This window comes from Vicugna pacos, chromosome 2 (assembly GCF_048564905.1).
Source record: "Vicugna pacos chromosome 2, VicPac4, whole genome shotgun sequence".
In the NCBI taxonomy this organism is placed as follows: Eukaryota; Metazoa; Chordata; class Mammalia; order Artiodactyla; family Camelidae; genus Vicugna; species Vicugna pacos.
The window spans coordinates 85,280,905-85,857,620 of NC_132988.1; the positions used below are offsets into that span (position 1 = coordinate 85,280,905).

General features: G+C 41.3%; 3 protein-coding genes, 2 long non-coding RNA genes and 2 other non-coding genes across 8 annotated transcripts; 4 read left to right on the plus strand and 3 right to left on the minus strand.

Moving 5' to 3' along the window:
- Nucleotides 1-8,162: 8,162 nt before the first annotated feature.
- Nucleotides 8,163-359,460, plus strand: SCFD2 (sec1 family domain containing 2). 2 transcript variants are annotated; one of them, XM_072943848.1, is made up of 10 exons: nucleotides 8,163-9,204; nucleotides 9,295-9,586; nucleotides 23,680-23,848; nucleotides 47,389-47,516; nucleotides 71,916-72,091; nucleotides 144,306-144,555; nucleotides 318,246-318,391; nucleotides 330,774-330,908; nucleotides 345,850-345,969; nucleotides 355,885-359,460. In XM_072943848.1, exons 1-10 carry the CDS (start codon nucleotides 8,749-8,751, stop codon nucleotides 355,975-355,977), a joined length of 1,965 nt encoding a protein of 654 aa, XP_072799949.1. In that variant the 5' UTR covers nucleotides 8,163-8,748; the 3' UTR covers nucleotides 355,978-359,460. The 2 variants fall into 2 exon arrangements, with proteins under 2 accessions (XP_072799949.1, XP_006198189.2); XM_006198127.4 differs by having other exon boundaries at nucleotides 8,168-9,586.
- On the minus strand, nucleotides 194,935-217,712 carry LOC140700295 (uncharacterized). The gene is made up of 3 exons (XR_012078684.1): nucleotides 217,598-217,712; nucleotides 201,518-201,686; nucleotides 194,935-195,026 (listed from the first exon to the last, which is right to left on the minus strand). It is a non-coding gene; the product is annotated as an uncharacterized lncRNA (long non-coding RNA).
- A 4,796-nt stretch (nucleotides 359,461-364,256) lies between the features above and the next one.
- Nucleotides 364,257-368,137, minus strand: RASL11B (RAS like family 11 member B). The gene is made up of 4 exons (XM_006198126.4): nucleotides 367,839-368,137; nucleotides 367,154-367,210; nucleotides 365,916-365,992; nucleotides 364,257-365,102 (listed from the first exon to the last, which is right to left on the minus strand). Exons 1-4 carry the CDS (start codon nucleotides 367,978-367,980, stop codon nucleotides 364,632-364,634), a joined length of 747 nt encoding a protein of 248 aa, XP_006198188.1. The 5' UTR covers nucleotides 367,981-368,137; the 3' UTR covers nucleotides 364,257-364,631.
- A 63,812-nt stretch (nucleotides 368,138-431,949) lies between these two features.
- On the plus strand, nucleotides 431,950-434,861 carry LOC140687421 (uncharacterized). Its single transcript, XR_012061703.1, has 3 exons — nucleotides 431,950-432,026; nucleotides 432,318-432,454; nucleotides 434,126-434,861. It is a non-coding gene; the product is annotated as an uncharacterized lncRNA (long non-coding RNA).
- LOC116276776 (small nucleolar RNA SNORA26) lies at nucleotides 432,720-432,837 on the plus strand. Its single transcript, XR_004186281.1, has one exon. It is a non-coding gene; the product is annotated as a small nucleolar RNA SNORA26 (small nucleolar RNA).
- A 19,000-nt stretch (nucleotides 434,862-453,861) lies between the features above and the next one.
- LOC116276775 (small nucleolar RNA SNORA26) lies at nucleotides 453,862-453,983 on the minus strand. The gene has a single exon (XR_004186279.1). It is a non-coding gene; the product is annotated as a small nucleolar RNA SNORA26 (small nucleolar RNA).
- A 21,133-nt stretch (nucleotides 453,984-475,116) lies between these two features.
- USP46 (ubiquitin specific peptidase 46) lies at nucleotides 475,117-529,597 on the plus strand. Its single transcript, XM_072944131.1, has 9 exons — nucleotides 475,117-475,324; nucleotides 494,364-494,444; nucleotides 496,948-497,161; nucleotides 498,574-498,803; nucleotides 512,743-512,819; nucleotides 520,142-520,225; nucleotides 521,598-521,795; nucleotides 524,987-525,065; nucleotides 525,939-529,597. The coding sequence occupies exons 1-9, from the start codon at nucleotides 475,289-475,291 to the stop codon at nucleotides 526,038-526,040; spliced, it is 1,101 nt and encodes a 366-aa protein (XP_072800232.1). The 5' UTR covers nucleotides 475,117-475,288; the 3' UTR covers nucleotides 526,041-529,597.
- Nucleotides 529,598-576,716: the final 47,119 nt, after the last annotated feature.

Sequence of the window (576,716 nt, forward strand, 5' to 3'; positions counted from 1 at the left end):
CCTATTGATGTACATTTAGATTGCTTTCACCTTTTCACTGTCACAAAGGAAAAAACAACTACAATGAAGAGCCTTGTAAATGACTTCTTGCAGGTTTGTACATGTTTCTCTTCAAGATAGATCATTAAGTGTGAAGTATTTAACAACTTTGGGGCTACTTTTGAGAACACATCCTCCAAGGAGATCACATAGGATGGGTCAAAAATGATTTTCTAGTTCTTAACCATAACTACCAAGTAGTAGCATGAACTCAAGTCAATCTCTCTATGTCAATCATCTATAAAATGGGAAAGCTGAGTTAAATGATCTCTAAAGTCTGTCTCCATTCTAAAGTGTTCAAACAAGATGCTTGCTTTTCAATAGAAAGAAAGCCATTCTAGTTTTACAAATCAATAATGGGTTTACTTGCTCTCCAGTCAATAAATAATGTTTTTCATTTATTTATTTAACAAGTATTGAATATCTGCTGTTTAAGAACTTAGAAAATAAAGGTATGAGTAAAACATAGTCCCTGCTCTTAAAGAGCTCTCAGTTTATTGAGAGGAGTCAGAAGGGTCATAAACAGTAAACTCTCCTACAAGGGAAAAGTGGGTCTGTTGTAATAGAAGCACAAACAAAACGTTTACATAACACCAGTGCCACACTATCTCATGTTATTTAAACAAATCATGTCGTTTTAATCCCCCTTACCTTTGAACACTCCTCTGTTGCTATTTCAGTCTCCCTTATCTACAGAGTATAATTCCTTGCATACTTCTAAACTCTGTTGAGATATAGTCAACTCTGTGAAATCTTTCCTGAATCCCATTTATTTATTCTATAAGTATTTCATGGGGGAGAGGTCTACCAAGTGCCAAGGACTCTTCTAAGCTATGTAGATTCAGCAATGAGTAAAACAGTCCTCCCCTTTGTGAAGCTTTCATCCCAAGGGAAACAGAATATAAACATATAAATGTACAATATGTCAAACGGTGATAAGTATTATGAAGAAGAGTAAGCAGGACGGGGAACCCAAAGTGGAATGATGAAGAGGGGTAAGGTGCAATCTTATATCAAGGGGTCAGGGAAAGTGACTCTAATGAGGTGGTACAAGAGAAGTAGAATAGAGAGAAGTATCCATTGTGGATTTCTGGGAGAAGCCCTACCAGACAGAGAATAGGAAGTACAAAGGCCCTGAGGCAGAAGCATACTTGGTGAATTCAAGGAAGCCAAAGCTGGAGTGAAGTGAGGGAGTGAGAGGATATATAGATGAGGTTAGGATTATTGGGAGGTGGGTAGTGTAGAGCTAATCACTTCATTCTACACACTATGGCATGTGTCTATCACATCATATAATAATTACCTGACTACATATCTTTTCCCTGTTTCCATAAGACTCTTCTCCAAGTCCTCCCTCAAACAGGGTATCTTCTTACATGTCATTCTACTTTCTGATATGGTGTGTAACACGCAGCAGATTTTCTTGGCCACTACTGACAGTAATGAAATGAAGATTTTACATTCTGCTTGAGAGTATTGTAAGGCAATCACTCACAGTTCTGTCTATTTATCTTTCTACTTATCATTCCATGAGTCCTTTGGTGGTTTTATGGGAGAACCAATTGCCTGATGATGAGGAGCCAGCCTCTTTATGCTGCCTGAAATGAGCTTGTCCTTTAAGGCATTACTTAAACTGAACTGAACTGATGAATAATAATTGATGCATCAGAATCGCCTTCATGGTAGAGGTAGCATTTGAGCTAAGCTTTGAAAACGAAGATGTTCACAAGCAAAGAAGCCCATAAACCACTAATAATAACTCTTCAAAGACCTCTTCCTTCTTTGCTTCCAATCTGAGTTTCTTGCCTTGATAAGCTTCCTTAGTTAAGGGTGTCTTTATCTCCCACCAGGGGAGATTTCAAAGATAGGTAGCTTGAAGATATTATATAAAATTATGACCTTACCAAACTACAATTCTCCATATATTCTGATTATATTTGTTTCCCATTTTAGTGTGTGTGTGTGTGTGTGTGTGTGTGTGAGTGATCTGTTGGTTCCTGCCAAAAAAACAAAAAACAAAAACCAAAAACCCTGAAACAACAAAGTATCACTTTTAATGCATCTGTCTCTGAGAAGTACTGAAAGGGAGTGCTTAGTAGTTGATGATTAAAATGATGACAAGAGGTAAAAAGTGCCTTGCTCAGTGTTTAGTAGATAGTAAGTTCTCATAAATGTGTTTTAAATAGATATGGCATTTAGGCCCAACTGTGCTATTCACTGCCAACTTTAGTTATGTCCCTTCAATGTTCCTCAGTTTTCTCATCAGTAAATCGATATATTAAAATAGCATTTTATACCCACTTCTTGGAAGGATAACAAAGCTAAAATGAGGTTTTAAATGTGAAAACATCTGACAAGTTAGAGGTGAGCTGGTGCTATATGATAAAGAAATTTTCACATATTGAGGTATGGGGAAGTCATTCTGGCTTACACATGAGTTTTGTGGTTTTGTTTTTATTTTTTGGTTTTGTTTTTCCACTTAACGGAGGTACTGGGGATTGAACCCAGTACCTTGTGCATGCCAAGCGAGCACTCTACCACTGAGATATAACCCTATCCACTGTCTTATATGTGAGTTAACTTGAATTTTATGCTAACTAAAATAGCCTGTTTATTTCCTATCAAACAGATTTTGTATATCTGCTTTAATTATTAAAGGAAAGGACACCTTGATCAGAAGTAAAGAATGTCCATGTTAAAAATAAAAATAAAATGCCTCCACTTCTAAGATACCAGTGCTGGTCCTCCTTTGATGGTAAGACTCCATTCCCAGGTGCCAAGGCCATACTGACTTTCTGTGCACCCACTGATCTTTTTTTTTTAAACCTTGAAGGAATATAATCCTGATTTGTTTGATGTTCTTTGTTCTGACAAGATAAAACTGTGCTGAAAACTATGCTTCTTTGGAGCAGTTCCTCAGAGGTATCCAAGAGCCTGTCTTCTGGTCTACAGTCCTCTGTTTGGCTTAAATAAAATTCTTTTCTATTCCTATCATAGATCACTTACTGATTATTTTTGTCGACATATATTATGATTTAGGCCTTTTGTTCTTTGAGCAATCTGAGTACCTGCACATGTGCAGAGTTTTCTTTGCTCTCTAGACACTAAAGTGAGGAATGAAGCCCCAGTTATTTATCTTCCTCTGCATTCTGGTATATTTTAACACTAAATTCTATTTAACACTAATTGTTTCTGGAAAATTGTTATCATCTCTCATTCACATCTACACTGTTTGTAAACTGCACATTCTTTAAGGGTGAAAACAAAATTTTTTTATTTACCAAATGCTCTCTCACAATATCAAGCAAATGGAAAGTGCTTGGTAAATCCTTAAGGGTTGATCATATATATGGAGGACTTAGAAATGAGATGAAGGGAGAGATGCTTGATTTGATGAGAATAGGAAATAATTGCTGGCTACTTAGGGCAGAAAAGTACAAATCACATTTAAATAAGGTAAATCTGATGATCTTAAACATATAATTGTAGCAAGAATTCATCTGACTCTGCTATAATATCTGAGCACAAGAAATGGATTTTTTCCTGGTTTTTCTTCTCATTTCTGTTTACCCTATCTACCAAGGTCATTCCATCCAGTTGCATGACTTTTAACACTGTCCATGTGATATGTATCAATGACTCCCAACTTTCTGTCTGCATTCTTAATTTCTCCTTGAGCTCAGGACAAACTGCTCACTCTGAAGCTTTACACATGCCTCTCTTGGATGTTTAATAGGTATGTCAAACTTATGCCCAAAACAAAACTTGTGGGCTCCCCTCCCAAACCTGTCCTCTCCCACTTCCATCCTCTCCCAGGCTTCTCCATCATACTCTCAGTAACCACCAACCGACCAGTTGTTTAGCCAAAACCCAAAGAATCATCCTTGCTTCTCTCTTTCCCTCTTGAGTCCTTCTCATGCCTATGAAAACCCATTAGCAAGACCTGTTAGTTCTTTCTATAAACTATATCCCAAATCTGTCTACTTCTCTCCATCTCCACTGCCACACAGCAATTCAAGTAACACAGACCCCTTAAATAGCTTCCTGTTACACATCAAATACAATCCAAATTTCCCACCACATGACCTACAAGCCCCTTCATGATCTGGCAGCCCTTTGGGTGGCAAGTGGCCATACAGGTTGTGCACTGTCCAACTTTATGGGGTCCCCACATCTCATTCTGAGTCACTTTTTGTCAACTCTTTTAGTATCATTCCCTTACATTCTCTGTGCTTATTTCCTCCTAGTTTCTTCAGATCTGCATTCTAACTCTGCACCTAACTCATAGCCTTGTTCCATTATATATACATGTCCCATAGTCTCATTATTTTAGCAGAAGGATGTCTCTACTCATTCACTGAAACTGCAACCTAATTTCTCTCCAAGAACAGCACTTCTCTTCATCCTTCTATACTGCATGCCCACCATTTTCCTTCATCCTGTTGTACTGTGAAGCCTGGAGATAGGATTGCTATAACTCTGGCGCTGGTGGGCCACTACCAGACTGTTATGGTCCCACTTTCTTGTGAAAACCCTCCTCCTTGTCAGTGCATACCTCCTCATTAACCACCTCTGCCCCTCTCTCTTCATCTCCCCTCATTCATAGATGATGCTGGGGGTCGGGTGCACAGTCTTCCTTTCTTTTACCACTTGGCACCATTATGAGTGACTTGCACATCTGGCTTGCCTGTTTTTTGACGTCCTAGAATCTAACTATCTTACAAACTTCATTCACTCCACTTCAGCAGTCTGCCTTCAGGGCCACCCCATGGATTTTATTATATCCTGGAACTGTTCCCTTCTTGAATTTTAGAGGCCGAGCTAGTCTCTTTGACCCTAGCATCATATTCTTCCAGCCTTTCTTTTTCATATTCCATCTCCCTTTTCCCTTCTTTGGTACTTGCCACTGTTGACCACTCTATTCTTTTTGAAACTTGTTTCCCTTATGACTCCACTCACTGGCTTCCCTTCTTCCACAGACCTGGAAATGTTGCTTAGAGATCTGTCCATCACGCTTATTGTCTTCTGTCTTTTTCATGCTGTCTTTAAGCAACCTCAAGGACACTCATTTGCTAATGATTCCCAGATCACCAGACTTCTGTCCTGCAATCCATAATCATACATCCAACTGTCTACCAGATGTTTCCACCTGGATGTCCCACAGTACCTTAAAACAAGTTCCCACTCCCATTAGAATGTCTACTATCAAAACAACAACAGCTAGAATCTTAGAAAATGACACAAATGAACTTATTTACAAAACAGAAATAGATTCAAAGACATAGAAAACAAACTTATGGTTACCAAAGGGGGAAGGGTGTAGAGGGGAGGGGTAAATCAAGAATTTGGGATTAACATATATACACTACTATATATAAAATAGATATACAACAAGGACCTACTTTATAACACAGGGAACTATATTCAATAGCTTGTAATAACCTATAATGGAAAAGAATATGAAAAGGAATATATATATGCATACATATGTATAACTGAATCACTTTGCTGTAAATCTGAAACATCGTAAATCAACTATACTTCAATAAAAATGCAAAAAGCCTGCACAATAACAGAAAATAACAAGTGTTAGCAAGAACTTGGGGAAATTAGAATGCTCGTACACTGTCGGTAAGAAAGTAAAATGGTATAGCAGCTATGGAAACAGAGGGTCCTCAGAAAAATTAAAAATAGAATTACTGTATGATCCAGCAGTTCTACTTCTAGGTATATATCCACAAGAATGGAAAGCAAGGTCTCAAATAAATATTTGTATACTCATGTTCCTAGCAGTATTATTCACAATTGCCAAAATGTGAAAGCAATCCAAATGTCCATTGGCTGGTGAATAAATGAATAAAATGTGGTATACATAGCAGTATATACAATGGAATATTATTCAGCCTTAAAAAAGAAGAAAATTCTGCTATATAACATGGATGAACTTTGAGGATATTAATGCTAAGAGAAATAAGCCAGTCACAGAAACACAAATAATTGTATGATTCTAATTATATGAGGGACCTAGAATAGTCAACTCATAGAAACAGAAAGTAGAATGATGGTTGCCAGGGGGAAGGAGGAATGGAGAGTTGTTGCTAATGGGTATAGTTTCAGTTTCCAAAGACAAAAAAGTTCTAAAGATTGGTTGCATAACAATGTGAAAATGCTTAATTTCAGAACCGTGCACTTAAAAATGGTTAAGATGGTAAATTTCATGTACTTTCCCACAATTAAAAAAACAGACATATAGACAAACAAAAGTATGTCCCAACCAAACTCAGTAATTTATTCCCTGATATGCTTATGCTTCTATTTTATTTTTTCAAATCTCAGTGACTGCCACTTACTAGTCACCCAGGCAGAAAACTGGGGCATTTTTCCCTTTGCCTCTCTCTTTGTCATTATGGTCACCAGGCTTCTTGGGTCTTTTGACATCTCTTCAAAAATCCCACGATGCCTACCCCCTTTTCTCAGTACCCTTATATACTCTCACCTAGAGTCATTGCTTTTACTGTTTTCTAACTCCTCTCCCTGCCCTAACTCTTACTCCATTCAAATTATTTTCCATTTACAACCTTTTTTCCCCCCGTAAACTCCAGCTATGAACAAATTATTTCCACTCCTAAAAATACACTCAGGCCCTCCATTTTGACAAGTTCCTCAGCCATGGATTCAACCAACCTTGGGTGGAAAATATTTGAAAAAGAATTCCAGAAAGTTCCAAAAAGCAAAACCTGAATTTACCATGCACCAACAACTATTCACATAGAATTGACATTGTTATTAGGTATTATAAGTAATCTAAAGCTGACTTAAAGTATACAGTTTATGGGTTATATGCAAATCCTATGCCATTTTATATAGGTTACTTGAGCATCTGAAATTTTGGTATCTTGGTAGGAGGTGTCCTGGAACCAATTCCTCAAGGATATCAAGGGATGATTGTACTTTAATAGTTCTCCATCGTTTGCTGCTAGTCAGAATGAAAAATGAGACTCACTCTGATCTAGTCCCTTCTTTTCTAGTTCCTAGCTCTATTTCTTCATGGGCCTCTGTTTAAACAATACATTCAAGCTGTACTAAACCATTTGTAGCTCTAGAGAACACGTTGTAAGTTTTCATACTTCTACATATTTGTTCATGCTGCACTCTTTGCCTAGGAGGTCAGGTTCACTCCTCCCCATCCTGTACACCTGGTGAGCACCTGGTTTTCTTTGAAGGAAACTCAAAATTCATGTCCTATATGAAACTTTTGACCACTTCCTTTTTTCCTTCACTTAGTCAGAATTTATTTTTACCAATTTGCAACACTTAAACATTTTTTTTTAAAAAATCGTTGCTCTTGTAACATTTGATTGCATTTTCTTGCTTTACATGTGTGGGTACTTTTATTTCAGATTACTTTGAAGGCAAGACTGTGGCTTTATTTATATTCTCAGTGCCTATCCACAGTGACTGGAATATTGTACATGTCCATTAAAAGCTGGTTGAATATATTATTTATTAGATTGATATGAATTGAAAATTTATTCAACAAACATTTATTGAATACCTGTTATTTTCTAGTGTTGGGGATTCTGGGTCTCTGGTGCACCATCTAGGAGAACAAATACGGGAAGGAAAACAGGTATGTTAAAACTTACCCTATGATATGGCAAGTACTTAGCAGAAGTGTACATTTTTCATGAATCAAGTAATAGATCTTATTAACCACTGCATCTTTGGAGCCTAGAGCAGTGATTACACTTATTAAGTGCTTAATAAATACTCATTGAATGAAGTTCTGAAACATTCTGGGCTCAATCTGTTGCCTTCATTATGCAGGTATTTCATGTTCTAACATGGGAGTGGCTGGAGAGAAACTGAGAAATCATGAAGGTTTTTGGTGCCATTAGTGTCTGGTTGTATCCTGTAGGCAATTTGGTCACGAGAGGCTTTCAAGCAGAAAAAAATGGTTGGATAAAGATATCTGAATCGGAGGGACAAGAGATGGAAAATTGGGAAATGATGGGGGATCACTGCTGTTGTCCAGTTGAGCGATGATGGTGGACTAAGGCAGTGACAGCAAGTATGGATAGGGAGAAGGGCTGGATTCCAGATTTTTGAAGCAGATCAAGATTTGGTGCCTATGAGATGACGGAAGATGGAGAAAGTATAGGTGAAACTGGTATGTTTGTTAGACGCTTGTGTCCAATAATGTATGTGACAGAAATATATAAACTATAAAACATCACACAGCAGTCGGTTGCTTTTGTCTTCTCTGGCTGCCGTTAGTTTAGCTGGGCAACGTGGCTGTCCTCTTAAAGAGATATGTTCAGATTCAAGGAAAAATATCAAATTTCGAATTAGGTTTTATCATCCCTGAGATTACTCAAGGAGCAGCGTCTGAGCGGGAGGGAGATGGAAAAAAAATACCTCAGTTATCTCATAGGCAGCTCCTTCTTCCTTCCGGGAACTTTCGAGTCGCCCCAGGACTCCGGGGCCCCGCCCATTTCTTCCCAGATCTCACCATTCTTCCGCGACGGGCATCCTCCCTAGCCAATCAGGCTCAGTGACGTCGTTGTCGTGCGCCCACACTGGACAAGTCAGAGGCGGCCCCACGTGTACTGTGTTGACTGTCAATATTTCGGGGACCCCAATTCCCGGACTGTTAAGTTCTGAGAGAAGTACCAGCACTCGGAACCCCGAGTCTGCGAATCCCCAGCCATGAGCACCCCGGGCGTTCTGTCCTTTACGCAGCAGGCCTGGGAGCAGGTGCTGGCCAAGGTGAAACGGGCTGTGGTCTACCTGGACACCGCCTGCGCCGAGAGCCTGCACTGGGGCTGCGGAGCCTCGCGGCTGCTGGAGGCCGTGGGGAGCCCTGCGTGTTACCTGCGGGAGTTCGAGCCCGCCGCAGTTGGTGGCGGAGCCGAGCAGCCCAAGGCGGTGTTTGTGTTGAGCTGCTTGCTGAAAGGCCGGACCGTGGAGACCCTAAGGGGCATCATCTGCCGCAGTCACTTCCAGTATTGTGTGGTGGTCACGGCTGTGAACCACGCAGTCCACCTCACGGCTAATCACGTGCCGGCAGCGGCAGCGGCGGAGTTGGAAGGGCAGCAGCCGGTGTTCGAGCAACTGGAGGAGAAACTGTGCGAGTGGATGGGCAACATGAACTACACTGCTGAGGTGCTACACGTCCCGTTGTTACTCGCTCCTGCTGCTCCCCACCTTGCCTTGACTCCAGCTTTTGCTTCTCTTTTCCCACTGTTACCCCAGGATGTGCAAATCCTCAACAGTGCCCGACCAGACAAGAGGAGGCTAGGAAGCCTGGGTGAGGTGGATGCCACTGCCCTGACCCCTGAGCTGCTGCTGCAGATCAGGTGTCTGGTGTCAGGCCTTAGTTCCCTGTGTGAGCATTTAGGGGTACGGGAGGAGTGTTTTGCTGTAGGTTCCCTCAGTCGAATCATCGCTGCAGATCTGGCCAATTTTGCTCCCGCCAAAAACAGAAGGAGGACTGCCACAGGCAGGGCATCAGTGGTGTTTGTGGACAGAACTCTGGATCTCACAGGTAAGTGGCGTTGCTGTGGAGGGCTTCAAAGTGCTGGGATTTTCACTGATTCAGCATATATTTTATTTACCTCTTCCTATGTGTCAGATTGAGGATTTAAAGAAGAACTAGACGGACACAGTCCTTGATCCCACAGTTCATTGTCTGGAGGTAGACACAGACAAGCAAGTTGGCAATTAAAATCAATTTGTTAAATTCTGTAATGGATAAATACATCCTCAGTGTGCACTTCCCCTTATTAAACAAAACAACTGCAACTAGCCCAGTGATTGGAAACACTTATGCTGACATAGGGAGAATGAAATGTCCATCTGGCAACCTTTCAGAAATGTGTAGATATCAGTATTCTCAACAATCCTTCATAAGAGGGTTTTAAGTTGTTGAAGTATTAACAGATGACCAAGTGGAGGGAACCTGTACAACAAAACATGAAAATATTACAGTTAGTTCAGTTTCAGGTTTCTTTAAATGAGTGTTAATATGTGAGGCTGAAGTGAAATTTCACTAGAAAATGAGATTAAATAGAATTGTAGAAAATATTTTCAAATGTTTGTTGATTTATTCTTAGCTCTCGTTCTATTGAGGATTGGGTAGATAATCCCAAGTTGTAATAATATATTATTTATACACATTAGTAGCAAATGTTACCCTTAAAATAGGTGAAGGAAAAACATTTTATGATACTTGACATGAGCATTTATTTTCAAAGATCAACTTTATTGTTCTTTAATTATGTAGATATAATGCTGCTGGTAGTATAGGCTGGAAAGTTTCAGGTTCAGGGAGAATAATCAGGAAGCTGACACTGGTAAGCATTACCTTCAGTAAGTTTTTTAAAAAAAAGTTGAATGAAGTTAAAAAACCACAATAATTGCAGTTTTTGACTTTATAAGATTAATTTTCAGGTCATAAAATAGAAAGTAAGCTAAATGGTAATACTGAGATGTAAGCTTAATCATGTCACTGGAAAAATCAGGTGTTCAGTCTGTAAGTGTGATTTAAATAAAAGTAATCATTGTAAACACTCCCGAACTCTCAGACGAATAAAAACACCTGATAAGTATATGTTTGTTTTTGGGTGTGAGGTATATACTGCTTATACTTCTATTTCTTTCTGCCCAAAATATGACATATTGTTTCATAATTAATCAAGGTCACATATTTTTGTGTCCTCCTCCACCCTGCCGGACTCCAGTTAGGCAAACTTTAATGTCCTGACTGTCCAGCATCATAGCAACTACTCCTTTGCATATCATGCATCTCTTTCTTGTATCTAGCTCTTCTAAATACAGAAAAAACAGGGTAAGCATAGCTTTTGCCTTCTAAAAGCTTATAAAATGAAGCAGTCAGGAATGATTTAGAAACTAAGAGCACATAGAAAGACAAAGTTGTCATTCCCTCTAGATCTCCCTCCCCACACTCACCCCTCAGCTTTCTTGCTTTTATATCACTGAGAAAATATAAGCCGGTAAAAAACTTCTGTGTCTTCCCATCACCAAATCTACCAACCTTTCTACATCTGTACTCACATATTTTTCTTTCTTTCCTTCATATTTAGAGAAGATGTACTCTCCCTGGTACTATTTAGTGCCAACTTTTCCACCCTTGCAGACTACATCCTTTCCTTTTTCACATCTCTCATAGGTTTATCTCTTTCAAATACCCTCCCTCTTTCCTAGGTCATCATTTTTTTAAAAAGTTTTTCTTATGGATTTCCCCCATCAACATACAAACTGAATGGACCACATCCTTTCTTGACTCCTTGGGCTCCTCCTACTTCGTTTTCATTTTCGCTCCGTCTTACAGCAAACTTAGAAATTTGTCTATACTTGCTATCTCTACAGTCATCTGTTTCAATTTTGCCTTCACTTTAGTTAGGTTTATTTCCCCCTGAGAACTCACCTGAAACATCCTTTGTCAAGATCACCAGTGGCCTCTGTATCGCCAAATCCATTGTTAAAATATTAGGATTCATTTTGCTCAGTCTCAAGGCACCATTTGTCACAGCAGAGTAGAGGATGCAAATAGTTTTTAAAAATAATATTCAAGAAGTACAAAAGACATACAGATACTGCAGTTTCTTGTGTGACCCCATCAAAACACAAAACTGACATATTATTTGCTTGCTCACAGTCTTCCCATCACACCCACTATCCAATCCAAGTTCCTTAGTTTTGTTTTCAAGGCCATATATGACCTGTCTGTGTGTACCTCTCCCAGCTCCTCTCTTGCTAATCTCCCCTCACACACTGCTCTCCTGGCACGCTGGCTGCCTCGCCATTTCTCAACACGCCACATCTGTCCCAGCCGCAGGGCCTTTGAAGTTCTGCGGCTCAGCGGGGAGTGTTCTTCCTTCAGGTGTTCACATGGCTTTCCCGCTCACTTCCTTTGAATCTCCACTCACGTCTCCTCAGACAAGCCTTCTCTGACCACTTTCTTTAGATACTGTCCAACCCCTTACCCCACTTTATTTGTCATTGTCTTTATGACTTCCTAACATGCTAATTGATTGTTGCCTGTTTCCTTCCATTTGAATGGAAGCTCCTGAGGGAAAGGGCTCTATTTTGTTTCCTGTATATTAACTAGCACTCAGAAGAGTGCCGTGAAAATAGTGGGTATTCAATAAATATTTTTGAATGAATGGATGAATGAACAGGTTAGTGAAAGATTACTGCCAACTGGATATTCATTGAGGCTAATGTACTCATTTTTTCTGGTTGAAAATATTTCTGAGACTCCTAAGTTGCATCAGTAGTTATTCACAAATGCAGTGAGTGTGCAGCAAGGCACACATCTTCTAAATATTCTAAAATTTGACACTTTGAGCCCACAGTAATTTTTGAGGAAAGAAATAGTATTATTAACTAATCATATTTATGTGACTATTTAATGGATAAAAATCATTTCCACATTACCTTATTTGATCTCCTCAACAAATTAGGTGAGTTAAGTGTTATTTACCATTTCAAGAATGAAGATTTGAGGCTCTGAAGTTGTTCTTTACTGAAAAAAAAAAACCCATAAACATCAAATAATACACCAGATGTGACTGGATTGCTCCAACATTCTATTAATGTCCAAGGTCAGCATCTTTTGTTTTCTGAATTGTCAGAGTTGTTAGTGTTGTGTTGTTAAAGTCCTCGCTTCATATTTGTCTAGGATCCTCTGTCAGTAGGTGGGCTTCCAGAGTTTTCTTTAAATTAGTGAAGGTACTCAGTAAGCAGATTGGTATGGGAGAAGACATTTTAGGTACAGGAGATCAAGTGAAAGAATATTTAATATTGAGAGGGGCATTTTTCAAAAGGAGCAAGTGGGAGGTTTCTCTGGATAGATTCAAGGCAACAGGTAAAAAGAGAAAGAAAAATTCATCTACTTTGTCAAGAGTTTAGGAGGAACCATGTGAGTATCATTTTCAGTAGAATGCTGAGAGAATTATACAAGGTGATAATAACGCAATGAGAATGAAACTTTCTAAAGTTCCTTGAGGTATTTCCCAAGTACCTTTAAAATTATAAGGGCTCTGCTTCTTTCCTACCTTCCTGAATAGTTGAATTTAAAAGCATCAGTGTGGGGTAAGCAAGGTAGCTATCCACGCATGGAGTAAAGCACTGACCAGGCCCAGGATGTCAGAGCTCACATTGGTTGAGATCTCCCGAGTGGAGAGAGGTCGCCTGTGGCAGCAGCAGTGACCTGGTGGGATAGGGGATAAAGGGAAGCCAGAGTGGGTGGGATAAGGGGATGCCCCTGGGGCCCAGCACATTTGCCAATCTACTGGTGCATGGAACAAAGTTTGATTTGTAGTCCCCTTTGAAACCAATCATCTTTGGCATACTATAGCCAAGAAAAGGTCCATGAACTACTTCCCATTTTAAAATTATGACATACTCTTCTTCAGAAAGGATCAAAATTATTGCTGGTTGATGAAAGGTAGACTTTGGAGGATAGATCTAATTGGAACAAATTTGTTACTGTGGTTCTAATAATTTATAAATTGAAGTCTTTAATGAATACCTTTTGGAAAACCCTCCAAACTATCTTCTGAATGATCAGTTTATGGTTGATTTGTGTCAGAGATGTTTCAACATAGTGTTATGATTCCATATTGGTAATCCTCAGGGTTGATTTTCAGTGGTACATGGCTGTATCGTCAAACTTGTGTTTTAAATACTAAAATGCTCCTGTAATAGTAAGTAAAGAGAAATTCTCTACTTGTTGAGACCACAGGTCACCAAATACTGTTGCCCTGTGGAGGCGTGTGATAGGGCCTAGGAGCATCCTGGTGTGGATACAGCTGACCCCCAGAGGTGCTGAGGGCTCTGAGGCAGTGGAGAGAGTTCATGCTGCTAGTGATGGTTATAGAGGTGCAGCACTTGTCCTCTGCTCCAGGGTGGCCCAAAATTGGATAGGGTAGAGTACATGGTGTTGGGGCGTTATTGTTGGCATGAGTGCTTTTCGACCTTGGTCCAGGCTCTGGTGTCCAGGACCATAAGTGATCATCATATTCAAATTGTTTACTGATGTGTCCTGGATGCAAGAAGCACAAAGAGCTGGGGTTCTCATGACTTGTTGTTATAAGAATTTGTTTTTACAAGTATTTGATGTGGTTTCTTACATCACGTTGTGGCTTACATTGGGGCATTATTTAGCCAGGGATAGCTGCAGCAGATTATGCCAACAAGTTCTAAAAAATCAACAGGTAATTGGAAATTACTGAAATGACTTGAATGGTTTGAATTTCAATTTAAATTACAAGACAGCAGTTTTAATATAGTGACCAAAAGGAAATATATTTTTAGTTTTTGATTTAGATGTTAATTTATATGCATAGTATATTAATTTGTTGTTTGTTGTTAAATATTTTGGATGCCATCCTTGATGATTTACCATTAGAAGATTTATATGCTTATGTATACTTCTTAGATGTAAAATTGGCACTAACAAAAATAACCTCCAATAGTTCATAAATATTTGACAGTGTTAATATCATGCATACAATATAGATAAATTTCTCACCTTTTTGTCATCATCTTTGCTGAAAGTAACATCACATTGTCTAATAGTTGTTTTATTTATTTTCAGTAAATATTTATTGAGTGCCTACTGTGTGCTAAGCATTATTCCAGGTCTAGGGAAACAGTGGTGAACAAGATAGGTAAGTTCCTTGCTTCCCTGAAGCCTTGTTCTCAGGGCTTAAAAATATAGAAAGTTTATTATAGTTGTTTGAGAAGTAGATGGCCACTAGTGTCTGTTACTATGATTTTGGCATACTTCTACCATGTCTAGACCACACAGAAGATTGCGTTCCTGCCGAGTGCTTCAGGCATGTTTGTGTAGGGGATTTAAATACAACATACCATGGACTATTCTGGCTTCTGATTTGTTTCAAGGGGCAATTGAAAAGGTAGACATGATTGATGAATCTCTAAAAGATTTGAATCTGGTTTTCTTTCCATTCTTTTCTGGCTCTTGAGATCGACTGGAGTGCTTTGTTGATAGTCTACATATTCAAGATCAAAAGATAGCAGTGGCGGTAACTCTGGGAATTAAATTTCCTTTCTTGGTTCAATTCTCCTGAGTTTTAGTTTCATGTAAATTTTAGTTTCATGTAATTTAGTTTTAAATTAAATCCATTCAATTAAAGATTAATTCCCAATCCAATGGGTGGTTCTTAATCTGGGGATTATGATATAATGGTACATTTATATTGGCTTTAAGGTGTAGTTTTATATTATTTTGTTAAACTCTTGGATTTTGAGACAATTAATAATGGCTAACATTTGAGAGCATACTACTTTTCTCAGCATTTTACGTGTATAAACTTCTTTAATTTTTATAATAATTCTTTTATAATTTTTCCCATTTTACAAATGAGGAAACAGGGACATGGAGGAGTTAAGTAACTCACCCAAGATTACAAGCTAATAAGTGGCAGAGTCAGGGTTTGAACCTTGGCAGTTTGCTCCAGAGCCTGTGCTCATAACCTTTCTCATCTGGAGGCTTTCCTCAACCTGGATAGTAGAGATAATACTAATATGGTGTCCAGAAGCTAGCAGCTTCAGAGACTGAAAACAGTTGTTGAACTCTGGTGCTGCCTTAATGTTCAGAAAAGTGACTTAGTCTTTTCTCTTCCATGTGATTTTTCACCAAATGCAAAATAACCAACTAGTATCTTCATTTCAGAGTCCAGAGGATACTGTTTAAAATAAGCATAGTTATGAAACACAACTGAGAAACCATATAAGACTCTGACTAGATTGCTGGTGTTAGATCCAGACCAGTCTAATAACTCCAAGTCCTAGTTTAGTGACTTACTTGCTGTTTGATCCTCGTTGAGGCTTTTGAAGGTTTTCTCATTTGTGAATGGTAAAATAGCTACCTTAAAGTGCTGTTGGAAACATGTGAAATCATCCATCCATCCATCTGTCCATTCATTCATTCAATATATAACTAATGTAGATAAGAGATTAAAAAGTGATAGGGTTTCCATGTTAGATACTATAGCTAGGGAAGACCTCTCTGAGGATGTGACATTTGAGCAGAAACTGAAAGAAGAGATGAAGTAGGCCATGTGACAGTCTTGGTGTAGAACCTGTAAGACCCAAGGAATGGCAAATGCAAAGGACTTGAGGTAGGAATATGCTTGACATGTTTGAGAAACAGTAGAGGCCAGCGTGGCTCCCTTCAGCTTGCCCCACAAGCAAGGAGGGCAGTGATAGGAGATGAAGTTGGACAGACAGGCAGAAGGAATGCATTGTAGGACAAAGTAAAGACTTAGGTTAAAAGCTAAAGTATGATAGGAAAGGTGGAGGGTTTTGAGCTGTGATGTGACACAATCAGATTTACATTATACAGGATTGTATACGTAAGAAGTGAGGGGATTACAATATATGGAAGCTGCTACTACTATCTAGTTTGTGTAATAGACGTGAGTGGCTAGTATCAGTAGTCTTAGCTCTGCCCCTTCCCAGTCATAAGTCCTTGGACAAGTTGTAACTAATAGGTCTCAGTTTCCTGATCTATGAAATGAGGATAATGATAGTACTCACTCAGAGGGTTGTTGAGAGGGTAAAATAAGTTAATGCATCTAGCTCCTAGAACAGTGCCTGACCTGGTACATAATGGGGAAAATGTTTATTAGTACTTTTATTGATTAATTATATGCCTTTAAAATGATTTAATGTTTTATTCTTTTAAATGTATGTTTCCCCCCTAAGTATAAGAGTAAGAACAGAAATACAAGAGTAATTTGCCATACATATAACCCAGCAGAATTCTATTACTTGACCTGTTATCTGTCAGTAAAGTCAATGAGAGTTGGTTAGAATTAACTAGTTGTCAGGAATTATATTCTGTTATACCTGGAGGGAAAAAAAGTGGAGTAAGCGAAATATTTCTCTTATATGATCCTGCAAGATCATTACGATTTCAATTACTTAGGAGAGTGTAAAGAATGACCTGGATGATTTTGATTCATTTTAGTAATGTTTACTGAGCAGTTTTTATCTACAGGCTCTGTGCTAGGTGATAATGACATGAAACCTCACTGTTAAGTATGTCATTGGGACTGGCAACCTCATGCCCAATTGGAAGCAAATTAAAAATGCTGAATCCCGGGCCTCACCCTAGACTTAGGAATCAGAACCTGTGTTGTAACAAGATCCTCAGGTGATTTGAATGTGTAGTAAAGTTTGAGAAGTGCTGACATAAAGATCAAACAGTAGAAGCTCCTGTCTATGAGGAACTCAGAGTCTAATGAAGAAGACAAAGCTTAGCAAATTCTAGTATGAATGCTATGTGCCTTCACAGTGGTTAAGTACAAATAGTCTCTTATGGGGTGCCCATTTCTAGACCATTGGTTCTCACATTTAAACCACCCCAGAAAGTGATTTTTAAAAATGAGTCTAGGCAGAGGCTGGAATCATTCATTGTTCTTTTGAAATCTCCCCGTGCTTGCAGAGATAGAAGAAGGAGCATAGGTTGTTCTGGGAGTTCTTTTAAGATAATTTTTATTAGAGCTTAAGGTGCTTGAGGGTTGGGATGAATGACTGAGGGAGTGGTAAGAGATGAGGAAGTAAGGGTAATGAAGATGATGAGGAAGGAGACTGGGGACATGTTCCAAAGGCCTTAATTTTCATGCTCAGTTAGGAGTCAGAAAAAGTTTTTAAGGACGAAAAGTGCATGTACAGATTTCCTGTTGAATGAGTTCTCTGGTAGATAATGTGATGGATGGATTTATTTATTACAAGATAGAAATTTGAGGGGTGATGGGGTGGGTCTTTTTGTTGTTGTTGTTTGCCTTTTTTTCTAGTCAAATTTATTAAAGTACATTACATATAGCACCATTTATCCTTTATAGTGTGTAGTTTTGTCAAACAACATATTGTCATGTAACCACCACTACAATCAAGATGGAAGAGTGGTTCCATCACTCCAAAAAATTCCCTTGTGCTCCTGTAGTCAGCTTCTCCTCTCACCCTCAGTCCTGGCAATCATGGATCCATTTCCCGTCCTTAGAGTTTACCTTTTCAAGGCTATTATATAAATGCAATCATATGGTATTTAGCCTTTTGAGTGACCTCTTTCACTTACAGTATAATACAGTTGAGATTCATCCATGTTGTTGCTTGTATCAGTAGTTCATTGCTTCTTATTTATGGGTAATATTCAGGTATATAGATGTGGCATAGTTTGTTAATTTGCTCGCCAGTTGGGCTGTATGCTTAAACCCTGTAGAGAGGAATAACACTGCTATCTGTTGGCTCAACTCTAATTTATACTTTGTGGTGGACAATGATTCTTAACTCTTTTGAAATTAAGGAACTTTATTGATCAATTGGTCAAAGTTATGGACTATCTACAAAAAAGCATAAACTTACAATATTTCTCATGAAATTCAACCCTCCTATCTATCTATGGAGGAGCCCAGCCTAGGAGCCATGGGCTCCTTGGGAAAAACGCATGAAATACTGGAGGCCAGGAGATCGATCAGGAGGCTATTTTAATATCTAGGTAAGAAATGATATGAATTTATATTGCGTCAATAATAGGAAGACGAAGAGAGGAGTAGTTTGGTATTTAACTGAGACAATAGAGTGGTGACTGATATAATGCTAGCGCATTAAGGGAAGGATTTGAAGACCTTCCAAGTTTTCTAGCTTGGGCAATTTCAGAATCCATTCACAGAAATAAGGGAACGTAGGAGAAATTTAAGGTAGGGGCAACAATGAATGTTATGTGATTCTCTTACCTAAAATTACTGTATGGGGAAAATTACTTATTGAATAAACTTGTATAATTACAGCCTTATGATTCTCCCCACCCTGTCCCTTCAAAGTTCTACCTGGTATATGGCAAACTTAAGCAGGCTTTTGACTGGTATGTGGCATCTGCTTTAATATATCCTGTTTGTACTAGGTTTGACTGATGTGAGGTAGTGTTAGAAATGGTAACGTTAGAGGGGATCTAATAACTAGTGCTCCTTTCCCCATCTAGATTCTGAATCAATTGATTATGAGATAAAGAGTTGCAGAGACCAAAACACCAGTTTTATTATGGATGCAGTGAACATTAACAAAGATTCTTTTTTTTTTTGTCATTCACTTTTATTCTACATTGTAATGAGGGTTCCAGCCACTTAAATAAAGAAAGGAAGAAAAAGGCATAAAGATTAAAAAGTAAAATCATATTCATGAGCAGAAAATATGAATGAAGATTCTTAATGCCAAATCCAAGTGTTGAAAAGTTTACACACTCTGGACCAGAGCAAGTCTCTTCTCTTCTTTCCAAAGGCAGAACCTATCCTAGGAAGAACAAGTAGATGGCCCAGGGAAAAGTGATTGATTGAAGAAGGTGAAGCAGTCTCAGGAGTGTTAGGATATTTGTTGTCCCTCTACATAGAAGGAAACATCAGGAGTAATAAAGAAATATTCTACTCTTACAGTACAAAAATGTCATTAAATACTGAAACATTTCAAAATAATGAAATACAGTCACAGATTTTTGGGAAGGAATGATGGGAATCAGAAAGGAAGGGAGTTTTTAAATTTTTATTATCTCTTTAATTTGCATTCTTTTCTATTGACGTATAGTCAGTTTATAATGTGTCAATTTCTGGTGTACAGCATACTGTTTCAGTCATACATATATATTCATTTTCATATTCTTTTCCATTATAGATGACTACAAGATAATGGATATAGTTCCCTAGGAAGTGAGTTTTTTTTAATACACTAATTCCAAGAGTCCAGTAGCCCTGTCTCAACACAAAGGGGCACTGTGCACAACCCCAGAATATCCTGTTTGTGAAATGTAGAGAAGGCTCTTGTGTATTTATCTTTGAGCCCTTCTACAGTCTAACAGATCTTGTGAAGGCTCCTCAATTCTTGCTTCTTACTTCATTCCGTGCAAGTAGAGGCAATGAAGAGGTCACGTGCCTTAGGATAATGATATTAGCAAGCACAAGCACATTCGCATATGATCCACAGGGTCATACAGGATTGGTATTTTTCTGGTCCCGTTAACTAAAATGTTTAGCCCTTGAAGCAGTTAGCTTAACTTAGGATCTCAGATACTAAGGCTTGAAGATATTTAGGTGTCAGTTGGAAAAACTCTTGAGTTTTTAGCTTGGTAAAATAACACCACATTTATGGAAATTCCCTCAGATTACACAAGGAACTAGTGGAAGATGGGACCACTAGAGTCAATGTCCCCAATTTCTTTCCTACACCCCCTTCAGAAAAGAAGGCAATGGGAAATAAACTATTCTCTGGCCAGACTAGACCACATTGCTGTTGGCTAGATTAACAGTGGGACAGGGAAGAAATAACTGTTTTCTGGTTGACTTCCACTCTTGAGCTTCTTAAATAATATTTTAAAGTCTCTATAATAAAAGAAAAAATAAGCTCTCTGAAAATTTAAGTGTGATATAAATGTCAACATTTTATTCATTTCATGAAAGAAGAATCAGAAGTTACTGTGACATTGAGAAGCCCCAAATGCTTAGTTTATGTTTGAGTCATATAAATAGCATTAATTAAATTTTAAAAATGAATATTGAAGCCTGTAAAGTTGGACATGTGAGAAACTGTATTCACAGAAGAGCAGGTCAATTTGTTGAAATTCCATACCTGGAATTTCCTCCATTATGGAACATGTTAGCTATACATTCCTTTTGACTGAACCTAAGAGGCTGAGTAATCCTGGTCATGTAAATGTGGCATTTTCTTAATTCTCTTATGTAATATTTTCAACAGTTTCTGATAGGATGTAAATTATTTTTCTAATTAGGTAAGTCTCATGTGCTTCTTGTAGAAAATACTGGTCATAAAATGAAGTTTAGATAGAGTTTAAGTCAACCAAAATCCTACCATTCAAAGATAACCCTTGGTAAAATTTTGGGGTATTTGTATGTGTGTATAACTTAGTTTTTTATCTTATTACAACAAGAATGTATGCTCACCATGGAAAGTTTATAAACTATAAATAAATAGAAGAGAATAAAAAAATCACAACTTGAGAACTGCTTCAGTGAATATGCCATAATTTTAAAAAATCCTCTACTTTTGAACATTTCAAATGTTAGTATGTAATATTTTAAGGATGTAAATGTACTTTGGTTTTGTAAAAATAACTATTAGCTATTAAAGCTTAAGGAAAAATAAGAATGCCATGTCCTGACTTCTCATATTTAGAGAGTTTCAAGAGGACTGGAGTAGTCAATAGTTTTAATTTAACTAATGGTTTATGGTCAGCTCCCCAGCACTCAGACTGTAAGCTACTCATTAAATTCATTTAATTTCATTAAACTGAGGATTTAATAAGCTGAGACTTGCCAAAGACCCCCGCTTTTAGCATCAGGAGGAGGAGTGAGTAGCAACTAGATTGTAGGGGCTAAAGAAGTTAGAAAAGAAAGGCAGAACATATAGGCCACTTGTTTGCACCATGTGTCTGCAAAGCCGACAAAAAATAAGAGTAGCTTGTGGGCAGGGCTCAGAATTTGGGCACCAGGTTCAAAGGAAAGTTACTGTAGTGATGAGTGGAAGTTGTGTTTTTTTTTCATTTATTTAAAATACAATTTATTTTATTTCAAGGAAAAGGACTTTCAGCTTATTTCCTTAATGTTCTTTAAGATTTGAGCATACATTTTTGAAAGAATGGGTTATATAAAATATTTAAGTGTACATGATTAAGAAGAACTTTGTAGTTTTCATTGGAGAAATTCATTGTGAAATTTCGTAACTTGGAATTGTATTTCATCCTATTGGCCAGTATTCTTCTAAACTACAGACACATTTTACATACAAGGAGAGTCTTGATAATTTATCTTTCTGACCAAGAAGAAAGCACTGCAAGAATATAGCCATGACTGGCAACAGGCAGAGTATTCAGTGATGGAACTACACATTTTAGTTGTTTTTTTTATCTTAACCTATGATAAATATCTATATCTACATTATTTGTGGATAGACATCAAATAATTTAAATTCAAGAGTGGAAGTTTTTAAATAAGTGAGGAGGATACTAGTGAACAGAGAAATTCATGATGCTATGGGGTAATACTAGTATCTCCAGTCCAGGCTTAAAGATATGATTCTTTTAGAGACTTCTGACTCTCCCCTTGATCCCAGGAACACATATAGTCACTGGGCATTCGTTCAGCAAGTATTTAATGAGTAGCTTGTAGTCTGAGTGCTGGGGAGACGACCATAAACCATAGGCAACATAAATAAGACATGGTTCCTTCCAGATCTAATTAATGAATATTTTAGTGGTAAGACAAGGACTCTTTTCTTTAACATCAGAAGACACCTTAAAAGCACTCATGTTGGCTCTGTTTCAAGTCACTTTTATGGGCCTGATTTTTTTTAATAAAGAATTTTTGGAGTTATCTGCCTCCTGAGTTTGAATTCTTCCTCTGTAATTTACAGCATATGTAATCTTAAGCAAGTTATTTAAACTGAATCTTCTACTCTTTCAATGAGCATAATTACACCTACCTTTTAGGGTCATTATAAGAATTAAGTATATTAAGAATTAAAGTACAGTATGAAACTTAATACCTGGTGCATCATAAGCTCTCAATAAATTAGCTATTGTGATAAAGATGATGATGATGGCGATGACAGCGATTCCATGGATTTCTGGTTTAGGCTTTTCTACCCAGTTCTTCTGTCCAATTAATATGACATGGCAAAAAAAAAATAGAGAGACATTTGGAAGTAAAATGTTAATTTATTTGAAGTGGGTCAGATTAAAGCAAGTTGATTTGGCCAGTCCCACCCATTGTTGGAATGATGTCTTCATGCAGTGATGGCTTTTGGAAAGATAACTTGGTCTCATGGAAAAAGTATTAAACTGTGCCATTGATCTTGAATTTTAATTTTAGTTTATTCATTTATTATTAAAAGAGTTAATACATGTGAAGCATCTAGAACAGTGCCTGGAACACAGAAAACACTCTATAAATGCTTCTACTACTGCAAACTGTTACCATTCATGCCTTTGTTCTTTCCCTCATCTCACAAATAATTAGTGAGCCTCCTAGCTACCAAACTGCTTACTAGACATGTTGGGTAGAGGGTGAACTAGATGAACAGTTGCCATTATGAAGATAAGTTTCTAGCAAAGGGGAGATTTGCTCTTCTTGGTCAGGTCTCTAAGCCCTTCTGGGTTTTAAGATCTTCATCTGTAAAATAAAGAAAATCTCTTTTGCTCTAAAATTTCAGGAGAGTGTTATACTGTGACACCATTTACCTGACTGACCAAATGTTGTTTATTTATTTATTCATTAACTATTTATCAGGTCTACCACGTGTAGGCACTATGCTAGGGGCTGGGAATATAGTAATAACCAGAGTAGACACAGTGCCTGTCCTCAGGGACCATTAAGTCCAACATACAAGACATACGTTGTCTGGGTAATTGTGAGTTTAATTAGTGTTACTAAGGGCAAAATGTTAGGTTTGTGTTATTGATTTGTGTAACAGAAACTAAAAATATATGTTGTTTTTGATAGAAGAGGTATTACAAAACATTACTCCAGCTTGTTTTTCCTCCCATTTTGTGAGTTCGTATTTTCTTGTCTGCTTAAACAGGAGCAGTTGGACATCATGGGGACAACTTGGTAGAGAAGATAATTTCAGTGCTCCCCCAGCTTCCGGGCCACACCAATGATGTGATGGTTAACATGACAGAGCTCACTGCACTCCGGGCTGAGGAAGAGAATTGGAATATGGTTGCACCCGGCTGTCTCGCACAATCCCAGTAAGATACGTTTTTTTTTTTTGTTTTTTTTTTTCCCTTTCATACTTCTCCTTCTTTCCTTTTCTTTCTCGCCTAGAGTGTTCCTGCAGAAAGAAAACAGTGAAGAGTTAGCCTGGTTGAAAAATCCATAGTGGGTAGCATTTATATAAAAGAATTTGTTCTTAACTTTGAAATAGCCATTTTCATTAAACAATATAAGCCAAAAGGTGCAGAACTTTATAGAGGTGTTATTTAGATGGAATATAAGCTTGTTCCTAGGGTTGGCTAAGTGAGTCAATTTAAGCATCTCCATTTCACAGACAGCTTCACATGGACTTGAGGCTAGGCTTACTCAATTTCTCTTTCCCAGATGACTTTTCCACATGACTCAAATACTGCCCACATAGCTCTGAAACAGTGCCATCTTTTTATATGGAAACAATATCCTCTTGGGCATCAGTGGGAAAAATTTTTATTTCTCTGTATATCTTTTCACAGGATTAGAGAAATCACAGCAAGAAGATGGGGTTCTTTATGTTATGCAGAGTTCCAAAAATAAAAGAACATTTCTCCAGAAACATGATAATAAGAAGATACCATAGTTACCTTTTCTACTTTGTCCTTTATCTGCAATTCTTATGAGAAAAAAATATATTAGAAGAGAAAAAGTTGTCTGAGTTTATATTTCCCTTATCTCCACGTTTTAAAGTTCTAAACAAAACACCACCTTTCAGCATTATAGTTTCCATTCTTAACAGTAACAGATATATTTGGAATTTCCTATCCTATTTAGAATGAAATTGCAGCTTCTGAAGTTTTCAGCTTTTTTATAGATAGTTAATAACATTTATTGGCTATCCAGTGTGTGTTGGCCAGTGGGGGAAGAGAAGAGAAAGTTCTGTACCTTGTCTGTTTTCTATGCTTATACACACAATAAAAACATAAGCCATGTCTTTGCTTTGGCAGCATATATACTAAAACATAGACCTAAGCACTTGCAACCCTTACAGACCCAGAAGTAATTGTGATTGGAAATATTTTTAGCTGCTCAGAAGGCCATTCCAAAGTTAATTATTAAGGATTTACTATGAGCCTTACTGTGGACTAAATAATATAAAGGATATAAAATAATATAAAATATCATTCTTGCCTTCAAGGGACACTTTTCTTGTTGGGGTAATCATGATCTACACAGAGGTACAATTACAAAACAATAGAATGGTATGAAATCAAGCCTTGTGCATCTGCTCCAGATTATAATTCCTATAAGTGAAGTATCAGGTTAACGTGGTCTTTGTAGATCAGTGTGGGCCTTGTGGAAGTGGTGGTGCATGAATTAATGATGTCTTGAAGGATTGGGAAAAGGAGTGAGGGCTAGTATGAACATAGATATGGAAACAAGAAAGGTCAGGGCCTAGTGTGATGGATTGTGAGGAGGGCAACCTCACTGGGCCACTACTGACTGCCGTCAGCCCTATTAACATTTTTCAGGACTTACTATGTGGCAAGCACAGTTCCAGGCATTTTATATTTGGAAAGTCATTCAAGTTTTACAATAACCCAATAAGGTGAATGTTTTTATTCTATTTTACAGATTAAGGAAGCTAAGGCAAAGAAACATTAAGTAACATAGCTAGCAGTGGGTGGAGTTAGAATTTGAGCCCAGAATGTTTGACTTCTGAGCCACTGTCTTAACTTATAGGCTATGTATGCAGGGGCCAGAGAAGAGCTAGGTTCATGAAGAGCTATGAAGAGTCAATAAGAGACAAAAATAAAGTTATTTAATTAATAAAGTGATTTAATTTGGGGAGGCCTATTGTCCAACATAATGGTTCCATAAACAACAGAAATCAATTTTGGCTAATTTCAGCAAAAAGGGAATTGATTAAAGGGGATTGGAAAGCCAACAAAATCAAAAGAAGGTCTGTTAATCAGATTTTGGAAAAAACTATACAGTTCCAGGGATCTAGGGGGCAAGAACTCAGGAAAAGCCTCTTCAAGATCTTGACACCAGAGAGACTGAATTTTAACTGTTTTTTATCTTGATTCATTCTGCCTCAGACTCAGACCCCAGGGGAGAAGGTAAGATTGGCCTAACTTGGGCCTTGTGCCCACCTCTTGCCTGGTGGGGGTTGGGAGCAGTTCATACTGACTGAGAATTGTGCCACGATCATATGGCATGGCAGAGGGGTAGTTCTTCAAAGGAAAACTGAAACATCTGTGAAAAGAAGGGGGAAGGGATGCTGGGCATGCCAAAACAGTAGATGCCATTTAATAATAATAGCACACACTTATAGAGGATTTATTTTGTAATAGGTGTTGTTCTGATCACTTTGTTTATAGTAACTTAGTTCTCACAACATCTCTATGAGGTGAGTTCTATTAGAGGAACAAGGTTAAATAACATGCCTAAGGTGACACACGGTTGGAAGTGATGGGGCCTATATTTGAACCCCAGCAGTCTGGCTCTAAAGTCAGTGCTTACCATTACTGTATGCCACCTCCAGAGAAGCCTAAGATAATTACAAAAGGAACAGGTGAGGTTCCACTCCCCCCTGCCCCCCAGAAGTTTGCAGAAAGAGAAGAGTTGAATCCACGCGCAGGAAAAGCAAACGAATTCTAAGGATGTAGTGGGACAAATGTAAGAATCAAGACACCTTTTAGATCTACAGGTAACATCTTTATCATGGCCAATTTATTTAACCTTGACTCGTCAGCACTCTTTCTAACCAAAGCTCAGTCCAAGGCTTAAATCAAACCTGTCTTGGAATACCAACTACTTCCTTTGCCAGTGATTGCTTTAGAAGTGGGGAGGTGAAAGAAAACCCTTACTAGGGCCTCTTGGTCAGGTTTCTTTGTTTCTGAAGAGAGACTCCAGAAAGAGGCATACTTTCCCTTCCTCCCACGCTCCTCCCCCAGCACCCAGGACTGATGCACCTCCTGACTCTGCGGCAGCCCTCTTGGTCACCACCAGAAGTTGAAGCAACGCATACGGAAGGTGGTGTGACCCAAGAGTACGCAGGCAAGAGCAGTGCTGGGTACCTCTCATTATTTCCCTTTACCTTCCCACACTTATATAATCTATCTTAGTATTTCTTCTACATACGTTTAGATCTGAATCAGAAAGTGTTAAAATTTTTGCTTCTACCATCAAGCATAGAGAACTCAAGAAGAATTGCTTATTGTATTTACCTATATTTTTGCTTACTGTTTTCTTTCTTCATCATGTTTCAATAGTTCCTCTTTTTCCTTTCCTTTTTGGAGAATTTCCTTTAGCCATTCTTTTAGAATAGATTTGCTGATGACTGAATCTCTTAGTTTTTATTAATTTGAGAATAGTTTTATTTCCTCTCATATTTGAATGATATTTTCGCTGCATATAGCATTCTGGGTTAACAGTTAAAATATTATGCCACTTTCCTTTGGTCTCCATGGTTTCTAATAAGAATCCACTGTCATTTCAGTTGTTTTTCCTCCATAGATGAGGTATCATTTCTCTTCCTACTTTTATGGTTTTTCCTCTGTCTTTAGTTTTCAGAAGTTTAATTATGATGTGTCTTCGTATCGATTTCTTTGAGTTTTTCCTGTTTGGAGTTCACCTAGCTTATTGTATCTGTATATTTGTGTCTTTTGCAAGTTTGGGAAATTTTCAGCCATTATCTCTCCCAGCACTTTCTCAGCTCTGCCTACTTTCTTTTCTTCTGGGATGTCAGTAATAGGAGTAATTTCGTATTGCTCTTGTAGCAAGTTACCACAAATTTAGTGACTTAAAACAATACGTTAATTCTCTTGGTGTTCTGGAGGTCAGAAGTCTGGAATCAGTCTTGTAGTCCTAAAATCAAGGTGTTGGCAGGACTGGTTCATTCTGAAGACTATAGGGTAGGTTCTGTTGCTTGCCTCTTCTAGCTTCTAGAGACTGCCTTGGCATCCCCTGACTGGCAGCCTGAACTTCCATTTTCATGTTGTCTTTTCTTCTGCCTCTGACTCCTCTTGTGTCCTAGGATTACACTGGGCCCACCTGGATGGATTTTTTTATTAGAACAATATTTGTAAAATTGTGAAATATACAAATGAAATCACATAGTATGTACTTTTTGTGTCAGGCTTTTTTCACTTAGCATAATATTTTGATATTCGCCATATTGTTTTTTGTCTCTTTTTAATGTTTTGTAGTAGTATTCTACTACATGAATATACCACAGTTTGCTTAGCTATTTTGCTGTTGGTAGAAACCTTGTCTGTTTCCAGTTTTTTGCTACTATGAATATAATTACTGTGAACATTCTTCAACAAGTATTTTTAGGGAGAGAGATATACTATCATTTCTCTTTCTTTTCAGTGGGATTTCTGGGTTATACTTTCATATCAGTGAAATTGCTGTGTTATAGGATTGGTATATGTTTAGTTTTAAAAGAAACTGCCAAATATTTTTCTAAAGCAGTTGTACTATTTTATACCTTCACCAACAGTGCACATGGGTTCTGGTTGATCCACATTCTTGACAACTTTTGGTATTGTTCATTATTATGGAATGAATTGTATCTCTCTAAAATTCGTATGTTGAAACTCTAAACTCCAGTATCTCAGAATATGACTGTATTGGATATGATCTTTAAAGAGGTAGTAAGTTAAAATGAGTCCCTTAAGGTTCCCTTAACCAAATATGAATGATATCCTTATAAAATTAGGACATACATAGAGACACCAAACACAGAAAAGGCACTGTGAAGATATAGTGACAAAAGTGGCCATCTGCAAGGCAAGGAGAAAGGCCTCAGGAGAAACCAGACTTGGTGGCATATTGATCTTGGATTTCTAGCTCCAGAACTGTGAGAGAATAAATTTCTGTTGTTTAATCCATCAGTCTACGGTATTTTTTTTATAACAGCCCAAGCAGACTAATATATCCATCATTTTAATTTTAGTTATTTTGGGGGGTGTGAAGTGTACCTTATTGTGCTTTGAATTTGCATTTCCCTCAGAACTAATGATGCTGAGCACTTTTTCATGTATTTGCTATATGGAGAAATTGGAGCCCTCTTACACTCCTGTTGGGAATATAAAATGGTGCAGCAGCTGTGAAAAACAGTTTGGGAGTTCCTCAAAAAGTTAAACTTGAAATTAGTGTATGGCTCAGCAATTCCATTCCTAGGTATATACACAAAAGAGTTGAAAACATGTATTCAAAGAAAAACTTATAGATGAATATTCATGGCAACACTATTTCCAATAGCCAAAAGGCGTAAAAAATAAAATATTCATCAAAAGATAAATGGATAAGCAAAAGTGGTATATCTATAACATGGAATATTGTTCAGCTAAGAAAAGGAATGAAGTACTGATGCATGCTACAATATGAATGAATCTCAAAAATAGGCTGAGTGAAAGAAGCCAGACTCAAAAAGTCACATGTTGTGTGATTTCATTTGCATTTGCATTTATATTTACGTTTATGTTTATGTTTATATTTATATTTATATTTGTATTTATATTTATATTTATATGAAATACCCAGAGTAGAAATAGGTTAGTAGTTGCCAGGAGTGGGTGGAAGGTGACAGAGGAGAGAACTGCTACATGAGTATGAGGTCTCCTTTTGGGGTGCTAAAAAACTTTTAGAATTAGATAGAGGTTGTACAACATTGTGAATGTAATAAATCCCACAGACTTGTATTCTTCATAATGATTCATTTTATTGTATATTTTACATCATTAATAGAAGTAATTGAATAATGTAAACCACAGTGAGATATCCTTAAATAATCTCATACTCAGTTCTTTAATACACATTTAGTTTAGATAGATGATATGCTTGTTTTGTAAATATTTCAGTTTCCCTCCTTTCCCTCTGATTACTCTCTTCCCACCCCTAACCAAGTCCTGGCAATATTGGTTGCTTTAGGCATTGGTGTAAAGGCAGAAGTCATGCTTTAAGAGACAGCACATGGTTGACATCTCTTTTCTTTTTTTTTCCTTTTGCCTTGGCAACTGACAATGTTCAGCCTTAATCCTGGAGTGAAGATGAGACAGAGCAGAGCTCAGCCAACTCTCAGTAAACCTATAACATGAGTGGGAAACACACCTTTGTTGTTATAAGCCACTGAGATTTTTGGAGTCTTTTATTATCACAACATAACTTAGCCTATCCTTTTTTTTTCCCCCTTTTTTTGTGGGGGTTAAGGGACATAACTAACTTAGCCTATCTTGATCGATAATATCAGGTAATAAAGTCTCAGGATGGTGGAATTTCAGATGACTTTTATCTCCTTTTGTATTTACATATTGTTTGAATTCTTTTAAAATAGCACGTATCATTTATATATTCAGAAAAAAACAATAAAAGTGTATTTATTATGGAAAATATTTAGAAGCATATTTATTGTGGAAAATATTAAATATTTAAAATAATTAGGAGCAACATTTTTTGCTAGTAATCTTCCATGCATTGTTATTGATTGTTCTAACTGATAAAGTAAAGACTCATGGAAATTAGGAATTTTATGGATTGAATTCAGTACCCTTACCAATTCGGAGTTTTTAATAAATTATGGTTATCTGCATTTATAATTCCAAATTTTTTCCCATAGTTAATATCAATTTAGAATATTCCATGTCTACTTAATAACTCAGTTTATCAAGTACTTTCTAAGGATATATGCTGAGCAAGACCTTCCTCTTACCTAACATTTTGTTCATTTTCATAACTGGCTATTAAATTATACTCTTTGCAAAAGCATTGACCCAAGAGTTTAGGCTTCTCTATAGTTTTTTCACAACCTAGAGATTTTAGTCTTCTTGTGTGGGAGAGGAAATAGTATTTCATAAGGATTTAGTATTCATCAGGGATTAGCTGCTTAAGTTCTTAATTCAGTCACCCAAACAATCCTTCAAGTGAGTATCATTTTTATTTTTGAAAGGAAAAAACTTCACAGGAGGTTAGTTAGCTTATTAAAAGTTACAGAACCAGCAAAACTGTGCCCTGGATTTTGAGCCCAAGTGCTCATTACAGAACTCTTCTTTTTTCTTGTACACTAAAAGCTGCCTCCGTTTCTGTACTTTGTAGAAGGCTGTCATTTTACGTGTGGAATAACACAACTTCTTTCCCTGCCAGGATTATCTTTACCTTTTTTTCCCTCTCTTTTTCTGTGACTTTATCACTGACTGGTATATTATATAACTACTTTATTTATGGCTTTTCCAATGTTAGACTTCAATTTCGATAACTGATTTATATTAATGGTGAATGAGAACAGGGATTTTCAGAATACATCCAGAATCTGTTATTGTGTACCATTAGCCTGTAACTAAATTTCTCCTTTGCTATGAGGAATGCAATGTAAGAGTTTCTGAAGGCTTTACACAATTCAGAGTTTGGCTTTACTTGTAATTTAGAATTTTCTTTGTTTCAAGGATTCCTATGCTTTGAGAAATGTCAGGCTCCACAAAGAAGCCACAGGTCCTCAGAACCTATATTTTGTACAAAGAGATTATTCTGAGTCTTTTGAATTTAAATTGTTTCAGAAGCATGTAACATAATTTCTTTTCTTTTTTTTAAAATTGTGGTATAGTTGATTTACAATATTAGTTTCTGGTGTACATCATAGTGATACAAAATTTTTATAAATTTTACTCCATTTAAAGTTATTATAAAATATTGACTGAATTCCCTGAGCTGTGCAATATACCCTTATATCTTGTTTATTTTATACACAGTAGTTTTTACCTCTAAGCCCCTAGTCCTATATTGCAACCCCCACCTCCACTGGTAACTACTAGTTTGTTCTCTGTATCTGAATCTGTTTTTGTTTTGTTTTATTCATTTGTTTGCTTTACTTTGTAGATACCACATACAAGTGATAATAACATATAGTATTTCTCTTTATCTGTCTGACTTATTTCACTAAGCATAATACCTTCCAGGTCCATCCACGTTGTTGTAAATGGCAATAGTTCATCCTTTTTTAAATGGCTGAATAGTGTTCCATTGTATATACTACATCTTCATCCATTCATCTGTTAATGTACAAATAGGTTGCTTCCATATCTTGGCTATTTTAACTAATTCTGTTATGAACCTTGGGGTGCATGTATCTTTTTGAATTAATGTTTTCATTTTCTTTAAATTTACACCCAGGAGTGAAATTGCTGGATCATATGGTAGTTCTATTTTTAGTTGTTTGAAGAACCTCTGTACTGTTCTCCCTAGTGCTGCACCAATTTACATCCCTCCCAACAGTGTACAAGGGTTCCCTTTTCTCCCATCCTCATCAACATTTGTTATTTGTAGACCTAATGATGCTAGTCATCTGACAGGTGTGAGGTGATATCTCATTGTGGTTTCGATTTGCATTTCTCTGATGATTAGTGATGTTGAGTATCTTTTCATGTGCCTGTTGGCCATCTGTATATCTTTGGAAAAAATTCTGTTTAGGTCCTCTGCTCATTTTTAAAAATCAGGTTGTTTGGTTTTTTGTATGTACCCTTTAAGAGTAGAGTCTCTATTTTCCGCAACTGTCTCTGGGTCTCCCGAAAGTAAGCCCCATTGACCTTCAAAGCCAAATGTTCTGAAGGCTCATCTTGCCAGTGCTGGACCCCCAGGCTGTGGAGCCCAATGTGAGGCTTAGACCTGTTGCTCCTTGGGGAGGACCTCTGCAATTGTAATTAACTTCTTGTTTGTGGATTACTCACCCGGGGGTATGGGTCTTGACTATATCACATGTCCATCCCTCCTACCTTTCTCATTGTTGTTCCTTCTCTGTATCTTTAGTTGTAGAAGATCTTTTCTGCTTTTTTTAAAATCAACAATTGCTCTGTAAATAGTTATAATTTTGGTGTGTGCCCCCTTTGGTGTGCCCATGAGAGGATGTGACCTCAGTCTTCCTACTTCACCACCTTGGCCAAGCTCCCAGTGTAATTTTTAACTTAGGAAGGGGTGTGAGCATTTAGGTGCTTGGTATTACTGAGTTTTTTACTTGCAGTTACTTAGAATAGTGTTTCCAAACTTTGTTAATTGAAGAGCATCTTATCCATATACTTACCTTTCAAAGCTACTCGACATTTTTCTTTGAATTGATTGATACCTTAAAATTTTTTTTCAGATAATTTTTAACATACAAAAAAGTTGCAAGAATAGTACAAGAAAATACATTTTTTCCTCCTTGAACCATTTGAGAATAATCTCTCTGTGCCTATCACTTCTAAATATGTTAGTGTCTATTCCTTGCAAAGTGATATTCTCCACTGTAATCTCAATCACGAAATTAGCACTGTTACACTACTGCCATCTAACTCACAAGTTTTGACACTTATCTCAATAATATAGTTTATCTAAGCAAAACGATATTGGTCAGAATCACACATTACATTTAATTGTTACGTCTCTTTACTGCCCTTTATAACAGTCTTTCCTTGATGTTCATGACCTTGACATTTTTGAAGAGTACAGCTAGTTATTTTGTAGAATGTCCCTCAGTTTAGGTTTGTCTCATGCTTCCTCATGATTAGATTCAGATTGTCCATTTTTGGGAAGAATATCACACAAGCAATGCTGTGTTCTTTCCATTGCATTCTGTCAGGTGGCATACAATTTTACTTTGTCCACTCCTAGTGGCAACTTTGATCACTTGATTAAAGGAGACATTTTGAGATTATGTAAATATCCTTTTCCTCATCAAACTTTAACCCACTGCTTTAGCATCCATTAATATTTCTTGGCTGAATTATTTCCATGATGACTGTTTTTCATGGGGGCTGTTCCAGACATGTGTACTTGTAATCCCTTCATTTTTAGGCTTTTACTCTGAATTCCTATCTCTTTTACTAACAGAATAATTTTGGCTGCAATAAGCTAGAAGAAAACATGAGCTATTCTTTTTAACTTTGTTCCCTAGGAATGGAGCTTTGTGAAGCGGTTCTCAGAGTTTTGGATTTCAAGGAGCAGCTAAATTAAACAATAATATAAAACTCTCTATTTTTATTAGTCAAGTGGAGTCCTCCAGTTTTTCCACACAACTCACACACAGATTATTTATCTTACAGTATTGAAAATACTTTAATTTGAATAATTAAGCTTGATGAGGAACTGTACCTCATCCTCATTATAAGTAAATATAGTATGCTTGCTGTGCAAATGCAACTTCCAGATAAGTTCTCTTAGGCAATGAGTATAGCTTAGTGGTAGAATGCATGCTTAGCATGCACAAGGTTCTGGGTTCAATCCCCAGTATCCCCATTAAAAAAGTTCTCTTTTCTAGCCCCTAAACAGATTATGACCCCTAAACCACCCTTACAGAAAGAACTATTGTATATTCTTCTCACCTCAGATTTGCATCCCTTTTAACACTTCAACAAGATTCTGTATTTCTAAGGTGCCAAGGGACATGGTTCAAAATACCTTAAAAAAATATATGGGAGTCAAGATGGTAAATAATAGGAGCAATATAAATTCTTATTCCACCTGAACCAAAACCTAAACTCAAACCAGTGAAGAATAGAACAAGACTGTAATAATTTAAACAAATCAAGTTTCCTCGATTTAGTATCTTTGAAACTTCACACTTACATGTGTATGGGTACGATGGTGTCACCCATGGTGAACAGAGTAATAGATTCTGGAATCACTGTATGATGATAGACTAATAGGTTGTGCTGCTTTTGAAAAGAGTGGAGTGGAGTGATAGAAGGGATAAAGTGAACAGATTGAGTTTGCTTCTAAAAGTCTCTATAAAACTGTCGCTAACTCTGTCTTAGAGTTTCTTTACACATGAACTAATCCTCAACTTTCCAAGTCTTGAATTCAAGCCAAAACACACAAATGTAATCCAGCCTAGAGCTCCCCAGTGGAGCAAGTGTTGGCCTTTGGAATGGGTCATGGAACTCAAAGTATATCCTTCAGAGTCAGAAAAATCTGCACAGAGGGGATGTGTATTTGGTTTAAGTAATCTAATTGTGTTAGTAATTTAAAATCTTCATGTTGAGTTAATTTGTTTATGCATTAGGAATCCATGTGAAAAACAGTCTTTCCTACACTTTATTGTTTGTTATGAGGAAATTATGACTAAGTTTATGTCGATTACGGTATTATCATTAATGAGCCGGTAGACAGTAGGAATAAAAATTGTTTATCTGTTTGATGTGAAGTTCAGTTCTCCCCAGTTATTTTATATGATTGTCAATCAGTTTATATGTTATGTTCTGGTCCATTTTTTAAGCGATTTCATGGGCCTTTTGCCAGCTGAATGAAGGTATCATATTGAAGGAAGAAATGATGAATTAGAGTATTCCTTGGAAAGAGAGGAAACTTTGATTATATATTAGTTGGAGATTGTTCTTTTATTATTCTGGACATTATAAAGCTTGTGTGCACTTGTTTATACTGCAATTAAACAGTATTTTATCCTGTATTTTGTTTTGTTTTCTTAACATGTGGTTGTGATTTCTGTGATTCCTGTTAAAGTCATTCTAGTGTGTTTATGATCAGTCACACAGATAGATTTTTATTAGCTGTAGATTGATAGAGAAGGCGCGTGCATTTTTTATTTTTGAATACCAAACTAAAAATACATAATTCACAAGATTAGTATGCTAACTAAACATTTATAACAGATAATACATTTATTCTTGCTTTTAAAATGACAGCTTTTCTGCAATTAGAACAGTACAAAGAAAATTTGTTGGTTACTTTATTCTTGAGTGAATATCTTGAGCAAATAATGAAAATCACTGTCCTGTAGTATAAGAGATATATAGCGTCACTGAGATTTGCTAGGTAGGTGGGAGTGACCAGATCATAGTACGAAGTGCATCAGGGTTGTGTTTTTTCCATTCTGCTCTGCTTCTTCCCTGAAATGTACTTCAGTGTAATATTGAGTTTAACAGTTTTGAAGTAATCTTATCTTTTTCAACAATGTATTTGATAGTTATGGGAACATTCTTTAACAAATGTGGCAGTGGATACAAAAACCTCCTTAAAGCAATCTCTTCCTTTTGGTTGAGCCAGAGAGGCTGACTGTGTTGATGTGGGTTTTTTGGTGTCTTTGGACAGCTTCTGTGCAGTTTTTGTTTTCTAGGCATTATTGCAGTATAGTGGCATTTTCAGCAAAGCTTTATGACCTTGAACAAGGTACTTAATTTCTCATAATCATGTTTTTCTTTTCTGTAAAAGAGAAGTACAGTAGATGATTTCTAGGGAACCTTTGATTCAGATTCCTTTTACTTTATGATTTTCATGTGCTATGTTTGGAAAGTAAACTTCAGAATATGAATTACATGAGGAGAGTAGTTTTATGTCTGTTTTGTTCACGAATGTATCCCCAGTCCCAAGAACAGGGCCTGGTGCAAAGGAGTCACTCATACTTGTTGGAAAAAATGAACAAAACCTAACGAAAGAACCTCTAATAGGAAGAAATAAATGGATTATATTCACATAGTTTGGTAATATTTAAAAGGTAAATTTTATCTACACTCTTTGAAATCATTGTATTTTTAATGTCCATCTATGAATACATTTAACTGTGCAAGTAATAATAAATAAATGTTTTGAACCCCCTTCTGATGAAATCCTTTGATTGCTCTCTGTTGCTCTTTGAATAAAGACTAAAACTTTAACTTGTTTTGGAAAGCCTTTCTAGATCTGCTCCTTGCTTATTTTTTCATCTTCTCTGTCTTTTCCTGTCACCTCCTTCCCTTCCCTCCTGTATGCTCACACTCTTGGCTGCAGCTACATCAAACTCTTTCCAGGTCCTCAGTGTTCTACTTTCCTACCTTTTGGCCATCCGACATGTTACTCTTTCCATTTCCCTGCTTCCTGTCTGATCTTTGCTTCCATAGATCATACCTTGTATTTCCTGTAACAGCTTATAGTACATTATCTCATAACTACTAGTTTAGTATCTGTTTTTTCCAACTAGACTTTGGAGGCTAGCTGAGGGAAGGTTTGTGCCTGACTTGGTCACCCTTGTGTGCTGTTACACCTCCAGTGCCTGGCACAGTCCATGGCCCATGGGGTGCTGAGGGCCTGAGTGCACTGCTAGCGATGGGCCCAGGATACTGACATTCTGATAAAGCCAGACTATTTCTGTCCTTAATGCCTTGTGATCACTTCCCTCTGAATTCACTAAAATAAATTCTATTTAATAAAACCTAATTTGAGTTAATGACAAATGTTATACATACAATAAGATGGGGCAACTGGCACTTGGAATAAGAAATACCACGTTAGCTATAGTGGTCAAGGAGGGAAACCTAGAACAGAACTGACATTTGGTAGGTGCTCAATAAATATTTGTTGAATGAATGAGCCCTAGTCAGTGAACATCTGGAGGAAGAGGGATGTAGGCAAAGGGAATAGCAAATATAAAGGCCCTGAGTTGGGAACATACTTTGACCCATTCAAGGGGCTGAAATCAGGCCAGTAGGTCTAGGGCCTAATGGATAAAGCTGAGATGGTGAGAGGTGAAGATGTAGTTACAGGAATGCATCAAAGTGTATAAGCTTGTTGGCCAAAATAAGGAACTTAGTGTAATAGTAGCAGGAAGCATGGAAGGGTTTTGAGCATGAGAATATGATCTGCCAGCTTTAGGGAATCAATCTAGTCTAAGCCATCAGTTCTTGCTTGGACTATGCAGTAGATTCTCACCCAGTCCTTGGATCTACTGTCTACAATGAGGTCAGGGTCATTTTTCAGTAATGCGAATCTGATCAGATCAGTCTGTTGCCATTGAAAAAAAAGTCTACAATCCCTGATATGGGTTACCAGGCCTTGGATAATTGGACATAAGATGAGGGCAGTGTCAAAGTAGATCTTCACACTCCACTCGTACTTTGTAATTTCCTTGCAAATGTCTGAAGTTCTCTTGCAGAACCCCGGCCTACGATGCTACTCTGATCTAGACAGCTTTTACTCCATTCTTTTACTGGCTCATTCCTGCCCTTTTTTCCAGTCTCACTGTCACATCCTCAGCTACCTGTGACCTCCACCCTCACACCGAGACCAGGTCAGGCGCTCTCCTCTCCCAGAGCCTCCTGTCTCTGCTTGTGTCACTCCTGTAGGCGCATGCTCAGTTCCAGCTTCCCCGCTAGATTGCTGGCTCAGGGAGCACAGGGCACTGGAGCTGCTCACAGCTGTGTCTGCAGCACCTCAGTGAGCACCCGGCCCGCAGGAAGTGCTCAGATTCTGAAAGACAGGAGCAACAAAGAACTGCTTTCCAGCGCCAGGGGTCTACTTCAATATCCTTCTGTGTTTAGCTGCTTTCTCCTCTATTGAGATGAAGGTTAATGGATAATTTTGTTTAAGATGAGGTAATTGTTTGAAAAAGTTGTCGAGAGGAAAGATTACTGTTGAAACCTGGGTGAATAGTTCAATTAACAAACCTACCTTCATAGCTCATTAAGCTCACCACTGATGGGAGTCATTATTCCCTGCTGTGAAAACCTATGAGTCAGCTTGCTCTCTGTTTGAAATTAGTTGAAAATGTTTATTTATTTATTTTTTGTTATCATTGTATTTTTGTTGGAATACTGTAACTGCTATTGCAAACCGTGTGAGTAAGCTTAGCTTCCGGTACATGCCACAGAGAAACCGTTTCTCTGAGTTTAGTCACAAGATAATGGTGTGCAATCACATTGTACCCTCAGACTCTTAATTGTATGCCTTCCACTTGATTGAAGCAGCACCATGATTCAACATTTAGCCATCTTTTAAGAATTAATGTTGTCTTTTTTGTATTTCGTTTGGTGATGAATATTTCCTGTTAGTTTCTAGCAGACTGCATTTGACATTTCATATGTGCCAAACCAAGGCAGCTTCTAAGATTTCACTCACAGTTGAGTAATTCTAGTGAATAAAGAGCCAGGAATTAACTGAAAGACCGTATCTTCAGGTATAGAAGTCTCCTGAGACTTAAAAAAGCTAATTCTAGCAGGTTATTATTATATGTATATTGCTGGCCTGCAGTTTTCTTCATAGATGACAATTTGTCATAAAAGTTTGATTTTTAAGGATACAAGGTAATCACTTTAACAAAAAAGGACATTTATTTAATATGTATTTGACATTTTATGTAATTACTGATAATACAGAAACAAATTACATCTCATAGTGATAAAATGGATCTTTTCATAGGACAAATATTCTACTTTTATGTCTTTTAAGGAAACAAACAAAATTGTGTTCCAGTAGCTACAGTGAAATGAAGTTTATCTCATTGGAAAATTTGACTTTAAAAACAGAAAAGGGTAGAAAATTGTTTAAAATTTTCTGTAAGCTGTTGGGACTGTTCTTTTGTTAACTCTTTATTACTATCACTGGACTTGTGAAAAATAAAAAGGATTTTAATAAAAGAAGTAACAGCATAGGATGACTATCGTTCATTGAGTGTTGCAAAATTAATCAGATTCATCCATGTGAACTTGGAGAACTAGGACATAAAGGAAACCATGAATATAGCTTGTTAGGGACCCAAGGAACCTCAGAAATTAGCATTCTCATTTGAGCCTTTTATTTTGCAGGATAGTGTGGAATTGTGGTTTCATAGTGGGATTTTGGAGTTCACAGGGACCTGGGTTCAAATCTCCATTTATTAGCTATGTGATTTGGGCAAATTATTTCATCTCTTTAAGAATCAGCTTTCTCACTTTTGAAGTGGGTCGATGATGCTTATCCTGGAGGGTTGTTTTTCAATGAGATAATATAGTCATATTGCCTATGACAGTGAGTTCTCAATAAATGAAAATAATAACATTAATGATATTTATAAGGAGATGGAAAGCCCCAGAAAGATGAACTGAATTACCCAAGGTCACAGAAACAGCCTATGGCACTTTGAATGTTAGTTCTAAACTCTAAACCTTGCCCTCCTTTTTATTAATAATCAGATACTAGGCAAAGGGCTTCATTTTGTCTCAGTTTTATCAGTCATAAAATAGCTAGAGGCCATTTCTCCTTCTTTCTTTCCCAAGGATATAATGAACATCAAATAAGAGTTAATAATACCTCAGGGTAATTTAGACTTTAGTTTTTTGTCTTTTCAGTTATATAAATATGTATAGAATGATTTAAAATTCAGCAAAATCTTTTTAGAAACATTTAAAGAGGAAACTTGAGTAAAAGTGGGACATGACTGGCATTGTATCACAGGGGACTGTCAGTGACTAACGGTGACCTCCAAGGGGTATAGTATGATATTGTTTAAAACAAAAACTGGGCAAAATCCTAAGAGGAAACCTTACCTGTGTCTTGAGTTAATGTGGATCTACTTTACTCTTCACTCTGTTTCATTCTGTTCTTTATAGGCCCACATGTGAATATAAAGAGAGAATAAAGGATGTATAAAAGATTTGAAAAGAAAACTAACATGAAAAGTTTAAAATAATTGATATTCTACATGATGGGTTCGCCTTGATGATTTGCATTATATAAGCATGGCATGGTATAGTAGAAAGATTGCTGGCTCAGAAACTGGTTGCTTGGGTCCTGGTTTTGCCATTTATAGATTGAAGGTAGTTAAGTAACTCAGTTGGCTTCTTTGAGGCTCTTTTTTTTTTAATACTCAAATGCAGCACTTACAAAAATCTTTATCATGGAAAATTTCAAAATTATACAGAAGAATAGAGAATATTATAATAGCTCCTCCCAGAGAGCCATCACTCAGATTCAGTAGTGATCAATTTATGGCCAACCTATTTTACCTGCAACTCCCCAATTTGGCTAGATTATTTTTTCCCCTTTTTTTTCATTTTTCAGTTTTATTAGGTAAAATTCTTATAACTTGACTGCACATATACAATGCATTGAATGTAAATACATATACACAATATACTGCATATATTTTTAAAATTTACATATATGTACTGTTCATTGTTTCTTAGAACGTTTAGAGCTTTAGCTTTTTAAACTTACATAGTTATCAAAGGAATAAAGCCAACCACAAAATAAGAATTAATTCAAAAAGATACATACACCCCACTATTAACAGCAACATTATTTATAATTGCCAAGATATGGAAACACCGTAAGTGCACATCAATAGATGAATGGATAAAGAAGATGCAGTGTGTGTGTGTGTGTGTATATATATATATAATGGAATACAACTCACCCATAAGAAAGAAGGATATTTTGCCATTTGCAGCTTTTCATTCACTTTTTTTTTTCCACTTCAAAAACCAGAATTTTATAACTGGCATAAACATTTCCATTGCATCAAAAACAACAAAATACCTAGAAATAAACTTAACCAAGGAGGTTACCTATACTCTGAAAACTGTAAAACATTGATGAAGGAAATTGAAGATGATACAAAGAAATGGAAAGATATCTTGTGCTCTTGGATTGGAAGAATCAACATTATCAAATGGCCATACTACCCAATCAATCTACAGATCCAAAGCAACTCCTTTGTCAAAGTACTCACAACATTTTTCACAGAACTAGAAAAAACAATTCCAAAATTTATATGGAATCATAAAAGACACTGAACTGCCAAAGCAATCTTTTGTAGGTCTTTTTCTTCTTCTTCTTCTCTTTATTCTTTTTGTTCTCTTTTCTTATGGTTTGATGACTAGAGACGTTCCTTTAACATCTGTTGTAAAGCTGGTTTGGTGGTGCTGAATTCTTTTAGCTTTCGTTTATCTTTGAAACTTTTGATCTCTCTATCAAATCTGAATGAGAGCCTTGCTGGATAGAGTACTTTTGGTTGTAGGTTTTTCCCTTTCATCACTTTAAATATATTGTGCCACTCCCTTCTGGCCTGCAGAGTTTCTGCTGAAAAATCAGCTGATAACCTTATGTGAGTTCCCTTGTATGTTATTTGTTGCTCTTCTCTTGCTAATTTTAATATTTTCTCCTTATCGTTAATTGTCAATTTGATGACTACGTGCCTACGTGTGTTCCTCTTTGGGTTAATCCTGTGTGGAACTCTCTGCGCTTCTTGGACTTGACTATTTCCTTTCCTAAGTTGGGGAAGTTTTCAGTAATTATCTTTTCAAAAATTTTCTCAGGTTCTTTCTCTCTCTCTTCTCTTTTTGGGACCCCTATAGTGCGAATATTAGTGTACTTCTGAGGCTCTTTAAATTGAGGCAGTGATAGTGGCTTAGCTCATGAGGTGAGAATCATGTGAGATCTAAGAAATGATTTTGTAAATTCTGAAATGTTTCCAGAATGGAATGTAGGGATGTTATTCAAGAGTATTTTTTAATATTACATTTTACTTACCTTTTAAAAACTCTTCCTTAAGTTGGCCATGAAGAAAAGAAATAAACTGGTTTTGGGTCGGCCCGATTATTAAAAAGATGTTCAGCTGTTCCAGAATTTAATAGAAAAGACTAAGCAAGACAAAGTTGGTTTACAGTAGAGGACAAAGGGTTTAGATTAGGTGTAAATAGTATCTAAAAGCAGTTTGACTTATTTGAGACCATAGCGTTTTTCTCAAGCATACTATAAAATTCTCTTCAGATGCCTTCAAAACTAGAAATAGATTTTCATCTGTTTGTGTCGGGTTAGGTGGTATCCTGCTGAAGACATAAAGATGACTAACATTACTTCTGATGTTCACTTCTACCCAGAAGTTGTACATCCACTTTATAAGGCAGTCTGGAAACTTAGCACCTGAACTCTTCATAAAAGTAACAATTGTAGTTTTAAAAAAAACAGAATTTCAATATTGTTGAATTGATGAAGTAAGCAGCTAGCACCAAAGTCATTTCTTAAAAATCTTTGTATGAAGACTTCAACACCCCACAGCTTTGAGTCTCTAATCTGTAGCAAAGCCTCTTATTTTATTCCTGAAAATCAAAATTCTTTACATCAAACCATCATATATCGAGGGATTGCTTGAGTTAGTGTTTCCCATGTGTTTCATAAAGAATTCTGCATTATATATTGTTGACCTTTTCCTACCAAAAAGTGAAGCTACTGACAGCGGTTATCCATATGTGCATGTAAGTACATGGAAGAGACTAATGTACTTCTAAAACAGCCTTCCCTCTATATCTTATGAGAAGATTCTGACTGTTGATTTTTTTATTACTAATACTACCGCTGCCATTACTGCCGTGCTGATTGGGCACTTATGTGCCAAGATTGTTCTAGGTGCTCTAGATTTACGAGCACATTCACAGTGTAACAATACACTGAATATGTCCTGTTACCATCCCCAGATAACAGAGGAGGAAACGTGTATTGAGAGGCTAAGTAACTCTCCCAGGGACACAGAGCCAGCAAGTGGCACAACCAGAGCCTTCACTGCTGGGTTCCAGAACCCATGCTTCTCCCAGTCTACACTGCTACGACCACTAGTCCACGACACTGGCCCTGTTGTGATAGCCCTCTGTGCACTGCTTATTCCCTCATTAGGAAAACAGTTTGTACAGTTGGAGAGGATAAAGAATTATGTAAAATACACTATCATGATTCTAGTGTGGATTTCAATGACATTTTTCTTGACTTACAAAATTGGATATCAGGAATTGACGTCATGTGAGACTTCAGTAGTGTGAAATGTCTATTGGATCAACTTTTATAAGCATATTAGAGAAAGGCAGTGATTAACTCCTGTACTCGGCTCAGATGCTGATAGAGGAGTGCGTGTGTAAACCACCAAACAGCAGTAAGAGTGACTTGGTGAGGAAGTGGGTGCAGGACACAGCTCTGCTGCCAGTTCTGCCAGTTAGTGCAACTTTGATCTTCTTCAGTGCTGGTTATTCGGAGAACCAGAATTAGTTCATGAATGTTAGCTTGGTAAACTTAAAATGACCATGTGTGATGTAGGGTATGGTGTGTTTAGGAAACTGGGATGAAAAGTGGACATTAGCAACTGTCACATCTAGACACTCAGAATTATTTATGTCAACAAAACAATTTTCATGACCTCGTTCTGCATCAGTGTTAGACACCATAGAAGCTATGTATTTCTTCTAAATGTTTTAATAGAAAAGAGGCAGAGAGTACAAGCCCCACGTGACTTCAGTATTGGTGCACAAGTCAGGATTATATGAAAAATTACTCAGTGTAATTAAGTGGGTTTATTTAATGTATTACCAGCCCTTGAACATACTAAGTTTTGAGCCAGTCTCTTCCATAGCAGTAGTAATGATAGTAACAGCCAGAACAGCAACCATACAACTGCTCATATTTACTGTGAATTGAGAAAGTGCTTTATGTATAATAAGCATCATTTTATTTAACCCTCATGACCACCCTGTGAGGTGGTCACTACGTTACTTCCATCTCTCAGATGAGGAAATAGAGGAAAAGAGAGGATTGGTTACATGCATGAGGTTACAGAACTAATGAACATTGTTTGTTCATTCAATATTTGTTGAGTATAATGGGCCTGGCACTGTTGTAGGTAGTGGGGAATTAGCAATGATATTAAAAAAGAAGTCTCTGCCTTCGTAGAAGGACCTTACCTTCTATGAGGGAGCTAGACAACAAAAAGATAAACATGGAAACAAAATAAATCAGATGGTAATGAGGATTATTCAGGACAGTAACACCCCATAAGGGGGAAAGGGTGTGCTAGGATAAGGTGCTGAGATAGGCTGTCATCACTTTTACATGGGTAATAAGAAGGGACCTCTTGGATAAAATGACATGTCAGCAGACACCTGAAGAGAGAGAGGGATATTTGTAGGAAGATCATTCCTGGTAAAGGAGGGCAAGAGGTCCCTGTGCTTGGAGTGCCCAAAGAGGATTGGAGAGGCCAGGTCGCTGCTGTGGTGAAGGTAGAATGGTTGGAGTTTGAGCCCAGATTTATCTGACCTCAGAGCCCACATTTTAACCATTACACTAATCTGATGGGGCAACCACAGCATTACCTGACCTGCTGTGATCTTGGAGTCACTCTGTGTTATTCTCATAGGAAAGAGGAGGGGCAGTAAAGTTCTACTTTAGAGGTTCTGTGTGTAGAATTGAGAGTATAGGAGAAGTCCCCATGGTTTGGGGTGCTTTGGAGATAAAAGTAGGGAATGATTGTGGATCATAAATTTGGGAAATTGGGAGGAGTGTAACTCCCCTGCTCACAATTCTTTGGTGGTTCTCCATTGCCTTCAAAGCCTTATAGAAATTAAGTAACTCTCCTAAAGCCCCATAGCAAATATACCTAATTTTTTAAAAAATTCATTTTATATTGTAGTATAATTGATATACACTACTGTGTTAGTTTCAGGTGTATGGCAAAATGATTCAGTTTTATATATATATATTTTTTTTTTCAGGTTATTTTCCTCATAGGTTATTACAAGATATTGAATATTGATCCCCATGTTACACAGCAACTCCTTGTTGCATATCTATTTTATATATAGTAGTAATATATGTGTAATTATACATGAGTACTAAGTAATAGTAATATGTATCTGTTAATCTCATGCTCCTAATTTATTCCTCTCTCCTTTCCCTTTCCCCTTTGGTAACCATAAATTTGTTTTCTATGTCCATGAGTCTGTGTCTGTTGTATAAATAGATTTATTTGTATTATTTTTTAGATTCCCCATAGAAATGTAGACCTAGTTTTGAAAGATGATAAAGACTTTGTTTGTGACTGCTGAGCTGTGCTACGCTTCTGAGAATGTGAAATCAATCACACCCTCCTTGGCTTCCCATCGCCTGCAGACCCAAGACTATGAGCCTTGGCAAGGAATGCAGGGCCCTCCTAGAGTAGCTTCCACCTTCTCTTTGGCACTCACTTCTGCTGCCCTTCCCCTTGCACCTTAGCCTGGAGCAAAACAGTGCTCCTTAGTACGTCCCTAGACCGTGCACCTTCTGAAATGTTCTTCCTCTTGTCTTGTGACTAAGATTTCCTATCTTTTGTGAAGACTTTCCTTACCATTCTCTTTTCTAGTTTGAGTTATACCTTCTTCCCTTGGCTGCTTTGGTATCTGCGTACTCGCTCGTCATTTCCAGTAGAGATCATTCTCTGGGTCCCTCCCCTCCCAGCCAGGATTGGAGCCCCTCTTCTGGGCTATCAGAGAAATCTATGCTAGCATTGACCATGCCTCTTACCACACATTTGTTGTTGTTGTTAATTTCTTTGCTTATATGTTTGCCTCTTCTTCCAGACAATAAATTATTGAAATCGTGTGCCTTTTTTTTTTTCTATATGCCAACCACTGAGAATAGAGCTTGGCATGTAGTTTACATGCTCATTTAAATTAAACTTAAAATATTAATTTTCATATTAATGATGACAGTTTTGATCAGATCAAAATAAGTGAAATATGTTGAGCAATGATATTAGTTCAACTCAGAAAAAATAGATTATAATAAAAACAACTACTTAGCTAATGAAAGGTTATTATGTGCCAGACGTTAAATTCATTCTGAAGTACATTATTCCATTATTCCAAATCAAATTCAAACATGAAAGATATACTTTACTAGGTTTGATTTTAAAGCTAAACTTAATATCTTGTTAGATACAACTTATAAGACTAAACGTTTAAAAATGCATTGATTTTCAAACTATTGCTAACTGGATAGTGGGAGATGTTACTGGGGCTTTAAGTGGAGGAAAATATCCTTAAAAAAGGGACACAAGTCATCTTTGTTCCTTTATACTCAGTTTGTAAAACGTCACTACAGATGTGTATACTTGGCTCCATGCAGAGCTCTTCCGGAAAGAACACTGTACTCATTGATAACTGGGATGTGGCATGTTGGGTGAGACAGAGGGCTGTTGGAGAAGTGAGCCCAGATGAGACCATGCATAATGCAGTGCTTCGTGCTGTTATCAACGGTTAATTGTAAAGGCTTCAGCAGTGCCTTCCTTCCAACCTACGGCCCAAAGTGGGCTACTTAAGGCCATGGTTACTTAGCCTAATTCCTGATATTCATTCACTAGGAAACCTCCTCATTAGGAATTCTACTGAGTAATTTTTGAATGGGAATTCTCATTGCAGATTGCTTTATATTTCTCAGACAAGTATATTATCTAAGACTCATATGCTTTTAATCAGTGATACATCATTTCTGGATGTGTATTTAATTTATGGCTATATAACATTTATATATTACTCTAGCAATGTTCAATCATATTCTGAAATACTTTTTTCTTTTCTAACAGTGTTCTCTGATGAGAATTTTTTTTTAATTTTTTATTTAAAAATTGAAGTATAGTTTATAATGTGTCAATTTCTGGTACACAGCATAATGTTTAAGTCATACATATACATACATATATTTCTTTTCATGATCTTTTTCATTATAAGTTACTATAAGATATTAAGTACAGTTCCCTGTACTATGCAGTATATGAAATACTTTTAAAAGCAAATTCTCAAAAAAATTTATTGTACAGTTTTCCCACACTTCTCGTAGCATTGTTTAGCTCCTCTGCCTACCCCTTTTTTTGGCTTGATTTTATTGTCTCCTTAATATCTTAATATTTTGTGCTGATTAAAATGGATTAGCTATTCTTTATTTAACCCTATAACTTAGAATCTGTCAGTAGGAAAGATTACGTTCATGCTCAAAATAGATAAATTTAAGAAATTATTTTGCTTGCCATCCTTTTCATTATCTAGTAGAAATGTACTCTGAAGCTCTTTTTGTGGTTTTATTGCAGTGACCCCGCAGCTAAAGCCCTGTGGGAAGCTTTATTGAACACCAGGCACAAAGAGGCAGTGATGGAAGTCCGGAGACATCTAGTGGAAGCAGCAAGCAGAGAAAACCTGCCAATCAAGATGAGTATGGGTAAGTTATGGCTTCACTGGGATAGGCAGTGACTGCCAGCTCTGAGGAAGTTCATTTAAGCCTGCTCTGAATTGTGGGCCAACCTAGCCAGCATGGCATCGAAGTAAAAGTATTAAAGACATTTGTCAATGTTGAAAGAGTAGGGAAGGAATTTGTACACATGCCCTCGGGGCTCAGCCATGACCTCTTTTCTTAGGCTCAACTTTGGGAAGCCCGGGAGAGTCCTCGCTTGTAGAGTCCTTCTGTTAGTTATTTGATCTAGAACTATCAAAATTGGTCTGAACTCCCTCCCCTTCATTCTATTCCACTCCTCCTCCCTACTCTCATGTTTTCTTAACCCCCTTTCCCCACTTGTGGATAAAAGATCTTTATTGTTTTTGAATTGATGAATGAAGGACTATGTTGACAAATCAGTTGAGCAGATGGACATGTTGTATCCCAGCCCCTCACCCTTAGAGTGGTCTGCGGATTGTCTGGTCGCACCAGTGTTACCCCTTCTTCACCAGGGCATCACATACATCATTTTTCTCATTTCTCATTTTTTTTTTCACATGTGGCTTTGTCTTCAGTATTAAGAAGAATGGGTCTGCAGGAATATAAGCTTTAAATGGCTTTTTTCTTTTGATTAAAAAATCAGAGAACTAATGTTTTGATTTGAGAAAAGGAATCTGGTGTTTTGCTTTTTAAAATTACATAATTTTATTAATATGGAAATATTTAAATATGAATATTGAATCTGGTGAATAGGAAGAATTTATTTCTGGAAACTTATAAAAGTTTATCTATTTTAAACATTAGATTTCTTTTATAATCTACTGTTAGGTATCCAATAAATATGAGTACATTTTACTAGATGAGGAAATTTTTCTTGGCTGACATTCCTAGCCCAAGTTCCTGATTACTTGTGAGTACAAAAAAAAAAAAAAACTGTCAAGTTACTAGAAGAACAAAATTTTGGAAGTAAAAGAATGTGGATGAGCCTAGAAGGAAAGAAGTTACAGAGTCATAATATGAAAAAAATCATAACTTTCAGTGTGTTAGGTGACAATATATGAGGACTTAAAGGAACATGAAGGATGATAAGAAAAGTGAAAATAACTAAAATTTATTGAGCACTTTCAATGTGCCAGGTCTTCTTCTAACTATTTACATGAGTTATCTTACTTAATCTTCAGAGTAATTCTATGAGATAGGTACTGTGAGTATCCCATTTTTCAGATAAAGAAACTGGAATAGAGAAAAATTAAATTGTCTGAGGCTGTACATCTGCTAAATCTAGAGTTCTGATGTAAGAGAATATGCTCTTTATTTATAAAATCATCTTAATTCCATACAACCATTGCCAGAAGTCCTTCATGTTGTTTTGGAATAGAAATAAAGTTGTTACTTTGAGACCACCCAGACATTTGACTATAGTTCTAGTAGTTCTAGTTTCTCTTACCTTCTCTCTCTCTCTCTCTCTTTTTCTCCCTCCCTGCATTCACTTCCTTCTTTTCTTTTTTCTTTCCTTTCTACAGTTCTAGGTGCACATTAATAACAAGTGTGTTAACCTTAAGAAGTTCCTTATCCATGAATATGTTGAAATAAGAACTAATTCATATTGTGCATAAAGAAAAGTAGGAATGCACAAAGGGTCTGGGTGATAAGGTTAATTTATATTGCATTTCAGTGATAAAACCTTATGATGCTGTCACAGAGCATAAATCAATTTTTATTGCTCAGTGCAGGACTCCTGAAAGATCAACAAACTTTACATTTCTAAAGGTCTGTATCTTTTAAAAATGATCAGAGACAGAAGAGAAAAAAAAAGTGGGTAACCCCATAAGGAATTCAATTTAAATATTTGAGTTTTCTGTCGACCAAAAAAAATTTAGATAAGATGGTTTGATTTATCCCCTAACTCCAGACATGGGGGAGGGTGAGGAGAGAAAAAAGAAGAAGGAAAGAATCAGGCAATTGTTAGCAAACTTTTGTTGTAAGAAGGACCAAAAAGATTGGCCCAAATCACACTCTATCCATGTGCCAACTGTAATTTAGTAAAAGATAACGCACTGTGGCTATTTATTTCTGCTTCATATCACGGGTCAGAATTTCTGGCATGTCTCATTTCTGTATGCTAACAGATACATAACCATGAACAGTAAGGAAAAGAGCTGGAATTTAAACATAATAAAATATTGATATTTGAAAACTGCTTATCATAAAAAAAATTATGTTCTGATATCCTAGATGGCTGGAATGCTTTTTCTAGCAGCATTTAAAACTATGAAATGTACTTTAAACTATGCACTGTTCTCTCAACCCCTGCTATAAATTCTACTGAAGCACACATTTTTTTCTGACTGGAATAGAGCCTTCTGGTATTTTTGAGACATTAAGCAGATATTTTAATTCTAGATTGAAGATTTTTTTATATTTAAATTCACTGGGAGGGATCCCATGATTGAAACCTCAGATCTTAAATATAAAATTTCCTAGTAAAAGGTAAGTTCATATTAAAATATCGTGAGCACCAAGAGAAATAAACATCATTCTCTTAGGGGAGAAAAGTTTAACTGCTGAAAGAAAGAACAAAATTCATTTTATCATTTCCCATATAAACATATGCCTTCTTTCCCAGAGCTTGTTATTAAATTGTCAGTTAGCTAAATAGATATGTTCCAGAAAAGTGATTTTTTAAAACATTGTAAACTGAACTGTATTTTTCCCACTGGCATTTCATCATGAAAAAATGTATTCTGAAAGTGAAAAATAGACTGTAAGAAATCCATCTGTTTGGACCCAAAATGTTGACTCACAGAAGAAGTGAGTAGAGGGTGCCCATCTCAGTCTCTTCATTTTACAGAGAATCTGTTCCTCTGGACCAACCCTGTGGTTTGGGATCTTCACCAGTTTGTCCCGTATCTCTCTGCAGAATGGCCATAATGGCTGGCAGAAAGATCCTGTTTGGGCCGAAGTGAAACAGATCTCTTTATGACACTGTCCTTTGTTTTGCAGCCAGGTTTTTTGAAAGAGCATTCTATGCTTGACACCTCTATTTCTTTATTATTTTCTTGCTAATTAATCTAGTGTAGTCTGGCTCCTGACACTTCTTTGCGGAAAGTCTCCTAGACTGCTATATATAAGCATTTCTCTCAGGCCTCAGTTCTTTTTCAGTTCTTTGCAGTATTCGCTACCAGACCATCACTACTGTCTTATACATCTCTCTAGGTTTTCTGTGACCTTAGACGTTCCGGATTGTGATGGAATGTAAAGTCAGTTACACATGAAGGAGAATCACAGTTCTGTCACTTTTTAGCCAGATTTCAATTTATTTATCTGTAAAAACAGTGAAAATACCCATTTCCTGGAAGTTTGAAGGAGAAAGAAACTCCAAGCAGAGCGAAGGTTATGATTATCAAGCAAACTGGAGCAGATGTGCTGCAGTTATGTTCTATCTGTAGGAAAATCTACATGGGAACCATATTATAGGAAGGTTGTTTGATGAGAGTAAAATCAGAACAAATCAAGTTAGATGATTTTCCCCTTTCTGGGAAATGTACTAATTCATTCTTTCCACTTAATTTATCTTTTATAGTCTTTATACTGAATGTCTCCCTTTTGATAACATACTCTTTAAGCAAAATTCTAAATAGTTTTTCCATTTTCAGCTTAGTTATGATTACATTCTATTGCCTCTTCCTTGACTCTGTTCACCTCCCCAAATCACCTTGGTGGTATTTGGGATTCCCAAACCCCTGTGGACACACTTGTACAGGAAAATCTCTTGAGTTACATTTCCAGATGATGATCTGATCCATTATGTTACACAGCTTCTTGCCTTACTCTCCTCGTTTGGGGGCACTGGAGTGTCAGTTCCATATAATCACCATCAGTTTCTCTTTTCCAAAGTAGGTATAATGAGTTCTTTCAACCATTTGTGAAAAGACAAGCCTTTCCCACCTTTAACCATCACATTTTTTTCTAGTTCTGAGCCACTGACAAAGCTCTACTTTGTTAATGTCTGTCCTAAAGTGTGATGTCCAGAGCTGAATAAAGATGTTGTCTTGTTCTTTGCCTCTTTTTGGACACCATACTTCTCTTAATGAAGCCCCAGGTGAAAGTTGTGATTTTTGCTCCCCACCAATGCCACACCCACTATCATTTTTTCTTTTACAGTTTAGCAGTACTGGCTTTGAAAAGCAGCAATAAATCAAAAAACACTCTAAAATTTTATTTGATATATACGTTTTTCAACATTGAGAGGATTCTGCTTCCTATTATTGGTACTTGAGTTCATCTAGTTTTGGCTGAATAACAGCTGTATTCTGATCACATTTATATCTTTTGCCTTCATTATGGAGAATTTTTGGGGGGATTAAGGGGAACATGTGTGTGTATATGTGTGTGTGAGAACTGGGTGTGGAGATTGTTAAACTTTGCAAAACAGATAGGTTAAAACCTAATAAGCCCAATGTCCCATTTGATATGTGATAAGTGTAAAAGATAAGAAAATCTTCTAGCTTCATGCTTCACCCATCAACTCAAATTGCTGTTCCTTCCTACTCCCCATTCCCCAGCAGGAACTTCTGTAGATCCAGGTCTTTGTTATTTTTGCTTGAAAGTTTCTCATTGGATTGTTCTTATTGCCTCTCATACACCCCTGTCTTTATGTATTAGCTTTTGCCACAGTTTGGGGAATGGGGGAGGGAATTGTCTTTTATTGAATAGCTACTTTGTCTCAGGTAGTATAACACATTTTACATAGTTTGTTTCATTTAATCCTCCCAGTAGTCTTGTGAATTTGGTACTCCCCCCCCCCGCCCATTTCACAGACAGGGAAAACTGATACTCAAGGTTAAGTTTCTTTTCCAGGATTACTGTGCCAGTTGTTAAGTCATTGTCTCTCAGATCTAAACCCACTCTTGTGCTCTGTGATGCTGGGGCTGGGACCCTGCAGACCACATTTCTGCTCTTTCAGCAGGCTCCCTGGTAGGGCATCCTGATAAGGGGTGCCATACGGAAACTGCAAGGCTGGAAGTGGGGAAATCCACTTGCCCCTTCCTGTCTGCCTCCTGTGAACTTGGCTTCTGCTTCTGAGGATCATGCCAGCAGACAGGTCCTTCCTGTGGCAGCAGCTGAATCCGGTTTGTGGTTCTTGCAATACTCACAGAACCAGCTTCACGGCACCCCCTCCTCAGAGGTGCCAGCCTAGCTAGTAGCACTTCGTTCTCAGAGGTGTAATTCTAACCTCTTCCCTTTGCTTCCCCCACCCTACTGGTAATAGCTGCGTCCAGCAGTTGCTACCTGCATGATACCTTGGAGGTTTCTTCTTATCTTTCAGTTACCCAGTTAACAATTCTGCAGATTAAATTTTCTCTGCTCAAATAACCGGTGTGTTTTCTGCCTTCTGCATGGGCCCTGATGGATCCAGACATACAGCAAGTAAGCCAGAATACAATCCAGGTCTGTCTGATGTCTGTATTAGGCCCCCTTCTAGTTCGAGGAATCAAACCACTAGGGGTGGGAGGAGCAGCTACAGAGCTACAAACACAGATACGAATGGACCATTCCCCTGTCTAAAATCCTCTGAGGGTTCCCCATTGCCTCAAGATGATGTCCAAACTCCTTAGCATACTATTTATCTAGATCTTTCTGACTTCTAGCTTCATGCTTCACGCTTCACCCATCAACTCAAATTGCTCTTCCTCCCTACTCCCCATTCCCCAGCAGGAACTTCTGTAGATCCAGGTCTTTGTTATTTTTGACTGAAATTTTCTCATTGGATTGTTCTTCCACATCCTCTCCAACCTTCTCTATTTGTGCTTCTGGAGGCTAACCATTATGTTCTGCCTCAGCAGTCTTTTCTATCCTTGGCCTCTCAGTTGGGTTTGGTCAATGGGAGGCATGAGTAGATAGAGAGAGAGATAGAAAATATCACATTAGGAATTCAAGCAGGGAAAATTTAGAAAATATTTATTACTTAATATAAAATAGTATAATAAACCTATTACATGTTAACATGAATAACTTTTTTTGGACAAATAACTATTTTCTCAAACAAAATTATGTAGTGAAAAAAGTGGCACCATTTTACATTTTTGCACATCTCTAATGTCTGGTTTAATAGAAGACAGCTGTATTCTCATATCTGCTTTTTCATTCAGTCTGTTGTGATATATTATTTTGAATAAAGTGTATAAAGAAAAGCTGGCCTTACAAAAATATGTAGTTGAAAAAGGGAGAAGTATTTTAATAACTATTCAGAAAATTACAGATATTCTTTGATACTACACCAATTTTACGAGAGGTAATTTCTTATGGGTTAGTTACAATGTGGAATATGAAACCATATCATTGAATTTCCCATACTCTGTTACATTAAAACCTATTGGTCTCTCTTTTACTTTGAGTGGATCTTTTACACACATGTTATTTTATAGTATTGTACATTAGTCATTTGGACAATATTGTTTCTCTAAATTATGCAGATTTCCCAAATGTTGACACTATATATTATACAATATAACAAAACCACATTTGTTGATATCCCCACTGATTTTATTTGAAAATCTTTACATAATAGTAATATAAAGATATAGGGGCAGATACAAATGTTCTAAAATTATAATTTCAAATGAAAACTTGAGTTTTGTCATTGACAATACAAACTGTTAGTGGTTTCCTTGAAGTGAGTCACAGGCTCACTTCATTCTTTTTTTTGGAAAAAAGTATGAAGAACCATAGTTTTTCAGTTATCTTTTCCAGTAAAAATTTTATGCCATTAAAACAGTGTGAGCAGCAGTTCATATCTCAATCACACCAGTGCTTTTTCCTCAAGACAATTGTAGTACTTTGGTATACACCCGAAGTGCTTTTTGTATATTTCCCATTTCTTTACACCAAATATTGATGTTTTTTGAAGGGCTGAGAGTTGATAAAATTAGTAACATTTTCATTTTCATCATGGTCATTCTGAAGTGAAACTGACTGCTTGTATTAACTTGGTGCCACTGCTTTGATTGGTGCGAAGGCGCCAGCACTTTTACCCACCCCTGTTTTTGTACCATCAGTGCAAATACAGGACAGTAACAGAATCAAGTAGCATCTTTGTATTATTGAGAAAATGGTTCTGACTTTTCTGACTGCCTGAAAGTGCCTCAAGGACCCAGGGTCCATGGAACACCTTTGAGAACCATTGTTTAAAAGAGTGTTGTATTCTTTGAGGTACAACATCAGCATAGTTTTCTGGAGACCATTGGAATCAACAGAAGAGGGGAAAGCTTGCTGAAATTTTCTCTATATATTATCCAGATTTAGAGGTAGTAGAAAATTGTTTTCATTAATTTTAAAGATATTTATGAAGTTGCATACTATGTAATTAGGTCCTTGTAGGGGACAGGAAATATAAAAAATAGTGTCTTGTTTTCAAATGATCAAGTTAATTAACTTTTCTGAATCTGTTTCTCTGCCTTCAAAAGGAGTATTCTGTTACCTGCTAACTTGACAATTAGATGAAATGATTTATATGAAACATACTGTTTATGAAATTCAAGGTGTTCTGTAAGAGATGGGTATCATGTGATAAAATTATTTATTGTCTCCTGGGCAGATAAAACACATTATAAAAATAATGACCAGTGGTCATACAATTGCATAGGAAGAGTATTCTGCCAGGTGAAGGGGTGGAATACACTGTCTGTAGGATTGTTCCCTGATCATCTTAGTTGGGAAACATGTAACTGGGGTAATGATTTCCAGAAGTGGAAAATAGATTGGTAATTTAGTTACCTAGTGATTATGATGGCACCTAAGTTGTGAATTTCTAAAGGAAATATAATGTAAGGTTGATCATCCAGGAAAAGAAGGTAGAATGAGTGAGAAGAGGGCTGAAGGCAGAGCTGTAAAGAATGCATCCATTTAGGGGTGTGAAGAAGAGAATCTGAAGAGGCAGAAATCCTTTTTATTGAATTAATACTTAATAATGCCTGAAAGTCTTAAGGTTACTAAACAAATATTTCTTTCTTACACTGCATCGCCTAGAATAGAACTTGAGTTGCCTCTGTTTCTCTATTTCCTCATCTGCAAAATGGTTTTGTTTCTTTTTCTTTTTTTAATGGAGGTACTGGTAATTGGACCCAGGACCTTGAGCATGCTAAGCCTGCACTCTACTACTGAGCTCTACCCTCCCCCCTATCATCTGTAAAATGGAAATGTGAATTTCTAATCTCCTTTCTTCAAGCATCTGCCCTCTGGCTCTATATTTTAGCCTTTAATTGGTGCATCTTTTTCTTCTATTTTCCCCCTCCTCCTCTTCCTCTTATGAATCTTTCTATTTTCTCAACAGAAGGAATCCTCAGCATATGAGAATATGGGTGGGAGGTTAAAAACTCTAAGAGAAGATCCATGGCTGTGGGGTGGGAGTTAGTTTACTTGGAGGCTCCCGTTTCCAAACCAGAGTGGACCCACCATGGAAAGGCTCCTTACCTGGCAGGCTAGTAATCTGCTTCCTGGATAACAGGGATAATGGGCTCCTTTCCATGCTCTCTGCTGAGTCTATAAACATTGATGCAGTGTTTAAGTTAGTCTCTGGAAGGCTGCATTTCCAAAGAAAGCCAAGTCGTAAATGTTTCTGGTGGTTTTGTATTTCACTGTTTTGTATAAATTTCGGGGAGAGCTGTTTATTTTCTGTTTGTGACCCCTGGTTCTGCAGCAGTTATACTTTATTCCATACTATCCTGAAGACATATCTTGCAATAGGATTTCTCAGTTTTGGACCCATTTGATTGAATTGATTCATATAATTAAAATGCTCTTTTCACATTAGTTTCTTATTCTATCTTTGCAATACTGTACAGCTCAAAAATTTGTGCAACAAGAAACATGTATTATTTAAAGGATATCCCAGAAAACCTTCTTCAGTATTTATAGTGTTATAAAAATGGACATAGATTCCCAGCTGGGTTTTATTCGAGTTTCACTATACAGATGGCTGTATATACTGCCCTTCAAATCCCTACGGGAGAAGATTTATAATGTCTTCCCTCTTTCCCCTTTAATAACTTGTTTCAATGTCTAATATTCATCACGATTGTAGAATTTTTTTCTCATGTCTGACTTAAATCTCTCCACCTGCATGTGAACCATATTTCTTTGTCCTTTGACCTCAATAGAGGTGGGAAGCCGGCAGTTATTATTACTCTTATATTTCTTTCTCTGTTGAAAGACAATGCTTCCTCCATTGTACAAGTCAGTGATAGCAACAGACTCAAATTTCCCAGAGAAAAATACATGTCTGTTTATTTTATGTGAGGCAGGCATTATTATATTTCAGAGCCAAGAGACTGTTTAAAAAGCAATACTGGTATGTGCTTCTAGAAAATTCATATCATAACATTAGTAAAATAAAAAGTAAATGTCCACACCCCTCCCTATTGTCTTACACTTCAATTTGTTCCTGAGTTAGTATCTTGCCTTCCAAGCCTTTTCCTGTGTAATTAGGTAGGAAAGTAAGTAAGCAAGTAGACAAATAATGAGAAAAATAAAATAAAGAAGAATATTAAGAGTATGGCAAAGTGGTTTCCATTGTGACTTTTTCTCTCTCCTCTCCATTATTAGGGCTTTGGCTACCCACCGTACAATACCAGAAAAGAAACTTTATACAGTTGTACCTCATTTAAAACATTGTATGTATATTTTTAAAGTTACATCAAATTTGGTCAAATTTTAAATGTGTGGATAATAATGATACAACCATGGAAAAATGTTGATAGTATCAAGCTAAGCTTAGTATACACCGACCCAGTGGTTTCACACCCAGGCATATCGAAATGAGTCTACCAAAAGGCATTTGTATTAGAATGTTCAGAGCATCATTATTTATAACGGTCCTGAACTGTAAAACCTAAATATTCTTCACAGTAGAATGGATAGAAAAACTGTTATAGTCATTTAGCACAATAAAACACAGTTAGAAAAAAAGAATTTGAGATTTTGGATGATGTTGAACTAAATCTAGACACAAAGTAGTATATACATATAATTCCATTTATATGAAGTTCAAAAAAGCAGACAAAAAGCAAGCTGTGTTAAGAGAGTTAAAAGTAATGGTTTGCCGTGGGATCATTGACTAGATAAGTATTGAGGGAATCTTCTAGAGCACTGGACATATTCCATACTTTGATCTGGGTGCTGGTTACATGGATAGACATATGTGTAAAAATAAACTGAACTGCTCATGTAAGATGTGTATGTAAGATGTGTATGCTCTGCTTTATGTTATACCCCTCACTTTCCACCTCCATTATCCCTGAGTCTTCTGAGTCAGAATTGCTTGTATCTTCTGGGCAGGTGGTCCCTCTTTGCTGCAGTGCCTTGTCACATATCCTAGGCAGTCTTTGGTAGGGGAAGGGGAGGAGGTTTATTTTTCTTGTTTTGCTCCATGATTTTGTACTCTTCTCTTCTTCTGTCACCTTCCAGGAATTTATACTTCAATTTAAAAAATTATTTTAGTGCATACCATAGTATTACTATATGTGAAAAAGCCAGAATTCTATTATTTCTATTATTTCTCAGTTTCCTAGTATAACTAAGTAGAGTTATATCTTGCAATTGAAAATTTTATTCAGGCTATATTCTAATATGCATGAATTTATAGCTGTATATCTTTTTAATAACAGGAAATTTGAGTACAGGCTTTCTTTTTGGGATGATGAAAATGTTCTGAAATTATACAGTGGTGATGATTGTATACCTCTGTGAATACACTAAAAACCAGTGAATTGTGCATTTTAAGGGTAAATTTTATGACATGTGAGTTATAGCTCAATAAAGCTCAATAAAAAAGAAGCTCTTAGAAATAGGGATATTATTATAAAACTAAAATTCAACCAAAGTTTAAAGGTAAATCAAGAAAATCCCCTAAAATGTAGAAAGAATAGAACATTGAAAATATGATACGAAAGGAAAGAGCTATGGAAAACCAATTCAGAGGTCCAAGAACTGTAAGAAATTGCAGAAAGAGTGAGTAAGCAGAGGACAGGAAATTAGCAAACAAGGAATGGGAGACGTTCCCAGATGTGAAGGAAGACATATCAAACAGAATAGGCTTAGCTGAGAAGCAAGTGAAAAGAGTAAGAAACCTCTAAGCCAGACACAATCACTGTGACTCCTCAGAGTACCAGAGAATGAGAAGATCTAAGGGCCCTAAGATGGAAAAAAAGAAGCTCATCTACAAAGCAACGAGAGTGAGAAGAGCACACGTTTCTTATCAGCAACCTGGAGCCAGAAGATGAGGAAGCAATGCATTATTTTCAGCGTAGACTTGCAGACCCAGAGAAACTATTATTCAACTTTGAGGGCAAGAAAAAGCCTTTCCAGAGATTAAAGAACTTTGCTTTCCACACACCTTTTCTGAATAAGTTACTTGAGAGTATCCTGCAAAACAAGACAGCACCACAAAATAGAAAAATTAAGGATTTAATGAAACAGTGTCCCAGTAGAGTAGAGCCATAAGAGAAGTTCCAGATTGCTATGCAGGAAGGCCTGGAGAACAGCCTGCCCATGATAGAACTGGAGAATGAAAGGGTTTGGTAGTAAAGTATTCAGGGGGGGAAAAAACCCCAAAACCCATGAATCAACTGCACCTCAATTAAAAAAAAAAAACAGACTTCAAAGATAAGACTATATTTGAAATTAGGAGACTTTAAAGCTTTGATTAAGGCAAAGAATGCTCTCCCTCCTCCCTCCTCCCAAAAAGCCCATCAAGCATTCTAGGACCAAAGTGTGTTATATGCATAAGGCGATGTAATCATAACCCGTAATTTAGCTCTGCATTAATAGTCATATAATTCGTGATGATGCAAACACCATTCACTTTTTGAATCAAACTGTAGAAAAAGTATATAAGACTAAATTATGGTTACAGAACAAAATACAAAATCTTTGCCAGGTGAAAATAAAAGTACAGATGATTTGAAAAATGAAAGGGGGAAACAAGAAGTAGAGGGAAGGGAAAGGAGGTTCATATCCTCTGCTCAGAAGACAAAAAGCCATAGGATACCATCTCTAGTTAACAGAACAAAAAAGAAAGTTTACTTATTTCATGTGAGTTACAAAGATAATCAGCAGATGGGGAGGAAAAGTGTTTGAAATCTTCTGTCTGCCTATGGACTATCTCACAATCTCTTTGTTGTTGTGTGTTCCTGTCCATTTTTATTCCCTTCTGTCATCCTGATGGAACAAGAAGAGGATGTAAATCTCTGTGCTCACTCTACCCTCTGAACCTTTTGTACATTATTTACGAAACTCCAAAACCATCTTTTGTACCCAAGATTTTGGCTCTCTTGTGTCTCTTATGTCACCTGTGAATTCATATTTGACGTTTTCTCTGATAGTGCTGCCCACCAACCAAAATAGTCTACTTTTAATAGAGTTGCCGCCTTTGTCTATGTGTTAGTAGGAGTGCTTTTGCTGTGCTTTATATGCATTCCTGGAAAGCTTGTTTTGCAAAATCACATAATAGTTATCAGGGCTCATGATAAAAAAAGTATTACCAGAGACCCATTCAAAAATCTCTACAAATTTGCAATACAGCACTAATGAAAACAATAAAAATCTTGATAAATATACTTGCACAGTTAAAAAGAGAGGCCAAATTCCTTTAAATAAAGAAGTTTTATAGCATATATAGGACTGAAGGTAGCTTCCTGGAAGGGGAAGAGGAGTTGAGGCTGTTTTGTTTTGGAGGCAAAGGCAAAGTGCACTAAAGGTCAGAGAGAACCAAACCGGAAGCACTTTCAAGAGGACACGTGGCCACGTAGAGCCACGAGGAAGAACAGGGATGCATGGGGACTGTATGCTGTGCCCAGTTCTTTTGGCTTGCAGTGTTCAGCTGTGTTTGTTTACTTTGTGTTCAACGGCTGTTATTTGGTGACGTGAAATGTTAAAAGAACAAAAAAAAAATGACAAATGAAAAAATGTGATTTTTGTGTAATATAAAAATTATTCCTGTTTACCAATTGTGTGTGAGCTAATAAACCAGAGTCTTAGCAGAACATATTATATTTAAATATTTTAAAATCCTTTGCCTTTATTATATTAGAAAAATGGTTAAAAAGGAGACATGAAATGCTGATATTTGATTTCTGGGGATATAAGTCTTAAAACGTAACTTTGTTTATTCAGATTTTACACACTGGGTTTTCATGGCAATGATGAACAAAAAAACATACAGTGACAGTATTATTACTTCTTATAGCAAGAATTTAAAAAAAAACATTTACTAGCTAAATATTCCATTTTAGACAAAAATACCTGGTGGTGGTTGCTTTCTGCCAGTTAAGACACAATTTAGGGATTAAATAAAACCTCACAATGACAGAATCCTCTTTATTTTAAGAACATTAACCAAGAACCATATGTGGAAGTATTTTAGATATATCTTACCAAGCCACAAAACAGGTTCAGAAAGTTATGATGTCTAATGTATGTAGTAAATGGAAAAATAGGCTCCATAATGCATTTGAATACAATTGAATTCAATATTGTAAGGATCACAGACAGTATTAAGATACTAAATCCTTTTATTTTCCAAATACATCCTTTTCTCCCAAGAGATAATTCTGTTTTAGTAAGAGTTTTAATATATACATAGAATTGATGATTGATAAAGCTTTGGGTTTTCTTCTTAACTAAATTAAAATCAGAAGCCTGTTTCTCTTTCTTCAAAACTATGAAAAAAGAAAAGAAAGCCTAGTAGATTTTTTTACTTGAAAGCCATTTTTCAAATTTCAAAATTGTCATGTTTCAAAGAGTTGCTATTATGCAGTCTTGATATAAAATAACCCTTGTTTTTTATGGCTTAAAAAATGTATTGCAAAGCTTTCTGAGTTGACATTTTAAAAATCACCATGTAAATCTGCCTGACAAGTTTTTTTTTTTTTGTAATGTGAGATAGGAATGAATGTGCCGTCTACTACTTTTTCAACACCTGGTTCTAGTTGCTTGCAGTTTTAGCTAATATGAACTGAGAAGTTTTCTCTAGTTGTTAGTCTCACTATAGCATTTTTAGTGGTTGATTAGTTGATTTTGACTTTCTTTATGTAAGGTTGTGATTAAATTTATATTTTAAAAAAGTCACTAGCCTATATTTCAAAGAATTTGTGTGAAGTACTCTTTTAATAAATTCCAATTAGCATGTTATGGATTTTTACTAACACCCCCCCTGCTTTCATGACATATCTAAGGAAGCATTACTGTGTGTAAGAAAAAGTTATACAGAAGAGAGTAGAATGGAGCAGCAGGAGTGAATAATTGCTAATTCACAATAGTGTTCTGTTGTCATTTCCTGTTATGAAATATATCCATTTGGTCCTTTGGATCTCATGACTTATGTGGGAAGGTGGCATTATGTAAATATGGTCATTGAGTCCAAGTCTGTGCTAGGAAAATACTAACTGCATAAAAAGTTTAAGTATGTTTTTGACTTGAAGACACTCTTATCTTTAAATTGAACATATGGTTATTGTAATAGAAATCTAAGTAGACCTAATGACTTTCTATGATGATTTCCATTTCTTGAGGTCTCTCCAAAAGAGAGTTATAGTATGAATGGATTATGTGTATTCTCAGCCTTTTTAATTCTTTCATCGTCAGTCCAGGAGACAGGGTTGGAGAGGTAGGCAGTTACGTATCACATAGAGCCTTTTACAGTTTCAAGACATTTTATTTATTTCCTTAGTACTGCTTATTACAGTAGTGATTAAGTAATTGTTTGTATAATTGTTTTATGACTCTCTCTTCATAGACAAAGCTCTATGTGTCCAAGGACCACACTGCAATCACCTGCAGTACGATGTGTTAACAAATAAATGGAGCTCACAGCAGTGTTAGATTTGACCCTATTTCATGTGAAAATTTGTTTCCATGTATTTAATGTTAACATTTAATGTGTCAGAAGATGTTATTGTATAAAAATGTTAATCATATGCATAAAAGATCCCCCCATTCCTTAAGAAGGGAATGACATGTAATGGGCTGAATAATTAGGAGAGCACCCAGGAGTCATTTGTCTTCTTTATTTGTTGGCCAAGAGGACAGAGATTTTTGTCTGATTTGTTCACGGGTTTATTCTTAGCAATAAGGACAGTCTCTAGCATATGTTGAACAAATGTATTAATAAATATATGTTGAACCAATGTATTAATAAAAGATAATGAGACTCACAACTCAATAATAAGAAAATAAACAACCTAATAAAAATGAGCAAAACAATCTGAATGGACACTTCACCAAAAAAGATATAGGGTGACAAATAAGCACATGAAAAGATGACTAACATTATTAATCATTAGAAAAATACAAATTGAAACCACAATGAGATGTTTCTAGATACCTATTAGAATGGCTAAAACCAAAAAAACTGGCAATACCAAGTGCTAGTGAGGACATGAGGCAAAAGAACTCTCATCTGTTGCTGGTGGGACAGCTCACTTTGGAAATTAGTTTGTCAGTTTCCTATAAAGTTAAACATACACTTAGCATATGACCCAGCAACCCTAGAAATTTATTTAAGAAAAATGAAACCATATGTCCACAGACACATATATATATAAAAACTCATGCAAGGATGTCTGTGAAGGTTTTATTCATAATTTCTAAAAATTGGAAGCAAGCCAAGCCATTATTAACTGGTAAATGGCTAAATAAATGGCTAAATAAACTATGGCACATTCATACAATCGGTTATTACTCAGCAAGAAAAAGAAGCAGGTTGGAGGGGTTGCCAATATGGCAGTGTAGCTCTTAGCTCTTAGCTCACTCTCTCCCACGAATACACCAAGAGAGACATCCATGGACCCACCCATTCACTCAGAGCACCTGCTGAACTTTGACAGAACATCACCCACTTCAAAAGACAAAATTCCTCTCAAAATCTGGTAGGAGAAAAAAAAATAAAGATGAAAAAGGAAATTGGTGTGGGACCTGTCTTGTAGGGAGGGAGTGGCAAAGGAGTAATAGCGCTCTTACACTGGGACACCCCCTTTCCAACAGAGAGGTCAGTAGGGATGGAGGGGGAACCTCTGAGGGTCGGAGTGCACAGCAGCCACTTGGCCAAAAGAACTGAGAGAAACTGGCACAAAGGGTCCCTGTGATCACCAGCTCTAGATGTGAGCCAGCAAGGGTGGCCCAGGACTGGTTGCTCAAGCCGGGCAGAGGCCCGGGGCTGACTGCGCAGAGGCAGCCTCAGGGGGCAGGAATGTGGTGTGGGCTGTGGGTAGGAGTGTATACAGAACAGCATAGCCTGGGTCCCCTATAAATAAAGCAATACTGCTGGTGCATGTTCAGGGGAGGGGAGCAATGCAGCTGGGCCATAGCCACTGTGTTCTTGTGAGAAGAGAGGCAAGGTTCAGCCATAGCCACCATATTTACTAGTGTGCGGCTCCCAGGCAGAGGGTAGTTAAAACCTGAATCCATATGCAGGGCCTCTGCAACATCATAGGCAGGACTGAAATTTGTTTACAGCCCCAGGCAGAGGGGATCAATTTGCTCTGAAGGTGCATTTGTGGACCTGTGCCTCTAAGACAAATGAGCAAGGAATGGTGTCTGGCACACAGCAGGGGCAAGTGTAAGTGCAGAGTTTTCAGAGGATCTGCGTACCCTATACAGAAGCAGCGCTGGGGATGGCTCTGACCCAGTAGCACACCATGCTCCAGATGTGTGACCCAGATGTTGGTGGATCTACACTTGCACCTCTGAGGGCAGAGAACCTGGGGGACACCAGAGCAGAATAGTGACACTCCCGTGGCTAAAGCAGGGACTCCAACCCTGCTTACTGTGCACCACAGCTCAGAAACAAGTCTGGAAGCCTCCATTACAACTAAAGGGGGACAGGCCCAGCCCCTGTCAGGGCTGTGACAACCACAGAATGAAAAGGAGGCCCTGCTTATTAACCAGGACAGGCTCTGATCACCAGAACACTCGCCACACCCTCAATCAAAGAGATAACAGCCAACACACACAAAAGATGTGCAACCATTCATACTAACAACAGACCTCTCAACAAAATTATTAGAGGCACACAGTCTGCACAGGAACGCATCCTCTGTAAAAAAAAAAAAAAAAAGCCCTTCAAGACCACAAGATAACTGATACTCCATAATAGGTAGTGCCAGAGAGATATTAGTAAAATGAAGAAGCAAACGAACTACTCTTAATTAAAAGAATAAGAGAAGTCCCCTGAAAGAATGATCAATGAAATAGACCATGATAGTCAACTAGATCATGACTTCAAAAAGGGGATGATAAAATACTGAAGGAAATAAGAGAGGCTATGAATAAGCATGCAGAATACTATAAAAAGGAAATAGAAACTATAAAGAGTAGCCAATTAAAAACAGAAAACTCAATGGCTGAGATAAGAGCCAAGCTAAAGGCAGTCAAAAGCAGACTAGATAATTCAGAGGGATGAATAAGTGACTTAGAAGACAGGATAACAGAAATCACCTAATCAGAACAACAAACAGAAAAGCAAGTGAAAACTAATGAAAGCATATAAGGGACCTATGGGATAATATAAAGCATCCCAATCTTTGCATAATAGGAGTCCCAGAAGTAGAAGAAATAGAAAAAGGGATTGAAAAGATATTTGAAGAAATCATGACTGAAAACTTCCCAAACCCAAAGAAGGAATCAAATATCCAAGTACAGGAAGCACAGAGGGTCCCAAACAAGAACTCAAATAGACCTACACCAAGACAATATAATATAAAGGCTTTCAGCTGATTTCTCAACACAAACATTGCAGGCCAGAAGGGAGTGGCAAGGTATATTCAAAGTCCTGAATGAGAAAAAGCTGCAACCTAAGATACTCTATTCAGCAAGACTATCCTTTAGAATAGAAGAGATACAGAATTTCATAGACAAGCAAAAACTAAAAGAATTCAGCAATACTAAATCTATGCTAAAAAAATATTGAAAGGTCCACTCTAAATAGAAAAGAAGCAGGATGCTATAGAAAGGAGAAAACCGTAATTGGAAATGCAATAACTATAATGAGTTACAATAGAATAAACATGAAGATGTAAAAGAGGACATCAAAATTATAAAAGGTCAAAGAGAGGAGCAGGAAATAGAGGCCTTTTTTCTTGTTCTTTTTAGGTTGTGTTTGAGCTTATATGACTATCAGTTTAAAGCAAACAGGTATAGTAATGGGTTAATATACTTGAAAAACAGGGTAACCACAAGTCAAAAGCATACAATAGAGTCACAAAAACCAAAAAGAAACCAATATAATACAAAAGAAAAGTATCAAACCACAAAAAGAAAAAAGAAAGGAACCAAAGAGGAAATATGAAGTCAACTGGAAAACTAACTTCAAAATGGCAATAAACACCACCTATCAATAATTACCATCAATGTCAATGGACTAAATGCTCCAATCAAAATACACAGAGTGGCAGATTGGATAATAAAACAAGAACCTACAATATGCTGTATATAAGAGACCCACTTTACGGTGAAGGACACACATAGATTGAAAGTGAGAGGATGGAAAAGATACTTCATGCAAATGGAAAGGACAAAAAAGCAGGAGTAGCAATACTGATTTCAGACAAAATAGACTTTAAAACAAAGGCCATAAAGGAAGATCTTAAAGAAGGACACTATATAATGATTAAAGGAGTAATACAAGATGAGGATATTATACTCATTGACATATATGCACCCAATATAGGAGCACCTAAATACATAAAGCAAATACTAAGACACATAAAGGGAGAAATGAGTAGGAGACTTTAATACTCATTTACATCATAGGACAGATCTTCCAGACAGAAAATCAATAAGGCAATGGAGATTCTAAATGACACAACAGAACGGTTGGACTTGATTGATAATTTTAGAACATTACATCCCTGAAAAACAGAATATACATTCTTCTCAAGTGCTTATGGAACATTTTCTAGGATAGACCACATACTGGGGCACAAAAGAAGCCTCAGCAAGTTTAAGAGGGTAGAAATTATTTCAAGCATCTTTTATGAGCTTTATGAGGGTAGAAATTATTTCAAGCATTTTATGACCACAATGCCATGAAAGTAGAAATCAACCACAGAAAAACAAAGGATTAAAAATGATAGTGTGGAGATTAAACAACACACTATGAAAAAAAATGGGTTGGTGATGAAATCAAAGAATAAATTAAAAAATACTTTTAGACAAATGATAATGAAAACACAACCACGCAAAATCTATGCGATGCAGCAAAAGTAGTCCTAACAGGGAAATTCATAGTGATACAGGCCTTCCTCAAAAAACAAGAACAATCTCAAGTAAACAACCTAACCTATCACCTAAAAAAATTAGAAAAAGAAGAGCAAACAAAACCTAAACTCAGCAGAAGGAAGGAAATAATAAAGATCAGGAAGGAAATAAATAAAATAGAGATAAAAACAATAGAAAAAAATCAGTAAAACCAAGAGCTTGTATTTTGAAGGAGTAAATAAAATTGACAAACCTTTTGCCAGGTTCACCAAGAAGAACAGAGAGATAACACAAATAAAATAAAACAGGAAAATGGAGAGATTACAACTAATACCACAGATATACAAAAAAAACCATAAGATGATACTATGAACAACTGTATGGAACCAAATTGGACAACTTAGAAGAAATGGACAAGTTTCTGGAAAGGTACAGCCCACCAAGACTGAATCAGTAAGAAATAGACCACTTGAACAGACCAATCACTAGAAATGAAATAGAATCAGCAATAAAAAACTTCCCTACAAATAAAAGTCCAGGACCAGATGGCTTCTCTGGGGAATTCTACCACACATACTGAGAAGAACTCTTACCGATCCTTCTCAAACTCTTCCAAAAGATTGAAAAGGAGGGAGTACTCCCAAACTCATTCTGTGAAGCCACCTTCACCCTGATACCAAAACCAGACAAAGACACAAAGACACTATGAAAAAAGAAAATTACAGGTCAATATCATTGATAACATCAATGCAAAAATCCTCAACAAAATATTAGCAAACAGAATCCAACAGCACATTAAAAAAGATAATACACCATGATCAAGTTGGATTCATCTCAGGGACACAAGGATGGTTCAACATATGCAAATCAATGTGATATACCACATCAATAAGAGAAAGGACAAAAATTACATGATCATCTCGATAGACTTAGAAAAAGCATTTGATAAAATTCAACACCCACTTGTGATAGAAACTCTTACCAAAGTGGGTATAGAGGGAATATATCTCAACATAATAAAAGCTATTTATGACAAACCCACAGCCAGCATAATACTCAATGCTGAAAAACTGAAAAGCCTTCCCACTAAAATCGAGAACAAGACAAGGATGCCCACTCTCACCACTTCTATTCAACATAGTCTTGGAAGTCCTAGCCACAGCAATCAGGCAAGAAAAAGAAATAAAAGAGATTCAAATTGGAAGAGAACAGATAAAACTGTCACTCTATGTGGATGACATGATACTATATATAGGAAACCCTAAAAGCTCTATACAAAAACTACTAGAGCTGATAAAAGAATTTGGCAAGGTAGCAGAATACAAGATTAACATACAGAAATCAGTTGCATTTCTTTACACTAACAGTGAAATGTCAAAAAAGGAAAGTAAAGAAATAATCCCTTTTAAAATTGCATCCAAAATAATGAAATATTTAGGAATAAATCTGACCAAGGAGGTGAAAGATTTATACATGGAGAACTGCAAAACATTGATTAAGGAAGTTAATGACGACTTAAAGAAATGGAAAGATATCCTATGTTCTTGGATTGGAGGAGTCAGTGTTGTTAAAATGGCCATACTGCCCAAGACAATCTACAGATTTAATACAATCCCTATCAAATTATGCAGGACATTTTTCACAGAACAAGAAAAAATAATCCTAAAATTTATATGGAATCAGAAAAGACCCAGAATTGCCAAAGCAATAACTGAAGAAAAAGAATGAAGCTGGAGGAATAACCCTCCCAGACTTCATGCAATACTACAGAGCTACAGTAATCAAAACAGCGTGGTATTGGCATAAAAACAGACATACGGATCAATGCAACAGAATAGAGAGCCCAGAAATAAACCCACAGACCTATGGTCAATTAATCTTTGACAAAGGAGGCAAGAATATACAATGGAGAAAAAGTCTCTTCAGTAAGTGGTGTTGGGAAAACTGGACAGCCACATGTAAATTAATGAAGTTAGAACACTCCCTCATACCATACACAAAAAATAAACTCAAAATGGCTTAAAGACTTAAATATAAGACAAGACACAATAAAGTTCCTAGAAGAAAACAGGCAAAACATCCTCTGACATAAATCTTAGTAGTGTTCTCCTAGGGCAGTCTACCCAGGTGATAGAAATAAAAGCAAAAATAAACAAATGATACCTAATTAAACTTACAAGCTTTTGCACACCAAAGGTAACCATAAGTAAAACAAAACAATGACCTATGGAATGAGAGAAAATATTTGCAAATGAAGCAACTGACAAAGACTTAATTTTCAGAATATATAAACAGCTCATACAACTTAATAACAAAAAACAAACAACCCAATCTAAAAGTGGGCAGAAGACCTAAACAAGCAATCCTCTAATGAAGACATACAAATGGCCAATAACACATGAAAATTGCTCAGTATCGCTAATTGTCAGAGAAATGCAAATCAAAACTATAATGAGGTATCGCCTCACACCAGTTGTTAAAAAGTCCATGAACAATAAATGCTGGAGAAAGTGTGGAGAAAAGGGAACCCTCCTACATTGTCGGTGATAATGTAGTTTGGTGCAGCCATTATGGAAAACAGTACGAAGATTCTCCAAAAAACTAAAAATAGACTTACCATATGATCCAGCAATCCCACTCCTGGGCATATACCCAGAGGGAACTCTAAATTGAAAAGATACATGCACTGCAATGTTTATAGCAGCACTGTATACAATAGCCAAGACATGGAAGCAACCTAAATGTCCATCGACAATGACTGGATAAAGAAGCTATGGTATATTTATATAATGGAATACTACTTAGCCATAAAAAGAATAAAATAATGTCATTTGCAGCAACATGGATGGACCTAGAGATCATCATTCTAAGTGAAGTAAGCCAGAAAGAGAACAAAAAATACCATATGATATCAATTATATGTGGAATCTAAAAGAAGAAAAAAAGAGGACACTAATGAACTCATCTACAAAACAGAAACGGACTTGCAGACATATTAAACAGTCTTATGGTTACTGGGGAAAGAGGATTGGAAGGGATAAATTTGGGAGTTTGAGATTTACAAATATTAACCACTATATATAAAAATAGATAAAAACCAATTTTTTTCTGTATAACACAGGAAACTATTCAATATCTTTAATGAAAAAGAATATGAAAACAAATATATGTATGTATATACATGACTGGGACATTGTGCTGTACACCAGAAATTGACACATTGTAACTGACTATACTTCAATTTTTAAAAAAGGGAGCAATCTACTAATACAAGCGGCAACATAAGTGAGCATGAAATACCTTATGTATTTATATTAAAATGAAAGAAGCAAGACTCAAAAGGCTGTGTACTATATGATTCCATTTATAGAACATTCTGGAAAGGCAATACTATAGGACAGAAAACAAATAAGCGCAGATAAGTGTTCACCAAGGGCTGGGAATGGGGAAAGAGAATTGATTACAAAGCGGGAACTTTTTGGAGTGATGGAAATAGGCTATATCTTGATTGACAGTGCTTACCGAACTATATATGCATTTGTCAAAATTCATAGAACTGTACACCAGAAAAGGGTGAATTTTACTGTATGTAAATTATATGTTAATCAACCTAACTCAAAACCAAGCAAAGAAAGGGTTAATGAGGCTCTTTTCTGTTAGTACGTAATTAGCTTCCTGCTTTGAGTATCGGGAATGATACCAAGGGACCAAAGAAACTAGTGAGACTCAGCTCCCTGCTCATCATTCCCATTGATCTTATTCTTTATATGCTCACCCTGCTAAACTGGTAATAAGGCACTTCAAAATTCTTAATCTCTTCAAAATATGTAATGAAAAGGTAGAATATGTTGTAGGCTTAAGAGTTTCTTGTGACAAAGTCTTTATTTTTTGTGTATATAACCTGTAGTAAACCATTACTTAAGTGACAAATGCTATAGAGCACTGTGTGAGACACTAAACTCTCACTTATTTGCTACCCCATAGAATTGCTATGAAAATCAGAAGAGGTCATGTTTATACTGTGTAAATGGGAAAGTGCTAAATAAATACTGGTGGTTCCATTGCCAAATATTAACTAACTTAGATACAACAAATCAAACTTGGATTTCAGGCACAGGAGAGTAAACCACACACATGGTGTGAGTAAGATGTGTAGGAGAGATTTACTTGACTGGCGTCTGTGTTTGACCTCAGTGCCATCTTGTAATCCATGGGGGAGAATCTATGGTGTTCAGAAGGTTTGCACGTAGCACTAATGAATGGCAGGAATGAAATTTGACACATTAGAGTGGGAAGTGACTAACTGGAAAGACTTCTATGGGCAAAAGTTGGACTTAGAGCCTGTGAAGGAGTGAGTCATCAACGGGTGTCATTTTGTTTGTTTGTTTTGTTTTTTGGGTTTTTTTTTGGTATAATTTCTAGTCTCACTCCAGATCTAGGTGACCATTGTAGTAAATGTGCTATGTCACCCGTACCAAACCCTTTCTTCTGATATCTCATCTTCCAGTGTTTTTACCACTGTAGTTCTCCATACATTATTTTTGCCATTTTAATTAATTAATTAATTAAAATGTACATACATGTACTGTTCATTGTTTCTAAGAACAGTTTAGAGCTTTAGCCTTTTAAACTTACATAGTTATCAACTTTTGTTCCATGTAACAGCCAGCTTTTATGCTCATGAACATTGTCATGAACCCACAGATATCAGTGATAAAGTTTTAGCTATAATCATAACAAATTTCTCCTGTTTATATACATACACACACAATTAGAAATCTTGTCTTTTTGCCTCATAGATTGCTGCATCATATGTCTTGGAGAGATACTCCATATTTTGCTTAACAAATATTTATTCATATGACTTTACTTGAGACCTTATTTAAGGGGTATTGCAGAATTCTGAAATGAACTCTGCTAGCAATACGGCCTTGGCAAGATCACTTAACATCTGTTTTCTTGCTTGCAAAATATAGTTAGTAGTTTCAATGTTGCTGTTGTCACCATGTTGTTGTAAGAATCACAATAGCTTAGAAAAGTTTAGGAAAGCTCTGAAGTTCTGTGCTGATGTAAGGCAGGAGTATTATTATGGCATTCTTCTCATTTTTACCACTCCCAGAAGAGGGTACACTGATAAATTATATATTTTTCCAGGAAGAGTCACTCCAGGGCAGCTCACCTCTTATATTCAACTCTTCAAGAACAACCTCAAAGCTCTAGGGAATCACTGTGGGCTCCTACAGCTTGGACTGGCCACCGTTCAAACCCTTAAACACCCGCAGGCTGCCAAGTGGGACAACTTTCTGGCTTTTGAAAGACTCCTTCTCCAGGTATGTTGCTATGGAAACTTCTTGGGATATTAATAATTAAAGTTTTTACTTCCACTGCTGCAACCTCCTTCCCTCCCCTCTGTCCTGCCACCTGGATGGCCTCCTCACCCCTGCTGCCCACCACTGCTATTCTGTAAAGTGGGTCTCCAGCACCAAAATCTCACAAAATGTTTTGAAACAAGGCATAGCAGTTTTCTCCCAAGAATTATGGGCCTTCAACTCACTAGAAGTTTCTGAGGAAACTTGACACAGTATTAATTCTATGCCATCTTATATTTATTTTTGGAATCTTCTTCCATGTTAGACTGCCTCAGATTGTGACCATGGTACTTGGTAAAGTTCTTTCAGTAAATGGAGAAAAAATTAAAAAACAAGAAGTAATATTTAAAATACTAAAACCCTACCTTTATCATAATTGCACATTGCCCTACCCAGCACTGTGTTCTTAGTCATTTCTGGGTCCTTAAACTTACTGTTTTAGCATAGGCCAACTTATACACTGGCCATGATAATTGTCCTTTGTTTATGAACAGGCTTATTTTATCTAGTATACACTCATCCGTTATTGTAACAAGTCATAATATACACTGAGCTGCCCGTTTTACAGACTTTGATGTCAAAGTAGACCATCTGAGTTTATTTCAAGCACGAGGACAACATCTGGCTTTTTCCAAAGGGCTTGAGAGCCACCTAATGCAAATCTCAGCCAGTGCTGAGAGCTGTGTATTTCTTTGGAGACTCATTTCTACCTCTCTCTCTATCTAGCCTCCATCACTGAACCTCAATGTTGACTTCATGGTCTAAGTAACACTATAGACAACCTTGGTGAAGAAAGAAAACCTGGTCTTGGAAATGTATAATTAAACACAGGTTACTGCATTCCTTCTACTTACTGCCATCTCTTGGCTCAGTTGTTCTGGCGATTTAATGACCAGTCAGCAAGAGATCTGAGTACTATTCATAAGACTTATGTCTTATTCTGGAGACTTAGGCTCCAGAAAATGGCAGAGAGATAATATTATGTTCTCAAAAGAGAAACTTTTGCTTATTATTGGGGAAATCTAGTACTTATTTATTTATTGTTTTAAAATCTAGTATTTATTAACAGTGAATGTTTTTAAAAGCCAAAGAGGATAAAACATCTTCTAATCTCCTTTTTCTCTCCCTTTTCACCAAGTTCCAACATCATAGTCTGTGTTTTAGGCATTCAGTACATGTGTGCTATTTAACAAATAATTCTGTTTCCATTTCAAGTATAAAATATGGAAAAGAAGTTTAATGTGAGCATGGATGTATTTATGATTTTATTAATGAACATATTCACTTATAAAAAGTAGCTTTGCTTTGCTTTTCATCGAAGTGTAGGTTTACTTAATTTGGTGGTAGTCGGTAAAGAATTCTTCTATAGTATAGCAAGAAAGTTTGATATAATTTCCTTATCTAAATGGGAAGAAAATGCCTATCTCATAGTGTTAAAAAAAATTTATTTTAGAGTAGTTACTGGGGATTGAACCCAGGGCCTCGTGCATGTTAAGCACGCACTCTTCCACTGAGCTATACACCATCCCCCATCCCATAGGGTTATTGTTAGGATTCAGTTAGATTATATGCATATATTTAAGTGCAGTGCTCCACATATAGTTAATGCTCAACAAACAGTAGTTATTACTCTTTTAGCTGAGCCATAACTATGTCAAATGCCAGTTTATTTTCTGCAAGTAATGCTTTTAATATATTCTTACCTAGAATTTGTTTTTCTAAATTAAAATTTATTAAGGATGAATGAAACTGTTACTTAGAAAAATTTTTCTGTCTTTTTTACTTACTGTGTGAAAATGTTTAACAGTATTTTTCTTTAAACCCCATTGTTTCTACAATGTATATCTGATGTTTTTAATGCTAATTGTCACAAAGAAAATCTTTTATTGACCATAATTTATTGTGGTTATAAAATGATAGTAAACTGCGCACTAGAAGAAGCAGCTGTGTTTATACTTTCTAAAAAATGTGCTTTGTAAATATATATGTATTATCTCTCTCCAGTTATTTATTTAGGTAGAATTTACATTTCTAAATTAAAAAATCCAACTTGAAAATGACTTTTAAATAAAATATAAATGACTTACAAAGCCACTCAAGATTTCCCAGTAAACATTGCTTTCGTTTTAAATTTTATCTGTCTTTGCAATGAAGAGTAGGTATAGTGTTTTATTAGTTGCCAAAGTAGCTTTTAATAGGTAGAATTCATTTTCTTTATGAGATACTAAATTTCAGAATATCTTTTCAATAATAGATCAAGTTTAGCTAACCTAAATAACAGTATGTCTGCTTGTGCTGTGACAAATTTAGGTTTTACCTTCTTGGTCCTCTAGTGAGTCTGTTAGGTCCCAAGCTAGATGGCTAGGCTTGGAAATGTGACGGCCCAGTTAGGTCTGTTCCTGACTTCACTGGCATCCTGGGAGGTCCTGATTTGTCACTTGCAAAAGTGCTGGTGATATCATTTGGATGAAGAGTGAGCAGAGAGTCAGAAAAAGGTGATTCCCTACAGTCAGACCTGAGTGTTGTTTACAGATTAGGAAGATTTTTCTTAGGATTTTTCCTGAGAGGGAAAATTGTGAAGCATGTTTGAAAAAACACCTCTAATTTCTTTAATACTCTACTCTTAACACTTCTGACACCAAATGCATAGGGGTTTTTCCCACACCAAGCAATCGTCCAACTCTCTACTGTGTGTCCTGCAATTCAATCATGACACTAACTAAATGGAGTTAGCACAGACCTCACAGTAATGGGCTCAGTCCCACGAGATTACCTCCAACTTTGGACATCAGTTGCCAGCCTGAGCTCTCCTACTTTTGACCAAGTGGCTGTAAATCAGGGTTCCTATGACCCCCTTCTTGGGTTCCATAATTTAATATAATGGCTCACAATACTCAGGGAAACATTTAAGTTTACCAGTTTATTATAAATGATATTACAAATTTTGCAAATGAACAGCCAGATTAAGAGGTACATAGGGTGAAGTCTAAAAGGATCCCAAGAGCAGGAGCTTCTGTCCCCATGGAGTTGGGGTGTGCCTTTCTCCCAGGACATTGATGTGTTAACCAACCAAAAACTCTCTAAACTCTATACTTTAGGAATTTTTATGGAGACTTCATAATGTAGGCATGATTAATTATTAACTCAATCTCTAGCCCTCTCCCCTCCCAGGAGGATGGAGAAGGGGGTGAGACTGAAAGTTCCAAGCTTCTACTCATGGCTTGGTCTTTCTGATGACCAGCCCCCATCCAGGAGCTACCCAGGAACCCACCAAGAGTGAATTTCATTGGAGCAAAAGATGCTCCTATCATGTAGGAAATTACAAGGGATTTAGGAGTTCTATGTACCAGGGGCAAAGACCAAGTATCAGAACAAAAGCTGCTCCTGGCACCCTTATTGCTCAGGAAATTATAAAGGTTTTAGAAGCTCTGTGCCAGGAACTGGGGGCAGAGACCAAATACATGTTTCTTATTATGTCACCATGTTTTTCACAGTACTACATCAAAATAACTACTAGGTAAGTACTAGAGGGGGACAGCTTTCCCCTACTCCTGATTCCCAGGAGGAGGGGTTTCCTAAGCACACTTTTGTTCTCTCCCTGACCCTTTATTCCCTCTTGTCTTAAGGAGAGGGGTGTTTATTTGGTTGGCAAGTTCAGAACCGATGAATGGGCTCAACTCTTGTCTTTTCTCCTCTTGGGAGGGGCCTGCGAATGTAGAGCTCTGTGGTACCCTGCTCTTTCCGAGTCAGAATCTGCCCTCATTGGCCGGCAGCCTCTTCTTTCTCCCCTCTTCTTATTCTTTAAAGCGAGCTGGTAGCAGCTTGTTTTGAATGAGATGCCTTGAATATTACTGGGAAAAGGTTAAATGGGGACTCATCAGTTATCTCTTTTGACATGTTTATTAAGGACTTGTATACAAAGAGAGATAGGAATGAACATAATACAGATGAAAACTTTCTTTTTTAATGATTGAGCTAAAAGTAGTGAAAGTTATTTTCCATTCTGAAAACAAAAGGGACAGATTTGGCTTGAAGAATACCACCATTTCTTATTGATTCTAAGGTGTCCATCTTTCACATTTTCACATTTCTGAAATTGGGATGCATCTCAGAATTGATGGCATTTCATAACTAATTGCAGTATTTTTTTTCTTGCTGGGATACATAAAATAATGGTACATGTTATAATCAGTGTTGTCTTAGAGTCAATGAAATGGGATTTTGAAGGTAGGAAGTGGATAAAAATTTCCCTAGATCTTGGGTCTGACTTGGTGTCTTCCTGACCAGTGCGTTGGCAAAGCCATTGTGTTAAAATAGAAGCATATGAGTGGCAGGTTGCCTTTGATGGCCATGAGTATGACAAAAAATTTGTCACTTGGGATATTCATCTCACTGTAGCACCTTTCATAAGAGGTGGTCTTTTTTTTAGGTGACTAGTGGTCTTTTTTTTGTGACTAGTGGACTATGCTGTGAGTATATCTTGATTATTTAAGTAATACCCAACTTTCCCCTAATCTCCTCCAGGACCAAGCCGATAGATGCTTTGGTGATGACCTCAGACTGGTGGTATGAAGTCTTAAGATTTTTATTAGTGGATTCCTGACAACTCAAGAATGTGTTGGCATAGTTTGGGTCCCTATAGAGAAAAATAAGTTGTGTAATATTTAAAATATAATACTAAGTTACAATAGTAGTGTACAAACATTTAATTATTAAATTTGCTTATTTCTTACCTGTTTTGTATATAACTCATTTTGATTAAAAATATGTGAGTCATTTTATTTACAACTGCTGATTTCTCATTTTGAACTAAAATTTATTTAGAACAGTATACCTGAAATTAGTTAACTTTTTTCCCAGAAATATGTACACTCAGAAGTGTTGTTTAGATCAAGTGAAGAAAAATAATTTTTGAATACAAAGACTGTACTGTCTCTCAACTTCTCTAAGCATTCACTTCATCCTCTTTTCTCTATAGATGGCCCAGGTCCACTTTCTTCTTGGTTTTGGAGTGTTCCACATTATCCTTAGCTGTTAAGTATTAATTCCAGTAGTAGTGTTACGGCTCTCCTCTTCCCAAGGATGCGTGCACATGAACACACACATACACCCTCTCTCTCTCTCTCTCTCCCCTCTCCTTTTCCATGTATAGCAGGCCTAAATAAGGAAAACTAGAGCTAAAGCAACTTTGATTCTGACAAATAGGGAACCTTGGGGCTTTAACATTTGCTAGTCCCTTTTATTAGAATGTTCTTTTCCAGCTCTTCTCATGGCTGGTTAGATCAAAACTTAAATACCATCTCCTCCGGGAAGCCTTCCCTGAGTAGCTTTCTGCATCACGTTGTTTTATATTTGCTTCTCATTTGCTGACAGTGTTTTGTTTGCATGGTCATTGTCTCCCTCTACTAGGTTACAGGACAGTTGAAACTGGGGACCTTATTGACCTTATTCACAAGTATGTCCCAGAATACAGAATTTTCATCTTCGCACCTACAATAGCGGGCTTTACTGCCTGCCTGTGGGAATTTGAGAGGTTTGTTATAAGCATGGAGTTTACTTCCCACCAACTGGCACCTGCAATAAAAGGATAAATATTTGAGTGGTTTATCTGAGTCTAAAAGGATGTCTTGTTATGGCCTTCAGGGCAGAAGCTTCTTAGTGTTCTCACCACCTATTGTCACCTATTTACAAAGCACGTGGTCACCCAAAATAATGACTGTGATTCACAATTAGCCTTACAGCTAGATGTGACCAGGGCATGGTGAATGAGACATGAGTAGACGTCATGCGGGCCACTTTCAGGCTGTGCAGTTAAAATACAGGTACATGCTTTTCCTTTCCCCCCTTCTGTGTGCTGAAATGCAGCCTGGATGGCAGGGGCGGGAATGACTGACTTGAATTGTGAGAGGAGGCTTTGTGTTGAAGATGTTTGCCCAGAAAGATGGAAGAACCATAGTTAGTTCACTGAGGGGCAGTGTAAACACTGTATCAGCCCTGGACCACTGACCTGGTCTTTATGTGAATGAGAAATGCATTCCCTTCTTGTATAAGCCACTATAATTTTGAGTCTCTGTGATCACAGCCAAACATTCTAATTAACATGGTTATCTTTGAACTGCAGTTTTCATCACAGAAGTTTGTGCTGTGAGTCTTGTAATTCTGATCATTTGTGATCTCATGGAGAAGTGATCAAAATAATAGAGGGTCTGGATGCTTGGGCTCTTCAACATCACTAGATTCTGGAAATACATAGATACAGATATTTGGAAACAGTGTATGAGATTTAACTTATTTTAATAAGTTAATTATTAGAGATTTAAAATTTTTTCCACAGAAATTTATGGAAAAAAGTCCCAGATGAAGGACATTTGGAATTAAAGAGACCTGAGCAGCCTAACATATAGGTTCTTCGGAGGCTCATGTGATTAGACTCTTTTATTAATTCAAAAGACCTCTTACCCACCTCCCCCAACAATTCAGAACACTTGGGAGGCACTGTCTCACCTGTAGGTAGAATAAACTTTACTAATCCTCAAAAATATAAATCATCTCTTCATCACCTTCTCCCTTCTCCAGGGAAACCTCTGCCCTCTACTTCTTTGCCAAGAGAGGTGTCAGTTCCCAACAGTGGAGGGAAAAAAGCTAAAACACCTTTTCCAAGAGAAAATACTCTGTTCCATTTCATATAATAACCATCTATTGAACACATACTGCCTGCCAGATAGTGAAGTTATAAAACCAAAAACTATATGGTTATTTGGATGTGAGTACAGTTTATCTTGTCATGTAGATTAGCTATCAGTACATTAGTACCATCTGTGCCATTTTCAGGGCTACAGGACCAAGCAGGATTTCCTAGGCTGATCCAAGTACCTAAGTACTGCATTTATAGTATTACCTCTATGAGAAAAGTAAGTCCTAGATTTTCATCCAATATATAAATAAATTTATAAAGATCCAATTTATAGGTAAATTTTTTGAACTTCTGATTCAGCCTTGAGGACTATATAGCAGAAGTTGGACAAGTTATAAACTTGACCTTGGTCCTACCGCTGGTGTCAAGAGCAGGTTAATACCCGGATGTGTCTAATACTGAAGGCGTGCCCTTCACTGCTGTGTATTGCGGTGATATTTGTCCTGGGGCAAGGCATCAAAATGACTGTTGGCCACTTTCTTCTCATACCCTACCCATGCTCGTTCTCAGGCATTAGGATAATAAAATTTTCAAAACACAGCAGGGTCTGTATAACCCACTGATGCAGATTTCCATTTATCTGCATTTAAGCTGGTAACTTTCCCTGTGAGTACTGAGAGCTTTTAAACGTGTTTCCCACTAGTCTGTTTTTCATTGATATATCTATAAATTTGGCATCCAGGTTAGATTTTCATCTTGAGTTTTGCTCTTTAGCAAGCCTTTTATTAAAACCTTATGAGACTCACACGTTTCTCCATAAGGATACAGCATCTCGATTTCACTTTTCTCTTGCAGGATATTTTATTTTAATGTTGTTCGTCTCCCCTATCACATTAAGGTATTGTGTTTTTGAATAATAAAAGAGAGAGACAAATGGAAAAACAGAAAAAAAACAAAAACAAACCAAAAACCACCCGTGAACTTCTTATTCTTTTGCCCAGGGAGGGCACATTGCCAGGTTTTGGAGTTAGGTGAATTCGAGCCAAGCATCTGATTAGAAAGTAAGAGTCGAATATATAGGCTAAGTAAACTATTCCTTTTAAACTGAGTTAGCTTGAGAAGCAGTGATATCATATATTATTCCAGCTGGAAACTAGAGCTAGTAATCAAGCAGAGTAATTCAAGGCTAACAATTTTGGTTCTGAGCGTTTTGTGGGTCTACCAAAAAAGTTTCAAATACAGACTTTATGCCAGTGGCCAAAGGCACATCTGGGTGGGTCTTCGCTTTGTGAAAAACAGGAAGGGTACAACCATCCCAGTTTGCTTGACCAAAAGGGAAATAATAATGGTTTGTGCTTCCCTGCAGTGACTGAGTCTCCATCCTGAACCACTCCGTCTCACTGTTTGTACTATGCTGGCCACCCCAACGGCTACTAAGATTCTGTTTTTCTTTTTTAAGGGTTTTTAAGAATGTAAGGCAATAACACTGTCTAATCAATGTTTTCTTTTTTCTGCATTCTTGTTCTTTTTTTTAACTTAATTTTTTAATTGAACTGTTGTTGATTTACAATGTTAGTTTCAGGTGTACAGCGAATCAATTCAGTTATATGTATACATACATATTTTTTCTTTTCAGATTTTTTCCGTTATGTGTTATTACAAGAAACTGAATATTGTTATCTATGCTATACAGTAGGTCCTTTTTGTTTATTTATTTTATACGTAGTGATGTGTATCTGTTAATCCCCAGCTCCTAATTTATCCCTCCCTTGCCCTTTCCCACTTGGTAACTATAGTTTGTTTTCTATGTCCATGAATGTGTTTTTGGTTTGTAAATAGAATTTGTTTCATTTCTTTTAGATTGATCTTTTCTTTTTATAAGGTTAGTCTTGGAGAAACCAGGTCTTGCTTATACCCATTTCCAGGGTGTGTTGGGTGCAACTTAATGGCGGGTCTCTCTGAAGGAAGCGCGTGCCTAGGCGGCTGACTCACTAGAGGGCCCCACCGCTTCACTTCTGACTAGGGCTCCGAGGGTGCTGCAGGCTGGCTTGACATTACTGAGCACCTGGAACTAGACAGTAGGCTTGGGCCTGGGTGTGGATTTCACCTGTTTTCTATTTTTACCACTCTCAAAGAGCTAGATAGGATGAATTATTTACTGAGGGTTTTTCAGGGGGTGGGTAGGAGAGGACTGCTAGTTCTCAAAACATAGGAGAAATCTTTGTTCAGGATCTCAGGTTTCTTGCTGGCGAGGGATAGCGTGAGGATTTGGCCAAGCCTGGTTTACCTGAGCACCTTGACTGAAAGTCTGTGCCTTGATACCTGCTCTGCTGCTCCCATCTTTACTTTTGAGGTGAGGGGCTCAAAGCAGAAGTGGAAGAGTGCTGAGTGGAAGCGGCCCAGTCTGTCTGTCCCTTGTTCTCCAGAAGGTGTTGGCGCTTGAAGTGATGTGTGTGAATGATGCGAATCTCCTAAAACAGACGTCCCTTAGTGGGAGTCCTGTATGTGGTGCTCCTCCACGCTCTCTGTCCTTAGTGTTTGCCAGGAAGGGCAGCACTAGCTTATAACCTTCAGGGTGGTGTTGCAGAGTCACTTTACAAACCTTATGGAAATACTGCTTCTGTAGGAATTGATGTCATTTTATATCTGTGCAGAAAAAAATCCACATCTGGGCCATTACATATGGGTTGTACCGTAGGTTTTTAACAGGAATCTTCCCTAACACAGTATACAGGAACACTTTTCTTACTTCTTTCTAATCTCCTGATTTTGAGCTCTTAAAAAAGTAGCAAATAAGCAAAACAAAATTGCCAGAAGCCTTTTCCAGGGGACAAAATGTGTTAAAAATGGATAGATTACCACTCTGCCAGGTGGAGCTATTTTTGTTATTATCTGCTCATGTGATTTAAAAAAAAATCTATTGTGGTTTGACAACAGAGTAAAAAAAGATTCCTTTTTGTACTTGGTCCATGTAGAGTTGGTATAATCCTTTTTTTTTAAAGTGAGTTGTTTTGTTTAGTGTGGCTGTTTTGTTTGATATATTAGTATGTGTTTGAAGTTTGTTTTCCTTGCAACATTTTGGATTCATAATTTTTAAATAGAAAAAAATGAGGAAATGAAATTGTAAAAATTTGGATTTGACATTCCTGGTTGTTGACTCTCACTGAAAAATACAGAATTTTTCATCTGCCTTGTTAAATACTTGATACCCATACTTTCTAACTTTAATTTAGTTTTGGTAGAAAAACATCATAAAATATTAAAACATTATAACATTTATACATGTATAGTACATCAAGGTATTTTGGGAGTAGAAGGAAGACAACTGTATGAAACTTTAATATATGTAACATTTTTAGTTAATTAATTTTTAAGGTAACCTTTGTTTGATAGATTTTTTCTTTTGCTCCTTTTTTAAGATTGTAGTCTAAATGAACAAAAGAAAAGAAAAAGATACATTACCAGTAATCCCATAAATAAACTCTTTAGAGGAAAGCTGCATATTTAAATGTGATAAATACACTAACCAAGGCATAAGCAATCAGCACTCTTCTCTCAACTGACTAGAATAGTTTCTAATAATGGCACCCTCCTGATTTAAATCCTCCTTATGAATAATTTATATACTGACTGGGAAAACAACTAATTCGGTGTGTTCCTGCTTAGCTTAACAAAAGAATAGAGAGGGGGAAATAAAAAAGGAAAATATAGACCAAAGTTTAGAAGCGAAAATATTTTGCTTTTGTAGAGGTGCTAATAAAATTACCTCCAAATGGAGATTATTTCTCATGTAGCCAAAACATAAAATCCATCTACTCTACCAACAAATATTTATCGAACACCTACTAGACACCAGACACCATTGTTTGGCATTGAGGCTGCATCAGCAAACAGGTAAAACAAGATCTCTCCTACAATGCAGCTTACACTGTATAATGAGTAGAGTTAAGTGCAGTCAGCACAGATTTTGATCATCTGTTGGGTGTGAAGCATCCTATTAGATTTTAAGAAGGGTTTTTAAAAAATTAGTTTTGAATTGATGAAAGATATATATTGTAACACCTGAACGGTTTCTTTTTCAGTCTGCCATAGCCCCCTTTACATGCATCCGTGCTAATGCATATCATCCATCTTCCCTGCCACAGCCACAGCAATACTAACAGACCAGCATCTCATGACTTACTTATCCAAGCTTCCCCTTCACTCGGAGTATAGCTACATGGTTTATAAGCTCACAGTGCATATTGGTTCAGTGAATGTAGTTCTTACAGTTAGTGAAACATTCTCATCTGATTTTTACCTCAAATTGATTTTCACCAAAATACCTAAGAGAGGTAATTTTATGGTTGAAGCAACGGAAGATCAAAGAGTCTAGGTGACTACTTCTGGTCACGCGGAAAATAGACATGCTTTTATGCACATGTAAAAGAACCAGGAGTCACAGGTAAACCAGCTTTAAGAATATTAATTGGACCTAAACTTTCCTTTTTATTGTGAAAGTTCATAGAGGAGGTTGCAGCTGATCATATCTAGTGTAACTTGATCTAATCTTTCAAATCTATGAACCTTACCAAAAACTCATCATCTTTCTTTTGCCAAACCACTGCCATTTTCACCTTTCACTTTGTGAAATCATTCTGCAGTTTGTGCAGGATGTTTGTACTGAAGTTACAAGATAATTGATGCTCGTTACCACTTTGCTAAGTGCCAGGAACCAGGCTTACGTGGTTTATATGCATTGTCTCATTCAAGTCTTACAATCCTAGTAATTGTTTTATAGATGAGGAAACAGAAGCTTGGAGAAGTCTCAGGCTGAGGTGACTGTAAGTGGTGGAGCCTAGATTCTCTCCTGACTCTGCCCAACCCCAGTCTGTGCTTCCAGGAATTGTGCTTCACTACTTCAAAAGGCTTTGTTGAAAATCAATAAATGTTGTTGTCAAACTACATGTCTAATGTAGGATGTGAAAGTCTGCCTATTTAAGAGAAAATCATCTGTACATCAATTTATTGGAAAATGTAAACAAAGTCAGGCTCATGATTTTTTATTTTTTGTGGAAATCAGTCCGTTTTTGCTTTATGAATAAGTAATACACCTTGTATTTTTTCCAAGGGGCAAGCCCCTTCAAGACGTCAAATTCATTTTATTTGTCACTTTTCAGTCATACATCAGGATTGATAAGTAACACAACACACAGGAATAGAGGGGTTAGGCTCCCTAGAGTGAGCTCCAAAGCCTGGAATGTTCTAGTGTAGTGAGGTTCAATACAAACAACAAGCAGTTTTTGACTTCTTACAAAGACTTTGTATTGTTGCCTTCATTTACTTCAGAAATCTCAGCCATCTTTGTACGTACCATCCTTAGATTCTCATTGCTGGGAAGGACTTTAGCAGTCACCTGTGTAAGACTCCCTCTGTGGCAAATCCTCTCTCCAGATTTGAATAGACTGTGTGAGTCTATTCAAGGCCTAGATTTCTTTCTAAACATTGCACACACAGACAAATTTTTCTATTAGCTTTGAGGGGAAACATAATTAAGGCAATGGACTATTTGCTGTATTTTAAACCTCTTTATTTGAAGTTTTATGTTTGTGTCTCTCATAAATAGTGCTCTTTTCTCAAACTGTACTTAATTTTACCATCTTTCTGCAGCTGAAATTACATTTGGTGCTCTTTTATGCAAAATTATTGAATGGTAGGAGGAACGATCTTTATTATTGAGGGACAGGGAATGCTCAGACTCAACAAAGAGGCCAGAAGAGATGCTCGCAGAAGCCACCCGGACTAGCCACATTTCCATTCTGGCAGCTGCATGTTCCGTCTTGTCCCTCAGGAAGACAAGGTAGTAAAAAGACATGAGACGATCCAAGACATCCGTAACAGCTAGGAAATCCATGAAACAGTTTTCCATTAAGGGTAGATAACCTATAGCAAATATAATCATTTGACAACTGTATAAGGGGTGTTAAAAATAATTTCATTGGTGATAGAGGGCTTTTTGTAGGTTGGTTGGTTTCTGGTGGTAGAGATGATAGTTGTAATGAGATACTTAGCCACGGTGATCTTAATATGCATGCAAATCTATTTCACTGGCTTCTGTGTCATTGCATATGCTGTTTTCTTCTACTAGATCATTTTCTCTACTTATCCAGAAGACTTTCCCTTATTCTTCAAGTCCAAATTAGCTGCCTTTCCATGGGTGCTTCCCATCATCTCGTACTGATCACTTTGTCTTCTTATTGCCTAATTTATTTTTATCTTCTCAGCTCTCTAAAGGTAGGGATCCTGTATGTTTTGTTTATTGCTGTTTTTCCACCTGACACATAGTAGGTGTTCAATAAAAATTTCCTTTCAAGTTGTAAATTTAATGCAGTGTCATTCAGAATTCCAGCAAATGATTTTTTAAAGAATTTGATTAAGTTACTCTTAAAAATAGTCAGTAAAAATCTGGAAAACAATAATGTTGCTTTAAAGACTCATCTAATTAGCCCACATTATGATACTTATCAATATATAATGTCAATTATGTATTAATAATGTTTGTTAATATTTTCTAGTAGTTTTTTGTTTTTTTTGTTTTTCTATTTGCCCTTTTAATTCAGTAATAATTACTATCTTCCCCATCAACAATGATTACTAATAATTTGTATTGCTACAGAATAGTTAAAAAGTAGTTGCTATAGTATTACAGAATATTAATAAATTTAATGTGTTTAAAGGCAGTACCACAAACCAATGGGAAAAGGAAGAATTTTAATAAATGGGCAAGAACAATTGGTGGGGGATAGTTACTGCTGTATAAAATGGATAAATTAAAACCCAAAATCTAAAGAGAGCTACTATAAAATATTGGTAAGAACATGTATTATCTGGGAATAGGGAAGAACATTCCAAGCAAAAAAGCCATGGAATTAATCACAAAGGGGGAAAATCACCAGCTATAGTAACTATAGCTTAGTGGTTAAGAGAAAGGGCTTTAAAATCAGATGGTCCTGCATCTGAATTTTGCCCTGAACACTTACCAAGTGATCTTATGGGAAATTATGTACCTCATTAAGCCTCAGTCTCCAAATGTTCACTTCTCCTAGTTAATAAAAAATGTAAACTCAAGCTACGCTGAAAATCAATTTACCACTTCATATTAGCAAAGATTAACAACTGATAATTTAGTGTTGGGTAGAGTTCAGTGACATGCTCATCAAGATACGTTGCTCTTGGGAGGGTGAATTTTGTCGAAGCACTTTGGCAACATGATGAGACCCTTAAGAGTTATATCTTTCCTGGTAATTTCACTTGTGGTAATTAATCTTAAGAATGTCATCAGAGATGCCGGTATGATTTACTTTATATGGTGTTCACTGCAGTTTTATTTATAATAATGAAAAATTAGGAGCAACCTAAGTGTTCCACAATAGAATGATAGAAGGTAGTATGTAGTCATTAAAGCAAGTTATTGAAGAATATTTTAATGAGGTGAGGAAATGTTAATCATGTAATGCTAATAGAAAGAGTTTAATCCCTATGGATATGGAAAACAAAACTGCATATATAGTATAACTCCAACCCTGTTAAATAACAACAACAAAAGGGTGAAGAAAGTAAGAGGAGTTAGGTACATAGACAAAATCAGAAGAAATAATGGAAACAAACACATGAAAATGATTATTATAGTTTTCAGTAAGTGGTAGGTTTTCCAGTTATGTACTGCTACACAGCAAATTACCCCAAAATTTAGTGGCTTAGAGCAAGCATTTTATCATAGCTGTCCATTTTGTGTGGCAGGAATTTAAGCAGAGCTCAGCTGGGCAGTTCTTCAACTCTGCATGGCAGCTAGTGTGGTGACCTGGCGGCATTTGGCTGGGCGAGGGGCTGAAGTAGGGGGTCCAGGATGGCGACAGCCACATGCCTGGGCTTGTGGGGAACAGCTCGAAGGATGGGCTCAGTGGCAGTGCCTACACATGACCTCTTCACATGACAGTCTCAGGGTGACCAGACTGCTTACGTGGAGGCTCGGTCTCCCTGGGAGGGTGTTCCAGGGGACTGGTGGAAGCTGTAATACTGCTTATTCTAATAACCTAGCCTCAGAGGTGCCAGAACATCACTTCTTTTAACCAGCCCAGAGTTGAAGGGATAAAATTGGACTTCATAAAAGGAGGAGAAACAAAGAATTTGTGACTGTCTTTAGTCTACCTCATTTGGATTGAGTGATTTTTATTTTCTCGTTTCTGTAAAGTCTAATGCAAATGTAGTATTTTTTGTACATTTGTAAGAGCTCTTTATGTCTATATATGCTAAAAGTTCATAACCTTGAATGAGATAATTCACATAAAGTACTTAACCGTGTGTCTGGCATAAATAGCGTCCTCTATAAATGTCAGCTGCCATTAGTATCATCTTTATTCCTTTCTCATTAGAACAGAAATGTGTTGAGGGGATTTATTCACAGTGGCTCATTGAAAAAGGCATTAAAAAAAAGACACATTTTTTGCCTGGGCAAGCCAAATGAGATTTCACGAGCAGTTGACACTTAAACTACGTTTTGAAGGAGGAAAGGGAATTTACCAGTTGGGGAAGGGTGGGAAAGGCACTCAGAGTAGTAGGTAGTAGGCGCTACGTATTCAAAGACACAGAGTTCTGCTGTGTGGCGTGCTGCAGGACCTTTTAGTGTGGCAGGGTTCACATATAAGATGCACATTTGTGGAGAAGGGCAGAGGCTTGGGGAGGAAGGATTAAATTCAAGAGATAATCCAGAAACAGAACCTACAGGTTTTAGCAACTGATCAGCTGTAACAGTTCCTGGAGAGTTACAGCAAACAAAATTTATCTGTTCACTAGTTAAAGCAATTTTACTATCTGTTCCTGGTTCAGTTTTCTTTCTTTTAACTTCAACATGAGTTGTTACGTGAAAAGGACAGAACTCAGACCAAGTAATAAACTACACATGGATAAATTTCCTTTCAAACCAAAAAAATTAGGTTTTGATGTTGGAGAAAAGGACTGAGCTGTACTTCTCGGTTTAAAAATAAGGTGATATATATATGTATACATTTTTTTTTGAGAAAGTCAGCAGAACTGAACATTTGTCTGTCATCTCAGAGTGGTTGCTCTTGCCTATTGGGCTTATTAGCTCCATTCTTTTGTCCCAGAGCTCTCATGATCATATGCCATATGGCCTCCACATCTGGTGACCAGTCCATGCTCTTTTCGGGGGAAGAAAACAAAATTTCCTTTGAGGTACTACGTAAATATATTTCTGTAGAATCTGCTACTGCCCTTGTCTGCAAATATCTGGGTCCCAAATTAAATGCACAAAGCTGAAATCATATTACTTTTCAAAGATAACAATAATTAAATCAGACACAATACAAATTAGGGCTTTAAACTTTTTGGCACCAGTCCTTTTCTTCCAGCTTATTACTTGCGATGATAGCCCTTTGATGTTTTGACATATCTCTGAAATCATGATTAAATAAGGTAGTGAAAGCTAGTAATGCCTTATTGTACTGGGCAAGTCATTTGAAATCAATATTATAGGAGAAAAAAATGCTATTTGGAAAAGTTCTTCTAAATTTAATAAATTTAATTTATGTTGAAAGTTCAAAGTCTTTTTTCCCCCTCCAGAACTGTCATTAAAGTAGTTATCTCAATGTTTTTAAACCAAATAAAAACTTCAAATAAAAAAGTAAGTTCAAGATACTATTAGCAAATATTTATCACTTAATATTTTGAAAAATTTATCATAGTCAGATATCCACTGTCCCATGGAGAAGAAAAGACAATTAAGCTTTTTGGCAGTCACTTTTAGCCGTATGCTTTGCAGTCATTTAAAAATAATTTCTTTGGGGAATGCTTTGAGAGGAATGTTGAAGCACATACATGTGCAATACTGTTGGTAACACAATCAGGGTTCTTTGTTTCAACACCAAGGATTTTATAATTTTCTTAACTCATTGAGTCATTGTTGCTTCTCTCACTGTTTTAGAACATGATTAAAATTTGTACCATTTTTCCTGTGTTTAAGAAACAAAGCAGGGAAAAGGAGGGAAGACATAATCCAGATAAGCTGGTTGTATAGAAAAAGATTTTCCGAAAGTGTTAACTGATGTTGTGAAAAGCTGTTTTAGTAATAAGCCTAATGGGAAAACAATGCGGGCAGGAAACCTGGTGATACTGAAATTTGACTCTTTCAAAGTAATGTCAGGTACCAGGAACAAAGGGACACAATGAACAGAATCAGTCCCATGTGTTGTTAAACAGTTTTTTTGGTTTTGTTTTGTTCCTCTGCTGCCTCTTCTCATAGCTCCTGTGGTGTAGACGGGGTGCGAGGACTGGCAGTGTGGCCAGCCGTGGTAGGGCTGCTGGGCTTTCCTGTTCTTCAGCTCCTGATTACCACCTTTGCAACGATGTTAATCTTGTTCTACCTTCTTTCTCCTGGTAATGCCATTTTAATCTTGCCTTATTTTTTCCCTAGTACAATAGCTTTGATTTGAAGTTCATATAAGTAATAAGTAAAAAAATAAGCAAGCAGTCAATGCAGTTGTAGTCTAAAAATTGTATCCCAAATCTGGAATATGTCTATTAGATGGGAATTCATATCAGAAGTCACCACTGAAGAAGGAGTTAGAGGTGGGGAGGCATAACCATATAACTGTTGCAATATTGTCAAGAATAGATAGTTACTAGCAATTTAGTTGCTTCATCAATTAAAAGGGATATTATTTTCTTTTCTCCTTTCCTTGAGGAAACACTGTAATGATTAATATTACCTTACTTTCAGGTCTCCAAGGATCAAGTCTCTTGATCTTTCAAAACCCCCTTTTCCTCGTTTGTGTAACTGGGGTGGCTTTGGGGTGGTTCTGGGCCTTAGGAATAATGTGTACACTGCACGAGGCCCAGTGCCTGCTACGTCGTGGGTCCTCCAAAGGTAGACTGACCTCTGCAGTTACTGCTTCTGCTCCTGCTCCTCTGCTGCTGCTACTAGGACTACTGTTACCTCCCGATTTGCCAGGACTTTACCAATACTAGTTCTTTTCCATGATTAAAATAAGAATCATGATACAGCTGAGATTCATTTGTACCACTTCCTGCGTGAGAGTTTGTTTTGCTTTATTAAGACGAAAGAGAAGACAGCATTTCAAATAACCCTGACATGTAATTTAAATTAGGGTTTCGATTTTTTTATTTTAGTAAGGCTTTCTTATTGATTGATTGATTGATTGAGTGATTGGCTTTTTTGTTGTAGTAAAGCCTTTTTTTTTTCTAAACCATTTTTAAAATTGAAGTATAGTTAATTTACAATGCTGTATTAGTTTCAGGTGTACAGCAGAGTGATTCAGTTATACATGTATATCTGTTCTTTTTTAGAATCTTTTCCATTACAGGTTATTACAAGACACTGAATACAGTTCCCTTGCTACAGAATAGTGTTCAAAAAAACAAAGGAGTCCTAAGACCAAAAAGCTTGAGATCCACTGGTTTAAACTACAAACTGAAAGGTCAAAACTGCCAGCTAAGGAGTTTGAATTTTCGGCTTAACGAGGCTATTTTCTACTTTCAATTTGACTACTTCACCTTCACTTTTCCTTCTCTTCTTTGGCTGTCTTATAATATTGGATGGGTGGTATCCACCCAAGCTAAATTTCCTCCAGCTGAATTTTAAATTATAGGCATGGTACCTCTGTTCCTTCTGCTGAGGGGAAACTAGCATTTCAATCTACACTTAAATAAAAAAATTTTTGAAAAAAAGAGGAAAAAAATTTTCGAAGCAGAATTCCACTGATACTCTCACATGCTGCTTATTATTTGCTTATACATCTTAATTTTTAAATTTTCCTTTAGCTTGAATTGGCATGAAGTTTTTGTGTATGAACTCTTAAAAGTGACAGAGAGCTTTTTTTTTTTTATAGGACCTAACTGAAAGTGTGTAGACTGTGTAGGTCCCACTCACTCTGGTTTTAATTTCAGCCTCTTCTTTATAACAAGAGTCAGGTCCCTGAAGAGAAGTGAATTAAGTCAGAAGTGTTTTTTTCTTATTCTATTCCAAAGAAGGTTTTGGAGTTTTTGTTCTGGCACTGTGCATCTCCAAGAGGATTTTTTTTACTATACACCTGCAGCAATAAAACATAAAAAGATAGTAATCTTGAGTTGTATCTTTACTTATTATCTTTTTATGTTTATGCTAGGGACAATTATATCTAAAATCTCACATACAGTTGGGTTGTTTTTAGACAGTAAACTTTATAAAAAGGTAATGCTTTTTATACTAAGCCTATTAAATAATTCTAGTATAATCATTGTTAGACACTATTTATGTGTACCATATGTGTTTACACATACTTCATTTATCATTATTACAGATGTGTTTCAATATTTTAACAATTGGAACAGCCATACTGAATACATTCAGGCTGAATATTTTTCTTGGTCCACTGACTACCTGCACCTAGTTATGTATTTATACATATTTTTAAATCAACTATATTTGCTATCAAGATAGAAAAAGTAGAATGTGCTGGTTAAAAAAATTATTGATGTAATGACTGCAAATGAGTTAAGGTTCACTTGTAAAGCAGAATTTGAATGGTTCAATTGGTTTCCTTTTAAAAACTGCCATGATTTCAAAAGAACAAATGATCCCACGTAGCAATTGCATAAAAATAACTACTCTAAAACTCTGTGTCTAATCTGAACAATTTACTTTGTATCTTAATGAATATTAGTAATTTGTCCTTAATTCCTTATCTCTTTCCCTTCCATCCCAACACACACACACTCACACATATACACAACACTCAGTATCTCCTTAATGTTATTGTGCTGTTCTCTGTTTATGTGTAAATAGCTCTTGCTTTCTTTTGACTTGGATGTTTTTTCCAAGCTGTCCTGGGCTGTGCTGTTGGCTTGGGAAGTGAGATGGGCAGATTCTTACTGACAGGCTAATCGCTTTCATCATGGTTGTGTCAACTTGGGTGCACTGAATACAGCAAGCTAGATCTACTTCCTACATTTTGTATTGTTTTGACTCTTTCAAGTCCTGGTCCTTTTAAAGCTATGATACATAGTTAACTTTACCAACTTTGGGGAAGGAAAGGAGCATTTGGTTTTGAGGGGAGGAGAATGTTTTCCCAACAGTGAATTTTATTAAGTGCTAGAATTTTTTTCCCCTCAGCAGAAGGAACAGAGGTACCATGCCTATAATTTAAAATTCAGCTGGAGGAAATTTAGCTTGGGTGGATACCACCCATCCAATATTATAAGACAGCCAAAGAAGAGAAGGAAAAGTGAAGGTGAAGTAGTCAAATTGAAAGTAGAAAATAGCCTCGTTAAGCCGAAAATTCAAACTCCTTAGCTGGCAGTTTTGACCTTTCAGTTTGTAGTTTAAACCAGTGGATCTCAAGCTTTTTGGTCTTAGGACTCCTTTATTTTTTTGAACACTATTATGGATCCCAAAGAGCTTTCGTTTATATGGGTTATATCTATTGATATCAACCATTTTACAAATTAAAACTAGGAAATTATTAAAAAACATTATTTCATTAAAAATAACAATGGTAGATTACATATATTATTTAATATAAATAATAGATTTTTCATGAAAAATAACTTTTTCAAAACAGAAACATTTAGTGAGAAGAGAGGCAGTGTTTTACATTTTGCAAATCTCTTTAAAATGTCTGGATTAATAGCAGACAGCTGGATTCTCCTGCCTGCTTCTGCATTCACTCTGTTGTCATGTCACATGTTACATCGCTTCTGGAGAACTTCACTGTATGCTCCTAAGAGAATGAGAGTGCAAAAAAGGCAAATAATGTCTTAGTATTATTGTGAAAATAATTTTGACCTTGTGGGTCCCTGAAAATGTTCCCCAGGGTCCCCTAACCACAGTTTGAGAACTATTGCTCTGAACAAATCTTTCCATTCCCACTCTTGTGTCACCTCTCCTTGTAGCCTCTTAGTATCAATGCTTCAGCCCCTTCTTCTCCCCACTCCCACCCACCTGCCCTCCTGTCTGCCCACAGTTTGGAGACCAGAATCTTAAGCATTAGAGTCAAGTGGAGTCTACCCCGTGCAGATGTCTATCATGGAAGGGTTTGTCTCAAGATGTGAAAATAACAAAAGAGTTAACTGAGGATGAGTGAACCAACTTTCTGAACTTAAAACTATAGTTCAAGTCTTATCCATGGTAATCAGGGCCAGAAGATGACTAGTTATTTTAAAACTCAAAAGAAACATAAAAACGATGCATACACACATCAGCATTTAAAAACTTCTATAAAGTATATCCATTCATTCATCAATCTTTTGATGGAGTGCCAGGTCTTTTCTTTGAGTAAGGATTTGCTAATTGGAGTTCCCCTGTCCTCTTTTTTGCATAAACTACACTTAAAATTCATCATCCACTATTTCCAGTTTAGGATTTTTAAAAAATGGAGTGAGATCATAAAGTCACCTGCAAAACAACCCAAGGGCTCTGCAACACGTGTCTGTCACTTCTCTATAGTGCAGAGGCTGTGTCTTGTCATCTTTTTCCTAGTCTTAACACAGTGTCTGACAATCATAGATATTCCCCAAACGCTTATCGGTTAAGTACATAGTAAGGGTATAAATCCATGAATGAATGAAGCATAGGCTAGATAATTAAATTATGTTCAGTGTAAATTATTTCTGACCCCACAATTAGCAATATAGGGAGGAACAGTTAAGTGGACAATCTCATACTCAGAAGAATGGACCATTAGTTTTGTGCCTCCATTGGATCTTTAAAGAGAGTCACCACATTTAACCCCTCAGCTTCCAGTTTTCAAAGGGTATGTGGGCACAGCTATTAACCCAAGTCTGACTGTTGTTCAAAGGGGCAGACTTGCTGGCTGCTACGCCCTCATCTAGAGTATCTTCTCATCTACTTTGATCAAGGACATGGTGGGATGCCTTAAGCACTAAGCTTTTGGATTGTGGATATTGTGTTAGCATTATATAGACTTTGACCTTGGAGAGTGAGAGCAGGAAGGCACTATATTTTGGTGTGTGTATTCCCTGTTGTCATGCCACCTCCATAGGATGATCAGCTGGCCCCAGTGTGCCTGGGACTTTCCCTGTTTCAGCACTGAACATACTAAGTCTTGAGATTTTCCTCAGACCCAGGAAAACAGAGAGAGTTGGTCACTTTAATCTCCACCCTAAATCTGTGCACAGGAGCAGTGAATTTAAATTAGTATTTGTTAGGAATTCAAATATTGGATCCATTACCATGACCAATTTGTATTGGCCTCCATGGAACGTATTCTAATAACTTCTTTCTAAGAGTTGGTTAGTTGCCTAAGACAGGTGGATTTTCAAAGGGCCAAGCTTCTTGGGGTTAATCTAGTCCCCTGGAATTTTTTTTTTTTTGGCCAAAAATCATAGAAACATTGCGCAGTAAATTCATCATTTAATTCAAGATACAATTTTGATAAGATATTTAATTTATAAGATTTTTCCAATTCTTCCTGTGATTCATTCTGAAAATATGTACTTTTCCCTTTCTTTGGAATTGCGTCAGGTAGACATAACTTTGATTGGGAGGAGAGGCTGCTACCATCACACTGACAGCCATGGTGCAGCATGGAACACGTGGTTGGGGGTCAGAAGACTGGGTTTGCACACCAGCTCTGCCGCAAACCCAGGTTTGGGGACCTTGGATAGGTGACCTAGCTTCGCTGAGTCATGCTTTCCTTTTCTATAAAATGGGAGCACTGTCACAAATGGTTCTGATTATTAAGAGAAGTAACTTGCGGGCAAAGTGTATGACATACCCTGAATTGTTTAATAAATGTCTGTAGAGCCATTGTTGGTATATCCATAGTACTCAGTTGTTACTTCACTGATAAACCAGTTTATTGTTTCTAATGTTAGGTTTTAATTTTAGAATATAATATATGTAAAAAGTGATTATTTCCTGATAGAATTACTTAACCCCTTCTATTATTGACTTTTCAGACTACTCAGCCACATTTCTGTAGGTCCATGATCCAGGTACTCCTGTTAATTAAGTTTGTCCTTCTCTGGACATTAGGGATTATTGGTTTTGTTAACACAGCAATTTGAAAAATGTGAAATATGAACATTCCTTTTTTTTTTCTTAATCCTTCCCACCTCCCTTCATACTTTTCTTTTTCTTTTTTAGCAAAAATGTATTAATTTCCAAGGTTTGCCAGGTTTGGAGTGAGGCACTAGGCACATATGGGTTAATACTGACTCCTGCCTTTTTGGAACTCCCAAACATTTATGTCCTTTATTTTATTTATTAGAAGTTTCCTGGGTATTTCCAGCTAGTTTCAAAAACTTTAAGGATTGCAAAGAGAGCAGATTAAGAACCAATGAATTAATGTTGTTCAAAGGCAAATGATGTGGAAAGAGCAAGACTTAGAATCCTAGAACATGGATTCATGTACTTTTCACCACTTTCTAGCTGTATGATTCTGGACAAGTTACTTTAACTTCCTCGAGGCTATTTTTTTAATTTTGGGGAAAGGAAGTATTTGCATCTATCTTAAACAGTGGAGCAAAAATAAGATAATGTATACAATAGTACTTTGTTTATAAATAACACTATCACATATTTACCATGCACCAGGACTGTTCTTTGATTTCTGAAACCATTTCCTCATTGACCTTCCCCTCTTATTCACACAGCAGTTCTAGTTAACATTTCTTTGTTAATTTAATTTTTGGCAAAGTAACACGTGTATAATTTTTAAAAATCAAATACAGACAGTCATCACTTTGAACAGTGGTGTGTGTTGATAAAAATGACTGTAAAAAGTGATTGAAGCTGTGAACAACTTTAATCATCAATGGGAAACGTTATAGTTGTCCCATGACCTTTAAAAGGTTTTTTGTCAGAAAGTTAAAAACTCATCTACTTTTGCTCATGTAAAGGGAAATTAATGTTTATTTACTGCATTGTAATTTCAAACACTAGAAACACGGAGAATTAAAGCGGGGTTTTTGGTTTTTTGTTTTTGCTAAAAAGTTTATCAAGAAGAGTTGGAACATGGCTTGCCTTCTTGTGTAACATACACTAAGGAGCAAGCATGTTTTCTATGCCTTCCTGAAATGTAATGCTCTTTTCTAAGTTTGGATCAACTTCCAACACTTTATCCTTTGCACTTGCAATGTTGTGAATATCCCTGAGAGTTCCTTTAACATGAAATTTTTTGCCTGTGTCACTTCCACTTGAACATCTTCATCCTCCTCATCACAACCACTTTCCTCATGTATGTGGATAAGTTCACCTTCACTCATGTCTTCTGGCTGCATATGTGGAATTTCTTGAATGGCAGGAGTGTCAGCATTCTCACAGTCGGCTACTTCTCTAATTACGCTAGTGTTCTGTTTGAATTTCACGTCTAGTGTTGTCACTTTTTATTTGCCGCACTTTCGTCTTTTTAAGCTAATTTCCAACTTTCAGTTATCCATTCTGGTAAAATGTCATGTGAGTTCATCACTGGGAGACAAAGAGTCAACATAAGCACACACTTTGCTGTCTGTGTGTGAACCCGATAACAGACATGCAGTAGCCAATCACCAACAGACTTTGAAAGAAGTGATGTGACTGGTCACCGGTTGTGATGCACATCTGTTATTTCTGCAGTATTTTTGGACTGAAGAACTAACAGTGCAGTCTGTAGTTTATATGATTATTCACAGTTAATATACTGAAATTTGAGTTGTGTTTTGGGGAACTGGGGTTGTTAATTAATGTTAATAATGCTTAGGTAAATAATGTGCACAGCTGATTGTAATGTACTACGATTATGTTTACCTTTCTACTTTTTGTTTTTCTGGAGTTAATAAATAACTTTTTATTTGTTGTTTGATTTGTACTGATTACTAATTTTTTGCACATGTTTTAATAGCCTTCTTTTTTTTTTTTTTGGTCCTATAATTGTCCATAAGATTAATTGCATCAGAGTCAGGATTTCAAGTGATTCTGTTTTTGTTTATTTGTTTTTTGTTATAAACCTCCATTCTGTTTCTGAAGGGGTATGCCCAGTTCTCATCCTAGATATTATCATTCTTTGCTGTCATCCTTTTATGTTCATTCGCTTTTTTTTTTCCCTAAAGTGGAGTCACTTTCTTGGATCTCTTATCTTTACCTTTCTTGGTTTACTCCCTTGATTTGGTGGAGCACAACCTCCCAGTATTTTTGTCAGGTAAAGGGCATGATGATGACAGCCTTCAACATGCCTGACTCCTGAGTCATTCTGATCCAGCCTGACTGCTTGTCTTATATGCCTAAGATCACAGTTGTTTTCCTGAGTTTTTCCTTCACCATCAACAGATCCCCTGGGTTGAGTCTTCTGTTTGTCTCTACTCCATGCCTTCCTCTCTTTTGATTTTTCTCCCCTGTTTTTGTAGAGGACATGTCTAGTAATTTCCTGAGAGACAAGATATAGGGGATATAACTTTTGAGGACTTGAAGAGCTGAAAATGCCTGTATGCTACCCTCCTATTATATTGATAATTTGACTGAGTATAGAATTCAACTTAGGTTTAGCTTTCTTTTGGAATTTTGAAGACATTGCTTTATTGTTTTCTTGATTCTACTATTGCTTTTGAGGTGTCTGAACTGTTCTGATTTCTAACCCTTTGTAACATTTTTTCCCCTCTATGGTAGCTTATAGGATCTTATCTTTATTACCAGTATTTTCAAATTTCACAATTATGTGCCATGTCATGGATCTATTTTGCTGGATACTCTTTAGGTATAGAATTGCATATCCCTCAGCTCAGGGAATTGTGTGTGTGTGTGTGTGTGTGTGTGTGTCTTTTGGTAATTCCTTTTCTGGAATTCCTATTGTTTGGAGGTGGGCCCTCCTTAATTGGTCTTCTAATTTTTGAATCTTCTTTTTTCTTCCTGTTTTCTATTTCTTTTGTTTGTTTCCATTTTTGTTCTTTCTGGGAGATATCCTCAATTTTATCTTCCAAGCTTTTAATTGAGTTTTTAATTTTTGCCATCATATTTTTAATTTCAAGAGTTCTTGTGAGCATGTTTGTATGTGTGCATGTGTGTACTCTGTATATTATAATTATTTTTTTAAATATCATTTTGTTCCTGTTTAGTGGGTACAATATCTTCTCCTTGCAAGGCTTTTCCATATTGCCTTTTTTCCCCTAAGTTGTTCTACATTAGCTTTCCTCTGATGTTGGATAATTCCTGGTAGTAAGGATTAAGAGTAGATATCTAAAAAGCTGGTTGGACATGCTGAACCTATGGTAGGCTTACAAACTTGAGGTTTACTTTAGGCAATCAGGTGAATTGTTTATTAGTAAACCATCACAATCAGTATTAGGTCTTTTCCATTGAGCTAGAAGTATTCCCTGAAATGGTACCCTTCCAGTTTCTCACATGGATTCGAAAAGGTCTGGATATATCTTTTGAGAGCCACATAGAAGAAAGGGTGGTGTCTTAGTCCATTCAAATTGCCTTAGCAAAACGCCACAGGTTGGGTGGCTTAGAAACAACACAAATTTATTTTTCACAGTTTTGGAGGCTGAGAAGCCTAAGATCAGATTGCCAGCATGGTTAACTTCTGGTGAGGGCTATCTTCCTGGTTCATAAGCAGCATCTTCTCACTGTGTCCTCACATAATGGAAGGGACTAGGGACCTCTTTGCAGCACTAATCCCACTCATGAGGGCTACACCCTCATGACTTAAGCACCTCCCAGAGGTCCCACCTCCTAATACCATCATCTTTGGAGGTTAGGATGTCAGTATATGAATTTTGGGGGGGACACAAACATTTGGACCATAGCAGGTGGGTAGTGTCAGCATCCAGCTATTGGTGTATAATCAATTAATTCCCAAGTCTTTGCCATCCAACCCCTAGACCAAAACCCTCTGTTTTACTCTCTCCAGAGAGTAAACCTGCTGCCTGCTGCCAGGGTAAGGGATAGGCAGTTGCCAAGTGATGTGGAGTGTTGGAGGGGACTTAGGGACCCAACTACTTCTTGAACAACTTCATCCTCCTCATTATTAATGTACTCCAGTTCCCTCCCAGCTCCAGAGGAGACCTTGCTGCTGTTGGCTGAGCCTTTGTGGATGCTGTAGTATAAATGAATTTGCTTCTCAGCTTCTCTACCAGTTAGGGTCTAGCTTTCTTGGTTCTCCTAAGTCCATTAACACTTGAGCATTGACTTTCAAGCTTCCAAAATTTTGTTGCTGTTATTTCCTCTCTAGTTTTCTTTGTATTTGTGGGTTTATTTATTAAAAACAAAACCTTTTTTTTTGGTTATTCTTTCTTGGGTAATTTTAATAGGGTTCTGGAGGCAGCATATTTAGATATATATGTTTAATATGCCATCTTAACCCTAAATTACTTTGATCTTTCTAAAAGTTGTAATCTTACTTACAAATCATCAGCTACACTCCTTGATCTCACTAGACTTAAATGCAAACTAAAGGTAATATTTGACCATACTTTCTCTTTTAAAGATCTGTGCTTCTGTTGTTTATAAATGACAACAGCAGCTATATTTTCAAGCAAATACTCACACTCTATTAAAATTTAAAGCTTTCAATTTTGAGACTAGATTTATATATCTCTGATGAATTATCAGAGAAAATTTAAATGTGTACAGAAATGAATAACTGAGGTGAATTCATTGAGAGAGAGTGTGTGTGTGTGTTTGTTTTGAGATTGAGTCTATTAGAAGATATGCAGATCACCATAGATTAAACTTACGCCCTTAAAACAGAATATACTTTTATCTACATTTATCATTCAGTAGTAAATACACAGTCAGGATTTGATGTGAACACATTTTGCTGCCTCTGGAGACTCTCTACTTCATGGAGTGAAACTTCTTTCAGTTATTAGCAGAGTGCTTATCCTATCTCCTGATTTTCCAAACTGGGGACCTCAATCTTCTTTCCAGAAACAAATTATTGTTTTCACCTTAAGTGGAGGAAAGAAACTCTGTTATTTGTCACAGAGGCCGTGCTTACGTTTGCTTTCAAATCTGACTATATCAGGATACTGTAGTAACTTTTTCATTTGTAATGCACTTTAGTAGTTCAAAGTTTTCAGAGATTCACATTCATAATACTTCTTACATCCCATGGTGAGTTTTTTGTTGAAGGTGAGTTTGTAGGTAGAAGAGTGGGAAGAGGATCAGAAATTGCTAGGTAAAAATTTAGATGAACCTCTATTACAACGACTTTAGGGTTGACTCAGTTTTGTGTATCCTAGTTTAAAGGGTTCAAGTGAAGAACAGTCACCTGCCCACAGAAAGAAATTGTTACATGACTACAAGCTTTATTCCTGATTTTAGCCAACAATCTCATTGCAATGGACTGAATTGTGTCCCTCCTCAAAATTCATATGTTGAAGCCCCCTAACCCCCAGTGTGAGGATATTTGGAGATGGGGCCTTTGCAAGATAATTAGGTTTAGATGAGGTCGTGAGGGTGGGGCCCTCAGGATGGAATTAGTGCCCTTATAGGAAGAGACATCAGAGAGTTTGCTATCCTTCTCTCTGCCACGTGAAGACACAGTGATAAGGCTGTGTCTGCAAGCCAGAAAGAGGGGCTGCACCAAAACCCAACCATGCTGGCACTCTGATCTTTTAGAGTTCCATCCTTGGCTAAGCTATCCAGTCTATGGTATTTTGTATGGCAACCTAAGCTGCCATTGGTCATATGGGAGACAGCCTGGTTTCAACCCACTCATACTGTGGAAATATAACTGAGGATATTTTCTCACACCAACTAATTCTCCAATTCTCCACACACCAATCAGGTGTCAATAACTCAGTTCAGTTCTGACACTGTCTACCTGGAATTAGCATCAGATCCCTCAGGTTAAGGGGGCTCAGTACAACAAGACTCCTCCCACCTACTTTGGATGCCAGTTTTAAGTTCTGGGCCAGTCATACCTCTGACCAACTAGCTATAAATCAGAGATTCTCACAATCCCCTTCTCAGTATCAGTAACTTGCTAAAATGGCTTAGAGAACTAAGAAAAACACTATATTTGCAGTTATACAACACTATATTTGCAGGAAACAACTCAGGAACAGCCAAGTGGGAGAGATGAATAGAGCAGAGTATGAGGGATGGAAGGGATATGGCACTTCCATGCCTTCTTCAGTGCACCACCCTCCCAGCAAGTTAATTAATGTGTTCACCAATCCAAAAGCCCATCCAACATCTTTGTTCTAGAGTTTTTGTGGACCTCAATCTCTAGCCCCCTCCCTGTGGGACTGTGGGTGGGGCAGAAAGTTCTAACCTGTAATAATTTGGTCTTTCCAGTGACCAGTCCTATCCTGAGGCTATCTAGGGGCCCTGCCCTAAGTCACCTCATTAGTATAAACTCAGGTGTGATCATCAAAAGAGGCTTGTTATGAATAGCAAAAGACACTCTTATCACTCAGGAAGTTGCAAGGATTTTAGGACCTCTGTGCCAGGAACCTGAGACAAAGACCAGATACCTATCTATCTATCTATCTATCTATCTATCTATCTATCTATCTCACATTATGGGCATCATTTAATTTATTTTTTAAGATACTAAGTATTGCTTTATTTATTATTATTGAGGTTTATAGTTGATATACAGTACAGATTCAGGTGTACAACATAGTGATTCCCAATTTTGAAACCAAATATATTTCTTGTTATATGACACAACCAAAGGTCATACCCTGCTGTTTTTGGAGGTGGGCTCCTCACTCATTCTTCAGGTTTATAAAGAAAGAAGAAAACAAGAAAATAAGTAGACATTAATGTGCTTTGTCAAGATGGTTTTTGACTATAAGTAAAAGAGAAATATCTTAAGTAATACGGAAAATATGTTGTTATTAGAAGGAAAATGCTGCCCCCTTCTCTGTCCCAAATGCCAGCGTTTGGAGATGAAATAATGCTTGCCTTTGGAGAAATGAGTGGTTGCATCAACTTTGCTGCAGAAGAACCTTGGCCCCTACTTGCCATACTACTTAAAACAACTTTGACAATGACATTTTGGCTAGTGAGAAACTAATTAGAAGATGGGACAATTTTACATACTCTTCAAATGACCCAGAGTTTCAACAGATGTTTCAAGGAAATACATACCTGGTGCTCTTCCATTAGCCAATTACTTTGTTGCAAATGTCACAGGCTCTTTTGTACAATAATTATGAAGAATTATGTCCCAACTGGCAACAGAAATGTACACTGTTTAGCTCAATTTGAGGGAAGTTTGGTGGTAATTATAGACCCAGTTTTCAGTTAAGCCTTGAAAAAGGAAACTATCACATTTGAGAAGACCTTGATGAAAGGCATGGGGGCAGACCACATTCTCCAAGAAGCATACAAAGTAGAGTCTTGTAAGATTACTCACACACACACACACACACACACTCCCCCCCTCCAAATTAAAAAAGCTCTAACTCCCAAACAGCAGAAGTGGGGAAGTAGAGAAAAAGTAAAAAATAAACTATAACATAACTTGAAGCACTGAAATTTAAATTTTATAGCATTTAAACATAATTGCATAAATTCTTGCTGGCTGCTTATATGTCTCAAAGAGATCTATATATATTTTAGGATCTCTTTTTGTACATTTAAAAATATTAACTAATATATCTATAAAGGAATAGTTTTAATATTGGGTATTTAGTAGAATTATTATATTGGGAGATAAAAATCCTTGTTTGAATCTATAATACCTTGCTCTCTTAAAACAGCAAGCAAACAAACCTTTGAGTTGAAATTAAAGACAGAGAGAGATAAGCATACATATTTATTAAGACTGTATAAGGCTTGACTCTTTTAAGGTCAAATAATTCGTTACTATTTAGTGACCTTAAAGCTTTTGAGTATTAAATAAAAGTTCCAATCACTCAAATTTACAGAATTTAGAGAAGGCCATATGGATTACTATTATGTATAGTAAAAAAAAAAAAAAAAAAAAACCAAAACATTATGTGTCTATAGATTTCATTCTTGGGACCTGGTGAAAAATTTGCTTTTTTCCTCTACTAACTCCCAAAGCATAGTAAGTCAGTGGAAGCCAAGCATTCAGTACAAACAGTTTCAGTTTCCGTATTTCTTAACAGGCCAGCCAAGAGCCATCCTAGGCAAATGCAAAGAAAGAGTTTATTTCTGGAAAATACGAATACATTCTTGTACTTGTAAATATTTTCTTACCCCATATTTTTGAAATTAACATCAATTAGCATGGATCACATTGACTTGTGTTTATAAACCAGTTCTGCATTTCACTTTAGACCAAGATGAAATAGTCATTCTTTTTTTTTTTTAACCATCTCCCAACGTGATATTGTATTTACAATAAAGAACATCTGGATTTTGCAATTGAAGAAGTCTTCATGCTTTTGAAATATGACATTGAGTAAATAGTTCTTCCACTGCTAAGTAGCAATCAGCATGTCTCAGATATTTGGGTGGGTTTTTTTCATAAAAAGCATTTGCTTTTTGTATTATTTAAGACATCTTAATATTGTAGGTAGGTGGTGAAAAGTAAGTTGAACATCAGGGGAACAAAACTAAAATTTTGTAATAAATTAGGATAATTATGCCAACATGGTTAAATCTTAATGAAGAATAATTGTTCTTTTTCCTTCCTTGGTCAGACCTAGTGTTTCAAGTGTGAGCATGATGTTACAATACTGCCCCCTGCTGTAAGACTTTCCTGGGCCCTTTCAAAGGAACATCAAGAAAAAATAAGAGAAACTAAAACTAACAAATGACTGGGGCACGTATATCTTATTACATTTGGCATTTTAAAAGCAAATTCTGATGAATGGTTCAGGCCCCTTAAATGCAGAAATCTAGAATAATTGTACAATATATACTTTTGTTCCTCAGTTTGTTTTCTTTTGAATTAATGTCTTTGCTGCTCTGTTCCTTTGAGTTAAACAGAGGAAACTTTCCTACCCTGACATACTTTGAGATGATGGATTTTACTAGGGATTTTGTGAATGTGTTTTTGTTTTAATTAGTGTTGGTTTCAAGGAATTTTGCATCTTTAAAAAAAAAACACACAAAGTATCTTTGAGGCTGCAAAAAGAATGATGCTTTTGTCTATCTTCAGTGTGGCTTTGGTATTTTTAATAGCAGGAACGAGTCTTGGGGTAAAGTATATCAGTTCAACCAATCATATCTTGGAGTTCATCCAGTCTTAAATTTAACTGTCTGTAAACAACTTTGTGTTCTTTTACATTGAGCAAAGCTACAAATTCATATGAAGGAGTCTTTGGCATGAATACGATTTAGGCTGCCTTTTTTTGTTTTGTTTTGTGAAGAATTGAACATTTTTTCCTTTTTTATGGGTACTGCTTTAACAAAATGATTCTGATGACATTTTTTGCCAATGCGTATTTTCTGACGTTAAAAAACAAATCAAAAGCCACTTAACGTATGAATCATTGTTACAGTCAGCAGTAATCCACTGCGTAAAATCTCCCTGTAAAGGCGCAGAGACTGGGGGCTTAAACCTGGAGCACATTAAATTAGTTCCAGTCTCTCGCGAATGGGCTTCGCCTGGCTTGCTTAGGCAGGCAAAGCGGAAACAGGCAGTTTATAACAAGAAGTCTGCTTTAAAAACCGTGGGGTTCATTGGAGAAAGATTTATATCCCCCACTTATATAAACATTACAAATGTGGACTGCAAGTAGGAGGGAAACCTTTATCGAAATCTCTTGAAGAGCTTTTTCACTGTAAGTAAAATGGACAGCTTGCACTGTTGTTTGAAGATACGCCAGCAGTTCGACAATCATCTTTTTCACTGCTTCGCCTGATTAAAATGTAGCATTGTGAAAACTAAGCAGACCACCTACTTTTAATTTATTTTTGTGATGAGACTATGTTGGCATCAAAAGTGGAGCCAAAATCCTCTGTGCCAAAAGAGAAAATTGTTGTTTCAGGGTTTTTTTAAAAAGACAGTATAATTATATGAAGACTTGGGGTAAGGGGAATCTGGATGTCAGTTTATATCACCTCCTAATTTAAAATGATTTTTATATACAAACACTATCCTAGACATCATGTTGTCTTTGGGGTTGTAATAGAACACAGATGGGGGTTGAAATATTTGGTCCAATAAAATGAGAAAGGCTGCGAGGAAAGATTACCATGTGAGATTAGAGTTGCTATTTATTTGATATTTCACATATGGTGATTTTAGGTCCATGAGCTAAAAATGTCTGTGTTTCTCTCATTTGTTTTTGTCTCATTTTTAATATTTTGAAAACTTCCATAGAAATGTACTTTTCTTTGTCCCAAATACTGTCTACCAGGGCACTAAGACCAAATTCTTTTTTTTTTTTTTAAGGCTTTTTAACATTAGCTGCTGTTGGATGGACTTTAGCCACAATCCAGGTAGTCCTGAATCAGTTTTTCTTAGGATTTCTTCATTTTATCTAGAAGATAGCACATCTCTTTTTAGCATTGTTAGCTGGTTCCAAATGTAAGGATATGCTTAAACCTTAAAAATCTTAAAACCTTAAACCCCAAACCTTAAAACCTAGAAATCTAAAATTTTATCAGGGCTAACTCTAAGAAGTGACATGGTGAAAGCATTTGGAGAACATAACATGAAACCAGGACCTACTGGAGTGTGGGGGTTAATACCTCAAGAGCTTAGTCCAGAAGAGGCAGCTTGGGCTGTTTGCCCACCAGGCCTATTAGCTGTGCCTGCAATTAGAGGTAAAAGCAGACTTCTGAAAAGGAAGGACAGTCATTTGACTTCCAGGTGTGCAAGTGGAAGATGTAATTAGGTTTAATGTTAAAAAAAAAAAGTTACAGTCAAGGCTTTTTGGCCAATAACATAATAATAGTGATAATAATAATCATTTTAGTGAGTCCTATTTGTTAAGCTCTTATTATATGCCATGTACCATGCTAAATGCTTTACATACATCATTATTTTTCATCTTTGCCACAACTCAGTTTCTTAAGTGGGGAAACCAGGGTAAAGAAGATTGGGTCACACCACTGGTGGTGATAGAGCTGGTCATTGACACCAGGAATTCTGACTCAAGAGTCATGCTCTTAGCTTGCTTACCTAATACATGATACATGTTGATTTTTCCTGTTTCTACAGATACTTGGAGTTTCCATATCTCATTGATAACGTCTAATCTTGTTAAACTTTTTATCAGCACCTGTATCAGACCAATAACCATGGTCCTCAGATGAGTGGCCCTGAGCATGATAATGAACTGTTTTGTATTGTGTTGTGAACTGGGATGGAGGCAGAAGGGAAGGGATACAGGCTGATTTATGCCAGAGGTTGTCAGGTAGTGATGAAAAGAACTCTGATACTCTGTACAGAAGGCCTAAGATAAAGCATGAGTCTTGTTAATCTGCAGCTAGTCTGTGATCTGTCCTTCCAAACAATTAAGTTATCCTAAATCTCTAACATCTTCCAGTGAGAGTTAGAATTTTACTGTGGAAGGCTTCTGGTTTCAAAGATAAGTTGACCTAAACTTGAAGGCAGTAGAATTATTAATCACTTACGATGACTTCCTTGGTTCAGGAAAATTATGTTCTTTGAGAAATTTGACTTATATTTCACCTGTGACATGAAGAACAGAATGTATATGTTATTAAAATGGATTTTCATAATGAATAGCAATCAGTCTTCCAAAGTAAGGCACAAATACACTACCAGCAGTAACATGTACTTTTAGGCTCTAATGAGGTTGTGATAGATAAGAGTGAATTTCTTCTTTACTTTACATAATTGGAGTAAGTATTGACCTCCTCCTGCCCCCTAAAACAGTAAATCCCAAAGGTATAAGCTAACAGAGTGGTAGCAGTGGTGAAAGGAGAAAGGGGAGAAAACTCTACTCTCTCTAACATGTTGACCTGTGAAATAAGATGTACAGTTTAGAGTGGGTGGACGAAGAAACAAAGGTAGAACTGTTGTATTTAGGGCATTTAAAATCAGTAGAGAAACCAGAGTTGTGATATAAATGGATGATCTCTGTAAGTGGCTGGTTCTATGTTGGGGTGATGGGGTAGGGATGCAAGTGAGCTAAATTCTAGTCTATCATGGTAGGAAAAGAGTGATTTATAAAAAGAAGTGGTGTAAATATAACATATTATGTAATGACTTGATGGTGATATCCAGAGACACCAAACCCCCAAATCAACCAAAAGTGGTTTCCTTTGAGAAGTAGGAATGGGCATGGGAAGTGGTGAGCAGGAGGCTGTTGCTGTCCATTCCAACCCCCTCTGAATCAAATCTTAGGAATCATGTTCATGTTTTACTTTGATAAGAATGCTTTTTTTTATTTTTGAAAAAAGAACTGTGATAAAAACAAAAGAATACTCAAGCTTCTGCTTTTTTAAAAAGAGAGAAAAAAAATCCCTCCATATAGCTCATTGCACTTTCCTTTTCCCCCGTAAGGGATCTGAAAAATTCGGTAGAATGCAGCATATTAGTAACTACTCTTGGTTTTGTTTAGTCTCAAAAGTTTCCTTTGTTGGTAAGGTGAAGGGTTCCAGAAAAGACATTTTTCATAATCTGGTTAATTAGGACAGCTTTTTTGATGACTAAATAAACCTGACCAATGACCTGTGGACCATTTTGATTAATTTCCAATCCCAAATTACTGAAGTCCATAGATTTAAGTGATGGATGTAGTGACATGATGCCTCAAGGACTTTCCTCGATTATCTCTGCTTTTTCGTTACCACTGCCGGAATATACTTGTGCTCTGTAGATCTGTTTCTCTGTAACAGATAATCACAGCAACCTTGACTGTCTGGAATCTTAAAGCTGGTTAACCACTTATGAAATCCTGTTATGTTCTCTTTGGAGCTGGTTGATAATCCCAGCTCATTACATGCTTTTTAACATCAGCATTTGTCTTAGTTTCCACTGCAGACTATTTTTGCTCATTTCTTACATCGTCATTCCTAGATAGATTTTTTTTTTTGTCATATATATTGTTCCTGAAAACCTTTTTTGGCTGAACTGATTTGACCTTAAGCTTATCTTTAGTTCTCAGGAAATTCAGTCATTTCCCAATTTAGCAATCTGACAAGTTAGATGTTATTTATGCTTCTAAGTTTTTTTTTTAAGGAGATTGTATATATATGCTTGCACTTTCTGAGTATATAGTCTTAGACTTACTAATTTCTTTTGTGCTATTAACCATGAATTGAAAATCAAGCTTTCAGTGACAACCTCAAAAATTCATATAAGACAGTGTTGCTTTATAATATTTTTTAAATGTGCCATTCTGTGCAAAGATTAACATTTGCTCTATGGTGATACCACTTCTCTGTAGAGCACTTTTACATCCCTTATCCCAGTTAGTCCTCACAACAACCCTGTGAGGAAAGCAGGGAGGAGTCATCATCCCTGTTTCACAGATGAGCTTGAGAGAGGGTGAGTGATTTGCACACAGTCACACAGGTAGTGGTTGAAGAACATTTCAGTGCTCTGACCTTGGCTTCACGGTACTCTGCAGCAGGGTTTAAATCTAGAGTTTATGCTTAAAAACAGTAAGGGAGTGTGTTGGGCCATGGAGAGCAGGGTTTTCAGATTCATCCAGGTCCAGGCAGGTGGTGGAAACAAGGTGGGAGACAACAGGGAGCTGCGGGGACAGTAGTGACCCTCAGGGCAGATACCCAGCCTCAAGGGGACAGAAATGCTTTAGATTCTCTTTATTCAGCAGATGAGCCTCGGTGTTGCTTGAACTTGCAGATTTTTAAGAAAAGGGGCTCAGGGGCTGAGCTGATCTTTCTGTGCATCAGGGGTGGTCTCAACTGGAAGGGAGACCAGAAGAGGGGTACTCTTGGGACAGCGAAGGTGACAGACTGTGGATGTGGGACCTTGTGGCATTCAGGAAACCTCTTTCTAATTAGGAAACCCTTTTGGGGTTATAAAGTTTGTCTCTTTTGTTTTCTATGATAGTGTATTACCTATTTCTGTTCAGAAGCCAAATAACCGTGGTCACATTTGACGTCTATAGGAAAAAATAATTTATAAATAATTTCAAACTTGATTTTTCTGCTAGCTAATATTGCTTAACTTTTATATTTAATATTGTTCTAGATCTAAAGCAAAGTAAGTGCAAACCTTATACTTTTTGGTTTTCAATATAGTTTTTCTGCAATAACATTTTGGTTCTTAAATAATTTTATATATCAACTTCTGCAATGCCAAGGACCTTTTTATAACAACTCTGGTTTTAAAAATATTTATAGCAACTCTCTGGTTTCAACTTCTGAAAGAGTTTACAGCTAAAACCTGCTATAGTTTATTGGATTGAAAAATATTCATATTTAACTTAATTTGAATCAGAGCATTTAATAATCCCGTTGTAGTTTTATTGTTTTATATCCCCTATTCATTTATCCAGCATCGATTATTTCCTAGGCATTGGGGGTTCAACAGAGAACAAGAACGATATGGAAATCTTTTTTTTGTGGAGTTTATCTTCTAGTGTAGAGAGAGATATGATAAAGAAAATAAGTAAGCAGCCACTATGGAAAACAGTATGGAGATTCCTTAGAAAGCTGAAAGTAGAGTTACCGTATGATCCAGCAATCCCACTCCTGGGCATATATCTGGAAAAGACGAAAACTAATTCACAAAGATTCATGCACCCCAATGTTCACAGTAGCACTATTTACAACAGTCAAGGCATGGAACTGTCCATTAACAGATAACTAGACAAAGAAGATGTAACACACACACACACACACACACACACAATGGAATATTAGCCATAAAAAAGAATGAAATTATGCCATTTGCAGCAACATGGATAGACCTAGAGATTATCATACTAAGTGAAATAACTTAGAGAAAGACAAATATCATATGATATCATTTATATGTGGAATCTAAAAAAATGATACAAATGAACTTATTTACCAAACAGGAACAGAACCAAGGACATAGAAAACAAACTTATAGTTACCAAAAGGAAAAGGTGGGGAGAAGAATAAATTAGGAATTTGGGATTAGCAGATACAAACTACTATATGTAAAATAGCTAAACAACAAGGACCTACTGTATAGCACAGGAAACTATATTCAGTATCTTTTAATAGCCTATAATGGAAAAGAATTTGAAAAAGAATGTATATATATACACACACACATATGTATATACACATTTATATATGTGTGTGTGTATATATATGTGTATATATATATACATATATATACACATATACATATATACACATATATAATATAAAAAACTGAATTACTTTGCTGTACACCTGAAACATTGAAAGCAACTACACTTTGATAAAATAAAATAAAATAAAAATAAATTATATAGTGTGTTAAAAGGTGATAAATGCTATGGAATAGGACATATTAGTGGTGGAGTTTATAATCATAAATAGAATGGTCAAGAGGGCCTCACTGAGAAGGTGACATTTGGGCAAAGACCTGAAGAGAGAGAAAGCAGTAAGTCATATGGATCATTTGCAGGCAGAGGTTATAGCAAAAGCAAAGGTGAAAGGTGCCATGTGTTTTCAAAGAAGATCTAGAAGATTTGTGTGGCTGGAGCAAAGCAGGCAAGGGAAGATTAGGCCAGACAGAGCCTGTAGGAACTTGTAGTCTATGATAAGGATATATACACAACACACGCATGCATGCGTGCACACACATGCACACAGACACACATGCACACATACACACATAGCATCTGGCTCCACTAAAATTTCAGAACTGTTTCCTTAGTTAGTTAAATAGAAGAGGCCATTGATTGGGGGTTATTTTCCATTATTAAAGTATTTTGTTCCGTTAAAGATTGTGCTAAAGAGATGAAGAAATAGATTGACTCTATCAGGAGGGTTTCAGATTGATGTAAGTGTTGGAATGTACCTCTAGAATTTCTAGTTTCTCATATGAAATTAGACCTCTCCTGTCTATTTTCATATCATGTTATTAATTTTTCAGCAAATATTCATTGAATCATGTTACGTGCCAGGCACTGGACTAGGCTTTGGAATAAGCGGTGTTATGCACTTAAGGGCATAGCCAACATTCTAGTGATGGGTTCTAGTACAATGAAGGTTACACAGATGTGCTTGGAAGTAGCATAGTATAACCTCCTCTAGTCTATTTTTGTGTATGTATAAAGGCAGTTTAGGTAGTATTATGGACTGTTTTTTGTCCCTTCTCAATTTGTGTGTTGAAGCCCTACCCCTCAACATGATGCTATTTGGAGATGGGGCCTTTTGGAGGTGACTAGGTTTAGGTGAGGTCATGAGGATGGGATCCTCACCATAAAATTAGTGCCTTTATTAGGAGAGATCAGAGAGCTTGCTCTCTATCCACCATCTGAGGACACAGCAAGAAGGTAGCAAAGTCTGCAAGTCAGGAAGAGGACCATCCTCAGAACCTGACCACACTGGCACCTTGATCTCAGACTTCCAGCCTCCAGAACTATGGGAAATAAATGTCTGTTCTTTAAGCCACCCAGTCTAAGGTATTTTGTTAAAGGAGTCCCAGCTGACTAAGACAGGTAGATCAATTGGGGAGGGAGGAGAAACCCATCTAGCCTTCCTTTTCTCATATTTTTTACTTCCTTTTGGTTTCATGTGACAGAAATCCAAATCAAATGATGACGAATGGCTTCAGGCATGGTTGGATCCAACCTTTAAAAATAGTTTATCAGGAGTCTGTTTGTCTCTGTTTCTTGGTTCTACCCCCTTCTTCATTAGTTTCATTTTAAGGTAGATTCTTTCCAAGTGATGGCAAAGATGTCCCCAGCAGCTATACGCTTATATTCTCTTAGCATGGAGCTAGGGAAGAAAGAATATACTTCTTTTCCAGGAGCTTGAAGAAAAGTTTTGAGTCTGATAATTCTTGCCTGAAATGGTCCTGGATTGGGCCATGTGGCTGCTGAACATCCCTTCCATCTAGTGGAGTGAATATTTGCATGACTATTCCTGGGTTACTCATTAGTTCCTGAAGTTAGGAAATGAGATCAACCCCACCATATGAGCAAAAATATGAGAGGTAGTCCCTCCAAAGGAAACCTGAGTACTCTTCACTAGAGAAGGGCCAGTGAGTGCTGGGCAGAAAAAAGAAGTGATCACCCTACCTGGGATAGACAGTGGATAGCAATGTAAGCAGTTGTTAGTCTTGCTTACTCACTGTTTTTTTTTAGCATTTTGTTTTCAAGATTTATTTTATTAGATGAAATTAAGAATCTTCAGTTGGATCTAGTGTTTCATTAGTTTTAAAAAGGCACAAGTCAATACCATAGGTCTGCTCTGAACTCTTTTGAGACCTTTGTTCAGTAATAGTTGTAAGAATGAATCAGTGCACAATCTAGTGACACAGCACTGTTTCTGCTCCCTCCCTTCCCTGCAGGGGCGTGGGGGCTCAATATATTCGTATTCATGCTGGCTTCATTCTGAACTTAAGCCTTTCTTATATTTATTATAAAGTTAGAAACACACACACACACACACACACACACACACACACACCCCATCTTTGAAGCATGAGGACTTTCTCCTTTTGCCTATTTCCCAAGTGATTGAACTGATTTTTTTCCCTTAGCTGTGACCACGCATTTGAACTGTCAGCCAAGAGGTCTCTGAATCTGCAGAAAGCAATGAGTTATAGCATAGATAAACACACACTAAAGTGTTTCTAGAACTGTAACCATACAGATCACTAAATCTTTCATAATTAATGTTTGTTTTTGTTTTTTCTTTTTCCTGCTGAGTTAGCATGAGATTAAGGTTTTAACTTTATCCAGGACTACTTAGTTGCTGGGTTTTTTTTTCTCCTGATGCCATTTTACCATTAAGCATGTGATGTTCTTTTGAGTTGTTTGGTATATAATTGAACTTTTCCATTGAACTACTGAACTTCTTATATACTTGTAGAAATTGTGGGATGATTCTCATTCTTGTATGCCCCATCCAAGGAGCACAGTGCAGCCACCATAGATCAATGCTGATGAACAGCATCTAATATCAGGGGGCTTGTAATGATAGGGAAGGTTAATGGTTAATTTTTTTCTTTTGATAAAGACAATTTTAAAAATTATTTTCTAAATTATAAAAAATAAATCATAAAAATTTAGAATATGTTATAGCTTTCCAAAGGCACCTATAATTTTATTATCTATATAAATTGATTTTAGTGTTTGGTATGTTTCCTTTCAGATCTTTTTTATGTGTCCATTTACACACACACAAACACACACACACTGTTATTGTTGTTTTTTAATGAAAATAGAGTCATGTAGTAATGCTGTTCTAACATTTGTTTTTTTCATTCAGGACATTAAATATCTTCCATGAGGTCACAGTAGTCACAGTGTTGTAAAGGCTTTGTAATCCAGCAGCTATTCTCATTCAATTCTTCACTCTCCTAAACAAGATTATATATTTGTGCCTGTCAATTTTTATTTTTTTGATATGAATATCTAGATTTCCTTGGTCAAAAAGTATGTACATTTTAAAGCTTTTGATGCTTATTGGGCAAAATGTCCTATAGAAATGTGCAAACTTAAACTCTTCACGAAGTGCAATAAGCATGCCTGTTGCTTCATACCATCATCAATATTACTGATTTAATAAGCAAAATTTATATCTCATTTTAACTACCTAACACTCTTCAATTACTTAATTAAGGTGGAATGTTTTCATGTTTGGTCATTTCATTGTATAAATTCGTATTTTGTGAAATGCTGAATTGTGCTTTCTTATTTTTTTTCTACTAGGGTTTTAATTTTCTTGTTAATTTGTAAAAGCTCTTCAAATATTTAGGATATCCATCTTTTTCCATCCTGTTTGTTATTTAATATTTATTTATTTATGGGTACTTTTTTTAGAATACAAAGTCTATTTTTGTGTAATTCCATCTGTCTTTTCCTCTGTTGGTTTGCTTTTAAACATTTTTGGAAGACTTTTGGAAGAAGATTTTGTCATGCATTGTGGTAAGAACTTTACAGTCATTGTCTCATTCATTCCACCCTACAGACTGTATGATTCAGGTATTATTATTGTCATCCCATTTTTACAGTGAAGAAATTGACTCCACAAATGGCAGCTTGGGAATTGAATCCATGCAGCCTGACTCAAAGCTGGCGATCTTGACCATTTATTTCATTCCTCTCTTGCTTGATTTTGCTTTGGTGTCATGTTTAGCAGTGCCTCCCTCCTCTCAAGGTTATGTAAACTTTCACCTGTATTTTCTTTTGGTTTAATAATGGTTATATGTTTACCTATTATTTAACTGAATATTTTATCCCATAATCCCTGGATCTCTTCTGTTCTCTCATCTGCAGACACAGAGAATAACTGCTAGTTGCTTTTTATTCATGATTCTTTCTTTGTTTCTAAAGCTGCTGCTAAATTCCTTTCTTCTTCTTCTGCTGTTAATGCTAGTGTTAGTTCCACCAACATTTGCTGGGCATGTACTTTGTGCAAGAATCTGTTAGTCACTGTAGGGATACAGCAATGAAGACAGTCTACCTGTCCAGCAATTTGTGATGTAATGGCAAGAAAGAGAAACATACATGAAAAACTTTGAGGTGAGCTATGGTAAGTCCCATAAAAGAGAGGCACATAAAATAGTGGAAAGGGGGAGGTAGACAATAACTTGAATTGGTGAGGGAGGTAGATGTAATTCAGGAAGGACTTGTGAAGAAGTGAAATTTAAATCAAACCTTGAAGGATGAGGACTCAGACTATAAAATGAGGATGGCAATAGAACCATCTCATAGGCCTGTTGTAAAGATCAAATGAATTAACATGCAAAGTGTGTGGGGCAGTGCCTAGCGTGTCGCTAAGAGCTGGGTCAATGTTAAACATTGTCTTCTTGATCACAACTTGAGCAAAATCTGGAAAATGCTGATTCTAGGGTAAGTCCTACCTGGTAGAATTTCATCTGTGCATTAGAGTATTCCTCTTGATTTTTTGTGTTAGTAGTTGCTGATTTGTATGTTTCATGATTTTCTACATTATTTTCACAAGACTATTCGTGTTGCATTTAGAGGAGAGGCAGGATATTTCTGAAGGAAAATAAATTTAATTAACATGGAGCCAGTTTGATTAACTTTTATGTGTCATGCTTTTATTTTGAAAAATGTTCATTTGTTACAAATTAACCTTAGACTTCTGTTTAATCAAGAGAGTCTGATGGTCTCACTCATAGATTGTAATCACAGTTTTAAGTATTTTCAAGCAGTAGTGTGCCTGCGTGCACGCACACACACTATTTGTTACGCTTAGTAGCTGACACAGTAGCTTAAATTAATGTTTTGGAATAATTTAGGTTAAATTCAGACAATGAATGGAGTTTTTAAAAAACATGTTTGATACCTTTGCTTTTGGGCAACTTGGGTGCTTGGAGGACTCTCCCAATTGGAGGTAGGACCCTGTCAGGAGGCAATAGTCAGCACCAGAGACTAGGAAGCGGGAAACTTGAAGCCCAGAATGGAATCTTGGGAGCAGCACCTACTGTATAGTGGTCTGAAACCCGGCTCCAGGGCTAGGTCACATAGATGGAGACTGCTAACTCCTGTAACATACCTTGGGAACAGAAGCCAGTCCCCAAACCTAACGGATCGGCTACAGGCAGAAGATCAATGCAGGTGGACCGAAGTCTAGGTGCAGCTGTTAATGCTCTTTAACATTTATGGAGCACTTGGGTGGGACACAGAGAGAAACCAGACCATCTTCCTTACTCTTCTCTTCTTTCCATCCATCCTTATCAGAGCCGTCACTTCCTTCCCCACCAAGACCAGTTGTCCTTGTACATGTGCAGAGTTGGAGAGAAAAACACAGAACTACCACTAGCCCAGACAGTACCTTAATAAGAGTAAGAAAAGGCCCTCTTTCCTCAAGGCACTCCACTGCTTCTGCCAAGAAATTACCATAATCAGTATACAGATCTATGATATCTATGATTTTAATTATGTTCCCTAAATGTAGAGCAGACAGCCATATGGCTGCCCTGAAAGCAAAGGCTGCATGTTGGGAGAGAAGGGAGGAAAATTATAAAGGCCATTCTGAAGACACTTTCACCACTTTTATCCCACTGCATAACTTGACCTGCCCTGTCCTCCAGGAGAAATGCAATTGACATTTTCGACTTTGTTGTACAAGTCTGCTGTGGGCACTGAAGGATATTTAATGACCCTGGTTCCCTTTCCCAGCTTCCACACTGAATGCCTGTAGTGCTCCCCAGTCACTGAATCAACCCAGACCCCCACTCCCATGTCCCCAGATGAATAGCGTCATTCAAGTAGGGACCTTCCACCCTGCCTCACAGTTCTAATCCTTCATTCTTGAAGATGCCAGGCATAAAGGCTCCCCATTTGACTTTGAACTATTTGACGTCAGAGATAAAGTTGTCTTCCTGGTATCCAGAGTCTGGCACAGTCCCTGCATCTTCCTGGGAAGTTTTTCTCTCCCTTCTCTACCAGGTCAACTAAAAGTTTAAAATTTCAAAAGCTTATGTAATTTGTAAAAGCCCTTTGCATAATGAAGTGCTACTTGAAATCAAACAAGAATATCGTATATTATAATTAAAAGTAGTTGGAAACTACTTCTGTAATATATCTAAAATATTAGTGTCCTGTTCAGACCAGTACTTTCAGGGATGCTGGGCTGTTGGTTTGCTAGTGCAGAATATTATTTTAGGTCAAAGTTGCCATAGTTCATTACTGCTCAAGAGGGAGTTAAGAGGAGATGTTTTGTGGCATGGTTCTTATGTAGGTTCTTGTCTTAAACTTAACATTGCAAAGGATTATCACTTCCAGAGAGTTTCATTACTGTCCTTACTTCCCTTTAGATTGTACGTTCCACTGAGTCAGCCTCTGTGTGGCCTGAAGTAACCCACTCTATAACGTGTAAGAGTCTATTAGCTATTGGTAATGTTCAGTGGCTCCTGTTTGGGAAGGGCATTTTTATAATTCATTTAATATGTTTGAAAAGTACCCCCCTCAAGCAAGAGATGAGTCAAAATTATCGCAATAAAACAATCTACAAAGAGAATGCTTGCTCATCAGGAAAGCTAATCTCTTGTGGCTGCTAGGAAGACTGTTTCATGGGCAGCCTGAGTATATTAGGGCGAGTAAAAAGTTTCCAAGCTTCTGCAAGGACTCATGGTAACAAAGGTTGTTCTTTCTACTTAGCACTATTCCCATTTGATGTGAAGCAAATAATAAGTACAAAAATGATACAAAAATGAGGCATTGATGATTTGAGTTCCCTATTGCCAAATATTTGCTTAGGGGCAGTGCACCAGCCATCTGGAAAGGCCTTTGGACGTGCAAGGCAGCTGATGGTTCAATTTGTTAGGCCACATATCAGGCTTCTATAATAAATAGACTCTAAAATACAGTAGACATAGCAAGATAGAAATATCATTCTCACATAAAAATCTGCATCAGTGGTCTAGGGCTTGGTCCGTGGGGCCCAGGCATCCTCAGTTTGGTTATTTTGCATTACGTGCTTCCATTTTGTGATCCCAAATAGCTGCTCTAACTTTCACAAGCATTTCCTTATCCCACAGATAAAAAATAGGGACAGAAAGGTAGTGATGGGTACCACATGTTTCTTTAAGATCATGACCCAGAAGTTGCACTGTCACCACAGCTCACCATCCCACTGGCCACTCTGGGCTGTACCTAGTTGCAAGGGAGGCTGCAAAATGTGGTCTTTTTCTGGGTGGCTGTGAGCGAAGATAAAGGAGTGGTTTTATTCCTAAATGAAGCAAGGACATTGAAGGACATTCAAATTCATTGAAATTGAATATTGGGGCATAAGAAACAAGCTCTGCTAAGATGTTACTGTTAGTTACAGCACTGAGTCAGTGAAGTGAATTACTTATTTCTATGGGACATTTCTATAGAGTAGATTACTTTTCCTAGTTCATTAGATCATCTGTGGAAGGCATTTGTTATATCAAATAATGCTGATGGAATTGGCTACATCATTGTCCTTGCTTAGATTAATTGTCCTGTGTGTCAGTGTCATGCAGAAAGGAAGCCAAGAGGAGGCAGCTTCTAGGACTCTCCGGCCACCAGTGAGTGTAGAAATGGAAGCTAATACAACTTTGTTCTTAAAGGCGTCGTCTTATACTTAAGTAGTCTCCACCATCTAAATAACCAAAATGTAAGGGAGATGGAAGATTTCATAAGAGCCCCCAAATTTGGGCATATTCTTATGATAATCCTCCTGAATGTTAACTTTCATTTCTTTGGATTTTTTTCCCCTCAATTTACGTGAACTTCTAAAAAAAATTCTTAATCCCCTTTACCCTCTCGTAGTCCACTCTGATTATCTTTCTTCCAGATTTTGCATAGTCTTTACTTCCTCCAGGAAACTTTACCAGACCTCCCAGTTCTGGATTGCGTGCCTCAAATGTATTCTACCGTAACATCAGGAATTCTGTTTACTATCTACAGACCAACCCTCTGTATTGTAATTGTCTGTTCAGATGTTACTCTCCTCTGCTAGACTCTGAGCTATGTAAGGAGATGTGTCCTTTCTGTTTAGCACACAGGGCCTGGACACAAATCTGTTAAATAAATGTAAGAATAAATGAATGGGAGAGGGTATAGCTAAGTGGTAGAGTGCGTGCTTAGCATGCATGAGGTCCCAGGTTCAATTCTCAGTACCTCCATTAAAATAAGTAAGTAAATAAATAAACCTAATTACTTCCCTCCCCCCAAAACAAAAAAACAAAAAATAAGTGGTGGCGGGGAGGGTGTAGCTCAAATGTGGTAGAGTGCATGCTTAGCATCCACAAGGTCCTGGGTTCAATCCCCAGTACCTCCTCGAAAAATAAATAAATAAGTAAACCTAGCTATCTCCCCCCCTGAAAAAAAGTAAATAAGAATGAATGGGTGAATAGAAGGGAGAAGAAGGGAGTAAAGCTAACAAAAAGGGAAGAAGAAATAAAGGAGGGGGATGTACATTTGATTTCATTTATGTCCATATGTTTGATAACTGTTTCTGTCTGACCCACCTGGCTGGCAGCCTGCTCATGGAGCAGTCAGGACACTGGTCTAGAAGGCTTGTCCTCAGAGGCCCGCTTACCAAGCATGACAGTTATTCCTCTTCTTCTATTCAGGTCCCTCCTCTAAGTTTATAGTAGGGAGTAGAGGTGCTATCAGTATTGTGGGAGTGAGAGCATCTCTGTGTTGGCTCAGTGGACTGTGGGCCAAGGTCATAGGCCCATTTCCTCATTAATTCACTCCCAGGTTGCTCCAACGAGAGCTCTAAGGAGTGTTTGAGCAATGTATTTCAACTCTGTACCATATTCCATCAGTTCACAAAAATAAATTTCCTTTGGATGTGATCTGTATTTTCAAGCATTACTGATTTTAAAATCTATCTATTATATTCTACTTTTGAAAGATGTTTTTGGAGATAGACCTGTTTTTAGTCTTACTGTGTTGTCTAATTTAAATCTAAGTAGTCAATGATACATTTTTATTATGGTGCATTCCGTTCTTATCTTCAACATTGAGAGGTCTTTCCCAACTTAATGTGCCTATTCTGTAAAATAAAGTGAAAAAATACCATTTGAATAGATAAAAATAATTTAAAATGGACTGTTGTGAAGGGCAGAGAGATATAAAGAATGGAATTGGTGAAAAACCACCACTGTAGTTATAAATTCACAGCCTTGGTGGTAGATTCTTAATAAATAATTAAGGAAGCCAGGGGCTTGGAAGGTGTAAAGATTCTATAAGTGTCATGGGATTGTAAAGCTGGAATCAGGAACCTTTGAAATCCTCTTGTGCAGTACTCCCATGTTATAGATGAGGAGAGTGCCTAAGTGACATATTTAAAGTCACTGAAAGGGGCAGTTGTCTTACTTGCTTGTTAAGTGCTCTTCAATTTCTAAAGCTGTCATGGCCTGAGGTCTGACAAAACATCAGAGGCAAATTTAAAGATACCAAAGTGTTCTATATGAGTCACTAATTTTTTTTCACTTTAAATCTTTTTTTTTTAATTTTGGAAGTAAAAAGAGATAAGGCATAAGTAAAGAAACTACAAACATAAATCTGATTCACGGTAGTATTTCAGTTAGTTTAGGCATTAATTTTGGTCTACAGCAAATGTGAAAGAAAATGGAAGGATTTCAGAAGAACATAGTTGTCATATGAACTCATCGAATTACTTGCAGATTAAACCAATTATTTAGTCTTATTCCATGTGCAAATGAAATTTTAAATTTAGTAGGATTTGGGGGATTATATTTGAATAGTTTGGAAAATATTATAATTTTGTCTCAAGTGAATTTATACATCCAAGTTCCAAAAATAAGAAATGCAAAAATTCAAACCAAGCTACAATATATCACCTGGCGTGGCTTTGTTTTAAGAAATAAAATTGATTTCTGTACTAATAATATTTGCTTTTTACTTAAGTGGAAAAGTTACCAACTCTAAAAGTGATTTGAAGTTTTCGCTCCTTGTTAGGTACCTGTGAGTTCCTGAATTTCGGTTCAAATTCCTGTGGAATTCTATGGGGATGACCAAATAGATGCAGCCATTGTTGGGGAAGAAAGTTTGTTCTGCCGTCAGCAGAATCTGAAACTCCAAAGTAAACTGCAATTGGAGCTGAGTCAGACTTTCTCTAGTCGGTGCGGTGCAGTGGGCTGTCACAAACATGCAAAACGGCCGTCTGTGCTGCTCGGCACAGGCAGCAACATTTGTATGGATGATACGGATCTTTATTATAAACAAAAACATTCCATGCCAACTGTACTGAATACAAGGCATTTCTCTTGACTGAGAACAAGAGTGAAATGTGGGGTATAAAGACTGTTTCATATTAGCAGATGTTTTTCACTTTGTAATGAATTTATTGTTGCATTCTCCCACCCCAAGACTCTAACAAAATGAGGAAATAAGCCAGTTTCAGATTTCATTACCATGAGTTGTTTTATTCTTCCTAGTGGCTAATTTAATCATTTAATTGGCATAGAGATGGAGAATGGAGCTGGTTTATTCAGCTAGTGTTTTCTAAACACTTTAGGATGTGCTTAGCAATATAATAGGAGCTAACTGCCCAAAGATGACTTATACTCAGGACTTCGACAATATTATTTATTCTTCCTTATCCAGCCTCTTGTTACTATTGAGACATCTGTAGTCACTGTAATGTCAGTTTCTTTGACTGTAATCCATTTTTCTTTGTCTTCTTTTCAGTTTTGTGTTTGTGTGTATCTGTTTGTATTTTTTTAAAACAATTTTATTATACTGTTCCAATGTCTAACTATGGATCTGTTTCCATTTGCCCTACTTGGTGTACATTGTATTTTCTGTGTCTGTGGATTTATGTTTTTCTTCAGTTGTGAAAAATTCTCATATATATTCTATTCTAGTATTTTGTCTCTTTATTTTTTTCGCTCTGAGACTCCAGTTAAACCTGTTTTAGACCTTCTTAGTCAACCTTCTTTTCAGATTTATTGTCTTTTATTTCTTTGTCCTAGTTATGGTAATATCTTCAGATTTATCCTCTACTTCACTATTTTCCTCTTTAATATTTGAAGTCAGCATTTGAGTTTTAATTTTCAAATACTGTATTTTTCCTTTCTAAAAACTCTGTTTTATCTTTTTTCAAAAACTTAAGGTTATTTTTGATAGCCTATTATTCCCACTTTTTAACATTTTATCATCTTTTATTTCTTGGAACATTACATATATAATCAGATTCTATTCTTTAATTGGTAACTCCAGTCTTGAAGTCATTGGGATCTGAATCCACTGAATGTTGTGTGTGCTAAATATTCCATGGCTTGTTTCCTTGGGTGTTCTATGGTTTTGGGTTGTGAGCACATTTCTGGTAGGATAACTTTTTTTTTCCTTTTTCTTCTCTACGCGGTTTCAAACCCTTCTCTTTCAATAGATCGCAGCAAGAGAGCTGCTCTGCTACGTATGAGATCCCCAACCCAGAAACAAATTGTCTACGAATGGTTTAGCACCAGGTTCTCCCATGAACGTGCTGGTAGGATAATCTTTGGTAATTCTGCAGACCTAAATCAGGAGTGTGTTCCTTCAGAGATGATTTGGTTAGACTCCTCCCTTGGAACTAAGGGTCACTAAGGACACTCCCAGTCTGCAACTGCTTTAGCCTGCTTCAGTGTCCCGAATTAACATAGGATGTGCAGATTCAGCTCTTTCACCTTGAAAGTGGTCCAAGACCAAATTTCTGGATTCCTATGCGGAAGCCAATAATTTCCCCAAGGCAACACCAGCTTTCTGCTGATTCGTTATCCAAAGTCTAATTTTAGCTGACTGTTTAACATAAAACTATGTTTTAGTTTTTTTGCCTGTACAGATTTCATTTACTTTCTTACAAGCCAGCAATGAATTTAAAAAGTAAGTTTATTATCATTTATGTATGATTGTATTTTGTGCATGCATTATTTCAGCAAGAGAGCTTCTCATAGATAGTATCTAGCCCAGTATTACTCCAGGATACTGTAGTCCACCTTTAATAATAGCCCACCAATAATCTGTGTTGTTAAGAAAATAAAACATATGGCATTATTAATCTTGCGAATTTTGAATAATGAAATGCTTTCACAGGGTAAACATTGCATGTTTCAGAGATTAGTCCCATTTGAGGAAGGAACTCTTCCTTTTTCCTCTTGGTTTTGGTGGACACTGTAATTAATGCAAAATCTTAGGATTGGCACTGTCTTTATCCTAGGGTACTAGGTAATTTTACATAATTTTTAAACACAATTGAAATCCAAATCAAGTGTCTTGGTTTATTTACCAGATTATAGGTAGCATCTGTAAATGCCTAGGAGCAACTGGCCAGTTGGCTGTATTTCAAGATTGGAATTCTTTGACTTGTTATTTATACTTTGGTCATATTAGTGTTCCTGCAAAATATTTTGTTCATTCTTTGTAAGTTAGTGCTGTTTCCCCCATCATCATTCAGGTCCAGCTGGATTAGTTACCAGGGGATAGTAATCCACAAATAAATGAAACATGTACCTTGGACATGATAGCCAAGTAGAAAAGTCATGTACACAAATAATTATAGTGCCATGGGCTAAGTTCTAGAAGAGGATACAAAGTATTATGGGGATGGATAGGAGGGAACATCTATGTGATGCTGAGAATCTCGCCAGTCTGAGAAGATGTCACAGAGGAGAAGACATATAAATTGGATACTATAGAATAAGTAAGAATTACCAACTAGAGAAGGAAGGTGAGGAATTTCAAGCAAAGAAGTTATTATTAAATGGAGCAGGTTAGAAAGATTTTTCAGAGGAAGAGCTGATTAATAGTATAGCACATTTGTTTTCTTATAAAGAGTAAAAGCCATTAAGTTAATGTTTTACAAAATCACAACTCCTCTGTATCTTCTGTTCACACTCACTCCCGCCCCGCTCTTTCCCAGTAAATGTTTGATTATATTATGTAGACCTAGGTTACAAATTTGGTTAGTGTGGAAATTCTTTCTTAGTCCACATCTTTAATACTACAGCAACTTCTGATCCTCAGAATGTGATCTCTAGTCCTTCTACTATCTTCAAGCCAAGTCTTAATTGCTGGCTGCCTTGGCATGGGCTCCACCTTGCTTCCTGGGTTCATATAGCACCATCTGGGGCAGGAGTAGAACTTTATTTTGCTTCAGGTCACCATAATCCTTTTTTCCCCCCTCATTTTCAGGAACTTTATCTTTTTCAAGCTAGAGAATTACTTTATGTTTGTCTTGGATGATTTTTTTTCTTGTAACTTCAGATTTTCTCTTTCCATTATGTCATCCAGCCTGCATATCTTTCTGTGTACCTTTCCATAGAATGGGCCTATTTTACAAACATAAGGCAAAATATATTAGGTATTACTAGTGCCAAACTGATGATTTCTATTCTTCAAGCAGCTAATTTGCTCCACAGATTTTTTTTCTTTTTGCCACTAAGGCAAAGAAAGGACATTGGCATATTTGCAGAGATTAGACGTCATGACCTCTAAGGCCTCATTCTGTTTTAACATTCTATGAAAAGTGCATTGATGCACCAATGATCATAACAGCATTATTCACAATAGCCAAAAGGTGAAAACAACACAAATGTCGATAGACAGATAAATAGATTAAAAAATGTATATACACACAATGGAATATTCTTTAGCATGAGCACTGAAGACATCATGTTAAGTGAAATATAAGACAAACACAAAAGGGTATGTACTTTGTGATTTTACTTATATGAGGTATATAAAGTAGACAAACTCCTAGAGACGGAAAGTAGGGTTGTGGTTTCTGGAGCCTGGGGGAGGGGGCATTGGGAGTTATTGTTTAATGGGCATAGGTTTTCAGTTGAGAAGACGAAAAAGTTCTACAGATGGATGATGGTGATGGATGCACAGTAATATGAAATGTACTTAGTGCCACTGAACTGTACACTTAACAATGGCAAATTTTATGCTATATGGGTTTTTTGTTTGTTTTGTTTTGTTTTGTTTTGACTACAGGAGGAAAAGCGTATATGAGAAAAGATGACTTGAAAAAAATCATTGTGTTTAGGGTCATCATTTCAGAGATTTTATTTATTCAGTCATCCATTCATTCAACAAACTGAGTTCCTACTGTGTGTCATATGCGTTTTAGACACTGGGGATATAGCAATGAACAATACAGACAGTAACTGAGCATTTTAGTAAGGTGAGACAGACAATAAGCAAAGTAAGTAAATAAAACATGTAGTAAGTAGATGGTGAAAATTCTGTAGCGAAATGTACAGCAGAGAAGGGGGATGTAGTAAATCTGGATTAGGTGAGGACTGTTGCAGTTTACCAGGCTGCTCACTGACAAAAGGCGTTTAAGTAAGACCTGAGGTGGTGAGGGCACAGCCACACAGATATCTAGGGGAAAGTGTTCCATGAAGAGACAGCAAGGGTCAAGGCCTTGAGACTGACTGATAGTAGTAATAATAATAATACATTTCACTTGCTGAGCATTGGCTTTGCATACTATATTGTTTTTATATTGTTCCCCCCAATTGTATTGAGATATAATTGAGATACAACACTGTGTAAGTTTAAGGCGTACAGCATAGTGACTTGATTTCCATATATTTTGAAATGATTACCACACTACATTTAGTTAACATCCACCATCTCATATATGTAGTTTATATTTATCTTTAAAATAATTCTTCAAGTAGGTCTTACTTTCTAGATGTGGCTGTTGAAGCCCTTGGATGTCAACGTAGCTTGTCCAAGGTCACTTACTTGGCATTTGGCAAAACAGGGATTTGTAACCATGTATGGCTAAACATCTGTCTGGCTAAACATCTCTGTTTTTCTGCTTTTCTGTGTGGCCACCTGTGGCACAAAGGTAGCAATATTAATTGGGTATCTCCAAAGAATGAGTTGCTCAGCATTTCAAAGCATTCCCTTAGAATATCATGTGGGCTTTTTTAAATGATACAACTTTTTGATCAGGATAATAAAAATCACATAAACAGACTGCCAGTTTCTAGTTCCACAACTTAGAAGTTGCCACTCCAGCCTGACAAACAAAAAGCTAAACAGACTAAAAAAATCAGCAGCTCTCCTTGTATTGCAAGAGAAAGGAGGGTGAACTGCTACCCCTGAGATTGAAGCGACACACAGACAAATGCAGGGAGTTGTAGCTTCCCAGAGCAGAGGCTCACAGTGGAAACTGCCACAAGGACCAGTGCCAAGGAGGGAGACCCAGACTGTAACTGACAAGCTGCTGGAGGCTCAGTGTGAAGAACTAACTCTGAGAGTTAAAAACTCCAGGGAGACCCAGTTGTAGGGCAGCCCCCACTGTGTTACAATATTTACCTCTAGGAACTTGACCATATTCGCACAATAAATGTATCTCAGTGAAATTTTAATTTGCATTTATCATATTGTGTGTGAAACTGAACATCTTTTAATATGGTTAAGGATCATGTTTATATCTTTTTTGTGAATTGTCCATTCATGTCTTTGGGCCATTTTTCTGTACGATTTTTGTTCACTTTTTCTTTAATTTTTAAAAGTTCTACAGTAATCAGGGATATTAATACCTAGTCTGTGATATATATTGCGAACATATATTCCAGCTTGTCATGTCTTTTGACTTTGCTTGTAGTGCTTTTTGTCATGCAAATTTAAAATTTTTATGTAGTTAGATTTGTCAAATTTATCTGCCTTTGACTTGAGTCATAGTTCAAAAATCTTTTTCCACACTAAACCAGAAAGAAATTCATGTGTTTTCTTTCAGTATTTGTATAGTTTTATTTTTTACAATTAGATCTCTTATATTTTTGGATTTATTCTTATGTATGGTGTGAGGAATGCGTCCAATTTTATTTTTCCACACAGCTATCCTGTTGCCCCAATACTCTTTATTATTAAAGATTCTCTTTGTCTAGAGATTTGAGATGCCACATTTACATATTGTACATGTAGTTGGGTCTGTTTCTGGACTGCTTATTCTGTTACATTCATCTGTTTATTAATATGTGAGTACCACATTATTTTAATTTTAAAGGCTTTGTGGTATGTTTTACTATCTGACTAGGCATAGTCCCCCTCATAGCTTTCTTTCTTTTTTTTTTTAATGGAAGTATAGTCAGTTTAAAATGTGTCAGTTTCTGGTGTAAAGCATAATGCTTTAGTCATACATATATATACATATATTGATTTTCATATTCTTTTCCTTTGTAGGTTACTACAAGAGAGTGAATATAGTTCCCTGTGCTATATATTTCTCCAGGGCATATATCTGGAGAAAACTCCAAATTGAAAAGATACATGAACCCCAATGTTTATAGAACTGATTCAAAAATTTACATGGAGAGACAGAAGACCAGAATAGCCAACACAATATTGAAGGAGAAAAACAAAGTTGAAGGACTGATGCTACTTGACTTCAAGTCTTACTTTAAATCTACACTAATCAAGATATAGGGTTGTATTGGTGAAAGAATAGACAAATAGATCAATGGAACAGAACAGAGAGCCCAGAAACAGATACACATAAATATAGTTAATTGACCTTTGATAAAGGGTCAGTGGCAAAGACAGTCTTTTCAAAAAACGCTGCTGGAACAACTGGACATCCACATGCCAAAAACTGAATCTAGACCCAGAACATATACCTCCACAAAAATTAACACAAAATAGATCATAGGCCTAAATGTAAAGTGCGAAACAATAAAACTCCTAGAAGATAAAATAGGAGAAAACCTAGATGACCTTGGGTATGATGATGACTTCTTAGATACAATGTCAAAGACACAATCTATGGAGGAAATATTGATAAACTGGATTTTATTAAAATTAAAAACTTCTGTTAGGTGAAAGACAATACCAAGAGAATTAAAAGACAGGCCACAGACTGGGAGAAAATATTTGCCAAAGGCACATCTGATAAAGGGCTGTTATCCAAAATTTATAAGAACTCTTAAAATTCAATAATACAAAAACAAAAACCTAATTAAAAAATGGAGCAAAGGCCCTGACACCTCACCAAAGAAGGTATTCAGATGCTTACTTAATAAGCATATGAAAAGATACTCCACATCAGATGTCATCAGGGAAATGTAAATTAAAACAATGATGAGATAGCACTACACACCTATTAGAATAGCCAAAATCTAGAACACTGACAACACCAAGGATGTGGAGCAACAAAAATTCTCATTCATTGCTGGTGGGAATGCAAAATGGTACAGCTACTTTGAAAGACTGTTTAGCACTTTCTTATAAAACTAAACCGACTTTTGTCATGCCATTCAGCAATCAGGCTCCTAGGTATTTACCCAAAGGAGTTGAAAACTTTTGTCCATATAAAAGCCTGCACATGAGTGTTTATAGTAGCTTTCACTCAAAACTTGGAAATGACCAACATGTCCTTCAGGTGAGTGGATAAATAATCTGTGCAAAATCATAGTAATAATAATGATAATAAATAGTTCTAAAAATAATGAGCTATCAAACCATGAAAAGACACAGGGAAAACTTACATGCATATTACTATGTGAAAGAAGCTGGTCTGAAAATGTTGCAAACTGTGTGATTCCAATTTTATGACGTGTGAAAGGCAAAACTATGGAGACAATAAAAAGATGAGTTGTTGATAGAGGTAAAGAGTTGGGGGAAAGATGGATAGTCAGGACACGGAGGATTTTTAGGGCAGTGAAAATACTCTGGATGATATTATAGGGATGGGTATAAGTCATTACATGTTTATCCAAACCCAGAGAACGTACAACACCAAGAGTGAACCCTGAGGTAATCTGTATACTTTGTGCAATTATGATGTGTCAGTGTAGGTTCACTCTTGGTTAAGAAAAAAAGTACCACTCTGGTTAGTGATGTTGACAATGGGGAAAACTATGCATGTGTCATGGCAGGGGATATATGGGAAATCTCTGTACCTTCCTCTTAATTTTGTTGTAAACCTAAAACAGCTCTAAAAAAAGTCTTTTATAAAAAAGTTACATAAATATGCTTTATTTTTTATTGTTAAAATAGGCTTATTAGGTATGTCTCATTTGCCTTGGGGGTGAATTCATATACTAAAATCATAGTTAGGATCATGATTGCTATTTCCTGACTACTATCCCTCAACCATGGCTGCAATCCAGAATGCTCAGCAGGTTCCAGATCCCTGACTCTGCATTAATGATTGCCTTCTCTATTAATTTCCTGTTGCTGCTATAGCAAATTAGCACACAGTGGCTTAAAACAACACAAATTTATTATCTTGCGGTTCTGGATGCCAGAAGTTGAAATGGATCTTGCAGAGCTAAAATCAAGATGTGGGCAGAACTGCATTGTTTCTGAGGGCTCCAGGAAAGAAGACATTTCCCTGCCTTTTCCAGTTTCTAGAGGCTGCCTGCATTCCTTGGATCATGGCCCCTTTCTCCATCTTCAGGGTGCATTACTGTATCCTCTGCTTCTGTTGTCACATATATTTCTCTCAACTTTGACCCTTTTGCCTTCTTATATGAACTCTTGTGATTACTTTGGGCTTAGATGAGTAATCCAGGTTGTGATTACTTTGGGCTTAGATGAGTAATCCAGGATAATCTCCCCATCTCAAGATCCTTTTATTAAGTAAGGTAACATAACCATAGGTTCTGGGGTTTAGGACCTGGACATCTTTGGGAGTCATTATTCTGTGGTCTGGGTGTTCTGTGTACTTGGTTTTCTCTGCTGGGCAATTTACTCCATCTCTAAACCCTAGCTTCCTTGTCAGTAAAATGAAGATAATAAGATATCACTTTTAGGGATTAAAATTAAATGTGAAGATATATACTATATTAAATTCAATAAATATTGAATACCTGGTACTAGTTTTGAAGTTGGAAGTTTGGTGAAAGTAGTGGACTCTAGAGCAGAACTATCCAATAAAAATATAATGTGAGCTACCATGTAAGATACTTATCTAATTTTAAATTTTTAATAGCTATATCAAAAGATAAAGAAAGGAGGAGAAATAATGTTAACAATGTATTTTATTTAACAAAATATATCCAAAATGTTATATCTCAATAAGATATAATTAAAAATTACCAATGAGATATATTCATCCTTTTATAAATTTTTACACTAAGTCTTCAAAATATGGCATATATTTTACATTTACAGTACAGCTCAATTTGGATTAGCGACACTTCAGGGGTCCAGAAGAATCATTGTCATTTCCCTGGGTAACATGTACTTGACAGAACTTGTCCAACACTGAGTTTTCTACTCAAAATGGTCACGGGCAGATCTGACTCCCGAAAGGTCAAAGTAAGGGAATTTATTCATTTATCCAACAATTACTTATTGACAACCTTTGCAACTAAATAATTAAGAAAATTTCAGGTAGTACTAGAGGCTGTGAAGATAATATAATGGCTTAAAAAGTGATTAGGACCAATAGTGGATAGAAGGCACGCTACTTTACACAGCAGAAAAGAGCTCTGAGTGGGGTAGGATATATCTCAAGCGATAGAGCACATGCTTAGCATGTATGAGGTCCTGGGTTCAATCCCCAGTATCTCCTCTTAAGAATAAATAAATTAAATAAATAAACCTAATGACCTCCCCCCACTAAGTAAATAAATAAATAAATAAATAAATAAAGGACATGCATAAAAAAAGAAAAAAGAAATAAAACAGCTCTGAGAAGTGGACAGCTAAGCTGAAACCTGAATGATGAGACAGAACTTTCTCAGCAGTCAATGAATTTCCACCATGAGAAGACCTAGAAAAGACCATTCCAAGTGGAGTGCAAAGGCTCCAATGCAGGGACAGCCTGGAGTAACTGAGGAACTGACTGGTGACAGTGTGGCTGGAGCAGACTATAGGAAGGGAGGGATGAGTGGGATGGGGAGAGGAGTGGTACTAGATAAAAGTGGGGAGGGGGGCAGGCCTGATCTTGGAGGGCTGTGCTGGTCAGAGCAAGGAGTGTAGATTTCACTGCACTCTAAATCTCCCAGGCACTAAGACTCCATCAACCTTAAAATAAAAATTAGATCATTTTTTTCATCAAACTGGTTAGTGTTTGTTTTTCATTGATTACATAAATATAGGCAGAGATTTCCCCTTTCCTCAAGGACTTTCTATTCCAAAAATTTTACAAGTACACACTCATAGCTGCAACACACACGCACTCTCTCTCTCAAACAGTTCAGGAGTATCAACCTTCTATTACTTAATTCATCTTTGTGGCCTCTCTAGTTATCTGTACCTTGCTTTCCTAGGAAACAGAGTCTGAGGCAAAATGTATATAATGCTTTAAAAGGGGGAAGGATATGGAATCCCACAGCAGCAAGAGTGAGGGAAAAAGGAAAATAAGTCTGGGAAGGAAGTAAAACAAATACAAGAGGGCTCATTACTGTGCTGGCCTTTGCCTCCCAAAGAAACACAGTTGGTTGTCGCTGTGTGTAGCACTACTGCTGCTGCAGATTGTTTGTAGGGGAGAAGCTGCGTAAAGAATTTATGTCACTTCTTCCCAGTCTCCTTGCCTTTCATTGGTCTTAAAATTTATTTCAAGAGTGTTAACTGCCCTTTCTTTCAGGCGATGTTTTCTGGGTCCTCTCGGTGGCTGTGAGGAAAGCCAGAGCCTCCATGGACTGGTTAGGTTGGAAGTAGGCACACTGCTGTGTGACCTCCACTGTGGTGGGGATGAGACAGCCGTGTCAGGTTGTCCTCCAGGAAGTCTGAGTATTGCCAGAGAGTAGGTTTTATTCTCATGCAGGAAAGAATTCAAGAGTGATCCATAATTAAGTGGAAGTAGATTTATTCAGGGAGATACACACTCCATAGACAGAGTGTGGGCCATCTCAGAAGGCAAGAGAGGCAGCTCTGAATTGTGGAGGTGGTTAGTTTTTATGTGCTGGGTAATTTCATATGCTAATGAGTAGGAGGGTTATTCTGTTTTGGAGAAGGGGGTGGAGATTTCCAGGCATTGGACCCTGCCAATGTTTTGGCCTTTTATGGTTAGCCTGGGACTGTCTTGGTACCTGTGGGTGTGTCATTTGGCATGCTGATATATTACAGTGAGCCTGTAATGAGGCTCAAGTTCTACTGAAAGTCAAATATTCTGCCATCTTGGGCCTAGCTGGTTCTAACCAGTTCATGTTGTATCCTCAATGGCTATGTCATTCTTTTAAGGATTGTGCTCTATCTCCTTTCCCTCCTGTCTCACGAGAGAGTTGGCAGTGCAGAGATGAGGCAGTGCAGTGATGGCCCAGGCACTCCACTCAACAAGTGGCCAAGTCCAGGGGGTGGAGGGCAATGAACAGCTGAATCTTTGGTAGCACATAATACATCTGGTATACCAGGCCTCCTTCTGAACAGAAGCATGGTTTTGGTGCAGGAGGTAATAAAATAGTAACAAATGTGGTAATAAAGCAAGTACAGACTGCTTTAGAGTTTATAAAATGCTCATCTCATTTATATTCCATAGAAGTCTGACTATGAACTAAAAGTCTGAGGTGAGGCATATGATATTATCCTCCTTTTTACTGAGACTTTGAAGCTTAGAGATGTTAAATGCCTTTTAAGTGGTACAGTGGGACCTAACTCATACCCTTTCATACTGTCTCTGTAAGGAAATGAGATATTTACCTTCTGAATCTATACTAGTGCATTTGCAAAAGAGGAGGGAAAAATATTAAGTATCCTTGAGTTGATTTCTGTAAAATATGATTTGAGAAACTCTAGAAAAGCCTTCTATGACAAATTACTGCCAAGCTACCAATGAACCAGAAACTTAATCAATAAAGAGTCATCTCACTTCCTCTTAGATTCTGTCTCTTCCTCTCGTAAAAGGCAGAATTCTCTTGGAAGGGTTCAGCCATCCAGTCACTCGTTTCTCAGAGGAGGAATGGTTCAGTTACTGGTGCTGGGAAGAAGCCAGTGAGTTCTGAGTGCTTGGTGGGGACAAGGGAGGGGCAAAGTCAGAGAAAGGACTGTTGAGAGCACTCAGGTCAAGTTGGCTGCCTTCATGATTATGCCTCTGGGTCCCCAGTCCAGCACCGAGGCGTCTTCTGGAGTTTGTCCAAGCTCCCTCTTTCTGCAGCAGCGAGTGTTCCAGGATTGCTTCTGAATACGATGGCCCAGCCTGCTGAGATTCTGGCGGGGATGCTTCTGGGGCCTGTCCCAGCTCCACCGAGCTCACTGGTTTCTACAGGCAGGTCCCAGATGTGAGGAATGGTGCTTTGTTACTGAATAGAATTTCCGTGTTGCTGGTCACTTTCATTAGAGAGCTCAAGGCCTTGGACAGTGTGGCACCCTTTCCCTCTTACTCCTTACTTCTTACCCTTACTTCTTACAAGTGATACAAAAGGTTTTGAAATAGTACTTAAGCTGACTGTCCTGGTTTTCACAGACAACCTTTAAGCCAGCCTCTTTTCCGGGTGCCTCCACCACATTTTTCTCCTTCCTCCCCATTTGGTAGTCTTTGCTTTGTTCTGTGGATCCTGAAATTCAAATTCTGTCACATGCTTGGAAGTGAAGTATCACATTCACCATTAAGATAGTTAAAATTTATATTTTCATTTTCTTAGATATCCCCTGATTTGTCAAAATGTCACTCCTTTGCTGGAGTCAGCAAAATGACATCATTTCAGTTGCCTGCTAAGAGTTGAGAAATTGTTGCTTAGCCAGATTAAAAAGCAAGCAAGCAAACCAGAAACAAAAGATTGGTTTTTAGGTAATGTATACATTCTATGAGACATTCTGTTATTAAGAGCAGAATTTACCAAGAGCTCAAGCAAACAGTGGACACATTGAGTTGGCGCTGATTGGAGGAGTGTGAATATTTTTATACAGCTTCAGAAAGCCCAGCGTTGACCTGTTTTTATTATTTTTATTGGCTCCCTTGATGACAGACAAACTGGCCTAACCTGGGGCCAACAGAACCAGCAGGAAATTTAGGTCATGGATAGTTGAGTTTTAAAAACTCTGGGTTTTAGATGCTGCTCAATCATTATAATTGATTGATGATAACATGGCAGAGAGAGCTCTTAAATCATTAAAGGTGGCCAGATATAGACAAATGGCTGGAGATTTTGTTGGATGCACAGTCGCCAACTCCCTGTGGTGTTCTGTTCTGCTCTCTGAAGAAGTAGCTTGTCCCTCATTTCATGCAACTTACGGCCCAGCTGGCCTGTTTACAGAAAATGGCCTCTTAAACTTGGCAGTTCTGTTTGAAGCACAGCATAACATCATTTCCCGAGAGACAGGGAAAAAAACATTACCAAAAGATTTTCTAACCTCCTGAAAACATATGTGTGTTTTAAAATGAACAGCCTTTAAAAATTTTTCTTTCCATCTTTCTCTGAAATTAAGTCCTTAGTCTTTACCCATAGCCAAAGATAAGTGTAGTCAAATTAGATAATTTGATAACTCCTGTAAGCTTCTTAAATGTTCCTGCTCTTGCTTTGGGTAAATGCTAATCTGTAATAAGAACTCTAAGTAGATAGCTCTGTTCTTCCCAGGACACAGGAAATGTGGCCTGGTATAATGGCATTTTAAAAAGTTTTTATTGAAGTAAAATATAATACTCTAGAAAAGTACAGCTCAATGAATTACTAACAGAAGACATCTGTGTAATCAGCACCCAGATCAAGAAACAGAGTATTACAAGCAACCCTGAAAGCCCTGCTTTTTCTGCCTCCCTGTCACTCCCTCCTTTCAAGGGGTAGGAACTTGAAAAATAAAGATAGTTTTCCCTGGGTTTTGTATTTTACATAAATGGAATTATAAAACACATTCTTTTATATGGATTCTTTCATTCAACACTGTATTTGTGAGATTCATCTATATGTTGTTGTATGAAATTATAGGTCATTCTCGTTGCTGTGTACTATTCTATCGTGTGATTCTACCATAGTTTTTCTCTAATGGGCATTTTCAGTGGGAGAGAAAGTTTGTTTTCACTTCCACTGAGGACTTCACCATTTCCCAGTGCCAGGGAATTGTTTGCTCCACAGACACAGATGTAGTTCTCACCATCATGGATGTTTCTGTCTTAGAAGGGAGCTCCACATGAGTAAACACTTAAATTCAGGTTATAAGGAAATAGAGGCTTCTCAGGTATCACAAAGTAGGCACGCTTAACACACAGGGAAAATCGAGGGAGATAATGCTTTAGCTGACTCATGAAACCAGGTGGAAAAGAGGGAAAATCCATTCTAGACAGGGATGTAAACGTGTACAAAAGCACAGAGGCAAACGCAAATAGTTCAGCAAAGCTGAAATGTAGCCGGTAAAAAAAGGGCTTGTGGTGGATGAGGATAAATGGATAATTAAGACCTGAAGGTAAAAGATAGGCATGTGTCATGTAAAAGCTTTATCTTGAAGACAGTGGAAACCATGAAATAACTTTAAGGAGATCAGATTTTTGGTTTAGAATGAGATAAATTGTGACTAGAGATAATAGTAATTGCAACTTAGGCAGTAGAGGAAGGAAAAGAGAAGAGGAGATGGATATATAACAGGACTTGGTGGCTGATCTAATGCGACAGGGACAGGGATAAGCTGCAGCAGAGTCCAAGTTATCTGTCTTGTTCAGCTGGAAGTTTAGATAAGTTGAATTAAATTTGCAGATGAAATGTACAAGTGGAGGAGTCCGACAGGCAATTGACTGTATGGGTAGGGAGCAAAGGAGAGAAATTTGGCTGGAGATATAGATTTGTGAGTTATGTTAGTATTTACATTAAGATGAGATACCAATCCACAATACAGTGATTCATACTGGATAGTTTATTTCCCATACACACAGCAGTCTAGAAATTGTTGAGTGATCCAGTCCAGATGCCACTCAAAACGTGGGCCACTGGCCAGCAGCACCGGTATCACCTGACAGCTTATTAGAAATGCAGAATCTTCACTCCCTACTCCAAACCTGGTGAATTAGCATCTGCACTTAACAAGAGCCCCAGGTAATCCACATGCACATTAAATTTTGAGAAACTCTGATTTAAGGAGCCCATGCTGCTTTGCCTTCCTCTCAAGGAATGTAGTGAAAGTTATCTTACCAGCACTTTATTTTAACCATGCCAAGGGGAAGAGAAAGTAGAAAATAATGAGCTTTCTCTTTAGGATGTGACATCCTTAAACTGGTAAATATTAGTATTTACTATAGTAGAAGTTAGAGCTGAGAAAAACTTAAAGTATGTATTTACCAATTCCTTTAAAAATAACAACAAACCCATTACAAGATAACATAAATTATGTATTTTATGAAGAATAATTATGTTTCCAAAGCAAAAAAATAAGTGAGAATGGCATTGGTTGATATTTTTTGCAAATCTCTTATGTCTTACTGAATAGAAAACAGCTGGATTCTTGTATTTGCCTCCTCATTCAGTATGTTGCCATGTGTTGTTTTGGTTGAAGTATTTGAAGAAAATCCAGCCTCATGCAGATACATAGTTGGAAAAGGAAGGAATATTTTGATAGCCTTTTTAGATGTTTGCAGGTAGTGTTTTTTTGATACCATATCTTCACTCTGCAAGTAGTAATTTCTTAGAAGTAATTTGTAATGTGGAATTGGAAACCATGTCATTGAGCTCTCTATATTCTTTTCCTTTAAAATCCACTCATTTTTCCTGTATTTCGGGTGGATCGTTTGCCTATGCCTGATTTTCTTACATCATACGTTGGTCATTTGGAAAATACTGGCTTATTGAGTTATGCAGATCTTCCAAATGTTGACACATTTCATTGTGCAATTCCAAAAAAAATCCCATTCTTCATGTTACCATAGATCTCATCAGAAACGTCTTTAAATATAGAGAATCTGGCAGTGGCAGATACAAACAAGTATTCCAAAATGAATTTTTACTTCAAAGCCAGAATTTTATCATTAGCAATAAATATGCCAGTTGTTTTCCCTGAAGGAACAGGCTGACTTTTTTGTTTCTTATTTTTGAGAAAATATTTGCCAAATACCCATGTCTTTAATATATATATATTTTTAATTGCAGTATAGTCAGTTACACTGTGTCAGTTTCTGGTGTACAGCATGTCTCAGTCATGCATACATATACATATATTCATTTTCATATTTTTTGCTAAAGGTTATTACAGTATATTAAATATAGTTCCCTGTGCCATACAGAAGAAAATTTGTTTTTTATCTATTTTATATATAGTAGTTAATGTTTGCAAATCCTAAACTCGCAAATTTATCTCTTCCCACCCCCTTTCCCCAGTAACCATAAAATTGTTTACTATGTCTGCAAATCTGTTTCTGTTTTGTAGACGACTTCATTAATGTCCTCTTCTTCTTCTTCTTCTTCTTTTTTAGATTCCACATATGAGTGATATCATATGATATTTTTCTTTCTCTTTCTGGCTTACTTCACTTAGAATGATGATGATACATGTTGCTGCAAATGGCTTTATTTTATTCTTTTTAATCGCTGAGTAGTATTCTATTATATAACTATACCTCAGCTTCTTTTGCCAGTCATCTGTCAGTGGACATTTAGGTTACTTCCATGTCTTGGCTATTGTATATAGTGCTTCTATGAACATTGGAGTGCATGAATCTTTTTAAATTAGAGTTCCCTTGGGATATATGCCCAGGAGTGGGGTTGCTGGGTCATATGGTAAGTCTATTTTTAGTTTTTTGAGGAATCTCCATACTGTTTTCCATAATGGCTGCACCAAACTACATTCCTCACCCTCTCCAACATTTATCATTTGTGGACTTTTGAATGATGGCTATTCTGACTAATGTGAGGTGATAACTCATTGTAGTTTTGATTTGCATTTCTCTGATCATTAGCGATATTGAGCATTTTTTCATGAACCTATTGGCCATTTGTATTTCTTCTTTGGAGAATTGCTTGTTTAGGTCTGCCGATTTTTGGATTGGGTGGTTTGGTTTTTTCATTATTAAGCTGTATGAGCTATTTATATATTCTGGAAATAAAGCCTTTGTCAGTTGCATCATTTGCAAATACCAAATACCCAAGTCTTAATTATAATTTCTCTATCTGAAATTTTTTCAAGTAACAATGGTATTGCATGAGAGAAACAATTCATTCAGTTTATGACTCAAATTCTTTCCCAAGTGCTTTTCCTCAAGACAACCATTGTCCTCTAGTATATAGCGGAAGTGTTTTATTCATAGTTCCTGTTTTGTTATACAGAGTATTGAAGAGACATTTTTTTAAGGGCTGAGATTTTGTAAGATTAATAATTTTTACTGCTTCATCAAGAGCCTGCTTAACTGAAACTGCCTTTTTTAAAAATTCCAGCTGTGAGTACATAGCATAGCCCTCAAGAATGCTGTGACTGTTAGCAGAGGTTGGAGACTCTTTCCTTGATCTGTGTTCAGGTACCAGCAATTTTACCCACTATCCTTTTTGCATGATTAGTGCAAATGTCAACAAGGCAAAGAATGCCTTAGTATTTTTATAAAAATACTTTTAACCTTGTAGCCCTCTTGAAAGGGTCTCTGGGATCTCGGGTCTATGGATCACACTTTGAAAACCACTGTCCTATATGATTATCTTGGCCTGATAAATATTGGCTTTTGCACTTGCATGCTTTCGACTAATTCTAGGCAAATTTAAGTAGCAGATTAGGGAGCAAATTTTAAATTTGGTGTGTCTCTCTGCCTTCCCTTTCTCTGACATCCCCGAAGGTACTCACTGGATCCCTAGTGACGCAGATGGAACAGGTACCCTAGGAGCCTATTCATACTCATTTGTTTAGTCATTGGGCAAGGATTTGTGGAGCCCTACTTTTTTACGAGGTTCTCTGACTGGACTCTGGGCCTGAAGCAGAGTTTCTCTCGCCCCATCTCACATAAACCACTTGTATTAATTTCCTATTGCTGCTGTAGTAAATCACTACAAACTTAATGGCTTAAAACAACAGAAATTTACTGAGTTATCATTGTCAGGTCAGAAGCCCATCACTGGCCTCACTGGGCTAAAATCAGGGCGATGGCAGCACTGCATTCCTTCCTGGAGGCTCTAAGGGAGTATCTGCTTCCTTGCCTTTTCCAGCTTCTAGAGGCCACTTTATTCCTTGGCTCGTGGCCCCTTCCTCCATCTTCAAAGCCAGCAACTTAGCTTCTCTCTGACCCTTCATCATTGCACTCCTCTCTGATCACAGCCAGGAAAAGTCCTCTGCTTTCAAGATTCACATGATGAGATTGGGCCCACCCAGATAGTGCAGGATAATCTCCCCATTTTGAGTTCTGTAATCTTAATCACACCTGCAAAGTCCCTTTGGTCATATAATGTAACACATTTATGGTTCTGGGGACAAGAGCATGGGCCTCTTTGGGGGAGGGAACATTATTCTGCCTACCACACACTTAGTCAGTGTGCATTAAATATTTGCTGAAGGAATGAATGAAGGATCCTATCCCATCGCTCATTTCTCAGAGTTTTACTCTCCCCTGATATTAGATGTTGATTGTTAAAGACTCAGTTGAGGTACCACCTCTTCCAGAATTTAGGTGTTCCTCTGCTGTGTTTTCAAAGTGAATGAATACCTCCACTAAAGCACTTATTCACTGCATCATCCTGGCTGTTTACAATTATCCCCAGTCTCCTGTAAACTCTTTGAATCTTGTGTGTTGCTTTGTTCTTTGTATGACCAGAATATAGCACAGTGCCTGGCACATGGTATGTACACAGTAAATGTTTGCTGATGAATGCATGACTGCAGCAAATAATTATCCTTATACCTACCAACTCACATTTTTGCACTTTGCCTGGAGCATATAAAGAATAGCCCATTCCCCAAAGAAGCAGAGTGACTTAAATTATGGGAATTTAAAGCCTTGTGGCAAGTATTAATGCAAGAATGGCAAAGGCCATTAATACAAGTGAAATTGGAGACAAAAGGGCCTTAGGCACTCCGCCAGGTCGCCCACTGGCAGCATCCGTTGCACCTGCCTGAGCAGAAGCTTGGAGGAATTGCAGAGATTGGTTCTCCTGCAGCACCTTAGAGTGACTTAGTTTCCCTGAGCGTCCGCAGGCTCTGCACCCTGGAGAGCAGCTGCTCTCTGCAGCCACCCGGCGTATGGCCCGTTTGCACCTCATGCCTGCAGAGGTAGCCAGCACGGAGACTGACTGACTTTGCAGAAGTGTTTTAATTCAGCCCCAAAGTTGGCTTTTCAAAAGACAACATGCATTTTACAGAGGGCCTTTTGTATGGAGTGACTGGAGACTCATTCAAAAATAACAGAAGCTGCAGTCTGCAGAATTTTAAAAAAAGGTTTTGTCTCTCCAGACACAGCTCCAGTCTTCCCCTTCCTACTAGTAGGCCTGTTTGTATCGAAATGAATGAGAAATTTAATCGCTGGTACTTTATAAAGAAGCCATTTTTTTCCCCCGTTGGTTGTGGTTTACTCTGTGTGTGCTTTTTTTAATGGCAGTATTTAATAATGTTTATATTGCCTCTAACCTTTGACTAACTTCGCAGTTAAGTTCCAAGATGTGGTTTCACATTCAGTATTTGGAGGCTGCTCCTCCCTCCTCTGAGACTATTAACTTCTTATGCCTAGAAGGGATTTCATTCCCATACCAAGCATTTCAATCACTTCTGGGTAAGGAGTCCGTTGGGTAGGAGGCAAAAGTAGTACTAGCACTGACAGTTAATAGTGATCAGGGGCTTGTGCCTGGCACTGTGCTGTGTGACTTACTTCTATTATTACATCTTCAGAATAACTTTATGAAGCAAAAGCTATTACTGTCTATCCTCAGAATTAAGAGAAAAAGCTTTCCCCAAAATTAGCCCTCAGAAAAGGGGGCCTCCCCTTATGTTAGAGTCTTACAAAGACTGTCCCATTGTGGGGGTTGCTCTATTTTAAACCACAAAGTAGTTAAAGCAAATATCCCAATATTATGAAAATGCCTGTGGCTTGGGAGGCATTTGTGGTATTTCCATTTTATAGATGAGAAAACTGAGACTTTCAGAAGTTACATAACTTACCCAAGGTCACACAGCTCATAAGTGGTACAGCCAGAATTCAAACCCAGGCATATAATATTACTCCCATCTCCTCAGTATTCATCCTGCTCAGATTTTTTCTTTTACCTTTAAGAAGGTTTCAGTGTTAGGGAATCGCTGATGTTTTCCTTCCTTCTTGTTAAGGTTTCATTAAGAGCAGAGAAGATCAGAAAATGGATATGTGTCTAGTCTGGAGCCGTGCTTTTATGGACGGCACTAGGAAGGTCTAGTTCACCTTCTGAGCCAAAGTGGTGTGGGATTCCCTCTGCTTCGTCCTTGCCAGATCACCTTGCCTCCCTTTGCTTTGACGGGAAATTCCTTTCTTCCTGAGTCAGTCTCTTACCTTGGCTCTGGTTGTAGGAGTTCTTCCTCATACTGAGCTGAAATCATTTTTCTTGGAATTTTGTCTCACAGAAAGGACATCAAAATGTACCTGGCTTTGTCTCTTACTGTCTTCCCTCCTCCTCTCCCTCCCCCTCTCCTTCTTCCCTTTGCAATAAATGTTTTATTTTAGAATAATTTTAGATTTATAGAAAAATTGCCAAGATAATATACAGAATTTCTGTAAACCCTCACCTTATTGTTAAAATCATACTCTCTTGTGTATCCTCAAACATTTTGTCAAAACTAAGAAACTGACATTGGTATATTACTATTAATTATAAATGTAGACTTTAGTCTGATTTCATTAGTTTTTCTCTAACATCCTTTGTCTGTTCCAGGATCCCATCCAGGACATCACATTACATTTGGTCATTATGTTTCCTTAGTCTCATCTGGTGTGTGATAGTTTTTCATTCTCTCCTTATTTTTCATGACCTTGACAGTTTTAAGGGAGTGCTGATCAGGCATTCTGTAGACCATCCCTCAGTTGGGATTTATCTGATGTTTTTGTTTTGGGGTTATGGGTTTGGGAGAAAAATACCACAAAAGGAGGAGCAATTCTCATCACATCATCTTAGGGGCACTTGATATCAATATGGCTTGTCACTGGTGATGGAAACCTTGATCTTCTGACTAAGGTAAAGTTATTCCTCCCTCCCCTTTCCATACACAGCTTTTTAGAAGCAAGTCACTATATGCAGCCCCACACTTAAGAGATGAGGCAATTAAGTTCTGCCTCCTGGAGGGAAAGTATCTACGTAAGTTATTGGAATTCTTCTGTTAAGGAGACTTTATTAATGCAGTCACTTACTCATATCAGCATGGAATGATGCATATTTATTTTATACTTTGAGTTGTAATCCATTACTACTTTAATTATTCTTTTGCTCAGATTGTTCCAGCTTTGGCCACTGAAGGTCTTCTAGTTGTCTCTTGTGTCCTTTTGACACACCCCCATTTGTTTGTTTATTTTTTAAAGGACTTCCTTACTTTCCGGCACTACAGGGTATTCCAGATTCCTCATGTATTTTCCCTGCACTATCCCTGGAATTGACCATCTCTCCAAGGATCTCTGGTTTCTATTATTGGAGAATGATACCGGAAACTAAGATGTGACCACTGAGTGTGCTCACTGCTACTGGGGTATCACTACTCCTAGAACCTCTCAGTGGACAGAGGAAATACATGGACATATATCAGCCCCTGTTGCACATGTATCTACAATATTTCTGCATCTACATTTGTTTCTATAGTAAAGCTTTTTTTTTGAGTATTTATATTTTGCTGTTTAGCCAACAGTGAGAATATGATTCACTACCTTCTACCACCAATGGTGATATTTTTTAAAGGGCAGGGGAAAGAAGGGAGAAGGAAGTGAAAGTGGAGATCTTAGCATAATTATGACTTAAGAACTCAGTCATTCTCTAGTCAGATCATGTCATTTTAGAGATGAAGACATTCTAAGAAGTTCACTGAGATCCAAAGAGGTTAAAGAAACTAGTTAGTGGAATAGTCAGGATTGGAATCTGGCTATTCAGTGGAATCTCTATTTCTCCATATCTCATGCCTCTTTAAGACTGATCAGTATTCTTGGCTTTGTATTCAATTCAGTTATTAACTTCTTGGGATGCATTAAGCAGGTTAAAATGTAATTTCAGGAACTGGTATGCACGAGTATGACCTAGCCAACAGAAGTCAGCTACAGTGTCAGTAAGGAGGGATTTTGCTCTCCAGTGACATATCTTAGATCAATAACTTGAAATTGATGCTCTGATGGCCAGATGTTAGTGAGTGAATCTTTGCAAATGATTATGATGATTACCCTGCCCTTTGCTACTTTTTATAACTATCTTTAAAAAAACTTTTTGCTCTGGGGAATCAGAGGGCTCCTATAGGACAGATTCTTGATGTATACACCTGCTTTTTTAGAAATGGGATATAAAACAATGACGGAATCTGCTTAATGTCATCTAAGAAGTCGTTGATAGGGGGAAAAAAATGGAAAACGAAAGCTGCAGCCCCCCATGGCCCCTCTTTAAACATGCAAACCACACAGCTCCTCTCTTTTACGTTGCTTTTGGCAGCTTGTAAAGCAAAGAATAAACACTTGGAAGTTTCTCTTAAAAGATTCCTGAGGCTGTAGGACAGTCCTAGGATGTCTTCAAACCTCCCACCCATTTCCTTTTAGAAATGGGTACGTTTATGCTTGGTATATCATGTCTTGTCACCATGTGACAGTAAAATCTCCTTTCTGTTCCTTTTTGTTTGTACTTTATACATTCCAAAGACTTACCATTTTATTTTTGTTCGGTACATTGTGAGCATCCAAGATTTTAGTGGAAATAAATGGTAACAGCTGTTTCTCATGTACCAAATAATATAATTGTGAACCTTAACCTTGAGATGATATGTCCAGATTTTTCCAGGTGTGGAAATGACTAGAAAGGCTCATTTGGGGTAGTCATCCCACTACAGAATCACATTCAGCTGCCTGCCTGTCCGCTTCATTCAGAAAGAGAGAGAGGTTTCTATATTTCTTTCTTTATTCCAACACTCCCTTCTTAACATGGCTTTTTCTTTAAATTAGTGCATATTTACCTGCATAAACATGTAGACACCCTAAAATCCCATCTTCCTTTCCTGCTTTATTTTTCTCCATAGCTCTTACCATCATTTAATATACTGTATATTTTACTTCCTTAATGTTTTAATTGTCCATTTTCCCCTAAGTAGGATGTAAGCTGTATGAGAGCAGGGTGTTTGCTCTGTTCACTGCTGTTTTCCCCAAACCCAGAGTAGCACCTGGAGCATGGTGGATGCTCAACGAACACTTCTGAATGACTAATGTGAAAGTTGGAAGTTGTGATTATTCGGCCCTGATTTTAATATAAATATGAATAGTCAAGTTTATTTTACAGGGTTATTTTATATTATAGGTGAAATTGAATCACACTATTTAAACAGAGGATATATCTATTCACCAAAAACCTCAGAATTTATACCAGAAATGCACATAGTACCTTGGAAGTTATGCAGCTAACTTAGTAATTCAGTACTATTATCACATGAGAGGAATTTTTAAATTCTCTGCTAAATGTTACTCAAGAAATTGGTGGAATGTCTAAAAGCAACTTTATTTTTAAGTTGTAAGGTGAATTACCCTCAGACTTACCCAAAGATATCTTGAACCCTAAATGACATTACCCAGTTTGATTACTTACTCTAGTTACCAGATTTAGCAGAAAATGACTTTTCATTGCTATAAAAAAAGCTATTCTGACTAATATTTGTCAGCTTAAAGTTACTAGAAAAACATGCTGAAAGATCCAAGATAACTCCTCTGAAAGAGTGTCAGCATTCATTTGTATATATAGATGCTGGCATATTTTATTTTTAATCATATTCCTTTACAAATATATTATTTTTATTTAAACTTTCTAGTGTCTGAAGTGCTTACACTTTCATTCTTAAAATGCAGGGGCTCTTCTTTCTTTAAGCAATATGTAAGATAATAGAAAAGGATATGCAGTATGACCATTTGTTTTATGAACTGGATCTTTCAAAATAACAACTCTCATGCCAAAATTTCTACAGCATTCTCTCCAGGACAAGAAACAAACAAATAAAAAGCAGTCAACATTACAGACTTGTTTGCAAGCTAATCTCTCTGGGTTGATGTAGTGCATAAATTACGTCTTGGTGCAAGATTGACATATATCTTATTCCCTGCTTCTGTTTCAGAGCATTGGGGAGTCAACGATGTCTGTTGTGTTAAATCAGCTGCTGCCCATGATTAAGCCTTCAAACCAGAGAACCAATGATGACTACAGCCCTGAAGAGCTACTGGTCCTCCTGATATATATTTATTCTGTCAGTGGAGAGCTCTCAGTGGACAAAGACCTGAGTGAAGCAGAAGAAAAAGTGAAGAAAGCATTGGCTCAGGTCTTTTGTGAAGAGTCTGAATTGTCACCTTTGCTGCAAAAGATCGCAGGTGAGTGTTTAACAAAAATGGAGAATGCAAACATCACTGATATAGAAAACATGCTTAACAATGAAGGCACTTTGGGAAGAGGATGTAACCATCTTATTTGGAGTTGTTTAGAATTTCATGAGGCCTGATGAATGCTAGCCAGCCTTTAGGATTAGAGGTTTTTATTGCAGTTTTTTTTTTTTCCAGTTGTGGTAGTTGAAAGACCTTGCCACTTCTCTCTAGTTGTTTGTCAGAATTCATGTTCTTAGAGCCAAGGCCTTGTTAAAAAATAGCACAATACTCACAGGGTGTAATATCTTAAGGAAAAGTAAAATGTAATGCATCTTATTCAAAAGATTTCCGTTGACACATTCTCCTTGAAATTGTCATTTCAAACTTAAATTAAAAAAAAAAAACAACCTCTTTCCCTAAGATGTTACAATGTTGTGGAACTGAAAATTGCCATTTTCAAGAATAGTTTCATACTTTGACTTCTCATATTTCATTTTGAATCTGAATTAATTGGTAGTATCCAAAACAATACCTAAACATCCCAGTAAAGTAGGCTGTGCTGATTTGGGGGAAATATACCATTAAATATCATAGAACCTAACCATTTTCACCTCTAATGAGAACTGTGATATAACTTACGGAGATATCCATTTGTGTTATTCCGTATCAAATTCAGTAGTATTTATATTTTGTGTCAAGCTTATTTCCCATAGTATGGATTGAACCTGGGTCTGTTGGAGAGTGAGAAGTCATTAAAACTTACATGTAAAACTTAAATACTTTCAAAACATACCAAGTTTCCATGCATTCATGAATGTGTGGGTGTAGGTGTGTGTAGACCTCTCCATTGGGGAAGGCTCAACTCAGGCCGATTATATGTCTTCTGATGCATCTTCTTGTCCCCTGTCATGCCTCGCTGGGAGGTTGAGGGGGGGGATGTCCAGCTTGCTCAGAAGCAGGCTGTGTCGCCGTCAACCCAAGCATCCTGTGTGTGCACATTTTCCTTTGTGCCCACTGCTGCCCTTTCCTGCGTCTGGTTATGGAAAATGAAACCCTGACAAGATGGAAACTGAGTGAAGTTTTCAGAGAAATGAAACATTTCCTTGCTCAGCATAGAACCTATTTGCCAGCTTAAAATCTACTCAAGAAGACTTGTGGGAGTTGTTCCGAGTTCATTAAGGTACAGCACCGTATGTGATCACATGTGTGTGTTTGACTATAAATGAGTATTGACTTAGAAAGGCTTCATACGGTTTCTGCAGTGCTTCGAACAGTGATTTGACTCAAAGTCAATTTGAACGCTAGGAGGACGTAACTGGAAGTTATTCTCAGCATGCATGATTCCAGAGGCAGACAACAAAGACGGTGTGTTTTAGCAGGCGTTGTTTGGCTAGCTGCTCTGCAGCGTTAGTGTCTGACTGTATTATTTTGGGAATTGAAGCCATGCAGTCAGTGTTCATTCGATATTTGCTCAGCGTGTTTATTGACCCAGCATTTCATTCCTTATTAGTTTCTCTATTTATGATGGCTCAGGATATTGCATTTTCTTGCTTTTAAATGTGATTTCACATTTTTAAGCACTTCTGTATATTTGTGTTTATATTAGGAAAGTTTGTAAGGTTAGCAGCTGAAGGTGAAAACAATAAGACTTTGTGGAAAGTTTAATATATTCTTAAAATTAGGAGACATCTTACTTTATAATACTATGTATACATTCCTACCTAGATTAACTCTGGACGTACAGTTTAAACAGGGTGGATAAGATGTGCTACTTAAGCCTGACACAGGTGAACTTGCCAGTGGAACACACCTGCATTGATCAACCTCTAGGACACCAAGGACTTGAATTTTTTTATTTTTATTTTTTAATTTTTCCAGCTTTATTGAGATATAATTGACATATAACACTGTGTAATTTTAAGGTGTATGATGTGATACTTTGAGACATGTATTTATTATTGTAAAATATTTACCATGATAAGGTTAATTAACTGACCCATTACCTCACATGATTACTATTTTGTTGTTATGGTGAGAACATATAAACTCTTCTCATATGAACTTTCAGGTATATGATAACAGTTTTGTCAATTATTGTCACCATGCTGTACATCACATCCCCAAAAACTACCCATCTTATAACTGGAAGTTTGTACCCTTTGACCAACATCTCCCCATTTCCCCTAACCCACCCCTAGCAACCACCATTATCTCTGCTTCTGTGGATTCAATGTTTTTAGATTCCACATATAAGTGAGATCGTATAGTATTTGTCTCTCTCTGTCTGATTTATTTCACTTAGTGTAATGCCCTAAAGGTCCATTTGTGTTGTTGTGCGTGGCAAGATTTCCCTCTTTTTTTGTGGCTGAATAATATTTGTGTGTGTGTGTGTGTGTATGTGAGAGAGAGAGAGAGAGAGAAAGAGAGAGAAAGAGAAAGAGAGAGATTTTCCTGATCTATTCATCCATCGATGGACACTTAGGTTGTTTCCATGTCTTGGTTATCTTCAATAATGTAACAGTGAACAAGGGAACATAGATATCTCTTTGAGATAGTGATTTCATTCCTAGAAAGATTTGACTTCTAAAGACAGACTTTTACTTGGCCACAGTAGACATGACCCTTAGTGTGTTGAAAATCACATGTCCTGAGAAGTAGGGTTCATGTTTACAGTTAGCTGCTGAAGAGAATGTTTACTCTACATCTCAGGCTCAGAAGTGATAGGATAGTGAGGCAGTGGTGACTCAGTCCTGTAGAGTGGGCTGGGATACCCCAGTGTGTACTGGAAGAATTGAACTGACTTCTAAATGTGCTTAGCCTATCGTGGAATTAGGTTAATTTAATTTGGCTTTTACAGTGAACCAGCAAACAGTATTGCTCTTACATTATTCCAATTTATAGCCTTGGCTTACTTGTTACTGGGTGGCAGAAATTATTTTATGTCTTGTGCACATTTTGTGGTTGATGAGATTTAGTTAAAAAGTATTATTGACAACAAGCAATTAACCAATATAAGAATTCTACTTTGTATGTAATTCTGTAATTTTACTAATCTTAACTGTTGACAGAATCAAGAAAGCAACACTCTTCCTGTGCTAAAAATGTAATCATGTTACTATCACCCAGCTACAAGTGATAGAACCATGATGGGAACCCAGGTTGTTCCAAATCTGGAGTCCATGCTTAAAACCTACCACAAGCTCACTCCCATAACCATGACATTTATTATATTCTGTAACTTGCACTTGCTTACGCTTACTGTTTTATGCCATGCATGTTCTCAACCATTCCATCATGTTCTTATTTTCTGAACTGTGACTTAATATTTGGTTAATATTGTAGATAGTACTCGTACTTTTTAATCTGTCTCTAATAGCTAATGACAGATGTTTCCTCGTACTTTCCTATTTTCGTACCTGTATCCTCTTTGTTTCTCCATTGCTATAAAGATATTAAAATATTATTTCTAGTCTTTGAAATCTCCTGGTTGTCTAGCTTTCTAAAACAGGAGTATCAAACTTAAATTCTTTGTATTTCAATAATATCTCTTGACAATAATTGCCCTGTATTTAAAAGTCACATTTCCCTTTATTTGTTAAATATATAATTTACTTTTGGCAATTTCTTTCATTTCTCCCCTTTCTTCCCTTTTTTGGAAAGGGCAGTGAGAAAGTGTAATTGGCAAAACAAAACAAAAATTAAGCAGAGTCAGCGGCAGCATACTGTTTTCTTTTCAATAGATACTTCTGGGGAGAGTGGTGGGCAAAAACTTTCTTTTCTACTCACACAAAATAGCAAGGGTTGGCTCTCAGGGAGGGTGTCAGGGATGGGAGCTGTAAAAAGAAAATCATTCTCGTCTGAATGTGTCTGTCAGTGTTGTGCTTTCTTGGTCTTGCTAAGTTCAAAGAGAGTATCGATTTCCGTATGTGTGAGTATTTGCATAGCAGTCACAAGAGAAAACAAAGGAAAACCATTTGAACTTTCTTCAGAGAGTGAAATCAAAACACTGGTGTTAAAGATCTGTGCAGACTTGGACTGTCATCATACAGGGAGGTGTATCAGAAAAAGCGTAGGCTGAGATGCAGAAATCCTTGATTCAAAAGCCTGTCATTTCCTAGCAGTGTGTGTTAGTGGGTGAATCACCATCTTTGAACCTTGATAATAAACATAAGTGTCACATTGACCTCTCATGATTTTGCTGAGAATAAAATGATGTGTGTGAGCTAATTTTCGATCCATTTATAATAGGTCATTTTTTTTCCCATGGCTGTTATTTTGATAGGGCATTGCTTCCCAACCTTTTTCCTATTGTGATGCACGCAGACAGTGGGAATGTTTGCATAGTCTACTGAGGTAAGTGGATGGGACTGGTGTGGTCAGAGGCAACGGGGAGGGGGTGGGGGTCCGACCACTCTAGGCGCTACCCGGGCGACCTGTGAACTGAGGGGAAGCGGCAGCTTGGCACACCTGTAACCTATTAAGGCAAATCAGTGCTCTAAGGCATGTCAGCCAGAAGGCTCTGGAATCAGGAAATAAAGAAAAATACAACTTGAGTATGATTTTTGACACCCAAAACTATTTTGGAAAAATTTCTTTTGGGTGAACGATTTTTATATTATTCATTCCTTTGTTTCCCTGAATTTTTATATTGTCTTTAAAGAACAAGTCAGTAGGGATTAGATCTGTTTTGTTAGGTTTAGTATAAAGCCAGGGGATAAATGATTAAAAATATCTAAAAATTCTATCATTAAACATAGAGACATGATAATACTATGGAAACTAATTTATATTTATTAGATTCTCATTTTATGTCTGTTGATAATTTGGGATTACCAGTTACAGTATTACTGCATTAAGATTGTACCTGGATATATGTAATGGAAAATTTACCAGATTAACTTACATAATAAATAAAAATAACTTTTTTTTTTCTCAGCAGGAAGTTCAGAGACAGGACTCATGATCCTTCTGGCTTCTTTCCTCCCTCTCTCTCTCTCCCTCCCTCCCTCCCTCCTTCCCTTCCCTCCTTTCAGTGTAGTTGCAACATCACAACCATGGGGTAGACATTTCTCTTTGATGTATTGTGTCCCTGCCTCAGGCAAGGAGAGAGGACGAATGAGAGTAAAAGAGAAATACTAGTGGAGTCTGCCCTTTCTTATATCAGGAAAACAATAGCTTTCTGTCGAACTGGGTTTCATGATCACCTCTGGCTACCAGAGAATCTAATGAGTATTTTTACCTGGGCATGTATTTGTTATGAACAAAGTCGGGGTTCTGTTAGAAGAGAGAAGGTGAGAATGGGCATTAGGTAAGAAACTTGAATTTGCTGCAGTTATCATTATAGGCTTCCCTGACAGGGGAAGTTCTAGGGCAAGATAATATACTGTGAGGTGGAGTGCTGCCCAGGGTGCTTTAGCTTTACAGTTACAGTATTGATATTCTTGTACAATATATACTGAAATAACACGCTATTGTGTGATAGCATCATTTGATTTATGTCGCAGGTATTTTAAATTTGTCAGTATTTATTCAACATGCCTATGCACCTGGCGTTATCCTAAGCTCTCTAAGGATTGAAACCCTGGGGGCAGCGGTAGTTGAGTGTAAAGGCTCTGAGCAGAGGATCTGGAGTCAGGTGGATCTGGGTTCTAGTTCTGACTCTGGATCATAGTAGTTGTGGGATCTTGAGTAAGTCATTTAACTTCACTGATTCTCAGTTTCCTCATGAATAAAATGGACATAGCAATAGTACCAAACTCTTGAGATAAAATAGTTTATCAGACTGCTTGGCACAGATCATGGCATATAATGTGTTGTCAGCATATGTTATTTATGTCACCATCATTATTTTATCATTACTGTTATTTTATTATTACCATCGCCATTATCATCATCAGGCAATATCTCTCTTTAAAGTGCTTACAGTTATTTTAGGGACAAGAGGAATACAGAAAACACTGCAGAATAACGTAATATTATATCAATATAATGACACATCCAAAATGTGTGAATTTGAATGCTATGATGACTCAGTATTAAATGACGTCTATGAACAAAAAATTTCAAGTTACCGTATGTACTCGGTCTGGCCAAGTAGAATCCTATATAGACAAGAATTGGGGAAATATCAGGTAATAACAGCATTATAATATCAGATAATCCTGATTAATACTATAGTGTTCAAACTACTTTCATATACAGTATCTTCTTTGACCTGAAAAGAATATATAAGTTTGAGCCATGAATTTACACATCTGAAAAATATACCCCAAATATCTGAGCTCAAATGAAATATATCTATAATGCTAAGTTCTCTTTGAGACAATTTATTCAAAATATACTGCTAGTTTTTCGGACGTGGTTTGGGACAGAGAATATGAAATTGTATTTAACATTGAAAATAGAAGAGTTATAGTTTTCAGCACATTTCTACTTTTTCCATAGCAAGTCCCTCTCTAATAAAACTTTTGTCCTTAGGTAAAACCCAGGTACATTTTTGAGAGGTCCCATAGTTGCCTGGGTTTTTATAATAGTTATAAGGTTTCATATGGCATATATTATTATGTTTTATGGATGGAAAATTTCTCAATGATTATCCATTCTGAGAAATGAGACATGAGAAAATCAAGGTCCCCCAAAGATTGACCAATTTGCCTCAGATTACCAATCAATAGTGTATTCAGTGCAAGGATGGGACTGGAAACTGTCTCCTGATTCCCGTCCAGAATTCTCTTTACTAGATTAGTGATCCCCAACCTTTAGCTCATGGATCCCTGGGACAATATAGGAGTTAGAACAAAAGGTTCACTTCTCTGTGTGTGCTTTATGCATCATCCAGAAACCAAGTATTACTCTTCACATATAAATATACAAATATTTGTAGGTGTTATTGTAATTTATAAAATACAAATTTATTTAGAGATATTGCTGAAATTATAGAATTTTTTTCCTTTGTATTTTTCAGTTAACAGATACCAAAAGCATAATTATATGATGTCCTCATACTTTAAAACTTTTTGAAATCATGAGTTGCAATTGGAGACTCACACTCCAGTGCTTATAGGGACCAGCAAGCATTATAAATAACTAAAATAGGTTAGGTTTTAAAAAAAACAACAATGAAAATACAATCATAATTAGCAAAACATATTCAGTCTTAAAGGGGCAATAGGGAGTAGTGGGGACTGTGTCAAACTGGAGAGCCTGTAATTGTTTCCAGGAGAGCATAAGTGTAATATTGCTAGTCTCTCAAGAAAACAGGAATCTGAGGGATTTTTTTTTAATTTGAAATTAACCAAGTTTTAAAAAATTAGCTCATTTTCTAAAATACTGCATGAGTGAAAGAGACCTTATTGAAGGGCCGAATTCAGCCTGTGGGCTTACAGGTTGCAGTCTTTATACTAGATACTGCCTCGGGTATTGATTACAGAGAAAAACTTTTGAATCTCTAACTCTGGAACCTACTAGAAGTCAGAAAGATCTTCAGGCAGATGAAATGATACACTAAGTTCTAGTAGAAAGCAAAGGAAAGGACCTAGTGACTTCCTTTTTTGTCTTCTTTTAACCAAAAAGAAAAAAATCAGATTTGTTTATATTTAATCCGGCATAAGTTTACCAATGAAGTAGCATAGGTTTTCCTTCCAAACAGACTCTGTAAAGATACTATCTAAGTGGAAGTTGACTTCTCACAGAACTCTGACTATCGGGCAGAAAGTGCTAGGAGGCGACTTGGGGTTTAATATTAGGATGACATCTCAGGAAAATAAAGTCAGCTGGAAAGTCTCTGTTACCTGCATGAGAAGAGCTTCCCAGTACAGGGAACTGACATTGGGACTTAAGTGTCAGTAGGGATGTTACTAAGACATTTTAGACTTTAACATATTACAATGTGAAAAGTCAGTTTTGTGGGAGGGGTGGTGCCTAAGTTCTCAAATCTCATGAAGATAGTATTTTTCTAGCTACATCTATAGTCATGCTTCCTTTGCTATTGAATTCCTAAGACTTCGGCATAAAATAATGGCAGGATTCCTGTTACTCTAACTGGAATAATCAGAACTTCACATTAATTGGTATAAAATGCATAAATTATCTTCATGATAGACCATGATTTTTAAAATCATCTTCAACTTTTTTGAAGTTTTAATTTTAAGGGATCTTTTCCCTAAGTTTTTTCTTTTCTATTCGTTCTCACTTTGTCTATTGCCCTGTTTAAGTTAAACCATGTACAACAAATGAGGAAAGGCAGGTCCAGTTTGGAAAGAACTGTTCTTAAGGACACTGAAGTTAAGAATATTGAGCTCTCAACTGGCATCCACTTGCATTCTCTACTGGACATCTAAACAGAGGACTTTGAATGAGGAAGGAGTTGAGAGTTTGTTTTCAGTGGATTTGTGGAAAGCATCTTATGGTGCTTTTAGGTCTGCTTTCCAATGGAAGGCATATATACACCCTTATCCTTAGAAAAACAAAGCCACATTCTACAACCAAGAATAAAAATCTATTTGCAATGATTTGTTTATGACAGCTTTCCTCTTTTCAAAAAGTTCAGGTAAACGTAGGCCATATAAAAATTATTATTGCTATTCATGGCTGCCACTTTATTATGAAAACTTCCATCTCCATCAGCACAAGGCATAGACATTTTATTATGTTAGTAGAGGTATGTCTTTCAAACAAAGCATTTTTCATCGTTGGTCAAGTACTTTTCCCAGCCTTGTAGAAAGTCAGTCTTCTTTGTAAAATATGAAGTACTAACCAACAGAGAGTTGTAAAAGATGAGGAACTAATGAGAGTTTCTCCTCATATGCTTCCTTCACTCTACTGCTCTGCCTTCTTTCCTCATCTCACAGCTTTCCCTCAGTAATTCGTCAGCTTTCAGAGTAGGCATTTCCGCAGATTTCTGCTCCAAAGGGCACTATTTCAATTGGAAACCAGTTTTCAGGATTTCAGAAATCTTTCCCTTGAAAATTTGTTCCTTGAACCTTGAGCATCAACAATGACAAGGATGTTGCTGTGGTAACCAGGAGAGTGATCCTGAAAGTTCATTGCCAGCCTTCATGTTCCCCAGACTTGTATGAAAACTCTAGCTCACTACAGTAAATGACAAGAGTCCAGAACCATGACAGTAGAACCCACTCACTCAGCTGAAAGAGGACTTCAGGAGGAACAGAAAAACTCACTTCAGAAAGGATTCTGCTGCATCTCTTGGTTCTAATTTATGGATTCTCAGTTATTGTGGTGTTCCAGAATTAGACTTTTCATTAAGGAATATACCTTCATTTCTAGTGTTTCAGGGCTGCCAAAACAAAACAAAACAACAGCTTTAAAGACTTGTTTTCCGTTATGGTTTGCAACACTGTTTGGTATAATAGGGTCTATTTTTTCTCTTGATTTCTAAGATTTCTGCTGGAAACTCTGATGAAGAACATATGTCTGCCCTAAATCACTCCCATGAGAAATGTTGGAACTGTTACATTTAGTTTTACTGTCCAACATATTAAAGTAGTTAACCACAGCACATATTACAAAATGGCTATATCAAACAAAGTTTAAAATGTTTAGTTCATATTTAAAATATATCACCAGCTGCATAGGAAAATATTGAGAGCTACCTATTAAGGTAGCTAACCAGTTAAGTAATTTTGCAAAGATATTAATGGATCACTACAGATTATTTTCTCAAGTACTTCATTTTTCCATGCCGGATCATAAAAACGATCATTCTTAACTAAGGCACTGAAACAGATTTTCTTGCAGTGATATTTATATATGTACAACTGCACGAGACAGACTGTCCATGTCACTAATTTTTATGTCTGCACATGATGCCAATAGTAATAACTGTGTATGTGACAAAGAGATTAAAAATTGCCGACTCTTATTAACTGCACACTAGATTTATCAGTTTCTCATGAAAGGGAAGAAATGGAATGCATGGAACACAGGGTAGGTTTCTTAAACACAGAGCTATGTATCAAATAGGAGTGACTGAGTAATGTGGTTAAATTTTTACTCCTAAATATGCCAATAGGTGTGTAACCTGAAAGTAAGTCACTTAGCTTGCTTCAGATTCAGGATCCTCATCATAAAATGAGTCTTATTAGGTGAATCTAATGTTTCTTCTTTCGCTACCATTCAATGGTTCTGGCTTCTTTGGCTTTTTTATTTTTGTCTGAATCAGTGTATTCCTTTCCCGACCTTTGAATCAGCTCCTCCTCAATACCCTGCTGTCTTTTCCAGGATATCACTGTCATCTCAGGAGGGACACGATGGAGTCATTGACTCAACCTCATCACCTAGAGCAGTCGGCTGCTCCTGGCAGCCCATCTCTATTTCCTTTGAGATGCTGTTTACATCTCTCCAAAAATGCTCCCTGTTCTCCAGGCACACAGAGGCCCACAGCCTTCTCCCTAAAGTCCCTGGCTTCACGCCTGCCCACCCATTCATCCTGCCTGCTGATACCAGGTTAATATTCTTAAATTTAATTTTACATTTTAAAGCTTTAAAAAGGTTTTTCCTCCACTATTACAGTCATACTTCCTCTTTGTAGAAAATTTGGAAATGTAGAGGACAGTGTAGAAGCCACATGTAAATTTCATTTTACTGAGTTTTGATGAAAAACAGATATTTGCCATTCTGTCTTTTGTGAATTGCCTGCTCATGGTCTTTTCCTACTGAGTTATTAATTTTGTTCTTAATGATTTTAAATTAGAACACTTGTATTATTAAGGTTATTAATACCTAGTCATATATTTTGCTAACATGTCTTCCTAGTTGGTGTTTGCCTTTCATATTTGCTTGTGTGGGAAGTCTGGAGACAGAGCTATCTGTGTTCAGGGGTTTGGGGGCAGGGGCTCCAACAGTGTGATCAGGACTCTCTACACCTTCTAAGATTTTCTTTCTTCTAAGTACTGACCTCATTCTTTTCTATCACAACTGCCTCTGTGTGACCTCTCATCCCTCCCAGCCATTCCTGGCTTATATCATTCCAGAATAGCAACCCAGGGGAAAAAGAGAGCTTTTTTTCTTCCGAGGGTTGTAGATCAGTCCTAGGAAATGAAACTGACTGACTTCTAGTCACTGTTTCCAGGGGAAATGGGATTCTCTTCGGCCAAGCTGAGTCTTGTGGCCATTACTACCTTGGGGAATGGGCAGGAGGGATATGGGGACAAGGACTTGGAGAATGGGCAGCAGACTGTGATTGACACTCTATCATTGCCATTTAGAATAGAGTGATTCCACAAAGGAAGGGGCACTGACATGCAAAAGCTAGATAGGTCCACCATGAGAACATTCACTAATAAGCCAGTTTTGTTTCTTTATTAAAAAATACATCTTATCTCTTCCCCTTGAGCATGGTATTTTGTCTGTAAATGAATGAAGATATCATTGGCACCAGAGTAATTGCTTCAAGAGTAGGTATTTGTATACCCCAAATTAACTGTCTGGAATTTTCACTAATGTTTTAGAAAACAGCATCAGAACAACTGTGGGCTAAGGTCTAAAGCTGCTTTCACCATGTGATCGCCCCTCGACACTCTAGTAGCAGTAATTATCCTGTCATTGGATGGCTGTGTAATTATATATAATTCTTTGAATATAAGCATTAGAAGGGCAGTGATGTCATTTGGATGAATTTTAAAGCTCCGTTCATGTTTATATGTTCCTTAAAATACTTGTAATTGTCTTTTTTTCTTGATTACAGAGATGTACTTGTTCATTGTAGAATACTTGGAAGATCTTTTGCTCTTTAATAAACACAGAATCAAATTTAAAATTACCTATAAACCCACTACCCAGAAAACTACTGTTAATATTTTGTTGTGTATTTGATGATCTATTGGTAAGTAGACATTCAGTTGGCATATATGCTTCCCAAGTGAAGATATCGGGTGAGATTTTAAGTGTGTTTTGCAGTTTATCTGTTAAGTCAGTGTCTAGAATAAGGAAGGCACAGGGATAATGTCAACAGATGGTTTTTGAAACTAATATTGGAAAGGTAGTTGTTGAGAATGTTGGTGTTGATTCCGCGGCCCAAGTTCTAGGAGACATTATCCCTCAGAAGTCAAATTACTCTTAATCAGAATATAAAAGAGAATACTCTTAGCCAAAAAGAGAGGATTATCCCTCAGGTAGGAGGGACACCACTTAGGTAGAAGTAATTGAGCCTAGAATTTCTGCAGAAGGAAATTAAAGACACACAATAGGCTCGAGGCTCTGACTTACTTCATTACATGAGCGTAGAAGGTTAGTATTTTAAGAACCAGAAGGAGAACATATGTGTACAACCATGATGATAGTCATTTGTACTTTGAAATTTAGTTTCAAATGTAACCAAGGATGCAATTCCCACAGAAGCCTGACTTTTTCTGCCTTCGTGTATTGTCTGTTTATTCTGTCCTTAGCACCTGGACAGAATTGGTCCCAAACGGAATGGTAATTTTCACTGAAGTGTTTAGAAAATGAAGGCCCCTTTTCTGCTTTTTTTTTTTTTTTTCGTTCGTTCTTATTAAACACAGGACATATGCCTGCACCTCTTTGTCAGGCTCTTGAGTTGTTGCCAGCCTGACAGAGAGCCATCTGGAACAGGAAACTGATGGGGTGCATGTTCATTAACAATGTATATTTCCAACATGTAACATGCTTTAGGGTTTTAATTTTAGATGCTGTGTTTTTGTCCAAACTATACTCTAAAATAATTGGACTCTTTATTTCCCTATTTTTGTTGTGGCAGTTAAGAAAAACAGTTAAATCCGATCAACCTGTTCTTTTCATACAATGATATAGGATTTGGGGTTTACTTTCTGTACGGATCACCACCTTGCAAAGAATGCAGTCTTTGGCCAAAAAAGGTTTCTTCATAGTTAAAATGTGATTGAATACTTCCTCACTGAAAGGCACGCCCTTTCTTTCAAAGTGCAGGAACAATGCACCATGTAAACAGAGTAAGCAAGAACACTTGAGTTAGAGCTGACAGTATTGGGGGCATTTCTGATGTGTGAGAAGTGAAGCACATGTTTTCATCTTTAAATCTCTCGTTTATCATCCCTCTTCTCTCTTTCTGCCTCCTAATCTCACACGTCTGAGAGAAGTCAGAAAACTGGTCACCTTGGGAGTTTGCACGCTGTATTCTTAATGATTTCAAATAGTTCTCCTTGAGAATGCAGAAGGCCAGACAAAATGACGTCATCTGAGATGAGTACAGCCTTCTATTTTAGAAATGGGTGTTTAATGGCTTTTGACTTGAGAGTGATTATAGCATTCCAGAGCAACAGCCCTTCCAGATATTAGGCTGCAAGTGTTGAAGCTGTTTTATATCAGGGCCACTACACACAGAGTTTAGAATAGAACAAAACTGCCAGGGTTTATTTGTTGGAACTTCTTGGTAGGTTATATACAAATAACAATCAAAATATTAAACCTCTAATTAATTCCTTATTGTTTTTATCATTGCAATTTTCTCTCGAGCCAATTTATGCCTTATATTTATGTAAAATTCAGATTCAACCTATGAAAAATCTGGGAAAAAGTTCTGAGAACATAGATATGTTGGCTTTTTGATTGGCTTTTTTAAGGACATGGCTCTTGTTTTACAATTTGGCAGTGAAAAATAATCAGTATTTTGTTTATACCATAGAATAGCAAAAATGACCATGATCAGGCTGAAAAAAATCTGGGTCATTACTCTCCAGGGTAGGGAGGAGCTAGAAATGGTTACCAAGTAATGTGCTACACCCATGATGTCCTCTGTGTCTGGACCAAAGGGACACACCCTCTGCAATGGACTTTTCAGAGCAAGAGAATGTCATTTTTCCATATCACCTTTTCACTCTGGAGGCCATTTTATTCTTTTGTACCCTTTGTTCCAGCCATAGGCTTTTTAGTTCCTTAAACACGTTACACTCCATCCAACCAACTCCCCACCCCAGTTCTGTTAACCCCTTCAGAGCTCGTATTCAACCCCATGTCCTGGGGTCAGTCTCCTCTGCCTGTCCACACTAGCTCAGCGCCCTCCTCCCTCATCATACATGTAGTGAACAGTTTATTATGTATTTGTGTGATAATTTGGTTAGTGTCTGTCCCCCCCAGCCCCAGACCTTTTTTTTATACTCCATCAGTTTATCTCAAGCACCGACTATGCTTGGGGACACGTGGAAGGCTCTTAATAATACATTTATCGAATGGACGAGGGAATATGAAAGCTGCTCTGGCTCAGCTCCAGTGTTTCATCAGACACTGCAACACAGCAAATATGCTGCAGCTTTACCGGAGGCCCTCCACTCTGGAGAACAGAAATGCTGGCTGAAGAAGAGAATGGAACATGGAAAGAAGCCACGCCCTATTAGTGAGAGTTTGGAAATCCCATTGTTTGAAACATAGTGAAGAAAATATTTCACACAGTGAAGAACGGTATTGGCCATGAGTAGAACTATTATTTTGTGTTTTCATATTTTTATGCCCCCAGATTTTAAATTCTGGAGGTTTCTGGTTAAATTCACTGTTTCTTTCTCCATTTCTCCTTATTTTTTTCCACCTTGATTGTTTTGCCCTTCTTCTCTTTCCTCCCCTTGTCTTGTTTTCCTGGCCAGCTAGTGAGCCTGCCATTCAGCCACACCTGGAACGCAGAACATTTTTTAACTTAACTTTGAAACCTCAGGCCAGTTCTTCTTCAACCTGAATATAACCAGGATGAAACCAGCCCCAGAACGTCTGTGGGAATCCTTTGGCCTGTGGAAAAAACCATGGGAGCTGGAGAGATTCCTCTCAAGGTGGTGATTCATGGGAATCCGGCTCTCCCATGCACACAGCTCATATGGTGGGCCGGTTGCTTGTCCCACAGTGTGAGGGGCTTCACAGTACCAGTTCCATGAAGGCGAGTAAATGTCATGTAAATACTATCATTTGAAAATCAGTATGATATAATCTAATGCAATCAGGCTTTTAATTTTTTTTTAGATCAGCTGTTCTTTCTCCTGCCTTCCCTCCTCAATTCGTTCCTTTCTTCTTTCAGCCAGTTTTTATGAAGGGACAACGTGCCCCTAAGGTGGTGCTGAATTAAAAGGTGCAGTCGTAGATAGGGTGGGCTAGGTGTGTGTTGTCAGGGGGTTCCTTTTAAGGGGAAGGGGTCTCTCTTCGATGATACAGTTCCAGCTGAATCCCTGCCGTCTCCCCTCAGCCCCCTCAGCACAGTTCCCTCCCTTTATCCACCCTTAACAGGAGGAATGCCGGTCAGCAGGATCCAGCTGTAGCCTCCTGACTAGCTTTGCTTAGCAAACCTCCCCCAGCCAGCTTCTGTACTCTTTTCTGCCTGTGCTCCCAAACCTTCCCCTCCCAGCCTGGACAGAACCAGAACCATTTCTCCAGAAATGTTTTCTAAAATAACTTTTTTTGGCACCACATCTGCCGCTCCCACCCTTCCGCTGTCTACCTCCATACCTAATAATCAGGCCCTAAACCGTGGGAGTCAGTCATGAAGTTAGCATTCCTAGTATTCTGTTAGGTATTCATTGATAAAGAAAAGGCCTAGAGTATACAATGTTTGATATAAAGTGGAGGAGGGTGTTTGCTCCCAGCCCAGAGTATCTGTCGGCTGCTTACATGTGACCTGGAGCCCCGTCGTCAGGCACATGTGCCCATTGATAGAAACATGAGCCGGCATCCTGGCTTCTGAGTTTAGCTTCTCAAACCAGGAGCTGGCCAGTCTGAGCACTCTTTGCTTTTCTTACATATAGAGGAATATGTGATAACTTTTTATTCCTATGATGGATGGGAAAATTGCAAAAGGCTAGTGATTGAGAATGAGAAAGTTTTAGACCCAGGCATATCATATGCTCAAGAACTCTTAATTTTTTGCTCCTCAGGGTTTAAATAATTTTATTTTCATCTCTACAATAAAGAATTTTCCAATTGTGCTATATTTTAACACCATTTCCTATGCCTAAAATACACCCCCTGCTCCATCCCATTCTTACCAGTAAAAGTCCCACCTGTTCTTTCTTATTCCTTCTCTAATCATTCCAGCCCACAGTGACCCCATGCCTCAGTATAGGTTTTTGACAGTCCCAGGGCATTTATATTTCTGTTGCCTCATATGGTTGATATTTGCACATGTGTGTTCTTCCTACCTGGTGATCTTAGACAGGTTACTTATTCTCTCTTTGCCTCCACTAGTCCATCTTCATTTATTTATGTATTTACTTACTTACTTGGTTACTTACAGAGGTACTGGGAATTGAACTCAGGACTTTGTGCATGCTAAGCACATGCTCTACCACTGAGCTATACTCCCCCCCTGCCTTGTCCATCTTTAAAATGGAAGTATAATATTACCTATCTCATTGGATTGCTGTATATAGCCCTTAGCAGTAATCAGCTACTGTTGTTTGTTTTCTCTTCTGTTACCTTAAGCTCTTTGAGGGCAGCAACCATATATTATTCACCTTTGCATTGCTGGCTCCCTTTTTAAAATCATGCTGCTGGATGAAGGAAGATGTAAAGGCTGGGTGGTGACATTTTCATGATGCTCTTCACTTTTCTCTATTCCTAGGCTTGGTTCAAATGGCAGAGACAACTCACCCTTTGGGCTCTAGAACTGATTCTAAGATTGTTATGTGGTGAGGGAAATATTTGATAATGATTGCTATTTTCTATAAAATTTTGCTTTATAAAACTCTGCTGTACAGCAGGACACTTTTTCTTCTATTCCTGATAAACCAAATGCCATAAACAATATGTCATCTTCCTGGAAGTAAATCTAGATATTCTTCTCCAAAGCCACTTTACTCGTCTAGGAATTGACGCTCTCAGTTTTCTTTCATTCATACATATTTGGAACTGAAACATTTTAACTTTATAAGGAAAGTACATTTAACCTATGCATAGTTGAGATGAACTTACTTTCTTCTTACACTTCCTTCCTCTGAAGGAAACCTTACAGATTCAGTTATACTCACCTGACCCTCAACTTTCACTGGTCCAACTATATGAAGGTGTGTTATCAGACACCAGTGGATTTCCCTGTATGAGAAGAGCATCAATAGAGTTGGTCTTTCTCTTTCTTAAGTACTTGGTTCCATGCTCCTAGCATACCAATCAGCACTAAGAAGGATTAATATTTGTTGTACACCATAATGTCTAGACATGGCATCAAAACCATCTTGTGGGATGACTTAGCTCACTGAACTCATAGTCTGAAGGATGCAGGAAGATTCTGGCCTTCTAGTAGGACAGAGCCCTACCCCAGCAAAACTCTATTCCAACCGCCTCGTCACTGGGGCACACAGAGTCCTTGTTCCCTGGCTCCCCAGGATGAGAGTTCTTTGACTGCTGGTACCACAGACGGGCCTGTGAAGAGCCATTTGGATTCTTCCCTAAAGTGGTTTCCAGGCACTATTCCACATACCAGCTAAATCAGAATCACCGGAGAGAGTTGTTCTACGTACAGCTGTGCGAGCCCTGCTTCAGACCTGCTCTATCGGAAAGCTGAGGGGTCAGGTCTGGGGGTCCGTAGGGAACTGGAGCAGTATGTTCTTTCAGGCATGCGAGGGGGCTTTCCCTTGAGACATCACCCCACTCGAGGTATCTGGGACCTCACCCTCTCTTCTGGGGCACTTAAACAAGGTCCCAGGTTATGGAGTGGGGTGGGAGTTGTCCACTCAGAGGCGATCAGCTGGCAGAGTCCCAGGTATCAACGAGCATTATTTCTTACATGCACTTGACTGGTGACTGGCTGGCCATGTCTGCCACTGCCCCTTACACAGCTATTAAGTGAAGGTGCTAGAATTGAAACATAGGCCCATCTAGGCCCGAGACCAGAGTTCTTCCTCTCTGCGCCATGTTGCCTACTAATCCCGGACTGAGCGGCCCCAGCTGCTCCTTCCCACCTACTTACTCTGTTTGTTCCGCATTGTTTATTGTGACACGGCTGTAACATTTGGTAGCTGAAGTTCTTGCCAGGACAGTGTTTGTGCTGGGACTCTTCCTTCCCTTTCGTGGTTAGTAAGCTGGAGCTTGTCAGCACGTCAGGGTTCAGAAGTCAGGGTACAGGATTTTTTTCTCTTTAGATTTTTGTTTTTAATTTGGCACCAAAGTAAGTGAGTCTTGTGAAATTATCCCTTAGGTGATCCCATTAGGTCCAAACTTGGTTTAAAGGGGTACTAGGAGATGATAATGACAGTTGAAATGTTAAAAGCAAGGACACCGTTTGGAAAAGAAGACAAAAAAATGAGAGCGCTCTAGGTAGCTGCCTATATTAGCTCTTGTGATTAATGTCTGCTTTTTAAAAAATCAGATTGCAGATGCATCTCCAATCACTGCAGCAGTCGTGACCAATTAGCTGTGTTTATGTAATGTTAAACAGTACACAGGCAGGGCTGGCTGGAATGTCACTTTCTTCCATGAAAGGAATCAGGATTACATGCCTTTCTGCTTCTCTCCGTACCGCCTCTTTGCAGAGCAACATTCTGTTTGTGACCAGGTCACAGCACAGCGCTGAGTCAGCTCTGCCAGTAATTCAGAATCGGTTCTTTTGTGGACTTCACCCCCAAGGAATTGCCCCTGACAGCCTTCTCCCAAGCCAGGCTGCCTCTTTCCCTTCACACCTCGGAAGCAAACTGGATTGCAGACTTGTAACCAGCAAGCCTCAGCCTTTCTGTGGCCCTATTGTGTTCAGCCTGCTCAGTGTTTATGAAAACCTTCCGTTAGAAGCCAAACTGGAATAGAGAGGTTCACATAAATAGCTGGATTATTTGTAGTAGTAGTAGTATTTTTTTGGTTGTTCTTTGAAAAACATGAAGAATGGCAGGAATTGGAGTTGAGGCTGAGTCATGGCTGCTGCTTAGACGGGCCAGTGCTCTCTGGCCAGGCCTAGCATCTGTCTCTTGCTTCCTTCTTGTGGCACCTATGGGTCCCCAGCCGCAGGGCAGTTTGTGGCCTCTGCTTTCCCATCACTGCCGTGTTCTCCCTCCACCTCCCTGTCAGCGGAATGGAAGAGTGGAACAGGAGGCCCTCTTAAGCTATTTGGAAATCGTTCACTTATCATGGCATCACTTTTTTGTAAACAGGAACTTGAGGTGCACACATTTATGAGTGTTTTTAGAGGCCCAGAAATGAATCGAGCACATGCTGTGGCACGTAGTAGTCCCTTGGCAAACATCTGCTACATGGTTGAATCTGTGACTAGAGGTCCAGGTGTTTGGGGACCCAGGGTTGTTTGCTTGGCTGGAAGAAGAGACGTCATGGGACAGCTTGGGAGTATTAATGGCACACTAAGTCTATACAGAGCTTGGAAGACAGCTAGCAGTTTTTCAGTTTCAATGAAATACAGGACTTTATTTTTATTTTGTGATGGGATACCTTGGCCACCTTATACCAAAACCCTTTTGGAGACATTAAACTTTAGTGACCTTATAAAATGTCAATAAATTTTCTTTCTTCTCTTCCAAGCAAAAAGTCCTCTTGGGTTCAGTTGGATCTGGCAATCTCTCTACCCTGATCCTATTTCTCCTAGTGCAGGAGAAACAGGGACTACATCCCTTGTCTCTGCTGCCTCTCGGTGCCCCAGAGGCCTTTGGTGTTAACCATAACTCGGGCTCTGCCCTACCAGGCCCAAAGCAAGTTATAAATGGCCCTATCACAGTGGTTTAGGACTGGGGTTCCACAGATTGCCTGGATTGAAATCCTTATTCATCATGTGGCCCTGCAAGTTAGGTATCATTTCTGTGTCTTAATTTTCTCACCTGCAAAATGGGTACCTTAGTAGCACCTACATCATAACATCGGTAGAACCATGCCTGGCACATTGTGAGTGCTCAGTAAATGCTAGCTGCTGCCGTGGTGATGGCAGTCACAGCAGAGGTCACATCTGTCTTAAATTATAAGAATGTAGCCACTAAGAACTTCTTTGTGATTTAGTTTTGTCTTAAATGCATTGAATATTTGGAAACTAGAAAATCCTTTTGTCACCAGATGGTAAAGATATTGGATACTTTTTCTCCCCTTAATATATGATCAAGTTTGATTCGATAAAACAAGAACTGGCCAGCAACACGTACAAGGGGCCCATTGCTTCCCTGGTTGTGAAAGGCAGCTGAGGCCTGTGTGAGAGAAGGTAATTATGTTCCCATAGTAATTACCGTTCTGTAAAACCCAACAGCCGCTCACACCTGATTAGTGAGGGAAGACGACTCTGGTTTCTGTGTAAGCTCCTTGTAGTAAAGGCCAGCTTTGGAATGTGGTGTGATGTCACTGGCCCCAGAGGTCTGGGTTTCGTCTGTGTTATTGGAATACCTCAATTTATCTGCTTTCCACAGGGAATCCCAGCACTCTTCAGGGGTTTGGAAAGTTCTGAAATGAAAGCATACTTCAGGGCAAAGACATGCCTGTCCCAAACACTGGCAGTCCTCACAAGGCTAACAGTGTATGTTGACCTTAAGGAATGATTTTTTTTTCCTTCGCTGTCAAACTACAGGATTTTTAAACTGGCTTTATGACTCTCTCTCCCTCTAGTCCACCCCTCACTTGCTTTGGACAGAAACTCGGTTTCAGGGGCAGCATTGTAAAGTAAATGTTCATTTGGGGCCTTTTCTTTCTCGTTACTTAAAGATTCCTTTCAGATCTACAAGAGAAAGAAAATTCTATGAGTTATATTTAGTTCCCAAAGTGGCTTTTGAACACCAAGTGATATGGATACTACTGAAACACAAGCCCTCCATTAGGGGGAAAAGAAAAAGTGGATGCCTTACAGATTATAAGGGGAAATACACGTAGTATGGTGGGTGAAAGGGAGGGGAGGGAGGTGTGGAAGGAGGTCTTTTAGGGTCAGAATTGAAAGTCTCCCCACCAATTAGGCCTGTGACCTTGCCTAATTCTTATCTGTTCGTTTCTCCCTCCATGAAGCCAGGAATCACAGGTACCACCCGGAAACAGTGTGGGAGGGTCTATGCTTGGCCTGCCCATAGTAAGCACTCAGTAGATAGTGTGTTGCCATGATCACCATTATTATTCTTGTGCCTTGCTCTAGACTGAATTCTACTTATTCAGTTATGAGATCTCACGTCATCAGAACATTTTCTAAGCACTTTTTTTCCTGATCGAAATATTTGAGTTAGCTCTCTGTCATCATATTTTATTTCAAATTTTATTGATCACCAAACCTCTTGTTCTAATCAGTAACTACTTACAGATAGAGAAATGCAGTCATTGGTATGACTAATACTTTCTACTTTTAACTCCTGGGAGACTGTGATGGGCTCAAGCCAGTCTTTTCATCAGTCATCACGTGTTTACTGTGTGCCTACTATGTGCCAGGCAGGGATGGGGTTTGAGGATACAGTGGTGAACAAGAGAAAGCCCCTGCCCTGAAAGAGTTTGTATTGTAGTGGCAACATTACTTCTTACTCATATTTGTGTCGCATTCGTACTGCAAAGTACCTGGCATACAGTCAGTGCTCAATAAATGTGGGGTTGTTTGGTAAATTGAGTGTGACTTACTAAAACGGAAGTCTAGGGTGCCCTTTCTGGAAATTTTTAAGAAAAAAAATCTGAGGTTTTCCATGAAAGGGCCTCCTTGTCTTTATGTTTTATTTATTGACAATCTCCATCCATCTGGTTGGATGGAAAATAGGTCTAGCTGATTATTGTCTTCTTGCTGTTTGAAGAAGCCCTTCACTGCAATCTCCTTTATATATAATTACTAGTTCTGCTTGTATGTGTAAAGAAACGTGTCAAGGGGGAAATTAACAGAAATACAGATCAAAGTTAGTGGACTTGCTCTTGAATGTTACCAGATTTTGCAAAGCTTGTCAAGAGCTCTTTCACTAATGTGCACAAAACTCCTAGTTTGCCTGCACACCAACAGCCTCCCTTTTACACCTGCAAACCAAGAAGAAGAAGAGCAGGGCTAGAAGTGGAAGAGGTCTAGCAGGGGAAGGCCTGTTAGTGCTCGGGATTTGAGCTCAGGCTTGCCTCCCCAAAAGCACTGTCTCCGGGAACAAGTCTGCACACTGCTCTATGTGATTGATCATCTTGGGTGAGTCTTGCAGGAGTTCAGACTCTCTTCCTCAAAGCTGCTCTGGGGCCGGTGAGACAGATCAGAGGTGGTTACGCTGAAGTGGGCTCTTGTGCTGGGCTCTCAGGCTGCGGCACACGGACTCAGGAGGCACCAGTGTGACTTGGGATTCTCTCAAGGTTAAGCGGTTTGGGTTCTAGGGGAGGTTTTGAGTTACACCAAGTGTAGAAAATAAATCCTCCTCTCCTTGGTCTGTTTTTTAGAGTCTGTTAAGATAAGATGCAAAAATCTTGTCCAGGTACAGTTAGAGTTAATACACCTTTGGTCTTCTTTCTCCAGTAGTGTTTTAAACTTTTATCTTACACAAAATCCAAGCCATCTATGACAAGATGGTGGCACCTAAAGGCTCTGTGGCTGCTTAAAAACCTGTTGGTGTCTCAAGGATATGTTACTATCGGCCCTTCTCCTACCATATTCCTCAGAATCCAGAAATACTCTTCCGGCTCTGTTGTTAGTTGAGAAGTATGTGGCTCAGGATTCTTTCAGTTGTCAGAAATGGAAGAAAACCCAACTGAATTAAGCCAAAAAGGGAGTTTATTGTTTCACATAAACTAACAGTCCAAGGCCATCCAGCCTCAGGCACAAACTCAAACTGTGTTGTCAGGACTCCTTCACCCCTGCCAGTGTTCTTCTTCACAAGCCTAGTGATCCCAGGCTTATATCCTGTATAATTGTTAGTTGTTCATCAAATACTTCCAGCTTTCCTCCTTTTGGGTACGTGGTAGGATTATGCTACCCTGTCCCCTGAAGTTAGGTATGGTGATGTGATTTACTTTGACCAACACAATGTGAAAGCAAGAGGCATGTGTCACTTCTGGGGAGAAGCTTTAATGAGCCAGTGCATTATTCACTATGTCCCATTCTCCCTACCGTGGTGATCATTGAAACATGCGTCAAGATGGGGTCTCCATCAGCGTAGGTCCCTGAGTGACTTCAGATCCATGATTGACATGTAGTGTGAGGGAGAACTTTTGTTACATTAGGTCTCTGAGCTTTTGACATTTTACTATAACATAATCTAGCCTATCCTGACTAATATATATCTTCTAGGTTTGTATACAAGGAAAAACAAAAGGTACTTCTATCCCAGTTTCTCAAATGAGAGTCCTATTTTTTACTCTGAATAGCTACAGTTAGATGATGTACCCATTTCTGAATCAATCCTGTGGCCTTGGAATTCAGTGCTCTGATTGGCCAGACCAAGGTCTCATCTTTATCCTTCAGTTGGAGGGGAAAATGGTAAAATTAGCCATGCTGCCTGATGCTCTTTTTCTGTTCCAGGATCATATCTTCTTAGGTTTCTCCTAGCTATGACAATTTCTCAGATTGTTGGTATTTTTGATGACCTAGATATTCTTAAGGGGTACAGCTCAGGTATTTTGTAGGATGTAGGAGATTTTTCTGATGTTTTTCGCAAGATTAGACTGGAGTTATGGATTTTTAAAATATTTCCTGCCCCTATACTAGAATCAGCTATTTTGTCAAGGAGCCCTGGTTCCTTTCACTGGAGAATGGTATTAGAAATCAAGATCTGGTACTAAAAATGCTCATCGCTGTTTGGATGTAACTGCTCTTCTAGACCCTCTCGGCTAACAAAGCAAGGGAATATGTGTATGTATATAAACCCATGTAAATATACACATTTATAAATATTTTTACTATGAAACCATCTGTATTCAGATTAAGCTAAACATTAGTTTATTACTCATGTCTCCAACTCTAATCCATTACCATGTAGATCATTCTAGCTTCATCCCCTTGTTTGTCTGTGTACTTCCACAGCGGGTAGAAACCTGGCTTCCACCATCCTCTATCCATTTATTTAACTGGCTAGATTCAGTTTACACACCCCTCCCCTCCACCAGAACACTACATAAGTGAAGTTGTAGATTTCTCAGGTTATCATATCCAGAGCCATCCCTCTTCAATTGTGATGTTAATTTTGATCACCTGGTCAAGGCATTGTCTGATTTCTTCCTGTAATGTAGTTATTATATTCTCCCTTGTAACTAATAAGCAATTTATGGTCATTTACTTTGAGACCATATAAATATCTTGCTCCACATAAAACTTTTACCCATTGATTCTTGCTCAAACCAATCTTAGTGATGGTTACACAAAAGTGATTTTTAACTCCACCACCTCTCACTTATCAGTTGACACTTTACTAGAAGGAAAAGCTCTCTTCTCCCCTAGATGTCTGTCTATGTATATATTTATCTATTTATTATCAGTATGGGTTCCTATTTAATTAAATGTATTATAATTCGCTAATTTTGGTGCCCAGGTGTCTCAGATCTGGCAAATGTTAGCCTCTTTAAGCTGGCTTCCATGTGCATTCAACATGCCTCATATCTGGGGGCATTTCCTTACTTTCCAGCACAGTAAGATGGTCCAGGCTCATCTTATGCCTTTCTTGCTTCATCCCTAGAATCAGAATTCTTTCAGAATTCCCTGGTTTCTTTTAGTAAGGAGGGGTATATAGAAACCAAGATACAGGCACTAGGTGTACTCATTGTTAGTGATGTGGCATTGCTTCCAGACCCTTTAGCAGACAATGTTAGGGAAAAAATAAATTTTATATGTATGTATATATAAAAACATACATATACACAAATTCTTTAGAAGCATCTATTTATTAGAAAATATGTTATATGTATAGTTATATCATTAGTTATATAATTATATATATATATTTACTGTGTGTGTGTATGTATGTATGTGTGTGTACATGCATATATATGTGTGTGTGTGTATATATATACACATAGCATACATATATATATATATATACACGCACACCTGCCATTCTGCTTCAACCCCCAGGGTTCTTCCTTACCTTTGTCCCATTCCATATTTTCATTTCACTTTTTCACAATGAGAGCCCTGGCTCTCATCAATGTCAGCACGTTTACTCCATTTGCTTAATCCTTTGGTACACAAACAATAAGAAAAAAGTAGTTTCAGAATTGCTATATTCACAACACTGTGAAAAAGAAGGCTTTTTTAAAATTGCAGTATAGTCAGTTATAATATGTCAATTTCTGGTGTACAGCATAATGTCTCAGTCATACATATTCATACATGTATTTGTTTTCATATTCTTTTTCGTAGGTTGCTATGAGATACTGAATATAGTTCCCTGTGCTATACAGAAGAAATTTATTTTTTATCTATTTTATATATAGTAACTAGTACTTGCAAATTTCGAACTCCTAATTTATCCCTTCCCACGCCGTTTCCCCCAGTAACCATAAGTTTGTTTAGTATGTCTGTGAATCTGTTTAAAAGAAGAGTACTTTAAAAATCACTCAAGATTTACTTGCAGTTCTTTTTTTTTTTCCCCCTAGACTGAGGGTATTTATTAAAGCATTATATTCTATAGTTACTTGGATCAATTCTTCCCTGACCTGCCCTTGTGCCGCAGCGTGGTTCTGTTATTCAGTTGAGATCATTTGTTTATTTCTGTTTGCATTCAATTTTAGGGTTCTCGCCCAAGCTTATTGATTTAATTGTATTTTTGAATATGTACAACATTAACATTCTTCTAAATTTAAAATTATACAAAAAGATGTATTCAGAAATGTCACTCCTCCATCCCTTTCAACTTGTGTTCTTCCCACCTCATTCATTCCTTTGTAAGAAACCAGTTTCACTGGTTTCTGATTTATTCTTCCTATGTTTCCTTTTGCAAAAATAAGCAGGGAAATTTATGGTTTCTTGTTTCCTCTCTTTTCTTACACAAAGGCAGCATACTATATGTACTGTTTTGTACTGTGCTTTTTTTTTTTTTAACAATATATCCTGGAAATTATCCGTATCAGTTCATAGAGAGCTTTCTTGTTCTTTATTACATTTGCCTAGTATTTCATTGTGTGGATGCACCATGCTTTATTTAAAACATCCTATGGTTGGAAATTTAGGTAGTTTCTAATATTTTGTGATTATAAGTGATAATGCAATGGATAATCCTATGTATATGTGTTGGAGATATGTGATCAGGATAAATTGTGGTCATGGTATTGCTGAGTTAAGGATAAATTATTTAGTTTTGTTGGATATTACCAAATTCCTCACTGTGGGGGTTATAATCTTTTACCTTCTCACCAGCCATGTAGGAGAGGGCCTGTTTCTCTTTAGTCTCATAAAAGACTGTATTGTCAAGCTTTTGATTTTTTGACAATCTGATGGGTAAGATATTTCAATATTATGCATTTCTCTTTTAAGTGAAGTTGAACATCTTGTCATCTTTTAGTATCATTTATATTTTATGGGAATTTTTTATTCATGTCCTTTGCATGTCTTTCTCTAGGATTTTTGTTCTGGTTTTGATCAATTTTTTAAAGTTCTTTATAAATTAGTCCTTTATCTAGGATATATTTACAAATGTTTTCTTCTAATTTGTTGTCTTTTGGCTTTGCATACAGTGTGTTTTGCCAGGCATTTTTTTTAGATAGTCAAATATGTCAATCACTTTTTATCGCATCTGGATTTTGAGTCATAGTTAGAAAGCCTTTTTTACTTTCAGGTTATAGAAGAATCATTTAGGAATTCACCAATTTTAAAAATTAATTGCACAACTTTATTTGTAAAATATCTGGTCAGTTTGGAGTTTGTGCTTATGGGAAGCATGAAGAATAGATCAAAATTTATCAGTTTTAAAATGGCTATCCCAATGTCATGTATTAAAAAGTCCGTCTTCATCCCCACATTTTAGTATACACTTTATAATATACTAATTTCTATCTGTGGTCAGTTCCTCTTCTGGACTTGCTGTTCTGTTTCACTGGTCAGTCTCTTCATGGTCCAAGACCACACTGTTTTAGTTTTAGAGACTTTGTAGTAGGTTTTAATATTTCTTTTAGCTATCCCTCCCACACAGCTCTTTTTTTACGTTGTTTTCCTTAGATAATCTTGTGCAGTTATTTTTTCATATGAAATTCAATACTTAGTAAGTTCAATTTGTTTAGTTCCAGAAAAAAAATGGCTCATTGGTATTTTTATTGGGGTTTCACAAAATTAATAAAGTGACTTAGAGAGCACGGGTATTTTTTGATAATGTTGAGATGCCCTAATCAAGAACCGGGTGTCTTTACATTTGTTCAGATCTACAATTGTGCTGTTTTAGAACAGTGTTTTTCATATGAGTTTTAACCTTCTCAAGCTTATTTAAGGTCTTTTTAAGTTTACCTTTTTCATTGTTACTGTAATAGAGTTTTCTCTACCATTGTATCTTTTAACTTCAACCAATGTATTTCAAACTTCTATTTAAAAGCAATGCTTTTTTTTTCATTTGAAACAAGTATCTCAGTACAGCCAGACTGTGTGCAATGCATCAAAGATAATGCTTCCATTAGTAACTTCCTCTGTGTCAGCAAATAGGTTTAAAACTTTACACATGTATTGTGGATGAGAATCCACTGGAACCTTCATCATTCGGAATTCAAAGATCAGCTGTTATTAAAAGGAAAATATCTTTCTGGAAGCTCTGTGAGTTGCTCTTTGGATTAGTGCAGCAGGAATGTTGTAACCACTGTCAAAGAAAGGAATAGGGCCACAGATCACACCAAGTCTTATTGGAACATCAGCATTTGGATGTGCAGCTCTTCAAGCTGGGTTTCTGCACAACATGGGAGTGACTAGTGCAGCCCCATAAAGTCACTCATCCTGAGTTTCTGCAAGCCAGTCCTTTTTATAATGTATGAGGGGTGAAGTGTGTTAAGTATTTTACCATACAGAATGCATTGGGAGTTTCTCCCCTGTCCCTGGAGCTGCAGTGCTTCAGTGTAAGCTTTGTGTTTGACATTTCTCTGTCTCCAATGAGGCATTTGAAGTTATGCCAGAAGTAGAGATCTGTCTTTTCTGTACTTAATCTCACAGCTGTGAGCTTGCGTGATTCATTCTGCAACACAGTTTGGGGTAGTGATGAGTATTAATGCTAAAAATCTGAGCATTTGCATAGTCATGAGATTTTAATGGAAACTTACAAACTGTTCTTTTACAAATCACTTCCAACATTGGTATACTTTATGCTCACTGGAAAAGATAGATACTAGGAAATACTGGAAAAAAAAAAAAAGTCTGGGGGAAACTTTCAGGACCCAGAATAAGGCTGAAATAAAACCAGAAGTTCAGTTTCTACGGTCTCCTGATACTTGGTTTGGATGAGCTCATGTGTGACTCCACAGGGAACCTTGTGTGTTTGTTCATCTCCAGCTATTCATCCCTCATCCAAGTCTTATCCTCACAGGATATTTTGTCAGAATTCCTATTAAAGCATCTTTTTAATAATAGGAATTTGTAATGTAGTCCTAATGACCTTTCAACACCTAATTTAATGAAGGCAATTAAATTTTGCTAACTAGTCTGGGTAGAAAAATTGTTGTTATAACTAATTAAATAATCAGATTAGGAAACCACTTCTCTCTCTTTGCACATATACATGTATTTATTTATGTAATTTAGTCTTTCACAACTATGACGGTATTTCTGATTCTTAATAATCTCAGGGCCATCGCTGGGAATGCTAAAATTTTTAGAATGTAGTAAATAATAATAATGGATAATATTTATTGTACACATCTGTGCCAGACACTATCCCAAATGATGTGTTCATTCTTCATAGGAACCCTATGAAGTGGTTGCTATGATTATCCCGCATTGAACAAATGTGGAGACTGGGGGAAGTTAAATAACTTGCTGAAGCTCACTCAGGTAGTTAAGTGTTAGTAGTTTAATTCCTGGGCTCTTGACCACCCCGGATGTAACCACTTAGCAGGAGTGAGCCTAAGAATTCAGGTTAATAACACGACAGGTAAGAGTCTGGTTATTACCGTTTTCTCTACCAGCTCCCCGGTAACCATTTTGGCTTCCTCTGAATTTGCATGGACCGTCACGTATTGATATTTCTGGTGCTTCTAAACTAGTATTTCCTTCATACTTTCCATTTTCACTGAACTGGGATGAGGTTCAATTCAGTGTCACATCCAGTGTTTTATAAATATTCACATATCACTTATCCATAAATACTTTTTTTTGAATTAAGGAACAAAAACCTTCACTACATTAACACCCACTAGGAGACATTTAATGAAGGAAATGGCTAATAATTATGTGTTCAATTGGCACAAAGTAGGAGGAATGTAGTGGTAACTTACTCTTTTCTATTTCAACTCTCAGCTTTGTGAAATTTTGTGTTCCCATGTAGAAAAAAAAGAGATTTGCTAAAACAGTCCCATGAGTGACATTAGTGATTTGGAAAACTGGGAAAGGGTTGCAATTGTTTACTGTTTTTGTATTTCTAACATTAACGGTTATGGTTGAAATGGTATAAGTAATATCCTGGCCCTCCTGCCAGCTACCCTTTTATGTTTCCCGGAGACAACTAAAATAAACACAACAGTTTCTTGGGTTTTCTTGCAGAGATAGTTCATATATACATAAATAATACACTATATATATATATATATATATATATATACACATACACACACACATACACACAAATCCATATATTTTTCTTCTCCATTCCCCTTTTTTTATGTAGATGATAGCAGTGGACTCTGCTTTGTTTTTTTCACTTAATCTATCAATATTAATTAATATTACATAGTGTATTAGTATGTCTTTTATCAGGCAAATTATAATGTAAATTCATCAAAGGCTGGGAAGTCCCATTCTACCTCTGTCTACATACTTGTAACACAAAGCCTGGCATATTACACTTTGTAAATATTTGTTGAATGAAAAGAAGCATGGATCTGGTCTGCCATCTACACCATACGTCATGTGACAATTTCTAATTTAGCTCTGATTCACTAGGATGATTTTGCATATGTAACATTCTGTTGTAATTTTTATTGTCTCCTTTTTTGCCACACTTAACCTAAAAATGTGCAGTGATTGTTGATTTTGACCCTGGAAGATTTGTTTTTCTTTAATTACTAAATTATTGCACCTTTTGAGAGTTTTGCTACCCCAGCAGAATATAAACTTTAAGAATTACTTTTAAGAGAAAAGCTATAAATTATTATAATTGAGGGGAAAAAAGCATGACCTACTGTGTCTTAATAGTGCAGATGTGGTATTGCTAAAATGGATTAAAAAGTCTGGTATAGCCATACACTTCAGAGTGTATCTTTTCTCCCCAGAATCCTCAGTCTGCCTGTGTTATGTCACAGGCCACCTAAGCAGTTTTTATGAAACTTGTAGCCACAGGACTGAGGAGGGACTTTGGGTGTTCTAAATTTGAACTGAAGGTTGAACCGAACTAACATTTTATGGAAAATAACCCGTAATTAACTTTTATATAGCAAACGGTTTTATGTAGGTATTCCTGGAGGATTATGTTAATATAAGTCATTTTCCAGAGTTGAATTACTGAAAGACCATCAGATATAATATAGACTCTAATGTTTTTTCAGTTTTTTTTTTACATTCTCAATCTCCTATTGATAATCACTTTGGGATTTACACACCTCCCTAACACAGAGTTTGCTGAATTTCTTCTTTCACCTATTTTCTTCTTTTCCCTAGGTGCCAAGAGTCAATTATTTATTCCTTTATTTCCATCTTAGAAAAACTCATAGCGTTATTTCTTCTTATATGAACATCTCTCTTTTAACTTTGTGTTTCCTAACTCCCTCCTTTCAATGACCCCGGGACACAAAGTTTCCTTTTTGGAGTCCGTGGATTTAAACTTTACAAATCTTGAGGTGCTTCTCTCTTGTCTGCAAATGACTATACTGGTATAATGTAAGACAAGATGTTATAGCACTCATTTGTATAATCACCACCCAAAATTAAACAACATGATGGCAGCTATTGCCATCATGGTCCTAGAGTCACATAATGCATCTCTGATGGAGTGTGCAGCCATGAAGATGAGAGTTTCAGTGTTCAGGCAGACCTGTGTCTGGGTCACTGGTTCCTGGACCTAGACAAATCCCTTGACCTAAACCTCAGTTGTCTCATCTGTAAGATGAGAATAATAATAGCAGCTTATCCCAATCCCATAGGATTGGTGTGAAGATCAAAGGAGATATTACATATGAAGCTCTGAATACAATAGTTGGCACAGATCAATGCTCCATAAATATTAGCTTTTAGTTGTATGCTCCACGAGGGCAGGGATTTTGTTCACTATGTTTATAGTTGTATCCCTAGTACTAAGGCAGTACAGGAACCGGTAAGTTCTCCACAAATATTTGCTGAATAGGTGAATGGCTGGCTATTAAAGACCTCACTGTAGAATACCACTTCCACTATCAGTGTTCCTTCGTCACTCCAAATCACAAACTGTCGGTGTTTTCATTCAAGTTCATTTCTTTCCTGTCCAGATCATACGATCCTTTCCTATACCTTCTCCTAATGTATTTAGCCAGACCTGAGGTTCTGGGAGGACAGAGTGAAGAAGACTTGGTTTCTGCCCTCAAGGAGCTTCTGTCTTATGGAGAAACATAACTAAACAGACAAGTTGCCTCCTGCAAAGGGGTCCCCCCTCACCCCGGTTTCCCTTCGTGCTTCATTCTCTCTCAGCATTTTCAGTGAGTTTAGCTTGTACGTTTTCTAAAAATTGTTGCCATATATGATTTGAATCCAACAGAAAATCTGTTTGTAGAGAGTGTTTGTTTTGGGTTTCTTGTTTTTTATGTTGTTGCCAAAATAGTTTTCACTTGTTATCCTCTTTTTGACTAGCTTCCAGTAGAATTGTGGATACAAAGCAACAGATGGCTGGAAAGAGGGTTTCACAACGTCCCTTGGGCCCAGTGAAATCCCACTTGCCACACAGACATTGTCGTTTCTGACAAACTTTCAAGGCTTCTCCAGCTTGTTTTCCATTTGAAAACTATACGGTGCTTGGAAGTCACTGTAGCATATTTTATTATTACCAAAGCGAAGTTCTGGTTGTTATAGCTCTCGGTAGAAGAAGCTAATACACATATTGGCACAGATGTCTTTTAAATTAATTTTCCTTTAATAGTTGAGCATGTTTTGAAATGTCACAGGGGAAATATGTTTGTGTAACTCCACATTTTCAGAAATGATGCCAAGCAAAGATGTTCTGTGAATTAATAATATTAGCATTTAGTCCAGATAGATTCCAAAATATTTTAGAATATGGAAATTGTATACTCAGATAGGCCATGTAGAGATGCTCCTAACTTTTATGCATCGTCAAGAAGTTGCTTAGATTTATTTTGACGTCATGTCAAGCAATTTTGCCCTAACTTGTATAGAAAAACAATTCTTTTATTATGAACGTCTCATGACAAAATTAATTTGGTGTCTTCTGACTATGCATTCTTTAATTTTTCTACTTCATAGATATTGTCTATCTTGTAACCATAGAATGAAAATAACTTAAAGAGAGAAATAATCTAAATCAGAAATCTGGTTGTTGACATATCTCCTAATTGCATAAATTGGCATAATTGGACATGATCAAAATTTAAAACTTGTTTGCTTCAAAGGATGCTATCAAGAAAGTGAAAAGACAATTCACAGAACTGGAGAAAAATTTTGCAAGTCTGTATTTGATAACAGTCTAGTATTCAGGACTCTCACAGTTCAACAATTAAAAGACAAATAACCCAATTGAAAAATGGGCCAAGGATTTTAACAGACTAGTTTATGCAAAGAAGATGACCAATAAACATATGAAAAGATGCTCAGTTTCATTGGCCACTAGGGAAATGCAAATCAAAGCCACAATGAGACAACACTTCACACCCATGAGAATGGCTGTTATTTTTTAACAAGTATAATAATAAATGTTGGTGAGGATGTGGATTGCAATGTAAAATGGTGCAGCCACTTTGGAAAATGCTTAGCAGTTCCTCAGAAAGTTATTAAACATAAAAGTACCCTGTGACCCCAAAATTTCACTCCTATACCCAAGAGAGTTGAAGATGAATGTTCACACAAAAACATGTACGTGAATGTTCATAAGTAACATTGCTCATAAAAGCCTCAAAGTGGAAAAAAACCCAAATATTCATCAGCTGATAAATGGCTTAACAAAATGTGGTATATCTATACAATTGAATATTATTCATAGAAACAGGTGAAGTACTGACATGTGCTCCAACCTGGATAAACCTTGAACACATTATGCTAAATGAAAGAAGGTAGAAACAAAAGGCTCCATATTATAGGATTCCATTTATGTGAAATATGTGGAATAGGCAAATCTGTAGAGACCAAAAGTAAATTAGTGGTTGCCAGGGGCTGGTGGGGTGGGGAAGAGGGAGGAGGGAAGAGGACAGATAGTGACTGCTCGTTAGTCCGGGCTTCCTTATGGGGTTATGAAAATGTTCTGGAATTCGACAGTGGCATTGATTACACAACCTTGTGAATATACTTAAAATTCACTGAATTGCATGCTTTAAAATGGCGAATTTTATGGTTGTGAACTATGTCTTAACTTTTAAAAATCAGCATAGAAAATCTGTTAAAAATCAACAAATAAAGAATCATCTTGATATAAAAATATAATAATCATCCAAAGTTATGATTTTCTCCTTGAGGTCTTCATTAAAAACTTGTTTATGACAACAGATACCCCTTCCAGGACATAAAGGATAGATTATACAGAAATCACCTAGACTTTGTTAACCCACACACTAAGATAATTGCCTGAAATTCTGCTTCAAGTGTGGTCGAGTATACATTTAACCGTGTGTTACATTTACAGGGCTTTAGGAGGTAGATTATAGTTTGCAGTTCTAATTGAAATAATGTAGTAGATAACCCTGGAAGCTGGAATTATCACATACTTACTGTACTTCATCTACTCTGAGATGCACATTTTCCCCCCAAATTTTAACATCTTTGGGATATATCTTACAGTTGATGGTGTCCTGGATTTGATGAAATTTGGCAGTTTTATATATTGTAATGTTTGCTTTTAATGCTCTTCTAGGGTGGTTAGCCATACAAAATTAACTTTGCAGTCCCTAAAAGGCTATTTATATCAAAATATCATTTCTGGTGCACACCGAATGGTGTGTTTATTTTGAAGCTTTGAAACCCGGTTGTTGACATATCTTCTAACTGCATAAAAAATAGTTCTCAGAGGTTAAAGGAAGGCTTCCCACATTGCCCGGCCACTTCTTTATGGACTAAACTCAAGTTGTCCTACCTTCTTATTCTCTTCTGTCACATTGGGCCATTAGAAGGACTAAGTGGAAACTTGGAATAATCAGGCATTAAAAAAATCCTGTCTCTGTTTGTGGTATTTTGATATGAAACTTTGAGAATAAAATCTTAAAAGTTTCTATGATAGGCTATAATTTAATAATTTTTTAATTGCTATAATGTATTTTAATTATACCATAAAATCCTGTAATACAACAGAGTTAAAATTTTGCCCAAGTATCTTCTCTAAGGCCTTGGGAGGCAAAGGTTTTGGACTCCTGAGTGGAGATTGGGAGGATATTGTTAATCCATGGTTTACAAAATGTTTGTTTTACCCCTAAACAGAGAGAGAAACTAGTAATTACAATAGGCAAAACTTCTTAAAAATATAAACATAAAATGAAAACTCGGAGCATACATAGGCTAAGAAGCAGTTGTCAAGGCGAGTGGAGAGGGAGGAAGTGTTCTCACTATTAGAACACTTGGTTCTGTGTGACAGCATCCTTTTACAAAGGCAAAGCTTTGCTGGCATTGCCTTTAAACAAATACGTAACGCCAACCATCTGTCCATATGTGTTATACAACAGGAATACCTAACTATTCCCATAGCGAAGAAAGGAATTTCTTCATTTATGTATGAAAATGTGTATTTATGCATATATAGCTTCTTATATGTGTTTTCTATATAGCACAGAAATGCATCTTTGAATGCCATATAGCCATGAAACTTTCCCTAAGGTCTTAGCTCAGAGGTGATCTGTAATGGAGAGAGTGACTTTCTCATGCTCTTGGTTTAAGATTTAAAATTGGATAGTAAATTCAGGTTACAAAGCACAATGTGGTGGGAGTGGAAGCATTTAGTAAGTGCCTAATAATTGCTGGGCCAGGAAACCTATAATGGTAATTATTGGGTACTTCGAGTACTCTTTTCAGTTTGGATTCTTATTGTCACTAGAAAATACTTTTGGTGCTGGGATGAGCACAGGCACTGGACAATCTCTCCTCTCCTACTTCCTTTCTAGAACTGTTCAGACCCCTCCTGGTGAGAGCAGAGTAGCTATTACTGGGCAGAAACAACCACAAGAAGTCAGTAAATTCTCAGTGCTTTATCTACCCAACTAGTCATTGTAGCCAGTGATCATACACATGGCCTAAATGCAGGATATCCCATGAAAAACTCATTTCAAACCCAAGATAATACAGTGTGTTTTTACTTGACTTACACCTCAATCTCTGTTCCATCTTAACTCAGTGTGCATGGGTAAAGGAACTCATTATAACCATTTGACAGATTGATTGTTTTATTAAATTCGTCAATGCAGTATTGTGGATAAGACCATGGACTGTGGAATCAGATTACATGGGTTTATATTCTGATTCCACTGTTTCCTAGCTGTGTGACTTTGGGCAGGTTATTTAACCTCTCTGTACCTTAGGATTCTTATCTGTAGTGTAGCGCTAGCAGTAGTATGTGCCATATAGCAGAACCATCATAATGAAGTGAAATTATATATGTGACCCTCTTAGAACATTACCAGCAGCCAGAGTAATTGCCCTTGATGTTTCTTGATTTCCTATGGAAAGTGGGACTTCTAATTTAGACCCTATTGTTTAGAGAAGCACACAGTGCACAGAATGAAAATTGAAACCTTGAGAGCATTTTCTCACCCAAATTAAAAAAAAAATTAAATAACTTTTAAGATCATGAACTGTCTTTTTATCAAACTGCCACCTTTAAAATCAGGCTTTGCCACAAATTAGTCACTAATTACCTAATTATAACTACTCCCTTTCCATTTCTAAAACTAAACTAGATTTCTGACCTGTGACTACTTTGGTAATTTGAATTATTTGCTATAAAAAAAAAGGGTAATTGAGACTAAAGGCAATTTAGTTGGTTGGAAGAATATGAGCTTGGAGATATAATGACCTGGTCATAAAATTCCATTCTGCCACTTATTGCTTTGTGATTCCAGGCAAGAACTTCTCTGAGCCTCAGTTCCTTGTTTGTAAAATGAAACTAATAATGCATTCAGTCTATCCTAGTTCAAGGCAAATGATGGTGCTCAAAAAATGTTCCTGTCATTTAACAGTAACCAGCTCCTATTAACCATGGAGAGGTTGAGACAAATCAGCAAAATCTTACATGGTGGTCTCAGTGGTGGCGTTCTTAATCTTAAGAGGCTCCTTAACACACCGGAGCCTAACATGATCACAGCACAGCTGGCTGAATTTGACGTTTGCAAGTTCTCATGTAGAATTTCGTCCTGAGAAGGGAGACTTAAAAGTGTATCACAAAGGAAACTGGTATGTATTTTAGATGTAAAATCCAGTGAACAAGTAATGACAGCTAATTATGTGATCTCATGCAAGTTAATTGTTCTATGGCTTGTTCTTGATATGGGATGATTGGACTAATCGACTTTTGAGAATTAAATATTTATCAGTTCAGGAAATACAGAATAAGCTTTTTAATACCATAGAGATGATCGAGCATTTGTCAAGTGAAGATATAAATATTACTGAATTTGGCCATGATTTGGTCAGAAAACTTCTGGATTTGAGGAAGAGAAGAGTGAAAATTAGATCTTAAAACTGAAATATAACCTGTTAAGCAGTTAAGCACTTAAAGAAATCATATTAATAAAGTTAGGAAAGCACTCATCTAATATTGAATTAAGTACATGTGAAGAACTTCTATTTTTATGTTTTTATTTTTACTGTCATACTGTAAGATCTTAAAGTTAAAAGTGATCACACTTAGGCTGCTTACCTGCGTATGTATCCCCCACTGCTAGATTTTCTCAGAACAAAGGAAGGTTCTTCCTTATCAGAGGCAAATACAGCATAAGCTCCGTGATGATACCATTGGATGTTAGAACAATATACACCTGATAGCTGAATTGCATTCTTAAGACCTTTTCTTGGCAAAGTTTGAACAATATACGTAATCTCTTCCAGTCCACGTAAATTGGGGTAATTACCAAGCCTATTGTCTCTAGATTCTCCTCTGCTGAGGAATGAAGAAATAATTTGTCCTTAAAAAAGAAAAAAGGAAACAAGGAAAAGCCGGCAGCCTATTCTGGGCCAGCTGCTCAGGGGTCCCTGTTTGTCACTATTTGAAGGTTCAAACAATTTGATGGAGAATTAGATTTAAATGCTTCAAGTTGGCAGGTCCTTTTTTCCTCACAGCTTTTTCAGTTACTCATTTTGCCACTGATTGGTCCATCCACCTCATTTTCCTCTTAATATTTCACTAGCACCTCTGCTCCCGACAGTTAGGAGGACCTGACGCAGCCAGTTATCAGCGGGTTCGCTCAGCCCAGCAGCAGCGGAGGAAGGGGTCTGACCAGAGCGGGGAGCAGAGGCTCTTCATAAATAATGGTGTGTTCTTGTCAGTGGTTTTGGCCCTCGAAGGAGGGTAACATGTTTCCATAGCAGATGGGTCAGCTCTTGCCTGCCAGTCTGTCTTTTGAGCTTCCTGTGCAAGAGTATGGTTTTCATCAACCTTGGTGCTGTAGAGAACACCTACTTTATGAGACTGGATTTTTTTTTTTTTTAGCCAAGAGAAAATAATTGAATGTCTGTGCATGTAGAAAGTTTCTTTGGAGAAGATTAAAAGAGAGTAGAGTAGTTAGCCCAGATGTCCCAGCGAAAAATTGTTAACTGTGATAGAAGCATTTTCTTGTAACGCAGGAAAATTAAGACCGAGGCGAAAAACCCTTTCTAGGATCAGATTTCATTAAATGCCATTAAGATATTATACCTTTGGCTATAAAACTGCTTTCCCTTATTTTTTCTATAAACAATCCCTGCACATATGTCATTTTGCCCTCTCGGGTCTACAGATCTTTTGGCAGGAAAAGTAATGTCTTCTACCTTCTCTTTTCAGCATCTTGATCTCATTTTCAGTGGGACAGTCCAAATGTAGCGTTCATGGGTGAGCAGGGCTTGGAATGCTTGGTATGCTGGCCTCATTCAGATGGTATTTACTGCTGAGGGCTACACATGGCTCAGGTAAATTATAGGGACCCCATCAACCCTATTGGACCCATAAAATTCGCTTTATCCAAGCAATAGAAAGCGAATAATTTTCAAAGCTTTGTACATTTCCAGAGGGAAAATAACACATATATTACTCTCATGTCTGCGTAGTGGAAACACAAGTGTGTCCTACTTGAAGGAACTCTAATGTGTAAAAATAGAAACATTAAAAGCACATAAAGTAGGTGATCAGATCCCCGCCTACATTTGCATTCAGATTGTGATTACTTGACAATGAGTCATAAACTGTTAAAGAGTCAGTAGAGATCATTCCATTTACAAATGTTTAAGAAATGACTGCTCAATACAATAAGATTACATAACGCAACCAGAAAGAAATTTCTGATGTTATTGTGGGTTTTGCCAGCAAAAGTCTCTGAAATTTTAAAACCAAATAAATACAAGGGAAAATATAACCCCATAATTAAAATTTTATTCATGTGTAATTTTTGAAGCAAAGACGTATTCTTTTCTACAGTGGTGCACTGATGGCCACCAGAAAATTCAGCCTGATCTGCTATGCCTGACTGATTTGTCTGAAAGGGACCCCATGGTAGAGATCTGGCCGAGAAACCATTAAGGAAGGTGAGGGTAATCACCTCACAGGTGAATCTTGGTTGCTCTCGTGTCTGAATATTTAGCAGAAAGGATGAGAAGCTTAAGTCCTGAGTAGGCATTCATGAAGCATGTCCTATGCTGTGTCCTATACTGTACCAGATGTACTAGCGTACAGAACAGTGATAGAGAGTAGTTGTCATAGAATTACTACTAATAAGCAGAAAAGAATTGGTAACAGGACGCAGAAGCCCATCCAAACTAGACCAAGTGAAAAGGGGATTGATTATAAAGAAAAATGGGAAGTGTTATGGGATCCAGTTGCAGGAAATACAGCCAAGCTTAAGAGGAGCTAAAATATCTTTGAGTGTTCAGTCCCATTCAGACAGTCTTGCTCTCTAGACTGTCTCTGGTCTTGCTTCTCTGTGCGTATCTGCCTGCCCTCTTCCTGGCAGACCAGCATCTTCTGTTCCTCCCTTGGTTTCTACATCTCCATAAACTTAGTCAACAAAGAGCTTTGATGTGCCATGTAGAACTCTCTGGCTATATCCTGTATAATCTTACACCTCACAGCTAACTCACTCAATTTTTGCATACCAGTTTCAAATTCCCAAGAAAGATAACCTTACTTGAGCCAAGCCTATTGATTAGTTGTCCTTTGCTCCCTCTAATACAAAAAAACCCCACTGTATACTAAGTGGTTTCTGTGTGCCAGGTCTTGGGTTAAAACTCATCATGGACTACTAGCTCAAGTAATTCTCAAGCATTCAATCTGCAACATCTCATTTAGTTCTTCAAAAATGTTGTGTACTTCGTGTGGTTCTTGAGGGGATAAGATGAGATAATGTGTTGCCAAACAGTACATTTCACAGAATCTTGCCTTCATTAATAAGGGCTTCATTAACATTAACTCGTAATCGAAGTGGTATAAATGAATGAAGACTTGCTGGATAAAAGCTCTGAGGACCTGGATTCTTACTGTGGTTTTTTTTGCTAGCAATGAGTCTTTAACTGTTGCTGGTTTCTATCTCATCATTTTAAGAAATTACTTATAATTTTTTAAGATATGATTCTGTTATTATGGTTGTGTTTTTAAAAGTTCTTATCTTTTAAGGATACATACTGAAATATTTGTGGATAAAATTATATGACATCTGAGATTGACTTCAAAGTAATTTGAGAAGGGAGTGGATGGAGATGAAAAGATTAACTATTAGTTATAATTGTTGAAGTCATGTCAGGGATTTTATTGTAGTACTATTCTTTCTACTTTTGTATGGGTATTTTTTTTAAGTGAAATTTCCCATAATAAAAAAGTTAAAAGAAAAATAGATTGGAATAAGATCACAGAAGTCTTTCCAACTCTATTTTTTATTCTGCTATTTGGAACAATATAAGTCTCAGCCAGTTTTTACTCTGAATATTTAGCTTATATAACTGCTCTTTGAGTTATATACAACTGGTATTTTTTTAATTACAAAAGTAATGTGTGATAATTAGAATGTTGGCCTCCATCCTCTTTATCAAATTCCCATTGCTCCTGCAGTAATCAAGGTATCTTTCCACCCTTTTTTTCTGTGGCCATATGAACATTTATATATATACATATACAGGCTTTGGTGTTTTTTGTTTTATTTTCTTTACAAATTTTGGGCTACTTATTTATCAGTTAATTACCTCATACTTCAAGGCCATCACCCAATAAATAGATATGGATGTAACTCATTCTTAAAAATAATGACAAAATATTCCATTATCTATGTATTAATAGGGATATAGGTTTGAGTTCTCTAATAGTGGCTTAAACTATCATAGAAACTTCTCTTTCTTCAGTTTCAGCAAGAGTAGTCAGGGTTGGATGGCTGCTCCCACGTGTTAGGGAACCAGCCTTCTTCTGAACCATTGCTCTGACATTCCTGCGGTGTTACTTTCACCCTCATGGTCCAGGATGGCTCACCATCACTGCACATTCTAGCCCATTAGAGGGGGCACAGAGACAGGGGGAGGTATGACCCTTCCTTGAATGGCCACAGCCAGAAATTCCAAACATTGCCTTTCTTCTCCCACGTCCCAGAATTTAGTCAGGTGGCTACAGCCTTCTCTTTTGACAAATACTCAAGATATTTCCATTTTTTTTTTGCATTACGAACAATGCTGTATTAACATTCTTGCACAGAGATCCTATGTACTTTCACTGTTATTTCTATAGAATAGTTCCCTAAAAGTGGAATTGCTGTAAATTTGTATTTTTATATATTATGAACTAAAACATTGAAAGAAAATTTTGCAGTTGGATTCACATTTTGATTGATAAAGATCTCTAACTCTTGATGGCATTGTCTCATACTGAGTAACCCTGTTTTGACAATGTCACCATGTTTGATCAGCCATGTTCTGACACTTATTTGACTGTTTTATTGTATTTCTCTGCTGTTTATAAAAATTGATGAGCAATGGAAAAAATGGGAGTTTTGCTGTTGGTGATATTTCTACTAGAATTTAATAGAATATAAAATCCTTGAGGACTAGGGGTTTGGTCTCTTTTTTTCCCTGCTTTATTCCTGGCACCTAAAAAACTATGACACATAATAAGCTCTCAATACATATTTGTTGAATGAATGCAAGAAATCAATGAATGAATTTTCACTGATGCAAATTAAAAATGATTATGAGCATTAAAATTAATGAATATTTAGGCTCAATTGGACACTCTCCTTAAGTTGATCACCTGAATGTTTACTTGTTAAAGAAAAGAAAAAAACTAAGATATACAAAATGCTAGGAAGATGATTTTGAAGACGCAGTGATACAGAGATTGAGAGGGTTCTAAAATTATGGATTGACAGTATCACTCTAGTGTTCAGTCATTACAGAAGTTTACAGAATGTGGATAGGTATATGGCCCACTCTAGAATCCTTTGCTGAGAAAAGAAAGTAGTTAATACTTTTATGACAAATTTTTGAGGAGGTTAAGATCATCAGAACTAGAACCCCCAAATTCCCATTAGTAAGTGCTGATTCTTAATATTAAAAATGTTCTTTTGTTAGTTACTTAGTTTGTGCCTCCAAAAGGGATCAGGCACTGTGGCAGTTTGGCTTACCACGGTATCCCCAGAACCTAGCCCAGTGCCTGGCACATAGTGGGTGCCTAATAAATGTTTAATGAGTGCAGGAATGAACACTAAAGAATTTAATTTACATTATTTACATTATTATGTTTAATGTTTATATTTGTCAATATTCTTTGGGTAAGTAACAGAATGCAACTCAGGCCACCTTCACAAAGAAGATGGTTTTATTAGGAGGAGGCTCAGTCCAGTCAAAGACTATAGAAGCCAAGGCAGGCTGGACATCTCAGGGTCTAAAACTAGGATTTGGATTCTAGCAGGACTCTCTCTCCCCATCTCTGTCTATGGTCTCACCCTCTTCTTCTGTGTATATGATGATCTTTTATTGCACATGAGGTTTTCTTTAAGTATCTGAGTCCCTGGGCGCATATCCTAACAGTCACCCACCAGAGAAGAAATTTTGTCCCACCAGTTCCATTTATAAGGTTGTAATGGGAGCACTTGAATTGGCCTGTCTTGGCTTATACACCACTGAGGAAAAAATTCGTCACCAGAGGAAAGGTGGGGGCAATGTCATTAGTGAAGCACTGTACGTTAAACAAAGGTTTTTTTTTTCTTTCTATGTTTTAAATAATCATATTCAAATTGTATTATTATCTGGTGATAAAAAAGTAGAAATAATTTTAATATAATTAAGAACTTTATAATGTCTAAAATTTTGTTTAATTATATGGAAATAGAATCTCCCTGATAGAATATAACTCTTACTTTTAAGTTATACATATTTAACTTCCTTAGATGTTTTTAAGAATGATTTTTTACAAAAGTCAGGAATGCCTATACATGTATTGCAGTCATTGGAACAGTGATAAGGGAATACGGTTAGGAATCATTCTCCTTGCTTACAGTTTTCACTCTATTATTAACTTTAAGTAAGAAATATACCCTGGGCCTCAGTTTTGTCTTTGTTTTTGCCTTTAAATCAGTTTTGTGGGGGTTTTTGCTTTTAATCTATAAACTGATGAGACTAAAAATAATATTTACTTCACAGGCTTATTGTGATGATCAAGAGAAATAATGGATGTGAAAAAAGTTGTTAATTACAGAGTACAAACATTAAGTAATTATCATTGTGTCCTATATATATTTCTGAAATGATATTCTTAATTTAGGATCCACTGACACCTCCCTTCATATTATATGAAAATGTGGATGTGTTTGTACCTGTATCAGTTAATGTTAGATTCAGCTGTGAGTGACAGAACACCAAGTAACTGGCCTAACACAATGTAAGGTCATTTCCCTCTTAAACTATACTAACTCCAGAGATAAGCCATCCAGGACAATAGGGCAGTTCTGCAATCATCAGCGGCCCAGGCTCCTTCCCTTTCATCGTTTTATTCTACTAAGCCTCTGGGTTTCTCCTCGCAGTCCAAAATCACAGCTTACACATTCAAGCTAGCAATGAAGATGAAAGTAAGGAGGGAGTGGAAGAAAGCCATGATTCCCACCTTTAAGAACACTTCTCGGAAGTTGAACATGACACCTATGCTTGCATTGGCCAGAACTGAGTCACAAGGCCACGCCTCGCTTAAAGGGCAAGTAAGAAATGTAGTCTTTTTCTCCCAGGGCCTCCAGTGCTAAACAAGAAGGGAGAATATCTAAAGGGAGAATCTCCTGTGTCTGAAATAGTATGGATGCATATTTCAAATAGAGTAATGAGGATATATATTTCAAATAGAGCTTTCATCAGAATCTTAACGAGATCTATTGTAATTTATAAACATTACCAAAATAAACACTGTTTCAAAGTAAAATCAGCCATTTTATGTTGTAAACCTCACAGATTAGGGGTGTCTTTCTAGATCATCATCAGTCTGTGCTGTGAGCAGGAGAGAAGGAAATAATCAATAAGCATACATTTGGTGCTATCATATATACAGCATCCATATCATTTGATAATGATGGTTTCTTATTTTAATTTACCCTCCTAAATCAATCACTTTACATATCGTAAGTCAATGATTTCTTTTTCATGAACTCTATTTATGATGTATTATGTAAAGGATTCTTAAGCAATTTAAAATTTTATCTATACCCTTTTCTTTCATTATTTTAGATACTAATCAAGGTTCTTTTTGAAAATTAAATGACTTTTGCTTTTCATAATTAATTTAACTTCAAATTAATAAAGCCTAGCAAACATCTTTCTTAGTTTAATTGAATTTTTCTTTTAATATTTTTGCTTTGTACTAATCATCTGATCTTCCTGTTTGTACCTCGTTTTAAGTAACACATGTTGAGCAACACATAAAATGTCAAAAATTCTAATTTAATCCATTTCAAAAGTAAACAACTAATAAAACCAGCTCAAAAAAAGTAAATATTTTTAAGACATTTTAATAGTTTTATTTTTGTTTTTATTGTGCATAGTCTTTTCTTATGCAGAAATTTGTAGCTGTAGATGGTTGGGCTATTTATTTTAATTAATGTCTGCTATGAAGTTTCTTTAGAAGCAAGTCAGATGTCAACATTAAACACATGACCCTAAAAAAGAAAAAAAAAAATCTTACTAATTTAATTGTCAAAGTAAAACTATATCAGGATTTTTTAAGTATTAAAAATAACTAATTATGCAGCCATAAAAAAACCAATTTGATTGACAAAGAAAGATGTATATGCATATTATTAGAGTGGAAAGCAAGATTACAAAGCAAGTATGTCTAACATGTCTTTTTAAATACTTAAGTGTCAGGGAGAAAACCGTCTCTTAAGAATATACACCAGCTATCCAACCATTTAATAGCATCTATCTTTGGATGATGAAATTAAAGTTGATTTTTACTTTCTATTTTGTATGGATTTTTATGGTACTGTGTTGCATTACTTTTATTATCAGGGGAATAAAAACTAACTAGAAAGAATTTTTCCCATTTTGAAGAAAAGTTGGTTATAAAAAGATGGATAAACAAAGGTAGTATTTTTTTTTTCATTGCAGACCTCTGTCTTTAAAAATAAAAAAGTCACTTAGAAGGTAAAATTATATACTCATGACTGACTACTGCAAGTTTAAAGCATAGCATTTGGGAAATTTCACAGGAAATTTGATATATGGCTGCTTTTGTTGAAGAAACTTCTTTGCCTTGTCTGTAGTGGGCTGATAGCTACACTGAATTGTAATGAGATATGGAAGTATAGTAACTCAGTGTGAATTAGAAATTCAGTCTCCTGGATATCCTTCCCTTCAGAGTCACTGACTCAGTGTTAATGAGGATGTGTGTGTATTACTTATCTCAAGGTGTGAGATTAGCAGATGACTGCAGGACAAATCAGTAAAGCCTTTGTGCTCTGTGAAAGCAAGAATAAACCAGCTATTTTAACCCAAGCCCAGGCATTCCCTTCTCTGGATTCCCTAGCGGATCCTTCAGCTGAATCTGAGCCTTCAAATAAAGCCACTTTCTATGCTTCTCTGTGTACACTGAGAATCTTGCCAAAGCCTTCTATGAGGTATCTGTGAATTTATCCTGGGAGAACACCACACAGTGTCCTTGGCTTCCTGCTCTAAATGATCCACTCCAATGACACACTGTAATACTACTCAAGGTAGGGAGAATGAGCTGCCAAAACCTATTTATCACTTTGCTGGCCTTGAACCGTGCACATCTGTCTGAAGTTAAACAAGGGTCATAGGAAGAGCTTTTCTTCTTTCCCGCCTTGCCAACACTAGTATCTTGTATAAAGATTAAAATAAATTGTCTAGTGTTTCACTGCATTGGTTTTCCCACCCTACAAAGTGCCATTCTTTAAAGATGTATAAAAGAGTGGATTTGAGAAAGTAGATGCTTGCAGTTTCAAAAATAAATATTAAATATCCAAAGCTGGGAGGCATTGGTTAAATAGATGATGATTGTCCATAAAATGGAATATTATGCTCCCATTAACAATAATGTTGAAGAATACTTAATGAAATGCAGAGATGGCCAGGATGTCCTTTGTGTGGATAATTACCATCTGTTTCATAAAACTAATATAGAATTTTATCCCAGTTTTGTTTTTAAAAATTAAAAATACATACACAGGAAAAAGTATGGAAAGATTTATACCAATAAACTTTTTGTAGTTACCTTTGAGTGAAGGATTTATGTTTGAATTTTTTTCTTTCTTTTCTTTTTTCTTTTCTTTTCTTTTCTTTTCCTTTCTTTCTCTTTCTTTCTTTCTTTCTTTCTTTCTTTCTTCCTTCCTTCCTTCCTTCCTTCCTTCTTCCTTCCGTCTTCCTTCCTTCCTTTTCTTTCATCAGTATTTATTATCTTTTCTACTTCTGAAATAAACTAAAAAGTCATTTAAAATAAGTTAGTTAGTATTGATCTTTATCTTAAAGAGAAAATTTGCCAATTAACATGAAACAAAGGGAACAGATTTTAAAGCATTTTATTTCTGGCAGTCAAATTTTATTGTTTTTTAAAAAGACACTTTAGAAACTGTGGAGAGGGGCTGGAGGATAATACGGAAACTCTCTGTACTTTCCACTCAATTTTCCTCTAAATCTAAAACTTCTCAAAAAATAAAATCTATTAATTAAAATTTCAAAAGCTCTTTCACACTTGCTCTACTTGGCCGTCTTTTATTTTCTTGCCATCACAAGTTATGTCAGTAAGCACATGTTACATTAATACCTGAGTTTTACGAAGCCATAGGGAAGTGTTTATAAACAAGCTGGTTCTGGCTATAGTCTGGAAAACAATAACGGCTTGCCAAATACTCTGTAGACTGTTAGGATCTGATATTCTGGATTTCTCCCTCTGATGGACTCCTCCTGGCCTCTTGAGTCTCAAACTCTATCAGCCCCCTTCCCCTCCTGGTCATAGAAGAAAGCAGACTCTTTATTCCCTGGATTCCTTTATGAGTTGGTGATGACTCCTGTCCTCAGGGGCCTATCATCAGTGGCTTTGCTATGAAATCAATTCAAGGCACATACCTGTTCCAAAACTTTGCCACAGTGCCATTACAGCCACTTTTTTGGTTAAGACCCACCTCCAGAAAGCCTTTATTGAAGTGTAGGTATGAATGAATGCTGACCATATTGACCAAGAAGAAGGTGTGAGCTCCAGGATGACTAAAGCATGTAAAGATGAGTAAGGAAGCTAGAAGGCCAAGATATATAGGATTGAAATCTCCATTCTAATCCTGTATATTTTGGTCCATGTTTTCAGCAGCATGAGGCTACCGGAAGAAGGAAGAGGGAAGAAGGTAGAAAGGAACCAAGTAAGATTGGGTGATGGAGGGGTACCACTATCCTACACTTGCCTTGGGGTAGAACTCCAGTTAAGACAGGAGGGAATGGGGCAAGGTACAGCCATTCAAGGAATGACAGAGCAATTAACATCAAAATGGTGGAAGATTCAACTCCCAGACATCTATCCTGTGCCTAACTCTGCTAGGTTCTGGGGTTGTAAGGTGAGAACAAGCATCCATGACCCCTTTCCTTCACGATGCATATAGTCTAATGGAGGAAACTGATCAAAAACCACACATAGAAAACGTACAGTTGCAGCTGTGACAGGTGCTATGGAGGAGAGGTACACTATTATAGGAAGGTTGAATCTGGGAAGTCAGGCTAGACATCCTCCGCAAGGAAATAACACTTCAGCTGAGATCTGAAGGTAAGCTGACTGAATGAGGCAGGGAACGTGAAAGGTTTTCCAGACAGAAGGAACAGCATGTGCTAAAGCTCTGTCTAATCTTGCTTGGAAGGGGGCTACTAGAACACTGAGAAAAGCCTTCAGTTTTTAATGTTCCAACTCCCTAACACCCCAAAGGACTCATTCAGGTGCAAGGAAATGTTCCTCTGAACCTGTGATACCCATTTTTTTGTGTTTTGCTTCAACTATAAAATTTGTTTTTACAGCTGCACTTCCTGGTACAGAATTTGAACACATATCATAAAATGATCACAAGGAAAGATCACACATATTGATTGTTCTGATTTGATTGCTAAATGGCCGCTGTCACCCATCAGTTACTTCATCACCTCAATAACTCTAAAATAAGCACTGAAGGTCAGGCTCTCAAATTTAGGTTGTCTTAATAACATGATTCTCATACACTTTTTAATTTTGCTTAACGTTGCAGCTTTGATTTTAGTTATAAGCCAAATTAGATTGAGCTTTGCCTGCAAGTTGTTTTCTTTGTAATTTTTTGATAAGGTAAAGAGTTTTGTCAAGCACTGTTTTTAATGCTCGAATTTAGAGAACTTCAAAGACAATTAGTCCTGGTCAGACCATTCATCTGTGATTATTTTCATGGTGAAATGGCGGTATTAAATCTCCTGATGTTAACGGAATGATTTTACTTCAAAGCATAGTTCCAGAATATTCTGTCTGGTCTTGCCACAAATTCATGTTCCTTAAGGTTTTATTCTTGTAAGAGCTGTTCAAGAAATACAGTAGCAAGAAAATGGATGAAAAACATATGGTGTTCTTATTCAAGGGCTCAGTTGATCATTTTCACTTTTAAATCTTCAGTCATCAACCTTATTCATTTCTCCAGTGTATAGGGTTGTAGTGTGCATGTGCTAAAACTGTTGAAAAATGACAAAGCACATAGTATGGTAGTGGAATGGCAACAGGAAGCATTATGTGTATTTAATTTTTCTAAGTTAGAAAGAAACCAAACTCTATTTTGTTAAGATATGATAACAGAAACCAAATGGGAAAGAGAGAAAATTATTATAAAATTATTTTTCCAAGACAGAAGATTTTGGAATAGAATGGCAATGTTTTTGAATAATGTTGGCCTAAAAGATACTATGACATACTTTGAAGTGATATTATTAGTATAAAAGCAGAATAACAGTTGATGTCTTTAAATATGACTAAGTATTGTTTAAGGAAAATAATAAATTCTGTTAGGTGAACCAGAGTAATATTAATGGTTTGCTAGGACAGTTACTCAGCAGGATTGCAGAACTTTTCCATGCTTTCTCCTAATCTGACATCTGACTTATTATCTGTATCATAAGTGTTCTTACAGTAGAAGTATTCATTTTCTTTCCAGATTTCCCTCTTGTATTTATACTAATGTTTATGTCTATTATCCTTTCCCCTTACTTCCCTGGTCTATAGCCTTGAATTAATTTATATATGGTATGAATATTCTTAACTCATAAGAGCCCTACTGAATTTATCATGCTAAATGGTATAAGTGATCTATGACCACTGCTAATTACTTGCTTGTCGTTTGTGTAATAATTATTCTCCTGAGATCATCTTCTGCTGAAAGTTTCCCTGCCACTCTCAAGGTGTCTGCTGCCATGAGTAGAGTTCTCTCCCCTCCCTTTCTATTTTTCTGATTGTTTTTCCCCCTTTTTTTTGCCTTCTATAACTATTGGGAAAACTAATTGACTACTTCTTAAAAAGAAATATACGTATATAAGTAAGCTACTAGAAACACTCATCCTAGTGGAAAGCTATAAATGGCCCAAATAAAATATTAATAATATTTTAATTATAAATAATAATTTATTGAGCATTTTCTATGTGCCAAGCACTAAACTAACTACTTTACGTGGATCGTCTCATTGAACCCTAAGAAATCTGTGCCTGTTAAATGCCTAGTTTTCAAATGAGGAAATTGAAGCTCAATTGTTAAGAAACTTGCCCAAGTTCTCATAAATAGTGTTGGGGGTAGCATTCACACTTCGTGGGGCATATTTTAAGGCTCTAGTTGTTTCTTTTTCCACATAAATAATTTCATACTTCATTGCATTAGGGCATCTTCTGAAAGTGAGCTTGTTCAGTAACGGGTCTTCACCTCCAAGCCATTACACCTTACTGTCTCACGTCTGCTTTTGAAGACCTTTGGCGATCTAGGTTGGTGTAGAAAGTAAATAATGTTGCTTCTAGTTTTGAAAATGAAGCATAAGTGAGCTCAATTATATCATCAGAATATCTATCCAAGTAATAAATCCCTCCCTTCACTTACAATTTCCATAAATTCATTTGTATTCCCAGGGCGTTGCTAGAAGTGTTTTAATAGCACCTTTCCCACTGCTTCCAATGTTTTGATCAAAAATGGATGTGTTGGGAGCTATTGCCAAAAGAGTGAAGGTAAACTTGAGATAACACTGATGTTTTATATAAAGAGCAAACATGTTAAGGAAGGAAGGAAACAGGAGTGTGAAACTACAGTTTGCCTCAATATTAGCCACAAATGATACAAAATCCAGGATAGACAGCTGATGCCTTGAGTTTAGCTAGAATAAAATTCTGATAAGCAGAGAATTTGCCACAGGAGCCCTTTTCCAAGATCCGGTTATGTGCATCTGGGGTGGTCCTAGAGGGTTAATTTAATCAAGGAAATCTAATTTCGGTGATTAAGAAAGTCAGTTGGGATGAAGAGGCTTTGAATACATTCTGGGTACTTTAATCAAATAACAGTGATTCTTTTTCAAGTTACATGGTTATGTAGTGGTCTTTCACTCTTGTCAGTTAATGAGCAATAAAGCACTGTTGCTCTGGAGCCAACTTCCTGTCCCGGAGATAACTTCCCCGTTTATCGGACTGGAGACTTTGGGCGAGTAGCTTCACCTCTCTGAGCTTCACTTTCCTTATCTGTTAAAGGGGACAATAGAATTTGATCATAAGGATCTTTAAATAAACTTATGAAAGTGAAATCAGACCCCCTTATTCCTTCCCTTTTTATCTCTTTATAACATGGGAGTTATTATTTTAAATGTGTTGTATGGTACCTTTTCTCTAAGGAACTATACCTCCCTTATTAGCTTTGGAGAATTGTTACTCTGGGGAATAAACTGCTTACAGAATAATTGCTCTGAGTTTTTTCTTATCACTTCTAATATAAAGACTGATTTATACATTTAAGTTGAAAGTCATAAAATCAGTATTCACAAATAAATTTTGAATAAAGTCAAACAAAATCTTTATTCCAATTATTATTTCCAATTGTGAAGATGAAGAAATTGCTAAATTAATCCTCACCATGTTAAGCTCCTTTTATTATATGCCGGACTTGGTTTTACGTATTTTAAGTATGAACATACATTTTTGTAAGTGAAGTCTCCGTTTTGTCATCTCAATGTGAAAAGAACTCAGGAAATTACTAGATGAATGATACTTTTCTTGGTAGGCCAAGGTTATTTCACATTTTTAATAGTGGTTTCATGTCACTGTACACCTATTAAATTATATGGGTTCCATGTAATGATAGCAGTCTTGTTACTCAAGAGACTGAATCCCTGCAGTGCACTCAAAAAGCAAGTGTACTTGTGCCTAATCGCACATGTAATATTGCAATGCCTCTCACTTGAAGCGAAAACACTTTCTTTTTCTGTGTGTCACACTTGAATAGTATTTTATCCTGCTATTACATTTATATTATGGTGGGATAAAAGTTGTAATATGTGATTAAATTTTTAAAAACACAGGTAGGAAGAGCTCCTGATTTTGGTTATTAGTCAGAATACCGTTCTCCCCACTCCTGAATACCCCAGCTGACTTAGAAATATTATTTTTCTAGTAGGTGTATATGTTAAGATGCTTAAGCAAAGAATACCTATAATTCTTTGTTTGATTCTCTGATTACTAGGATTGAGTTTGAGCAGAAATGCAGGGGAAAATTTCCAAAACCAGCTGTTGCCCATACAGAAGTAAGGAGCCTGATGAAAACAAAGATAACTCTTCCATGAGAGACTGTGTTAATAGTGCTACTACTGAGGTTGATGATGTTCTATGTTGTCTTTTGTAATTACAGTAATAATAATGTCTATTTTCAAATCACCTAATAACATACCTCCCCAGGCTAAAGGCTGTGCCACATCTGGATGTAACATCAGGCCAGCTGGCTCTCTCACCCCTCTATCCAAATTTGGGTTTGCGAAAAGTGACCTATGGTTTCTCTTGTATCATTGTCTATTGCTATCACGTTTCCTTTTAAATAAAGTGCTGAAGACAGACTGAGTGAGACGATCAGATTTGCGTAACGTAAATAGGGGAACATATTGCCTTCATGAGAATTTCTTGTGACGCACCTCCCCAGGGAAGAAGTCCTTAAAAACTACTGTCTGATCTCCCCGTCCTGAAGCACTTCACACACAGGGTGTTATTTTCCAAATGAATAGATAATACAATGGCAGTAAACAGAACTCTGCCCTCAAGGAACCCACAATGTAAAGGCAGCAGAAGGCAGAGCCAAGGACTCTCATCCACATCCCATCATCCACTTAAGAGCCTTTCTGATTTGTCCTTCCCATTTCCCCATTTGCACTCAAAATGCCTTTACTCTGGCAAGTAGGAGACGAAGGTTCCTAAAACAGGCGTGGACTGGGTATGTCATAGTGGTCCATGCAGTGGTTTAGAGCAGGGGCTCTGGAGACAGACTCCCTAGGTCTGAATCCCAGCTCCCCTACTTACCAGAAAAAGATGACCTTGGACAAGCCATCCTCTAATATTGTCGTGAGGGCTCAATGAGAGAACAAGTGGAAAACACTTAGAAACAGGCCTGGCACAGAGTGAGTACCCAATAAGTACTAGCCATTAGTGTTGACAATGCCGAACCTGAGTTCAATTTCATGTTTCTTTCACTAATGGATGTTCAGAACTTAAGAAAGTTCTAATGTTTAAGCTCTTACCACATTTAAAATAAAGAAATGTTAAAACAGGCTTACAAAAATTATCAAATGTTTTAAATATTTATATTTTCATTATTGATATTCTGTTATATGCTATTTGTATAAAAGTACTTGATGAATGTATTTAACCAAAAATATAATGCAGTTTATTTTTGCTATGCACAAGTAATTGTAGGGTAAATTCTGAGTTCATAGTTCACTCTAGGTGTTATGACCCAGTAAAGCAGCAGTTCTGGAACCTTATGGTCTTCAGGACCTCTGCCCATTCTTATAAATAATTCAGAAACCCCAAAGAGCTTTTTTTAATATGTTTTATCTATTACTGTTTGTCTATTAGAAATTAAAATGGACAATAATAACGCCATTACATGTTGGCATAGCAACAAACTATGTAAACATAGAAAGTAAACATACCTTTACCAAAAAAACCCTGTATTTTCAAAAACAAAGTACATATATATAGTGAGTGGCATTGTTTTATATTTTTGCAAGTTTCTTTAATGTCTTGATCAATAAAAGACAGGCGGAGTCTCCCGTCTCCTTTTGCATCGTCTGTTGTGATATCACAGGACATTGTGTACTCATAAGAGAATGAGAATGGAAAAGACAAATGGCGTTATGCCATGTACCCACATTTTGAGGCCCTTCATAGGTCAGAGCCTGGGCCAAATGACCCTCCCTGATACCCCTGTGATGGCTTTGAAATAATACAGAGCACAGTGTCTTTTTCATAGAGGAATTCTATGGAAAGGAAGTAGAATTAACTGGGCCTCTAATTCTTAGCACTCTGACCTAATTCTACAATGTTTAATTTCTTTTTTTAAACCACTGTGTGTTCTTCATTAATTCCATGGCCAATCAATGTCTTGGTCTAAAAAATTTTTGGTTCATTTGAAAGAATCATTTTTCTAGACCTCAGTATCACCATTTTTAAACAAATGAGAAAACTGGACCAAATGAGTCTAGGAACCCTTTCAATAGGAGATTCTATTCTTCTCACTTAAAGTGGAAAGATTATCATTAAAAAAGAAGAAAGAAGAATTTGCTTTATGTATCTAGTTACTATAGATCTAGAGATTTCTTAATGCATAAAATTTCAGATTGCAAAATTGCAAGGAGCAATACTTTGTTCTGAGAATAACGGAAATCTTTTCAGCCAATCTCCTGACATGTAAGGAGCCTTGAGTTGAGTTACTGTACTGAATTAGTTTTTGAAACTTGGCTATATGGAAAAGGAGGCCTGCAGATCACCCCTTCCCAGCCACAGTCAGGAAAAAGAAAAAGAGATGTTACTAGAAGGCATTTGCAAAATGGAGACTGGCAAATTGGGCTCTGCTTATTTTTTAACTTAATGTTTAAGTGATCAGGCAGGCTTTGAAGTCAGGCACAGCCAGGATCCACACCCCAGCTCTGCCATTTGGTACATACAGGACCCCAGGATAGTCTATATCTCTGAACCTCAGTTTTCTCATCTCTAAAATGTCTACTCCATATGGTTGCTTTGAAGATTGGATAAGATAAAATGTTGTCATGCCAAGTCCATGGTAGTTCCAAGTGGTGGCTCTGTCCTTTACTAGGTTTCTTCATCTGTAAAATAAGGCTAATGATACCTCTCTTTCACAGCTTTGGGAGGATTTAACCAGCACATGACCCAGCATATAGTAGGGGTTCAATAGATAATAATAATAATAATATTAATCATTATATACTTACAATGATATTTTAAACTTTTATATACTTTTATAAATATTAAAATTATTTAAAATACAACATTATTATATTACTACTGCTTTTAGTGACACAAGTATTCTGCAACATCTGTTATATCATTGTGTACCATACCAAAGAAATTTTATTCACAGCTTTGTTTGTTTGTTCGTTTGGGGAGGCAAATCCCAAAACTAGTGGTGGGTAAGATTCCAGATGTGGGCTAAAAAAGGTGGGGTGATAGATCCTGGCCAAAAGATTCAGTTAAAGGCAGCATCTTAGGGGTTGTCTTGCTTTCCTTTTTGGCAATAGTTTTCAACTTTGACTGAAAATTGGAATCACTTGAGGCGTTTTAAAACTATTGGCACCTGATTTCACCTCCAGGGATTCTGAAGTCATTGGCATGGGGTGTGCCCTGGGAATAACAATTTGTAAAGCTTGCCAGTTGACTCCAGTGTGCAGCCAGGCCCCTGCAATTCTGCGCATATTTAAAACAGCCATTTTCCCTGGAACATTGTGTGTATTTGAACAGAAGACACAGTCAAATCTCTATGTGGTTGTCTGACTATATCAAAAACATACTTTTATTTTACTAATTATAACATTAATTCAGATCTTAAAATTAATGAATCTCCTGCTCTGCTCTCCTCAATTACATGGAAATATACCGGTAAAGTATTACTTACAAATGACATAGGACTCTTACTTAAATAATCCATTTAATATCATGGGATACTAAAATTGCCATCCCTGTCTTAGCATTGTTATTTAAAGAAGACTGTTCAGATTCATCATGTTCGTAATTAGATTTGAAATGAGCTGAGTTAATAATAAATTCAACTGCCTGTTGAATGGGCAGATCTCATCTGATAGTCACAGCTACACAGGGAAATTAGGTGTTGAGGATGCGGGGGAGATTCCCTTTGCTTGAATTCCAGAGAGGGCTTATGCTGAGGGTGCTGAGTGCTTCTCTACCCTCTGAGCTGTCCTTGTTCTATAAGGTGGGTGGTCCTGCTAGTCTCTGCATTGCCTGTTAGCTGCTCAGCATCGCTGTTGGTAACTTTACTTTTTGGCTGCTAGCACAAGACAAGGTATATGTGACTTTACTTCTCTGCTCAACCACATTGGAAAACTAATGAGAGGACTGCAGTTACCCTCCCTCCCAGCCTTGAATGGCGCTTACTTTCTCCCCGTGTTGATGAGCAAGCTCCTTGTTTCTGCTTTTTTGGTCTTTATCATCTGTACTCAACTTTCCTCCTTTTCCCAATATCTCCTTCTACAGCCTTATTGTTTATCTTTAGTCTCCCAGTCAGCACCCTTATTCTTCTTCCCTCCCAATATATATAGGAATCTAAAACTGAAGGACATGGAAGAAAGTATAGCAACAAATTATTAGTGGCTAAAAGTGGTTCCTTACTAGGGAAGCTACCAATTAGAAAGAAACACAATATATTGTATACCAAAAATCCTGTGGAAAATCATGTCTCTAGGTGGGAGTCAGGCTAGTTCACACTACTTGTTATTGTTCAAATTGTCATTCATGTACAATTATGCAATTTAATTGACTAATTTTTAGGAAAAAATGCTAGACGTTAAGTCCTTTTGTTGCAGGTAAAACAGAATCAGCTCTTTCCTATGAAACTGGCTGTGTTTCCTTTCCTTAAGTCCAGGAGCTGTCATTTCTTTGGGGGCTAAAACATACATTTCATATTAACATTTTAGAGATGTTGATGGGGCCCAATTATTGTGGCCGAGGCTGCATGGTCAGGGTTTGCTGTAAAATGGACATTCCCCTGGGTCCTCACCTGAGGTCATTAAATTGATTTAGTCTGGGTCCACTGGCTGCATTTTCATGCAGCTTAGCTGTAAAAATACAAGGCCCCATTGTGTAATACAGGCAGTGCATTGTTATTTTTCTAGGCCTGTCAATGTAAAAAATGTGTCTGTTTGCCTTCCCCTATGACCTGAGGGGGAAAAAATTCTTTTAGCTATATTACAGAGTAGCAGGACACCCTGGAAATGTTGGTTTTGGGAGGTACCTTGAAGAATAACATAGAAAGATCTGGCAATATAATTTGGTAAAGGTGCCAGGGGTACACATGTTCATCTGGGGCCACTTTATTTCTCTCCCTTTTCAGTTAAGGACCAGGTCTAGGACTGAACCACATTAAGAGTCTCAGAGAGGATAGTGGTTCTTCTGATGGTGGTCTGCTGTGGCCAGAGAGGTCCTTTTCACTTCAGCTAGTCAGAAGAGAGGCCAAGCAAATGGGCAAATGCACCAATAACTGAAACCCTAGGAAGCCACACTAAATATACTGTGTCCAAGATTTGCCCGAAATAAACGAGATGGCATTCAGCTGGCCCGGACATTTAGTATAATGTGTGTTGTGGGTTGTTGCAGGACCCATGAGTCTGTCATAAGATTCTGTTGAATCTGGGTGTTTTCTTTTCTCTCTCTCTTTTCTTTCCTTTTCTTTTTTGGCATGTGGCCATTGGTAGCCATTTCTTCAGATATGTCTTCTTGTAGCTTCCTCTAGGATGGTTCTGTTTTGTCCTAGAGGTACTGGGCTGAATACCTTACAGGAAATTGCCACACAGCTTCATATGTGGTTTTGCAATGGGCCTATTTTTAGGCTACTTTCTTTACCTCTGGGATTCCCAGGCGTTCTTTCTCAAGGGTAGGTCTCCAGCTATGGACGTTTAAATGCTCCAAGTAAACATGAGAAGCTGTGTCGCTTTTCCGCTTACCACACCACTATGCTCTGGGCTTCTGAGATGTTCGTTTGGGAGTGTGATTGACAAAAGTCTTACTGCCGCAGGCTCCGGAGCTTCACAGGCCTGGGTAGAACCTGAACGCTGCCACATCCCGTCTGTGTGACCTCCAGCAGGCACCTTATCCTCTTGGAGCATCAGTTTCCTAATACATAAAATGGAGATTAATAGCAGACCTTCAAGGGCTTGCTTTGAAGATTAAATCAGATAATGAAGGCAAGTTGCTTAGTAGATAGTAAGCAGTCAATAAATGTTAGATACTGCAATTAGGTATTATTACTGCTATTATTGTGAATATCCTGACCTAATTCATGCCCTGCACCCACAAACCCAAACCCTTAAATTATCATCATGGCTGCTTCTCTCCTCTTAATCTGTTAAATTTAACTTTTTAAAATTGGACTTAAAAAAAACCTCATTTTGGAAGACTGAGCTATATTCATTCTGATTCTTTACTTCACCTATCTCTGCTTTCTTATGCCCTAAAAGGTTTTAGTTTCTTTAAACTAATACTGATTAAAATGTCCTTATTCTTGGCTACCAGTTGTATGTCCTACTGTGCATTTTCCGGTTCAAATTCAATAGATGTTTATCAGGCACCTTCTGTGTGATAGGCACCGTGCCAGGAAGTAAGGATATGAAGCTGGAAAATACATGATTCTTGCCCTTGAGGAGCCTTATTTTTAGTGGGGAAACAGACATGTAAAATGTCAACTAAAGTACGGAATGATAACTGTCATAAATTATAGGACAGATGAAAGATACACAGAACAACCAAGGAGAAGATGCTCCTGACTCAGCCCCAGGGAGGCCAGGGAGTCGTCACCAAGGGGCAGAGTTGAGCGATTCCCTGAGGGCTAGGAGGGCATCAGGGGGACAGCACGTTGATGCCTCTCTAGTCAGAGGGGACAGCAGAAACAGAAGCATGGAGGTAAACAGTGTAATGACCTGTAGAGAGAATTTCAGGGGGAACACATGCCTGGAGCCTGTGCACATGTGCAGCACTGGGAGTTGAGATGAGAGTGTCTGGAGGGGCTAGATTACAAAGCACTGTGTTCACCTTCCTGAGGAATTTAGACTTTATCCCACAGACCGTGATGGAGCCATTGCAGGGATTTCAGCAGTGGAGTCCGTGTTTTCTTTTTCATTAAAGTACCACTTAGCACAAATCATAAGTCTGTGGACTAAGGAAGTTTTCAAATGTATGCACTCACGGGGATGTACAGTATTTCCAGCAGCTCACTTGTACCTACCCCCATCTGTCCTCACAGACGTAATCGCCATTGTGACTCCCTTCACCATACATTAATTTTGCCAGCTTTCAGCTTTGTATGGCTTGATTCATGCAGTATGTGCTCTTTTGTGTCTGGCTCCTTTTATTCAACATTTTGTCTATGAGATCTATCCATGTTGTTGCTAAGTAACAGTAGCCTATTGCTTTTTGAACGCTGAGCAGCTTTGCATTGTATGAAAATACCTCTACAGTCACTTGTGACTACTGTTTTTTTTTCAGCTCTTGACCTAAATTGCCTGAAAGTGGACCAAGAATGGACTCTTTCTCCACTTTCATTTTTGCTCTCTTTATTAAATGCTTATTGGATAAGTCTTTTTCTTTTTAATTATTGACATATAGTCACTTAATAATGTGTCAATTTCTGGTGTACAGCATAATGTTTCAGTCATATATATACATATATATTTATTTTCAGATTCTTTTTCATTATAGGTTACTACATGATATTGAATATAGGTCCCTGTGCTATACAGAAGAAACTGTTTATCTGTTTTATATATAGTTGTTAATGTTTGCGATCTCAAGCTCCCAATTTATCCTTTTCCTGTGAGTCTGTTTCTGTTTTATAGATCAGTTTATTTGTGTCTTCTTTTTTTCAGATTCCACATATGAGTGATATTATATGATATTTTTCTTTCTCTTTCTGACTTACTTCACTTAGAATAACAGTCTCCAGGTCCATCCATGTTGCAGCAAATGCCATTGTTTTGTTCTTCTTCGTGGCTGAGTAGTATTCCATTGTGTAAATATACCACAGCTTCTTTACCCAGTCATCTGTCAGTGGACATTTAGGTTGCTTCCATGTCTTGGTTATTGTATATAGTGCTACTATGAACCTTAGGATGCATGTATCTTTTTGAATTAGAGTTGCCTTGGGACATATGCCCAGGAGTGGGATTACTGGATTATATGATAAGTATAATTTTAGTCTTTTGAGGAATCTCCATACTGTTTTCCATAATGGTTGCATCAAACTACCATTCCCACCAACAGTGTAGGAGGGTTCTCTTTTTTCCACACCTTCTCCAGCATTTATCATTTGTGGACTGTTTAATGATGACCATTCTGACTAGTGTGAGGTGATACCTTATTGTAGTTTTGATTTGCATTTCTCTGATAATTAGCAATATTGAGCATTTTTTCATATGCCTATTGGCATTTGTATGTCTTCATTGGAGAATTGCTTGTTTAGGTCTTCTGCCCATTTTTGGATTGGGTTGTTTATTATTAAGTTGTATGAGCTGTTTTTATATTCTGGAAATTAAGCTCTTGTCAGCTGCATCATTTGCAAATATTTTCTCCCATTCTGTAGGTTTTCTTTTTGTTTTGCTTATAGTTTCCTTTGCTATGCAAAAGCTTATGCATTTAGTTAGGCCTCATTTGTTTATTTTTGCTTTATTTCTATTGTCTGGGTAGACTGCCCTAGGAGAACACTGCTAAGATTTATGACAGAAAATGTTTTGTCTATGTTTTCTTCTAGGAAGTTGATCATGTCTTTTCTTATGTTTAAGTTTTTAAGCCATTTTGAGTTTATTTTTGTATATGGTATTCTAACTTCATTGATTTACATGTGGCTGTCATTGATACCATTTAGGCTTTAATTTGGGCCTGTCCCTCTGTCCCATCTGAAAGATCATGGATCTGTTAGTAGCTGGAACATTTAAGATCCTGAATATCTCAAGGGAAGATTAGCTCAAGGGTGTTCTAGTTCATAATGTAAGGTCTTCATTTTCTTGTTATTCTTTACTGCCTCCCATGACCTCATCAGTTAACAAATGATTATTGAGAACTTACTGGTGCCGGATATTGGGACACATGACAAGAAGATTGTAATAAACAGTAAATCAAGATTCCACCCTAATCCGGAGGGCTGCAGAATACTTTCTTAAAGGAGTAACAGTTGATCTGTGAAGTGAAGGATGAGGAGGAGTTAGCTAAGAGAAGGGCAGACACAAAGGCCCTAAGTGGGAAGAAACCCCCAAAGTTCCAGAAACTGAAAGAAGGGTGGTGTATCTGGAATGACGAGGGAAAGGGGGGAGGGGGTAGAATTGGAGCTGGAGATGTAGACAGTGACCCAGTCATGTGAGGGCTCGCAGCCCCTTAAGGATCTTGGATTTTATTATAAAGGCAATGTGAAGCCTTTGAACAGAAGGGGAGTAATGTGATTTGTTTTGCATTTTTAAAATAATTAGATTCCCTGCTGTACTTTTATTAAAAGAAAGGGGCCTACTGCTGAATACCTGACCTATAGGTTGGGGCCCTGTAGGGAAATTAGCCCTAATTGAGGGACCAGCCATTATTCTTTGATGGCCTCATCTCCTTTTTAACATGTTTAGGTCTTTTCTGTATTTTTTCTCCTTCCTTGAATCCTAGACTTTCCAAACTTCCTTCCCTTTGCCTAGAATATGAGGGGAAGTACTCTGCAGAACTACTTTAAAATCCTTACTTTTTTCTTTAATTGAAGGTTTTTTTTTTAATGGTGGTAAACCTCAGGATTTTAACTTCAGAGGAGTTAACACTTTGATACATGATTAGTTTGCTTCAGTATCATTAGCTTTACTCTGTATCCAGACTGAAAAACAATTTAGTGACATAAGCAACTGTATTAATCAACCCTAGCTACTGTAATTAAAAAACAAGAGAAAATCAAGGTGACTTAACGTAAAGTTTCGTTTTCTTACTCAAGCCTAGTGTGATCAAGGTGGCCCTCCTTTAAGAGGTGACTCAGACCTGGGCTCCTTCTCCTGGGTGCTCCCACCATCTCAGAATCTGTAGCTTCCAACCACACTGCTGGGGAAAAAGTGGTCCAGAAGATTGTGCAGAATGTTCTGCTGCTCATCCAGGAAGGGGCCACTGTCACTCCTGCACACATTCTCTTGGCCAGAGCACAGTCTCATGCCCCCAGAACCCAGTGGAAGGAAGGCAGGCTGATGAGGGACCTCCTGAGTGCCAGGAAGAAAATTCAAGGAGTCAGCATCCAGCCTGTCTGCCACAGTGATATAAAATGTACTAAAACTTTTGTTGCTCTTTGCAAATTTCATTTATTCATCCTTTTATTCACTAAGTGTCCTAAGTAACTGGACTGTGCCAGGTACTAGGAATACAGTGGGAAATAAGACAGACATGGTCTCTGCAGTTTAGCCAAGAGAGGAAGAGAAAACAATCTCACAAATTGATACAGAATTAGAGCATCATAATAGGGTCATGAAGGAAGCTAGCCTGATGTTATGAGAGCAAACATACTGGGAGAGACCTGACCAGTCCACAAGTGTTCAGGGAGAGCATCTCTGAGGAAGAGGCTGTTAAGCTGCCACCCAACAGGAAGTGGAGAGACAGAAGTGGGCGGCTTTCCCAGGGAGCAAGAAAGGGCACTGGGGAGTTTAAGGAACTGAAGGGAGCATGGCTGAGGCCCATGGAGGATGGAGAAACAGGAGCCAGATGATGCAGGGTCTGGTGGGCCATGAGAAGGAAACGTTGGGGGAAATAGGGTAGTGGGAAGCCACTGAAGGATTTTCAGCCTAGGAGTAACATGCTCATATATGTGTTTTGTAAAACACTAGCCTCAAGGTGGAGAATGGATTGGAACGAGACCAGGGATGGTGTGGGCAATCAGATACATTATCTGGATAGCTTTTTCCTGGTTTCTGTTCTTCCTTCATAGCCTCCCACCAGTATGTAAAACTATTGGGCTCCAATGGAAGCACTGTAATTTTTAGTTCCAGATATGGCAATGTTACCTGTATTACTGAAGTGGAATAATCTAATCCAACTCTGAGCCCTTTGTCATCTTGAAATATTCCTCATGGCCTCTACTGACTGTTGACTCAGTTAATCACATCAGCTATTTAGCCAGACTGATGCTGGCAAGGTTTGCTGCCACTTAATCTGGAGCTGGTAGAAAGCAGTGCCCAAGACTGCCCGTCTGCCATTTTGAAAAAGTCTAATCAGTACCTCACTTGTCCAGCATTACTGGGGGATAAGCTGTCCCCATAAGATCTTGTTTCTCTTAAGTACTCAGACTTTTTTTAAGACTTATTAAATTTTCTGATTTCAAAGTGGACATAGGAACAATGTTAAAGATGGAGTTTTAAAGGGAAAAAAATCCTTTACTCCATTGGACAACTGTGCATATCACATTAGAGTGTACATATATCAAAATATCTTCCATTGTGTTTTCTTTTTTTAACCTCAATATAGTGTCTACAGCAGAAATAAATAAATATCTGTGTGCTGAGTCAATGAATGTGTGAATGAACATATGTTAATCAAATAATTTTTTAAATGTTGAAAAGTCAAAAGAAGAAATTTTAAATGACCTAAAATAATTTTAACCAAAAAAAGGCCTATAATCACTCCACTGGAAGGCAAATTTTACCTGTGCCTTTTTACATAGTTTTAATGGACCATTTTGTATGCTGCTTTTCTAGAGAAACATTTTTATGGCCTTTTTTCTAAAACATTTAACATTATTTTCTAACAAGAGCTAGTCAGAACAGATATCATTATCAGAACTTTTATAAAGAAATAAACTCAGACTCAGATTAGATGTCTGGGTTCAAGGGGCAGGACCAGAAAAGATCCCATGCTTTCAACTGACAGGTTTCTTTCATTCACCATGCCCCACTGCCCCTCTGCTCACCCTTATTTGTCATCCTGTCGTTTGGGAACAAAATGAGGAGGAGGGAGTGGCTAATGGCAATGACACAAAGAGGTTTAGAGCATCAGGACAGACTAGATTTGAGTCCCAGTTCCTCTGTGTGAGCATGCTCAAGTTCCTTAACCTTGGTAGACCTACCACATGTGTGTATCATTGATGTGTGTGTGTGAATGTGTGTTAGGTGAGGAGATTGGGTGGGGAGCTGACAGTTCAGGGGTCAAGAGGATACATACCCTATAAAAAAGATGTGTGGAAGATACTTGTGTTTTTACTCTTAAGAGAAGAGCAGAAGAGAGGTGTAATGATACAATCATATTGAGTGGATCTTTGCAAAAACCACTTCCATGGGAAAAAGAAATTTGTCTTTTTTCATCCACTCTCTTTAAGTCCTAGAATAATTCTTGAAATATACTAGGTATTCAATAAATAAATATTTGTTGGATATTTAAAATGAAAAGAAAAACTTGGGGAAATAATTACTCTACACATAATTGCAAGACACATAGAATTGGTAAAATGAGAATGTCAGGTACCATTTTGAAACATTGTTTTCCAGGACTTGTTCTTATTTTATGATCTTCTGGGTATCACAAGAGGAAAATGCATGCTCTTAAAAATTGATACTGTAATTTAGACTCATTTATGCCATTGCTGACTTGTATTATAGGTACTAAAGATGTGTTCTGAAAAGAGTTTTCAGTATGGACTTTTCAACCTCAGAGAAGACTTAAAAGTTGAATTGAAAATCCAGAGAGCTGGATTTTGATTCCACTTCGGCTCCTTAGTAGCTGTGTGACCATGGATAGTTGAGTGACCTTTCTGTCTTTAGTTTCCTCATCTTTAAAATGGGGTGGTCACCTAAATGATATCTGGGAGACTTTCCAACTCTACAAAGCTATGACTTTTTTTATTCCATGGACAGTGAGTAAACTTTTATATTTTAAGAAGTTAGGGAGGGTGGATATAGCTCAGCAGTAGAGCACATGCTTAGCTTGTGCGAGGTCCTGGGTTCAATCCCCAGCACCTCCATTAAAAAAAACTAAAAATAAAAATTTAAAAATTTAAAATAAAAAAAGTAAATTAAGACATTGGATTATAACTATAAGAGAATTTGTTTACAAAGAGTATTTCAAGGCATATTAAAGTTTTTCTTAGTTCATAGGAACTTATATTGAGATAGCCATACACTTTTTTTATTTTCCAAAATATGTAAATAATTAGTAGATAAATTCATTCACTCATTAAGTAAATGTTTGTTATTCAATAAGTGTACCTGCAATACATGCACCTGGCATTGTGTGCTAATCCCGCAAAGAAAGTACCTTACTTGGAGAATATAAGACCAATAGATATCTAAGATTCAATCTAATTTTATAAGGAAACTTGTGGGAAAATAAAATTATAAGTATGTTTTATTATACAGAGAGTGAGAAAAGATATATGTGTGTGTGTGTGTGTGTGTGTGTGTGTAGTACAGTGTATGAAATCACAAGTTCTGGATACATGGTAATATGTTACTGACCCTCAAAATTACATTTTGAGACCTAAATTACATATCTAATAAGAAATATACTGGCCATGGAATACTAGTGCATAGCAGGCAATAAAACACAAATTGCATTAATAAATGAAGTGACTCTTAGATGAGATTAGAAAAGCAAACACCAGCACTAAATGTCTTGGAACACTCATAAGTAAAAAGCCGCATTATAAAACAAATACGCATTCCAGTAGAGGGCATACAGTCAAAGCAATGATATTAGTGAAATCTAGCGTGAAGGAAAAACTAAAATGCTGTAAATCTGCTTAAATTCTTCTCTAGGTAACCTGAGTATTTGGGAAACTGTGCCATTTGCTATGACGCGGTGGGGCCCACACTTTGCCACCAGGGACAGCGTGGCAGTTCTCCTGCTACTGTCCGCTGAACACAAATGGCAGGCTCTTCAGTTGAGTTTTCCATTGCAGTAGCTTTATTTTTAGTGGCATAGTTCTGTACTAAGTGGACTGTAAGTTCATACAGCTCATTCCAGACCCAAGGCAGGTGTTCTTTTGCAGGGAGCAGAGGTGGGAGCTCGGGTATGGAGACAGGTGGATATGATTTATGTGCTGGCAGAAAAAAAACAATGACAGTAAGAGAAATATACTTGCCTCCTTTTGGACTCACTGTCTGAGATGAGGACCAAACTATAAGCATATAATGCGATAACTAGTCATTCTAATCCTGGCTGCAGTGAGTCACTGGGGGAGTTTTGTGAAGTTAAAAAGGAGGAGGAGAAAAAGAGAGAAGAGAAATGAGCTCTAAGAGCTACTAAATCACCATCTCTGTGGTTAGAATATTTTGAACAACCTTTTTTTTTTTTTAATAGAGGTACTGGGATTGAACCCAGGACCTCATGCATGCTAGGCATGTGGTCTACCACTAAGCTATACCCTCCCCCTTTGAGCAACTCTTCTATTAAGGCTAGACAACAGGATACCTGAGGGGGAGTAGTGAGTGCCCAGTCTGCATGGCCAGGCAAGTCTGCGTCATGAAGGGTCTTGTGGGACCTGCTATCGTATAGAATAGTTTTATTATTTAAGGAGTGAAAAGTCATAGGAGCAGAGGACCATTGTGTTCACATCTGGGTCTTGAGACAAATCACTGTTCTGAGGGGCAAAGCTGGAAACAAAGAGCCTTGTTAGGAGATTTCTGTCAGCGTGCAGGCAGTAATGACTGCGCCATTGCAGTGGGGTGGAGAGGAGGCAATAGCTTCCAAAGGTGTTTGAGGGGGAGCGTCCACAGGGTCTGGAGCAAGCTGTAGCAGGGTTCTAGATTGAACGGTTAGGGGTCAGGAAGTGCTGTTTTTGAAGATGGGAAAAACAGGTCAAAGAAACAAGTCTGGGGAGGACACAGTGGGTTCACCTGTGGCGTAATACCTTTGGAATGACTGGGGAACATTTTTCTAACAGGCATAATTGTATTGTCTCCAACGGGTCTCCCTGCTCCTGCCTTTGCTCCTCTGTAACCTTATCACAGCAGCCAAAATCGGCCTTTAAAAACAGAATTCAGACCATGTCATTCCTCTGCTCAAAAAATCCTCTAGTAGCTTCTCACCTCACTCAGTAGAAGCTGAAGTTTCCTCAGTGGCCTGCCAGCCCCGCCTGCCATGTTCCCTCTGACCTCACCTCCTCTTGTTCTTACCTTGGTCACGCCACTTCAGCTACACAGGCCTGCACGTGGTCCCTCAGACAGGCCAGCAGGCTGGGACTGCTCCTGCCTCAGGGCCTTTGTACTTGCTATTGTTCCTGCCTCAGGTAGGGGTTATTGTTGTTGCGCTGCTGTTGTTGTTTTGGATTGTGTTCAAGCCCAAAACAGGATCCGGGACCTTAGTAAGTGAGAGCGTGGCTCCTTCCCTTACCTGCTTCAGATCCTTGCTGCAGTGTCTCCCGCCCTACTACGATTACAAATGCCCCCTCCCCTCTCCTATACCCCTTGCAAAATCCTCACATTTAAATCTCCAGTGCAAATAGCTTTTCTGAAGGATAGTTCCATATTAGAATGATTATTCATGTAGTCACTTATTCATTCATTTAACCCACAAATATTAAGTACCTACCGAGTGCAGGGCACTGTCCCAAGCGCTGTAGACACAGCAATGAACAACACAGACAAATATCCATGCCTCATGGAGCTACATTCTAGCCGGGGGGAGTCAATACACAAGTAAGTACAATATATGCTATTGTGCATTATCCTCTTTATGCTGCTTGCCCAGAAAACCTGATGTAGGACAGGAGGATAAAACGGGCTTACTGGAGTTCAGGTTTAGCAGGAAAAAGTAGTGACAGGGACAAGGGTGCTTGGATGATGAAGCCTGGGCTGGAGAGGGAAGAAAGCAAAATTCCAGAAACCAGAGAAAAGTTTAAAGAAGAGGGAATAATAAATCGTATTCCTTTTGCCCACAAGATTAAATATTTTCATTTACTTGCTTCTAAAGTCTCAAAAATATCCTTCAAGTTTATAATTACTTATTAATTTATTCAATTCAGAAACTGTTTGTTGAGTCCATATTATGTGCCAGAGACTGTCATGGTCTCTGGAAAAACAGTGTTAGGGCATATTATTAAATTATTGAGTTGGAAGGGACCTTAGAGTTAAATTAGGCTAAAATCCCCACATTTTGTAAAGCACAGAAACCAAGCCCCAGGAAAGTGAGGTGGCCTGCCCAGTGATGCATATCCGGTTAGCTGGAATTTGTGGCTGGGTCTCCAGACTCAAAATCAGTGCTCAATCCAAGCGACATTCCTTAGGATCAAGCCTTTTAAAGGCATACACTTACCATTTTATGATGGAAATCACCAAGAAAATGGCATTTTCTTTCTTTTCAGCTTGCCTTTCAGGAACCTCCATAAAATAAAGTCGAGTGCACGAGTGCAGGGAAGGACACAATCATTGACTGTACTAGTGAAGAACTGTGCTTACAAGTAAGAGAAATCTACTTGAGCTAGCATGCATATCAGAGAGGGAACACTGGGAAGAATTTATTATAGGTTACAGTAGTAATTGGTGTAGCCTGGATTATGTGTCTGCTCCCTGCACAGCCAGTAATGTCAGGACAAAGTCATATGATAAAAACAAGGCTTGACAAGGGATTATGGAGTGGGAGTGGACAGAGGAGTTCTCAGAAAAAAAGAAGAGTCCTTGTAAAGTGTACAAACCCCCAAAGACGTCTGTGTTGGCCAGGTCCTCCAAGAAGCAGGTGCTGAGACAGGGTTAGAAGTGCAAGAGCTTTATGTGGTAGCTGGTAATGGCTTTGAAAGATAACAGGGGGTAAGGCCTTTGGCTAATGTGCAGCTCTGACAACTGTGAAAGGAAAGGAGGGGGAAGCAGGACTCAGGCAGAGCAAGCCTCAGATCTGGACGCAAAGCTGACAAGGACATGACCAACCCAGGGAGGATTTGGGAGCAAAGACTATCAGAGGAGACTCCTAGGAGGGAATGGTCAGGCCATCCTCAGCCCTTGGCTGGTACAGCCAGGAGGAGTGTAGCCTTGGCCTTGGCTCAGCCACGGAGGAGGATGCCAGTGCGTGACAGCTGAAGGCTGTCCGCTAATTGCACTCATTGCAGCTCAAAGGCAAGTTCTTTCTTGAAGGGAGATCACAGCGAACTCCAGGGGCTGCTGCAGTGTCTAACATGAACTGTGAAAGTTCTACTTACAAAATGCAGGAGGCATAGCATCAGCATATCACTGCCAAAAAATGAGAGTTCATATTTTGAAAATATATTTTGGGAAAGTTACTATTTTTTGAAGTTTTTATTTAAAAGGATATTTCTTAAAAGGAGTTATTTTTTTTAATTTAAATAATACAGACGTGCACAAATGTTCCCTCATTGCCACTTCAAAAATTTGGGTGTGTCCTAACAAAGCTTTTTCTATACCATATATATTTCTATGTTCTTTTCATAGACAAGTAGAACAATATTAAAAGTAGTACTGTAGTAAAAATAATACTATTTTGCAAATTGCTTTTTTCATTCAACAAGGTAGATAATACCTCTAGTACATGTTTACATCATTCCTCTGCTCTAACTCGCCATGTTTTGTTATAATTATCTAGCAATTTTATTCTGGATAATTATTATTTTTCTTACTTTATGTTTCTTTTATTAATCTTTATTTACAAATGCATGAAATTTCACAGCATGATGGACAGCAATTATTTAAGTTAAGCATGACTGGGTCCTTTTCTCAACCCATGTTTATTATAAGTCAAGTCTCCCCAGTTTGTTTTTATTTGTTAGCTACCAGCCCCCTAATCAGATGCTTTAATTTTGCCGCCATCTGTTTCCAGCCTCTTTTTGGCTTGAAGCCATCACTTTAGCTTCACTCTTCAGTGATGTGGGCCTCACCTGATTCTCCACAGGTGATGCCCTTTCCTCGTTCTACCCGTTCTGCTGTTGCCTTCAGCATTTTGAAGCAGAGCCTGACAGACGTGTATTCCTAGCCTCCTTCCCTCTCACTCCCATTTCTTCAATAAGAAGTCAATAAATTTATAATAAAATTAGTATTTTGTTGATAGCTAAACCCGTTGCCATATTCAGGAATGGTGAAGTGGTATTTATCTTTAGAAACAGTGCCTGTGGCCCCATCATTGTTCTCACATATGAAGTCCAGGTGCTTTCTGGTTTCTTTGCCCCGAAAGACAGAAGAAGTCCTAGTTCCTCAAGTTGTGAAGATTCAGCCCAGTCTTGCTCCAAGACATAACATTTAGATGGCAATTGCGTAGTCCCAAGAAGAGACTGTAAGAGTCTGCCGCCAGAAAGGCAGGCAGCTCAGAGTGATACTGGGGCTCCATTATGTTGCTATGTTTGAAATCTAACATTTGCTTAAATGGAGGAAATTAGGATAAAATGGTAGTTCAGCTGAAAAAAAAATTAGCTGGGAAAAAATAAAGAGAAAACTAGTTTCATAAGTGGGATTTTTTCCCCCAGAGACTATTTTGTCTTATACTAGAACTTTTCCATGTATGTTTTCCAGGACACATGATTTTATTTACTTGTAATATTTAGATGCCGCTTTAAACTTCCAGTTTCTAGAAAGTACAGTACATACTTCCTTTTTTTTTTTCTTTTGGACTGAGAAAGGCAAAGTACATGATGTATTGGATCAAGCTGAAAAGTTTCTTTGTTTTAATTGGATATCAGTACTTAAGAAGATTAATAACAGACTTGCTATGTCAACAAGATGTTTCTGGTTCCTTTTAACTGTATACTTTCTGGGGGAAAGTTCATTGTTTGGAGGCCAACATGTTCCTTTGTGACCATGCAAATCTTCATGAAAATCCCAGTCCTTCTCTCAAAATGGGACATTTTTTTGAAAAGCATGATTAAGGTGAATGTATTTGGAGAGACATTTCATGCCTGACTGATAAACACAGTCTGAACAGGTGTCTGCTTTACATGTTTAATTATGGATAAGACTTTCCTCTTTGAAGACAACTGTGTGGTAGCAAGCCTTCAAGATGGCACCCGATGAGTCTCTCTTTCCAGTATTCATACATTTGTGCAGGCCCCTCCCACACTGGAAAGGCTAATGAAAAGGTTAAACTTTGTACCAATAGGATATTGCAGAAATGACAAAGTATGTCTTCTGAGGTGAGGTCATAACAAATATTGTGGCTTCCGCCTTGCCCTCTCTTTGATCTCCCCTTCTTGAGGAAGCCAGCCATCACATCAGAGGACACTCAGTCATGTGGTGAGGAACTGAAGCTCCCTGCCACACTCAGCACCAACTTGCTAGCAATGTGAGTGGGCTATTTTGGAAACAGAGCCTGCAGAGCCAGAACCCCCTGCTAAACCACTCTTGAATTCCTGATTCACAGAAACTGTGAGGTAATAAATATTTATTAATGTTTAAGCCTCTAATTTTTGAGGTAATTTATAAATCAGAAATAGGTAACTAACACAGATAGTATGACAGTCCTGACATGTGGAACTGAGACATGGACGTGTGGTCACATGTTTTAGCTCCACGTGGTTATTGGGAGTTCTGTTACTAATAGCTTCGTGTCCCTTTTCTAAAAATGAAATTAAAAAATAACAGGATTAATCAATTCTTTTAGAATCCCCTACAGCTCTTGGTAATGCTTCCTATCTGTTACACCTAGTGGAACATGACACTAATGGGCAGCATGAATTTCATAGACATGGTTTCTACTTCTTTGTGCTTCAAGGCAGTGGTTTGCTTTCGTTGCAGAGAGGGAAGTACTGAACTTGTTATTGAATCTTATTTTATGGGACCTTTGATATTCTCTCATCTAGTGATTTTCCAGCACTTTAGAAGTAGAATTTTTTAAATTACACATAAATTTTGCATAGAGCCCTGATATCTGAAACAGAATATATTAGCGTTTTATTATTATAAACATATTTTACAAGTTAAAATATATAAACGTATTACAAAAACCATCAGTAATAGCAACAAGGCCTTTAAAAACTCATAAATTAACTATAAGTTTATGTATTGCTTGTAATAAATTAAAGCTTTTTAATGAATACAAAAATTTGAAATTATGGATTATAGATGACAGTTGCTGTCTTATATGAGCTTTAGCATCCAATTTATTTGTCTTGTGTTGGTTGTTATATTATAAGCGAAGTTACACTGTGATAACAAATAAATCCTAAAATTGCAGTGTCTTAATATGGCAGAAGCTTATTTCTCATTCACATCAAAATCTGACATGGGTCAGGCAACTCCCCTCTGATTAGTGACTTGGGGACCCAAGTGCTTCCATCTTGAGGCTCTGCTGACATACTTGCAGCAGGCAAATGAGGTGAAGAGAGTGGAGAGGAAGGGAGAAAGGGAGTGAAGAAGGAACACGTACACCTGACCATAAGAGCCTGGAAATTACACAAGTAACATTCACTTACATCGCTCAGAATTAGTCCTGTGGCCACCCTGACTCAAGGGAGGCTGGGAAACAGAAAGGAGCGCATCGCTGCTGTTGTGAGGCAACAATTGCAAAATAGTGCCAAACGCTGATACACACGGGTAAGCAGATGGTGGTGGTTGTTGTTTTCGTTTTAAATGGCTAGCCTTGAATACAGAATACTCTTTCACTAAATTTTAGGACTAACTCCCTTATCTATGTGGTCCATATCAGTGCTTTCATGAACTCCAGCTGATAAGTAACACATATAAATATGCATTTTTTGGCTTTTCTGGACTTTGTTATTTTTTTAAGGATATAAATCAGACCCTTATAGACTGCTTGGAAACTGAGACCTAGAAATGAGACGAAAGGAACCAAGACAAGAACTTGGTTCTTCTACCAACGTTAGTGTTTTTTCATCTTCTCTGTCCCCATCAACCCTCAAACACATTTATGCCTTCAGTGGCATCCTAAAATTAGTTACATACCTTGATAGAAGTCAGGTTTGGTTTGATTTACACAAATACAAAAGCATAAGTGTATTAAAGTCCCTGTGCAATGTATCTTACTCTAAATTGTACAGAGATGGCAAACTCAGATGCTTGCGGGGATGGGACAGGTGATAGAAATATGTAAGTGGGCCTGAGTCAAGCCACAGGGACTGGGCACACTTGCTCAGCTCCAGCTGATTGTGGCCATGTGGGAATCAGAGCCCAGTGTTCTCAGATCTTTTGGGTTGGTTTGTTTTAGGATAAGCCATATACTACCAACATAGAAATAAATGTCTGTTATATCAGGTTATGGAAACCAGAGCAGTGATTTTATGCTCTTCCAGACGGATTGGGGAGTTAATGGCAATGCTACCCCCGTGGCATACAGAGAATTAAAGAAACCCATGTAACTGTCCAACCAAGACCAGCTTTGTAAACCCCATCAGGATTATCAGTTACCAAAGGGCCCAGAAGTCTTTGGAAGCACTATTCAGCTCTGCCTTAATTAGACCCATGAGACCAGGTCTTAATTCTAAGTATATCTGAGACATGTTTTATCTTTTTGACATAGCCTGTTTGTCCTTCAGCTTGTCTTAACAAAGAGGAGTGTTTTTCGCTCCATGCTGTTATATTGAAAAGAGAACAGATGTAGAAATAAGGAAACTCCTGGGGGCAGCAGATGATAGAAATGAGGCGCTGGGTAGGGCCTAGGCAACAGAGCTGTGCTGAGGAATACCTGACAAGAATAAAACCCATTTTGACACCAGCCATTCCAAGTAATTTTATTACCACTGAAATAGTGAAGCACAGTTTTTAAAGTAATAATTTGTGCATTTCTTAAGAGCTACATCAAACCAACACGTACAAAGTGACCACTTCCATGTTCAAAGCCAGAAACAGTGAGGCTTATTCTCTTTGTTCCTCTCATCCTCACCCAACACTTACTCTTGCAAAACTAAATGCTTACACTTCCCAAAGCGCCGACCGGGGTGCACAAGTTATTCACTTAGTTACTCAAACAGGATATCTCATCTCCTAATTTAAATGCTGTGCACAAGTGCTGTAAACAGGTCAACACAATGTGGTGTTGATATACTCTGCATAGAACTGTCACTAGGGCAACTTGACTCCATAGAAACTCTCTAAGTCTATCAAGTTATATGCAATGATTGTAACCTCCCTATTAATTGTAAAACATACCTTATGAATCCAACAGGTTCACCAACACCTTTGTTCCCATCACCATCAGTGAGAATGTCTCTGGTATCCATAAAACTGCTAGAGACAACCTTAAGATGTAGCAGCACTGAAGGTTCTAGAAACAAACGTCTGCTATTGGGGATCCCACAGATGGTTGCATAAGCCCTTTTAATTAGCATTGACCCAATAATAGCTTCTTCTCAGAGACGTGTTTTCTATTCCAGTCCACCCAGCTGGCGTGAATATGCTGTTTAAAGACTGCATAATAAAGTCTATGAAAATACTGACAGAGTATGTCTGCTGGCAGATTTATAGACTCAATAGTCCCTGCAATTTTCTTGCTCTCTCTTGCTCTTTTTTTCCCACCAAATAAGGGAAATGAATAAACAACCAAACTTGAACAGTTATTTAGGTTTGGCAAAGGTTTTCTCTCATTCACAGAAGACTTTATATCAACAAACAGAAAACCTTTTAACTTCCAATTTCAAATTAGTTATCATTTTCATTCTTAATGAAGATCCTTTACAAATTCATCAGTAGATATGAGTCATTAACAAAGCATAATGATGATGATGATACCTGAAGCTCCGTAATGAACCTGCTTCTAAGAGGAAATAAGAAGTGTACATTGAAAGGAGGTAATGAGGCTGCGGTTTGCAGAAAAGAGAGAGAACTCAAAGAATAGAAGTATTTGATATGGCACAATTTAGAGTACTTAAAAAAAATTTTCAGCCAACTTAAAGCAAATTATGTATGTTAGACACAGCTACACGCTTTCCATTTTTCACACTAGCAAGCTTCCAGAATAAAACATTATAGAATCTCAAATTGTTTCATTTTTATTATATTGTAAGAAATTAAATTTTGGTTTGAATGAATCCCACATTAAATTGAGGTATGCTTAGGGAAAAAATATCAAATTCCAATGTGGATTGTTTATAAATATCCTTCTTCAGATGATTTACTTAGCTCCATCCATTTTCTATTTCATTAATGCTGGACAGTTGACATTACAGTGAAGCTCACCTCCCTCTTTTTATCCTCTATGAGTCACGCCCTCTGGTAGTTACACGGGCTAAAGATATGAAGATACACTCTTCATTTGATAACATTCACTCCACAAAGAGGGCCAGTGCTATCGACAGACATAGGGAGCCCGAGGGAGAATCTAGTTCAAAAATGAACGTATACACATGCTTTCAGACCACACTCTCCCGCTGCATCCTTCCTGTGTCCATAGCACTGTGCTAGAGGCCGATGGAGGGGCCTTCTTGTTAGAGTGATGTCACTGCCCTCCCACAGCCACACTGGGAAGATAAGCACAAGTGAACCATGTAATTAGCCGTTCAAAACAGAATGAGATTAAGTGTCAAATAAGTGATGCCAGAGATAAAGCTGGACAAGGTTCAGAGCAGAAGAGATCGATGAAGGCGGCATAGAGTCAGGAAGAGAGCAGTGGTTCTAGCATCAGATAATCTTAGGAGAAAATCTTTTTTTCACCCTTCTGTAATAGCAACATAGTTTTAAGTCAGTGTCTACTGAACTCCGATTCCCTTATCTGTAAAACAGGAATCAAACTGCCTTGTTTACAAGTTGTTACTGTGAGATACTGCAGGAGGCACAAATTATATGGCAGCTATTAATTGCTATGGCTGTTGTGATCTAACAGAAGCAGGAGTAGGGTAGCCAGTCCTCACACAAGAGATACGCTTAAAGTTGAGGACAATAAAGGATTTGCTGAGGGCTTGCCATTAAAGACAAGAATCAGTGAGAAAACTGGTCCACTAGAAATTTGTCTTAAAAATGGGCTGGAGAATCTTAAAGTAATTGGAGTCAGATTACAGAGGGCCTTGAGTACCAGGAAGAGAGGTTCAGACTACATTCTGTGGGCAGTTGGGAGCCATTAGAAAATTTTGAGCAAGGAAGTTCTATGATGAAATTTAAAATGGTGTTTAAAAGCTCTTATTTTGATAGATCTGATAGTCAGATATGCAACCTGGATTGGAAATGAGAGAGTTAAGAGCAAAGAGGGAGAAAGGAAGGGAGAATGAACATTTATTGAACACCTGTGGTGTGTGTTTTAGACCATGGCCTGAGAGCCAGTCTCTGATTCCAAATGAGGTTCCCTCTAATCAATCTTCCTCTTTAATGAAATGGAAAGTGACAGTACAGAAGAGCTTTTCAGAATTCTGAATGGAGGAGACTAGAGCAAGCAAAGTACCATTGAAGCTAGAATGAGGGAAACTGCTGGTAGAAGAAAATCTCAGAATGCAAATTCTACTTGAAGGAATATATTTTTGTCAGTGTTAAAATACTATAAATGTATATTCACTTTCTGTTAACAACCTGGTATTTTCTTTCCTATGGTTTTCCCTTCATCCTTTTGTACTTAGAGTAAAACTCATGATGGAGAAGACTCAGCAGCTTCAGACATAAGCCATGATGGCTACACACAACTCCCCATTCAAACTCGTTTTCATTAAAACCAGACTGTTTTAAAATGAAAGCTATTTCCAACAACTTCTTCTGTGAACATTTGAACATCTGTAAGAAAACAGACAGGAGCCCAATTATCAGTCTAAAAAGTTGTATCGAAAAAAATGCAGTTTCCTTCACAGTTTAGATGGGCCGAGGAAAGGTGATCTCATTATGAGCAACTCCCTGGTCTGTGGAACCCTCTTCAGACTCATGAAAAGATTTGCCAACCCCAGGGGGTACGGGTGGAGCATCCACAACTATGCCTACAGAGTTCTCTTATTGGACTCCAGTGAATGCCAGTAAATAGCTCAGTAAATCAGAAGTTGGGAATTTTTCTAGATTTCTATTCATTTTTCTTTTCAGTGGTATCTCTTCAACATGCTTTTCTCATTGAAGAAAATTTTGGGAACCACGTGACTCTTGAAAAGTCAGTTTGGGCTTCCAATTAATTTTCAAAAAATGTTACACTCAAAGCTTAACAACATTGGCCAAAACTTTTATAAAGTCTGCAGCACTGCCATTTTGTTTTCATTGAAAGCGGTCTTAATGTAAACTTCAGTATCCTGGCTTACATGGAATTGGAAGGTTCCAAGAAAATATTCAAGATCTACATTTCCCAGGGTTTGGTTGAACTGTGACATTATGTTCATTGTTGGATTGTTGTCATGTTTATCATAGATTTTCTTGCCTTTCTTGGCCAAGAGAAATTCTCTGGCCTATAACAGATATATGTGGTTTTAAAGAGGTAAGACACTTTACTGTGAAAAAACAACTTTGGGTCCAAGAGAACATATGTGTTTAAAAAGAACTTTTAAGGTTTGGAGGCTGTAAAAACAACTTTGCTTTTCATGCACCTGTCCTTATAGGATACATCCCATATTGGTTTGCCTTTTTCATTGATTATATAAAACATTCTCTTAAACCTGGCAGGCACTTGCTGATTGGTAGCACAAATGCTGGCTCAAGGGGAAACTGCCACTCTTACCTTCAAATTTGACTCTAGACTCAGAATTAAGCTTCCATTTCAAATTATTGCTAAAACCTGTTTTCGACTGCCTGGCAGAAAACCACTGCAATTCTATGCTTTTATGGGAAAATTCATGGATATCTTCAGCTCAAGACAGAAGATTTTATATCTTTATGATTTTGTATTATGAAAAAATGTATTTGTTTAAAAACTCCATACATTATTATAATATGTATATCATAGAAAATGAAAGTCCTTTATCATCTAACATCCCAGAAAATATTTCTCATTATCTGGGGGGTTATTTCTCCATAGTTTTTTTTTTCCCCCACTTAGAGTTACTAACATACACATGCCTAGATTCATTACAATGGAATCACCATATGTCTACACTTCTGCAACTTGCTTTTCTCTTAGACGTATTTTCTTGCTATTGCCTTTACACCTAGCTTATTGTTTTTTGACAGGAATATTTTATTCCTTTGTGAAGTGGCCCATAATTTATTTGGACAACACTCTGCTGATGGACATTTACATGAGATTCTAATTGTTGATTCACATTTTAGTTTACATACAGAAAAATTTACTATTTTGGTGTAAAGTTCTATAAGTTTTCATGAACAAATATAATCATGTAAGCAGCACTGTAATTATAACTGTTCCATCCCTCTAAAAGTGTCCTCATTCTGTCCCTTTGTAGTCAACCCTCTCCCCACCACCAGCCCCTAGCAACCACTGATCTATTTTCTGTTCCTATAATCTTGCTGTTTCCAGAATATCATAAAAATGGAATTATGCAGGATGTGGCTTCTTTCACTGAACATAATGTGTCTGAGGTCCACCAATGTTGTTATATACATCAGTAGTTCATTTATTTTTATTGTTGGATAATCTCCCACTGTGTGGAGGTGCCAGTTTGTTTACCCATTCACCAGTTGAAGGACATTTAGGCTGTTACCAATTTTTGAAATTATGAATAAAGCCACTATAAATAATCAAGTATAGGATTTTATGTTAATGTAAGCTTTAATTTCATTTGGATAAGTGCCTAGGAGGGAGACAACTGGGTCACATTATAAGTATATGTTTAACTTTATAGGAAACTGCCAGATTGTTTGCAAGGTGCTTATGCAGTTTTGCATTCCCACCAACAAAGTGTGAAGTTGTGTATGTTCACCAGCGCTTGGAATTCTCAGTTTTTCATTTTTTGAACCATTCTGATAGCTGTGTAGTGGTATCTCATTGTGGTTTTAATTTGCGTTTCCCTAGTGACTAATGGTGTTGGGTATTTTTTCATGTGCTTATTTGCCATTCATGTATCTTCTTAGGTAAAGTGTCTGTTCAGATCTCTTCCCATTCTTTCACTGGTTTGTCTTCTTATTATTGAGTCTTGAGAGTTCTTTGTATTTTCTGGATACATGTTCTTTACCAGATAATGTTCTGCAAATATTTCTCCCCGACTGTGTTTGTCTTTTCAGATTGTCTTTTATATATCAGAAGCTTTACATTTTGATAGTGTCAAATTTATCTTTTTTAAATGAATCATGATTTTGGTGTCATATTTAAATCTTTGCCTAACCTAAACCTTTAATAATTTTCTCCTGTATTCCTTTTAGAAGTTTCATAGTTTTAGCTCTTACATTTAGATCCATGATCCATTTAGAGTTAGTTTTCTTTTTTTTATTGAAGTGTAGTCAGTTTACAATGTGTCAATTTATGGTGTACAGCATAAAGTTTCAGTAATATATATACATACATATATTCACTTTCATGTTCTTTTTCATTATAGGTTACTATAGATATTGAATATACTTCCCTGTGCTTGTTGTTTATCTATTTTATACATAGTAGTTAGTATCTGCAAACCTCGAACTCCCAATTTATCCCTTCCCACCCTCTTCCCCCTGTCCCTGGTAACCATAAGTTTATTTTCTAAGTCTGAGTCTGTTTCTGTTTTGTAAATAAGTTTGTCTTTTTTTTTTTAATTCCACATATAAGTGATATCATATGGTATTTTTCTTTCTCTTTCTAGCTTTCTTCACTTAGAATGACAGTCTCCAGATCCATATGTGTTGCTGCAAATGGCATTATTTTATTCTTTTTTATGGCTGAGTAGTAGCCCATTGTATAAATATACCACAGCTTCTTTATCTAGTTATCTATCGATGAACATTTAGGTTATTTCCATGTCTTGGCTATTGTATATAGCGCTGCTAAGAACACTGGGGTGCATGTATCTTAGAGTTAGTTTTTATGTAAGATGGAAGGTATTGGTTAAGTTTCCTGTTTTTATTTATGAATGTACAATAGTTGCAGCACCATTCACTGCAAAGTTTATCCTTTGTTCACTGAATTGCCTTTGCACATGTATCAAAATCAGTTAATCATATGTGTATGGCTATACCTCTGGACAATTTATGCTCTTCCAGAGTTATGAATGTTAAATGTCTACCATATTGCTGCTGAATTTATCCCAAGAAATGAAGCTACCAAGTCCCATTTAGACCATGCACTTGTTTATAGCTTAATGAAGTCAAAGTGAATGCATTTTGTAGTTACTCAGGTCATAAATGTAGTTAAACTCAGGTCATAAAACTTTGCATTGTTTAAGGCGGAATTGGGCGGGGAGAACAAAGTTAATAAAAAACAGCATGCACCCTTTGGTTTAAATATTTTTGGTTGAATTTTTTGAAAGATGTATATTGGTGTTAACCTTTTCCAGATTCTTCCTAATAGAGAAAGTGTGAAATTACAGAATGATTCCCCCTTACACTCAAACACACATGCATGCATGCACACACACCACACATCAGAAGGAAATTTTTATAGCTCAAAAACATTTGATATTTGTTTAAGTCCCCAATAATATAATATTTTTATTACTAAAAGCTTGACTTTCTTCTTGTATTGGGATAGAGTATTAGAAACTGCCATTTGGTGGAGGCAGGGTGTTCAAAGCATGGTGTAAAATATGTATAATGTGCATTTATCAAAGAAATGGATCAGAAAACAACCCCGCTCCTTCCTGTCTCTCATCTTCAGTTTGCTAACTTACAGTACATTGGCTTACCTAACCTTCAAAAGCCCTGAGGACCTTTCATCAAGTAAGTGATCAACTTTGTGGTAGAAGAATTCAGAAAAAAAAAAATTACTTTAGCAAACTTGAAAAGAGCCAGGCAGGTGCTTCTTTATATTAACCCATAAAATGCTTGACCAGGAGAAACTTAGATGCCTGGGGAAGATCTTTCTTCCTTCTACTTCTTTCTTCCTTCCTCTTCCCTCCCTTCTTTCTTCTCTACCATCCATATTGAATAATAAAACATTGAGCCATGTTCTAAAGCAATATGGATAATTTTGAAGGGCAGGAAATGCATATCTGCAGAACATGTAAGTAATACTACAGTGTCATTCACAAAGAATTCTGCAAAACCAACTTTTACCAAGATGCACTGATTTTTTTTTCCAAGAAGATAAAATTCTGGTAGTCTTTTGTCTAATTTGTCCAAAAAAAAAAGAAAGGAAAGAAAAGAAAAGAAAGCGAGAGAGAAGTCAACGTGTAAAATTCTAAGCCTTTTCTCTTATATAATTTTCTTGAAACTTTAATACTTGTTACCACTAGTCTATCCTAGAAAGAAAAAACAGTGGCATCTGAACTACAAAATTTTACTTATTTCTCATTAAATGAATGCCTGTGAATCATTTAAAGTGTTCTACAAGTCACCCACAGATTTCCAGGTGAAGAATTTAAAGAACTGCCAAAGTGACGAATGCAGTGAGTCCATGAAATTATAGCTATTAGGGACTGAGAGGGGCCCTCCCTAATGACCTTACCTCAGTGCATCAGGAAACCAGCACTTGGTGGGGGCAGCCGTTTTACTGAGATCTCAGTCCCAGATACCTCAGGCCCAACAAGTTCATTTCTGTGAAAAGCTGCGTCGAGAGTACCTCAGACAGTCTTGAAGGAGAATGTAGGCCTGAGGGACTGGCAGGCCTCACGAGGGAGGCAGGCGAACTGGGCCTGGATGAAGGGGAGGGACCCGGGGCGGCTGAGGGCGTGTGTCTGCAGAGCTCTTGAGCTTGGAGCACTCCCGGAAGCCAGTCCAGGGCTCTGGGTGAGGCTGGCCAAGTAGAGACCAATCCTCCCCCTGCTGCTATAGTCAGTAGAAACTTAACAGGATCTGTTGTGTTGGTGAATATTAATTCTGTCAGGTCATCTGAGTGACAGTTAATACATGGCTTTTTCATAAGAGTAAAGCATGCTTGTTCCATTTAGTTGGAGAAGTTTTAACTTTAAATTTTTACTAGTAGGGAAAATCTGGAAGAGCTTAGTAACCATTTTTAACTTTGGAATTTGTCATTCTCCATTCCTTGCTTTTTCCTCTTTTTTTTTTTTAATTTTGTTTTTAAATGGTTTAAGTTTGTAAGTTGGCATTTCACTAAGTTCCGTCTAGTGCCTTGGACCACACCTTCCCCCAGTGACCTTGAAGAAGCAGTTGCTGCTACTCTAGTTGCATGGAAGGTTTGGAGTGGGTCAGACATCCAGAAGGATCTGGCTCCCAGAGTGCTTGCCTAAAAATTATCGAGGTTAGGAAATAGCAATACAGTGGTAGGCCAGAGTGCATTTATAAGGTTCTCATTGTAACTTTGTCCTGGTATCCACAACTGGCAAGAGATTAACTCAGCCCTTGGGATGCCCATCTCCAAGCATGGACCCTAATATCCTTATTTCCCCTTTAGAGTCTCACTGCAAAACTCGTCTTGTGGTTTGGCTGTAGTGCCATAGAAATACTAGACAGGGAACTGAGAGACAACATTTTTAGCTCCTGTTAAGTCATCTGTTTTATCCAACAATTATCTATTGAATGTCTGCTGTGTACTAGGCATTGTGCTAGACAGGAAACACAATGTTAGCTCCTGCCCTGTGGGGCTTCAGTTATGCCTCTAATTAGCACTGGACTCTGGGTAAGTTTTCTTTTTCTATAAACGAAGGACTTGGACTGGATGCTCTTGAAAGGTCCTTTCCAACTAGAATGTTCGACTCCTGAAAGTAGAGAGTCCCCAGTATCTCTGAGGGGAACAGAGGGTTAACTTAAAAAGTATGGAAAAAAAACCTAGTGTAACAACAACTTAACACATGAATTTGGGGCTTTTTGTTTTGGTGGTGATAGCTTGCTTTTCTGGAAAATTTTATGGAATTTTCCTAAGAAGAGGAAAGAAGAAAATGAAAACTTTAGTCGTTTATATCACCCTTGTTAACTCAAGTAGGTTTTAAGAACATTGTCTAAGTAAAAAGATTTCTTGAAACAATTACTATATGACAGTGTCCTTGTGCAAGTCAACTTAGTTCTACTCAGATATTTAACAAAAGTTAGGTTTTGACAAATTTTTATTTAAAAAGTAAATCCATGAACTCAATAGGATGACTCCAGTGAACAGATTTTGCATCTCTGGTGGGCATAGCAGCAGGGCATGTGGCCATCAGAGGTAAGTGGACTTGGTCTCATCTTTAAGGAGTTCACACTGTGGTTGTGTCTCCTGCATGAACTATCAGCTTTTTTAAAATTCTTTTTTTGATACTCAAGTCTTTAGCATTTACAATGGAAATATGATGCCCTCAGATAACTGGGAAGTGGGTGGGAGGTGTGACACCACAGTAGAACATGCTGAGAAGGCTTTAGAAGTGAAAGCTTGTGCTTTGACTAAAATGTTGGAGATCAGAAAGGCGCTGTCTTCCTCCCGTAGGGGTGGTCTCTAAATTGTACTTACTAGGCATTCTTTATTAGCAGCACAGAGAATATTTGGTTTTCTTTGATGTATTTCTTGGTTTGGAAGTATCAGTGCTGTTTGGCATCAATTAAACTAAAAAAAAATGTTTTTGTGGATTGACAGAAATGTTTGCTTTAGTGTTGATTTTCTAATTTTGTTGTAAAATAGATATCCCCATCTGTGCTTCACCCGGGCCAACTTGGAAATAAAGATATTTTTAAGTGTGTAATTGTGATTTGAGAATTTGAAAAACTTAGTGCAGTATTTATGAGCAAGTGTAGATTTCTATTTAAGAGGTGGCCACCCAGAAGGGCTAAGTCACCTTCCTGTCTGTTCCACACCCCCTTCTCCTTTTCATTCCATTCCTTTTATTCCTAACTATAAGGATAGAAGCTTTCAAGGGGGAGGTTATAGCTCAAATGGTAGAGCGCATGTTTATCATGTATGAGATCCTGGGTTCAAACCCCAGTACCTCCCCCCAAAATAAGTAAGTAAATAAATAAATAAACAAATAAATAAACCTAATTACCTCCCTCCCTGACTCCAAAGAAACAAAAACAAAAAAATAGAAGCTTTCAGCAGAGCACACAGCAGGGCTGTGGAGATGCTCACAGGTTGACTCAATCATAACCCTGTTCCGCCATGACTAGATAAAGTACAGTATAATCAGCGAGCCAGGTGTACCGTGTACTCACAGTCTAAGCTGATCTTCTTAGGGCATAGGGCGGGGGACTCAATTTTAGAAGCCGTATTAATGCCTCCAGGTTACTGAGGACTGCCTTCTTCAAACTGCTTGCTCCTAGGATCATGTGGGCCAATGTGTGATTATTGAAGTGGTGACAGGCTGAGAGCAAAGGGACACTGGAACCCCTCTGCAGTAACATCATTCCATGCGTCAGCTAAGAATCTTACTTGGGCTAGCTGGAGGCAAAGGAAATGGCTGTAGGCATTAAAAATCACCTTTAAATAAAAATATTATCAGTGATTGGAGCGGGAGGGGATGGAATATTTATTTTTATTTTGTTTTATCTTTATTTTTAAAAATTTTGGGTAGCCAATCTTTGAAACAGGCCAAACCAAGAGTTTATAAAGAACTGATAGTATCTTAGCCTGCCATTTATTAATGCCACCATTTATTCATCAAACACTTATTAATTGGCTACTTTATGTCACTTTTCCTCAATCTCCCTCCCATCTTTTCCATCCCTTTCTTCAATATAGTCCTCCAAGTCAATCATGCCATTTTAAAATAGGGCTTGAAATCCTGTCCACTCATTATCTGGAACTTGTTGAGAAAAAACCCTTGGTTCAATGTTTGTTAGCCTGTCTGAGTTGAATAAGAAAAGAATTGAGCCAGCCATCACCTCTTTAGAGGATTTTTCTGGAGCCCTCATTTAGCCCAGAATCCTTCTGATTGGTGAGGTAAGTGAATCTTCAAGTCTTCAGGTTTCCTTGTGATGACTAGGACATGCCATTAGACTTTTAGGAACACAGCCACGAATATTTAATGAAAGCAAACATCTTTAAAACAGCAGGTTTCCGTTGGCTGGTTGTTTCCAGATGCCCAAGAACAGAGCTGCTGCTGACTCTGGAGTTTACATTCCAAGTCAGACCAGATTCATTTGAATGACAGTGTCTTTCAAACTCTGACTTGTCACCTGCAGGGCTTCCCCTCAACTACGCACACTCTCCCACCCAAACAGAGAGGTGTTCTCAATATTGGGGCTGAAGTGTCCCCTTGAACGATTAACTTCACGTGGTAAGACTCTGCCCCAGCCAGTGGTGCCAGAGCTCACACACAACAGGTTTCACACCCATCTTCAGGTTTGACTCAGGAAACATCCCAGACTGCATTTAGAGTGGCTTTTATTAGCATGATGCCAAAAGATATCCTAAGTGGTTTCCTGAGAACAGTACTACAAAAGCAGTGATACTGCCAGAGTAAAAAGAGAATAAAAGTAGAATATAAAATGAAGCTAAAGGTAAGATAAAGAAAATCACTGATGTAGTTATAAAACATAAAATAAAAGCCATAGGGTCCTATGAAGTTGGTCTAAATTTGGCACAGAGCTTCTTAGCAGCCAAAGAAAAGAGTGAACTAAGATTAGTTAGAATTTGGGAGACCGAACTGATGCCACAGCATTCTGCACACGCAGACTCTGCCTTCGAAGTGTAGGCTAAGTCTCCTGGATTCCTGGAACATCCTGAAGCCACACCTGTATTTTTAGGGCCAGGTTCACATGGGTCTGTGATTCCTTTTCCTAAAGTACACCTTGCGGAGCTGGTGTCCCAGTTTTCCCAAGTGCGCTGTTAAAGTCACGAATTCATTGGAGACACAGATGCAAATTCCTATTCCTCATCTCAGCAATACTCATCTTTGGGGTGGTGGGAGGGGGAGTGGCAAAATCAAATGAGAAGGAAGGCATGAGAAGTAGGGAAGTGAACTAAAAGTCTAAAATTAGATGTAGCATCACAAGAAAGGATTTTTCCTCCCTGGAGTCTAGTTCTGCATTCAAACCCGCACACCCGTGAGTCTAAATATTTATTGGGCCCTCTATGTGCAGAGATCTCAAGAAGACACAACTACCCATGCGTACCATAAATTTAGTCTATTGCTTACGATGCACTAACGAGGCTTAATGTGCCTTTCTTTAGCCTTTTGGGTAGTTTTCAAAGAGCCTATGGAAGCATCGCTTAATCTATAGATTGACCCAGCCCCATTCCTTCATCTATACTGTAAATAATTCTCACACTCCTACTTTGTGCCAGGCACAAAGCAGTCAATAAAAATGTCAAAATCTCTATCCACAGAGAGCTTATAATTATTATTTTGCTGTTGTTACTTAACATTTAGAAGAAAAACTCAACTCCTCTTGTGTTTATTTGTAGCTGACCAGTCTCTGAAGTATTATCTCATGTCTATTTTGATCTCTAAATTACCCTGTGAGGTAGTTTTGCAGGAATTAATTCCCTCTTTAGAGAACAGGAAAAAGTGTAAACTTGCCAAGGTCACACAGAGCTGGGATTCAAAACCAGGTCTCTTAACTCCAAGGCCTTAACCTTTCTCTGTTATACCGTTTTCCCAATTAGGTACTTTTGCTTTATTTTCTGACCTCCAGTTTGCTAGATGGACAAAGATAAGCAGTTCTTTCTGACGCTATGGATGTAGACATACAGATTTCTCAGAAAACCAAACAAATAGCAAGGAATCAGAACACAAGTTATTTTAGACCTGCTGCATGATTTAAAGCCAGCCTCCAGTGGCCTCAGAGGCTCTGGCCATGTTGGCTCTGGCATATTTCCAGGGCTACCTTGTGGATAGAGAAGACAGAGAGATACTGTGTTATTATTCCTTGTTATTATCAATTTAAAAAATCCAGGCCCCATGAAAGAGAAAAGAACACCCTTCAATGTGTGTTCCTTTTCATCTGCCCCTCTGAATAGTGCACTTGCATTCCCTAACCTGTTGTAGTCCAACCTCCTCTACCAACCCTCCAGAGACAATATTTTTCCTACTCCCAAAGCTTCAAGAACAAGAAACTACAGTGGGAGAAGGGTTTCCGACAACACCACAAATCACTTGACAGCGTCCCCAGTGGCCTTAGCCATCATGCTCTAGGATACGTGGACCTGTGGCCCCTCCTCATTTTTCACACAAGGATGCTGGCATCCAGTCGTTGGAGAGGAATTGACCCAGTAATGTTTTCCATCTGCTGGCTTGGCACCAATCATCATAGAGTGTCACCTGGGTTCTGTCTCCTGGTCTCTAGGGCCAGGCTGGAGGCACTACAGAAGAACAATTACCTTATTCATCTGTCAGCACTGTTTACTTTATGTGAACAAAACAAGATTTTGCTGAAGTATATAAAAGAAATTTACTGGAAAAGAAAAGTTGAGGCATCATCTCTCTTCCTTTCCTCTCCCCCACATCTTTGAATTCTGATAGATTGCAAATGTCACCTTCTCCAAGGAGCTTTTCCCCAAACCCTCACCCTCCATGTGCCCCTGGAGAACTTACTCTGTACAGGCATTGTGTCGCCAATATTTATTTGTATTTCTCTCTCTCCTGCTAGACTGTAAACTCTTCAAAGGACAGCAGGCACTGTATCTTTTCAAGTTCATACCATTGAGTGTGTTTCTGTTCAGGAAATGAGTTGCAAGTTTAGGAAAAAAAATAGTTAATTCCTGTTAGTTTTAAACTAAATCTACAGAAATAAAATATGTTGAAATTTGCCATTCTAAAAAATGAATTAGCCTTTATCCTTTGAATAAAAAGTTAGCAATAGGAAGTTCAGAGTTGGGGTTTTAGGATATCCTTTTAAAAATAGCTGAAATTTTTATTGTTGAAAGTCAACAGGTTATTTGAAACTTCTCAATATCATTTAAAATTGACCTCAGACATTTGACAGCACTGTTATTAATTAATTGGCCCAATAAGTTCATGCTTGTGGTTCTAAAATGGGTTTCTGCTCTAATGGACATTTTCACATTATTAGTATTTCATCGTAAGTGATGTATATGCTAGTCATAGTAGGAACTGTTTCTTAAAGAATATAAGACTTTTTTTTTAATGTATGACATTGATGCTGGCTCAGACAGTTCAGGGAGAGATGATGAGATGGCTACAGGAGTCATTCTGGAAGGAGAAATGTCTGGGACAAAACTTTAACTCAAAAAATAGCCACACCATCTACCCTGGCATTAAGACCCTCCACACAACTTTTCATCAAAGGGTGGAGACAGAGATTCACAACTAGCTCCCACCTGAGCAGTAACCTCGACACCCAGGCTCCATTTTCTTCAGTGCATGGTACTGTGACCCCATCGGGGAGGCCTTTAGGGCCAGGCGTGGTGGTGGTCACACCGTCACTTGTCCCCACCATCAGGGGCTAGGAAACATGGGCTAGGTGTGTGCCCAGGAAGAAGAGGAAAGCACGGGGGATCAGCTATCGAGCCCCTGAGATCTGAATTCATCTCTTAGGAAACCTGGTTCCAGGCATGGAGTAGTGTGAGTGGACTGGAAGATACAAGCACCAGAGCTATTTGGATGGGAATTATTGGAATTTAGTGACAGACTGGACGGGGAAGTAGAAAACTGGGAATCATGTTAACTGTTTCCTAACCTCCCCGGGTCAGTCCTTTTTAGGCTCTGAAAATTATCTCTAAAGAGCAACTGGACAAGGCTCTGAAAACCTTGTCCTTTGCAAAGTTGTTCTGAAACAGTGACCTGTTAACTTGCAAGCTGTGTATAAATGGGCTTTTCAGGTCCATTCTAGACCAGATGAATTTTCAGAGGTACCACGGTCTGACTTGAAAGAGAATATCACCTAATTAATATGAATTAACATTAGCAAAGACATTAAAGGCCTGTACAGTGAAGAAAAGCCATGAAACGCCGACCTGCTAATTTAGTGTGTGGGCACCGGAAGAACTAGTCTCTATTCAAAAACAGTTGTCAAGGAAGAGAATCAAGCAAGATGAGCCGGTTGCTAATAGTTCGGCGTGGGAGGAAAAACTGCACTGCAGTTTTTGGCTCGGAGCTGGGGTCAGAGAGGTCAGTAGCCCAGTATCGACCTTTGTGTTTGGAATCTCTCACGTTGACTCACCAGACTCTTGTGATTTGGCGAGTCAGGGGCAGAGATGTAGATGGCGGTTTCTGCGCCTGAACCTTAAACTCCTGAGATGCTTGTCCTTTATGATAATAAAGAGCATTGCTTGGGATTCAATGCAGAGTGGCCACCTAAGACCTACCGCATTAATCTAAATTAAATCAGTGAGTGACCCCCCCCCCCAGAGGACCGGCTGGGAAGCTGGGGTGGGCAGTTGAATAGCACAGCTCTGTGTATCGTCTGTTTGGACGTCTGTTTGGAGGTGACTTTTTTACACCAGTGGTAAGTCTCACAGAATGAGAGAATTTCAGCAACACTAATAGGATCACATGCTTATCTAGTGTCAAGGTTCTCCAATCCCTTGCAGTCCAAGTGAGATTTTTACCCCTTATTTCTTCTCCTAATGATGAAGTAATAAATGTCATTTTATAATCGGCCAATGGCATTTTTCAAAATTAAATAATATGTGTTTATGGTAGAAAGCTCTGAAGCTAAACATTTTAAATCAACTTTAATCCCATCACCCAGAAATAAGCACTGTAAATATTTGGTAAGTTTTTTTTCAATTCATAGGCATGTGTTTATATAAATATACATATACCTAAGTAGAAATTAACTTTGATATCAGAAATACTTACCAAGTTATTTTTAAAATGTTACCTTTAATAATTGTATTATATTCTAAGATCTACTATTATTTATTTTAAGCATTTTCCTATTTTTGGACATTTTAGTTGTTTCTAGATTTCAAACATCCTTGTGCATAAATCTTTGTCCTTATCTTTGACTACTTCCTTAGGGTAAAGTCATAGAGATAGAATCACTGGGTCAAAGGCTGTAATCCTTTTTAAAACTCCTAGTGAAAAGAAGTCACACTGTACCCCAGGAAACGTGCTGCCGTTTATTCCTGTCATGTGGGTCTGCGAGAGCCTGACTGACCAAAAATCATTTCAGCATCGAGTAGTTTTCTTTACTCATCAAGTAGGAATTGGAACATTCATCTGGGCTGTCACTTCTACAGCTTTAGAGGCTGCTCTGCTTAATAATTGGCCATCTCTAGTACATACTGTGTGAAAGACTATTAACCACAAACCTCATCACAGCTGCCCTTAGTCTACAGACTAGTAAGATGGACACACAATCTAAGACGCGTCCAGCATGAGGGCATGTATTAGATAGTTCTTAATGAGCAGAGTCAGGCTGGGATGAGTTTTGTTATATTTATATGTCCTAAGCGTCCCTTGGGAGGGTTGTGTTTGGTCTTCAGAGTCGATACACTGGGTCTGTTCCCCAGAAATGTCTGTCAAGCAATAAAGGAAACTCCAAGCGTGAAAACTGCACATCATGAGCCCAGTGGAGTTTTCCTGCTGACAGAGAACTGATTGACTGAATATAAATCACTCTGACTTGAGTGATTCTGTCCACTCAGGATGAATTGGGGAGAAATCACCAGAAGGAAATTGGCCTCTGAAGTGTGAGGACATTGGATTATTGCCGTCAGGAGCAATGCTTGTCAGAAGCATTACAATTTTGCCTAATTTCGGATCTCATGTTATTTGGAGCAACATTAGAGTGCTGTAAGATTTAGATCTACCTTTCTCTGGGTGTATGTGTTCTACATATTTCCTTTTCCATTTTAGTCATCTAGGGACAATTTATTTATAATTATTTTAGTTGATAATCCTTGGTTCATTCTGTAACAGTATCGAAATTCCACCAACTTTTTCTTAAATGCTTAACAGGGTCACAGAAATCAATTATACCTTTCATAAGTGTGAGTGCCCCTGGGATTAGAACCATGAGTAAACCCAGTGACTCTCTACCATCATAGAGCTTATATTCTGGTGTGGGAAGACAATGCATACATAGTATGCCACGTGCCGATACTAGCTTTGGAGAAAAATAGAGCAGGGGCGTGAAGCAGGGAGGGGACGGGGGGATGCAGGGGTGCTGTTTTGTATGGATGGTCAGGAGAGGCCTCCCTAGAAAGGAGATGTTTGAACAGGCCTGAAGAGAGCAAGGCAGCGAGCCTTTTCGATGTTGAGGGGAATGAGGGGCCAGGTAGAGGGAAGGGCCAATGCAGAGGCCCCAAAGCAGTGGCTGGCTTGGTCTCCTCCAGGAACAGCACCAGGAGGGTGGAAGGGACCAGTGGGGGCAGGAGGAGAGGTGGCAGAGCGCAGAGTGGGTAGGACCTGGATGGCCTTCGTAGAGACTTTGGCTTTGGCTCGGTGTCAGGAGGGGTCACAGAGGGTTTTGAGCAGAAAAGTGACACAATTTGACTTCAGTATTTGTTGGCAGCAGAGGGAGTGTAGCCACCGAAACAGGAGGAAAGTCAGAGTCCCACGGACACAGGTGCAGAGCTTGGAAGATGGGAGGCAGGAGCTCATGGAAGGCTGATTTGATGCCCTCTGCTTCTCGGTGGAGGAGGGAGCCCGGCCGCCATCCAGCAGTGAGGTTGGGGAAGGAGGCGTTGGAGGGCTGAGGAGAAGAGAGGGTTTGAAGTCATGGTCTGGGAGAGTGGGAGACTAAATGAAAAAATGTGGGAGGAGTAAGAATTGATAGTGGTCATGGGTGCCATGGTTATCAGTAACGAGTAAAGGACCACTGGTATAAAACTGATTTTTGAAATCAATTTTTCTTTAGCCAGCTGCCTCTCCAGCCCTCAACCTGTAGCCCTTGGCTAATTTTCTTTGCCAATCTTTGTACGTTACAACTCTAAGGGTTTGGTTATAAGGTCTTTATATAAGGGCTGATATAGCAGAAAAAAGCTCAAAAATTATGTGGTCCAACATTCCATTTTAGATAAAACCCACCAGTGAGCTAGAGTGACCTGGCGCAGAGCTCATGGGTTGTAGAGGTGACCTCAAACTCCGTCTCCTGATCCCCAACTACAATAAATTACTCTTTATTTTTCCCAAAAATTAATTTTAGAAGAACTTACTTATCTTACTCATGTTGGAGAGTTTTTAATCCCTATCCTGACATAATCTCACTGGTTTAACTTCAGAAGATAAAAGAAGATTGGGGAAAATACTTTTTAACAATTTGATTGAGGTTTGTAAAATGCATACAGCACTTTTTAAAACAATCTTTCATGTTAAATATAGATACAAAACAGCATTATCATCAGCAGCAGAATTTGGACGAGTTACTTTACTCTTTCATGTGTTTTTATTTCAGCATGTTTATTTAGCTAGTTTTTATTCACCTTTTCTCTCCTTGTTTTTTTAGATGTGATTGAAAACGTTTTCCACGTTTATTTCCAGTGGGTGAAGTGTGGCCCATGTGGTACATTGCATAACCATCCCAACCCCTGGATAATTGCCCTCCTTATTTTTAGGAAACAGAAAATAGCCTATTGTGTTATAATTAGTCAGTGGTGCCCACCCAAACATGAGTATTGTGCAAGAACTTTTGCTTTTTCTCTTTTTTAGGAAGGGAAGGGGGATGGAAGCAGAGAAAGAATATGATTTTGAACATTTTTTAATGTCCTGAAGTACCATCTTGGGAAAGATTCATGTTTTTTCAGATTCCCTAAAGACTTAAAAAAAAAAAATCCTTAGGAGGTGGGAGGTACAGCCCAGTGGTAGAGCGCATGCTCGCAAGCATGAGGTCCTGGGTTCAATCCCCAGTGCCTCTGTTAAGGCAGGGAAAAAATCCATATAAACCTAATTTAAAATTAAGTGTTCCTCAAAGTGACAAGTACACATTTTCTTTACTTATCTTCTAATGAGAACTTTTTACTCCTCTCTAACACAATTCATTTACTTTGTCTAGTACGAAGAGGATTTATAATACCCACTGACGGCTAAAGAGTTCAGGAGTTTTAGATAAATAAAAATTCTGCACGTCAATAAAAAATAATACATAAATAAATAAAAGTAGAAACCTTGGCCATAGCTTATTTCATAAATCCTATAAACAGCAGATAATTAAATCAAATTTTTTCCACAGTGAAGCACCAGAGTTTTGAAAAATCCACGTAAAGATTTTGAAAACTTTTTAAAGGTTCATATTGTAACAGTATACAGTTTGTATAGTATTATTTTCCTGACCCCTAACAAATGAGAATGCTAGCACAGGGCAGATGTGACTGTCTTGCTTTCTGCTCCTATATGATCCAGGATGATACCCAAAAAGCTAATTCTGTGACATCAGATTTATTTCCATGGCAACTGTCTGTAATGTTACAAACATTGGATTATTGACTGGTTCAGGATGAAGGTTAAAGAAGACTCCTATTTGAACAGAATGATCCGAAACCAACACCAAGGGGAATACTGCCAGAGCTGCTTCCAGTAGTGTGTCCTTTTTGAAAATGTTCTCATTACTCCTCAGCTTTGTTTTATTTTGTGAGGGGTTTTGTTGTCTTTTGTTGTTATTATTGTTTACTGTTTTAGTTTTGTTTGTTTGCTTTACTTATTTGTCCGTTCTACCCCCAGAGGTGATTGAGTGAGAAAAATGGTTATTTTTAGTAATAGAAGCCCCCTCTCTTACGAAGCAGTCTCCACCTTCGTTTAATTCTTCCTGGAAATAATAAGATTTAGTTTGGAACTTCAGTCAAAAACATCTGTACTTTGTGCTGGACAAACATCTGCTTTCCTCTAAGAGCTGCTGGCCTTCCTGATGGTAGATAAACCCACGTTGCTCTCTGAAAGCCCCTGGTAGAGCAGAGGAAGAATGTAGAGTGGGAAAGAGAACCCACTCATTCTTTAACCCAGAGCGCCTCTCCGTGGCCACAACAGGTTACTACAGAAGCAAGATGAAAGTATCCAAGCTGTTTACCAGTTTCTCTCCATTCCCCGCCCCCCCAAACTTAATACGTTTTTAAACCCAAAATATATTTTCATAAACATTTTACTTGACGACGTAGTATGATACAAAGCTTCTGAGAGCACATAGAGCTATTTGACCATCTTGGAAGATGAGCCACTGTTAGCGAGCATTCTACTTGAGATATTTTTCTAGTCACGGTGGGAGACCTGTGCTGATCAGCTTTTAAAATTTTATCCGAACCACTCAATGATTGATAACATGCCTTTGAGAGATTTTGTTTCTTCTGGGAAGCCTGCTCTGACTCTCATGCTGCTTCCTCCAAAGTTAGATTGGTTATAAATTTTTTTAACTTACTTTTCTGTATCCCTTACTAGGTTATAAATTCCAAAGCAGAGCTATTATGTTCCTCACCTCTGTTTTCCCAAAGCACAGCACAGAGCCTGGCACATAGTAGGTCCTCAGTAAATGCTGGATGAATGATAGGTGTTTAAGGATCAACAGTGGTAGATCAGAGGCATAAAATCTATAATCTTGACCTGTGTCCTGACCATCCAAGTATATGGTTCATCTTTATTACTATGTGTTTCTATACTTACTCTTTGAAAATTACCTTAAATATAGTGAGTTTGCTTCATGAGAAACTGAGGTAACAAACAGTAGACCCTATAATAGCTGGACTTTGTGATATAGTTCCCCTTCTCCCTCCTGACTTGCTGGCTCTTGGCTTGTTCTGCTAAATCATTAGCTTGTAATGTCTACTTTTTATTCAAAACATCTGCCACCCAGTACTACACCAGTAAAATCGGCTAGTGAATGCGATAAGCTCAGAGAAAAAATAGTCCCATTTCCCTAATAGCAGGGAACGCTGAGTTATGCTACTTTTTGGAGACCAGGGATCCCGCACCCCAACCATTTTCTTTATTGTCCACTCACCGACCATCTGCACTGAAACGTGCTATGTAGGAAATATTTTTTTAAAAGGTGCATTTAACTGTATTTTGAGAATTGAGTTAAATCCTACCAAACACCTCTATCATTTAACACACATTTATTAATCTCCTACTGTGTGTTTGGCATTGTGCTAGGATTAGTGGAGTGGGTAAGACAGTCCTCCCCGGACATCGTGGGGAGACCGAGGGAGCCCTGATGCAGGTGATCTGCACTCTAATCCAGGGCTGAACACACACAGGGCTGAGATGGGGAGAGTGTGGTGCCTCTGAGGTGCTTGATAAATGCATGAGTTGAATCCAAGGCCTTTTTAAGGAAGTGGAAGCACCTTTGTGTATTGTAAAGCCAGGCTGCGAACAGTGTCTTGGATTACAGGAGAGAATAGTTGGTCTAATAATGTTACATACCACACTGAAAAACGTTCATTTGGGGCAAGGCAAGGAAGGAACGCTTGGATTTTAGGTGTGGCCAGTTAAAATCAGAGACTCTTGACTATAATCCCTTTCTGACCTACCCTCCCCAGCCCCACCCAGCGTGGGCCAGTGACACTGACTTATCAAAAACTCTGAAACTTTCTTCTCCAGATTTTTATGAAAGTTGTTTCTTCTGCCTGGTACAGTCACGGCCACTCTGTGTCCAGACCAACTCCTCCCTCCTCCTGGAGGAGCCTTCTCTCTCTCTTAGCGCTCCGTGCTCCCCACTGCTAGCACCTGTCACACCGTGTTGTAACCTCGCTCACCTGCTTACCTGCCCGTCTGCCCTCCACGACTGGGAGCTGTAGGGGGAAGGGTGCGTGACTGTTTCCTCCAGGGCCTTGTACTTGCTTGGCACTTCGAGGCTTAATAAAGATGTGTTGCTCAAACTAGTTAATTAATTTCCAGTGGTTCTCTGGTACTGTGTCTCTGTACGTGACATCAGAAAACCAGATTTTCTTTAGTTGACCCTTTTTATTTTGTGCTGGAAGAAGAGACAAACCCTTCTCATCTAGATGAAAGGAACAGAAACCCCTCATTGCATAGATTGCAAGCGTGTCCTTTCCGTCCGTGGTAAACATGGGAAGTCTCCTGGAGTATAGGAAAGTTGTTTTTTTTTAATAAAAAGGAAGATATACAGTCTAGGATCTTCCCTTGAGCCTGTTTACTCATTTATAAACCAGGGGTTGGGCCTGATGGTCTCAGAGGAGCTTACAGCAAAAGTTGTTCTAGGAAGCCACACCGTAAATACTATAAAACCATCTTTTTACTGCCAACATTTCACATAATGTTTATTAAGATTTTGTAAAATGCTCATGAGGCGTTTAGAAGACAAAGTGAAGAGGTTGCCCCCCCAACCGCCTCTAGCACACAAAACCTAAATGGTTTTTGTTGACTAAATGGAGAAAAAACACAGTGAAGGAAAACCTAGTAGTTAAATGAGAAACCTATTTACTGTTGATGGGATTTTCAAGAAAGAAAGGCAGAATTGTCTGCAAGGGCAGAAGTGGACAATTGTTGTGAAAACGTGTTACTCAAACAGTGCCATTATTTATTTACCTGGGAAATGGCCCATGAATCCACAGTGGAAAACCTGTATAGTAAGAGAATTAGGCCACAAAACTAGAGTATCTGTACTTACAGGCCAGAGCTTGATCAATGCCATGAACTTACGATTTCAAAGGCTTTTTGAAATTTGGTCACAAGGAGTCCCAGAAAAGTACAGGAAGGTATAAGGAAGAATAGTCCATTCTAAAAAGATTCCTTTCCTTGGTTCTATGGGGTGGCTGTCCTGAGGGAGGGAGCAGCTTCTAACAGTTTTCCAGCACGGACTGCAGATGTGTCCGTTGTCCTCAAGGCCGCCGTTCGGACTGGGCGCGGGAGCCCTGTAACAGCCTAAGTGTGGTGGCGTTCAGTCTAGTGGGGCCCCTTCCTGTCATAAATAAGATTACTTTCATTTCACTTGTGGAGTGTGCTATTCCTCAGAGTAATGAATTTCCTCTGTGCCTTTGAGCACATAAACATGGTTTTCATTAGCTTTCTCTCAAAAAAAAAAAAAAGCAGGGGACAGCGAGGTGGAAGGAGAGAGAATCTGAGCAAAACTAATAGATGTCAATTAACTCCCTAAACGCAGACAGAATTTTTGTGAGCAGCTCCCGAAAGGCATTAGTTTGGCTCTTCGAAGAAGCTGCAAAAATTCAGTGGGGCAGAAAGGAGTACCAGTTTTATTGTACATGAACAAAGAAACAAAAACAAAGAGAGAGAGAGTATTCTTTTTTTAACCTTGTTTTAAGAACTGTATCAAAAAGTCTATCGGAGTGGTCCCTGGCCAGACAAATAGCCCTGGGTGCTTCTGGAAACTGAAGCCCACCACAGAGGACAACCTCCATGACCACGGTCACAGCACAGTCTGCAGCCACCGCCTCTGCCTTTGCCGTGTGTGTGTGTGTGTGTGTGTGTGTGTGTGGTTTTATGCTAATAAGATATCCCAACCTTTCTCAATTTCAAACTAACCCCATTGAGATTTAAGTCATGCAGTTCATAGTATAAACTACGCAGTTGTTCAATTTTATGGTTTGATCTCTCGTCAAGGAGTGATTCATCATAACATGGCTGGACCTTTCTTGTTGACGGTGCATAGTTGAGCCTGAAAGCCATTTTAGGATCCATTGACCCTTTGACTTCTACCAGGATCATTGTTGCTGTTATTTTTGGAAATTTGAGGGCAGAGAGTGGAGGCATGGGTGTTCTCAAATCAGCCCCGTGAAGGAGTTAAGTCATTAAAAAAAAAAAGCCTACAATTGATTTTCAGAATTCTTAATTCTCAATGGAAAAATCCCCAGATTTGTCTTTCCAGAATCTTTTTCTCTCCCCTAAAATCAACGTCTGTTTCGGCTCCCAATTCATAGTGTATTATGTGCTGATTTTTTACCTCCAGAGAGGAAGAAATATGCTCTGAAAGCATCAAGGAATTGAAATTCCGGGTCACAGGCTGTCACTGAAAATTCACTGCAGGCAAACTTTAACCCCGATAAAGAAGCTTGATGCATTTCCCAGTGAGGCGTCTTCAACCTCCTGGATAGGTGTTCTCATTACAGTTAGAAGGGCAGCTGGTTTCCATTTGAAATGAGAAGGATGGAGCTGTTTAAGGAACCAGCGCCTCTCCTAGGTGAAGGCTGCTTTGCTGAAATGTGTACAACATGCAGCAAGGAACCTTAGAAACAAGCTTCCATTTCGCTTAGTTGTGGCACAGGAAATTATTTCTGGCTAGTTGTTGTGAACGAAGAGAGCACTGCATATTAAAAATTCCCCGTAGTTGTTTAATATTTACTCGCTAGTGTGCTAGTCCCTAATCAAGTCCTTCTCCTCCGTAAATCATGTCAACTCTGTCACTGTTTTGATTGGAAGCATGAATTGTAACATTGAAAATCTCCCAGGACAGTAAACCTCTGCAGCTGTGGAAGGCTGGAGCTATTTACTGGGATTATTAAAGGAACCTGCATGACTTCTTGGGGGGAGAAAAGCTAAGATGGAGTGAAATTCATAAGGTGCAGAGGGATTTAAAATGAACATTCTATTATGAGCACAGCCTCATAACAATATCCTCTTAGAAACAGATACAGTATAATAACCATTCCGTGAATTGACACACATAATATTCTGTTGTCTTTTTTGCTTTGAAAGAAGGAAAAATAGAGTCCAAATGTGAATATGAAAGTAGACCTACTTAATGCTTTAGAACAATGTTTGAACTGAATAGTTTTTCAAGGTCCTCTGTAGAAACAAATGTCACCTTTATTTCCTGAAGGCCTTTTGAAGGGTTTGCCATTAATGCTTTTATGGCCTTAATGCTCCTCAGAACAAAAGAAGTGGGGACGTTTTACATTTTCATTATCTAAAGATGTGGCTAACTAGCCTGCTGTTTGGGGACCTGAGAAATGTCCTCAGAGTACAAAGGATGTGTTGGAGGGGCTGGATCCCAAAAAATGGAAAAAAGAACAGAGGGAACTGAAAACTCATGCTTAGGAGCTGAGACCAACGCCATGCCTAAGATAAATCTTTTCCAGAATGTTTCTTTGTTCACTGTTCATTCCTTTATTCAGTCATTTATCCCTTTAAGAAATGTTTATTGAGCATCTACGCTGAACCCAGAACTATGCTGGGGATTGGGAGGTCTAATTTAAAGGCAACTTGCCCCCAAGGACAGGACTTCCTGCCAAGAATGTTCTGTCCTCATCACTGCAGTGGAAGAAGCAGCTGGACCCCCAGTTCAGCCTTGACGTTCAGCAGAACTCGGTGTGTCTGCATCTAAAAACACAAACCTGTTTGTCTAGCTGTTGTTCTTTTAATTGCCAGCATCTTCGCTGTTGTGTAAAAGCCATTATTCATTTTAAAGGCAACCTTCTAATTGGACATAAATCTCTGTTGCATCTGGAAAAAGCAGTACAAGGCCCTAAGAAACAGTTTATAGAAAATATTTATAAGTCATTCGAAGAAAATAACTGCAAATTTGGCCTAATTCCAAAGTTAACTGTCAAGGGTAAACATCATAAGATCCTGCTAAGCTATAGAAATGTAGTGAATGTATTTTCTTTGGGGCAAAAGCAGGATAATTAGGGATGAAACTTCTGAAATATTAACTCAGTGAAGCAAATGCAGGACTTCTGGGGACTCAGTAATCATGTGGGAGGCTGGACACTGTGGGAGATACGAGGTAGGCTAGATGGTCTCCAGCCTAATCTAGGGCAGGAAATGAAACTTAAGCCCTTGACTTAGAAGACGATGTGCTCCAAGCTATCAGTGCAGCCCCAGAAAGTACAGGGAGCACCAGCTCCTGGAGGCCAGAAGGCCAACGAAATGTTGGGGCCTTGGGAAAGTTACAAGAAGCGAGACTGAAAGCATGCACAGAGCCATCCTGTGTTCCCACCTGGAATGTGTGTGCCATTCCTGGCCTTGTTCCTCAAGAAAAATAGTTTAGAATTGGGCAAGTTTCAGAGAATGATAAAGGGGAGCAAAGGTGATGGTGAGAGAGGACACGTGCCACATTAGGAAAAAACAAAAAGGTTGAGATTCTTCAGTCTGTAGAAATGGAGGTTGAGACTAGTTGTGTCTATAAAAGAAGGTTATGTACAAAGTCAGCGCTAACGCTCAGTATTACTAGCAGCAGGAGAGAGCCATAGCGATGGGGAAGCCTGGAGCAAGACATTTCCTCTCTTCAGGCTCCAGTTTCTGCTTTTGTAATCCACCTTCCAAAGTGTATTCAGTAGCACACCTGGCCTACAAGGTGCTTACTGAGAAACAGTTATTCTTTGGCCAAGTAAATTTGAAAATCCATACCATAACTTCTTCCAGGAGATTCACCATTTGTGTTTGATATTAAAAGCTCTCGGAAGTCCATCCTTAAGGAAAACCTCTTTGATTTTTGTGGCTCTTAAGCAGTATTTCCCAAACTCGTTTGACCGTAGAACCGTTTGTTCATATAATGCCTATGAGGACTTTTGAAAGTGCTTTTTGTTGGGGAGAGGGTAGAGGTCAGTGGTAGAGCAAGTGCTCAGCATGCATGAGGTCCTGGGTTCAATCCCCAGCACCAACATTTAAAAAGAAAATAAATAAATAAACCTAATTACCACACACACACAGTTTAATTTTTAGAAAAAGAAAGAAAGGAAATGCTTTGGGAAGACTGGACTCCAAAATCTTTAAGGTTCCTGGAAGAAAGTTAGTCCCAGACAGAGGAAGTGCTTCCTGACAATGTGAAACTTATTACTTCTAGAGCTGATACAAGAAGAAAATCATAGTTTGCAAGAAGCAGGAGTTTATAGCCACTTATGGATGATGGCAGGTTTGTCAAAGGTCATTGGGAGGTGAGGTTCAGAGTACAAAGGAAAACCATTCTAATCCGTGCTGCGCTTCTGGGAGCTGCTACTGAGACCCAGGCCTTCGCGTCAGGACTTAGATTGCTGCATCAGGACGTGATAGGCACCATCAAATGAGAAAGTATGTAGAGGCAGCTCATTTAAATTTTGGCTAAATCAAGCAGGTCATTCTGCCTCACAATGAAATTATAGGCAATTGGAAAACACTTCTCTTGGACTTTTTGGCCTGTCACATTCCATTATTTAAAGTTTTGAGTTCATGTCCATTAAGACGCTATCAGTTGTTTTCTGTAGCCTGTCTCCAAAAACCTGGCTAATCATCCAGGTTCAACGGTTTTGTAGACTTGTTTGCATGTGTTTTTTTCCCCTAGAAACCTTTTGCTATTTTGAAAAAATGTTTTATCACGTCTGCCCCCCGGAGCTGCTGGCCCACTTTTCCTCGTTTCCCTACCTTTCCCACCTCTCTGAGCATGTGTATATAGCCGCAGTGTCCTTCCAACGTTATAAAATGTCTTCCTGTTATTTATTGGACTTTAGGGAGAGCAAATGAAAATGACAGATTGAAAAACTAAGGCTGCGAATAGCTTCCTTTCTTTCCAACACATTTGAGCCTCTGATCCTTTTCCTTCATCTTTCCCATTGTGCTGGGCTTTTTCCACTGCCCACTCCTCTCTACCCTGCTTCATGTCGGGGGTGGGAAGGGAAAGGTCATCCTGTGTGGACTGCACCCACGGGCTCCCTTGCCCTGTGGCTTCTGGCCGGGATTGGCTAATGGAGAGGCACCAGCTGGAGGTTGTAGGAGGTCTGGGCACTGCTTCCTTCCCTTCCTCTTCAGACCTGCGCGTGGCCTCTGTTGTTACTAGCCCCAGAGTCCTCCACCTCCATTTGTTAGTTTTTCTAAGCCCCGCCCACATCTTAGTAAATAGCCCTTTTATTAAACTCTCCCCCAAATTACCCAATTGAGTGTGTCGTCTATTTCCTGCAGACTCTGACTAACGTACCCACCCTCCTATAACCTTCTGTCTTTTTTTGCTGTCTCGCCAATAGCACCACTGTTCAGTATAGCCCAGCTCAGGTTTGCCTTCTTCAGGAAACTTCTCCATTCCACATGAATCTCTTCTTGAGATCTCCTAGCCCTTACACCCTGCCCCACTCAGCAGCACCTAAAAACACTCTCTTGTGCCGACCTAACTGCTCTGAGACTGATGCTCTTCGTGCTCAGAGCTGAAGTCTTGTCGGGGTGCGGGAAGGGGGCTAATGAGTGAGGGTTTCCAGTTGGCAACCTGACTGGCTACTGCTCGCTACTTATCAGACTTTGACAGAGTGCTTCCAGGCACTATGAAGCAGATTGTAGAATTAGCAGGTGGGGACTCTTATTATCTCCATTTTACAAACACAGACGCTGATGCAGAGAAGTTAGGTAGCTTGCCCCAGGACATACCAACTGTAACTTCTGAGCTAGAATTTGAACCTAAGCAGTCTAGCTCCAGAATCCATGCTCTTAACACTACAGTAAGCCACCTCTCGCAAGTATTTTTTTAAGTTTTTGAATTCTAATTATCATTTAAAATTCAGACTTCACGTGACAATCTACATTTCTAGTGCCTCTTGGAAAAAATGGACTATCTGGCTATTGGGACCCAGAGGCCATGGCAACCATGGGCCAGAGGTAAGAAGGGGCTGCCGTGTTCAGGTGTGAGTGGCTCTCCAGCTCGTGAGGGTTTCTGCTCAGCCTGGGCCTGCATTCCTGCTCTTTCCCATCCTTTGGAGCTTTGGGTCTGGGACTCCAGAATGAGTGATTTTTATGTGTAGCCTTTTAGAAACCATCCCCATGCCTTCGGTTATTTCCCACATGAACTCCTGTTAAGCAGCTAGATAAGGTTTGAGGAGGGTGGAGTACATACTGTACACTCCTCTCACCCCTCGCTCACAGTGGGTGGTACCTGAGAAACACCTGTGGATTGGAAGAAAACGACTTGCTCACGTTCACTGAGTTAACTAAGTAAGGTGACTTTGGAAACTCAGTGCAGACATGGGAGGCATCCTTGCACTTGGGTTGGGTTTAATCCCTTACAACAGTTTACCTGTAAAGCCTCACAAAAATCTATCCGATTCCTAAAACATAGCTGCTGTGGGCGGTGTTGCTACTGGTCCCAGCGAGAGGAGGGTCTGCGTCACCTCCAGGCCCACTGCTGTGAGGTCTGTAGAGAAAACAGTCACCGCTCAAGAGGGTTGTAGGAGAGGGGAGAGCCTGCCCTGAGGTGGAGCGAGAAGGTGAAGGGGGGTTTCAGAGCAGAAGTTGAAACTACGGAGGAACTTGTTGCTGAATGGACATGAGTTCCAGAAGGCACAGACGTTTGGAAGTTGGGCAGGGAAATGGAGGCAGAGTAGGGCTGTGCAGAGCCATACTGGGAACAAGAGTGATGAGGAATGACTGGGAACCTTGGGTGGCAGATATGAAAAGAGGGTGCAGGATCTGTTGGGGTTAGTCCTAGGGGTCTCCAAGGCTGTTGTGGTGGTGGGGCCATGGGTGTTGAAGGAAAGGCGAGGGTAGGGGAGGGAAAGGTTTTGCTAGGGGCACACACAGCTCCGGGCCCCCTCTTCTTCCTCTTTTCTCCCGCAGTCGGGGGAAGGGCATGATCCAAGGCCGTGTGGCCATCGTCCCTATGGAGATCACAGCAGAATGCCCTGTTGGGGATGATGCCTTTTACATTTGTGAATGCACATTAAATGCAGACAATTTCAGCAGAACCTGGGTGCTACTATAAAGCACAAGCTAAGAAGCTTGCTTCAGCCATGTTAAAAGCACATAAGTACATTGCAGGTTTTATTATTCCATCTTAGTATACTTTGACTCTTCTTTATGAGACAAAAGGACTTCAAGAAATTGATGCCAATTTAAGAAAATGAATCATCTTTCCTTAGACAGAGGGCTGGTGGATTGTAATAGAGTAATTGACACACCTACTGATGAAGGACTATGAGGAGGCTCTGGTGCCTGCAGCTGCCTCTTCTGTTTAATGTGCGTTGGTGGGGGTGAGGGGGGTGAAGGGGGTGGGGTGCTCACAAACTCCTCCTTGTGAGCTGGAAAAAGTGGTTGAGGGTGCAGCATTGGCCAAGGCTTGGGGCTCCAGGTCCCAGCTGAGTAGAGTCAGATACCTGACCTCCATCAGGCGAGCCAGGGGCTTTCCTGCCAGTAGAGATCAGCTATGATGGGTCACTCTTATTCACACCGCTTGGGACTTCATGGAAAAGTACAGAATTTGCAGATCTCGGCAAAATCTCTTGCCTTGGCCTCCATGGATTTAGGGAGTGCAGTCATGACCAAAGTTGAATAGAAATCCCCATCTCTCCCAAGAGTGGTGAGTTTTCAACAGGAAAAAAAATGGATGTATAAGACTTAAAAATACTTCCTGATGGTGAGCAGTTTCCCTGACTCTACCCGCCTCATTCCCGGTGGTGCATTTCCTGTCCTTGGGGATTTAGGCAGGGGAATCACCCTGGAAAGTTTCTAGGCTGTCCCCAACAGTATAAGCAAGGGTTGAACCTTCCTGCCATTCTGTGCCCCCTTTCGGCCTGTCTGTCTGTCCCCAACCACACTTGGCATACGATCAGTGCTCTCAACTTCCAACTCTACCACTTACTAGTTAGTTGTGTGACCTTGGGCAAGTTACTTAACCTCTCTGTGCCTTAGTTCCTTCGTCTGTCAAAAGGAATCATAATGCTACCCATCTTGTAGGGTTTTAGGAACTAAATGAATTGTAAACAATGCCTGGCATGTAATGAGGGTAAATTAGTGTCAGTTATAGGACATATTTTGATGACAATGACAGTGGGTTTCTGCCGAGCCACAAGGTCATCTTTATACAAGGTAGAACCAGGTAGGCGTCATACTTCTCTGGCAAGCAGATGTCGGTGACTGAAGGCAGCCCGACCTGGCCTGTGCATGGCCTCTTTATGTCTTCTTTCCACGCTCTCCAGCCTTCTGGAGCTGAGACACCCACTGGATTGGACAGCTCCAGACAAGAGTGAGCCTGAATCAGACCCCAGAGGTCTCCATCACTGACCACATGTCGTGTGTATGTTGTTATTCTGTTTCCTTTGTGGCTCAGGGATGGACACCTAAGTACTGCTTCTTTTTATGGAAGGCTCTGACTAGCATATTGGCTGATTAAAAGGAAGGCCTCGTAGAGCATTCATTTTGAAGAGCATAGTAATACTTAAGAAGCAGCACTATTTCAGGCATTTATTACAGACTGTTTATTTCCTAAAATAAGGAGGGCAAGCTTTTCGTTTACTTCCTCCTAATGAGAATTCCTCCAGAGTCTGAAGGCTGTTGTTGTGCCATTCCCCGCCTCCCCCACATCGCAGCCTACCCCGTCCAAGGAGCAGAGGACCAGTGCCATCGTTAAAGTTGTCATTTAGGGAACTAAATGACAGTTCGGTGGTAGAGCACGTGCTTAGCATGCATAAGGTCCTGGATTCAAGCCCCAGTACCTCCATTTAAAAAAAGAAAAATATATATATATATATACACACACATATACACATAAACAAATAAACCTAATTACCCACCCCCAAAAAATAATTAAAAGAAAAAGAAATTTTTTTAAGTTGTAATTTAACTTGGGTAGCAAGCTGCCTTTGTTGAGCAAGTGTATATAAAAACTTTTAATATATTTCAAATCCTATCACCAATTCCTGTCTCCTCTGGGAGGTATTCCCTTACCCCCATCCTGTTACGTAAAATATTTGGTCCTCTGTGCTACTTCTGTGCTGGGACATACCTTTATTGTGTACTTTCATTATTGTACTTATTACACTACTTTAACATTTGGTGACTATTTAATAGTGCCCACTGTGTGCTCAGCACAGGGCTAGACTCTGAAGATCTAATCACAAGTCAGGCTCCAGAACAGTGTTGTCTAATACAATTTCCAGTGATGATGGAAATGTTCTGTATCTGTACTGTCTGTACTGTCCACCACGGTAGATGCTGTCCACACGTGGCTATGGAGCACTCGAAGTGGAGCAAGTGCAACTGAGGAGCTAAATGTGTGATTTCACTCCTTTATATTTACATTTAAATAATTAAATGTAACTGATGACTAGTGTAGTGAACAGCACAGCTCTAGAACATATGCCTCTGAAGGACAGAGAACTTTCTCTTTTGTTTACCACTGTCCTCCCAGCATCAAAAGCAATGCCTCGCAGGTGATGTGAAGGAGAGGAAGAAGGGATGCGGGAGGGAGGGAGGGGTGGAGGCACAAGATCTCTGTTTTTGTAGAGATTAGGATATAGGAGGGACCTATTATTTATGCATTTGTTTACAGATCTTTAAGACCAGAGGCAAGGACTGTCTTTCCTTTGTCTATACACTTAGACTCATTATCTGGAGCCATATTGAGGTCATAGAAAGTGCTCTAGAAATGTCAGTTGGATTGAATCAGATGCTGAAGAAAGGCAAGATCACTGATGGTGATGATAGTGACTGTCATAGTGGCTGCTGCTATGAACAGGAGGAAAGCCATACTGCCTGGCGCTCTGTCACACAAGCAGTGCTGATGCTGTCCAGTTGTCACATCCCTTCCAGGCTTTCTAAGCCCAGGAGGCAAATCCACCTTCTCTGTCATGTCCTTTCCTCTGGCTCCCTGCTTGATGGGGAAATCCAGCTATGTACCACCTAAAGCTTTTATGCAGAGAAAGGGAGCAGTGATAATTCTTTGTTATTCTACCCTCAAACTCCTCCCCATCTTGCCCTTAACCAGGCAAACCTCACAAATGGCCTGTCTTGGTGCCCACCCTGCCCTGAGGCCTCCTCTTCCACTTCTTCCCTTCTTGACACCCATGACTGAGCTGTCAGGTTATCCCATGATCTCATTAACTGCAAGACTACTTTCTGGCGTATCCTGGAGAGAACATGGGCTTCGGAGTTAGTCCCCTTAGATTCAATCTTACCTTTACAGCTCACTACTTAGGTGAACTTGGGCCAGTTACAAAACTCTTAGACCCTCAGTTTCCTCATCTGTAAAATGGCATAATCATGAATTTCTCATAGATTTATTAATTTGTTTATTTATATTTTATTTATTTATTTTTTTTTAGTGGAGGTACTGGGGATTGAACCTAGGACCTTCTGCATGCTAAGCATGCATTCTACCACTGAGCTCTACCCACCCACCCTCAAATTTACTATGAAGATTAAGTCAAACAGTGTATGTAAATTATCTAGCTCAATACGTGGTGCTCAATAAATGTTAGCTCTCTTCCCTCTATGAACAGAACTATATACACATATTTCTAAATACATAAATACATGTGAATTTAAAGTCAATTTTGGGTGTTCAAGTTTTAATTACATTTCAGCTTTTTGTAGTGTCTTATATAACTGTTTCTCTATCAAAAGATTAGGTTACTAAAATAACAACTTCACTAGTTTACTCATCATCTGGAAAAGTAGTTTGTTTTAGTTACTGTAATACAGATGAACAAGGTCCTAGAGCAGCAGAGTAGAAACCTCTTTTGCAAGTCAGTAAAAGTCAGTTTTTCATCTTTTTTCTCCATTGCAAATCAGGCAAACCACCTAATTAAGCCAACTAAACAGAGCAAGAGGAATAAAATGGTGGAAAAACAATTCAGTAAAAGGCAGGAAAGTAGGCTGTCCTTCATGTAAACTCATCAGAGTGATTAGGGTGGATTCCTGTTCCTCTGTGCGCTCTTTTGACTGTCTTGGTGGAAACGACAACAATTTACACACATAAATGATCACCAGAGAGCAGCCCTTTGAGGGAGACAGCCACGGTTCTCCACGGCTACCACGTGTGTCCTCCCCAAAAAGAGCCTGAACACTAAACAACTCTTTAGCAGACTTGATCATCGAGAAGGAAGACACACCATGCTACACACCACAGTTAGCTTCTGCAAGATTATATTTGAGGAGTATTTTATCACAAGTGCTGGTTTGTGTGTGTGTATGTGTGTGTGTGTGTGTGTGTTTACAAAGAAAGGAGCCATGTCATAGCATTTACTGTAACACTTAATGCCTTGTTCTTAATTAATGAGTGTAATTCTAGGAGAATTGTAGAACCTTCTAGATCAACATTAGATGGGCTCGATTCTAGTCTCAGTTCTGCCATCAACCAGCCACGTGACCTTGGACAGGTTCTTGAGGCTTTAGTTTCCTCACCTGTCAACTAAGGAGGCAGGAAGTGTGTTCTGCTGTGTGTTTTTTCTCTCATACTATGTATGTCTGTGACACTATAGTGTAGTTACTCAGTATGCAGACAGTTGGAATTGTGTTTGTTCAACATATGGGAAAATTAGTATAAACTACCTGAAGATTCTTTTTTATAGTGTTTTAAACTGATGCAGTGTAGCTTGTTGGACAACTTCAGCCTTGGGGTCGAAATGCAGTTTAGAAGTTGCAGTCAGTTCATGGGCACAGGAAATAAAGGATGGAGAATTATGTTCACCTTTCCCTTTTCTATTGTTCCTGGGACCTTAATGTACTGCAAAGTTTATTCACACACAAAGAAGTATTAAATTCCCACTATGGGCTAAACAGGATGTCAAGCCCTGGGCGTTTAAGAAGATGAGAGCACAGCCCTGTCCTCAGCGGGTCAAAGGCCAGAGCAGGAAGTCAACAAAGTGCCCTGGGGGCCCAGCATCACCTGCTGGCTGTGAGGCCAGGGACAGTCTCCTGGAGGAGCGCAGTCTGAGGACGGGGTCCAGTGCTCCAGGTGGACGGGGAGCCAAGTAGGTGGAGGACGCTGCATATTCATGTTCGGGGCACTACAGTTTGCTAGGTGTGCTCAGAACGTGTACCCCTGTGTGTGTGTGTGTGTGTGTGACAGCAGGCATGACAGTCACAAAAAGCCTTGTATGTCAGAGTGAGAGGTTTATTTTGGAAGCAGCGTGGAGCTGCTGAAGATTTTGAACTAGATTCTTGGCCTGATTAGATTCTTAAGTCCTACTTAACTCTTCTTTTTAGCACTTCTGCACTTTGATTTTTAGCACCTTCAGCATGCAACTCAAGGGAAAACATTACCTCTTCATGGACAGGATCTAGAATTCTCTTTCACTCTGTGTGCAGTTCTATTAAATCTTAGAGCTATGCCCCAATCTTGCCAATGTAAAGACAGTGAGAATATGATTCCACATGCATATTTTTTGCCTATTTTAGGACGTGAGGAGATATATATTGCTCAGCAAACCTATGTTAGTGGTTCCTATGTTAGTATAAGGGTCCTGCTACAACCAGTTGCCTTTCCCATGAAGCGACCCTTCGTTTCCCCACCAGCATGAATCTGCCAGCACTGCTCAAAGGCCGCTGACGGCCAGAAGCAGAGGCAGCAGCCTGGCCGGGAAGATGGGCCAGGATCCTGGGTGTTGTGATGTTTGTGATGCTCCTGGAACTTCCAAGACTCAGGATTCCATTTTGGTTCCCCTTCCCCTCCGTGCACAGTCCAGCTGGGCTTCTAACCTATCCTCCAGTGGGACAGGGTCACTCAGATTTCTTAGCAGCCACACAGGTGGTGTGACTGGGAAACGTGGATAATCGGGGGCTGTGTCCCTGCTATGGGAGCCACTTCCACTCAGCTCCAGCCGGCAGTTGCTGAACTGGAAGGTTGGCCTGATGCTGCACGATCTCATTTTTCAAGAGAGGATGGACATCCCCATTTCATGTGTATGAAACTGTTGGATTTTTTTAGGTATGAGAGGCAACAATCTGTGAGCTCTGACAGAACTCACATGTCTGTCACCTGACTGCCTAGTAAGTCTTCCAGCTGTGACCCTCTTCTGGCCTCTTCTTTGACTCCTTTTTAGCCAATGGTATTCTCTTAGATGACTTCAAAGAAGTCATAGGTAACCCAAGAGCAATATTGTAGGAGCAGACATGACACCTAAGGCAGAAAGTCAAAAGGACAAGAATATGCAACGGAGACTCTTCTGATTTTAGACGGCAACATAATAAATTCAGAGGTCACTGTATTCCTGATGACTTAGGTAAGATAAATTTCCCTTTTGCTATACATGTGAGGGGCTTAGAAGCAAAAACTGGTATTACCTCAGTGCTCCCCTTAGTATCCAAATGCCAGGTTCATCATAAAATTTCTCCTGGAGTCTTTGGCATCAGCGTGCTTTGATTTGCACAGGGGAAAGCCAGGTACAACAGATGAGGGGATCTGCCTAACAACTGGGATGAGGGGAATAAATGAAGACATATAAAGCAGCTGTTCTCAGCCAGCACCTTCTGCAAAGTATGACTTTCCTTGCAGAGAGAGAGGGAGGATTTTTAATTTTCCTATCATCTGAGTATGCCGAACTTTAAAAAAATAAACATGCGTTCCACTCTGTCAGACATTTGCAGGCACTGCAAAATGTCCCTCCTCCTCTGGAGAGAAATCATGGTGCCTGGTTTGCCACATAGCCCTCGCACATCTTTGGGCTTCTCTGGAGTGAGTCAAAACCAGTGACTGGTGGTCGAGGTAGCACACCATTAACAATGTGGTTGTTTAGCACAATGTGTGTGGGAGCAGTTGGTACAAACTCAGATTAAGATCTTTTCAGTGGCTCAGCTGTGTTCAAAACTTAATAAGATCTTGTGTCCATGGAAAGCTTCCTGGAAGAGATGACATCGAAACAGAACTCGATGGATGCGTAGGAATTAGGCAGCTGAAGAGGACAGAGAAAAGAATGTTCTGGGTAGCAGGAATAGCATAGGCAAAGGCCCTTTGAGGGAAGAAAGTTCGGAACTGACCTTGACTTGAATGCAATTAGAGAGCTGTGAGGAGTAAAGCTTTGTGGGTGAGCAAGGGGCCAACCACGACGGGCTTCAGTCAGGCACTAGAGTTCACCCGAGGCTTACCCCCTTCCCTCTGAGTAGGACAGAGCACGGTGTTGCAGCACGCAGTAGGGGCAGGCAGGGGCAACGTGGCCTCTTCCACATTATAACACAGTGTTCCTCCACGGTCCAGAGAGAAAAGTGTTTTGTGACCATCACACACACGTCTGTATAGGAAGGCAGCTGTGCCAAGTACAGAATGTAAGTCTTAGTTCTATTTGTTCTTACAAATATTTCATCAAGGTTGAAACCAAAACAAAGAAAACTAAAGGCCCCTTCTCACGAGCAGACCTCCCTTAGTTCCTTCAGACTGGCGTCACCTCCCCCTTCCCGGCCACTGTGGTAATGCTCTGCCTCTGGCCAGGAGGAATAGAATTATCCTGCAACTGATGAGAATTATTAAATGAAGTACAAACGAATTAACTCATACTCTATTAATTTTGGAATTGTAGTAATTCATTACTAGTAATGGACTAAATTTTTCTTTGTTCTTTGAAATAAGGTGTTCAAAACAATTAAAATAATGTAAACAAGGATATAGGGCACAGGCATTGAGATGCTGATTAATGTTGTCTGTTAATTCATTAAAGCAGGTCCTCAAGGATTTTGTCAGCTCCAAAGGGTCATCTTACCCTTTGAAAGCAATAATCATTCAGTTCTTAAAAAATTGATTTCATGATTATTACCCCTTTGTTGCTAATTCAAGCTATCCTCAAATTAAACTTCAGAAGGGAGATGTAGAAGGTATATATATGGTTGAATTTACAGAAGAGGATAAGGTGATTTTTGCCCAAGATGAGGACGTGCTTCAGCCCTATGGTTCGGACTGTTGAAATGGGTTACAATGCCTGGAATGTGTTTAGGCTAAAAAGTATTTAATAGCATCCCATGTCATTATTATTACTACTCAAAGACATTTCAAATAGTATTTTGAAACATCACTCTAGATTTTCATTTATTACATAATCAAAGATAAATGCCCAGTACATTTGAGACTGCGTTGCTCTGTATCAGCAATGATTGAGCATCTGTCTCCTTTTTGTGGAATCCAGCCAGAAAGGAATTCCTGACTGTGATACTGTGATTTATAATAACAAGTATATAGATTTGCCCTTCAGCCCCATTTCTGGCACAGAGTTCCTAACTCCCTTGGAATTTCTTAAGTGGTAAGAACCACAAAGGCATCTTTTGTTATGTTAATGGGGTGACTTTTGGACCCAACGCAAGGATAGGGACTGGTAGACAGGGAGCCAACCAAGTGATTAGTGGGTTGGAAATTTCAGTCCTACCCTGCAACCTCTGGAAGGGGAGAGGGGCTGGAAGTTGAATCAATTACTGATGGCCAATGATTTATTTAATCAATCAAGACTATGTAATAAAGCCTCCATAAAAACCCACCAGGATGGGGTTTAGAGGACTTCTGGGTTGGTAAACACGTGGAGGTACTGAGAGAGTGGTACTCCTGGAGAGGATACAGACATTCCCCACCATTTCCCCTATACCTTAGGCTATGTACTTCTTCCATTTGCTATTCCTGCGTTACTTCCTTTTGTAATAAACTAGTAATCTAGTAAGTAAAATATTTATCTGAGTCCTGTGAACCTCTCTAGCAACTTAATCAAACCCAACGAGTAGGTCATGGGAACCTCTGATTTATAGCCAGTTGGTCAGAAGTACAGGTAACACCCTAGACTGGCGACTAGAGTCTGAAGTCTAAGTAGGGGCGCATTGGAACCTCCAGTCTGTAGCGGGTTTGCCAGAAGCACAGGTAACAATAGCCTGAAGTGTGTGGTGTCTGAAGGGGAAGGGGGCCAGTCTTGTAGTACTGAACCCTCAACCTGTGGGATCTGATGCCATCTCCAGGTAGATAGAGTCAGAACTGAGTTGAATTGTAGGACACCCAGCTGGTGTCCAAGAATTGTTGGTTGCTATGGGGAGGCCCCTCCCCCATGTTGGAAACTGGGTCTCAGAGCACCCATAAGACTGACTGAAGGAGGGTGGGTCCACACCTGGTTATCTCGTTGGCTGCGGATGAGGGGGTGGCACTAGGAAAGCTGAGATAGTGCTTTTGAAATTAACATTCCCTTTCATTTTCATGAATATGGGAATATGCATTTGAGAATGAATAAAGGGGATTTAATCTCTTATCACTGAGAGACTTTAGTAGCTGAGTGTGATTTTAGCCATGGTAACTACAACTTTCTCATGACATTAAGTGCTCAGAGGGACACCCCACAGATAAGTTGTGTTTTTTTGGGTTTTTTTTGTCCTGAAATAAAACTAGCCTGGCTTCCATTTTCCCATTGTTTGCTGACATTACAGTACTTTACATCCCCTGTGAGACCTTAGGCCTGTCTGCCTTACTCCACACTGCGGCCCCACAGTGCGTGGCATACAGTAGGCCCAAACATCTGATGAATGACTGCTGAGATTTTCTCTCTCCCGTGTTAAATGTTTTCTGATGATCCTAGCCCTCGCTAGTAACAGTAGCTTTCCTCGTGCTCTAGTCCCAGTTTCTCTACCAACTAGCAGTGTGACCTGGCTGGATAAACAGTCTCTCTGGATCCTAATTTATTCATCTGAAAAATGAAGGGGTTAGGTTTCATCAGCTCAAAAGTCCCGTGGATTTATACCAATATTCTACCAGGTGTTTGAAAGAATTAGATCATCTAAGAAGGAAGAATACAAGGATAATAATATTGTTACTACTTTTGGTTAACAGTCAGGCCAAGGCACAAACTTAACTTTCAATAATGCCTCTTTTGAAAAGAGAATTTACCAGCATCCCAAATCCCAGAATCTAAGAGCTGCCAGGGATCCAGGCATGGAAAACCTTCTGGGCAAAGACTCTCTCCAGAAATAGTTGAGCTTTGGCAGTAATTCCTTACCTGACTGTCTATACTGGTTGCATCACAGGAACCTCTGGGTCTCTTTTTGCTTAAGGCCTGTTTCCCAGGGAGGTGAAGGGGCCTCTTTTCCCCAGGCCTGAGCTCTGGGGTTGGCCTCTTTGACCCTTTGCCATTCCCAAGGCCAAGGGGAAAATGAAAAAGCGTCTCAGAGAGTCTCTCACTGCAGCTAGACTGGTATGTCTGCCTTTGTTGTCTACTCCAGGGCTCCTTCCCCTAGTTCTACTCCACGTGGGCCCCACGTAAGCAGGAGGCTAGTCTCTCCACACCTGTTCCCGGGACGGACAGGAGAACATACCACAAAAGGCTTTTCACCTTTTTATTCCTGCCACAAAAAATTCCTATTGCCCCTACTACCAGGGCCCACCTGTGTATTCTGAAGCTCTTTTATGCCTTGACCTAACTCTCAACAGCCCTTGGGGGGTGAGTGGGAAGAGGGGAGCCTGGAGCCACCTTCAAAAACTATGGCACCACCAATATGGCGCCAACAATAACAACTTGCAGTACACAGGGCAGGACCCATGAGGAAGGCTCCAGAGTGAGCGCAGAGGGACACACTCCTAGATATGATAGGTCCAGCACTGCAGCATGGACCAAGGCGTCCTTGGTCTGGGGGAAGAAGGTCCTGGTCCCCATAGCTGGCCTACAGTCACACATGCCCCTGAAGCAGGATAAAGGTGTGACCCTGAAATATGTCTGGTGACACTGCTGTTCTGAGTTTCTTGGATAGACAGATGCAACCAAGCGCTCAAGCTGGGTTTTGAAAAATGATCTGATTATGCTTCCCATGAGTCGCTTTTCCAGTAGAAGCCCTGGAATGCAGCCTTATCGTCTCCTTGTCTCGGGCTGAGTTTTTGTCCCAGATGCTCACCCTGTTCCTTCCTCATACGAGGAGGTTTGCTTGATTGGGAAGAGTAATGGAGGCCGACAGCCTAATTTGTTCTTGGCAGGAGCCACACTCTGCATTGCTGTGGGGGTCAGGAGAATTGTAAATAATTCACGGGGTTCTGGTGTGCTGAGATGAGATGGACCAAATTTGCCATAACTTCATTTTGTTCTCCCTCTTCTCGCTCCAAGCCCTGTGCACCCCATAGCTGCTCAGCCCCCAAGCCGGCATCTCCCCTTTGATTCCTTAGAAGGAGAGGGCAGGGTGGGCTCTCTCCAAGTGAACATGAAACACATTGAGCTGGTATGTGAAGATGCTGTGATGCAGAAACTAGGACATCTTGAAAGCTGAAACATAAAACAGCCTTTTAAAAAGGGAAAATAACTCCAATGTGTTTCCAATATGCTCTGCACAGGAAACGGGCTGGAGGCTCCAGTGATGCTCGGGGAGTCAGCTCCAGCTGGAGGGCTTTATCATTGCTCTGTCATCATCTGTGCATCAGATCCCCAAGATCTTTCTGCTCTGGCTCCAGGAGACAGTGGGTACTAAAGGCTAGAGAGCTTGGAATGTCAGTGTGGCCTTGTGGGTCCCTCTGTCTCTTTCAGAATTTAAAAATTCAAATAATTAGCCTGCTCCCTGTCTGACTCAGAATTGTGAATGTTTGAGCAAGCGCTTCGGGGATCCAAAGTGACCTTCTGTTTGGGCTTTACTCTCTCTTACCCAGAGATGGGGGAAGAAAGTGACTCAAAGGCAATACCAAGACTTCAGTCACCTGTTACATGCTGTTTAGGCACAGGGCAGTGGTGGCTAAATGCGACCAGAGTGCCTCTCTGGCTAGATCTAGGGTGTAGAGAGATCCCAGCTTCATGTCTTTACTGCCATCAGCAGGTCCAGCCCTCCTCTCTGCCACCCCCAGGGCCTCACGGCCAGCCTCCGACTCTCCTGTTTTACTGGGTTCTAGGGCAGGGGACTTGGGGCAGCTTCAGGTGGCACGTGTGGGAGACAGCCCGGCAGTGGAACGGGCAGGGAACACCGCGTGATCCGCTGACATCCGCCCTCCCTGCTTCAGACTTAGGCTTTCTCAGACCCCTCCCCTCCGCCCTTCTCCCTTGGGCACACGCTCTCTCTTTGCCCCTCTCCTTGGAGGCAAAGTTCAGAGAGGTGTTAGTTCCTCAGAGTGGGAGATACTTGCCAGTTTTCAACAAAGGTTTACTGGAAAAGGTGTGAGAGAGATGAAAGATTTGGGGATTATCTGTGAACTTTATTTCCCTTTCTGTTTTACAGAAACCAGGCAGGATGCTGATTAAATAACTCAGTCACTCAGTTCCTGCCTTTAAGACACAGAATCTACAAGAGGGAACACAAGTGAACCCCGTAGTTACATATCAGTTTTCAGCTTTTCTTACAATAGGTATTATTAGAGGCAAAGCAACTTCTTCTCCAGCAGCAGATGGTGGTGGTGTCATGAACACCACAGCTACTAAGCTTTCTTTATTTTGATGATGATGATAAATATGCTTCATGAGATTGTGCAGAGACTTTCATCCTTTCTTCGCGTTAATAAGTGAGTTCACCGCATTGTCAGCAGTGAGGGCAGAAACGACGTCAGTCTACGTGGCTCTGTGGAATTTCACGGGCAGACAGGACTTAACAGTGTGGTGCACCTGCAGAGTGGGCAGGGGGAAACGGGGGTTGGGGGTGCTCTGGAGACAGAGTGCAGCCCCACCACTAGGGCACGAGGCTGTCTGATGTCACTCCCCTCTCAGAGAGGTCCCTGTGTCAGATGGGCAAGATGATCCCCAAGCTCTTCTCTGAACATTGGCTCTCACAGACCATCCTCTACCTTGACAGATAAGGACACTGATTACCTCACTTGCCCGAGGTCAGTAGTAGCAGAGCCAGAGGGAGAATCTGGTTCGCTCGCTCCAAGTCCCCTATTCTTTCCACTTCTCTGTCTCGTAATTTCCGGATGGTCAGAAGCACCGTAAGGTATTAGCGAAATGTTAGGGTTTTGCAGAAAAGTACAGTAACAAAGCAATGTGGAGGGAAAAAAAGAGATCCTCTAAGTTTGATCATGATCCATCCAAAATGTGCCCAGAATACCTGGGCTCCCTCAGGTACACTCAGTGGGAATCCGCAGCCCTCAGGGTATTTGTCATCCCTCCCCAGCCATTCAGGGGAGCCACTAGCCTAAGGGTGCCCCCTGACCTGGAGTGACCTCCTGTGCTACCAGCTCTACACCCAGCTGTCCAGAGCCTGCCAGCCTCAGAACAGGGAGGACAGATCGGGGCACTGGAAGGCACACCTGTGCCCTCAGCCCCCTCACCATAGCGCTGCCAGTTTGGGCCACAGATCTTCTTTTTGACAGCCCCCAAGCATCTCCCCAATTCCTCCGCCTCCAGCTCTTTTTTTTTTTTTTGAGGGTGTTTGTTGTCAAGTACAAAGCCCTCTATGAATAATTTTAGCGTCAAGAGAAAAGTACCCATCCTAGAGAGTTTAAGTGATGTCAGTTAATTTTATGGCCATTTCTACCATTGCAGTTTGGAAATTTGGGTGGAAATCCAGCAAGATTGCCCACTTGTCCCCGGCCTGTGCAGCATGGCATTTTGTTTTCACCAAACCACCCGTGTGTACCAGCCCCTTGCAACCGTCTCTGTTTCTGCAGTTGCCTTGAGGCCGTTATTTTGAGGAAAGAAACAGCATATGTAAAAAATTACACAAAGCCTATAAACACACTTGAGGCCAAAACACAGAGCTGCTTTTAGACATGCATTGAGCCACCAAAATTATTTTGATGATTTAGTTGCAACATATAAATAAAAGACACAATTAAAGAAAAGAAACATACTTAAGAAAAATACACACACTTTTTACGGCTGCTTGGGGAAATGTATCCTCTGTACAGACATGTACATTTTTTAAGTTCATACCCTGCCTCATTCCAGAAGGATTTGAGATAGCTTCAGGACAAATACTGGCAGATAGAACCATCTGAACTCAACATTTTTATGCCAGAATGACTTCCTACCAGCCCAGGACTCTTATTTCCACAGCTTCAATTCCACCCCAGGTTCCAGAACCTGAGAGGATTAAACACACGTCCCTCACTTGGCAGTTGGGTGGAAAAAAGCCAGGTGACCTTGAGGCTGGTTCTGCTCAGATGTGAGAAAGTAGTAATCAGGCTCTTAATCTGTTTCTGATGATCAGCTCCTCTCCCCTGGTTGTAACCAAAGTTTTATCTCTGGGTACCAGTCTTGTTCTCCAAGGCTGAGGACATCCTCAAAAACCTGTGTGGTTTTCCCGGTGCTCTAGGCTCAGGGACCTTCCATCCTGTCCCTAGTCTTCTTGCTGGTAGGAGCTCTCCACTGGAACCCTGACCCCAGAGGGTCTCCCCTTGAGCCCCAATGTGTCCTCCAAAGGGAAAGGGAAAGAATGTAGACTCTGAAATTAGTTGATCTGGGAATGAATCCAGAATCTGCCTTTTGCTGTCCTCAAAACCTTGATGACTTACCTAGCTTCAGTTTACCTTATCTTGAAATGAGAGGAACAGTAGTACCAATCCCAGAGGTTCTGGTGAGGATGAAATGACATAACACCCACAACACGGACACATGAGTATTTAATGCACAGGTGCCATTGTTACTGCACTTGCCTCTCCCTAAGCACACTGGACAGCAACCATGTATCTCATGATTTAACTCAACCTGAATCTCCTATATATTGTATTGCCTATAAACAAGCTTTCCTGTGGGCCAGATCTACTCAGCCCCCAGAATGCCCTCCAGTACCCTGTGCCAGGCCTCCCTCCCTCCTCTAGCCCACACCCCACCCCTGGTCAGCAGGACATCCCAACTCTGCACACCAGGGGCCTGCCTTGCATTGGTCCCCTGTGGCCACGTCTGCTCCTAGCTCACACGCATGCATGTGTCCGGGCCCTCCCACACTCTCCCTGCCACCTCAGCCCTGTTCTGAAGTAAAGATAGGACTAATGCTCAAGAGTTAAAACACTGGGCATTTTCTTCAAGATCACTGTATGTCTCTTGTTGGAAAAACCAACCCTTTTGGTATTTCATGACTTTTACCGTTTCTTTTTTCATTCATTCCAAAAATAGTAGCTACAGGATGAACAAGACGGACCCAGTGCCTGCCCTCAGTCTGCTTACTGTGTAGTAAGGGAATCGCATAATGGGCAGTAGAGTGTATATTGATCAATATGTATTAAAGGTCCTGTTTTAACTTTGTAATTTACGTAGTTCTTCAACTCAGGCAAGTGGCTTCACCCATCTGTGCCTCATTTTCTTCATCTGAAAACTGGAATAATGATAGCTTCGACCTACAATTTGACAAGCAGCCTCAGCTCCCCCCTCTGCTGGACTCCTCAGTTCAGTGCACAAACTGCACAACTGTGTGGAGAGCCCTGAATTTGATCATTCATTTTCAATAATTAAAACAGGGCTGGTCCATTTAAGTGCATAAGTTGTTATTATTTGTAGTGATAAAACTGACAAAACACATTGGGCATACAGGGCTCACTGTCATTCAGGGCCTTGTATAGATCTGTAGCAGCTTTGTCTCTTTAGAAACAGTGGCAGTCATCCTTACGGATGTAAGAATACAGCTTTCTTATTAACTATCGCCGGTTGCTCCTTCAGGAGCAGCGGAGTCAGGTAGGCTGTCTCTGAGTTTTGACCCCTGCTTCAGCACGCCTTCTCAGAGGATAATAAATGGGCATGGCAAGTTTTCCTGCTGCAGCTGACTACTGTCTGTGAGATGCGTCAAGAGATTATCTGAGGGTGTGTGGATGAATGATAGATTACTTGGAGGCTATTTATAAATGCAGCAATAATGAGGAAAAGTTGAAAGAGGCATGAAAGATGAGAGGGAGGGAGGGGGCTGATGCCAGAACGTTAACCGTAAAGATGGAGGAGGGACGTCAGAGAAGGAAAACGTAAAGGGAGGTGAGGAAACCACCAACAGAGAGGGCAGGGAGGGGGCATCGAGGGTGAGGGGAAGGAGAGTGCAGAGAAAGAGGAGTCATTGTCCACCAACAATCAGGCCAAATTTTGAATAAACAAAATGCTTCAGGAGGATTGGGAAGAAAATAGAATAAAAGAAATGGGAAAAGAGGGGGTGGGAGTGTAGCTCCGTGGTAGAGCGCATGCTTGGCATGCATGAGGTTCTGAGTTCAATCCCCAGTACCTCCGTTAAGGGCAGGGTAGAAGAGAAAAAAGAAATGGAGAGAGTGGGGATGAATATAATTCAATGAAGAAATGGAAAACACAGATTACATCTATTTTATATAAACAAAGGAGCAAATGTTTTTTCTGATAGAAATTATTGAGCTCCTCTGAAGTCACCACTGTAAGCATTCCATCACTGTTTTATCCTTTTTTTTTACGTTATATTTGAAATAGACATACTAGGGAAGCTTATAGCATATCTTTATCATAGGTTGAACTCCTCAGTTATAGCATTCAAGTGCTGAGATAATATGATATAATGTAACACAATATAATATAATACTATAAAGGAAATTATAGTGTGCATAAAGACAGAACTGAAGTTACACTGTCAGTAAGACTGTTTACATCACTTCTTAGTGTGCTCTATCAGTAGTGGCATATCTGTCTCATAACCTCCCCTTTAGATAAACAGATGAGTATAACATGGTTTTTATTTCTCCAAAAGAGATTAAAGGACTAACCAAATAATCCTTAAATCGTTCGCAGAACTAGGAACGTGATCAGTTTTCCTGTTCTGTTCTTACAATGATGATCATCTTCCAGAAGCAAGTGAGCCTAGGGCCTGGACACACTCCAGTGAGAGTCCAGGCTCCCTGGTGTGTTCACTTTATTAACTGGAACAGCTAGCTCGGCCTCTCTGAAATTCCATTTCCTCCCCCTGTAAAATGGGGATACTGCTACTTTTCCTCCAGGATTATTAGAACTATTAGAGAGAAAGTACATAAAGCATTTGGAACAAGTAGATGTCAATAAATTTTAACTATTATTGTTTTCCTGCAACAGAAACTAGTGATGTACATCTTTATAGTCAAGAAAAAGCATCAGTGCATTAGCAAGAAAAGGGGGGAACAGGGAGGCAAGATTAAGTCAAGGAAGAGAAGGAAAATCATCACATGAAAAGCATGCTGGAGTCAAAGTCTCATGTAGTAAAAGGAAATGTATTCTTCTGTTGCCTCTGGGTCAGTGTGCCTAAATGGACATGAGTACAGAAATGGAATAACTTCAGCCACAGACGTCATGAAATGCTATTAAAATGGGAGTTCAGCATCCCTCCAAAGATGTCTTAATCTATATCTTCAGGTTAAGGTAAGAGATAAGGAGAAATGGAACTATAAAACCAAGTGCTATATAGGTTGAAGCTTGATTTTTTTGATGTTGAAAAACCTGAGAATTAGCAGCGGTCATTCCCTCCTGGACTCTATTGTCTGAACTTAAATCCTCACAAGAGCCCCAGATCACATAGGCCTCCTAAATCATGTAACTAGTACACTGGGTAAGCCTGGCTCATGAGGTCAGATCATAAAGCAATCTTATTTCATTTCTCAATGTTACTTTAAATTTTTCAGTGGGGTCTAGTTCTTCCCCTATTTTTGGTTGAATATTTGGGCAAGTCCATAACTTTTCTGGTCACCCTTAGGAAATACAAGCAGTCTCAGTTTAGTAATTTATACATCTAACCCCGTGTAATATCAAGACGTCAAGCTTGATTTAAAGTTAAGGCATTCTCTCTCTCCCAGCTTCTGGCTGCTACAGTTGAAGAAGGGAGGTGTGACCAGCTGCCTCTCCCTTCCCTCATGTAAGTTTCCTCCTCCTCCTCCTCCTCCCATAGCTGATAAGCTGCAGTTTCCAACCCCTGCAAGGTTAGAGAGATAGGAAAGGAGGGGGTGGGGGTGGTAGGAAAGCTCTAACCCTCCTGACACTGTAACGAGCTGGCATGACATCCTCTGGTCGTGGCAACTGTCTCAACCTGCTCTTTCTCTTACGTGCACTTTGGTAGGGGCTTTTGAGACACCCATGTCCCTTGTGGACACCTGCGGTGCCTTCAATGTGGGGAAATGCTATGCCAGCTCTTCCAGCTGGTCTGTGGGATGAGAGGGAACTACATCGTGGTGTTTATTATTTTTATAGAAACAGGTAGTTGTGTGTGCCCCCACCTTCTCAGTTAACAATGCAGAAAGTGCAGAGAATAACTCAAGTAAATGAAAAGACAGAGATAAGTGAATCTGAGCAGAAATACTAAGGCTCAGTTGGTTCAGCAAAGAACCTATCAGTTATTCTGACTTACAAGAAGCTCTGATGATATTGGCAGTTGCCAGCCCCCGATTTTGGTAGGTTCCCCTCCTTGGATGAGATGGCTCACCTTTCCATGAGCTGTGTTTAAAGAGAAATTCTAGAGAAACTTGTGCACTGGAGATTTTTTTAAAAAGAGAGAGAGAGAGCGAGCGAGAAAGAGAGAGGAAAGGGAGAGCAAGATCTCCCAGTGTTGTCTTTTTTTTTTTCTTTAATTTAAAACTTTTTACTTCTTGAAGTACAGTTGATTTACAGTGTTGTTTTAGTTTCTGGTGTGCAGCATAGTGATTCACTTATGCATATATATATTCTTTTTCATATTCTTTTTCATTATAGGTTACTACAAGATATTGAATGTAGTTCCCTATACAGTAGGATCTTGTTTATCTATTTTATATATAGTAGTTTGTCTGTGTTGTCTTGAAGAGGAAGGTTTGTGAAGAAAGGGATGGCCATTTGAAAATGAGTTTGCTCATCTGTGTTTTAGAAAAACATATCACGGAACAATGAAGGGAGAAGGGAAGTGGTACCTAATCATTCATTTTAAAATCCTTTCAAACTATTGTGAATCTGCAGGTAAGTTACAAAGCGTTATGTATCAAGCTCTAAATTCTCACCAAGTATTGGGTTGAGCCATATGAAATTCTGATTTTTCTGACTAGAAAAATGTTCAAATGCTGGCAACTTCATTTGGCTCAGACGTTTCCCCTGCCTCACCACTGATGCTGAATTCCACCTTGGAGTTTTGAAATACTAAAACTTAGGGACTTTTATCATCCCATGACTAGATCCTGAGCTCCCCGATATGACGAATGGCGATTACTTTGCATTCCCTGCGGTATCCAGCACACAGTGGTTGCTGAGAGAATACTTACTAACTCATACCATAAACTCAGAGAGTCACCCTGGAACTCGAGCCATCATTATCAACCACAGAATTCCAGAGTTCGATTCAGATCATCAAACCTTCCCTTGATACATAAAGTAGAAAGCCCAAGAATTTGGAAAACCTTCCGTGTGATCAGCAACTTTAAAAAGGACTTTGTACTTTTTCTTCTCTAAATTGCCTGCGAGAAGGAGAGGAAGAGGGGAGGGTGGTACCCCCTCCAGGATGCAGAGGGGGACAGCTGTGAAGGAGGAGACTGGGTTCCGCCTCCAGCCTCAGACACACACCAAATCCAAGGTGGGGGCGGCTAGAGCAAGCTAGCGTGCCTGCACTCCTTGCCTGATGTCAGGCAGGGACAAGAGCAAAGAGGGACATTGAGAGGACCTGTGCTCCACTTCTACCCATTCGTGTCTAATGAGAAATTATTTCTTGGTGATCACTTCAACATTTAAAACAATTCCAGTCCCAGCTCGTGCTCTCTAGTGTTTGTCTGATCTGATTGGAAATTCCCAAGTGTGTTTTGGGCTTTGTTCTAGAATGGGTGAACATAGCTGAAACTGCAGAGTGTCATCTGTTAACATATTTGGAGAAACTTTTTAAAACCTGACTCCACACTAACCTGCTAACTCTGACCCAGAATTCCAGACAGATGCTTGAGTCTTCTAAAATCATAAACAATGATGTTTGTGTTCCTGAACACGTTTTTTTTTTTTTGAAATGCAAAAATATTTGCATCTGGCCTTTTGAAATCTTCTAAAGGAAAATTTCCAGACACCTTTGAGGGTGGGTTCCTTAATCGAATAAAACTGCCATGGTTTGGTAAGATTCTGCTAGAATTTTCACTAGACACCGTTCCAAAAAACACCCTCAGATTTATCAACACCAAAATCCCCAGTCACAAAGATGATATTAGCATTTTATTATAAATGCATTTGGGATCCTCAGTAACTTAAAAGGCTTCCATTTTAGTGTTTAGGATGAAACAGGAGGCTAATTAATAAAATATGGAGCTAAGCACCATGCCAAATGAAATAAATATTTATTGGAAATAACCAAAATGACTTTGCTGCAGTGGAAAGGTCCTAAAACTATACTCAGAACAATGCTGAGTATGTTCATATGTTTTCATAAACACATGCTTAATATTATGCCCAGCCCTCCAGGGCCGGGTGGGAATCGAGTGAAGATTACCCCTGCTGCCAGGGAGCAGTCACAGAGCCGAACAATATTAAATAAGGATTTTATCATCAGTACCCTTAAAACCCCAAGAGAAATTTTAAAACTTAAGTTGTCTGAGACATCGCTGTCTGGCTGCCAATTAAATGAGAGAGTTGTGTCTTGAAATCCCCATGCCCTGCTGAAAATCCCCCTAGCTTTTTTTTTTTAAAGCTATAAATGTGTTTCTGGCGACACAATTCAGCTTAATAAGTTTCAGAAGGTTCCAATAGTTCCTTCACACTTTCGCTCATAAAAGGTGTAGGCAAGGAAGCAAAATCATTTTTCCCATCTTCTACATGATTGGGAAGGGTACCAAATCCAGCTGCATTTCGTTAAAGTGATTTTGAAAAGTCTAAGATGGCTCACGAGGGACAGAGGACTCCAAATAAGTATTTGGACTGAGGTGACATGTTGCACAAGCTCTGTGTGCCCCTCTCCCACTCTGTCAGGATCACAGATGATTTTAGGCCTCTGCTGACCTGAGGGTTTGTCACTGATGATTCAACCAGAAGAATTACTTAGACCCATTTTGGACTCATAGCTTACAAGCCATTTCCCATTCTATCATGTAATGGTCACTCTTAGGTCATAGACAGCCTCAAAGGACCTTGGTTTCAGAGCAACTTAAACCTTTGTAAGTTGCAGACTCCTGTATAAGGCTAGTCTCATTGGAAAGCATTCGATTCCAGTGTCCATCACCTTTCGGCTCTTTTGTTTCCCCGATCAGAATTAAAAGTGGGTTGGATCTTCACAACCGTGTTTGCAGGACACCCTTGACAATGGTGGCTTTGTGACACACCATTGAGGTCATCATTTTGTAGAGCAGCACAAAAAGGCGCTCTTAGAGACAAGCCAACACTCAGAATTCTCCAACTTGTTATGTCAGTGATTTTGATATTTTGTATATTCCTCCCTTTCATTTCGATATGAATATAGCCAACACAGCCTCTTCCTCTCCCAAAGTCAGAGTTTTACAGAAAGTACCTTTGACGTAGCTCACCGACTGGGGTCATGTTTACAACCCATTTCACTGGCTTCCTGTTTGGGAACCCAGCAGAGGCAACAATGAGGAGGTCGGAGACACGCATTTTGAAAGGTCCAGAATTCCCCCTACGCCGTCCTTCATGACACAAAATCACTCCAGCTGCTCTGCAGAGAAGTGGGAAATGCACAATCCTATTTACTTGGTTAAAAAGCTGTGCGAAGTCAATATTTGGAGTGAGCTTTCTCTTAGGAAAACAGATGTCCAACCAAAAAGCCTAAATTTAAATTCTTCAGGGTAGACGAGATCAGATAGGGCATCAGTCTTAACGAGCGCCTGTTTACTGGCAGGATGTGAGGTTTACCCCAGAAGCAAATGTCAGTGTTTCTTTTTCCATGTTCCAGGAAATGGAACCAAACCAGAGAAAAGGAGAGTTTGAGGCTCCAGATTCCTCTTCATTTTCCCAGCAGAGGTCACCATTTCCATGATCTAGATGGGTTCTGTGCATTAGCATCGGCAAATTGAAAGACCATAGAAACTGAGACTTTGGTTATTAGAACTGAGAATAGACCCTTTACAGGGCACTTTATTCTGTGGATAAAGAAAAATAGCAATTGCCTAGAAAGCACAGGTTGTTCAAGTAGTTTAAATTAGATCTTAGTATTTGAGTTGCTTTCACTAAACTAAAGTAAATACATCTCCTTTGAATGTTTGCATGCACATTTACACACACAGAAGTATGATTTTTAAATTATTTTGGGTGCTTTAAAATCTGGCTTTTCCCCCTTTAAAATATTTAACACAAAAGAAGAATCATAAATATTACTTCCTGCAAATCTCTGCTGTACTGTGGCTTTAATTATATCTAACCTTAAAACCAATTCTATAAGCATAGAAGATGACAAATGTACATACTGAACATTTGAATTTGGTTCTATAGGATCTGGTGCCCTGGAGTGGCTAGGCAGAGTTATCATGCCCATTCCTTTTCACTTGTGAACTTTCGTGGACTCTTGTCTATCAAGCATCCAGGTCTTACGTTAAAGGCATTGAACAATATCTTGTGTAGTTTGAACCATGACATTGTCAAAAGCCTTTCTAATAAAACAAGGGATCAAGCAGTTCACACTAGAACTCGATAGAAATACCTTCTCTGAGAGTAGGGAGTAATGATGGTAAATTGTACCCGATGGAAATCCTTGAAAATGGGTTTCCTAAGAAATATTCATTGCCCCTCGTGAATCATTATGTTGAATATTTCTGTCATGTAAATCTCCCTGAAATAAATTGAGATGATATATAGAGAGACTAAAGTAGTCGCTTCCCCAGTGAACTGCTATGTGTGCAAACTTAGCTGGCTGCTGCATCGTTTTGAACAGCAGAGAGCAGTAGAAGAGTATGGTAGCACATGGCTGGCCAGAAATCAAGGTGCTCGAAAACAAAATAAAGGCATGTTCTCCTAGGATGATGTTCAGTTGCTACCAATAGTGAAAGACACGTTTGAACTCTATTATAGCTGTATTCATTTTTAGAGAAAGGATAAATAACATCCAAACAATAAGCTATCAAACGGGAATGCCAGTATTTATACTGATCAGCTGTTCATTTATGAAAATTAAAGCTCTTTGGTAGGAGTGCAAAAATTCACTAACAAATTCTGTACAAGCTCTATCATCATTAGTAGCTATAATCCAAAGCAGGCTGCGACCAACCATATAGGAGTCATCAGAATCAATGTCATTTCTCTGAATGCCAATTTATACTGACGTTGAAGACATTTGCATCAATTTACCAATAAATGTGTTTGCTACTCACCGTGTAGTCAAACTAGCCATTGCACCAGCTACATCATAATTCCAATGTCTCCCTTTGGCCTCAGTAACCCTGCTAGGGTGGTAGTGAAGACGGCAGTGATAAAAACATCACTGCCACCACGCTGTGGTAACTCTGTTCCAGACACGGAGCAGTCCACATCTATTGTGCTGTTCCCATTCCAAGCCTCACTTTACCTCCCGTCCAAAATAATTCCTAGTTCCTTGTCCTTATTTCTTCCCATCTCAAAAATAGTCCCCTCATCCCCACAAGCCAGAAACGAAGAAGTCATCCTTGACCCTCCCTCTTCCTTACCTCCCACGACAGCCAGTCTTTTTGATTCTAATTCTAAAATGCATCTCAAATCCATTCTGTTCTTTTCAACTGTGCTGCCACACCGGCACCTGGGCCGCCACCACCTCACACCAGCACCACCGCAAGAGCCTCCCGCTGGCTGTGCGCCTCCCAGCAGCAGTGTGGTCTTCATATTTGAAACCATGGGTCACCTCCTGGCATTCTCCCAAATGAACCCCTTCAGCTACTGCCCGTTGACCTGGGAATGCAGTCCAAGCCCCTTACGGCAGCCCCCCAAGCCCTGACCCTCTCTCCTGCCTCGCCCTGCACCCCTCCAACTTCTGTCTGACTCAGGACCTTCCCACACCATGTGGCCTCTGCCAGAACACTGTGATCTGGGGAAGTCACTCAGTCTTCTGGGCCTTGGTTTTCTCCTCTGTAAGAGGGATCTCTGTCCTTTTCCAGCAGTGACCTTCCTATTTCCTTGGATAAGACAGACTTTCTCTTGAATTTACCTTTTAATAACCCTCTGCCAAGCACTGATCCTAAGATAACATGGGAGGTTGGCCATATGTCCGCAGGAATATATTTTTCAAGGATAGTTCAGGAATACAAAATGCTTTGAAATTGAGATGTGTATGTTAACCAGAACTGTTTTCAATTAATAGAGGGATGTTTATACCCTGTGAGAAGCCTGAAAGCCTAAAATACAGCAAGGCAGGAGACTTAATCCTTAGAAAGTAAATTTACTGCTCTCTTGCTAGGTTGTATCTAAATGCATCAGTTACATGTGGGTGCCTATTGAAACTGGCATTCTAACCATCCTGTATTAAAAGTGCATTTTCAAGGTTTGTACTGTTCTCATGAGCAGGATTGTCAGACACCCAGACCAGAATTCTGAGCCAAATTTCCTTTCTTCTATTGCCTATAGCAGATGCTCTTAAACCAGTCTACTACCGAAAATGAAGGTGAATTCTTGAAATATGTTTGGTTATTAACTGAGCCAACCCCACACCAATTCAATTGGATTCTGCAAACTTTGTTGAGTATCTACTAGATGCCAGGCACCTACCAAGCACCAGGCTACAGTAAGTAGGTCCTGAGCCTAGCTCTCAAAGAGCTCCCAGCCCAGCAGGTAGACCCAGGTGCAAATAGATTGTGTCAGAGATCTGGTGAAATAAAAAAGGTGCTTGGGCTCTGGGAGCAACAAAGTACTGGTCTCAGTGGGGACAGATCAGGCAAAGTGTGATGGATGAACAGCATTTGCCCGTCAAAGGAGAAAACGTTTCAGGGAAGGGAGTCAGGTATGCAGACAAACAGGAGTGCAACAGCTGTGACCTTGGGGGAACCCCTGGGGTTCAAGAAGGTCGGTGGCCAGAGACAAAGCTGGAAAGAGAGGCACCGTGTTGTGAAGTCCTGGTATAACCTGCATGCTCTCTGTCAAGTTTGAATCGTATCCTGAAATACTAATAATAACAATGATATTAGCTAACTTATTGAGACTTCACTAAATGCCACTTTCCATGAAATAACTCATGTAATCCTACAGAGCTGAGATTCAGGCCCCAATCCCCCATCTCTTCAGCCTTGCTAAGAACCACTGTTACTCTACCTCCAAGATGAAAGAAGACATTAAAGCTCTGAGACCCTGGGCAAGGTACTCAACACCTCTGAACCTCATTTCACCATCTGTAAAATGGGAATAATTGGGTTGTTGTGAGAAGTTAAAACATGCAAAATATTTAACACTGTGCCTTGTATGTGGTATGTACCTGCCGTTATTATCATCTTCAGCATCATCGTTATAATTAATTTTTAAGAAATGGAACACCACAACCATATTTGCAGTTTAGAAAGTGTGTAAGAGGGCAGGATGAAGGGAGGCTGGGGGCAGGGCTGCCTTGTTGCCAACTCCAGGGACACCACTCACTTTGTAGTCGGTACATACGTGCCTCTGGGACCTGTGTTGTGCACCAGCTCTGAGAGGAGCAGGACAGGTAGTAATCCAGAGACGATGAAAACCTAAATGGAGGTAGCAGAGAAGGAAGGGCTGTGACAGACATTTAGGAACTAGTGACTGAGTAGGTCAGGACGGGAAAGCAGTGGGAACAGTCTGGCTCAGCTGTCAGGTTTCTGACCTGAGTAGGTGAGCTGAGGGGAGATGTGGGGTCAGGGAGTCAACTCAGATGATTGTAAGTTTCTGAATATGTGTCTCCAACTTCTTTCCAAACAGAAAATAAACACGGTTTTAGATAAGTGGCTTTTTTCTGTTAAGTGCATCTCTTCCTCTTAGGCGTGTAAAGAGTTGGGCCTGACTGTTCTCAGTAGCATACCCTGGTGAGGGTCAGTGCTGGGACGAGTGTCGGTCTGTTTTGATTTTCATTACAACCGTCTTCAGTCTGACAAGCCCAACCCTGTTATTTCTGAATTAATGATTTTAATCACCCTAGGTGTCTTTTAAGTGAAATGTGGTGCCTACTAATGCGGTCTCCTAGTAGCCGTGGGAAAGCTCTTCATCTTGTTAGTGTGTTTAAAGCACCTCATCACAGGGCAAGAGAGTGTTAAGTTTTAATGGCAAAGAAGGGGAAGAAAGCTGTATGTGTATTCTTTTGTGAAGACAACCTCAGAATATCCTGAAAATAGAAGAGCCGGAAGAGTGCAGGGTGTCACTGCCTCAGGCCCGACCGCTACACCATCACACCTGTGGGGTCTGGGAGGCGTCTGAACCCCAGCAGCAGACAGGCAGAGGGCCGCAGGCTGACTTCCTTAGCCCCCCTTTTTGAGTCCCAAAATATCTTCTGTATTTTACCTTGCTAGGAACTACTCTCAGAGAAAAGCTGAGTTAGCTCACATTGGCTGAAACACTATCTGGAGAGGAGGGATTTTATTTTTGACCCTGCTTTATCCTAAGTGTGATGCTTGTCAAGTAGGCCACGCTTTAAGTGTAGCTTCACTCCTAAGGGACCAGAACCAGAGCTCTTGATGCCTTGGTCCCATTCCAGGGTCTACTCTGTAAAGCACACACTTTACCTGAGGTAGATACCACACTGCTTGTCCTGTACCCACTGCTCCTTCTTCTGTTTGTTTGTTGTAAAGCAAAATATACCCTTTTATTTTTCAAAACAACTAACCATAATAATAAGCATCCAATAACTAGGGAATAAATGTAAAAACAAACGCTAAAGAAACAAACCATCTGTACAGTTTGATACTTTAACAATAATAACAACCACCACCATTGGCTGAGTCCTAATCACATGTAAGTGCTGTGCTACGCACTTTACGCGCACCAGCGTGCTTAATCCTCCCAACTACTGTGAAAGATACAGGACTTCCACTGTGCACATGAGAAGGCTGTGCTCAGGTGTACAGACACTGATTAGAACATATGTTAGATGCCTGCAGGCCACCTGACAGCAGGAACAAACACCAGGCGGAGCTGGGGTCAGGCATCCAGCGGACTCTGTCTGGGCCACAAGACAGAACCACTCCCTGGTTCCAGGGGTGAGTTTCAGTGTTGTGTCAGCCTCCACCCTTTGCAACTTGGAGAATAAACTTCCGTGCTGGTGGTGCTGGCCTTGGGGCTCGCGATTCAGTTATTCCTCAGGTACGATGGCCACTTGCTCTTCCCTGCTGCTGTCTCCACAGTGCTCCTATCTTTCCTTCATTCTCTCCAAGTCACCCCTGAGCTCTTTCTGTGTGCCTAGAATGCACTAAGATGGAGATCCAGCAGTGAACAAAACGACTCTCTCGTGTGGATCTGTGTTCTGTGGAGCTTCGTTCTACTGGGCACAATGGAAAATAAAGAAAGCCTCCTGAATCTTACTTTGAGATCAAAGCCCCTTTCAATCGCATACCTGAATCCAAGCTTCACATCAGAAACCCTTGCCGGGGCTCTTCTCACCCGCCACAGGCAGTGTGTTTCTCCCTCTTAGGCTGTAAGAATTCACTGAAGGGATCTCCCTGGACTCAGTGCTTCTCCCTCACAAGCCTCAATAATGAGCAAGGTTGTGTGGCCCGACTAAGTCTTCTACATCAGTTTTATTCTTTATTATATATTCACTCTCCCAGTAGCTATAACACAAGAGAAACTAGACAGTCATATGGTCTTATTCCTGAACAAAGTGTCTGCCTCAGATCTCTCCATCTTTAACAGAGTGGAATAATCTAGAAGGACATTTGATGCCCTCTTTGTTAGTCCTTCCTTGCCAGATGCCTGTGGTGTGGTTCCTTGAGCTCAGTAGATCCAAAGGCACCCTCCACGGCTACAGTCACCCTCTGATAATCCTGTATTGTCACTCTGCCCACAAATTTCTCACCTCCTCACCTTTGTGAAGGGGAAGGGGATGTGACTGCTGACCCTCAGCCTTAGGATGGAATATGATAGACCCTTGGTATTCTTAGCAACTAGTCCTAAGCCCTTAGCCCATGTTCAGGTTCATAAATGATACTGTAATAGCACACACTTTCTCCCCTAAAGTGCAGTCAAGTATAAGTTGTCCCTTCAGAAACTTAACGATGCTGTAAATATTGTACCAGATATTTTAATTTCTTGTAAGACTTATCAGTTATGCACAATCCCTCCTGCTTCTCTCCACTCCCAGCAACAGTACAAGGAGTTACCTCTCCTCTGGAGCAACTGTTCGAAGTAAGAGTTACCATCTCAAGGGAGTTACGGTGACTTTATTTGGAGTAATAATAGCAGTAACTGACACGGTGCTCACGGCACGTGGGGCTCTAAGAGGAGAGCTTTATGTGTATGGCTCAGTCCTCCCACAGCCTTCGAGGTAGGTGCTATTATGATTCCCTTTTTTAAGAAGAGAAAACAAAGCAGAGAGAGGTTAAGTAACTCACCCGAGGACCCAGCTAGTAAGAAGTGGGATGAGGATTCAAATCCAGGCTGCCTGTCCCCAGAGTCAATGCCCCAATCTCAGCTCTAATTTCTCTCAACACCGTAGCAAATAATGGGAGCACACAGTACAGCTGGGATGAGCTGTAGGTGCTGGCGGTCGGCAGGGCTCACCCACTGTGAGTGGAGCTCCCTCACCTGCCATTGGTCCAAGTCATGCCAATCCGTGCCCACGAGAGTGGCAGAATGTCACATGTCACAGGTGTTTGGGTCCCTAGGAAAGTGAGCTCCTTCAGTGAGGGGGGCTGTTTGCATTCCGACTTCAATGAACCCACTTTCTCTCTAGTTCATTAAGCTGTATACTCTGTGCTTCAGCCCCTCATCCCCTCCACCAGACACTTCAGTATTTCAGGAGGAGGTGAAGCCCTGGGAGAGAGAGATCTGAATTTGGAGATGATCCTTCTGATTAAAGAGCAAGCTGTGGGGAGAGAAGCAACAATTTCCTATGACTTTTGGAAGACTAGTAAAAGCCTCCCGGGAAAATTTCACTTATTAAAACTGCTAGGTGTGCATTACTTCATTTAGATACAATAGCACCTTTTGGAGAATAGCTGAAATTGATTCCCAGTGCTTTCTTTTATAAAGCTATGGGCTCTAAATCCAAATTTATACCAGCATGGAATCTTAGAATCAACTGATAGTTTTTTTTTTCCCTATTCCTTGAGCTTTCTATCCTTTTAAAACATTTTTATAAATGAAAAAAAAAGTGTAACCATATTAAAGAAAATTGCCCTTTTTAGATAAACTAACAATGACTTTTATTTTTGCAAGTTGTCTTCCAGCCCAGACTCAAACTACTAACATTTTCCCTATGTTATATAATGCAGCTCCTATCAGTCAGTAGAGTAACTCCAGTAACACAATCCCCAAATCTCCGGACTTTAGCAACTCAGATTCACATCTCACTCACTCTGCAAGTGAGAGGGCTCTGCTGATCACAGTCACTCAGGCACAGACCTGAGGGGTCCGGCCCCATCGTGACGCATACTTTCAGGATGACTAAGGCAGTGGAAGGAGAAACAGAAGATTACAGACAGGCTGTTAAAACCCTGCCTGGAAGTCACACCCATTACCTCAGCTCCTTTCCACCAGCCAGAGTGAGCCACACGGCCAAGCCAACTTCAGGGGGATGCAGTTGTACATTTTTGTGTATCTGGAAAGACAAGCAATGGAATATTTGAAGACAGCCCTTCACTATTCCATAACTGTGTTATATTCTACCACAAACCATAATTTACTAAACTTATTTTCCTACAATTGAATATTCATGCTGAAAACAATGAGTTTATTTACGACTTTAGAGTATATGAGTATGTTTTATGGTACCATCACCAAGCAACATTTGTCTGCCCCTGTATGAGATCTTTTATGCACATGGACACACCCACCCAGATACATACATGGTCTGTGAAAAATACCCTCACCAGCAGCTTCCCCCCCCCACCACTTTGCAGTTTTGTCTTGCAGTAACGGAGGTATAAATCAGGCATCCTGTCACACCCGATTTCTCTGTAGCTAGACTTTCGCCCATCTCTGTGCAGTCTTCCTCTTTTGTAGTAAAGAATTATAATAGCCTCTACCTTCCACGCCAGCCGGCTGCACTCTGCGCACACACGTCAGATCCCCTGTTTGCCCTGTGGCCACAGAGTGGAAGATCAGACTCTAACAAAACCCAGCTCAGCTGTGCAACCCAGTGTGCTGACATGTTCTAATTTGCTCCCATTTCAACTCAGGTTGTTGTCATAAGTCCTCACCTCCTCCCTGCTGCAGCCTCTGACTTTGTGCCTTTTTCTAAGACTGCCTTTTGCACCCAGCATTTAAAGTGTCCAGCAACTGCCCCCTCTGCACAGCTGCCCAGTTCCTAGCATGGCAGTCACGTCCAGGTGAGACGGAGATGACTTCATCAGTGAAATGAGGGCACACTGAAAGTCGTGCTGCCTCTGGGAAGGCAGTGGCATTTCCCAGTTATAACACTGCCCCTATTAATCCAGGTCAAAGAACCATCGTGGCTTTTGAATTGAATTATGCTGTGTGGCCAGTCTTCCAGATTATAAAAATGTTAGTGGGACACCAGAGCCAGCTGGCCTGTAGTGGAATAATTACATTAAAACGTTAATGGCTGAGAGGGTCGGCCTGAAGTTACATGGGAACTGGGGAGCAACTCAACAGCAGTGTGAGTGAGACAGGGAAGGTGAAGGGCAGAGTCTAATAGGACAGTTAGAATCACACAGAGCAGGGTGTGAGGCATGGGCTCCCGAGCTCAGGTGGTCTGCAGAGCAGGGGCAGAGGGCTCCGAAGCTCAGACCAGGCTCGGGAACACTGGTACCACCAGACCCAAACTGACAGGCAGGGAAATGGAGAGGGATTCCAAGAGGAATCAGCAACAGCTGTAGTTTAATGAGGAAATGTGACCATGGTGGACATATTAGAAGCACAGAGCACTGAACTTCCTCCCCTGTGGAAGGAAAGCCAGGAACTGCAGGAACTAAGAGGTAGTACAGGGCGCGTGGGGCTTCCCAGCTGCTGGTTCTGGGACTAGCGCTTGTTACCTGGAGTCCTTTGGCATGTTACTTGCCCTCCCTCTGCTTGAGGTTCCTAATCTTTAAAATGGGATTAATAATAGTACCTATCTCACAGGGATGTTGTGATGATTAAACAAGATATGTGCACAAGTATGTGTATCTTATTTATACAGATTATATATGTATGTTGTATGTATGTAGTATTATACATATTATAAAATATGTGTGTATTGTTCAGAGCAAGGACCACGACACAGTAAGTGCTTTACAAATGTTAGTCCCCGTGAGGGATTCTTGGATCCCAGATGCTAAATGGGATTTAGGACAAGGTCCCAGAAATAGAGGCAACCTAGGGTTTACTGTAGAATAGAGCCAACTGTACAATGGAGAATCAGAAAGTGAACTGACACCATGGTAGAAAGATCCAGAATGTGCAGAAACACGCCCTTCTGAAGTCGGTTGAAGATGCAGAAAATGGACAACATAGATAAACGTTATGACGTGATGCTAAGTGAAATAAAACAGTCACAGAAGGACAATTACTGGATGATTCCACTTACTTGGCATACCTAGCTCTGTCAAATTCATGGGGACAAAAAGTAGAATGGTGGTTGCCAGGGGCTAGGGACAAAGGAGAATGGTGATTTATTGTTTCATGGCACAGTTTGAGTTTTGCAAGGTAAAAGAGTTCTGGACGTGGATGGTAGTGATGCCTGTACAATAATGTGAATGCACTTAATGCCACCAAACTGTACACTTAAACATGCTTAAAATGGTAAATGTTATATATATTTTACCACAGTTTGAAAAAAAACTAAAGTCTATAAAATATGGACTTTAGTTATAATAATGTATCAGTTTCAGTTCATTGATAGTAAGAAATGTGTCATACTAATAATATCAGAGATCACTAATAGGGGAAACTAGGTTCAGGGGTAAATGAGAAATATCTGTACTGTCCTCAAAATTTGTTTTTGTAAATATAAAAGGGGAGAGGGTATAGCTCAGTGGTAGAGCGCATGCTTAGCATGCATGAGGTCCTGGGTTCAATCCCCAGTACCTCCATTAAAATAAATAAGTAAATAAACCTAATTTCCCCCCAAAATAAAATAAAATAAAAAAGAGATCATCTCAGTCCTTTTACATTTTTTTTAAAATTTTAAGTAAGTAAATAAAACTATTCTATAAACAAGTTTTTTTTTTTAAAAAAAAATAGCTGTCAAAAATGGGAACAACCAGATAAAGAGTTGCTTTGACTAGAGTAAAGTACAGTTGAGACAGCTGGAGAGCTCATTATGAGTCTGAAAACAGAGACTGCACATGTGTTTCGGAGGGAACGTGGTAAGGAGGAAAGGGACTGAAGGCATCAGAAGACTGGTCTCAGCAGCAGGTGAACAGATGACCGTTGACTCTGGCTGGGAAAGCATTCAGGTCACCAAGTGGACTCATGCTCACACCAGTCCCACCTTGCACGTGTGTCGGAGAATGTTATAAAAACACACTTATAATCAGTCGAAGGTGTTTCAAATTCCAAATAGGAAGATTACTCAACCTGAATCCTTGGACATTTTCTTAAAGCAGAACAAAAAGCACACATTTAGGCACAGACAAAACAGTAAAGAGCAGGGCACAAGGCACTGGCCCCGGGGCCCCAATGGTCTGGGGGGGTCCAAGTAAATCTGAGCACCTAAATGTGTCAGGACTGAACTGCAAAATGCTGATAATGCAAATCAGATGTCAACTTACAATAAGACTTACCAGTTTATATTCTTGTCCTGTTGTGGAAAAATGTGTTACAGCTCGCTGTTACAGCTCAGTTGTGACAGCAACCTGGATCCGGGCTACAGGCCAAGGAGCACTCAGAGAATTGGAGAACTCAGGTTTATTACGCCAACAGGCCCAGATAAGTTAACACTCCAAGCTCTGGACCCTGTCTGTAGGTTTACACAGGCCTTTATAGGCTGCCAGTTTTACACTTTGCAACATCATATGCAAATAAAGTATAACAGAAGTTGACCAACTAGGAACAAGCTTTGTAGAAATAGACCCACAGGAGTGAGAGAAATAATCAATCAGGAGTGAGGGGAATGGACCAATCAGGAGTGAGCTCCATGCAAATGAAGTACTACAAATTGACCAATCAGAAGTTAGGGAAGTGGGCCAATCAGAAGGGAAAGTAATAACCAATCAGGAGTGAAGGAAATAACCAATCAGAAGTGAGCTCAGGGAACCAGTAGACTTTTAGGGCTAAGTAAGCCCGTTTCAGAGGCAAAAAATGAGATAGAGTCTCTGGGCCAGGGAACCGGGTGGTGCTGGTTGGAGAGTAGTGGCCCTGCTTGGGGGTCCTGCCGGTCTTTTTATGCGGCTTCCCACCTCAGTCCCTAAAACTCCCTAGGAAGTCTTTACGAATCAGCTCTAAGTTCAGCACATCTTTAGCACCCATGAAGTTCTGTATTTGGCGTGCTGGCCCCTGTTGTTTTAGTTGTCATAAAAGCTAGTACTGTTGTTACATATGGTATTATGAACAAACTAGGGTCAAATCATTTGAGTAACAAGCGACAGAGGAAGGATTCAAACTATGACCTTCTAACAATATGAATGAATTGTGAGTCTCTACCCTCCTTCTGTAACAACTGTTCAGCCAAATGAAATCAAATCATATATGGTGGTGAGGAGTTTGCCCAAAGGCCTGATCAAGCCAGACATCCTGACTACAAAGGAGGTGCTAGAGGAGGCCTTGAAGAGCAGGCGTGGGCACAGCACAGCCCTCTTTACAGATTGTGTGCCCTGCTGACCCCTTCTGGGTGCCAGATGTCATCGGGGTGGGCATCATTTTGAATATCTGCATGGTGCTGTAAAAAGTGGGCATGCGCAGATTCTGACCAGTTGACGTGGGAGGAGGCTGAGGAAGCTACGGGGGATGCAGGGACACAAGTCACAGTGAGGTCAGAATGACGGGAAAATGATGTGGGCCTTGTGTGAGGGGGCAGAATAAAGGGAAAAGGCGCTCAGCAGCTGGAGAAAAGTGGGCATTCGGGTGGGGCTGTCAGAGGGACGGCAGGCCCTGGGCTAAGGCAGGAAATCAGCAAATAAAGTCTATGCCAACAGTGAAGAAATCTTTAGAAATCAGTAATATGCTATGAAAATGTCAATACTAGACCCCTCACATTTTTGAACTTTCATAGTCAACTTCATTTATTAGGATATTTTCCATGTGGCCCCCAGAAAAGAAAAGACATGCAGCCAGGATGCAAGGATGGTATGGAAAGGTTAGCATGAAACCCTCTAATATTCCCCAGCTCAGCCTCCACTGGCCATGATGGTTAAGGCACAGAGTAGGTGTTCAACAAATGCTCTTTGAATGAATGATTGCAACGTGGAATAAACAGCATCAGCCTCGTTTGTGTGTGTGTGTGGGGGGTGTCTTTGTGCAGTTTTGGTTACTATGTGAGTTTTTTTTTTTTCACCTTGGGAAGAGATTTTATTGTCCATCATTATGTTATACAAAAATCTAGAAGTAACAGGTTTGTAGGGAAATAGAGGTAAATAAGAGGCAACAGAAAGGTTAAGATTAAATTATTTTCCATGATATTGGGCTGAAACTCATTTCAAAGCATGTGGGTCTGGCTTCAGAGTAGGATGAGTTTTTCTTTTTAATGCATTTATTTACCACTATATATTCTGCCTTTGAGGTCAGGAATCACGTAATTAATACCATCTTTGTAACTATTCACAGCTTCTGTGATGCTTTTTCCATTGTGGGATGGGATCTAAACTGATACAGTTTTCTAAATTCCAGACTAAGTTAACATGGTGTTTTTTTAATTGAAAATGCTTATCTTAGCCCATCCTATTTCATGCTGGTCCTTCATTAGAAGCACTCAGGTACAGGCTGGACAACCAACTATGGTGGATGGGAATTGGGATTAAAATATTCAACAGGGGGATTGTGTAGCTCAGTGGCAGAGCACAATGTTTAGCATGCAGGATGTCCTGGGTTCAATCCCCAATACCTCCATATAAATAAACAAATAAATAGAAAACCTGATTACCTCCCTCCCCCCAAAAGAAAATTAAAAGAAAAAAAAAGATTCAAGGATCCCTTCTGACCTAAGTCCAGTTTTTTGTGAACCCCAAACCCCTCAAGGCCAATATTCTCTTTGCAGTGTGAGGTGGATTGTGGTACCTGAGTATATTGTCTTCACATCACAAACCAATATTGTTTAGCCATCCATTCAGTGGAATGAAAACTCAAACCATTCAGCTGCAACTCTTACAGAATGTGTCTGGGGACATGGATGGAGATAACCAGGAAGTTCCAGGGGCCACTGACAAAGACATTGGTTTCAGGAAAGGGTGAGGCTCCTCTTAGTATAGTAAAATGTCTCTCTTTTAATATTTTGAAAAACTGGGGGCTGTTGGCTAAAGCAATAGGTAGTCACTTAACATTGGATCAGATCTGATCTGATGATACACACATCTTTACCTTTCTGCTAATCTCTTGTGCCTTCAGCCAGTTCAGAACTTCTAACAAGAGGCAGTTTTTGAATCTTAGCATGATACAGAGATAAAAATAATTTCTCTGCACTAATTAACTGAAAAGTCTTGGAATATAACAGCTTGGAAGCTTCCCATTTCTAAAATCGGTGCGCAGAACATTGCTAAGTGGTTTGCTTTAGGAAAGATGTGTTGGTTTTAATCAATCCATCGTTGAGCTTTTCAATAGAAATAATTCAATAAAATCTTTGTATTGCCTTTCCTCCCAATTAATAACGAGAGCATAAGGTAGTTTGGGAAGGATAAATGCATGACACCCTTCACTCCCTTGTCTTTTTCTTATGTATCTTTTGATGTCCACATATTTGATTAACCACCTAAATAACTACACAACATGGTATGGTTATTGCTTCTTGTCTTGTCCAATTTACAAAATCAGACAGCTACATTTTCTCCTCCCACCACCTCTGTTCTTATCAATGGTGTATCTGGTGCGAGCAGAACTAAGGCTGACCAAGAGACAGACTGCTACCCATCAGGATGTGGAAGAGACTCCTGTCTCAGAGAAGTTCTTTGCCCCTCTTCCTGAGAAAACCAAATAGATAATCGTGGCTAGAAGAGAGGGAATTTGAGTTCATTTGATGCAGACACTTTTGAACACAATTGAGTTTATAACTCTACCTTGAATACTTATGTCTGAAGTAGTTGAGGTAGGATCAAGAACTTTTGGGGGAGGGGATCACAAAAAAAAATGTCAAGTCAAGGTCATGGGTACTCGCAGAAAGACAAAGTGCCTTTTAGAACTTGGTTCTAGCATATGGGAAAGAAAAGACAGTTCAAGGACCTTCCAGCAAATTCTTAATGCAGAAGAATTAAGTATATTAAACATTTTAAAGGCAGTAAGGCGAATAACCCCAAATATTCTTGCTGCTCCTCTGACCCCGTGTTGCATCAGAAGAAAACAACAGCAAACACAATGACGATAGAGAAAGATGTTTTCTTTTTTCAATCAGAAAGCAGTTTGAACCCCTATGATCCCAATAGTAATCTCACTTATGGTTATTTTTTCTTGATTAGTGATGTGGGCATTTCTGATAATAATTTGCAAACTTAGGAAAATATATTTATTCTTTTTAATAGAGGGAAATTAAAATGCTTTAGTAGTCAATGAAGTATCTGTGAAGATTTAAACTTGTTCAAATCCGTGTTTGTTTAGTGACTTCTTGATTTAAACAAAGCCAGGATCTGTGTGTGTGTGTTATGCTGGGGGAGGAGAAAGCAAGAAATCAATGGGCTTACATATAAACAAGTCACTTTTATGTGAATTTAAGGCCTTGGCCCCCTCTCCTAGTCTCTCTCCTTTTGGGATCTCATCCAGGCTCAGAATTTTAGCTATGTCATCTGTGGAGATAATTAATTTGGAAAAGAAAGATTCACAATAACCATGATAATATAAAATATTGGATAGGCTGTTCTGGGTAAAAGAGATTAGACTTCATTTCAGAGACAGCCAAATTCCATCATCTGGGAAGCCAGCCTGGGGATGAGACCGTTTCCCATCACTGATTAAAGGAGAGGGAGGAGGGGGCAAGAATGTACAACTTCCGTCTACTTTCTTGCTCAAGCTTATGCTGTTTCCCCTAAACTGTTTATATCATAGTTTGAATACAACTGGCTTTTTAACATATTGCTTAACAAGTAGGTGAGAGGACAGCCACTTTTTAAGAGTATGGCCAGGGGAAATTATCTCTGCCTTCCCACTCTCCAGCCTAGCAATGCTCTTAGTAACTGTGTTACCATGGAGAGAAAATACTACAACCCAGAGATTGAATTTACAGGGAAGTCCATTTCCGTTAAAGCTACCTGGTGACAAAGTTGATGGCCTAAGAGATTATAAGGTGTGAGGAATTAAGTGTTGAAATTGACCGGCCATCTGTCATAATTTCTGGAAAGGAGATTCCTGCTTTAAATTGGAGTTTATGCTACAGACCCTCTGCAGTCACTAAGAACTATGAGTTTCCCTCACTATCAAATACGCATTTGCAACCCTGACCTCCCTCTGGGAATCAGGGAGCTATAGATTTGGCCATTGACCTCAAAGGCCATCTTATCCAACCCTATACAGAGGTTAAGAGACTACCATGGTTCCCTTTGAGCTCCAGTCCCACTCCTTCCAATTGCTGTCCCTTAAGTCTCAGAAGGGAGAATTCCCCCCCACCTCAAACCAGCTTCACCTCTACTTTCCATCAGTGGGACCACTGTCCTCCCAACTCAGAGGTGTAGACACTCAATATCACTCACTTTCTCTTTACTTTCGCTTCTCTGCCTTCCACAGCTAGTCACTAAGGTGACTAGTGCTTTCACAATGTCATTCTAAGCCTCCCGTCCTCATTCCCACCACCACCACCGCAGTATCGCCTCCAGCCTGTCAGTCACTGCCTGTGAATGTCCCAGATTCCAGCCTTAACCCCTCTAAGCCATGAAGCAGACTCTCACCAGCTACTACCATCCACACACAGTCTCAAGGCTGGAAGAAACCAAAGAATTCATCTTCTACCTCCTATCCCGTGCCTGACCCATTACTAACACATTTCCTGTATCATCAGTATTCCCTTTCTCAGACATCATCATGGCCTCTCCTGCCTATAGGACATAAAGTTCTTATTCCCTAGCTTTGCGTTCATGCCTCCTCTCCCATCTCCTGCAAAGTCTGGCCCCAGTTTATCTTTGGGGCTGTCCTTTCACCAACATCAACCAGTGAGGCTGTTCTGCCCACTCTTCCGTGAACACCCTTATACATTTACACTTGCAAGTTACAAAAGCTAATCAGCCAAATGAGCTTTAAAAAACAAAAACAAAACCAGCTCACATTAGGTAAAGGGAACAGGGAAAGAGCTCGTTTCCTCAGTCTCTGTCCTCAGGTGTCCACTTCTGTCTTGGTTCTGCCTCCCTCTGTGTTGATTTCAGTCTCAAGTCACCCCATTCCAGGTAGTAGTAAAATCGCCACCAGTAGCTCCCAGATTATACCCTCCAAGCAAACAACCACAGAGAGAGGAGAGCTTCTCTTTACCCATGCTTCCTGCAAAAGTCTCAGGATCGAGTCTCATTGGACTGGCCTGCATCATGGATCCATTCTGAACCCTCACAGTGGCCAAGTGGAGAGGGTGCTTTGGTGAGCAAGGTCAGATTCAGGCCCACCTGAATCACAGAGCTAAGGGTAAGTCTGAGGAAAATCAGGGCACTGTTATCAAAAGAGGTGGGAATGGCGACTGCAGTCATCCCCTCTACCCCAAATGCTCTGCCAGCTCTCCTCAGCATCTCCAAGGCCCAACCCAGGTCCCATTTCCCCCAGGAGGCTGTTTTGTAACCAGCCTACTCACTGTGAGCCCTGAACTCCTACCATACTTGCTTTCTGGAGCACCCCAAATCTCTATAACTAGGTGCTAAGGTCCTTGAACAGGGAGACCACATCTTATGCATCTTTACTTCTTGGTTTTCCTCATTGCACCTCTGACTGTGCTTTGCACAATTGATGCATAATAAGTTTTGGTTGTGATGGTGACATTTGCTAATATTACTGTGTGTGTGTGTGTGTGTGTGTTGTCAGAAAGAGGGATGAGGTGCATGGAAAAAGCAGATGTGTGTCTCCATGGAAACGTAGCAGCAGGCAGCCCCTGAGCCCGGTGGCCGAATGATTGATGCAGGCATTTGGCCATCTTGGTAGCCAGGGTTGAGGCCTCCGCTGAGGGGATTTTGCATCCTTCCATGCTGGGCAGGAAGATGATGAAATTACAAGGTGCACTGAGTGCAGGCTATTTTGTCACTGTGACCTCAGTTTCAGCAGGAAAGGATAAAAATAAATAAGCCAAAAGACAAATCAGAGGAAAGAATGAAGACAAAACATAAGAGGGGCACTTTCGGGAGAAATGAAGATGTAAATTAAGAAGAAAAGTCTAGACCATGGGCCAGTGGGGACAAGAGCTACTCGTTCTCAGTGAAAACAGGGCCTCTTGCTCTCACAGCTTCACTTATAGCCTGATTTTACCTGTTTTCTTTTATGTATATGATCTGAGTATGTGTGTGTGTGTGTGTGTGTACATAAGTGTGTTTTGATTTAGAAATCTCTCTCTCTTTCACTCTCTCTCATTGTCAGTATTCTCTGATCCAGTGACTCTTTTCTCAGTAACTAGTTCCATGTGTTTGTTGACTCTGCTTGTAAAGTAACTTTAAGAAAATTCTTTTGGCTAAGGTCATGTCATCTTGTTTTTGCATTCCTTCTAAATGAGAGGAATTTGTTTCATATGTTTTAAACATTTTAGAGAATAAAGAATTTGCCTGTGTCTTACAGGAAACAAGATCTTATGTTGTATAAAGCTGATCTAAAGAAGATGTGCAGGGTATCTGGGGGTTAACTTTGGGTCCAATGGAAGAGAAAAGCTTGCATTCTTGAAGAGTCTCTAACAAAAGAAAACCACAGGCCATCACAGTGCATGAGATTTAGGAATCATCTACCTGGGGTTCTCAGGCTTTAATATGCTTAAGAATCACCTGGGGTTCTTGTCAAACAGATAGATTCCTGGGCCTTCCCCCAGGGATTCTGATCTTGGAGATCGGGGTGGAGCCAGGAGTCTGCATTTCAACAAGCACCCCTGGCGACTGGGGAGCATGGTCTATGCACCACACTTTGGGAAATACTGCCTCAAGCCAACCTCCTACTTTAAGGCGTGAAGAAACTTCAGCCAGTAGTTATGAAGTGACCTGCTGGGCATCACGCTGCCGTTACAGACTTTCTCTCAGTGAGCCTCAGTTCCTTACTCAGTAAAGCAGGAGTAATAGTATTCTCTATTTCCAAAGGTCATTGGGAGGATGACAAATGACAGTACATGGAAAGCACTGTGCATCATGCCTAATACAGACTAAGTTCAGGTTGATGCTTAAGTATTATTATCAGCTTAGTGTTAGTATTTATGGTAAATTATTTCCCTGCTTGAACTCTATGTACCGGTAGAGCTTGCCAAAAGAGCAGTACTAGGGCCATATGGGGTGGCCTGGCAAGGAGTTCCCAGGGAGGAAGACAGGTTCTCCAGAGCTGCACAGAGACCCCCGTCCTCAGCTCTGGCCACAAGTTTCCTCCTGCAGTTCTGCAAGTGGGTGACTGACGTAGGACTCAACGGTCCCCAAGTTGAGGCTGCCCAGGTGGGAGATTTCCTTCATCCTGTGGCGGCTGTGAGCAAGGCAGCCTGTGGTAGACATGGAGATGTTGGATCAGATGGCAAGCAGACAGAAGTCAGTTGCTGGGGTGGGGGCGACATGCTAAGACACATCAGTAATGAGAACTTCTCAAGCATTTTAAAAAAGTCACCATGTTATAGAAGGTTAGTACTGAAAGGCCCACAGCAAACCCCTTGTCCAACACCCTCCCTTCCTCAGTCAATAAGTGAGAAAAGTACCTCGTTTGAGACAGAGCTGGGATAAGACCCCAGTTAATTCCCTTCCTGACCAGAAGAAATAAACTCATAGTACCTTCCTCATAGTACCAACCAGAGGGCCTCGCAGCCCAGGCAGATTTAATATGTGGGTACAAGTTCATAACCTTGTAACACAGACCAGGATCAAGTGTCTACGCAGCGGCATATTTCCTCATTGCACTCAGAGTGTCATTGTTTCCCCTTCCCACCTTGGGGAGCAAAACAGCCCCTTTTGGTCTAAAGGAACACTTCTGATGCAGGAGGAGAAAATGAACCTTTTTTCTTTTGTGTCTGACTTTATTTCTCGTACAAAGAACTTATGTTCCGAGAAGTTGCCTAGAGATGGCAACTGGTATCGTAACAATCACATATACTGTTTGACTCCACAAGGAGGCCCTCTGTCTGTTTAATGATCCTCTCTTAAAAACAGCAGCGACCCGCCAGTTAATGAAAAAAACAAAACAAAACCAAAACCAGCCCTAACTAAATCCTGCTTGGGCTGGTTAACTACGGTTTATATTAACTGATGAAAATAGAAGCATCCCCTCGGTCTAATGTGAGCACATGCCTCTCTACTAGGTTTGGGGTTTCAGTCAGAGCTGCAGGCAGAAGTCTCGTCTCTGGGGACAAAATCAAATGAGGAACGGGTCAAAGGAGTCAGGCACGAGGAGAATGCTTTTACTGAGATCCCCACGAGCCCGTCTCCTCCCTTTCTCTCTGGTCGGGGCACCTGGTGCGCGCCTGCCATTGTGAGGCTGCTGAAGAGAAGGGAACAAAGGCTGGTAAACATGCTCGGTGAGCGATGGCCATTGGAGCTGCTTGGTATGTGGACCTCGGCCTTTGTGAGGGGTCAGCGGGGATTTGTGTGAGCCCGTAAACTGCCACGTCAGGAAGACCACTGCTATTCGCAGCAACACAGAGCTGGCAGCCACTGCCAACACTTTTTTTTTAAACTCAGACCCCATACCGCTCAGATGCTGCCGATTCTTTCAGTGTTCCTCTCCGAGTGGCATGTTCATCTGATGTTTTTGCGCTGGACCAGGGTTCTTGATGTCGCCAGACTCACACACCCAGCACACGCAGACCTAGGTGCGTGCTTCCCGGGCTGGCTGTAGGAGCGGCCTCTACACCGCCCAGGTGGAGGCACTGAGCCCAGACTGGGTACCTCACATGTTCCAACCCTCCTGGCATATTATGGTCACATCCTGCTCCGCTGGAAAGGCAACATTTGCATTTGAAGCTCAGAGTGGTTTCTGGAATTGTGGAGTGTCTCTAACCCACTTGCCCTCTTCCCTTATGTGACTGGTCCCCCAAAACATCGAAGTCTTGAGTTATGAAGAAGTATTTCTTTCTGGCCTACAATCCAATTTTGCTAGGATTTTAGTGATTCTGTCCCCTTTGTCACTTCGCCTTGGTCACCCTGAGGCAGCTCTCCGCAGTACTGCAGAGGCCTGAGGGCCCGAGACTACCAGATCCTTTGGTGGCCATCTGTGGCTTTGCCTGCTCTGTGGCAAAATTCCTCTCTTTGCCTTCAGATGATTTAAGTTGGATTTCTGTCTTGTGATCAGTAGTCCTAGTTTATGCAGTCACCTTGACTTCGGTTAGGCAGTCACTCCACTCTCCTCTGGCCTCTCAGCAGCATTTCCCCTTCCGGTCTCCAAGGGGAAGGTTTTCCTTCCAAGATTGACAGACAATTCTGACGTGCTGTTGGAGACAGCCACGGTTTCCACGGATGACAGTGCTTTGAGCTCCTAAAGGTGGGCTTCTTCCAAACGTAGGGCTCTGGCCGTAGGGAAATTAACACAAGGACCCGCATGTGATACTTCAGAGACTCTGAAGCCAGGAGGAAGATTGGAACACCCCCTAGCCTTCACTTTACCAACAAATCTGAAGTCCCCACAGTGTTGCTGGCCACAGCAGTAGGTGTCTCAACCTGTTGTGTGACCCTAGCTTAACACAGTCAACCATCTTCTGTCCTTGGGAAGTGTACCCGTGGCCAAATAGCTGCCTTTCCTTGAATACAGCATTCTATTTCAGGTTGGTTAAGGGCTGTTTTTCTCATTCCCAAATCATCATGGCTGACCACTGCCTTTGTCCTGCAGTACCATCCCGGAAAAGCATATGTTTTTCTCCTTCTGTGTATGTAAGTAAATGTGTTATGTTTTCTGTTCCCAATTCTGAGGCAGAATCTGCTGCCAGAATCGTTTGATGAATGTCCTACAAGGTTATGACAAAATGAGACCGATTCTCAGTGGTATTTAGAGTAAAGCTAAGAGCAAGGGCTGTGGAGTCTGACCGTCTGGTTGGACTCTTAGCTTTGTCACCCACCAGTGGTGGCCCCTTATGTCAATCACTTAACCCTTCCACGGCTCTGTGCCCACATGTGAAAAGTGGGGACAATCACAGCATCTGTTTTGTAGGACCATTGTGAGCGGTGAATATTCTAAAAGACAGAGGGCTTAGCTAGGTTCTGTCCACTAGCAATCATTTAATAAATATTAGCAACAATAATAATAGTTGTTTCACACGGAGCCTATGGGATCTGATTTCTTATGGCCATATGTTTTGCTTCTGGGCAATAGGACTTGGCAAATTTAGCAGAAAGTAGACCAACACAGTATAGGAAGAGAAGGATGCTGGCATTACCTCTTGCTATGCTAAAACCTGTGGCCCTAAGCCCTTCTGTTCAATACAAGTACAAAGGGAGAATCCTTGAACACCAGCTGCCAGCTGGGGTTGGAAAGCCTGGCCACCTATCTGCTCCCTGCTTCCTCCCAAACAGACTGCCTCTGTGGGAGAGAGGGGATGGAAGGTGAACCTTGAAGGGTGGGAGGAAGGTCACCGACAGATGGAGTAAGGCCGTTTGGAGAAGAGGATACAGCGTGGGAGAAGGCTTGACGTCAGGAGCAGGAGGGGTGGGTGAAGAGGGTGGGTTGAGATTCTCTTTTGTGCATCAAAAGGACCGAGGAAGAAAAGCAGCAGATGAAAGAGGGGTGTGCGGCCGTGCAGATAGGCGCAGGCTCCCTGGCTCCCTCCCGAGTCTCTTTTATGGCCCTAAAAAATCCGCCTCCTCTTCCTACTTCTTAGACATGTACATCTGCAGATCCACCAGCCCCTTGAGCTAATGTTTGTGCTTAAAAGACATGATTAGATCCTGGACTTAATTTATGCATTTCTTTGATACTGATGCAGCTGTGTAAGCCACGGTTATTTTATTTACATTTCATCAGACTCTCCCTTTCTGATTTTTGCTAGACTGCCTGTTCCTTTTCTTTTTTTCCTTGCATTTCCAAGCTTTGGATCTGTTCCCCCATGTGTATGAGGTTGAAGAACATGAAATTGCTGATTTTCCCCCATATTGGACCTACCAAAACAGCCATTTCATATGGTTCAAGTGAATTTTTTTAAATTTAGATTACAACCGTTAAGTCTCCAGGGGAATGGGGCCAGAGCCACGTGCCCCGAGGACCTGCCACTGAGTGTAGCCTGATGAGGACAGAACACTGGTTAACTGTCCAGAACCAAGAAGGGCTGTGAAGACAGCTCGCGCTTAGACAGTGGCGCTCTGTGCCCGGCGCTGCTCCTGCGTTCTTGCTCATAATCCTCACACCAATCCCATGACACAGGTACTTGGAGTATTCTCCTCTGCAATGAGGGGACAGAGGCACAGAGAACAGAAGTTACATAGCCAGGAGGTAGCAGAACTGGGATTCGAACCCAGAGAGCCTGGCTCGGGATCAGCAGTCTTAACCACTACACTACAAAACGTTTGCCCAAACAACTGAGTAGTCACCAGTGCTCTTGGGGCCACTGTTACTATTCATCAAATACCCCTGCCCAGCCTTCTCAGTTCTTATTGGCTTGGATGAAGTCGTTTTCTTGATAAACTCTAATATAAACCCATTAGTAATTCCCTACTTGAGGATCTTATTTTTATCCAACATGTTACCACCACCCTCCCCCCTCTTTCATCTCCTCACCTGTGTGCAGCACCTGAGCCCTTCCAGAGCCGCTCACCTTCATCTTCTCATTCGTCCCTCAATCCCTGTCTCCCAGATGAGGAAGCTGGCGCTGTGACAGTCGAAAGGACTTGGCCAGGTCACACACGTGACTCCCACCTCAGGCAGGCATTGGCCGTCCTCCGCGTGAGGCTCTCCTCACTGGGTACGGGGAAGACGCACGTGACCCCGCTCCACGCTTAGGGCTGCGTGACTTTGGTAAGGCGATCTCCTGGAGCTTCTGGGGTTTTTTTGTTTTTAGATTGGAGGTATTTATGCCAGGCAGGATTCACCGTCTGTGAGCTTCTTTACGTTAGCAGACGACACTAGAGGTCTCCTTCCTTCCTTTGTGTTCTACTCGAGGCTGGCTGTGCTGGGATAGTCCAAGTCACAGTCATTGGCATAAACTGACACCAGGTCTACAGGGTGTAAAACAAACCAAGGATGCACATTCGTCACCATTCCATCCTTGTAAACTAACGTAGTGAGAGGCCTGCTTTTAGAGTTTTCATTTGCCAGGTGGGAACAGTAATAATGTAGTAACTCCCTTGAGGGCTCTTCATGAGGTCTGGGGAAGGGGCTGGGGGAGCTCAGGGCCTAGCGCTTGGCAGGTGCTCAGATGCCGTAGCTGTTGCTGTGGCTGTTTCTGTTGTCTGTGATGGTGTTGCTTTTCCAGTTGGTCTTTGTGTTCAGCCTAACCAGCCCAGAAAGTTGCTAGTCCTATGGGACGTTATAAAGTTGTTAACGCTTTTCTGCTATTCTGTGGCTACTAAAATAATATTCTTCCTAGATCTCAAGATAACAGTTGTCATTTTATCATCCGTTCCCTGGTATTTGGTGACTTTCCCAGGAATTAGCTAGGTCACGTGAAGATTTCTATTTTTATCTGGGAAAAAGCGGGGGGAAATTTAAGTAACTTTTGGGGGAATGAAGGGATTAGCATTTTTCTAATGGACCTGTTTTCAGCATGTGCCCCCTTATCACCAGGAGACTGTAAAGCAGTAGAGCTTCCTGTTCCACGCTCCATCACGAGTTCCAGAGCAGGAAAGAAAAATCCCTTCGGCGATCTGGGCGGCAGCTTCCTGCTGCTCGTTTCACCTAGAGGTTGCCCATGTGTGGTTACTACTTATTTCAAATGATATTTTAAAATTGACTGTTGCAGGAGTAATGGAAGTATTTGAAAGTCTATGTTTAGTATGAGCGGAGAGGGAGAGAAACTTTAGTCCAGAGTGAAATTAAACTGACCTCCTTTAGTTTATTTGCTTTGTTTCCCTCCAAGGAGTTGTTATTCTTTCAAAGATGCCAGCTCTTAAACTCTTCACTTGCTTTCAGTAGACTTCAGAGGGCTGCAGAGAGAAGAGCAATTACCCTTAGATTGTCCCCTAGAGAGATTCTGACTGCAGTGTGTTACTGTCTGGGCCCCACATGGGACCGTCTAGGGGAGAAGGTGGGAGAGGGTGGGGGTAGCGAGTGGCTTTTAGCTATTACGTAGACAGACAGAGAAAGCAAAAGTGTGGCTTTTCCTGCTTCCCACTTATCTTTTGCCCCTTCTTGTCGTCGGTTCAGGCTTCTCTTTGCCAGCCTGGCATCTGAACGCACGTCTAGGTACTAGCTCTAAGTGCAGACCGGCACGCTGCTGCCTGTCACTTTCACCTCCTTCAGAAGGTTGTTCTTAAAATACTGGGAGCAGAGCGCCTTCTCCTCTGAACAGTGTTGGAATGCATGCTAATAACCCAGTTCCCCCTTTTAATCCATCATGATTTGCACCATTGGTCAGGGTAGTCTCTGTTTCACTGCAGTAACAAAATCACTCCAGAAGTTAAGGGACTTAATTCAATTAAGAACTTACTTCTTGCTCACATTCCCTGTTGATTGTGATTAGTGGCGCCAAAGATTCAGACTGACGGAGGCTTAGACATCTTGAAGCTTTACCACCTGGAATAAGAGACCTCCACAGACATGATGGTAGGGAAAGAAAGGAGCTGAGCTGACAGGTCACAGAAGCTCTTGGAGTCCCTCTTCTTATAGCCTATTGGTGAGATCTAGTCACACAGCCTCTCCTAACTGCAAGGGGGGCTGGAAAATGAAGTGTACCCTCTGGATATCTGGTATGCAGATGATGTCTCTGCCACAGCCCATCCCCTCAATTTTCCATATAACTGGGTGGATGACAGCTTTCTGATCCTAAGGTGTCTTCCTATGGGTACTGGTTAAATAGATAGTTGCCAGTTTTCAATGACTTCCCAGTCTCAGATGAGCGAGTTCTGCTCTGTGCTCCCAGACCACTTGGTCTGCAGTTTCGTCACAGACCTTATGAGTGTGCGTTAGATTTAGTTGTTAGTATCTCCGTTTCAGCCCTTCCCTGCCTCTCTCACTCTGAGCTAAATGGCTAAATTTTGAGGGTAGGAAACAGCTGTTTGAGGTTTGTCTTTAAAAAGCGTTGCTAGTATTCAGCAGAGTACCTGGCTGTTCAGTAGGTCAGGGAGGAAGAGAGGGAGGAAATGAATCAATCAGTCAATTAATCAAATAAACAGAAAAACCCACCTCTTAGACTGGGTTAGTCATAAATTAGACTCATCTTTTAATGGGTTAATTTTTACCAGTGTACTGGGTACCAGCAACGTTTAGGTATATAAAAAATGCAACCTTAAAATGTTTTTTCTTTAGCTTTCTTAATTTGTACATGTGCTCCCATTCCCCTGGGTGGTGGAAATTTCCTGTCTGGCAATTGTGGCTCCTCCCGCGTTTTCCCCAGGGCCATGTCTAAGTTCTGGGGCTCAAGGCTATGAGGAGCCGGTACTTGTTCTACATGTGCTCTCTGTCCTTGAAGGCACCCACCCCAATAGCTTCCTTGTTCCTCAGAGTCTCCGCTGTCAGTCCACAAGGCCGTAATGGGCAGCTGCTTAGAAGTCTCTTTGGGCCCAGCTCACTCTGTCTGTGAATCTCTTTGAACTCCCTTAGGCCAAGAGATGCTTTCTGCAGCCCTTGAGCAATGACCCAGGGAGCTCTGTGAGTCTGTTCAGAGCTTCACCTATGACCAGGTCTCTCTGGGCCACAGGCAGTGTAGGCTCTGGAAAGTCCTGTCACCTCTGACCTATGACACAGCCACTGCCACTCTGGGTCTTCTGCTTTCCAGGCTCCATTCGAGAGGTGCGCAGACACCCTTTGTCCTATAAACCTACAGATGTGTCCCAGGGTCCTCTCATTCTCCCCCAGGACATCTCCAACCCAGGGACCTTTCTCTAGTCTTGAGGACTAAAAGCCTGCCTCTGCCTCTTTAAATCCCCTGAGTATCCTCAGAACATAAATGAGAGGATGGGGTTGTACAGTCAAACGAATGTGCTTCTGTGCATGTGTGTGAAATCCATTAACATTTCAAATTATGATCTTGCCACACTCTCATCGCTCTCGGGGTAACTTACCTCCTCTTTTGTCTCCAGATTTAGTCTAGCAGCATTTTCACCTTGTCTCAGGCCCTGTCCTGCTGGGTGCACAGGTGTGTTTGTTGAGGCCACCGGTCCAGCAGCTCTGCCCGGAGTAGATGCACAAGCAGCTTTACACAGCACATCCGAGACACTTGCTGCAGTGCCCGGCTCCCGCTGCCCAGCAGGACACTCTCTCCCCAGAAAGTGGGCTTTCCTCTGCTCTCCTGGGTTCTGCACCAAGGTTCAAAGACATCTTGCCCATTCTGACATTTCGGTGGTACAGGCCTAGTGTCTTTAGGCCCTAAGTCAAAGAATAAAAGATATGTCCTTTCATTGTTTGCATAGAGCACTTCGGTCTGGCCCCCTGTGTCCCTGCATCTTCCAGGAAATGGGAATAATCAAGGCTTCAGGGTGGTCACACCAGCCTGCAGTTCCAACAGTGGAGCCAGTGGACCGGGGGAAATTTCTTTCTCTGCTCCTGTCAGTGATCTGTAGGAAAAACTGTCTACACAGAACCCTGAGGGAAGGCGGCTCATTAAAAAAAGAATTTGAGAACACCTGTTAGTTAAGTCAGAAATCAAAGTAATGGGCCTCAGACATCAAAAGGGAAAGTGGCCACTTTTGGAAACAGCTGAACCACAGATGGTTGTTGGAGCTGACAGCTGTCCACCTATAAAGAGCAGTGCTGCGCTGTCCCCGGTTCCTCGGCTCTGAACACCGACCCAGATTTTCGTAATGCACATGTTGGAAAAGATCCCACTCCTAAGATATAAGCATGTAAGTATTAAATATAAAAAATAAACTCGTGTATGTATATAGTAAACTAGTGTTCTGAGGGTATCTTAATGTCCCGTGAAACTCACAATGAGAATGTGGAGCCCCACAGAGGGCACGTGGCCTCGCCTGGGTCTCACAGAGATTGGATGCTCACCAACACCTATCCAGGTCGGCCCCTTCTGGCTGCTGGTCCTGTGTTTCTCCTCCACAAGCTGCTGTGTTCAGAATTTTATCTCAGCCTGATGATGCAAGAGAGTCTTTTTAAGCCCTGTCTTAAAATGCCTGCTTTTAATTAATTGGTATTAAAAGTGCCTGTGTAGAGAAAAGAAAATAAAAGACAGGATGTGGGAGAAAGAGCATATACATTACAACCCCAGGAATAGATACAGAGGAAGAACCAACCCGCCCATTGTTTTAAATCTAGCCCGTCCACCCACCCCCAAGACAGGAAAGAGAATGGATCAGCATGTGCTCCTGTTGGTTGCTTATGCTGGGGGTGCATCATCCGAGGTCATAACTTCATACATCCAAGGAGTTGGAAAAATGGTATTTCCATGGGTGAACCGATGGTCACCACCAGCAGTGGGAGATCAGCACCGACTTACATCTGTGTCGTGCAGCTGGTCCACTTTAAGTTGTACTTTCACTGGCTCATTAGCATCTTCAAGATCACACTGAGGTCATTGTAGTTTTTCTTTACAGAAGAGGAAAGTGAGACTCAGAGGTAAAGCATCTGCCCAAAGGCCCGCAGTACGTCCAGGCCCTCTGACTCAAAATCTCTCGTTTCTTTTGCAATGCTGCAGCTGCCTCAGCCGTGACTTCCCGGTCTTTTAGGGATGCTGGGCCTCGTGAGAGCATGAGGGGAGCAGCAGGTCTGCTGATGCAGAACCACTCTCCGGTGAGATAGAAGAGGGCAAAGGGCACATCTACAGAGCACCTGCTGTGTTCTGGGCACTCAGAGCCTTCATCTCTTTGTCTTATTTACAGCCCGCCCTCTCTCGCCTGAGGCTTCCTGCCTCTGCCAGATCCCTGATGGACCTCAGTCGTATCGGGCTTTTATATCCGTGTCATTCTCATTTCCCTGTCTACGTGTCAAGTTGCATCTCTGGGCACGTTTTTCACCATTCTCATGATTATTTCTGTGATACAAGTCTTCATATTCTTGGCTTATTTTTTTCTTGGTTTTTTTCTTTTTTCTATTGATTTTCTTATTGATTTCTTCATTTGTCTCTCTAGTCCTTTATTGATTTTCTATGTTACAAATGTAACTAGCTTAAGGCTTATCTTCCACTTTGTTTATGGTATCTTTCTTTTTTTTCCTTAAAATTTTAAAATTTGGGTTTTTTTATATTTAATTTTTTCACATGGGGCCTTTAATATCTCTGGATTTTTCCCCATATAATATAGGGATCAAGTTTCATATTGATTATGCCCGAACACCACTTGTTGAGTAATTCATCCTCTCCCCACTGAATTTCAGCATCATCTTGGTTGCATATCAAGTTTCTACATATGTGTGGAACTGTTAGTGAGCTCTGTTTCACTACTCTGTCTATCTCTGTGCCAGTACCACACCATCTGAATTACTAGATCTGTATAATGAGCCTTGTCCAGCTTCAACTTTTCCTTGGTTATTGTTTTTTTTTAATTGAATTACAGTCAATTATAATGTGTCAATTACTGGTGTACAGCATAATGTCCTGGTCATGTATATACATACATATATTCATTTTTGTATTTTTTTCATCCTTGGTTATTCTTAACCCTTTGCTCCCCAAAGAAATTTTAAAATCAAATTGTTAAACTTCACACACACTTCTCAATTTGCATTGAAAGTATACAGAGTTAATAGATTAATTTGGAGAGAATTGGTGTGTTTACAGTCTTAACCCCTAATGGAACTTAAGTTCGATCTGCCACAGGTGCATGAAGGCCAGAGCTCACTCAGAATAAGGAAAGGATGCTTGGCTTCTGTCTGGCAATTTCCCTGTGAACGGACAGCTCTTTCCAAATGGCCATCTTGGCTGAACTTTGGGTGCATTACAACTGATATTTTTCTCCACGGGGAGCCAAGGTGGGAAATGATTATTGTAGTGCAGTTTGCCAAGATTTTTTTCCAGCTGAGTGATCAAATATGTGTAATTAGGGAGAAAAGAGCATGTAAGAACAGTGCAAAGGCCAGCTCAGCGCTCACAGCTGGATTCCCGTGATGGCTGCACGAGAACACTCACAGACGCCCGGCCACAGGGAGCAGTCTTCACAGGCTGGAAACCGCCAGCAAGACAAGAGAGTTAACATAGAATAATGGGAAAACAAGAATAGTGTCTTCAAGCCTGCTGAGCTTGACATGTCCCAGCCAATTTCATTCCAAAGATTATTACCCTTCTCCTCTGATGAGTACTTTCCTATTCCTCCCAGTTTTCCTACCATAAATACCTGAGTCAAAGAAAAACAATCCCTGCATTCTAAAGAGTTATTATTACACTCATCCTTTCTTCGGAAGGCTCCAATACTATTAAGTGGGGGACTTTTAAAGGATGAGAGCCTATTTCTTTTAACTCTTAAGATTTTCAAGAAAATAAGTATCCTTATTATGTTCAACTGCAGAAACATATATAATATTTCTGAGTGGGGGGATAAAAACTGTAGTGATGGCTCATGACTTTAATCATGGTCATGTCATGGTGCGTCATTTGTAGCTCCAATTATCATGAGAACTGTAATACTCCTTCCTCTTTGTTCAAGAAAGAATACTGAATTTGAGGTTTATTCACCAAACATTTTTTAGGAGACAGATATTCCCAGCCTTTTTGGAGTTGAAGTACTCCAGCCCTCGGTAATTTTGAAACACAGCATTCCCTAACCTTCTAAAAGTATTTGATGGAATATATTTATTTTTTAAACGAAAAATTTTAAATATTTTTCTATGAGATTCTGAGGATATTTTTGGAATTTTTCCATGGGTGACAATGATTTATTTGAAGATAAATTTTTACCAAGAAGGAAAACATACCTGGCTGGCCATCAGAACCAACCATGGCAGTAAAAGTACAGATCCCCATGTCCCACTCCAAAAAAAAACTTTGGTATTAACATCTATGATCATTTTCATTGCTTTTGATTCAAGCAAGCATCTTATTCCAAACTTCTTACAAGTAATACATTCCATTTTCCCACTATAAATAATCATTCAAAATTCACAGGCTTTTATTTTCTCCTTTAACTATAGGATCTAGAAGATGATTTAAAAGGATGCGGCATTTGCTTTTAAAATCCAGCTAATTTAAGAATAATGGAGTGGGGAGACATAGCTCAGTGATAGAGTATAGGCTTAGCATGCACAAGGTCCTGGGTTTAATCCCAGTACCTCCATTAAACAAACAAACAAACAAACCTAATTACCTTCTCCCCCCCCAAAAAAAACAAAACAAAAGAATAAGAAAAAAACAAGACAAAAAATGCTTGATGCAAAAATCCCAAACTCATTTTTCCTTCTTGAAAAAAGAGAAAAGAGGATGACAATTCTCATGAGTTCTTCTATAAGTAGAACATTGAAGAAAGAAAAAGAGTTAAAATCAGTAAAAGAATCGTTCCATTTGAAATTTAATGCAGTTTTTCATTTCTTGGAAGGTATGCCCAGAAATATCTGATAACAGAAGCCATGTTCTAATGGGAGCTGTAACTTTTTGTCGATAAGGAATTCTGTCCCTTTGGTTTTGTTGATTAGTGGCAGTGTTTTTTGGATTTGAGGGGTTTATGCCCTTGACTTTAGCAGAAACACATCTCATTTTCCCATGGATTACCACTTAAGAACTGATGAAAAAAAGAAACATTTATGAAAAGGTCAGTGTTACATCCTCATGTTTTATTTCCATGACAAGAATTTGGTATGGTTTTGCCTAAGTTCCAACTGTATGTGCTGGGGGAAGAGGATTTGGGGGGAAAGAATCTTAAGTGGAGGCTCGAGCTATAGAAATAAGGAGGCAACCAGATTTTGGAGGCTAGGTCTTCAGTTCCCCAAAGAAAGGGACATTAAGTATAAAATCAAATTCAATTATAACTCTCATAATATATGAATATAGTCTCATTGAACAAAATTTAACCAATACAGGTAAAAACACAAGTTCCTTGTGATGTCCCCCCTTTTCTAACTCCACTCCTCTTTCTGTAAGTAACCCCAGTCATCAGTTTGGAAGTAGTCTTCCACATTCTTTTCCAAGTATGCTCATCCAAATGCACATGCAAAGGTATACCTAGAAGTATACAGGGCTTCTTAGAGTAGATATGGTATCGTAGTCTACATATTATTTTGCGACTTGCTTTTTCCACTTAACATGTCTTAGGGTTCTTTTGAGTGACCACATACAGTTCTACCCCATTCTATTTTTAATCGCTGCATAGCCTGTGTTATTAATTTAATCACTATCCATTGATGCACATATTAAGTAATTGTTTCTTATTATTCTCAATCACAAGCCCACGCGTAGTGACCACCTTTGTACATGATTCTTTGTACCCAAGTTAAATTTTTCCTAGGGTAGATGCCTAAAAGTCGAGTTGCTGGGTCAAAGGGCCTGCGTATTGGTAACTTTAGTAGGTGCCACTCTGTTGCCCTTCAAAATGACTTTACGAGTCTGTATTTCCACCAACTCTTTACATTTCCACCATGCTTGATATTATCAAGCTTTAAAATGCTTGCAATTAATGGTGAAGGGGGGAAAAAAACTAGATTTTGATTTAATTAAGTAGTATTTGATGCCTTTTAAGAAATGTCATATTAATAAATTCCTACACACACACACACACACACACACACACAGAGGAGCCCTTTGTCTGCCCATACTCATGTTTAGCTTCATTGTAACTACGCCTTGTTATAGCCTGAAGTTAGGACTTCCTCCAGAGCCCAATTTGAAGACAGACTAGGTGGCTACCATGGCAACCTGCTTTATGCTAGATTCTAGCAGGAAAAGAGTTGACCATTACATTACATGATGAGAGGTGAGGTAGACAGTGGCTTCTAGAAAATATCCCTACTGGTGTAAACTGATGCCTGGAAATTTCTTTAGGAAAACAAGTCCCTTTTGATTAGGCACTGACCCTTTGCAAAGAGACCTTCACTAAACAGAAAGGAGTTGGTCTGTAATGTGAGAGCCCTGCACGGCCTCCATAGGCCCTGTCAGCTCCAATGTTCTATGATTCCTCTATGAAATTAGCCAGTTGACAGGAATAAACAAGGCCTTGAGGGAGTGGAATTCAGGAGGGAGGAGGAGGAGTCAAGAAGTATCTGCAGCTAGGGTGGATGCAAGGTTTCATTACTTTGGGGGGGGGTGCTCAAAGACATTGAGCAACTGTGGAAGGGACATCGACAGGAGGACACCATCGACCTGGACGTCACAAGCCTGCCTGCAGCTCTGCTCTGAGAGATGTGTCTGTTCAAGTGTTAGATGACAGCATCCAGCTAATCAACTGAAATGTACTTAAAACCAGACTAGGCAGTAGAAATAGCTCATCTATGACGTCAGTTAAGACACATGAGAAGAGAGGCCAGCCAATTATGTCATTGAGAGCAAAGTTTGGATGATAAATGTATCATTAGGATGACAGATATAGGCAGTTCGACTTTCTTTTATAGAAGGGTCATGGCATCTCTTTCTTTATAGGGTTGCATGGTTCTCTGGCATGGATTCTGAAGGGTTGGAATAATGTAGCTTGATATTCTTTTTTGCCTGCTAGTCTCTTCCTTTAGCGCTTAACCCTATTTGTTAAGGTTCTACTCTTAAATCCCAGACATTTGGGGCATGAGTGGGAGCTAAACATTTTCAAGACCTGGTTGTTATAAAGCAGTATCATTTTCAGTGTCCTTCCCGACCACTGACCTTCTGGGTGATGAATTCTATAACACTGTTGCAGCACAGAAATTTTTTAAATGAGATAATATGTCATTTGGATGAATAAAGAAATAAAAGAATCCTCAGTCTTAGTCTCAGTTGACATAAATAAGCGTTGTGAGGTCTTATGCTTGATTATATTAATCGAGACACAACTAAAAGAGATAGAATGTGTTTCAAATTACAAGTGGTATCTGTCCTTCAATAAAATTCATTGAGAATATTTTTAGCACATATTATCCTTGTCAATTTCTAAAGACTTATCTGCTGAATAATTATCTACACCATTGACATTTTGACATCCTGAAGCTTTTATGATTCGGCTCTCATTTCATTATGTTGTTTGGTAAATAGAATGTTCTCAGTGGGCTAAAAATAACAGTGCACCATGTGTTTGATTTCACCCCTCCCTTGTGGTTCTAGTTTCAGCATCCTGGACAGTTTAGAAAGGACAGGGAAGTCGAGATAGATCCTATAGAGACATTGTGATGTGAGTCACGGTCTCTCTTTGTCAGCCCTTCTATGCTGGGTTTTGGTTTCCATCATGGAAAAACCCAATGCCCATCTTCTACAGGGACTAAAAAAAAAGTGATTAACACTTTAAGATGAGATTTGAGAGTGCCATAGGCCTGCTCTAATTTCTAAGGCTAGTGAAGCTGAAGTCTGCCCCGTGCTTTCGTGGGTTAGGCACACCATCTTGAATTGTTGAGTTATTCTCACACCATTGTTTTATGTATATTATTATTATTATTATCATTATCATTATTATCATCATCATCATCATCATCATCATTATTATTATTATTTCTTTTTACCATTTTTAGAAGGGACAAGTTACTCAGCCTCTCTGCCTTGTTCTCATCTGTGAAACGAGGATGATGATAGCATCTACCTCACAGGATAGTTCTGGGGATTAAATGGATTAATACATATGAAATCCTTCAAATAGTACTTGGCACATAGTAATCGCTTGATAAATGTTAACTGTTACCATCATTTTTAGGCAAAGTGGGAAAATACCAAGGAGGTCTGACACAGGCAGGGATGTTTACGTTCTGTCTGCTGTCATATCCCAGGCTTAGAACAGTGCCGCACATCAGATACTCAGTAAATATTTGTTGAGTGAATCAGTTTCTACCCTTGAGAAATTTAAATCCAGCCTAGTCCTTGATTCCTTTCTCAGAATAAGAGAATGTCCTTCTGTCAGAGCTACCTTAGGCAGCCTTGAATTTTCAGGTCAACACCAGCTCACAACCTCCCCGACTAAGGGTTTTCATTTTCCCTTTGCTGACTGCCTCTCCTACACATTTCGGCTGTGATGCCAATCTCGGCTTCCCGGGCTCCCCTTCTCTCCGCACCCTCTGTGGGTGACTCGGGCACAACAACATTGAGCTCTCACGGCAAAGGCTGGTGGCGGTGGGGCTGCACCAACGTGCCAGTTTCCTCCCGTGGCAGTTTGGCAGTTTGTGTCACTGGTTGTGGGTTTTTTTTTTTTGCCCCACTAAGTTTTCTGTGTTCTCGCTGTCAGGAAAGGATGGGGAGACAGTGAAAATGCTTGGGCATGTGAAGTCAAAGCACTTGTGCTCCAGCCAGGAGACCCTTCCAGGTGGCCTGCTTCTCTCCCAGGCCTACACGTTCCATTAAAACCCACTCATCAGCACAAGAAGGTATCTGGCCTTATAGCTATACCTTCCTTTCTAGTTTTCTTCATCCGTGTGCGTCTCTTCCCCTATCTGCCATGGGGAAGGCCCCACGTGATCTGCTCTGCCTGTCCTTCTGACTTTTCCTTCCTCTGACTTCCTTTGCCTCCTCTCTCCCCTTGCTCCTCCACTTGGGCCGCTCAGTCTCCTTGCTCCCCTGAAACCCCCTCAGCCTTTTCTGCCTCAGGGACTTTGTACATACTGCCCTTAAGCCTAGAAAGCCTTTTCCCAGGTATCTACCGTGCTTGCCTGCTCACTTCAGAAACATCTCTGCTAAAATGCACCTCATCCAAGAAGCCTTTCTTTACCGTGTCTAAAATAGCTCCTGCCTCTATCTTTCTTCTGAGCACTTATCACTAGGGACATGTTATGACTTGTTTATTTGAATATTTATTTACATGTTATCTGCTTCCCTCCATTGAAGTGTAGGCTTCATGAGAGCAGTCACTATCTTCAGTGCCTAGCAGGTGGTTAGCACTCAATAAATATGTGATGACAGATCAGAAGGGAGGAAAGAGATAGGGGAGGGAGGGAGGAAAAACAAAGAAGGAAATGCATTTATATGTATTTATAAATGTTGATAAAGTGCTTTAAGAGCACGGCAACCTGACTGAGATGGGGTGATCAGAAAAGGCCTCTTGGAGGAGATGATGATCCAGCTGAGACCTAATATATGGCTACAACCAGAACAACTAGAGGGGAGAAAAGTGCAAAGAGCCTGAGCTTGAGATCTACCGGGGAACAAGAGAAGGCTGGAGTGGCTGGAACCCCGGGGGCAAGTTGGAAGGGGAAGCGGGGCCTAATCATAGCTATGTAGCAAGGAGATGGCCTTCAGGGGGCTAGTCTGGTACAAAGTAGTTCTGACTAAAGGCAGATTTTGGGGTGGCGTGGTCATGAAGAAGGCCTGGGAGAGCACGACGGTCCTGCAACAGAGGCATCTGCCTCCCTGGTCTCCTGAGGCTGCAAGGCTGTTTCCCTTTTAAAGGAGATGGTTATTCATTAAACAGCCTTCCTCGAGACATCACCGCTTCCGCGCTGTCATCTGAAAAACGAGCTTATCAGCACCTACTCCGCGGGGCTGTCGTCAGCACAGTTCCCAGCGCCCTGGAACCACCTGGTTACAGTTGGCTGATTCTCAGTTTGCCGCATGCCGCGCTCGGTGCCGGCAATGTCGCGGGGACAGAGGGAGAGAGGACCCTGCCTCTGAGTAGCGGATGAGCTTCTTAGGAAATATCCATGCTCCTGGCACTGCAGGAGAAGAGCATCAGTCTCACACCCCCCAGCACACGCCAGTCCAAAGGGTGGTCTGCGAGAGGAGTTCGGAGAGTGCCAATGAATATTTTCTATTTTCAGCTAGGTTTTTTTCTGATGCATGTTAAAATAAGCCAATATTAGTACATCCAATCAGCTTACGTAGAACTAATAAATGAGTTGATTTCTAGCTACCTTAGGGAGAAGACTTAGCACATTATGGAACAGGCAGTACCTGGAAGTGGCAGCAGTGAAGGTGACAGGTGAACAGCTGAGGTTCAGGAAGCAGGGACCTGGCAGGCAGCATCTGAAGGAGGCAGAGTGGAGCGGTCTCGAGTCAGCTTCTAGAGTCAGACTGTGAAGAGGATCAGATAGGACGTGAGCTGGAGGGGCCAGCCTGTCGTCAGAAGCCGGGCAGTGACATTCTTTGAGGCTCATAGAGGGAACTGAGTGGGTGTTGGCAGGACTCAGACTGAAAGGAGACAGACTGGACGGTCCAGGGGGGGAGAAGAGGTATCTTAGGGTCTTATGCTGAGACTCTCATTGACCTAGAAACGTTGTGTGAATTAGGACCCTGGCTGACCCTGTAAATAACAGAGAAAAGCATGCCTGACCCCACAATTAATAGCAGAGACAGTCTTTTCTGTCAGGTTTTCTTCCCCACTAGGATATAGACTCTGCTGTTGACCTCATTCAGGGAGATGGAAATGCTGAAAGGAGAAAAATGAAATTGAGTGTATGATTCTGCCATGAATCAGGAACAAAGGAGTGAGGTTAGGCAGGTGGGACTGTGGCACCCAGTAATGTTCATTTGGGGAAAATTGGTGCAGCTAGCCAGGAATAAATACACTGCTACCCAGGGGCCAGGCTCCCCCACCAGCCAAAGAGAGTGGTACTTTGGGCAGCTAAGAAAAAGAAAAGGATGAGTTTGGTGTGTATTGCACTTCAGAATTAGAGTAGCTTTCTTGCTTTGCTATTTTAAAGCCTAAAATATATGCGTACTAAAAAATCAAAATGACAGAAAAGTACATAAACTAGAATGCAGAAGTCTCCCGTAATTCCCTAGACAACAACCTTTGACAAGCAGTTGTTTATTTCATTCAACAACTATTTACTGAGCGCCTGCCATGTGTCAGGGACAAAGATTATCTTAGGAGGTTCAAATACATCAGTAATTAAAGCAAAGGTCTTTGTCTTCGCCGGGCTTACATTCTAGAGCTGTGTGCAATTACTGTACAATAATACAGTAACTGCTAGCCGCATGTGGCAATTCAATTAATTAAAATTACATGCAATTTAGAACTGAGACTCCACCAGTCACACTACCCATATTTCAGGTGCTCAATATCCATATGTAGCTGGCGGCTGCCATATTGGACCACACAGATGTAGAACATTTCCATCACTGCAGACAGTTCTATTGGGCAGTGATGTTCTAGAGGAATAATGACTGTTAACAGTTTGCAATGTGTTATTCTGGACTTGTATACACAAATACGTAGATGTGTGTATGTATATATGTGTGTGTGGTTGTGTACACGTGTGTGTATATGTGTGTATATACTCTGTATGCGTGTGTGTGGATATATATGCGTGTGTGTAGATCTACTATTCAGCAACCTACTCTTGTCACTTAACAATCTAGCACAGGCGTCTTCTTTGATAAGTAAATGGTAGATCAAACACATCAATTTTTTTCTCATCAGACAGGTGAAAGCGCCTGGAAGCCCACAGGCCTCAGCCTGCAGCCCGCTCCACCCCCCACCCCACCAAGCAGGAAACCTGGCTCCATCCTCAGCCAGGGAGGCGGGGAGAGCATCTGTCTTCTCTGCCTCTTCCTCTGCCAGCTCTCGCCTCACTGGGACCTGAGCTGTGAGTTGCAGGAGGCAGACTTCTGCCTGTAAGCTTTCCTGATTTCTCCGCATTTGCTTCTGGGGTCCACCCTCAAGGCTGCTCCTGCTTCCAAGAGAGACGAGGGCCATGGTGGCATTTCCGCCCTTCCCCTCCATGCCAGGGTCCACTGGCAAACCTCTCTGGACTTCGTCTCATCTCCGAATCAGGCACAGCTAACCCACACGCTAATCCATGCTGCCACCAAAAGAAAATACAGAAAAGCGATAGATAAGAGGCCTCATTTAGCAGAGGCTTAAATTTCAGGCGTAGCGATGCTGGCTCGGTTCAATGGAGATTTACAACAACAGGTGCAGGGGCACCTTGGGTTGAGGCTGAGAGTGATTTTTGTGTGTGTTGGGGGAGGGGCGGGCTGGGGATCTCATTTGATCTGTCTGCTACTTGAAGAAAAATAAACTCCATTTGCTCTTCTATTCTTTTAAGAAACAAAAGGGATGAAAGAAACTTTAGGTCAATAAGCTTCCCTTTCATTCTTCCCTTTTTCTCAGATAGATCAGAAAATGATCCCGCATTATGAACCACCTAGCCTTCCCCCAAAATACAAACAGGCACGGCTGTCCCTCCGCGCTTACAGATCTCGTGAGAGCAAGCTCAGCAAGGCTGGAGCCCAAGAGGTATAATGGAAAAGAAGAGATGGTTAGATTTTGTTTTAAACTCCTCTAAATGGCAGTGAGAACAAGAGGCAGGGGAGGGCCAGTCATTTAAAAGGCTTTTAAATGTGCCATGATTTGGACTTATGATTTCATCCTTTTCTACGAATGAGCAATTAGCTGTAGCACAGATTTGTGTAATTAGTAGACAAACCAAACCCTGGGTGATGTTTTCACTGTAACTTGGCTAGGGAAGCATTGCCCAGGGGCCCATTGCAGCTAGAAACCACACCATGTTATTCCCACAGTCTCAATTTAATTGCCATTTCCAAAATAAAGTACAATCTTACCGCTTAAGAATCCTTCATGGGCAACAGACCTTTGGTACTCTCTGTAAAACCAGCAGCAAGACTGGACCTGGGGTAAGATTCAGAAAGGAGCAGAAAGAACGCAGCTCACTGTGGTCCCTCACAGCTTCCTTCTTGGTCTGCCCCTCCAGGAAGCCTTCCAGGTGATCTTGGGGAAGCCCTGGGCCTCTGCTGCAGCTGCATCAGGTAGAACCCCCCCCTCCCCCCAACGCACATACATCGCTGCACTGGAGAACAGAGGCGCAGAGTGTGGAGGGAAGCGAGGTGCAGGGCTGGCGGGACATCAGGCACACATCCCGGAAGATAAGTGGGATCAGCCTGCAGCCCGTCTTGGAGCATCTGGGCCTCCATTTGGCTCTCTCTGAAATGCCGAACTGGTTCATTGCTTCTCAAAACTGTGCAGGGGGATATGATTCCCTGCGAAAATCAAATGATGGTCATCTTCTCTCAATTCAAAGACAAATAAAGTAAGCAGATCCAACTTTTCCCGCCATAAGTTGATATCTACCCTGTGTTTTCTTACCTTTGCTGCTTCCACATGTATAGCGCCCCAAGAAGAACAAACAAGAAACAAGCAGATATTAACAGAAAAGCTGCTGGCTATTCTGAACTCCCAGCCGGGCTCTGGTGCCACCTTTCCGTGCGTGTAGGGTAGCCTTGTTTTCTCCTCGTTTGGAAAATGAGCCCCCCAGCAGTCACTGTCACTGTGGTCTCAGGCGCAGCTGGCTCCTGGGGACTCTGCCACCTGACAGCTGGTGAAAACAACCAGCAGCCAGCTGCAGGTCATCTCTCAAGGCAGCCACGCAGAGCTCTTCAGAACTACCAGAAATGTCAACGTGCTTTGAAAGGGGACTTAAGGTATACATGGAAGTTTGTCGTTCAGTAGAATTAATTCAACAAGATTAAAATAATCAGCCTGTTCAGAAGCCCTGTCAATGAGAGACGGGTTTTGAGAGTAGGTCTGTAATGACTGTTAGGAGCCTGTGTGCCGCCCCTCTGGGGACTGGGAAGGGTTGTGAATATCTCCGGCGTATGTGGCTATGTGGGCATTTCCCCAACTTGTGGCAGGTTTCATTTCTGGAAAAGGGGCCCAAAGTCAAAATGATACGAGAGAGATCGGATTTTTCCCAGGGTGACAGCCCCAATAATAGGAGACTGTGCAACCCATCAGAAACCAGCGCCTACCTTGTTAAAGAAATAGCCTCAAGCATGGGATTTCAGTCACTCCGAAAGCTGAACTTCATGACACCTTTGTCTAAGGTGATTTGGGTTGATTTAACAGGATGACATAATAACTGACCTATGAAAGTTGTCTTATTTAATATGATGCAGTACACTTAACTAACCCCTCCTTAACTACATGAAGTCTTGGGGGTATAGCTCAGTGGTAGAATGTGTGCTTAGCACGCGCCAGGTCCTGGATTCAATCCTCAGCGTCTCCATTTAAAATAAAAATTTAAAAAAAAATTAAATCTTAAAGAAACTTTGTTGGTATTGTTAAGGTAGTCAGAAAAGCTACATTGGAAAGGTTTTTTTCAGAAGCATATTAGAGGAAATGTTTTGAAACAGTTGGGGCTGTTTGCTCATTTCGGTGGTGACCCAGGATCATCTGTCTGGCTGCCTCCTTGGCCGGCACTTCCTGAAGCAGCACAGACGTTCAGGATTGAGAGGCTGCTTGCCGCACTGCCAACATCCTGCTTTCTGGGCCTCACTGGCAACTTGACCTCGTTCCCTGCCATTAAAAATGCAAGTTCCAAAGCATATTCCCAAGCGTTCCTTCCTTCAGGCCTCCCCACCACATACACGTTTTCTCACAAAAAGCCTCGGAACTTGGGCTAGAATTCTGGGCAGTCACATTTCCTCCTGACTGTACAAGCCTTTCCACACCCACCACACATCCCCAACCTGCCTAATAATAATAGATTTCAGCTGTCATTTCTTCCCTTTTTTCAGCTGTTATAAAAGGCCGAATTTGCTGGAGGCTTAAAAAAGTAGTGTGACTGGTTTTTTTGCTTTGCTTTTTTAAGATGATAGCTGATACATTTAAAAGATTATATGCTATATATGTTATAAAGCATAATTATGTAATAAACATGCATGAACCCACCACCCTAGCCCAGGGGGTTGCCTACCCACTCACCCCACCCCCACAACCATTTTCTAAAGCTTGTATTTATCACTCTCTTTCTTTCTTTTTTTAACGGAGGTGCTGGGACTGAACCCAGGACCTCGTGCTTGCTAAGCTACACTCCCCCCATCATTCTCTTTCTTTCTAAAAGAGTTTTCTCTCATATGCATGTATACCTAAACACATAGAGTTTAGTTTTGCTTGTTGAGCAATGTATGCATCCAGTCGAGGTTGCTCTTCTTAAGCTGCCTTTTTGGGAGTTAATCCACTTCTGCATGGAGAGTGCAGTTACACAGACCCATCTGGGAGCCCTTTGCTTGAAATTTCCTGCAGAGACAGTTTCTCAGCTCCTCAAGGATCAGGGTTGTTGCTTTACAGCGCGTTTGGTCTGATTCAGCTCTTTTCCTGTCACCTCTCTGTTTTCATTCATGTATTCAAGAAACATTTCACGGGTATTTCTGTGAGCCTGGCAACGTGTGAGACCAGCAGAGAACCAAAGCGCCCCTGCAGCTTGTCACCACCCCTCCCCTCCTGTCTTCCTCCATCATTTGAGCCATAACCAGAGGTCACAGGCCAGAAGATTCCAGGACATTGAGTAGGATCCAGTGAACCAAGGGGCCGTGGGATCAGCGTGGGCTGAGAGCCCGAGGGGAGACCTAGGGAGGGACTTCTGGAAGTGGTCCAGTCCCCCATGAGCCCTGTCTCCAGCCTTTGCGCCTCACCTGGATGTTTCTGGCCCTGATTTTCTTTGTTAGGCCAGCCTCACTAACACTCTCATCCAAGCACATTTACTTCATTACCTCCACACCTGCAGAGGAGCCCCTGCCTTGTGGTGCACATCAGGGGCTCCACAAGGGAAGAGGAGATCAGCCCTGGACCACCTGAAGGCTGACAGTGCAGACTATGGGGGGTTGGAGGGGTGATGATGGAAGGAGTTAAAATTCACACTAGGTCCTTAGGTACTTGATTGATGACACAGATACAACTGCCTGTGTGGTATAACTGTGGAGCCTCAGAAATATGTATATATATATTGCTTTCATTTATATACAATATGATATATAATATAAATATAATGAATATAAATAATACATTACATATAATTCATGTGTTCTCAGCCAGCCTCCACATGACCTGCTCACCAAAATAACTGACATTCTGCAGTCCATCTATAAAATAGGCTGACTCCTGCCAAAGTCCTGACCCCTCTCAGCGCTCTAAGTCCATCTCCACGTGCCCAGGCACACCTCCTCTTTCTGGGCGAGTCACATGATTCCCCAGACCAGGATGTTTGCTCCCAAACCTGCTTATGCCAGTCATACCTGTCATTAAGTTGCAAACTTTAATTAAATGTTCTCTGAAAAAAATGTGAATTCCAAAAAACTTGGTTCCATGAAAACCAAATTGAATGCCTTTGAAAGATTCAGTAAAGATGAGTCATTTTTAAAATGCTTTAGATCCGAACAAGGTGATTATGAAAGATTAAAGGGAAAAACAACATTAAAATCTAGCAGGATTCTGCTCTCAGATTGTGCTATGGGTGTCTTTAATTTCTTATTCCACTTTACATGGACTAAAATTGGAAATTATAAATGGTACGTAATAGCTTTGTTTTTTTTTTTTTAAAGACAGAACTCTAGTCAGCAGATAATACTCAAAGAAAAGACCTTGGCCTTTTCTCAAAAGATTAGTGGATAAGCAGACATTTATGTTTTAATTTTAAACAAAATTATACATATACTTACATACACAAAAATATATGTATATGTGATATATATGTGTGGGAGAGAGATCAATTTTTCATGATCTCCGTCTTTAAAGGACTTCTAATCACCTATTGGTCCCAAGCACCTTTGAGAAAGAGGGCCTCCATTATATATATTACCAGACTGACCTACTCAAGAGTAGTTTTATAAACTCACAGACATTGAACACAAACTTACGGTTACCCGAGGGAAGAGGGGCTGGAGGGATAAATTGGGAGTTCAGGATTTGCAGATACACACTACTATATATAAAATAGATAAACAGCAAGGTCCTACTGTGTAGTGCAGGGAACTAGATTTAATACCTCGTGATGGCCTATATGACTATGAAAGGGAATATACATATGTATAACTGAAACACTATGCTGCACACCAGAAGTTAATACAACATTGTAAACTGACTATACCTCAAATTAAAAAAAAAGGAAAAAAAGTTAGATTTTACTTTAAAAAAAACAAATGGTTTTATACAGCCAACCTCCCTAGAAGATTTCAGATATGATACCACTTGCTAAGGTTTACTTGGGCTTTTATTTCGTTTGGTTTTATTTTCATTTGCTAGCCTTTTATTGAGAGCCATGAAAAAGGACTCCATCTTTAAAACAATGGTTTGGAAAGAGAAAAGGCAGTGTCAGACTGCCGGATGGATGAGGGAGGTCATGACCTCCCAGCACGCTGCCCTTTCTGGCCACGTCACAGCCCCAAGCCAAGCTTTTCTCTGTCTGCCCCAGGAGCCCGTGGAGGTGGGCCCCCCGCTGCCTGGGGTTTGCTGACAGGCAGGAGGGCAGCGATGAAAACTGGAAAATGGGCCTGATGTTCTCAAGCTCTGGTCCAGAAGAAGGATGAGGAGGCCACCGTTGGATAACTTGGGTCCAGATAAGAATAGGGCCTCTTGACCAGACTCAAAATTCTTGGACCCTAGCTCTTCCCAACCAGAAGTGAGGGGACTTTACAACCATGAGGAGAGTAACATCACTAAATAGGGAGACATTTCAAATCCTATTCCAGCCATGCCCCCTAGCTTATCCAGCCCCACAGGTGACATGCTTTATGTGTGACGTGTGTGTGTGTGTGTGTGTGTGTGTGTGTGTGTGTGTTGGAAGGCCCTAGATGAGGGCCTACATCAGCTCGAATCCAGACTGAAACTTTGGATACAGCAGACTCTCGATATGAGAAGCTTTATTTTCCTGACTACCTAAGAAATAAAACCAAACTGGAAGCCAGGTTCTTTTGAAAAGGTTTCCCAAGCCCCAGAAAGGTTCGAGCCTGCTCCGGGAGAGAACCAAATAGAAGAGGAGCACTAGGCAGAGTAGGAGGCCAGCTTCAGTTCAGCCCTCCCAGGACGGTCACTGAGCTACGCAGGAAATGTGGGTCCCCGCAGCTGCAAATGGGGGTCCCTGCGGTGCACAGAGCCACAGAAACCACTTGTCTCCCTCTGCTCAAGTAAAGGGACTTCAGTAAGTGGAGACGGCTGAGAGAGGGGCAGGGGAGGGCAGACACGGACACCGGATCCCTGTTTTGTTGCTCTGACGAGTAACTGGACCCCTGCCCAAGAGATCCCCAAGCCCTCCAAAGAAAGAAATTGCAGGGCCATGGGTCATCCTCCATTTTAGGTGAACACAGGAGTGCCCTGGGGGACCGGCGGCCTCCCTTATCAAGAAGTAGGCAACTGAAGTACACAGACTGTGCTTGGCCCAAGGCTGGGATCAGCTTCTGCTTTATTAACTATTTAACTAAGTGGATTAAATGAGAATTGACTGGAACTGCACACTTCGCGTTCCCTTACAAAACATCCTTATCTCATAAGCTGGCTTAATGGAACGGGCTGTCAGGGGCTTATTAGAAGTAACTGAATACAGCACCTGACGGGGCAGAGCTCCGGGCAGGGTGTGCAGCAGGCCCGCAGCTCCCACACCTTGTGTGGCTACCACAGCTGGCCTGCAGTGGACTGCAAACCCCACTATTGGCATCTCCCCCAGGGACAGGCCCAGGTCTTCCCAAGAAGAAGGGCATTTGCCACTCACTCCGTTTTGAAAGCATTTCTTCGCTATTAAGGGTGAACTAAATGCTTTACTGATCTTTTATGCGTGTGGTCTCAGCACATATGAAAGACATCAGAGCCGAGTGGTTAACAGGACCATTCGGGGTTAGACTTCAAGGATTTGAATCCTAGCTTTACTGCTTACTCCTTGAGTGCCTATGTGTTACTTAACTTCTCTATGGCTCAGTTTCCCTACCTGCAAAATGGGGGCGATAATAGTACCTACCTCACTGGGTTTCTGTGGCGATTAAATGAACTAGTATGTTTAAACTTCTTAGAGTAGTGCCTTGCATAAGTGATTATATAAGTGAGCTTTCAGTGATTATAGCCCTTACACAGGACAGAATTCATCCCATTTCCTAGCTTTTGCACCCACATCTCCTTTAGCTATTAATTGCAGCATGAATTTGGAATGAGTCTCATTCACAGAGGAGATACTCTGAATGGTGGGAGGCTGTGTTCACGGAGGAAGTCAGGGCTGTGATCAGAGGGATTTTGAACCCTGACTTTGCTGGAGATGGTGATGTCACCTTGCATGTCCTTTATCTTCCCTGATCCACGTTTCTGTGTGTGTGTGTGTGTGTGTGTGTGTGTGTGTGTGTGTGTGTGTGACTTCCATTATAGGATTTGGGTAAATGAATGTAAATCCTGCTTTTGGTGAAGGTTGATGTAATTATGAAAAATGCTCAGAGACGATAAAAATGAGAGCCCTGGGACCTGGTGTCCCAGAAACATGTACACTGTAGAGCACTTGCTTAGAGAATAACAGACACGTCGGAAAGGGTTGATGGTTTGGACAGAAGTTGCCTTTGTGCAGTTGAACAATTAAGATAATGGACTTTTTGAGGGGAAAGTTTTACTTTATTTGTAAGTGTAGGACTTTTTTTGTTCCAAAATTTCTGCTGGGTTCACTTGATTTCAATTTACCTATAATCTGTAATCATTTCTGTCAAACAACTACAGTTGACCTAACCCTTTGGAATTATACAGCTTTTGCTTAAACTAATTCCAATGAATAATCAGTAATTTCCCTATATAATCTATAGTTTTAAATAATGTATAATCCAGAAGATGATTCTATTCAGCTTAACCTAATGGATAAACACTATAATCCTCACCTTTCAAAAAACTGAAAGGGGCCTTGTGAAAAATTGGATGAACCTTTTTGTCCTATAGAAAACGAGCTACTTTCAATTCATCATTTTAGCCTATTAGCTGAATTGTATTTTAGAAAAACTGAAACACTATGCATGGTATTAGAACTGGTAATGTTTTCTTCTTGTTTTCATGTCTCTTCCAATTTAAAACAGTAGTACATGGTATACAACAGTTAGATACAATTGATGTAATTTCCCATATTTTAAATGGCTCAGCCTAAGGGTTTAAGGAAAGGAGTCACGTGAATGAGGGAGAAGCCGTAACCTTCCAGGATTTCTTCTGCTTGATTATTGACTAACACGCTGATGTATCTTGGCTGAGCTGCAATGCCAAGGGTAAGCATGGTGTGACGTCAATAGATGCTCTGTATCTGTGCAGCTCAAGCTCTGTAAGAGTTAGGAGGATGTTATGGTCATGCTCAGAAAATGACACATTTTCTCCTTTCCACAAAGCTCAGCACAGAATTCAGGGGAGTGCACGTGAACATCCCAGATTCCCTCCATCCACTTCCTCCATCCCCACCACAGCTCACTGAACACAGGGAAGCTTCCTCTCACTGGCTTGGCCATATGTTTGATTTTTTTTAATGGCAATTAGCAGGACATTTCTGGAAATCAGGACATAAAGACTGGTCAGAGAATTTTTATGGTACAATAAGAAAGATACATATTGTCTTTGTCCTCAGTTCCTAACACACAGCTCTTAAAACTCTTGGAATCTCCAGAGTGATGAGAGTGTCTTGTATGTTAATACGATGATTGGTGGAGGGAGGAGGGTGGGGGGGATGATAACTTCGAGATGGGGCTAGTTGCCAGAAAAACCAAGGCATGTTTAGAGGACTGGAACTTTCAGCCCTACCTCCCAACCTCAGAGGGAAGAGAGGGGCTGTAAGATGAATTAATCACCAGTGGCCAATAATGTAATCAATCATGCCTATGTAATGAGGGCTCCATAAAAATCCCTAAACAATAGGGTTCGAAGAGCCTCTGGGTCGACGAACACATCAAGGTACTGGAGTACCTAGAGTGGGCATCAAAGTCCCGTGCTTCTTTCCCCATTCCTTGCCTCTGCATCTCTTCCACTTGGCTAAGTTGCATCCCTTGGGATAAACTGGTAGAGTAAGTAAAGAGCTTCCCTGAGGTCTGTGAGCCGTTCTATCAAACTGCTGAACCTGAGGCAGGCGTCATGGGAGCCTTCAGTGATAGGTCCGGAGTGCAGATGACCACCTGGGACTTGCATCTGGCATCTGACGTGGGGGCAATCTTGTGGGGTCTGCACTAAATCTCCATAGTCAGGGGCAGAATTGAGTTGAATGGTAGCACACTCAGTTAAGGTCTGGAGAGTTAGAGAATCGGTTGGTAGGGGGGAAATCCCCACACATTTGGTGTCAGAAGTATTGTGATTAAAAACAGTTCGGAATTCTGCCCTCCCTTAAGGAGTTATTACATACAGCAGTCCGCAGTTTTGAAGAGTCTGGGTCAACTACACACACGCCACCTTGCTGTGTCTGCTGCATTGGGATGGCCCAATGCACCTCATTTATTTTTTTTCCCCGATGCGCTTTAGATCCACTCCATTTTAGTTTGAGCTTGTTTGGGTCTACCTCTACTCCCTGAAAAGAACTTCTCTATCAAAATTAACAAGTATCTCCTTACTTCACACCTGCCAGAAAAGCTACAATCAAGAAAACATGGTAACAAGCGTTGCTGAGGATGCAGAGATATCCCAACCGTCTTACACCGCTGGCAGGAATGTAAAATGGTGCAGTCGCTTAGGAAAATAGGCTGGCAATTCCTCAGAAGGTTAAAGACAGAGTTGCCATGTGACCCAGCAATCCTATTCCTAAATATATACCCAAGAGAAATGAAGATGTATGTCTACATAAAAATTTGTACGTGTAAAACTAGAAGCATTATTCATAATAACCAAAATGTGGAAACACCCGAATGTCCATCCACCGATGAATGGCTGTATAAAACGACTATTAGTCAGCAATGAAAAGAAACAAAGTCCTGATGCATGCTACAACCTTCAGGATGATCCCCGAAAACATTATGCTAAGTGAGAGAAGCCAGTCACAAAAGATCATATAGTCTATGATTACAATTCTATGAAGTGTCTAGAGTAGGTAAATCCGTAGAAACTGAAAGCAGGCTAGTGGTGCCAGGGCCTGGAGTAGGGAAAGAAGGGGAGTGCCAGTTAACAGGAATGGAGTTTCTTGTCAAGGTGATAAAAATGTTCTAAAATTGATTATAGTGGTGATGCTTGTACAACTGTGTGAATATATTAAAGTTACTGAGTTGGACACTTGAAGTAGGTTAATTGGATAACATATGAATCGCATCTCAATAAAGCTATTCTGAAAAAAAAGAATACAGCGTCTGGGTCCAGGCTGCCTGTGCTCAAGTCACCCTGGCGGCTCTGGTGTCCCGAGACAAGGATTTGGGTGCAGGGACTATATTTGAAAGGGCCTCCCAGGCAGCATGGGCAGGGAGTAGGGGAATGAGGCAGGAAGGAAGGAAAGCCAACAGAGGGGGCATTCGTGAGTTATCTTGCGGGTCAGTGGGGCTCAGTCTTACTGCCCCCCCAAAAGGCTATGGAGACCATACTTCAGAATTGTCCCCCAAAGCGATGAGAAAGCTACGTTGTTTCTGAGCGCTGACTTCTCAGCACTTCCAGCCTGCCCTGCACGAAGGCCAAGCCTCCTTCCAACCAGAGAAAGCCCCATGGCAGGAGGAGAGAGACACAGAGGCCGGGACAGAGAAACACAGAGACAGACGTGCAGGTCCTTGAAGTAGGGAGCAGACGGAGGTCATGAGAACTTTTCCCCAAACCTGCGGGTGACTCGGTCCAGGTGACTGAGCACATATGGGCTAAGCATCGACAGTGTCTGCTGACAGGACTGTTACTTAATCTCTCTGCCCCTCAGCTCCCTCATCCTTGAAGGGAGAAGATAATAGCTCCTATGGCATTGGGATGATAATGAGGATCGATGCGTCAATGTATCTGCGGTATTCCAACTAGTCAAAAATACTCATCTTGAATCTTCCTCTATTTTTTGATCTTCTGAGTTATCCACGGTCATTTGTCTTCTGAATGAGCTTCTAACAAGAGAGAGAATGAATCCATCTATTCTAAGTTTCAAAAAGAAATAGAATCATTGCCGAGAACAGTCTCCTTATTAGGTCCCCTTTGTGTTTTACCAGCTTTGAATGGCTGCCTTTTGAAATACGCCATATGCTTTGTTAGCACATTAGACAGATGCCCATCCCAGCAAGTTCTGTCATTAGAGCAACACTGTGATCTTTCTCATCCTTGCTGTTCTGTTTTATGGAAACTGTTGGTGGGATTCAAGTGAGAGCGGTTCATCACAGTCCTCTCTTGTATTTTCCTTTGTGTCTCCTCGTATTTTCCCAAAGCTGTGTTCTGAGGATTGTAGACCCTGGGGAGCTTTCTTTTCGTGAAACATCTGCAGTCTAGGGAATTGAAGCCAGGGGCTGCAATCACGGGCAATTCTGAGTTCTACTTCTGTCAAAGGCATTTACATTCAACACGTTTCATTGCTCATGGGTGACTGAAACAGCCCAGCTGGTGAACAGCTAGGTAGAAAAAGGGTTAAAAAAAAAAACCCACGTTACATGGAGCTCAACCTGTCATGATTAAAACTCAATTTAAAGATTTGTTCACCCAAGAAAATATCTCTGGATTGTTTCAGGCTGTGACTCTTCAGTTAACCTGACATTTCACAAATCCAAAAGTGCCATGGATGAACTGTTTACTTCGCTTCGGGATATTGCTGGAGCTCGGAATCTCATGAAACAGTTTAAGTCTGTATATGTTCCTGGAAATCAGACCCACCAGGCAAGTACATATGTTTTAAAGTAACCATCTAATCTGTGTTGTGTTTTTAGGATTCAGAGACTAAAAGAAAAGTTTCCATTTTAACCTCTCTACAATGAAGGATTTGTTCAAGATGCTCTCCAAGTCCCCTTCAGCTCTGGCTTCCCCTAAATCTAAAAGCACCCCAATTTCTTTGTACCACAAGCTTGATGCAGTGAGATGAGCACTGGACTGGGGGGTCAGCGCTGCTGTAGAACTGTACAGGCCTGTTCTGTAACCTTAGGCAAGTCTCTAAGTGCCAGATGAGGGGTTGGTCAGAGATGATGCCCAAGTTTCTGGATCTAAGACTCACAGAATGACCTAATAATGTTATGACAAGGAAAAAAGAAGTCTATGACAGCAAAAACATTTGCTATTTAGAATGTCCCCACCACTTTCTAAGAAGAGTAGGGGAACCTTAGAAGGATGTTTGACCAAGTAGTAGAAAGATGGTATGAGAATCCAAGATGGAAGGGATAATTTCTCTATAAAAACTGTGTGGGAGGAGGCACAGAAATGACCAAAGAAAGCCTGAAAGAGTCATCAAGGCTGGAGCCATTGAGGCTAGCAGTCTCTGTTGGACAGGACTCAGGTTCCTGGTAGGCAAAGATGAGCTTTCAAGGAAGAAGAGATGCTTCTGACAGGAACGATCTTCTGACAGGAAAGATCACTAGGTTTTACTGTGGAGTGAGTAAAGAAATCTTTCCCATCTCCCCCATGAAATCATCAGTAAAATTCACTCTGTTTGCAGTGGGGAGGGTAATAGCTCAGTGGCAGAGCACATACTTAGCATGCATAAGGTCCTGGGTTCAATCCTCAGTAACTCCATTAAAAAAAAATTTACTTTATTTGCTAAGGCTTTTTGGAGAGTTGAATGAGCCATTAGTGTAGATTCTGACACAGTGAGGGGTTCAGCTTCAGGGTGCTGATTCTTTAAAGTGGGTGTGTAGACAAGAACTAAAGTTTCCCACTACAGCCTAGCAAAAATCCAGATTTTTCCTCTGGTAATTTGTATAGCAGCTGATACTTGAAGAGCACTCCTACATTTAGTTTTTCCTTTGATCCTCACAAGCAAGTCAGAGAGGTATTATTATCCCGAGACCCAGGAAGGCCACAGTGACTTGCCACAGGCACACAGGTGGCCAGGGCTTGATGCCAGGTCTCTGCTGCCAACACAGCCCCTCCTCCCGCGCTGTACCATGGTTCTCACGGAGGCTCCAGAAGCACTGACTGACGGTGCTGATGGGTATCTGAAGTCACTCACCAAGATACAGAAGGCCTTAGAAGTTGGCACTCAACTTAGTAACATAAATTCCCATCCTTTGTTCAATGATCTGAGAATATCGCTAGTATAAAAATGCAGATAAAATCGCTCAGATAATCATTTGTAGTTTTGTCATTTAAAAAATTACCAGTCTTAAATACTGCAGAATGGACTACTTCTAGAAGACATGATAGAACTGGTGATATATGATGAAATTTAGACCAAAGGATGTCAGGAAGCCAGTGGCTACATCGTTGACAAAGGGAAAATAAACCACTACAGTAATGTGGTCTTTTCAGTTTTATGATCATCATGGAGATTGATTTGGCCACCTTCACATAAACAAGAATTAGGTATAAATCGTGGGCATGATAAGGACAATGATAAGTTTCCTAAATTTGATCTCCCTGCCACCAACACTGTCGCTTCTCCAGACCTCAGAACCCTGTCCTGCAGCCATCACCTTTGGAAAACGAGCCTTCCCTTGTTGCGTATATTCTTCTTACGATGACTCAGTAACGTCAACACGTTCACTGAAAATCCTAAATGTCAGCAAGAGAAAGTGGGAGCAAGGCAAGGAGTTTATGTTTATCTTGGGGAGATTAAATAAATAATGATACAGACAGTGAAATGCTGTGCAACCATGAAAATGGATGGGATTTAAATATGTTTGGCAGGGACAGTATCTGAATCTTGTCTCAGGCTCTCAAAATCCTAAATGTCAGCAAGAGAAAGTGGGAGCAAGGCAAGGAGTTTATGTTTATCTTGGGGAGATTAAATAAATAATGATACAGACAGTGAAATGCTGTGCAACCATGAAAATGGATGGGATTTAAATATGTTTGGCAGGGACAGTATCTGAATCTTGTCTCAGGCTCTGCTTGGAGAATTCAAACTGAAACAGAGGTTCATGACCTATTAGGTGAAAAAATGTTGTAGATCACTCTGTAAAATGTTATTCTGTTTTTTGTTTAAAAAAATAATAATAAAATAGGAGAGGTGGGTATAGGTGGGTATAGCTCAATGGCAGATTGCATGCTTAGCATGCATGAGGTTCTGGGTTTAACCCCCGGTACCTCCATTTAAAAGTAATAACAATAATAAGTATAAAAGTATATGGGTGTGTATATTTAATAAGTCTTTAAAATTTTAGGAGAAATTTATAATGGTTACCTTGTGAGGAACAGGAAGGGTTGGATGGACAAGGAGGAACTCTGGCTTCTTGCTCTGTATTTACAAATACAGAGGAAGAGTTTTTGATAGTATTATGGACAGTTTTTACCTGTTTGGGTTTTCCAACATTTCTTGAATTTAAAGTTTTCAGTCACAGCTGTAAGCCCCGTGAGGACAAGGATTTTGAGCTGGCTTGTCCACTGCCATATCCTCAGTGCCTAGAGCGGTATCTTGCACATAGTAGGTGCTTGATAAATATTTTTTGGATTCATCTTGAATGCACTACATATATCTTCATCATATATTGAAAGATTTGTTGGTAGAAAAATGTGTATACATAGAAAAAGACAAGTGTCCAGACTCAAAACAGAGTCTAGCTATGTCTAGCTTTGAAGATGGACCTTGGCTGGGCAACTTTCTGTCCAACCCTTCTCCTAATTTGGTCCTCAGCCCAGTAGCTCCAGGAAAAAAATCGTATTTTCTCTCTAGCTCCATGCTGTTTCCACACAGAATCTAGTTGGGATGTCCTGGGCTCCCTGGGAAAACTGGGAAGACAATAGACCTGGTCTGGCCAGGGGTTCCTGTTCCAACTCTGACCAGTGCTGCATATCTGGGCTCTCTCCTCTGGATCTTGGGGTCCTTCCCAGATACCTCTCTCCTGCTCCAAAGCAAATGAGTTGGCTCTCGGAGCCACTCCTGTTTCTTCTGCTAGCATTAGAGGCACCTCTTATTTAACCTTCATCCTTTAGCCCTTTAGGAAGGGCTGTGTCAGTCACAACTCAGGTGCTGAAAGCAGACATCACTCTTGACATTTTAAGGAGAGCGTGATTTCATACAAGGAATTAAGTACATATAAAATTTCATGAAGAGCTGGAGGAATGGGATCTAGACTAGATCTCTAGGAATGAGCCCGGAACGTTACCACACACCTGGCCCTCCAAGGGAACCAGTACCTCTCCCGCAGTCAGAAGAGCAGGAGTGATGGAGTTCATGAGGCTGCCACTGAAGCTCTTGACTTGAAGAACATACCACCAAAGCTGGAGACAGCTTCTGTCTGTTCACCATGGTAAATGCAGAGCTCCACTCAGTGCTTGCCATCCAGTAGGTGGGTGGGTAGGTAGGTAGATGGATGGATGGATGGATGGATCCTGGACTGTGGGTCTTATCCAGAATTGCATTTCTCACATTCTTAATTCTTAGTAAGAGTGATGTTAGCACATAGATTAACAGCAGCACTTGGGTTCATAGCCCAGCTCTGCTCCTTACTAACTGTGTGACCTTAGGCAAATTACTTCACCTTTCTGTGCCTAGTTCCTCTTCTGTAAGAAGGAGCTCCTAATAGCTCCTTCCTAAGAGTGCTCTGATGATTAGGTCAGTCCATACATATAAAGCTCTAAGGACAGGAACTGACGATAGACAGCCCTATGTAGGCATTTGCTGTAACAGTTGTAGTAAAGGATGAAATAGGCCTTCCCTTTGTCCTCTTCCATAGCATCCTGTCTTTTCCTTTGTTGGGAGATGGGCTACACAGAAAGGGAGTCGTTCTCAAGCTGAAGGTCCTATTAGCTGCAGCATATGGTCAGAGTTTACTGCCGACACCCATTGGTTTGGAAAGCTCATGTTTGTCTATAGACTCTGAGGACTGGAACCTAAGCCCCACTTTTGCCTGTGCAGCAAGTCTTCTTATGCTTTCATTTCTTACTGCAAATGTTCCAGTTTAATGGGAGGCTTAACCTCCTTCCTAGATGCCAGTGTTTGATGTGCTCCGATCCCTCGGCTGCAGCATTGGGAGGGTGTTAGGCAGATGTCTCAGGGCGAGGAGCTCATGAGCCCTTTCAGACAAAATATTCAAGGGCTCTCGCATGGCTGACTTTGGCAGAAGTCTCAAAGTGCTGCCCTGCACTGGAGAAAACTTTCCACAGATGCGTACTGTCTTCTGTGCCTCTGGCATGCTGAACAAGAGCCTTTAGAACCAGCAGGGCCCAAGGAGGCTTGATTCATCTTGTGCCCAGTGAAATGTGGCCCTCTGAACAGTCTGTAGGCCCAGCCTCTTTGTCAGCAGTCCCCAGCCCTGGCCCCCAGCTGTTCTTTTCTAAGCGTTAAGCTCTGTTCTTCCTCCTGATTCCATCTACCTAACCCCACACCTGCGAGCATCCTTTTCAAAAGAATCAGCAAAAGATAGGACTAAATAGGGGGCCAGGAAACTTGGCTCTGTCCTGTAGTCTAACTTCTAACTGCCTGTGGGAATGACAGCAAGTTGGTTAAGAGCTTTGGGATTTGGTTTCTTCATACTGAAGTTGAAAGGACTATACTCAAAATTTTAAAGAGTAATCCACTTCTCATTTGAAGGATGGATGAATGGATGAACAGATAGACAAATGAACCACTTTTTAATCTGCAGAGCAAACCACTTTCTTTAAGCAGATGAAAGGAGGAAAAAAGTCATGGTGTAGCAAAAAATAAAAATAAATAAGCCACAGAGTAGTCAAAGCCAAGACCAGCTTAGAACAAATGTTTTTCTGTACAGTCTTGGATTGAAATAAAGTGAATACCCTCTATACAAGTCAAGTTTTCCTGAGGAGTTGGTTGTTTAGAGTCAGTTCTGCAGAAAAGAAAGAAGCACCTTCAGTAGCAGGACCGAGAGAGTCCCTGGCGGCACCAACACCAACCAGCAAAGCCAAGGTCAGCAGCACTGACTGATGAGGATGTGGCTGTGGCAGCTACGCAAGGTTTCTTGGAAACTGATGTCCTAAGCCATCTTTAAGGTATGCCACAGTTGAGAGATTGGACCAGTTTCTCAAAATTGTCTCTGCCTGATGTGTAATGTCAGAAACCGTTGCTGTACTCGGTACCTTTCTTCAAGAGCTAGAATCAGGTCAATACGTCTTCTAGACCTAATCATTCATCATCTCGCCCTCAAAAGAGTAACCAGAGACATAGAAACAAGTATTTTATTTTTCATATTTTGATCAACTGTACTGTTTTTAAAAGCCCAGCTTGTTCTGAAAGAGATATTGGCCATTTAAAGAAAAAAAGAGTGTTTCTAGTTATAAGATCAATTTTTTTTGCAACTTCAACTATTTCGTGTCTAACACCCATGGCGGTCTCAGCAGACTCTGCCAAACCTTCAGGCTAGCCTCACGAGACTGTCATATAGAGCCACCTTGTGATTTTCACGGCCCTAAGCACTTTTGCCTTCATAGAGCTCTTTCTGTATAAATAGAAATAAATATATATTTAAATAAATATTTATTGAATATTATACATAAAGTTAAAATTCTATATATAAATATATTTATTTGAATAAATTTATTAACTATATATTCATATGTGTATTTATATTCATATATATTTACATGTATTCAATTACATATATAATTATATCATACAATTGTGTCAGTGTAGAAACAAATATATTAACATTATATATCAAAACATTATCTTTGACCTAAGAGTTCATTTTTTTTCTTGTGATTTTCAAAAGAAATTAATACATTTTCATGGGTCCCTAACAGTCTTGTGGGCCCTAGGCATCAAGCATTCTGTGCCTTGTGGGCAAGTCAGCTGTGTGATCGTAGTCCCCAGTTGGACCAGTCTGCCCAGGACAGAAACATAGCTCACCACAGGGAGCAGCAGATGTGTTTCTTGTTTGAAGTAGTCCTTGCAAGCATCCGTGAAGCAGTCATGCAGCTACCTAGGAGCTATCGGTTTGGTCTGAGGTGACAGCTGAGGAGTGAGGGACTAGACTTACATGAGGGGATGGCTAGGGGCAGGATTCCACTCGCTTAAAAACCTCATAACCTACAGGAACCAATTTCCCTGCAACAACTCCACAGACAGAGCTTCCAGCATTCCTCCAAGAGACATGGCCAATTAGACAAGAGTCATCGTACTCAGCAAAGCCCAAAGCCCTGGCTTTCTGTCCACTATTTATAGTTCTTCCAGTCTAATGCAATTGACTAAGCAGGGGTCATTTTTATCATAAGCAATCTTGCCTGGCTAGAGTTTGACATTCTTCCCTTATCAGGTTTCCAGGGAAACAGAGCTAGAAAGTTAACTAAAGGTCAAATTCTTATGCAGAAGGAAAAAGAGGTTTAATAATCCTTTGCCTACAACATGCAACTTGCCCATTGTTAAGGGAATAATTACATTAGTGTTTCAATTCAGACTTTCTGGTGTGTCTGTGGCAGAGACAATGCTACGTATGTTCCCCAGACTCCATTTCCTTTTCCTCCTGGCACAGTTAGAGCACATTTTCCAAATTCCCTTGCAGGTAGATGTAGGCTTGTGACTAATTCTGGCCAATGAATAATGGGCAGAAGTGATACAGATCACTTTCAGGCCGAACCCATAAAATCTCTCTGGAAATCCTCCATACACTCTCTCTTTCATCCTCTGCTGATGAGATGCAAAGCTTTAGTGTGGGATTCCTGTGCCCTAGGGAGTGGTGGAGCCTCTCAATAGCAGGAACCTGGGTGTCTGAATGACTGTGTAGGGCAGAGACCCCCTGATGCTACCACATACTGGATGTGGTACAAGTGAGAAATAAGGATGAATTGGTCTGTTTTTAATTCCTCTCCTTCCCCGCTAAAAGGTGAACTGACAGTGAATATTCAGTTACGAGAATTAAAATACTCTAGTTAACCTTTTTTTTCTTTTTCAGTTAATGGGGGTGCAGAGAACTGAAACCAGGACCTTGTGTATGCTAGGCATGTGCCGTACCACTGAGCTCTACCCACCCTCTAGCTAACCCTCTTATGTTGAGGCAAACTACAGGAGTATGCTCCCCTCTGGCCCTCTCTAACATGTGAAGAAAACTTTGAGCAGGGCACTCAGGGAAGACATCTGTCTCCCCATCACCACTTTCTATGGTCCTTTGCTGAGAAGTGGGTAGCTTCTGGCTGAATAGAAAATTCCATGACAGTTAGCGGGTCCTGATCTAAGAAGCTACTGCCAAAGCAGTTCATTCCACTCAAATTTCAGTGACATGATCTGGGGCAGAAAAAAATCCTAAGTGCGGAAGGAGCCAAAAGTTCTCATGATTAAAACCCTAATTGGGAAGACTAAGAAATGCGTTTGCTAAGAAGTCACAAGACAAGGACTGCTTTGTACCTGAGGAAGTCTTTCCCAAATCGTGCTCTTTAAATGGACGTTGTTATTCAGTTGTGCTGTGCCTAGTTGTTTTAAAGAAGAATCTAGAGGTCTTTTTTAAAATATAATATTTAAGTAAGAAAACCTATCAACATCTCTTTAAATTAATAATACTTTTATCATTTAATGGGCTTTTGATTACAAGTGAAAATAGAAAAAGGAAAAATCTGAAACCAGCTTAAACAAGAAAGGTAGTGTATGGGGTCGTATGTCTTAAAAATCCAGAGACAGGACAGCTTCAAGTGGTGAGGGGCCATTGCTGGAGTGATGGGGAGGACAGCAAATAAACAGGGAGGAGCAAGTTCCTGCTTGCTTTTCCTGCCTCCAGTCTCCTTCCCGTGCCCCCTGTTGGCGGAGTCTAGCAGATCTAGATGGCAAAGCACAAATATGTTTTGCAGGCCAGCATCTCAGAACTGAGTAGAGGAGGGAGGGTTTGGGGTCTAGAGACAACAGCATAATGGTGGGGTGTGGGTACAGCTCAGTGGTAGAGCACATACCTAGCACACACGAGGTCCTGGGTTCAATCCCCAGTACCTCTACTGAAAAAAAAAAGAAAGAAAGAAAAGAAAAAAATGCATTTTAAAAAATCTCATCTTTCTATAGAAAATTATGTTTTAAAGTTGCTATCATGTGAGAAGACAATCATATGAAAATGTCATATAAATGTCAGGAGAGAATGCAGTCAAGAAATGTGAGAAATGAGTATTATAGAGGCATGTCAAGCAGTTTGTTAATAAAAGCATTTTGGTGACTTTTCTGGATTATGTGATGTGTTTGTTATCTGCTACTTTTCTGTATTAAAATTGTAGCTTCTTTTCTCACTCTAAATACATGTTACCTACATACCTTAAAAAAGAATAAAAAAGATTGACAACATTGCCCAGTAACATACAAGGATCACAAAGTCCCAGGAGAGAAAGTATGAATGGAATAGCACTCACAAATCTCTGCTCACCCCGTCCCCAGGGGAACCCTAGCTCAAGGGGCATCTTCTCCCTGGAGTGTCACTCCCCAGAGCTTAGCTGAAAGTGGAGCAGGGGAGAGAGCGGAATTCCTAACACCCCACACTGCCTTCTTTCTCCTGCCTCCCAGTCTGTGGGGGGCTTCTGGAGCCCCAAGAGCCATCCTGTCTCCCTGGTACACTGTGCCTGGCACAGAGGAGGTGCCGGGCACAGTGTTTTTGCTGGATGACAGGACTGGCTCTTCTCAGCATCACTACTCTTCCTTCTTTTGAACGTACATCCTATGGAGAGCAACGGCCTTTTTAGTTTTTGTAGGTTGGACGGTATACTCCCTTCCTCTCTTAAATGTGACAGCCTATGTGTATTTCTCTGTGGTTCTGCTTGAAGTTATTCTACATAACTGTATATAGACGAATAAAACAAATTAATGTAACCATAACATGAAAAGATCTGTTCATGTTATGGTTATGATGGCTCCACCAGTCATCACCCACCTGGGTTTCTTCCAGCTCTCTGCTCCAGCATCTCTAAGGAATGGCTCTGTCTTCCACAGTGGTTGCTGGAGCTCCAGACATCACTTCCATGTTCCAGGCAGCAGAACAGAGAAAGGGGAGGAAAGCCTACCCTTCCCTTTAAAAAAAAGGAGACTTCTGAAAGTCCCACTCCCCTTTTATTCATGTCTCATGGCCCAGAACTTTCATACCCAGTAGCAAGGAAGCCTGGAGAATGGAGTCTTTCAACTAACTGATCATGTGCCTGGCCAAAAATTGGATTCTCTTCCTAAGGAAGAAATTGATGACTATTTGATGATAATGCTGGTAAGACAACAGAGTTTTAGCCAAAGGACTTCTCAATGGGGAGCATTTTAAAGAGATTAAAGTTTAAAAGATTAAATGTCCAGAAAGGCTGAAATGATAGAAGAGGTCCTGGGTTCTGGGTTCAATCCCCAGTAGCACCACTTATTAAAAAAAAAAAAAAAAAGAGTATTTGTAGAGTTCAGAGGCCATTCCATGACCCTTTTTTTAACATTGAAAATATTTTTGGATTATTTTATGATTCCAGAGGCATACCTATTCATTTTTTAAATTTTGGAAAAAGAAGAAAACAATGTCCCCTACTCCCAGAACCTAAAGTTAGCCCTAATCTAGTTTGGCTTCACTATAGTCTGTTCCATGCATAAATGATTTATTAATTTTTAATATAAGAAAAAAAAAGATCATTCTTGCTGTATGCACGTGTAGTGGTGGTTTAACTGTGCTTTTTAAAAAAGCAGTACAATGAAAGGCCTTCCTCCCACCTTTGTCCCTGTCCATTCCCCCACTCCATGATCACTGCTCACAGTGGTCTCTGTATATCACAGCAGAGTTTATTTTCTGCATGTTTCAGCAAATGCAAACTTTCATATACCTTCCGGCACATGTTACACAAATGCCAGCCTATCATATACAGCAGGCCTCACCACCTTGCTTTTTGCTTTATCAGCACAGAACTTCCCTCTTTGCATGCATCCCATTGATTAAACTGCCCCCCTACTGATGGGCACATGAGTTGTTTTCAATCTTTGCTGTTATAAACAGCCCTTAATGGATCTCATTTGCATATATGAGCATATTTATAGGATAAATTCCTAGATTTGGAATTGCTAGGTCAGATGTATGTGTTTTATTTTGTTTTTGTTTTTGTTTTTTAACTGAATAATAGTCAATTTACAATGTGTTAACTTTTGGTATACAGCATAGTGATTTACATATATATATACACATATACATATATATATATATATTCCTTTTCATATTCTTTTTCATTATAGGCTATTACAAGGTATTGAATATAGTCCTGTGCTATACAGTAGGTCCTAGTTGTTTATCTATTTTATATATAGTAGTTAGCATCTATAAATTCCAAACTCCCACTTTATCCCTCCAACGCCCCCTTCCTCATACCCCGTAACCACAAGTTTGTTTTCTATGTCTGTGAGTCTGTCTCTGTTTTGTAAATAAATTCATTTGTATTCTTTTATTTGTTTATTTATTTTAGATTCCACATATAAGTGATATCATATGGTATTTTTCTTTCTCTTTCTGGCTTGCTTCACTTAGTATGACAATCTCCAAGTCCATCCATGTTACTGCAAATGGCATTATTGTATTCTTTTTTATGACTGAGTAGTATTCCTGTGTGTGTGTGTGTGTGTGTGTGTGTGTGTGTGTGTGTGTGTGTGTGTGTGTGTGTGTAAAATAGATCAGGTGCATTTGTAATTTTGATAGGTATTGCCCAACTCCTCTCCACACTGGCTGTAACAATTTATACTCCCACCAGCAGTATTGGAGCATGTCTGTTTCCCCAAGTCCTCATCAAAAGAGTGTCTTTTCAAACCTCTGGATTTTTGCCTGTGTGATTAAATATTACAAATCTATCTTGGCATTACAGCTTTATTATGAGGAAAGTTGACTCATAGTTTTTGTTTTTGTTTATTTTAATTTCTTTGTTATTGGTGTCTCTGCCCAGTACTTTCTGTTTTATGAGTGTTTACCTATGAGATCTGTGGCACACAGTGGTCGATTTGATGAATAAACAGAGGAGAGCTGCACCCTCAAATCAACACTTGCTATTTCTTCCAGCATCTTTTCCATGATCAATGCACCAGTTACCTTCTAGCTAAAGGATTTTTTATGATTTTGATGGTTTACACCCTGCTTTATTCCTAAAATAGTTTAAGTAAGAAAGTTGGAATAAAGGGAAAATAGGAATAAAAGATGACTAAGACAGCAAGATGAAGACAGAAATGAAGTTAGTACACCAAACATCTTCCACCCTGGCTAGAAGCAAGTCACAGATTTCGCCAATGCAGGGAAACAGTTCAAGACACCTCGACAGTGTGGTCAGAGCCTGGCTTTTCTGAGCCTGTCGGAGATAGAACCGAGGGCTTCAAGGGAAGACATCCCTCTTCCTTCACCCTTCAAGCTCCACCTTGGGTGCCGTATGGAACTGGATCAGCAGAGGCAGCAACAGGACTGGGAAGAAGGTGGTTCAGTTGATGGGGAGGGAAGGAGAGAGGAAAAGGTTGGTAGTAAGGAGACCCAAGGAAAGAGGTGGGGGGAACCTGCTTAGAATATACATTGGTCAGAGGCAGCCACCTCCAAATAGTACCCAACCGTGGATAGATTTAGCCCCTTTACCAAACTACCATTGTTGCAAATTCACATCAACTTAATTTTACTAAAATTCTGATAGTACCATGTGGCCAGCTTTCTCTAAGCCCTGACCTTGGTCAGATTCCTTTCTGGCATCTTGGCTTCTTTTTCTGCCCAAGTTTGTACTTGGAGTTGACCTCTCTAAAAGAAGGAGGGATTGCTTGGGGCTTGGAGATTGACAATACATTGAAAGAAAGCATTCGGGAGCCTAGCGGAGAGAGCATAATTCCAAGAATGTTTAGGAAATACTAGAAACACTGAAGACCATCTTCATGTCTATATCAGATGACAGTGCTTTGCTTTTCCATATACTTCAGGCATAAAATTGTCACTTTAAATTTGCATTGAAAAGTTAGTCAGACTATGATTATACAGCTCTGGTAAGAGGTATTTGCTTGTGGAAGGGAATGTGAGAAAAAAAATAATGCTAGTGTAATGGGGTAAAAATTTACCCCCAAAAAACCATGTTGTTACATTGTCCTTTCACACACACAAAATCAAAGCCATTGCTCAGTATCAAAATAAACTTGTTTTGCTTCATTTGGTTCAGATAAAGCCATCCTCTCTCCAGACAAAGCAACAAACCCTCTTACTTACAGCACAATATTTTGTCTTTCCAGGCATCCTACAAGCCATTGCTGAAGCAGGTTGTGGAGGAAATATTTAATCCCGAGAGGCCAGATCCAGTTGATATTGAACACATGTCTTCAGGCCTCACTGATCTCCTGAAGACTGGATTTAGCATGTTCATGAAGGTAAAGTAACCACGACAAGGCAATCCTGAGCATAACGCTCTCCTTGCTAGGCATGTAAATGCTGGCACCCGCTTTGCCCTGGCGAGGACCCCAGAAGATAACGTCTGGTATTTGGCTCTTCTGAGATCGGTCGCAGTCTTTATTTAACTTTCATTTATAAGCAGCCTGAGCTTCCAGCCTCATACAGCTTCTCTTGACCTAAGCCTTCTGATCTTTTCTGATCAATAGGTCAGGACACAGGCCTCCAGGTTAGCACTATCAAATACTTCTCTCATGTCCCACAGTTTCGCTCAGTGGGAATCCACATCCCATTTACAGATCTTGGTGATAGTCCTGTGCTTTTAATTCTAGAACTCATTATGTGGGATAAGGAAGAACTTTGCTCAGTCATATAACTAGCATCACCCTCAAATCCACTTGAAAATTACTTTTATTTTGGCTTAGCAGACTCCCGGGGGACAAGCACGAGAATTTCTCTGGCTAATATTGAGGGTAGGTCAAAATTACTGAACAGCTTTTGCAGCGGAGATGAAAGGAGGAAAAGTACACAAATGTGATCTATTTTTAACCCACTGTAAAGTTTCTAAATTTAAAAGAGCTAAACAAGATTACAGTCTGACCTCTTTGTCTATGCCAGGATTTCAGTTGTAATAACTCTTGGAAATAACAGAATGTTTTGCCAGCTTCAAAGCCTCTTTGAAATCATGAATTAATCTACATAGAAGATCTGGACTTTCAGAGTTCAATAAATGCATGTGCCAGGAAAACCAGTCCATTCCAAAAGCCAGAGGACAGAAGGCAATCAGACTGTAAACCAACCAGTAAGTGGCTGGAATGGACACCAGTTCTCCTTCCTGCTACTCCCAATTATAATCAGCTTCTGATGCAACGCATGGCTAGTGCATTTTCCCTCTCTATTTTTTTTAACTAATGCACACAGATCACTGTCTCAAAAGTGTTCAGGGGCTCCTTTGTTAAATGTAAGCCAAGGATTGTCCAGCAGCCCTTCATGGTGGCCAGTTCATATAGAAGCTTCCAGGTTAGACGTGGTCTCTGACCTTCTCCACCCAGGCACCCTATTCCTTCATTCATTAGCTTGGCCTTAACCTTGAAGAGAGACTAAAATAACAAGTGTGGACTTTCCGGCCCTAGTCAGTCAGGTCTGAGGACGGCCCATTGAGTACTCTCCCAGTCAGGCTGCTGCCTCCATGGTCAGGCCAAGGGCACATGCATCTGCTCACGGCAGGAGTTTCTCATTTGCAGGGAGGCATGGTGTCAATGAGAGGAGGCCCTGACTCACTCTTTGGCCAGTGATGTTCCACAGAAGGAACTTTTTCCTGGCAAAAGGTTTCCGTGAACAAGTATGTTTGGGGGAACACTGGGTTAAACAGACAATTAACCCCAGATTCTTTGCTGCAGGATTTCACAGTGCCTTTAATATGCTGATGGACTTTGTAGCTCTCCTGAGGCTGATATAGAATGTCTGTGGTGGGTGGACTGTCTGTTTGTATTTTCCATCACTGATTCATGAACCGTGAGACATCACGTTTTTAAATTACCCTTTTAAACTCTGCAGAGTGTTTTCTGAAGCTCTTCCTATGGCCAGAAGCTTCGCTATCATAGGCAGGCTTTGCCTGGGAAGATGTTTGGAACTGTCCTAGACCAGCACTGGATGGCTGTTTCTCTCCACTCAAACCCCTGGAGTTAAGGCTTCTGCGCCTGGAGACTGATTGCAGAGGGATGTTTTTCCATGTAACAGATTTAAGAAAAAGGAATGTGTGTTCTCCCAGCAGCTGTCAAGACCCACTCCTAGACATCCAGCTGCCGGGCCTCTGCTCTCAGTTGCCAGGGGTGTCTCATCTGTCTGCTGGGGGCGGGAGGGCTTGGTGGGCTGGCCCTTGGTGGGCTGACCTACAGCCCTCCCCACCCCAGGACCCCCAGAGAGAGCCGTTTTGTTCTGTTTCTACACGGGCCTCCGTGGCTGGCCCTTCCCACCATTCCATAGAACTCGGCAAGGAAAGGTACTTCTGTCTGGCCCCCGTGTTCATGGTTTGAACAAAACTGGGATAAACATAAAGAGGAAAAGGAGGGCTTTGAGGAGCTAACCATGATTTCCCAGAGCTACATCTCTGAGATGAGGTTGAAACCATCAGGAGAGGGTATCTTCTACTTTGCTTTCAGGCTGATGGAAAGAAGAGATGTACAGCCATTTACAGTCTCCCCGGTCCTGATTTCCCATGCTTCTCACTACCCAAATTTTGAAGCTAACCCGTCGTCAGCTGTTCCTTGGGACCAGCCATTCTCATGTTCAGACCTCACAACACCCCTGTCATTATCCCTCCTCTACCCATGAAGACTCTGAGGCCCAGAAAGGCGAAGCAGCAGATACGAACTTCCAGAAGGCAGGGATTGGGTCATGCTCCCTTCTGTTCTCAGGTATCTTCCAAAGAGCACACGGGAAATGGGACGCCAGGATTTAGCCCCCCATCAGGCTTATTGTAAAGCCTATGCTCTTAACCACCACATTTCTTGGCTTCAAGGATGCTTCCAGGTCTTTTCTTGGAAGTTGAATCTTCCTGTGTCATTAATTCTTTTCTTCATGATGACTCATTGGCACAGACACTTTCCCTATCCAGTATCTATTGCAACTCCTCATAAACTCCATGCCTGGACTGGTCACCAAGACAGCCCATGTGAGGGAGCTCTCCCAGGGGTCATCCACTGGTACCCCCTCTGCTTCTCCGGGACTTGGCCCCAGGAGTCAGTGCAGTGCAGCCCCAGGAGAAGAAATGTGTGCTTAGCGTTGAGTTGCCCCTACACACTGCATCCTCCCTCTGTATCAGCAGCCATAGCCATTACTTTCCTGCCACTGGCTGCCCTGCTCTTTGCCCCTGGGACTGTCTTCCCCCACTTCTCATTCAAGACCCACTGGTGACCAGGGAGGGTACAGCTCAGTGGTAGAGTGAGTGCTTAGCATGCAGGAAGTCCTGGGTTCAATCCTCAGAACCTCCATTTAAATAAATAAATAAACCTAGTTTCCTCTCCCTCCAAAAAAAAAAAAAAAAAGCCCACTGATGCTGAGCCTGAGAGGAACAAACAGATAGAGCCTCATAAAATAAAGGAGTTCATGTGGGCCCCTTCTGTGCTTGGGGTACCGTCGTTCAAAGGGGAGAGTTCTACGGCAGGAAAGGGCGCTGAGCTGCTAGTTTGTCCCTGTCCTGTCTGGACTCGCAGGTGGTTTCACATATGACGTTGGCTCAGAGTCACCAAGGGCAAGATCTATGGTCTGTGCAGGGGGTGAGGGCGGACTGAGAAGCCGGCAAGAGACGTGCTGAGAAACAGATCAGCAGACGCCCCTGCAGGACGTGCTGCGGATGCCACACGACAGCAATAGAAAGAACATGGGAGAGGATTTTCCCGGCCCCGGGGCCGTCGTCAGGGCTCCAATACCTTCTGTGCACACTTCTGTGGCTGCACGTATTTTGTTGCATCATTATACACATTGGGTATCTTTCTCCCAGTGTTAGATTAGTGTTTTCTAACCGGACAGCTTGAGCCACTGCACATCAGTGGATAAAGATCTCAATTCATTGCAGTCTAATCAGCACTTTTTAATGATGAAGAATAGAACATGCAAGCGAGGTGAAGCCTTGCATCTAATGATGTGAAACAAAATAACTGAGTCATACCTACGTACACACTTGTGATTTAAATAAATTCCTTGCTGTAGGTGTCAATCAAAAGGACATGAAAGTGATAGCTATGAGAACGGAGGGCTGATCCAGCTCGTATTCTTTCTTGAATTCTCAGCGCTTGGCACCTGCATGGGCCTACAGCAGGCGCTCGCTGAAGGCTGGGAGGGAGTCACAGCAGCCCTGTTGGGCGCCCATCCAGAGGGCAGCAGGCTTCAGTCAGTGCTTCCTCCTTCCAACTTACTGCTCTTGAGCTGAAAGCTCCATTTTGGCAACTTTACGAGGGATAGAGGGCAGCAGCTGGACCAGTCAACTCCAGTGACCCTCAAAGGAGTCCCTGACCCTCTTTTCCAGCAGCTACTAAGCAAGGCAAAGCCCATCTTTGTTTCATTATGTTATACCGGAGAAGCAGGGCACCCCTACTCCCACCCACCACCCAGCACTGCTGGGTCCAGGGACACAAAGCTGTCCCTGCCTCTGTCAGTGGAACCTGGTGGCCTCTTTTGTCCACAGACGGCATGGACATCTGTTTCTTCCAACTCTTTGTCTCTCCAGAGAACAGAACAGAAGCAAAAGGGCTAGTTTTGCAGGGTGAGAACTCAAAGTTGTCAGGAGAAGCGTCCTAACAGAGTGTTAAGTAGGAGAGTGAGCACGGCCCAGAGAGGTGTGGGGATGACTTCTCTATTTCCCATCTCTCACTTTTTCTTTTGGTTTTGTAAATAGTAGAAGGCCATTTTTTTAAAAAAAAATTTTATTTCTTTCTAAAGGGTATCTGAGTCAGCTACATCAGCTGGGCTCAGCTGAAATCCAGATTCTAGACTTCAAGTTTTGGGTTGTGTTCAAGTCTTACCCTCCTTGGACCAGCAGCTGTCGGAGGCATGTTCTTCTCATTGGGAATGGCAGGCATGCAAGAAACCGAACTCAATTGCACAAATGTATTTAGGTCCCCATTGCTATCGAATTTTCTAACATTCCATTAGGTAAAGCAAATTGATGGCGAGGCCCCTTTTCAATAAGGCAAGAAAGTGTTTTCTTTTTCTTTTTTCTTTTTTTTTCTGCTTCTCAAAAACCTATTTCCCCCATTTTTTTCATTGAAATATAGTTGATTTACACTGTTATAGAAAGCCATTTTTATATGCAGAAATAACAGCACTCACTTTATTCCACTGCCTAGATTTGTTTTTAGGAGGCAGTGGAGAGTAGTGGTAACATCCAGAGTCAGATGGTCTGGGTTAGAACTCGAGCTCCACCACTTACTAGCTGTGTGACCATGGATAGGTCGCTTGGCCTCTCTGTGCCTAAGTTTCCTCATCTGTAAAATGGCGATGATAATATTACCTCCTTTATAGGGCTGTTCTGAGAACCAAATAAGTTAATACATACAGAGTAGTCAGAACAGTGCTTGGCCTATAGTAAATGCTAAATGTGTATTTGCTATTGGTGTTTCTACAAGTTTGTGACCCTGGCCAGGCTGTGGCTCTTGAGAAAAGAGTTACCTTTAGTATCTTTGTATCTGTGTACAAAACTATTGCTTGGGCTTTTGGGGCCTACAGATTAACTGCTGAATGAACAAGTGAATGACACAGAATAGAACAGACACCTCCCCTGAAAGTCACAAGCATTTCCTATTTCACCACCGACTGGCTCTTGCTAAGAGACTTGGAGGTCTGAGCATATTCTGTGACCATGGGAAACCACATCTCTAAGACTGTGCTGTGTTTTTCCAGACCCCCTTTTCCTTCTCCACTGTGAGTCTGACCTTGACCTCCTCAGTCTCAGGGGACACAGGCTGTCCCTCCTGGGGCAAGCCGTAAGGGGATGGTGAAATTCTGTGCATGTGCCGTGACAAGATAGTTCAAGGGAATAGACGCCAGCTGTGCTAGACCGTGGCCACCCAGGGCACGGAGGTGAAGTCCAAAACAACCTAGGCCGCCGACTGCACCAGGAGCGCTTTAGATGCTCGGTCTCCACGTCCTGGGAGAGGGCAAGTGCTCTGCTCCTCAGGTGTCTCCTGCTGCTCCTCAGACAGCCTCAGTGCTGCAGGAACCTGGGGGCCTCCATCCCAGACACTCGGAAGGGGCTCACAGAGATCAGTCTTACTTATGTAAATTTCTGGAGACAGTGAAAGTTAACAAAGATGCCTGTGTGTCCAAGATTCTCTGCATCAGACAAATCCTCTGTGAGAGGGAAGTCAAGGCAGTTGGATTTTGCCCTTACTAAAGTTAGAACCTCATTTGTGTTAGGCTGCAACCTGCTTTTTAGGAGGGGTGGGAGGTAATTAGTTTGTTTGATTTATTTGTTTGTTTGTTTGTTTGTTTGTTTGTTTACTTAATTTATTTATTTTAATGGAGATACTGGGGAATGAACTCAGGACCTTGTGCGTGCTAAGCACACACTCTACCACTGAGCTATACCCTCCCCACCCCCCAGACTGCAACCTGTTAAAATCACTTTCTTAATGTTATTTCAGCACATTTTCCTGTATAAATCAGAGTCTCCAGAGAAGTCCTTCATCCCCACCTGTTCTGACTGTCAATTGGCACATAAGAAACCATGTCCAAACACTGGCTCAGAAATATTATTGGTCATTTATTTTGTTCATGAATCTGCACTCTGGGCAGAGCTCAGCAAAGAAGACCTCTCCTTCAAGATGCCGCACTTGCATGGTCAGCAGGTTGATGCTAACGTTCTGCTGGTAGCTCAGCCCGGCCTGTGAGTTAAAGGGCTCTGTTCCTCTCCACGTGGCCTGAGCTTCCTCACAGCATGGCGTCTGCCTTATAAGGACAAGTGTCCTAAGAGAAAGTGCAGGTGGGAGGCTCAGAAGCAACGTAGCATCACTCCCGCAGTACTCTGTTGTTCCAAGCAGTCAGACGCCCACCTGGATTCAAGGGGAGGGACATGCTCTCTTCCTATTTAAAAGGGAACCAGAGCATAAGAAGCAGAAAATACTGATGTGGCCACTTTTGGAAAAATACAGTCTGCACTCCACCTAGACGTCCATTTCGCTATCCAGCCCGGCGAGAACAGTGTTTGGCTAATTCCAGGGGTTTTCCCTCCCATCTAGAGGACAGAAAATTCATTCATGCTTCTGACCTGGTTTCAAAGTAAGTAAGCCCAGAAAGGCTTTGAGAATTAAAGACGTGCCTGCTATGTGCTCATATCTTTTTAAATAATATCATCTCAAAAGGAAAAAAAAAACTTCTTGAATGATGAGAAACTGAGTGGCAGGACTTTCCTCCCCCAAGCCGGCCCCATCCGGCCCCATTAGATAGAGCAGACGGGCTGGGGCGGAGAACAGGGTTCCCGGGAGATCATTCTTCCTGTGGTTCCGAGAAAGTGATTCGAGTCAGTTAAATGCCCTCCTCAGCCAGAGGGCAGACTTGTGGTCAGCCTCTTAAAGCTGTCGGCTTCAAAGGGCAGTACCCAGAGGCAGTGCCCTGGGGGACGGGGGATAAGAAACTGGAGAGAAACAGTTCTGGTCGAACCTGACATTTTTAAAACAGCCTTCTCTCCAAATGCTTGTGCGTAGGCCCCCTTGATCTCCTTCAAGAATAGCTCGATAATGATCTAATAAATAAATCGAACCATACCTTACCGGACTCACTACAACGTTAATTTAATTTAAAACTAGCATGTCTAATAGGCAGCACTTTGAAAATGCGTTTCTGGAATTTGTGGTTTGGATTTCAGTCTCCTAAAAATAATATATTTTATATCTACTCCATGTGTTTGGACTCCCGCTTGTTTTGACTAAAGGACATAATTTGTCAAGATGTTTTCTCCACTGCAATCAGCCTGAGGAGAGTGGGTTTTATCTCCTGAAATTGCACAAGGCCCTTTTATGAGCGGTTTTGAACTTTTCGTTGTGGTGGTCCCATTTCTTATAAATTCAGGCTTAATGGGAAAAAAATAAAAGATTTATGAAAAAAGACTCAAAGAAGACCCAGTGCTTGCCTCTGGGCCCTTCCCTGGAGTTCACATGAGCGCTCCGCCGCCTTAGCAGTGGAAAAAGGCCCACAAGGAGAGAAGGAACAGCCGCCAGGCAAGCCCTGCGGAGCTGGAGGTGGTGAGGGGAAAGTAGTTGAAACACTTCCGGTGGCAGCTAAGCTGCCAACGTGTTGTACTAACTGAATCAAAGAAGGTCCTCATTGTGAGGACCAAGGGTGTCTCCAGGAGCCCAAGGGCAGCAATGCAGTGAGCGTCAGGGAGAATTGGGACCAAGGACTGGAAAGCAGGCAGGCCTTTGAGACTTGCTGTGGCCTGCAGAAGATGCTGAGAAGTCCCAGCATCAGAGGGTACTCAGCAAATGTGAGTTGAGTGAGTGGCTGGGGAACTCTGCCATAGCTTTTGATGCTTCTTAAGAGCTCAGCTCTGGCTGGGCCTCATGTGTCTTAGGTCAAATCTTGATTCCCAGGAAGGGTCTCGAGTCGGCCCAGCCTGGGTCGAGGCCCATTCCAGGGCTGTTCAGTCGAGCTTGAGGGGCAGGATCACACTGTAACCACACGGCTGCGGGAGCCTATCCCATGACCATGCAGATGGAGGAGACTGTTCATGTGTGGGCTGGACATGTCTGTCTACAGACATGGAGATGCGTCTACAGCAGGGGTGAAGGATGCTGTGAGGATAACGGGCAAAAGTGATGAGCTTCAGGTGCAGTTTGATGTCAGATTCTTGGACTGTGAGAGCTGGACTGCCTGAAGGTCACCTCATCCAGCTCCACATTGTTTACATAAGAAAAACGAGACTCAGAGACAAACTGTTGGCTTCGGTCCATTGTACTTAATGGCACTTCTGAGAAGAGGAGAATGTCTCAGCATTTGGTGTCGGTTGATTAAATCGGCACAAGTCTTGGAATTTGTTTGCAATACTATTTATAACCATTGTTTATATTTTCCTTTTCTTAATTATGCTCCATACTGTGGTTTGATTTTTGTCTAACATTCGCTAAATCTGACCCATAAGTTCTAGTGGGATGGATTTGGGTAGGAATCATTAAACAAAAACTCAGTTTTGGCAGGCAGCGAACTTTGTCTGCCTGTGAGCAATTACAGAGAGCCTCTTTTGTGTGCTAGTCCCTGTTGGGGATAAGGACGATGAAGAGACAAACCAGACATCCTACCTGCCGCGGCATCGCTTACATCAACAGCTTACCGTTTGTTAGGGAGACGGATGGGAACACTGAGGAGTGCAGAGCGAAGGGCTAAGTGGTGTCTGGACGGGGTGTGAAGGCACAGAGAACGGGGAGCTCAGTCAGGGAGTCAGAAGAGCTGAATGTGTCTGACCAGAAGAGTGAGAAACAAAGTGGTGAAATGCCAGGCTGTGTTGAAGGAATTCCAGGTAGCTCCCAATGGCTGGAGCTAAGAGCGGCATGTAAGAAGTGGAAGAGATGAAGACAGAGAGATAAGGGGGAGGGTGTAGCTGAGTGGTAGAGTGTATGCTTAGCATGCATGAGATCGGGGGTTCAATCCCCAGTACCTCTATCACAAATAAATAAATACCTAATTACTCCTCCAGAAAAAAATTTTAAAAAGGGCTAGAATTTGGAGTTTGACCAAAACCAATGAAGTTTCATGAAATATTTTTTAGGAGTATATAAGCAGTACATACTTTATAAAGATCACCCTGGCAGCAGTGATGGGGGGAACAAGGCCAGACTGGCATCAGGTTGGGGAGGGAAGGTGAGAAGATGAGCGTCAGGGCTCAGGTAGGCAGAGGGAATGGGAGCAGGGGTGCAGTGCTGGTGGACCCCACAGGCCTGCACATGGATGGGATGTGGAAGCAAAGAGAGGGTGTTGTCCAGCGTCATTTGCCCAGTAGGGGATGACTCGATGGCCAGTATTACCATTGTTTCTGACTTGGAAGCGGAAATGGAGAAGAAGATAATTTGCATTTTAGAGTTTAGGGGCCTGTGAGGACAGCTTTGCAGCTCAGCAGAGCCTGGGCCAAAAGTCGCAACTTGGGGCTGCTGATGCGTGTGAGGCACGGATCATGGACAGGACAGGGCCATGCAGGAAGGGAGAAGAGGCCCCAGCAGTTGGGAACACAGTACATGATGGGGCAGGTCGAGCAAGAGGAGAGTCCAGGAGGAGGGAGAGAAACTGAGAGGGCTTCGAAAGCAGAGAGGGTCGGGAGAGAAGTTTCTGGAAAAGGGAAACCATCCACTGCACCAAACTTGGCAGGGAGGTCAAGCTAAAGGACAGAGTGGCCCTGGCAGCATGGAAACCTTTGCCATGTGATCAAATAAGTCCCAGGAGGAACCTGGTAATCGGCTAATGTTGCTAAAGATCTAAAAGTACAGCGTTTTAACAGATGAAAGCTAGTAAAAATGCTTTCAGCTCGAAGAGTCTGTTTATAACTGAGGGTGTGTGGAATGCACCCCACTCTGCCGTGAGGCAGACTTGGATTTGTCTCAGCCCTGCAGCTTACTTACTGGAAGACGTTAGATAAGTCACCTCTGTAAGCCTCGCTGTCTCTGTCGGTCACACGGAGCTCCTGCCTAATTCATAGAGTCTGAGGAGTGTGCAAAGTAATGCTTTCCCCACCTCCTGCCTTATCTTCCTCCACAGCACTCCCCACCATCCTCACTTACCAATTTACCTACGTATTTTGTCATTCTCTCCAACTAAAATATAAACTCTGCCACAGCAAGGATTCCTCTCTGGCTCATCCCCTGCTGAGTCCCTGGTGCCTTGAGCAATGTCTTAGCACGTACTAGCTGCTCAGTAAACCTTTGCAGACCGGATGGCTAAATGAGTAAGAAGTGGTGCTGGATATGAAGTGGTGGGTGGCAGAGCTGGAGCGGCCTTTTGAGGAGTTATTTCTGGGCAGAATGCTAATTACTTAACTGCAAACATGTAAATACTTTGAGAATAAATTCATCACAATAAAAAAACAAAAACAGAAAAATCCCGTTGGAGGAAAAGCCATTACAAAGCTGTCTTCAAAGTCAGCATGGCTGTTCCCAGTGCCCTGGGGGCCAATGCTCCTGTTAAGTTTACTCCCTCCGACGAGGCCTTGCCCATCTTTGGAGAACAGGGGACCTGACCCTTGTCTGCGCTGGGGACAAGCGAGTCACATACAAAGAGAAACAGAGGATTCCAGGAACGCCTAGTAAACTCCAGAGAAACTGGGAACAGAGGAAACCCTTCTGGTAGAAACCAATCAGGACATCAAAGGGCGCTCTGGGGCCCACAGCTGCAGAGAAGGTGTCGGCAGCCTCTGCTTCAAAGGCTGGGATGGACGGTGGGGAGAGACTGTCTTCTCTGCCCAGAACTGATGTCTTAAAATCACAGCCGGCAAAGGTTTAGCAAATGAAAGAAAGAGCAGTGAGTCTGACTTGCTTCATTAATCTATGTGTTTGTGATGGCAGTCATGATGCTTAAATCTTTCCTCTTCAAAGTGCCTTACACCGTGAACTCACATACAAATGGGACTCAGCCGAGTGTGGCTGATTAGAAGGAATGTGTTTTTCGGATGGAAAAGACTGAAGAGATGCCACTTCCCAACAGCCTGCCGACTTGACACGTTCTAAAAGGAAATCTGGTATCAAAACATAAATCTAAACAGAAACCAAAATAGCAACAGCAACGTGCAGTAATGGGACCTGTTAATTTGTACCAAAATCAACATTCCCTCAGCTTCTTGGCTCAAGGGTATTATTCTTTGTTGTTGCTGTTCATTTCTTTTTTCCTTTTCATCTTTCAGTTCATCCTTCCAAGATTCTCGCAATGTACTTCAGAGTCCAGACTCTCTTATGGAAAGCATATGTCTTTGGGAACATACTGTACCACTTGAATTTCTGGAGTAAGTTGTATTTCTGTCCCAGGATTAAGTGAGAAACAATTGTTTGTAGCGTTGGAAGGAAGCTTGGGTTAGTTACCCAGCCTGGGGGAACCACGCATAAAGCAGAGTGAGTGTCTAAAAGACATCTAAGAAAAGAAAGATATCTCCAGTTAACCTATGGACCTCAGTCATTCATTCATCCATTCATTTTATTCATGCAGCATTTGTTCAAAGTTGTCCATGATCTCGCTCTATGCTCGGAGCCCAAAATGCCAAGACAAATATGATTAGTCCCTACCCCCCTGTAGCTTACAGTCCAGAAGAAGAGACAGGCAGCTATGTCAAGGTCTCAGTCCAGTTTGACAAGGCCAAGGCAGAGGTATCTGTCAGATTCAAGTCATAAGTCAAAAGCTGAGAGGTGGTTAGGGAGAAAACTTTAGAGGAATGGATGCCTTTTAAAGAGAGAAAGAAGGAAGGAGGTAAAAAAGGGGAGGTGAGGGTACTTCACACAGAGGAAACTGTACACGCCACAGAAAGTAGTATGATGCAGATGACACTAAAACTGGTTAGTAACCAGAGGCCAAAACCCTCTGGAATGGTCCCAACCAATGCCTATGGGCAACAGATCTTTCCCACTAATATGCAGAAATCTCCAGGATGTATTGTTGAGCAAAAAAACAGAGTGCCATGTTAAGTGCTAGAAGTCAAGATGGTGGTTACCCTTGGTGAGGTACTGACACGAAGGGGCCTAAGATGGATACCAGGGTGCTGGCTTTCTGTTTGTTTCTTCATCCGAGTACTGGTCCCATGGATTTGTTTAGTTTCCGGAAAGAAACTGAACTGAACATTTGTGATAAATGCACTTTTCAGTGCAAATGTTCAGTAAAGTGTTGTTTGTTTAACAAAATGTTAAAAAAAAATGCCATGCATTTATGTTGGCTAAAGTCATTGTGAGTGACTCCAGCAAATGGTGTGTATGGAGGAGATGCAAATAGGGGCAAAAAACAAAGCCATGTTAGAAGAGCTTTATATACTGAATTGAGGATTTTGAATTTATTTTCATTCCAGAGAGAATGTGGGCATATGATGGAGTTGTGGAGTGTTTAAGAAGGTGGCCTCTGGAGGCTGGCCCCTAGCTCCCCGATTTAGTCACATGGTTAACCTTAAATCTCTCCATCTGCAAAATACACCAAATATTGCGTTTGCCTCCGAAGGATTTTTAAGAATCGGATAAGATAATGAACGCACAAAAAGATTTAGTATAGTGCTCACTATATTCAATAGTTAATATTTGCACTTCAGAAAGCTTACTTGGGCAGGAATGAGGAGAATGGATGGGAGATGGCCAGACCAGGGGCAGGGAGACAAATTGGAAGGCTGTAACGATAATCTAGTGAGAAAGGAATGAAAGCTGACCAGAACAGGGGGAGAATTAACAGGACTTGATCTGGGAGATGGAAGAGACATCAGAGTCTCAGATGACTCTCAGGAGTCTGACTCCAGTGACTGTGAGTGGTGATACTGTTAGAAAGTCAAGAGAAGGAGTAGACTTAGCAGGGAGATCGTGCATCAGATTTGAAATCTGTTGAATTTAGGGATCCCAGTTGCCATCCAGGTGGAGATGGCCACAGGAACTCAACAGAAGTGCTAAAGACATAGATTTGGGCAGTATATAAAAGATTATTGAAGACATATGAGTAGACGAGGTCCTTGAATGAGAAGAGCAAGGGGCCAAAGATGGAGCCCTAAGTAGTGCTGACATTTAAAGGGCAGACCAAGAAAAGGAACCTATGAAGAAACTGAGAAGAGACCACTGGGAAGGTGAAGGGAACAACTGAGAGTGATTTTGTGGTAGCCAAGAAGGGTGCCATCGACTGACAGATGCCACAGAAGTGTCCAGTTAAATGAAGACAAGGATTGTCCACTGACTCTACATGCGATGGCCATTGGTGACTGCAGCGGGCACAGTTCCAGGGGAATGGTGGGACAAAAGCAGGGCTGCCATGGGTGTGTAGGACATGGATTGGAAGAGAGCAGTCAACAATGCAGTCACGGGAGGGAGCTGCCTACCAGGCAGAAAGCTGATGGTGGCTGAGAAGTCCAGTCTTTTTCTAAAGATCAAAGAGTTTTGTAACTTTTCCCAGTATTCACCTCCACCTATTTTGAAAAAATGTAGACCTATCATTTCTACTTTCTTTCTGCCTTTCTTTCCTCTCCCTCCCTCCCCACTCTGAGTTTCCTCTCTAGAAGACAAGGAGAAACATATAACCAGAAACACTTCATGTGTTACCTTTTTAAGTGTTTTTAAAATAAGACACTGAAAAGTGGATGTATTTAAGCAAGGAAGTCAGAAGAACCCAGTTGAGAAAGGAGTTGGAGCTTGGGTAAGAGAAAGGGCTTCCTCTCTTCCTCCTGCCCCAGCCTACTGCTTCTGGGGACTGTCCCTTGGCCCAGAGATGGCGTGTGTGTTAGTGGGTGTGAATAAGTACATACACTCACCACCTTTGTCTCCCTTCTCCTTGCTGGAGTCAAGCCTCCCGCCTCTGGCTTCAGTAGCCCTGAGGCATCGTTCCTGTGATGACTGCACGCTGCTCTGTCCTGGCTGGGTCTCCAGCCTGCTCCCCAACCTGGTGAGCACTCATACCACCTCTGCTCACTCCTCCCAACCTATCCCAGGCTGCGGGTAGGGCTCAAAGCACACTATCTTTAGGAACCCCTTCTTGTCCCTTTCAGTTAGTCGCTAAGTCTCCGTGTTGGCATACTGCATTTCCTGAAAGGTTACCCGGAGACAGTCTCACTTTAGTTTTTTAGAATACTTCACCTCACTGGTAAGGCGCCAGGAGGAATTCTCCAGGACATACAGTGTGGTGTTCTAGGTAGAGCAGGCCTGCAGCTGAGGCTGGTTTGCAGAAGGTAAAGGCGTGAAGTCTGCACTCACACTTGGCCCTGGGCCCTTGCATCTTTGTGCATCTTCCACCACCCCCTCTCTAGGGCTTTGACTATCCGTCAGTTCCACAGACATTTATTGAGCATCTACTCTGTGCCAGAAACTTCACTGGGTACACTGGGAATTCGGCAGTGAACCAGGCAGACAAGATCTCTGCCTCATGGAGTTTACGTTCCAGTAGAGGAGACAGCCCTTGAGGAAACAAATGTATAAATGAACAGACGATGACCCCAGGCTGTGGCATCGCTTGGAAGGAAGTGCACAGAGCCCTGTATGGCAGGAGCACGTTTATGCTGAGACCTGCAGACTGGATAGGAAGGAAAAGCTGCCCCTCATTCCCCAACTCCTTTAACGTTTCTTTCAATAAAATATTTATTTAAATATTGCATTTATGCTATGCATGTTCCTGGTCAGTGGGTTCACAGACCTCTAACACATCTGACCCCTACGGATCATAATCTCTAAGGGGGGTTCATCTCACCTGAAGACACCTCTGACGCTGGTGGGGTTTGTTTTGCAGGTGAGCCGGCCCCATCCCAGCGACCACCCTCTCCTGATCCTCTTTGTGGTGGGCGGAGTCACAGTCTCCGAGGCCAAAATGATCAAAGACCTTGTGCCGACCCTGAAGCCAGGAACCCAGGTACTGAGTCCTCTGTGATCACTCTGAATGGGAGCCCCGAGGCAGGAGTGGGAAGGGTGGGCCGGGGCCCTTTGTTCAACTTTCCAGCACTTCCCATCTCCATCCGCCTGCCTTCTCTCCCACCTGCTCCTTCTGCTGGTTCCAGGACCGGCCACATGCTGGCGTGCGTGGAGGGAGCGGGGAGGTCTCTCCTACTCTGGGCAGTAAGGGCTAAGATGCTATTCCTGATTCCTACAGGGCATGTATTCTCTGGTGTCTGATCAGTGCTTAGCTACTCAAGAGTTTTCACTGCTTTCCATCCTCCAGATTATTGAGGGCGGCTCCCGGGACCATCTCTGCACTGTGGCAGGGAGAGGGCGGGGCTGGAGGAATTTGAGAAGGCATGTTGTTGGGACAATGATGAGCGTAGTATCTTTCTCCCCTGTAGCCTCCTGCCAGGCACCATCTCACTTCAGACACAGCCTTCTTGGTTTTACAGGCCTGGGTTTGATTCCTACCTCTGCCTTCTACTGGCCATGTGATCTGAGTGGGAAAAGCCCTCCGTATTCTCCTGTAGGCAACCAGGCGGGGTGGCAGTAAACCTTAAATCAGAGAAGGGAGAAAATGTGCCTCTTAGCACAGTGTGTGGCACCTGACCCTCCATAAAGGTGGCTGCAGTTCTCATTATCAGCCATTCCTGAGCGGTCACCACCCTGCCCCACAGGAGTGGCTGAGGCTACTGGCAGGAGGCAGCAGGGACCCAGGGAGAGGGACTTCAGGCAAAGGCAAGGACTTCCCGGGCTCTGGCAGCTCTAATCTGGCTGGGGAAGCAAGGCCTGTAACTAGCAAGACTAGAATTCCCTGCCTTCGTGGGTTCCGCAGAACAGTGCCTGAGACGGATGTGGGAGCAGGTAGCTGACGTGGAGATGATCCCAGGAAGCAGAAGGAAGGGGTCAGAAGAGACAGTGGAGGGAGAAGAGCCAGAGAAGAGAGCTCTGTGGGCTGGTTATCGCTGTGGTTGACTGAGGTTCTGTCCTCTGGGGGCCTGAAGAGCCTCAGAACTGTCCTGCTGGGGGACAGGGACCCGGGACATCTTCCCATTCACTCTCCCTCCACCCCGCCCCCACCTCATAGTTGAGACTCGCCTCCTGGGACCTGTCTTCAGCTTTGTGCTGGGTCTGCATGCGGCCAAGCAGCTTTCTGTGGTTTGGAGGAAGCAAAACAGAGATGCGAGTGTGGTGCCTCAGGCAGGACCCCGGCTTGGGCGTTGAGGGGACTGTCCACCATGGGACACAGAACCCGGGTGGTATTCCAGCCACGCCTGGCTGCTGGGGGTGCCGCTGCCACGTCGCCACCCACCACCGTATATACCCACCCACCACTGTGTATATCCAGTCATTCAGCTAAGGAGCCCCCATCCTTGCCTTCTGTGAAGTCCTACCCATTGTTCCAAGCCCTCCCTGCATCTCTGCCAGTGTCCAAAATCTGTACTGTGTATGCAGCGGTAGACAGCTCGCTGACTGCCTCCCACTTGCTGACGTAGCCTCTTCAAGCCACCATGAATTCCTTGAGGACAAAGGCTGGGCCTTCTCAGGCTTGAGCACAGTGCAGGAGTTCTGTAAGCCTTGGGGTCTTGACTTGGGGCAGGAGAACTGGTGTGGTGTTTTGAGGGTGGCTGGGCCACCTGGCAATGTAGAGAAGGCCTGGTTCCTAGGGGTCTCCAGACACCCAACTAAGAAAAGGGACACAGGTATGTAGGGAGCCACTGCAGGTTCTTGAGCAGGGGAATGACTAGTCATTGGCTGTGACCATTTCTGCTGTTGCTAACACCTGTCATGGTCTTAGCTGGTGGAATTTCTGATAAAGAGGTAAATTCTGCCTCGTTTCACACCCTCTCTGTCAGCAGTGTATAGGATCTGTTTAGTGAGTCGTTTCACACCCTCTCTGTCAGCAGTGTATAGGATCTGTTTAGTGAGCAGTTGTCTTTTCGAATAAGACTTTTTTTTTTAATCAGAAAGCATACTTCTCACTGCCCCTCACATGGTAAACCCAGTTCTTCGCTGTTCCGAACAGTGATGCATTGTAACAGCCCAACAGACGTGTTAATCCCCACTCTAAAAGGATAAAATGCAGACGTTTTCAAAGCCGTGTGACCTGAGTTTGACAACAGAGGCCCGGAATCTGCAGTGGCTCAGAGGCTTGGCTGCAGTCTGACCACCCTCTGCTCAGTCATCTACAGAGAGAGCAGCTCAGAGAAGTTAGCTTTGTCTGCTACTTGTCCTTTGTGCCAAAAGTTCCCCCCGGAGGGTTAAGAGACCCTAGGAAGATTCCAAAGGGGAGTGTTTACCGTAGTGCCCTCACCTCCAAGTCTGTGAAGGGAGGTGGATTACCTGCCTGTTTGCTGGAGTGACACCTGCGGGGGCAGGTCTCTATTAGACCCCAGCAGGCTCGCAGCTAACTCTGCCCAGATCGGAGACGTGACCAGCGCTGGGTCTTTAAAAGTGCAGCAGGAATTAGGCCTGGCCATTCTAGCTACACCCAAAAAGGCAGGTGGTCCAGTTCCGTCTCCTACTTAGACTTCTGTCGGAGTACACGTAGCAACTGACTGAAGGGGCAGGTTCCTCAGAATCACCCCCAAACACACATCTGGCGACTGGTAGTGACTCTGACTTGTCCGCTGATGTAAACAGCGATAGTACGTACCTGATATGCCCCTCCCCTCTCAGCCTACCTGAGCCCTCGGCAGTTAGGACCATCTCCTCCCTCCGAGTCTGGGAGCTCTTGCTCCCCAGTGCTGCCTCTAGCTCTTGGGCCACACAGAATCTACAAGCAAATCAGGCTCATCCCTCCTCCACATGTCCTCCCCCAGGGCTACTCCTCTCTAAACTGAGTATCTTCAGTTCCTACGCACCCCCAATCCCCACCTCAGCCCATGGCCCCCGTGCGACTCCGCTGGGCCCCGAGTGTCTCTCCCTCTCTCACTCACTCACAGCTGAGAGCCTTCCTTGCTGATCAGTGCAGAGGCAGTGGGACCACCTCGTTCCACCACAGGCCCTGCCTGCCTCTGGGCCTTTTCCTACCACCTTTCTGCCGGTCTGCTCCCCTCCGGCCTCAGGACTTTGCACTTACTTTATTCCCAGCACCTCAAACAGGATCTGGCGCTGGGTGTCATGATTGTTGGCTGAATGTCGAATATTGAACCCTAAAAACTGTTCTTGCATTATTGAAGCATAAGATAAAAGTAACTTTTCTGGAGAACTACACCAACCTGTTATTAATTCTGAGATTATGAACAACCAAAATCACTCTGTCTTTTATATCAATTGCTATGATCCTGTATCCACAAGGGTGCTTTTTGGACCCAAGTACAGGAACTTAAAATCATGTCTCTTAAATTACTCAGTGAACATTTATTGAGCATCTTCTCTATGCCAGGCACTCTTCTTTATGCTGAGGGTAGAGGGGTGACCAAGCCAGACTCTCTCCTGCTTTCATGGAACTTACATTCCAATAGTGAGTGACTGATACTAAACACAGAAGCTCCAGCCGGAGATGAGTGTTCCGGGGACAGAGACAGGGACTGTGGTGGGAGTACCTGGGGGGGAAGTCCTTCAGATGGCACTGGCTCCCCTTGGAGGAGAAGGCTGGTGAGCTGAGATCTGCAAGACATTCAGGGGTCCGCTCTTCAAAGGAAACTGCTGATAGAATCCACTAAAGGCACATCGAGAAATGAATTCTTGAGGGGTGGGTATAGCTCAGGGGTAGAGTGCATGCTTAGCATGCACGAGGCCCTGGGTTCAATCCCCACTACCTCCATTTTTTTTAAAAAGTACAATTTTCTAAAAAATGAATTCTCTTTCACAAAAAGTAATGAAGATAGTTTGAAACAGTGGAATCCAGAAAGCACATTAACACCTGCTAGTCCAGAGGACAGTCATCATACTCTAATATGGATGTGTTTTCTCCACCCTCTGCCCCAGGTTGTTGCTGATAAGACAAAGTGGGTGGTAGGAGAGGGCCCTCTTTCCCGACTACAAAAAAGGGATCAAAGAAGCAGCCTCTCAACCCCACCCCAAATAGCCACAGCGGGAGCAGGAGACTTTGCAGGCTGGGCCACGCTCTGCAGCGCGCGTGCCCAGCACTGGCCTCTGTCTCACTCACTCTCTGCACCACACCCAGACAGCTCTGCAGGCTGAACCCTGCAGTCGGCGGTGGTCAAGTCTGGGATTGTGGGAGGAAAATAACAGGGAGGGACCCTCCCAGAAAATACAGAGAAAGGCCAGCTCAGGAAACAGAGGAAGACCAAGTGGGCTAGCTGACCCTGCGGGCACGGCGCTTTGTGGACTAGAGCAGGTTGCCCAGCCACACTTTCATGTGGGTCTGTATTTCTGGGGCTGAATATTTAGTGAAAAAGTAATAGAAAAAAAGTAGGCCCAGAAATATGCTCATATACACACAGTTTTGCACAACCTTAGGGGTTCAAGGATACCTAAATCCTGGCTCTAAACCCTGACTCCAAGTTATTCTAAAACTGATGCAAGATCCAAGGAGAAAAAAAAATAAGTCCCAAGGAGAGGAGTCAAGCAACTTTTTTTTTTAATTTTGAAGTTTCTTACTCTAAGGAAAATGTCAGTGGGATTTAAAATTTTTCTTTTTGCCTGAGTGAGCTTCAGGCCTTATGCTTTGAAGTAGACACGTTAGAGGAGGCAGGAGTCCTGGTATTGGATGGCATTACACGTGTTCATAGCAGTCCCGGTAACGGTGCCCTTTATTCCTGTGCGTTTCTCCTGCGTCTTTGATATTCGTAGCAATCCTCTTAACAGGGCTGAAGTCGTTCGCAATGTAAGGTTTTTGTTCTCCTGGTTATTCTCCCTCAAGTGACGGCTTTTTAAACAACTATCACAAGGGACAAAGTGAAGAGACATCTGGAATCTCAGCCGGTTCTTTAGGAGCGCCTAAGCACAGCACGCCCGCCCTGGAGGCAACGTGAAGGCAGCAGTTTCCCAGGAAGCTTAATCACATCCTTTTAGCTAATCCACTGCCCCACCGGTTTAATACACACGCTCTATGTTTAACGCTGTGCGTGGGTCTGCGTGTGTACAGGAGCAGCCTCCGTGCAAGCAGAGGAGGGTGGTGCCTCGAATATGATCTGTGCTCAAAAACCAATTCCTCAGCTGGCTGAACATGCATGTTGGTGCCCGTGCATCTGAGTTGCTTTTACTGGGGAGCATCTCCCAAGTTTAAAAGAAAAATGGAGAAAAACCATTGTTCTCCCCTGCTCCTTTCAACTCACAATATTCACAATGTTCACAATTAAATCAGAAGGATATGGAGTCTAAATCCCAGATTGCCCCGCTTCCTCCCTGTTCAGCAGAAATAGAACAGGAAGATGCTGGCACCTACAAATTATAGCGATGGCCCGCAGAAGTGGAAAGAGGAAAGAAAGCGAGGGGGCTGGGTCATTGCTGCGCGGGAGCCAGGCGGGCTGGCGGGCTGGGCAGGGACTCCGTCCCTCTCAGGCCAGAGTAGAGCGCCTGCCCTGGGTGGAGCCTGGGGGCTGCTGTTAGGGGCTTGGTTCAGAGGCTCTTGGGAACCGTGGTGTCCTCCACCCCTGTCTCCCAGATGGACGTTTTCATCAGTGCCCTGGCTTGCCTTGGAGAAAGCCAGTCTTCTGAAAGGAATTCTCTTAACACTTAATTTGCTTAATAGTGCACATTTGATGACTGTGTTTATGAAATTTAAATTTAATATCAGACGGGCCAATTTCAGACTCTTTTAAACATTTTCTTTTTCATTTTCGAGTGCCTACCCCCTGCCCACTTAGCTATTCTTTTTTTAAAATAATTTTAAGGACTATTTTAGTCAAATAATGCAGAGATGCACCTTAGTTGAATACGCTAAAAAACTGAAAATGCTCAAAAACGTTCTGAAGAACAAAAGATGCCTAAGGTGTGAAAGTGTTTAAGGACCATCAGCTATTATACTACAAACAAAATGTTAGTAGAGCAATCCTGCTTGTTCTTCAGTATAGGAATTTTAGACAAATGGATTTTCAGTCAAATTGATTTGAAATGAATTTACCCAGAGCTATTTGAGCTCTCTTTCCAGAGCCTCCTGCTAACCGTTGCTAAACTCACTGCTTCCTTCCTAGTCTTGTTTTCCTTCATTCATTTAATCATTCACTAACTCACTGTATCAAGGACCTGCTAGATATCAGGTCTATGCTAACAAACAACAAAAAAACTCAATTAAGGAAACAAGAAATACAGTGTGATACCAACAGCCATGAAAACACCCTCAGTCTTCAGGGAGGGGTGATCTGGGAAGGCTTCCTGGAGGTAGTGATGTCTGAGCAGATTGTTGAAGGACAACTAAGAGGTCTTCAGGCAAAGAGAAAGGGAACTCCCCTTCCTGATAAAGAACCATCCCCAAAGTGCCACTTGTGGAACTGCAAATTATTTAGGGTGGCTGGAATGTGGAACCGGTGGTGAAGGGGATTGGGTGTGGAGTGCTGAGCAGACATCAGATTCTCAAGTCCTGGAAAACTCTCTAAGATGGCTGGATTTATAAAGGGTGGGGAGGAGGCAGTCAGGATTTGAAGCCTATGGGTAAATATGATCGGATTTACACCCAGGGTAGGTGGCTCTGGCAACTCTGCCTCCCCTGTATGGGCCTGGTGACTGCTTCAGTGACTGCTATGAGCTGAATGGAGGGGACGCAGCAGAGGGTGAGAGCAGTGAGGACGGTGATGATAAGAAGACAGTAACAGCGAGGACCATTTTCAGCCCCTCTAGAGCCTGTCATTGTGCTAAATATTTTATGTAGATGTTCACATTTAATTCTCAAGATAATTATGAGGTGGATTCCCACTTTACAGATGAGGAATTTGAGGCTCAGAATGAGTAAGCAAATTCTCTAAGCTCCATCATCTGGAAAGTGACCAGCTGGGGCCCAACTCAGTTTGAACACTCCTAACTCTGTGCCTTACCCTCTGTGCTGTCCAGCGAGAGTCCTTGGTCTCAGCTTTCTCCCCTCCTCAGAGACCTGACCTTCTCAGTTCCTTCACAGACTGCCTTTGTTTTCCATCTGTTCCTTTTCAGCCCTCCACAGAACATGCCCCAGACACTCTGGTTCAGCCCTCATGTTGTCTAAATACCCTCTTGTTTAGATGGGAGGGGTTTAAATGGTTTTTGGTTCCAGCTCAATGGAGGCAACTGAGCCCACAGTCACTGTCGGCCGTGACTGGAAGCCCAGCACATGACCTGAGAGTGATGGATTCTTTTGGCTTAATTATCACTGCTCTAGAAGTGTCCACGTCAACCAAGTCTTCAGCCTTTTCTCTCCAAGTTCCTCAGTCCTGTCAGTAAGACTTAAGCATCCTGGGGGCCTCACTCTAGCCAGGACACTCAGCCAGAGAGGAATCCGCCATGTTGGCTTTGCAACTAGGACCCGAGGGGCTGGCAGGGGCGGTGGGGATTGGCAGGCACAGGGCAGGGAAGGGGCCTGTGGCCCAGTAGCTGCACTGGCCTCCTACCTCACCGGAGTCTACCACAAGAGTGTGCAAAGGGTTTTTGTCTTTATGTGGGCATTTTTTAAAATATCTGATTAAGGCTTTCTTAACTTGTATTCTGTGAATCCTGGTTGTTTATGAACCTCACCTAAAACTATACTCAAAGTCTTGTGTGTAGGAACATCTGCATATTTTTCTAGAGAGGTCTTAGCTTTCATAAGATTCAAAAGAAGGCCTGTGACCCAATCACAAAACCACAAGAAAATAACAGCTCAGAATTGTTGAGCCCCTCGCGTGCTCTACACACGTGACCTTAAGTCATCCTTGCCACAATGCTATAAGCTCTAGGCTGTTGGGTGTTTTCTGGGATGGATAGGGTAAGGCCCCAAGTGAAGGGACCATCCGTGGGGCATGCAGCCGGTCAGCTGGGAGCTGGGCTCTGCCAGGGTCTGACGCCTGTGCTGGCCTGGGCACCGCTGTTCTTAACCACCTGTTGGCTTGGCCTGGAAGACCCTGAGGAATGAGTAGAGACCCCCTCCAGGGACACATATGCAAATGGTGTCTACACTGCATGACAAGGAGATCCTAATATTGACTCATTGCCCTCAAATTCTCATCACATGACTCAAGGAAAAATGTGAACACAGCGCAGTGTATTTTTTTCTGCCCACAATATGACTTGGCTGACATTAACCATATATTTTCAAGGATAATTGTCTTTCAAGAAAAAGTAAAATCACTGCTTTCAAAGGTTCATTTTTGTTTGAAACAGAAAACTTTGTAATAACCCTCATTTCTTTAACAACAACAACAAGAAAGTTATAAAATGCTTCCTTCTCTCTTTACCTCCCTCTGCCTTTCCTCCACACTGGATTGTGGACTCTGTTTTTGGCCAGTGAGTTGGCTAACTTATTGGTTTGGTTCCTCCTGGGACAACTCTGGGGGCAGGAGGGGAGAAGTGTGAGTGTGAATGCCCACTTGCTCGCTCCGGAGAGGCCAGACCGGGCGGTGTGGCCCAGGGAAGCCCAGGCCAGCCGACAGGCGGAGACGCCCCCACACGCAGCAGCTGGACCCCGGCATCAGACTCCAGTACCTCCTTCCCCACTTCCCAAGGTCACCTTCATCCGGTGGGTGCACCAACCCGTGCTTGGACAAACCTCACCAGCCTGACAAAGCACGTTGTTGCCCCGGCCCAACTCTGGGAATAAGCTTTCCCAGTGCTGCATAGGGAAATCTGCCTCAGAGGACCGACCCAGACTCAGGGACACAGGAGGGGACACCACAGTGACAGGCCAGAGAGGCCCAAAGGTCCTTGGGGATGAGGGGAGTGAGCAGCCCTCCCAGAGCCCTTGACAATAGAGAAGTGGCTGGGCAGGCACTTGGACACTGCAGCCAGCCTGCCTGGGTTGGAATCCTGACTCATCTACTTCCTGTGTGTCCTTGGACAAGTTACTTAACCTTTCTGTGCTGTATTTTCCTTCTCTGCAAAATAGAAATAATAGATGCACCTGCTTCAGAGGGTTGTTATGAAGATTAAATGGATATTAAATGAGATCATCCTCAATGCCTGGAACATCAAAGGACTAATAAATATTAGCAAATATCATCATTATTATTGTCATTATGGGTTGAATTGTGTCCCCTCCCAAAAGATGTTCAAGTCCAAACCCCTAGTACCTGTGAATGTGACCTTATTTGGAAATAGGTCTTTGCAGATGGTCAAATTAAGATGAGGTCATTAGGGTGGGCCCTAATCCAATATGACTGTGTCCTTACAAAGGAGACATTTGGACATAGAGGCTGACACACATAGAGGGAAGACAGTGTGAAGACATAAGGAAGCTTAGGAGGGAAGATTCTCCCTCACAACCCTTAGAAGGAACCAACCCTGCCAACACCTTGATCCTGGACTTCCGGCCTCCAGAACTAGGAGACCATAATTTTCTGTTATTTAAGCCACCAATTTTGTTTCTAGAAAATGAATTCAGTCACCATCATTATCACCTGCGACAGCATCCAGCTCTTGTGTGTGCCTTCTCACTTTCCCTGGAGGAGCAAAGGCTCTCTGGAAGAGGGAGAACTCTCTATACTGAGGGCAAATTACTGGATTGCAGAGCTACAGTCTGATCAAATTCAATGCAGTAATGAGGAGGTGTCTCGCTCGCCCTTCTCAGCACCCACTGGTTAAAGGTTCAGCAGGCACGGCCCTGCCCTCCCATGAGCCATCCTTCCCAGCCTGTGCATCCTCCTTCCACCCGGGACACCAGCATCCCTAGGCATTCAAGCTGCCACCTTCTGCCTTTTTCTCCACAACACCCCATCCCATGGCTTCCCCCAAAGAAATATGTTGCATTTGATTTCTCATCGTCTAATAAACTGGAACTGACTTCCCTAATTGTCTGCGGTGTGTTTGCTCCTCCTGTTAGGTAATTGTGCTGTCCACGCGACTCCTGAAGCCACTTAACATCCCTGAGCTGTTATTTGCGACTGACCGGCTACATCCAGACCTTGGCTTCTGAGCATCTGCTAAGAAGATGAGACCTACCGGGCTGGAAATCCCAACACTGTTCGCTGTCACCATCCAAGATATGCCTCCAAAATCAGTGTCCCTGTTTCTAATCATGGATATGACTGAATTCTGCCCAGAAGGTCTTTATAACCACACAGTGAATTACTTAGCTGGAATTTCTATGATTCTTAAAAAACAAAACAAAACCTTTTAGGGATGAGGGTATAGCTCAGCAGTAGAGCGTGTGCTTGGCTTGCACAAGGTCCTGGGTTAAATCCCCGGCGCCTCTATTAAGGAAGGGAAAACAAAAACCTTTTTCATTTTTCTAAAGATGTCAAACTGTCTCTCAGCTGGCCTAATTCGTGATAATTCCCCTTTATCCTTAACCCTCTATCTGTGATCTTTCTGATTCCACCTGCAAGTTCATTCATTCTAAGTAAGTGCCTGTTGGTGTGTGTTGGTAGATGACAAGCCTTTTGATCTGCAGTTGCTCAAGGAAGAGTTAGACATGCTTTAGAATCATGAGTGCGAGGAAAGGTTGGTTTTTAAGATTATATAGCTGAGGAGGGAACATTGCAAAGAGGATCGGAGGCTTTGTTTCTCTCTTGATCTGAGCCATTTCTGGAAAGGCGAGGGAGGGGTAGTGGCCAGGGCAGTGCTGATTGTCTGCCCATTTTGTAAATCGCCTGCCAATACAAAGGGCTGCATTGTTCCAGTTCTCTTACTGGGCAGGGCTGCCAGCCTGCTTGGAACAGTAGTGGGAGAGAGGCTGATTGGAGGGCTGTCTCTGCCTGTTAAAGCTTTCCTCTCCTCCCCAAGGAAGGCTCCAATAAAAATATCTGGTCCAAGGAGTCTAAGTTGGAACCCCAACCTCTGTGACTTTTGTGATTTCACATTTCTACTGAAATATAAAGCTTTCTTTTCTGTGGGTCTAAGTCTCCCTTCTGGCCATAGCAGAAAAACCTAGACCCATAGAGTGAAATTATACAAGAACTCCAGCCAAAATTAACTGCTTGGAACCGCACATTAATAGGTGTACAGTTGGTGGAAATTCCTAGCATCTCTCAAAGATGTTTGTAATAAAGAGATAAACCTGTAAAACAGTGGCTAGTGCGGATTAAACAGGTGGAGGAAATAAAATGTAAACCAAAATCCTCTATGTCTCTGCTTTCAGTTCTCTGCAAAGCACTATCACCATGTGAGAAAACCATGGAGCTGGAAATCACTTTGAGATGTAATCAGAGCAGGTTTCCTAGACCCTGGCTTATTTATTTTGTCCAAGGATGTTTTCTACCTAACACCAGTTCTTTCTTGGTGCTGAAATACTGGCTGCTTCTCCTGTTCTGCTTATTTCCAAATTTGAACTTGAATGAGGAAGAAAAGGCAATAGCAAAGGAAATGATAATTAAAGCAAAGATCGCTGTTTTCTAAAATAATGAAGTAACCTTTTGTGTGTCTGTCTCCAATCTGCATTCGTTTGTTCATTCATTCATTCATGCATTCATTCCCACATATCCAGCAGCACAGACCAGGCCCCCTGCTAGGTTCCAGGCCATCCTGGGGAAGAGCCAGGTGCATCCCTGACTCTCTGGTTTTACAGAATTAAGCACCTGGTGCTTCTCCTGATGCTCAGGCCCTCTGTGAGTATTTGCTCGAGGTTAACTTTTAAACCATATGTCTATATGCAAAGGAAACTTTCTGGAAATAGAAAAATCAAACTGCTCACACGTGGTTCCCTCTGGGAAGGAGTACATTATAGGAAGACTAACGAAAGGGGAAGTCTTGCTCTCAATCTACTTGTGTCATTTGAGTTTTTTTTTATAGTCAACATGTATTTGTATATTACTTCTGTGGCCTTCATGTATTTTTACAAGTTAATTTCCTCTTTAAAAAAAAAGACATCTCAAAGGCTTCTGATCTGAAATGATAAATGGAGGAAGTTTCTGGTTGTAAATGTTATCATGAAGCAGTTACTATGTCCCCAAAATACTCTCAATAATAGATTAAATATGGCCAAAGGCGGTCTCTGAGTGGTGGGGAAAACATCAGAAGTTTAGTTAATGATCTTCTTTTTCCATCTCTGTGGTCGCTGGCTGGAGGAACTGAGCTAGGCAGGCAGTCAGGAAGCAGAAGGCTTTGGAGTAAAGGTGGGCTGAAAGAAGTTTATGTTGACCAGAGTCTGGTTTGATTGGAAGGTAGGAGGCCCAGGAAAGTGTGCTGCTCTTTGAGTTAAAAGCAGGAGCATCATGAGAACTTGGTATAAATCCTGCAAAGGCCCTTCACCGGATCAGGAAAAAGAGGGGACTCGGGAAGTAGCACATGGCCCCCGGCAGAGCTTCCTGAACCCTTTCTGGTGTTGCCTTCTTCTTGTGCTCGCTTCCCCGGGGGGGGGGGGGGGGAAGTGGGGGAGAAGGGGATCACGCGCTTGGCACCCTGCAGAGGAGCACTGGTTAGAACAGAGCTCCAGAGTCGTCTCTGGGTGTAAGTTCCAGCTCTGCCGCTCCCAGCAGCGTGCACCTCTCCAAGCCTGGTGCCTCCGTCTGTAAGGTCCAGATGGTAATGAATGGTCCCTGAGAAGGCTGCTGGAGAGGGAAGCCATTCCTCGCACAGTGGCTAGCATGTGACCCCAACAAGCGTAGGTGTTTACTGTAGAGGACACGAGGAAAGTCACCTCACAAAATGATATAGTCTCAACAGGAGAATAATGTTATATGAAGAAAAACTCTGGAGCCCTTCCTGGGGTCCACAAGGAGATGCGAAAATGGAGGAGGAATAACACCCTGGTCCCACATTCAGAATAATGCAACCAGGAGCGATGCCTGGAGCCCCTTCAATGACTTGGGTTCGAATCCCAGCTCCTCCACAGAGTGGTTCACTTCTCCTGGTCTCAGTTGATTATGAAATTGGACAAGGACGGGACGTACTGTGTCGGGTCATTGTGAGAATTTAAACACTTGATACCATGCTGTTTTGATTACTGGTATTAAGTCTTTTAATTCTCACAGTGACCTGACACAGTATGTCCCATATTACTCAGCTATAAAAAATAATAAAGTAATGCCATTTGCAGCAACATGAATGGACCTGGAGATCGTCATTCTAAGTGAAGTAAGGCAAAAAGAGAAAGAAAAATACAATATGATATCATTTATATGTGGAATTGAAAAAAAAGACAAATGAACTTATTTACAAAACAGAAACAGACTCACAGACATAGAAAACAAACATATGGTTACCAGTGGGGAAAGGAGGTGGGAAAGGATAAACTGGGAGTTTGAGATTTGCATATACTAATACATATAAAATAGATAAACAAGTTCATACTGTATAGCACAGGGAACGATATTCAATATCTTGTAGTAACTTATGGTGAAAAGAATATGAAAATGAATATATGTATGTTCATGTATGACTGAAACATTATGCTGTATACCAGAAATTGACACAACATTGTAAACTGACTGTACTTTAATAAATACATATATATTTTTTAAAAGACAATACATGTAAAGCACTTGTAACATGTCACTTGGCAAGCTGGCTACGAAGTGTCACCATTTCTGGTAGTTAATGTCGACTGATTGTCCATGCGGAGCCCACTCCCTGATAGAACTTTGTCCATCACTAGCGTTAGCCACAAAATAGTTATGTGGATTCTGAGACTGACCCCTGACTTACCATTTCAGCCTCAGCCATGTGCCAGTTCTAAAGGGATTCTCCCCCTACCAGAGGCCAGCCACCTGCAGCCGACTTAAAAGACTGAGCTGAGTGGTAAGTGCGGATTTCTCCTCTCCCAGCCTGGGTCAGAGTGTTTACTGCTGAAACCCTGGCTGGTGGGAGCCAAAACCATCACATGCAAATGTAAGCCTCCTGCTAAGGATCTCACAGGCCACTCTTGATAAACACAATTGATGGAGATGAAAAACTCCTTAGCAATTTACTTCCACCTTTGTAAAGCCTCCTTTTAGAGTCCGCTTCCCGGCAAACACAGCGGTCACTGAAAAGTGTGTGGAAGTGCCCCGGGGGTGCTGGAGATCTGCGGCAGCTAAGGGGTGTCCCCTGAGGGAAGGCCGGGGCCTATGGTATGGCTCTGTGTACCCCAGGGCCCCCTCCATTACAGTGTTATCCCAATAACCAGGAATTCCACCAAGCTCACCGCAAGACTACTATTATTTACTTAACCCCGGTTACCAGAAACAGAATCCCAACAGCAAATATTACAAATGTCGCCTGCCATTGCTGCCCAAGAAACGTTAAGAGAAACTCCATCTCTATTTTCAAAGGGGTTTTAAAAGACAAAACCAGATGATGGAGGGTATTTGAGAAGGGAGAGTGGGGGATGGTTGCTGGGATCTTGCCACAATCAGTAATAACCCTGATCCTGTTCTCTTCTCATCAAATTAGGAGAGTAATGAGGACAGTAAGAACTTTCTGGAAGATTCTCTCTTTAGATTCTAAAGGGGGTGCAGAAAACTCTAGTTCTCCTGGGTTATTCATTGTAATAAATAAAGCTCTGTAATTCCTTCGTGGCCTTTTCCAAGCGCTCTGTCTTGACTTACCGGCAGAGACTCGGCAGGGCAGCCCCATCCCCCACCAGTACAGACCTAGGACCAGGAGTTACCCAACTGCTCATTCCTAAGGGATTTGCCTACAACTTTGTGCCTTTGTCCAGAAAACACATCTGCTTTCTCCCTCACAGGGAGTGTAAAATGAATGTCGAAATCCCATTTTTCACCAGAACAAGGGGCTCCCTATAGATAGGCCTGCAGCTCCTGGACCTGGGGCTGGAGGCGGGGCAGTGGCGGGGAGCTGATGGGGAGCCCGAGGCCAGGGGCTTTTAGCCATCGCTGCTCACGGCACAGCGCCAGGCTGGCTGCAGAGTATGCGGATGGTTTTGATTTGCAGCAGGGAGGAAACTCGAAAGCCAGACATCACGACAGACAAGGATCCGGTGCTGAGGCAGACGGGCTGTGGGCTGTTCTGGGCCCCCGCCCCAGCCTGGACGTCTTTATTACTGAGCTGGGACTGGAGGCCGGGGAGCAGCCGGCTGATGGCAAGAGCAGATGTGGCCGTGGCAGCCAGGCGGGTCTGGGGCCAGGCCCAGGGCAGCAACAGAGAGATTGAGGAAAGCCTGACAGGGAGCACGGGCCAGGGCAGGGAGGGCCAGCATCTGCAAGACAGGGGATGTGGGGGCTTTGCTCAGAGGAGTCAGAGCTGTGAAGGGTGGGCCAAAAGCCCGACGTCTGGATTGTGGCATCAGGCAGACCTAGGTGGAGTCTTGAATCTGCCACTTAGGAGCTGGACCACTACTTTGTCCTTCTGAGCCTCCCTTCTCTGCATCTGTAGAAGGAACTAAAGATGGATTGTGGGTTTGGTGTGGAGAATGGAAGTTATTTCAAACACCCCCTATAGTGCCTGGCATGTAGGTTTTCAATCAAAAGAAAGTGATTGTTATTGCCTGTGTGAACTCTCTCTGAGCCTTAGTTTTCTCATCTTTAAACTGGAAGTGGTAGTATTACCTTCCTTTCTTCAAAAGATTAAAGGAGGTAGATTATAATCTATAAAATAATTTAAATTATAATTGCACATTGTAAATGCTCAATAAATTCTGATTCCTTTATCTACTCCCCTGCGCGCCTCAACAAACATACACACACACACACACACACCCCTCCCTTCCCTTACCCAGGTGGCAAAGGAGGCATTCCCTACCTAGGTGGGAGGGGACCATTTTTCATGCCCTATGATTGTAGTTCAGAAATTTAAAAGAGAGGGATTAAGAGATGTAATGAAAGAGATGAACAAAAGTCATGAAATAATGAAGCTAAATTCATGAGAAGAGAAGAAAACGTGGTGTATTCTAGAACTATAAATAGTCAAGTCAGCCTGGGACAGTGGACTGAACTGGGACTTGGGTGGCTTCCAGCTGGGAGTCTCTCTTTCTCCCAGAGTGGCCTCCAATAAACCACTTTATACCCGGGGGGAGACCGGGAGCACTAGGGCTCTGAGACCATCCCACCCCAGACTTCTAAGATGAAGTATGAGAGACCAGGGTAGTGGGGGGTGACTGAGAGACACCAGGGGGTCAGTAAGGGCAGCTTGCAAGGGAGGAGGAGAGGCTTTGGTGGGGGCGGGGATTCTGCAGACTCGTGGTGCAGGTGGAAAGGGGAGGGAGGAAGCAGTGTGTCACTCAGAAATGGATGTCCTGTGCTGCTTATCACCTTTGCAAGATGAAGCCCCCAGAAAAGTTACCTTCTTTAATCCCAGAGCATGAGCAGAAGACCATTGTTCAGTATCTCAAGATGAACCTCTCACTCACTGGACATTAAAAACCATGTAGCATAAGTAAAGACCAACACAAGCAGAATCTAGTTGGAGATCCTTGTCACTGCCTTTGGAATGAAATGTCGTTAGCATCTCATGTTAGCACCGTTCCCTCCCTGCCCCCAACACATAGCCCATTCTCAAAGGTTAGGTTAGGCTTGGAGGTAGAAAATTGCCCTCTGTGTAAGGAAGGTCTGGAACATCACCAGAAGGCCTGTCAAGAGCAAACAGGGCATTTACCCCGTGGGAAAACAGATTTGGAAGTCTGACACCGTCCCATAATAGGCCCTCAATAACTATTCATTATGGCCGTTTCCTTTGGCTGCATGGCCCCACATAGGCAGCAGTAGCCTATATATGAGCTATTATAAAGGACTAAGAACACCAAATACAGTCGGAAGCCATTGATTCATGCCCTTTGTGTGAACTTGAAGCTATCACTCAAAGCCCAGAGCCTGTTTTTCTCATCTGTGAAATGGTGGCGTTACCTCCCCCACCATCCTCACCGGGTTGTCCTGAGGATGAAATGACGTCAGGTATGTGAAAGCACTATTCAAACAAATGTAAGGTGTGATTATTTGCCCATAAGGGTGGTGACTCACTTCGCCTGTATGAAGGGTCTCCCAGGCCCAAAGGAAGCAGACGAGAGGCCCAGGAGTCTTCGCATTTACACTTGGGGCAGGAGCTTCATGGGAGGGGTTCCCGAACAGCCCCAGATCAACAGCTATGAGCTTCTACAAAAGGAGAGCAAAGTACACTTTTTGAAAGCAGCATACCCAAAGATTATTTGCCAAATAGAGCCCGTATCGAGAAGCAATCATCTTGTGGAGAAACATGGTCTTCAAACGGCTTCGCCAAGAGATCTCGTATCAGCATAAAACACAGAACCAGACATTTGTCTTAGGTTTACCTGGAGGATCGTGAGGGAAATGAATAGATGTGTTAGTCTTTTTCCCCGCCTTTAATGGAGGCACTGGGGATTGAACCCAGGACCTTGGGCACTGAGCTACACCCCCCCGCCCCCGCAGATGTGCTACTTGTGACTATAAAGCAGCAGACAAATTACAGCTTATAACACTCACAGGCTGGGACTTCTGACAAGTTGTTTCACTTGTTTTCACGCCTGTGTCCTCATCTGTAAAATGAGGATGATAATAGAAAGCACCTCATTGGTTTGTTGTGAGACTTAAGAGCTAGTCCTAGGAAGGCATCATGCCTGACTTGACGTGCTCAAGAAATACAAGGTGCTGAGAAATACTGTGTCTGAAGGACAGAAGGTGAATGTCTCAATCAGGACCAAGTCAGACGTCTGCTCTTTTCAAATGAGATTTATTGTACGTAAAATAAATTAATTACAGTTAAAGCCAAAGCATGAGTGGCTTTTTAAAGTGCATCCGTGTAGGGGATTTGGCGGTTGCCCCCACATCTGTTCACTCGCTGTAAGATATTGTTTCCGTCTTTAAGCTACAACTCAGCCAAGTGGAGAAACAACCCAATGTCATTGCTGGGAGCTATTTACACAAATCACACCAAAATCAATGGACACATTTTGTTTTTCTATACCTGATACAACAGTTAAAAGAAAACTATACAGTCTCACAATTACTCAAAGTCTGAGGCTGAAGAGTTTGAATTCTCAACCACTCAACACATCCCCCACCCCGAGACTCATCCCGGGACGGGAGGAAACGGCACCTTCCTGTAGGCCCATAAGCTTACACATGTCTGTATATATAACGCTTGGCCCATAAACTCCACCCTTTTTAGGGGTCGGGGTCGTATCTTCCTCCTTACTCTTTAACAAAGAAATCTGGGTATCCTTCAGGTTAGAAAGGCATTCTATAAGGAAAAGTATTCCAGACACACACATCATACTTGGATGAGAAAAGCAATTCTTCCACTTGAGAGAGGAAGGAAAAAAAAAAGAAGAAAAAAAAAAAAAAAGAAGAAGAAAGCCTGTGAATGCTTAACTGTTCTTTCATTCCCATTGTAAATCACATCAATATATCTGGTGAATCTACAACTGACCATCATTTACAAGGTAGTTAACAAAATCTGAAGCCATCGTGCCCCCTCCCCACTGCAAAGGAAAGATGTGGGAGACATGTCACATATTCAGGGGCTGGCTCAGTGAGCTCGTTCAAGCCCTTCAATTCTGTCCCCCTGCTCAAGACAACGCTTCCTCTCCTGCAGCAGTTCCATTGGCCCTCCTGGCCCTCCTAGCTTCTCCGCTTCAGCCCTTTCTGGAACCATGAATAACTGCCAGCATCCAATGTTCCCGCTCTGGAAGAACCTCGGGCCTCTTCCTGGGAAAACCAAACCCCCTTAAGCGCCCCTGCCTCAGACGGAAGTGACGGTCCTGACTTTGGCAGAGAGGGCTTGCTTGAACCTCCTCTTCAGGTCCTGCATGTTGGGGGACTTGGGCCTGGGGATGAGGGAGGTCCGTCGCTTCTCCGGCGTGCTGCTGGGCTGCTGTTTGTGACTCACTTCTTTGCACAGGACGTGGAAAGCATTGTAGACATCGTTGTCATTCTCGCTGACGGACACTTCATAGAAGGAGCAGCCCAGCATGCTGGCCAGCTGCAGTCCGAGCTGAGGGTCCACCTGCTTGATGTGCAGCAGGTCAGCTTTGTTGGCCACAACCACCACAGGGAGCCGGGTGCCCAGGTGCAGCTGCTGCACGTGCTGGTGGAGCTGGCTGGTGAGTTCATAGCTCTTGTAGTCGGTGATGGAGAAGACAATCACCACGGCGTCGGCCCAGCGGATGCACCTATTCAGCTGTTCAGTGCAGCTCAGGCCGTTCTCGTGGACCTGAAAGGGAGGGTTGATGCCAAGGTGAAGGGCGAGGCCTGGAGAGAGCCCTGGCCTGGCTGGATAGAGAACTCAAAAGAGCCCTTAACAGGAACGCCAGGTTGCAGGCCATAAACAAGTTCTATCCCCCTGCACTTCAGCTTTCTTGACAATATGTTGATCCAGCTGCACGGAGTTGGAATAAATAACAGAGCAGCTCACCACACTCAAGTGGAAAACTGACCTGCAGAGAACTCCATGCAGAGCGACTTTGTAGTTGCACAAAATGGGAAATTAACTGGCTAGACAGTAAGTCTGGGGAAGTAAAGATAGGAGCTGGAAGCATTTAAACCTGGATAACTGCCCAGTTCCAGAGGGAAACACACACACACACACACACACACACACACACACACACACACTAGCATGGCTCTTTGTCTATAGAGTAACTTTCCACAATATAAAAGTGATTCCAAGTGTTTGGAGACTATACCTAGATGTTTGATTTCGAATGCCAAAAGCACAAATGCAAAAACTGACCTTTTTAACCATAGCTAGGGCATTTTGCGAATTCCAAGTGTGTCTGGTTTGGTCTCTCTGCTGGGTAGAACCCTCCTAAGAGAAGATTTCTGCCCCGTGGCCAAATCTCCCAAATTAAGCCAGGCTAAGACTGACCAACAGTCACATATGACTGAAGTGTCAACATATAAAAGCCTGGACTTGACTCCCCAAGTTTCTCTCCTCCTTCAGCATGAGGTACTTTGAAAACAACTGAACAATTCCACGACCAAGCAGACTCCCCTTGACCTAGACGCATGTCTCAGAGCTTCTCACCTGAATACCTGGAGTGTCTTGAACCTGAATAGCCAAGGTTTCACCCTCTATTTGGACTTGTCTTGTATAGAGATTACCTGTGAAGGCAAAAAAAAAAAAAAATTATGTTCTTCCTTCTTGTTACTTTTAAAATATTGTGGGATTTTTTTTAACTTAGAAAATATAACCTGAACCAGTACACAAAAATAAGCTATAGTTTATTCTATTTAATGGGCTTATTTCAGATTTTATTTTCAAACAAATGCAATTTTTACCCCGTATTAGCAGATTTATTAAAACTAGGACAAAACTTGTAAGTTTTTGGAAACTTAGTTGTCTAATTTTAAACCAAGCTTCTATGTTTAGAGAATTTCCTCAAAAAAAATGTTCTTGTTCAGCATGTGTAGGGTTTCTGTTTTATTTTTAGTACTTGTCACTCTTTGGCATAAATTTCTATTTTAGCCATTAGATATAATGGCTTGGTGGGCAAATATTATTAGTGAATGCAAGGCCAACATTATCAGTTGGAATAAAAATGTGACATAACATAGCCAACTCTACATCAAAGCAAAAGGCTGCTATGCCTTATCTTGGGATGGTTTATATAGCGCATTTCAAATAATCCCCTGTAGGTACTTCATGTGGCCTAAGGAATTAAACAATTTGCTAACAGAGCATAGGCAGAAAGCCCTTATATCTTCCCAGTGGATATTCTTAATCACAGGGATTGAAAAATAGTGGCCTCTCATTTATGCAGGAACTCTCCCCCTAAAATTTTACCATCTAGTTATTTTTCTTTGTTAAGAAAAGAGAATGTTAGGTTTACAACCCCTCTCCTTTGGCCTTTGCATTAAAAGGTCATCTCTGAAAGGCAGCCAGCAGAGAGGGTGACTGGTTGGGGGGAGGAGCCGGCCATCTTTTTTTTTTTTTTTTTTTATGACTTTTGCTGGAGTGTTTTGAAGGGAGAGGCTCTTGAGTACAAAGGGTGCTTCCAACCGGGGTCCCTATAGTTAAAACATACCAAGAGGAATACTTTCAGGCACTTGATAAAATGATGAATGGGCTTGGAATGGAATGAGGCCAGATGGCAGGTTGGGGGGTGGGTGCTGGGAGCACGGGAGAGGGCAAGCAAAATTGGAAGTGGCAGGATCCTGGTGCTCAGACTGTCACTCTGAAGAACCTGCCTGGCAGATACTAAAAAATTGGGAACAGCAGTACTGGTGCAAGCTGACAGCATTTTCTTCAAATACTTTCCTCACCTGCATTCCTTTCATAGTCACCGATGAATCGTTTGGTGAGGAACCGGACCACCAGAGCTGCAGGTCAGAAAAGAGAAAGGGAAGAGGGTTAACCTTGGCACAAGAAGCTAGATTGGTCTCTACCCCACCCCCAGCCTGAAAAATAACTCTCTCCCAGAAAGCCAGTCGGCCACCAAGTGAAATTCCTACAGTGCAGCTAGCTCCTTGACCCTTCTTCCAGACACAACGGAGAGGGGGCCAGAAGGCATCATGAATTATGGCTATGTCCAGCTGGAAGGGTCATTTGGCCCACCCCCATCCTTTGAGCCCGGCCGAGCCACACCTTCCTCTTTCCTAACCTTAAAGATCTCCAGGAGGGGTTACGTTCACTAACTCCCCTTTCGGTGTGCTGCACTGTCAGAGGCTCAAGAAGCCAAAAATTCGAATCTCAGTTGTGCGGATGGTGTAGAGGGTCGACTGGCCATTCAGGACCACAGTTTGTTTCCCTCATCTGATGAAGGAGAGGGTTGGAAACGATGACGGCTAGGGTTCCCCCCGGGGGACAGCGGATCAGCGGAAGAGGGTGGGCGGTCCTGTTGCAGCTCCCATTTCTCCCCCATGCCTCATTTAACCGCAACTTCCAGAGGAGGCCGCCCAACTCTAGCCCCGGAGATAAGCAGGTTCTCGCCGGAGCTCAAGGACTTACCGGTCTTACCCACACCGCTGGCCCCCACCACGGCGATCTTGACCAGGCGGCGGCCCGCCGCCCCCAGGCAGCAATCGGCAGCGGCTGCGCTGCCCGGGGCGGGGTACTCGGCGATGGTGCACATGTTCTGAATGAGGCGCATCGCCGCTTCGGCCGGGGCTGCACCGCGAGGGACGGGACCAGAGCGACGGGAGAGGCTTGCACTGCGCGGGAGAGGGCAGTTGGACCCGGCAGGGGGCTCCGCGGTTAAAAAAAAAAAAAAATTGCCCTGGAGCGCGCGCGGCGTGCAGCTCTTAAGGTCTCAGGCTCCCGGCTGGGACAGCACCGGGCTGCGCGCGCGCTGTTTTCTCTGGGGCTGGCCCCGCCCCATGCCTCCCGCGGCCAATCCTGGGGCGCCCTGCGCGAGGCCCCGCCCCCGGCGCCACCAGCGCGCGCCGCGCCCCTGGGGTCGCCCGGAGCCAGCGCGGGGCCCCGTGAGGCGCGAGGGAAATGGGGCAGCCGACCCAGGAGGTGGGCAACGTGTGGGCCGGAGCCGACCGTGCAGCCAATGGCGGGCGCCGGGGAGGGCAGCTGCTGCGCCGGCACGGGGCAGATGCTGTGGCTCCGGGGTTGTGGGCGCCTCGTGTTCCAGGAAATGGGGCGCGGTCCGGGAGCAGCCGTCAGGGAAGCCTGCCGGCCTTGTCCGCCTGCCTGCCCGGGAGGGCGCGGCCTCGGCCCCCCATTAGCATTCCCAGGCGTCTGCACCGGCCTGGTTGCCCAGCCCGCCCGCCTACTCCCTGCAGCCAACTGACCTGTCAGCCCCGCCTTGCCCACCCTCAGGGAACCGCGCCCAGGAGGCCAGCGCCTCTAGGGTGTGAGCGCTCAGGGTCGCCCGTCCGGGTGGCCGGCTCCTTAATTTGGGGCGTGATTGCACTGACTTGGTTGCATCCGGAGTGGCATCCCGGATCATAGATTTGGCCACAATGGTGATCAGTAACAAAGACCCCTACCCAACCCCCCCAAAATGTGACTTTGACTTTGGGGAGAAATAATGTCACGCCTTTTGCTCTAGCTCTTGTCAGGAGGGTGACACTCACCGACACCCACCCTCTGACAAGCTCACGTGAACACGCAAACGATCGGGTGTATGTACAGCACACCCAGAGGCAAATCAAGAAGTAATTATAGAACAAGCTTTCTAGCTCCTTACACACAGTCGCACTTCTTCCTCCAAGAGCTGTGAAAAGGAAAGAAACAGCCCCGCTGTCTCTGGATACTGACTGGATTGGGAGGCAGAAACTGGACCTTAGTCTGCACTTAGTCTCTAGTCAGAAGGAATGGCAAGATTAGTTAAGTGACTTGATGTCAATTTGTGCTCATAAAATCCCAAGCTCCAGCCCCTTACATTCTTGCCAAGGAAAGACATCTTCAATAGTAGGCTGAATTCTCCATCCAAGCAACATTCCATAAGCTGGAACTGACTGCACAATGTCACCAGACACTCAGGCTGACCACCTCCCCATCCCCTCATCTCTCCGCCTGTCCCCCCACCCTTCTAACCTTGTGGGCCCCCAAATGTTCCAGAAGCTTTTACCCAAGAGGCATAAGACAACAAACACTGTGGTATTGGGTCCACACCCACATTAAAGGTTGAAACGTAAAAGGAAAGTAAACCAATTTCCTTCTCTACACATGTCAGGCATCTAGTTTGACTCCCCCTTCCAACCTTGACTTAACTGACCAGATATGTGACAGAATTTATGATTCTGACACAGCTCAGATGCTGAGATGAACCCTCTGGCCGATCACAGTTTAGGTGTTTTCAAGAATTCAAGGGAGAAATAGAAGAGCAATCTCAAATTGCTTGGCAGCAAGTCTTCTAGGACGGACAATGTGATTAGCAAGACACACACCTTAACAAGAAACATAATGAAAGGTTGACTTCTAGGGAGGTCACAAGAAGGAAAGAAATTCAGCCATTTGAGTCAGAAGGGAAACGAGTACATCCAAAATGCACTCTGTTTTTCTGCATGGTTTAAAACAAACTTGAATTTTGCTGTTCTATAAAATCAAACTTAGTAAGACTATAATTACAGGTAACCATGTACTTTTAAACCCCTACCCCACCAAAAAAGCCTGTAATTCGACCATGCTTACATGGTAAAATTATTATGTAGTCTAAAGTTTTTATTGAATTGCTTTTTACACACACAGACATGATAAAAGTTGTCAAGAGGAATTTTGCTTTGAATCATTTTAACTTCTTGATTTTCAGTACCATGAGCCAGAACCAAGCCTATGATTTTCCTGTCTGAAGCACAAAGGCTGAATTTGGTATTCTTGTTTTAGGTCTGAATGATCTGGCTGTGCTTTAAGAACCAGAAATGAAAGAAAGAGGAGAAAAGTTCTTGAAATTCCAAACATCTAGCAAATAGGCCACCTCCACCCCACCCAGCCTCAGAGGATGATGCTGAGAGTTACCCCTTCTTGGAAATTCATAGAATTAATGAAAAGGAAGGGGAAGGGACAGGAGAATTGATAAATGTTAAAGGCTTGTTTTATTCCAGGCTGTGGATTAGGGATTTAGCAAACAAAAATCTCCTTTACCTTTGTGACGGTCCTATGAGGTAGAAGTCATCATTACCTCCTGTTGCAGTTTTCCATTGCTACATGGTAAACCACCCCAAATCTTCGTGGCTCACAGTTCTGTGGGCTGACTACTCAACTGGGCAGTGTTCCCTTGGGGTCTCTCGTTTTGTTGCAGTCTGATGGCAGCTGGAGCTGGAGTCAGCTGAAGCCTCATCTGGGCACATCTGAGATGGAGTCTTCACTGACATATCTGCCTTTCAGGTGGAATGGCTGGGAACAGCTGGGACCAGCCAGCATCTCTGTCTACCCTGCCTCCCAGTGTGGTTGGCTCAGGCTTCCTCACAGCATGGCTTCCCTTAGAAGGAGTATTCTAAGAAAGGAAGTGAAAGCTGTCAGTCTCTTTACGCCCATGCATGGAAACTGGCACAGCATCACATCACGTCTGCTGTATCTGTTGGTCCATGCCAGAGCCCACCCAGATTAAAGGGCAAGGAGCACAGAGCCCACCTTTAGGTGGGAGTAGTGCCAAAGAATTTGTGGCCATCTGTAATTCACCACCATTCAATTTTATAAATGAGAAAACAAAGTTTCACGTTAAAAATTCCTCCAAGGTCATATGTCCTATAAAGAACAGAGCCAAAATCTGAAAAAGATGAATATCTTAAATAAAATCCAGGATGTTCACAGTGAGATAGTCTCCTATGATGCAACGCTGCAGTGGTTAAACTGCTTTCTCTTGCTCTCTCCCTCTTTGGTTAACGTAACACACTAGAAATGGAAAGGAGGCCGAGTGTGAACTCACCATTTCTTCCACACTTCTCCACCGTCACAAAGAACATAAAAGCCCAGAAAAGGAGAGATTGGGCCCTGCCAGTCATTTAATTTTCAATTATAAAAGAGTATGATGAGGTTCTTTTTCAGTTGATTTTTTTGAGACCACTGTTCAAGACCACTATTTTCATTGCTTTTCTGTACTATGTATTGACACTTAGCTCTGCTTTATAGAACTGTTTTCCTACAGCCTGGCACAGGGAGTATTTATTGATGTTACTTGCTCAGATCTTTTTCCATTCTTTAATACGAGTACCCCAATTTTGCTTTGGAAACCTCTCCTGCTTCATTCTTATGTTGCTCTGGCGTTGGTGGTGGGGAGACACACATCCCTAATTCCAGGAGTCGATACCAGTAAGGCACAGGGATTCATTCAGGGCTGGACCAATGAAATACCTCCCAGAGAGTTTTGCTGGGGAAAGGGGTACTTCACTTGCACTGGTGTTAATCAGCTGGTAGAAAGTGAGCCAGGAGCCCCAGGTAGCCATCCTGCCACCTTGTGGGGGAGTCAGGCTCAGAATGAAGCCAACCCGAAAGAAAGCAGTTTAGAGGCAGAGAGGCCAGGACCCTGATGGCATCTTTTCCTGCCCTGCATTCAGCCACACCTGAAAATCCAGACACCCCTTACAATTCTCAGTTACAGGAATCAACACAGTTGCTTTTGAGAGTATGCCAGTTTGAGTTGGATCTCTGTCACCTCTACTGAACAAGGCCTCACACATTCTGGTTGTGTGGCGTTGTGGTCTCTGCACAAGCCACACCAAGACTGATCCCAGTATTAGCAGCGCCTGTCATTCAGAAATCTGACCTCGGCCTCCTTCACTGGAAATCACAGCCGTGGGGCTGTCCCTTCCTTTTTATTTCACCCTGTGACTACCCTATCAGTGCTGTCCTGCAGTCTGTAGAAATCAACACACACCCTGGAAGGATCTTAGTACATCCAGACAATGGACTGTTCAGCACTAGATATAAATGAGCTATCAAGCCACGAAAGGCCATGGAGGAAGCCTAAATGCATATTACTAAGTAAAAGAAGCCAATCTGAAAAGGTCACTTACTGTATGATCCCAACTGTATGACATTCCAGAAAAGGCAAAACTAAGATGACAGTAAGAAGAACAGTGGTTGCCCATGGGGAGGAGGGTTGGAGGGATGAACAGGTGAAGCACAGAGGATTTTTAGGTCAATGAAATTACTCTGTATGATACTATAATGGGGCATACATGTCATTATACATTTGTCCAAACCCTTAGATTCATCAGTTGTAACAAATGCACCTCTCTGGTGAGGGATGTTGATAATGGGGAAGGCTGTGTGTATGGAGAGGGCACGGGCTACATATGGGAAGTCTGTGCCTTCTGCTCAACGTTGCTGTGAATCTAAAACTGCTCTAAAAAAATAGTCTATTAAAATATATATATATATATATATAGGATAGGGCATCTAGTCCAACTTTCTCCTACAGTATCCCTGCTGAGAGATTGTTCAGCCTAATCAAGAATACTTCCGGTGATGGGAATGCCCCATCATCCACAGCAGCACGTTTATCCTGAGCTGGTATCTTTGCTCCTATAGCCTCCTTCCTGAAAGAGAGACTTTGACGTCCTCACCAGCTTTCCAAACATCTGGTCCATTGCTCCTTTGCCTTCCATGGTAGTTTGGAAGGGACTAAAGAACTGGTAAGGAAAAGGAAAGGTGCTTCCTGGGACATGGAAGTATAAAGGAACAGAAAACATGGGAGGCGTGTCTCCTGCTTCTTTGCTGAGGACAACTTTTAATAGCGCTTTTATCATTCAGTTTCAAAAATTAAAAAGAACCATGGCTCAGAAGCAGCGTCTGGATTAAGGAGCGGATAGAATTCATTTTAAGCTGCTCATTTTCTAGGAGCTCTCTGGGTGTGAAACTAGCAACAGATAGAAGTAAACATAATAGAGGGTTTTCATCTGATGGCTCCATGCACTGTGTGTTGGATTTCTTACAGTCCCATGCATTTCACTCCAGAGAGCTTTCCTGGTACACAGTGGGGACACAATGATTTTTTTTTTTTTAATTGTCAACCTTCTTTTTAGTAGAGGCCGGACTGAAAGACAGAATCATTAGGTTCAGAAGACAAAGCAGGAGAGAAGGCAGTTTGGATCTTAAATACAAAGGACACACACGCTGAAACATACACACACACACACACACACACACACATCTCTTGCCATTAGAAAGATCACCTATTGACCAGAATACTTTAACTTTGAAAAAAGTAGATCTTTAAGTTCCTCTAATGGGCCTTCCCTCCCCCCCACATACCTTGGTTGGTTTCCATGGTAGCAAATAGCCCACAGTCTCCCCTTTCCACACTCAGGGAGAAAGAAGAACTAGTGTTCTACAATTATAGTCCCTTGCTACTGTATCGGATTTTATCTTTCTTATTCTGGAAGGTTTCTTCCACCCTCTTTCTCTATTTCAATGTAACATATAAACTGAAGGTAAAAGAAAAGGTGAAAAGAGTTCTCCTTTTCATTCAGGGCAAAATCTGAGATTTTCTTCTCCTCTCAATGATGTAAGTCTTAACAGCTTGTCACTTTTTCTGGGAATGTAGAAGACCAATATGATAAGTAATCTGATGACAATAACTCAGAGTACATTCAAGTTTTAAACATGACTTAGAACAACTAGTGAATTTCTGCTCTTTTCCTGGAGAGTAGGAAAACTCACAGCACCCATTTTCCGAAGGACTTTTAACACACTGAACATTAGAAACTGACCTGACTGCATTATTAACAAATACCGTTATTTATTGTTAGGAGTTCCCTTGGTGAAATGGAAGGTCTGACAATATTGCAACTAAACGGCGCTCGTGTTCCCTGAGATCATTTTCTTCTTTTCTCCAGCGGGAAGAATCCTACAAGCTTACAAGGATCCTGCCCCTTCTCTCTAACTCATCATTTATATAGAAGACTAAGAAGCAGAGAGAGGTAAGTATTGGTCCTCCATGAATGAATGCTCTTGGGAAATTTGACAAGATACTCGGATCAGGTGATAGGCACCAGCAGAAACAGTTAAAAAAGATTTTGAACAACTGAGCCAATTGTTTAGCAGAACCTTTGGTTCCAAATTCTTAAGTAGATTGAACACACCTAATCTTTGCCCTCTAACTTCCCCTAGGGGTGCTTAAAAGGTCACCCAAGGACACTTTAGGCATCCTTATTTGTCTTTGCGCAGAAGACAAAGCCTCTCTCTGCAGCCTTAACTCCTTAGCTAAAGGAAAATCAAAACTCTTCATAAATATCCACCTATGTCATGAGGACAGAACAAACTTCGCTTCTCTTCATTCCCCAGATCACCTGGATGGTGGAATTCAGAGGAATGAAGTCTTGCTGAGGACCAAAGCCACTGATTCTCATTGCTTTATCTGGTTCTCAAAATCACAGTAACCATCAAACGCTTTCTAAACCCTAATTAGCACCACTGGCTCAGGTCATTCACGAGTGTCTAAAATACCATGAGTCAGAGTGTGATTTATAGAAATGGGGCCCCAAGTTAGCAGAGGTACGTAAGTTACTTGGTTTGTGAAAATGGAAACGGTGATGTGATCATTTCTTCAACAAGCATGAAATTCAGTCACTGCCAAAAAAACATTTTTATTCTAACAGTGCTCTATGAGAGTTTAGGATTTTCACCAAGGTATTTGTATTGTTAATGCATTTCCCTTCTGATTAAAAAAGAAAATGGATAGCAGATGAGAAAAATTTGGTGTGATCGCTTCTAGGAATTGCACAAATGACTCATGTACTCGCTTGATTTGACAAGGGTACTGGTTTCTATATAAAGAAACAACTCAGTCCCAAAATAGAGCTGCACACAGCAGAATGTAGCTCGTAGAGGAATTACACATTCCAGACCTGAGGAACATGAGGAGTGGTATGCTGGGGCATCTCTGCTGGGAATGCGGTGTGAAGTCCATTATTAATTCGTTTGGAATGTCAAGTTAGCTGCTCCAGGACCTTACATTTTTCAAGATAGGAAAAAACCCAGTGTAGTTTGAGACCATTCTTAATTGACTCTAAAAGCAAATAATAACAACAGAAAAAAAAACTTAATTTTTTTTTGCAGAAGATGTGTATTCTAATGCTAAATAAAAAATATATTTAGCTCAATGGTAAGTAAGTTATAACAGATTTTGTGCCATACACCTGTTGACTATCTGATAAATTTAGACATATGAAAGTGCTCTGTAAATTATAAAAATATACTTTTATATCTTCATTATGAGAATGAAGCAGATTTATTTTTCCAGCCTGGACTGTCCCTTAATCAGTTGTTGAGAAGTAATGTATTTACAACCCAATCAAAGCCTCTTCCAAATCCCTCCTTACCTGGGCTGAGTTGAAGAGATAGACTGAAATCTCTCTTGTGCTTATTTGCCAAAACACGCAGTTACAGCCAAGAGCCGAGGCATTCCTCTCTCCCTATCTTCAGGCAAGAGATGGAATCATTTCTTTTAGAAGAGCTAGTGCACTGCTTATTAATCAGGCCCACTGTGATTTTAGGGCAGAATGTGGCAGCCTCCCTAAGGTTACAGCGCACTCCAAGCCTAAGAACATGGTAGAGAACAATTTCCAGACCGTGGTGCTGGAGCAGCCGGCTCGAGGAATTCCTCAACAGGTCAACGAAGCAGCGTCTTGAGGGAGCCCCTTAGCAGCTTCTCCCTCATCATTACAAAGCAGCTTGACCCACAGGAGGCCCTTCCATGGCGCGACCAGCCCGCCACCCCCACCCCCATCCTTCTTCTCCAGCTCACTTCTGGGCCCAGGGCCACTGGCAAGTGCTTCAGCTCGCTGTGTTCTTCACCCCCAATGCACTAGCTATTTATTTCTTTATTGTCCAACTCTCCACACTGCAGAGTAAGCTCCTTGGAGGTAGAGATGTGTCTTCACTGCTCCAGCTCCAGAATCTAGAAGTGTGCGCACAGCACACACTAGTACTTAGTAGGTGTTTGTGAAGAAATGAACGGATGAATGAATCTGTGCGTTTTCTGTGCGCTGAGAAAGGAGGCGGTAGAGGGAAACTGAGGAAGCTAGAGGTGTGGACGAGGACAGCGAGGGAGTCACGACCGGAGACGGTGCAGGGAGGGTGGGGATGAGAACACAGAGATGGGCTTTGGAGGTGAGACAGACTTCCGGGCTGCTCCAGGCACTGGCTCAGTCCTGGTTCACTCTTTCCATGGATGCGGGGAGACAGATCAAGAAGATGGCTTTGTAGTCGGAGGTCATGGCCGGGGGAAGAAGATGGAGTGCGTGCTACAGCTGGCTGGCTGGGGTCTCAGGAAGCAGAATTAAGGCCACTGGCCCAGGTTGAGGGGTAGACTGGGCAACGACAGGGTGGAGGTGGGGTCGGCCCAAGGAGAACAGAACAGGCAGGTCACATCCACGGAGAATGCTTCAGGAACCAAAGGACTGGCTGATGTGAGAACAGGAACACGGTGTGTGTGGCTCAGGCAGCGACATTCTGTACAGGGAAGCAGAAGCAGGGAAAGGGGCGTGGCGTCTCAGGGGGCCGAGGAGGGGAGTGTGCCAGGATGTGGATGAGTGACTGACTCTGGAATTTACATGGGAAGGATGTCCACGAGGAAGGAGAGTAATGGTGAGTGACTCCTGGACCTTCTAGGGGCTGGCCACTGTGCTGCACAGCCAGCGTCCACAATGCGCAGGGACAGGCTGGACCATAAGCTCACAAGGGCAAGGATAGTAGCATCTTTCCACCTCTGTATTCTCTGTGCCTGATAAATGCCTGGTATGTGCTAGGTCTCCATAGCTGCTGAATAAAATTAATGAACAGAGCTGCCTGTGGGCAGGAATAAGCAGATACAATCTGACTCGTGTGGGTCTTATCCTGGTCCCTGGCCCTAGATTCACGTGCCTTCCCCAACAATGATAATGAATACTGATTAAGCACATACCATGTCCCAGGCGCTGTTCCAAGTGCTCCATACATATTGACTCAGTTAATTGTTACCACAAACCCACAAGACAAGGCTAATGCTGTTGTCTCTTTGTTTAGTGCCATGAAATCCAGGTCTAGAAAAGCTAAGCAGTTTATTCAAGATGATATAGGTAGGAAGTGGAAACAGCAACGTTTGAACCCAGACAGTCTGACTCCTGAGCCCCATCGCCCACAGCCTGCTGCATACTTCTCAGGGTGCTCCCCGGGGGCCATATCCCACCCATTCCCCAACCCCTGTCCTCAGCCTTCATCTCACTTCTCCATCTTCTATGCAACTTGCAGGTGGAGAGGGTTTGCATTGGGAAAGGAAAGTGTGAAATGCAAGGAGGAAGAGGGCAGGAGGCTGGGGAAAGGCTAGAGTCCCAAGCTCTGTGTGTGTGCGCGTGTGTGTGTGCGCGCGTGTGTGTATGGTGTGGTGTGGTGTGATAGGGGCTGCAGTTGTTAAAAATGACTTTTCGTATATTAAAAAAAAGTGACTTCTCATATAACCCACCAGGGTCAGAGCATTTCCCTGACCACGGCTACAGGACTGGAATTTGACCAGAATGTTATCATGTTAATTTAGGGTCAGCATATAGAAAGTTGAGAACTGGTTAATCAGAAAGGCAACACCAAAACGAAGAGTTTCAGCTTATCCCAGGGTGGGAGGAGGAAAGAGTATCATTTCTTGAATATAACTTGAGCATTCAGTTCAACCACCTCTTCATTTTGCCCAGAAGTCTCAAGACCTGAAAAAGAAACTGCAGTCTGCCATCCATACCTATGGATGCAAAACCCGCAGAAACGGAGGGCAGACTGTAAACACCATTTAAATAAGGGACTTAAGCACCTGCAGATTTTGGTAACTGAGGGGCCAAAATCTGGACCCAACCCCTGGCTAGTACCAAGGGGCAGTGTGCTTAGAACGGGGTCTGCAGAGTGAAATTCAGTTTAACTCCAGCCATAAGCCAAGTACTCTGCAAGGTGCTTTTAAAAAGGAAAAATGGCCAATTCATCTATTTCTTGGTGTTTTGCTTTTTCCACCTTCTGTCCTTGTATCACATGATGCCAGTCCCATTCAGAGCGGAGAAAAAGCTTCACAACAGGCCCGGCGCTCAGTAACCAGCAGCACATTTGCCGAACGCTGGTGGCTGTTGACAAACACCACAGCCCTACTTGAGCACTTAATCATCCAAGAACCTTCAATTGCTTCCTGTGTTCTGCCCATGTGACGGTTATGTATAGGTAACAGGCTCCAGCAGGGGTTTAGAGGAAGTATTCTTGTCTGCTCTGCAGCCCTAGCAAATGGACTTAGTCCAATTGTCCTCATCAACGTGATGCTGAAAAGTTAAAAAAAAAAAAAGTTGGTGCTTTTTCAAACGTTAAAACAAAAATACCCCAGAAACACTAGGTATTTAACTATGAAGTAGGATCGGTTAACGTTTATTTGTTTAAATCAACGTGTATGGGAGGCCGTGTGAAGGTCACTGAAAAAATTTGGCATGATCCCTGCTCCCAAGGAATGTATGGCCTAGTTAGGAAGGCAAGATTTACCGAGGAAAGAATGGATAATATATTGTGATGCATAAAAAGCATGTCAAGTTGTCCTTAAGGAGAAAGAGGAAGATCAGTAGGGCTGGAGTGGCCACAGGAGGCATCTTCAAAGAGCTGGAAGATGAGCCAGGCCCTGTAGAATGAGGGAGATTTGAATGAGAGGGTGCATTTGAAGGAGGAATGAAAGTGGCATCTTTGGGGGCGGGGGAGAGGCTGCGCCGACAGAAGGAATCATGTCAGGATGGAGTGGGGACCTGGACTGGATGAGTCAGATGTTACCAGATGACCAGAGGATTTGGCAGCGTGTTTAGACATGAGTCTTGGTACTCTCTAGTGTCCAAACTCAGTGGAGGATGCCAAGGTTCCAGGAGGCACGAGATGCTCTCACAGTAGCCAGCTAACCCTTCTGGAGCCTGTTGGCAAAAGAGATGCACCCCAGGATCTGCTAAAACCAAAAAGTGTGAGGGACCAAAGGAAATAAGAGAAGAAACATTGCAACCATAGCTAATGTCAGAAACAGACCACAGTTCAATGGCTGATTTGAATTATTGTTCATTTCTGACATTTGTTTTTCCACAAGAAAGCAAGGAGCTAAAAGCACTGATCCTGGTGCCTTGACACTCCAGGGGCAAAAATCCACATGGGAGATCAAGCAGGAGTAACAGAAAAATAGGGGAGAGGGGATACAGGGGACCACAAAACAAGAAAAGGAGGATGGCAAAGGCCAGGAACACAAAAAAATGGCTGCTGGAGCAGAACTTGTCCAGAAGCTGAAAGAAGCACTCAAATTACTTACATGGAGAACGGATAGACATGGGAACAGAATTAATTTACAGGCTGATACCATCCAGCCAATATTTATGAATACAATTTAAAGGCAAGCTAGTAAACAGGAGAACCTTGTGTGTCTAAGGAGAGAAGCATGACCAGCTGGATTCACTCACTCACTCATTCATTCATTTATTCATGTATTTGTCTATTCATCAACAAAATCTATCAAGTACAATCACTGAGTTGCCCAGTTCCTGGGGGCTCCATTCATGTTGTCTTCTACATAGATGGCATCCCTGGAGCACCATGTAGAATAAGCATGAATGTAGCTGTGCGTCAAGGTAGCCTGGGTTGCGTGGCTCCTATGTGCCAGACACGGTTGTAGTGCAGGAGAATACAGGTGCAGAGGCAAGTCTAGGAAGAGGAATCAGCCAGCCGAGGTTGGAGGTTGGAAGAGCATGGAAAGACCAAAGAGCAAGATATGAAGTCCACGGCCCAAAAGCAAATCCTGCCAGACCCCAGGGACTGGGCCGGCTCATTCCCGTCCTCCCATTAGAACAGATGCAGAGAGAGCTGCAGGGGAAAGGTGCCGGAGAGGGAGAGGGGACAGTGAGAGCACATTTATAGACAGTTGCTAGACTTACATAGTAGCCTCTCCAAAGCCCCTGGGGCGTTGCCCTCCTTCCATGATAAAAGTTCAGCGCGAGTCCAGACAGATTCAGCCCCTCTGGAGACAGACCACTCACCTGTAATGGCTTGATTCGCCAGCCTGTGCTGTGGAATAATTGGCTTTACGCCCGCTGGAAGGCCGGTGGTAGAGAATAATTCCAAATCTGTGATGATGCCTTTCCCTCTACCTCATTAAACACTTACTTGAGTGAGAAAAGTGAAGTCAGTAGAAATTTATGGACTACCTTGCCCTAATTTCTGCAAAATTTCAACTTTTCCTTCTCGTTGGCTGCATGATTTACTGAACAGGAGCTGACAGTCACAAGCCCGGTACCCAGTGAGCTCAGGGATGCTTTGGGGAAGTCGATACTAATGTCACATTGATGGCTTATGTAGTAGAAAGCTGGCCATAATGTCACAGCAGATGTGTAGTTGCTTACAACAATGAAGAGAGATTTCCATAGAAAGCCTGAGTCAGCAAAGCAATAGAAAGCCCGAGTTTTTCCCATAGAAAGCCTCTGCTCACAGCTGCCCCCCACTCAAACTGAAATCCCTCGATCCTTGGGTCATTGTTGCAGATGGGGTCATCATGGTGTCAGCCTTTGATGCTGACGAATAATCCGTGATGCCTTCAGCTGAGAGAGCAGGACTGGTCTCCTCTCAGGAGTGGAGGAAAATGAGTGGTTTTCATCTTATCTAGGGAAGATAGGAAAAAAAAATCTCTCTTTTCAAAGTGGTCAGGATACGTTTTGCAGAAAAAAATCACAGAAACTCAATTCAAACCGGCTTAAGGTTCACAATGGAATTTCTGGGCTTGTGCAACTGGAAAATCCAAAGGTAGACTTGGTGGGTTCAGGCCTGGCTGGGTTCACAGGCTCTGATGGCATCCATTGGTCCATAGGTCTCAGGCCAACTTCTCTCTTACCTGTCCTCCTTCCCAGGTGGGCTCTGGCCAGGTAGCTGTGCTTGGAAATTCTGGACTTACCTCAGCCACACAGCTCGCAAGTCTCAGCTCAAAGAGAAAAACTCTTTCCCAGTAACTCCAGCAAAAGTTCTAGAATTGAGTATCATTGGCCCAGCTTAGGTTCTATTCCCAACCCAAAAGCAATCACCTTGGCCAAGAGGATAGAAAATGCTAACTGGCCAGGCTGTAGATCCCTTGCCCAGCCCTGGAGCAGAGTGGGTGAGGTCAGCGCTGCTGAATCACTGGGACCAAGAGTGAAAACAGGTTGCTTGTAATTAGGAAATGAATGCCAGGCAGGTCAAAGAGCAGATCTCCAAGTCATGCTTCCCCCCATGTGTAAATGAGCCGTCTCTTCTGGGGTCTTATTTGACTTATATGAGTCCTGGCTCACGACATTGAAATAGAACAGGGCCTGCCCAGGCCAGGGTATGCTGTCCTAGAGTCCCGGAAGCTTTCTGTTTCTCTTGTTTGCTTTTAGTGTGTCTCTTTGGAAGACAGAAATAAATGGGAATTAGATGGCATTTCTGAAAGGGCTTTCATTTCCAATGACTGGCCCACATGCACTGCACAATCAAAACATCACGGGGAGGGCTTAGGGCAAGGGTAGAGATGTTTGTATCTCCAGGTCTAAGTTCCACGTCCACCACCTGCTTCCCATGTGACCTTAGGTTAATCAAAGGAATTACTGTATGTTCCCTACCTCAAAGACTGTGAGGATGTGAATACTTGAAATTATGAGAAAGTCCTTAATGGCTATTATTAGTAATAATAATAGCTACAATTTGCTGGGCCCCTACTGTGTGTCAGGCAGTACCTAAATTATTTATATTATTTACATTTTAAAGTTAAAAGAAATGAGTCCTAGAGAGGCTAAAGAACTTAGCCACAGTCACCCAGCTGGTAAACAGTAGAGCTAGTATTTGAACCCTGGTCTTTTTTAACCCAGAGCCTCCATTTCCTCCACCATGTGGAACGAAATCTGTGGCAGACACTCTAGGCTGCCTCTGGAAACCATCCCCTTGCCTCACCATCCTTTTTTTCCTAACCAACAAGAGCCTATTTTGTTCTTGGTAGAAATGTGCCCAGCCCCAAAGAATGCATCATGATTGTTCTAAGCCAACCCTAACTATCGTGTTTTCCTCTGCCAATTATTTACTGCCCTAGGCTCCCCTGCCACAAGAAGTGGCCAGTGAGATATAAGGAGAGGAGATCTTCTGAGGGAGCTTTTGGGAATCACTTTCTAACTAGATAAAAATAAATATAGTTTTGTCCCTCTCCATTCTTTTCTGCTTGAAACACTGGTATGAAGACAAAATGCCTGGAGCTGTGGCAACCATTTTGTGATCATATGGCAACAAGCATGGGGATAAAAAGCTAACTTGATGGCAATGCAGAAGCCTGACTCTTTGTGATAACTTTGAGACCATTAAAAAAAAAAAAGAAAAATGAAATCACCTCCCTCCAGACTTTCTGTAGGTAAATAGTAATGAATGTTCTTTCATTTAAGTGGTTGCTGTCAAGTGCAATCCAACTGGTACAGCCTCTAGTTTTAATTTGAATCTGAAGAGAATGATAATCCCCAATATCACATCACAGAGATAAATTGAGATGAAAGCGGTCTGAACATAAAGAGACATGGAATCTGGTTCCATTGACCAGTGTGGTAACCTTGGATGAGATGCTCTACCTTCCTGCACTTCACTTTTCCCTTCTGTCAAATAAGGTTGATGGATTAGAACATTTCTAAGGTCGCCTCATGACTCTGAGTCTCTGATTCTGGGACTGCTTCTGAGCCGGGGCTGTTTGGGAGCCCTGTAGGACATGCCATCCAACAAAATGACAGGCTCCGAAGGAGGAGCACTTGGGGTTACTTCAGGGTCCTTGGCCTGAGGGGGCCCACTCTAAAATTTGGCTTCAAGGGCCAAGTACTGCTTGGCTGAATTCATAAATCTGTTTTAGCCAGGAGTGGCACAGGAAATATTGATCAATCTTATGGCACAAAACCTGAGCAATTAGAATGACCCATCAGAAGGGGCCCTGGCTGCCATGGAGCACACACAGGATGGCCGTCAGCCCTGACTGAGGAGCAGCTAGTGCCCTGTCACTTTGCTCTCCACCCCTGCCAGGGCTCGTCTTCCAGCACTGATTCATGTCCGCCCCCACTGTGGCTCCTGCCACTGCCCAGAGCCAACTGGCTCTTGTGGTTTTGCCAGAAGAGTGACGTATTACCATCTTAGAGCCAGAGTTTCTGCCTCCAACATTTTGGTCCTTTCCTGAAACAAAATTTGAAGACTATTATAATTGCCAAAGGCATTGTAGCACCTGCCACTTCCATCACACCCACATTCATTCACCTTCTCTGCCATGGCTGCCACCGAGACCACTATAACCACTGAAGATTTTGCCCATCAGTAAAGTGGGTCCTGTCAAAATCAAACCTCAGGCACCACCAAAGAGTCCACCTTGGGCTGGGTGAAGCATTGGCCAACCCTCAGTCAGACAACGTTCCTCTTACTTCACAGCCATGGCACATCTGTGGCCATCCACAGTGTGGTCTTTCTGAACAGTGTTGGAGCCACAGAATCATTGTCATTGAAGGATACCAAAACCACGCCTCTCTCTCATGGCCTTACTTTGATCCTTTCACACTGTTCAGAATAACCTCTTGAATGGAATTTTTCAGGGTCTTCCTTAACCAGGTCAGTGGGCCTTCAAGAGTCTTCTCTCGAGACAGGCCTATTTGGCTCACCCAAGGGTTTCTCGTCCACCCACCTTATGTGGCCTTGTGTGCATGGCTGCTTCTGCTTCTCCCACGGTGGCACTGTGACAAATGCAGTGTCCCTGGAGTGATTGGCATTGGCCTCTTCTGACAACTCACAGGTGACGGACATTCCCTGTTGTTCACAATGACTCCTCAGGCTCCCATTGGTCACCTCTAGCTTCAAGCCCCCAGTGAGGAGCCTCTGCCACTGTGGGACTTCTACATGGTGGCAGTTAGAGCTGACACTGCCACCACCCTTCCTCAGGGTATCCACGACAGAAAGGAGCTGACCCAGACGCAGATCTCAAAGCTCAGTTATTTTATGAACCAAGTTGATGGACTGGGGAAGCACCTTTTCATTCTTTGATGGCTCCTACGCACTGTTACATCTCCCAGGAAGCTCAGACCTGAGACTCACACTTAACTGCACATGTGTTCCTTGTCCTGAACACCCTGGTATGACTATTCCACACCTTCATGGCTAAGCCTTCATTGTTTTAATCAGTTTAGAGTTTCATCATATCTTTGTCTTTTTTTATAACCTCATGTCAGTTCCCATAAATAAGTAGTTGAGGGATTGTTAAGAACTACCTACCAATCCCCAGGAAAGAAACAAACCAAACAAAACCCCGACACTCGTGTTTAGGTTGTAGGGACTGAGTCCCATGAATTGAATAAAGTAGGAGTTAGAGTGTTAATTAAGGTTGAGGTGGAGTTAGAAAGTCAAAGGGCCTGGAAGAGCTGTCCCCTTCCTCTTAGCCTGGCTGGGATCCTCCTCCAGCTAGGACAAGTGTCCTTGAGGACCCCAGACTTTGAGGAGGGGGGACCCTCCAGGAGAACATCATATAATATAGGCAACCTCTTGGCAGCCATGAATGAGTCTCAGAGAATAAGACTGTATTTGTGGCAGACACTCAAACAGCCAATCCCAACCCCCTCGCCCTGCTGCTTTTGCTACCGAAGCAGGAAAGGCTAACCTCTCCTTTCTCAGTCTCCTTTGCAGCGAGAAGGATGCAACATAGTTCCAGCCAATGAAATAGAGGAAGTAGAGGTTGGTTGAGAGTTTCATGAAAACCTCTGGCTTTGATGCAGATGGCACTGGCCTCTCTCCTAATGGGCAGAGGTCAGCGTCTGGGAGCAAAGCAGGAGGAGGGTGGAGGTGGCAGGGGACAGCACGTGGGAGTTCTCTTCTGATGGCTCCGTTCTCTCAGGGAATCAAAGCAAGGCCACCCACTGCGAGTGAGTGAGGATGGGGGAGAAGAGGTTGGGCTGTCGAGGACAGAAGAGAAGGTGTGAAACAGTCACAGGGTGGGTGGGGGAGGTAAATAAACTAGGACACATACTAGGATCAGTGGGCAGGCTCAGGACTGACCTGAGGTTAGTGTGCAAGCATATAAAGTGAAAGAAGACATCCAGATGGCCAACAGGCACATGAGAAGATGCTCAGCATCACTAATTATCAGAGAAATGTGAATCAAAATGTCAATGAGGTACCACCTCACACCAGTCAGAATGGCCATCATTAAAAAGTCCACAAACAATAAATGCTGGAGAGTATGTGGAGAAAAGGGAACCCTTCTACACTGTTGGTGGGAATGTGGTTTGGTGCAGCCACTGTGGAGGACAGTATGGAGGTTCCTTTAAAAAACTAAAAATTAACTTAACATATGATCCAGCAATCCCACTCCTGGGCATATATCTGGAGAAAAATATAATTTGAAAAGACACATGCACTCCAGTGCAGCACTATATACAGTAGCCAAGACATGGAAACAACCTAAATGTCCATTGACAGATGACTGGATAAAGAAGTTGTGGTATATTTATACAATGAAATACTATTCAGCCATAAAAAGAATAAAATAATGCCATTTGCAGCAACATGGATAGACCTGGAGGTTGTCATTCTAAGCAAAGGAAGCCAGGAAAAGAAAAAAAAAATACCATATGATATCACTTATATGTGGAATCTAAAAAAAAAAAAAAGAAAGAAAGAAAAGACACAAGTGAACTTATCTACAAAACAGAAACAGACTCGCAGACATAGAGAACAAACTTATGGTTACCCAGGGGTAAAGAGGGTGGGAAGAGATAAACTGGGAATTCGAAATGTGCACCTCCTGGGGAGAGATGGAAATGTTAGCTATCTTGATTGTGGTAGTGGTTTCATAAGTATATACATCTATCAAAATTCATCAAATTTGTACATCTGAAATATGTGTAGTTTACTGTACAGGAACCATACCACAATAAAGGTATATATACAAAAAAAAATGAAGACAAACAAGGGAAAACATGTAAAGTGAGACCAGCCAGCTCTGGCGTGGGTTTTCCTTCAGCCTTGTTCATCGGTCTGCACACAGACATGGACCAGGACTTTAGTAGGGTTCATGTTTTGCCAGGGAAGTACAACAAAAAAGAGAGAGAACAAGGGGTTGAGCGTTCTTACAAGGAAGTGACTATAGATGTGTACCGCGGGCACTCAACTGGGGATGGAGGCAATTGAGAAAGGAAGGCAGATGGGGACAACACACTGCTCGTAGACTTCAAGGAGTCTTCCACCCACTGAAGCCAAAGAACCCTTTGAGACGAGCTATAGGAGGAGCTGGAAAAGTGGGAGGTGTTGGTCAGAAGGAGGATTCTGGAAACTGAGCCCAAGAAGGAGGTGGAGTTGTTGGTCATGGCTAGATGGTAATAAAGATGTCGTGTCCAGAGAAGCAAATGCAGGCAGAAGAGATGATGCTCCCTCCTTCTTTGAGGTTAGATGTCCAGCCCTAAGACCTACATGGCTCTAAAGTTTAGAAGGTGAGGGCTGAGCCAAGCCGGGCATTGGGTTCATAGTCAGGATTCCAGAACGGGAAGGGACTTTAGAGAGCATTAGGATTAGATGCAGCTGCTAGTAACAGAAGTCTTAGGGTAGACATTTCGGGTGGTCCATGTTAGAAAGTCACAGTCGCGCCACGATTGTCAAGGTCCTGGGTTAATTTTTTGCCCACAACCCTACCTGTGGCTCCCATTCTAGTGATGTTATTTTGAGTAAGTTGCTTTATTTTTCTGAGCCTCAGTTTCTTCATCTGAAGGATGAGACTAATTACAATACCTACATTGTGAGGCTAATGAGACTAATAAGATGACATACGAAAAATTCTTTGCACCCGTACGGACACAATGAACCTAAGCTGTGATTGTTTTGTTCTGCAGTAGTCCGGTGCCAGGTGTGTAACTGGAGTTCAGTAAATACGGAGCTCCAGAAAACATCCGTACTCCTATAAGATGTATCCTGCACCATTCATAAGTGAAGTGACGTGAGAGCTGGGATTTGAAAAGGCAAACAGTTGGGTGGAGCTGGCTCAGGGGAGCCGATGAAGCAAGAGAGGCAAAGTCCTGGTGCAGAGGACACACTGGTCACCAGAGTTTATTACCCTGTGGTGCTGTATTATGCTGTGCTGTACTGTTGCTGCTCCAGTATTAGTGTTTCAGTCTCACCACTTTTGTGTGTGTCTAAAAGTCTTTGCAATAAAAATACTGTTTAAATAACATGGGAAAATCTAGAATCAGACTTAATACATGTTTTGTTAAGTAAATAAATACGAAGCTCAACTCATATTGGTTCAGTTGATTATTATTATTATTATTATTATCATTATCACCATCATCATTATTATTGAAGTGGCTTCACACAGTGCTCACAAGCTGTATCCAGAACCCAGTCCATTACCCAGCACCTAGGAAGGGCTTGATATCCGTGACCCGGCGCTATTTCTGGATGACCAGGGGCCTGAATTAGAACTGGCCAGAGGAGCAATCATCAAAGGGCAGCTGATGGAGGGACCCGCCCACGTCAGCCCCGCAGAGCCCGAGGACTGCCTGGGCCAGGCCAGACCCGCTCACGGCTTTTGTTCGCCTGCCAAATTCCCCCGCCAGGCCTCCTCTGGGAAGAAAGAGCAGACATGACTGAGTCCTTGGGAGGCCAGCCCGGGCCAGAGGCTGGGAGCCTGGGAAGGGGAGTGAGGAGACGGTCCCTGCGGGGGACCGTTCTAGGGGGTTCTGTGCGGGCCGGGGAGGTGTTTTCCTTTCTCGTACCCTCGGCTGCATCTGTGTATGCAGCCCTCACTTCCTCCCCCAGGGTCACAGAGGGATTGTGGCGAGAAAGCTTGTGGAAGTCAAAACAAGCCCGGTGATATGAAAACCATATGAGAACTCGGGGGGCCCCACATCAGCCTAATGGGCCTCCCAGCCGTCACCGAGCCCGCAGACACTGGCCCTTTGTGAGGTGGGGGCCCTGGCTCCCTCACTCCCATTCACAGAGACAAAAGTGAAAAAGGAAAGAGAGATGAGGACGGCGGCCAGGCTCTTCCATCTTCTCTGTGCTCCCCGTACGGTGACGTCAGGCCCTTTCAGTGATGAATATTTATTGAGCGCTTGCTACCTGCCAGGCTCACCCATGCTGGTTCTCATTTCTCCTCCCACTCCTCTCACTGATCCTCACGGTTTGCCTGATTCCCGTGTCGAAGCACAGGCCTCCCAGGTTTGTGGAGGGCCAGTCACCAAGGTGACACAGCCAGTAAGGGGTGGGTTCAAACACAGGCCCATCTGGCTGAAAACAGTGATCTTCGATTATCCCAGAGCTGCCTCCCCAGTGACCTTTCAGTTATTTCAAACACGCTCACTAACATTCAAAATTTTGTGTCAAGGTTTCGCTTTCAGAAGATATTTCGAGAGAAATGGAGACGTGTTTTTTCCTTCTCGTCTTGTTATCCAAAGACAGTACTCTAACTTGCCAACTGTTATTTGTACCTGAAGTTACTGCGTCTGAAAGCCTGTCAGGGTGGGAAGAAGGCTATTTTCCAGAGCTTTCATTATTGTGATGCTAAAATTAAACGTTCTCTAAGAGCAACTGGAAAAAATCAAAAAACCCTAATTCAGAAAGTGAGATAAACAGCCATGCATGTATAATGGCTTGTTCTTTGGGTTCCTAAAAACCAGAAAAACAAGTGTGATGTGCAAATATGCATGCAGGCTCTCATCTGTCTATGATCTGCAATTATTGATACATCCGAAATCTACCTTCTTGGAATGGTTTCTTGAAAATCATTCCTATCCGTTTTAAAATTCGACAAACTTTTCTAATGTTTCTGACCAGACCCAGGTATTCTGAGTTTTTCTCATAGACTTTAGGGAGGGCGGGCAGCCTGGAGGCGGAGTCTGCTTCCAGAAGCTGCCCGGCTCTTGTCCAGAGTTAGCTCGGGGCCTGATCATTTCAGGAGACCTGAGGGTCTGCTTCAACTTTCTCACAAAAAGACTCATGGAGGGATGGGGGAAGGGAAAGAGCAGTGGGGTAGGAGCCAAAGCCATCCCGGCAAAGAGGATGAAACAACCCAAATGCACTACGGCAGGTTAAAGGGATCACTCTCTGTCCAGGCGGAGGGGCCTCTGCAATTGTGGAGAATGAGCTGGATCTGTAGGGATTCATGCAGAACAATCTTTTGATTGTTTTCTGATTTGCAACAAATCTTTTTCTTATACTTAAAAAAAAACTACAGACCAGTGTATAATATGGTTTTGGTTTTGACTGGGAGTTATCTGTATCTGTAGCTTTCTCTCCCTCCATTGTGTGTATGTCAATATAAATGACCATATCTGCACTGAAAAATATGCTTTGGATGGCTCTTGACTGATAGCTAGTACACTGGTAACCGTGGGGCTTCTGGAGAGGGAAACTAGGAGCCTTCAGATCAAGTTCAAAAGAACTTTAACTTTTCACTATATATGCATTTATAAAGTTTGAATTTTAAAACTTTTCCGAAGGTATTGTTACCACTGCTAACACTGATTTGCCACATATTACCTACCAGGTACTGTTGTAAGCACTTCACATGTTTAAACTCATTTACTCCTCACCATACCCTAAGAGGTCGGAACCATTATTGTGACCATTTTACAGATGGAAAACTGAGGTACATAGAGTGTAGACCTCTAGTAAGTGGTAGAGCTGGCATTTGAATGCAAATAGAGGGGCTCCAAATACCATATGCATGTTCTGTTTTCGAAGAATAATAAAGACATTGGTTGTTTTGGTTTTTTTTCGATGTCAAAGGGAGTTGTTGCAGCCATCTCTGATCTTGAGGGAGACACCATCCCTGGGTCCTGTTCTCAGAGTAAGGCGTGAGTTGGGTGATGTTTGGAGGGAGGTGGGGGTGGTGAGGACCATAAGCCCAGTGCCCAGCTCCCCCAGCTCCTCAGATAAGAAACTGGGGGTTCATTCTCTTGATTCCTACTATTCTATTACTAATTTAAAAATATATAAATAGGTCTTGCTTTCATCCTCCATTCTGTTAGTGTACCAAGGGGAGGAATTAAATGAGAGCCTCTCCTATTCTCAAGTGGATGCATAGAAACTGAAACCCCTCTCCCCACCATTTTCCTCACGGCATTAAAGATGCACAGTAAAGATGGTGGCTTTTCCAGATGGCATTTAAGATGGTGATGTCTGAACCCATGGCGGGAGGAGTGGGGGCTACAATGAGAATGGCACCCTCTCCAGAGTCACTGTGACCCTGAATCAGGTTTAACTCGCAGGCCATCTGGCCAAGAACCCCACAGTCCTCTACTTAAACTCAGACAATACTAATTGCCTTGTTAACAACTTTCCTCTCCAGAGAATGAAATTTAAGCAGAAGAATATCAGAGCATGATTTCCAGAGAAGTGAGCTGATTCAGAAACTAATAGTATTTCCAGCAACCCAGTCGCAGAAGGCCCGCAGAGCAAATAAAGAGCGTTTTCATGGTACTGTCAGGAGGATACGACTTGTCAAGGCAGATTTGCAAACAGGAAAGGGGGCAGGAACCGTTCTTGTCTAGACATCTGATTAGTGGGAAACTGTAGGATTATGAGGAGGGTGGATTTTTTGGCTGCCATTTCTGGGGTAGTCAGGCTTTCTGCACATGGGGCTGGATGAGAGAAGCATTTGTCTCGGGTAGAAAACTCTGTCTGGTCCTCGTCCTCCTTTGTGCTCCAGCAGCCAGTCTGGGACCGAGAGAAGTATCAATTTTAACCTGCTGCTGTTTGGAGTAGTGGGCACTGGAAGAGTCTGGGGCTCAGAGACAAGAGACTCACTGCTGGGCATGTCACCCTTTCCTGCCCTTCCATCAGCAGTCCCAACTCACTTTCTGATCATGCTGCTGGCTGATCCCCTGGACTAGGGACCACTGTTCTGCTTCAGTAACAGTCCAGATTTCCCCCTTCACCCCAGGACACCAGGGAAACCACAGCACTTCTGGGTGAGACTTGAGGATTGTAGGGGGAGACAAATGATGCTTGGATAGTGATGCAGCCAGGTGAATGGGGGGTGCAGGTGGAAGGATTGCCCTGCCTTGGGTAGTGGGTGGGACCCTGGAGGTGACAGGTGGGTTCTAAAAGGAAATGGGCTGGGAATCAGGAAACTTGAAGGTCTAGGACAGTTTCCTTGCCTCCACAGTGAGGAAATTAACATCCCTGCCCCTGTCCCACCTGAGTACTTTCTGCTCAGTGCTGTGGCCCTCTCTGCTCACCACCCGGGGCTGCAGGCTTGTGCCATGACCTAGGACAGGGCACAGCAGGCACCGTTCATGACAGTGTCACAGCTCAGCTCCATGTGAGCAGCAAGCCCTACAGCATGTGTGATAGTTGGGGTTGAAAATGCAAAGAGCAGTTACATCAGTCTGAGTCCATCTAGGCGAAGAAAAAGCTCTGTGGTTGTCCAACAGGGAATGCATTCCGAGGAATTTGTCACGGGGTGATGGAAGAGCCAACCAGGAGACGGTCCTGAAGTTGGCAACAGCAGGAAGCAGCTACCACTCGAAGGCTGGGGAGACAGAGGGAGGAGATGGGACAAGCAGAGCCAAGGCGGGAGGCCCCAGACAGGAGCCATACCCAAAGCAGGCCTGTCTGGTGGGAGCTGGGGTCACGGAGGAGATATCACCCAGCCAGGGAGGGAGAGGGAACAAAAATATCTTATATTTTCTCCCCACCCTCCAGCCTCCTCCTGGCAAACAGCCTCAGGGGTCAGTCCCTTACGGCTAGAGCAGGACAGCGCTGGCGGGTAGGGAGCAAGCTGGGACAGGTGATAGGGTCAGATATTCTGTCAAACTGCCTCCTCGCATCCTGTGCTCTTCCCTCTGCAACAACCGGAGTTAAACCATAGAATTCAATATTGTGTAATGATTACTTTAATATCTCTTCCACCACCCCACCCAGCACCCCCAGCCCCGCAAACTCAGCTCCACGACTGTAGGGGTGGAGTCAGCCTTATTGCCGTAACCCAGCACCCAGAATAGTAAGTGATTCATAGCTAATTCTTTTTAAAAATATATTTATTTTAAAAACTTGGGGGGTGTAATTAGGTTTTTATCTGTTTGTTTTGATGAAGGTACTGGGGATTGAACCCAGGACCTTGTGCATGTTAGGCCCATGCTCTAACACTGAGCTATACCCTGCCCTCTGTAGCTGATTCTTTACAGTATCTATTAAGGATAATTGAATGAATGAATCAATGTGTGCTGCTCATTGTGCAAGCAGCAGGTTCTCAGGGTAGAGTGTGCAGGATTTCAGATGTAGAAGCAGCAGCATTCAGACTCACCACAAGCTCTATGATGTCTAGGAGATCCCCCAGCCCCTCTAGGAGCTCAACTTCACCCCGCTTCTGTGGGAGTTAAGAATTTAAGCAGATTTTACTTCATTACCAGGATGGGATTTTGCCCCTTGATAAATATGAAATTACTTTGTAAACCACAAAATGATGTATTTATGTTCAAGAGTATAGTATATTTTGCACAAGGAAGCCCCCCTTCTACATCTCCTGACCGTGGCAGGGAAGGATTTTAGGGTTCTCCTTCCTAAGACCCGTTAACGTCTGGAACAGATAGAAATTCCAGGGGGCAGTTTAAGCCAATTAGTCACAGCAAGAAATAATAAAGGGGAAGATGAGAAGTTGGATAGAGAGCAGGACTCAAAGAGGGAATAAAAAGACAGCATGGAGTCGCTACATGTTCTCAGGAAAGAGGAGGGGAAGTGGACAGGTGGCAAGACAGCAGCGAGAGAGAACCAGGCGCCACGGTTGCAGTGGGTGCTGAGGACTGAGTGCTCTGAAGTCAATCAGAGGTGAAGGAAGCAGATGCCAGTTAGGGCAAAAGCACTGCTGACACTTGGCTGGTAGATTTGATCAGGGCAGGAATGGACGAGCAAGCTGAAACTGTAACAAACAACTAGAGCAACACCTAACATCTGTTGATTGCTTGCCATATGCCAAGTGTCCAACACCACGTGCATCCTCAGGACAGCCCTGTGAGGGAGATACTAGTGGGCCCCAGTAGATATCTGGGGGGTGGTGTGTGTGGTATGTTTCATTTTGGGTTTGCAGCATCTAATCCTCTTTCCTAACCATACGCCAGTTTCCTTGAGAGGAACGTGGTGACTAGTTTCCAAGATGGTCCCCATGTGCCTTGTCTTCGGGTATTCAGCTCCTTTAGAGTCCCCCACCACACACACACACACACACATACACACACACACACACACACACACGTTAAATAAGGCTCACCAATTCTGAGTGTTTGTATGTATTAACTTGTTTAATCCTCCCAATAATTCACTAGTCTGTCCTGTTATTGTACACATGCTTACAGAGGAGGACATAGAGGTACAGAGGGAGCAAGTAACCTACCCAAGATTGCAGCACTAGTGGTGGTACTGGGATTTGAATCCCATTTTCTGACTCCAGAGTTGGTGCTTAACTGAACCAAAGGCAGCGTACTGAAGGATATTGGGTGTACACAGAACTGATGGAAAGCCAGGAGAACCAGGCTGCGGTGGCTTCTTAACTCCCAGCAGGAAGCCATAGTCCTTGCTCAGACCCCCAGGGTCACTAGAAGGTGATCTCACTGTCGTTTTAACCGGTTCATTCTGGCTGCCATGTTGAGAGACAGAAATGACCAAGAGTGGGAGCCAGGTGGCCTACTAGGAGGCCACTGCAATAAGGAGAAGAGAGTGACTTGGACCAAGGGAGTGGCAGTGAGGATGGCAAGAGTGTCAAATTCTGGAAATATCTTGAAAGTCGAACCTATAGGATTTTCTGAGAGTCTGGATGTCAGGTATGAGAGAGAGAGAGAGAGAGAGAGAGAGAAAGTCAGGGATAGCTCCAAGGCTCTTGGCCTAAAATCTTGGAAGATGGTTTCTATTAACTGAGTTGGGGCAGCTGTGGGCGAGGCATCTACAAGGAGATGATGGGGCATTCCATTTGAATGTGTCGGTCTGTGGTGTCCCAGGACATCCAAGCAGAAATGGGTGCGTAGGCAGTCGGATGTGATTGTGAGAGTTGTGGGTGAGATGTCACTCGGGCACGAGATCATAAAGGGAGTGAGTCAGATGAAAAGAGAAGGGGTCCAGTGATGGCTGTCAAATAAAGCACCTGAGCATGGGCCACCTCACCAGACACTGGGTGTCTCCTTAGTAGCCTGGGCCAGGTCCACTCTTCTGTCACAGAAAAGGTCACTAATCCCCAGAAGCTCCCTCACCCTTGGAGATTATGTTTCAGAATCATAAATACAGATATCCATATTTAAACAATGCTTATATTAAAAAACTACATTTTCAAGAAAGAAAAAGTAGGAGGTGAGAGCTGACAATAAATAGTCCCCACGGACCTGCTATTGGTCAAGCTCCTCTCATGCATTTCTTTCTTTTTAATTTTATTTTTTATTGAAGTGTAGTTGATTTACAGTATTAGTTTCAGGTGTACAGCAAAGTGAATCAGTTATACATGTACATATTTTTTTTTCAGATTCTTTTCCACTATAGCTTATTACAAGAAATTGAATATAGTTCCCTGTGCTGTACAGTAGGTCTTTGTTGTTTATCTATTTTATATGTAGTAGTGTGTATACGTTAATCCCAAACTCCTAATTTATCCCTCCCTCGCTTTCCCCTTTGGTAACCATAGTTTGTTTTCTATGTCTGTAAATCTATTTCTGGTTTGCAAATAAAATTTGTATCTTTTTTTTTAGATTCCACATATAAGTGAAATCATATGATATTTGTCTTTCTCTTTCTGATTTACTTCACTTAATTTGTTAATCCCTGGGTCCATCCATGTTGCTGCAAATGGCATTAGTTTATTATTCTTTATAGCTGAGTAGTATTCCATTGTATATACATATATACCACATCTTCTTTATCCAGTCATCTGTCAATGGACATTTAGGTTACTTCCATGTCTTGGCTATTGTAAATAGTGCTGCTATGAAGTCCGGGGTGCATGTGCCTTTTCAAATTAGCATTTTCTCTGGATATATGCCCAGGAGTGGGATTGTGGATCATATGTTAAGTCTATTTTTAGTTTTTTGATAACCCTCCATACTGTCCTCCATAGTGGCTGCACTGATTTACATTCCCACCAACAGTGTAGGAGGGCCTCTCGTGCATCTCGAACGGGATCCTGTGTGTAGAAATAAAGCACCAGCTTTTTATCATGGTGCCTGTTGTTTAAAGGGTCACTGGTCCCCAAGTAGAGATACTCAAAGGTCATCTGCTTACACCACCCTGTGGGAATGTTACATGCCAAGCTGCCCATTCAGGCCTTCCGGGCCCAGGAAGAGGACGAGGGCAGAACAGGCAGGGAGGAAGAAACGAAGCCTTCCCTGCTTCTGGGGCCCTGCCCCCCAACACCACATGTGACTCCAGCCTGTCACTCAAGTCTCTCTCTCCTGGGCACATGCAGAGGGAAGCTCCCCATCACCGGCAGAAACTAGTAGATTTTGTCTTTTCAAAAATGACTCTAATTTCAAGGCCATTTTTTAAAACATTTTTTATTGAGTTACAGTCATTTTACAGTGTTGTGTCAAATTCCAGTGTAGAGCACAATTTTTCAGTTTTACATGAACATACATATACTCACTGACACATTCTTTTTCGCTGTGAGCTACCACAAGATCTTGTATATGTTTCCCTGTGCTACACAGTACAATCTTGTTTACCTATTTTTTAAGGGCCTGTGCTGTGGTAGAAGGAACGTTGGCCTGAGGGGCCCCCATCCTGGTTCTGCCGTGAACCAGCAGGTCGGCTTTGGGAGGACGGTTAACCTACTAGCATCTCAGTCTCCTTGCCTGTGAGATGGGGCTCTGAGTGCGCCACGGGGTTGTTCTGAGGATCAGAGGAGTTGACATGGGTAAAGAACAGAGAAGAATGTCACAAAACAAGTGATTATATGTTATGCTGTGTTAATAATCATACAGCTCTTAGTTATAAGCGTTACTGTCATTATTGAACTGACTCTGCTAGAAGAGCTTTGTGATCCTGGGCAGGTCGGCTCACTTCTCTGAGCCCTCGGGCTCCTGCCCTCAGAGGCGCCCGCACAGCAGTCCGCCCACAGCACTCCACCGTGAACGTCTCTGAGATCGGGGAAAACTCCACAACCGCACGCACGTCCGAGAGGCCCAGCGACTGACGGGGCACTTACGGGAGACGTGATGGCACCATCAGAAGAGGGGTGGTTGCACAGGGGGCGAGGGAGCCAAGAACTGGCGAGTCTGCCTCCACTCCTCTTACTCTGTCTCCCTTTCCCACCAGAGGACGAGTGTCCTCTCTGATCCCCTCACTTCTCCCTTGCACCCTGGGTCCCTCCCTGGAGGAGCTGCACAAAGTGCCCTGAACATCCTATCCTGGTGGCATTCTTTGTAATTTCAAAAAAACAGTCACATTTCATCAATGTATTCCAGGAAACAGGTTCCATGGTAAACAAGAAGCCCCAAACTTCCGAGAAAGTGTCCCTCTGCTGATAACAGTTGTGGAGTCTTGTTTATGTTCATTTCCCCCTACGAATAACCGCTTTGGCACCCCATCTCCACTGCGCACAGATGCATGACCTGAGCCTGGGTGCACCTTGCCACGCCGGGAGGGAATTGCTTGCTCCTGGGCAGCCCACAGGGGTCATGGGTGCCTGAGACCGTGACAACGCGGGGAGAGGAACGCAGAGAAAGAAAGAGTGAGGAGAGCCCTGGGCCAAGGGCCAGGAGCTGACCCACCTGCAACATGTAACAGCCAGGCAAGTGAACCATTCGGCCCAAATCAATTAGAAATAGCATTTAGTTATTAGCATCAGCGACCTGATTGTGGTACCTTCAACAAGAGGTTTATTCTTCTCTCATATGAAGGAAGTCTAGAGGCTCCACAAACTCATTAGGGACCCAGGCTCCTCATAGCTTTCTGCTCCACTATCCTAGTTCCCTGCTTTCATCTTCAAGTTTGCCTCGTGATCCTATATGGCTGCTGGGAGCTCCAGCCATTATATCCACATTCCAGGCAACAGGAAGGAAGAACCAAGGAAGGTCAAAAAGAGTATTTACACCCTTTATCTTTTGCAGGGCCTTCCTGGAAGTCCCATACAACAGTTCTGCTTGCATCTCAAAGGCCAGAGCTTGGCCACAAGGCCACTGCTGACTGCAGATACACTGAGAGTGGTTTGAGGGAAAAGAGAGGATGAGGGATGCTAGTAGCTGCACACTCTCCAGTTTGTTGTCCTGAAGCCATTCTGCTTTGGACCCAAATTTGCACACCCACCTAGCAAAAAAGCACTTCATAAAGCACCATATTTACTGGTTATTCAAATATTCCCCGAGAATGTTAAGTTTTCTTTGAACCATGTTATACTCTACTCTCCTACAGACAGATTCCAGTAAGTAGTTTTCTCCATGCTGGCACATTTCCAAGGATGCCTTAGCTTAACAGCAATGTTTAAACTCTCCTCAAAAACTCTTGGTCTGGGAAGTTTCCTGGCTCTGACAAGAGACCTAGGTCCCAGTCTTAGCAATGTCACCATCAGTCTGGACCCTTTATTCATTCAACACGTATTTGTTTAACATCCAACCTGCCCAAGACATTGTGCTAGGTATTGTGGACCCAAGAATCAACACCTGCAGTGTCACTGCCCCCACAGTCCTCACGGTATAGGAAATTCGCAGGCACTTGTAATGTGTAAGGGGCATGCCCGGGGCCAAGGGTGAGGCTCCCTGGCAGTTCACTGGCAGATCCTTGGCCCTATCCAGGAGTGTCCAGGAAGGCTGCCACAGGGCTGACCTCCAGGTGGAGATGAAGGTCAAGTAGAGGTCATTCAGACTGTGAATAACCAAGAAGTCACAAGATATAAGGCTGAGAGAGCCTTCTGGCCAGTGCAGAGGATGAGTTGGAGAGGAGCAAGCATAGAGACAGGGAAACTAGTGATGGGGCCATTGCTCCATCCAGGAGAGCGGAGACAGGCAGCGGCAGTTTGGATGGAGAGAAGGCAAAGCACTCGAGAGCCATCCTGGAGGTGGCATCACGAGAACCTAGGGATTGGTTGGCGAGGAGGATCTGTTTGGGACAGGAGGATGTATTCACACCTGATGGTGGGGGCCTGGCTCAGGGTTTCTGGCTTCAGAAACTCTGGTGATGATGTGTCCTGGGGCTGGATAACACAGGGCCAGGACCTGCGGCTAAAGCCTGTCCCTCTACGGTATGGTGGGGAGACTTACATGTGCACCCTCTGGCCTACACCCCACCCCCCACACAAACAGCATCTCCTGCACCAGCAGCAGAATGCATCCTCCAGTAGGAGTGGTGTGGGGGGCGCTGACCGGGTCCAGAGGCCTGCACAGATGCCAGGAGAAGCTTGGAGCTGTTTGTGTGGGGAATTCTGGGCCTTGGCACATAAGATTGTTGGGGGCTTGGCCTGGGCTCTGGGTGGGCACAGCCGAAAGACAGCAGGAGGGAACTTCCAAGTGCCCTGGGGCAGAGGCCCCAGGACCCCCAGGTGTCAGGGCAGTACAGCCAGGAGGAAGTAGGGTGGGAGGAGACAGTGACTTTAGCTCTAGGCATGTTGTGTTTGATGGGCTCGTGAAGATAACCAGGAGGTAGTCGGGGCTGTCAGTCGGGGGTACAGAAAGGAGATTTTGAAGTCACATATCTATCTTCTCACATTCACTCCCCTCAGCATCATGCCTGTGACCTGGTCCCCCAGGTGCCTTCCTCCTCCCGCATTCTCTGCCATAAACCAGCTTCCCCCACCTCACTGCCCTGCCCCAGGGCCGGTGTGCCGCGTGGGGGCCAAGCCTGAGGAAGTCTGTGCAAGAGGCCCAGCCTCACCTGATTCACCAAATTCTTGTAATCAGTTTAGTTACACAACAAAATTCAGATCAGAGTGGGGATTAGCGGAGGAAGTTTGTGAACGACGCTTTGAACTTCACAGATGGAAGCCCCCTCCCCCACTCTCACAAAGAAGCCCGAGGTGTTCAACGTGCCCTGAACACACTGCCGGCCACCTCCCCCCACTTCCCCGCCTCACTGCGGCTCGCTGTCGCCCGCCGGCTGGGTGACCCGTTGGCATCCCAAACTGCCTTCCCCGCCATGGCATTCCACCCAGGTCTCCCAGAGGGGGGAGAATGGATTCTATCCTCAGCCTGCTGCTCCTGGAATTGCAAGCATTCGGTGAGCCGGCCCCCCAGCCCTGCCTTTTCCAGGACTCCTGCATGCAGCCAGGGACTGTAGAGTAACAGGGACATTCATGTCCCCACCACCTCCCCACTCAGAGCCCATGGCAGCGGGAAAGCAAGAGGGACAGAGCCAGGAGGCCTGGCCTGCTGCTGGCGGGTTATTGTTCCCAGATGGAGAGTGTCAAACCCTGTCAGCCTCAGATACACACTGAGCTCTACATCCGCATTCCTGGGATGTGTAACTGCCTGGCCTCACCTTCTGCAGCCCTCAATTCAATAACATGTCAAGTTTCTTCAGTCTCACCCAGAGCTAAAATCCTCTCACCCACTCCCAGCCTCTGCATTTGGAACACATATTTGCCGTAACTGTCTAAATATTTAAGCTGGGCTAAGGGGAGGCATATTTAGTTGGATTGATTACACTGAGTTGTCTGAGCTGAGTGGGTCTCACCTGTGAGTGCTGGTTTCATGATGAGATTTGGAAGCCGAGAGTCACGGGCTCCAGGACTGATGACCCTGGGTGCTGTCCGGGGGGTTAGCTGCCGCCGGTACCTGGCGGGGAGCACGGTGATTCTGATGCTGATGCTCAGTTGAGGACCTGGCTGCCGGAGGGATCCTGTGCCTTTGATTCCCCACTCGAAGTACCCAGTCCTCTCTGGAGCCCATTACACAGTCCCCTCCACCCCAGTCCTGGCATCAGCAGTTGGTAATGAAGCTGGATCTATAATCCCAGAGCTTTGACTTTCTATCTGTTATGGGTTGAATTGTGTCCCCCTAACATATGTTGTAGTCCTAAAGCCTGAGTTATGAAGCTGTTTCCACTCAGGCAGACCTTTTCTCCACCTTGAGTCTGTTCTCTTTCACTGATCTGCAATAATTTAGGCTTTTGTTCAAACTGCACTGAATTCATAGGCCACAAGGGAAACTGTGGGGACAGATGAGGGTGCCCAGGGCCCAGGGATGGTAAGTGACTTGCTCAGGATCACACAGCAATTGGTGATGAAGCTGGATCTATAATCCCAGACCTTTGACTTCCTATCTGTTATGGGTTGGATTGTGTCCCCCAAAGATATATTGAAGTCCTAACCTTGAGCGCCTGTGAATGTGATCTTACTTGGAAATAGAATCTTGGCAGATCGAATTGAGTCAAAATGAAGTCATTAGGGTGGAGCCTAATTCATGTAAAGATGAGGGGTTAGAGTTACACAGCCACAACCCAAGGACACCTGCATGAAGCCACCAAAGCTGGAAGAGACAAGGAAGTGTCCTCCCCTAGGGGTTGGAGGGATCACGGCCCTGCCAGCACCTGGATTTCAAACTTCTAACCTCCAGAACTGTGAGAGGATACACTTTGTTGTTTTAAGTCATCCAGCCTGTGGTACTTGGTTACAGCCGCCTTAGGAAACTAATACACCATCTGACAGCATTTATGATATGAGAGGCGGGTGAATTCTGGGTGAAAATGCAGCTCCTTAGAAGTGATGAGTGATGGCTCCTGCACACCACCCAGGTCATATTTAGTGTGCAAGTCTCCTCTGAGCAGGACCTGACACTCTGTGCCTCCTCCTATCCTGAGAAACGCCTTCAGCGAGCCCAGTGATATGGGCTCCTTATCCATTTTTAAAGTTTATAAGTTGATGTAAAATTGGAAGAGTTTTCCTCCTAACCCTTCTTTTGGCTGCCCAACGTAATTCTGATCATTTGCATTTAAGCAGCCTTCCCATCTGAGGGATTTCAAGGCACCTACCAAATTGCATGACCCATAGGAGTGGCTTCTGGGATTGGGAGTTCCTTGTTTCCATCTGCCCTCTGACCCCACTCTGTCCAAACGACTTCACTAAAGTGAGTCCTTTAGTGGACTCAGTCAGGAAGGTAAGAGCTGCGATAGAAAATGCTGTGGCTCAGGCGTGGGCTGACTGTGGGCCGTTTGGGCAAATGATGCTTTGCAATTCATCTTAATGTTTATCCTAATTCTCAAGAGATGAAGATTATGAGCTGGCAAATTTCCAAGAATCCATTGGCCGACTCCTGAGTCTGTGATGTTTCTTAGTTGGGGGTTTGCATCCAGGGGTGGCTGTGTTTAGGCCCTAGAACTCGGCAATTTTGGTCCAAGAGAACCCTTGAGTCCACTAGCTGAGGTTGGTTGCCCAAACCCCGACTCTCCCGGTTGCATAACTTTGAGAGTGGCTGTCCTAATAGACATGTTCTATTTTCTTGCCTCACTGCTCTTCACCGAAGCTTCTTGATTACTGAAGAATTGCTAGGAATCTAAACATGCCAAGAGATGGTTCTTCCTGCCCCACAGGCATGAGTCGAGGTAAGTGGAACCATATCTTTGCTTTCTTCCAAAAACAGTGGGTGGAACCAATTTAAAACCTCAATCATGCAATGTGTATGCAGAAATTTCCCTGTGTGTTTTAACGTTCCTCCTGAGAAGCACATAACGTTCTTGCCTGTGTTTTATCTACCAAAGACAGGCAGTGGCTCCAAAGGCAATAGGTCTAAGCAATTGGCCACCGCTTAAACCCACGATGGTACAGCCATACAGTGCACCCCAATGCAGCCACAGAAAGTCATGCTTTGGGAGCAAATTTAATGACACGGGGAAATGTTTATGGTCTGCTATTAAGTGAAAAAAAGCTGCTTACAAAAACAGAATGTATAATATGAAAACAGTTATGCAAAAGTTAGGTATGTATCCATAAAAATCTGGAAAGCTATACTCCAAAATGTAAACAAACACTGATGAAATACTCAGGGCCGTGAACACACAATGGCCAGTCCGTGCACAGCCCACGGGTGTCTACTTGACAGAACAGCAGTGATTGACGTCTTGGAAGTGACATCTTTTCCTAATCACACAGGGCACCTTAGGCCTTGGCATCAGCTCTGGGGCTTGTAGGTGAGTCTAAATTGTCTTCTATGTGCTTTCTCATGCTTCCCCAAAGTTCTTCAATAAATATGTGCTACTTTTGTGTCAGCTAAAAGCAATGGTATATAATACAACCAATCTTAAGATAATCAGTGGAAATTTGAACACTGAATATTTGATGGTATTAAGGAATTATCTTTAAGTGTACTAATGATACGGTGGTTATATTTTTAAATGACTCATTGGCTTTTAGAACTGCATACTGACATATATAGATGAAGTGATATGTCTGGTATTTGCTCCAAAATAACATAGGAAGTAGTTAAGTGGGTAGATGTATAGTGTAAAAAAGAATGTTCATGAATCAGTAACTGTTGAAGCTGAGTGTTAGGTACCTGGGGGTTTGTAATACTCTTTTGTCTTTTTTTGTATATGTTTCAAATTGCCATAATACAAAGTTGAAGGAAAAACAGAAAATTAGTGTAGGTCACTGTGGCTGAGATTGACCTGAGTTTTCCTGTATCTTTGCTGCTGGTAGAATTGTGCAGACCTTCTCAGTGCCTTCCTGAGTGTGCCTTCCTGAGTCGGGTGTTGTGGCTGGTGAGGGCATGATGCTATCCGGCTTGGTGAGGCTGAGAGGAAAAGCAGCAGGACACATGCCACCTACCCACATCTGCCAAAGCCATCAGGAGTTTTGCAGAGTAATGACTTTGTCAGCACCACAGCTGAAGATAGGCAAACAGGCCTCATAAACTGGATTGTGAGTAACTAACATTTAACCCTTGACGAGAGCTGTTTTATACCTAACAGGTTTAACAATGCAACGATGGGTAACCAGCAAGTTGCTGTGTCCATTGAGACAAAATAAGAGGAAAAGGATTAACTTACAAATAGGAGGAATTGGATTTAGCTACATGGGAAAAAAATCAGTACTAGAAAAGGAATGTTAAATACCCACAGGATTATTGTATCAGCTAGGAATGCTTTCAGCTGCAAGAAATAAAAAAAAAAATCTTACAGTGTTTTAAGCCCTAAGTGCATTTGTCAGTTAGTTAACAAGGAGTTAAGAGGTTGAAAAAAAAAATCTCAGGGTTATATAACAACTTATGGTGGTATCAAGACATCAAGAAGCCAAATGTTTTCCATCCTTCCGTTTCTTTCTTTTTTTTTTTTAAGAAAACCTTTTTTTTTTTTCAACTGTAGACTTATTGCCTCAGGGTTACAAGATTGCTGCAGGAGCTCCAGACATCCCATTCTTAAGTAACCATATCCAAAGGCAGGAAGCAGAAAGAGGAGAGCAAGAGTAAATTCTCCTGCGTAACTCTTTTTTTTCTTTTCTTTGTTCCAGAAAGGGAAATTCTTGCCCAAAAGCCCTTCATCAGACTTGATTTTGTATCTTATTGGATGATACTTTTTTTGCCTTGTCACCTCCAGCTGCAAGGAAGACTAGGAAGATGAGTATCTGGCTCTTTAAGACCCTACAGGAAGGAAGAAAAGGATTGGGTATGGCTGCCACAATGGAAGAGAGCCCTGCCATATCTTTCCTCATTATTGAAGCAATTTTAGCTAAGTCTAGAAAAGTTGAAAAAGGCAGGAAATTACCTATAACTACATCATCCAAAGAAATCCATTGATAACATTTTGGTGTCAGAGGAGCAACTTTTAAGACAGCTGAAGCTCCTTTATTGGGTATATGAAGACAAATGGAGTCAGAGCGGGTCAACCCAGGCCTCCCAGGTCTTTTGCAGATTTGGGAGTCAAAATAAAAGGCTCTGTCTTGACTTCTTACACTCCTCAGGGGGAGAGAGAGGATTCAGATAGAGTTTATCGTTTGTGTATTGCTGCATAACAACCCAAAGCTTAGTGGTTTAACACAACAACTGTTTACTATTGTTCATGTTTCTGTGGGTCAGGAATTTGGGCAGGGCTCACATGGCCTTGGCTAGTTCACTCTGGCAGCTGCATTCAGCTGACAGTTCAACTGGGCTGGAAGGTCCAAGATGGTTTCGCCCATCTGTCTGGGGCCCCAGTGCTGCCTGTGCTCACAATTCTTACAGAATGAGTGAATGAATGAATAAATGAACGCCACATGTTACAGGGAGCCAGTGGCCCAAATAGCTCCAGGCCACCAGGCAGGAGTCAATAAATAATGTTGAATAAAATGAGATTACACAGTCTTGAACCTGCCCTTAGGAGAATCCAGGGAGATGCTATTGAAAAGGCAGAGTTACTCTCTTCCCAAGCTAGTTTTTCTAGTTTTAATTTTTTTTTTTTCTCATCAGATTTCCAAATCATCAGCTGCCCGCTTTAAAGCAGTGGTTCTGCACTGGTGACTCAGTGTTACGTGGCCCCTGAGCTGGCTGAGCTGAAAAGTACTCCCCCTAATCAGAAAAGTTTACATTTCCAGAGAATATATCTTGGCCTTTTAATAAGGTATAATTAATCACAGCATTGAGCATAATGACCAAAATAGTTTCCAAAGAGCAACTGAATGCTGGATAATTATAAATCAGGGGGTTTGGCAAGTCCAGGATCCTGCTAGATGGGGCACTGGTGGCTCAGGCTGAGCAAACCAACATTCCACTGAAAAATAAAAGCGGGGCATGCTCTGCAGCTCTGCCCCTGGTTTCCAGACTCCTGCCACCCCCTTGGCACCTCATTCCAATGCTCACTCTCACTTGGCCTTTCTAAGCTACACTGGGATATGCTTATTTCTTTTTTTCCCTAAAAAACAGCCTTTAAGATTGGCTGCTGAGAATGCAGGTTTGGAGCCTGGGTTTTGCTTGGTGGTTTTGTCTTCTCTCAGTTTGGTTTAGTTATTTTCATTTTCTGCCAAGTTCACAGCACAACTGAAGACTTTAAATAAAAATTCATTTCTTATTTTTAGTAAAACGGTAAGACGTGCTTTGGAGGATATCTAGAAAATGCAGATGAGCAAAAGGAAAAACAATATTTGCAATGGCCCATAACCCTACTGCCCAGAGAAAGCTGCGACCATTGTCCACATGGTGTCTCACCACCACCTGTTTGCATCTCCTGAGCTTCCTCACTTCCTGCCCACCTCACTCATTGTTCAGATAGTTTAGCTGTGTTTATGATGGTTTAAAGTGGCATGTGCCGCCGTAAGCAAGGAGGCCAAGCACAGCTAGCTGATACCTCCCAGTCTTTTGTCCCATGTGTGTGGAGAAGGCATCTTCTCCTTGCATTCATCTCATGAGGATTAAACCACAGGCCTTCAGTTAGGATGCTGTAGCCCAGGGCCGGAGCTCCACCCTAGGACACATGCCAGTTCCAGGTCTGTCTCAGGGTTGCTGTGGATTGTTAGCTTCCCACAATCAAAGGACAAAAAGAATAAAACCTATCCATCAGCCATTTGATAAATGGCTACTCTTTGCCCATGTTCACATTATCTTGCTGCGTAACAAACCACCCCAAAACACAGTGGCTTTATGTAACTATTTATTCTTACAGAGTTGTCCTTTGGCTGGGCTCAGCTCGGGGGTCCCTGCTTTGAGTCTCATGTGCTTGCCATCAGATGGAAGCTGGGCCTGCAGTTATCCAAAGGCTCCCCTGGGCTGGATGACCGGGACGGCTCCCTCACGTAGCAGGGGCCTCGGTACCTGTGGGCTGTCCTTCTCTGCCCCCATAGTGTTTCACTATCCAGGCCTTCTCCAATGGCTTGAGCTTGGTGGCTTCAGGGTACCTGCACTTCTTATGTGACAGATGACTTTTAAAGGGGGAAAGCAGAAGCTGCCAGCCCAGTTAAGGGCCACCCCTAGAACAGGTAGAGTGTCACTTCTGTCATATTCTATAAGTGAAAGCTGTCACGGGGCCTAGCCAGATTGGAGGAGGTGGAGACATAGATTCTACTTCTTGATGGGAGAGCGAAAAAATCACACTGCAGAAGCATATGTGGGATGGGAAATGCTGTAGCTAACGACAGTCTGCCACAAGTGGGCTCTGTGTACGGCCAGGGTGTACTGGGTTGAGGGTCCCCCAGTCCTTAGAACTAACATCTAGTAGTTAAGACAGACATTAAGCAAATAACCATGCAATAAAATATATATTTCCACACTGAAAAGCTAGGTGCTAGAAAAGAAAAGAGCAAAGGGAACGGAAAAGCATAAAAGGAGCTTGGTCAAGGAATGCCTCTCTGAATATGGGGCATGTAGACTGAGACCCCAGTGGGGAGCAGAAGTTATCCAGGTGAATGCATTCCATGCAGAAGCAACAGCATATGAGAAAGGAGAGTGGGTTAAAATGTAGGGAGCAAAAAGGAGTTTGATGCAAGACAATGCTGAAAAACTAAGCCAGGGCAGGGCCATGCAGGGTCTGGCAGCCCTCGGTGAGTATCTGGGATTTTGTTCTCAGTGCAGTAGAAAACCACTTGTTTTGTTTAGGTTAGGTTTGGCTGCAAGTGACAGAAACCCCAAATAATAATCCATTAAACAAGGCAGAAATGTATCTCCTCCCCACATGAACCGAGGTTTGCGTAATCCATCAGAAGCTAGGATGCCTGTCCACAGTATCAGGGACTAGCACCTTCTATCTTCCATCTGCCATCCTCAGAACACAGTTTACCTCTACCTCATGGTTCAGAATGGCTGCTTGATTTCCAGCTATCACATCCTCATGGCAGTCAGCAGAAAGGAGGAGGGAAAACATGTTTTCTTCTTTCCCAGATGCACATCATTTCCACTTACTCTCATTGCCAGAACTTAGTCACGTAGCTACATCTATCTGCTGGGGAGGCTGGGGAATGGAGTCTTAGTTGCCCGTGTGCCTAGTTAAAAATTGGGTGTTTTATTACTAAGGAATAAAGGGAGAATGGATAAACAGCAGTTTCTGCTAGAGTACTGAAAGGTCTTAAGGAAGGGACTATTTCTAACATTGCCAAAACATGTTACAGAACAGACACTGGTTTCTCTGTCAACAGTCCTGAGTTCTACAGTGCCCTCCCCCCAACTGCTGTTCTCAGGATGACCTTAACCTCTCTGGGTCTTTGATTCCTCATCTACAAAAGGGAGGCTAGCCTGCCCATCACATAAAAGTGTTCTTTAAACTGGTGGGGTCATAATAATGAAAGGGCTTAGCAGGGGGTAGGGAGTGAGTAATCATTCTTAGGGAGGGTGTTAATTTTGAGAGATTTCAAATCTGTGAAATATTTAGAGATTTGGAAGCACCAAGGAAGCAAACAACACTCTATCTTTCTGACGTTCATCTTGTAACACAGCAACCAGCAAAGAGGTCCTTAAGTGCACAGAAATGGGATAATGGCCAGTGTCCTTAAGTGAACAGAATTAGCTTTAGAATTATCATCAGCTTCCTTGGAAATGCCAGTACTAAACTGACTTGCTCCCTGAGCCGTGAGCAGTCACGAGCCTTGTTCACAGAGCTCAGATGGCTGAGATGAGTGACTAGGATGTAGTTTCCAGGAAAGCTGGACATGTTCACATGCCACACAGAAAGAAGCAGGATTTAGGATGAGTCAGTCCCTAAAACCTGGATTAGAGACAAAGGAGGGACAGAACTACAGTTCATTTGTTCTTTTTCTGAAAGGCTCCCTCTACCTAATAATATAGTAAGATTAGCTGTTGTTTACGGACTGCCCACTAAGCTAAGCGGCAGACTCTGGGCTAAGCTTTTTAAATAATTACCTCATTCAACACGCAACAGTCCAAAGAGGCAGGTGCCAAACACACCTCCATTTTAAAGATGAGGAAATTGAGGTCTAAGAGTTCACAGTTACTACGGAATAACAGTGTTGTGTGTCCCAAGAAGTCTGGCTCGATAGCCCTTGAATGTAAACCACTAATTACCCTGCCTCCAACCACCTCAAGTCTTAAGATGCCTCTCTTCCAAGCCACAGGTCTTGAAGGCCTACTATGTGCTGGGTCCTAGACTAGGTGCTGGTATTGTAAAGACTAAAAAACACACTTCCCTGGTCCTCAAGAAGTTCATGGCTGGTGGAGAAGTACACCAGGTAAATGTGCTGCTGGGTGTGCTGAGTGGTTGCTGCCTACACAGGAGGAAGGCCTGACCCACACCTGGAGACCGTGCCAGGAACAGTCAGGGAAGGCTTCCTGGAGGAAGCAACCCATGCTCCAAGTCTCTGATTCAAACACACTTGAATGTGTCTGAAATAGAATACAGGTTTCAACACACACACACACACACCCCTGCTTTATAACTACACCCTTTCGATCCACTAGACTGGACGTATATTTATACGTATATAAGATCCTCTTAATATACGTATAAACAGAACCCCCGGCACCACTGGTAAGGACAGCTGGGTGAACTTTCCTGAAACTCAGCACCCCTATTTTATGGGTCAGCTCATTTATTCTATCATGTTTCTCCTTAAATTCCAGAAGATTTCAGAGCAAAAGGCAGCCTCATATAAGCGTCCAGAGAAGGACAGAGGCAGGCCCACACCAGGCCCCCTGTGTCCGGCCCTGGCCCCCACCCCGTCTGCAGGGCCCGGGCCCCCTTGTGAACCAGACTGTTCTCACTGCCACTCACGTTTCTTCACCACAGCTTGTTATGACCTTCATTCCCATCTTTCATCCCAATAATTATTACAGTGGAGAACGTTTTCTTCTTTTGGAAAACATAAGGCTTGAAACTGAAAAAAGTTAAAGCCTGTGTTCAGTTTTCAATTGCTTTTCTGGGAATCCTCACAGGGGAGGGTCTGCGTCTGACATCCACCCATCTGAACCTTCTCTTTTTCCTTCTTACAGAGGGAGGAAAAATAAAAATGCTGGGACTCCAGTCGTTGCAAGTGAGAAAGATCCAAAAAGGGGACGGCTGGAATAGTGAGGGCAGCCTGGGTGGTGGGTCTTCCTTCCTAGGAGGCATGCTGTTCCGGACTCTCCAACAGTACCTAGTAGATGTGAAAGAACACAGGCCTGGCACCCAGCTTCTGGGAAGGATGGGTTGGGCACCAGGCTGGATAGAGGGGCGGGGTCGGGGACTGGCTTGGAAGCCGCACTTGACATGCAATGCAGAAAACTCCAACTGTCCATATTAGAGATGAAAGGCTGGGTATTATGAGGTGGGGGCTAAAAGCCTTCCCTTAAGATTAGAAAAAAGAGAAAATAAAGGGAGAGAAGACTAGAAGGAGGAAAAAGATGGATGGAGAGAAGGAGAGAAAGTAAAAAAAAAAAAACCTTAAAAGCCAGAATTCCTAAAACTAGCTTCTGTCAGAAATCCTTGCCACCATTTGTTAAAGATTTACCATTAGGACTGAAACGCTGATGTGGCGTTATGGGATGATTGAAAGCATCTGAGTTTTGGAGAGAAGCAGAGCTGATTTTAAATCCTGACGCTGCTGCTTGTTAGCTGAGTGAGCTAGGATGGCCTCCTTTCCTCCTGAGCGAAAACGCGTTTGCTGACACCTGTGCGCCCGACTGCGTGGGCTACAGGCAGGGGCTCCAAGAGGGAATGGAAAAGCTGGTGGCCTGGCCCGATGCTCCCCACTGCTCCCCGGGGAGAGGGGCCTCCTAGGAAGGTGTTTCCACTGCTGGAGGACGGAGGAGGTGAGACTGTGCTGAGAGCATGTGAGTGGAGCCAGCGGGGGAGGTGAGTGGCCACCAGGCTCCACCCTGACCAGGCATTTGCTGAAAACCGCTGGACCACTGGTTCTCACATGTTAGTGACTTTTCTTCTCTTACCGCCATTTCTAGCCCTGTGATACTCTGGCCAACAGTGCCCCTCTCCTTTCATTTATGTTCCAGCCTATATTCCAGACGTGGGGTTCAGGTCTGAAGCCACTGCCGTCCATTTCGGGGTTGATGGCGCATCTGTTCTTTCATCAGTACTGGAACCCTTCTCCTGGGCCACCTTGATCTCTGCTGAACACCCCCTATGGAGCAGGCATTTAGCTCATATTCAGGTTCTCAAAAGTGAAGCCAGTTTGCCGTGGGGGCCGTGTGAACAGCTGGGCGTGTGTGAGTGTGTGTGTGTGTGCGTGCTCGTCTGTGGTGGGTGTTCCCCTCCAGTGTGACCCCTCCTGTCAGCTCGTCCACTCTCTTTCCAACCTCTCTTTTAATAAATTCATTCCAATCCTTTCAAACATTTCATCTTTAAACCCACAAGAATGTGATGGGCTACAGGAATTATATATTTTAAAAGTCACTTCCAGTTGCATGACCATTAATCTAGGAACATTAACCTTGTCAGATCTTTCAGGTTGTTCTGTGAGCACATCTAAATATGTCCTTTTCCTTCGTTTAGTAAGTTAACTGATCATCCTGGCATTCTCCTCATTTTTGATGCTGAGAAACTCCACGGTGCTGCTTGCACTGTGTAGGTTTCTGACAGCTCTAAAATGGCTTGTGATCAGAAAAAGAAAAAGAAAAAGAAAAAAACCCACAAGTGACATTTTCCAAAATGAGCTTTAAAGAAGATTATTCTCCCAGAATGGAGTTAAAAAGAGAAAATGTATATGTAAGTAATTGCTTAGGAATGCACCTTAATATAGCAATTTCTTAATACAGTCTCAATGTTTTATTTGCAATGTTCTTGCAACCACTTATCAAGGTACTTTGCTGTGGAAATGAGATACTTCTCTCCAATTAAGAGACCCAAGTGCTCCAAAGAGAAATAGAATGTACTGTCTTTGGGGGAATCTCTCCAAAAGAAAGGAAGAGAAAAACTAAACCTTACTGAAACTTTGAAAACCCAGTGTGCTTAAATGAAATGGTTGAGTACGATTTCTCTAGATAAGGATATTGCAATACAATGGAACTATTTCAGTCTTAGTTATACGGACTACAGTTTAACACTACCTTCTTAGAGCTCTTGGGTGTTTCACAGGGGTCTAGTCTTTCATTTCAGCTACTCAGGTATGCTTACTTTTTTCATAACATTTCTTAATGTGTCATATAAATAGAAAAGCATATTTTTATGTTGAGGCAGAGATTCCTTTTAAAAATAACTTTCTTGTTATCAAAAGTTACACAGAAATTTACAGAGAAAATAGAAATCACCCATAATCAGACCATTCGGGAGAACTATTATTAACATTTTGGTGTATTCCTTCCAGTTATTTGTGTGTGTGTGTGTGTGTGTGCGTGTGTGTGCATAAATAATGGAATTTTTCCAGACTGGGGAATCATGATGGGTATACAGTGTTGTATCTGGTTTGTTGTCTTTGTTGTTCCTACTTAACTTACGCTGGGAAGGTTTTTCCATGTCATTATACATGTTTCTATAGCATCGTAATCGCTGGTTATGCAGTTTTCCATTGTGTGAAAATACCATGATTTTTTAAGAAATCAGTTCCCTCCTATGCACCAGTCGGGTTCTTCCCTGATTTTTTTTGTTTGCTTATTCCTCATTACAAACAATGGTGTAGTTGGGTCCTGTGCGTGTCTGTCATTAGTCCTCTAAAACAAAATGAAGGGAATGAACATGTGTGGAAAGCTGTTTACACGTAAGGCTGACTTACCCTCCAGAAAAGCTGCACCAATTAATACTCCGCCCAGGAACGGAGAAGGAGACTGGGGAAGCTGAACCTGCAGGCCGGGCTCAAACCTCAGCTCCGCCTCCCTCCAGTCACACGGTCTCGGGCAGAGGGCAGACATGTTCTGGGCCTCAGGCTTCTGATCTGAAAAATGGGGAAAATAAATGCATTGATGTCATGTGGCTGTTTCGAGGATTAAATGAGATAAAGTCCTGGGGCCTGGGAATGGCCCACCACCATCTTACAACCAGATTCTTCCACTTACCGATTCAATTCTCTCAACAGATCCTTATGGGGCGCCCACCCAGTGCCCCACCCTGTCCTCAGCACTTGAGGTACATCCGTGAGCCCAAGAGATGCAGACCCTGGCCCGCAAGGGGCACATATCCTTGCGGGGAGGAGGAGGGAGCCAGACCATACATAACAGAGGAGGAACTGTACAGTATATTAGAAGGCAATGTGTGTGCTATGGGAAAAGACCAAGCAGAGCAGAGTAAGGATTTTCAGGAATCTGGGTGCTCAGGTTGGAATTTTAAGAAGGGTAATCAGAGTAGGCGCCAGTGAGAAGGTGACAGTTGAGCTGGGGCTTGGAGGGGGTGAGAGCGCAGACAAGCAGATAACAGGAGAATGGCTCAAAGCAGGAGAGTGCTGGAGCCCACCCTTCCCCCCCAAGTCAGACAAGGGGGCAGTGTGGTGGGAGCCAAGGGCGCAAGGGGGGCGGGGTGACAGAAGGAAGATGGGGGTGGTGCAGATCACGCAGAGCCTGACAGGGCCTCTTCCTCTGCATGGAGTGAGGAGCTAGGGCAGGCTTCTGAGCAGGGGAGAAAAGGATGGATGATGTGGCTTCCATTTTGTAAAAATCACTCTGGCTGCCGTGCAGGAATAGACTATAAGGGTCAAGGATAGAAACAGGGAGTCTGTTGAGGGGCCTCTACAGTGAGAGGTTCTGGTGGCTCCCAGCAGGGTGGAAGTGGTGAAGGTGGCCCAGCCTGGTCAGATTCTGGACCTGTTGTGAAGTTGTCACCAGGAGGATCTCCCGTGGGTGTGAACTGGATGTGGAGTGTGAGAGGACCAGGAGCCAAGGTTTTATTTATTCCATGGCCTTTGACCTGAGCACCTGCAAGGATGGAGGTGCCTTTCATGGAGACAGAAGACCAGGTGTGGAGTCTGGAAAGTGCCAAGTTTGCAGAGTCAGTCAGACATCCAAGTGGAGATATTGAGACGGCAGTTAGATGGATGAACATCTGAGTTCGGGGACAGGGCTAAGGTGAAGATACAACTTCTGGAGTCGTGGGTATGTGCATGGTGATTCTAAAGCTACGAGATTAAAGAAAATCTCCAAGAAAACGTGTCTGCATAGAAAAAAGGGTCAATGACTGGAGCCTGTTGGCATTTCTACTTTAAAAGATTGGAAAAAGAAGAAAAAACAGCAAAGGAGAATAAGGAGAGCCAGCATCAAGGGAGGGAGCAAACTAAGAGAGTCTGACGTCCTGGAGGCCAAGAGAAATGATTAAGGAAGAAGGAGTGAGTCAGTGGGTCAAAGGCTATGAAGAGACCAAGTTAAAATGAGGATGGAGAACTGATGGGTTCGTGTGGATTCAGCAGCCTCGCCAGATGAGGCAGATGTGCTGGAGTGGGTAGAACAAAAAGCCTGATGAGAGTAGGTTTAAGAAAAAGTGAGAATATGAAAGTGAATATATGCATGTATATGCATGACTGGGACATTATGCTGTGCACCAGGAATTGACATATTGTAACTGACTATAGGTTAATGAAAAAAAGAAAGAAAGAAAGACAAAGAAAAGATGAGAGGAGACTTGGAGACAGTGAGTACAGACATACCTTTGAGGAGTTTTACTCTAAAATAAATGTGGCAGGACTAGCTGAGGAAGTATAATCAAAAGAAGGTGCTGTGTGTGTGCACGTGTGTGTTTTAAATAACAGCACATGCACTTGGTTATGGGAAGGGTACTGAAGAGAGAAAACTTTCTGACGTAGGAGAGAGGGGAACTGTTGGAACATCTTAAGTCGACAAGTGTGAACAGGCTCTGTGAACAGTGCAGAGAGGAGAGCTGGTTTTAGATGGGAGCAGAGGAAATCTCTATCAAGCTGTGGCTCCAGATGCCATTAAGTGGGCAGCTGTGGTAAAGGGATGCTGGGAACCTTCTCTTCTGATGGCCACATTTCCTCGTGTGCTTATTGAGCATCTCCTGCTGCCAAGCGCTCGGCTCCCCACTAGGTCATTTTGCCAGGTTCCCAACATCTTTGACATGCTTTCACCTCTCTAGAATAACTCAGGAATGTTTAAAGGACTTATTAGGTTTCAATAAGGGGCAGTGGTACCCAAGACGTCTGGAGGGATAAGCGTCTTTCCAAATGCCTCCCTGAATACCCAGGCTCATCCTGGGGTCAAGAATTTGAAGCAGTTACTCTCTCATCCATTACTAAACATTGATAGAAGCCTTGTGCTAAAAATAATTGTGCTAAAAATAAAAAGTCCCAGCCCTTATCTGAATTTTGTCAAATAAACTGCCAATAGCTACATCTACAAATTTGGAAATATCTGTACAAACACTTAGCTATTTGAAAACGTCAGAAACCTTGGCATCACTTGGCACTTTTAAAGCTTAATATTCCTTATCTATCTGTTTTGGTTTCATGGAGACAGAGCCAGGCAGTGTGAAGGATCCATTTAAAATCAAGCCTCTGTCCACAAAGGTCTGTTGCCATCCTCGTACAGATACTAAGGGGGAGAACACAGCAATCATGGGACTATGAGGATCCAAATGTCATTGCCACTGTACCTTGATATTGTTCATGAATACAGTCTCTTCTGTTTAGAGCTAAACTCATGAAATTTTCATATATGTGCATTAATTCTCATTCTGAACAGTTAAACTGTCTTGATGTCTCTGTTACCTCAAGCAATTACAAACCTTTCCTTCATCTTCTTTTAAATGTTTGATGAAATCTTAAACCTATTAAAACCCTCCTGCAACAGTGTGTACTCTTCAGGGTTCTTATCAAGCCTCATGGTTAAGTCAACTTTGCTTTTTATTGCCTTTGGATCATGTTACTGCAGTTCATTATGAGTATGCAGCATGACTGGCTAGAAATTAAATCCAAGGCACTGTCCAGGTTTAAAAAAAAAAACTATGATTCTTTGTAGTCAACTAGGTTTTAAATTCAGCTTCCTTTATTTATACAAGGTATCACGATAAAGGATAGGCAAATCTCTTATCCATTCTCCTTTATGCCCTTACGAGCACTTTGCAAACTGTTGTCCCATGTTTACACATACTTATTGTGTATCAAATGACACTCAACTCAAGGACAAGCAAACGTTTTGGTAGCTGGTCCTGAATCTTTGGCACCTCTCTGTCCCTTTGCTGTAGTAATAACTCAGGGATGTTTAGATGACCTTCTATATATGGTCAGAGTCCATGTGAAAGGAAGTGAGGGAGACAACTAGTCAACTTGCCAGCTTTCTACTCCTTCTGTGGATCCCTGTAGAATCTTTTAGACGATGTGAGTTTTCAGAGTTAAAAAACCAGTGAGGATGCTCACTGCCATAACTAGAGCTCCGAAGCTCACAAATGTTATTATTTTTTTAAATCACACATGTATAAAAAGAAGAAGATAAAAATTGTAATTGTTGATCAGTTGGTATAACTTGTATTAGACAGAGTAGCACTATTTACTCTTATTAGACAGGATGCGACAGGATGCCATAACAAACCCCAAATTTGCACCACACAGCACAACAGCAGCTTTCCTCTTGCTCACGTGACAGTTCAGGGCAGGTGTTCTTGTTCAGTCAATGGCTGTTCCTCCATGTGGTCATTCAGGGACCTGGGCTCCTTCCAAGTTGTGGGTCCAGTAGCCCTGTTTCATTGGAGTCCTCCGCTGCTGGCTGATAGATGGCAGAGGGGAGCAGAAAACAGGCACAGCTTAAAACCCCACCCGGAAGTGACACAGCACTTCTGTTCACATCCCATTGGTGAGAATTAGCCATACATCCTGAGCTGGATGCAAAGGAGGCTGGTTGGGCAGCTGTGTCCAAGTGATAACTCTAAGCTAAGGAAGAGTTAGCCAGCCACCTCTACCACACTGTGTGATGCAATTACATTTAAAAAATGTATTCGGTCTGCCTCCGACTATAACATTTTGGAATGTGTCTAGAAAATGGGGTCATACTTATTGTTTTATTCACTGGATCTTTCTTTGTGAACAATAAATCAGATCAGACATCTGCCACATGTATTTTAGATGTACACCATTTGTGTGAACAGAGCATGGTTGCAAATAGCAGCCAGGCCCCCTTCCCTATTTTTTTTTTTTTTTTGGTGTTTCCATTTGATAGCCAGTATTACAAAGACAGAGAGCAACAGGAAGCTATATAATACAGTGGGGCGAGTTCAGGCTTTGGGGTCAAGCAAATCTGGGCTCAAGTCCTAGCCCTTGCATTTGCTAGCTTGTAATAATAAGGAAGCCTTTTCCTTAACCTGTTGAATGTGGAAAGGAAACTTCTATTATTAGGTTTCTGTGAGGATTACTGAAATAATTTATGCAAAGAACTCAAATACCAAGAATAGTGACAACATTATTTTTTAAACCTTATAAATGATTTTATAAGATTTATAAGAAAAATTTTATATCATTGTCATTTTGTGGCTGAGTGAGATGGACAAACAAGTAAAGCAAATTGTAGACTATGTGCGAGTCACCTGGAGATCTTGATGCTGACTCAGGTCTTATGTGGGGGCCCCTGAAATTGAATTTTTAGCAGTTCTGATGCCTCAAAGGGAGGCCAGTGGATTGCAAGCAGTGGGAAAGCAGAAATGAAGAGAAATGAACAAATGACCCAGAGTCTTAAGAGATAAGAGGAGCATCTAGCACAGAGGCATCCTGTGAGGCAAATTTTCACCAGATGGGATCATTCCAAGCGTGGTAGATATTTTGCATTCCAGTCCCCTGCCCTCCAAGTGTCAACAGTGTCTCCACAATCACTGTGATAATGAAAAATGCTCCACATTTCCCCAAATATCTCACATGGGAGTTGAACCTCCCATGGTTGAGGACCACTGATCTAGTTCAAAAGGTTCACCTTTTCAGATGATGAAGATGCAGTTCAGAGAGGTGAAGTGACTTGCTTATGGTCACACAGCCAATTGGTGCGTGGCTGGGAACAGAACCAAGTGTTCTGCTCCTAGGTGGGGGCTCATTTCTACCAAGTGGCCATATTTGTTTAAAATGCTTTTAAATACTGGGCTGTTCCCCGTGGGTGAGAATGAGAATAAACTTAGCTAGTCACAATAAGAATCAATGATCCAGGCAAATAAAGGGGGCGGTTATCCAGTTGTAACCAGGATATAAGCGGGGGCTCGTACTGCTAATTAAACATTAAGCACATTTGAAGAAAAAAGTCTGAAAACCAGAAATAGTTAAAAAGTAACTCTAGTCATTAATTATATTTTCAAAGATCAGTAAAGGATTCTGAGTCATATCCCACAGCATCCTTGTCATCTCAGGGATCTTATTGGTTCATATCTGACAGTGCTTCAGAATCTCGATGCTCCCCTCTTTCTTGAAGCCTTATTCTCTTTTCTTTTCATCCCTCCACCCCTGCCCTGTCATCCATACCCATTTTCTCCATGTTGAATCCCAAAGGCCCAGAAATAAGCAAGTCAAGACAAGACTCTCCTTGATGTAGGGGAGGGGAGACATTGAGTCAAAGCAAGACCAGAGCAGGAGAAGGGAACACAGAGGGTGGGGACACTCCCACTGTATTAACCCTGTCTGTGGCAATCACTCTTGAATCATGCCGTTCACACAGTCATCAAGGACAGTCCTCCATGCAGAAACCCTGTCTCCTCCCAGAGCGGATCTCCATGGTCCTACCTCAGGGTCGAAGGAGGCACTGCTCAGAGGCACTCCCTCTCTCTGATGGGGCCACCTCTGTCTGGGGGTAATCTGAAAAATGAGAGCAAAGCTGAGAGCTTGGAGTATTAGCAACATACATATATGTACCAACTGGTGACTTCTAGTTTAGATGACAGAAAAAAACAGAATTCTGGTATACTTTAAATACATAGAAATGGACAAAATGTCTTTTGAAAAACATTTAAAACACATAGTCATGCTCATGCATAAGAAAAGAGTATTTCCAAGAGCTAAATGTGAAGTGGTAACTCATAGCCACAGAGCTATGCAGGGATTAAATCCATGCAGCCTACAGAGAGACAGGCTGGGTTAGTGGTTTCAGAGCTGAGCTTTTAATGCCCCTAAAGGGCTGAGTGTTAAAGCAGTGGACCCTGTGCAGGGCCCAGAGCTGAGACTGGGCTTCCTGCCTGGATTTAGAAGCCAGAAACCTGCTAATCCCTTTGTTCATCAGTAGATACCAAAAAAGGTCTGGGAGTTACGGTACAGTTACAACATGAAGGATCCACTCCACCCAAGAAATTCATAGAATAGAAGACAAACAGGAGAGTTGATAGAACCCAAAGCTTGTTCTTTGAAAAAACCAATAAAAGAAATGGACTTCTGGCCACAATGATTTTTTAAAAAGTATAAATAAGCAATATTAGGGCAGAAAATAAAATCATAACCACAAATACACTAGAGAGGAACACAGTATTCAATGAGCAAAGAATATTCTGTGCCAATAAAGTTGAAAACATATGACATGGGATAATTTTCTAGAAAAATATGAAATACTAAAACGTATTCAATGTGGAAAAGAAGACTTGGAGAGAAAATTATGTTAATCATTGTCCCTATGTTCAAGCGACAGAAAATAATTTTGCCTTGTTACAAAAACTGAAAAAAGGATAGTGCAAGAAGTGAATTACCAGCCAGTCTCTTATAAACATACCAGCAAATAGCTAAAAGAAAATATTAACTCATTGAATGCAGCAATGAATTTTAAACAAAAAAAGGATCCCAAGACAAGTCATGCCATCATTGGAAAGGACCGTGCTGCCTTTCCAAATGTTGTTCCTAAATATTTGATGTTACTTCTCATACCACTGCCCCTCACAAAAAAAAAAAAAAAAATCTCTATAATGTCCTTGATTCTTTGCTAATTTGCTCCAGGCTTAAAATCTTGGGCAGGAGGGTCCCATGAGCTGAGCCAAGAACATAGTTCCAGGTCCTAGATGCTAGATGGCAGAGGAAAGTGTATGTTTCATGGTTTCAACTCTAAACAATGGAATACAGGTCCTGCCTTTGGCTAAGATTCTTGCAGTAGGGAATTTCCCAACAGGGAGGTACTTCAGATGTTAAAAAAGTTTTTAAACCCAACAGAGCCAATAAATATTAAAGACATTTAAAAAATTTCTCCCTCTCCCCAAAAGGCATCATTTTCACATAATTTTTATGAGCAACTTTTGCCAAATGATCAATTATAAAATTGTTCCAAATATTTCAATTCTCCCCACATTAATCTATGAATTCACTGCAATCCCAATCCAATTTCCATAGATTTTCTGGGGAATTTGAAAAACTGATTCTAATACTCATATGCAAAGATAAATGTTTGAGAAGAGCCCCCCATCCGCCTCATTAAATCAGTGGCATTCAGGGATTCCTGGAAAAGGCAAAAGCCAATTAGGAACAGAAGAGACATTCTCAGCTTTTTTCTTCAAATTAGACTTTAAAATTTTAACACTGGGGTAATAATTTTCCAAGGGTATGACTTAACCTTACAGGGCATCACTAAAGGGTGGTACCTCTGATAACACACTAATAATAAAAAATTCATCCAATGATACTTATGCTCTGTGCACCGTTCCAAATGCTTTACACATTTAATCTTTACCACAAGTTTCTTTTTTTCTCCCATTTTTAAGGTGAGGAAACAGAGACCAGAGGGGTGGAGTAACTTGCCCTGTGTTAGAGCTCAGGCAGTTTGACTTCTGAATTAATGCAGACCCCACTCCAAATACAGACACATAGATATGGTGGACAAACATAAAAAGAGTATTTAAAAATGGCCACGCTCAACAGAAAGCTCCGGAGGTGGGTACGGCTCAGTGGTATTGTGCAGGTCCTGGGTTCAATCCCCAGTATCTCCATTTAAGTAAATAAATAAACCTGCCCCCCCCAAACAAACAAGCAACAAATAAATAAGTTCCAAAAACAGACAGAGCTTGGAGCCAGAACAGTGATCACAGCTTTGCCTGTCACTTCAGCCATGCATTTAATTAACTTTACACAATGCATCAAGAGCCTTTTCCCTCTCTGCCACCAGAACTAACAGTGTTCTAGGTATGTCCACCAGCCAGCTCTGGTCTGCATATTCTTTGTTACTAGTAGACAAATTGAGTAAATGCTTAGAAACTTTTTGGCAATTTGGCTTTGCTGCTACATTCGGTGTGTGATTAGTGGATGCATCTCAGTGAACAGGGTCTAGACCAGTCAGGAGTCGTCAGACTTAAGACACTTGTGGAGGGAACCAAGGACCAGGCCTGCACAGTAGGGCCACACAACAATATGTGACTTTTAAAGTATGTTTGTCATGGGTAACACAAAGGTGTGTAAAAATCTGAGAAAATGTAAGTGTTTATTTTTATAATTCGTTATTTTTATAATTATTTTAATTTCTAATCATCTGTTTTTTAACTTATAGGTTATTAACTAAATTAAGGAGCAAAAATCTGTATTTTTTAAAATGTTAATCCTTATTGGTAAATGATGAAACAAGCTTTTCTGGACATTTTTGATAAGAAATGACACCATGGTTCCAAATCTACTGGTAGTCAACCCAACGATGATGAGGAATGTGATTATGAAAACCGTAAGATGTAACTACTGAGGGAAGCTGTGTAACAGATACACAAGACCTCTCTGTACTTGCCTATTGCAACTTCCTGTGAATCTGTAATTATTTCAAATTACAAAATTAAAAAAAAAAAAGTCCAAACAAGACTCGAGTCCAGACAAAATTCTAGGAGACTACACTCCTCTCTCTCTCCATACATATATACAAAGGTAAATTACACTAATCATAACTGAACAGCTTGCTAAAAATTTAACATATGTATATATGCTTGTAAACATCACCCAGACCACAATATTGAGCATTTCTATCACTGGAAAAAAATCTTCATGTCCCTTCCCAGACTGTAGCCCTCTCCCAAGGGTTTTCCAAAGACATGCTATCCCAACTTCTGTCACCATAGTCCATTTTTCTCTACTTTGAAGCTCATATAGGTAGAATTACGCAGTATGATCTCTTTGTTGTTTGGCTTCTTTCACTTGGCATTTGGTAGATTCACCCTGGTTGTGCAGGGTACTGGTAATTCTTTTTGTTGCTATGTAACATCTCATTCTATGAATAAAATCCATGTGATTTGCCCTTCCTACTATTGATGGAATACTTGAGTTATTTTCGGCTTGAGGCTATCACAAATAAAGCTGCTAAAAAATTCTCATTTTTAAAAAAGAAGAAGAAGGGGAAAAAATGAACACCAAAGAAAGTTCATTTCAATTTGGGAGGGAGGTATATATTGGTCAGGATAGCAAAGCCACTAAGTGTTACAGAATAGAGGATTAATTATGGGATTTAGATCTTAATGATTTGGGAGAAGTTGGTCAAGGAAGGGTCTAAAATATGGAGTTAGTGGATGAGAGAAATAGTCACGACCAGTTGTTCTGCACACTGGTGTAGGTAGATGAGTGTGGAATGCTTGAGAAGCTAAGCAGGGCCAGATGTTGAAATGGGATCATAAGGAGGGAGCTTGTGGACAGATCTGTGGGAAGCTGCTACCTTTATGTAGCTATCACTCCTGTGAATCCACCAGCAAGCATTTGCAGTGGATCTGGAGGCTGCTGCTGGTCAGCAGGGCTAGCTCTTAAGAAGAGCTAGAAGCAGAGCAAAGGAGAGCAAGGACCAGCTGGAATATGCTGGTTACCCTTGAATCTGTTTATCACTGTATCTGGCTGCAAAGACCCACGTGAATGTTCATAGCAACTTTGTTTATAATAGGCACAAAACTGGAAACCACCCAAAGGGCCATTGGCAGATGAATGCATAAACAAATGATACTCTATTCATGCAATGAAATCATAAGAAATGAACCACTGAGAGGTGAGGATACAGGAAGGATTGCCTGCTTGGATATTGATATGCCACAAATTAAGACAGGAGTACAATTGGAGAGAGTATCAATGAAGTAGGAGCTAAAATAATTTTTAAATGAAGAGTAATGTGTGAATCAGTACAAGACACCAACCACAAAGGGCAGTGGGGTGGTAAAATCTGGGGAAGAGGGAGAAAGAGTGGCAGTGGGAAGCAAAGAAAATGCTCAAACAAATCTGCAGGCTCAGAGGTGGGAGAGCTGTGGGAGAAACAACAGCCAACACTAGGGATGGCTGCAGGGCGAACAGCGTCCTAGGGAAGATTCAGATTTCCATTGGATAAAGGAGGAGAAGGGAGACTTCAAAGAGGATGGGCATAATTTCAATGGCTGTGTGTGTGTGTGTGTGTGTGTGTGTATTTTTTTTTTTTTTGTAATTTCCGAAAGTTCTATTTGATTCTTCCTCAAACAAGTTTATTTTTCAGACAGGAAATGGTTCTTACATTAAATTTCTTTTTAAATTTTCTATTCCTTTCTTAATCCTTACTTTCATTTTTTAAATTTTCAAACATTTTGCATTGTTTATGTTCTGTAGCTAATAATTCCAATGTCTTAAATCCTGGGAAATCTACTTTTTTTGTTAGTGTTTTTGCTGACTTTCATTCTCAGTGAGTCATTTTTGTTGTGTGTGTGTGCTGGGTAATGTTTTATTGTGAGCCTCTATTGGTCTGCACTTGATCTTGGGGAAGCCCCGAGTGGCCTGAGTTGAGAGGTGGGTGCTTTCCTCTACAGGGGCTTTGCGGTTGCCTTGGCCGCAGGCTAGGAGGCATTTGCAAACTGTGACCAGCATAATATCAATTCTGAGCTTGGGGGTCTTCCTTGACGGCACTAGTAATGCAAATTTACATCCCACAGCTATATGTTGGGGAGTTGTCAATTTTCATCTGAAATAAGTTTTGATTTTTTTCTACTCAGAATAATAATAGAAACAGATGGTTTTCCTCATAGCCTCAAATGGCAGCAGCAGCAAGCAGAGTGGGCCAAATGCTCCCCGAATGACAGCCTTTGAATCTCCCAGCTTTACCACAGCGTTTCCTCTTGGAGAGTTTGGGAGAAAAAGATTAGAGACTTGGGAAACATAGCATCAGGAAAAAACAGTTTTTAAAAATATATAATAAAGGAAATTTTATCATGGTAAATTACTTGGCTCACTAAGTAGCATATAATCATAAGAATCACATTAGAATTAGGCATGTAATTGGATATATAAGTAGCTAACTACAATAAAATGAACATTGAGTATTCATTTCAACAAAAATTGTGGTAGAATTTTAGGGGAAGGGAGAGCCTGGGGAGAGAAAAGGTATTTGATGGTACCCAATCATCCATCACAAGATATCAATTGATAATGCCTAAAATGTGTGAAATAGTCATGTATGCACACCATTTAAAGGTGTGGATGTAAGTACCAGAAAAACAGCTAAAACGAGCTTTAGAAGAGAAACTCAGGAGTGGGCAGAGGTATGCTAGAGTTGACTTGTTCTGGCTTGAGACGCCAGTTGGGCACATTTGTCCCCAATGCCCTGCTCAGCAATGTCACACTGGGACCTTGAAGTCAGTCATGGTGGGAGTATTTACATCACTGAAACAGAAGACACTATAAATCAAAGCCTTTTATTTCCCCCAGAAAGTCAGTTGTTAAATCTTTACAAGCATATCACTAAGGGCCGAAGAGGGACTCCTTATTTAGTTACAAGCTTTATTGTACTATTTGGTTTTTCCAACTGTATACATGTATCACTCTGAGAAAATGCTGTTTTTCAAGGAGTAACCCATGGGGGTGTAGGAAGAAAGAAGAACAGAGAGAGGGGACTTGCCTTATCAAATATCAGAACGTACCATGAATACAATCTAATCAGTATGGTATGGGCATAGTGATGAGTGGAAGAGAAGAAGAGACTAGAGAATCCATAAGTTAGTCTCTTTATATATATAAAATTTATTCATGATAAAGTGGTATTTCAATTCAAGGGCAAAGTAATTAAGTCATAAATAACATTGACACAGTTGTCTGTCCACCTATGCTAGTTTGCTAAGGCTGCAATAACAAACTGCCAGGTGGCTTAAACAACAGAAATTTATTTTCTCACAGTTCTGGAGGCTAGAAGTTCAAGATCAAGGTGCTGGCATCTCTGACTTCTCCCGAGGCCTCTCTCCTTGGCTGGCAGATGGTCATCTTTTCGCTGGGTTTTCACATGGCCTTCTCTCTGTGTACACAAATCCCTGGTACTTTTTTCTATTTTTATAAGCACACCAGTTATGTTGGATAAAGCTCCACACTTGTGACCTGATTTAATGTTAACGACCTCTTTCCAAGGCCCTGTTTCCAAAGGCAGTTGCGTTGGAGGGGGTTTAGGGCTTCAGCATATGCCTTTGAGGTGGACACGATTCAATCCATAACACCACCAAAAGTAAAAACTGACCCTTATCTTATAGAACAAAACATTTAAATGTAAAAACTAAATCATAAGCATCTTAAGTGATAATCTAGGAGACACTGTGTAATCTGGGGTCATAGATGTTTCTTAACCAAGTCAGGAATCTCATCAACTATAAAATAAAAATAGTAGACATACTGACTCTATAAAAATATTACACTTTTCAGGGTAAAAAATATCTTAAAGTGTAAGAATCAGGAAACAGTGCAGGAAACATAACCACCTAAAGGTATTTCAAGAAGAGAGGCATTTAATATAGGGTATTAGGTGTTTACAAAGGTATTGAGAGGGCCAGTGAGAGTAAGGTGGCTGCCACTGTATGATGGATTTCAAGGGCACATTGACAAAGTTACAATCTCAATGTCAGAAAGCTGTTGCTGCTACTACTCCTGCCTCCTTGACAATCATGATCAGGAAGCTGGTGATCAGACAGTGGAATGCAAAGTGGGACCACAAATATTCATGTCTCTCTAACTTGCTTTCCAGCAAAAATAGCACCTCTATCTTCCAGATCTTGCATGAGTGCATCTCATTGGTGCAACCTAATTCACATCACATTCCTAGCTGAAAAGGAGTCTGTGAAATGTGTTTTTTTGGTTTTTTTGGTTTTCTTTCTCTTTCCAGACCTTGTGATCAGGGGTTAGGAATTATTACTGTACATCAAATGTCCTGACTATATCCAGGAAACAAAGTCCATTTAAAAAGCAAGACATTTGGGGATTGAGTGTGAGAATTACTGTTAATAAAGACAAAGACTTTGAATTTAAAATACATTAAGATCTCTTAAGATGGATAAGAATAAGGTAGACAACCCAAAATAAAATAGGCAGAAGATACGAATAGGCAATTCACATCAATGGCAAAGATAAAAAAAGAAAAAAATATGCTTAGACTCATATCCAAAATTACACAACACAAAAATATCACTTAATACCCATCGTAATGGAAGAATTTTAAAGAGCAATGACATATATTAATCATGGGATTTGAGGGGAGAGTATTTGAATAAGGTCAGAGTTCAGGTGCAGAAAAGAGGCGCCACTCTAGTTGTTTTAATTAGAAAGGAACTTAATGCCAGAGTTACCGTGGAAAGAGCTAGAGTAACTGGCTCTAAGCTGGACCTCTAGGAATGATTCCCAGAAAGCCACTGCTCAACTCACCACCAGAGACACTACTTTGTTTTACGTGGATGTGATTATGATATAGCATTTCTATATAATGATAAGACTATGTGTGCTTGCGTGACTGTGTGTGCATACATGTGTATCTGATTATGTGAGCCTGAGGAAAGTCATGCAAGGACACACACCAGGTTGTTACCAGGGGTTACCAGCACAAGTGGAGTCATGGAGTAGGAGTGGAGGGTTTGAAATGCTCTAAGTAAAATGAATAGGAAAAGAAATGATGAAGGTGAGCTGTAAGAAAAGGGAAAGAAAAGAGAAAAACATCCAAAAAAGGTCCATTATTTTCAGCATGGCTCATTCAGAGTTATCCTCTCAAAACCTATCATCTAAAAAGCTTGTGTCCAAACATTGACCAATAAGGAGACACCATTGTTCAGCCAGATATGGCGCTGTGATTGATATGCATGACATCAAACATTGAGCTTAAGTATTTTTTTAATTTTTCCAGGTGTTCTAGAGTGGAATCTTTTCTATTCTGGAAAGCAATTTGGCACAAGCCACAAAACTTTTCTGTCCATTGACCCAGAAATTACACTTCTAGAAGTCTAAGGAAAAACCCTAAGGAGATTCAGGTACAAAAAGTTTAAAGATGTTACTTTTGTATTAGTTAAAAGCAAAAAAATAAGGAATAAATGGTCTAAATGTTTAGCAAAAATTAATTTAATAGATCCACAGAATGGAACATCAAGTAACTACTGAAAGTCATATTTTTTTAAGAATTTTAATAGCATAGGAAATTGCCCATGATATAATGTTAAACAATTAATAAAACAAGACCTAAAATTATGTACTGCATTATTTCACTGTTGTTAGACACAAACAAAGAAGACCTTAAAGAAACACACCAAAATGTTCATGGTGATGAGCTCTAGGAAATAGATTAAAGACGATCATCATTTTCTTAATTTACTTGTGTATTTTCCAAATTTTCTAGAATAAGCATTTATTTGCGATGGAGTGTTCTTCTTTTGCTCTGATGTGAGGGAAAACTGGCTAGGAATTCAGCCATCCCTGTGAATCGTAGCTTACAAACTCTAGGAGGGTAGTTGTCTGCTTAACACAGTGTCCCCTCTGTTTAAAACATGATAATGGATGGACACATGGATGAATTTTGTTTTTCTGATGGGCCAGGCAGGGGTTTCCTTCCCTTTTCAATCTCCTGTTCTTTTCTCCTGAAGCTTTTATGGCCAGTAGGACAATCAGAGATTGGAGGATCATTCTGTTGATTAAACCACTACGTCTACCTTCTTCCACGCATATCAGGTTATAAATTAAGGAGAGGATAATATTTGTAAGAGAGAGCCAGAAATATCCAGAAATCATAGATGTCATTGTAGTTATATGTGTGAATAAATTAGACCTCAGGTTTTCTACCAGGTTTCATTTATACCTTTGACAAGTCCTGTCTGGCATCTGGCCTTCCATGGCCACGATGAAACACATAAGTCAACATTATACCAGGAAGAGCTGGGCAAGTTAGGGCATTTGGGGCATTTAGCACATTTTAAATTGATGTCATATCCTTTGAGACTTCAGAGTTAATATTTTGTGAAATGACTATTTTGCTCAAGATCAATACATCTACCATTTTGAGCATGTACTTATATATTAGGCACCTTAACTATGCCATTGCAGTTGATCCTAACACAAATATTGTCTCTGTGGAAACTGAGGAAACTGCGATGTTATTAGATGTAATTTCTTTGAGGGCACACAGCTTGTAAATAACAGAGCCAACATTCCAAGCTGAGCATGTCCAGCCCCAAAACCTCAGTCTCCAACCACCATTCCCAGCAATCAGACTCACATCCTGATAAGCTCCTGCACCAACTGTACCAAAGCAAGTCCTTTGGTTTTTCTTTCTTTTTTTTTTTTTTTTTTTTTTTTGCCATTTTGGTACATTCATTTGCAGTCAGTTAAACCATTTTTTTTTTTACATAGACTTTGTTTGTTAATGGAAGTTAATGCTTCTGTTCTGGAACTAGCTTTCCTCCAGGGTGCCCAGAAACACTTCAAAGCCACACTGAGCAGTAACAAATTATATTTTCCTTAACAAATTTCTCACCTAGTCATAAAGTGATTGTGAATGTTGCCAGTGTCTGTTGGTGTTTATATCCTGGCTGTGAGCAGGAGGACAGGAAAACATCAAAGTCTTGTGGGTGAGGAAGAATCACCTCTGATCTTCACTTCAAAGACAACCAAACAAAAAAAACCTCCCCATCAACACCTTAGGGATTAATGTCAATCAGGCTCCTTCCGCAACATGTCTATACAAGCATATGCTTATAATAAATGAAGCTTGTTGGGAAACCATAAACCTCCTCTAAAATAGTAAAAATACCACACACACAATTTTTCCCTGATGTATTTGTTATAAGTGAATTTTAGTGAATGGACCCTTTTTCATCCCTTAGCCCTGATTCTCTAACTCTGATTTATAAAAGGTGCCAACAATGTCCCATCACAAAAGGGGGTGAGCGCTGCGTCTAAGCCCCTAAGTCTAAACACCTGATATTTTCTGTAACATCTGCAGAACTTTCCTTTCCTTCCTCTCCAGATCCCGTGTCTCACTATTCCTCATAAAGCACAAGGTTAGCTTCACAAAGCCTTTTGGTCTGGATCTGGGCCTGGTTCAAAATTCTTAATTCCACCTATACCTCCATGTCATCCACCTCCATCTTTTCTGGGACATGGCAACCCGAGGAAGGATGCCTTCCTCCTAGAACTCTTCCTGGGCTGGGTTTGATGTCTCATTTCTGACTCCACAGTGCCTGGTGCTACCTTGACCACATCACTTACTGTACGGCCATCATCCATGAATTCTTGGAGAGTCAGGACTATATTTGGATCATCTTTGTATCCCTGGCGTGTAGTCCAGAGCCCAACACAGAGTCAGTGCTCAGTCAGGGCCTGTTGCCCAATTATGTGCATGAATAGAAGTGAGACCATCCTTCCAGAAAAATAAGAGTTTTGAAAAAACAAATGCTCAATTTACAAGGCAAACCTTTCACTGCCTTCCTACTGTTTTGATTATCACTTGAAAGATTTACTCTCTTTTTGTTTAAATTTAGAAACTGGAATTTTAAAGAGCAGCTGATAAAGGACATATTCCAGACTTTAAAATTTTAGCTTAATACATACTCATCAGGAAAAGAAAACAGCTGATTTTCATTTTTCATGAAAATATGACAATAAAAATGCATTTGCAGTTACAAAACAGGTCAAGGTCATTTGTAGCTCTCATTAATCCTGCCACTTCTGTGAAAAAGGCTAAAAGCATTGCCTACATTTTGCTGATGGAAAAAAAGTAACAGGTTCCATCTTGCTCTGGGTATAATAGCAAAGCCTGTGGTAGAGCCAGAAATAGAACCCGGAGGGCTTTGTGCTCCATTTCTGATATAGAACAGGACTCAGCTGAAGCAGTCTCTCTAAAACTGTGCTACAGAAGAAGCAAGTCTGTCTCTTCACTCAATGTGCTCTAACTGAATTAAACAGTCCATTTTTGCCATACTTTCAAATAAATATCTTAGACTAATTAGTTTAATTGACCAACCAAGTATAATTTATGTAGTACTTTCATAGAGTACATTGACTGCTAAGCATAATGGATAACATGAAATCATTTAAAAGAATTTTTTAAAGGAAAAACCATATTTCAAATCCAATGTCATCAAATGCTACAGGACAGCAAGTACTATTGTTTAGGTTCAGCCGGTCAACATGCAACTTCTGATATGGCTGTCAACATAATTCTGGGTTTTTTTCAGAGTTCTAATTGAAATCCCACAAGCACTTTTAAGGAAAACACCTTCAAAGTTACAGAAATTGAGAATTCCATGCTGCCATCCTGTGTCCACCATCTGGCCATTGCAGCTGATTTCAGTTTCCTTCCCTGAGTTTGTGTGTGTGTACAAGCGTTGGGGAGGAACTTGACGCGCTAGCTGCTACACTCTTTGGATGTGCTTACAATTCCTAATATGTTCACCAGCCATCTAAACTGTTCGACTGGGAGTAGAACCGCTCTCAGAAAACATCAGCAATACGTGGATTCTCTGGTGCAAAATGAGAAAATTTATTGTGCCTACTGTACACAGCAGGTAGCTGAAAGGATTAAATAAGATAATCTGTTAGAGCAGTTCAAGGAGTTCAGAGCACATAGTTAAGTGTGCAATAAAAGCTATCTCTTATTATCTTTAACATGCTGGGCTGAACACCTTGCAAACATCAACTTTTTACTGACATGTATGTATACAACACAATTTTTATTTTTATTTTTTATTGAAATGTAGTTGATTTATAATGTTAGTTTCAGGTGTACAGCAAAGTGATTCAGTTATATGTATATATACATATTTTTTTCAGATTCTTTTCCATTATATCTTATTATAAGAAATCAAATCTAGTACCCTGTGCTATGCAGTATATGTCCTCATTGTTAATCTATTACAGCACATTTTTAGTAAGTACCATGTATGGGCAATTTTTACATGGTCTGCAAGGTCTGGAATGATCTGGCAGCCACCCAGCATCTCCCGGTAACCCACACTAGCCCCCTACCCACCAGCCCAGTATATATCATACCACGTCCTGAATCTCTTTCCACACTCATCCCCTGGCTTTCTGTGCAGAACTCACAGTATTTTCATGAATGCACTGACCTCTTTCCTGGAGTTCACACTCTGCACATGCTCTTCCCTCTACCTGGAACTAAACCCCCAAGTTCCTTTCCTTTGCCTCATAAATTCATCTTCAATTTTCTACTTAATCATCCCTTTCTTAACCTCACAGCTGAGTCTTTGGCCTCTATCTTAGCCTTTAAGTGGTAATTTCACATTTTAAAAATATGATTCTTGTATTATGTCTGTTTTACCCGCTAGACTAAAAGATCCACAAGGGCAAGATTCATGTTTTGTTGCCAGCTGTTTACCTCCAGGTCTACCACAGTGCTTGGTATATGGTAGTTCTCAATATATGGATTCTATAAATGAACGAATATATCCCAGCATGAGGCAATTGCTTCCAAAGACTGAGTATTTCTCTCTTTCCACTTTATTTCACAATCACTGAGTTCCCTGCACCCCTGGCCTCATTCAACTATACTGTGAAAACATACATATGTTGGAAGGTAAAAGTTGCTTGGGGGGAAAGAAAATGTAAAATTAATTTAAAAGGGAGAGGGAGGAAAAGAGATATCAATGAAGTAAACCTAGTTACAAATGGGGTGGTGAATCAACATTAGCAAAGGGCAATATGAGTAGTGGTCACATCCATTTCTTGAGCCAGACTGAAGCGTAAAAGAGAGAGAAAAAGTCATCGAAGAGGCAGGAAACAAAAAATAAAGAATGGCCTGGGGAGGGCTGAGGAGGCCACTGCAACTGGAGCCCAGACCAGAGCAGCCAGAGTGGTGCTGCTTCGGGGGAAATGTCCCCTCAGCTGGCAGACAGCTGGGAAGGATAAAGCACACTGCAGGCTGATTCAGGGGCTGGGAGACGAGGGGCTGGGAACCTGTTTAAAGACCAGTGTCCCATCTCCATGATAGATAGCCTCCTTCATGAGTATCCTTTCACTAGTGACTGCCACTAGGTCTGTGGACCATGTGTCCGCACCCCCGGGAGATGGGCCTTGTCCACCTTGGTCTGTGCATTACCAAATATGAATCCAAACAGACCCTACTCGGGTGCGCAGGGCACCACCCAGACAGCCCTCCTGGTAAAAGAGCCTGTCATCATATTTAGTCATTTCTGCAGTGAAATGTAGTTTCCGACGCTGTAACTCCAGTCATGATGAGTTTGCTTCTTTGTTTCTTGTGTCAGAAGGGACATTTGTTCACAGAAAAGACTTTTCTATCTTTAGTTTTCTACATTGAAATAAATATACAGGTTTTTCTCCTTACCACTTATCATTATTTTATATTTACATGTTGACTTTTTTGTTTTGCACTAGAATGTTAAAGGCCTTTGTTTCGGTCTTTTGAGGAATAGAAAGGTGCACGGCACATTGTAGGCACTCAAAACGAATAAAAATGTGGCACAGGCAAGAGCAGCTCAGCGTTCTAGGGGGCTGTGTGACCTGGAGCCCTGGGCCAGGCGCTGGCCTGAGGAGAGGATAAGGGCTATGGCCTCGCTAGGAGAGCCGTGGAAAGAGCGTTGGCCTGGGAGAACCATATCCACAGGCGTCCAGGCCTGGGGAGGCACCAGATAAATCCGGTTCCCACGCTGACACCCTGAGGCTCCAGGTACGGTCAGCTAGTTCTCCCGCCGCAGCAAGTTAGAAGGGGCCCGCCCCACCCCGCCCCTCCCCGCCCTGCCCCAACCTTCCCGGGGACTGGCTGTCTGCCCCCCCGCCCACCTCCCGCCCCGCCCCGAAGCCCTCCTCCTGCCCCGCCCCTCCCCAACCTTCCCAGGGATTGGCTGCCCGCCCCGCAGCCATCCTCCCGGCCCCACCCCGCCTTCCCGGTCTCTGCGGGCCGGGGTCTCTTTGTCCCAGCGAGTTAGGCTGTGAGTGTTACTTTGGTTTCGGCTCTCTCGGTCTCTCCTGGCGGGGTGGGCCCCTGGCGGGTCTGAGGGGCCCAAGTAAGGCTGGATGCCTTCGAGCTTTGCCCGCCCGGAGCTCCGCTGCTCCCGGCGGCCAGAACGCAGGGGTAGAGCAGCCCTCGGCGGCCCGGGTGGGGCGGGCGATTGTGCTCGTCCCAGGGCCGCATGAGGCACACACGCCGCGCGGGTCGTTCGGAGGCTTCCCGGAGGGCAGGACCCGCACAGTAACAAGTTTGTGCTTTGCTTTTTCCCCAGGGCGCAGCCGCCGCTACTTTGTAGCGGGTTCGGGGCCCGACCCCGGCTGCGGCAGTAAGAGCGGATCTCGGACCCACTGTGGGCCTGGGAGTCTGTCTCCGACGTCTGCGGTGCAGCGGCCTGAGTTCTAAGCGCAGGTATGTCCGTCCTTGAGTGACGTGAAATGACCCGGGCCCGAGTACGTGGCCAATGGCCACCAGAGCGTTTCCAGGCACGTGCTTGGAGCAAAGGCCGGAATCCAGCTCTCCTTTAACAAAGGAAACGGATGTTCACAAGCAGAACAGCTGCTTCTAGTGGGTTTTCGGACTCGTTAAAGGAACTGCTGAGGTCCAGGTGTATTGACGGGAGAGGAGTTCAGGAAATCGTAGAGAACTTTGTGAAAAACCCAGATCGCCCTTTCCTGTGTCCTTTTAAGGCTGACTCAGTGCCTTAAGAGGCTAACACAGGTAAAGTAAGTCTCCATAAAAACCAGAGAAGAGATTGTAGAACTCCTCTTTGGATCCTGTCTGGAGTCACAGCTGAACCAAAAGAAAATTTCCTTTCATTTTAAGCACCTTTGTGATATTTTTACACAGCTCAGAGCACAAGTGGTGAATTCAAATCTAACCTTGGCATTGATGGTACCAGTGTTAATATTTGTCACTGAAGCATGGTCTTCACTGACAGGCCTTGCCATCCCTTTCTTCCAAGAGATGAGTATTCGAAGAAAACATACAGTGCCACCTCTCTGGGAGAGGCCTTAGGAAGGACCACTAACTTACATCTACACTGTCATTAGAATAAAAGTCCTCTTGGATTCACAGGAGACACCACGCTAGATCCAGATCATCACCCCCAGGACAATTAGAAACCCATCCCTATCAGTGACCTCAAACTGAAGATTTTCAGTGCTTGCTCAGGCTCCAGAAGCAGGCAATGCCATGAAACAGACAGCTTTACCCAAGATCTCTCATCAGGAATTTTGTCTCCATTTATGTCCCCTAGAAACCTTTCCTCTCCCTGACCTGGAAAAGTCTCTGAACCTAGAAATTTAAACAGAACCCCTCCTGTTACAATTATAGAAAGATTAGCTGGAGGTTGCTTGCCTTCACCAGCCCTCCCTCTGCTCCTCCACTATGGGCTCCCTTTCAAATTGTGTTGTTCTAGCTAACTTTTTCTGCTTTCTCAACAATTTTAGCTCAGCCCCCACCAATCTTCCAAACCCTGGCACCTTAACTCATGAGTCTGATTGCTGGTTATGTCAGCATCTAAACAACACACACGAACCCGAACTAGTTTTCATTCATGCCAGTGCAAGCACCTGGTAAACCCATTCCGGACAGTGGCTGTAGGAAAGGCACCCTGCCTCCTATGTATGGCAGGGTGGTTTGGCACTGGGGCACTCCCATGGAAGCTCAAGGTCTATCCTTCACTCAGGTGAGGCTGCTGGAGAGGAATTTTTCTCTTTGCATTGAAAATAGAAACGGCACTGGACCCTTCCTAGGCAACATACCAAAACAATACTGTAATCAAACACTGGTTTGATTCCATAGATGGCACCTTCAAACCCTCCACAGATGTTATAAATGAATTCAAGGCTGATTATAATAATACAGATGTTTGCCTAGGCACTGGACAGTATTCCTGGTTTGCACGCCACCCAGATGTGACCTGGAATAGCTCAGCTGTTCCCTCAGTTGGTCTGCCTGATACCCAAGGCTACACATGTGTAGACCAAAATTCTGGCATGACTCGGTCTGGGAACAATGCCTATCTTGATAGCTGCCAAAGCAGACTGCTGGTCTTCGCAACCTATTTTGCTCTTACAGCCTGACAGAGGCACGTGGGAAACTGAGATGTACAGATGCCAACAGAACCAATGACAAAGGCCACCACGGACACTGAACTCCAACCTGACAGGTCACAGTCTCCACTCTGACCTTCTCTGTTACCTTGTCTCTGGTCTGTTTATGTGGCAATAAGATATATAAAGAGTTCCCACCTAAATGGTCAGGGCGATGTGGACTTGGATACCTGACACCTTCCCCCACAAGGTACCCCACATTAAATGCTACAAACCTGGGCTCCACATAGATGCACCCGATAAGACATCATAGGCAATCTGCCCATGCATTGCAATTCTAATTCAATAAAGACACTCTTTCCAAATTTGAGAACTTCTGACCTAGAAGAAGCAATTCTGAACATTTCCAAAGTAATGGAACAAGTATTCACTGCCACCCTGCAGACCTCAAAAGCACACCAATTGGGTCGGCCATTTCACATCTGTGCTCCAACATCATCATCTCCTGGCTATGTGGGCTGCCCAACAATGAACACAGCGTGCCGTCACTGGCATACAATGCTGCTTGTATGTGAATAATTCAGGAAAAGACACAGTATCACCTGAACTGTTTGAAAGAACATGTCAACAATCTAGGTCGAATGGTGAAGCATGGTTTATTTGGAGGGACCTATTCTTGAGAATGAGAGGCTGGTGCAGGGAGAGATGGGGCTATGTGTTGGGATTTGTTCTTTAATACTCCTTTATCCTCGTTATCTGTGTTTTTGTTCACAGTTCTCTTACCTCCCAACTTCTAAGCCAGGTCTCTCCACAGCAGTCTCTCCAGCTCCTTGCCTGTGAAACTTCGTGACAAGTTACATGCAGGAAAATGAAGGGACTAACCCCACTAAAATGATATAAAGACTATTTTAAACTGAGGACATCTGGACAAACAATAGCTGCAAGAGAAGGGAAAAAAAGCCTTCTCTAAACTTCCCTTTGATGAGTAAAACAGGTCTTTCTGAGAATTCAGCTGCCATAAACTCCTCTCTCAGGGAGCTTTCTTTAGGGTGGAGCCTGACTTGGCAGCAGGACCTGCCAAGGAATTTTGTAAATACTTCCTATGAGAACCTTCCACACTTTCCCACTGCAGCCTTAATACCCTCCCCCACCCCTCATTAAGCTGGCATATAGAGCCTTAGTCCTTATTCCTTGCTCCTGCATTTGTGTATAATAATCTTTGTTCCTATTAATCTGTCTTATTTCACAGCCCCCCTCTCCCAATTACTTCAACCTAAGTTGGTAAAGAAAAAGTTTTCCTCCCAATAATACTTTCTAGACTTTTCTTGATACACAAGAGAGTATGTTCAAATAACAAAAGGCATTTCAAACCTTGATTTTGTTGCAAGGTGAAAGAATCCAGTGTCATGTGCACAGGCCTCTGGAAATCTTTTAAATTTGCCTCAAAGAGTACATTTTAGGTATTTAGCCTTGTCTAATAACTGATGGAAAACTTTCTCTTTATTTCCCTTAGGGAGAAAGCTATAAACCATTTAATCTGGGATGACCCGCTGTATTCTCCTGATTTCCTGTGTGTATTTCATTTACAGTCTAAAGTGTTAGAAAGTGCCAGACATACAGAAAGACACTTCACAAATGTTTTTATTATTGCTTTAAACTTTAAAGAGAGCGTTCTAGGCAGAGGGAACAGCTGGTACAACACTCAGGTAGTATATATGTATAGCTGAATCACTTTGCTGTACACCTGAAACACAACATTGTAAATCAACTATACTTCAATTTCAAAAAAGACTCAGGTAGGGGAGTTCAAGGATAGAGACTGAAGGGAGGTGAGTGATCACGTGGGGCCTCGTGAATTTGACTGGGGATTTAAATTTAAGAGCCATGGAAAAGCAAGGGAGAGTGCTAAGTGTGAAAGTTGACTCAGTCATAAGAGCTTTAAAAAGGATCACTCAGCTTGTCATGCAGAGGATGGATTTTTAGGAAGGCAAGGGTGGAGGCAGAGAGACCAGTTCCAGGAGGGGCTATTTCAGAGGTCAAAGTAAGAGATTCTTTGGCCAAGATGGTAGAAGTGGAGGTGGGGAGAATTGATGGATGAACTGTATGTCATACTTGCATTTTAAACTTCTATTTTGTTATTGTGCTTTTGTTTTCCATTTTACAGCTATTTAAAATTATAATATATATTTGAATACCTTTTTCTTTATATATGTATATTTTATTGAAATATAGTCAGTTTACGATGTGTGAACTTCTGGTGTACAGCATAATGCTTCAGTCATACATGAATACATATATTTGTTTTCATATTCTTTTTCACCATAAGTTACTACAAGATATTGAATATAGTTCCCTGTACTGTAAGTATGAACTTGTTTCAAATACCCTTTTCTATTGAGGTCTTCAAAGCAGAGAGAAATTGATGTTTCCTCTGTGGATGTGTTTCAGAAATCATTCCCTAATAATATTCTTCATTAATTTAAGCTTTTATGTTTAAATTCTTGTCTATGAACTACTTAGTTTTCAAATTTCTATCCGGTTATCAAAATGTATTTATTAGTTTTCTTTATCCCTTTGATTTTGAAAACTCTTGCACGGCCATATTTTCTGTTTCTTTTTTCCACTTAGGGTTGTGTCTGCTTCTGGATTTTTATTCACTGAAATAGAATTCTACTTTACCAGCACTATTCTGTAATTGCTGCATAATTTACTGTAAAAGTTGATAATAACCCTTCTCTTTCAGATCTTCCTTTATATTTGAATCCATTATTTTTTCCATTAAAAAATATTTTTTCTTTATATTTAGAATTCTCTCTAGATTTAATTGAAATTGCATTAAAATCAAAATGTTATATTTTCACATTTATGTAATTATAAATTAGAAAAGAGACCCATAAAGATGTTTAGTCTCAAGTTTCAGAATTCATTTCTTACGCACTCAATGATTCAATATTTATTTTCTGTCCCCCTCTCTTTATGCCTGTAAACTCACTCTATTCAAGAACATGTCATAGTTCTCCATCTTTCCAATTTCTTTCTCAAAAAAACTCACAGTAATAAAATTAAAACCTAGCACAGAAATCGTACTTACGATAGAGTAGGGACCATTTAAATAAGCACTTTACATTTTTAACTCATATAGTCTTTCTAGCTCTATGAGGTCGACACTATTATTATCTACATTTTACAGATGGATAAACTAAGACACAGAGAGATTAGATAACTTCCCAATTTCCCATAGTTACTAAGGGTAAAAGCCAGGATTAGCACTAAGCAGCCTGCTCTACAAGCCATTCTCTGAACATTGCCTGGTATGGTTTATAACTAAACAAATATACACTATATCTTTTGTTGTTTTAAGTATTATATATTTTTGTGGCTGTTTTAAATTGGATCTCTTATTTTTCAGCTGGTCATGACTGGTTATACAAGGATCCTATTGACTTTTATCTTTTTCTTGCCATTTAACCTTTTTTTATACCTCCAGGATTTTTTATTTTAAACCTGATTCCTTTGGATTTTCTAGGATTAGCAATTGCATCACTGGCAAATAGTGATTTCTTTTTATGTATTATTACATTAGCATGGAATTTTCAAAAAATATTAAATAATTGTATTACTGGGAGCTAATTTTTAGAGCTGAAATTAAAGAAAATGTGTCTACTTTTATTATTAGATTTAATTATATAAAGGTTTATTTTTGTATTCTTGAATGTGTTCATTTTTGCTGATAGAAGCAAACACTTCTGTAATAATGGTAGGTAGATCTATGATTCCTCTCCCCCCCCTTCCAAACTTAAATTATATGTGTAAGTGTTCTGGCTGGAAGATCTCAAAAATATAAAGATAAATTTAATTCAGCTAAATTGAAATTGGAAGTATGGAAACTCTAAGTGTGATTTAGATACTGTAAAGGGAAAATACTTTAGGTGAAATAGTGTTTACTAGTCAACTGTTTAGGTTCTCCAACTGGGCTGCACATTGGAATCAACTGGTAAGATTTATGAAGAATACTGATGCCTGTGTCTCACTCCCAGATAATCTGATATAATTGGTCTGGGGTGCAGCATGGGCATTGGGAGTTTTTAAAAACACCCCCAGGTGATTCTAGTTTATGGGCAAGTTTTATAATCACTAATTTAAGAAAGACATACCTATTTCTCATCCAGCACAAATTCTGGTTAATAGGTTTGCATAGCCCACTAATAAAATATACCATTGTCTACACCAATGTTCATAGCAGCATTGGTCACAATAGCCAAAAAATGGAAACAACCCAGTGCCCATTGATGGATATGAACGGATGAACAAAATGTGATATATACAAACAATGGAATATTCAGCCTTAAAAAGGAATGAAATTCTGATAGATGCTACAACATGCATGGACCCTGAAAACATCATGCTGCCTGAGGTAAGTCAGACACTGCATGATTTCACTTATATGATGTTCCTAGAATAATCATAAAGACATGAGTTCATAGAGACATAGAGTGGAGTAAAGGTTACCAGGGGCTGAGAGAAGGGTGGGTGGAAGTTATTGTTTAACTGGTGCAGAATTTCAGTTTGGGGATGATGAATAATTTCTGGAAATGGATAGTGGTGGTGGTTGCACAACAGTATGAATTTCTTAATGCCACTGAATTGTCCACTTAAAAATGGTTAAAATGGTCAATTTTATGTTAATGTATATTTTAGAACAAGAGAAAAATTTTGAACAAAAAAGTTGCCAGTGGTGAATTATGAGCCATCTTTTCCAACTGGTTTCTTTTTGTTGTTGGGCAGGGAAGTAATTAGGTTTGTTTGTTTGTTTGCTTATTTATTTATTTTGATGGCAGTGCTGGGGATTGAACTCAAGATCTCACGCATGGTAAGCACTCGCTCTATCACTGAGCTATTTCTCTCCCCCCACGCATGGGTTTAGAGTGTTGACGTTAAGGGATAGAACAGAGTGATTTAGTAATAGCCTTGACCGAGTTCGTTTGGTGGTGGTTTTTCTCTCCACACCATTTTCGAAGAAGGTAGCTCTTTCACTTTCCTAACAATTGTTAACTGTTATAAAACCTTCCCACGTGTGCAGAAAGGTTGAGGTGGAAGGCTGAAGTCTGCGAGGCAATGCCGTGAAGGCTGCTGTGGGTGTGGCCTTTTGAAGCAAAGATCAGAGGTGAGTCTCTTTCGCCCTCACACCTTTGATGTGCTCCTGCCTGGACCGCACATGTACACAGCAAACAAAACTGAGACGTCAAGATCATTGTTTTTATTAAGCGAGACATTTTGCAAGAGAAGGATCATTTGTATTGGACTTGCTGATGTTTCCGGTGTTCCAAAGAGAAAGACAGATTGAAGTGAAGCAACTCTCTTCGGTGTCAATTTTCATGAGAAAAAATGATGCCATTTATAAAGTGGCTTGACTATTTGAAAGAAATGGATCATAGTGTCAAAGAAAGGCCTTGATTTACTGTTGTCCTGATGATCTGCTTGCACGGAAGAGAGGTAAGCTTCCTTAGCCTGGTTTTCCTCTGCATAATAATTATATCATAAATTCATACTGGATGCACGTGGCATATTATTAATATTTAGAGTTTCTAAATTCTGACAGATGTATTTTCCAGGAGACATGCTTCCTCACCAAGCAGAGGATTCTAGCACTGCACTGGCCAGAAATATGCTCTTGAAATGTGGCTAGTGCTACTGAGGATACTAATTTCCTATGGCCACTGTAACAAATTTCACCAACTATTTGGCTTAGAACACACATTCATTGTCTTAAAAGTTCTGGAGGTCAGAAGTTGAAGTCAGTTTCACTGGGCCAGCATCTTGGTGTCTGTAGGGCCATGCTCCTTCTCAAGGCCCTGCGGAACAGCCTGTTTCTTTGCCTCTTCCAGGTTCTAGAGCTTCATTCTGTGCATTCATTGGCTTACGGCCCCTTTCTCCATCTTCAAAGCCAAGTTTGGCTTTGAAGCTTCTTGCCTCAGCTGTCACACTGTCTTCTTCAGTTCTGCAGTCAAATCTCTCTCTGTCTCCTTATAAGGACATCTGTGATTACATTTAGGGCCCACTCAAATAATCCAGGATAATTTTTCCATCTCAAGATCTTTAGTTGAATCACATCTGCAAGGTCCCTTTTGTCATATAAGGTACAGTTAATAGATTCTGGTACAATTAATAGGTTCTGGAAATTAGGATGTGGATCTGTTTGGAGGAGATTATTCAACCTACTAAGAAACGGAATTTTTAATTGAATTGAACTGAAATTGAAATATCCAGGTGGATAGAGGCCTTCACATTGAACAGCACAGTCAGAATATTTCCATCTTCACAGGAAGCTGGATAGCACTGCTGCAGAAGATATTTAGAGCCGATTCCAGAGGCCTCACGTCATAGTTACAGGCCATCTTTAAATTTTTTGTTGGGCTGCTCTTCAAAACAAAACAAATGTAAGTCTTTTTTTTAGAGATTCAGAACACATCTTCCCATAGATGGGCCAAGGAAAACCACTAGTGATCCTTCATCATTGAACAAAGACATAATGAGTGTTTACGATGGGCCAGGTGCTGAACTCTAAAAGCTGTTTGTAATCTACAGTGTCATTAACAACATTGTGATGGCAGGAAGCACTGGGAGCACAGAGTCGGAAACCAATCCTGGTGACGTCAGGGAAGGGATTCTGGAGAATGAAAAGCCTGAGTTAAGAGGTGACCAGGCCACAAAGCATGAGAAAGAACGCAGGCAGAGAGACTGGGATAAGAAAGACGTTACCAGAAGAGGGAGAAGCAAGCACAGGGAAGGAGGTCAAGAGAGGGCTTCAGGAGTAAAGTAGTGTCGCCATGTGACCGAACATGTGGGGTCCTCAGGGCGAAGGCAGGAAAGCAGTCAGGGGCCCAATCTTCTCTGGCTTAGTAGTTCATCACGAGGAGTTTGGGTGTTTTCCTTAGTGTCAGGATTGGTCTGAACACAAGTAACAGAGGCGCAGTTACAGAGCCTAAGGTTCTGATCACCAGTTAAGATGTGTGAGGGTTTCCCATACACATGCAAGCAATTCTCAGGCATTAGATGGCTGTCCCGTAATTTAACTCTGTTCTGATCCTAGGTACCTGGAGATAGAATCAGAACCCACAGGTTTAGGGCTCAGTCCCACAAGACTGTCCTCCACTTCTAATGCCAATCACAGGTCTAGGTTGTTACCTGTGCTTTTGACCAACTGGCTTAGATCAGATGTTCCCATGCCCCTAGCCTTGGGTTTGCTTAATTAGAGTGGTTCACAGACCTCAGAGAAACATTTCACTTACTAGATTACTGGTTTATTATAAAAGGATATAACTGAGGAACAGCCAGGTAGAAGAGATGCAGAGGGCAATGTATTCAGAAGTGGGGCAGAGCTCTTATGCCCTCTTGGAGGTCACCATTCTCCCCAAATCTCCATGCATTCACCAACCCAGAAGCTCTCTGAACCCTCTTTTGGGTTTTTAATGGAGACTTTATGACTCGGGCACACTTGATTGAATCAGCGGCCATTAGTGATTGAGTCAACCTCCAGACCCTCTCCTTCCTTGGGGTGTGGAGGGGACTAAAAGTTCCAACCCTCTAATCATATGTTTGGATCCTCAGGCAACCCCATCCCTAGGTGTTTTCAAAAAAAACCACCTCAGAACATGCCACTTTCACACTTAAGAAATTCCAAGGACTTTAGGAGCTCTGTGCCAGAGGGACAAAGATCCAAAATGTATTTCTTATACACCACAGTATCACAGTGCCTTAAACAAGGCAGGTGGTTATCAGGACCAAGGCAGATGTTGACGTTGTGTTCCATACAGTTCTTGGGGCTCAGATTCCTTCCACCTCATTTCTCTGCCATCGTTAGTGTATCTGTTTCCCAGGGCTGCTGTAACACAGTACTGCAAACTGGAGGGCTTAACTATCAGAGATGTATTGTTTCACAGTTCTGGGGCTAGAAGTCTGGTATGAAGGAGCTGACAGGGTTGATTTTTTCTGGAGGCTGGAAGGATGCATCTATTCCAGGCTTTCTCCCCTAGTAGTTCTCTGGCCACCTTGGGCATTCCTTGGCTTGTAGAAGCATCTCTTCCTTCATCTTCATGTTCATATAGGGTTATCACTCAGTGTGTGTCTGTGTCCAAATTTCCCCTTTTTATAAGGACACCAGTCATTTTGGATTAGGGGCTCCTTTTTCTTCCATATGACCTCTTCTTATCTAATTACATCTGCAACGACCCTGTAATATCACATTTCTAATAAGGTCTCATTCTAAGGTACTGGGGTGTTAGGACTTTGACAAATGAATTTAGGGGAGACACAATGCAACCCATAACATATAGGGTATGATGTTAATCCTTATGGTCCAAAATAGCAGCTAGAGATCCAGCCATCACATTCACAGGGTCTTCTTAAAGGGCCAAGTCTTTGCAAGTCTTCCACATTAACTTGGATGTTTGCTCTGGAGGGTGTCTCAAAGCAGCCCAGCACAGACAGATTCTGGTTCTGAGGTGGTCACTGGAGAGTTGTCCTTTTAAAGAGGACACTGGCCACATGTTAGCAATGGCACCTCTTCAGAAGTAGGGTCAGAGAAAAGCCTGGCTGAGGACTGAGGAGAGGGAGAAGGAAGATTGTTGCTTCTCCTCAGATCATTCATTCCAGAGGGACTTCATGGAGGAGAAAGCATTTCAGGAGACATTTACAAGACCAAATTGCTATGGCCACCTGGCTCATTTCCCACTTTGGCTTCAGCCATAACATCCTTCAGACTTGCCAGTAGGATTCAGTGCCAACCTTCATTTGTTTGTGCTTTCTTCCCTCTCCCTTTTGTAATGTTTGTTCTGCTGGATGTTGTGGTTATTGTGTGCTCATCTCCTCTACGAGATCATATGCTCCTCAAGAGGAAACAAAGCCCCTTTTAAGTCTGATAGTCTTGTGGAGGTGGTGGTGGTGGGATTCATAGCTTCAATCTCAGCTCAGCACTTATTACTATAGGAACCTAACCACCCCCCTGCCCCAAACCTTAGTTTCATCATCTGAAAAATGAGGTAACAGTACTTACCTTGCAGTGTTACGATCATTAAAGATAACAAATGCAAATGCTTGGACTATAGTAGATGCTCAATGGTAACTATTATTCATTATTTGTCAGAGTTGCTCTCCAGGGCCTAGCACAGGGCATCTCCCAGAGTAAGTGCTCAATAGATATTTATTGTGGCAATGGAAATTTAGATCATGACTAAAGCCCTGTGCTATATTCGAGTCTTGAAACTGATGGTAAAATAGCCATCACAGTGACTAGGAAACACAAGACACTGGAAAAGAAACAATTATCAAATGCCAGTGTTGTGGGGAGAAATACATACACCTGATTTAAAAAGGAACACGTGAAGGACATAGTAAGTACGTATGTATCATTTTACAAGTCAGAAGACTTCAGTGTCTTTTGACTTGGAAAATGTCAACAAGACAATATGGTTTGAGGAATCCCTTACACACAGTAGCCAGATCTGACCTCTAATTGTCTGAGGGCAAGTTCTCCCAACACAACTAGTGATGGCCCAGGAGAGCCCTCTAAGAGAGAGTTGGTAAGTACCTTGGAAAAGAGCTGATAATAAACTGCAGGTGATGGTATTACAGCAGGAATCTTTCCCTGTGAGTTGGAGATATGTATTTCATGGTGTCTGATCACAGGAAATGTCTCCCAAAGTTGGAGGCTCTCCTACACCTGAAATAATATTTTCATTGTTAAAAGTGCAAGGTCAAAAGAGCTGGATGTCTTACCTATTTTTAAGAAGATGTCTTCTGAATTTCTTTAAAAAAGATTTCACAGATATTTTTGAAGAGCAGTCCCGCAGTAAGCTCAGGGTGGCTTGTGATTATGAAATGAAGTATCTGGTATTGGCCTCCAGATGTCTTCCAGGGCAGTTCTATCAACAGAACTTCCCATGAAGATGTTCTAATCTGCACTGTCCAATACAGTAGGCACTAGCCACATGGCTATTTATATTCAAGATAAATTAAAAATTCAGTTCACTGAGACACTATCAAGGGTAATTATAAATCTATAGTAATGAAGACCATGTGGTATTGGTGCAAAGACAGACACAACTGACAGATAAAACCAACCTATCAAATAGAATAGAGTGGGAAGTAGGTCAACACATGTATGGTCACCTGATATATGAAAACTTCAAGTAGGGGAAGTGATCTTTTAAATAAACATGTTGGATTCACTGGATATCCACATAGAAAAAAAAAAGCATCTGGACCCACCTTTATATCCCATCATTCACAATAATCAATTCAAAATGGATTGCAGTTCTAAGTGAGTGAACTAGAATAGTAAAGCATTTAGAGGAAAACAGAAAAGGAATCTATAACCTGAAGGGAGAGATTTCTTAAATAAAACCAATCATCATAAACATTTGATACATTGGAGTATGAAAACTAAGAAATTTTTCCCTCAAAGGACATCATTAAAAGAATGAAAAGGAACTCAGAATTGGAGGAGATATTTGCAACACATACACTTGACAAAGGATGCATGTTTTAAAAAGTCCTCTTATAATGGATAAACTGTGGTATATTTATCCAATGGAATACTACTCAGCAATGAAAAGAAATGAATTACTGACAGATGCAACAGCAGGAATGAATCTGAAATACAGTATGCTGAGTGAAAAAAATCTTATACAAAACAGCACATCTGTATGATTCCAGTTATATGAAATTCTGAAACAGGTAAATTTCCCTAATTTACAATGGAGGGAAAAAAATCAGAACAGTGGTTGCCCCCAGGAAAGTGGAAATGGAGACTGAATGAAAGGCAGCATTGAACTCAAAATTCCTTTGCTCAAAACTCAGCAAATGTACACTGAAGATTTGTACATTTCATTTCATGTAAGTGCTACATCAAAAGAAACCTTAAATATGGAATTCTAATTAATTATATATATGCTGAAGTCTTTAGAGGACACATATTGCTATTTCCAATTAACTTTGAAATGCAGCAACATTAAGATGGATAAAATGAAGCATAGAAATGTAATAAAGCAGGTTTTATTAAATGTTAATGGTGGAATCTGTGTGGTAAGTTTACATATGGTTACTGTAAAATTTGTTAAATTTTGCTAAATATTTGAATTTTTATACTCAAATGTTAGGAAAAATCAAATAAAAACGCTCAACTCAGAAAAATTGGCAAAAAATGTAACAGAAACTTCATAAAGTTATTTCTAAGTAACCAACAAAAATGAAAAGGTGCTTAACTTCACTAATCAGGGAGATGCAAATTAAAATTACAAGAGACACAATTATTACCCACCAAAATAGCCAAAATGAAAAAAGATAGAAAATATCCATTGATGATGAGAATGTGGAACGACTGGAACGCTGATGGATTGCTGATCGGAGTGTAAATTTGTGTAAACACTTTGGAAAACTGCTTTTAAAACTGCTTTAAAACATCTACTAAATTTGAACATAGCACAAATTATGATCCAACAATTCCATTTCTAGGTATGTACCCAGCATGATTTGTGTGTTTACAGGTATATGTCAATAAGTAGCACTCTCTGCCAGAGTGGCAATTTGGAGCCACAGAAGGATTTGCCACTTCAGAGATCTGAGGATTTAAGAATGATCAGATTTGTATTAGGAAGATTAATCCATGGCTTTGTAGAGAATGGCAAGGAGAGGAGTTAAGCGGCTGTTTGTAGAAGTAATCCAGCAGTTAAGAAGTCCCGAATTAAAGTAAGGAAGAAAGGGACAAAAAGACAGAATACATTTCAGGTCACTAAATTTCCCTGTTTCTCGTTTCTTCACTTGAAAAATATTTTAACATACCTACTTCATTAACGATTATTTAGATGATTTCATGAGTTAATGCGCAAGGGGGCTAGTGACTGTTTTAATGAAATAAAGCAATTCTCATTGCATATTATGCAGCGCAATACGTAGATGTTGAGATGAAAAAGCTCTTAGAGAAATATCTTTAACTTGTTAAGGTCCATGGTAGCCTGCTTTCTCCCAAGCACAGGTAAAAATCATCTCCCTGCCTAGGACTGGGTCAGTTTGAGAACACAGGATAGAAGGCTGAGATTAGGAATGAGACAGAACATGTTACAATCTGAGCGTTAAATGGTACTAAAATGCCACAGGAGAAGAGTTAGGGTTCTACTCCGGAAACCTGATCTCCGGCGCACGGAACTGAGAGTAAAATAGGCCTTCCCTCCCCTACTCCCCACCTTCTCGGCTGAGAGGTGGAGCCCCTTAAGGGGGCGGGGATTCGTGACGAAGGGGTGGAGCTGGGGCCAATGGGGCGCGAGCTTTCCCGTGCTTAACCAATTGGGTACGCCCAACACCGCTTCTATCCAGTGACTGGCAGACAGCGCCTCCGAGGGTTCTCGCGGCTTATTGGGCAGTCAGAACTCTCGCGAGGGTGTTTGTCTTCCTGAATTTTGGGCCCTTGGTCCGGCTGCCGGACGGTGTTTTCCCGCCTCCGGTGCTTTGCTCTCCTGGTGGCTTTCGCCTGCTCCCCACCTTGAGCTGAGGGGCGTCGAGAGGCGGTGGGCGAGGCCAGGAGTTTGACGAGCCGCAGGCAAGGAGCTTCCCGTCCCGAATCCTGGACCAGCCGTGCCCAAGACAGAGGTGAGGCGCGGCCTCGGCCCCGGGGTCTCCTAGCCACCCAGGCTCGGGCTTTTCCTCGCTTTCCCCTGCCTTTTCCGCAGGAGCAGAGTTTCGCCGTCAGAGTCGCTCTGCTGCTGTTTGGCAGAAGGAACCCTGGTAGTAAGGCGTGACGTGATTAGGCCCTGCCAGGTGCTGACCCTTACGGGATTAACCGCCTTGCTTAAATGGTTGGTTCTTTTTCCAGCCTGTTTCTAGCTCGTGTTTATTCAGCTGATGTACAGATAGTTCAAGTGAGGGTGAGGTTACATCTACCTTTTGGAGTTCGTTTCTAATGCAGAAACTTAAAGCAGCCCTGTTCGCCTCTTAAGAAGGTAATGCAGATTCCTCCTGTAAAGGAGCATGTTGAATTCTTACACTTGGCAAACAACACAAAATTATCTTAAAGTACTTTATACTTAATACTATTAGGTCTTGAGCCTGAGTCTATGTTTTCACTGAAGCAAAAGCAGTGCCAGGAAAAGGGGGTAAAAAGGCATCAGGGATTGGGAAGAAAATACTTAGCCCTGTAGATATTTGAATCTTCACGTACCATTGTAAAGCTGATAGAGAATAACAAATGTTGGCAAAGATGTGGAGAAATTGGAGCCCTTGTGCATGGCTGGTGGGAATGTAAAATGGTGTAGCTGCTGTGGAAAAGTTTGATGGCTCCTTTAAAAATTGCATATAGTAACCATATGATCCAGCAATTCTGCTTCTTGATGTAAACCCAAAATAATTGAAAGCAGAGACTCAGAACGGTTGCTTTTACATCCATGTTCATAGCAATATTATTTACAATAGCCAAAAGGTGAAAAAAACTCAAATGTCCGTCTGGAGATGAATGGATAAACAAAATGTGGTATTATTCAACTTTAAAAAGGAATAAATAATACCCGCTACAATGTGGGTTAACCTTGAAAACGTAAGTGAAATAAGCCAGATACAAGGGCAAAAACTGTATGATTCCACTTAGATGAGATACTTGGTGTAGTTGAATTCAGAGACAGAAAGTAGAATATTACCACGGACTGGGGAGAGAACAGAATGGGGAGTTACTGTATAATAGGTACAAAATTTACTTGGGATGATGGGAAAGTTCTGGAAATATGGTTGCACAACATTGTGAATGTAATTAATGCTACTGAACTGTACACTTAAAATATTTGAAAGGTTTACTTTTGTTATGCATATTTCACTACAGTAAAAACAAAAAGCAATGCTCATCAGTAGATACAATCTAAGATCACAACCAGTCATTGGAAAACCTTGTTTTAATTCTAGCGTCTACATGGTACAATAATTTGTGAAAACTTTCAGAACTGAATGAAATTCATGTCCAGAGCTTACAAGATGTATGTGCCTTTGTTTTAAACTGAATACACTAGGTAGCATTTGCAGGATGTACATGGGTAACAGTACTTGTGTGAGGATTCCTGGATACCCATGCACATGTATTTTTTTGTATTAAACAGACTGGAGATAACAGCATCCATTCTCGTTATGTATTTGGAAAAAAACTATTTTGGTATCCTGCATTTGGCCTATCAACATCAACAGAAAAACAATCATTTCAAATTAGCTCATTCTAAATATATAGCCAAGTGGCAGCTTCTATGTTATTAGGATGTATTTTATCTTGGGTTCTTTTTGAGGGGTAAATGCTCACTGTACATGGTTAATATATTTCAATTATCATTTTCCTATTCATTTGACAAGTGAGAAAATGACTTATTTCCTCCCTTTTTGTAGGTGGGAAAATAGGCATTCAAGCTGAGATGGTAATGATGCTGAAACTGTCAACTTCTCCAAAACTTACTTGCAGTCTTCTGTTTTGACCAAGTTTTCACACTGTCTTATGAAATCAGAAAAGGACTGTTGCCCGGATGCTATGTGCTTCAGCTTGCCACAGCAGTGCTTTCAAGGTGGCCAGCTAACTTTTGTGAGTAGGTGTGAGTAGAATTTTTTCATTCACTGTTAAAATGAGTGACTGTTATTTAGAGCAAAGAACTCATGTTAAACTTTGTGTAAAGTTAAATCTGCAACTGAGACACTTGAAATGTTAAAAAGTAGCATATGGTGAAGAAGTAATGTCAAGAGCAAGTTTTTGACTAGCACAAAAGGTTTAAAGGCAGAGGTGATGTCCACTGTGATGCAAGAGGCCCTCCGGTCATCCACAGAACACGTGAAAATGTCCAGAAGGTCAGAAATTTGGTTTGCTCAAACAGCCAATTAACTGTAAGAAAAATAACTGAAAAGTTAAATTTAGACAAAGAATCAGATTAATTCTGAAAGAAAACTTGCACTGGAGGAGTTTTGGGCAAGATTCTCTCTCCTGCTATTGTGGTTGATGATCACGTAGAGGCCAAACTAAAATAGAGCTGCACAGGAACTTGCCACGGGGGTGTGTATTCAGGGCACAGTGCTGGTTTCATTGTTCTTGAAGAAACTTCAGGCTGAATCTAAAATGAGCTGAGCTTCTTTATTTTTCATTGGCTTTGTAGGTACCTGATTTAAGCAGAGTGAACCTGTAGAGTTGAGTGTGACAGAGTAGAGAGGGTGGAGCTAGTTCATTAGGAGGAACTGGGAAGCTAATGGGAAACTGTTAGCTCAGAAGGAGGAACTAAACATGGAGCACTTCTCATTTCATCAAAATGAACTTATTTGAATAATCGGTAAGTTACCTGTAGGTTGGGAGTTAAACCTTAAACAGGGAGCTAGAGATCACTGTTACTCTGTATGGAAATATCTCAAAAAATACAGTGGCCACTTTCAGGCAAAAAAGACTTGTAATAATGAAACTCTCGTTGTGGGAGATTGAACTCAGATGTTGGAAAAAGGTATTCAAATCTGTCAGCCAGAAAAGGGCTGCAAGGAATGGTGGGCAGTGACACCTCCCCCCCCCCAAATCAGGACCTGATTTTGGTCAAAAACTCATAAAACCTATTCTTTATGTAATCTAAATTCCAATTTTAAACATTTATTTTTAGATACATTGTTCAGGTCTGCAATTTGGTATGAGAGGTAGACAAATAGGGCTCAACTTTGAGCCTAACTTATTTCATCAGAACAAGTTTCCATAGGTTGAAAAGAGTTTCAAAAGGCATTACTCTGAGTAGCAACAAGGACTGAGTTTTGACCTTCACGGTTTCCATGCTGTACTTAAATTTGAGTGTGGTGGTCAGATCCTGAGCTCCAGCTCTAATGCTATTAAGTATTCAAAAGGAAGGCATCACTTTGAGTATTCAAGAGGCCACAAATAGCTTCAAGTCCGTTATGGTCAATTGGCAGTTTTGCTGAAACACTGTCTCTGCCCCAGCTTCCTTACCAGTCTCTAGTATGATGCTGCATCATTCAGTATCAGTGTTGCTGCAACCAAGAAACAGCACAAGTCCTGTACCTGGAGAAGGTGAAGTCAGAGCCCTCCGGCAGTGACCCTGAGACTAGTTAACTATACTATTCCTTTTTTTTAGCCTCCCAGAAATTCAAGTTTACATTTCATAAGAAACACAAGCCAAAACTAAATGAGGTCGTTTATGGAAAAACTCTCATTTTGACAGCCTTTGTTACCTCTGGGACACTGCTGATCAAAGCTGCAGGGCCTACAAGGCAAAAATTACAATTAGAGTAATTTTTTCCTATTGTCTTAGCTTCTGTTACTGATTTTTTTTTTACAACTTGAACTTTGGATGCTGTTTTTAACTGTGTAATGAAATTTATTAAAGTACACATAAATAATTCATATTCCAATAAACCATACAGATTTTTATACTTGTTTTGATAATCTGTTGTATTATATTTTAGCCACATGCATATATCACCTGTGAAATAATTTACATTGACTAGTTAAGATCTACCTTCACCCATCCACCAATAAGGCACTAGTGAAAACAGTGTGGTGTGGTGAGGCTCCAGCTACAGCTTATTTGTGACCTTAAGCTTTCCATCCACGTTACCCAGGCGGCTGGAACAGATTAATGCAAACTTGGTGGCTTAAACAAGTTTATTCTCAATTCTGCAGGCTAGGAGTCAGAAATCAATCCCACTGGATCAAACCAAGTGTATGCTCCCCCAGGAGATTGGAAGTTTGGGAATCAACATGTTCCTCCCACCTTCCAGCAGCTGCCAGCATCACCCCAATTTCAAGGCCAATATGAAATCTGCTGCACCTTCATATGGCCTCCACCTTTGTGCATGGAACCTCCTTGTGCCTCCCTCTTATAAGACACTTGTGATTAGATTTAGGGCCCACGGAGATGATCCAGGATGGTCTCCCCATCTCAAGACCCTTAACCTAATTGCATCTGCAAAGACCCCCTTTCAAGAAAGGTCACACAGGTTCTAGAACCTAATCTCTTTGGGGGCCATTATTCAACCTACTACACCATCTCTCTAGGTTTTTACAGGTTTTTCTTCTGTCTTCATATAATCTCTTGGACTGCCAATGAACTTTTTGCAGTAATGGAAATGCCCTTTACCTGTTGTCCAGTACAGTAGCCCCTAGCCATAGGTGAGCACTTGAAGTATGGTTAATGCACTTGGGGGGCTGAACTCTTATTTTAGGTTCGATTAAACAGCCATGTGTGACTAACAGCTGTCATATTGGACAGTGCACTTCTAGTATTTCTGTAGCTCTAAACTCTGGACTCTGAACTACTGTTTAGTCTAGCGGACTTCAAACTGTAGCTAAAACCCTTGTTGCCAAACAAGTTATTCAGAAAACCAAAGTATGAACAAGACTGCACTGGTTGAAATTGGCTGGTGGGAGAGGGAGGATCCGTGGCAGACCCAGAGTCTCCGTGTGTTCATCCATCCCACGTAAGTCCTCAAGGGGCAAAGAACTGCCACCAGGACTCGGTGGAGTGGAGTTATTTGTGAAAAACCAGTGGTTATCCTTGGGGACTTTGCTAGAGCCTTCAGACTAACAATTGTTTTATATCTTTCATCATGACGGTAGCTAGAAGAGATTGTCATTCTCTTGGTCCCATTTTCACTTTCACTGGACCACTGTTGACATGGTGTCTTGCACACTCCTTGTTCTGCCAGAACAACCTTCTATAGCCTATTAAGGCTTCAGGACTGTTCTCTCTCAATTTTTCTTCCCCTTTATATGTAGCATTTGAAGTCACTTCATGTAAGCCTTTTGTCCTACCAAATACCATCTCCTCACTGCACTCAGCTAAGGAAGCATCACAGGCCTCCATCAATGGATCCACTGGAAGCCTCCATCAATGGATCAATTGCGATCACACACATTAACTTTTTTCTGCTTTGTTCACTGATGTTTTCACAATACTTATAATAGTACTTGGCCCATAATGGATGCTCTGTTATTTACTGAATGAACATTAAAGCCAGTTATTTTAGTCTTATATAAATACTAAATATCAGTATTGTCATTTTACTCCATACAGTATTATAAAAATGATCTTTTAGCACTACCAAGTCCTAACTACTTACCAGGTAGTTAGATGTACTGTGTATGAACTAACTTCAGTAACTATGATTACCAGCTTACAGACAAACTGAAGCTAAGTAACTGGTCTAAGATCACATGGAAGGGTAGGGAGCTGAGTCTAGGCTCTTACTGTGCTCCTGCTAAGAACAGGTGGCTGTAAGCCACCCACTTGAATGCCATTTATAATTCAACTCAATATAATTAATGATATTAATCCTGATTATAAATGATACTGCTCCTTGTACTATAGTCACCATGGGTTTAGTGTTCAAGTTAAATATTTGAGAACCTATGCCAGGTCTTGGTTAGACCCCAAGAATATGTGGACTTCAGCTGTAAGAGTCCAGAGGAGGGGGCAGTCAGGCAAGTACACAAGCAACTACAAATGTGCTCCCAAGTATGCGAAGGCCATTACAGAGTGCTACAGAAATCCAGAACATGAGCACTTGAGAGGGGAGAAAGACAGTCACAGAAAAGTTGGATAAGACTGGGAAGGCGTATGGGTGAAAGGGTGCACACCAGTAAGTTATAGCATGATAGAGGCCAGAACAAGTTGCCATTTTAGAGTGGTCTAAAATATCCACCTTAGCCCTGCACACAAGATCCTCCCTTAAGGCCATTGCTCTGCAGCTTCACTTTACTTACCCCAAAACCTTTAAACACATCCCTCCCCAGGGCCTTTGCACTTGCTCCCCCTCTGCCTGAAATGTTTTTCACCCACACAGACAGTTGATCCTTCAACAAGGCAGGGGTTAATCTGGATATAATTTACAGTGGGCCCTCCTTATCCACATACTCAACCAACCATGGACAGTATAGTACTGAAGTATTTACTATAGAAAAATATCCGTGTATAAGTGGACCGACAAAGTTCAAACCCATGTTCCTTAAGGGTCAACTGTGTATCAACTTCATAGAGTCGTGAGAATCTAACTGAAAAGATGAAAATAAAGCACATGCTACACTGCCTTCTCACCAGCAGCATTACCCCACTGCACTAACACATGTGCCAGTGCAGACACGTGGCTGCTCCATATTATGTATGTGAGGCTAGCTGACTTCATTAGAGGCACTTGCGTATAAGAACTGCAGAGTGATAATTGGTGTAAGTCAGTTAAAATACCAGCATCAGTGCATTCCAGCTTCAATGGCTTGTATCTGTAGTTTTCAACCTATATAAGGAAAGCAAAGGCTTAAATTACCTTTTTGAACAAATAGGAAGAGTAAAACACTTTGAGGTACATTCTTTTCAGTTTGTCTCAAAGGATGTCCAGAAGAAGCCGTTTGTATACATTTCCCATCAGCTAGCTTATTTTTTTCCACCTTCAAAGACGACAAAAGTATTCAAATTCCCATAACCATTTGAAAACCCTAGACGGTATCCCCAGAGTCTAAAAAGTCAGCCTAGAGGGGTGGGAGCTATAGCTCAGTGGTAGAGCTCATGCTTAGCATGCACGAGGTCCTGGGTTCAATCCCCAGTATATCCATTTAAAAACAAAGAAAGAAAAACATTTAAAAAATAATAAAAAGCAGGCCTGAAGGTATCATCAAAGGTAAAGTTTAAACGTGACACTTTGCTTTTAACTGTATAAAAATATCACAAAGCACAAAGGTGCTTAAGATGAAAGGAAATTTTCTTTTGGTTCAGCTGTGACTCCAGACAGGATCCAAAGAGGAGTTCTACAATCTCTTCTCTGGGTTTTATGGAGACTTACTTTACCCTTCTGTGTTAGCCTCTTAAGGCACTGAGTCAGCCTTAAAAGGGCACAGGAAAGGGCGATGTGGGTTTTTCACAGGGTTCGCGACTATTTCTTGAACTCCCCTCCCGTAAATATACGTGGACCTCAGCAGTTCTTTTAACGAGTCCGAAAACCCACTAGAAGCAGCTGTTCTGCTTGTGAACATCCGTTTCCTTTGTTAAAGGAGAGCCGGATTCCAGCCATTGCTCCAAGCACGTGCCTGGAAACTCTCTGGTGGCCATTGGCCACGTGCTTGGGACCGAGTCATTTCACGTCACTCAAGGACGGACATACCTGCGCTTAGAACTCAGGCCGCTGCACCGCAGACGTCGGAGACAAACTCCCAGGCCCACAGTGGGTCCGAGATCCGCTCTTACTGCCGCAGCAGGGGTCGGGCCCCGAACCCGCTACAAAGTAGCGGTGGCTGCGCCCTGGGGAAGCAAAGCACAAACTTGTTATGGCGCGGGTCCTGCCCTCCGGGAAGCCTCCGAACGACCCGCGCGGCGTGTGTGCCTCACGCGGCCCTGGGACGAGCACAATCGCCCGCCCCACCCGGGCCGCCGAGGGCTGCTCTACCCCTGCGTTCTGGCCGCCGGGAGCAGCGGAGCTCCGGGCGGGCAAAGCTTGAGGGGACACGGGGCGTGCCCAGCCCCATCCAGGCCTGTATGCCAGGCGGGTGCCCAACCCGTCCCACCCGCCCTCACTTACCGCTCAACTGCGAAACTGAGGCCGGTGACTGGCGTGCGGCGCAGACACGGCAGACGGGGCGGGGCGGGAGGAGGGCCGCGGGGTGGGCAGCCAATCCCCAGGAAGCCTCCGGACAGGAGCGGGGAACAAGGAGTGGACGGCAGGTGGGTGCAGACAGCCAATCCCCAGGGAGTTTCCGGAGGAGGGCGGTGCGGGCCCGGCCATTGGTGCCCGCAGTCTCCGCCCGCCCGGGTCCTTCTGGGTTTTCCCTGCCGGGAGGACGAGCCAAGGCTATGCGGAACATCCTTCCCGGAAGCTCTAGAAGTTTTGGCTCCTCCCCAGGCCTTGGCCCTGGGGGATCCGGTGTCTTCCTCCGAACTCCCCTTGGAAGGCTCTAGCGGTTACCCCAGGGATGGGCCAGGACCCAGAGATTTCCCTTCCTACAACGATATCAGTTTAGAACGTGTCCCGCTAAACTATAAGCTTAAAGAGAGGCCAGGACCACGTCTTCTTGAACAGCTCACCCCATGATCCCTCCTAAATCTGGAAGGACCAGCCTCCTCTCCACATGCGCTGTGTTCATTCATTCACAATGTTCACTAAGGCTGTAATCAGCTAGGCGGCGGAAGTGGAGCGGGAGGCACCATAAACCTTAGCTAGGTGGTGGACTCAAACTTGGCAAACAAGTAAGTGGATCAAAATTGGAGTATATGCTAAAATGAGAACTTGTATTATTGTTTAAAGGATTTACCATCTATTAACAAATTTAACCCTCAAAATATCATCCCCTCATTTTAGGTGGGAAAAGTGAGACATGTTGAGTAACTTTCAAAAGTCACAAAGCAGCTAGCAAGTGGTGGATCTGGGGTTCGAACCCAAAAAGCTTGAAGGCAGAGCCCCTCAAAACACTATAGTACACTGCTCTCCCCAGGTGGGTGGAGTGGAAAGGGAAACAAATGGCCTACATTTGATTGGCTGATCGAGGTAGGCATCTCGGGGATTGGGGGTCTACAGGCACAAAGACCTGCCTGTAGTAGAGCCTGGAGGAAGAACAGGAAATGGGAAAACGCTTGACCTGTTAAGGACCCCAAAGTGTAAATGGAACTTAAGGATGTAGGAGCAGAGAGGCCTGTAAAGAGAGTGGATTGGGGCCAGTCCATGCAGGAGGCACTGGAGGAGTTTGTATTTTATGCTGAGAACAATGGAAAGCTGTTCAAGCATTTTTAAACAGGGGATGATAGGACCTGATGCAGGCTGTGGTTTAAGGATGTGATTAAGATGATCTCGTGGGAAGAAATGTAATACAATTTATCAATAATCCTAGCAGCCAGCCACTACTTGGCAGATATTCATCAGATTACAGTAAGATGGGTTAAGATGGCAGAGAGAACACCAGTTTGCTGTCCCTTCACCTTTCTCATCTCAGAGTCTTCCAAACATAAAGCAGAGAGCAGCATCTGGGTCACCAAGCTGAGATTCAACATGACCCTGGCTGTAGGAAGAGCTTGGTATGAGCAGGCAGGACCACCAGTGACCTGACAGGGTGCTAGGCGATGGATCCAGTTACCAGAAGTGGGCAGAAGGTCTCAGCCAAATCTGGGAGTTGCGGTGGTGGAGAAGCTTAGTTCTGATGCTCAGCAATCTCTCCTATATAAAATGAGGTTAGTTTTACATACTTAGATATGATGGGTCACCCCACAGAAAGTCTCCCTAAAATCCAGACTCGAACATAAAGATGGCCAGTTGCTTCACTCTCTGAGAAGCCACTAAGCCCTCTGGACATAAAAGCTGCTGGGAAGTGATCTGGAAACAGTCTGACACTGCTTTTCTCCACCCTCTTTGAGATGGACTATATATCACATGTTCCTCTTCTTTTTTTTTTTTTTTTCACTGTCTTGCACAGAAATATTAATCCCAGTATCTTCTTCAGGCCTTTTTTAAATTCACTTTTTTTGTTGTTTTCCAACAGAAAAAAATCCTAATAAAAAATCTGAAGCCCTCTTAGTCCCTTCATTCCATTTGTGTGGTAAAACTCAGCTCGTTCATAGTTGATAAATGTCAGGTGGGAGCTTGACATCCATGTATAAAGAAAGAAGTGGTACATATTAAAAGGGAGATGGAATTAACCATGAACTTGAAAATGACTTGTATTTGTTTGTAATATTTTTTGTATTTGTTTTTGTATTGTAATTTTTCTTCTAATTTATTGTTGTTCATTCTTTTGTTTATTCATTGTTTATATCCCATTTTAGTCCAAAAAGAGTGTGAATGTAGTTTACAAGAATACATTACAATGGTATTTGAAAAACACAGTGAGGAAATTGGACTGCAGGGAAAATAAGATAAAGTCTGAGGCTAGTACACAAAATACAACCCATGAAACTCTGTATCCTTGATGGAATACAGCCAAAAAATTTGCTCTGATTTGCCTGGCAGTAAAAGTAAAAATCAGAAAATAGAAACAAATCAGGGAGATACTCAAGAGAAATACAAAGATTCCAGATGGAAATTCTTCATGAAGAGGGCACTGCAAACAACCTCCTCAGTATCAAAAACCTAAAAAGAATGTTTGTAATTCATATGTCCAAGATTTTTGATGCCCAGGCAAAGAGGACTTCCTAGTCAAGGTGATTTCACGTGCTGGCAAAAGGGTTATCATGCCAAGTGACATTTGAGAAGAAAATTGGATCTGATTATGAAGCAGATAGGCCACACTCTGTAATACTGAAAACAGTGATTGAAAACAGGTAGCATGCTCCTGTAAGAAAGACGTAGTCATTTGGGTTAATTCTCTGGTCAAAGATTCAGTATTAAGTTGGGTATGTGGGAGTGTGTGTGTGTGTGTGTGTGTGTGTGTGTGTGTAGCATTAGGTTTTTAAGACAACTAAATCTCTAACAAAGATTATAAAGTTGGGTTCTGAAGCACTGTATCACCTTAGGAAGTTCTCTACAATAAAATGTTAAGTCTAGCACCTAGCCTCAAAGTAAAAATTGATTTTGATATGAAATTAATTCATTGCTTAGAGTAATTATCAACTGCATATTTGGTTAACAAGAATTCATCCTCTTAGAACTTAAAGTGGCTTTTGAGGAAAGAGTGTGAATAGCTTTTCTATTTTTTAAAAATGACCAAGTAACTGAGCTCAATGCCTTTCTGTTCTGTCCATTAATTTCTCTGAGTTAACGGAATTATTCTCAATTCTCCCCTTGACCTTTTCCTGCTGAAAATCTAAAATGTAAGAACGTGACTCTAATATTTGCCCCTCAGTCTCAACCTAACATTGCAGGTACAACTGAAATTTTTGGAATCAAAACAAATTAAAATAATCAAGATGCCCTGAGTTCCTTCATTCTTAAATTTTTATCATGAAAATTTCTAAATATGCACAAAGATAGAATTCAACAAGTCCCTGTGTATTGATCTTCCAATCAACAACTATCAACCAAAACCAGCATTTATTTTGCACACTTGTTCTGTTTATCTCCCTTCTTTGTCAAAGAAGATAAGATCTTATTTCACCCCCAATATTCCAGTATTAATCTCAAAAGAGAAGACATAATCGTACCTGACAACAATGCCAGCATGATTGCTAGGAAAATAAACAGTAATTACAAGTTCATGTTCAACTTCCCTCATTGTCTAAAAATGTCTCCTTTACAGTTTGTTTGAATCAAAATTCAAACAAGATTTACTTATTATTTTAGTTATGTCTTCAGAATTTGTTTTGAGCCTTTTAGTCTAGAAAAAAAAATGCCCTCCTATTTTTTTGTTCCAATGCCTTTAATTTTTTAAATAACAGTTTTGGGAATGTAATTCAGATATTATAAAATTCACCCTTTTAATGTGTTCAACTCAGTAGTTTTTAGTGTATTCATAGAATTGTACAATCACCACCATTATCTAATTCCAGAACATGTCCATCACTCCAAAAAGAAACTCTGACCCACTAACAGTTACTTCCCATCCCTCCTCCCCACATCCTCTGACAACCACTAATTTACTTTCTGTCCTTATGGATTTGCCTATTCTGGACATTTCATGTAAATGGAATTATACAAGATGCGGTCTTTTGTTTCTGGCTTTTTAAATTTAGCATAATGTTTTCAAGGCCCAACAAACAAGAGAAGTGCTATGCACTGCTAGACTTTACTCCTTTTATGGCTGAATAATATTCCATTAATTGGATGTACTAAGTTTTGCTTACCTGTTTATCAGCTGGTGGACATGACTTTGACTTTTTGAAGATATCAGGTCAGTTGTCCTGTGGTGTGTTCCACATGCTGCCTCATTGCTTCCTTCTGCTGCTGTTCACCTGTGTCTTTATCCTCTATTTTTCTCAAAGACTGAGAGAAACCTTGGTTGTGAGACTTAGTGGGTGAAAGAACTACGGGGCACACTTGCTAAAGGTGCAGAATTTCAGGCTCCATCAGTGGGGAGTCTGATTTAGTCTGACTTGAGAGGGAGCCCAGGAATCTGCATTTTAAAACACCAGCTGATTCTGATGCAGGTATTCCCAGAATACACCTTGAGAAACTCTGCTAGGTGTCCCTAAATCTTGATTTTAATAGCGTTTGACATTTCACAGAAAAGCGGTAAGAGAAACTGGTAGTTTATTGACCAAGACTTTTTAGAAATAAAGTTGGAAATATTACTTACAGAATAACGAAAAAGGGCCTAAGTTAATACCCTGGCTGATGTCTTCTGGGTTGGAGATGGACATCTGAAAAAACGATGTTCATCCTTCACTGTGGGAATTGTGGATGTTAATTAGCCACCCTGGAGTGAGGGAAGTAGCCAAATTTAGCTTTAAAGGCTATGAAAGCCAAATGGCCTCTAAGAATTAAATTACTGCATCGATATTTACAGTATTGACCTCAACATTTACAAACGCACTTGGATTGATTAATTGGACTAACTTTTGATTCAGGAAATTTTAACCCTTAATCTGAAGCCATTTTCTGTTAGGTGACCAAGAACAAAGTAAGTTGGAAATACTCTAAGAGAGCTCCCCTTTTCCTCTAGAAATAGGCTACAACAAAGTACAACCCTTTTTGCTTCAACACTTTTTCTAATTTGTTTCACTACCTAAATAGTGTATTTTAAACACCAAAAACTCCTCAGTATGAAGAGTGGTTTTCCTTTAATTTAATGACAAGGGTTTCCTTTTACTTAATAGATGAGTGATACTTCTAATGGTCTTTTAATGGTTCTCATTCAGCCAAAGCAGCAAATGGAGTTCCACTTACCTTGCGCATCTCATTAAGCTACTACAGAAGAGGGTAACAGGGGCAAAAACCACCAGTGATTTTTGGGCTGTGAGAGAAAAAAAAATGGATTCCAGGATATGAAAACTTAGTGGGCATTTATAGGAGAATTACCAGTAGAACGTAATGTTTAATTCCTGAGTAATAACCTAAACTTCTTGACTCCTAGCCTGACTTGTAAGGGGTGAGTGCCTACAACTAAAGTATACTTTTGGAACTTTTTATTATGGAAAATTCCAAGCATGCCCCCAAATAAGGAGAAGCTTCACACACTCAGCACCAATCTTCAGCAATTAGTAATATTTTGCCAATCTCATTTCCTCTGCCCACCTACTCCAGATGTGGTGTCATTTCACCTGTAAAAATTTTAGTGTGCATTTCCAGGTTGATAAAAAACATTTTAAAACATAACTATATGCCATTATCACACCTGATAATTTTTTTTAATTTGAGGGGTAGGAAATTAGGTGTGTTTATTTAATGAGGGTACTGGGGACTGAACCCAGGACCTTGTACATGCTATGCATGTGCTCTGCCATGAGCTAGATACCCTATACCCTCCTGCCTCTATTTTTTTTTTTTATTATCATCTAATACTAGGTCCATATTCAGATTTTCCTGATTGTCTCAAAACTCTTTTTACAGTTTTTTTTTTTTTCCAATCAGAATCCAAACAAGATCGGCACATAGCATTTGGCTATGTCTTTATGTCTCTTTTATTTGAACAAAATTCTCCTCTTTTACCTGATAACTGATTTGTTGTAGAAATAGGGTAATCTGTCCTGTAAAATGACCCACATTCTGGATGCATCTTTTTGTTTCCCCTTATGGTCATTTAACATGTTTCTTTATCCTCAATTAACTTGTTTCTTTTTATCTAACTTGTTTGTTTTCTATTAACTGGCTTGATGAGATTCAAGTTGAATGTGGGGGCAAGAAGACGTCAGTGTTTCTGGGTGCGTCACATCACAAGGCACACTTGTCCCATTTTTCTAGGCTTCATCAGTGGGTTGAGGTGGTGTCCTCCACTACCAAGTTAGCCATTACCCTTTCACTGAATGGCTTTTGTTTCCACTTATGTTCATTCCTTAATCTCTTTATTCTATTAATTGCTGTAAAATAGCAATTAGAAATTTAAAAAAAATCATTCCTTCTGTACTTACTAGCTGGACTTCTACAAAGAACAACTTTCCCCTCAAACACTATTTGATTACCCCCAAAAATAAGTCATAAGGGAAAAGCAAGATAAACTCTTCCTTTGCCTTCCCCTCCCACCCTGAAATTTCAGAGTAATACAGCCTCAATGATACAGTGGTTTCATATTATCATGAATTCAAGATTTTTATGTTTTACATTTCATCAAAAATATGTCCTTAAAATTGATGCTGGAGATGGAATCATGAAATGTTGGCATCAGCCCTCTGAGACAGCATTTCTCACAGTCTGGCCACAGATCATAGCTATCAGAATCCCCTGGGGCATTTACTAACGATTAAATTCCTGGTCCTCACCGGGATCTACTGGGCCAGCATCTTCGGAAGTACAGCTCTGGAATCTGCATTTCTAACAAACTTCTCTAGGGATTTCTAAAATGGAATGAAAGCTATGGAATGGAGAGCTTTATGGGATGACCTCCTCAGAGCATGGGGACAAAGCACCAAGGAGGTACACATCTGAGCAGTTACTTCACAATAAGGTCACAAGATCAATGACCACTGATAATTTAAGAAAAGAGAGGATGGATAAATGAGCTCCTTCAAGAAGGACCCAGCAGACAAGAGTAGTGCTGTGCAGTCCTGGACGCCTTCCAGTGCTGCACCCTGGCTGGGACAATCTGGATTCCGAATACCTATTGTTATTAGAACTCAGGAAACCTTCACAACAGCAAATCCTGTACAATGTGGCTCACATGGGTCTAACTAACCACTCCTGTGGAGTCCCATGGACCAGTGTTACTCGGGTCCATATCCTCAGATCCTGCACAGCTGTGGTCCCCTGGGCCCCAGAGGCTTCCACTGCATGATCTGTGCCATCACATCAGTTGACATGGTTCCACATCCATTAGGAAATGGGGTGCCATTCGTACTTGAAGGATCCCTTAGCACTGTTATCATACGGCCCATTTTTGAATTGCTCATCTCCTCCAGAGAACACACTTTCAGTATTTTATTAACGTCCCCTAATGCTCGACATTTTGAGGAAAACACTTGTTTAGTTGGTTTTCCACAAAAGTGATGATCCATTTTTGTAATTTCATTTGCCTTTATTTATTGAATTTTAAGTAGCATTGTTGAATGCACTGACTCACAGGGGTAAAAAATACAGATGCTTAGAAGAAGAGCCAAACTTGCAGATCTTGCCAATTGAATTTTCTGCAAATTAGAGAAAGCTAAACTACTTCTCTCAGCATTTTTCTGCCCTGTACTTGGGAAGAGAGAATGGCAATCAGGTTCCTGGGGCGTAACGGAAGTCCCAGATCTCTCTGAATGAATGCAGCCCCATTGTGTGCCCGCGAAGCTCTGCGTTGTGCCAACATCCAGCCCATAGAAAGGGCATGGCAAAGGACAGCATTGAGCAATCCAGCAGGGCCCCGCAGGGGACCAGAATTGTACCCAGCCTGCTTTGAGATTCTTCAAGTTGCTGCCAAAGCCCTGGCACTGAGCTCCCAGCAGAAACCTGGCCTTGATACTATTTGATGAGGGCAGAAGTCATCAATTCAAATGCCTATGGGGGCTGCGAAGGCAGCCTAAAGGAGTGAAGAGGCCTAGATAGGAGACTGATGAATTAGGGAGACACGTTCCCACTGAAGGCAGCCATCCCAGTCAGCTTCTCCTGGCTATTACCAGGAATGAGGTCCCCGAATGGCAAGAGTTTCTGATATTTCAAGACATAATTCTGATCATCTAAATTTTTATGTGAACTCTCTAGATTTCAGATGTTGGCATTAATTCAAATAGACTTCAAACACCATGATGGTTAAACTAAATATGTCTGTGGGCCATCACTTTGGGGCTTTTGATTTTAGGGGATACAGTACCTTAAATTAATATCGCAGTGAAATAGTGGAGAACTTATTATTTCCCAGACCAAGATGGTGAGAGAGTCTGTAGCTGGTTTTCTGATGCTGTTAGCAGAGACTCAAACCACGAACCTTCTAGGGATAAATTAGCTATATTTTCATCAGTAGCCAGAGGCTAGACATTTGCAGTTGTGTGTCATTTGTCATCTAGAAGCTCTGGATGAATGTGTATGGATGAGTGAAGAGCCATAACTCAAAGTCCACGGTCTACTGATCGTGGGTCAACGGTGACATCTTCCTATAAGGAAGCTATCGCATTACAGAACTAGTGCCCTGACCCCTTGAGTCCTCAGAGAAAGACAGAGTTGAATATTTATATGGATTGCTTTATAAAACTCTAAGCCCTGACTTGCTGGCAAAGAAAGTAGTGAGAACTGAGACAGACTTTTGTCTTTCTGAAGAGTGACAGCTGGATAGCATGTTCTGTTGGGATTGGATTCCAGTGTCAAGTTGTCTTCTAATTAGTCAGAGAGAAAACACAGCTCTATAATTACAACATGTGGACGCAGGGTTCTCTCATGGTTAACTAAGTGCACTTACAAAATTAATCCATACTTTGGGAAATTAAATTGAGTTTAAAGAGAAATTTTAGACTTAAGAAAGTACATTGAGTAAAATTTTGGGTATCCTATAAAAGACTAGGGGTGTATGGACTAGAATTCTAGTTCTGGCTTTGTTTGCAGTTGGTATGGGTCTTAATCATTTAACCTCTCCTGGTTCCAAGTTGGTTGAATTAGATGAATCTAACTGTAAGACTCAATTATTCTATAGTTTACCCTTCATTTTTTAAAAGCTGGTTGTTTTTCTGTTGTTGCTTACAGTTGTTGACCATTCATTTCTCTATCTTGCTTTGTTTTGAGGAGACATTTGATGAATCCTTCTGTTTGCTAGATGGTTCACATGTCTATGTTATTGGTTTTATGTTAGTTGGGACATAGACTGCTCATGAGATGGGTCTAAAAGGAAATAGGATGGTGTGGACTCAGTATCAAAAATATTTTAAAGAGCATTATGAAGTTATATATGGTTCTCTCTGTTCCACTATAAAAGGAAACTTAATTAGTTGTTAATTAAAATACAGTACTTTAACACCACAATGAAATACAAATATATATACATATACACATATACATACAGTCACCAAAATGGTTGAAGTTAAAAAGCCTGATAATACTAACTGTAGGGAGGATGTGAAGCAAGGAGAGCTCTGATGCTGCTAGTGCAAATGTAAGTTAGTATGACCAGGTTTGGCATTATTGGTCCAAGTTGAACACATGCATACCCTATGACCCAGCAACTTACACCTAAGTGTATACCCAACAGAAATGTGTGCATGTGTTTACCAAAGGACACATACAATAACATTCACAGAAGAATTTCTGGTAATAACCTAGAAATGAGTTAAATATCCGTCAGTGTTGAATTTGTATATAAAGTATGATGTCTTCATACAGTGGAATACTATACAACAACAAAAACTAATGAGCTACAGCTTTTCTGAGCAACATGGCTGAATCTCATAAACATAATATTGAGCGAAAGAAGCCAGGGGGAAAAAGAGTTACAGGCTGCATGATTTTATTTATGTAGACACAAAAAGAACCTAGGCAAAACTAAGCTATGGTTTTAGAAGTCAGAAGAGAGGTTACCCTTGGGGAGAGAGAGGACAGTGATTGGGAGAAGCATGAGGGAGAACTTCAGTGATGGCAGTAAAGTTCTATTATTTCTTTACCTGGGTAGTGGCTGTACAGGTGTGCCTGTTCTGTGACAATTCACTTAAGATTTATGCATGTATGTATATTTTAATTAAAATTAAATATTCTCAGGGGGAGGGTATTGCTCAGTGGTAGAGTGCATGCTTAGCATGCACAAGATCCTGGGTTCAATCCCCAGTGTTTCCATTAAAAAAAATTAACAACCAACATCACATAAATACAAAACCCATAAGAGATACTATGAACAACTATACGGCAACAAATTGGACAACGCAGAAGAAATGGACAAAGTTCCTAGAAACTTACGCTCCACCAAAACTGAATCAAGAAGAAATAGATAATTTGAACAGAGCCATTACTAGGAAGTAAAACAGGATCAGAAATAAAAAATTCCCTGCAGACAAAAGTCCAGGACCAGGTGGCTTCACTGGGGAATTCTACCAAGCATACAAAGAAAAACTCATATAATCCTTCTCAAACTTTTCCAAAAGACTGAAGAGAAGGGAATACTCCCAAAATTCATTCTACGAAGCCACCGTCACTCTAATATTAAAACCATATAAAGACACACTCAAAAAAGAAAATTATAGGCCAATATTGTTGATAAACATAGATGGAAAATCCTCAACAAAATATTAGCAAACAGAATCCAACAACACATAAAAAAAGACAATAAAGATCATATATTATGATCAAGTTGGATTCATTCCAGGGACACAAGGACGGTTCAACATACACAAATCAATCAACGTGATATACCACATCAACAAGAGAAAGGACAAAAATCACATGATCATCTCAATTGATGCAGAAAAAGCATTTGATAAAATTCAACACCCCATTTATGACAAAACTCTTACCAAAGTGGGTATAGAGGGAACATATCTCAACATAATAAAAACTATTTATAACAAACCCACAGCCAACATAATACACAACGGTGAAAGACTGAAAGCCTTCCCCGTAAAATCTGGAACAAGACCAGGATGCCCACTCTTATCACTTCTACTCAGCACAGTATTGGAAGTCCTAGCCACAGCAATCAGACAAGACATAAAAGGGATCCAAATTGGAAGAGAAAAGGGAAAATTGTCACTATATGCAGATGATATGATACCATATATAGAAAACCCTAAAGGCTCCATATGAAAACTACCTGGGCTGATAAAAGAATTCAGCAAGGTAGCAGGATACAAGATTAACATACAGAAATCAGTTGCATTTCTTTATACTAACAATGAAATATCAGAAGAGAAAAGTAAAGAAATAATCCTTTTTAAAATTGCATGAAAAAAATACTTAGGAGTAAATCTGACCAAGAGGTGAAAGACTTATATGTGGAGAACAACAAAACATGGATTAAGGAAATTAAAGATGATTTAAAGAAATGGAAGGATAACCCATGCTCTTAGATTGGAAGAATTAACATTGGTAAAATGGCCATATTACCCAAAGCAATCTACAGATTTAATGAGATCCCTATCAAATTACCCAGGACATTTTTCACAGAACTAAAAAAAAAAATCCTAAAATTTATATGAAATCACAAAAGACCCAGAATTGCCAAAGCAATCCTGAAGAAAAAGAATGAAGCTGGAGGAATAACCCTCTCAGACTTCAGACAATAATACAGAGCTATAGTAATCAGAACAGCATGGAATTGACACAAAAACAGACATATGGATCAGTGGAACAGAATAGAGAGCCCACAAATAAACCCACAGAATTTTGGTCAAATAATCTTTCATAAAGGAGGCAAGAATACACAATGGAGAAAGGGCAGTCTCTTCAGCAGGTGGTGTTGGGAAAACTGGGCAGCTGCATGTAAATCAGCGCACTTAGAACACTCCCTCACACTATACACAAAAATAAACTCAAAATGGCTTAAAGACTTAAACATAAGACAAGACACTATAAACCTGCTAGAAGAAAACATAGGCAAAACATTTTCTGACATCAATCTTAGCAATGTTTTCCTAGGGCAGTCTACCCAGGCAATAGGAATAAAAGCAAAAATAAACAAATGAGGCCTTATTAAACTTATAAGCTTTTGCACAGCAAGGGAAACCATAAGCAAAGGAAAATGACAACCTACAGACTAGAAGAAACTATTTGCAAATGATGTGACTGACAAGGGCTTAATCTCCAGAATATATAAATAGCTGATACAATTTAATGACAACAACAACAGGCAGAAGAACTAAACAGGCAATTCTCCAATGAAGACATACAAATGGCCAACAGGCATGTTAAAAAAAATGTTCAATATTGCTAATTATCAGAGAAATGCAAATCCAAAGTACAACGAGCTATTACCTCACACTGGTCTGAATGGCCATCATTCAAAAGCCCACAAATGATAAATGCTGGAGAGGGTGTGGAGAAAAAGGAACCCTCCTACACTGTTGGTGGGAATGTAGTTTGGTGTGGCCATTATGGAAAATAATACGGAGATTCCTCAAAAAACTTAAAATAGACTTACCATATGATCCAGCAATCCCACTTCTGGGCATATATCCAGAGGGAACTCTTAATTTGAAAAGATATGTACACCCCGATGTTCACAGCAGCACTATTTACAATAGCCAAGACATGAAAACAACCTAAAATGTCCAACAGATGACTGAAAAAAGAAGTTGTGGTATATTTATACAACGGGATACTACTCAGCCATAAAAAGAGTAAAATAATGCCATTTGCAGCAACATAGATGGATGTGAAGATCATCATCGTAAGTGAAGTCAACCAGAAAAAGAGAAATACCATATGATATCACTCATATGTCATATCTTAGAAAAAAAAAGGACACAAATGAACTTATTTACAAAATAGAAACAAACTCACAGACATAGAAAACAAACTTATGGTTACCAGGGGAGACAGGGGGTGGAAAGGGATAATTTGCGAGCTCGAAATTTGCAGATACTAACTACTATATATAAAATAGATAAACAAGTTTCTTCTGTATAGGACAGGGAACTGCATTCAATATCTTGTAGTAACCTACGATGAAAAAGAAGATGAAAATGGACATACGTATGTATATGTATGACTGAAACACCATGAAGTACAGCAGAAATTGACAGATTATAAAGTGACCATATTTCAATAAAAAACATTTTTAATTATTCTGAATGTTTGTTTTAATTAAAAGCATTAAAAACATACAAAAATTTCAAGCTTTGTGCTCATGCTCTGAGCTAATAACAAGAGCTCTTTTAAAAAGTTGTAATAACCAATAGGAATCAGCAATAAATAACTGTTGCTGAAACATTATTTCATAATAGTGATTCCAACTAAATCTCTCATAATTACCACCCTGCTAAAAGGAAGATAAGCTACGTTGAATTGTCATTTTTATTTAAAAATAAAGTCTAAACAATAATGAGCATTGTGTGCTTAAAATGGAAGCATCTACAGTGTTATTGTTTCAGAGGTTCCAATTGAACCAGAGACAACATAAATCATTTGATAATCGTGTGACTCAGTTAGTACTTGTGGAACTTTTGAATCCATTTACCTAGTTCTTGGGGATCTTGAAAGGCTTATCAAATGAGTGTGTACAGCACTCAGAACTGTCAGCGCCTCACAGCCCACCTTTTTGGCCACTGCTGACAGCAGGCAATGACCCACATACATGTGAAGCTTTATAAGGTACAGGGCACCACAGTAAGAAGTAGGATCTGCTCCTGTGGTCTGATCAGTGTCACCCTTAGTCTGGCTGCCTGACCCTATTTTCTGAGAAGAAATGCAAGAGCAGAACACTAACCCCTGACAGGCGACAAAGCTGTACAGTGAGAGAGTTCAGGACAGCCTTATCTTGTTTTCAATGAACCGCATGGTTGTTAGCTTTCTAGACGGGCAGGGCCAAAAAAGGAGAATTACAGGTGAGGCCCCCTGAGGGAAGTCTCATTCTAGGTGCACTTGTGAATCCCTGCCCTCCCACCGGGTGGCAGTGGTGGTAGGGAGGTTTTCAAAGCTATGGAAGTGATGACACCTGGGCTGGGAGCACACCACGGGATAATCTGGGGAGAAGGCATACATCTTTCCCTTATTGTGGGTAGTGTTTATGGACATGAAAGGAATGTAAATACCCCCAAAGACAGCCTGTTCTAAATCCCATTAGGCTATTAGAACAACTATTCACTTACTCCAGAGAGTCTATTCTTAGAGCTCTTTCAATCTTATCCTCTTTCAACCACTCATTCAACAAATGTATTAAGTGCCTTATATGTGCCTTCCTATTCTGAGGATGTGGCAGTAAACAAAACAGTCCAAACCCCTCGGGAGTCATGGAGCTTCCATTCCTGTCCACTAAGAAAATGTGGGCATCTCACGTTAATTTCCTCAACCCAATGGATGCACTTCCTCCTTTTCAAAGCTCTTGGGCCCTCAATCTGCCCCCTACCCCCGCCTTCTAATAAGACTCACTTCTAGGTTCACTAGCTCCTCGTGTTTTGATGACAAATGTACTACTAATCATGATAAAAAGGGACAAATAAAATGACCAAACCCTTCCACTGATTCCTTTGCCTCCCTTAAGCTGCTGAGATCTCTCCTAGAAAGTTTCATTTCTAAATGAGGGAAGTTCATTTGCTCCAACCTCCTCACCACACACTTACCACCTAAACCCTCCCCTCCCCATACCCATGAGGGCTGAAAATTCTATATAACTCAGATCAGAACTTGGAGAAAAGAGCAAACCCCCAGGAAAGCAGGATGGTGAGTAAAAAGTGAGCCAAGTGTTGCAGGTAAGTAATTAATTACCTGTTAATTATCTGAGAGCCTCCTGTGTGCACCTAGCATTGTGCCAGGTATCTTAGGCTTCTAAAGAAATGTCAAAAGTGACCCTTGATAAAAACCTACCAAGGAAGATGAGACTAAAAAGACTTCCTCTGGGAGTGAGGTCTGAACTGAGTTTTGAGAAGTGAGTGGACTTGAAATAGAAGGGACAGTCATCAGTTGAGGAGGGGAGGGGTGTGAGGCTGCAGGCCTGGAAGCAGGAAGGGAGAGTGCAGCACTTGATTTAAAGGTAAGAGGAGGTGGGGCAGAGCCGGATTTGGGAGGTCTCTGCAAACCAGGCAGAGCTCCACTCCTTGAAGGTAACTTTGAGCTCTTCCATTGTCTACTACTCTGTCTCTCCTTCCCTTGAAAGCCACATGTCTTCAGTCTCTTTTCTCACCTCCCTCTCATTTATTAATCCATCCCAGTATGGATTATCCAATATCCAAACCATTCCATGCAAACTGCCCTTGACAGAATTCAAATAACTCTTGAGTAACAGGCTCTGGTGAAATAATGCTTAAATGAACCCAGGCAAGTTACTGAAATTCTCTGAGCCTCAGTTTTCTCTTCTTTAAAATAGGGTTTATAATAGTGCCTTCCTCAAAGAATTGTCAGAAGGATTAAATGCATTTTAAAGTCATGCTGAAGAACTGAACATTGTTACTATGATTATTTATCTTCTTTAATTTCTTAGCTGTATTTGATACTTTTGACCACCCGCTTCCATCCTGAAATACTCTGGCATTTGCGATGCTGGATACGTGTTTGCTTTTCTTCTACCACTTTAGAAGCACTGCAGTAGTTTTCTTTGGGTCCCCTTCCTCTGCCTGATCCTTGCACGGTGGAGCTCTTCCTAACTACCTCTTTGTCTCATCTCAGGCAAAACTCCTAGGCAAAACCCTCCCTAGGCAATTTCATCCACAACCACGTGTCCTCTGTTATCTTATATATTAATTGCTCTTAGATTTACCTCCAGCCCAGACCTCTCTTCTGAGCCCCAGACTGGTACCTGATGTAACTCTGCAGGTGTTTCATGGTTATCACCGACTCGGCACCTCTGAAACCAAGCACACTTCCACCCAACCACCTACACCTACACCTTCTCCGTCAGCATTCCCTAGCATAGACAATGACATTCCCTTTCACTCTGGTCAGAAACTTGAGATTCATCTTTGACTCAGCCTTGTCCCTCATCCCAGTCAATCACCAAATTCAGCTAACTACGTCCAAAAAAGTCTACAATCTGTCTACTTCTCCCTTTTCCACTGCTACTCTGTACCTATTCCTGGGATACTGACAACTCTGCGACTCTCTCCACAGATTTCTAACTGGCCTCCCCTAGACAGCAGCCAGCTGGAGTAATCTTTCAGTGAATCAAAATGTATTAGCAAATAAAATCTAATCATGTTCCAACCTAGGTGAAAAGTCCTTCAATGGCATTTCAGTTGACACTTCAAAATACGCCAAATGTTCCGAAGACTTAGGGAATTCTAACCACCCATAAATGCACTCATGATTTTCGATGCTGTTTCCTTACAGCAGGAACTCACTCCAAAATCAGCTTATCCTTATTTTATACTAACTGCATGCAGAAAGGGGTGAAGACGTTCATAAACAACGCCAACAAACACCGCATTAGAAATGGAGCAGGGCAAGGGCTGTGACTGCCTTCTTTTATCCTAGGGTCACCAATGCCTCACACAGCATCTGGCATTTATTAAAGTATGTCTTCAATAAATATTTGTTCGACACAAGATGAAAAAGGAAAAAAGGCTGACATAAAGTTCCTCATGAACTGAAATATAATCCTCAGAAACCAGTTTGATTTTAAACTCCCACAGCCAGGAAAGTGTTTTTCCCCCCAGATAGTCAAATGTTTACTAGCATTTGCATCTCAAATGAGCTGCAGTAACCTATTTGGCAATGAGGATAAAAGGAAAGGGATGAATGTGCCAGGCACAGTGCCTGAGGCCGGATGAGATTTTTTAAATGCCCAAGACAAGGTTCCTTCCCTCTAGAAGCTTCTGGGATACTTGGAGAGAGGCAATTATCCAAATATTCAATATTTGGTTTCTTGGCTGCTCTTACGGACAAGGCACTGTCTTTCTTAGGTGTAAAATGGTGAGCAAAAACAGACCTCTGTCTCATTTTACATCTAATGAAGGGCTGGGGAACAGACATTAATCAAACAATCACATGCACAATAATAACAGCAGCTATCACTTTGGTGGTGGTTAGCATGTGCCAGGCATATTTTTAGCACTCTACAGAAACTAACACCATCACCATCTGTGAGGGGGCCTCATCTTCACTTTATAGATACAGAAACTTCGGCACAGAGAAGTGAAGGCACTTACCCAAGATGATACAGCTAGCCCAGACAGTCTGGATGCAGGATTCATTTTTTAACCATCCCTCTACTACCTCCATGCTGTGTGCTGTACGACATAGCCATATTTACAAATATAAGGTCCACAAAGGGAAGATCCATGGTGCTGTAAGAACATATGACAAAGGCATCCCAACTTGTCTCAGGTCATCTGAAGGCTGAGTGGTGTTAACTAAGCAAAGAGGGGAAGCAGGAGGAGTGCCAACACAAAACTGGTAACAACAGAAGGGCTAGAAAGGAACCACCTGGATACATATCATTAGTGGTGGTGGGAAGCAATCTTGGAAGGCATCATGGAGGAGGCCGATCTGGAGGAGGAAGACCTAGAAAGATCTGTTTAGCGGGTAGAGAAGAGAGCAAAAGAAAACATCATGAATTCAGAATGAATTAATGAATTCGGGCACAGGGAGACAATGGTGTATTAAAATTGCTTCAGTTGTGAGTAGCAGACACCCAATTTGAACTGCCAAAGAAAATAAGGACTTTACCACCTCGAGTTGCTGAAGAGTCCAGGATACAGATCTGGCGGCAACAGGATAAATGACGTTGTTAGGATCTTTTTTACATTTCTTAGCTTCATTTTTCTTCATTCTCAGGCAGTGGAAAGATGGCAGCCCTAGATTTTGTCATACCGGCTCAACTCAAGAAGAGGGGTGCTTCTTTCCTGGAAGACCCAGAGCTGACTCTTATTGGCTCAGCTTATATTACATCTTCCTAGCTGAACCAATCACCGGGGCTGGGCCATGACGTTCTCTCATTGGCCAGGCCTGGATCATGTGCCTCCATCTGTTTAGTGCTAGCCTATGTTCCATCTTTCCATTTGCTTACTTTCCCCAGTTCTAACTCTATACCTTCATACCAACTGGCCCCTATATGCGAAACACTTTTCCTCAAAGTTCTTTCACTAGCTTGTCAACATTTTCATCATTTTACCTCTTATTACCTCCAAACAATGTTTCCTCCCTGAACAAGGCTGGGGTTACAATTATTCTTCTTTAACTGATGCCTTTCCAATTTAGACCTGTGAATACCAACCTTGTAGTAGTGTAAAAATGTCTTTAATTATTCATTGAGTCTGACAAGAGCTGCTGTGTTCAATTGATTTGTTGTGTGTGTAATTCACTGCCTGAGTTTCAATCTGGATGTCTGTCTATATCGAACACTTCAGTTTTAGACCACAGGCTGTTAACAGGCATGCAAAGGATCCGTTTAACTTGCTGACAAGGCACTCTGTAGTCAGATGATATTCAATGTTCATTGTGTCAATGGTGTTTTCAATCCTGTGGACTTTGTGATCCATCGTGCCAATGTTGGCAGAAATACTGAACTCTATTATGGTATACAATTTCCACACCATTTAAGGCTTTGGATTAAGCCTTTTACAGGCGAATGTCTGTGAAACTGAGTCCCAAGGTCTCAGTTTTAGCTTTGAGGTTGCTCCTGAACTTGTTTTGTGGCTTTCCTCAAGTCTGTACACCTTCCTAGGTATCAGTTACCCAACTGGTCATAGGTTGGGTGTTTTGCTGTCTTCTTTCCCAAGATGCTCAGCTAGGTTAGCACACTGGCTTCATTTGTAACATGTGGGTAACACAACTGAGGTAGGATACTTGATACCCTAAGCCTCATTTTACTAATTGACAAAAGGTGATTATAATAGCATTGATTACCTGATGGTCACGGTGGTGCTGAAGATCAAGGAAGTAAAGAACATCATAACTGACACTGGTAAGAAATCAAAGTGAGCTATCATCATCGCCATCATCATCATCATCATCATCATCGTCATTGTCATCATCAGGATCTGCTGGAAATAAGACGTAGGTGGAATGACTTAATATAAGCAGGAATTTACTCCTTAAATCCACTGAAATACACAGCCAAGATTACCCCAACGAAACTTTAGTCGTTTAGCCGTTTTCACCCCAGGTCCTAGGGTTACTAGCAATCAGCGGTTCTCAAACCTTAGGTGCATTAACACCAAATAAGTAACGGAGGACAGGAAGCGGGCTAAAAGCTATCTTCAATTAGATTAATTTCTCCTCTAATTCAATTGTAAAATATTTTGGTTTAAGAATTATCACGCCTTTCACCTGTACAACTTCTCCGTTGAAAGCACTGAATTGCAAACCTTGCATGAAAATTGTTTCGCACCTTTGGAAATGGGCTCCTCCACTTCATAGGAACAGATCTGCTAAGTGGTGTAGACTTGAGCTTTGAGTCAGAAACCACGCTTTTTTTTTTTTTTTTTTGCAGAAAATGTGTATAAGCCAATACAAGGACCCTTCTCAAAACCTAGAGAAGGTGGACATCCCTGAGAGAGGTATGTTTTTCTTGAAGATGGGGGGAAGTTTGGTTTCCGTCCTTTGCAGATTCAAATCGCTCCCTGGACCGTCCCTAGTCCTTGCCCAGAACCGAGACCTCTCCTTTGTACCTGCTAATGTCACAAATTGTCCGAACGCGCCGTGGCTGGCCTCCGCCCAGACCCGGATTCCTGTCCCCTCCTGGCGCCCTGGACCAGGCATCAGGCCCGCTGCTGGCGAGGGCTCTCTACACGCTCGTGTCCTGACCCCGTTTACTTTTTGGGTCCCCGCCGGTGCCATCTGGCTGGAGCCCCGAGGAGAAACGAAAAGTTGGACGTTGTCACCCCTGCCCCTTGCCTCTCCATTCGCTAAAACATAAAAACCCGGGGCTGCTGGGGGGCGCGCAGCAGGAAAGAACAAGTGGAGACAGAAAGCGGCCCCTTGTCCCTGGCGGCCTCTCCGCGGCGACGTGCCCGGTTGCCCAGCCCGTTGGCGGCCAGAAGTACAGCCCCTTCCGCCGGCCGGCGCCCCACGCGGGCGCTGTCCCTGCTTCCCCCGGGCCGGAGGGCAGAGGAGGCAGCCGGCGGGTCGGGGTCCGCCTGGGGGACCTGCCGCAGCCGCGCGAGCGAGGGCCTGGCCGCGCATTCCAGCCAGAGTGAAGCAGGAAACAAAAAGAAAAAAGAAAAAGAAAGAAAAAGGCCGGCCCGGAGTGGCGGACGGGCGGGCGGACGAAGGAGGAGGAGCCGCAGGGCCCGGGCCGGGTCGGGGCCGGGCGCACGGCGGGAGCGCTCGGGGCGCGGGTTGCACGCGGCGCTCGGGCCGCCCCGCCTCCCGGCGCCGCCGGCCGCGGCCCAGGCTCCCCCGCTCCGCCACTCCCCGCCCCTCCGCTCTCCCGCCCGTCTCCCGCCCTCCCCGCCCTCACCGCCCTCCCCGCCTCCTCTCCTCCCTCCCGGCCTCCCTCTCCCAGCCAAACTGAAAGCCGGACCCCAGGCCGCCTCCCCGCCGCCGCCGCCGCCGCCGCCGCGCCCGGCCTCCCCGCGAGCGCTCCACTATGGCCGGTCCTGTTTTCACCTTATAAAGATGGCGGTGCGGGATCGCTGTAACCTTTAGACTAATGACTGTCCGAAACATCGCCTCCATCTGTAATATGGTGAGTGGCCGCCGCCGCCTCGGGGGTCGCGCCCCAGGCGCGGCGAGGCGAAGAAAGGGAAGCCCGAGCCGCACGCCCGCCTGGGCTGGGGGAGTGTGGGGCGAGGGGGCGGCGGGGCCGCGAGAAGTTCCGGGCCCCTGGGCTGGGCGGGCCGGTCGCGGCCCCGGGAGCGGCCGAGGGAGGGGCCCGGAGCCCCCCGCCTCCCTCTCGGCCCCGGGACCGAGGAGCCTGCCCTCCGGCCCCCGGGCCGCGCCGCTGCGCCTCCGCCCTCGGGTTGCGGTGGAAGCGTCTTGGGGGGAGGGGGCAGGCCGAACCCGGACGTCCCGGGGGACCAGGTTGGAGGAGAAGCTGGGGGTGGAGGGGCACCCATCCTGTCCTTGCGGTGGATAAAGCCCTGCCGGACTCCCTGGCTGCCGTCGTCTCATTTTGAGTTCACTCTTGAAACTGCATTTAAAATTCACTTTGCAGAGCAATCCGTGTATATGGAGAAATTTGAAATGTGATAAACCTGTTTAAAAAAAAGTGCTAAATTGTGGTTAGGGAAGTGAACTTCTGCCTGGTTTGAGAAAGCATGGCCATTTGCTTTGGATGCCTCAGTTTTCCCATCTGTGAAAGGGGGACAAGGTTATCTGGCAGTAACATTTAGAGGCCCTAGGGGTGGGGCCGTTTGCGGGCTAGGAGGATATCTCCAGGGCTATCCTGCCTGATCTACTGTAGACCAAGCGCGGGCTGCTGGGCGTGGACCCAGCAAGGGGACATCGCTGGGCTCCAGTGAAGACTGGGTTCATGACGTGGTGGTCACTTTAACTCGGGTTTTCTCCCATTGCTTTCCCTTCCTTTTCAGTTTCTGCAGGAACAGCTTCCAGCCCTGGTGCACCCTGCTGGCACCCCCACTCGTCAGAGCTTTGGGGAGCATAGCTTGCACCCTGGAGTAAGGAGGCATTGCCCTCCTGTGCAGGAATGCGTGTGCTTTGCGTTGGCTCTCCAGGGTCTCCCCACTGTCATCTCCCCTCCCCACAGCTGGATGGAACACATGCTCTTTTAATGCCAGTTTGGGGAGAACCTCCCTTGAAACTAATAATACACACCCCTAAAGGGAATCTGAGGAGGCTTGGTTGAGAAGCCTGGGAGTAAGGTGATCTGGCTGCCCTCCTCCCATCACACAGCTTTTAAATTCTTCTGTCCCACATTCTGTTGCAAGATTAACACACGGCAAAGGAGCATTAAGGAGCCATGTGTTCGCTCAGGGGTGGAATCAAGACCCACTGGTGCTGGCTTCAGTTTTCAGCGCTGTTGGATGTAGCTACTGCTGCGATCGGCAGAGCAAATGCTGGGCCTTCCCAGAGCGATCGCTGCAAAGGTACTGGCGCAGGACCAGTTAGATGTGGTGGGTGGCTCCTGGCGTGTTGCCATTTCCTCCCTTCCTTCTCCACGCAGAGACAGGTCTCCTGCTTCTGCCTGTCCAGTGGCATTAATGTTGCTTGGTGCAGTGAAAAGGTGATACCTTTCTTCTCGGTTTCTGTGTCGCTAAGACCAGCTCCTGAGGGGAACTGTGAAACCAGAGCAGCTCTTTCGTGCCTGCTGGGGTGGCCTCAGGCTTACAGGGCGGAGAAGCCACTGGTGGTGTTCCCGTCCTGCTTGTGTGTGGTGACCCCTCTCTGTACTGAAGCAGGCTGGAAACTAGAGAGAGCTAGCATGCCCCAAGACAGAGCCAGCCTCCAGCTTTTTTTTTTTTTTTTTTTTTTTTGCCCTCAGTGCAGCTGGGGCTTCTTGGCACACCTGAGCAGAATGTCACAACCTGTTTCCAGTAAAACTCAGCCAGGGAGGCGAGCTGCAGGGAGAATATGAGAGGAGCGGGCCAATACTGTATCTGGAGAGTTGACACCTCCTGTGGAGTCCCTAAAAAGGCACCAAATTTAGGATCATCACCCTGGTGAGGTGAGGAACTGATAATTCTTAAGTAGGGAGTTTTACCTTTCTCTGTGGACCCTGTGTCTGGAGTAAGTGATGAAGAGTTTGGGCTCATAAGTCAGATTTCCTGGATCGATGTCCTGTTTCTAACACAACCTGCTTTTTGTCCTTGAACAAGTTGCTCTCTCTCTAACTTACCTAAAAATGAGGTTGATAATGGTTCCTACCTCATGGGACTGTGGTATTAAATGTTACTGAGCCTAGTCGGTAGCAAGTACTTGTTGAGTGTCAGCTGTTATCAGCACATCTTTCTCATTATTGTGTCAGTTGCTTAAAAAACAGTGGTGATAATGTCTGCTTGGACCTGATGGAAGCAGTCACTCATATAAACCCACATGTTCATTTATGCAAACCAAGGTGACTGCAGTATACAAAGGCTGAGGTGGGAATCCTTAACCCCGCCCCTTATAAAAGGCTACTCAGGTCATCCTGGTCCCTCCCAGTCCGACTTCCTGCAGAGGAGGCTCGGTGATGAGACTGCTGTCTTTTCACTTGATCAGAGATACATTTTCACTGGTCCCCTCTTTAGATTTTTCACTCGGTGATGAATTGTTTCCAGGTAGGTCTTCTGTGGGTCTCCCTTCACCGTTTAGTTTGTCTTTGAGACTCTTAACTGATCCTTCTCATGCCTGACTCCTTTTGGTCCCAGCTGGTTTGAGTAGTAGTAGTAGGAGCAAGTAGCAATTGCATTTTTTTAAGCAGGTCACTTGACATATTTTAAACAGGCTGCTGTGTGTCCAGAGAGAGTGTTAAAAGATATCCTTCTAGGTGAGGCTTGTACAAACCAAGACCTAACATTGAGAAGTGGATTTGCTTAGTCCAGCAGGCAAGAAAGGACCCAGCAAAGCAGGAAAAAACCTTGTAGCAAATCCTTAGTGTGACTGAGAAATAAAACCTTTTCTTTCCACCACACTTCTTGTGCCAGTTTTAGACATAGGGGTCTTGGAAAACATTCACATCCCTCCACTTGTCTCCTACCTCACTGAAGTTTTATTGTCCATTGGCAGTTTAATGCGAGTTCCCATTTGTTTTAATTTCAGTTCATGTGAATTCCTGCCATAGTGATTCTTGATCAACTTGCTTTGGGCTTGTCAGCTTAGCCACACGGTATATCTGGTTCAGAGATAGTAAAGCTTGTTTGGCTGGTGTGTTGTAATTTTAAAAATGTACTGCTGCCTGCTACCAAGCATGAGAAAATGTTCCTTGTTGATAATCCTCTGACTTTTGTCCAGACTAATGGACTTAACTTACTACATATTTTTTATGGCCCTACAAATGGAAGGTTTTTGGGGGGTAAATTTTCTGCTTGAAGAGCCTTGGAATTTTCTAAAGAGGAAGCATTTGTTAGGAGAAATCAAATGTGCCTTCTAGAAATGTGACTTGTACTGATGCAACATGGCCTAAATCATCAAATCTTAATTTCATTTGTTAATACTGCTGTAAGATGTGCCATGGAAGAAATGCCATGTGTCAAATAGCTCACATTTTTGTTCTCAGAAATGACCATCTGTTGAGGACATCCATGTTAGTGGTGCTTAACTGAATGAGATGAGTCCCTATTCCCAAGGAGCTCAGTGGTTTCTTATCTTGTGGGCATATAACATTGGTGAAGATGAAATAATTTCAATACAGTGTGATATCCACATGGATAAAGGTTGAACGAAATCTCAGAAGCAGTATAGTAGAAAGACTGATAAACATAGCAGGGCCTTTCTTTAATATAATTTACATTTGACCCAAAATTGACTGTTTTTTAATTTTATATGAGGACATTATGATAGTCAATGTAATCTGGAACTGGAATCTGCCTTTCAGTGTCTCTCCAGCTAAGCATGAATCTAATGGTGCCTCTGGATAAATTGTTGTATTTCTTGGGCCCTTAGTTTTTCCCTCAACTTGTAAAGCTGATATATGTATTTTTGGTTGTCGAAAGTGTCTTAGTAGTATTTCTTAGAGTCTTTACTTGAGTACCTAGCTACTTTGTTTAAAATGGAGCTGTATTTACCAGATATTAGCATTTCAGCATCCAGGATATTATTGGGCACTGTTGTGAGTGCCAGATTTGAATTCTTGTAAGTAGATGAAGTCGCCTTGATATGAAGGGAAAGTAAAATTAGTAAAAAATTTGTAGCAAAGCTAGGGGATTTTTATAGTGGTCATTTTATATTGGTAAGTCAATTACTTATTTGAGGAAAGTATTTTGAGACTAGTTGGAAAAAAAATTTTTAATTATTTAAAAATATGTAAATCCCAAAATTTGGGGGAAGAGATAACTTGTCTCTTCCTCATTACTGTTACTCCTGCTTCCCATTGTCAGAGATAATTGAGGGGGGTGGTAATAGCTGAGGGTCCAGTAGAGCGCATGCTTAGCATGCACTAGATCCTGGCTTCTATCCCCTGTACCTCCATTAAAAAAAAAAAAAAGGTAATTGGAGACTGTAAGCTAAGTCTAATGTATCAGCTCAGAGTGGTTAAAGTCATGTGTGAGCTTCTACTCTGATAGTTGTCAGATTTAGAAATTGCAGCCTGAAGTGGGGTGGGTTAATATTTAAAGAAAATTCTGTTCTTCTGGCCTCTCAGATCTAATATGGAGGAGTTTGTGTTGGGTCAGGACCTGACAATTAGGTCTACAGAGTCTTCTCTGTTTTATTTTGGAATCGTAGGGGAAAACAAAGCTGAATGCCAATATTTAGTTAGAATTAAAGATTGTGATACCATTTTCTGGATGTCAACTTAATGTGTTCCAGTTCACCCAAACAGTAAAACCTATTTATTTATTTTTCACTAATGTGGAATTTTGGTCTGTTTGGGTTGTAATTGAAAGTAATTTTCAGTTTTGATTTTCTTTAGCAATTAAGAGAAAATTCTCTAGTTTCCATGTCTTTTCTGCCCTTCTACCCTGGGCTGTCCAGTTCGTTCGAATGAGTTGAGGTTTTATGATGGTGTTTAATTCTGTGGTAGCATCAGGAGGGTATCTGTCTCTTGGTGGTTTTATCTCTAGCCTCCCCCGGAGCCAGCCCAAAGCAGATTGACTGGAAGAGTTATAAAAGGTGGTGTCTTTTAGTCTAGTTAACTTTTCTGGCCTAAATATTTTTAATGCAACTTCTTATAGTAAACCTTCAGTTGTGGTGAAACTAAATGCTAGGCTAAGGGTTTGAAAGGCCTTGCTGATCTTTAAAGAGAACAGCCACCCCAAAATGAACAAGGATAAACTTTTCTTAAGGCAGATAAGTTCTATATCAGCAACCAACCCTGGCACTAAAGGCTTTTTGGAATGTTTCTGTTCAGGGATTCTGACTTAGAGTTTTTGCACAAGTCTGCTACCTGGAATTTTACCACAATTCTGAGAATAACGATTTGCTGTGGAGAGGTCTAAGAGTGTGCGGGAGACCTGTTGGTTCTCTAAGCTCTCAACTCAGAGGTCCAACCTTCCACCTGTCCATCAAGTTCTGATTCCTTTTTCAGAACCCTCAAATTCTTTAAAGTAGCTCAGACTTCGGGCTTTTTCTAGGTGATGATCAATGTCAGGCATACAGAAAAATAAGGAGACTGATAGAATGAACACCCAGGATCTATCATCCCGTGAAGGAATATAATATTACAAATACAAGCAAGCCCTTCGCCATTTCATCCCCCTTCCCTCCAGACAGTGACCGCTATTCTGAATTTGGTGTTTTTCACATGTTTTTATACTTTTACTAGATACGTATGTATTCATAAACCAGATATAGTATTGCTTCCTCTTGTTTTAAACATGCTCTTGTAATACTGAACACTGCTTTTCAGTTTGCTTTTGTTTAAATTATGACTTTGAGATTTATCCATGTAAACACATGTAATTCTAAGTTATTTTAGCTGTTGTGTAATATTCCATCACATGACTGTGCTACAGTTTATCTATTCATTTTATCGTTGGGTTTATGGTGTTGCATGTGTGTCAGGACAGTTTTGAACTTGTCTCCCTGTGCATATGTTTAGTTTTTCTCTGTGGTCCATACCAAGAGGGGAGATTGCTGGGTCAAACGAAGTGGGCATCTTTGACTCTAACATGTTGCTGGATTGCTCTCCAAAGCAGCTGTGCCCATTTGCCTTCCAGCCAGCAGCCTTTGGGAGTTCCAGTTACTCCACATGCTTACAGACACTCAGTACTGTTAGACTTGATACTTTGCCAGTCTGATGAGCATGAGATGGGATCTTTGTGGTGTAAAATGTGCCATTTCTTGTTTACTAGTGAGGCTGAACATCTTTTCATGTGTTCATTGTGCTAGGTTGTTTTTAATCCAGGGGCTCCGGAGCGGTTTTCTAAGGCTTGCAAGTCTGGATTGCAGTGTTGGTTTTGTCTGCACAGGGAAACAGATGAAGGGGAGCATCAGGGAGACCAGAGAGAAACTCAAGAAAGATAAGGATGGAACTGAAGGTGGAGGCTGAGGATGTGATAATAAGATGAGGGAAAACTTGCAGCAAAAGGATTATAGACTGGAGTCTAGATGATAGCTTGAGTATTGAGAGGAAATTTGGGATCTGTTGCTGTGCTAGCCAGGTCTCAGCTCAAGTGACATCACTCCTGCTTTGTTTAATTGAATTTGGCTGTGGTGAGTATCGTGTCTGGGGCCCCTTCCGGTGAGGACAGTAGCAGGGCTGGACCGGTGGAGTTTTCCTGTTTACCCAGTTGCTTTTTGAAGTTCTTTTAAGAAAGGCAATGCGAAGTTACATTCTTCCTAAAATACATTTCTTCGTCTCTGGGTTAGATACACTATGCGGGAAGTCAGCTTTTATCAGGATCTACTTGAATGTACTTGTGGAATTACGACCTCAAATATTTAGAAAACATGCCTTGTGCTTTATTTTAATTTTCAGAGTATGACGAATGTCACCTTCTTGAACATAGACATGTATGGTTTTAAAAATATGATTAACAACAACTTAAAATATGTTATACATGAGTCATTTCTTTAGTGTACCAAAGAATTGTGCCCTCAGGTGCATTATTTTATTAAAAATTCAGACCCTGGGTTTCTGCCCCCAGGGATTTTGATTCAGTCTAAGGCTGGGAACGTGGAATCTGCATTGTAACAAGTACTCCCTTCCCTTCTCACGCCTTCTTTCTGCTGCAGGTGAGGGTCCCACTTTGAGAAATATTGCTTTCCTTTGGTAATAACCTCAGTCTCCTAAAAATATATATATATGTACCTTATAGAAATTATCTGCCACGTGAAAGTTTTTAAAATTCTATGTAAGACTATTTAAGGTAGTAATTTAACTGCAAGAGCTATAGATCATTGCTGTTTTGTAGATGTATTTCCTGATATTAAATTGCTAGAGTTTTATTACTTTATGCTCCTAGAACAGGGGTTTCCAACCCTGGCTGTAAATCACATTCTCCTTGAAGCTTTTGAAAGAAATTAAAAAAAAATTAAATCACGGAACATTATTAACACCCAAAAAAGTATGGAAAAAAAAGAATGTAATTTAATGTATCTTATATCCCCAAATGCCAGCCTTTCGGATTTAACAGACATAATTTAATCGTCCTTGGCTAAGATCTCTTTTTAGAGATACTATCTTAAAAAAAAAACCCTTAACCACCCCTGCCCCTCTCCTCTCCTCCTAGAACTATCTATTTTCCTGAAGATGGTATGTGTTTACCAGGCATGTCTGTGTACTTCATATTTATGAATCCATAGCAGTCTATCAGTGTGTGTGTGTGTGTGTGTAAAAATATGTGGCTTTTTGCAACTATCTTTTCCACTCAACAGTTACCCTCGAGAATATGTTGACACGTATCCATCTATTTATTTATTCATTCTAATGACTCCTTAACAGTGTTCTTTGACTGAACCACGGTTTACTTATCCTTGTCCTTATTTGAGAACAATTGGATAGTTTCCAAAATATTCTGTCTGGAAACAGTGCTGCAGTGAGCATTCCTGTCTTCCTTGCCCACGTGCCTCCATTTCTCCAGGATTATCGTCCTGGAAGGGGAAACGCTGCCCTGGGATATGCCCACTGCAGCTTCCCTAGATATTGTCGAATTGCTCTCCAAGGTAGCTGCATGAGTTGGAGCTCTTCTGAGTCACAGCTTCTAGGACTTGAAGCTGTTTCTGACTGTGTGGAGGTGTAGGTAGGTTGAGGTGGGTTTTAGGCTCCCCCCCCCACCTTTTTTAGAGCCATAGTTGATTCTGATGAGCATCCAGGGTTGAAAAACCTCTGTGTTAGACTCCACGAGGACAGGAGCTATGTTCTCTTACCCACTGTTGATTTCCCAGCATTCAGCACAGCACCTAGCACACGTGTGGTAGGCGCACAGTATGTAATGACTGGGTACATGAAAGGAGAGCTGTAGTGTGGTAGAGCGGGGGGATTGCCTTTGCAGCAAAGCAGTGCTCCTCAAATGTTGCTGTCCGCAGGAATTACCTGGGGATCTTGTTAAAATGCAGATTCTGATTTAGGAGGTCAGGAGTGGGGCTGAGCTTTTGCATTTCTAGCAAGCTCTCCGGTGGCCAGATGCTCCTGGTTTGGGGTGCACAGTTAGAGTATCAAGGCCCTAAGAAGAAAAAGAAAACAATTTTTTTCTTACTTACAGATCTAAAGTGGAGGAGTTTGGGGTTTGAAATCCTGCTTGCTAAATCTCAGAACCTGTTTCCCCATCTTTTTACAACACAAAAAGACATGATGAAATACCCTCCTCCTCGTGTTTTCAGGAGAATCAAAGGCTGCCGTGCCTACTGAAGCATTTTGTGAGCTGTGATGCCCTCTTGCATATTTTCAAAATTATCTTTTAGTGTTGAACATTTTCCTTTGGTTTACTCAAAGCACAGAGCCATTGGGTTGGTAGGAATTCTTTCATTTTGACCTGCTGTCTACATTTAGTGGGCGTTTGGGAAGGAGTAGGACTGGGGAAGGAGGCTGGGCAAGAGCAGAGGCGAAATTCACCAGATGGTGTCATTCTGACTGCAGATGCTGGGAGATTGGGGCGGGGGGAGTGCTGCTCACTGTCTCTGGGGTATGCAGGGCTAGAGAGAGGTTCACAGCTTTCTCCCAGTCAGCTCTCCAAGTCAGAAACTCAGAGAGAGGCAGAGTAGGAGGCAGTGCTCAAAATAATTATTCGGTACCAGTTGATCTACTGTAGGTGGAATTAGTGCTATTCCGGTTAAGCTGCCACAGGACACTGCCCTTTAAGTACAGGGTTTCAGGATGCTCTGCTGACTTTGTCCTGCAGAGGCCGTGTGGTATGGAGAGGGGAGGGCAGATGAAAAATGAATACACATAAAGCGACATTCAGAACTAATGTGCCTTGGATGCTGAGGTGTCCCCAAGTTTCTCTCCCTCTAGAGGAACACCACGGACTGGATCTGCTTGCTTAGCCCAGTGATTCTCAAATGTCAGCCTGTTGTCCTCCATGGTTTTCACTGTATCTCAGAACCACCCAAACTTATTTATTTAGTAGTTGTCCTTAAATCTGTTCAGCTTCTTTTAATTTGGCCTCGTTCTGTGCGGAGACATCTGTGAAGGAATGGGTTTGATGAGCTAGTTATATGCTTTTCTAATACATATCAAAAGCATAATTGCCAAAGTTAAAAATGTTCATACTCATGCCACCTGAGATTATCTCCCTTCCCTCGGGGATTCCTGGTCCATAGTGTGGGAGATGTTGGCTCAGATAAGAGGTTCTTTATGGTTTACCTGGTTGGCAGATTGCAGGCTGGCGAGCTTCCTCTGGAGGCAGGTGAGCACGTGGATGGGATTTGGTTGGAGTTTCCACAGCGCTGTTGGGTGGGTGTGAGAGCACGCCGTCATCCAGACTCTCAGAGACTGCTTCTCATCCATAGCGCGTGGGTGAGGAGAGAACTTCCCTCCCTAGGGTGTTGTGGGACATTAGTGGAGTCATTTTTGTCTAGTGCTTAGCCCAGTGCCTGGCTATTTAATTGCTGTTTTCTTCTAGTGCCCCCTTCTTTCCCACTAGCAAAGGAGTCCAAAGGCTGTAGCAGAAAGAGCCCTGAACCCCAGATCCCAGGTCCCAGCTTCCAGTCCTGACCCTGCCGCTTTGTAGCTTTCGTGACATTGGGCAGGTGAGTTAGGTCTTTTTGGGTCTGTAAGGTGTTAAGAACTGTGACTTCTGGTGAGCGGTGCTGAGAAGGAGATGAGCTAGTATGTTGTGAACTCAATGCAGTTTCCAATCAGAGGCAAGACTAGGGAGGGGAAGCATGTGGAGCAGACAAAAGGAGGAAGAAGCTGTGATTTCCGACTGAGATCTTGCTGGAAGACACAGGGCTGATGGTGTGTGGCAAAGCCTTTGTAATCATCAGTCAGGATACAGTGTTTTTCCTTTCCTAGTAATGAGGGCACTTCATGTAGTGAAAGATTTTCAGTCATCTGATAAGCATACAACAAACCCTTTTGTGTTACATGGTGTACACAGTTAGGTGTTCCTGACAGAAACATATGAGTAGCTACACTCAGTTTCTTTCTTTTAAAAAGATTTTTAAAGTTTTTGAAGAAGTCCTGTGAGTTCATCTGGTAGAACTTTTAGATTGTACAAAAAGACATGTGTTGCAAACATACCCAGTTCTTGTCTCTGGCATCCATCAGTATTTACAGTTTCTTCAGCTTCCATTCAGAGGTATCTTATGTATATACAAACAAATATGTTAATATTTCTCTCCGAGTTTTTTAAAACACAAATCGTGCTCGTAGCATATGCTGATCATTCCTGATCTGCCCTTTGCTTTTTGTATCTTGGAAGTGAATCCATGCTAGTATGTAAAGGGCATCCTCTATTTTTTTTTTTTTTTTTTTTTGATGGCTGCAGAGTAGTCAATTGCCTGCAAGTATTGAATTCACTTAACTAGCCTCCTGCTGATGGGCATGAAGGTAGTTTTCCAGCCTTTGGTTTTTACAAACAAGCCTGCAGGGAACAACTTTGTCCATACATCATTTGGTATATGTGGGAGTATATCTATTAGCTGACTTCCTAGAAGTGGATTTGCGTGTATTACACAGATGGGTTTTTGCCACATTGCCTTCCACTATCAATATGTGTGACTCTTGTTGCCCTCAGCCTTGCCAAAGTGGGGTGCTATCCAAAAACCTTTTGATCTTTGCCAGTAGAGGGAAAAAATGGTGTGTTCGTTTATTTTTAGTTTGCATTTCTCAGATTAGGAGTGAGCTCGAGCAGCTATTCACACATTTCAGAAAACAAGCTCAGTTTCATTTAACTGCTTTGCTGTTGGCAATTATTTTCAAAGTCTGTGGGGAAGGACCAGTTTTATTTTTATTTTCAATATGTCACAGACTGATACTTTTGTAAAATGCAATGAAAAATTAATCGCAAAATGGAATAGAAATCCCAAAGATACGTAAGACACAAACCCCGTTTTTGTGACTAAACTTGACAGATACAAAATTACTCTGTCCATTCATTATACATGTTTTCAGTTTTTGGACTTCGCTCATGGCAGTGTGAACACTTTGTGTCATACTGCAGTAAAGATCCCTTGCTCGCTCTCTTTTCTCCCATTGCCACCCTGTTTGGGGATGGAAGAAGAGAGCATGGAATTTTATATTTTATGTTTCCTAATCAGTATGTTGCAGAATGTTTTCGTTACATTAGAGTAACATAGCTCTGATGTGCAATACTGATGCAAGGGTAGGGATTCCACCCTGTGAGGTGGGGATCCTGGTGTTCTGATTTTTCGCTGATGAAGACCTTGAGTTCTCTAGTTGAACTAGAGAGTTGTGAAGAAGGTACTTGGAAGTACTCTATTAGTTAAATTTGCAGAGTTGGCTTCTTTGACCTGGGGCTTTGCCAGGATCCCATGCCACCAGTGCTGCCTTCCGGGGAAGTGATAGGAAGGATACCTCTGGGTAAAGTAGGAGCTTAAGAGACTTCATAGTCAAGGAGGCATCTTGGTGCCTTTGCAGACATTGGGTTGGGAATGGGGTTCTTGCCTCAAGCTCACTGAATTCAGTGACTGGGTGAACATGTCCTCCTTCATTTTCAGCTGGAGGACAGACCCAGACCCAGTTTTCTTTGTTCAATGTTTGAGTTGAAATTTTGTCTTTGCCTGGGGACTTTGTTATGCTGTCTCTAGACAGGTGGAGAGTTGTTTTACAAGCCAGAGTCTCTAGCTGCTCTTTACCATCCCTTCTGTGAGGACTTGGGATCATGATGTATCCCCAGGTCGCCTTTCTTCAGTAGCAGACGTCTTTGCTTCTGTTATGGTTTTTAAGTGACGTCATGTTGAGGTTTTTTTCCAGCTATTTTTCCCTACTCGGGATCGTAGAAGGTGTGGAACTGTTATGCTGTCATGGTGCAGAGTGAAACTGCCCTTTAACTACCTTCCTGTGGATGCCTGGCTCCTCATGGAAGCCGGGAGGGGAACGGGAGGCAGAGGAGCACCATGAGCACAGGAGTTGTATTTGTAGTGTGATGGGATTAAGATCCTGGCTTCACAGCTGACCTGTGCCTCATACTAACCTTGGCAAGTCATTTAACCACCTCATTTCCCCCACCTGTGAAATGGGGCGAGTGAGTCTGGGTGACATTTGGAGGGAGAATGTCGCTCAGTGTTGCTTGGTGGGACCACGTGACCTGTCTGCTCTCTGAGCAGGATGGGTGGCATTGTAGCCCCTCTGGGTACTGTGCACACCTGGTTATGTGCTGTGTGACAGCCAACAGCCCAAGAGGACATGCTCAGAAACAGACGTGACCCTCTGCCCAGTCCCTACATCTGCAGCTAAGGAATTACTAGAGATGTGAAAGAAGAGATGATCTTTCCTAACTGTGGTCAGGAGCTCACACTATGGAACCGAGTGGCCTGGGAGTTGAGTCCCGGCACCGCCTTTGCTGGCTGAGTGGGCTTGAGCAGGTCCCTCCGTTCCTGCATGAGTGGAACTGCCTTGCTTAGTGGACAAGGTTCAGTGAACACAGAGATGTGAGGTGCTCTGAACAGTGAGTGGCATGTACTGCTTACCCTGCTTACCAAGTTTATTTAACCAGCAAATTTAGTAAGTGCCTTTTATAGGCCAGATGTTCTGCAAGGTCCTGGGAACCCAATCAGACGTAACCCCTGTCCTCATAGAGTTTATGGTCTAGTGTAGGGGTTGGCACGTTTGTTGGTAAAGGGCTTGATGGTAAATATTTTAGGCTTTGTGGGCTGCAGTGTCTCTGTCACAACTACTCTACTATTGTATTTGAAAGTAGCAGCAATAAGTAAATGAATGATCGTGGCAGTGTTCCAATAAAACTTTATTTACAACAGCAGTTGATGGGCCACATTTGACCCATGGATTGACATTTGCCAACCTGTGGTCCAGTGGGAAGACAGATGTTAAATAGCCCCCCCAAAAGTATGTTATTACAAATTGTGGTAAGTTATGTGAAGTGAGATACAGGATTCTGTGAGAGGGAAGGGTCAGGGGCTGGGGTGGTAGCTTTGACATTGAAGACGTTGCCATTAAAGCCAATGCTGAGGAGGAGGTGGAGAGGTAGAGGGGATGGCTCTGGGGGCTCAGAGAACTGCATGCACTCCTTCTGAACCAAGAGGCTCAGAATTGCAGCCTGCATTTCTGTCTCTGTAGAGGCACACAGGTAATTTTACAGCTTTCTTTGGGTAAGAAAACAATGGCAGTCCTTCCCCTGATGGAATTCACAGCACTTCTTCCCACTCACCCCTCCAAAGTAATCCCCACACTGAGAGATGAACTGTATCAATGCATTAGCATATTTTGTTCTGCATACTTCCGGTAAATTCTTTCTCTCTGGTCCATTGTTTGTTTGTTTGTTTTATATACATGTCAGTATCTACCCCAAAATTTAGAAGTTAGGGAAGTAAGAGGGCACATTATTCCACTGTTAGGAGTAAAATGGTTTACTCCTCAGAACTCGTTTCTACTTTTTGATGTTGTTTTCTTTCTGTCTTAAACAATATTATTTTCTTTTCCTATTTGGCTAAAGATTCACAGCCTGAAACCATTTTGGGGGAAAAAAAATCCACTTCTTGACTACATCTGAAGTTTCTCCTGACTCCCAACCTCAGTGTTACATTTTCATTAAACAGGTTGCAGTATTCTGTGGTGATTTTACAAAAAAGGATACGTATGTTCCTCATTCTAGTATATTCTGAGGGGTGGCTCAAAAGTAGGGGTTTACCTGTATAACTCAGTGACCCCTTCTATTTCCTCAGTTCTTCAGTTCCTGCACTTCTGGGGTTCGGAGGGGACCCCGCCACCTTGACAGTCAGTATTGTGTAATGGCTGGGAGCATACGCTCTGGAGACAGACTCAGTTAAGTTCAAATCCAGTTCCAGTATTTATTGGCTGCATTCACCCTCTCTGTGCCTCAGTTTTCTAATCTTTAAAATGGGGTCAGTAGTAGCACCTACCTCATGGAGTTATTATGAAAATTTAAATGAGTAAAGTATATATCAGGTGCTTAGAGCAGTGACTGTTATCTATAATTATTATCACTAGTTACATCTGGGGGTCAGTGACTGTAATTCCTCCGTAACCAACCTTGAATTCTGACAAGAGGCTCCTGACTCATCCTGAGATCTTGGGCTGTATCACTTCATTTTTGCTTCCCTTTCTCTGTAAGGCTCAAGGAATGACCCTTTGTCCTCAGAAGTCTGGGAATACTAGTCCTTTTGAGAATTAGTCCTCTATGTACTTTTGTACTTTGAAATCATACTTGTAAAGTAAGTAAAATAGCCTTATTTTGAACATAGAGCTAAAAATGTGGTTTTAGCAACAACATTCACCTCCCCTGTCATATTTTAATTCATGGTTTATAATGAATGAATTATTCTCTATGTACTTAGAAATCCTTCCATGTTACTTTGGACCTTTCTCTGCTTTATACAAACTGGAAAGAGAGCCTGCCTGCCTGCCTGCCTCAGGATGCAACAGAACGGGTCGCCTTGGGTGTGACAAATACATTTACGTCTCTGGGCCTTGGTTTTTACATCTGTGAAATGGTCTAGCTGATCTCCAGCGCCCCTTCCTGGTCTCTGTTTTTGGTTTAGGCTCCTGCATATTATGACAGTGTTCTAGTCAGTTTTTATAGACCTTGCAGTCCTGTTGTTTTCATTATGTCCTCCTGGGCAAGGATCTGTCTCCTTCCCCCTTCCCCCAGAGGAAGAAATTCTAACATGTTTTCCTTTTAAATTGCCTTTAGAATTGCTTTAAGAGAAATGCCTTTCTATACCCACCTGATACATTTGTGATTCATCCTTTCCAAGGTGTTGCTATTGCTGGTTTTGTGTTTGTAGCACCCCTCGGCAGTCACACAGTTGCTTTCAGAAGTGCTTTGAAGAGCCAGCATTAGTCTTCTTGTTGGAACTTGTCCCAGCCCAGATTCTATTTTTAATAAAGTGTGGTGCATTGTTTTTCAAAGGTTATCAAATTTTTTCACTGATGGAAATGAGAACTCTGTTTCTCATCCCTCCAGACCCTGTGATTTGCCGCTATAGCTCAGTGTTTTGTTCCACGTGTGGTCAGTCGTTTTCAGCGCCTCCCGCTTGCCTTTTGTGCCGCAGTGCTGGGTGCCAGCGGTACAAGTGCAGGCTCTCAGGTTTGCGATGCACCTTGCAGTTTACTTCGATAACTGGTCTGCAGGATGTTAGTTTGGGAACTTTTTATTAAATTTTTAATGACGAAAATAATATATGCTCATAGTAGAAAATTTGAACAGTTGAGAAAACAAAAAGCCCCCTGGTGGCCTTGTCATCTGCCAGTCCCATCTCTAGACACCAGTGACAAGTGCTAATAACTGCTCAAGCATTCCTCCTGGAATTTCCATTAAAATGTAGGTATTGAAGGCAGGCCCAGTCTGCTCTGTTCACTTGGTGTCCCTCAGATGTAGAGTCTCCGTGTCTGCTGACTGACGGGAGGACGTTTCCAGCACCGTCCTGCACGCAGAGTCACGCTGTAACATGTTTTCACTTATCACTGCATCTTGGGCAGATTTGCATAGCCACACTTGTAGAGCCACTTTACTTTTTTTAAAAAGTAGCTACATGATATTCCATCCTGTTTATTACCATAATTATTTAACCAGTTATTTCTAACTTTTTGCTGTTACAAACCTTGCCAGGGAGGAGCATCTGACGCATTGACTGCTGATTGTTCCTTCCATGTCCTTTCTCCATGGCTGATGCTAGCTGCGTGGAGCTGCTCAGGTAAAGAGTATGTTTGCCGAGCTTGCCTGGCAGCTCAGTGTGTCCGTGTGTAGGATTCTGGCCATCGGGATCATGAGCGGAAGGGATGCGTGCGGCTTCCAGGAGCATTCCTGAAAGGGGAGGAGTGGTCCCTCCCCACCTTGTCTGCTTCCCCCTGGCAGAGGGTGTTTGATGGGAGGGAGCTGGAGTGGCCACGTTGCTTCCAAAGGTAGACTCTGAAGGACGACAGAGCAACAAGATAAAAGGAGCCTGAGTCCAGGTTGTGTCTTTGGGAGTGGGTAGCTGGAGTGGAGTGGAATATAAAAAAGTGGAGAGGGATAAAGGCAGCTGGAAAAGAGGACATGGGATCACTGAGCGAGCAGGATGTGGGAAGATGCTGCCACGTGGATACTGAAACCACCCAATGTGAGGACAGGAGATGGGGTGGAGAGCTAGGTCGTCTGTGAATTGCAGGTCAGACCAGAAGAGGAGAAAGGAAGGGGTTTGTACAGTGCTGGGAGGCACAGGGCACAGAAGGCAGGTATTTTGACCAGCAGGTGAAGGTGCAGTGGTCTGGAAGCTGCTCTGAGGATCAGAGTCCGGCTGACCTCCTCTCCTGACCCTGCTAGAACTGGTGTGCGCTGAGCAAGAAGATGAGCACGCCTGACCTGAAGGGTGGCAGGAAGTGTGGACCTCAGGGGAGAGCCAGGTTTCACCGAAGACACTGAGCTCACTCTCTTTCCCCTAGCTGTGCTGTGGGTGCTCCCGCACTGCCTTCGTGGTCCCTGCCTCTTGTCCAGGGTGTTCCTCTTCATCACTGCCCCTGGGTCACCGTACTTGGTATGAGTCATAACTAGCCGCCCCCGCCAACTGCCTCTTTAGTGGGAAAATATTAAGATAGGTAGAAAAAAGCAGACTCCACCCTAGAATTCCCACATAGCAAAAATCATGGATTGAATACATGGCTACCTCATAAAGAAAGATTTAATGAAATCTGTCTCATGTGCTATGTATACTTTTATATCTGACATCCCTCCTGGGCTCGAAGCCATATATTCTCATGCTGCTTCAAAAGTGGCTATGGATGTATTTAATACACATTATTGACATCGATTTATGACTGAGGTGTAGCTTTGTTGAAAAATTTTAGTGATTTTTGTCTATACCATAAAATCCTGCTTTCTTATAAGTATTATTTTTAAAAAATTCAGCCTTGTATATGGAGTCACATTATTTTGAAGGCAACAAAAACTACACACACACACACACACACACAAGAAAAGATAGTGAACACTGTCGTGCACACAGATGACCACCGAACTCAAAGTTTCTGATGATGGGGAAAGGAATTTCGATTGGTGAAACAATGTAATGGACCTGGAAAACAAGTGGAAACAAAAGAGATTATGATAAGAGGGTGGAATGTGCTATTTCTGCTGGGGTTCTGTTTGCTTAGAATTGAGTTATTCTGTATTTAATATTTGCTTTTGACACGTGACCATTTTGACCAGTTCTCAGCCTGCTTTTTGGCCATTTCTTTCTTTGATGGGAGATTCTAATTCTGTGAGCCCAGAGTAAGTAGCAGCAGCAGATTCTTTTTTTTTTTTTTTTAAGTAAAACATAGTAGTCTCTTTCTTTTTAAAACACCTGTCTCCCAAATCTTTGAGGTTCTGTGAACAGTGAGTCTTCTGCTATTGCCTGGGAACGTGAGAAGGCTGTAGAAGGATGGTGGAGCCACCAGTCCACGTGGGCCTGGCCCTCCCCACCCCCATACCTGGTTGGACTGAACTTTGGTCACTTTTCCTTGTCCCAGCAGACTGACTCATCCAGGCCTTGGGGGAAAATGGCAATCTGTGTGGATCACCAGTGACCGCTTTGCCCTCAGCAGGGCTCAGTAAATGCTTTTGTTCAATAGGATTGCTCTGCGTCGCATCTGGTTAAGACCATGGGCTCCCAAGTCTGACTCCTGGGTTCAGGTTCTAGCTCTGCCACTTACTGACTTGCTGCCCATGGCCCTTGGGCAGATTCTTAACCATTCTAAGCCTTAAGTTCCTGTCTGTTAAATGGGGTTTATGATAGTGCTTACCTAATGGTATTGTTGTGAGAATAAACAGTGCAGCTCCTGGCACACAGTGGGAGTACCCAGTAACTTCTTATCACGTTGGAGAGTTGAACTGGGGTTCATATGGCTTACCAACTTGATCTGTTTGGGGACTGTTAGGTTTTAAATTGTGTTTCTCCATTATTTACAGTATTTCTTGGAGATCTCACAGTTCCCTGACCCCCCTATTTAAATTGAGCTCCAACTGTCTACCCTCCACACCTCCTCCCTCCTCTCCTCCTCTCCACTCCCTACTCCCTGCAGTCCCACCCTCGTTTTCTGCTTTGTTTTTCTTCCCTGCACTTAGCACCTTCCAACCTGCCGTCCGCTGTGCTTGCTTTTTCTTTCCGGCTGTCTTTGCTCTTCTGTTGTCAGAGCCTAGAGTGGTGCCTGGCACATAGTGGGTGCACGATGGATAAACCTCTATCAGAATGATGCCATTGACCTTGAAAATGGTGGTATGATTCTGTACACCACTGAGTAGTATAAAAGCTTAGAATGTTTTATTCGGAAGTTCTGAGCAATAGTCTGCTTATCTGCCTGTCCCAAACCTCCTTTCCTGACAGAAGATAGTTGAAGCTGGGTAGGACAAGTTCGAGGGAGTGACGAAGTTGGATGAGGAGAGAAATAGGCTGGCCTTACTACCTCATCTACTGGTCTACTTCTGACACCTGTTCTTTCAGCAGGACCATCACCAAACCCTGTGGCGACCAGAGGGGATGCTGGTCTCCATAGTGGATTCTCTCAAGTATCATTTTGCTTTCTTGTCTATTTTACACACAACAGAACTTTTGTTGTTTTTCTCTCTTAGGGCACCAATGCCTCTGCTCTGGAAAAAGACATTGGTCCAGAGCAGTTTCCAATCAATGAACACTACTTCGGATTGGTCAATGTAAGTATTTTAAAATGTACTATTTTAATCAAATGTTTTAGAGCTCTTGGAGCAACTGCACTGCCATTTTCATCATTTGCAAGTTTTAAATAATTGTTCATGCTCCTTAGTTCTAAGAAGTGGCAAATATTGGGGTGGGAGAGATTGAGACCTGTTCTTGAAGGTATGAGTTGCCCCAGAAAAAAGGATTTAATTATTGCATTAGTAGGCCAGGTTCTCTCCTCCTCCCCCAACCCCACTTTTAAAGGATTTCCTTTGCATGTGTAACTTTCAGAGCGATATTAATAGCCTTTGTAGCAATATTTGCTTTTACACATTCTCCCTTTACAATCTGGATGGGCTCCTAGGAAGTCTCTGTTTCAGTATGCATCAGTTCAGCCAGAGGATTGAAAGTGTTACCAGCTCACCACCAGTAGCTGTTCAACAGCAGCACTTGGTGGTGGTATTTGAAGCTTGATTAAGTTGTGGTGGAGGTGGGAAACTGGGACCAGTTTACCTTGAAATCCCTTGGCCTCATTTTACTTGTGCTCAGCAATGGTCCCCTTGTATGTGGCCAGACTTCCCAGGCTCTGTGTCCTTGACAAGTTGATTATGACCAAGTAGTAAGGCAGTATTACCCAACACCCCCCGAACGTCCTCACCTGATCCTTTCTCCCTGGGGTGGAGGATTTAAGTGACATCTAGTGTTAACTCATAAGCAGTTAGTTTTCTGGAACAACTGCTTTGAGCATCCTCTGTCAGAGCCCAGGTGTGATAGGTTGTAATTTCCACTGGAGAAGCTGGAAATATTCTCTGTGAGTGAATGCTGCCTATGGTATAATAGGGTGGACGTTGGCTTCAAAGGAATACAGACCTGAGTCTGAATTCTGCCTTTGCTGTTCACTAGCTATGTGACCTTGGGCAGTCACTTGACCTCTCTGAGCCTTCATTTCCTCCTCTGTGAAGTGGAGATCATAACGGTGTCTACATCTTGGGTTATAATGAAGGAGCCATGAGAGCGCCTGTTGAAGATCCTGACATGAGGCTGAGGCACATTGTGGACACTCAGTAAAAGTTAGCTCCTTTTCTTTCCCAGGAGTTATCCCCTGGCCCAGGGCCAAATGTCATTAAAGGGTGTCTGGGTAGAGGTGAGGTACAGAGTAAAAGAGATAAGAATGGGAGGAGGAAGGCTAACGTACTGGCATATAGAGCATTGTATCAGTGACTAATACTGACTTCTAATTTTAATACCATTTGTTTTAGTCATTGTGCAAAGGCCTCAAGCTTAAGCTCTACAAAGATAGTTCTTCAGGTTGTGGGAATTCTGCCTCGTCTAGGGACAAGACAGTGAAGGCTGTGGAGGGAAGAAGAATAAAGGCCATGTCCTAGTCTGTGGAAGCGTTGTGAGGGCTAAACTTATTAATAATTTCATTTATGTTTACTTCGAATGGTAATTCTTGAAAGTTCCAGCTTCTCCTTAAAAAGAGGTTTGTCTCATTACATAATTGTGTCAGAGTAGATTAAAATGTATAAAAATAGGAAGTGTTCTGTCTTAGCATACGTGGAAATGTCACACTAAGCATGGCGGTGCATCTGCCATGCTCTTGGGCAAACGACACACAAGCCGACAACCAGTCTTGAGAAGATGTTCATGTTCTATTTTAATCTTACACAGCATTTCGTCATCTGTGTTATTAATCTTGTGATTTTCTTAGATTGTTTTCATTTTAGTGTGTATGAAAAATTCTAAAATGAATGTCTCAGCTCCGTGTGCTCCCATGGGATTGGTTTTATAGTGGGTTGAAAACCAGTGAGATGGTGACTTTTTCCCTCATTAATCATAATCTTGAATATCCAGGGCATTTGAGAGTTGCAAAATCTTACTGCGTGGGCCCTCATCTGATTGCAGGAGACCAGGAACTGGGTAGTACTGTAGTGGGACAGTTGCCACCTTAGCAGAAACAAGATTGCTCTGGAGAAGGTGAGGGGATGCGGTCTGAAGCCAGTGGCAGGGGTGCTAGGATCCTGAAAAAGAGAAACCAAAACAAGTCCCCATTCAGTTAAGGCTGTTGTAGCGGAGCAAGTGGTGCCTAGTTCCCCGGGTTTCTTCCTGATTGGGATTTTTATTTTTCCTGCCATAGGAGTTCTGATGTGTAGCAACGTGACATCTTGTGTGTAGCCAGCTGCTTTTCTGGGTCTCCATATTACGCTGGGTTTTTTTGTCTTCTTCAGAGTCTCCCTCTTTTTTAAGCACCAGAAGGTCTCATTAGATTTTTTGAAATCAAGGTCGAGTGCTTCACATCATTTTAGAGACGTTTATGGGCTGGAGAGCTGCCAGGCTTGCGTACTTGTATTCGTTTCTGTGGTGCTCAGGTGGGCACTGGTGGTCAGAGTGACTTACTGGTCTTCTAACAAAGACGGGGGAACCTGGGCGGGTCCCCAGAGGGTGGCCTTCTCCCTCTCCCGACCGGGTCCATAGCGGCCCCGGACCCTGCTGCGAACCATCCCTGTTGTCCTTCCGCAGTTCGGAAACACATGCTACTGTAACTCCGTGCTCCAGGCCTTGTACTTCTGCCGGCCGTTCCGGGAGAATGTGCTGGCGTACAAAGCCCAGCAAAAAAAGAAGGAAAACCTGCTGACCTGCCTGGCAGACCTTTTCCACAGCATCGCCACGCAGAAGAAGAAGGTTGGCGTGATCCCACCAAAGAAGTTCATTTCGAGGCTGAGAAAAGAAAATGGTGAGTAGTGTGGAGACAGAGCTGTTTCAGGCTCTGAAATTAGGAGAATCGACAGTTCTGTGTCCTCAGAATGAATCTTTTTTTTTTTTTTAATGGGAAAATAGTACGGCCAACTACTCGGATACCATTTTTTTTTAAAAGAAAAGATAGTTCTCCTTTCCCACCCAGTATATCAAACAAAAGTGGATAAAAAAATATACTTAAAATTTTGGATTTATCATCGCATTTTGGAATGATCTTTTTATTTGCTCCACACTGGGAGTTTTTTGCGGGGAGGGTCATTGGAAGAGGAAAGATTGCCCAAGGCAGGACACTGATTATAAAAATAGGTTGATGCAATAATTGAATAAAACAGTACTATCTTCTCAACTTGTCATAAGTGATTAAAGTAAATGCGTATTATCCAATCGGAGCCTCTGCTGATTTAGAAATAATACCTCTGATTTTTATTTGCCAGAGACAATTGAAGGATATCAGATTGATATTTTTATATGATAAAAATGACCTACTGTCAACTGATTTTCTTCTGTTTTTTCCTATCTCCTTTTTTGGGGAGAAGGGGTGGTAGAGCCTGGGTTCTTCCAGGAGTTTTGCCTGGGTAATTTTTATGACCATACACATGTTTGACACGGCAACTTGTGCTTATTCTGGGTTGCAGCCCTGTTACAACAGACTGGCACAGCTAACCAGCTGTTTGTTTTATAAAGTCTCATTTAATTTGATTGCTCTCTTTTAAAGTTGTTGTAGTTTATACATGTCAGAATAAAAATGATCTGGGAAGGAAGCAGAGCGCTCCTGAGTCTCTTTGTGACTGTGATTAATAATGAAGGTTCGCAGCTGCATCCGTCTCTCGATTGTCTGTCCTTATGGTAGGGAAGAGCGGCAGGCTTCTGGAAGCTTTTGTATTTGGTTTCAGAACACTGTCAGACAGACAGATACATTTTCACACATAACCCTCGTCTCCCTTGTGTGTTTCATTTAAGCTGCTTCCAGCCTTGTCCAGGGTTTAATATGATCTTTGAGAAGAGACCCTGTTGGTCTGAATAAATTACAAAATGAATAATTGATCATTGGTGGTCACATCATATTAAATATTGATATTTTATCAGGGAGCTTATTAAGTAATTCCTGCTATTTTTTTTTCTTTTGTAGAACAAATGAAAATGTTGGTTGCTTTTTATATGATGACTTTTAGGGGAGATATAGGACATTTAGTTCTGGATGGGTGGTAAAAAATGGAAATGAACAAAAATTTTTGAAAAGCTTACCCATTGAAGTTGCAAAATAGAGATGAATATAGTCCACACCTGTCCACTCTTTCAATATGAATATTGAAGTGTGGTTTGTAAAATTAAGCATTTTCTTTGCTTTTCAAGTACCGGAGATTGAAATAATGATCTTCTTCCTTGCAGATCTCTTTGATAACTACATGCAACAGGATGCTCACGAATTTTTAAATTATTTACTAAACACTATTGCGGACATCCTGCAGGAAGAGAAGAAACAGGAGAAACAAAATGGAAAGTTAAAAAATGGCAACATGAACGAACCTGTGGAAAATAATAAACCAGAACTCACCTGGGTCCATGAGATTTTTCAGGGAACGCTCACCAATGAAACTCGATGCTTGAACTGTGAAACTGTAAGCATCGGGAGGGCTTTCGTGTAATTTGCTCGTGCATATCTGTACCAGCGACGTGGTGCATGAGTGCAGTGCCGTATCAGAGCACCTAGCAGTTATTTTCAGTATATGCAGGCAATTCTGTGCATGTGTATGAACTTCAGGTGCAAACATTCAGAAGCATGTCTCCACCCAAGATGTCTCAGCTGTCTAAAGTAGAGGGATGAGGGAAAAAATATCTCAAAAACTAGATTGCTTTGCATCGTGGGCTAATTTTGAGGTCTACAAATTGAACTAGTAAACTGGACCACTACCAGTTATCTTGAAAAGATTTTGGCCACGAGGAGATCTGTGTGACTTAGAACAGACCATCTCCCCAGCTTAAAGGGAATCAGCTGTGGTATGGTGAACTTGAAGTCAGAAGACAGGCTTGACTTCTGATTCTCCAACACCCAGCCAGGTGTCCGGGATGGTCCCCTACAGATGCTGTTGTGAGGGTGGGGTGAGCTGTGTGTCTGGGTGAGTCTGGCTCATGGTAGGCATTTAGTGCTAGCTGAGTTAGTGGATGTTTTATAGAGCCGGACTGAGAATGTTGCGTTGGCTTCATATATTTGATTTAACTCTATGAGTGGCCTCCTCATGTGGTAATTGAAAGGCCAGCTGTAGAGCCAGGCTGCTAAGTTTGTATGCTGGCTCTGCCAGTCGACCGAAAAAATCAGCAGCTATGGGACTTTGTGCAAATTATTCAGCCTCTCTGTCCCCACTCCTCATCTGTGAATTGGGGGTGATCAGACCACCTATCCCGTAGAGTTGCTGGGAGGATTAAATGAGTTAACACTTGGAAAGCACTTAGGAACATGCTTGGCACATACCAAGTATGCAATAAAAGTCAGCTATTGTTATTTATTATAACTGCTAATAACATAGAAAGTATGGGTTCATCTGGGGTTTCAGAGTTTTTTTTAACATTGTATGAAAAATCCTGTAGGATTGTGCATTTTTCTGGGGAGACAGTAGCTTTCATCAGATTCTGCAAAGGGACTGGGACCCAGAAATGGTTAAGAAATGTGGATTTAAGTGGGAAGCTGTTTTTTGGCAGTCTTCTGTCCTTTTAAACAGTGTTTGAAACATTCTGATTTGTTCACTGTAGAAACAATTACAAAACATAGCTAAGCCAGAAGAGACTGAAAGTTCCCAGTGATCTCCCCACCCGGAGATGATAAATTTGTAACATTTTCTAAAAATTGTGATCACGTTATCCCAGAGATAACCATTTAAACACTTTGAAATATATCCTGCCAAAACATTTTCTATACATACGTATCTATCTAGAGGTCCCTCCTCCCTCCCTTTCTCCTTCTGTTCCTTTATATTTTACATTCCAGTAAAATTCAAATGAATACAGAAATAGAGACAATACTGTAATCAACCCCATGTAAGTATTACTTGGGATCAGTGATTGTTAACACACTGGTCCATTTCCATCATCTTTCCTTTTGAGCATCCCCCACCACCACCGTCACCAAACTGATCTGTATTTAGGCAAATCCCAGGTAACATCATTTCATTTGTAATTTCTTCATTACTTTGTTATGTATCTCTAAATGGTAAGGAATCTTTTCTTTTTTTAAAAAAACATTGGTATGATACCATTATCACACCTAAAAATAATTCTTTTAAATCATTTTTCAGTTAATGTTCAAGTTTCTCTCATTATATATATATATTTATTTTTTTGAGCAGCATTAGTTCAAATCAGGATCCAAACATGGTCCACACTTCGCATTTGGTCAGTATGTGTCTTAATCTTTAGGTTACTACCCCTCCTTTTTTTCCCCTTGCAATTTAGTTGTGGAAGAAATCAGGTTGTTTGTCCTAAGGAATTTCCCACATTCTGGAAGGATCCTGTGGTGCTGAACACATGCAGTAAAATGACAGTACTTTTCTCCTGTCCTACTCTTTGCTTCTATTTAACCCACCTATTTGTAGTCTTTTTTTTTTTTCTCTCTTGGCTTTATTTGTATCAATGAAACATTTTCCTTTCTTTTTTGACATCTATTACTTTGTTAGTTTCTAATTCTTCTAGAGGTTATGCTAGAGACTACAACGCACATCCTTAACTTGGTTTGGTTTTTTACGACTTTCCCAGCAATGCTAAAACCTTTGAAACCCTTCATCCCCTCTTTCTTCTTTTGTGTTAAACCTCATGAGTTTTAACATTTTATGTGTTTTAACCACCATTGCAGTTTTTTCTTCTTTTTGATACTGAATTTATTTTTAGAAAAGTTCATATACTTTAAAGCATCAGAATTAGGACTGTATTGTAAATCGTGTAATTTGCAGATTTGCAGTCTTTTTTCTCTCTTCCTTTCTTTTAATAAGGGAGTATTCCCTGGCACCATTCTCACCTTACGTCTTGTGTCTGCTCTATCACCAGTCCTGTCTATTGTGTCTCTCTTTAATCCTCTGCTTCCCTCGGTCCCACTGCTCCCACCCTAGCTGGGGCCAACCGTCACTACTTTATCCTGTTCATCTGTCCCATGCCAATTTAACTTTCAGAGCAGTCAGAAGAACCTAGGTGGGTAGAAGAACCCATCAGCCCTTGCCTGGCAGTCTCCGCTAAACCACTGCAGTAACTTCCTACTGGATTTTCTGCGTTTTTCCTCCTCCTCCGTGGGACTCTCCCACCCAAAGTACAGTGGTAGCCTCCAGTTTCTTTCTCTTCTTGGGGAGAATTTCTTGTGTAAGTTTTGAATTATCTGTTCTTCGAATGTTTGGTAGAACTCAAAACTTATCTTTGCAGCCCTAAAATAAATAGTTCAGTTTGTCTTTTTTTTTTGATCTTTATATGAATGGATCATACAGCATGTATTCTTTTGTGTCCTGTGTTTTTTTTTCTTCTCAGCATCTCTTATGAGATTTACTTGTGTAATTGCATGATGCTTTAGTTCTTTCATTGCCATGTAGTATTCCATTGCCCAAATATACCACAATTCATGAATCCATTTTACTGTTGGTGGCTATTTGGTCGTTTCCAATTTGGGGCAACTATGAACAATGCTGTGAATGTTCCAATACATATAATCTAGTGTACATAAGTCTAATTTCTCTAGGATACAGACAGAAGTAAATTTGTCAGGTAATAAGGTGTGCTTATCATTAAACTCATTAGAAAAATACCAAATTCCCAAAGTGGTTGTACCGTTTTATACACTCAGTGTATGAGCATTTTCATCCCTCCACATTCTTGTCTTCTTTTTTTTTTTTAACTTTTTTACGAGGAGGGAGGGGTGATTAGGTTTGTTTGTTTGTTTGTTTATGGAGGTGCTGGGGATTGAACCCAGGACCTTGCTCATGCTAAGCACCCACTCTACCGCTGAGCTATACCCTCCCCTCCTCATTTCGCCACATCCTGGCCTATGCCCACTGTTCTCAGATGTCTTCACTTTGGTAATACAGTGGCTGTATAGATGAGAACTCTTTTATTCAGTAAATATGTTTCTTACTTTGTTTTTCCACATCTGCATGTAAAGGTACAGACACTGAGAATGCAGTGAGAGCCTTGCCTTTCTGGAACTTTCAGTATGGAAGACAGACAGTTATAACAAAATGAATAATTGGTTTTGTAACTACAATTGCAAAATGCTGTGAAGGAGTGTGGAGAGAACCCTGTGAGCTTATGATACAGGAACCAGAACAATGGGGCATCACCTCTCTACATTTAGCCAGGAAACCTGCCCAGACTGGACAGCTGGTCTAATCCTTTTAGTTATCTTTGAAATTAACAGTTACTAAATCCATCTTGTGGTACTCTGTGTGGATTTTCACATAATAGGCTCAGTCACATTTGTAATTTCTTTTTTTGTCTGTGAACAGGTCTGTTGATCCCAGCAAATGCAGACATTGCACCCCCCAGATAATTGTATTGCAGAAGCTGTTACCCACCCTGTGATTTCAAGGAGAGTTACTGTGGATCGAAAGTCTGTGTGCCAAGATTCCTCCCATACTTTTGGGTCATGTCGTAGAGTTTGTCAGAGTGGGATTCCAACCATTTATGCTAGGTTTGTGGAAGAGAATTGGAATGTGTGGGTGTGTCTTTATGGAAGAGGGTGCTTCCTGAAAAACCTACATTTTTTGTCCCCTGAAATGATTAGATTTGTGGCAAGAATGTTACACCCCAACCCCCCAGAATTAGTTGGATAATCACCTCCATTTTCTTAGATCCTTTAACTGGATGGGAGTCACCTAATCCTTTCTCTACCAGTGCCCGAGTCCCTTCTGTGATGTCCTAGCCAGTCGGTCACCAGCATCTGCTGGATCCCGTCCAGGGAGAGGGAACTCAATCTCCCGAAGTGATGTGCTCCATTTTTAGAAAGCTCTAATTGTTGGAAAGCCTTCTACTTTCTAAGAAAATACATAGCCTGTGGGCTTTGTTGTTATTGTTACTGTAAAATGCTTAGAACTTAGTATAAAAGAAGGAGTAAGTTAAAGTTTTACTTCACAGATTGAGAAATACAGGACCTGCTTTGAGTAGCGTCCTCTGCCCAGGGCAAGCAGCCTTTACAGAGTGCTTCCGTCAGAATTGCCAGGACCATTAGTGAACTCTCACAGTGGGATTAAACTGCGCTAGATCTGGAGCGGCAAATTAGCCCCTGGGGAGCCTCTCTGTTGTGATGGCCTCAGCTGGTTGTTCCTCCAACTGTGCAAAACTCTTTGTGCCAGTCTTCATGCTTTCAGAAAACAACATTTTTTCTCCTTTTCCAGGGTCTCTCGCCCTTTGTAAATGTTGCTTGTGATTGCAGTGCAAATGTCAACTGAGGGGTTTATGGAGACGAATGGTTTCATTCTGCAGTAGTCTTGGAGAGACGATTTTAAGGGGGCCATTCAGTCTGACTTTCCCAGATGACCTTGACCAAGGCATTTTAGAACTGAGGCGTGGGAATTTCCCAGTCTAGCCTCAGTGCTCCGTTGGTGGTTCTCTGCTTGAATCATAAGATTTGCTAGGCCAGTTGGAGCTTAATTTTGTTGTTGTTAATTTCTTCCCTTTCCATTTAAACTGAGTTAGTTTTTGCTTTGCAAATCTGTGGTTTTCAGTGCTTCTCAGAGGCTTTTTTTTTTTCATTTCTTTTTAAATTGAAGTATATTCAGTTTACAATGTTGTGTCAATTTCTGGCGTACAGCAAAATGTTTCAGTCATGCATATACATATATATATTCCTTTTCATATTCTCTTTCATTATAGGTTACTACAAGATACTGAATATACGTTCCTGTACTATACATTATAAACTTGTTGTTCATCTATTTTATATATATAGTAGTTAGTATCTGCAAATCTCGAACTCCCAATTCATCCCTTTCCACCCCCTTCCCTGCCCCCAGCAATCATAATTTTGTTTTCTATGTCAGTGAGTCTGTTTCTGTTTTGTAGGTAAGTTCATTAGTGTCTTTTTTTTAGATTCCGCATATGAGTGATATCATATGGTATTTTTCTTTCTCTTTCTGGCTTACTTCACTTAGAATAACAATCTCCAGGTCCACCCATGATGCTGCAAATGGCATTATTTTATTCTTTTTATGGCTGAGTAGTATTCCATTGTATAAATATACCACAACTTTATCCAGTCATCTGTAGATGGACATTTAGGTTGTTTCCATGTCTTGGCTGTTGTAAATAGTGCTGCCGTGAACATTGGGGTACATGTATCTTTTCAAATTAGAGTTCCCTTGGGATATATGCCCAGGAGTGGGATTGCTAGATCATATGGTAAGTCTATTTTTAGTTTTTTAAGAAATCTCCATACTGTCTTCCATAATGGCTGCGTGAAACTACATTCCCCCCAACAGTGTAGGAGGGTTCCCTTTTCTCCACACCCTCTCCAGCATTTATCATTTATAGACTTTTTAATGAGGCCTATTCTGACTGGTGTGAGGTGATACCTCATTGTAGCTTTGATTCGCATTTCTCTGATAATTAGGGATATTGAGCATTTTTTCATGTGCCTATTGGCCATTTGCATGTCTTCATTGGAGGATTGCTTGTTTAGGTCTTCTGCCCATTTTTTGATTGGTTTGTTTGTTGTTTTGTTATTAAGCTATATGAGCTGTTTATACATTCTGGAATTAAGCCCTTGTCAGTCACATCATTTGCAAATATTTTCTGCCAGTCCGTAGGTTCTCTTTTTGTTTTGTTTATGTTTTCCTTTGCTGTGCAAAAGCTTATGCATTTAATTAGGTCCCATTGTTTATTTTTGCTTTCATTTGTATCGCCTGGGTAGACTGCCCTAGGAGAACATTGCCAAGATTGATGTCAGAAAATGTCTTGCCTATGTTTCCTTCTAGGAGGTTTACAGTGTCTGGTCTTATGTTTTAAGTCTTTAAGCTATTTTAAGTTTATTTTTGTGTCTGGTATGAGGGAGTGTTCAAATTTCACATGATTTACACATGGTTGTCCAGCTTTCCCAATACTACTTGCTGAAGAGACTGTCTTTTCTCCATTGTATATTCTTTCTTCCTTTTCCAAAATTAATTAATCATAGGTGTGTTCGTTTATTTCTGGGCTCTCTATTCTGTTCTGTTGATCCGTATATCTGTTTTTATGCCAGTACCATGCTGTTTTGATTATTGTAGCTCTGTAGTATTGTCTGAAGTCTGGGAGGGTTATTCCTCCAGCTTCATTCTTTTCTTCAACATTCCTTTCGCTATTCCGAGTCTTATGATTCCATATAAATTTTAGGATTATTTGTTCTACTTCTGTGAAAAGTGTTCTGAGTAATTTGATAGGGATATCATTAAATCTGTAGGTTGCTTTGGGTAGTGTGGCCATTTTAACAGTATTAATTCTTCCAATCTAAGAGCATGGGATATCTTTCCATTTCTATAAGTCATCTTTAACTTCCTTAATCAGTTCTGTAGTTCTCCACATATAAGTCTTTCACCTCCTTGATCAGGTTTATTCCCAAGTATTTTTTATTTTTATTTTTTGATGTGATTTTAAAAGGTATTATTTCTTTCCTTTTCTGATATTTCATTGTTAGTGTAAAGAACACAGCTGTTTTCTGTATGTTAATCTTGTGTCCTGCTACCTTGCTGAGTTCTTTTATCAGCTCTAGGAGTTTTTTTATGCCTGGTGGCTTTAAGACATATTTATATCTGTTTCTGGAGCTAGAAGGTTGCCTAAAGACCTGCTTTATTAAGTACCAATTGTATGCTCCTTCCTGACTTGTTTGCAGGGGTTAAAGTTGATTCAGTAGATGTTCTGAGTCCTTCCCAGGAGAGGAGTTAAGAACGGGGGACGCAGTCAGGTGGGATCACTCACTGAGCTGAGGTTCGAGTTCCCAGGACTCAGGTGGGCTGTAGCCGCCATTTTCCCCTCAGCCCAGCATTTTGGCACTGCCTCTGAGCCAGCACATTTTCAGTTCCTGACTGGACAGCTTGGAACTGCCATCTGGTCACCTTTTCTACTAAGCCCAGCAAAGGAGTCTTTGGAATTTAGAAGCACATTTGAATAGAACTTTAATAACTCAGGAACTTAGCAAAGCTTATGATTTACATGTATGCCCTATGTATTATTCTGTTAATTGATTTGTAATTAATTAATAAGAGCAAATAGTGTCTCTCCCACCCTTTTAACACTAGTTTTGGGGGAACTCCAACACTAGAGTTGGGGGAACTCCATGCCCAGAATTGCGGGAGAAGAAAGGAGAATAAGATGTAGCCTGGACCTGCTGAGAGTATTGGAGTCTTAGTGATATATATGTTTCCTTGGAGACAAGCTGTGTTTTCAGTTAAACCAGAATGAGATCCCTGTGTGTGGGAAGAAAATGGTTTTATTTTCTGGCAGCTTTCTGGGAAGAGAGAAAAGGAAAAGAATATTGCTTGATCATCAGTCATTGCTTTTGACTATGTCAGTGTGAGACGGGGGAGAGAGAAGAATCCGAATAGAAGGGTTTAGTGCCATGTTTTGATGTCCCCAGTGGAGCTGGTCCACCTGAGCAGTGCTTTCTCACATTCTTAATTCTGGAAGCAGTTTGCCCTGGGAATTGAGAGAGTTACAGTAACTGTCTCCAGTCAGTTAATTAGATTTGTACCTTTCTTCTCTCTCCCTGTAACAATTAAGTGGAGGAAGAGATTTGCATCTAAAGGGAGACAGTGTTTCTTTGTTTTTGCCCTTCTTCAAGTACAAGAGCTTTAGTAGAACCTAATTTTAACTATCCAAATTATGTATGGTTTCAGTTGGTTATAATCCTTTTATTATCTCCCAGAGGAGGGCCATTTAGATTTTTTTAAAAGCTTTACTAATTAAAAAAATATAGTGCCTGTGAATTATTTTTAAAAAGTCAGACACAGGAATGTATAAAAAGAAAATCATTCGTAATTCTGCCACCCAGATGCCACTGTTGGCACTTAGACATCTTTTCATTTGTTCAGTCTTTTGTTCAGTTACATATTCATTTATTTAGTAAATATGTACTGGGTACCTATTAAATGCTAGAAATTACTTTATGCACTAGGGATATAACAGTTAAAGCAAACAGAAGAGACAGTCCCTGCTCTTTGTATTTACTAATATACACATTTAATGCTATACGGTTTCCTTTTAGCACTGTTTTAGCTACATCCCACAAATTTTGATATGTTTTCTTTGTCACTAGTTCAAAATATTTTCTAATTTCTCTGTGGTTTTTTTCTTTGACCCATGTATTACTTAGAAGTATGTTTGATTTTCAAATATTTGGTATTTTCCTAAATATCTTAATGTTTTCCAGTTTAATTCTGTTTTGGTTAGGGAATATATTCTGTATGATTTCAATCTTTTAAAACTTATTATGACACGCTTTGTATCCTAACACATGATCCATCTTGGTAAATGTACTTGAAAGCAGAGTCTTTCAGTCATAGAACCATATACTTGTAGGATCAGATCATTCTTTGTGGTGGGGGCTGTCCTGTGCATGTTTAACAGCATCCCTGGCTGCTTCCTGCTAGATGCCAGCGGCATCTCCCAAGGTGTGATAACAAAAATATCTCTAGACAGTGCCAAATGTCCCCTGGAAGGAAAGATTTCCCTTGCTGAGAACCACTGGGTTGAAAAGAATGTATATGTTGCGGTCATTGGGCATAGTATTCTGTAATTGTTAATAGGTCATGATGGTAGAGTTATTCAGGTTATCTATTTTAAAAAAAATTTTCTCCCTAGTTTTATATCATTTGCCGAGAAAGGGATATTAAAATATCTAACTGTAATTGTGGGATTGCCTTGTTCTTCCCTCTAATTCTGTCAGTTTTTGCTTCACGAATGTTTTTGCTTTTTAAAAACAAACTTCGTTGAGGTACCATTTATGTACCACAAAGTTCATCCTTTCAGTGATTTTTTTTTAATGTGTGTGTGTGATTTGCTGAGTTGTGCAACTATCAGAATAATCCAATTTTAAAATATTTCCATCACACCAATAAGATCCCTTATATCCAACAGTTAATCTGTTGCAGGCCCCAGGCCACCACTGAGCTACTTTCTGTCTTTAGATATTTGCCTTTTCTGGACATTTTGTATAAATGGAATCATATAACATATGTCTTTTGTGTCTAATTTCTCTCACTTATGTAACATTTTTGAGATTCATTATGTTGTAGCATGTGGTTTATTCCTTTTTATTGGTGAACAGTGTTCCCAGTTTCATGTATTTTTGAGGCTCTATTATGAGGGACTTCCATACTTTGATTATGTTTTTCTAGTAAGTTGACCCAATTATTAGGAAATATCTTTTTATTTCTCATAATTTTGTCTAAAACCTGTTTTATCTTATATTAATATAGCCAACTATATGCATATGTTAACTCTTTGCACAGTATATCTTTTTCCATCCATTTATTTTCAGCTGATCTGTGTCTTTATGTTTAAAGTATAGCTCTTATGGACAGTGTATAGCTGGTCTTGCTTAAAAACAAATCCAACTCAATTTCTGACTTTTACTTGAGAAATTTATTCCATTAATATTTAATATAATTATTGATGTGGTTGGGCTTGAGGCTTCCATTTTCTTATTTGTTTGCAATTTATTCCCCCTCAGCTTTTTGTTTCTCTATTCCTCCTCCTCTGCTTTTTTCCTTTTCTTTTTGGATTATCTGTGTATGTGTGTATTTAACAGTTCCATTTTAATTTTCCTCTTAGCATATCTTTGTATGTTGTTTTCTAGCAGTTGCTCTAGAGATTATAATTTATATTCTTCACTTATCACAGTCCTCTTACAGTTTATAATGTTACTATTTCACATAAAAGATAGATAATTTACCACTGTGTGGTTGCACATTTTCTTCCACCCCTGACCTACCTTGTCCTTATGCTATAGTTGTTACATGTATTACATGTGCGTATAATATAACCCCCACAGGACAATGCCATGACTCCTATTTTTGATGCTCTTCATTCTTTCTTGAGGACCCGGATTTCCATCTGGTAGCATGTCCCTTTGGTTTGAAGAACTTCCTTTAACCTTTCATGTGGTGCAGGTATGTTAATAATGAATTCTCTTCATTTTGTTTTCACTCTTGAAGGATTTACCTACAAGATATGGGAGTCCTTCAATAGTTTTTTCTTTTAGCACATTAAAGATGTTCCACTGTCTTCTGGCCTCTGTAATTTCTGATGAGAGACCAATTTCCAACTGAATCATTCTGTTGTAACGTGTCATTTTTCTCTAGATATTTTTAAACTTTGGGTTTATTTTTTACCTTTGGCTTCAGTAGTTTGACATTGGCTGGCCTTCTTTATATTTAATCCTGCTTGGTTATTTGCTGATTATCTTGAATCTATAAATGTATGTCTTTTACCAAATTTAAGAAATATTCAGCAATTATTTTTCAAAGTTTTTCTGCCCTATTCTCTTCCCCTTCTAGGACTCTAATTACATGTATGATATTATCAAACAGATCTCTTGAACATCTGTTCATTTTTATTTCCATCTTTTTTTCTTTGTTCTTATTGGATAATTTCCCTTGCTCTGTCTTCAAGATCTTCCCTCTGTCATCTCCAGTTCTCTGTTCAATCCATCCAGTATATTAATTTTTTAGTTCTGAAATTTCCATTTGATTCTGGTTTTTTTTTTTTTGGTTTTTTTGACTTCTTTTTCTCTGCTGAGATTTCTTATTTTTTTATTCATTATGAGTATATATTTCACTTTACCAAAGAATGTATAATCGCTTTTTTAACATTGTGATTTGTTACTTCCAGCACCTGGGTCATCCCAGGGTTGGTCTCAGTTGTTTCATTTTAACAATGTCTTCCATTTTCTTGGTTCTTCACGTATGGTAAGTTTGGATCTTATCTAGGACATCGAGAATGTTAAATTTGAGAGACTCTGGGTTCTGTTGTTTTTCTTCAGTGAGTTTTGAGTTTCTTTAGTTTTAGCAGGTAGTTATCTTGGTTGGACTCAAACTTACAAACTCTGTTTTTCAGGCAGCAGTTTGACTCTTAGGGCGGCCCTTCTGTCTCTAGCTGAGTTGCAGTGAGTGTACGCTGTGCATGTGTGTGGCCCAGGGGTCAGCCAAAGATGTGGGCAGACCGAGTTGGGGATACCTTCTCAGATTCTTTCCCTTCTTCCCAGTAGCAATGGTTTCCCGATTCGTTTTTCTGGCTCCTAGTCTAGAAAGACTGCATTTCTCCCTCACGGATCCTCAGGTAAAAGCTGTGAAACCATGAACTGATTCTTTGCAACTCTCCTCCTCCAAGTGTAGACTTCTCATCTGCCTGTTGGTCTTTGTCCTCCATGCCTTCAGGTAGCTGCTGTTTGTAGTTATCTGAGTTTCTAGTTTTCTGGAGGAGTGTTGGAAGGTCAGGATCTTAGTCATTACCGAAGCCAGTCTTTTGAACTTCATTTTAATAAGGGGGAAAGAGACAATAAACAAGTAAAAATAAAATATACAGACACACCTTGGAGATATTGTGGGTTTGGTTCTAGACCTCTGCAATAAAGTGAATATCACAGTGAAGCGAGTCAGACAAATTTTTTGGTTTCCTAGTGCATATAAGTTATTTTTATACTTTTTGTAGTCTGTTAAGTGTGCAATAGCATTACGTCTTTTAAAAAGTTCATACCATAATTAAATACTTTATGGCTGAAAAATGGTAACCGTTATTCAAACCTTCAGTGAGTCATAGATGTAGATCACTGATTACAGATCACTGTAAGACCTATAATAATAATGAGAAAGTTTTAAATATCGTGCAGATTACCAAAATGTGACCCAGAGACATGAAGTGAGCAATGCTGTTGCAGGTAGACTTGCTTGACACAGGGTTGCCACAAATCTTTAATTTGTAAAAAATGCAACATCTGCTAAATGCAGTAAAAGAGGAACGCCTGTCACGTGTTGGTTATTTGTTGCTCTGTTCTAAGCTACCCCAGGACTCTGGGCTTAAATTGACTCTGAATTTTTACTAAAATTCATGCCACCATGAGTTGGCAGGGGGTCGCCTGAGCCACCTGGACCTGGCCAAACCCATGCATTTGTACTTAAGCTGTCATACGCGTGTGTCTGCAGGCTGGCGGGGGCTGCGCTCTGGACCAGGCATGGCTGGGGCACCTCAGGGAGAATGGCTCTCCTCTGGGGGCCGCTCATCTTCTGGGGAACAGTGGGTAGCCTGGGTTACCCTTCTCATGGTGATGACAGAGTGCAGGAGAGCAATCTCAGGTTTCATTTAATGTGATACCCACAGCGCAGTAGCCCATTCCCAACTTTTGGACCATTTTAGGCCATTACGATGTTTTGCCCCTCCCTGATTTGTTGAGTGCTTACTTCTTTAAGCACTTTACATGTATGAAATAGATACTCTTGCTGCCCCCACTTTGCAGATGAGAAAACTGAGGTGCAGAGAGGCTAAGTACCTGGCCTAAAGTCATCGACTTTCTAAGTGACAGAGAGAGGATGTGGAGCTGGGCAGCCTGCCAGTACCCATTCTTGTGTGTACTCGGAAAAGTATAAGGGATTGTGTCCGCATCCCTGAATGTTTCTTTAGATAATTTCCCAGCAGTGTAGTATTGAGTCACAGGATAGTTGTCACATTTACAGGAATATTATTTTTGTTTTGCTGCCTGTTGCCTGGGCAGCTCAAAGTTGCTGCTGAGCTAGTTTGTCCCTCCCACTCCAAGAGAGAAAAACACCAGGCTTGCTGGTGGGCTGCTGGGAGGCAAGCCTCAGTTGGTGAGCTTCCATGAGCACAGACCCCGAATTGGGGTGGTGTGAGCTGTGGAGGCAGAAAAGCATCAGAAAGCTGGTGACCAGCTTGGCTGAGAGTTGTCCGCAGTCTGATGGGCCCACGTGAGCCAAGGCTCCCGGCCAGCTCCAGGTCTGCTTGTTCTCACGGACAGCATGGGGGGCGGTCTGCAGATGATGACACTTCCTGGGCCAAAGGACAACTGTATGTGTAGTGAGTGTGACCTTCCAGCCCATAGCACACTAGGCTCCCTGGCCACACTCGCAGTTTGAGTGATGGCACAAGAGGAAAGGACTGATTTTAAGGGACTGGCAGAAAGTACAGACAACTTAACTCAGGGTGATCATCTGAGCAGGAGGCTTTTTAAGGCTGTGGGCCTTCTTGCATTTCCATTGTTACCGTTCTGACAGTCTGAGCCCTGTGGCTACCTGTGCAATCCTTCCTACTTTGAAACAGTGGGGGAAATGAATGGACAGGAAGATAAATCTAGTTGAGGTTTAGTTATGAAAAGTCTGAATCAAAGCTGAGATGCAGATAAGGTTAAATTGAGAGTTTAGGGTTTTCTCTTGTTCTGGATTGTTTTCAAGGTAACTGGTTGCCAGTAAGTATACATGTATAAAGCCACAGATGACTTTGCCTTTGTGGTTTTTGGTTACTGTAAGTGTTCAGAGTTTTAGCTACTTGAGTATTACGTATTATGTTTCTAATATCTTCTTTCTTTTTTCTTTTTTTTTTTTTTTGCTTCAGGTTAGTAGCAAAGATGAAGATTTTCTTGACCTTTCTGTCGATGTGGAGCAGAATACATCTATTACCCATTGTCTAAGGTAACCTCATGAATTCTGACTGTGGTCTGAGCTTTTGATCAGGCTAGTAAGTAAGTAGGAGAAAAAAATCCTGTATTTCTTCAGGAGATAATCTTTTTGTTAAACCAATATAATCCTATTATTTTCTATTTCTTCTTTCCCAAGAGAGATTAAAAATAAATATATGTGGTCTGGAGAAGAGTCCTGCTGAGAAGAGAGAGGATCAAGTGGAAGTCATTAGTCATTATGTTTAAAATAAGTTTTTAATCTTTAGTACAGATGTATGCTTTGGCCTCCATCACTCTCTCTCTCTCTCACACAGACACAGACACAGTCACAGAGTCACACAGTGAAGTTGAAAAGTGCTATAGATGCCCGCCATTAACTTTCTTTTCCTAAGCTAATCTGTTATTTCAAAAATTACGCCCTTTTGAGCTGAGAACCGATGAGGGCATTGCCTTCCCCTCCGTCCTTTAGCACTGTGTGGAGATCATTCATGGACAAAACTTTGGCCCCATGAGAGGTGAGGGGAGATAAGGAGCCGGGAGGGTAAGCACGACACATGGCCAGGATGACTGCAGGTACTGCATGTTGCCTTGTGTGCTGAAAACGTGCGCAGAGTTGATACAAAGACACGATTCCCTTGTCCTGTCCTTACTGCCTTCTCCTCCTTTCAACAGGGCGTTGTGAGCACTTATAATTAGCCTGGCCTTGTTCTGGACACTGGAGGTAGAGGAGGGAGGGTTGGAGACACATCTTACAAGCACTTACATTCCAGTGGGAATCCTCGGACAGGGACCCACGCTTTGAAGGAGAGTGCCTGGTAGTGGGGGTGCCGGTGTGGACTGAGTGGTCAGGGCCGGCCTCCCCACTGCTAAGGATACCCCAGCTCAGAGACGTTTTATCGTGTCAAAACAAGGCAGTGTTGTTTTATCAGTGGGAACTGGGTGACAGAGTTGTTCTAGCTGGAGTTCGGTTCACTTAGAACTCTTTAGCACGGACTACAGGGATTTGCTGTGGCTGTTGACCGTCAGAAAGTCATCTTTCAGGGCAAAGGCACCAACTTAAACCTGGAAGAGCTTCTTGGTTCATCGGGTGTCATGTATTGTGCGAGCTGGGGGCTGACTGCTCTCCGATCCCCAGGAGTCTGAGCCTGCCCCGACACCCCATAGTTACCTTAGCGCCTCCTGTTGGTTTGGCATTTCAGTCCTTGTCTCAAATTCCTTGGGTCCAGGTGTGTAGGACACATTTGTTACCTCTTTGTTTGCAAAGTGTGCTGTAGGTCAGGATGGCCCTTTTTCTCCTGCGTGGTTCTCTTTATGGCGTGGGCTCCTAATATTCCTGTGAAAAAGAAGCCATTTTCAATTTCCCCAATGTTTTGTGGTCACGGGGAGTAGAAAAAGTTAAGGTTGTGCCCACGCTGGTCATAGGTGCAGGAATGGGAGGAAAGGTATTCCTTCCCCATTCTCCTTCTTTGAGAAGGGGAGTTAAGGAGAATTTGGAGTTTGGAGGCTGACTGCTTCCCCTCCCATCTAAGAAATTCCTGAGCTGTTCAAAAGGACAAATGGCAGTTGCTGTAGCTTTGAGACCAACCAGGTAAAGGGCTAATTTTAGTTATAATTTCAACCTTTGGGGAACCTTGTTATAAACAAATGTGGCCCAGAATTATGTTTCCTTTTTTTTTCTTTTTTTTTTTTTTCTGGAGAAATGTCTATATTGGTGATACATACCTGATGAAGGAGGCTGGAGGCACTTCGAGATGTTAAAGCTGGGAGGGGTGGATGCAGAATAGCCTCAGAGTGCCTTTTCCGCAACATCAGATTCTCCTCTGATTGGACTGATATTCCTGAAGGCCCCACCCCAACCCATTTTACATCATCCTTATACTAGACCTTGTCTGACTCACTTAGACCTGCCCTCATATATGCCTTAGAGCTCACCTGCCCAACAGAAATGCAGAGAGGTCTACTGGGCGTTGCCTGCTGCTGCTCACTGCTGAGAGTTCCGTGGTGGGGGTGGCAGCTTTCCAGCCTCCCCCAAAAGAACCAAGTGCAGGAGAAAAGCCCAGGGAATAGATGATGCTGGCTGATCCTGAGCTTTTTCTGTTTGAGACAAAAGAGGAAATGATTCTAATCTTTTCTGGCCCGCTTTCATGCTTTAATTTGGTTTGCATTCCTCTTTTTTTTTAACTTTATATATATTTTTATTGAAGTATAGTCAGTTTACAGTGTTGTGTCAATTTCTGGTGTATAGCACAATACTTCAGTCATACATGAACATACATATATTCATTTTCATATTCTTTATCACCGTAAGTTACTTCAAGATATTGAATATAGTTCCCTGTGCTATCCAGTATGAACCTGTTGTTTATTTTATATATATTAGCGTCTGCAAATCTCAAACTCCCAATTTATCCCTTCCAGTCCCCTTCCCCGCCCCTAATAATCATGTATGTTTTCTATGTCAGAGTCTGTTTTGTACTTAAGTTCATTTGTCTTTATTTTATTTTATTTTATTTTATTTTATTTTATTTTATTTTATTTTATTTTATTTTATTTTTAGATTGCACATATAAGTGATATGATGTGGTATTTTTCTGGCTTGATAATTTTCTTTTGTATTAGCTTGGTTTCTTTTTGGTTTTTGTGACTCTAATATATACTTTTAATTTGTGGTTACCCTATTTTTCAAATATGTTAACCCCTTACTATATCTGTTTGCTTTAGACTGGTAGTCATGTAGGCTCAAACACATCCTAAAAAGAATGAAGAAAAAAAAGAGAGAAAATCCATGTTTTCTTTCTCCCCCCTCCCACCTTTTATGATTTTGATGTCCTTTTTTTTTTTTTAACATCTTCATGTTTATTCTCTTGCAACTCATTGTAGTTATTGCATTTCCAATTATGGTTTTCTCGTTTCTATAGCTTCTTGCTTCTTTTCTATTTAGAGTAGATCTCTCAATATCTCATTTAGCATAGGTTTAGTATTGCTGAATTCTTTTAGTTTTTGCTTGTCTGTGAAATTCTTTGTCTCTCCTTTTACTCTAAAGGGTAGTCTTGCCTGATAGAGTATCCTAGGTTCCAGCTTTTCCTCATTCAGAACTTTGAATGTATCTTGTGATTTCCTTCTGGCCTGCAGTGTTTGTGTAGAGAAATGAGCTGAAAGCCTTATGGGGTTCCCTTGTAACTAACTCTTTTTCTCCTGCTGCCTTTAGAATCGTTTCTTTATCTTTAACTTTGGCTATCTCAATTATAATATGTCTTGGTGTGGGTCTGTTTGGGTTCTTGTTTGGGACCCTCTGTGCTTCCTGTACTTGGGTATTTGTTTCCTTCTTTAGGTTTGGAAAGTTTTCAGTCATGATTTCTTCATACACCTTTTCAATCCCCTTTTCTCTTTCTTCCCCTTCTGGGACCCCTATTATGTGTAGATTGGCACGCTTTATATTATCCCATAGGTCCCTTATATTGCTTTCATTGGTTTTTACTTGCTTTTCTGTCTGCTGTTCTGACTGGGTGATTTCTGTTATCCTGTCTTCTAAGTCACTTACTCGTTCCTCTGCATTATCTAGTCTGCTTTTTACTGCCTGCAGCTCAGCTCTTACCTCAGCAATTGAATTTTCTCTTTTTAATTGGCTCTTCTGTATAGTTTCAACTTCCTTTTTAAAGTATTCTGTCTCTATTGATGGTCTCTTTTAGCTCCTTCATTGCATTGATCATCCCCTTTTTGAAGTCATGATCTAATAGACTATCGAGGTCTATTTGATTGATCATTCCTTCAGGGAATTCTCTTGTTCTTTTAGTTGGGAGTGGTTCCTCTGCTGATTCACTTTACTTACATTTCTCTGGCTGTATGGTCTTCTAGACCCATTTCTGAGCTGTGGTGTGTAGTAGGCAGGGTTGGAGCTCTCCAGTTGGGAAGAATAAGCTGAGATGTCCACTGGGAAGTGCCCTTTGTGGTGCTGACTGTCACTTGTTATAAGGCTTAGAAAGGACTCTTTGTTCATGCTGCCTTTGTCCCCCGCCTAAGCTGCGGGAATGTCGGCCACCCACTGTGGTGTTCCCCCTAGTTCTGGGCCCCAAGAACCACCAGTGCAGATCTGCCAATGTCAGGCGCTAGGGCCCGCCTAGCGAGCGTGCGGTCACACACCTGAACCCATGGAGTGCCACAAGGTCAGTGCAGACCCCAGCCCAGCCACCAGGCCAGCCTGCTGTAAATGCCCGTACTCGCCCCTGCTGTGTGCCAGAACTGCACTCACTCCCTGTCTGTCCCAGAGGGTCCAGAGAGAGGAAATCCACCCTCTCTGCCTGGGGCTGTAAACAAATCTCAGTCCCACTTGTGAAGTTGCAAGGCCACAGGGTATGGATTCAGCTTTCAGCCCCGCCTTCACACACCTCTCTTCAAGGATGGAGCCAAGCAGAGACGAGACGTGGGCTCTGGTGTGGCTGTGTTGGGCCCCCCGCCCCCCATGCATAACAGCAATGGTGCTTTTTTATGGGGGTTGCAGGCTGTTCTGTTTCACATACACCCCCAGCCAGAGCTCACACCTCCCTCCAGTCCCCTGTGGCTGCCTTGGTGCAATGGGCCCCAGCCCTCTCCCTGGGCTCATCACTGATCTCCAACAGGCAGTATCCGCTCATCCCTGCTGGCTCGTGTCTAGGGCTGGGCATTGCAGGGGCCCTCTGTGCCAGTGTCTCCTAGTTCTGTCTGCCAAGCGGCTGCCACTTTCTCCTCGGAGCCTCGGAAGCTCCAATTCTGTCCGCGCTGACCTCCTGCCTGGAGAGTGGTGTCCCAGCGTGAGGGTGCCTTTCTTCCTTTGCTTCCCTGCAGGACTGGTCCCACACTGATTTTTTTCTTTTTTCTTTCTCTTTTTCTCTTACCGGATTTTGTGAGAATCCTGTATTTCAAAGCAAGAGACACTGTCAGAGTTCAGTAGGTGTTCTGTGCAGTTCACTGGGTTTGTAGATGCAATTCTCAGTGTATTAGTGGAAGAGGGCAAGCTGTGAGTCTCCGCTCTGCTGTCCTGGCACCTCCCCTGGTTTGCATTCTTGAGGGTTTGCTTCTCAAATTAGAATGATGAATTTTCTTCTTTAACATCATGCCTGCCTGTTGCTTCTGATGTGATGTTTTAATCTGTCATTTATTTTGATTTTGAAAAGAGTTAAAAAATCAAGCTAAAATTGTAGGATTTAAATGTAAGATCTCTGCCGCCTCCTTCCAGAAGGGATTTTCGTGATCAATTATAATGCGTTTTCAATGCACTTCAGTCCCAGAGAAATGATGAAATAAATAGTGGTTAATTTAGGATACAGGTCTAGAGAAGCCATGAAATCCATATTGTAGCTGAGCTGTAATTCTGACATTTCAAATCTCAGCACTGTGTTTTAGGTAGCATGAGCCCTCTATCATGGGAGACTGAGAAAATTTTTTCTTTTGAAAAGTTCAGGGATGGCCTCAGGCAAAACTTAAAATACGTGAAGTTTATCTTAATAATCCTTCCATGGCCTTTTTGGTATTTTTTGCTTTCCACTTCAGTGCCTTAGTCCCTCCCTGTGGCTCCTGCACAGAAACTTACCTTTCTCCTCCAAGTGCTATGTGTTCTGAAACCACTTTCCTCTTCCTGTGTCCTCCTCTTATTAGAAATTCCCATTCTCCCAGTGTCGGGGAGGGCAGCTAGGTATTAGGAGAAAGTAGCCTTTTAATTCTCCCAAAGCTCTCTTTTTAAAACTACTTTTCTTCTTCTTTTTTTTTAATGTCTTTTCTGTTCATTTTGAGAAACTTCTTCTGTGTGCTAGGTTTATATATAGCCCCATCACAAGTCCATGTCAAATGCTTATCTCTTAGTTTCTCTGACTCTTGGTAATCCAATGACTAGGAGGATGGTTTCAGATAGTGGTAAATGCTCAGAAGAAAGCAAGACAGCAACAGGACAGGGGCTGGATGGGTTTGGAGAGAGTGGCTGGGGAAGTCCTCCCCAAAGAGGTGACATTTAGGCTGAGCTCTGGGCCAGCCATGGAAGCATCTGGAAAGGAGCTATCGATGCAGATGCCCTGCAAATGCCCTGAGGCAGGAGGGCATGGCACAGCCGGTGGGGACGGGAGCAGAGTGGAGGTGGGGCTGGGTAGGAGGTGAGTCGGAAGAGCAGTCAGGGTCTGAGGACACACAGCTGGTTGGCCATGGCAGGAAATTGGGATTTTATTCCTCCGTGCACTGAGACTATTGAAGGGGTTTAGATGGGGGGAATCAGTTGTGAGAAATGGTTTGTTTGACCTGCAGTGCACACTAAATGGTGTAAATGGCTCATTGCCTGTGTCTCCAGTAGACTGTGAGCTGTGTGAGGGCAGGTGTTCTCTGAAGACCTAGCACAGGGTACTCCCAGTCCACGTTGAGGCATGTAATGAACGAACAATCTATGTTTTCTTTCGATAAGCCCTGTTTCAATGGCTGAGTCATTAACACCATGTAAATAGCATTTACTGTTTAATAAAGTCTGATCATTCGGGTGCTAGGACACTCCCTGTGAGTAAGGAAAGACGCTTTCAGGGCTCGAGGGTATTACTGTATTCTGGCTGTTCTTTCAGCCTTTGAAGCAGTACCACAGGAATGTTAAGTAGACTCGATGACCAGAGAAGAATGAGAAGCCATGACATTTCAAAAATGAAAACTACAAGTAGTCCAGTAAAACCGCCTGATAAGGTGAACATGGATGTCACCTCACAATGGCCTTTGTTCTCAGAAGGAGGCAGGGCTGAGCTCTTACCTCCCGGCATGTGGGAGGTGGGGGCAGGCAGTGGCAGGAAGCAGCCATCTGGGAATTTGGGACTTTCTTAGTTCAAAGTGAAGGCCATTGAATATGGCTTAAATTTTATCATCTCTTATGCTCTTTGGAAAATAGAGACCACCTGAGACATACTGTTTTTCATTAACTGCATAATAATGTCACCTTGCATTTTGTGTGATTGACATTTTTGGACTCAACTCTCACTCTAATGGTGGGCTTTTTACTATAGTTAGTATTTGTCTGTTGTAATTTTATCTCCATTTGCAAGTAGGTATTCTCTGTTAAACCCTGAGGTTTTCTCTGAATCAGTTGGAAACCCTAATTTAGATCTCTCTGTTCCATTAAATAAAGCTGTCCTTGAAAATCTCTCATGGTGGAGTCAGCCCAGCCCGGTGCACGTGCTCTGCTGGCATCACAGCACCTGCTCCCGAGAAGGCTCTTTTCTCCTCACCTCTTTCCCCACATTCCCTTAAACATCACCCTGCAGGTAATAGAGAGTTTCAAACATGGTAAACGGAGTACACATTGGACCTCTTTTAAGTTGAAAATATTTTTCTTTGCAGAGACTTCAGCAACACAGAAACACTGTGCAGTGAACAGAAATATTATTGTGAAACATGCTGCAGCAAACAGGAGGCCCAGAAAAGGTGAGTGAAGGGTTTAGCTTTGGAGGGTGGCTTTGTGTAGTCAGAAGGAACCAGACTGGGGCTGCACAGATCTGGTTGTGAGTCCCAGTCCCACGGGCTGGTTGCCAAGTAGCTTTGGAGAAGTCAGTTACCCTCCTCACTGGAAAACTAGGGTAAGAATGCCAACCTGGGGGAGTGCACCCATTCATCCTATTGTTCGTCCATCATTCTGTTCATTCGTTTGTTCAGTGTGCCAGGTACTCCTGCTGGGTGAACAAATGGTGAGCAGGTATGATCACTCTCCTCTTAGGATTAAAGCGGAATTATAAAAAGGACTTAGCCTAATGCATAACACATAGTGACCACCTGATAGTGTTGTTAGTATTGCCTCAACATTGGAACTTCTTATTTAAAAGACGTAAGAGGTTAAAAAAAATCAAATGTTTAATAAGGAATCACGAAGAAATCAGTAACGTCGGTTCTCTGGGTAGGTGATGAGAAAGTTGCCCCATTCCAAGTTGCTGCAGAACCTGAGGTTGCGCATCTGTTCACCAGCACTAGCCAGTCACAGCTCTTAGACAGTCTGAGATAACCAGCCATTGCCTGTGTTCTGCCCCCAGAAGCCAAAAAAACTTGACATTTTAATTATCCTGGGAAGCCCTATTGTGAGTTAAATTTACCCTGCCCGTGGCTGTGGCACACTCAAGGTAACTCACAGAGGCTCATTCCTGCCGTCTGAAGCCTTCAGGGGTGAGCATTGTCCAGACTTGGCCCCAGAAACCTCACATCCGTTAACATCTCCAGTGCTCTCATGAGCCCATTTTGGGGAATGTAGCCCTAAGCCAACCCCTGTGTTTACAGGTGAGGGAACCGAGAGCCAGAGAAGGGAAGGAACTTGCCCAGGGGCACAGGAGGGGAGGGAGTGTGGGCCCAGCATGCTGTCTTATCTGCTGGCCTGCAGCGGGCTGTGTCTCAGGTTTCCCTGCCGGTCCGTCCTCAGAACCTGTGCAGTCAGACCGCACCCTTCTGCTTGTCCTCTACCTCCTTTTTCTTTGGGGGGATCCACCAAATCCTGTTCCTCCCTGGGAGGCAGAGGGCAGTGATGTGGAGTTGCACAGCATAGTTTTATTGGTACAAAAGTTCTGCAACGTCTCCTTTGAGCAGAGTTTCCCCTGTTGCCCTTTTCTGTGCTGGCTGGGCTCCAGTTAGCCAAGTCTGCAGGAGAAGTCAGCTCTGCATAAGCGAACATACTTCTGTTCCTTGAGCAGTTTGGCTGTTTGCTGGTTTGAAATCTGCTGGACCCGCTCCTGCTCTCCATTTGTGCAGGCAGCGGTGTATCCTGTTCCCCTCACAGGGTTAGGTACCATTGATTCTCTACTTCATGGTTTCTTAGGATGAGAGTAAAAAAGCTGCCCATGATCTTGGCCCTGCACCTCAAGCGATTCAAGTACATGGAGCAGCTGCACAGGTACACGAAGCTGTCTTACCGCGTGGTCTTCCCGCTGGAGCTCCGGCTCTTCAACACCTCCAGTGATGCGGTGAACCTGGACCGCATGTACGACCTGGTCGCGGTGGTGGTTCACTGTGGCAGGTGAGCGCGGCGGGAGCGGGGTGCGCGGGGGAAGTGCCATCCCCGGGCCAGAGCAGACCCCGCCACGCCCTTCCTGGGGGGTGAGGCTCAGCAGTAGGTAACGGTGCTTTAGGGGGATCGCCTCCAAGCTCCAGTCTGTTTATCAACTCTAAACAAATCTAAACATACATCATAAAATAAAATAATAAAGTAAAAATAAAAAACAAATGCATCATCATAATAATGTTCTATCACAAGGGAAATAATTTAATCTCCATTGGATACAAATGATACTTAGGAGGAGTTTGAAATAACATGGAGAAATAAATGTTTATGCTATGATTTTAATTTGTTAAAAACCAGGTTACGTATATAGTAGGATCTCAAAAGTATTTTAAGATGTATGAATAAAGACTGGAAGCTTCTCTTAAAATTTGGAGAAACAAAATATTTTGCTGAAAGTCTTTGAAGAAATATTTTTTATTTCATAATTTGGTGTAAGCATGCAAAAGTCTGTTGAACATTCACCTGTTCACTATCCTTCGCTCAGCTGAGAGGCGTCTGTGTCCCCTCCCTGGGATCAGCAGGCTCTCTCCGGCTTGTAGGCTTTAGATTGGGGCCTGTCACCAAGCAGGCGTCCTCTCCTCTCCATCCACCTGGATCCCATCTTGGTGAACAGACCGTTACCAAGAGGATATGTGGTTCCACATGGAAGAATGGATGGATTGATTTTTTTGCCATACTGGGTGGGTGGTATCAGAATCTGTAACTTCACATCTGAAGCACCTCATTTTTGTTCTGTGCAGAGTAGCTTTAAGTCACAGGTTGTTTTCTTACATTCTCAGAGAGCTGTATTTATTGGTCAGTTTTAAGCTACCTTTGTATTTCCCCTGAAGAATGTGTCTAACAGTCTTTTTTGGGGGGAGGGTAATTAGGTTTATTTATTTATTTATTATTAGTCAGCTGTGTTTGTTTGTTTTTATGGAGGTACTGGTGATTGAAGCCAGGACCTCATGCACGCTAAGCAGGCACTCTACCGCTGGGCTACACCCTCCCCCAACAGTCTTTTAAAGAATATGGGGTCCAGTGATCTGGAAACTAGCCGTGAACACTGGGCTGGGAGGAGGTCTTGGGGCAGGCAGAGCCTGGTACCTGGAGGGTCCCTGGTGGCCGAGGTGGGCGGCGTGGACGGGTGACAGGAAGCAGACCACCCTGGGATGTGGGGACCAGAGGGGGTTTCAGAATGGATCTCTCTGGTGCCAACTCTAATCCGTGGGGGCACTGGTGAGGACGAGGCAGAGACCCATGAGAACTGGGGGACGAGTGGGAGGTGGGGTTCAAGAATGCTCAGCTTCTTTAACGGGGGCCCAAGGTCAGAGCAGCCCTGGGAGCAAGGGAGAGCTGGTGCCGAGTCATGCATGCTACTCACGAGGATGCTTTAAATTCCTCCCCGCTAGAGTGCTCGCTTTGGCAGCACATATACTAAATTCCACCCCGCTAGAGGTGGGGCTGTTCTCATACACAGAGCGGGGCTGCCCGTGCACAGGGATCAGGTGGCTTCCGGCCTTGGGCACTGGGAAGCTCCGAGGTTGGGGAGCTGAGCGCTCCCTTCTCATGCCGGGACCTCCTGGCCCACTGTTGCCTTGGGTACACAGCCTCATTCATTGATCTCTCCTACAAATATTTTTCAACCCGTATTTCCTGGGTTCTGTGGCAGGATCTGAAGGTACTGCAGTGAGCAAGACTCACAGGGGCCCTGCCCTCATGAAGCTGAGGATCTAGCGGGAAAGACAGATAATTAACAAGTAAACGCACCAGCCTGCCGCCGCCGAAAACCACTGCCAAATAACTGATTATCTTGATTAGCGCTCTGAGGAATGAACAGGGCGATGACAGAGAGCAGCAGGAGGCACCTCTCCAGGGAAGGTGGTCGGCAGAGATTTCTTTACCGGGGTGACATTTGAGCGGAGGCCTAAGGAATAAAAAGGGCCAAGAGTACAAACGTGGCGGGGGGGGGGGGGACCATTTCAGGCATTTCTGGCAAGTGCAAAGCCCAAGGCAGGAGCGGATGATGTGTGTGAACAGAGGAGGCCAAGTGGGCTGGAGGGGAGGGGTGGCCGGGTGAGGTTGAAGAAAGGCAGGAACAGAGCCTATGGGTCATCTTGTATTTAAAGAAAGGCAAATACAGCTTCACTTTGATGGTGCATTGGAAAAAACAACCCAAAACTCAAGATTTACAGTTAAATTCCTCTCAGTTGTGCAAATCTGATGACAGTAACTGCTATGTAGTTGTTCCTCCTGCTTTTTTTTTAATAGTGTGTAATAATGTAACTCTTTGTTTTCCTACTTGTTATCATTATGGTTTAACATCCTCTAAAACTTCAATCACATTATGTCACTCCTCAAAATTCCCAAGCGTCTTCCTGGCTCACTCTCAGAGAAGTCCGGAATCTTAACCACGGTACCCCCTTCGCCTCCCCTCCTCCATGTCCCGGGCCCGCTGGGCTCTGGCTTCCTGGTGTTTGGTGAACACGCCGAGAGCTCTTCCCGCCCCTTCCCCCCCTCACACTTGCTCTTACCCCTTCCTGAAACGTCTCTCATATGGTCACATGACTTGTTTAACACACACATACTCTCACCTCTTTCCTTCAGGGAAATTTTCTTCTGCTAAAATCTCATGTTATCGGAGAGGCTTTCTGTCATCACTTTGTATCAAGTAGTGCCTTCTCTCTGTCACTCACCACCCCGTGACTCTGCTTTATTCCTCCCAGCACTTAGCACCACCTGAAATCTATTGATATTATAGTCTGCTTATTACCTCTCCAACCCTCACCTCAAGAGAGTGGGGGCTTTGTCTTGTTCACTGCTTTTTTTGGCCTCACAGCCAGAATGAGTCTGGCACATCATAGGTGTACAGTAACTGTATGTTTCTATTTGTTGCATTTGAATGTCTGTTTTCCCCCATGGGTTGTGAGTGCTTAAGAGACAAACGTTTTACTCACCTTTCCCTTGTGCCCAGCACAGCATCGGCATCTGGATGTTACTCCATGAGTTGTGGCCAAACGAATGTGGACGTAGACACGACCTATACTGTCCTGGTGATAGAGTTTTGGTTTTTTTTCTAGTGAATCACTGTATCTAAAGAGCTACATAGCGTTTTATAAAGCAGTAAATGTTAACCTGGTAACTTGCTTTGGTTTGTTCTTTTCCAGTGGTCCTAATCGTGGGCATTATATTACTATTGTGAAAAGTCATGGTTTCTGGCTTTTGTTTGATGACGACATTGTAGAGGTTGGTATGCAGATTGGTATCATCGGGGTGGGGCGTAGACATTTTGGGATGTGTATGTAAAGTAGGTTTTTCTAAAGTAGGTCTGTTTTCCCATAATCTGAGTTGAAAACAACCTTCATTTCTCTCCAAGCTCAATTCTGCTGCTCCCCATCCTCTCTGGAAGGGGCGAAGGGGTGTGACCGTGGGCTTGTGAGTACTGTGTTCTTGTTCAGTTAACTGATCAGCCATAGACATGGGACCTCTTTGCTGTCATATTTACATGTAAATCCTGTTTACTACTGTGACTAAAGCCCTGTCTGGTACAGACCAAATAAACTTTGAAGTTCTATTAAAATTACTTTGTTACACCAAATTTTTCTTATATTGATTATTTTTTAAAAATTCTTTCAGTCTGTTAAACCTGGAAATCTTTATGTTACACTTAAGTATTCTGTATGTTGATTTTTATTTTTTGTATTTTGATTTTGTTCGAAAGGAATATCAGCTGGAGAGAATTCCACACTCAAAGACATGATCTATTTTAGCCCACTTAGGGTAGCACTAAAGGGAGTAAACTCTGCTGACCTGGAAGAATTAACGTTATTCCCAAGAGCTCCCCCAGTTTATCATTTGATAGCAGAAGTCCTGGCTTCTTCAAAGAGTGCCCACCTATGGCTGACAGACTGAAGGGTGACTTTCTTCCCTCACAGTTCACAATGCATGTAATCATGTCTCCCTGTCAAGTCTGTGGAATTCTGTTTGCTATTGAAAGTCCCCAGCTGTGAATTTATGACAGTTTCTTACATTTTCTCGTGCATTCCATTACCTTTTTCTTTTCTTCTCCCAGAAATCATGTTAAACCATTGTATTGTTTTATTTCTCTCTTTCTTGCAGAAAATAGATGCCCAAGCTATTGAAGAATTCTATGGCCTGACATCAGATATATCAAAAAATTCCGAATCTGGATATATTTTATTCTATCAGTCAAGAGAATAACTCGCAGAGCTGTGGGACTGATTCAAGTGGGGGAAATGTTCAAAGCTCTCTCACCTGGTTTCCCAGACGTTCCTCTTCCCCAGCGGCCACCAGGTGTTACCCCGAGTCTGGGTGGTCTGGCCGTGTTACACTCTCTCTCCCTCGTTTTTCTACATGCAGCACTCGTGGTTTTGTTTTAGTCTGAGGTGGAGTTAACTACAATCAGACTGTAGTAAGGGTTAGGGGAATAACTTTTGTTAATTTTAGGGTTGGGTACATGCTGTGCCACCTGCTATGTGTCTGGCTGAATTAGAATGACAGTTCCTACGAACGTCGAGTCTATTGGGGTCTTAGCTAAACTTCCTAAATGGCTTCCGGGGTCTCCTTCAATGCATTCCTTTAACTTGTCCCTGGAAACACTGCTGCCCATCTTTAGCTTCTCTGCCTCTTTTCTGACAGAAGGACAGAAGAATTGGGTAGACGTTCACCTCTTAGAGCTGGAACTATAGCTTTAAGTTTGTGCGAGTGAAGATGTTTAAAAGTGAGTAACCTCAAAAGTGAGACCGCCCCCCAGGTGGAGCAGGGCGAAGAGAAGCCGTGCCGGTGGCCCGCGTCTGCCCGGGCTGTGCTCACCTCGCCGGCACGATTCCCAGGCCCGGGAGGTGCGGAGCTCAGGGCAGGCGAAGCCAAGACGAGGGAGCTTTGGTGCACAGTGGAGACTTTCTTTTCTTATCTTTCTACCAAAATCGAGTTTCAGGAAAATAACTCTGCTCTTTGTTTTTAGTGACACTTTTCTTCTGTCCCGTGAGTTGTATCTATCTTTTATCCAGCACTGCTAAGTTTTCCAAGGTATCTTTCCGATCCCGCTGGTGTTTCACGGCCAGTAGTGGCAGGGCTGAGACCACGGTGACTGCCTCAGGTGCAGCTCTCTTTGGCCAGTCGGCACCGACACCATCCTTTATGAGAAGAACCAAATTACTCACCTTGCCCACCATCAGCCGCGTTGGACAGCTGTTGACATTTGAACATTTCAGTCTGTTTACTGAGGCGCTGGCGAGCCCCAGGGCTAATGTGGAAACTTCTCTCCAGGAGACACTGGAGTTAGCTGGGTTTGAAGGTGGGGAAAAGGAAGTGTCAGTCGGCGAGTGGAGGGATGGACAAAGTGGTAGCGTGTCTTTGGCTCAGACTCCTAGAAGGCTCGACACGACGGAGCATTTTGGAAGAACCTCATCTCACCGTAGTTACTTTTACCTTTTTCACTTTTGTTATATGTGTATTTATTAGATCATTTGCATATTGGTACCTTTTATTAAAAAGGGTCGATATGGTGTTTTGCTGTTGAGCTGGTTTTTGGTTTCTTACAAATATTATGAGTTGCAGATCTTGGCTTCCTTTGGGAAGTCCATTGGCTTCCATACACTATAATATACTGTGAACCTGTTACTTTGTTACCTAATAAATCAGCGAACGAACATGCAAACTTTTGGCATAATGTGAACTAAAATTGCAATTGAAAATATTACTGGCCATTTTGCAACAAGTAAGAGCATAGCACTTTATCTGTATGAAAACTGGATTTCTTATCTTGGAAATATCTTGAACTGTTTATCGCTCAGAACTTCGATAAGCATGCCAACACTTCATCTGATCATGCTTGAAGTGAACATCTTTTACTTTTCACTGGAGAAGACAAAAACAGGGTGATCTTCACATTATTGTTTTCTACAAGTGATGAAAATATACCTTGCCTTGTATAGAGGCGAATTCATATTTATAAACATTTTGTCTTTTTTTTTCCTCCATGAAACATGCAGTAATCACTTACCTGGAAGGTGAGTTTTTATTCTGTTTTTAAGGAGAGACACTTTCCAACTGAAGGTGAATGATACAGGGAGCTATTTGTACTACACATAATCCCTATGTCTGACTGCAGGTTGAAACTTTAAGAAAATGATGATTGATCTCTAATATATTTGAAACTGATACATAAGAAGAACTATTAAAATTATCTTTGAAATGATTCTTGAAGTTAACGTATTAGAAAGTTTCAGTTGGAAGCCTACAGAAGTCATATTTACATGCTAAGTCATAGTTTCAGTGATTTTTTTTTCTGCAATGTGTAAAAGGTTTTTCCCAGTGACTTAACTGAAGTAATTCATTTCAATATTAAGAAAGGATCAGGAAAAAAAAGTCAATTAAAATTCAGTATTCATGGATAAATTTTTGGAATTAAAAAATACGTATCGAAGATAATACAAAGACATTAAAATGGTCATGTGATGAAGGAAAAGAAAACTGAAAAAAGACCAAAACACACTTATCCGCCAACACTCCATCAGTTTTTTAAACTTTAGAGCTATCCAGGAATTTCTTCCCTCTTCCTCTTTAATAAATGACAGAAACACAAGGCAGCTACATTCCCCACCCCCACCCCCAGTCATTTCACTTTATGTGAAGACGATAGCACATAAACACTTCTTTCTTTTCCATCCCTCATTCGCTGCGTGAAGCAGAGAGTGGAGTGGGATACGTGAGACCATCCTGAGATCAGACAGCACAAAGGCTCAGTGGTGTTCCCACAGTGGCCAGCTTTTTGTGTCACTTTCTGGCAGGAGTGAAGCCTGCTGTATTTCTTTTAACTACTGGGTGTTTTAAAATAAGTTACAGTGTTTGACACTTAAAAAAGAGAAGGACTGTTTGCTTTATTGGTTACTTCCTTGTTTAACGTCTAGACTATGGTACAGTGTGCTAAAACGTCGTTTGTTTAACAGCCCACGTTGGTAGAAGGCTGATATTTTTTGTCTTGTTATTCCGATGCATTTTCCATTCCGAGGCCACGTGAAGTGGGCTGTTTTGAAGGGAGCCAAGGAACCACACAAGAGGGTGGTAGGTTTGACTAGGAAACTAGTCTTGTTGGTTTTATAGCCTGATATATTTTGGATTTCAGATGAAATGGGGAAAAAATGACAGAAATGGTCCTATGCGTTTATTTTCATGGATACCCTGAATTTTCATGGGCATGCCTAACAATGAACTAGGTTCTAACTAGAGCTTAGGGCTTATTTTAGATATTGGAGTGTAGCTTTATTACAGATGGATTTTATCTTTAAACACTGCATTTTGATCAACTTTGTATATTCATGTGTATTAAAATATTGTGTACTAAATGTTTTGCCCTCGTTTGCTATTATATGGTCAAGGCATTTATCAGCACTAGTGTGATTAACTCATGTAAATGGCATGGGTCAGGGAAAATGATTTCCTATGTTTCTGCCTAATTAAGTTTCTGTTTTCCAGTATTACATTAATTTATTTTTGGCTTCCACTTATGTATAACCAAAATAGTTACTGTATTTGTGTGGCATTCATTTATTTGACTTTGTTGCTAAAAAAAATTTTTTTTTAGTTTTTATTTAAAATAATCTGTACCTTATTTTTTTTTATGTAACCAATTCAAGCACTTTAAGCAATAATGTCAATCTTGTGAAACTTCAATCAGTTTAACACCCTGCCTCTAAAATTGTTTGCAAAAAATAAATAAATAAAATAGGAATTCTCTTCCTAGAGAATTATATCTGGATAGTGTTACACACATGGACTTTAAACCCTTTTTTATAAAATGTGAGTTATTGGCAAGTCTCAGGTAACCATTCCAAAGTTAATTTTGAAGCGTTGAAAAGAATACTCTGGTCATTGCAACAGGTAAAGCTCCTGCTGCTGTCCAGGTTTGTAAAGTTAGTTTTCTGAAGGTAACTCACCACTTTTTTTGAGTGAGAAAGATCAACAGAATGAATCCAGAAACCTATGTCAGGGGAATAGTCTCAATTTGCTACCAGTGAGAAAAAGAATTAGGGGCAGGTATGTTAGGCATCCGGCGAATTGCTTAGCTGAGATTTTGCATAGAAAATGCCCTTTGCCAGTTATGAAATAAAAGATCCATACCCCAAATAAGGAAGTGGCTTCCAGCTCTTTCATCCCATGGGCATCTGGTTTCTAGGAAAGAGTAGGAGTGTGGTCCTGGCCGCAGGTACGGCAGCCAGCCCCAGGCTTCCGGGCGATGCCTGAGCTGTGGAGACCGCGGCCAGGTGCATGCCGCTCCCTGCACCGGCCTGCCCATGTCCTGTGGTCTCAGAGTGTCCCCCCCCCCCGCCCACTAGGGCCGAGACTCAAGCTTGCTGTTAAAATGCTTAAGGCTTCTCTTCCCCCACCCCCAAACAGTCACTTCAGGGGTCTGTGTGTGGGCAGACTGTCATCTGAATACTCTTGCCTGGGCCCAGTGATGGGAATAAAACCCCACAGACCACGAGCAGAGCGATGTGCCTTTAGGTCTCCCAGTTCATCCATCTTCTCTTGGGGCGGTTCAGGGGGACCTGACTGAACATAACAGGGGCTCGGTGGGGGACCACCTGCACCAACCTTGAAGGCTGTGGGGATAGAAGACCTCAGGAAAGTGTGTTCTTCTTTCCGGCCTCCTTTTGTCCGTCTGTCAAATGGGGTTTATAGGATAGACTTGTCCCCAGCAGCATGACACTTTCTGGCGAATGAGAAGAGTTGCCCATTTCTCCAAATTTCCCTCCCTCTGTTCATTGACACCTTGAACAGAGAATGAAGCCTTCTATTTCCATGCTTTATATTTACATGAAGATAAAAATGCTTGCTGAGTCATTTTCCCCCCCCGAGGGAAGATTTCGATCTTGGGGATAGTACTTGAGACAAACTTCTTAGACTTGTCCTAGAGATGTCCCAGGAGGAGAGTTTTTTTTTTTTTATTCTTATTTTTCATTGAAGTGTAGTCAATCTACAATGGAGAGATTTTTAATTAAGCGATTGTTTAGCACTTGTTGTGTGCTAGGCATCGTGATAGGAGTTCGGGGATTAAAAAGGTGGAGCAGATAGGATCACCTTCAGTCTCTTGCCTCTGAAAAAAGGTGTGTGGAAAAGACATTTACAGTGTGGAGATGACACGTGGGGGAACGGAATTCATCACAACTTACCAAGCTCGGGTATTCGGCCCGGGTCTCCCCGAGCAGACAGGGCTGCTTCAGTTGGTGCTGTTAGATAAAGCAGGCCGGTCTCTTCTTCCCTTGGATCCCCTGGGAGTCCCACTTTCTTGCCTGTTCTGCCTCTTATTTAGCTCCTAATAGGGACGACACAACTTTAAAAACAATGTGTAAATCCATTATGTTACAGCAATGGACCTGAGCATTTTGCCTCTTCATTTTCATGTTCAAAGAGCCAGAATATTGAAGGTTTTAACAGTGAATTTTATGCATAAATTATCTAAACAATCTCTTTCCATTATTACCGAATAATTAGAGCCTGTCCAGAACTTACCAGCATCAATGAGAGTATGAGTTTTTAAGCTGTGTGACTCATGATTTTATTGGCTTATCCACCTATGTTCTCTTTTGGGGCTCCCTTATGTTTTAATAGTTTAATTAGGAGCTTACGAACAGATGAAAACCAGCTTCATTTTGGTTCTGAGACACCAGAGTTAGAAGTGGCGTTAGATTTTTGTAAAAAGGATTCCTAATTTTGTGCTCATTTCTCCCGTGATGATTTCTTCATAATAAAGTATTTATTAACGACCTGGAGGGTACCGTATTCATGTTGTGAGTTACACGGATGTGTCCTTCACTTTTTTCTTTGCCCCAAGGGAGCGTGCATGCTGTAGCAAGGCAGTGTGGAATTCCACCGAAACTCTGCCTAGAAACGTTGGGCATTTGTGCTGTGGGTGGAAATCCTGGTTTGTTCTTACTTCCTCATGGTAGTTTGGGAGGTTGGAGAAGAAAACTGAGACGTAGATTTGACTTGGCAGGAAGCAAAATAATTTAACAGTTGAAACCACCATTTCTATATATTTAACCAAATCCTCCTCTTATCATCCAGCTCAGCCGTATTTGTATTGCAGGATGTCTTTTAATTGACCTTGCCTGCGAGAACATTCTGTGCTGAGGTAACAGAAAATAAACAGAAGAAAAATTTGAGAGCAAGCCTTCCTGTCTTCAGCAGCAAGCTGTCCCTTCACTATAGCACCTGTCTCGGGTTGAGAAGTGCCTGTTGCCTGTTCCAACTTGGACTTCTGAGGCTTCAGTGGCGGTAGGGGTGAAGGCTGTGGGAGAGAGGAACCTCCTCCTGGATGTTCATTGATGACCTGACCCTCAACCCAGGTCACTGGACAAGTCTGGGAAGGTTACGAAGCACAAACTCACTCAGAATCTGTCCTCAGATGGGAATTTGTACAGAATATAGAAGAATAAGGAGGTGGGGGCAGGGTAGGAGGAGGGAATAGGCAAAGACCCTTCTAACTTTACTGGGTCACCGCTAGCCTCAGGTCTCACTGCAGCATCTGTGCCTTCGCCCTGCAGGGTTACATGGTCCCAGGGTGCCCCGCCAGTGCCCTTAACTGACAGGCAGCCCACAGACTCAGCACCCTTTCTGTTGTTGCCTGGACCTTGATCTCTCATAGGAGAACTGCAGGCTCGATAGCAGTGTGAGAAAGCCCTACTGGGCTTGGAACGGCAAGTCCAGGTTCCAGGTGGGCTGTGCCTAGCTGGTCCTGTCATCATAGCACATGGGGCAGCAAAGGAACAGGAAGCAGAAGATCTGAATTCAAGTCCTGACTCCGCCTTCCTGGTTGGATGATATTAGAGGTTTGTCCCCTAAGTCAGATGTTGGACATGACCTTGGGGTTAGGATGCTAAACAGTGGTATTTGGCAAAGGAGGACCCTTCTCCGCAGAGATGCAACTGCCAAAACCATGGACAGCATATGATAGCTAGTTACTCAAATAATTAGGAAGTTGTGGGGTACTGTGCTATACTGTTTCATTTAATCTAATCCCCATGACATCTTCTAGGCATAAAAGATAAGACTAAAGACAGGTTGAGGGGGGTGGGCGGGAAGCAGCTTCTGACATCCAGAAAATAGCCAACAGCAGCTGTGCTTAGGATGTTGTCCAGAACTGACCCGGCACTCCAGCTGGGCCATTGTGTTTTCTGGTAGGACAGAAACAGTCGCTCAGAACACCAACCTCAGACAGGGTCATGTTGTGACCACAATGAAGTGAGACGATAAACATGACCACTGCATAATTTCACCGAAGCATGGACAAAAAACAAGGTCACTGCAAATCGCAAAATACCAAACATCCCTCTCCTGCCAGATCCAAGTCACTGCTGCTGCTTTACCAATATTGGCGTTAGCACTGCTCCCATCTGTCCTAGGTGAGATTTATTAAGATATGTGATCAAAGGATTAGCCCCACTTCCTGACAGCACCCAGTCCAGCACCCAGAGTTTCTTGGACTCTCCCCAAAATCACTAAACCAAAGCCCCAATCCTGTAAGTTCTAACACCCTCTTACTAAGATGCTCCACGCTTCCCCACAGTGTGTGGCCTCTTGCTGCTCTGAGATTACACATGATTTTGTTAACCGCAGTTGTGCTCCTGGAGGTCTGTCTGGAGAGCATGGATAGAGGACTGTGCTAGACTGAGAGAGAAGGCAGCTTCCTGGGTCTGCGGGTCTCATGGCTGGAAGGAGAGGCAGCCACACACATTCCAGGTCATCATTGGGGTTCTGATGCCTAATGGATCTGCAGTGACTCCTGCCTAGAGGGGATGGTGGAGGTGGTGGGCTGCGTGCCAAAGAGGCTTCTTACAAGTAACTTTGGATAAATCTGGACCTCAGTTTTTCCTGACCTGTAATATATAGTTAGAGAGAGCAGGGTTGTGATGTGTAGAAACTCCTGGAAAGCATGAGAGGTAGCTAATGTGATTATGGGCAGGATACGGTAAGACCAACGAGCTTTGTTCTTTGTTTATGGATTCCTGGCACCTCCACACCTACCTTTAGAATCCCTCAGGTGCGGCTGTGTTGGCCTCCAGAGCCTTTGAGTCTACTGCAGTGCCAGAACTCCTCTTTGAGGCAGAGTCTGGAACAAATAAGATAGGGCCTGAGCCCCATCTGTAGGAAGGGTATAAAATCTATTTCAGGAATTCCAATTTTCCACAGCAGACAAGGTCGTAGTTCCATCCAGATCTTGTGGTGCATGCGGAAGAGCTTTTTAGAATCGGAGGGTTGGGGTGGGGGTCAGGGCAGAGAGTGGTGAAGGCAGGTGGCAGAAGAGGTGACTGAGGACATGTGCAGGGTCTAGTGCCCTCTAGTGGGAATGGCCTAAAATGCTCCCTGATTTTTCTCAAAAGAACGGCAGGACACGTCTTGCTTTCATTTTGTATACGTTGTTTGTCCGTGGGTTTCTGTTAGAAACAAACTCCAAACCTGACAACAGTTATCTTGACTCCAAACCAAGACTTAAGTTACAAAGGCCACCATCTTTCAGCAAGAAAGGACCATGGAACACAGGATCCCAGGGTCAAAGAGAGGAGAAAGTGACCTCCTTGAAGACAGAGTCACCTCTGAAGCTTCCTGGCTGGAGAAGGTCATTGAGTGAAAACACGTGCATGATATCAGGCAGCGCTGGAGTGGAAGAACCAGGACAGGAGAGTAGAGGATAATTGATTCTTGGTCCTACGTAGCTTGTTAATTTTACAAAGCAGGAAGGGAAGAAAGAATAAGGAAAGAAAGAAACATAGCATCTTTGAAAAATTGATATAAGCATTTAAGTCAAAGATCTAAGAGCTACTGTCTTATTTTGCGAAGTGTCAGGAGAGCTCCCCACAGCAAGCCAGGTGATGAGGCATAATTTTACTCCTCACCATCTGACCAACAGTGAATACACCATTTTATTTTGCTATTCACATTTTGGCTAAAATCCTCTACAAGCTACTGATTTTTATGATAAACACCGAGACTTCCCTACAAATGGACTCAATGGTTTTGGAATTTCTAGAAAATTGTTTTGCATTTTGGTGTGGCCTTACATCATTTTTATAGAGACTTTTATTTGTAATTCTATCTGCTGACCCCGACTTAGAACATCTAATGGAACTTTCATTTTATCAGGCTCAGTATTTCTCTCTTCTCCGCTTGGATATATGGGGAAATGAGATAGAAAGTCTGTAGTGACATCTGGGAACAGGAGTGTGAATCAGTGGATGATGGAAATGTGAGAAGAACATTCAATAAGGAAAAAATTGCAAAAATTGGATCCAAAAGGAACAGGGAGAAAGAAAGTGCTAGTCTTCGTAGGCGAGGCTGGTTAGTGTGTGACTTCTGTCACGTGAAAAGTTAGATGAAGTTGGCTGATGGAATCTACTTTAAAATAGATCTCAAGGTAGGCAGATACATTTTATTTTTAAAAACTATTAGGAGAGATTTTAAACATGCACAAAAGTAAGATAAAAAATAAAATAGATTCCTGAATCTCCATGAACCTACGACTCAGCTTTACCAGTTAACTGTAGCCATTCCTGTTTCAGACTGGTGGAATTCTCCAATAGTGCTGGAAAGTTACCAAACTAACAAGCCTTCCACTCTCCAGGATCTCTGAACAAGAATAATGTTATAAATCAACTACAGTTGTCCTCTGAAAGGACACCTATGTGAAGTTAGTACAATTCAGATTAACAACCGTCTCTCAGGGATTATACACTTATTTTGTCATTTCTCTAGCTTGAAATAATGTGTCATTCCTCTAACTTGAAATGTTTTCACATAAATGCAGGAAGTTTTTTTTTTTTCAATACAGAGATTTTCTAGTTGAAATTGGCTTACTTTGTATAGTGGAAGTGACACTGCAGTTTGAGGGTGACCATGTTGATGCAGAAAATTAAAGTGAAAAGAATGGCACTTTATAACCACTGTAGAATATAGAAGATGGTCTTAGGTATCTTTATGCAAAAGTGAAAACAGCTCACAGTGCTCACATGCTTGCTCTTCTAGGTTTTCACCTTTCCATCTACTTCCTTCTGGAGTTTCCCAAAGAGATGGGACCAGACTCAATATTCCTATTTGTCTCTGCCTTCTCCTGTTGGTATTTTTCCTCATGGCCTGTCATTAGCTGCTTTCGCTGATCAGTGGACTAAACGGAAGAGTGCCAGAGAGGGAAGGCGGTTCCTGGATAACAGTGCAAACTTTCCATAGTCCTGAGATCTCAGCAAGACTTCTTGCATTGTTTCCTAAGTCAGTATTACCTAGAATAAGGAAGGAGGGGCTGGGGGAAGTCGCCCGGCGTTGAAGCAGGGTCACTACTGTGTGTGGTGGACCCACGCAGCAGAGGAGAGATTCCGGCTCCATTTCAGCTCTCTGAATCCCCCTCTTTCCGCACCTGCAGAGCTGCAGGGGTCTGGGCAGGAAAGAAAGAGGTGGTCTTAGCAGCCGGGTGAGGGGGTGGGAACCAGAGAGTCACTCTCCCTTGCCCATTGTCCAAATGATCAAGGGCTGAGGTTTTCAAGCTTTTCATTCGGTACCACAATCTTTTTTGGAAAATAAAATATTATACAGAACCTAAACTATGTATGTATGTATTATTTTGTATGGTATTTTATTAGTGTACATTTCTTTTCAACGTTAATTTTATGAAGTTAATAAGATCAAAGAGGCTCCTTGAAGAACATGAAATTTTAAAACTGGCCATCTGTTATTGGTCTCGGCACCCTGTTTGTATCTGAATTTTATTTCACTCAGAGGATTAGGAAAATCCAAGTTCACACAGATATATGGTTGCAAATACTGTTTTTGTTTTGTTTTATTTCTGCTGTTGTTTCTTAAACAGTTGTCTTGCAATATACCAGATTCCTTTCAATGAAGAGAGGTAGTGGGTGAACTTTTACTTTTGAGGTCATCATAAAAATAAGTGAACCTCCCAAGTTTTCTGAGTTGGAGGGTCTCCGATGAGTTTAAATTTGATTTATAACAACCTTGAGTACGTTGATTATATAACCAAGTTATAGTTAAAAAGTGAAATGCTAATGAAAACATTTGTGGAACCTCTGAAGCAGGGTTCCCTGGAACACAGTTTGAAAATCACCAAGCTGGTGTTAAACAGGTAATGCTTCCTTTTATTTCCTTACCCAAACATCTTTCAGCATTTAATGCTGCCCTTTCATGGTTTTCCCCCTTTTAGAGCTGGCACTGAACTATTTTTTTTTCAGCTTTATTGAGATAGCATTAACATATAACATTGTGTATGTTTAAGATGTACAACGTAATGATTTGACATGCATATATTGCAAATAAATGCCATAATAAGATTAGCTGACACACCCATCACCTCACATGGTTACAATGTTTTGTTGTGGTGAGAACTTTTTCTTTTAATCAGGGATTGAACCCAGGACCTTGTGTATGCCAAGCAGGCGCTCAACCACTGAGCTATTACCCTCCCCACTATGGTGAAAGTTTTTGAGATTGACTGTCTTAGTAACTTTCAAATAGCATTGAGCTCATTTTCATTCGATTTCAGTAAGATGGCACTGTTGATGGGAGGATGGAGAGGAGGACCCAGCCAGCTTGTTCTGTCTGGTCCCTGTGTTACCATCTCTTTCCCTCCTCTCCACTCCCTCACCCAGCATCAAGAGGGTGGGTTCTAGTTCCAAGTAAAACTGTCAAGTACATGGACTGACTTCTCACAGTCTCTTCAGTCCTTCCATCAAGACTTCCTCAGTCAGTATCCCATGACTTGGACCCTACTTTCTGTGCGGTGTTTGTTGGCCATATTGGTAAACTAACCAGCTGATGTATTTACTGGCTTTTGCAAGTATTAGTTATTTTTATAACATATTTACTGAGCAATTTCTTTTTTTATTATTAGATCACACATTTGCTTTATTAATATTTTGGGTTTTAAAATTTAAAAAAAATTTTTTATTGATGTGTAATTGATTTACAATGTTAGTTTACTGAGCAATTTCTACATGACAGATACTAAGCTAAGCATTTTGCTTGCGTTACCACCTTGGGTTCTCACAGCGCTGTGAGATGGGTCTAGTGTCACCATTCCCATCTGGAGACTAGAAGACAGAGGCTTGGACTTCTGGAGTCTTTGGAACTCAAGCTATGTGGTTCTAATTTCAGGTACAAATGAATAGGGGTTTTAGAACTTTTGTTCAACTGAAGAACAGATATTTCCCCCAAATACCCAGCAGGTAAGAGCACAGATGTTGAAATCAAACGAACACAAATAAGGATGTAGGCTCTACTGCTTACCAGCCATGCAATCCTGGTCAGTCTCAGTCTCCTCATCTGTAAAATGAGGATGGTAATATAACACCCATGTCTAAGTGTTGTGAAGGTTAAATAAGATGAACTATGTCAGGCGCCTAACACAAAGCCTGCCACTGTGTTCAGTGCATTCAATATCTTCAGTGCTTGACCGTCAGTATTTGGAAAGTATTAGCTGTTATTTTGTCATTATTAATTCATTAATAGGCCTGGCTGGACAAAGTGGTACCAGTCAAATCTTCCACTTAATAACATATTTAAAATAGGAATAAGTGACATTGCCCAGATTAATTTAAGAGAAGAAGTAAGACAATGCTAAAACCATCTAGCTTAATTCTTTGACTCTTTGAAGGTGTGGTCGCCTCTTTGAGAGACATCAACTCATGTGGGGTCTCCGCTGTGGCCTGGTTCAAAAGTTAGCGTTTGATGCCTACTTTTCCTTTCGGGCACGTTGGAGTCTCAGGCATAGGTGGATGCTATCTGGGTCAGCCGATGACAGACAGAGCAGAGACAGCTAAGATCATCAAGTTGTCATTCATGCACTTTGTACAAACCTCTATAGGCAGCTCTGGGATCAATTCGGCCCCAGGAGCGGTTCCTGCAGTTGGCATCTGATTAAGTCAGCGTTGTCCCCACAAGTGCTGTTTCTGCCCTTGCTGAAGGACAGAGGGGCTTGCTGGCTGCTTCCTCCCTGGAGAACCCACAGTGAGCAGGGGCCGCTGTGAAGGCATCTCAGTCCCTGTCGGTCCCCTGAAGGTCGGCTCAGCAAACCAGCTGCTCCAAACTTGTAGGAACCTTGTAGCAAATCTGAAGCAAATTTGGCAACACTTTCCTGAACCATTTAGGGATCTCCTACTGGGCTTTTATTCAGAAGCTCCCTGGCTTTCCCCAGCTCCAGTTAAAGGACATGATTATCTTTTCTTTTTAAAAACACTTTGTATTATTTAAAAAATAAAATCAAAATGTTCATGGTCTGTAATTAGGAGAACATAGTAGAAAAAGAATAATCTTCACAGTGCTTTTTTGCTATTTATTTTTTATACATTTGACTTAACGTACAAATGTTTTGAAAATTACAGGAGTGATGCACAAATCATGATTGTAGTTAAAAATTCAACAAGACCCGGTTAAATCAAGTAAAAATGAAAGTTTCCCTTTGCTTTCTCCCAACTCCATTTCCTTCTTCAAAGGTAAACTACTGACGAAAGTTTGTAGCAGGCCCTTCCAGAACTTTTCTTGCATTAGCACACATACATATGCACAGAGAGAATATTAACATGTACATATGCATTTAGTTTTGATTTTTTAAACATAATTGTTTTTAAATGTTATTCTGCAACTTGCTTTTCCCCCCAGGTTAATAGTCTTGTCAATCTTTCTACACTAGAGCTTCTTCATTAAATATATATAGATATATAAGGGGGGAGGTATAGCTCAAGTGATGGAGCACGTGCCTAGCATGCCTGAGGTCCTGGGTTCAATCACCAGTACCTCCACTGAAAAATCAAATAAATAAGTAAACCTAATTACCTCCCCCCTGCAAAAAAAAAAAAGAAAAAAATTTAAAAAACAAAACCAAAAAATAAAAAGCAAGATACAAAATGCCATTCAGAAAAAAAATATATATATATTGCAATGGGGAAAGAAGTAACTCAGTGGTAGAGTGCATGCTTAGCATGCACAAGATCCTGGGTTCGATTCTCAGGATCTCCATTAAAAATTTTTTTTTCAATTAATTGCATATAAATCTATCATATAGATATACCATAACTTATTTAAAGAACATTTAGGGGGTTTTTTTTGCTATTATAAGCAATCTTTCAGTAAGTATCTTTGCACACATATCTTTGTACAAATAGTATTTTTTCATTTAAATTTAAAACTTTGCCCCCAAGGCAGGAAGGATTGACACTAGCAGGCTCAGAAGGTTGAGCTGTAGCTACATGCAAATGTTGAATTAGTCCAGGAAAGTACTTAGGGAAATTAGAAGAACTCTAAATCTTTTGGACAAGAACGAACACTGAACTTGAGAACTAGTTGGTTTTTATGAATGCCAAACAAGATTTTTTAGTTTCATGTTTGTTTAATGTATTCAGACCATGGAGCCATCATCTAAGGATAATTATCGGAAGCATAATTTTAAGCTTGCTGGAGGACAGTGTGATGGACTTGATGTCTATCCTCATCTGGTGTCGAATTCTCTCAAGGATCCTAGAGCCAAGAGAGAGGCTTGAAAGTTGATCATGTACATTTTTCCGTTGTTTCCCTTTCACCAAGGTATAGAGTTTCCAACTGGTCCAGTTGTGAAATTTGTCTTCTTGCTGAAATGTTTTTCCTTGATTTGGGGTTGTTTTGTAACTGTTGCCAAAAGTCACATGATTTAAATTGTAAATGCCACCAAATATATTCTTATTCTGCTATTCTTGAGATCAAATTTAGAAATCTGAAAGTTGAAGGGTAGGGCTGGAGAGGGAATTTAAGGAGCTATTGTTTCAAAGTCCCTCATTAGAGTAATGACATCACCCCCTGCTTTGACTTCAAGATCTCTTGAATAATCTTGTTTGTCTATCAGACAATCCCTGCTTCCGGGACAGTGATTAATGGACCCACTTATCCTGAGGGCGGGTTTGCCCTGAAACACTGAGAGGCACAGCACAACAGGGGTGAGAGCCTGGAACTCAAACCTGGACGAGAGAAGGCTGGGTTTCTAGAGCAGAGTTTCTCCCATCCGACTGTGCATCAGAACCAGCAGGAGGCTTTTGGCATCGTTTCCGGGGTCTCACTGCACACCTCTTGGATCACAGGCTGTGGTTATAGTTCATCCAAGAGTTTTTGTTATCTCAGTGGAAACAAGTTATTAGTTTGTAGCTTGTAATAATTACATTAACAATAACAAACCATTTATGCTGATGATGATTTTAATGATTATTGTAACGTGTTGAAAGGTAATATTGTGCTAATATACCAGTTAGAAAGGAACTGACACGTAGACTTGTGGCAATGATAAGTGTAAATGTAATGCCTTCTTCCCTTCATTCCTTCACCTCCAAGACATGTGTCAGCCACACAGGCATCTCTTCATTTCCACTGCCAAATGTCTAGTCCAAGCCACCTTGCTGTCCGGCCTGGACCAACCTTCTTTACTGCCCCCTCCAGTCCAATCATGGTACAGCAGCCTGAGGGATTTGTTTTTCCTTTTTATCTTAAAAAATTGCAAACCTACAGAAAAGTTGCAGGCATAGAATAATAAGCACCTGTATATTCTTTACCTGGATCGATTGGTTACAATATTTTGCCATATCTGCTTTATCTCTTTGAATATGTATGTCTTAGTGTTATTAATATTATTATTACTATTTATTATTATAATTTTTGCTGATCCACTTGCGGGTATACTGGAAACATCATGGCCTTCACTTCCAAAAATTTCAGCCTGTATCTTCTAAGAACAAGGGTGGCCTCTTAACATAGTAACTACAGGGCAATGATCAAATTCAGGAATTTGACATTGATTCAATACTATTACTTAATATACAGTTCATATTTAAATTTCACAAATTATCCCCAAGATGCCCTTTATAAAATTCCTTTTCCTCCAGGATCCAGTCCCCAAAAGAGATTTAGCTGTCCTGTCTTTAGCCTTTTTTAATCTCAGACTTTCTTTGTCTTGTATAACATTAGGATCTTTGAAGAGTGCAGGCTGCTCATTTACACAACACTCCTCTGTTTGAATTTGTCTGAGGTTTCCTCACAAGTAAATAAATGCAGCTGATTCATTTTGGGTAGGTTCCTTCTCAGAGCATCACATTAGGGGTCAGAGGGACCACGGAAAGACTTCAGACGGTGTTTCTGCCAGGTTCATCACCCTCAGTGGCATCTCATGAAATGAACCTCTTCATAGCATGGCAGCAAAGCCATGTCCAACCTGGTCCCTGCCTCTCTGAGCTTACATCCTCCCTCTCTTCCTCCTCTCCCTGCCCTCCGGCCACACTGGGCTTCCTCCAATTCCTCAAGCCGGTCAAACCCTCTCTGTGGAAAGCTCTTCCCTACTTTTTTTTTTCTTCCTTACTCTGTTCTTGCATTCAGGTGGTCCAAACATTCCAGGAGTTCACCCACGGAAGAAAGAGTGAGGATTTGCTATTACCTGGAAATGGAAGTCACTGCCAGGTGATTTGTGTTCAAAACATTTTTCCTTCCCTAAGGCTGTCTGTCTTTTGTCTTCTTTGCTTCACTCCTTTAAAGCTGGATTACTCAAAAAGCATGATGCTCCCTAATGTACTGGGCACACCCTGCAGTACGATCCCTCCCATGTGATACGCTTAAGTTGTGGTTTTGTTTCTTAAAGAATTTTGCAGTGAGAGAGTCTAAAAGGCAGCACTTGAAAAATAAACCTTTAATTTTGGGATAACTTAGATTTACAGAAAGGTTGCAAAGATATTCCAGAGAGCTCCTATATAAGCCCTCACCCCTTTCCCCTAATGTGAACAATTCACATCACCTCGGTACATTTGTCAGAACTAAGAAATCAAGATTTGGTACATTATTATTAACTAAACTCCAGACTTTATTCAGATTTTACCAGTTTTTCCACTACTGTCCTCTTTCTGTACCAGGATTCAATCCAGGATACGATATCACATTTAGTTGTCATGTTCCACAGTCTAGTCTGGGACAGTTTTGCCTTCTTTTCTAGTTTTTATGATTTTTTTTCACTCAACAAACTTATTCTTTGAAGGCATCCAGTGTGATGATTTAATTTATGTATACATTGTGAAATAATTACCACAATCAAACTAATTACCCTCTTTTTTCATGATCTTGACGGTTTTGTCAGATATTTTATAGAATGTCTTTCAATTTCGATTTGTCTGATGCTTTCCTTGTGATTAGATTGAGTTTATGAGTTTGGGAAAGAATTGCACAGAGTTGAGACGTCTTCTCATTGCAGACCATCAACAGGACTTGTCACTGTTGATGTTGGTCTTGGTCCCTGAGTTACGGGGGTGTCTGCAGATTTTACCACTGTAACATTATTGTTCATATTCCGCACTCCCTTCTTTGGAAACAAGTCACTAAGTCTAGTGCACATGTGGGGAAGAGGGGTGGGGCAAATAGCAGCTTAAAAATTTTTAGCATATATGTTAGTTTTGCAATTTAGAGTTTAATATTGCTTTTCTATTCAACTATTTCTGGGGCAGAGAGGCTATGTTCTTTTGAAATGCTTAACTGGAGCCCTGCTTCCATACCTCCCTCACACTAATTGCAAATGCCTTTATATGATGTAGCATTTCTGAGCTGGCTCAGAGCCAGAATTAGCAAGGATTTGCTAGGAAGCTTATGTTGAAAATATTTTGAATTATATAAAGAAATCCCTATATTCACTTACTCATTTACTAAGTAAATATTTAATGAGTGCATACTATGTGCCAGGCAGTGCTGGGGACCTACGGACATGTTTTTCCATCCTGATGTTTGATGTGGGAGAAGAATCACCACCACTTACTGAGTGTCTCCTGCCAGCCAGGCACTGGGCTGCGTGCGCCATACGCACCATTAAATCCTTTGGACAGTCCTGCATGTATGCTTTTACTACCCCTAGTTTATTTTAAAATTTTATCTTTTCGGGGGGAGTAATCACATTTATTTATTTTTTAAGGGAGGTACTGGGGATTGAACCCAGGACCTCATGCATGCTAAGCACACACTCTACCACTGAGCTATACCCTCCCCCTTAAAAATTAACTTATTTTTTAATCAGAAAAACTCAGCATCAAAAGATTTACAGTGAAATATAGGAGTTCATCACCTGTAAGCCATTCAACCCCCTAGAAGGAACTACCCTCGCCTGTTCTAACCACTTCTCCTGGTTACCCCTGTACTGGGCAATAATATGCTTAAATTATTCTTAAATTAAAAAGATGTGTTTAAGGTAAAATAAAACACAGACACAGAGCACCACATAAAGCCAATGAGTGGTTTCATGGGATGTGGTGAGAATATTGAATCCCTGTAACCATCACTCAAGACAAGAGATAGAACTTTGGGAGACGCCCAGAAGCCCCTCCACGTGCCCCGTCCTAATCATACCCCTGCTTCCCCAGAGGTAACCAGTCTGCTGACTTTCCAGCTATCACTTTCTTGTGTTTTTAAAAACAGTTTTATTACCTGATGTGCATCCTTAGACACTGTGGTTTGTTTAGTCTTGATCATTTAAGAAAACTGCTATATCTTTTAAGTCTCCTTTAATCTATAGGTTTCTTCTCATCCCTTTTTTTTTTTAAACAAAATCCACAATCTGGACTTTCTTGGTTTTAATCTTGGAGGGTGTCCTTCATGTGACCTTGCCCCAATACCTGGAGTCCTTTATATACTTGCTAGATAAGTAAAAAGAGACCATCTGCCCTAAGAAACAATTTTATACCTAACATTTTTGGGAGAAAGACATTAAATTCAGTCAAATGATCATTTTGGAAGGTAGGAAGATGAAGGCTGACTAGAAGTTTGGGAACTTGGTAGAAACTTGCAGGATTTTACCCAACATTTTTGCCTTGAGCAGAAAAATAACCACTATTTTGTATATACATATGTATGTATATATAGAGAGAGTTTTAAAATAAAGAAGACTTTAAAAATTACATGCAGATTTAAAGTAGGTGCTCTGAAGTCTGCCTGAGTTCAAATCCTGGCTTCTCTACTTAGAGGCTTTACAACCTTGAGCAAGTTACTTTTCTCTTTTTTTTTTTTTGCAAGTTACTTCTTGTTGCCTCAATATTCTCTTCTGTGAAATGGGGGTGATAATGGTCACAGCGTTGTGAAGAGTACATAAGATAATACATGTAGAGTGTTTTGAACGGTGGTTGGCAAGCACAAGGCAAGCACATTCAACGTTGTAAGCTGTTACTATTATAATTCTTTGCAATGAGTAGATTGAAAATGATCAGCTCAAGCCTGATGTACATGATTAGGATTTTCAGTTCGTTTATTTGCTTTTCCTCCTGGTACATTTTCAGTTCTCAGCCATGTGTTTGGGGAAAAATTAATTCATCCACAGCTGTTCTTTAATCTCTGGTTATTTTCTGACTCTTTGGCACATAAATTATCAACCTTTAAACTAAGCAATTAGTCTTAGTTTGAAAAAAAATTTGTATGTGTCTCCAAGGCCATGCACAATGAATCAAATCCTTTGTTTACTCTGTTTATACATAAACTTTGAGATGGAACTACAGAAACCTCCTCTCGCCTCTAAGGCATTTGGGAACAGGAAAAAAAAAAAAAAAGACCACGGTAATTAATGTTTGGCAACAAAGAGAAAACTGGTGTTTCTATGCACATCTTTGAAACCCAGAAATGTCTCTCTCCAAGTCTGTTTCCTGAAATCATGTTTTCTAATATTGGTGGTTATTCACTTGTAATGGGTTGAATGGCATCTCCTGAAAGACTTGTCCAAGTACTAACCCTCTGAATGTGAATTTATTTGGAAATAGGGTCTTAGCAGGTATATTTAAGTTAAGGATCTTGAGATGAGATCATCTGGATGTAGGGTGGGTCCTACATCCAGTGACTGGTCCTTACGGGAGACCTTATAAGGGGGAAAGCCGGTGAAGACTGAGGTTGAGATAGGAGTGGTGTGTCTGCAAGGCAGGGAAGGCCAAGGATTGCTGCTAATGACCAGAAACTAGGAGGGGACACGTGGGATGGATTCTCTCTCAGACCCGCCAAAAAAATCCAACCCTGCCAACCCCTTGATTAGGGACTTCTGGCTTCTGCAACTGGAAGCCAATAAATGTCTGGAGTTTTAATATGTTATGGCAGCCCTAGGAAATTAGTATAACTCTCATGATGATGAAGGATATTCTGAAAAAAATTTTTTTATCAGCAACTGGTGAAATTAGAGAGTAGACTTAGACATGCTACTTTGACCAATACAAATAACCCCCCTCCTCACACACACCTTTTATTCATCCTCAACTACACATAGGCAGGAAAAGGGCAAGTTCTGGTTAACTACTGTGTCCCACGCCAGTGTCCAGGGTCTTATAGAATCCAAATATTCAAACAATGTTGCACACAAGCTATTCATTCTCAGGTGATTCGGAAGGCACTACACCTCTTTGGGGACCTGGAAGTTACCTGTGATGTCCCCATCACCCTCACCCTGCCGTCCAATTAATCACCAATAATGGTTTCCTTCTAAATGTCTCTGCAGTGTATTCACTTCTTTCTATGCCCTCTGTCCCTCTCCAGCCCAAGCCATCATTCGCTCTCACCCTGACCACCGCAGCCCCCCAGATGGTCTCTGCACTCAGTCACCTCACTGCCAGCAGCAAGTCTGATTTTGTTATCTCCTGCCTAAGATCCTCCCATGGGGGTTTTCAGGGCTCTGGATGAAGATCAAACTCCTTAAGGGAAGAGAACTTGCTTTCTTCTCTATTTCAATGCTTAAAACAGCCTGTGGCACACAGTAGGTGCTCAATAAACATCCATGGAATGACTGACTTAAACCTACACCTGTTACTGGGTCCAAGCTGATACTGTTCACTGCACAATAGGCCAGTAAATCAAGGGACGCGTTGTTGGGGCAAGGAATAGTGATTTTATTTGGAAAACCAGCAGACCTAGAAGATAGTGGACTGGTGTCCCAAAGAACCACCTTGGCAGAGTTAGAAATCAGGCTGCTTTTATGCTAAACGGGGTAGAGGTAAAGTCAAACATTTCCTGGTTCCAGTCAGCCTCCGGAGGGGATGTGTTAACGTCTTCCCTCCTACAGTCATTCACAGGTGGGCCTGGCCAGCGTGTTTCCCGTGAGCTAAACAAAGGTATTCAGTTTAGCGCTCATTTCTTGGGAGGCAGGGTTACCAGAGATGGGCTATTACGTACAATTTAAGCTTATAGGCAACATCCCTTTAGTGAGTAGCTTGTAGCAAAAGCAACAGAATAGAAAGGTTCAATAAAAGAAACATCCAAATGGAGTCGGATTTGTTCTCCCCTGTTACACGATGGTCTGCCTAATCCAGCCTAGGGGCTAGTCCAGCCCCCAGATGTCCCGGCTGTGTGACTTCGGGACATGTTGTTGAAATTCTCAGTCATCATCCAGGTCCTGCTCCTCCTGGCCCACTGTGCCTTAGTCACATGGGCCTCTCAGGTTTTTGCATCTGTTGGGTTTCTTCCTGCCTCAGGGGTTTTACCAGGCAGTCCCCTCCTCCTCACACCCCTTGTCTTAGACTGCGCAGCAAATGCCACTTCCTCAGGGAACTTCCCAGCTGAGGCGCCATCCCCTATTATAGGCTCTCACACATTTCTTTCACTTTGACTGTGACTCTGTAATTGTATATTTATTTGGTGTTTACTCTGCCTCCCCCACTAGGCTTCAAGTTCCCTGAGAGGAGAGACAGGCTCCGCCTTATTCACACTGCCTTCTATGTAGCAGTTGCTTGGTATGGGTTTGTGGGAGGAGTGAGTCGCCCTGTGGTGTCTTAGTGTTGTCATGACGACTGTCCGTGCGCAGCATATTTCTGGCTTGGGGGTTCAAGATATGTGAGTGTTCACAGTAACATTCACTGGGACCCAAGATGGGTAGGAGATTCTGTCTGATGCAAGTTGTCTCATGGCTACTGCTGGAGTATTCTGTGGGGTACACTGCTGGGGTACACTGTGGGGCACACTGTGGGGTGTACTGCAGGGGTACACTGCTCTGATACACTGTGGGTTTATACTTCTGGGGTACACTGTGGGGGTACACTGCTGAGGTACAGTGAGAGGTGGGAGAGGGAGGAGGTGGGCAGTGAAGACTCACGGCAGACAGGACGCAAGAGGAAAGGTGTAGAAAGCAGCAAGAAAGTTAGAGCTTTTCCTCTGCCCCTGCCCTTTGCACCCGGTGGTCCTGGGCAGAAAAACTGCCAGTCCTGGAGGAGGAGCCACAGGCTGGAGGCAGGGAGAGGAGAGAGGGCAAGTCCACACACAGGTTGACAGACTACAGGCCAGGGAGACGCTGAGCCTCTTTCTTAGGGAAACACTTTTTAAACTCTGTACTTAGTGGCTCCCTGAGAACGAATGAATGAAACAGCACTTAACAGTGCTTAAAGCTTTCCTTTTCTCCTGGTTCGGTTATCACAGTGCTGTAGTATGTCATGGGTCAGAACCAGGAGGCAGGGCGAGAACCAGCTCTTTTTGAGAGCCTTCCATGGAGCAGGTACTCACACAATTAGTTCTTCCTTCCTTCCTTCCTTCCTTCCTTCCTTCCTTCCTTCCTTCCTTCCTTCCTTCCACTCACTCACTCACTCATTCATTCCCGAGCACTGCTACATGCTGAAAAGACACTGATGAGGACAGCACGTGTGGTCCCTGCTGTCAGGGGCTTACACTTTCGATTTTCTATTTTGTCTCCTCCCAACAGCCTACTGCAATACATATTATCTGTATTTTGCTGGGGGAATAGGCTCCGCTAGGTCAGTGTGGTTCACCCAAGAAGATGGCAGAGCTGGATTCAATCCTGAATCTACATCCCTGTCTTCAGCTACTTCTAGTCCCTTCCCTCTCGGGAAATGTGTGCAGCCCCTGGGAAAGTCCCGTCTCCAGTAAGGACCCCTGCAGAGGTGTCAGCGGGCACAGGTTGGGGGCTGGGGAGAGGTCCTGGCAGGAGGTCTCTGGTCCTACCCAGAGCCTGCCCGGATGATGTGGTTGGAGCCCCACCATGTCCCCTTCACCACCCCCATCCCGGCACACATCAGAAGCATCCTACTGCAGGCCCTGAGACTTCACACAAAGGCCTGCTGTCAGTCTGAACATGAGGTGGGCTGAAGGGGCCCAGGAGTGTATGCCCCTGAGAGGACCCCCAGGCAATCGCAGCTGGAGGTTCAAAGACAAGTATCCCTGGCGAGTCACGCTCTGCGCAGTCTCCTGGGCTCCCAGCAGGAGGGCCCACGGTTGCCCATGGCGACACACTTTGCTGGCTCCCGCCCCTTCTCATTTCTCCACGTCCTGGCGTCGCCTCTAAAAGGAACCACTTGCCTCCAAATTCTTGTCTCAGAGCCTGCACTGGGGACTCCACACTAAGAAAGGCAGTCACACTTCATAGCCTAGCGTAGGTCTAGTACTGGCCCTGCTATTTAATAACCATGCAACCTTGGAAAGGTCACTTAAGTGAGGTTCAAGTTCCTGAGCCTTAGAAATGGAGAGTAATAACATCTTCCACGTCTCCCTCGTGGGGGAGACATGGGGCAGTCAAGTGGGAAATGTCTTTGTAAATTATTGAGTCTACAGGAACTTGGTGGGGTCTTGGTACAGTTACTAGTTACCCACAGTGTTGAAATGAAATGGTCCAAGTGTCTGCGGGTCCCCACTTGGAAGTCACCTTGGGCTGGGTCTCTGGGCATGAGTCCTCATCACGGGCCCGTCAGAAGCAGTTTCCAGTATGGAGTCTTCCTCTCTGGGTCAAGTGCATCCTGGCAATTGATGAAGGGCTGACGCGACAGAAGCCTGAAAAGAGAATCCTAAGCCCGTGGGTCCCTCACTGAGAGACCGACACCAAGGACTAGAGGGCTCCCCTCTGTGGTGATGAAAAGTGGCAATGCAGCTGAGACAGGAGGGAAGGAGGCAGGACACAACCATTAAAAGAATGACACAGCCATTGAGGTTACGACATAAAGTGGTTTGACCCAAGATGGCAGCAGATTTGACTTCCAGTCGACCTTGAGCCTCGTTACAGGCTCACTGTAATACACTAGCGTGCTAAATAACACGCCCACAGGTGCCGTGACAGTCCCAGGTTGACCATGAAAGGCCAAAAAGTGGGCGATGGCCCAATTCCTGGGAACCTCCGCTCCTTCCCCAAAGTAGTTGGAATAATCCTCCCACTTGTTAGCATATGAACCCATGAACACTAACAGCCCTGCACCTGGAAGTTGCTCTTTCTCACCTTCCTGGACAGCCTGCACTCTGTCTATGGAGTTTGCATCTCTCTGAGTAAATCTACTGTCACTCACCTATGGCTCGCTCTTGAATTCCTTCCTGCAGCAGGAAGCCAAGGACCCTCATTTGGCTGGATGGATCCCAGGGACTTGCCCGTGACCATCCTCCCACATCTCTTTTTTCTGTATCACAGCCAGGTCTTTTCTCTCCATGGAAATGAAATTTATGAAAATGTCCTCCATTAGCAAACCCTGGAGCTTGAAGCAGGGGCCCTACATGAGTTTGGATGCTTTCTTAGTCTTCTTCCCATGGCTGCAATTAGCAAATCACTGACGAAGTTTATTATAAGCCAGGTGCTTTGCTGGCACTTTGGACGTCACCAGCCGGAATTCCCACAATGAGCCTGTGAAGGAGGTACTTTTCCAATTGCCCCATGCTGTAGACCGGTGCCCGCAGATGTCAACAAGTGCCCGGGATGGTGTGGCCAACTAGGGCAGAGCTCAGATTGCAGCCAGGCAGTCTGGTGCCCAAGCCAGGTCCCTTAGCCATCTCACCACACTGCCTCCCTGGGGGAGTAGAGTGGTTGGAGCCATAAGACCTGGGCTCAAGACCCAACTCTGCTGCTCGTTTACTCTTGCCTCAATTTGTTCATCATTAAAGTGGGGATTAATAATTGCTGTCTCTTAAAATGACTGGAAGGATTAATTAAAACAGTGCACCAGCAAGGGCTGTATAAACTACAAAGTATTTGCAAATATTGTGATTTTGGTAAGAATTACAGAAAAGACAGAGAGGGATGCGAAGCCAGTGTGATAACCTAGAGTGATGGACGTCACAGAGGTGCCAGAGTCCAATTAAAGGGTCACCAGATCCACACCCTCCTTTTCCTGGAGACAGAGCAGGACTGCATTTCTCATCAGCCTCCCTTGCCCCCAAATCCTCCTGCATGCTCCTTCCCTCCTTGTCTGTGGCCAGAGGCAGAGGGTCTAGTGACAACCCCAAATTTCAACTAGAAGATGATGGCCCCACTAGATTGCCTGTCCTATAGCCAATTGAGATTTGCATAAGCAAGAAAGAAAACTGACTAATGGTAAGTCACTAAGATGGGGGTTAATTGTTGTAACAGTGAGTGTCCTGTAATAGAGAAGATAATATCTACCTACTTTTCTTTTTCTTTATCTTTTTAACTTGGAAATCATACCCCGGAATTTAAGGACCCATCCCTGGGTAGCGAATGCTTTGTTCGAGCAGACTAAAGATGGAATTCTTGCTCCATATTGTTTTCATTAACAAACAAGCCAATCGATAATTTGCTGTCCCTTTAACTTCATTTTCAAACAAAATGGAAAACAGGATTTAAAGAATAATAATTCTTTGAAACTCTGGGGGTACGTACTCTGGTGTTCATCCTGTCTGCAAATCTCATTATCCCATGGAGAATCCCTGACAGAATTTCCAGGAGCTTGAGCTCTACTTAAGAGACAAGAAAGTGCAATCATCTTCTTTGAATGGAGGGCTCTCCAGGGGTGGGGCTGTGATCTGTGGAACGTGGTTTAAGTTAAGCTTTCACAGCAGGGGTCTTTCATGTCGCTGAGGACTACTCTCCCAGCTAAGACCCTTGAGAAGGTCACCATCAGCCAAGGGCAACATATCTATTTGAGAAAACAGGTCCAAACTTGGAGTTGAAGGAAAACGCAGAGGAAACCCGCCCACTCCATGAGAATAGGGTCGTGTGGGTTTTGGGTGCTAGGTCAAAACGGAGGGTCAGGAATCTCAGCTGTCAAAATCGCCACAGAAGCCTCTGAAAAACCAGGAGGGGTTTGTAATAGTATGAAATTTAAATAGCTGCACCAGCCAAGAGTCCTCTGACCTTCTGCAGCATCTTGGTGATTGTTATGGACTGAGGATTTGTGTCCCCGTCACCCTCTCTGCCCTACTGCACACCCCCATTTTTATATGTTGAAGCCCTAACCCTCAATGTGATGTAATTGGGAGGTGAGGCCTTTGGAATGTAATTAGGTTTAGATGAGGTCATGAGGGTGGGGCCCTCACGATGACATTAGTGCCCTTATAAGCAGAGAAAGACTTGCTGAAGCTTCCTCTCTCTCTGCCACTTGAGGACACAGCAAGTAGGCAGTGTCGACTAAAATAAATGCACAGTCTAAAAGTTAAGAGTTATGTTTTATTCGGTGGGAGGACTCAAGCTGGGATGACAGCCTCTCAGATCATTCTGAGGGACTGTTCTGAAGTGGTAGGGGAGGAGCCAGGATATACAGGAGCTTTACAAAAAAGACCAGGTAGTTGGAACAGTAAAAGATTACTTGTTACCTAAAGAAAACCAGGCAACTCAAGTTACAAAATTTAGTGCTTTTCTATGTATGGGAGGAAGCAAACATTTGGGCTCATTGAATTCATTCCTTTGACAAGCACCTAGCTATCTAGGGCCAGTGTCCTGTCCTTTCTTATTCTGAGTCCCCTCAGAAGGCACCATTGTGAGTGGCTGCAGAGGCTGGGCTGCAGGCTTGTCTTCACTAGGGGGTGGCAGCAGGGGCTGATGACTTGATGGCTTCAGCATTCTTCGTTTACTGATAAAGTTTGCAGTATTTTTCATTCCCAGCAGCTACCTGCAAACCAGGGGGAGGGTTCTCACCAGAATCTGACCATGCTGGCACGGGGATCTCAGACTTCCCAGCCTCCAGAGCTGTGAGAGGTAAATGTCTGTTGTTTATAGCAGCCTGAGCTAAGAGAGCAGTTTGCTCCTTTTTTAAAAAATTTGTTAATTGTTCAATTATCAAGAAAAACTATTCCTTAGCCCAGATATTCATAGTTCAGGAACACAGGTAAGTGACCAAGTTCCGTGGAACTCAACCCGCCCCCCCAAATTCTTTACATTCCAAGATCACGTTGCACTCTGCAAGATACCAGCCTTCCTCATCTCTTCAAAATATATTATGGAATCATAATTTCTGTAGAAATCTGCATATGCCTCCTTTCTTGCCTACTTCAGAGGAGAAAGAGTTTCTGGGGATTAGAAAGTGAGAGCTGCATCCTTTCCCTTGACCCGGCAATCTTTTGATGAATGCATGTGTTTGAACCCTATGAGAATCATTTCCTTTCTGGAGTCTGAGAGACTTAGGAACTTTACCTATGAGGCCGTTTGTTATTTTCCTAATTGCAATCATTCAAATCACATGTCCTCTTCAAATTTATAGACATGTAGGCACAATATTACTTGACACAGATAGTGTATCTTCTTTCCAAGCTCCCAGTGGTCCCAGTTCCTGGAGGATGGCCAGGAGGGTCTGCTGTGTGCACATCTCTCCCATCAAGTCCGCTGGTCCTGGACCTGGTTTCCTTCAAGTCACATCAGTGAGGCATCCTTTCCTCCTACTCTGTGTTGGCAGCTGCACCAGCTTATCAGCTAGGCTTCTTTATTTGCAAATGATGATAAATGCAATGTGAGCTGGTTTAAGTAGAAACAGGAGATTATTGCTTCACATAATTGAAAAGTCTAGAGCTCTGTCTCCAGCCCCCAGCACAGTTTGACCCGGGGCTCACATAACGTCAACGAGATCCAATCTCTCTTCCCTCTTTCCTTTTTTATCCTTTGTCTTTCCTATCTTCTCTCACCTTTTCAGCTCTACTTCCTCAATTTTAGCTCTATTTTCAGGGCCCTTATGATTCAAGATGGCTGTGACCCTAGATCTTCCAATGTCTGAGGTTCAAGTTCATCGGGAAAGAGCAGTTGTTTCTATGCTAGCATTTCCACAGAAGGTCTCATTGTGTTTCCCTGGCACTGATTAGAATGTGTGTTGGGACCTCAGGCCAATCACTGCGGGTGGGGAGTTTGAAGGAACTGCATAGCTGAAGTCAAGCTTCACCCCTTATGCTTTGGGGGATGATGGGGTGGGGAGAAGTGATGGGTGGTGTACATCTGAACTACACGGTATCTGAATAAGGGAGGATGGGTTCCCCAAAGAAAGTGAAACAGGGTCTATTTGTGGAAGTAGGGTGAATGGATACTGGACAACCCCAGATCAACAAGTCCATTACCAGTCCTGCCTAAGCCTGTTCTCTACATTTCTCTATACTAAGATAACAAAAGAAGTCATTACCACCCTATTTATAGTAAAAGGAGGCCTCAATTTTCCAAACGTTTTTGCTCAAGGTTAAATGAGAAATTTTATCCAAGTGTAAATCTAAGTGCTTTAGGGGAACAAAGTTTCAGATAAGAGGAGTGTGTCTGGGAACATGCGTGAAAATGGTCAGCCCTGAACAAGGGGTAGAAAGGAGGCCAGCTCATTGCAGCAGCTGAAATGTCAGCATTTATCCTTTGAGCATTGTGGTCAGCACTTTACGTGTGTTTCTGGGTCCAACAGAGAAAGTACAGACATGAAAAATCAGAATGTTAGATCACCAGCTCAGCAACAGCTGGAGAGGACCATCTGGTCCAGACCCGACTGGGGCCCCGGGGACGCAGCTGGCGCCACAGCTTGGACTGCTGTTTCCCACGGAGGTCCCTGCAAAGGGGCAAGGGTCACCTGCAGTCTCTAGGCATCGAGTCTGGGAACCTCAGAGTGCCCTCAATGAAGCACCATGTGCTTAAACTCAACTCAGGGCATAGTCGGGGCTCTGCAAATTCACTACGTGCAAACATAAAGGATGTATCTTTTCTTCTGAAAAGACTCCCTTCTGATACCCCCAAAGTATCTGAGCAGTACGACACAGGCAGAGTCCTCTCTTCCTGTTCCCAAGTGGCCCAGCAAAGAACTCGATCCCTTTATTCAAAATGGTTTAGATAAGGGGTCTTGCGTACCAACGAGGTATTTTTAGTTTAGATACTCTAGTGCACTTACTTGCAGCATACACTAAATACCTATTAAGTGCCAGGCACTCTGCTAGGTGTCATGATACAATGACAAAAAGACCCTGCCCTCCTCAAGGGGTTCACGGTCTAGTCAGGAAGCAGACAAGTACATGAAACTTCACCATAATATACTGTGATCAGGACTTTTAAATAGGTTTGTACAAAGTGCTGCGGAAATACCTGAAGGACCAATGACTTTTTCCTGCAGGGCTAGGGGTGAGCATGAGGAAGGGTGATGTTTGGGAAGACTTTGTGGGGCCATATTGTATATATTCTAGATACAATAAAAGAATAAGAAGAGCCAAATAGTTGAATTTGGGCATCTATTGAGTGCTGGGCAGTGGAGACAAAGAAAAATAACATAAAATTCTTGGTCTTGAGAAATGTCTTAACTTCTTTTGGGCCCGAAGTCTTTTTGGTTTCCTGTAAACAGTATTCACTAGGAAACCACACACTTCACATGTGTTGATAACTATCCAGCTGCCTGATCTAGAGACTAGAGAGGTGATTTGCTGGATCTGGGAAGGGAGGGTGTGGCTCACTCAAGGAGTAATTTACGGAATAGGCATTGGGCTCATCTGCGTAGCTTAGGAAGGCAGAATGGGGGCCAATGGGTGGAAATAATTGCAGGAAGGCAAATATGAACCCATTTTAAGGAAGATTTATTTTTCTGATATCTATTAGTTTCTAAATCTGGAACAAGCTGTCTTGTGAGGTGGTGAGTGCCTTGTTCCCACCAAGTAAAACAAACATGATAAAATGATATTCAGGCATTGTAAAGGACTGGGCCAGATTAATTCATTCAGCAATTATCTATCGTGTGCTCAGCATTCTGCCAGGACCGAGGCTTTTAATAATGAGTAAGCCATAGATTTTGCCCTCAAGGAAACAGACAGGTTACAGACAAGTGCCTATAGTATGAAGTGTGGCAGTAGAATTAACGTGCTGGAGGGGACTATGGAAGCCTTCATAGAGGAGGTTACTTCTAAGCTAAGCTCCAAAGGACAAGAATACAGTCAGGGCAAGGTAGGGGCAGGGGGCAGGGCCAGGGGGGAGGTGCCAGGAAATTTCTTCTAAGTCTAATAGTCCATGCACATTTACTGGCCAATATACTAAAGCAATAAATAAAACTATGCTTCACTTTTTACCTGGAGCTGGAGATAAATAGAATGTTTATTGGGCATCTTTTAAAAATTGTGAGTAGCCTGATCATGTAGCTTAGTAACTGGAGTGCCAATTAAAAACAGAAATTCATAGAGGGTTAACTTTGCCCTCTCCCTGACACCCAGATCTACCACTGCTTAACAGCCAACACCACCCACTGATTGATAAGGACTGCCTGGCCTTCATTCTGCTTTAATTAAGAACCTAGTTACGCTCAACAGGTGGGGCCACTGTAGGGACCAAAGGACAGAGTGCAGCCAGACCTGGCCATTATAGACACAAGAATCCATCAATCAAACAACAAATCGAGCATAGGTGGAGCACCAGCTGGGTGTGGGACACTCTGTTCATATCACAGGCACTTAACATATGGTTCGGTGCCGACTTTCAAGGCAGGGATGCAACAGCTCAGCTATAAGAAATTCAGAGAAGGGGTAGACTAAAGTATCCTCTATTAGAAAAAACTCCAGTGAGAAAGGGAGATTTAAATGTTAAAGGATGAAAAAAAAAAAAAAGAATGAGTTTATAAGTAGCTTTTCATAGAAAATAGAGATTTATAAAGTTATTTTACATAAAAATTTTGGAGTCTCTATCATTGATTTTTATCATGAAAAGTGCTTATTTTTATTTGTATTAAATTCAGTATTCACTAGCCACCTAAAAAATGTCAGATGTTATTTAGCCTCTTAGATATTTGTAAGAAGATTATGACTTGACCCCGCTTTCAAGATGATTACTCTCAAGGGAGGAAAAACAGAAAATTAAAATACAGAGTGACAAATAAAAATATGTATAAGTTGCAATTACATAAAAAAAATAAAATAAGTGTTAAAGAATGAGTGGTCCAGAGAAGAAGGCCATTCCAAGTGAGAAGGTAACACGGGCAACACTCAGAGGCGAGATGGCGTAGAGTGGGGGGAAGAGTTCCTGTGAAAAGCTTGGGTCTGGGGATCTCACTCCGCTCTGAGTCTTGGTGTACCATTTGCCTGCTGCATAACTTGAGTTATTTAACCATTCTGGTCCACGCTTTTAAAATCTAAAATGTGGAGGTAAAATAACAATCCTCTCCTTTTGACTTCACCATTGTCATCATCATTGGTAAGAGCCAACATTAAGTGTTTACTCTGTGCCAGCTACTGGGGTAAAATAGAAGGAGACCCTCCGTACCCCAGGAAGAAGGTTCTCACCAGACGTTGAATCTTCTGCTACCTTGATCTTGAACTTCCCAGCCTCCAGAACTGAGAGAAATAAATGTCTGTTGTTTAAGCTCCCCTGTCTGTGATGTTTTGTTATAGTAACTCACATCAGCTAAGACATTCAGAGAAGCCTCTGATGACCAGCCAGTGAGGAACTGAGGACTTCAACCCAACCCTTCCTTGGATTTCTTCGGGATTCCTAGTAGCAAGAAATATTCTTTGCTCTAGCTGTTACAGGCAAAAGATCTATTAGGGCATTCTGACTCAAACAGAATCTCCAGAAGGGGCAGTGAAGCAGATATGAAGCTTGTAGTGAGGAAATACACACACTGACGCTGTCAGATTGGCCCGGGGGAGAGCGGCCGTTGGGCCTCTGGCAGGGGCCCTGCGGTTCTCACGGTGGTACCAGGCATCACTGATATCATGAGGAGCTCTGTGTCCAAGGCCTCTGACAGGCCAGTGTCATGTGGCCCCCTGCCAGAATCAGTTCCACCCTGTGCTCTTCTAAATAATTCATTCATCTGGGTGCATCTGAATGGTGAACTGGCTGTATTCCTGTGCTTTGGCAGCAAGAGAGACTGAGCATCAGGCAGCTGGCTTTGGCCCAGGGGAGGTGGAGCTAAAGGTGGGAAATCCTTCACGTGGAGGACAGTATTCAAAGGGTATTTGGTGGCTAAAAAGCATAATGAATGTTCACTCCAATACCCAGGATTAGAATTTCTGGTTTGAAGGCATGTGTCTCTTCTGCCCTACTAGATAATGCTGAATTGCCCTCCAAGTGGTTGTACTTTCATTGGCAGTGTGTTAGTTATCTATTGCTGTGTAACAAATTACCCTCAAACGTAGCAGCTTAAGACAACAAATACCCAGTATTTCAGTTTCTGTGGGTCAGGAATTTGGGTGTCAGTTAGCTGAAGGTCTGCTGAAGGCTTGGCTGCAAGAGGATCTGCTTCTAAGCTCACTCAGGTCATGGTTGGCAGGCAACAGAATATTTATTTCCAAGCTAAGTCCCATGGCTATTGTCCCCTGGCTTTTATGTTTAGCCTAGCCTTCTAGGGTAATCACACTCTCAGGTGTCATTCTCTGGATGGTGGCTGGGGATATCAGGTCCTTGCCTCATGGGATTCTCCATAGGGCTACTGACAATATGGCAGCTTGCTTCCCCTCAGCATGACAGGACAGAGAGAGAATGGAGATGCTGTAAACAATTGGTTCATACAACAGTCATTAGTGGAGACTGACAAGTTCAAAATCTGCAGGGTGGGCCGGCAGGCTGGAGACTCAGGAAAGAGTTGCAACTTGAGTCCAAAGTGGGTCTGATGGCAGAATTCCCTGTTCTACAAGGGAGATCAGTCTTTGTTCTATTGAGGCTTTCACCTGATTGGACGAGGCCCACCCACCTTTTGGAGGATCATCCACTTTACTCGCCGTCTACTGATTTAAATGTTAATCTAATCTCAAACTACCTCCACAGAAACCTCTGGAACAATGTTTGACCAAATATTTGAGTATTGTGGCTTAGCCAAGCTGATACATAAAATTAACCATCACAGTATGGACATGTGAGAGAAGGCGGGAGGGTTAGATTGTGGGGAGGAGGAGGTGCAGTTGTACATCATTCCTCTTCCCTGTCTTCCTTATTCCTCAGCCAAACAGGTCACTCACCTGTGCCACAGCCCTGCCAGGAATGGGCAGCTCCTTCAAGGTGGGTGACTTGAATATAGGGGACGGCTAGGGAGTTCACAGGAGGGGCAGAGTGGCAGAGTTTGGCCCCAGTGGCCTCTGCAGCACACCAAGAACCCTGTGCAGCTGGGTAAATGCTTCCTTGCCTGTCTTAGTCGGTCCCCATTGTCGCAGCACTAGAATCATCCAGGGCTACACCTGGCTGGGGCACCTCGGTGACAAGAGAATCCTGAAGGGGGATTTAACTTCCCCCACACCATCCTCCACCTCCACCCTCAACAGATAGCTGCACCCGCTCCCTTCTAGTCCACAGCACTCACGCATTTCCTTTTTCAGCCCTGTAGATTCTTTAACTCTCCTGGTTGAACACTTATTTGGGAGAAAAGCAAAACCTAGCAGTTAGATTCATTTTTCTGCCAAAAAAGTTACTTTTCCTAGAAGAATGATCCAGCTTACTTTTATGTTTAGTCTAGCCTTCCAGGGTGATCACACTCTCAATATGCTCTTTGAACATCAGCACTCAGAGGCCTTTGGGGGATCATGTATATTTCTTATCCCTGGAAAAATGCTTAGAGACCCTTTCAGCTAGAGCCATTGTGTATGCAGCTTAATTATTATTTTAGAACATCTTAGAGCCATGTCTTGTTGCAACACTTCCTATCTATCAAGCCCAGGACTGAACTGCAGAAGAGAAAATGCGGTTTGACAGTTCAGTGAAAAATGGGTTGCGTTTCGTCCTCCTGCGCTGGGGAGAGGAGAGCTATTTGTGCGGGAGGGGGTGGACAGCCAGCCTCTCTGGTGCTGACACTCTTTGTGTTACCAAGTTCCTTTGTTTCTTTTGCAAGCACAGGAAAGTTCTTTGAAGCTAAATAAATTTACTTCTGCCTCTTTCTCTCTCTCTTTATTTCTCTGGTTATATAAAACATTTAAATTGAAAGGAATTCTGGAGAAGGCAATTTTTATGTTTCTGTAGATCCTATGATAATGAGGTAGGTTCTTCATATTTGGCTTCCAATTTCTGTTTTAAAACGAAGGTGGATTTTTTGGACAAGCCAAGTCTGCCTGTTTCTGACTTAGTCCCATCCAATCCATCTCCCATACTGCACCAGAGTTTTCTACTATGTCCCATTATTCTTATTGAATTAAATAATATGATGAGGAGGAGGAGGAGGATGACAGGGTGTGTGTGTGTGTAAGGGTGACCGTTGTGAAGATGTGACATGGAAATTATCATATCCTCCTTCCCCTCCTTTCCCTCTCCTCCACTCCCTGTTGTGTCCTGCACAAATCAGTGTGCTCTCTGCATCCTTTCAATGCCTTTCCATGCCTTTCCATGGCTCTGCACTGCATAACTTGATGCTGCCTGCCTTAGCAACCTCTAATTCTCTCATTAAGTAAACAATAGGTCCTTAGAGTTTAAGCCAGTTTTTTCTGGAGAGGGAGATTTGCAGCCAAAAGCAATCCTAACTGACACGTGACCTGAGTACCAGGCACAGAGCGCTCACTATATATTTGTTAGATGAATGAAGGACAATGAATGAATGAATGAAACTCCTAGCTCTACCACACCGTCCCACACTCCAGCTGTCCCTGACTGCTAACACTTTTTCCAGGCTGGACCTTGCTTTCTGGCTTCAGCGTTTTGCACATTCTCTTCTGTGTCTGGAAGAATAGCCCTCCACTGTTCACCCAGAGAATTCCTTGTGCATTCTCCTTCAGGACTGAGCTCAAATAGAGCAGCACTGGACAATCTTATTTGACTTCCCTAAACAGAGTGAAAGATTTCATGCTCCCGGAGTGGCTGTTCTGGTTACTGTACCTGTGTAACCATCTACTCTAAAACTAAGTAGTGCGAATGACCGTTTATTATCTTCTTGGAGTCTAGTGGGTCTGGAATTTGAAAACGGCACAGCAGGGACAGCTGGTCCCTGTCTCAGCTGGAAGGCTTGAAAACAAGACTGGGATCATCTGATGCCTTGTTTATTCGCTTGGCTGGTGGTTGATGGGAAGGGCCAGACCTCGGGGGAGGGTGGGTGGTGCGAGGGGGCTCCTTGGGCATCTGTCTCAATATTCATGTTGTTTTCCCACATTGTCTCACCAGTATTGCGACTTCAAGGTGGCTGGGCTTTTTACTAGATGGTTCAGAGCTCCAAAGATGGGGAGGAGGGGAGAGAGGGAGAGGGAGCAAGGAGGAAGCTGTGTTCTGCGCACCATCTAACCTTGGAAATCACAGAGCATCACTTCTGTCATACAGAATCCGTCAGAGCAGACAGGAGCCCACTGAGGTTGGAGGGAGGGAGGGGGGCAATAGGCTGTGCCTCTTCATGGGGATTCTGGAAAGGCATGGGGAACTGAAAATACTGCCATGGCCATTTTTAGAAAACCCAGTCTGTTACAGTGCCTTATACACACCTCAGTTATAATATTTACTGTCTTGATACAGTTAGTTTCTTTCATGTCTATTCTTCTGACTGAAACGTGAGCATCTGGAGGCTCTGCAGTCACTTTAGTGTCTCCAGCACCTTTATGAATATTTGTTCAATAAATGGCTTAAACTAACGTCATGCTGTGAGTCTGCTTCTCTTGAGGGGGATGCGAGAATAGCAGGTCAGGCTGGTGGAATTATTAACCTCGTTTGCTTTTCCACCTGTCAAGCTCTACAGCAGTGCTGCCCAATAGAATTTTCTGGAGTGACAGAAACCATCAGTATCTCTGCTGTGTTATGTCACGTGTGACTATCGAGCCCGTGAAATGTGGCTGGGGTCACTGAGAAACTGAATTTAATTTTTTTTTAATTTCCATTCATTGTAGTTTAATTCTAGATAGCACACAGGGCTGGCGGCTACCTTACTGGACTGAGTTCTAGGGGCAATTCTGGCCCAAGTTTGCAGGACCAGATACTATTGATCTTTAATTTATCAGGGGAAAAAAAAAGCCACAGGGGTGTTTGGCATCCCTCTCCGCTACCCCCCTCCCACCCAGACACCCCTTGAGACAGCCCTTAGTTGCTGTTTCCAGAGACTTTCCTCTTCAACTCACATCCTCTCTTTCTTCCCTCTGGTCCTCTGCCCAGTTGGTCTCAACATGTAATGGCTTTTGTTCCTCTTTTGTTTTCTAACTGTAAAAACGCTTCCTCACATCTAATCTGTATCACACACACCAATGTAATTGTCTCTGTTGAAAGGCCATTGATGTTGTGTAAGCCAGTTACTATGTTCATGCACTTTCATTAAAACCCGCCTTGAAACATTCCAGTTGTTGCCTGTGCTCACTCAGAATCTTTAATCTCTGGCCCCTTGTTTAATTCCAGCTGTCATTCTCTGTAGGCTTCCTTTTGGCATGTCCCATGTTTTATGAAACTGTCCCTGGAATGTTCTCGCCTTTAATGTGGCTTTTTGGAGAGTCATGCGCATTATCTTTTTCATAGTTTGGAGAGGGGCGGGTGGTAATCTTGACTTTACTGTCAAAATGTGTAGCTTTGTAATCCTATTCTGAACAATTTGAGAGTGAAAACCAACAGCTTTTGTTCCCTAAGCCCAGAAGTACTGGCACACAGAGCTCAGGAAGAAGTTGGTAGGTAACACATGTTGTGAACAATGCCTGGCTCAGAACAGAGAAGTGAACTCTGTCTACTTCCACTCAATGCACGTGTTCTCCAGGTGAGCCGGAGGTGGGGTGCGGGAATCTGCTGCCCCTTACTGAGACCTTGACCTTGATTATCCCTTCACAATGAATGCTCTCAATGTCAAGGATTTTCATCCACCTCAACTCCCAGGTGTAAGCCAACAATTTCACCAGATGTTCAACTGAGATTTAGTGATGCGTTTCAAGGCCAGAGGAGAAACTGGCCTGATTGAATTTAGTGAAATGTGCCTTTATACAGTATTATGGTTTCTCTGTGCTTTCTCAAGGTACGTAAATGCAAAGCCTGCAGAATAGACGTCTGTCCGTTGAACTGAACTTGTACATGTGTGTTAGGTAACGGGGGTGGGGGAAGGTTGCGGAGATTTGCAGAACTCGGGTAGAAAAGCCAAGTTTCCCTCGCTTCACAGTTTTGCCTGGGGCTGGCCTGGTAGGAGAATTTTAATAATGAACATTCTTCATGGCTCTAAAATTATTTAATTTCATGGTGATTTTACAACTCCTGTTTTAAGACTTGAGGCACAATGAAAGCAGATCACTCGTCTGAGCAACTCCAGAGTGAAAACAGCAAAGCGAATAAAAAGTTTTGTGCTGCCAGAAGCCTGAGCTCTCGTGCTAAACACCAGATCCAAATGACTGAGTCTAGAGGACTCAGGGTTGATTAAATAATTCATCCACTTATTTGAAAACTGCATTTGAACACTGTGTGTGAGACCCGGAGGCGGCCACCAAAGAGCCTTGCCTGCCATTATTCTTGTTCTTGGGCAGTAGAGCTGCTGGTGACTAGGTTCTCGTCTTGTCGCAGAAAAAAAGTGCAGAGAAGGGACTTGGAAGTTAAGAAAGTAAAGTGGGGATTTATTAATGGATGGACAGTACACTCTCAAGGGGAGAACAGGCAGGCTCAGGTGAGCAGCCGCCCTGAGTTTCTTTGGCAAGTTGGTTACCTAGAGAGTAAAAATGAATGAATGGAATATTCATTGGGGAAGGAAAGTTTGAGGTCATATTCCCTGATTTTCATCCCAACTCCACCTTCCTAAAGGGAGGAGGGATTTTTGATCTCATTTAGTCTGGATCCGAAGTCTCACGACCTCGGTGCATGCTGGGTACCTATAATCTGCAAGGCTAAGTTTTTTGTGATGAGGGCATAATGAGCAAAAGATTACATTCAAACAATGGAGACCCCTGCCTCTTCCCACCTTTCTTTGTTGGCCTCCAGGCCACTCATCACCCCAAAAGGTGTGACCACTTATCAGCCCAGAGGTTCCTGCTTTTCTGTCTCTGCCCAGGCGCTTACATGATGTGTGGTTTCCTGCACTGGGCCTGTGCCCCTCTCCTTTTCGCCCATTTCCTGCCATTTGGCCTGCGTCCCCCTTTCTCTGCTCATATCTAGCTACCTGCCTGCTGTAAGAGTAGTTCTCTTCTGTAAATGCTGGGTGACGAACAGGACTTTGTGGAAATGAGAGGGTGTGACTTGTGAGGCTAGGACATGAAACACATGACCGTTTTCATCTTGCTTTCTTGGGACACTTGCTGTGGAGGAAGCCATCAGGCCCAGAGCAGCCCCCAAGGAGAGGCCTCAGTGGCGAGAAACTGAGGCATCCTGCCAAAAGCCAGCACCAGCTTGGCAGCCGTGGGAGGGAGCTATTTCGGAAGCAAATCTTCCTGGCCCACTCAAGCCTTCCAAGGACTGCAGCCTTCCGAGGCATCTTGACTGCAACCTCCTAGAAAGACTCTAATCCAGAACCATCCAGCTAAGCTGCTCCCAAATTCCTGATTCACAGAAACAATGAGATAATAAAATTTGCTAGAATAGCTCACATACTGAGGAAACACTTTACTTAGGTTTACCAGTTTATTGTAAGGATACAACTCAGGAACAGCCACATGGAAGAGGTGAGCAGGTCGAAGTGTGGAAGAAGGAGCCTGGAGCTTCCATGACCCCTCTGGGTGCACAGCCCTCTCAGCACTCCAGTGTGTTCACCAAGCCAGGAGCTTTCTTTTAAAATCATTTTTTAAATTTTTTAATTGAAGTATAGTTGGTTTACAATGTTGTGTTACTTTCTAGTGTACAACAAAGTGATTCCATTATACATATATATACATATTATTTTTCAGATTCTTTATCATTATACGTTATTACAAGAAATTGAATATAGTTCCCTGTGCTATATAGTAGGTCCTTGTTGTTTATCTGTTTTATATATAATATGTGTATCTGTTAATCCCAAATTCCTAATTTATCCCTCCCTACTCCCTTCCCCCTTTGGTAACCACAAATTTGCTTTCCATATCTGTGAGTCTGTTTTGTAAATAAGTTTATTTGTGTCATTTTTTTAGACTCCACACATAATTGATATCATATGATATCTTTCTTTCTCTGTCTGATTTCTTAACTTCACTTAGCATGATAATCTCTAGGTCCATCCATGTTGCTGCAAATGGCATTGTTTCATTCTTTTTTATGGCTGAATAGTATTCCATTGTATAATAATACCACAGCTTCTTTATCCAGTCATCTTTCAATGGACATTTAGGTTCCAAGCCAGAAGCTCTCTGAACCTTGTTGTCTAGGGTTTTTTAAAACAGAAGTTCCATTACATAGGCATGCTTAATCCTATCATTGGCCATCAGTGAACTCAACCTCCAGCCCCTCTCCCTTTCCCAGAGGCCTAGGTGGGGCTGAGAAGTGATTAGGGGCGTGGGGATGGGGTGTCTGAAATTTCCAACCCTCTAAACATGCCTTGGTCTTTCTGCTGACCAGCCCCCATCTGGAAGCCTCTAAAGGTCTTCAGCCACCAGTCATCTCATTAGCATAGAAAAGACACTCTTGTCATTCTGGAAATTCCAAGGGTTTTAGGAGCCGTGTACCAGGAACTGGGGATAAAGACCGAATACATATTTTCCATTGTATCACAATATTTTAAAGTCAAATTAAACTAAGAGGTAATATTTTGCTCAGTTGTTGATAACAAATCCAGATACTGGGGATGCCACCACAACAAAATTCTGAAACTACGGGTATAAATTTGAGATGGGAGAGCAGACAGAAGGACTTTGAGAAGAGTGTGCATGCAAGCTGGGAGAATGTTGGAGACACCAGAAGTCAAGCTCTGCTGACCCTGGATTGTAACTTTACATTTTAAGAGAAAGTTTTCCACTCAACCCCAGATGGCTATCCCTTTCTCAATGACCCTTTTGTCTGAAAGGGAAAAGTTTTCTTCGGTAATTTCCAAAATGAATGACTCCTAAGCACCAGGAATGGTGTGAAGCCAAAAGCCACCTTCATTTTGTTTTGTTTATTCGTGTATCTGACAAACAACGACTGAGCATCTACCACATGCCAGGAACTATTTTAGGGGGTGGAGAAGCAGCCATGAACCAAAAGAGTAAAAGCCCTGCTCTGATGGAACATACATTCCAGTGGGAGGAGATGGAGAGTCAATAAACTAATGGCGAAGATAACTTCAGGGGGTGAGGTAAGTGCTCTGAAGTCTCTGATAAGTGTCACCCTGATAAATGGTGACCCATTCATCTCACACTGTTACAACTTCTAGATTTCAAGACTTCTTTTTTTATTTTATATTTTATTGAAGTGTAGTTGATTTGCAGTGTTAGTTTCTGGCGTACAGCAAAGCAATTCATACATACATCTATATATTTTCTTTTCAGATTCTTTTCCATCATATGCTATTACAAGAAATTGAATATATTTAATAAGACTCAGGCTCCTTTGAGGGCAGATGCTTGTTTTACTTCAATGCAGTTAGGATGAGGTTGGGTCAAGGTTGGCCTGCAGCTCTGCTCATGGTTTGGTAAGAAATCCTCAACATCAGAGGTCACTGCCAGGATGACAGAAAAGCAGCAGCCCCTGGGGAGGCGGCTAGGGGTGTGCACAGAGGTTGGCCCTGTACTTCCGTGCCAGGCAACAATAACAGAACACGTAGCAAAGGCTGCAGAGGAGGGCAGAGTACAAACCACCTGCACCCATGAACGGACACTGGTGTGCACCCTTTTCTCCACCAGGGAAGGAGGGGTTCCAAGGCCTTTTAACCCCTCTCTGCTGGTGTCCAGGGTGGCCTTTTGTGTTCTCCATCTTGATGCTGAATCTGAAACTGCTCTCTTTTCCCAAGCATGTAAAAGTGTCTGGAAATCCTGAAAGCGATTTTGCATTTTCGGCTGCTGTTGTCAGGAAAGAGCAATCTGCTGGAGGTGTTCTGTTGGTCCTCAGTTAACCCACTCTGATGGCAGCTGCCTCTCCCACTAGCCCCTAGAAAAGAAAGGGCGGGCGGCTCTGTGAAAATCATCCCTGGTGTTTCCAGTGTGTTTGTGCTCAGCAGACTTGCTGATTGGGATGGGACCCTCCTGGGTCAGGGAGTGCGAGGTCCCTCTGGGAGAAAGCAGGACAGCCTCCTCCATCAGACTCCATTGGCCTTGACCTGACCGTGTCCACACTGTTTAAGAATAATAACAATGTGAGTGTCATGTGTCCTTCTGGACTTTATCTGAGGAAAAGAGGTGGAGTTAAAAGTAGGTTATTTTGAAACAGGAAGCTCTCTCTATATAAATAGATGAACAACAAGGTCTTACTGTATAGCACAGGGAACTATATTCAATAACTTGCAATAGCCTATAATGAAAGACAATATGAATAGGAATATATATATGTGTGTGTGTGTATGTAAAACTGAATCACTATGTTGTACACCAGAAAGTAACACGACATTGTAAACCAATTATACTTCAATTAAAAAAAAAAAAACACCAGGAAGCTCCTTTTGATCAAAGGTTATCAGCCCATTATATTCCATTTGTATAAAACATTTCTCCAGAGGGCTCTGGTGAGCATGGGTGTCTGGGCAGTGTGTCCTGAAGCTCTGCAAGGTCCAGAATGAACCTGCTGTTCGCACAGTCCAATACAGCAACCACCAGCATACGGCTTCTGAGAATTTGAAACGTGGCTGGTCAGTGCTGAGAGGTGCTGTAAGTGTACAATACACACCGGCTTTCCAAGACTTAGTGCAGAAAAAGAACATGAAAGATCTCACACATAACTTTTTATCGATTACTTGGTAAGAAAATATATTTGATAGATGGGTTAAATATTAAAATATTATGAAAATTAATTTCACTTATTTCTTTTTACCTTTCAAAAATTTTCTAGCAGCCTCTTAAAAATTATGTCCATGGCTTGGCCTTTGTGACTCATGTCTAGTGCACAGTGCTTGTCCAAATCATTGTACAGGTGTTTCTTCTTAAAGGTTGCTTGGGTGTTCTTTTTATAAGCTGTCTTCCTATTAAAAGTTTAGTCCTGCCTTCCAGAAATTCATAACCAACACCTCATTCAGATACTTTCTCTTTCCTTGATTGCTTTATGTTTGGTTCAGATGACTTAGCAATTTGCTACCAAATACTAAAATATAGATTTGAGTCTCTTTGCTTCTCTTCATCTATTTCTGGTTCTATTTCTTTAATTTTTCTTTTTCTTCATCTCTAAGCGAGGGTGTTGGAAGTGATGTAACCCCAAGGGCTCCTTTTATTTTATGATTGTTTTAAAGTTTGAGGTCTTAAGAGGAGGAGGAAAATCTCGACGACTCTTGGAGAGTCTTGACATTTGAGGTGTGATAGAGTTTTCCGAAGATAAAATCTTTTTTCTGAGTTTATTCCTGCTGAGCCAGAAGCCTGGAATCAGTGCCCGTGGAGAGGCCAAGGCCCAGCAGACAAGGAGGGGCTATGCTGCCTCCTACCGGACTAGCGGGGAACTGCAAGTCTACAGAGGTGTCCTGGGGCAGTGGCGGCTGTGCAGGTCCGGCCCAGAGCGAGGCCAACAGCCCAGGTGGCAGAAACAGTGTCGAATCCCAACAGCTCCCCTATCGTGCTTGCCTGGTCTGTCCCAAATCTTTTTCAAGGCTCTAACCTTTGATGCAAATAGGAGCTGACGGCTCCCTTCTGGTACAGCGCTCACTATAAGGGTCTCCGTGATCTGGGCGATGGAGCTGCAAGGATGTGGATGCAGGGACCGCCCCTTCACGCTCCAGCCCCAAGGAGACCGCAGGCCCCTGGGGAGGGGCCTGACTGGCCAGGAGAAGCCAGAGGTTAGTCCAGGATTCTTCTGTGCGGAAGGGCCAGTCAGCAGGCCCAGAGCGGAGAACTGGTGCTTCCTGTGCTGAGGCCGAGCTTTGGGGATTTTGCCAGAGCCCAGCTGGTTCTCGGACAGGATCATTGGACTTCTTGGGGGTGGGGTAGGGGGGCTATCAGAGGTCCCTTCTAACAGCTGTGCAGCCTGGGCCGGCTTGTTCCCTGCCAGTCTCTGCTCTAGATTTATGAATGATGCGAGGAAACAAGCTAAAACCGTAATCTCTGTTGTCCTACCAATGTCTCTAAGGCTTCTGAGATGGACTGTATTTTTCCAGGCACCATTTACTTCACATATCACTGCCAGATGCCAGGGGAGGGCTGGTGTTAAGAGGGTTATAAATATTTAAATCGAGGTTTTCCAGGAGCAATGGCCTCAGAGCAGAGTTAGAATGACAACTGTATTTGTTCATTCATTTTCTGAGCACCTAGGACAGGGTCAGGTACTGTTGGTGGAGCTAGGGATACACTTCTGATAAACCAGACAAAAATCCCTGCCCCCGTGGGGCTTTCACTCTATTGGCCAGACAATAAACAAAACCATTTAGTGCAAGACATCCTATGGCAGGTGATGATATATATTGAGAGAAAAATGAGGCAGGGAATGGAAATAGGAAGTGTCCCAGGAGGTGGGCAGCTTTGCATTTGTAAAGGGTGGCCAGAAAAGGCTTCACGGGGAAAGTGACACTTGAGCAGAGTCTTGTGGAAAGTGAGGGAGCAGCCATGCAGCTATTTGGAGAAAGAATCTTCCGGGCAGCAGGAATGTCTAGTGTAAGCTCCCCGGGAAGCAGCAGGAAAAGCCAGGAAGCCCGTGTGGCTGAGGGAAGAGAGCAATGGGATCACGGTCGGAGATAAAGTGAATAGCCAGGGGGAGGGCAGGCAAATCACATAGGGCTTTGGAGGCCATAAAGGACTTTACTGAGGTATAATTGACAAAATCATAAGTTATTTCAAGTATACAAGGTGACGATTTGATATACGTAAACACTGTGAAAAGATTTCTGCCATTGAGCTAATTACATCTATCCATGTTGACTGGTACAGCCACCATGGAAAACAGTATGGAGGCTCCTCAAGGAATTAAACATAGAACCACCATACGATTCAGCAATCCCACTTCTACATACACATCCAAAGGGGGAAAAATCATTATCTCAAAGAGCTATGTGCGCTCTCATATTCACAGCAGTATCATTCCTGATAACCAAGGCATGGAAACAACTAGTAAGACTGGGGTTTGAGCTGGGGTGGCATGACCTGACAACTTTTAAAAGAGTTGAGAACAATTCCAAAAAAGGCAAATGTGGAAGCAGGGAGACCAGTGAAGAGGCTACAGCAATAACCCAGGCAAGAGACAATGGTGGCTTGGACTGGGGTGGTAGCAGTGGACTGGTGAGAAATGGTCAGATGCTAGATATGTTCTGAAGGCAGACTTATTAGGGTCTACTGACAGCTTGGATGTGGGTTATGAGAGGAAGGCAGAAGACAAGGTTGACCTCAAGGTTTTAGGCTCATAATAACTAGAAATCTAGGGCTAAAGTACTAGAAGTATTCTCAAGAGGTATTCCTAATCAAATAGATAGATAGCCTTTGGAGTATCGGACACTCAGGCATCACTCTTCTAGACTACCCTATGAGTACTGAAGTATATAAAATGCTGAAATCCTCCAGTCTAGCTTCATAGTACCTGATGCCTACAATTCATTCATTTATTCATTCATTCATTCCTTTAATTCAATGTCATCTCAGAAGTCAGCCAGGAACTCCCTATTCTTTGAGATCTAGATGAGATTCATTTGAACACTGCCATTCCATGGTACGTGAAAGACCAAAGGTCTCCTGGGGATTTCCATCAAATACCAGGGGAACTTGGGTTCTTCTGGCCCCTTTTTATCCTGGACACCAGCAACTACTAATGTACCTCCACACCAAGCATCCATGGGCACTCTCTGATGGTTTGGGATGCAGCTCTTATTTCTTCACTCTTTTCCTTCATCTTCCCTAGCAGTGAAAATAATTCCCCTCATTGTCATCTGTATAGCTGTTTAGTGTTCTTGCTTGTGACTTAAGCTTGGTCTCCACCTCAAGATCTTACCATAGAGAAGCCATGTCCTTAGAGCAATCTGATAGGTTCTAGGCAGAGCTTGTTTGATTGTTTTCTAAAGATTCCTCTGGCTGCTGGCTGGAGAATGGATTGAAGGTTGGGAAAAGTGGATGGAGATCCATGCCCCTCCACCATCTCTCTCCGTGTGACTGTCTGCACTTCCATTGTGCCACACTCCGGGAAAGGTGCCCTATACTAGTGCTGCTTCTGCTCCCATTGTTAGTGGGTAAAGGGACCCCCAAATTGGAAAGCCCACTGAGCAGGTGGTGGGCAAGTACCCCCGACCACATGTGTGAATCCTTGCCCACTGACTAAGAATTCTCAATAGAGTCAGAGGGACACAGTGAAAAAAAGAGCTGTTTTCACTGCTGAGAGAGAGGAGAAAACAGCGGAGCAGGGAGCCGTCTGGTGGATAGCCAGTGGGGACACTTCAGCCCCGGACCGGGCCTCAAGGTCTTTTATTGAAGGTTCTGTCATCATTATCTTCATTCTGGCGGTGCCGAGCATTTTATTACTGCTCTTTTCTCCTGTGGAGCTCAGCCCTAAAACAGAAACTTCAGGGGGAGAAAGAGTCAGTGGGGTACGTCCTTCAGATTGATGCAGCAGTTGTGGGACAGAAAATATCTTGCAGTATGGCTATGTCCTTGGAACCAAGGAGCCAGCTGGGGGATAAGAGAAAGGTCCTGCCTTTCTTCCCCTTGGTCATCAGCTGGAGTCATTTAGCCTGCCTTATCATCTCCTTTACAGTCACACCCTCTAGTCAAGTAGCTGTTACAGTTTTTGCTTTCTTCTCCTTAACACTAGGACCCAGCTATGGGGTTGGACCATAGAGGAGCCACCCCTCCTCTCTAGTCACTGCAGATGCTTCACTGGGCCCAGTTGCTTTTATTCATCTTCTTCCCCCAGGACAAGTTCTCCTGGGAGGCCTTCCATCCTCCTGCTCGTCAATATTTGGCAGACCCACCCCACCAATTTGCCAAATGTGCCCAGACATGTTTGGCTCTCATTTAGACCCCAGCTGGAACCTATAGGTCTGGAGAATAAGTTTCTTCTTTCCACTTGGACTTCAGTCAACGACATTAATATTGGTCTCGAGTAAAACTACTTTTGTGTGGAAAAAATATCCTCCCTCTGAGATGGATGTGGTCACAGTTAACTAAACTATGTGTGATAATTGGTTTGTTTATTTAGTCTCCATATTCCAATCAATATCTTTTGAAAAATAGTTTCTGAGTGTCCTGGCGTTGCCCATAAGAGAAGTCAAGATATCCCTGTGATGGGCATCACTCATTGTCCATCTAGGCAGGCACCTGAAGATAAAGTCCTGGTCCAGGCCCTGCACCGTTGGTGTGTGGACGATGCGGAGGGTTTGAAGTATGCTTCTGATTAGAGTACACCGAGATCCAGCAAAAACTTTGTCAGGTGTCTTTGTCAGATAAGTGCTTTTTATTAAAAAACTGGTGGGGGTGGGGAAGTGCTGTTAAATTTACTAAAACATAAAACTTTTTCCATGAAAAACATTTTATTACTTATAAAATTTAATAGGATTAAGAGTGATATATGAGTAACAACAAAAATTTGCAAACTGAAAGAAGTTTTTGTAGTGCTGTATTTTTACGTGATACAATACATAATTATAATTAACGTGATAACTTGATCGATCATAAGATTTTTCTGGCTTACATCGCTGGAAATTCACTTATTAGTTCATGAAAATTTATCCCTTTAGCAACTTTATTTTCAACTGCTATCACTGAAAGAGGCATCAGTTGCTCTTGGAAAATGCAGGATTGCAAATAATTTTTGTTCAGTTTTAATTTTGAGAAAGATTTTATGCTAACACAACTGTTACTGGAGTTATTAAGATTACTTTACAGTTTGTAACAACACTGGGACACATTTTGATAAATTGTTTGAAAATGTAAATTTTTGTACATCTATGATTCACACAGAACAATTTTTTAAAAAGATTTAAGTCTTCATACAAATCTGCTCAGTGTAAGTCTGAATTTAATGTTAAGTATAAATTTATATAATAATATTTTAACGTTTCCTCTGACAGTGCTTGTAACTTGTAGAAGCAGCTCAAGAAACTGAATATGGCTTCATGAATTGTATATGTGTCAAAATGCCCTTTTATCTACTTTATTGCTGTATCTTACAGAGAAATTAATTTTAAATTTGTCTTCCTTAGTAATAAGTGGTTCATCTGAAGTTTCCTGTGAAAACGGTGCTCTTTTCCACTAAATGTGATGATCTTTAAATTTTAATTTCTAAGCTTGTAAATATTTGCAATGTTGCATCAACTTTCAAAACTGGACATTCTTCTTTGAAGACTTATAATAACTCCATGATGCTTTATTGCAATGTCCATGTGTGTGTATCTGTTTTGTAGTAATTTCCTGCACACTCAGCTCTTTTCTTCTTCTTTTAGGATTTAATTCAAACATCTTCTCAGTGAGGCTTTCCCCGACACCCAGTGTAAACCACGCCCCTTCCCCCCAGCACTCTCTGTCCCCTAAACATGTTTGCTTCACCGTAACGCTGTCATCATCAGGCATCCTAAGTATTTACTTTTTGTTTATTATTGTTCCTTTTTTGTTTGTTGCCTGTCTGTCCCTTTTAGACTGTAGGATCTAAGGGAGTGAGTCTTACGTCTCATTCACTATTCTCAGTGCCTAGAATTGGACCTAGCCCAGAGTAGGCACTCAGTAAATACTTAGGTGATGAGTGAGGTAGGATTCTTCAGCTTGGCTAGACTTGTTAAGGGTGCGCTGATTTCCAGGAAGGATGATGCGAGTCAAGCACAAGTCATTGTGCTTTCAGGCTAAGGCGGCATTTTGTAAAGTGTGGTCTGTGGACCTATGGGGGTCCCAGAGACTTTTTTTTTAACTGTGTTAATGTTTGGACTGATAGTTCAAAAACAATGCTAGGTAAAACTGCTAACGATGCAGCAAAAATGAAAGCAGTGACACCAAACTGTACTTTCACCTGATACCTAATTCACTATCATGTACCCATAGAAAAAAGAATTACCAGCTTCACTTAAGAATGTCCTTAGGGGGAAGGTATAGCTCAAGTGGTAGAGCGCATACTTAGCATGCAGGAAGTCCTGGGTTCAAACCTCCTCCAACAATGAATACATGAATAATTACCTCCCCCCACCAAAAAAAAAAAAAAAGAATGTCCTTGATGTAAAACTAATCATATTAAATCTCAACCATCGAGTAAACAGCTTTTTGACATTTGGTGTTACAAAATGAGATGTGTGCATAAAAAGCCCTTTTGCTGCATGCCAAGGTATGATGGTTGTCCCCAGGAAAAGCCCTCGTGAGATTGAGTTGCAAGCTGAACTAGCCACTTTTTTTAGGGGAAAACTATTTTTTGAACGAATGACTGACATGGAAACTATGGTTATTTAGATTTGAATGTTTGGTGGACATTTTCTAGAAAATGAATAAAATGAGACTGTTATTTCAAGAAAAATCACTAACAGCATCTGTTGCCAGTTACAAAATTTGAGTTTTCAAGTGGAAATTAGAATTTGACAGCTTTTCAATACTTGAAGACTGTGTGATAAGGTCAGTGGTATATTATTGAAATACGTACACACACAGACTTTTCAGATGTTGACATATTTCATTTTTTATATAATATTGATATTACATTAAAGTGATATTATATATAAAATGAAATGTGTCAACAATCGGTAAGATCTGCATAACTCAGCGAACCAATATTCTCTAAATGACCAATGCGTGCTGTTATACAACTCTGCATGGGAAAAGATCCACTCACACTATAAAATGGACCAAAGGGTTTTAATATAACCAAGTGTGGAAAATTAATTAATCTGGTTTAATCCACACTGAAATTACCCTTTAAGAAACTGCCATTTGTCAAGTTCTGTTGCGCTATCGAGAAAGAATATCCATAATCATCTGAAAAGGCTATCGAACTATTTCTCCCTTTTCCAACCATATATTTGTATGAAGATGGGTTTTCTTTATATATGTAAACTGAAACAATGTAATGCAATGTACTGAACGCAGCAAGCAGCTATGAGCATCCAGCTGTCTTTTATTAAGCATGACATAAAACAGATGTGCAAAAATGTCGAGCAATGACACTGTTCTCACAAAATTTGTTTTGGAAAATATAGTTATTTCTTTAAACAGCTTTATTAAGGTATAATTGAAGAAGGATAAACTACCCATGTTTAAAGGGTACAGTGTGATAAATTTTGACATATGAGCATGTTTATGAAGCCATCAGCCCAATTAAGATAATGGATATATCCTCCACTCTCAAAAGTTTCCTTATGTTCCTTTTTAATTCTTGCCTCCCTCATTTTCCTGCCTCCCTCGTTTCTAGCAACCACTGATCTTCTCTTTGTCATCCTGTTTCAGTTAGCATTTTCTAGAATTTTATATAGATGGAATGATAGAGCATGTGTACCTTTTTGTCTGCCTTGCGATTCACCTGTGTTTTTGCATGTAGCAAAAGCACATTCATTTTTACTGTTGAGTATTCTTCCATTGTATGGATATAGCATAATTTGTTTTTCTACTCACCCGTTGTCATGGTGTGAATGCTTGTTTTCCCCCTGAAATTTATACTTTGAAAGGTAAGGCCCAAGTGATGAATTAGGAAGTGGGGCCTTGGGGAAGTGATCAGGTTATGAGGACAGAGGCTTCATGGATGGGATGAGTGCCTTTATAAGAAGAGGCCCCAGAGAGCTTGCCTGCCTCTTCTGCCAATGTGAGGATACAGTAGAAAGCCTGCAGCCCAGAAGAGGCCCTCTGATCTCAGACTGCCAGCCTCCAACTGTGAGAGATAAATTTCTGTTATTCATAAGCTAGTCAGTTGTGGTATTTTGTTATAGCAGCCTGAACAGACTAAGGTACTTGTTGATGGGCAGCTGGATTGTTTTCAGGTTGTGATTATGATAAACACAAATAAAGCTGCTGAGGACATTTATGTATGTCTCTGTATGGACATAATCTTTCATTTCTCTTTGATAAATGCCTAAGAGAGAAATGCCTGGGTTATGTGCTAGGTGTATGTTCAGCATTTTTAGAAACTGCCAAAGAGGTTTCCAGAGTACTTACACCATTACATTTAGGTCTGTGATACATTTTGAGTTAACTTTTATATATGGGATGCTCTGGAATTGACTGTTTTACACACGAATATACCATCTTTCCAGCACTGTTTGTTGAAAAGACTATCCTTTCTCTACTGACGTGTCCTTACATCTTCGTTGAAAATTAATTGACCATATATGGGTAGGTCTATTTCTGGACTCTTTATTCTGTTCTCTTGATGTATTTGCCCATCTTGACAGCCAATATCACACTGTCTTGGTTTATAATAAGTCTTAAAGACAGGTCTTCAACTTCTCCTTTTTCAAAAGTGTTTTGGCTATTTTAGGCTCTTTGTATTTCCATACAAATTTTACAATCCTCTTGTCAACTTCTCTAAAAAACCCCCTTGAGATTTTGTGTTGGGATTGTGCCGAATCTGTAGGTTGATTTGCAGAGAATTAATATCTTAGCAATATTGAGTCTTCTGATCCAAGAACACTGTGTATCTCTCCATTTATTTGTATATTTAATTTTTCTTAGCATTTCCTTAAGTATTTGATAGAATTCCCTAGTGAGGCTATTTGGGTCTGGGGTTTTACTTGTGGGAAAGTTGAACTACAAGTTCAGTTTTTTTTTAATATATACAGAATATATTATAATATATATATATTCTTTTTAAGCATTAGTAATTTGTATCTTTTAAGAATTAGCCCATTTCATCTTAGTTGTTGAACTTTTGTTGTAAAGTTGTTCATAATATTCTCTTATCCTAGAATTCTAGTAATGATGTCA

Coding starts and splice junctions, on each gene's coding strand:
- SCFD2 (XM_006198127.4), top strand. CDS start 8,749: ATGAGCACCCCGGGCGTTCTGTCCTTTACGCAGCAGGCCTGGGAGCAG. Junction 47,517..71,915: donor GCCAATCAAGATGAGTATGG/GTAAGTTATGGC, acceptor ATATTTTTCCAG/GAAGAGTCACTCCAGGGCAG. Junction 144,556..318,245: donor TTTGCTGCAAAAGATCGCAG/GTGAGTGTTTAA, acceptor GGATTGTTTCAG/GCTGTGACTCTTCAGTTAAC.
- RASL11B (XM_006198126.4), bottom strand. CDS start 367,980: ATGCGCCTCATTCAGAACATGTGCACCATCGCCGAGTACCCCGCCCCG. Junction 365,993..367,153: donor TGACTATGAAAGGAATGCAG/GTGAGGAAAGTA, acceptor TTGCCTTCACAG/GTAATCTCTATACAAGACAA. Junction 365,103..365,915: donor AAGACACTCCAGGTATTCAG/GTGAGAAGCTCT, acceptor CCTCCCTTTCAG/GTCCACGAGAACGGCCTGAG.
- USP46 (XM_072944131.1), top strand. CDS start 475,289: ATGACTGTCCGAAACATCGCCTCCATCTGTAATATG. Junction 497,162..498,573: donor GAGGCTGAGAAAAGAAAATG/GTGAGTAGTGTG, acceptor TCTTCCTTGCAG/ATCTCTTTGATAACTACATG. Junction 498,804..512,742: donor GATGCTTGAACTGTGAAACT/GTAAGCATCGGG, acceptor TTTTTGCTTCAG/GTTAGTAGCAAAGATGAAGA.